The 576,716-nt window shown below is 35.8% G+C and overlaps 14 protein-coding genes, 1 long non-coding RNA gene, 1 other non-coding gene and 1 pseudogene across 17 annotated transcripts; 5 read left to right on the top strand and 12 right to left on the bottom strand.

Annotated features, from left to right (window-relative positions):
• Positions 1 to 78,318: 78,318 nt before the first annotated feature.
• On the top strand, positions 78,319 to 79,678 carry LOC100376059 (uncharacterized). The gene is made up of 2 exons (XM_085501741.1): positions 78,319 to 78,447; positions 78,546 to 79,678. Exons 1-2 carry the CDS (start codon positions 78,368 to 78,370, stop codon positions 79,576 to 79,578), a joined length of 1,113 nt encoding a protein of 370 aa, XP_085357867.1. The 5' UTR covers positions 78,319 to 78,367; the 3' UTR covers positions 79,579 to 79,678.
• A 3,106-nt stretch (positions 79,679 to 82,784) lies between these two features.
• Positions 82,785 to 84,970, bottom strand: LOC146740935 (ornithine decarboxylase-like). The gene is made up of 4 exons (XM_085501906.1): positions 84,905 to 84,970; positions 84,476 to 84,602; positions 83,876 to 83,963; positions 82,785 to 83,221 (listed from the first exon to the last, which is right to left on the bottom strand). Exons 1-4 carry the CDS (start codon positions 84,968 to 84,970, stop codon positions 83,167 to 83,169), a joined length of 336 nt encoding a protein of 111 aa, XP_085358032.1. The 3' UTR covers positions 82,785 to 83,166.
• A 554-nt stretch (positions 84,971 to 85,524) lies between these two features.
• On the bottom strand, positions 85,525 to 91,305 carry LOC102806438 (antizyme inhibitor 2-like). The gene is made up of 7 exons (XM_006815816.2): positions 91,210 to 91,305; positions 90,929 to 91,025; positions 89,378 to 89,454; positions 88,956 to 89,128; positions 88,268 to 88,402; positions 87,586 to 87,751; positions 85,525 to 85,728 (listed from the first exon to the last, which is right to left on the bottom strand). Exons 1-7 carry the CDS (start codon positions 91,303 to 91,305, stop codon positions 85,525 to 85,527), a joined length of 948 nt encoding a protein of 315 aa, XP_006815879.2.
• Positions 91,306 to 96,946: 5,641 nt separating this feature from the next.
• On the top strand, positions 96,947 to 99,506 carry LOC144350692 (uncharacterized). The gene is made up of 2 exons (XM_078008793.2): positions 96,947 to 97,073; positions 97,967 to 99,506. The coding sequence occupies exons 1-2, from the start codon at positions 96,988 to 96,990 to the stop codon at positions 99,006 to 99,008; spliced, it is 1,128 nt and encodes a 375-aa protein (XP_077864919.2). The 5' UTR covers positions 96,947 to 96,987; the 3' UTR covers positions 99,009 to 99,506.
• Positions 99,507 to 104,405: 4,899 nt separating this feature from the next.
• LOC144350691 (uncharacterized) lies at positions 104,406 to 107,380 on the bottom strand (annotated as a pseudogene).
• Positions 107,381 to 129,995: 22,615 nt separating this feature from the next.
• On the bottom strand, positions 129,996 to 137,715 carry LOC100375171 (methyltransferase-like protein 27). The gene is made up of 6 exons (XM_002734226.4): positions 137,524 to 137,715; positions 136,872 to 137,015; positions 135,416 to 135,538; positions 133,711 to 133,849; positions 131,881 to 131,967; positions 129,996 to 130,780 (listed from the first exon to the last, which is right to left on the bottom strand). Exons 2-6 carry the CDS (start codon positions 137,013 to 137,015, stop codon positions 130,605 to 130,607), a joined length of 669 nt encoding a protein of 222 aa, XP_002734272.1. The 5' UTR covers positions 137,524 to 137,715; the 3' UTR covers positions 129,996 to 130,604.
• A 4,365-nt stretch (positions 137,716 to 142,080) lies between these two features.
• Positions 142,081 to 152,695, bottom strand: LOC100375026 (BBSome complex member BBS5-like). Its single transcript, XM_002734225.4, has 8 exons — positions 152,544 to 152,695; positions 150,898 to 150,980; positions 149,827 to 150,070; positions 145,715 to 145,850; positions 144,527 to 144,622; positions 143,896 to 143,958; positions 143,104 to 143,325; positions 142,081 to 142,398 (listed from the first exon to the last, which is right to left on the bottom strand). The coding sequence occupies exons 1-8, from the start codon at positions 152,600 to 152,602 to the stop codon at positions 142,261 to 142,263; spliced, it is 1,041 nt and encodes a 346-aa protein (XP_002734271.1). The 5' UTR covers positions 152,603 to 152,695; the 3' UTR covers positions 142,081 to 142,260.
• A 2,489-nt stretch (positions 152,696 to 155,184) lies between these two features.
• On the bottom strand, positions 155,185 to 164,711 carry LOC100375763 (uncharacterized). The gene is made up of 8 exons (XM_002734230.4): positions 164,480 to 164,711; positions 163,377 to 163,458; positions 161,514 to 162,098; positions 161,329 to 161,406; positions 160,372 to 160,450; positions 159,346 to 159,404; positions 159,128 to 159,231; positions 155,185 to 157,524 (listed from the first exon to the last, which is right to left on the bottom strand). Exons 1-8 carry the CDS (start codon positions 164,521 to 164,523, stop codon positions 156,129 to 156,131), a joined length of 2,427 nt encoding a protein of 808 aa, XP_002734276.2. The 5' UTR covers positions 164,524 to 164,711; the 3' UTR covers positions 155,185 to 156,128.
• Positions 164,712 to 169,246: 4,535 nt separating this feature from the next.
• LOC100375620 (uncharacterized) lies at positions 169,247 to 191,628 on the top strand. Its single transcript, XM_002734229.4, has 8 exons — positions 169,247 to 169,364; positions 170,858 to 170,996; positions 178,082 to 178,296; positions 179,463 to 179,647; positions 183,592 to 184,022; positions 188,080 to 189,562; positions 190,787 to 190,850; positions 191,303 to 191,628. Exons 2-8 carry the CDS (start codon positions 170,891 to 170,893, stop codon positions 191,342 to 191,344), a joined length of 2,526 nt encoding a protein of 841 aa, XP_002734275.1. The 5' UTR covers positions 169,247 to 169,364; positions 170,858 to 170,890; the 3' UTR covers positions 191,345 to 191,628.
• Positions 191,629 to 193,764: 2,136 nt separating this feature from the next.
• On the bottom strand, positions 193,765 to 220,364 carry LOC100375471 (ATP-dependent RNA helicase DHX8-like). The gene is made up of 17 exons (XM_002734228.4): positions 220,009 to 220,364; positions 214,605 to 214,846; positions 211,865 to 211,953; positions 208,748 to 209,144; positions 206,775 to 207,092; positions 206,210 to 206,395; positions 205,177 to 205,324; positions 204,287 to 204,465; positions 203,958 to 204,152; positions 203,342 to 203,738; positions 200,346 to 200,527; positions 199,638 to 199,778; positions 197,938 to 198,231; positions 197,582 to 197,710; positions 197,136 to 197,332; positions 196,136 to 196,315; positions 193,765 to 194,359 (listed from the first exon to the last, which is right to left on the bottom strand). The coding sequence occupies exons 1-17, from the start codon at positions 220,109 to 220,111 to the stop codon at positions 194,137 to 194,139; spliced, it is 3,600 nt and encodes a 1,199-aa protein (XP_002734274.1). The 5' UTR covers positions 220,112 to 220,364; the 3' UTR covers positions 193,765 to 194,136.
• A 5,019-nt stretch (positions 220,365 to 225,383) lies between these two features.
• TRNAR-ACG (transfer RNA arginine (anticodon ACG)) lies at positions 225,384 to 225,456 on the bottom strand. Its single transcript has one exon. It is a non-coding gene; the product is annotated as a tRNA-Arg (tRNA).
• A 1,465-nt stretch (positions 225,457 to 226,921) lies between these two features.
• On the bottom strand, positions 226,922 to 228,405 carry LOC102807557 (uncharacterized). The gene is made up of 2 exons (XM_006813890.2): positions 227,716 to 228,405; positions 226,922 to 227,677 (listed from the first exon to the last, which is right to left on the bottom strand). Exons 1-2 carry the CDS (start codon positions 228,403 to 228,405, stop codon positions 226,922 to 226,924), a joined length of 1,446 nt encoding a protein of 481 aa, XP_006813953.2.
• A 550-nt stretch (positions 228,406 to 228,955) lies between these two features.
• LOC100375318 (ubiquitin carboxyl-terminal hydrolase 44-like) lies at positions 228,956 to 255,306 on the bottom strand. Its single transcript, XM_002734227.4, has 14 exons — positions 254,926 to 255,306; positions 241,370 to 241,620; positions 239,305 to 239,423; positions 238,543 to 238,707; positions 237,852 to 238,217; positions 237,590 to 237,725; positions 236,776 to 236,918; positions 236,069 to 236,218; positions 235,406 to 235,615; positions 234,541 to 234,593; positions 233,778 to 233,955; positions 231,336 to 231,488; positions 230,885 to 230,931; positions 228,956 to 230,472 (listed from the first exon to the last, which is right to left on the bottom strand). The coding sequence occupies exons 2-14, from the start codon at positions 241,475 to 241,477 to the stop codon at positions 230,297 to 230,299; spliced, it is 2,004 nt and encodes a 667-aa protein (XP_002734273.1). The 5' UTR covers positions 241,478 to 241,620; positions 254,926 to 255,306; the 3' UTR covers positions 228,956 to 230,296.
• A 1,606-nt stretch (positions 255,307 to 256,912) lies between these two features.
• On the top strand, positions 256,913 to 514,788 carry LOC102803048 (inactive phospholipase C-like protein 2). The gene is made up of 30 exons (XM_085501454.1): positions 256,913 to 257,083; positions 364,410 to 364,517; positions 411,303 to 411,580; positions 485,312 to 485,461; positions 487,512 to 487,727; positions 490,908 to 490,953; positions 492,854 to 492,983; positions 493,130 to 493,248; positions 493,724 to 493,787; positions 495,160 to 495,253; positions 495,830 to 495,947; positions 497,149 to 497,234; positions 498,175 to 498,295; positions 499,167 to 499,252; positions 500,987 to 501,069; positions 501,451 to 501,543; positions 501,629 to 501,728; positions 502,305 to 502,484; positions 502,981 to 503,088; positions 503,793 to 503,917; positions 504,210 to 504,294; positions 504,494 to 504,640; positions 504,885 to 504,982; positions 505,299 to 505,400; positions 505,804 to 505,992; positions 506,138 to 506,206; positions 507,815 to 507,904; positions 508,583 to 508,639; positions 508,877 to 508,972; positions 511,401 to 514,788. Exons 2-30 carry the CDS (start codon positions 364,435 to 364,437, stop codon positions 511,455 to 511,457), a joined length of 3,270 nt encoding a protein of 1,089 aa, XP_085357580.1. The 5' UTR covers positions 256,913 to 257,083; positions 364,410 to 364,434; the 3' UTR covers positions 511,458 to 514,788.
• Positions 444,241 to 445,226, bottom strand: LOC146740934 (uncharacterized). The gene is made up of 2 exons (XR_014930017.1): positions 444,902 to 445,226; positions 444,241 to 444,413 (listed from the first exon to the last, which is right to left on the bottom strand). It is a non-coding gene; the product is annotated as an uncharacterized LOC146740934 (long non-coding RNA).
• A 5,785-nt stretch (positions 514,789 to 520,573) lies between the features above and the next one.
• LOC102809022 (nucleoporin NUP35-like) lies at positions 520,574 to 534,882 on the bottom strand. The gene is made up of 11 exons (XM_085501453.1): positions 534,703 to 534,882; positions 531,299 to 531,411; positions 530,854 to 531,002; positions 530,336 to 530,423; positions 529,512 to 529,593; positions 526,451 to 526,553; positions 525,431 to 525,481; positions 524,127 to 524,196; positions 523,542 to 523,670; positions 521,783 to 521,905; positions 520,574 to 521,494 (listed from the first exon to the last, which is right to left on the bottom strand). Exons 1-11 carry the CDS (start codon positions 534,713 to 534,715, stop codon positions 521,417 to 521,419), a joined length of 999 nt encoding a protein of 332 aa, XP_085357579.1. The 5' UTR covers positions 534,716 to 534,882; the 3' UTR covers positions 520,574 to 521,416.
• A 10,221-nt stretch (positions 534,883 to 545,103) lies between these two features.
• LOC102802496 (rho family-interacting cell polarization regulator 2-like) lies at positions 545,104 to 572,830 on the top strand. 2 transcript variants are annotated; one of them, XM_085501451.1, is made up of 23 exons: positions 545,104 to 545,216; positions 547,770 to 547,930; positions 548,470 to 548,554; positions 548,865 to 548,888; positions 549,765 to 549,793; positions 550,585 to 550,658; positions 553,024 to 553,121; positions 553,518 to 553,581; positions 553,945 to 553,988; positions 554,214 to 554,339; positions 554,954 to 555,043; positions 555,927 to 555,988; positions 559,072 to 559,198; positions 559,296 to 559,484; positions 562,503 to 564,169; positions 564,627 to 564,765; positions 565,681 to 565,810; positions 566,374 to 566,535; positions 567,138 to 567,290; positions 567,971 to 568,164; positions 568,713 to 568,796; positions 569,068 to 569,158; positions 569,563 to 572,830. In XM_085501451.1, the coding sequence occupies exons 1-23, from the start codon at positions 545,130 to 545,132 to the stop codon at positions 569,676 to 569,678; spliced, it is 3,996 nt and encodes a 1,331-aa protein (XP_085357577.1). In that variant the 5' UTR covers positions 545,104 to 545,129; the 3' UTR covers positions 569,679 to 572,830. The 2 variants fall into 2 exon arrangements, with proteins under 2 accessions (XP_085357577.1, XP_085357578.1); XM_085501452.1 differs by lacking the exons at positions 545,104 to 545,216; positions 547,770 to 547,930; positions 549,765 to 549,793 and having other exon boundaries at positions 548,491 to 548,554.
• The last annotated feature ends 3,886 nt before the right edge of the window (positions 572,831 to 576,716 follow it).

Here is a 576,716-nt window from a genome sequence, read left to right as displayed (position 1 = left end):
GCAAAGTACGGCAAAGTAGTGGCAAAGTACTTCAAAGCAGAGGCAAAGTAGTGGCAAAGTACTGCAAAGTAGTGGCAAAGTACTTAAAAGTAGTGGAGAAGTACGGTAAAGTAGTGGCAAAGTACGGCAAAGTAGTGACAAAGAACAGCAAAGTAGAGACAAAGTACGGCAAGGTAGTGGCAAAGTACGGCAAAGTAGTGGCAAAATGGTGGCAAAGTACGTCAAAGGAGTGGCAAACTTCGGCAAAGAGGCAAAGTACGGCAAAGTAGTGGCAAAGTGCGGAAAAGTAGTGCAACGTACGGTAAGGTAGTGGCAAGGTACGGCAAAGTTGTGGCAAAGTACGGCAAAAGAGTGGTAATTTACGGCAAAGTAATGGCAAAGTACGCAAAGTAGTGAAAAAGTACAGCAAAGTAGTGGCAAAGTACTGCAAGGAAGTGGCAAAGTAATGGCAAAGTACGGCTAAGTAGTGGCAAAGTACGGCTAAGTAGTGGCAAAGTACGGCAAAGTACGGCATAGTAGTGGCAAAGTACGGCAAGTAGAGGCAAAGTACGGCAAATTAGTGGCAAAGTACGGCAAAGTACTGAAAAGTACGGCAAAGTAGTGGCAAAGTACGAAAAAGCAGTGGCAAAGTACGGCAAAGTAGTGGCAAAGTACGACAAAGTAGTTGCAAAGTACGGCAAAATAGTGGCAAAGTACGGCAAAGTAGTGGCAAAGTACGGCAAAGTAGTGGCAAAGTACGTCAAAGTAGTGGCAAAGTACTGCAATGTAGTGAGAAAGAACGGCAAAGTAGTGGCAAAGTACTGCAAAGTACTGCAAAGTACTGCAAAGTACGGCAAAGTAGTGGCAAAGTACGACAAAGTTGTTGCAAAATGCGGCAAAGTAATGGCAAAGGACTGCAAAATAGTGGCAAAGTACGGCAAACTAGTGGCGAAGTACTGCAAAGTACGGCAAAGTACTGCAAAGTTGTGGCAAAGTACGTCAAGTAGTGGCAAAGTACGTCAAGTAGTGGCAAAGTTCTTCGAAGTAAAGGCAAAGTACTGGCAAAGAACGGCAAAGTAGTTGCAATGTACGGCAAAGTAGTGCAGAGTAGAGGCAAAGTACGGCAAAGTAGTGGCAAATTACGGCAAAGTAGTGAAAAAGTACGGCAAAGTAGTAGCAAAGTAGTGGCAAAATAGTGGCAAAATGGAGGCAAAGTACGGCAAGGTAGTGGCAAAGTACTGCAAAGTAGTGGCAAAGTACTGCAAAGTACGGCAAAGTAGTGGCAAAGTAGTGGCAAAGTACGGCTAAATACGGCAAAGTAGTGACAAAGTACGGCAAAGTAGTGGCAAAGTACTGCAAAGCAGTGGCAATGTAGTGGCAAAGTAGTGGCAAAGTAGTGGCAAAGTACGGCATAGTAATGGCAAAGTACTGCAACTTAGTGGCAAAGTACTGCAAAGTAGTGGCAAAGTACGGCAAATACGGCAAAGTAGTGGCAAAGTACGGCAAAGTATGGCAAAGTACGGCAAAGTACGGCAAAGTACGGCAAAGTAGTGGTAAATTACGGCAAAGTAGTGGCAAGGTAAGGCAAAGTAGTGGCAAAGTACTGCAAAGTAGTGGCAAAGTACTGCAAAATAGTGGCAAAGTACGACAAAGCAGTGGCAAAGTATGGCAAAGTACTGCAAAGCAATGCAAAGTCCGTCAAAGTAGTGGCAAGTACTGCAACGTACGGCAAAATAGTGGCAAAGTGCGGCAAAGTTGTTGCAAAGTACGGAAAATCGGTGGCAAAGTACGGCAAAGTAGGGGCAAAGTACGGCAATGTAGTGGCAAAGTACGGCAAAATACGGCAAATTAGTGGCAAATTATTACAAAGTAGTGGCAAAGTACTGCAAAATACGGCAAAGTAGTGGCAAAGTACGCCAAAGTAGTGGCAAAATAATACAACTCAGTGGCAAAGTACTGCAAAGTAATGGCAAAGTACGGCAAAGTACGGCAAAGTAGTGGCAAAGTACTGCAAAATAGTGGTAATGTACGGCAAAGTACGCAAAGTAGTGGCAAAGTACAGAAAAGTAGTGGCAAAGTACGCAAAGTAGTGGCAAAGTACTGCAAAGTAGTGGCAAAGTAGTGGCAAAGTAGTGGCAAAATAGTGGCAAAGTAGTGGCAAAGTACTTCAAAGTAGTGGCAAAGCACTTAAGAGTAGTGGAGAAGTACGGTAAAGTAATGGCAAAGTAAGTCAAAGTAGTGACAAAGAACAGCAAAGTAGAGACAAAGTACGGCAAGGTAGTGGCAAAGTACGGCAAAGTAGTGGCAAAATGATGGCAAAGTACGTCAAAGGAGTGGCAAACTTCGGCAAAGAGGCAAAGTACGGCAAAGTAGTGGCAAAGTTCGGCAAAGTAGTGCAAAGTACGGCAAGGTAGTGGCAAAGTTGTGGCAAAGTACGGCAAAAGAGTGGTAATGTACGGCAAAGTAATGGCAAAGTACGCAAAGTAGTGAAAAAGTACAGCAAAGTAGTGGCAAAGTACGGCAAGGAAGTGGCAAAGTACGGCAAAGTCATGGCAAAGTACGGCATAGTAGTGGCAAAGTACGGCAAGTAGAGGCAAAGTTCGTCAAACTACGGAAAAGTACGGCAAAGTAGTGGCAAAGTACGAAAAAGTAGTGGCAAAGTAAGGCAAAGTAGTGGCAAAGTACGACAAAGTAGTTGCAAAGTACGGCAAAATAGTGGCAAAGTACGGCAAAGTAGTGGCAAAGTAGTGGCAAAGTACGGCAAAGTACGGCAAAGTAGTGGCAAATTACGTCAAAGTAGTGGCAAAGTACAGCAAAGTAGTATCAACGTTCGGCAAGGTAGTGGCAAAGTTATACTGCAAAGTAATGGCAAAGTACTGCAAAATACGGCAAAGTAGTGGCAAAGTAGTGGCAAAGTACGGCTAAATACGGCAAAGTAGTGACAAAGTACAGCAAAGTAGTGGCAAAGCAGTGGCAAAGTAGTGGCAAAGTAGTGGCAAAGTAGTGGCAAAGTACGGCATAGTAATTGCAAAGTACTGCAACTTAGTGGCAAAGTACTGCAAAGTAGTGGCAAAGTACGGCAAATAGGGCAAAGTAGTGGCAAAGTACGGCAAAGTATGGCAAAGTACGGCAAAGTGCGGCAAAGTAGTGGTAAATTACGGCAAAGTAGTGGCAAAGTAAAGCAAAGTACGGCAATGTAGTGGCAAAGTACTGCAAAGTAGTGGCAAAGTACTGCAAAATAGTGGCAAAGTACGACAAAGCAGTGGCAAAGTATGGCAAAGTACTGCAAAGCAATGCAAAGTCCGTCAAAGTAGTGGCAAGTACTGCAATGTACGGCAAAATAGTGGCAAAGTACGGCAAAGTTGTTGCAAAGTACGGCAAATCAGTGGCAAAGTACTGCAAAGTAGTGGCAAAGTACGGCAAAGTACGTGCAAATTACGCCAATGTAGTGGCAAAGTACGGCAAAATACGGCAAAGTAGTGGCAACGTATTACAAAGTACTGCAAAACAGTGGCAAAGTACCTCAAAGTAGTGGCAAAGTAAAGGCAAAATAGTTGCAAAGTAGTGGCAAAGTACGGCAAAGTAGTGACAAAGTACAACAAAATAGTGGCAAAGTACGGCAAAGTAGTGGCAAAGTAGTGGCATTGTACGGCAAAATAGTAATAAAGTACTGCAAATTAGTGGCAAAGTACGACAAAGTACGGCAAAGTAGTGGCAAATTACGTCAAAGTAGTGGCAAAGTACAGCAAAGTAGTATCAACGTTCGGCAAGGTAGTGGCAAAGTTATACTGCAAAGTAATGGCAAAGTACTGCAAAATACGGCAAAGTAGTGGCAAAGTAGTGGCAAAGTACGGCTAAATACGGCAAAGTAGTGACAAAGTACAGCAAAGTAGTGGCAAAGCAGTGGCAAAGTAGTGGCAAAGTAGTGGCAAAGTAGTGGCAAAGTACGGCATAGTAATTGCAAAGTACTGCAACTTAGTGGCAAAGTACTGCAAAGTAGTGGCAAAGTACGGCAAATAGGGCAAAGTAGTGGCAAAGTACGGCAAAGTATGGCAAAGTACGGCAAAGTGCGGCAAAGTAGTGGTAAATTACGGCAAAGTAGTGGCAAAGTAAAGCAAAGTACGGCAATGTAGTGGCAAAGTACTGCAAAGTAGTGGCAAAGTGCTGCAAAATAGTGGCAAAGTACGACAAAGCAGTGGCAAAGTATGGCAAAGTACTGCAAAGCAATGCAAAGTCCGTCAAAGTAGTGGCAAGTACTGCAATGTACGGCAAAATAGTGGCAAAGTACGGCAAAGTTGTTGCAAAGTACGGCAAATCAGTGGCAAAGTACTGCAAAGTAGTGGCAAAGTACGGCAAAGTACGTGCAAATTACGCCAATGTAGTGGCAAAGTACGGCAAAATACGGCAAAGTAGTGGCAACGTATTACAAAGTACTGCAAAACAGTGGCAAAGTACCTCAAAGTAGTGGCAAAGTAAAGGCAAAATAGTTGCAAAGTAGTGGCAAAGTACGGCAAAGTAGTGACAAAGTACAACAAAATAGTGGCAAAGTACGGCAAAGTAGTGGCAAAGTAGTGGCATTGTACGGCAAAATAGTAATAAAGTACTGCAAATTAGTGGCAAAGTACGACAAAGTAGTGGCAAACTACGACAAAGTAGTGTAAAAGTACGGAAAGTAGTAGCAAAGAACGTCAAAGTAATGGTAAAGTATGGCAAAGTAGTTGCGAAGTAAGGCAAAATAGTTTCAAAGTACTGAAAAGTAGTGGCAAAGTACTGCAAAGTAGTGGCAAAGTATGCAAAGTAGTGACAAAGTATGCAAAGTAGTGGCAAAGTACTTCGAAGTAGAGGCAAAGTACGGCAAAGTAGTGTCAAAGTAGGGCAGAGTACTGGCAAAGTACGGCAAAGTAGTGGCAAAGTACGGCAGAGTAGTGCAAAGTACTGCAAAATAGTGGCAAAGTACGGCGAAGTAGTGGCAAAGTAGAGGCAAAATTGTGACAAAGTAGTGGCAAAGTAGTGGCAAAGTATGGCAAAGTAGCGGCAAATTACGGCAAAGTAGTGTCAAAGTACTTCAAAGTAGTGGCAAAGTACGGCAAGGTAGTGGCAAAGACTGCAAAGTAGTGGCAAAGTACGCAAAGTGGTGACAAAGTACGGCAAAATAGTGGCAAAGTACTTCGAAATAGAGGCAAAGTACGGCAAAGTAGTGGCAAAGTACGGCAAAGTACTGGTAAAGTAGTGGCAAAGTAGAGGCAAAATAGTGGCAAATTAGTGGGAAAGTACGGCAAAATAGTGGCAAAGTACGGCAAAGCAGTGGCAATGTACTTCAAAGTAGAGGCAAAGTACTGCAAAGTAGTGGCAAAATACGGCAAAGAAGTGGCAAAGTACGGTAAAGTATTGACCAAGTACGGTAAAGTATTGAAAAAGTACTGCAAAGTAGTGGCAAAGTACGGCAAGGCAGTGGCAAAGTACTGCAAGTTAGTGGCAAAGTACGCAAAGTAGTGACAAAGTACGGCAAAATAGTGGCAAAGTACTTCGAAATAGTGGCAAAGTAGTGGTAAAGTATGCAAAGTAGTGGCAAAGTACGGCAAAGTAGTGGCAAAGTAGTGGCAAAGTAGTGGCAAAGTACGCAAAGTGGTGACAAAGTACAGCAAAATAGAGGAAAAGTACTTCGAAATAGAGGCAAAGTAGTGGTAAAGTAGAGGCATAATAGTGGCAGAGTAGTGGTAAAGTACAACAAAGTAGTGACAAAGTACGACAAAGTAGTGGCAAAGTACGGCAAAGTAGTGTCAAAGTACTGCAAAGTAGTGGCAAAGTACGACAAAGTAGTGGCAAAGTATGGCAAAGTAGTTGCAAAGTACGGCAAAGTAGTGGCAAAGTACGGCAAAGTAGTGGCAAAGTACGCAAAGTGGTGACAAAGTACGGCAAAATAGTGGAAAAGTACTTCGAAATAGAGGCAAAGTAGTGGTAAAGTAGAGGCATAATAGTGGCAAAGTAGTGGCAAAGTATGGAAAAGTAGTGACAAAGTACGACAAAGTAGTGGCAAAGTACGGCAAAGTAGTTGCAAAGAACTCCAAAATAGTGGCAAAGTACGGCAAAGTAGTGGCAAAGTAGAGGCATAATAGTGGCAAAGTAGTGGCAAAGTACGGAAAAGTAGTGACAAAGTACGACAAAGTAGTGGCAAAGTACGGCAAAGTAGTTGCAAAGTAGTGGCAATGTACGGCAAAGGAGTGCAAAGTACTCCACAATAGTGGCAAAGTACGGCAAAGTAGTGGCAAAGTAGAGGCAAAATAGTGGCAAAGTAGTGGCAAAGTACGGAAAAGTAGAGACAAAGTACTTCAATGTAGTGGCAAAGTACGAGAAAGTAGTGGCAAAGTTCGGAAAGTAGTAGCAAAGAACGGCAAAGTAGAGGCAAAGTAAGGCAAAGTAGTTGCAAAGTAAGGCAAAGTAGTGTCAAAGTATTGCAAAGTAGTGGCAAAGTACGACAAAGTAGTGGCAAAGTACTGCAAATTATTGGCAAAGTACGGCAAAGTAATGGCAAAGTACTGCAAAGTAGTGCAAAATAGTGGCAAAGTACGGCAAGGTAGTGGCAAAGTACGGCTATACAGTGGCAAAGTTGTGGCAAAATAGTGGCAAAGTAGTGGCAAAGTTCGGCAAATAAGTGGCAAAGTACTGTAAAGTAGTGGCGAAGTACTGCAAAGTAGTGGCAAAGTACGACAAAGTAGTGGCAATGTACGGCAAAGCAGTGGCAAAGTACGGAAAGTAGTAACAAAGAACGGCAAAGTAGTGGTAAAGTACTGCAAAGTAGTTGCAAAGTACTTCAAAGTAGAGGCAAAGTACGGCAAAGTAGTAGCAAAGCACTTCAAAGTATTGGCAAAGTCCGGCAAAGTAGTGCAAAGTACGGTAAAGTAGTGGCAAAGTATGCAAAGTAGTGGTAAAGTACGGCAAAGTAGTGGCAAAGTACTGCAGAGTAGTGGCAAAGTACGGCAAAGTAGTGGCAAAGTCCTGCAAAGTAGTGGCAAAGAAAGGCAAAGTACGGCAAGGTAGTGGCAAAGTACTGCAAGGTAGTGGCAAAGTAGGCAAAGTAGTGACAAAGTACTTCGAAGTAGAGGCATAGTACGGCAAAATAGTGGCAAAGTAGAGGCAAACTACGGCAAAGTAGTGGCAAAGTACGGCAAAGTAGTATCAAAGTACGCAAGGTAGTGGCAAAGTACTGCAAAGTAGTGGCAAAGTACGCAAAGTGGTGACAAAGTACGGCAAAATAGTGGAAAAGTACTTCGAAATAGAGGCAAAGTAGTGGTAAAGTAGTGACAAAGTACGCAAAGTACTGGCAAAGTACGGCAAAGTAGTGGCAAAATACGGCAAAGTAGTGCAAAAAACTCCAAAATAGTGGCAAAGTACGGCAAAGTAGTGGCAAAGTAGAGGCATAATAGTGGCAAAGTAGTGGCAAAGTATGGAAAAGTAGTGACAAAGTACGACAAAGTAGTGGCAAATTACGGCAAAGTAGTTGCAAATTAGTGGCAATGTACGGCAAAGTAGTGCAAAGTACTCCAAAATAGTGGCAAAGTACGGCAAAGTAGTGGCAAAGTAGAAGCAAAATAGTGGCAAAGTAGTGGCAAAGTACGGAAAAGTAGAGACAAAGTACTTCAAAGTAGTGGCAAAGTACGAGAAAGTAGTAACAAAGTTCGGTAAGTAGTAGCAAAGAACGGCAAAGTAGTGGCAAAGTAAGGCAAAGTAGTTGCAAAGTAAGGCAAAGTAGTGTCAAAGTACTGCAAAGTAGTGGCAAAGTACTGCAGAGTCGTGGCAAAGTACGGCAAAGTAGTGGCAAAGTACTGCAAAGTAGTGGCAAAGAACGGCAAAGTACGGCAAGGTAGTGGCAAAGTACTGCAAGGTAGTGGCAAAGTAGGCAAAGTAGTGACAAAGTACTTCGAAGTAGAGGCATAGTACGGCAAAGTAGTGTCAAAGTACGGCAAAGTACTGGCAAAGTACGGCAAAGTACGGCAAGGTAGAGGCAAAGTACAGCAAGGTAGTGGCAAAGTACGACAAAGTAGTGTCAAAGTACGGCAAAGTACGGCAAAGTAGTGGCAAAGTAGTGGCAATGTACGGCAAAATAGTAATAAAGTACTGCAAAGTAGTGGCTAAGTACGTAAAGTAGTAGCAAAGAACGGCAAAATAGGGCAAAGTATGGCAAAGTAGTTGCAAAGTAAGCCAAAGTAGTTTCAAAGTACTGCAAAGTAGTGGCAAAGTACGGCAAAGTAGTGGCAAAGTACTGCAAAGAAGTGGCAAAGTACGCGAAGTAGTGACAAAATACGGCAAAATAGTGGCAAAGTACTTCGAAGTAGAGGCAAAGTACGGCAAAGAAGTGGCAAAGTACGGCAAAGTACAGGCAAAGTATGGCAAAGTAGTGGCAAAGTACGGCACAGTAGTGCAAAGTACTGCAAAGTAGTGGCAAAGTACTGCAAAGTAGTGACAAAGAACAACAAAGTAGAGGCAAAGTACGGCAAGGTAGTGGCAAAGTACGGCAAAGTAGTGGCAAAGTAGAGGCAAAATAGTGGCAAAGTAGTGGCAAAGTACAGAAAAGTGGTGGCAAAGAAAGGAAAGTAGTAGCAAAGAACGGCAAAGTAGTGGCAAAGTATGGCAAAGTATTTGCAAAGTAAGCCAAAGTAGTGTCAAAGTACTACAAAGTAGTAGCAAAGTACGACAAAGTAGTGGCAAAGTACTGCATAGTAGTGGAAAAGTACATCAAAGAATTGACAAAGTATGGCAAAGTAGTTGCAATGTACGGCAAAATAGTAATAAAGTACGGCAAAGTAGTGGCAAAGTACGGCTAAGTAGTGGCAATGTACGCCAAAATAGTAATAAAGTACTGCAAAGTAGTGTCAAAGTACGACAAAATAGTGTCAAAGTATGCAAAGTAGTGGCAAAGTACGGCAAAGTAGTGGCAAAGTACGGCAAAGCAGTGGCAAAGTACTTCAAAGTAGAGGCAAAGTACTACAAAGTAGTGGGAAAGTACGGCAAAGAAGTGGCAAAGTACGGCAAAGAAGTGGCAAAGTACGGTAAAGTATTGACAAAGTACGGTAAAGTATTGATAAAGTACGGCAAAGTAGTGGCAAAGTACGGCAAAGTAGAGGCAAAGTACGGCAAAGTAGTGGCAAAGTACGGCAAAGTACTGGCAAAGTACGGCAAAGTAGTTGCGAAGTACGGCAAAGTACTGCAACACAGTGGCAAAGTACCTCAAAGTAGTGGCAAAGTAAAGGCAAAATAGATGCAAAGTAGTGGCAAAGTACGGCAAAGTAGTGACAAAGTACAACAAAATAGTGGCAAAGTACGGCAAAGTAGTGGCAAAGTAGTGGCATTGTACGGCAAAATAGTAATAAAGTACTGCAAATTAGTGGCAAACTACGACAAAGTAGTGGCAAACTACGACAAAGTAGTGTAAAAGTACGGAAAGTAGTAGCAAAGAACGTCAAAGTAATGGTAAAGTATGGCAAAGTAGTTGCGAAGTAAAGCAAAATAGTTTCAAAGTACTGAAAAGTAGTGGCAAAGTACTGCAAAGTAGTGGCAAAGTACGCAAAGTAGTGACAAAGTACGGCAAAATAGTGGCAAAGTACTTCGAAGTAGAGGCAAAGTACTGTCAAAGTAGGGCAAAGTACTGGCAAAGTACGGCAAAGTAGTGGCAAAGTACGGCAGAGTAGTGCAAAGTACTGCAAAATAGTGGCAAAGTACGGCGAAGTAGTGGCAAAGTAGAGGCAAAATTGTGACAAAGTAGTGGCAAAGTATGGCAAAGTAGCGGCAAATTACGGCAAAGTAGTGGCAAAGTACGGCAAAGTAGTGGCAATGTACGGCAAAATAGTAATAAAGTACTGCAAAGTAGTGGCAAAGTATGACAAGGTAGTGGCAAAGTACGGCAAAGTAGTGGCAAGTTACTGCAAAGTAGTGGCAAAGTACGGCAAAGTAGTGTCAAAGTACTTCAAAGTAGTGGCAAAGTACGGCAAGGTAGTGGCAAAGACTGCAAAGTAGTGGCAAAGTACGCAAAGTGGTGACAAAGTACGGCAAAATAGTGGCAAAGTACTTCGAAATAGAGGCAAAGTACGGCAAAGTAGTGGCAAAGTACGGCAAAGTACTGGTAAAGTAGTGGCAAAGTAGAGGCAAAATAGTGGCAAATTAGTGGGAAAGTACGGCAAAATAGTGGCAAAGTACTTCGAAGTTGATGAACAGTACGGCAAAGTAGGGGTAAAGTACGGCAAAGTACTGGCAAAGTATGGCAAAGTAGTAGCAAAGTACGGCAAAGTACTGCAAAATTGTGGCAAAGTACCTCAATGTAGTGGCAAAGTAGAGGCAAAATAGTGGCAAGGGTAGTGGCAAAGTACGGCAAAGTAGTGACAAAGTACGACAAAGTAGTGGCAAAGTACGGCAAAGTAGTGTCAAAGTAGTGGCAATGTACGGCAAAATAGTAATAAAGTATTGCAAAGTAGTGGCAAAGTACGACAAAGTAGTGGCACAGTGCGACTAAGTAGTGGCCAAGTACTGAAAGTAGTAGCCTAAAACGGCAATGTAGTGGCAAAGTATGGCAAAGAAGATGCAATGTAAAGCAAAATAGTTTCAAAGTACTGCAAAGTAGTGGCGAAGTATGGTAAAGTAGTGGAAAGTACTGCAAAGTAGTGGCAAAGTACGCAAAGTAGTGACAAAGTACGGCAAAATAGTGGCAAAGTACGGCAAAGTACTGGCAAATACGGCAAATTAGTGGCAAAGTACGGCAAAGTAGTGTAAAGTACTGCAAAATAGTGGCAAAGTATGTCAAAGTAGTGGCAAAGTACGGCAAAGTAGCGGCAAATTACGGCAAAGTAATGGCAAATTACGGCAAAGTAGTGGCAAAGTAGTGGCAATGTACGGGAAAACAGTAATAAAGTGGCAAAGTAGTGGCAAAGTACGACAAAGTAGTGACAAAGTATGCAAAGTTGTGGCAAAGTACGGCAAAGTAGTGGCAAAGTAGAAGCAAAATAGTGGCAAAGTAGTGGCAAAGTACGGAAAAGTAGTGACAAAGTACGACAAAGTAGTGGCAAAGTACGGCAAAGTAGTGGCAAAATAGTGGCAATGTACGGCAAAATAGTAATAAAGTACTGCAGAGTAGTGGTAAAGTACAACAAAGTAGTGGCAAAGTACGACAAAGTAGTGGCAAAGTACGGAAAGTAGTGTCAAAGTACTGCAAAGTAGTGGCAAAGTACGACAAAGTAGTGGCAAAGTATGGCAAAGTAGTTGCAAAGTAAGCCAAAGTAGTGTCAAAGTACTACAGAGTAGTAGCAAAGTACGACAAAGTAGTGGCAAAGTACTGCATAGTAGTGGAAAAGTACATCAAAGAATTGGCAAAGTATGGCAAAGTAGTTTCAATGTACGGCAAAATAGTAATAAAGTACGGCAAAGTAGTGACAAAGTACAGAAAAGTGGTGGCAAAGAAAGGAAAGTAGTAGCAAAGAACGGCAAAGTAGTGGCAAAGTATGGCAAAATAGTGTCAAAGTATGCAAAGTAGTGTCAAAGTACGACAAAGTAGTGGCAAAGTACGGAAAGTAGTGTCAAAGTACTGCAAAGTAGTGGCAAAGTACGACAAAGTAGTGGCAAAGTATGGCAAAGTAGTTGCAAAGTAAGCCAAAGTAGTGTCAAAGTACTACAAAGTAGTAGCAAAGTACGACAAAGTAGTGGCAAAGTGCTGCATAGTAGTGGAAAAGTACATCAAAGAATTGGCAAAGTATGGCAACGTAGTTGCAATATACGGCAAAATAGTAATAAAGTACGGCAAAGTAGTGGCAAAGTACGGCTAAGTAGTGGCAATGTACGCCAAAATAGTAATAAAGTACTGCAAAGTAGTGTCAAAGTACGACAAAATAGTGTCAAAGTATGCAAAGTAGTGGCAAAGTACGGCAAAGTAGTGGCAAATTACGGCAAAGCAGTGGCAAAGTACGGTAAAGTATTGACTAAGTACGGTAAAGTATTGATAAAGTACGGCAAAGTAGTGGCAAAGTACGGCAAAGTAGAGGCAAAGTACGGCAAAGTAGTGGCAAAGTACGGCAAAGTACTGGCAAAGTACGGCAAAGTAGTTGCAAAGTACGGCAAAGTACTGCAAAACAGTGGCAAAGTACCTCAAAGTAGTGGCAAAGTAAAGGCAAAATAGTTGCAAAGTAGTGGCAAAGTACGGCAAAGTAGTGACAAAGTACAACAAAATAGTGGCAAAGTACGGCAAAGTAGTGGCAAAGTAGTGGCAATGTACGGCAAAATAGTAATAAAGTACTGCAAATTAGTGGCAAAGTACGACAAAGTAGCGGCAAACTACGACAAAGTAGTGTAAAAGTACGGAATGTAGTAGCAAAGAAGGTCAAAGTAACGGTAAAATATGGCAAAGTAGTTGCGAAGTAAGGCAAAATAGTTTCAAAGTAATGAAAAGTAGTGGCAAAGTACGGCAAAGTAGTGGCAAAGAACTGCAAAGTAGTGGCAAAGTACGCAAAGTAGTGACAAAGTACGGCAAAATAGTGGCAAAGTACGGCGAAGTAGTGGCAAAGTAGAGGCAAAATTGTGACAAAGTAGTGGCAAAGTAGTGGCAAAGTATGGCAAAGTAGCGGCAAATTACGGCAAAGTAGTCGCAAAGTACGGCAAAGTAGTGGCAATGTACGGCAAAATAGTAATAAAGTACTGCAAAGTAGTGGCAAAGTATGACAAGGTAGTGGCAAAGTACGGCAAAGTAGTGGCACATTACTGCAAAGTAGTGGCAAAGTACGGCAAAGTAGTGTCAAACTACGACAAAGTAGTGTAAAAGTACGGAAAGTAGTAGCAAAGAACGTCAAAGTAACGGTAAAGTATGGCAAAGTAGTTGCGAAGTAAGGCAAAATAGTTTCAAAGTAATGAAAAGTAGTGGAAAAGTACGGCAAAGTAGTGGCAAAGTACTGCAAAGTAGTGGCAAAGTACGCAAAGTAGTGACAAAGTACGGCAAAATAGTGGCAAAGTACGGCGAAGTAGTGGCAAAGTAGAGGCAAAATTGTGACAAAGTAGTGGCAAAGTAGTGGCAAAGTATGGGAAAGTAGCGGCAAATTACGGCAAAGTAGTGGCAAAGTACGGCAAAGTAGTGGCAATGTACGGCAAAATAGTAATAAAGTACTGCAAAGTAGTGACAAAGTATGACAAGGTAGTGGCAAAGTACGGCAAAGTAGTGGCACATTACTGCAAAGTAGTGGCAAAGTACGGCAAAGTAGTGTCAAAGTACTTCAAAGTAGTGGCAAAGTACGGCAAGGTAGTGGCAAAGACTGCAAAGTAGTGGCAAAGTACGCAAAGTGGTGACAAAGTACGGCAAAATAGTGGCAAAGTACTTCGAAATAGAGGCAAAGTACGGCAAAGTAGTGGCAAAGTACGGCAAAGTACTGGTAAAGTAGTGGCAAAGTAGAGGCAAAATAGTGGCAAATTAGTGGGAAAGTACGGCAAAATAGTGGCAAAGTACGGCAAAGCAGTGGCAATGTACTTCAAAGTAGTGGCAAAGTACGGCAAATTAGTGGCAAAGTACGGCAAAGTTGTGGCAAAGTACGGCAAAGTAGTGGCAAAGTAGAAGCAAAATAGTGGCAAAGTAGTGGCAAAGTACGGCAAAGTAGTTGCAAAGTACGGCAAAGTACTGCAAAACAGTGGCAAAGTACCTCAAAGTAGTGGCAAAGTAAAGGCAAAATAGTTGCAAAGTAGTGGCAAAGTACGGCAAAGTAGTGACAAAGTACAACAAAATAGTGGCAAAGTACGGCAAAGTAGTGGCAAAGTAGTGGCAATGTACGGCAAAATAGTAATAAAGTACTGCAAATTAGTGGCAAAGTACGACAAAGTAGCGGCAAACTACGACAAAGTAGTGTAAAAGTACGGAATGTAGTAGCAAAGAAGGTCAAAGTAACGGTAAAATATGGCAAAGTAGTTGCGAAGTAAGGCAAAATAGTTTCAAAGTAATGAAAAGTAGTGGCAAAGTACGGCAAAGTAGTGGCAAAGAACTGCAAAGTAGTGGCAAAGTACGCAAAGTAGTGACAAAGTACGGCAAAATAGTGGCAAAGTACGGCGAAGTAGTGGCAAAGTAGAGGCAAAATTGTGACAAAGTAGTGGCAAAGTAGTGGCAAAGTATGGCAAAGTAGCGGCAAATTACGGCAAAGTAGTCGCAAAGTACGGCAAAGTAGTGGCAATGTACGGCAAAATAGTAATAAAGTACTGCAAAGTAGTGGCAAAGTATGACAAGGTAGTGGCAAAGTACGGCAAAGTAGTGGCACATTACTGCAAAGTAGTGGCAAAGTACGGCAAAGTAGTGTCAAACTACGACAAAGTAGTGTAAAAGTACGGAAAGTAGTAGCAAAGAACGTCAAAGTAACGGTAAAGTATGGCAAAGTAGTTGCGAAGTAAGGCAAAATAGTTTCAAAGTAATGAAAAGTAGTGGAAAAGTACGGCAAAGTAGTGGCAAAGTACTGCAAAGTAGTGGCAAAGTACGCAAAGTAGTGACAAAGTACGGCAAAATAGTGGCAAAGTACGGCGAAGTAGTGGCAAAGTAGAGGCAAAATTGTGACAAAGTAGTGGCAAAGTAGTGGCAAAGTATGGGAAAGTAGCGGCAAATTACGGCAAAGTAGTGGCAAAGTACGGCAAAGTAGTGGCAATGTACGGCAAAATAGTAATAAAGTACTGCAAAGTAGTGACAAAGTATGACAAGGTAGTGGCAAAGTACGGCAAAGTAGTGGCACATTACTGCAAAGTAGTGGCAAAGTACGGCAAAGTAGTGTCAAAGTACTTCAAAGTAGTGGCAAAGTACGGCAAGGTAGTGGCAAAGACTGCAAAGTAGTGGCAAAGTACGCAAAGTGGTGACAAAGTACGGCAAAATAGTGGCAAAGTACTTCGAAATAGAGGCAAAGTACGGCAAAGTAGTGGCAAAGTACGGCAAAGTACTGGTAAAGTAGTGGCAAAGTAGAGGCAAAATAGTGGCAAATTAGTGGGAAAGTACGGCAAAATAGTGGCAAAGTACGGCAAAGCAGTGGCAATGTACTTCAAAGTAGTGGCAAAGTACGGCAAATTAGTGGCAAAGTACGGCAAAGTTGTGGCAAAGTACGGCAAAGTAGTGGCAAAGTAGAAGCAAAATAGTGGCAAAGTAGTGGCAAAGTACGGAAAAGTAGTGACAAAGTACGACAAAGTAGTGGCAAAGTACGGCAAAGTAGTGGCAAAATAGTGGCAATGTACGGCAAAATAGTAATAAAGTACTGCAGAGTAGTGGTAAAGTACAACAAAGTAGTGGCAAAGTACGACAAAGTAGTGGCAAAGTACGGAAAGTAGTGTCAAAGTACTGCAAAGTAGTGGCAAAGTACGACAAAGTAGTGGCAAAGTATGGCAAAGTAGTTGCAAAGTAAGCCAAAGTAGTGTCAAAGTACTACAGAGTAGTAGCAAAGTACGACAAAGTAGTGGCAAAGTACTGCATAGTAGTGGAAAAGTACATCAAAGAATTGGCAAAGTATGGCAAAGTAGTTTCAATGTACGGCAAAATAGTAATAAAGTACGGCAAAGTAGTGACAAAGTACAGAAAAGTGGTGGCAAAGAAAGGAAAGTAGTAGCAAAGAACGGCAAAGTAGTGGCAAAGTATGGCAAAGTAGTTGCAAAGTAAGCCAAAGTAGTGTCAAAGTACTACAAATTAGTAGCAAAGTACGACAAAGTAGTGGCAAAGTGCTGCATAGTAGTGGAAAAGTACATCAAAGAATTGGCAAAGTATGGCAACGTAGTTGCAATGTACGGCAAAATAGTAATAAAGTACGGCAAAGTAGTGGCAAAGTACGGCTAAGTAGTGGCAATGTACGCCAAAATAGTAATAAAGTACTGCAAAGTAGTGTCAAAGTACGACAAAATAGTGTCAAAGTATGCAAAGTAGTGGCAAAGTACGGCAAAGTAGTGGCAAATTACGGCAAAGCAGTGGCAAAGTACGGTAAAGTATTGACTAAGTACGGTAAAGTATTGATAAAGTACGGCAAAGTAGTGGCAAAGTATGGCAAAGTAGAGGCAAAGTACGGCAAAGTAGTGGCAAAGTACGGCAAAGTACTGGCAAAGTACGGCAAAGTAGTTGCAAAGTACGGCAAAGTACTGCAAAACAGTGGCAAAGTACCTCAAAGTAGTGGCAAAGTAAAGGCAAAATAGTTGCAAAGTAGTGGCAAAGTACGGCAAAGTAGTGACAAAGTACAACAAAATAGTGGCAAAGTACGGCAAAGTAGTGGCAAAGTAGTGGCAATGTACGGCAAAATAGTAATAAAGTACTGCAAATTAGTGGCAAAGTACGACAAAGTAGCGGCAAACTACGACAAAGTAGTATAAAAGTACGGAATGTAGTAGCAAAGAAGGTCAAAGTAACGGTAAAATATGGCAAAGTAGTTGCGTAGTAAGGCAAAATAGTTTCAAAGTAATGAAAAGTAGTGGCAAAGTACGGCAAAGTAGTGGCAAAGAACTGCAAAGTAGTGGCAAAGTACGCAAAGTAGTGACAAAGTACGGCAAAATAGTGGCAAAGTACGGCGAAGTAGTGGCAAAGTAGAGGCAAAATTGTGACAAAGTAGTGGCAAAGTAGTGGCAAAGTATGGCAAAGTAGCGGCAAATTACGGCAAAGTAGTCGCAAAGTACGGCAAAGTAGTGGCAATGTACGGCAAAATAGTAATAAAGTACTGCAAAGTAGTGGCAAAGTATGACAAGGTAGTGGCAAAGTACGGCAAAGTAGTGGCACATTACTGCAAAGTAGTGGCAAAGTACGGCAAAGTAGTGTCAAACTACGACAAAGTAGTGTAAAAGTACGGAAAGTAGTAGCAAAGAACGTCAAAGTAACGGTAAAGTATGGCAAAGTAGTTGCGAAGTAAGGCAAAATAGTTTCAAAGTAATGAAAAGTAGTGGAAAAGTACGGCAAAGTAGTGGCAAAGTACTGCAAAGTAGTGGCAAAGTAGGCAAAGTAGTGACAAAGTACGGCAAAATAGTGGCAAAGTACGGCGAAGTAGTGGCAAAGTAGAGGCAAAATTGTGACAAAGTAGTGGCAAAGTACGGCAAAGTAGTGGCACATTACTGCAAAGTAGTGGCAAAGTACGGCAAAGTAGTGTCAAAGTACTTCAAAGTAGTGGCAAAGTACGGCAAGGTAGTGGCAAAGACTGCAAAGTAGTGGCAAAGTACGGCAAAGTACTGGTAAAGTAGTGGCAAAGTAGAGGCAAAATAGTGGCAAATTAGTGGGAAAGTACGGCAAAATAGTGGCAAAGTACGGCAAAGCAGTGGCAATGTACTTCAAAGTAGAGGCAAAGAACTGCAAAGTAGTGGCAAAATACGGCAAAGAAGTGGCAAAGTACGGTAAAGTATTGACCAAGTACGGTAAAGTATTGAAAAAGTACTGCAAAGTAGTGGCAAAGTACGGCAAGGCAGTGGCAAAGTACTGCAAGTTAGTGGCAAAGTACGCAAAGTAGTGACAAAGTACGGCAAAATAGTGGCAAAGTACTTCGAAGTTGATGAACAGTACGGCAAAGTAGGGGTAAAGTACGTAAACGCCCTCTAGTGACACATGTCATCTTCGCTTGTTCTCATCTCAGTTATCTGCTATAATTCTTACTAAAAACCTACACCCACCCACATAATAATTTTGATTACCCAAACTTTAGGGCAAGACGACGGAGTAAAGGGGTCACATAGGAACACGAGGCTGCAAGGTGTAATCGACTCATTGCATGCCAATCTATCGAGACCAAAACTCCATGTTGCCGAAATGCTTTCTACAATCACTGAATGGAAAACAGTCGAATTATCGACTACGAAAAAGCGAGATAGGCGAAGACCAAAAAATAACGGATTATTGCTTCGCCAAACAAAGGGTGGTGGTTCTAAATACTCATTGTCGAGTGAGTCAGACCCTTCTTCTCCTCAACAATTCAACGAGGAAGTCAAAATATCAGGCAAACCACCTACAGTAAAATGCATGGAATTCGTAAATGTACCAAGTGAAAATGAACCAGCACAATCAAACAGTAAACGGAAGACACGTGCCGTAGAAGCCCGGCACTTGGCTAACATTAAAGAGAAAGCTCGAGTGAAAGATTTCAATGAACGTTTAAATAAACTACGAGATGTTTTACCAAAGATATGCAAACCATATGGAAGCAAACAACTATCGAAAATAAACACACTGAAGGCAGCCATAGATTACATCAGATATTTGAGAGATGTGTTGGAATTTGGTGTCGAGAACTGTGACCGTCGCCGCAACCGTAAATATGAAAAACATTTACGAGACATCTGTGTTCGACCGACAACCGATAATCTCCACGTCGCCAAAAGTTTACCAAAACCCATGCCTGAACGTCTCAATGTATAATTGAATTACATCGCGTTACAGGAGCGATTAATATCAATCTGTGATTGGTTCGGGCTATTGTGATTTCAAGTAACCGTGATCAATGCTGGATCCTGTTATCCAAGACTCGCGTGTATTACCCTGCCAACGTATTTTGCATGTTACTTTTACGAATGTATTCAGCTTTCGTGAAAAATAATGTCTATGTTCATTAATTAATGTGTTTTTTTTTCATTTTTTCAATACATGTAAACATTAAGTACTTGATTGGTAAGATAAAATTGTTATCACAGTGCATTTTTGTTCCTTTTAATGACTCTATACTAACCAAATATGCAGTAATGTTACGATTCATGTCATACATGAACAATCTTTTCTTTATAGAAGATCGAGGACGAAAAATTAACGAAACCGATCATTGTCGCGGTATCGCATTCATTTTATTTTTATTTGGCCGCTAAAGAGCCCATCACATGCCTGCTTTGAATCGCCGGCGTAATATGTCAATATATAAAGTGGTAAATAGTGCGGCGACTGGCGACAAATTACAATTATTTTCGTTATAATTTGGCGTCCATTGAAATTTGCTAGAATGAGGTGAAAGATGGATTTTACACAGCGTAGATTATGGGACGTACTTGAACTAGTTATAAAGACCTACTTGCACTAGTTATAAAGGGGAGTTGTGGTGTTTAAATGTCATATAACTAAACTGAACCGTGTGTAACAACATTAAGACAACATGCAGATTGGTAACATATATTTTATTTTTAAAAAATACCTTTGAAACGGTAAGACATTCGGTATTGCACAGAAATTTAGACACTACACACATACGTATACTTTTCCATATAAGTGATGGCTTTATGATGTCAGGAACATGCAAAGCTGGTTTCTATTCTTTATAGTATAACGAAAATCTGTATTACTAGACTGTTGAGCGAGACATTACCTATATTGATACAATAACGTGAGCAACAATATGTGCATGAAAACGGCGTATTAGTCGTGTACCAATGTTAGTATTCAAGTTAGCAGGCGTCCTATTATAACGCTTCATGTCGTTGAAGACTTGATTTGGTAGAACTTTGTGAGGCCATTATATAGTGTTGGTTAGATAACTGCTTTGACGATATATTACGTCTTCTTGCTCTTACTAGCTTTCTATCCTTGATGTGATGTGATGAGGTGGCGGGTTGTACGCTAATGAAATGGTTCGATGTTGGACGACCACATACCTCTTTCAAATGTTTTTCATATTTACGATTGTGGCGACGGTCACAGTTCTCCTCACCAAATTCTAATACATCTCGTAAATACGTAATATAATCGATAGCTGCTTTCAGTGTGTTCATTTTCGACAATTGTTTTCCTCCAAACGGTGTACATGATTTGGGTAAAATGTCTCGTAACATGTCAACTCCATCTCTAATACTATTCATTCGGGCTCTCTCTTTGGAGTTGGCTACTTTTCTTGATTCTACCTTGCAGGACTTTCGTATCTTGATTGCATGCACTGGTTCGGTGTCAACTTCATTTTGTATACCTCCGAGCGTGTCGTATAATTCCGTTGATTTGGTAGATCTGTGTGTCTTCTTGTCACCATCGATATAGTGACTTGCACGGCACACTGACTCACTGTATTCCAATGGATATACTGGATGTAAACTATCATTTTCGATCTCCGTCTTCCCATTGGTACCATAAAGACGCGGGAATGAGCACGTATCGTGACCAATCATCTGAATACAATGCAATGGAACGTATTCGGGACTTATAGAAATCTGATATGGCGAATAGACGTCACTGCTTGCCGTTTTTGCTAAACTTAGTACAGGTTTTTCCATTTTAACTCGAGTTATATTGACGGGTTATAGTAAACAACAGATGAGTTACAAGGTGAGATGTCCACTCGATGCTTTCAAGACACAACCTGATATTAGATGCAGCAATGCTCCGCTATTTATCTTCTGCACAATGGCATTGTCGGCGAATTATTTGAACCATTGGAGACAAAAGATACGTATGTGTGAAGCATCATATTTTGTCAACACAAAACATCAAACCGAAAAGACAACTATATTAGGAGGGTTGCTGATTGGGTGATCAAAATAATTATGTGGGTGGGTGTAGGTTTTTAGTAAGAATTATATCAGATAACTGAGATGAGAACAAGCGAAGATGACATGTGTCACTAGAGGGCGTTTACTACTACAATTTACATTATGTACACATGAGGGCGTTGTTTACCATAAATGAAGACATATAAATTGTGATTTAAAATGCTAGCGATAAGTGCTAGCAATGATTGATTGCATCGACTACTTTTGGTTGCTGCTAAAACATTGGAATAGGTGTAAAATAAAGTATGTTTTCAACTACTGGCTGTAAGGATTTGTGAACGTCGTACGTGATCAATAATTGGAATACAAAATATAGAAATAACAAAAATGTACTTATCAAACTCCGCGATTCTGATTACCAAATTGATGCAAAATGCCCCTGTGTTCACAATTTTATGTAGAAGATTGTATTAAAACGTGCAGGTATAGGCCATAGTAATTAGTACCTGAAAACTTGACTTCCTTTGATGTAAAATCATCAAACCGCGTTTGGATGATAAGCGACCAGTTAAGTGATTATCTGTCAATATATTACAACGATAGAACAATATACTCGATAATAGGTTTCACTGCCTGAGTGATAACTGACAAATATCGCTATTTTCTTTTGATGCAATGGACGCACGATATGAGGCAATTATATGTTATTGTTCGCACTACAGAGTCGGTAACTTAAAATGATTTATTTAAATTACCACCATTCAATTGGTTGACGTGTCATGAAGTGAGTGAATAAATAGTGTTTTACCTATCCTCAGATTATCTTGTGTTCTAACTAACACCGGAGTGTACACAGCCTGTAACCTGTACACATCAGAAACTTCTCGTAATAGAAAAGTATTTTTATCTATCACCCGATTCAACTATCATAACGCGCAAACTCAGAATGAGCTCTACCTTTGTAACAGAATGGATTAATGGAGCAACTTATCCCGGCTATTGTCAACAAGTTCAGTGCACTCCGTCAGCGAAAGGAAACACACATTTATCAGATGATTTACTAGCTACCCTGGAACTGGAGTATTGTACTATGCGATACTTGGAAGACATGGTCTCAACTGCGACTGTGAATGAATGCTATGACGGTGTGCGTTCGAATTGTAATGACGATACTCACGAGGCCGAGAAAAAAAATGACCATGGTTGCAGGGCAAGACGACGGAGTAAAGGGGTCACATAGGAACACGAGGCTGCAAGGTGTAATCGACTCATTGCATGCCAATCTATCGAGACCAAAACTCCATGTTGCCGAAATGCTTTCTACAATCACTGAATGGAAAACAGTCGAATTATCGACTACGAAAAAGCGAGATAGGCGAAGACCAAAAAATAACGGATTATTGCTTCGCCAAACAAAGGGTGGTGGTTCTAAATACTCATTGTCGAGTGAGTCAGACCCTTCTTCTCCTCAACAATTCAACGAGGAAGTCAAAATATCAGGCAAACCACCTACAGTAAAATGCATGGAATTCGTAAATGTACCAAGTGAAAATGAACCAGCACAATCAAACAGTAAACGGAAGACACGTGCCGTAGAAGCCCGGCACTTGGCTAACATTAAAGAGAAAGCTCGAGTGAAAGATTTCAATGAACGTTTAAATAAACTACGAGATGTTTTACCAAAGATATGCAAACCATATGGAAGCAAACAACTATCGAAAATAAACACACTGAAGGCAGCCATAGATTACATCAGATATTTGAGAGATGTGTTGGAATTTGGTGTCGAGAACTGTGACCGTCGCCGCAACCGTAAATATGAAAAACATTTACGAGACATCTGTGTTCGACCGACAACCGATAATCTCCACGTCGCCAAAAGTTTACCAAAACCCATGCCTGAACGTCTCAATGTATAATTGAATTACATCGCGTTACAGGAGCGATTAATATCAATCTGTGATTGGTTCGGGCTATTGTGATTTCAAGTAACCGTGATCAATGCTGGATCCTGTTATCCAAGACTCGCGTGTATTACCCTGCCAACGTATTTTGCATGTTACTTTTACGAATGTATTCAGCTTTCGTGAAAAATAATGTCTATGTTCATTAATTAATGTGTTTTTTTTTTCATTTTTTCAATACATGTAAACATTAAGTACTTGATTGGTAAGATAAAATTGTTATCACAGTGCATTTTTGTTCCTTTTAATGACTCTATACTAACCAAATATGCAGTAATGTTACGATTCATGTCATACATGAACAATCTTTTCTTTATAGAAGATCGAGGACGAAAAATTAACGAAACCGATCATTGTCGCGGTATCGCATTCATTTTATTTTTATTTGGCCGCTAAAGAGCCCATCACATGCCTGCTTTGAATCGCCGGCGTAATATGTCAATATATAAAGTGGTAAATAGTGCGGCGACTGGCGACAAATTACAATTATTTTCGTTATAATTTGGCGTCCATTGAAATTTGCTAGAATGAGGTGAAAGATGGATTTTACACAGCGTAGATTATGGGACGTACTTGAACTAGTTATAAAGACCTACTTGCACTAGTTATAAAGGGGAGTTGTGGTGTTTAAATGTCATATAACTAAACTGAACCGTGTGTAACAACATTAAGACAACATGCAGATTGGTAACATATATTTTATTTTTAAAAAATACCTTTGAAACGGTAAGACATTCGGTATTGCACAGAAATTTAGACACTACACACATACGTATACTTTTCCATATAAGTGATGGCTTTATGATGTCAGGAACATGCAAAGCTGGTTTCTATTCTTTATAGTATAACGAAAATCTGTATTACTAGACTGTTGAGCGAGACATTACCTATATTGATACAATAACGTGAGCAACAATATGTGCATGAAAACGGCGTATTAGTCGTGTACCAATGTTAGTATTCAAGTTAGCAGGCGTCCTATTATAACGCTTCATGTCGTTGAAGACTTGATTTGGTAGAACTTTGTGAGGCCATTATATAGTGTTGGTTAGATAACTGCTTTGACGATATATTACGTCTTCTTGCTCTTACTAGCTTTCTATCCTTGATGTGATGTGATGAGGTGGCGGGTTGTACGCTAATGAAATGGTTCGATGTTGGACGACCACATACCTCTTTCAAATGTTTTTCATATTTACGATTGTGGCGACGGTCACAGTTCTCCTCACCAAATTCTAATACATCTCGTAAATACGTAATATAATCGATAGCTGCTTTCAGTGTGTTCATTTTCGACAATTGTTTTCCTCCAAACGGTGTACATGATTTGGGTAAAATGTCTCGTAACATGTCAACTCCATCTCTAATACTATTCATTCGGGCTCTCTCTTTGGAGTTGGCTACTTTTCTTGATTCTACCTTGCAGGACTTTCGTATCTTGATTGCATGCACTGGTTCGGTGTCAACTTCATTTTGTATACCTCCGAGCGTGTCGTATAATTCCGTTGATTTGGTAGATCTGTGTGTCTTCTTGTCACCATCGATATAGTGACTTGCACGGCACACTGACTCACTGTATTCCAATGGATATACTGGATGTAAACTATCATTTTCGATCTCCGTCTTCCCATTGGTACCATAAAGACGCGGGAATGAGCACGTATCGTGACCAATCATCTGAATACAATGCAATGGAACGTATTCGGGACTTATAGAAATCTGATATGGCGAATAGACGTCACTGCTTGCCGTTTTTGCTAAACTTAGTACAGGTTTTTCCATTTTAACTCGAGTTATATTGACGGGTTATAGTAAACAACAGATGAGTTACAAGGTGAGATGTCCACTCGATGCTTTCAAGACACAACCTGATATTAGATGCAGCAATGCTCCGCTATTTATCTTCTGCACAATGGCATTGTCGGCGAATTATTTGAAGCATTGGAGACAAAAGATACGTATGTGTGAAGCATCATATTTTGTCAACACAAAACATCAAACCGAAAAGACAACTATATTAGGAGGGTTGCTGATTGGGTGATCAAAATAATTATGTGGGTGGGTGTAGGTTTTTAGTAAGAATTATATCAGATAACTGAGATGAGAACAAGCGAAGATGACATGTGTCACTAGAGGGCGTTTACTACTACAATTTACATTATGTACACATGAGGGCGTTGTTTACCATAAATGAAGACATATAAATTGTGATTTAAAATGCTAGCGATAAGTGCTAGCAATGATTGATTGCATCGACTACTTTTGGTTGCTGCTAAAACATTGGAATAGGTGTAAAATAAAGTATGTTTTCAACTACTGGCTGTAAGGATTTGTGAACGTCGTACGTGATCAATAATTGGAATACAAAATATAGAAATAACAAAAATGTACTTATCAAACTCCGCGATTCTGATTACCAAATTGATGCAAAATGCCCCTGTGTTCACAATTTTATGTAGAAGATTGTATTAAAACGTGCAGGTATAGGCCATAGTAATTAGTACCTGAAAACTTGACTTCCTTTGATGTAAAATCATCAAACCGCGTTTGGATGATAAGCGACCAGTTAAGTGATTATCTGTCAATATATTACAACGATAGAACAATATACTCGATAATAGGTTTCACTGCCTGAGTGATAACTGACAAATATCGCTATTTTCTTTTGATGCAATGGACGCACGATATGAGGCAATTATATGTTATTGTTCGCACTACAGAGTCGGTAACTTAAAATGATTTATTTAAATTACCACCATTCAATTGGTTGACGTGTCATGAAGTGAGTGAATAAATAGTGTTTTACCTATCCTCAGATTATCTTGTGTTCTAACTAACACCGGAGTGTACACAGCCTGTAACCTGTACACATCAGAAACTTCTCGTAATAGAAAAGTATTTTTATCTATCACCCGATTCAACTATCATAACGCGCAAACTCAGAATGAGCTCTACCTTTGTAACAGAATGGATTAATGGAGCAACTTATCCCGGCTATTGTCAACAAGTTCAGTGCACTCCGTCAGCGAAAGGAAACACACATTTATCAGATGATTTACTAGCTACCCTGGAACTGGAGTATTGTACTATGCGATACTTGGAAGACATGGTCTCAACTGCGACTGTGAATGAATGCTATGACGGTGTGCGTTCGAATTGTAATGACGATACTCACGAGGCCGAGAAAAAAAATGACCATGGTTGCAGGGCAAGACGACGGAGTAAAGGGGTCACATAGGAACACGAGGCTGCAAGGTGTAATCGACTCATTGCATGCCAATCTATCGAGACCAAAACTCCATGTTGCCGAAATGCTTTCTACAATCACTGAATGGAAAACAGTCGAATTATCGACTACGAAAAAGCGAGATAGGCGAAGACCAAAAAATAACGGATTATTGCTTCGCCAAACAAAGGGTGGTGGTTCTAAATACTCATTGTCGAGTGAGTCAGACCCTTCTTCTCCTCAACAATTCAACGAGGAAGTCAAAATATCAGGCAAACCACCTACAGTAAAATGCATGGAATTCGTAAATGTACCAAGTGAAAATGAACCAGCACAATCAAACAGTAAACGGAAGACACGTGCCGTAGAAGCCCGGCACTTGGCTAACATTAAAGAGAAAGCTCGAGTGAAAGATTTCAATGAACGTTTAAATAAACTACGAGATGTTTTACCAAAGATATGCAAACCATATGGAAGCAAACAACTATCGAAAATAAACACACTGAAGGCAGCCATAGATTACATCAGATATTTGAGAGATGTGTTGGAATTTGGTGTCGAGAACTGTGACCGTCGCCGCAACCGTAAATATGAAAAACATTTACGAGACATCTGTGTTCGACCGACAACCGATAATCTCCACGTCGCCAAAAGTTTACCAAAACCCATGCCTGAACGTCTCAATGTATAATTGAATTACATCGCGTTACAGGAGCGATTAATATCAATCTGTGATTGGTTCGGGCTATTGTGATTTCAAGTAACCGTGATCAATGCTGGATCCTGTTATCCAAGACTCGCGTGTATTACCCTGCCAACGTATTTTGCATGTTACTTTTACGAATGTATTCAGCTTTCGTGAAAAATAATGTCTATGTTCATTAATTAATGTGTTTTTTTTTTCATTTTTTCAATACATGTAAACATTAAGTACTTGATTGGTAAGATAAAATTGTTATCACAGTGCATTTTTGTTCCTTTTAATGACTCTATACTAACCAAATATGCAGTAATGTTACGATTCATGTCATACATGAACAATCTTTTCTTTATAGAAGATCGAGGACGAAAAATTAACGAAACCGATCATTGTCGCGGTATCGCATTCATTTTATTTTTATTTGGCCGCTAAAGAGCCCATCACATGCCTGCTTTGAATCGCCGGCGTAATATGTCAATATATAAAGTGGTAAATAGTGCGGCGACTGGCGACAAATTACAATTATTTTCGTTATAATTTGGCGTCCATTGAAATTTGCTAGAATGAGGTGAAAGATGGATTTTACACAGCGTAGATTATGGGACGTACTTGAACTAGTTATAAAGACCTACTTGCACTAGTTATAAAGGGGAGTTGTGGTGTTTAAATGTCATATAACTAAACTGAACCGTGTGTAACAACATTAAGACAACATGCAGATTGGTAACATATATTTTATTTTTAAAAAATACCTTTGAAACGGTAAGACATTCGGTATTGCACAGAAATTTAGACACTACACACATACGTATACTTTTCCATATAAGTGATGGCTTTATGATGTCAGGAACATGCAAAGCTGGTTTCTATTCTTTATAGTATAACGAAAATCTGTATTACTAGACTGTTGAGCGAGACATTACCTATATTGATACAATAACGTGAGCAACAATATGTGCATGAAAACGGCGTATTAGTCGTGTACCAATGTTAGTATTCAAGTTAGCAGGCGTCCTATTATAACGCTTCATGTCGTTGAAGACTTGATTTGGTAGAACTTTGTGAGGCCATTATATAGTGTTGGTTAGATAACTGCTTTGACGATATATTACGTCTTCTTGCTCTTACTAGCTTTCTATCCTTGATGTGATGTGATGAGGTGGCGGGTTGTACGCTAATGAAATGGTTCGATGTTGGACGACCACATACCTCTTTCAAATGTTTTTCATATTTACGATTGTGGCGACGGTCACAGTTCTCCTCACCAAATTCTAATACATCTCGTAAATACGTAATATAATCGATAGCTGCTTTCAGTGTGTTCATTTTCGACAATTGTTTTCCTCCAAACGGTGTACATGATTTGGGTAAAATGTCTCGTAACATGTCAACTCCATCTCTAATACTATTCATTCGGGCTCTCTCTTTGGAGTTGGCTACTTTTCTTGATTCTACCTTGCAGGACTTTCGTATCTTGATTGCATGCACTGGTTCGGTGTCAACTTCATTTTGTATACCTCCGAGCGTGTCGTATAATTCCGTTGATTTGGTAGATCTGTGTGTCTTCTTGTCACCATCGATATAGTGACTTGCACGGCACACTGACTCACTGTATTCCAATGGATATACTGGATGTAAACTATCATTTTCGATCTCCGTCTTCCCATTGGTACCATAAAGACGCGGGAATGAGCACGTATCGTGACCAATCATCTGAATACAATGCAATGGAACGTATTCGGGACTTATAGAAATCTGATATGGCGAATAGACGTCACTGCTTGCCGTTTTTGCTAAACTTAGTACAGGTTTTTCCATTTTAACTCGAGTTATATTGACGGGTTATAGTAAACAACAGATGAGTTACAAGGTGAGATGTCCACTCGATGCTTTCAAGACACAACCTGATATTAGATGCAGCAATGCTCCGCTATTTATCTTCTGCACAATGGCATTGTCGGCGAATTATTTGAAGCATTGGAGACAAAAGATACGTATGTGTGAAGCATCATATTTTGTCAACACAAAACATCAAACCGAAAAGACAACTATATTAGGAGGGTTGCTGATTGGGTGATCAAAATAATTATGTGGGTGGGTGTAGGTTTTTAGTAAGAATTATATCAGATAACTGAGATGAGAACAAGCGAAGATGACATGTGTCACTAGAGGGCGTTTACTACTACAATTTACATTATGTACACATGAGGGCGTTGTTTACCATAAATGAAGACATATAAATTGTGATTTAAAATGCTAGCGATAAGTGCTAGCAATGATTGATTGCATCGACTACTTTTGGTTGCTGCTAAAACATTGGAATAGGTGTAAAATAAAGTATGTTTTCAACTACTGGCTGTAAGGATTTGTGAACGTCGTACGTGATCAATAATTGGAATACAAAATATAGAAATAACAAAAATGTACTTATCAAACTCCGCGATTCTGATTACCAAATTGATGCAAAATGCCCCTGTGTTCACAATTTTATGTAGAAGATTGTATTAAAACGTGCAGGTATAGGCCATAGTAATTAGTACCTGAAAACTTGACTTCCTTTGATGTAAAATCATCAAACCGCGTTTGGATGATAAGCGACCAGTTAAGTGATTATCTGTCAATATATTACAACGATAGAACAATATACTCGATAATAGGTTTCACTGCCTGAGTGATAACTGACAAATATCGCTATTTTCTTTTGATGCAATGGACGCACGATATGAGGCAATTATATGTTATTGTTCGCACTACAGAGTCGGTAACTTAAAATGATTTATTTAAATTACCACCATTCAATTGGTTGACGTGTCATGAAGTGAGTGAATAAATAGTGTTTTACCTATCCTCAGATTATCTTGTGTTCTAACTAACACCGGAGTGTACACAGCCTGTAACCTGTACACATCAGAAACTTCTCGTAATAGAAAAGTATTTTTATCTATCACCCGATTCAACTATCATAACGCGCAAACTCAGAATGAGCTCTACCTTTGTAACAGAATGGATTAATGGAGCAACTTATCCCGGCTATTGTCAACAAGTTCAGTGCACTCCGTCAGCGAAAGGAAACACACATTTATCAGATGATTTACTAGCTACCCTGGAACTGGAGTATTGTACTATGCGATACTTGGAAGACATGGTCTCAACTGCGACTGTGAATGAATGCTATGACGGTGTGCGTTCGAATTGTAATGACGATACTCACGAGGCCGAGAAAAAAAATGACCATGGTTGCAGGGCAAGACGACGGAGTAAAGGGGTCACATAGGAACACGAGGCTGCAAGGTGTAATCGACTCATTGCATGCCAATCTATCGAGACCAAAACTCCATGTTGCCGAAATGCTTTCTACAATCACTGAATGGAAAACAGTCGAATTATCGACTACGAAAAAGCGAGATAGGCGAAGACCAAAAAATAACGAATTATTGCTTCGCCAAACAAAGGGTGGTGGTTCTAAATACTCATTGTCGAGTGAGTCAGACCCTTCTTCTCCTCAACAATTCAACGAGGAAGTCAAAATATCAGGCAAACCACCTACAGTAAAATGCATGGAATTCGTAAATGTACCAAGTGAAAATGAACCAGCACAATCAAACAGTAAACGGAAGACACGTGCCGTAGAAGCCCGGCACTTGGCTAACATTAAAGAGAAAGCTCGAGTGAAAGATTTCAATGAACGTTTAAATAAACTATGAGATGTTTTACCAAAGATATGCAAACCATATGGAAGCAAACAACTATCGAAAATAAACACACTGAAGGCAGCCATAGATTACATCAGATATTTGAGAGATGTGTTGGAATTTGGTGTCGAGAACTGTGACCGTCGCCGCAACCGTAAATATGAAAAACATTTACGAGACATCTGTGATCGACCGACAACCAATAATCTCCACGTCGCCAAAAGTTTACCAAAACCCATGCCTGAACGTCTCAATGTATAATTGAATTACATCGCGTTACAGGAGCGATTAATATCAATCTCTGATTGGTTCGGGCTATTGTGATTTCAAGTAACCGTGATCAATGCTGGATCCTGTTATCCAAGACTCGCGTGTATTACCCTGCCAACGTATTTTGCATGTTACTTTTACGAATGTATTCAGCTTTCGTGAAAAATAATGTCTATGTTCATTAATTAATGTGTTTTTTTTCATTTTTTCAATACATGCAAACATTAAGTACTTGATTGGTAAGATAAAATTGTTATCACAGTGCATTTTTGTTCCTTTTAATGACTCTATACTAACCAAATATGCAGTAATGTTACGATTCATGTCATACATGAACAATCTTTTCTTTATAGAAGATCGAGGACGAAAAATTAACGAAACCGATCATTGTCGCGGTATCGCATTCATTTTATTTTCATTTGGTCGCTAAAGAGCCCATCACATGCCTGCTTTGAATCGCCGGCGTAATATGTCAATATATAAAGTGGTAAATAGTGCGGCGACTGGCGACAAATTACAATTATTTTCGTTATAATTTGGCGTCCATTGAAATTTGCTCGAATGAGGTGAAAGATGGATTTTACACAGCGTAGATTATGGGACGTACTTGAACTAGTTATAAAGCGGAGTTGTGGTGTTTAAATGTCATATAACTAAACTGAACCGTGTGTAACAACATTAAGACAACATGCAGATTGGTAACATATATTTTATTTTTAAAAAATACCTTTGAAACGGTAAGACATTCGGTATTGCACAGAAATTTAGACACTACACACATACGTATACTTTTCCATATAAGTGATGGCTTTATGATGTCAGGAACATGCAAAGCTGGTTTCTATTCTTTATAGTATAACGAAAATCTGTATTACTAGACTGTTGAGCGAGACATTACCTATATTGATACAATAACGTGAGCAACAATATGTGCATGAAAACGGCGTATTAGTCGTGTACCAATGTTAGTATTCAAGTTAGCAGGCGTCCTATTATAACGCTTCATGTCGTTGAAGACTTGATTTGGTAGAACTTTGTGAGGCCATTATATAGTGTTGGTTAGATAACTGCTTTGACGATATATTACGTCTTCTTGCTCTTACTAGCTTTCTATCCTTGATGTGATGTGATGAGGTGGCGGGTTGTACGCTAATGAAATGGTTCGATGTTGGACGACCACATACCTCTTTCAAATGTTTTTCATATTTACGATTGTGGCGACGGTCACAGTTCTCCTCACCAAATTCTAATACATCTCGTAAATACGTAATATAATCGATAGCTGCTTTCAGTGTGTTCATTTTCGACAATTGTTTTCCTCCAAACGGTGTACATGATTTGGGTAAAATGTCTCGTAACATGTCAACTCCATCTCTAATACTATTCATTCGGGCTCTCTCTTTGGAGTTGGCTACTTTTCTTGATTCTACCTTGCAGGACTTTCGTATCTTGATTGCATGCACTGGTTCGGTGTCAACTTCATTTTGTATACCTCCGAGCGTGTCGTATAATTCCGTTGATTTGGTAGATCTGTGTGTCTTCTTGTCACCATCGATATAGTGACTTGCACGGCACACTGACTCACTGTATTCCAATGGATATACTGGATGTAAACTATCATTTTCGATCTCCGTCTTCCCATTGGTACCATAAAGACGCGGGAATGAGCACGTATCGTGACCAATCATCTGAATACAATGCAATGGAACGTATTCGGGACTTATAGAAATCTGATATGGCGAATAGACGTCACTGCTTGCCGTTTTTGCTAAACTTAGTACAGGTTTTTCCATTTTAACTCGAGTTATATTGACGGGTTATAGTAAACAACAGATGAGTTACAAGGTGAGATGTCCACTCGATGCTTTCAAGACACAACCTGATATTAGATGCAGCAATGCTCCGCTATTTATCTTCTGCACAATGGCATTGTCGGCGAATTATTTGAAGCATTGGAGACAAAAGATACGTATGTGTGAAGCATCATATTTTGTCAACACAAAACATCAAACCGAAAAGACAACTATATTAGGAGGGTTGCTGATTGGGTGATCAAAATAATTATGTGGGTGGGTGTAGGTTTTTAGTAAGAATTATATCAGATAACTGAGATGAGAACAAGCGAAGATGACATGTGTCACTAGAGGGCGTTTACTACTACAATTTACATTATGTACACATGAGGGCGTTGTTTACCATAAATGAAGACATATAAATTGTGATTTAAAATGCTAGCGATAAGTGCTAGCAATGATTGATTGCATCGACTACTTTTGGTTGCTGCTAAAACATTGGAATAGGTGTAAAATAAAGTATGTTTTCAACTACTGGCTGTAAGGATTTGTGAACGTCGTACGTGATCAATAATTGGAATACAAAATATAGAAATAACAAAAATGTACTTATCAAACTCCGCGATTCTGATTACCAAATTGATGCAAAATGCCCCTGTGTTCACAATTTTAACCATGAGTCGCCTAAAATGTAGAAGATTGTATTAAAACGTGCAGGTATAGGCCATAGTAATTAGTACCTGAAAACTTGACTTCCTTTGATGTAAAATCATCAAACCGCGTTTGGATGATAAGCGACCAGTTAAGTGATTATCTGTCAATATATAACAACGATAGAACAATATACTCGATAATAGGTTTCACTGCCTGAGTGATAACTGACAAATATCGCTATTTTCTTTTGATGCAATGGACGCACGATATGAGGCAATTATATGTTATTGTTCGCACTACAGAGTCGGTAACTTAAAAAGATTTATTTAAATTACCACCATTCAATTGGTTGACGTGTCATGAAGTGAGTGAATAAATAGTGTTTTACCTATCCTCAGATTATCTTGTGTTCTAACTAACACCGGAGTGTACACAGCCTGTAACCTGTACACATCAGAAACTTCTCGTAATAGAAAAGTATTTTTATCTATCACCCGATTCAACTATCATAACGCGCAAACTCAGAATGAGCTCTACCTTTGTAACAGAATGGATTAATGGAGCAACTTATCCCGGCTATTGTCAACAAGTTCAGGGCACTCCGTCAGCGAAAGGAAACACACATTTATCAGATGATTTACTAGCTACCCTGGAACTGGAGTATTGTACTATGCGATACTTGGAAGACATGGTCTCAACTGCGACTGTGAATGAATGCTATGACGGTGTGCGTTCGAATTGTAATGACGATACTCACGAGGCCGAGAAAAAAAATGACCATGGTTGCAGGGCAAGACGACGGAGTAAAGGGGTCACATAGGAACACGAGGCTGCAAGGTGTAATCGACTCATTGCATGCCAATCTATCGAGACCAAAACTCCATGTTGCCGAAATGCTTTCTACAATCACTGAATGGAAAACAGTCGAATTATCGACTACGAAAAAGCGAGATAGGCGAAGACCAAAAAATAACGAATTATTGCTTCGCCAAACAAAGGGTGGTGGTTCTAAATACTCATTGTCGAGTGAGTCAGACCCTTCTTCTCCTCAACAATTCAACGAGGAAGTCAAAATATCAGGCAAACCACCTACAGTAAAATGCATGGAATTCGTAAATGTACCAAGTGAAAATGAACCAGCACAATCAAACAGTAAACGGAAGACACGTGCCGTAGAAGCCCGGCACTTGGCTAACATTAAAGAGAAAGCTCGAGTGAAAGATTTCAATGAACGTTTAAATAAACTATGAGATGTTTTACCAAAGATATGCAAACCATATGGAAGCAAACAACTATCGAAAATAAACACACTGAAGGCAGCCATAGATTACATCAGATATTTGAGAGATGTGTTGGAATTTGGTGTCGAGAACTGTGACCGTCGCCGCAACCGTAAATATGAAAAACATTTACGAGACATCTGTGATCGACCGACAACCAATAATCTCCACGTCGCCAAAAGTTTACCAAAACCCATGCCTGAACGTCTCAATGTATAATTGAATTACATCGCGTTACAGGAGCGATTAATATCAATCTCTGATTGGTTCGGGCTATTGTGATTTCAAGTAACCGTGATCAATGCTGGATCCTGTTATCCAAGACTCGCGTGTATTACCCTGCCAACGTATTTTGCATGTTACTTTTACGAATGTATTCAGCTTTCGTGAAAAATAATGTCTATGTTCATTAATTAATGTGTTTTTTTTCATTTTTTCAATACATGCAAACATTAAGTACTTGATTGGTAAGATAAAATTGTTATCACAGTGCATTTTTGTTCCTTTTAATGACTCTATACTAACCAAATATGCAGTAATGTTACGATTCATGTCATACATGAACAATCTTTTCTTTATAGAAGATTGAGGACGAAAAATTAACGAAACCGATCATTGTCGCGGTATCGCATTCATTTTATTTTCATTTGGCCGCTAAAGATCCCATCACATGCCTGCTTTGAATCGCCGGCGTAATATGTCAATATATAAAGTGGTAAATAGTGCGGCGACTGGCGACAAATTACAATTATTTTCGTTATAATTTGGCGTCCATTGAAATTTGCTCGAATGAGGTGAAAGATGGATTTTACACAGCGTAGATTATGGGACGTACTTGAACTAGTTATAAAGCGGAGTTGTGGTGTTTAAATGTCATATAACTAAACTGAACCGTGTGTAACAACATTAAGACAACATGCAGATTGGTAACATATATTTTATTTTTAAAAAATACCTTTGAAACGGTAAGACATTCGGTATTGCACAGAAATTTAGACACTACACACATACATATACTTTTCCATATAAGTGATTGCTTTATGATGTCAGGAACATGCAAAGCTGGTTTCTATTCTTTATAGTATAACGAAAATCTGTATTACTAGACTGTTGAGCGAGACATTACCTATATTGATACAATAACGTGAGCAACAATATATGCATGAAAAACGGCGTATTAGTCGTGTACCAATGTTAGTATTCAAGTTAGCAGGCGTCCTATTATAACGCTTCATGTCGTTGAAGACTTGATTTGGTAGAACTTTGTGAAGCCATTATATAGTGTTGGTTAGATAACTGCTTTGACGATATATTACGTCTTCTTGCTCTTACTAGCTTTATATCCTTGATGTGATGTGATGAAGTGGCGGGTTGTACGCTAATGAAATGGTTCGATGTTGGACGACCACATACCTCTTTCAAATGTTTTTCATATTTACGATTGAGGCGACGGTCACAGTTCTCCTCACCAAATTCTAATACATCTCGTAAATACGTGATATAATCGATGGCTGCTTTCAGTGTGTTCATTTTCGACAATTGTTTTCCTCCAAACGGTGTACATGATTTGGGTAAAATGTCTCGTAACATGTCAACGCCATCTCTAATACTATTCATTCGGGCTCTCTCTTTGGAGTTGGCTACTTTTCTTGATTCTACCTTGCAGGACTATCGGATCTTGATTGCATGCACTGGTTCGGTGTCAACTTCATTTTGTATACCTCCGAGCGTGTCGTATAATTCCGTTGATTTGGTAGATCTGTGTGTCTTCTTGTCACCATCGATATAGTGACTTGCACGGCACACTGACTCACTGGATTCCAATGGATACATTTTCGATCTCCGTCTTCCCATTGGTACCATAAAGACGCGGGAATGAGCACGTATCGTGACCAATCATCTGAATACCATGCAATGGAACGTATTCGGGACTTATAGAAATCTGATATGGCGAATAGACGTCACTGCTTGCCGTTTTTGCTAAACTTAGAACAGGTGTTTCCATTTTAACTCGAGTTATATTGACGGGTTACAGTAAACAACATATGAGTTACAAGGTGAGATGTCCACTCGATGCTTTCAAGACACAACCTGATATTAGATGCAGCAATGCTCCGCTATTTATCTTCTGCACAATGGCATTGTCGGCGAATTATCTGAAGCATTGGAGACAAAAGATACGTATGTGTGAAGCATCATTTTTTGTCAGCACAAAACATCAAACCGAAAAGACAACTATATTAGGAGGGTTGCTGATTGGGTGATCAAAATAATTATGTGGGTGGGTGTAGGTTTTTAGTAAGAATTATATCAGATAACTGAGATGAGAACAAGCGAAGATGACATGTGTCACTAGAGGGCGTTTACTACTACAATTTACATTATGTACACATGAGGGCGTTGTTTACCACAAATGAAGACATATAAATTGTGATTTAAAATGCTAGCGATAAGTGCTAACAATGATTGATTGCATCGACTACTTTTGGTTGCTGCTAAAACATTGGAATAGGTGTAAAATAAAGTATGTCTTCAACTACTGGCTGTAAGGATTTGTGAACGTCGTACGTGATCAATAATTGGAATACAAAATATAGAAATAACAAAAATGTACTTGTCAAACTCCGCGATTCTGATTACCAAATTGATGCAAATTGCCCCTGTGTTCACAATTTTAACCATGAGTCGCCTAAAATGTAGAAGATTTTATTAAAACGTGCAGGTATAGGCCATAGTAATTATTACCTGAAAACTTGACTTCCTTTGATGTAAAATCATCAAACCGCGTTTGGATGATAAGCGACCAGTTAAGTGATTATCTGTCAATATATTACAACAATAGAACAATATACTCGATAATAGGTTTCACTGCCTGAGTGATAACTAACAAATATTGCTATTTTCTTTTGATGCATTGGACGCACGATATGAGGCAATTATATGTTATTGTCCGCACTACAGAGTCGGTAACATAAAAAGATTTATTTAAATTACCACCCTTCAATTGGTTGACGTGTCATGAAGTGAGTGAATAAATAGTGTTTTACCTATCCTCAGATTATCTTGTGTTCTAACTAACACCGGAGTGTACACAGCCTGTAACCTGTACACATCAGAAACTTCTCGTAATAGAAAAGTATTTTTATCTATCACCATATTCAACTATCATAACGCGCAAACTCAGAATGAGCTCTACCTTTGTAACAGAATGGATTAATGGAGCAACTTATCCCGGCTATTGTCAACAAGTTCAGTGCACTCCGTCAGCGAAAGGAAACACACATTTATCAGATGATTTACTGGCTACCCTGGAACTGGAGTATTGTACTATGCGATACTTGGAAGACATGATCTCAACTGCGACTGTGAATGAATGCTATGACGGTGTGCGTTCGAATTGTAATGACGATACTCACGAGGCCGAGAAAAAAATGACCATGGTTGCAGGGCAAGACGACGGAGTAAAAGGGTCACATAGGAACACGAGGCTGCAAGGTGTAATCGACTCATTGCATGCCAATCTATCGAGACCAAAACTCCATGTTGCCGAAATGCTTTCTACAATCACTGAATGGAGAACAGTCGAATTATCGACTACGAAAAAGCGAGGTAGGCGAAGACCAAAAAATAACGGATTATTGCTTCGCCAAACAAAGGGTGGTGGTTCTAAATACTCATTGTCGAGTGAGTCAGACCCTTCTTCTCCTCAACAATTCAACGAGGAAGTCAAAATATCAGGCAAACCACCTACAGTAAAATGCATGGAATTCGTAAATGTACCAAGTGAAAATGAACCAGCACAATCAAACAGTAAACGGAAGACACGTGCCGTAGAAGCCCGGCACTTGGCTAATATTAAAGAGAAAGCTCGAGTGAAAGATTTCAATGAACGTTTAAACAGGCTACGAGATGTTTTACCAAAGATATGCAAACCATATGGAAGCAAACAACTATCGAAAATAAACACACTGAAGGCAGCCATAGATTACATCAAATATTTGAGAGATGTGTTGGAATTTGGTGTCGAGAACTGTGACCGTCGCCGCAACCGTAAATATGAAAAACATTTACGAGACATCTGTGATCGACCGACAACCAATAATCTCCACGTCGCCAAAAGTTTACCAAAACCCATGCCTGAACGTCTCAATGTATAATTGAATTACATCGCGTTACAGGAGCGACTAATATCAATCTCTGATTGGTTCGGGCTATTGTGATTTCAAGTAACCGTGATCAATGCTGGATCCTGTTATCCAAGACTCGCGTGTATTACCCTGCCAACGTATTTTGCATGTTACTTTTACGAATGTATTCAGCTTTCGTGAAAAATAATGTCTATGTTCATTAATTAATGTGTTTTTTTTCATTTTTTCAATACATGTAAACATTAAGTACTTGATTGGTAAGATAAAATTGTTATCACAGTGCATTTTTGTTCCTTTTAATGACTCTATACTAACCAAATATGCAGTAATGTTACGATTCATGTCATACATGAACAATCTTTTCTTTATAGAAGATCGAGGACGAAAAATTAACGAAACCGATCATTGTCGCGGTATCGCATTCATTTTATTTTTATTTGGCCGCTAAAGAGCCCATCACATGCCTGCTTTGAATCGCCGGCGTAATATGTCAATATATAAAGTGGTAAATAGTGCGGCGACTGGCGACAAATTACAATTATTTTCGTTATAATTTGGCGTCCATTGAAATTTGCTAGAATGAGGTGAAAGATGGATTTTACACAGCGTAGATTATGGGACGTACTTGAACTAGTTATAAAGGGGAGTTGTGGTGTTTAAATGTCATATAACTAAACTGAACCGTGTGTAACAACATTAAGACAACATGCAGATTGGTAACATATATTTTATTTTTAAAAAATACCTTTGAAACGGTAAGACATTCGGTATTGCACAGAAATTTAGACACTACACACATACGTATACTTTTCCATATAAGTGATGGCTTTATGATGTCAGGAACATGCAAAGCTGGTTTCTATTCTTTATAGTATAACGAAAATCTGTATTACTAGACTGTTGAGCGAGACATTACCTATATTGATACAATAACGTGAGCAACAATATATGCATGAAAAACGGCGTATTAGTCGTGTACCTATGTTAGTATTCAAGTTAGCAGGCGTCCTATTATAACGCTTCATGTCGTTGAAGACTTGATTTGGTAGAACTTTGTGAAGCCATTATATAGTGTTGGTTAGATAACTGCTTTGACGATATATTACGTCTTCTTGCTCTTACTACCTTTCTATCCTTGATGTGATGTGATGAGGTGGCGGGTTGTACGCTAATGAAATGGTTCGATGTTGGACGACCACATACCTCTTTCAAATGTTTTTCATATTTACGATTGAGGCGACGGTCACAGTTCTCCTCACCAAATTCTAATACATCTCGTAAATACGTGATATAATCGATGGCTGCTTTCAGTGTATTCATTTTCGACAATTGTTTTCCTCCAAACGGTGTACATGATTTGGGTAAAATGTCTCGTAACATGTCAACGCCATCTCTAATACTATTCATTCGGGCTCTCTCTTTGGAGTTGGCTAATTTTCTTGATTCTACCTTACAGGACTGTTGTATCTTGATTGCATGCACTGGTTTGGTGTCAACTTCATTTTGTATACCTCCGAGCGAGTCGTATATTTCCGTTGATTTGGTAGATCTGAGTGTCTTCTTGTCACCATCGATATAGTGACTTGCACGGCACACTGACTCACTGGATTCCAATGGATATACTGGATGTAAACTATCATTTTCGATCTCCGTCTTCTCATTGGTACCATAAAGACGCGGGAATGAGCACGTATCGTGACCAATCATCAGAATACCATGCAATGGAACGTATTCGGGACTTATAGAAATCTGATATGGCGAATAGACGTCACTGCTTGCCGTTTTTGCTAAACTTAGAACAGGTCTTTCCATTTTAACTCGTGTTATATTGACGGGTTATAGTAAACAACATATGAGTTACAAGGTGAGATGTCCACTCGATGCTTTCAAGACACAACCTGATATTAGAAGCAGCAATGCTCCGCTATTTATCTTCTGCACAATGGCATTGTCGGCGAATTATTTGAAGCATTGGAGACAAAAGATACGTATGTGTGAAGCATCATTTTTTGTCAGCACAAAACATCAAACCGAAAAGACTACTATATTAGGAGGGTCGCTGATTGGGTAATCAAAATTACTATGTGGGTGGGTGTAGGTTTTTAGTAAGAATTATATCAGATAACTGAGACGAGAACAAGCGAAGATGACATGTGTCACTAGAAGGCGTTTACTACTACAATTTACATTATGTACACATGAGGGCGTTGTTTACCACAAATGAAGACATATAAATTGTGATTTAAAATGCTAGCGATAAGTGCTAGCAATGATTGATTGCATCGACTACTTTTGGTTGCTGCTAAAACATTGGAATAGGTGTAAAATAAAGTATGTTTTCAACTACTGGCTGTAAGGATTTGTGAACGTCGTACGTTATCAATAATTGGAATACAAAATATAGAAATAACAAAAATGTACTTACCAAACTCCGCGATTCTGATTACCAAATTGATGCAAATTGCCCCTGTATTCACAATTTTAACCATGAGTCGCCTAAAATGTAGAAGATTTTATTAAAACGTGCAGGTATAGGCCATAGTAATTATTACCTGAAAACTTGACTTCCTTTGATGTAAAATCATCAAACCGCGTTTGGATGATAAGCGACCAGTTAAGTGATTATCTGTCAATATATTACAACAATAGAACAATATACTCGATAATAGGTTTCACTGCCTGAGTGATAACTGACAAATATTGCTATTTTCTTTTGATGCAATGGACGCACGATATGAGGCAATTATATGTTATTGTTCGCACTACAGAGTCGGTAACTTAAAAAGATTTATTTAAATTACCACCCTTCAATTGGTTGACGTGTCATGAAGTGAGTGAATAAATAGTGTTTTACCTATCCTCAGATTATCTTGTGTTCTAACTAACACCGGAGTGTACACAGCCTGTAACCTGTACACATCAGAAACTTCTCGTAATAGAAAAGTATTTTTATCTATCACCCGATTCAACTATCATAACGCGCAAACTCAGAATGAGCTCTACCTTTGTAACAGAATGGATTAATGGAGCAACTTATCCCGGCTATTGTCAACAAGTTCAGTGCACTCCGTCAGCGAAAGGAAACACACATTTATCAGATGATTTACTGGCTACCCTGGAACTGGAGTATTGTACTATGCGATACTTGGAAGACATGGTCTCAACTGCGACTGTGAATGAATGCTATGACGGTGTGCGTTCGAATTGTAATGACGATACTCACGAGGCCGAGAATAAAATGACCATGGTTGCAGGGCAAGACGACGGAGTAAAGGGGTCACATAGGAACACGAGGCTGCAAGGTGTAATCGACTCATTGCATGCCAATCTATCGAGACCAAAACTCCATGTTGCCGAAATGCTTTCTACAATCACTGAATGGAAAACAGTCGAATTATCGACTACGAAAAAGCGAGGTAGGCGAAGACCAAAAAATAACGGATTATTGCTTCGCCAAACAAAGGGTGGTGGTTCTAAATACTCATTGTCGAGTGAGTCAGACCCTTCTTCTTCTCAACAATTCAACGAGGAAGTCAAAATATCAGGCAAACCACCTACAGTAAAATGCATGAAATTCGTAAATGTACCAAGTGAAAATGAACCAGCACAATCAAACAGTAAACGGAAGACACGTGCCGTAGAAGCCCGGCACTTGGCTAACATTAAAGAGAAAGCTCGAGTGAAAGATTTCAATGAACGTTTAAACAAGCTACGAGATGTTTTACCAAAGATATGCAAACCATATGGAAGCAAACAACTATCGAAAATAAACACACTGAAGGCAGCCATAGATTACATCAGATATTTGAGAGATGTGTTGGAATTTGGTGTCGAGAACTGTGACCGTCGCCGCAACCGTAAATATGAAAAACATTTACGAGACATCTGTGATCGCCCGACAATCGATAATCTCCACGTCGCCAAAAGTTTACCAAAACCCATGCCTGAACGTCTCAATGTATAATTGAATTACATCGCGTTACAGGAGCGATTAATATCAATCTCTGATTGGTTCGGGCTATTGTGATTTCAAGTAACCGTGATCAATGCTGGATCCTGTTATCCAAGACTCGCGTGTATTACCCTGCCAACGTATTTTGCATGTTACTTTTACGAATGTATTCAGCTTTCGTGAAAAATAATGTCTATGTTCATTAATTAATGTGTTTTTTTTTCATTTTTTCAATACATGTAAACATTAAGTACTTGATTGGTAAGATAAAATTGTTATCACAGTGCATTTTTGTTCCTTTTAATGACTCTATACTAACTAAATATGCAGTAATGTTACGATTCATGTCATACATGAACAATCTTTTCTTTATAGAAGATCGAGGACGAAAAATTAACGAAACCGATCATTGTCGCGGTATCGCATTCATTTTATTTTTATTTGGCCGCTAAAGAGCCCATCACATGCCTGCTTTGAATCGCCGTGGTAATATGTCAATATATAAAGTGGTAAATAATGCGGCGACTGGCGACAAATTACAATTATTTTCGTTATAATTTGGCGTCCATTGAAATTTGCTAGAATGAGGTGAAAGATGGATTTTACACAGCGTAGATTATGGGACGTACTTGAACTAGTTATAAAGCGGAGTTGTGGTGTTTAAATGTCATATAACTAAACTGAACCGTGTGTAACAACATTAAGACAACATGCAGATTGGTAACATATATTTTATTTTTAAAAAATACCTTTGAAACGGTAAGATATTCGGTATTGCACAGAAATTTAGACACTACACACATACGTATACTATTCCATATAAGTGATGGCTTTATGATGTCAGGAACATGCAAAGCTGGTTTCTATTCTTTATAGTATAACGAAAATCTGTATTACTAGACTGTTGAGCGAGACATTACCTATATTGATACAATAACGTGAGCAACAATATATGCATGAAAAACGGCGTATTAGTCGTGTACCAATGTTAGTATTCAAGTTAGCAGGCGTCCTATTATAACGCTTCATGTCGTTGAAGACTTGATTTGGTAGAACTTTGTGAAGCCATTATATAGTGTTGGTTAGATAACTGCTTTGACGATATATTACGTCTTCTTGCTCTTACTAGCTTTCTATCCTTGATGTGATGTGATGAGGTGGCGGGTTGTACGCTAATGAAATGGTTCGATGTTGGACGACCACATACCTCTTTCAAATGTTTTTCATATTTACGATTGAGGCGACGGTCACAGTTCTCCTCACCAAATTCTAATACATCTCGTAAATACGTGATATAATCGATGGCTGCTTTCAGTGTATTCATTTTCGACAATTGTTTTCCTCCAAACGGTGTACATGATTTGGGTAAAATGTCTCGTAACATGTCAACGCCATCTCTAATACTATTCATTCGGGCTCTCTCTTTGGAGTTGGCTACTTTTCTTGATTCTACCTTGCAGGACTTTCGTATCTTGATTGCATGCACTGGTTCGGTGTCAACTTCATTTTGTATACCTCCGAGCGTGTCGTATAATTCCGTTGATTTGGTAGATCTGTGTGTCTTCTTGTCACCATCGATATAGTGACTTGCACGGCACACTGACTCACTGGATTCCAATGGATATACTGGATGTAAACTATCATTTTCGATCTCCGTCTTCTCATTGGTACCATAAAGACGCGGGAATGAGCACGTATCGTGACCAATCATCAGAATACCATGCAATGGAACGTATTCGGGACTTATAGAAATCTGATATGGCGAATAGACGTCACTGCTTGCCGTTTTTGCTAAACTTAGAACAGGTCTTTCCATTTTAACTCGTGTTATATTGACGGGTTATAGTAAACAACATATGAGTTATAAGGTGAGATGTCCACTCGATGCTTTCAAGACACAACCTGATATTAGATGCAGCAATGCTCCGCTATTTATCTTCTGCACAATGGCATTGTCGGCGAATTATTTGAAGCATTGGAGACAAAAGATACGTATGTGTGAAGCATCATTTTTTGTCAGCACAAAACATCAAACCGAAAAGACTACTATATTAGGAGGGTCGCTGATTGGGTAATCAAAATTATTATGTGGGTGGGTGTAGGTTTTTAGTAAGAATTATATCAGATAACTGAGATGAGAACAAGCGAAGATGACATGTGTCAATAGAGGGCGTTTACTACTACAATTTACATTATGTACAGATGAGGGCGTTGTTTACCACAAATGAAGACATATAAATTGTGATTTAAAATGCTAGCGATAAGTGCTAGCAATGATTGATTGCATCGACTACTTTTGGTTGCTGCTAAAACATTTTAATAGGTGTAAAATAAAGTATGTTTTCAACTACTGGCTGTAAGGATTTGTGAACGTCGTACGTTATCAATAATTGGAATACAAAATATAGAAATAACAAAAATGTACTTATCAAACTCCGCGATTCTGATTACCAAATTGATGCAAATTTCCCCTGTGTTCACAATTTTAACCATGAGTCGCCTAAAATGTAGAAGATTTTATTAAAACGTGCAGGTATAGGCCATAGTAATTATTACCTGAAAACTTGACTTCCTTTGATGTAAAATCATCAAACCGCGTTTGGATGATAAGCGACCAGTTAAGTGATTATCTGTCAATATATTACAACAATAGAACAATATACTCGATAATAGGTTTCACTGCCTGAGTGATAACTGACAAATATTGCTATTTTCTTTTGATGCAATGGACGCACGATATGAGGCAATTATATGTTATTGTTCGCATTACAGAGTCGGTAACTTAAAAAGATTTATTTAAATTACCACCCTTCAATTGGTTGACGTGTCATGAAGTGAGTGAATAAATAGTGTTTTACCTATCCTCAGATTATCTTGTGTTCTAACTAACACCGGAGTGTACACAGCCTGTAACCTGTACACATCAGAAACTTCTCGTAATAGAAAAGTATTTTTATCTATCACCCGATTCAACTATCATAACGCGCAAACTCAGAATGAGCTCTACCTTTGTAACAGAATGGATTAATGGTGCAACTTATCCCGGCTATTGTCAACAAGTTCAGTGCACTCCGTCAGCGAATGGAAACAAACATTTATCAGATGATTTACTGGCTACCCTGGAACTGGAGTATTGTACTATGCGATACTTGGAAGACATGGTCTCAACTGCGACTGTGAATGAATGCTATGACGGTGTGCGTTCGAATTGTAATGACGATACTCACGAGGCCGAGAATAAAATGACCATGGTTGCAGGGCAAGACGACGGAGTAAAGGGGTCACATAGGAACACGAGGCTGCAAGGTGTAATCGACTCATTGCATGCCAATCTATCGAGACCAAAACTCCATGTTGCCGAAATGCTTTCTACAATCACTGAATGGAAAACAGTCGAATTATCGACTACGAAAAAGCGAGATAGGCGAAGACCAAAAAATAACGGATTATTGCTTCGCCAAACAAAGGGTGGTGGTTCTAAATACTCATTGTCGAGTGGGTCAGATCCTTCTTCTCCTCAACAATTCAACGAGGAAGTCAAAATATCAGGCAAACCACCTACAGTAAAATGCATGAAATTCGTAAATGTACCAAGTGAAAATGAACCAGCACAATCAAACAGTAAACGGAAGACACGTGCCGTAGAAGCCCGGCACTTGGCTAACATTAAAGAGAAAGCTCGAGTGAAAGATTTCAATGAACGTTTAAACAAGCTACGAGATGTTTTACCAAAGATATGCAAACCATATGGAAGCAAACAACTATCGAAAATAAACACACTGAAGGCAGCCATAGATTACATCAGATATTTGAGAGATGTGTTGGAATTTGGTGTCGAGAACTGTGACCGTCGCCGCAACCGTAAATATGAAAAACATTTACGAGACATCTGTGATCGCCCGACAATCGATAATCTCCACGTCGCCAAAAGTTTACCAAAACCCATGCCTGAACGTCTCAATGTATAATTGAATTACATCGCGTTACAGGAGCGATTAATATCAATCTCTGATTGGTTCGGGCTATTGTGATTTCAAGTAACCGTGATCAATGCTGGATCCTGTTATCCAAGACTCGCGTGTATTACCCTGCCAACGTATTTTGCATGTTACTTTTACGAATGTATTCAGCTTTCGTGAAAAATAATGTCTATGTTCATTAATTAATGTGTTTTTTTTTCATTTTTTCAATACATGTAAACATTAAGTACTTGATTGGTAAGATAAAATTGTTATCACAGTGCATTTTTGTTCCTTTTAATGACTCTATACTAACTAAATATGCAGTAATGTTACGATTCATGTCATACATGAACAATCTTTTCTTTATAGAAGATCGAGGACGAAAAATTAACGAAACCGATCATTGTCGCGGTATCGCATTCATTTTATTTTTATTTGGCCGCTAAAGAGCCCATCACATGCCTGCTTTGAATCGCCGTGGTAATATGTCAATATATAAAGTGGTAAATAATGCGGCGACTGGCGACAAATTACAATTATTTTCGTTATAATTTGGCGTCCATTGAAATTTGCTAGAATGAGGTGAAAGATGGATTTTACACAGCGTAGATTATGGGACGTACTTGAACTAGTTATAAAGCGGAGTTGTGGTGTTTAAATGTCATATAACTAAACTGAACCGTGTGTAACAACATTAAGACAACATGCAGATTGGTAACATATATTTTATTTTTAAAAAATACCTTTGAAACGGTAAGATATTCGGTATTGCACAGAAATTTAGACACTACACACATACGTATACTATTCCATATAAGTGATGGCTTTATGATGTCAGGAACATGCAAAGCTGGTTTCTATTCTTTATAGTATAACGAAAATCTGTATTACTAGACTGTTGAGCGAGACATTACCTATATTGATACAATAACGTGAGCAACAATATATGCATGAAAAACGGCGTATTAGTCGTGTACCAATGTTAGTATTCAAGTTAGCAGGCGTCCTATTATAACGCTTCATGTCGTTGAAGACTTGATTTGGTAGAACTTTGTGAAGCCATTATATAGTGTTGGTTAGATAACTGCTTTGACGATATATTACGTCTTCTTGCTCTTACTAGCTTTCTATCCTTGATGTGATGTGATGAGGTGGCGGGTTGTACGCTAATGAAATGGTTCGATGTTGGACGACCACATACCTCTTTCAAATGTTTTTCATATTTACGATTGAGGCGACGGTCACAGTTCTCCTCACCAAATTCTAATACATCTCGTAAATACGTGATATAATCGATGGCTGCTTTCAGTGTATTCATTTTCGACAATTGTTTTCCTCCAAACGGTGTACATGATTTGGGTAAAATGTCTCGTAACATGTCAACGCCATCTCTAATACTATTCATTCGGGCTCTCTCTTTGGAGTTGGCTACTTTTCTTGATTCTACCTTGCAGGACTTTCGTATCTTGATTGCATGCACTGGTTCGGTGTCAACTTCATTTTGTATACCTCCGAGCGTGTCGTATAATTCCGTTGATTTGGTAGATCTGTGTGTCTTCTTGTCACCATCGATATAGTGACTTGCACGGCACACTGACTCACTGGATTCCAATGGATATACTGGATGTAAACTATCATTTTCGATCTCCGTCTTCTCATTGGTACCATAAAGACGCGGGAATGAGCACGTATCGTGACCAATCATCAGAATACCATGCAATGGAACGTATTCGGGACTTATAGAAATCTGATATGGCGAATAGACGTCACTGCTTGCCGTTTTTGCTAAACTTAGAACAGGTCTTTCCATTTTAACTCGTGTTATATTGACGGGTTATAGTAAACAACATATGAGTTATAAGGTGAGATGTCCACTCGATGCTTTCAAGACACAACCTGATATTAGATGCAGCAATGCTCCGCTATTTATCTTCTGCACAATGGCATTGTCGGCGAATTATTTGAAGCATTGGAGACAAAAGATACGTATGTGTGAAGCATCATTTTTTGTCAGCACAAAACATCAAACCGAAAAGACTACTATATTAGGAGGGTCGCTGATTGGGTAATCAAAATTATTATGTGGGTGGGTGTAGGTTTTTAGTAAGAATTATATCAGATAACTGAGATGAGAACAAGCGAAGATGACATGTGTCAATAGAGGGCGTTTACTACTACAATTTACATTATGTACAGATGAGGGCGTTGTTTACCACAAATGAAGACATATAAATTGTGATTTAAAATGCTAGCGATAAGTGCTAGCAATGATTGATTGCATCGACTACTTTTGGTTGCTGCTAAAACATTTTAATAGGTGTAAAATAAAGTATGTTTTCAACTACTGGCTGTAAGGATTTGTGAACGTCGTACGTTATCAATAATTGGAATACAAAATATAGAAATAACAAAAATGTACTTATCAAACTCCGCGATTCTGATTACCAAATTGATGCAAATTTCCCCTGTGTTCACAATTTTAACCATGAGTCGCCTAAAATGTAGAAGATTTTATTAAAACGTGCAGGTATAGGCCATAGTAATTATTACCTGAAAACTTGACTTCCTTTGATGTAAAATCATCAAACCGCGTTTGGATGATAAGCGACCAGTTAAGTGATTATCTGTCAATATATTACAACAATAGAACAATATACTCGATAATAGGTTTCACTGCCTGAGTGATAACTGACAAATATTGCTATTTTCTTTTGATGCAATGGACGCACGATATGAGGCAATTATATGTTATTGCTCGCATTACAGAGTCGGTAACTTAAAAAGATTTATTTAAATTACCACCCTTCAATTGGTTGACGTGTCATGAAGTGAGTGAATAAATAGTGTTTTACCTATCCTCAGATTATCTTGTGTTCTAACTAACACCGGAGTGTACACAGCCTGTAACCTGTACACATCAGAAACTTCTCGTAATAGAAAAGTATTTTTATCTATCACCCGATTCAACTATCATAACGCGCAAACTCAGAATGAGCTCTACCTTTGTAACAGAATGGATTAATGGAGCAACTTATCCCGGCTATTGTCAACAAGTTCAGTGCACTCCGTCAGCGAAAGGAAACACACATTTATCAGATGATTTACTGGCTACCCTGGAACTGGAGTATTGTACTATGCGATACTTGGAAGACATGTTCTCAACTGCGACTGTGAATGAATGCTATGACGGTGTGCGTTCGAATTGTAATGACGATACTCACGAGGCCGAGAAAAAAATGACCATGGTTGCAGGGCAAAACGACGGAGTAAAGGGGTCACATAGGAACACGAGGCTGCAAGGTGTAATCGACTCATTGCATGCCAATCTATCGAGACCAAAACTCCATGTTGCCGAAATGCTTTCTACAATCACTGAATGGAAAACAGTCGAATTATCGACTACGAAAAAGCGAGGTAGGCGAAGACCAAAAAATAACGGATTATTGCTTCGCCAAACAAAGGGTGGTGGTTCTAAATACTCATTGTCGAGTGAGTCAGACCCTTCTTCTCCTCAACAATTCAACGAGGAAGTCAAAATATCAGGCAAACCACCTACAGTAAAATGCATGGAATTCGTAAATGTACCAAGTGAAAATGAACCAGCACAATCAAACAGTAAACGGAAGACACGTGCCGTAGAAGCCCGGCACTTGACTAACATTAAAGAGAAAGCTCGAGTGAAAGATTTCAATGAACGTTTAAACAAGCTACGAGATGTTTTACCAAAGATATGCAAACCATATGGAAGCAAACAACTATCGAAAATAAACACACTGAAGGCAGCCATAGATTACATCAGATATTTGAGAGATGTGTTGGAATTTGGTGTCGAGAACTGTGACCGTCGCCGCAACCGTAAATATGAAAAACATTTACGAGACATCTGTGATCGACCGACAACCAATAATCTCCACGTCGCCAAAAGTTTACCAAAACCCATGCCTGAACGTCTCAATGTATAATTGAATTACATCGCGTTACAGGAGCGATTAATATCAATCTGTGATTGGTTCGGGCTATTGTGATTTCAAGTAACCGTGATCAATGCTGGATCCTGTTATCCAAGACTCGCGTGTATTACCCTGCCAACGTATTTTGCATGTTACTTTTACGAATGTATTCAGCTTTCGTGAACAATAATGTCTATGTTCATTAAGTAATGTGTTTTTTTTTTCATTTTTTCAATACATGTAAACATTAAGTACTTGATTGATGAGATAAAATTGTTATCATAGTGCATTTTTGTTCCTTTTAATGACTCTATACTAACCAAATATGCAGTAATGTTACGATTCATGTCATACATGAACAATCTTTTCTTTATAGAAGATCGAGGACGAAAAATTAACGAAACCGATCATTGTCGCGGTATCGCATTCATTTTATTTTTATTTGGCCGCTAAAGAGCCCATCACATGCCTGCTTTGAATCGCCGGCGTAATATGTCAATATATAAAGTGGTAAATAGCGCGGCGACTGGCGACAAATTACAATTATTTTCGTTATAATTTGGCGTCCATTGAAATTTGCTAGAATGAGGTGAAAGATGGATTTTACACAGCGTAGATTATGGGACGTACTTGAACTAGTTATAAAGGGGAGTTGTGGTGTTTAAATGTCATATAACTAAACTGAACCGTGTGTAACAACATTAAGACAACATGCAGATTGGTAACATATATTTTATTTTTAAAAAATACCTTTGAAACGGTAAGACATTCGGTATTGCACAGAAATTTAGACACTACACACATACGTATACTTTTCCATATAAGTGATGGCTTTATGATGTCAGGAACATGCAAAGCTGGTTTCTATTCTTTATAGTATAACGAAAATCTGTATTACTAGACTGTTGAGCGAGACATTACCTATATTGATACAATAACGTGAGCAACAATATATGCATGGAAAACGGCGTATTAGTCGTGTACCAATGTTAGTATTCAAGTTAGCAGGCTTCATGTCGTTGAAGACTTGATTTGGTAGAACTTTGTGAAGCCATTATATAGTGTTGGTTAGATAACTGCTTTGACGATATATTACGTCTTCTTGCTCTTACTAGCTTTCTATCCTTGATGTGATGTGATGAGGTGGCGGGTTGTACGCTAATGAAATGGTTCGATGTTGGACGACCACATACCTCTTTCAAATGTTTTTCATATTTACGATTGAGGCGACGGTCACAGTTCTCCTCACCAAATTCTAATACATCTCGTAAATACGTGATATAATCGATGGCTGCTTTCAGTGTATTCATTTTCGACAATTGTTTTCCTCCAAACGGTGTACATGATTTGGGTAAAATGTCTCGTAACATGTCAACGCCATCTCTAATACTATTCATTCGGGCTCTCTCTTTGGAGTTGGCTACTTTTCTTGATTCTACCTTGCAGGACTTTCGTATCTTGATTGCATGCACTGGTTCGGTGTCAACTTCATTTTGTATACCTCCGAGCGTGTCGTATAATTCCGTTGATTTGGTAGATCTGTGTGTCTTCTTGTCACCATCGATATAGTGACTTGCACGGCACACTGACTCACTGGATTCCAATGGATATACTGGATGTAAACTATCATTTTCGATCTCCGTCTTCTCATTGGTACCATAAAGACGCGGGAATGAGCACGTATCGTGACCAATCATCTGAATACCATGCAATGGAACGTATTCGGGACTTATAGAAATCTTATATGGCGAATAGACGTCACTGCTTGCCGTTTTTGCTAAACTTAGAACAGGTCTTTCCATTTTAACTCGAGTTATATTGACGGGTTATAGTAAACAACAGATGAGTTACAAGGTGAGATGTCCACTCGATGCTTTCAAGACACAACCTGATATTAGATGCAGCAATGCTCCGCTATTTATCTTCTGCACAATGGCATTGTCGGCGAATTATTTGAAGCATTGGAGACAAAAGATACGTATGTGTGAAGCATCATTTTTTGTCAACACAAAACATCAAACCGAAAAAGCAACTATATTAGGAGGGTTGCTGATTGGGTAATCAAAATTATTATGTGGGTGGGTGTAGGTTTTTAGTAAGAATTATATCAGATAACTGAGATGAGAACAAGCGAAGATGACATGTGTCACTAGAGGGCGTTTACTACTACAATTTACATTATGTACACATGAGGGCGTTGTATACCACAAATGAAGACATATAAATTGTGATTTAAAATGCTAGCGATAAGTGCTAGCAATGATTGATTGCATCGACTACTTTTGGTTGCTGCTAAAACATTGGAATAGGTGTAAAATAAAGTATGTTTTCAACTACTGGCTGTAAGGATTTGTGAACGTTGTACGTGATCAATAATTGGAATACAAAATATAGAAATAACAAAAATGTACTTGTCAAACTCCGCGATTCTGATTACCAAATTGATGCAAATTGCCCCTGTGTTCACAATTTTAACCATGAGTCGCCTAAAATGTAGAAGATTATATTAAAACGTGCAGGTATAGGCCATAGTAATTAGTACCTGAAAACTTGACTTCCTTTGATGTAAAATCATCAAACCGCGTTTGGATGATAAGCGACCAGTTAAGTGATTATCTGTCAATATATTACAACAATAGAACAATATACTCGATAATAGGTTTCACTGCCTGAGTAATAACTGACAAATATTGCTATTTTCTTTTGATGCAATGGACGCACGATATGAGGCAATTATATGTTATTGTTCTCACTACAGAGTCGGTAACTTAAAAAGATTTATTTAAATTACCACCCTTCAATTGGTTGACGTGTCATGAAGTGAGTGAATAAATAGTGTTTTACCTATCCTCAGATTATCTTGTGTTCTAACTAACACCGGAGTGTACACAGCCTGTAACCTGTACACATCAGAAACTTCTCGTAATAGAAAAGTATTTTTATCTATCACCCGATTCAACTATCATAACGCGCAAACTCAGAATGAGCTCTACCTTTGTAACAGAATGGATTAATGGTGCAACTTATCCCGGCTATTGTCAACAAGTTCAGTGCACTCCGTCAGCGAATGGAAACAAACATTTATCAGATGATTTACTGGCTACCCTGGAACTGGAGTATTGTACTATGCGATACTTGGAAGACATGGTCTCAACTGCGACTGTGAATGAATGCTATGACGGTGTGCGTTCGAATTGTAATGACGATACTCACGAGGCCGAGAATAAAATGACCATGGTTGCAGGGCAAGACGACGGAGTAAAGGGGTCACATAGGAACACGAGGCTGCAAGGTGTAATCGACTCATTGCATGCCAATCTATCGAGACCAAAACTCCATGTTGCCGAAATGCTTTCTACAATCACTGAATGGAAAACAGTCGAATTATCGACTACGAAAAAGCGAGATAGGCGAAGACCAAAAAATAACGGATTATTGCTTCGCCAAACAAAGGGTGGTGGTTCTAAATACTCATTGTCGAGTGGGTCAGATCCTTCTTCTCCTCAACAATTCAACGAGGAAGTCAAAATATCAGGCAAACCACCTACAGTAAAATGCATGAAATTCGTAAATGTACCAAGTGAAAATGAACCAGCACAATCAAACAGTAAACGGAAGACACGTGCCGTAGAAGCCCGGCACTTGGCTAACATTAAAGAGAAAGCTCGAGTGAAAGATTTCAATGAACGTTTAAACAAGCTACGAGATGTTTTACCAAAGATATGCAAACCATATGGAAGCAAACAACTATCGAAAATAAACACACTGAAGGCAGCCATAGATTACATCAGATATTTGAGAGATGTGTTGGAATTTGGTGTCGAGAACTGTGACCGTCGCCGCAACCGTAAATATGAAAAACATTTACGAGACATCTGTGATCGCCCGACAACCGATAATCTCCACGTCGCCAAAAGTTTACCAAAACCCATGCCTGAACGTCTCAATGTATAATTGAATTACATCGCGTTACAGGAGCGATTAATATCAATCTCTGATTGGTTCGGGCTATTGTGATTTCAAGTAACCGTGATCAATGCTGGATCCTGTTATCCAAGACTCGCGTGTATTACCCTGCCAACGTATTTTGCATGTTACTTTTACGAATGTATTCAGCTTTCGTGAAAAATAATGTCTATGTTCATTAATTAATGTGTTTTTTTTTTCATTTTTTCAATACATGTAAACATTAAGTACTTGATTGGTAAGATAAAATTGTTATCACAGTGCATTTTTGTTCCTTTTAATGACTCTATACTAACTAAATATGCAGTAATGTTACGATTCATGTCATACATGAACAATCTTTTCTTTATAGAAGATCGAGGACGAAAAATTAACGAAACCGATCATTGTCGCGGTATCGCATTCATTTTATTTTTATTTGGCCGCTAAAGAGCCCATCACATGCCTGCTTTGAATCGCCGTGGTAATATGTCAATATATAAAGTGGTAAATAATGCGGCGACTGGCGACAAATTACAATTATTTTCGTTATAATTTGGCGTCCATTGAAATTTGCTAGAATGAGGTGAAAGATGGATTTTACACAGCGTAGATTATGGGACGTACTTGAACTAGTTATAAAGCGGAGTTGTGGTGTTTAAATGTCATATAACTAAACTGAACCGTGTGTAACAACATTAAGACAACATGCAGATTGGTAACATATATTTTATTTTTAAAAAATACCTTTGAAACGGTAAGACATTCGGTATTGCACAGAAATTTAGACACTACACACATACGTATACTATTCCATATAAGTGATGGCTTTATGATGTCAGGAACATGCAAAGCTGGTTTCTATTCTTTATAGTATAACGAAAATCTGTATTACTAGACTGTTGAGCGAGACATTACCTATATTGATACAATAACGTGAGCAACAATATATGCATGAAAAACGGCGTATTAGTCGTGTACCAATGTTAGTATTCAAGTTAGCAGGCGTCCTATTATAACGCTTCATGTCGTTGAAGACTTGATTTGGTAGAACTTTGTGAAGCCATTATATAGTGTTGGTTAGATAACTGCTTTGACGATATATTACGTCTTCTTGCTCTTACTAGCTTTCTATCCTTGATGTGATGTGATGAGGTGGCGGGTTGTACGCTAATGAAATGGTTCGATGTTGGACGACCACATACCTCTTTCAAATGTTTTTCATATTTACGATTGAGGCGACGGTCACAGTTCTCCTCACCAAATTCTAATACATCTCGTAAATACGTGATATAATCGATGGCTGCTTTCAGTGTATTCATTTTCGACAATTGTTTTCCTCCAAACGGTGTACATGATTTGGGTAAAATGTCTCGTAACATGTCAACGCCATCTCTAATACTATTCATTCGGGCTCTCTCTTTGGAGTTGGCTACTTTTCTTGATTCTACCTTGCAGGACTTTCGTATCTTGATTGCATGCACTGGTTCGGTGTCAACTTCATTTTGTATACCTCCGAGCGTGTCGTATAATTCCGTTGATTTGGTAGATCTGTGTGTCTTCTTGTCACCATCGATATAGTGACTTGCACGGCACACTGACTCACTGGATTCCAATGGATATACTGGATGTAAACTATCATTTTCGATCTCCGTCTTCTCATTGGTACCATAAAGACGCGGGAATGAGCACGTATCGTGACCAATCATCAGAATACCATGCAATGGAACGTATTCGGGACTTATAGAAATCTGATATGGCGAATAGACGTCACTGCTTGCCGTTTTTGCTAAACTTAGAACAGGTCTTTCCATTTTAACTCGTGTTATATTGACGGGTTATAGTAAACAACATATGAGTTATAAGGTGAGATGTCCACTCGATGCTTTCAAGACACAACCTGATATTAGATGCAGCAATGCTCCGCTATTTATCTTCTGCACAATGGCATTGTCGGCGAATTATTTGAAGCATTGGAGACAAAAGATACGTATGTGTGAAGCATCATTTTTTGTCAGCACAAAACATCAAACCGAAAAGACTACTATATTAGGAGGGTCGCTGATTGGGTAATCAAAATTATTATGTGGGTGGGTGTAGGTTTTTAGTAAGAATTATATCAGATAACTGAGATGAGAACAAGCGAAGATGACATGTGTCAATAGAGGGCGTTTACTACTACAATTTACATTATGTACAGATGAGGGCGTTGTTTACCACAAATGAAGACATATAAATTGTGATTTAAAATGCTAGCGATAAGTGCTAGCAATGATTGATTGCATCGACTACTTTTGGTTGCTGCTAAAACATTTTAATAGGTGTAAAATAAAGTATGTTTTCAACTACTGGCTGTAAGGATTTGTGAACGTCGTACGTTATCAATAATTGGAATACAAAATATAGAAATAACAAAAATGTACTTATCAAACTCCGCGATTCTGATTACCAAATTGATGCAAATTTCCCCTGTGTTCACAATTTTAACCATGAGTCGCCTAAAATGTAGAAGATTTTATTAAAACGTGCAGGTATAGGCCATAGTAATTATTACCTGAAAACTTGACTTCCTTTGATGTAAAATCATCAAACCGCGTTTGGATGATAAGCGACCAGTTAAGTGATTATCTGTCAATATATTACAACAATAGAACAATATACTCGATAATAGGTTTCACTGCCTGAGTGATAACTGACAAATATTGCTATTTTCTTTTGATGCAATGGACGCACGATATGAGGCAATTATATGTTATTGTTCGCATTACAGAGTCGGTAACTTAAAAAGATTTATTTAAATTACCACCCTTCAATTGGTTGACGTGTCATGAAGTGAGTGAATAAATAGTGTTTTACCTATCCTCAGATTATCTTGTGTTCTAACTAACACCGGAGTGTACACAGCCTGTAACCTGTACACATCAGAAACTTCTCGTAATAGAAAAGTATTTTTATCTATCACCCGATTCAACTATCATAACGCGCAAACTCAGAATGAGCTCTACCTTTGTAACAGAATGGATTAATGGAGCAACTTATCCCGGCTATTGTCAACAAGTTCAGTGCACTCCGTCAGCGAAAGGAAACACACATTTATCAGATGATTTACTGGCTACCCTGGAACTGGAGTATTGTACTATGCGATACTTGGAAGACATGTTCTCAACTGCGACTGTGAATGAATGCTATGACGGTGTGCGTTCGAATTGTAATGACGATACTCACGAGGCCGAGAAAAAAATGACCATGGTTGCAGGGCAAAACGACGGAGTAAAGGAGTCACATAGGAACACGAGGCTGCAAGGTGTAATCGACTCATTGCATGCCAATCTATCGAGACCAAAACTCCATGTTGCCGAAATGCTTTCTACAATCACTGAATGGAAAACAGTCGAATTATCGACTACGAAAAAGCGAGGTAGGCGAAGACCAAAAAATAACGGATTATTGCTTCGCCAAACAAAGGGTGGTGGTTCTAAATACTCATTGTCGAGTGAGTCAGACCCTTCTTCTCCTCAACAATTCAACGAGGAAGTCAAAATATCAGGCAAACCACCTACAGTAAAATGCATGGAATTCGTAAATGTACCAAGTGAAAATGAACCAGCACAATCAAACAGTAAACGGAAGACACGTGCCGTAGAAGCCCGGCACTTGGCTAACATTAAAGAGAAAGCTCGAGTGAAAGATTTCAATGAACGTTTAAACAAGCTACGAGATGTTTTACCAAAGATATGCAAACCATATGGAAGCAAACAACTATCGAAAATAAACACACTGAAGGCAGCCATAGATTACATCAGATATTTGAGAGATGTGTTGGAATTTGGTGTCGAGAACTGTGACCGTCGCCGCAACCGTAAATATGAAAAACATTTACGAGACATCTGTGATCGACCGACAACCAATAATCTCCACGTCGCCAAAAGTTTACCAAAACCCATGCCTGAACGTCTCAATGTATAATTGAATTACATCGCGTTACAGGAGCGATTAATATCAATCTGTGATTGGTTCGGGCTATTGTGATTTCAAGTAACCGTGATCAATGCTGGATCCTGTTATCCAAGACTCGCGTGTATTACCCTGCCAACGTATTTTGCATGTTACTTTTACGAATGTATTCAGCTTTCGTGAACAATAATGTCTATGTTCATTAAGTAATGTGTTTTTTTTTCATTTTTTCAATACATGTAAACATTAAGTACTTGATTGATGAGATAAAATTGTTATCATAGTGCATTTTTGTTCCTTTTAATGACTCTATACTAACCAAATATGCAGTAATGTTACGATTCATGTCATACATGAACAATCTTTTCTTTATAGAAGATCGAGGACGAAAAATTAACGAAACCGATCATTGTCGCGGTATCGCATTCATTTTATTTTTATTTGGCCGCTAAAGAGCCCATCACATGCCTGCTTTGAATCGCCGGCGTAATATGTCAATATATAAAGTGGTAAATAGCGCGGCGACTGGCGACAAATTACAATTATTTTCGTTATAATTTGGCGTCCTTTGAAATTTGCTAGAATGAGGTGAAAGATGGATTTTACACAGCGTAGATTATGGGACGTACTTGAACTAGTTATAAAGGGGAGTTGTGGTGTTTAAATGTCATATAACTAAACTGAACCGTGTGTAACAACATTAAGACAACATGCAGATTGGTAACATATATTTTATTTTTAAAAAATACCTTTGAAACGGTAAGACATTCGGTATTGCACAGAAATTTAGACACTACACACATACGTATACTTTTCCATATAAGTGATGGCTTTATGATGTCAGGAACATGCAAAGCTGGTTTCTATTCTTTATAGTATAACGAAAATCTGTATTACTAGACTGTTGAGCGAGACATTACCTATATTGATACAATAACGTGAGCAACAATATATGCATGGAAAACGGCGTATTAGTCGTGTACCAATGTTAGTATTCAAGTTAGCAGGCTTCATGTCGTTGAAGACTTGATTTGGTAGAACTTTGTGAAGCCATTATATAGTGTTGGTTAGATAACTGCTTTGACGATATATTACGTCTTCTTGCTCTTACTAGCTTTCTATCCTTGATGTGATGTGATGTGATGAGGTGGCGGGTTGTACGCTAATGAAATGGTTCGATGTTGGACGACCACATACCTCTTTCAAATGTTTTTCATATTTACGATTGAGGCGACGGTCACAGTTCTCCTCACCAAATTCTAATACATCTCGTAAATACGTGATATAATCGATGGCTGCTTTCAGTGTATTCATTTTCGACAATTGTTTTCCTCCAAACGGTGTACATGATTTGGGTAAAATGTCTCGTAACATGTCAACGCCATCTCTAATACTATTCATTCGGGCTCTCTCTTTGGAGTTGGCTACTTTTCTTGATTCTACCTTGCAGGACTTTCGTATCTTGATTGCATGCACTGGTTCGGTGTCAACTTCATTTTGTATACCTCCGAGCGTGTCGTATAATTCCGTTGATTTGGTAGATCTGTGTGTCTTCTTGTCACCATCGATATAGTGACTTGCACGGCACACTGACTCACTGGATTCCAATGGATATACTGGATGTAAACTATCATTTTCGATCTCCGTCTTCCCATTGGTACCATAAAGACGCGGGAATGAGCACGTATCGTGACCAATCATCAGAATACCATGCAATGGAACGTATTCGGGACTTATAGAAATCTGATATGGCGAATAGACGTCACTGCTTGCCGTTTTTGCTAAACTTAGAACAGGTCTTTCCATTTTAACTCGTGTTATATTGACGGGTTATAGTAAACAACATATGAGTTATAAGGTGAGATGTCCACTCGATGCTTTCAAGACACAACCTGATATTAGATGCAGCAATGCTCCGCTATTTATCTTCTGCACAATGGCATTGTCGGCGAATTATTTGAAGCATTGGAGACAAAAGATACGTATGTGTGAAGCATCATTTTTTGTCAGCACAAAACATCAAACCGAAAAGACTACTATATTAGGAGGGTCGCTGATTGGGTAATCAAAATTATTATGTGGGTGGGTGTAGGTTTTTAGTAAGAATTATATCAGATAACTGAGATGAGAACAAGCGAAGATGACATGTGTCAATAGAGGGCGTTTACTACTACAATTTACATTATGTACAGATGAGGGCGTTGTTTACCACAAATGAAGACATATAAATTGTGATTTAAAATGCTAGCGATAAGTGCTAGCAATGATTGATTGCATCGACTACTTTTGGTTGCTGCTAAAACATTTTAATAGGTGTAAAATAAAGTATGTTTTCAACTACTGGCTGTAAGGATTTGTGAACGTCGTACGTTATCAATAATTGGAATACAAAATATAGAAATAACAAAAATGTACTTATCAAACTCCGCGATTCTGATTACCAAATTGATGCAAATTTCCCCTGTGTTCACAATTTTAACCATGAGTCGCCTAAAATGTAGAAGATTTTATTAAAACGTGCAGGTATAGGCCATAGTAATTATTACCTGAAAACTTGACTTCCTTTGATGTAAAATCATCAAACCGCGTTTGGATGATAAGCGACCAGTTAAGTGATTATCTGTCAATATATTACAACAATAGAACAATATACTCGATAATAGGTTTCACTGCCTGAGTGATAACTGACAAATATTGCTATTTTCTTTTGATGCAATGGACGCACGATATGAGGCAATTATATGTTATTGTTCGCACTACAGAGTCGGTAACTTAAAAAGATTTATTTAAATTACCACCCTTCAATTGGTTGACGTGTCATGAAGTGAGTGAATAAATAGTGTTTTACCTATCCTCAGATTATCTTGTGTTCTAACTAACACCGGAGTGTACACAGCCTGTAACCTGTACACATCAGAAACTTCTCGTAATAGAAAAGTATTTTTATCTATCACCCGATTCAACTATCATAACGCGCAAACTCAGAATGAGCTCTACCTTTGTAACAGAATGGATTAATGGAGCAACTTATCCCGGCTATTGTCAACAAGTTCAGTGCACTCCGTCAGCGAAAGGAAACACACATTTATCAGATGATTTACTGGCTACCCTGGAACTGGAGTATTGTACTATGCGATACTTGGAAGACATGTTCTCAACTGCGACTGTGAATGAATGCTATGACGGTGTGCGTTCGAATTGTAATGACGATACTCACGAGGCCGAGAAAAAAATGACCATGGTTGCAGGGCAAAACGACGGAGTAAAGGGGTCACATAGGAACACGAGGCTGCAAGGTGTAATCGACTCATTGCATGCCAATCTATCGAGACCAAAACTCCATGTTGCCGAAATGCTTTCTACAATCACTGAATGGAAAACAGTCGAATTATCGACTACGAAAAAGCGAGGTAGGCGAAGACCAAAAAATAACGGATTATTGCTTCGCCAAACAAAGGGTGGTGGTTCTAAATACTCATTGTCGAGTGAGTCAGACCCTTCTTCTCCTCAACAATTCAACGAGGAAGTCAAAATATCAGGCAAACCACCTACAGTAAAATGCATGGAATTCGTAAATGTACCAAGTGAAAATGAACCAGCACAATCAAACAGTAAACGGAAGACACGTGCCATAGAAGCCCGGCACTTGGCTAACATTAAAGAGAAAGCTCGAGTGAAAGATTTCAATGAACGTTTAAACAAGCTACGAGATGTTTTACCAAAGATATGCAAACCATATGGAAGCAAACAACTATCGAAAATAAACACACTGAAGGCAGCCATAGATTACATCAGATATTTGAGAGATGTGTTGGAATTTGGTGTCGAGAACTGTGACCGTCGCCGCAACCGTAAATATGAAAAACATTTACGAGACATCTGTGATCGACCGACAACCAATAATCTCCACGTCGCCAAAAGTTTACCAAAACCCATGCCTGAACGTCTCAATGTATAATTGAATTACATCGCGTTACAGGAGCGATTAATATCAATCTGTGATTGGTTCGGGCTATTGTGATTTCAAGTAACCGTGATCAATGCTGGATCCTGTTATCCAAGACTCGCGTGTATTACCCTGCCAACGTATTTTGCATGTTACTTTTACGAATGTATTCAGCTTTCGTGAACAATAATGTCTATGTTCATTAAGTAATGTGTTTTTTTTTTCATTTTTTCAATACATGTAAACATTAAGTACTTGATTGATGAGATAAAATTGTTATCATAGTGCATTTTTGTTCCTTTTAATGACTCTATACTAACCAAATATGCAGTAATGTTACGATTCATGTCATACATGAACAATCTTTTCTTTATAGAAGATCGAGGACGAAAAATTAACGAAACCGATCATTGTCGCGGTATCGCATTCATTTTATTTTTATTTGGCCGCTAAAGAGCCCATCACATGCCTGCTTTGAATCGCCGGCGTAATATGTCAATATATAAAGTGGTAAATAGCGCGGCGACTGGCGACAAATTACAATTATTTTCGTTATAATTTGGCGTCCATTGAAATTTGCTAGAATGAGGTGAAAGATGGATTTTACACAGCGTAGATTATGGGACGTACTTGAACTAGTTATAAAGGGGAGTTGTGGTGTTTAAATGTCATATAACTAAACTGAACCGTGTGTAACAACATTAAGACAACATGCAGATTGGTAACATATATTTTATTTTTAAAAAATACCTTTGAAACGGTAAGACATTCGGTATTGCACAGAAATTTAGACACTACACACATACGTATACTTTTCCATATAAGTGATGGCTTTATGATGTCAGGAACATGCAAAGCTGGTTTCTATTCTTTATAGTATAACGAAAATCTGTATTACTAGACTGTTGAGCGAGACATTACCTATATTGATACAATAACGTGAGCAACAATATATGCATGGAAAACGGCGTATTAGTCGTGTACCAATGTTAGTATTCAAGTTAGCAGGCTTCATGTCGTTGAAGACTTGATTTGGTAGAACTTTGTGAAGCCATTATATAGTGTTGGTTAGATAACTGCTTTGACGATATATTACGTCTTCTTGCTCTTACTAGCTTTCTATCCTTGATGTGATGTGATGAGGTGGCGGGTTGTACGCTAATGAAATGGTTCGATGTTGGACGACCACATACCACTTTCAAATGTTTTTCATATTTACGATTGAGGCGACGGTCACAGTTCTCCTCACCAAATTCTAATACATCTCGTAAATACGTGATATAATCGATGGCTGCTTTCAGTGTATTCATTTTCGACAATTGTTTTCCTCCAAACGGTGTACATGATTTGGGTAAAATGTCTCGTAACATGTCAACGCCATCTCTAATACTATTCATTCGGGCTCTCTCTTTGGAGTTGGCTACTTTTCTTGATTCTACCTTGCAGGACTTTCGTATCTTGATTGCATGCACTGGTTCGGTGTCAACTTCATTTTGTATACCTCCGAGCGTGTCGTATAATTCCGTTGATTTGGTAGATCTGTGTGTCTTCTTGTCACCATCGATATAGTGACTTGCACGGCACACTGACTCACTGGATTCCAATGGATATACTGGATGTAAACTATCATTTTCGATCTCCGTCTTCTCATTGGTACCATAAAGACGCGGGAATGAGCACGTATCGTGACCAATCATCAGAATACCATGCAATGGAACGTATTCGGGACTTATAGAAATCTGATATGGCGAATAGACGTCACTGCTTGCCGTTTTTGCTAAACTTAGAACAGGTCTTTCCATTTTAACTCGTGTTATATTGACGGGTTATAGTAAACAACATATGAGTTATAAGGTGAGATGTCCACTCGATGCTTTCAAGACACAACCTGATATTAGATGCAGCAATGCTCCGCTATTTATCTTCTGCACAATGGCATTGTCGGCGAATTATTTGAAGCATTGGAGACAAAAGATACGTATGTGTGAAGCATCATTTTTTGTCAGCACAAAACATCAAACCGAAAAGACTACTATATTAGGAGGGTCGCTGATTGGGTAATCAAAATTATTATGTGGGTGGGTGTAGGTTTTTAGTAAGAATTATATCAGATAACTGAGATGAGAACAAGCGAAGATGACATGTGTCAATAGAGGGCGTTTACTACTACAATTTACATTATGTACAGATGAGGGCGTTGTTTACCACAAATGAAGACATATAAATTGTGATTTAAAATGCTAGCGATAAGTGCTAGCAATGATTGATTGCATCGACTACTTTTGGTTGCTGCTAAAACATTTTAATAGGTGTAAAATAAAGTATGTTTTCAACTACTGGCTGTAAGGATTTGTGAACGTCGTACGTTATCAATAATTGGAATACAAAATATAGAAATAACAAAAATGTACTTATCAAACTCCGCGATTCTGATTACCAAATTGATGCAAATTTCCCCTGTGTTCACAATTTTAACCATGAGTCGCCTAAAATGTAGAAGATTTTATTAAAACGTGCAGGTATAGGCCATAGTAATTATTACCTGAAAACTTGACTTCCTTTGATGTAAAATCATCAAACTGCGTTTGGATGATAAGCGACCAGTTAAGTGATTATCTGTCAATATATTACAACAATAGAACAATATACTCGATAATAGGTTTCACTGCCTGAGTGATAACTGACAAATATTGCTATTTTCTTTTGATGCAATGGACGCACGATATGAGGCAATTATATGTTATTGTTCGCACTACAGAGTCGGGAACTTAAAAAGATTTATTTAAATTACCACCCTTCAATTGGTTGACGTGTCATGAAGTGAGTGAATAAATAGTGTTTTACCTATCCTCAGATTATCTTGTGTTCTAACTAACACCGGAGTGTACACAGCCTGTAACCTGTACACATCAGAAACTTCTCGTAATAGAAAAGTATTTTTATCTATCACCCGATTCAACTATCATAACGCGCAAACTCAGAATGAGCTCTACCTTTGTAACAGAATGGATTAATGGAGCAACTTATCCCGGCTATTGTCAACAAGTTCAGTGCACTCCGTCAGCGAAAGGAAACACACATTTATCAGATGATTTACTGGCTACCCTGGAACTGGAGTATTGTACTATGCGATACTTGGAAGACATGTTCTCAACTGCGACTGTGAATGAATGCTATGACGGTGTGCGTTCGAATTGTAATGACGATACTCACGAGGCCGAGAAAAAAATGACCATGGTTGCAGGGCAAAACGACGGAGTAAAGGGGTCACATAGGAACACGAGGCTGCAAGGTGTAATCGACTCATTGCATGCCAATCTATCGAGACCAAAACTCCATGTTGCCGAAATGCTTTCTACAATCACTGAATGGAAAACAGTCGAATTATCGACTACGAAAAAGCGAGGTAGGCGAAGACCAAAAAATAACGGATTATTGCTTCGCCAAACAAAGGGTGGTGGTTCTAAATACTCATTGTCAAGTGAGTCAGACCCTTCTTCTCCTCAACAATTCAACGAGGAAGTCAAAATATCAGGCAAACCACCTACAGTAAAATGCATGGAATTCGTAAATGTACCAAGTGAAAATGAACCAGCACAATCAAACAGTAAACGGAAGACACGTGCCGTAGAAGCCCGGCACTTGGCTAACATTAAAGAGAAAGCTCGAGTGAAAGATTTCAATGAACGTTTAAACAAGCTACGAGATGTTTTACCAAAGATATGCAAACCATATGGAAGCAAACAACTATCGAAAATAAACACACTGAAGGCAGCCATAGATTACATCAGATATTTGAGAGATGTGTTGGAATTTGGTGTCGAGAACTGTGACCGTCGCCGCAACCGTAAATATGAAAAACATTTACGAGACATCTGTGATCGACCGACAACCAATAATCTCCACGTCGCCAAAAGTTTACCAAAACCCATGCCTGAACGTCTCAATGTATAATTGAATTACATCGCGTTACAGGAGCGATTAATATCAATCTGTGATTGGTTCGGGCTATTGTGATTTCAAGTAACCGTGATCAATGCTGGATCCTGTTATCCAAGACTCGCGTGTATTACCCTGCCAACGTATTTTGCATGTTACTTTTACGAATGTATTCAGCTTTCGTGAACAATAATGTCTATGTTCATTAAGTAATGTGTTTTTTTTTTCATTTTTTCAATACATGTAAACATTAAGTACTTGATTGATGAGATAAAATTGTTATCATAGTGCATTTTTGTTCCTTTTAATGACTCTATACTAACCAAATATGCAGTAATGTTACGATTCATGTCATACATGAACAATCTTTTCTTTATAGAAGATCGAGGACGAAAAATTAACGAAACCGATCATTGTCGCGGTATCGCATTCATTTTATTTTTATTTGGCCGCTAAAGAGCCCATCACATGCCTGCTTTGAATCGCCGGCGTAATATGTCAATATATAAAGTGGTAAATAGTGCGGCGACTGGCGACAAATTACAATTATTTTCGTTATAATTTGGCGTCCATTGAAATTTGCTAGAATGAGGTGAAAGATGGATTTTACACAGCGTAGATTATGGGACGTACTTGAACTAGTTATAAAGGGGAGTTGTGGTGTTTAAATGTCATATAACTAAACTGAACCGTGTGTAACAACATTAAGACAACATGCAGATTGGTAACATATATTTTATTTTTAAAAAATACCTTTGAAACGGTAAGACATTCGGTATTGCACAGAAATTTAGACACTACACACATACGTATACTTTTCCATATAAGTGATGGCTTTATGATGTCAGGAACATGCAAAGCTGGTTTCTATTCTTTATAGTATAACGAAAATCTGTATTACTAGACTGTTGAGCGAGACATTACCTATATTGATACAATAACGTGAGCAACAATATATGCATGAAAACGGCGTATTAGTCGTGTACCAATGTTAGTATTCAAGTTAGCAGGCTTCATGTCGTTGAAGACTTGATTTGGTAGAACTTTGTGAAGCCATTATAAAGTGTTGGTTAGATAACTGCTTTGACGATATATTACGTCTTCTTGCTCTTACTAGCTTTCTATCCTTGATGTGATGTGATGAGGTGGCGGGTTGTACGCTAATGAAATGGTTCGATGTTGGACGACCACATACCTCTTTCAAATGTTTTTCATATTTACGATTGAGGCGACGGTCACAGTTCTCCTCACCAAATTCTAATACATCTCGTAAATACGTGATATAATCGATGGCTGCTTTCAGTGTATTCATTTTCGACAATTGTTTTCCTCCAAACGGTGTACATGATTTGGGTAAAATGTCTCGTAACATGTCAACGCCATCTCTAATACTATTCATTCGGGCTCTCTCTTTGGAGTTGGCTACTTTTCTTGATTCTACCTTGCAGGACTTTCGTATCTTGATTGCATGCACTGGTTCGGTGTCAACTTCATTTTGTATACCTCCGAGCGTGTCGTATAATTCCGTTGATTTGGTAGATCTGTGTGTCTTCTTGTCACCATCGATATAGTGACTTGCACGGCACACTGACTCACTGGATTCCAATGGATATACTGGATGTAAACTATCATTTTCGATCTCCGTCTTCTCATTGGTACCATAAAGACGCGGGAATGAGCACGTATCGTGACCAATCATCTGAATACCATGCAATGGAACGTATTCGGGACTTATAGAAATCTTATATGGCGAATAGACGTCACTGCTTGCCGTTTTTGCTAAACTTAGAACAGGTCTTTCCATTTTAACTCGAGTTATATTGACGGGTTATAGTAAACAACAGATGAGTTACAAGGTGAGATGTCCACTCGATGCTTTCAAGACACAACCTGATATTAGATGCAGCAATGCTCCGCTATTTATCTTCTGCACAATGGCATTGTCGGCGAATTATTTGAAGCATTGGAGACAAAAGATACGTATGTGTGAAGCATCATTTTTTGTCAACACAAAACATCAAACCGAAAAAGCAACAATATTAGGAGGGTTGCTGATTGGGTAATCAAAATTATTATGTGGGTGGGTGTAGGTTTTTAGTAAGAATTATATCAGATAACTGAGATGAGAACAAGCGAAGATGACATGTGTCACTAGAGGGCGTTTACTACTACAATTTACATTATGTACAGATGAGGGCGTTGTTTACCACAAATGAAGACATGTAAATTGTGATTTAAAATGCTAGCGATAAGTGCTAGCAATGATTGATTGCATCGACTACTTTTGGTTGCTGCTAAAACATTTTAATAGGTGTAAAATAAAGTATGTTTTCAACTACTGGCTGTAAGGATTTGTGAACGTCGTACGTTATCAATAATTGGAATACAAAATATAGAAATAACAAAAATGTACTTATCAAACTCCGCGATTCTGATTACCAAATTGATGCAAATTGCCCCTGTGTTCACAATTTTAACCATGAGTCGCCTAAAATGTAGAAGATTATATTAAAACGAGCAGGTATAGGCCATAGTAATTAGTACCTGAAAACTTGACTTCCTTTGATGTAAAATCATCAAACCGCGTTTGGATGATAAGCGACCAGTTAAGTGATTATCTGTCAATATATTACAACAATAGAACAATATACTCGATAATAGGTTTCACTGCCTGAGTGATAACTGACAAATATTGCTATTTTCTTTTGATGCAATGGACGCACGATATGAGGCAATTATATGTTATTGTTCTCACTACAGAGTCGGTAACTTAAAAAGATTTATTTAAATTACCACCCTTCAATTGGTTGACGTGTCATGAAGTGAGTGAATAAATAGTGTTTTACCTATCCTCAGATTATCTTGTGTTCTAACTAACACCGGAGTGTACACAGCCTGTAACCTGTACACATCAGAAACTTCTCGTAATAGAAAAGTATTTTTATCTATCACCCGATTCAACTATCATAACGCGCAAACTCAGAATGAGCTCTACCTTTGTAACAGAATGGATTAATGGTGCAACTTATCCCGGCTATTGTCAACAAGTTCAATGCACTCCGTCAGCGAAAGGAAACACACATTTATCAGATGATTTACTGGCTACCCTGGAACTGGAGTATTGTACTATGCGATACTTGGAAGACATGGTCTCAACTGCGACTGTGAATGAATGCTATGACGGTGTGCGTTCGAATTGTAATGACGATACTCACGAGGCCGAGAATAAAATGACCATGGTTGCAGGGCAAGACGACGGAGTAAAGGGGTCACATAGGAACACGAGGGTGCAAGGTGTAATCGACTCATTGCATGCCAATCTATCGAGACCAAAACTCCATGTTGCCGAAATGCTTTCTACAATCACTGAATGGAAAACAGTCGAATTATCGACTACGAAAAAGCGAGATAGGCGAAGACCAAAAAATAACGGATTATTGCTTCGCCAAACAAAGGGTGGTGTTTCTAAATACTCATTGTCGAGTGGGTCAGACCCTTCTTCTCCTCAACAATTCAACGAGGAAGTCAAAATATCAGGCAAACCACCTACAGTAAAATGCATGGAATTCGTAAATGTACCAAGTGAAAATGAACCAGCACAATCAAACAGTAAACGGAAGACACGTGCCGTAGAAGCCCGGCACTTGGCTAACATTAAAGAGAAAGCTCGAGTGAAAGATTTCAATGAACGTTTAAACAAGCTACGAGATGTTTTACCAAAGATATGCAAACCATATGGAAGCAAACAACTATCGAAAATAAACACACTGAAGGCAGCCATAGATTACATCAGATATTTGAGAGATGTGTTGGAATTTGGTGTCGAGAACTGTGACCGTCGCCGCAACCGTAAATATGAAAAACATTTACGAGACATCTGTGATCGACCGACAACCGATAATCTCCACGTCGCCAAAAGTTTACCAAAACCCATGCCTGAACGTCTCAATGTATAATTGAATTACATCGCGTTACAGGAGCGATTAATATCAATCTCTGATTGGTTCGGGCTATTGTGATTTCAAGTAACCGTGATCAATGCTGGATCCTGTTATCCAAGACTCGCGTGTATTACCCTGCCAACGTATTTTGCATGTTACTTTTACGAATGTATTCAGCTTTCGTGAAAAATAATGTCTATGTTCATTAATTAATGTGTTTTTTTTTCATTTTTTCAATACATGTAAACATTAAGTACTTGATTGGTAAGATAAAATTGTTATCACAGTGCATTTTTGTTCCTTTTAATGACTCTATACTAACTAAATATGCAGTAATGTTACGATTCATGTCATACATGAACAATCTTTTCTTTATAGAAGATCGAGGACGAAAAATTAACGAAACCGATCATTGTCGCGATATCGCATTCATTTTATTTTTTATTTGGCCGCTAAAGAGCCCATCACATGCCTGCTTTGAATCGCCGTGGTAATATGTCAATATATAAAGTGGTAAATAATGCGGCGACTGGCGACAAATTACAATTATTTTCGTTATAATTTGGCGTCCATTGAAATTTGCTAGAATGAGGTGAAAGATGGATTTTACACAGCGTAGATTATGGGACGTACTTGAACTAGTTATAAAGGGGAGTTGTGGTGTTTAAATGTCATATAACTAAACTGAACCGTGTGTAACAACATTAAGACAACATGCAGATTGGTAACATATATTTTATTTTTAAAAAATACCTTTGAAACGGTAAGACATTCGGTATTGCACAGAAATTTAGACACTACACACATACGTATACTTTTCCATATAAGTGATGGCTTTATGATGTCAGGAACATGCAAAGCTGGTTTCTATTCTTTATAGTATAACGAAAATCTGTATTACTAGACTGTTGAGCGAGACATTACCTATATTGATACAATAACGTGAGCAACAATATATGCATGAAAAACGGCGTATTAGTCGTGTACCAATGTTAGTATTCAAGTTAGCAGGCGTCCTATTATAACGCTTCATGTCGTTGAAGACTTGATTTGGTAGAACTTTGTGAAGCCATTATATAGTGTTGGTTAGATAACTGCTTTGACGATATATTACGTCTTCTTGCTCTTACTAGCTTTCTATCCTTGATGTGATGTGATGAGGTGGCGGGTTGTACGCTAATGAAATGGTTCGATGTTGGACGACCACATACCTCTTTCAAATGTTTTTCATATTTACGATTGAGGCGACGGTCACAGTTCTCCTCACCAAATTCTAATACATCTCGTAAATATGTGATATAATCGATGGCTGCTTTCAGTGTATTCATTTTCGACAATTGTTTTCCTCCAAACGGTGTACATGATTTGGGTAAAATGTCTCGTAACATGTCAACGCCATCTCTAATACTATTCATTCGGGCTCTCTCTTTGGAGTTGGCTACTTTTCTTGATTCTACCTTGCAGGACTTTCGTATCTTGATTGCATGCACTGGTTCGGTGTCAACTTCATTTTGTATACCTCCGAGCGTGTCGTATAATTCCGTTGATTTGGTAGATCTGTGTGTCTTCTTGTCACCATCGATATAGTGACTTGCACGGCACACTGACTCACTGGATTCCAATGGATATACTGGATGTAAACTATCATTTTCGATCTCCGTCTTCTCATTGGTACCATAAAGACGCGGGAATGAGCACGTATCGTGACCAATCATCAGAATACCATGCAATGGAACGTATTCGGGACTTATAGAAATCTGATATGGCGAATAGACGTCACTGCTTGCCGTTTTTGCTAAACTTAGAACAGGTCTTTCCATTTTAACTCGTGTTATATTGACGGGTTATAGTAAACAACATATGAGTTACAAGGTGAGATGTCCACTCGATGCTTTCAAGACACAACCTGATATTAGATGCAGCAATGCTCCGCTATTTATCTTCTGCACAATGGCATTGTCGGCGAATTATTTGAAGCATTGGAGACAAATGATACGTATGTGTGAAGCATCATTTTTTGTCAGCACAAAACATCAAACCGAAAAGACTACTATATTAGGAGGGTCGCTGATTGGGTAATCAAAATTATTATGTGGGTGGGTGTAGGTTTTTAGTAAGAATTATATCAGATAACTGAGATGAGAACAAGCGAAGATGACATGTGTCACTAGAGGGCGTTTACTACTACAATTTACATTATGTACAGATGAGGGCGTTGTTTATCACAAATGAAGACATATAAATTGTGATTTAAAATGCTAGCGATAAGTGCTAGCAATGATTGATTGCATCGACTACTTTTGGTTGCTGCTAAAACATTTTAATAGGTGTAAAATAAAGTATGTTTTCAACTACTGGCTGTAAGGATTTGTGAACGTCGTACGTTATCAATAATTGGAATACAAAATATAGAAATAACAAAAATGTACTTATCAAACTCCGCGATTCTGATTACCAAATTGATGCAAATTGCCCCTGTGTTCACAATTTTAACCATGAGTCGCCTAAAATGTAGAAGATTTTATTAAAACGTGCAGGTATAGGCCATAGTAATTATTACCTGAAAACTTGACTTCCTTTGATGTAAAATCATCAAACCGCGTTTGGATGATAAGCGACCAGTTAAGTGATTATCTGTCAATATATTACAACAATAGAACAATATACTCGATAATAGGTTTCACTGCCTGAGTGATAACTGACAAATATTGCTATTTTCTTTTGATGCAATGGACGCACGATATGAGGCAATTATATGTTATTGTTCGCACTACAGAGTCGGTAACTTAAAAAGATTTATTTAAATTACCACCCTTCAATTGGTTGACGTGTCATGAAGTGAGTGAATAAATAGTGTTTTACCTATCCTCAGATTATCTTGTGTTCTAACTAACACCGGAGTGTACACAGCCTGTAACCTGTACACATCAGAAACTTCTCGTAATAGAAAAGTATTTTTATCTATCACCCGATTCAACTATCATAACGCGCAAACTCAGAATGAGCTCTACCTTTGTAACAGAATGGATTAATGGAGCAACTTATCCCGGCTATTGTCAACAAGTTCAGTGCACTCCGTCAGCGAAAGGAAACACACATTTATCAGATGATTTACTGGCTACCCTGGAACTGGAGTATTGTACTATGCGATACTTGGAAGACATGGTCTCAACTGCGACTGTGAATGAATGCTATGACGGTGTGCGTTCGAATTGTAATGACGATACTCACGAGGCCGAGAAAAAAATGACCATGGTTGCAGGGCAAAACGACGGAGTAAAGGGGTCACATAGGAACACGAGGCTGCAAGGTGTAATCGACTCATTGCATGCCAATCTATCGAGACCAAAACTCCATGTTGCCGAAATGCTTTCTACAATCACTGAATGGAAAACAGTCGAATTATCGACTACGAAAAAGCGAGGTAGGCGAAGACCAAAAAATAACGGATTATTGCTTCGCCAAACAAAGGGTGGTGGTTCTAAACACTCACTGTCGAGTAAGTCAGACCCTTCTTCTCCTCAACAATTCAACGAGGAAGTCAAAATATCAGGCAAACCACCTACAGTAAAATGCATGGAATTCGTAAATGTACCAAGTGAAAATGAACCAGCACAATCAAACAGTAAACGGAAGACACGTGCCGTAGAAGCCCGGCACTTGGCTAACATTAAAGAGAAAGCTCGAGTGAAAGATTTCAATGAACGTTTAAACAAGCTACGAGATGTTTTACCAAAGATATGCAAACCATATGGAAGCAAACAACTATCGAAAATAAACACACTGAAGGCAGCCATAGATTACATCAGATATTTGAGAGATGTGTTGGAATTTGGTGTCGAGAACTGTGACCGTCGCCGCAACCGTAAATATGAAAAACATTTACGAGACATCTGTGATCGACCGACAACCAATAATCTCCACGTCGCCAAAAGTTTACTAAAACCCATGCCTGAACGTCTCAATGTATAATTGAATTACATCGCGTTACAGGAGCGATTAATATCAATCTGTGATTGGTTCGGGCTATTGTGATTTCAAGTAACCGTGATCAATGCTGGATCCTGTTATCCAAGACTCGCGTGTATTACCCTGCCAACGTATTTTGCATGTTACTTTTACGAATGTATTCAGCTTTCGTGAACAATAATGTCTATGTTCATTAAGTAATGTGTTTTTTTTTCATTTTTTCAATACATGTAAACATTAAGTACTTGATTGATGAGATAAAATTGTTATCACAGTGCATTTTTGTTCCTTTTAATGACTCTATACTAACCAAATATGCAGTAATGTTACGATTCATGTCATACATGAACAATCTTTTCTTTATAGAAGATCGAGGACGAAAAATTAACGAAACCGATCATTGTCGCGGTATCGCATTCATTTTATTTTTATTTGGCCGCTAAAGAGCCCATCACATGCCTGCTTTGAATCGCCGGCGTAATATGTCAATAAATTATATAAAGGGGTAAATAGCGCGGCGACTGGCGACAAATTACAATTATTTTCGTTATAATTTGGCGTCCATTGAAATTTGCTAGAATGAGGTGAAAGATGGATTTTACACAGGGTAGATTATGGGACGTACTTGAACTAGTTATAAAGGGGAGTTGTGGTGTTTAAATGTCATATAACTAAACTGAACCGTGTGTAACAACATTAAGACAACATGCAGATTGGTAACATATATTTTATTTTTAAAAAATACCTTTGAAACGGTAAGACATTCGGTATTGCACAGAAATTTAGACACTACACACATACGTATACTTTTCCATATAAGTGATGGCTTTATGATGTCAGGAACATGCAAAGCTGGTTTCTATTCTTTATAGTATAACGAAAATCTGTATTACTAGACTGTTGAGCGAGACATTACCTATATTGATACAATAACGTGATGTGATGAGGTGGCGGGTTGTACGCTAATGAAATGGTTCGATGTTGGACGACCACATACCTCTTTCAAATGTTTTTCATATTTACGATTGAGGCGACGGTCACAGTTCTCCTCACCAAATTATAATACATCTCGTAAATACGTGATATAATCGATGGCTGCTTTCAGTGTATTCATTTTCGACAATTGTTTTCCTCCAAACGGTGTACATGATTTGGGTAAAATGTCTCGTAACATGTCAAAGCCATCTCTAATACTATTCATTCGGGCTCTCTCTTTGGAGTTGGCTAATTTTCTTGATTCTACCTTACAGGACTGTTGTATCTTGATTGCATGCACTGGTTTGGTGTCAACTTCATTTTGTATACCTCCGAGCGAGTCGTATATTTCCGTTGATTTGGTAGATCTGAGTGTCTTCTTGTCACCATCGATATAGTGACTTGCACGGCACACTGACTCACTGGATTCCAATGGATATACTGGATGTAAACTATCATTTTCGATCTCTGTCTTCCCATTGGTACCATAAAGACGTGCGAATGAGCACGTAGTGTGACCAATCATCTGAACACCATGCAATGGAACGTATTCGGGATTCATATAAATCTGATATGGTGAATAGACGTCACTGCTTGTCGTTTTTGCTAAACTTGGAACAGGTCTTTCCATTTTAACTCGAGTCATATTGACGGGTTATAGTGAACAACAGATGAGATACAAGGTGAGATGTCCACTCGATGCTTTCAAGACACAACCTGATATTAGATGCAGCAATGCTCCGCTATTTATCTTCTGCACAATGGCATTGTCGGCGAATTCTTTGAAGCATTGGGGACAAAAGATACGTATGTGTGAAGCATCATTTTTTGTCAACACAAAACATCAAACCGAAAAGACTACTATATTAGGAGGGTCGCTGATTGGGTAATCAAAATTATTATGTGGGTGGGTGTAGGTTTTTAGTAAGAATTATATCAGATTAATGAGATGAGAACAAGCGAAGATGACATGTGTCACTAGAGGGCGTTTACTACTACAATTTACATTATGTACACATGAGGGCGTTGTTTACCACAAATGAAGACATATAAATTGTGATTTAAAATGCTAGCTATAAGTGCTCGCAATGATTGATTGCATCGACTACTTTTGGTTGCTGCTAAAACATTGGAATAGGTGTAAAATAAAGTATGTTTTCAACTACTGGCTGTAAGGATTTGTGAACGTCGTACGTGATCAATAATTGGAATACAACATATAAAATAACAAAAATGTACTTGTCTAACTCTGTAATTCTGATTACCAAATTGATGCAAATTGATCCTGTGTTCACAATTTTAACGATGACTCGCCTAAAATGTGGAAGATTTTATTATAATGTGCAGGTATAGGCCATAGTAATTAGTACCTGAAAACTTGACTCCCTTTGATGTAGAATCATCAAATCGCGTTTGGCCGATATACAACATATAGAAATAACAAAAATATACTTGTCTAACTCTGTAATTCTGATTACCAAATTGATGCAAATTGATCCTGTGTTCACAATTTTAACGATGACTCGCCTAAAATGTGGAAGATTTTATTATAATGTGCAGGTATAGGCCATAGTAATTAGTACCTGAAAGCTTGACTCCCTTTGATGTAGAATCATCAAATCGCGTTTGGACGATAAGCGATCAGTTAAGTGATTACCTGTCAATATATTATGCGTGACAAGAATCTTGTCATTAATCTCTCAGAAATCCACTTTGGCAGTGACCACCTCTGTAATTCCACTTGAACCTGTGCTGTGCTGTTTTTAATTATGCACTCCATCAACATAGACTTGGCGTTGTTGATATTTATCATGACACCCAGTCCTGGTATTCAGAAAATATCAAACAGCATGAAGAAGGTTGTGGACAGCTTGCTCAATTTCTCACACAGTACCTTATTAAAGTGGAAAGCCGTTTCCTTCTTATCAGTTTTCCTCGAACCTCTAAGTCTTTAGAGCGAAGTGGTCTTTGGGCCAATTTTTAAAGAATATGCCACGGCAGAAAATAGCAACAACATCCACAGAATTTGTGATCCATTCAGAAATGAAGCTTAACATGTCTCTCAAAGAGCTTCTGTCTGCTTCAAGGAGCAAGAGTAAAATAACGTCCATATTTAGATTTGCTAGGACACTTTTCCAGTGATAATACATTCAAGCTAGTTGTTGTGTGTGAAACAGAGATAAAAGGTCAGGACTTTGAAGAAAAACATTCACATGAAGAGGCGGATACCCTGACCCCCCCCCCCCATCAAGCTTTGGTTTCAATAAATAAGAGTGTTCAGCGAGAAGAGTGTGGTTGGTCACCTGACACTGTTGTCCTCACACTTTTGCTTGATTTGGCCTCTCGTGATCACCTTGGGGCTCAAACTCGTCGAAAGTTTAACTGGTAAGGGCAACACGTACAGAGAAATTGATGTGGTAGGTCGGGTGTGAGTGATTGGATTTTATAAATGTCAAGGACTCGTTGGGTTTCTTATTTTCTCTGTAGCTAACTGGGGTGGAAAATTTGTAGGGATTTCCAAGAAGACCTGGGTTGGTTTCCACTTAAAGCTTAATGAAGATGACTCTGCCATCAATGGTAAACTGCCAACGCAGATCAATAGCTTGGAACAGTTTTTTTGTAGAGTGTATTGTACAACAGGTCCCACAACCTTATCAGCAGTGCGGGGGGAGCTATTTTGTTCAAAGAACTTGGAGGGAGAGCTGTTAGCTCCTACACATATAAACATTATAATTTCAATCTTAGCAAGAAGTCAGTGAAAGTCACTTGTAAGGTTTTATTCTAATGTGTCTTCTTCAGTTATTGATGGTACCAGTTTGAAATTATAATATTGAAACAACATGTATGTCCATTCATGTAATTTATAATGACTTTGGCATTGTTTAGTATTTTAAACCGGTGATAGCCAGTTAAAACTTTAGATTGTTTTTGGTGTTGTAAGTTTTACATCTTTAGTCAATAAAGTCTGGTTTGAAAGGAACTATCTGTGCATAAATTTAAAAGTGCGTGTCAAGTAAGATAAATATAACTTTTGCTAAGGTGCTCATTTCCATGGAACATCAGTTATAACTAAAAGTCAGTGGCAGGTGTTTCTAATTATGTTGAAAGAATCATGAATGCAATCAGCATAATCAAAAACACCAAAATGACCCCATGGTCATGAAAATAGGTTTACTACTTTTAGTAAAGATAGACATGGGGGCTGGCGGAGAGGGTGCACAATTAAAAGCCTCGCCCTGGAAGGGGTCAAGGGGTCAACAAAATTGAACCCCTTCATTTTCCGATAATTTGACCAAAATAAAGTCCAATAAAACAACAAAAATCAATTTTACAACAAAAATCTTACGGGGCTGTTTTATTGACGCTTCGAACCACACTATATCCCACAATGGAATATAATAAGTGAAAACTGTCATTAACATTCCAAGACTAATTTAGCTAATGATGACACTTCGACTGAATGAACTATTGTCCTCAAATACAAGCTGTTCATATTACAATTGTTAGATACTCCTAATACCATATCACTATGACGCGCGTTATGTATGCGTTTGTTATTACCGTATATTGATCTGTGTGTTTTACATATGTGTTGTGCTTACACACGCCACGCGTTACATGGCAAGTCAGTGTGATACCCAAAAGCAGAGGTTAACAGTTTTGACGGTTATTCACTAAAAATGCCGCGCTTTAGATTTTGCGGGCGTGTTCCCTGTGTAGCAATCCTCGCAATGGTGTTCTATTTATGTGTTAAACACACTCATGTCGTCACGGATGTCGGTACGTCAAGAAAAATTATAGAATATGTCAGGTACGTAATTCTTAATAAAAGGGAATTAAGGTCCACTGTCTTATAATAAATTTATCTTCACTTGCATAACAAATTTATTATTATTATTTATCACGCAGGCGTGGCTCTCTCCCTGCATTACGTAACGACGAAATGTCAGAAAAAACAGAAAGGATCGTTTCAAAGTATGCATGGGTTTTTAAAAAGAATTATCTGCCAAATTTTTACCTCAGACCTACACAGAAGAATTTATACTTGTCAGACCATGTGTATAGCAATTCCACTATAGTATTCGTTCACAACCAGAAATCAGGTGGGTCTAATACTAAATATTGTTGGAAGAGTATTCTACGCGATGAGGGTCGGGATTTGCCGATACTTGCCGCAAACACTAACGCCGAAGAGTTCTACACAGAGATGTTACACAATGAATCAAATCAACGACTTGCCCAGTCTTACATGGGTGATTCAACCTTTGGTATATGTGACTTTACCGAAGCACCTTGTTCTTATTTTACGATGTTGAGAGATCCATATGAACGCGTCATATCGTCATATAATATGTGCAAAACTAGTACACAACAACAGTGCATTGTCAAAAACGCTTCCACACGTTCTGTGAATGAATGGGCGGTACACCAGGGCAGTTTCTTCTTCAGACAACTGTTAACGAATCCTGCGTTTTTTACTCCATTGTATATACAGCTTGTTGATAAGCTACGGGGACCTAATGACTCTGTCACAAATATGATCCCACCTTGGTGGAAAACTGAATTGATTTTACGACATTTGTTGACGAACGACGAACGGGAAGTGTTGTTACAATACGTTCTCGGTCGCCTGGAGTATTGGTTTGCTGTGATCGGACTGACCGAAGAATTTGATGAAAGTTTTTTGATGTTTGAAGAAGTATACAAACTTCCATTTCACACAAAATGCACACCTGAATACCTAATGAAAAAACGAAACTATACCGCAACTTCAGATGTTAACATAGGGAAAGATGAAATTGTCAAAACTTTGCGTGATGTTATGATGTCCGACCCAGAAGTCAGTCGTGCTCTTTATTATGACAACGAGATTTACAGAAAAGCTAAGGACACGTTTCGTCGCCAGAAACTATCATATGAGAATCGACAGACCCACATTTAGTAAAAGAATTATTATTCATGTCAGATTGCCCAAGCGCCAACACGTACAGTAATCAAAAACTCTATCATTACCATTTTAAAAATAAAATAAAATCCTAAAATTTGTTTGTGGAGCATGAATCTGACAGTGCAATGCTACAGTATCAAAACGATACTAATAGCTTTTGTGCAAAATCTGCCAACAGTACCGATTTTAGCAGTTTTCGGCCGTTGCTATGTAACCAGTTGCCACTATATATATACTAATTGAATGACATATCATCCAATCTGTTGACATTAGTATGTATTGAACTTAGTAAACACAGTACAAAGTCTGATGCGTATATTGCGTTATTAAATATCGGTTAATTCCTGTCCGAATGTGACTCAACTACCAGAATAAGCCGAGTAATTATGAAATAAATGAGTGAACATTTCGGACGAGTCTTTTGGTGAAAAAAAGTTTTTGCCAAAAAATATCTGGGTAAGTAGAGGAGATATGTGATTAATTGTAACCAGCTAACCATTGTTTCAGAAATACAACATTAGGCAAATTATTATGTGTCAATACCATTGAGTGGTTCACCGGAAATAAAATAGAACAGTGATGATTGGAATGTATGTGGCTGACAGTCAATGATGATAGTGATTTGCGACAGCTGCTACAGTTTTACAATTGAGCAGAGTGTTCACGTCAGTATGTGAATGAAAATAAATGGAAAGGCATGACCTCTTTGTAAGGTATCATATTTCTTCAGTGAAGATTTATTTTAGATGTTCTTTTTTACTTCTCAAAAAAGTGGAATTGGTGGTGTAGTAAATTGTATAGATTGTGAAAAGGCATTGCTAGTGTAAATCACGCGAATGATTTATTTTTTATGCTTTAGTTTCTCTCATCAGTGTATCAAAACACTGTACAATTATACATTATCAACATTTCGTCTTCTCTTCCGTCCCAATTAGCTTTGTTTTCCAGAGGTACATTGGTTTGTAAAATTGAGCAAAACGAAAATAAAGCATCCTAGTTATGGGATATGTGAGATAAAGACCGTAGATGACCATACGAGTCGTTGGGGAAAATTGATAAATACACGTCATCTTTGCGAAATTATATTGTTGTTGTTATCATACCAGTGTTCTGAATACGAGATATCGAGCAAAAGATGATATCTGCTGCAGACGTACTGTTACAAAATGTCCAATAAGAGAACTATTATTTAAAGTAGAGATGCAGGTTCGTGGACACTTGGGAGTGATATATTTTTTTTTTTTTGCTTTTTATTATCCAAACAGTCTTGGCTATACACTTGTTAAAATTTTGTAGAATTGTGAATAGTGGAACATACTCAAAAAACGATTTTAAAATATAGATAACAGGTGCAATTATTCTCTCTTTTAAATGCTTAGCAAGATTTAGCAAGGCTGTACACGGGGGAAAAAAAGAAATGACGGGATCTCCATATTATGCACTATATTTAACTTTTAACAAAACGATAATACATTTAAATTTGGAACTGTTACAGCCATTTTAATTATCAGTATTAGCAAACTTCTTACTGAGGGAATTGTTATGCAAATTAGCAATTATCTCAGCTTCTTTTTAGTGCACAACCCAGAACTTTAAAAAAAATAGCTCCTAGACTCTTTGACCTTTTGTTTTGACATTTTCACAAATGATTAACAATGTGTTTATCTTCAAAACGGGGCATTGTTTTTGGTTGAACAGTGTTACAACAATCGTACAGACAACTAGCCTGGGTGTTAATATATGCATAAACTTATATGCATAAGTAGTGAAATTTGGGCTGCTGCCCTGCAAAATTGACAAATGGTAGACAGTTGTTCAAGACGGCACTTTCTTCATAGTAAACAGATGTACCCATAAACCAATTTTGACAGGAAATAGAAGCATGGTTCAGGAGCTAATTCTTTTTAAATCACTTTTGACCCAAAAAGCACATTTATGTGCATATTTCAAACTACAGTGACCAAAAAAAATACTAACAACATTTTAAAATTCATACAATAAGCTTTCCGAAAATATATAGTTTTGTGGACAAGGGAGGTCATCTTGGTTTCCTAATTAACTAATTAAAATAGCTGTCAGGTAAACTGCATCTCTACCTTAAAGGCCCATTCAGCGCAATTGGTTCACCAAGTTAAATAACACACATGCAGATATGACATTAATTAACAACCATGGTGACATATCGGATGAGGAGTCTCTTTTACGTAAAATAGTGTGTTTATTCTTTTATAATACGGTCTGTTAGGTATTTAATCCGTCATGTTATCGCTTATTTTGGCTCGTTTCACGCACACAATTCGAGTGGTGCCACAGCTGGTGCGTTGTGTGGAACACAGTAGTCCTTGAATATGCATACCGCTCTACGCAGATGATACGTAGATAAGTAAGATAAGTAACATCAACGAGTTATGCAGTTAATTTTTTGTTTCGGGTGTTATATCATATTTGTTTATTGTTGTTGATGCTTTGATTATGGAAACCAGGGAGGGTTACGACCATGCTTTTCGAAAAGTGTCACACTTTTGGTATTTTATTTTTATCTTTTATTATTATTTGAATTCTAAAATAATTATGTCGACTTCACAATTAAAATCGATATCAAACTTTAAAGCATAAATAAAAATTACAAATAAAAATGCAATTTAGGGATTTGTAATTTTATTTCGCTTTAGAAATAGATTTACATTTGCAATCTTACTTTCCCCCTACAAAAATGGAATGACATTTGACAACTTTCTTTCACTGTGACAATGAATTCACATTTTAAAATGTACTTGTATTTTTGAAAATTGCTTTTATCTACCATATACACACTCGCTCAGCTTGTGATAAATATGTCAAAATCGAGTGGTTTATTGTTACATTATATTGTTTCAACTCTACAATAATTTCCGGCTCTTGCAGTGAGTTTGCAAAGCCTATTGTCATTTACATGAATACGCATCACTGTCTGCCGTCGGTAACACGAGCTTAGTTACGAAATAATGCTAACATGAAGGGGATAATTAAATAATAATCAACGATTTATACAGTGAAATATGTACTACCATTTATAAACCTTTAGTTGCGTGGTGCGATTGTAAATCGTATTACCATGCTTAGTTGGTATATGTACACAAAACGCAAAATACTAATTCTAATCTGTACGTAGAGTAGATGGCACGTTTGCGCAGTACCGATGCACTTATCGAAACACGTATTTTGCTGTTGGCTCTTTTATTATATCATTATTATGTGACATTGTATATGCGAATAAACAACATATGTTAAATATCTTAATAGAGCAATAATTAATACATGAGTAAATATGCATATATTCGTATCGAAATATGTATTTATTACTGTTAGAGAGTAATCGTCAAACACTAAATTCGTACTGCATATTGGCAATAAAATTAAAATGAATTTTATTATTTGTTGATATACCTTGTGCTATCCGTGGAAATACCCAAAATAATGAAATGCAAGGAAATAATTTACTGCTATATTTTAGCTTAAGCTCTTCATTCCGTGATGACTGCAAATAAGACAACGACAGCGATATGTACGATAAGCATATAAAATAGTCTTGGTGGATTCATGTTACATTTTCTTAGTCAGTAATGTAACCTTCGCAAGAAGTGGTTTAAGGAACGACCTACAAGAACAATGAAAATATTCGACACAATAAAGTGGTGTGTCATAAAGGCTGAACCAATGTACATGATGTTTGCCTGTTAATGAATAATTTGTATTAAGAATAATTAATAACAAAATGTATTCTCTATGTACTCATAAATAATTTTCCTAATATTACAGAAAAAAAATATTATTTTTTATTTGAATTGAATTATGACTGAAATAAGCTGAATGAAATTACAAACTATGTAGTGTGTTCAACAGCTTATGTATGAACAATAACTTTAATAAAATATGATTTTACTCGGTAAAAATACTGTATTTTTTGAATAAAAACTAAAGAATGTCGCATTGTCGAAAACGGAAAGATTTTATCGCAGTGTTTTATGTTAACAGATGGCTAGTATGCTCAAATGTTTCAACTATATCCAGGCTTTCAAATAATATATGGTAAATGAGGAATTTGATTGAGATAACATACAGAGAATTCTTTACTTAAAAGCGTTCCTTCTTGCTAACTTAATGAAGGCGTGAACATGGTAACTATTCGAAATATATAAAAATTCCAATACTTGTTAAAGGTTATGACATGATGAAAATGTTGTCAATTTAGGTACTCACTAACCATATTTTATTATTCATAAAGAACATTACAATAATATATATGACTCACCAGACTGATTGTGTTGCCATACAAATACATATCGGTGCTGTGAAGCCATTGAATCCAGATGCGACAGCCATGGTATAGCCACCAAAATCTGAAATATAAAATGTCCAGTGCCTTGCCTTATTCATATTCGCGACAGTGAGACAAGCTGTAAATGATTCACTCACTTACTCTATTTCTTTGAGTATGTGAAATGTTGGTTTAATAGTGTGAGAAGCGAATATAAAGGAAATTTGATACTAACTACGTCACTGAAGTTCAACATCGGATTCAGTGTAGTATCATGTTGATGCATATGTATGTCGTGAGAACATTTTATTATCGACCCAATTGTCTACTTTTGGTATTAATTTATCGTGCAAATTATAACATGGTTGACATTTATATCTGCACCAATGAACAAAATACGTTAACATAAGTGATTTACGACGTTAAAATTAATACACATTTTGTGGACAGAATGCAAACGTATAGTTCAGTCTACAGTCCTAATAACACACGAGTAATTTGAGAGGAGTTTTGAAGAGCAAATCAAATCCAATGGGATGTGTACATTGTATACCAATATCATCTACTACTTTAATACACAGACTATAATATTACCTTCAAAAATGATCCAGTCTCCGATGTCCAGCTCTGGTAGCAGACAGTGACCAACAATCAAGTCTGCGCCATCACATGTTTGTCCCCAAATACAAGAGGAAAATTTAGGTGTGTTCGATTGAGCAGGCTGAATAAAAATAATGAAAAAAATTGGTTCAACACATTCACGGGCGAGTACGTGCTTGTGATTCAATTTACAAATCGTATACATATACATTAGTATAAAACACGCTGAATAAATCAATTCTAGCATACAGAATCATAAATATTCTAAACTCTTTTGCCATGAATTAAATATATGGGGAAAACTTACGTTGGAGTGTTTCTATTAACCTAGAGTCATTTGTTTGAGTTCAAGTAATGGTGATGCCAGGCGTGTTTCAATTGAAAAAAATAATATACAAACGTATTATATGTAGATCCTCTCACCTTCAATAATGTTGGCACAATTGCATAATGCAAATTACTGCATGATAATATATATCCGAATGACATGTGTTTACTATCATTACAATAATACATGAAACTTCTTTCCTTTTGTGTGCGTTCCACAGTGTCATCGGCTGCACCTTTAAAATTTAAAATATCTAATTTTATTTATCATCTTTAAGCTATAGCTGTGTTCAATCGAAAATATATTGAATGAATGCAAGAATAGAAAATGAATGAATGAGTGAATATTATTGGATGGGTTGGTCTGTGGTAGATTGATGTATTGTTTTAATATGATAATAGTACGGATTGACAGACAAAAGAGGTTGACTGATTGATTTGTCTACGAATTGTTGAGTGAAATTGAGATTTGGCTGAAGAAAGAAAATCTATTTATTTTTTAAAGTGTATCGTCATCAGCGAGGTATATGAAAAATGCATTTAACTCAAGTTTTGAAGCGATAGGTAGCTCAGGTTGACAATGATAACATCAGACCTAAACTGAATCCACACGCTGACTGCAACATATTCAAGACCTTATTTCAGCATCATGTCAGCTAAATATATGAACTATATTTATCATGTGTGGCTTTGATTTGACGCCGGTGCTGTTTTCATTAACAGATGTCCTGATTTGGACTAATTGTCAAACATTTACCTTTATTTGTACAAGTCTCTTTTTCTTTGAGACGTTTACCAATAACATTCACGGTTAAGGTGCATGCACTCCACACAAAATACAGTCCTGGCTCACTAATAATTCTCACATCACACCCTACTGGAAAATGTTCATTCAGTGATTGGTTGATCTTCTCTGCTATCTGTAACAATAATTATTATCAGAGAAAACTATAGGTTAGTGGTGATTTTACGCATTAAAATAGGGAATCATTGTACTCCTAATGCACACAACGCCACTATATGTAGTTCTGATAGTGGAATTAATTTTTTGAATATATCTAAATTACATTCATATGCAGGTCTTCTGGCTACTTGTATCTAGTTTATCTTACAAATAAATGTCAAACATGAGCTTGCCATATGACCTCCCGTGTTAGACCCACTAAATTAGGTGATATATCAGCGCCATTTCATCACATCCTACATGTGCAAGTTTCAAACTATAACACTTTTTCGCAAAGATAACATTGAACTAAGTCAATAATAGAATTGTCAATAATACTACTAAGATAGTTTATCGTAAGTAAGGCATTGTTTCAATGATATGTAATATACCACTAACATAATTCTGAGATCATCTAAGTTAAAGCAATTTAGCATAGCATGATGAGCCAGTTGATCCCATGCAAACATGTTGTGTTGTCAAGATGTGCCATCAAAGAAAAGTTCATTAGGGCTCCTACAAACAAATATACAGTTATTTTATTCTGCGGATAACTGTTACTCTTTCATAGAGAATACAGAAAATCACTGCGTGTTGTTGAATTCACCTAAAGCAGTCAGCTTTACGGTGTGGCTGGTCAACCTTGATAGTTTAGGACTGATAGTCCCGAAATAACGTTTCTCGTTAGGGTCTGTGACTTATACTAAACCTAACATGATAATAATAATAATAATTTAAGTTGAAGTTAGCTATAACATACTCAACCAAACTAATGTAATATGGCTACAATTTGGTAACGTGAACCCATGATCAAAATCTTATACATTCAAGTATTCACATAAGTATACTTCAATTGCGACCAGTTTAACAAGTTATTTAGATTGAATACATTCACATTTTTAGATAATTTGAAATGAAAGATATTATTGGCAAGTTATACATGTATGTATTACCTCTACTAAGGTTATATTACGTTGTTTGTTTGGAGGAGGAGAAGGGGGCAGGAGGAGCAGAAGGAGGTGGAGTTTGACCTTAAGAAAAGGATTAATACATTAAATGTTGGAATCAGCAATTCCAGGTAAAAATTTTAATTTATGACTTAAAAGTTGAGAATGTATTTCCTGGTTTAGAACCCGGTTGACATAGGAACAGCAGTTTATACAGGATCCTTCATTATTTTATCACTGCCAGATACAGTCATCTTCTGACTCATTGCATGAATTCACTATTCAATTAGAAGACATACAATAGTGTAATATTATATTAATAGGTAATTTCCATCTGTGGTGAAGATTTATGCTCACAGAGTGTCTAGCTAGGAATATATGGATCCTAAGGGAATTATCACGATCAATAATCCGCACCATTGCTTAACATTTATATTAACATTAACATAATATGATGCATTACAATACGATACGATGATATATGAAAGTGCGGTTCTTGAATAGTAACAACTTCCAGGATCAAATACATGCAAGCACAAACCAACAATGTTTTCAAACTCAATTGTGTGGCTACCCAAGGAGCACAAATGAGGCGTACACATCACCAAGTCCAGAAGCACACTGACCCAAACTGACCACACCTAGCCAGCATGACCATTAGCATGACAAAGGTCACCACGCCAGTGAGTAGAAACAAAAGATCATATGGACTCCAGGTGAATGAGGGAGTTTGCCAATAGCTGAACCTGTTCATTATTAGTCATCCTTAGTAATATCATATATATATAGTAATATCATTAAATAATGATATATATATATATGAGGGCAGCAGCAGAATGAAAAAAACATCCATCATAAGCAACATAAAATGCAATAATTATACTCACATCTTGAATGGTAATGGGTCCATTGTCCGTCCCGGGATATCCGCCACCAATATCGAGGAGAGTGAAGTTGAAACCAATTTCAGATGCATAGTTGAACACCAGTCGTGCCAATCCTATAGCAGTTGCATACGCCGATGCATCTCCACAAAAACTACCAACATGGAAACTGAAATTTAATCAGTGTGTTTTGTTTATTACTTAGTATTAGAAAATAACAACCCCCATCACACGTATACATGTTAGCATATATAATTAGTGGTATTTTAGACATGTTAAGATTGCTTACACCATTCGTGTCTTGTCATTTGCATGTAAGCATATTGGTGAACTCCTAGTTTAACCAAATGACGCGCTTACAATTAATTCTTGTAAACGACACACTTTACATAAATAATCGTGTTAACGACACAATTTACAGAAAGATATTTTGTAAACGCCACACTATTCCTAAAAGGCTTGTCTGAGTGGAGGGACTTGACTAGTAATAACCAAAGGACAACTCGTACAATATACCCTTTTGTATTTATGTAAATTAGTAGAGCGTTCTTATTATTATTATTATTATTATTATTATTCCGCAAAGAAGTTTTATTACCACCTGTTGCATTAAAAAGTCATTACATTGCCAGCACTCTCGACGTAAATGATTAGAGATATGGTAATATTGCTATAGTGTAATTACCTGACGCCAACAACATTTAGACCAAGGTTTTTAGCCACATTCAGGAGATGTCTTGTATGGTTTACATCACATCCAAATTTATCACCCATTGGATCCAAGGCATTAGGGTCGTCAGCCAAAATCCGAATAACTAATCTAGAAAAATTGAAAATGAAAAAAAAGTTGTGTTGCGCAGCACTGTAATGTATTGTATTTGTAGTTATTTCAACGCATTTAACATGGTTTGTTTGCATCTTTAAATATTATTCTTTAATATTCTTTGAGATTCTGATTGCAAACAGGAAAATGAGGTGCAGTAATAAGTTATTGGAATGTGTTAACTATTATACATCTGTCGCCGTAACGCCTTAAGTTACAGCGTGCCGTAATTTTGCGGTATTTTACGGGGTATTTTCATATATAAGGAAATGCGAATTCCAAATATGGAATGATTATGCGCGTAAGCGTCCTCTAGTAATAAAAACATGGCTGACATCGGAGTTTGACCGGACTCCACACAAAGAAGTTCGCTGATTCTGTTCCTTGGAAGGAAAAGATGTATAATAATAAGGCTATTATGAGGATACCTCAAAGTATGCGCTCAGATAGTACGCAGCGCATCGACCTCCACTGTGCGTCGGTAGATACTCCAGCTGTACTGTCTTCGTGCATACTTTGAGGTATTCTTGTAATAACCTTACATACTCACTCTGCATTTGGAAAAATCTCTTTAGTTTTGTATAACTCATATTCGTTGTCGAATGTCATCAAACGTACATTTCGCTCCTCGGCAAATTGCAAATGTGTCTTAGACTTGCAAGGCACGGCATAAATGATACGGGACACTGGAACACCCATACTCATTACATCATCAATTTCCGTCTGCAGTACGAAACAATTGTATACAATTATATATTGTAATTATGTGACGCTAATTTGCACGTAAAATACGGCAGTATATATGTTTTTCACGCGTGTTGCTGATACTTCGATTCCATAACAAGATCTTATATCATATTTTTTTAATTCCATCTATACTTCTTGATTAGCTTCTATTATAGCAAGGTGTTCCCATGTTCGTACTGTGAACATTCTGGGGTGTTGTATGCTCCTAAAATCTCACATATTTACCTTGCTCGCGCAATCAAAACCAGTGCCAAGTGCTGCTAGTACTGCCAGAATTGCAGGATGAGGATTACACTTAACAGCTGCAGATGAAATGATGCCATAATTGTAAATAATTTTCTATTCTGGATGCCATGGTTACGGAAAATAATTCATAGTCGAAGATTTAAACAAATACTACTCGTATTTATATACAGAGTCTTTAAAGAAAATGTACAAGTCCATATGTAATGAATCCCATATTTAGAGCAGGAGAGTCATCACCTGCACACGTGCGGGAATTGAGTCCCAAGCGACGATAACAACACACACTAAAAACGCAAAGGCTCATGGGTAGACGCTTGTTTGTAAACAATGACACGCTATGGCCATCTGACGCATGCGCAGGTGACGACTCCCCCGATTTAAGTTCGCCACCTTACAAAGTATACGAGCACAATGAATATATATTTAAAACCAGTGAACTCTAAATAGTACTGCATGACTTAAATTAACTTTTCAATAAGCGGAATCATACATTCATACTGTATCCTCGAAATCAGGAAATCCATGACACCATTCGAAAAAAGTGTAAAAATTACGTTACTAAGAGTAAATAAAACAATCGAATCACTAAAATGTATCGCATTTTAAGTGTAAGGACGGATTAAAACAAATTAGGTTTGTATTTTTAACCTGTTTTATTGTCCATTACAAATACATATACAGCACAAGTGAAAAGGAAAAAAGACTGTATTTATTGAATAGAAGATTTGCTTAGTGTGAACAAAGTAGGCAAATATTAGACCTTGAGCCAGAGTGGATACATTCTCGCCTTTTGCTAATGATGCAAGGCCAATACTTCTTTGAATATTATTCATTTATATTTGTTTGTTTGATAAATTAAAAATTATATTTTGGCATATTGAAATACCGATTTTTTAAATAAGGTTAACGTATATCGCCTGAATCAATAATTCGTATTTTCAAGTCACCTGCGATGACGTCTAAAGGAAAAAAACAAATCAATCAATCGCAAGATTTTATGACGATCGAAATTAGTTCTCCAATTCTACATTGCATTTCATTTGAGATATCAATGATTTTTAATAGACAATCATTACCAGAATATCCTGCACTTACAAAATTGCGTTATTTATTTACTTAAATAAACACATTCTCACAACTTTTTTCAATAATAATAGCGTGTTCCCCGTCAAAAAGCATCATAGATTATCTGAAACACCCAAATTGCTTGGACGATGTGGTGCATAGTAATACAACCATTGAAGTGTCGAAATTTCAATAAGCCAAAACATTTCAGTAATTCAAATTTATCAAAAAAGCAAACATGACTTCAGTGATTAATGATTAATGATCTAACAACAATATGTGGCGTGCAAGAAGTGTTTGTATTCATATGTATCATTTGAATTGTAGATTTCCTGATTCCTGAGATCCATGACAACACTTCCCGAGAAATAACAAACTATTTCTTAACTGGTGCAATACTAAAAAAAAAACACTTTACGAGTGAGTGTTGAATATAGTTAATAATAAACAAAGTGACATATTTACCATAGAAAGGCTGAACTCGAGGGAGTACATTCTGCCATTCTTTGAATCGTCGAACTACCTCCCCAAGATTGATGATATAAAACGCGTCATCATTTTTCTGAAGTGTGCGAAATAAAGAAAAATATTACAGTCGTACAAAAGAGTGTGTTTGCTGTTCATTGTTACTTTTTCTACGAAAACGTGGGCTTGGGAAAAACTACCGGCTTCATTGGATAAGACGATATTCTGTTATGAGATGTTATGTCGAAGTTTAATTTAAAAATAATTGTTAATTTATTTACCTGCATTTCTTTCATGCCGACAGTTTGAACTATGATATCACGTGGTTTAATATGCTCTTCGACAGTTTGAACTTCATTTTCATCAAGCGTGTTCATTGCCAATGCGTTAATGTATTACAAACTATTTCAAATCTAAAAAAGAATTATAACAAGTAACTGCAAAAATATAAAGTAATTGTTTTCATTACAAAAAAATGATACTGCAAATTTGCAATTTAGCGGACATATACGTATATGTAAATATGATTTAGCGATTATTTATATTCGCATTCGTGCATATAAATCACGCACATTTGTTCGTGGTCGACAAAATTTTGTTATTATTGTCACAACCATATCATAAACATGGATTGCATTGTTTATGGGGGAAGAAATGGTGTTATAGTGTAACTTTTATATTTTCACAAAACATTTATAGTGGGAACAGGGGTTTTACCATCAATGTAGAAAACACATGCCGCCAATGACATGTTTGAATAAATATTGATGTGGCTTTCAGCGAAAATTCACCAAAAGGTGCATTAAATTCTTAAACAATTTTGACCGACAAATATTACACAATTGCCTTACAAATTTGATTTATTCCCATACTTCGGAACAAATTCTCGTCAATATATAATCAGTCATCGTGTCTCTTTTAAATAACTACCTGTCATAATATTTTTTTAATTTGCTATCTTTTGATTCAAAATAATATCAAAATAATATTTTGTTTAATTTGCTATCTTTTGATTCAAAACTTCATGTGAAATACTCGTAAAGTGTGTCGTGAAATTATTTTTTTCAATCACGTTATACAAAAACGGGAAATTAAATCAATTTACTCATGACATAAATACAACTACAGTATTGTTGTCCAAAATAAGTAATAAGTGTTGTATTTGCTTTGAGGTATTGCATATGATGCTGCTATAAACACAAGATAAAGCATTGAAACGTCAAGTTTGAGTTTATCGCCGCACAAAGACTCGATACGAAAATATATTATATCACAGTCCTTCTATCCCCGGTATGGAAACGGCTAGCGTTCTTTTGTCTCACACCTGGGACTAACCTGACGGACGAGGTCGCGTGAGTTGCGCCCTCCGCGGTGCTCCAATTTAAACACACGTCTGACAGAACGATGTAGTTTTTCACTTCCCCTGACGATTTTGTTTCGGTACCAATCAAATTGCAAGAACGATAGATAGTGACAGCCATTAAAGAGTAGCCATTCACGGCAGGGTTTACTTCTACCCAATGTTTCTCATCTTGCTGAAAACACGGCTTCGAATGACGGTGTTACCATAACCACCAAAATGAAATATTCATTGACTCATTGCAAGAAGGCGTGAACTTTGCGAATTCGCAGTATTGATTCTCTTGCCGACGATACGTACACTATTCTCTCAGGCGTTAGCGAGGCATGATACCGTTCGGTCACCCTATATTAAAACCTTACACCATGTACACTCTTGCTAAAAATAATAGGTTCCTAAGGCTGGTAGCATAAACCATACCTCCTATTGCGGACGCAATGTAAATTTAGTACCCCCTTGGGCAGACATATTGAAGAAAAAAACACCCCTATTGCAGACATATATTGAGAACATCCTACCCCAGCCGTTCGTTGTTGGTTTTTTTGCACTAAAGTGGAGTGTCATCAACTCAAACAAGCTACTTATGGTTGCTGTGTATGCAACTCCTGTTGGTGTCATTCGTTGTTTTATGGATCCGCCAATTCGGGGCCTAGGGCGGTATGGGAGTGGTTGTTGCAAGAGGAGACCTACAGCGGGGACAGCAGCCCTTTGAGTTAATTCCTGGAGGCCTATTGCAGACATTAGCATTTTAAAGGAAGCATATTTACCTCCCGCACGAGCCCGCTTTAAAATGTGAAAAACACCGCCTTTTCCCGCTAAATTTGGAACGCACATGGGGTAGTAACGGCATATAGAGTGACCCCCCTGGGTATTACGATACCGTCAGTATATTCTCATGAATATTCATTAAATCGCCAAATGTACTGTCATGCAAAGCGATACCTCATTGTATGACTTCACTTTGACCTCAATATTACAGGCAACTACAATGTAAACAAAACAAGTAAACACAATTGGCACTATGAAATTTGATCCTGCAATGTAAAGATTAATATCGGGAATTATATTCTGGTTTTAATATAGAAAAAACGGCGAGTACTAACATGCTGACATCGCTAAATTAAAATTTTCTCAAAATACCGTGGTTCAGGTTAACGCCCAAATTAACATTAATTTAATGCGGTGTGACAAAATAAAAAATCAGCCCACCAATTTTTAACGATATGTTTCGATCATAAAATGTCAAAATCGAAGACAAACATTGGTTACGCGCCGAAAGAAAGGTAAATAAAATATTTCAATCACCCCAAAAGTCAAACACGAAACATTTCTGGTTCAAAGGTATGAACATTTGTTCGAAAATGTGTCGCTGCAGTTAAAATAGATAAATTAAAGAACTACTTGCCGGCTAAAATATGACTTCATACAGATATCCTGGTCAAAAAAGTATTTGAAAATTCTGGAATAAACGACTGAGTTGTAAGAAAACTCAAAGCACTGACTTTGTCAAAAATAGTAACCGACTGTGTACTGAATACGTGAAAATGCTTTGCGCATATCCGAAACACGCCATTGCTAGGGAAGGCGGCCAATTCACACTTAATACAATATTCGTTTCCAGACCGGGGATATTGTGATTACTAGTATTTCTTAACATGTTTATCCAAGCAGACTGGTCATGAACAGCGAGTATATATATATATCCCACATATACCATTACACGTATTACCATTTTAGAAAAATGGAAAATCGATCTAAAAATAAAATATTTGATAGTTATTTTATATTTCATTTTGCAATGGGCATTTTTGTAAGCTGTAATCAGTTGTTTTTATTTTCGTAAAAATTTAATTTAAATAAATAAAAAAACGTTAATTCGTTGATATTGGCAAGTGTAAAATGTAATCAGCTATTTTATTCGTCCTTAATTTGTACAAAGATATTATTTTTTGAACGCGTATAAAGCATTTTCCGCTTTAAATGTTATAATTCGGACGCAATTTCCAATTTTGATTCTTAAACACAATTTATCAAATATGTCATAAACATGAAATTAGGAATTTGCTTTATCTGTAAAGTGTAAAAACCTATTTTTTACTGTAAATGCATTTTTTTTTCATTTTATTTCCTGTAAAAACGTAAAATGCCTTTTTTTATTTCCTGTAACCTGTACCAGATATCACACATGTTCGTTAGAGTATAATATACCCAGAGTTCTTTGTTGAACAACAACGGTTGTTCAAGGTGGGAGAAATCCTGAACGTGAGTGACATGTGAATAATTTACAATATGCTGGCATGAAAACCTGATTATGCACATTGGTATTACATACATTTCCTCTCATATTGTTGCTGTTGATGAGTAAATAAATAAATAAATAAATAAATAAATAAATAAATAAATAAATAAATAAATAAAATATACCCAATATACTGACCTCAGTACAGCTGTAACTGGAATATATTAGATCGACTGTTCGAGATATCGAGTAAGTGCATTGACGAGTTAGGAATACAAAGTATGGGGGCGCTGTTCCTACGCGCAGCTTCCTTTACATGAAGCTTATTCAAATTATGTGGTAAGGTAGCTGAAGAAGGGTATCATGTCATTTTTAATGACGAATTCTCTCCCTGTTATCACAGTCATTAATTTCGTTTACTATATATCATTTGAATATAGTGAACACATTGGAATATTCTAGGTAGTCATTAATTTACATAATCGTCACATGACAGATTAATTGTCAGACCTTGTTAAAATGACTGAACCCATGATTTCGAGACTGCATTATTACCGGCTGAAATTACACTGAATGTATATCCATGTAAACAAATGTAAAATCCACCGCCCAAACCATCCCTAGTATATTTCTAGAATTCCTATATTTTTGAAGGCCTTCAGTAAAATCATGTAAACCTTTTTTATACGGAATTTGTAATAGGAAATTGATCGATGCTGCTATTTTCAAATGGAATATGCCTGGGAATATGCTATAAAATCCTCCCATGTCAAATCCTCAGTGAGTGAATTCAGTACACGTGCGCGAGCGTTGACCTTTCGGAATTCATAGTCCTTGTTCCGGATCTTAAAAACAAATAAAACATCGAATGAAATATCCCAAATCAAGTTCCAGATATTTCAAGATACCGCGAGTCTGTGTATGAGCTTGGAATTTGAAGACTACATTTGAGATTTCTTCTTCTTAGCACATTAAACATGGTCAGCTTTATATCTTTGAAATAACGTGGTGTGTATAAAAAATACATAGAACAATTTGTGAGAACAAACTTGAAGTGCATAAAAGTATTGAGAAAACCAGTTTGACTTGAAAACTGAATATATGAAGACCCGCATTGTGATTGCAGGAAGGTAATTCACTGCTAGTTGGCAGTATTTCAAAATTCTCATCTCAATTTGTTCTTGTGAATCATCAGTTCAAATTTAAAACATATGACACTAATTTAGTAAAATAAATCAGACATCATAAAGACAAAGGATAGGAAACCGGGCATTTCCTTTGGTGCGAACTGCGTTAGAATGACATATGCTAATTAAGTCTTATTTGGTTTTAATGACCTTTAAACGAAGTTGAATTAATTCCTGCTGTTTATTGAAAATCTTCCTGTTATCAACAAATATGATTAGTATGAAAAAAACTGTATATAGCTAACTGTTGTTCAGTAACACAGATCATCTAATCATATGACACAAAATGTGCGATTCATAATATCTTTCACAATTTATTGAATCCTGAAAATAACTATATCACAATATTTTTATAACACCGGTAATGAAGTGTTGAGACAATTTAGAATTATTATTTTCCAGATTATTTCAAAAACAGAGCACAAAAATCGCATTGTTTCAAGAACTGTGACAGCTCTGCACATAGCGATTCTATTGTTAACCTCATATAATCCAATAATAAATTACAGTTAATATAACGAAGCATGTACAATAAACATTTTGATTTCCCTTGCTGTGTGCCCCAGTTTTCATCCTTCTGAAGAGTATATGATTACACTTCACAGTAAGATAGTTACACTCATTATTCAAAATTGTGAAAACACAGAAAAGGTGTAGCGACTACAAAACACAAATGACTTGTTGTTGTAATACTGTAATATTAAACATTCGTCGTGCACTGCGGTCCGATTTCATTTAAACAAACGAAGCTTTTTTACAAGCGTTGTGTACGGCGCATGGGTCCCACATTGACCTCGACGCATCGCTGCGAACGCGGCGCTTCAAACAAACTGAATGCTAGCGTCAAAAACTCATTCTATAGAATTATTCGACATTGCGATTCATGAAATGCACACAATCCTTTTGTTTGTTCCGGACACATGTTACAATAAATCCGATAACAATAGTTAGAACTCAACTACTCGCTCAGCATGTTAGATTTCTTGAAATGATGTGCATATACAGTACAAATTGTGTGTATGTTGTTTTAATACTGTCAACATAAACTGGTTGTTGAGCGATGTAAGCTCCGCGATTCGTGGAATCTGTATATACATATATATATATATATATATATATATATATATATATATATATATATATATATATATATATATATATATATCACGCTTTAGTCTGTTGCAACGCAGTTAGTCAGAACACTTGGAAATGGTCCATAGTTATGGAGCTCTATTATCGATACGGTAGGCGTGTTCTCCCTGTAGTGTTCTTGATGACAACGATTCTCTATGTATGTGTTCATCGAAATATTGTCAAGAATAACGATATGCTGCGGAAAATCGTAGAAGACAATGACAGGTGCGTAATTATTGGCTGTACTGTATTTTAATTGGTTACGTAATAATCATACATAACGAATATAACATGTTGCAGAATAATTTATTCATCATTTTTTTGTTCAAAATTACACCGAATTGTGGCTAATTTCAGGCTTTCGTGAACACATTTAGTATTTCATTGTCTATTATTAACAATTGCAATTAGCCAATAACATGACTTAGATTGAAACGATGGTGGGTTGAATTTGGCAGAAATAAAAACATCACAGCAATTAAACGGCATTACGTTGACATTAAGGAATTTGTTTGGAAATATATCTTTGGTTCACCTCACTGTTATAGCCTGTACCCCTGGGTGATATGACTACGGTTCGGGGCGTCTTTCTTAGTCATAGTCATCATAGACAATACAATACACAAATATAACCGCATTTTTTTTATCAAAACCTTTATCACATTGCGAAACGAATATCGCCCATTAACGAAACAGTTTGAACCATTTATCATTTAAATACAATAAATCAAACATTGACGATTCTGTGTACTGCTCATTCATCTCTATGAGCAACGCACACCATTATATTTCAATAACATAACGAGCAACACAAATCCTTCTCCATCTGTCAACGAAAGGTTATGGAAAACATTCTATTGTGCTCTGTAGTCACAGGTGAACAAAAATTCCGGGCGTGAATGCAACATATGTGATTTGATTGAAAGCATTATAAAGCGCGGGCGTGTTGAGGTATTTTCGGTAATTGCCTTATTGTTTGGTGACACACATAAAACCAACAGAAATGCCTATTATGCTTATTTGGGTTATATATTTACTTATTTTAGTTGTTTATTTTTTTCTTGTTTTCGGTTGATTATTTATTTATAACAATTAAATATCTCTCATTCATCACACAGACGTAATTCTCTTCTCATATTCCGTAACGACGAAATGTCAGGAAAAATTGAACAGACTCTTTCAAAATATGCATGGGTAGATAAAAAGAACTATCTGCCAAATTTTTACCTCAGACCAACGCGTACGGAATCATACTCGACAGATGACGTGTATAGCAATGCGACTATTGTGTTTGTCCACAACCAGAAGTCAGGCGGCACAACTACTAAATATTGTTGGAAGAGTATTCTACGCGATGAGGGTCGGGATTTACCGATACTTGCAGCAAACACTAACGCCGAAGAGTTCTACACAGAGATGCTATACAATCGATCAAATCATCGACTTGCCCGGTCTTACATGGGTGATTCAACCTTTGGTATCTGCGACTTTACCGAAGCACCTTGCTCCTATTTTACGATATTAAGAGATCCATATGAACGCGTCATATCGTCATATAATATGTGCAAAACTAGTACACAACAACAGTGCATTGTCAAAAACGCTTCCACACTTTCTGTGAATGAATGGGCGGTACACCAGGGCAGTTTCTTCTTCAGACAACTGTTAACGAATCCTGCGTTTTTTACTCCATTTTATATACAGCTTGTTGATAAGCTACGGGGACCTAATGACCCTGACACAAGCATGATCCCACCTTGGTGGAAAACTGAATTGATTTTACGACATTTGTTGACGAACGACGAAAGGGAAGTGTTGTTACAATACGTTCTCGATCGCATGGAGTATTGGTTTGCTGTGATCGGACTGACTGACGAATATGACAATAATTTGCGGATGCTTGAAGAAGTGTACAAACTGCCATTCCACTCGAAGTGTTCAGATATACATAAAATGAATAATCAATATGATCGTGGAACTCTTGACGCCAACATAGACAAAGATGAAATTGTAAAAATGTTGCGGAATGACCTATTATCCGACCCAGACGTCAGTCGGTCTCTTTATTATGACAACGAGATTTACAGGAGAGCCAGAGACATATTTCGTCGCCAAAAACTAGCATACGAGGAACGACAGATGCACAGAAAGGAAAAATGATATTGTACTAAATGTTAGTGGTAACCGTGTATTCAATAGAATACTTTGAAATGAATTTGCATTGTAAAGCTATAAAAATGAGAATTTGCATAATGTTAACATACTCAGCCAGGGTGTGTTAGAGAAGAATTGAATCCAATACATCTATTACATTGCATGCTTATAATCCGGTAAAAATACCTAATTATGTTGCTGTTTATTTTCAAAAAATCAAATAGAAATAAAATCGCTATATGTAATAATAATGGTAGTAATATTTTATTGCATCTTTAAGAAAAAAAATCAATTAGTTGTAAATACAATTAAAGGTAACAACAACTCAAAAGTATATGTGTATTTTAAGTCATGGATGTATGTATAAAGTTTGAACATTGTATCGTTTCACAGAATGTGGTGAGTGATTCGAAATTATATATAATTAAACAATTGATCCTAATAGTTTTAATAATAAGTGTCTGCTTGGGTATGTCTATACCGAAATAAATAGTAATGCTCACATTTGGTGTTATCTGTATTGATGTTGACAGTGGATTCAGTAACCAGCTGTTGGGTGCAAATGTTTTTCCATGCCAATCACTTCCCATGATGTAACGCACAAAAGAACGTAGAAGTTTTCTAATTTCAACGTTCGTGTTCGAGAAACGAGAATTGTGACATCAGAATTCGGACATACTACCACCGGCTGTTCGTCTGAATAACACGATACAATGTTTGTCCACGATGTTTGCGAGATTAGCGACAGCTTGAAAAAGTCATAGAATTGAAGTCCCAAATAAATAGAGGACCTCCACTTCGTGACTATATGATATTGGATTTATGAAACAAGTTTAGTAATTTTCGCATTTTCGAAGCATTTGGCGAGGAACATATGACAATTATTACACAAGTTTAATAAATTCGATATCACACAATCACACATTAGAGATCATAATCATCTCATGTATTCGTATCGCATTATTTTTCGTTATAAATTCATCGGAATTGTGAGTGCATCAATTGATTCGTAGCGCGTTGCTTATTTATTTGCATATTGGAACGCTGTCCCTTGAATACAGTTTTCTGATTATTTATAACTACTGTTAAACGACTGATTTGACGAGGTCAGTGAATTTACGGTTTTATGATACATAACGTCTTACTATAATTTGAAGTCTGTATATATGCGACTCTAACTCCAAGAATGTCGGAAATTACTAGTTCACATCTGCGTAAGAACAAAAGATTTACAGAAATAAACCGATGGCCAGAACAATAGGTCACATGACCAAGAGGGGTATAGTATGAGGTTATTACGAGGATACCTCAACGTATGCACGAAGACAGTACAGTTAGTATCGACCGACGCGCAGCGAAGGTTGATGCGACGGCTTACTCTCTGAGTGCATATTTTGAGGTATCCTCGTAATAACCTGATTATTATACATCATTTCCTTCCAATGATACATCATGGGAATGCCGAAATACAAAAAGTATAGAAGAATCAGAGAGCTTCTTTGTGTGGAGTCCGGTCAAACCCTGGTGGCAGCCATGTTTGTTTTTATTATTAGAGGATGCTTCGCGCGTAACCATTCCATAATTGGAATTCGCATTTCTTTATATGGTACCATGAAAATACCCTGTAAAATACCGCAAAATTACGGCAAGCTGTAACTTGTGGCGTTACGGTGACAGATGTATAATAATTATATTTAATGTGACTAATAAGCCCACGGAATTTTTATACTACAATAAATACCACCTTCTTGTCTACTTGCCTGCTTGCTTGCCTTGGATAAATTTCAGGTTTGTTCATTTTGCAATATATATTCGAATATATTTTTGCAAATATTTATTTATATATTAGTGAAATTGAAATATTACAATTTACCTAGTGCGATTTGCAATTTTTCATATAACCACAAGATTGCTTAGATACTCTACGTACGTTGAATTGATCGTTATCCGATTTGTTCATTTCATGAACTTATATGCAATTCTCTATGACTATTTTGAATGCGTGGACCTATTATATAGATTTACATTCAGTTGTTGTTACGTCTTTGAAATAATCTCCATCAATACTAATGATTATGTTGTGCAGATGTGCCCCTTACAAAGTAACTGGAACATAGAGGAATAATATGTATACTAATGTCAAAACTTTAAACAGCCATGCTGTTTAATTTGGTATTATTTATATATCCAGAAAGTTTTCAATGATCACTTGTGAAACAGGGTCCAGCAGGCAGGCCTATGATTTTGTCTATTAACAATGTCTATTAAGAATTAACAATGATACAAGTGAACATATTCATGACCAGTGTCGGATTGTACACACCCGACACGCACACCAGAGATACAGTGCGGCAGGGACGTGCTAGGACCAAAAAACGGCCCTGGACTGACTTTCTCGTCAATAGGCCAAGCAAAAACCGGAGGACGGTCATTATTAATGTTGGCTATTAAAGGTTAGAACAATTAGACCGGACAGCCGTTCTGAACTTTTCCAGAACGCACAGATTATCGTCCGCCCCTGTAGTGCGGTTACCTGGCTGCACATATCAAGCGATCGTTTGTGGACATATTGTAACGGTGATTAGCAGTAGAGTCACTTAATTGCAGTCAAAACACGCATGATGAATCACGTATCGGTTGCCTGATACCAACTTTGTAGCAGCTTGTATTGCATACTGCATTTATTTGTGCAAGAAATATAATTTATTATTATACATCTGTCATCGTAACGTTATAAGTTACAGCGTGCCGTCATTTTGCGGTATTTTATGGGGTATTTTCATACTACCATATAAGGAAATGCGAATTCCAAATATGGAATGATTACGCGCGTCCTCTAATAATAAAAACAAACATGGCTGTAATCGGGGTTTGGCCGAACTCCACACAAAGAAGTTCACTGATTCTGTTCTAAACTTTTTGGATTTCGGCATTCCCATGATGTATCCTTGGAAGGAAAAGATGTATATGCACTAAGACAGTACGCCGCCCATCGACCGACGCGCAGATACTCCAGCTGTACTGTCTTCGTGCATACTTTGCGGTATTCTTGTAATAACCTTATAATATATATTAATGAAAAATTGTAGGAAATACTGCGATAGTATCATGAATAATTTAACATTCGACAATAACAAGCGGTTGAAAAAATCGCTGTCTTAAAACAAATGAAAACAAAACATGACATTGAGCTAAAACAAATTAAATAGGTTATTATGTTGGGAGCAATCAATATATAAATATATTCTAAAAAAGTTGTTATATGTGACGCTGCTTTGGACATGGTTATGCTTTATTTCCTACGCTTGTCTAACCTCCTTCACCAATGTTTTCCATATCGAACTGTCACAGTTACAAACCATATCAAATACCAAAGCAATCTCTAAATATAAAGAGTATCGTCAATAAATGACAAATCATACACTAAGAATCGCCACAAAAGTATTAAAACAAACGGACTGCTAGTTTTCACTAGTTTTTATTAGAAAATGTGGTAAATGCGAGACGTACAACGACGAACAATCACTTATATGAACAACCCTCCTGTATCATTTCGATGACAGTAAACCTAGACATACTGGTTATAATAAAACAACGTAACACGTACCCGTGTTTTTTTTTCAGTGCATCTGGTAGATGTGCATTTTGTATTCGAAGATAGGGTTTCCAAAGTGAAAGTAACTTTGTATGTAACGTAGAACAGGGCGGGAAATTAATGAATAGCATTGGTTCTACGTCATACTGCGCTGCTTCGCACATTTTGTGGCAATAAATTCATTCTAGTTAGTTCAATTAATATTAATATAATCATAAACTATTTGCATGCAACTTGAAACAACCAAATGAATACATTTACCTTCAGGGATTCCCTTTTTTGTCCATTTAATTTGTGTTGTATCTCTATAGTAACCGTCTCTCATCAAAATAGATGATGATCCATCAGTAATATGGATAGGAGTCAAATTTACATTGTAAAGAATGTACTAATATTGAGTAAAACAGGTAATGTCCATCAATTATATTGGTATTTTGTCAAGGATAGAATCCTAACCATAGTAGTTGAATTATCAACAACGCCAACATTCACTTCTATTCAAATATTTAAAAGTTAAATATATAGTCTTGCTATGCCTGGAAATTGTTTAATATATCCGTTTTTATTTATGCAGATTAAATGTTCACGCAGTTCACGTTTGGTGCATGATTGTGCACTCGCTTTGAAGCGTACAATTTCCCGTACGTATGTAATTCTAGAAGTTGAATAACCACCAAGTCAATAAAAGGTTACACCACGTCATTTGTGCACATGTCATCAATTATTATTATTGTCTTACGTATAGCTGGTGTGTGTGTGATGTGTTCCTGTGTATAAGTGCAGATACCGGACTGGTCAAATCAAACGACCTTTTGTGGATATATTTAGATGGTTTTTAGTAGTAGAGCCACTGGATGGTAGTAAAGACACACATACATGCGTACTAATTAGTGATGTTTCTATGCAAAGCAAAGTGGTACACTCGGGTCATCACGGCGATACCATCGACCAAAATGGCACATGTCAATAATTAGATGACAAAACGAATTAATTGCTTACATCTTTATGTGTCATACATCGGCAAATTAATTTACACCAGCTGACATTTAATCCCACGGAAATCTGACGGCTTAATACTCGTATGAATAGCGGTTTACTGACTGAATTTCTCAGAAATGAATCAACACACGCTTTACTAAAAGCAAATTCCTTTGCTGGAATAGACTGTCGATAGATGTCTCTGAATACGAGTGTTTTCTTTATGAGAGACTGGGGTACCGAGTAAACGTACAAAATACGTCATACGTCCTCACAGCAATATGGCCATGATTGCATATAACCAAGAATTGATATCAAAAAGTATACCTTCTCTAATAAATCCTTGTGTATGCGATATCATATTGGCAAATTGACATGGCTGTGGTTTATTTGCTATGCTCTTCTAACCTCCTCACCAATGTTGTCCATATCGAAATGTCACAAACCATATCAAATACCAAAGCAATCTCTGAATATAAAGAGCATTGTCAACAATTTACAAATCATACACTAAGAATCACCACAAAAGTATTAAAACAAACGGGCTGCTAGTTTTCACAATGAAAGTGTCCATTAGAAAATGTGGTAAATGCGGGACGTACGACAACGAACAAACATTCATATATGAACAACCCGCCTGTATCATTTCGATGACAGTAAACCTAGACAAACTGGTTATAATAAAAACAACGTAACACGTACGTGTGTTGTTTGTTCAGTGCATCGGGTAGGTATGCACTTTGTATTCCAAGATCGGGTTTTCAAAGTGAAAGTAACTCTGTTTTATGAGATTTATGCAGATTAAATGTTTGGTGGATAATTGTGTATTATTAATGCCTATCGTCCCTCCTGGGACCTAGGCCACCAACAAGATTTCTCCAACCAGGCCGGTCCTGTGCCAGACGCTCCACATCCCTTCAGGTATAGCCCAACCTCCGGACATCAGCCTCTAGGTCCTGTCGCAAGGTATTACTTGGACGGCCCCGTTTCCTTTTGCCCTGTGGGTTCCAGCTGAGTGCCGACCTTGTGATGTTTTGGGTTGGTTTTCGAAGGGTGTTTCCTAGCCATCGCCAGCGTCTCTGTAGTATTTCCTGTTCTATGGGCTGCTAATTTGTTCTTTCCCATAACACCTGGTTTGTGATCAAATCTGGATACCATATTCTTAATATTCCATGTAAGCAAGAGTTTATAATGTCTGGATTCTTCTGGTGATGATTTCGGTGTTTCTCCATGTTTCCGCCCCATACAGAAGTACCGGTTTAATGATTGTGTTGAAGACCCTAATCTTTTTTCTGAGAGATATGGTTGATGAATGCCATATGTTCTTTAGCTGGTTGAAGGCTGCCCTCGCTTTGCCAATTCTGACTCGTACATCGGTGTCTGTCCCTACTAATTTATCTACGTTACTCCCCAGGTAGGTGAAGCTTTCCATTTCTTCTAAATCTTTACCTCCCAATGTGACTTGGTTTGTGTTAGTTGTATTTATTCTAAGAACCTTTGTCTTTGTTGGGTGTATGTTAAGGCTAATTCTTGTATAGTTGTAGCTGACTGTATCTGTCTTGTTTTGCATCTGTTGTTGTGTATGGGAGAGCACAGCGAGGTCATCCTCAAAATCCAGGTCACCCAGTTGTCCCCAGAGAGACCACTGGATACCATTTCTCCTGCCCTTGGTTGATGTTCTCATCATCCAGTCAATGATAAGAAGAAACAGGAAAGGTGACAGCAAACAGCCCTGTCTGACACCAGTCCTAACCTGGAAGACATCAGTCAGCTGTCCTCCATGGACAACACGGCAGGTCATACCCTGGTATGAGTTCTTGATGATATTTGTGATTTTATCTGGTATGCCATTGTGCCTCATGAGATTCCAAAGAGTGGGCCTATCAATGCTATCAAAGCCCTTCATGTAGTCTACAAAATTGATGTACAACGAAGAGTTCCACTCGAGTGATTGTTCTATAATGATGCGTAAAGTTGTTATCTGGTCTATGCAGCTTCCTCCCGTCCTAAAACCAGCCTGCTCGTCACGTAGGAGTGCATCCACCGCGTCCTTCATTCTATTGAGGAGAATGCGGTTAAAAACTTTCCCCGGTATTGAGAGCAGTGTGATCCCCCTGTAGTTTTCACATTGACTAAGGTCACCCTTCTTTGGTAGCTTTACAAGATAGCCCTCCTTCCACTCTATCGGGGTGTTTTCCTCCTTCCAAATGCTCTGGAAAAGTGGGTAGAGGATTTCCACATTTACTGCATCATTTGCTTTTAGAACCTCAGCTGGAATACCATCTGGTCCGGCAGATTTACCCGTCTTCAGCTGTGTAATGGATCTACGTATTTCTTCTTTTGTTGGTGGACTGCAGTCAATAGGTAGGTTGTTATTGGCTGGTGGAATATATGGTGTGTCATGCGGGCCTTCCACCTCCTCTTCTGACCTTCATCATCCGTGATAGCATTTCCCTCCTTATCTTTCACTGGTCGTTCCGATTTGCTGAACCTACCCGATAGACTCCTTATGATTGAATACAGTTCTCTCATATTCCCCTTGCGAGATGCTTTCTCTGCTTCCTCTGCAACTGTCTTCATATAGTCTTGTTTGTCTTTCTTTCTCCCGTTTGACAGATTTATTTATCTTTGTGTATTCCTGTTGAGCTTTTGACTTCTGAGACCTTGTTCGACTGTTGTTGATGGCTGCCTTCTTCTCCTTTCGTTCTTCAACATTCTTCAAGGTTTGTTGAGACATCCACTCCTTGTGTTTGCGTCTCACTGGGCCAAGTACTTCTTTACATGTTTCAGTAACGGAATCCTTTATTCCTTCCCACCTTCCTTCCACTGACTCATCCTCTGTCATTAGATCATTAAGTACTTCAAACTTGTTCTATAACTTAATGTTGAATTCCTCTAGTTTCATCGAATCCTTCAAGAGTGCGACATTATATCTTGGTATATTGCTCTTTTGTCCAGAAAGGTCTCTCCTAAGTTTGAGTTTGACGTGTGACACAAGTAGATGGTGATCCGATGCTACATCCGCTCCTCTTCTGACTCTTACATCTTGAAGAGATCTGCGGAACTTCTTATTTATACAAATGTGGTCTATCTGATTCTCTGTGACTGCATCCGGAGATACCCATGTTGCCTTGTGGATCCTTTTATGTTGGAAAACACTCCTGCCTATCACTAACTGGCTTGAAGCGCAAAAATCCACAAATCTTTCACCATTTTCATTTCTCTCTCCAACACCTTCTCTTCCCATCACTGTTTCAAGCCCTTTGTTATCACTGCCGATCTTGGCGTTGAAGTCACCCATAACCAAGATGATATTTCTTGGCGGTAGTTTCTGGATAATTGCCTGAAGCTTCTGATAGAATTTCTCCTTTGCTTCATCCTCGTCATTGTTTGTTGGAACATAACATTGTACAATATCCATGTTGATCCTGCAATTTGTTGTCCTGAATGTGGCAGTAATGATCCGTGGACCATGACCCTCCCAGCCAATAAGAGCTCCCTGTGCTGGTCGGGAAAGCATAAATGCCACTCCTTGGGTATGTGGTGCACCTTCTTCAGAATGTCCGGAATATAGAAGTAATTCCCCCGTAGACAGTTTGGTTTGTCCAACTCCCGTCCAGTGTGTCTCACTAATGCCTAATATACTCAATTTATATTTCTTTATCTCTACCGAAATTTGTTTAGTGTTTCCTGCTTCAAACTTAGTTCTGACATTCCAAGCACCTATACTAATTGTGGTCCTAAAAAATACGATGGTTATCGGCCGAGTGGGCTCTGGAAGCCGACTTTCCCCATTCGGCGCCATAAGCTCTTCAGCTGGAGAACCATCCTCTGCCCGGTCCGAATTGATTGGTTTTCTTGTTAACGTTTCTGTAGCTAGTGCTTTTTTACAGGGTGGGGCTGCTAACCCCACGCCCAACCCTCTTCCTTTTTCCGGAATAGTAGCTTATAAATAAATAAACGCTGCTCGGACTGATAAATATGATATATAGAAGATAATATTTGGTAATCGTAGTCCTAAATAACTATTAAAAATAGCTAGACGTTTCGAGCAATGGCTCTTTATCGATAGCATAGAAGAAAGTGTTATAACGTACAACAACGCCAACATTCACTTCTATTTGAATATTTAAACGTTAAATATATAGTCTTGCTAAGCCTGGAAATTGTTTAATATATCCGTTTTTATTTATGCAGATTAAATGTTCACACAGTTCACGTTTGGTGCATGATTGTGTACTCGCTTCGAAACGTACAATTTCCCGTACGTATGTAATTCGAGAAGTTGAATAACCACCAAGTCAATAAAAGGTTACACCACGTCATTTGTGCGCATGTCATCAATTATTATTATTGTCTTACGTATAGCTGGTGTGTGTGTATGATGTGTTCCTGTGTATAAGTGCAGATACCGGACTGGTCAAATCAAACGACCTTTTGTGGATATATTTAGATGGTTTTTAGTAGTAGAGCCACTGGATGGTAGTAAAGACAAACATACATGTGTACTAATTAGTGATGTTTCTATGCAAAGCAAAGTGGTACACTCGGGTCATCACGGCGATACCATCAAACAAAATGGCATATGTCAATAATTAGATGACAAAACGAATTAATTGCTTACATCTTTATGTGTCATACATCGGCAAATTAATTTACACCAGCTGACATTTAATCCCACGGAAATCTGACGGCTTAATACTCGTATGAATAGCGGTTTACTGACTGAATTTCTCAGAAATGAATCAACACACGCTTTACTAAAAGCAAATTCCTTTGCTGGAATAGACTGTCGATAGATGTCTCTGAATACGAGTGTTTTCTTTATGAGAGACTGGGGTACCGAGTAAACATACAAAATACGTCATACGTCCTCACAGCAATATGGCCATGATTGCATATAACCAAGAATTGATATCAAAAAGTATACCTTCTCTAATAAATCCTTGTGTATGCGATATCATATTGGCAAATTGACATGGCTGTGGTTTATTTGCTATGCTCTTCTAACCTCCTCACCAATGTTGTCCATATCGAAATGTCACAAACCATATCAAATACCAAAGCAATCTCTGAATATAAAGAGCATTGTCAACAATTTACAAATCATACACTAAGAATCACCACAAAAGTATTAAAACAAACGGGCTGCTAGTTTTCACAATGAAAGTGTCCATTAGAAAACGTGGTAAATGCGGAACGTATGACAACGAACAAACATTCATATATGAACAACCCGCCTGTATCATTTCGATGACAGTAAACCTAGACAAACTGGTTATAATAAAAACAACATAACACGTACGTGTGTTGTTTGTTCAGTGCATCGGGTAGGTATGCACTTTGTATTCCAAGATCGGGTTTTCAAAGTGAAAGTAACTCTGTTTTATGAGATTTATGCAGATTAAATGTTTGGTGGATAATTGTGTATTATTAATGCCTATCGTCCCTCCTGGGACATAGGCCACCAACAAGATTTCTCCAACCAGGCCGGTTCTGTGCCAGACGCTCCACATCCCTTCAGGTATAGCCCAACCTCCGGACATCAGCCTCTAGGTCCCGTCGCAAGGTATTTCTTGGACGGCCCCATTTCCTTTTGCCCTGTGGGTTCCAGCTGAGTGCCGACCTTGTGATGTTTTGGGTTGGTTTTCGAAGGGTGTATCCTAGCCATCGCCAGCGTCTTTGTAGTATTTCCTGTTCTATGGGCTGCTGACTTGTTCTTTCCCATAACACCTGGTTTGTGATCACATCTGGATACCATATTCTTAATATTCCATGTAAGCAATAGTTTATAAATGTCTGGATTCTTCTGGTGATGATTTCGGTGGTTCTCCATGTTTCCGCCCCATACAGAAGTACCGGTTTAATGATTGTGTTGAAGACCCTAATCTTTTTTCTGAGAGATATGGTTGATGAATGCCATATGTTCTTTAGCTGGTTGAAGGCTGCCCTCGCTTTGCCAATTCTGACTCGTACATCAGTATCTGTCCCTCCTAATTTATCTACGTTACTCCCCAGGTAGGTGAAGCTTTCCACTTCTTCTAAATCTTTACCTCCCAATGTGACTTGGTTTGTGTTAGTTGTATTTATTCTAAGAACCTTTGTCTTTGTTGGGTGTATGTTAAGACTAATTCTTGTATAGTTGTAGCTGACTGTATCTGTCTTGTCTTGCATCTGTTGTTGTGTATGGGAGAGCAAAGCGAGGTCATCCTCAAAATCCAGGTCATCCAGTTGTCCCCAGAGAGACCACTGGATACCATTTCTCCTGCCCTTGGTTGATGTTCTCATTATCCAGTCAATGGTAAGAAGAAACAGGAAAGGTGACAGCAAACAGCCCTGTCTGACACCAGTCCTAACCTGGAAGACATCAGTCAGCTGTCCTCCATGGACAACACGACAGGTCATACCCTGGTATGAGTTCTTGATGATATTTGTGATTTTATCTGGTATGTCATAGTGCCTCATGAGATTCCAAACAGTGGGCCTATCAATGCTCTCAAAGCCCTTCATGTAGTCTACAAAATTGATGTAAAACGAGGAGTTCCACTTGAGTGATTGTTCTATAATGATGCGTAAAGTTGTTATCTGGTCTATGCAGCTTCCTCCCGTCCTAAAACCAGCCTGCTCGTCACGTAGGAGTGCATCCACCGCATCCTCCTTCTATTGAGGAGAATGCGGTTAAAAACTTTCCCCGGTATTGAGAGTAGTGTGATCCCCCTGTAGTTTTCACATTGACTAAGGTCACCCTTCTTTGGTAGCTTTACAAGATAGCCCTCCTTCCACTCTATCGGGGTGTTTTCCTCCTTCCAAAAGCAAAGTGGGTCATCACGGCGATACCATCGACCAAAATGGCACATGTCAATAATTAGATGACAAAACGAATTAATTGCTTACATCTTTATGTGTCATACATCGACAAATTAATTTACACCAGCTGACATTTAATCCCACGGAAATCCGACAGCTTAATACTCGTATGAATAGCGGTTTACTGACTGAATTTCTCAGAATAAATCAAAACACGTTTTACTAAAAGCAAATTCCTTTGCTGGAATAGACTGTCGATAGATGTCTCTGAATACGAGTGTTTTTTATGAGAGACTGGGGTACCGATTAAACATACAAAATGCATCATACGCCCTCACAGAAATATGGTCATTATTACGTATAACCATAAATTGATATCAAAAGGTATACCTTCTCTAATAAATCCTTGTGTATGCGACACCATATTGGCAAATTGGGCGGGTCAACTCGCCTAACAAATTATTGTTCTGTGTTGATATGACGTTATTTTTTTTATTACTACATCGACTACAGACGCCAACGTACGTTAAGAAATAGGCTGTCCTTTCAGCCCGGGGTAGAGCTACTGTTATTATAAAGCCAAAGATAACACTGTGCAACCTAATATAAAGAACCAACTGCACCCAAGCCCTTTTTTATTTTGTCCACGTTTAACTAATAAGTGTTTATATGTAGTGGAATTTTGTTGCAAGTTGAGGAGTCTTTGTGCATAATAAATAAACCTCCACACTGATCAATGTTTTGTATATTTTTTGTTTCTGCATGTGAAGCGTGGTCTCCAAAGTTGAGACAGTAACTATTTAAATAACATATCAATCAATGTATGGCGGTCAATTGGTCATAATATTCGTAGCCGAGAGCGACGAATATATTATGGTCATGGCCCCCAGCCAGAGGGCAGACAACAAATCATGATATTACCCGAATAACCAGGTGTGGTCGATTATATCATGTCAAACAGACACCATTAACCATGTACAACTACATGCAATATGCATCTATAACTCATATTAACAACGAGAGTAACGTTAAAACGTCCAAGAGAGATCTGGGTGAAATGAAAGGACATCATACTGGCATGATTTTGTCCACTTACGCAGACAAACGCCTGGCTGAAACCCATTTTTCTTAATATAGTGCATTATATATTAACATAAGCTCGACAAAATAAATATAAATGAATAAATACATCCATTGTTCAAAAGTTCTTGATAGTTACAAATTTTCATGCACAGATGGACGCACATTTGTTTGACTACGCGAACCAATGTCTGCTGTCGGTCTGGTTGAAGGCAACACAATGTTAGCAGCATCTGAGTGGCAAATATGCCAGCAGCATTCTGACTACTGAGCGGAATCTTTTCCATAGTGTGTAACGCAAAGCCGACACAAAAGATGACAGTGCTTGTCGTGCTGCTAGATGCCCAAGGGGGCTCCCACACTCTGTGCCACCCCTGTAGTGCGTAATTAGCACACAACACACCCAATTGTGTTAAGCCACCAACAAACGTATAGCTATGGTGATACACTGCGAGCCATGAAGTGTGAGAATGAATTGAGTTCTGGACGCACACTGCGGAGTATAGTTGAGAAATTGCCTGATGATCTGAAACAAAGACGATTTACAATAAAATCTAAAATAACAACTAATGGACGTCTACCAAAGCTAGACGATGTATTGGATATGGTTGAAACTGGGGCAGCTAAAAGAGTCAGTTTTTGGCAATCTACTTGGATATGGTTCCTTGTCAAGTACAAAGAAGTCTGGCAACTATAGCAATAAGCCCAAGACAAGGCAGTCCTTTGCAACAAAGACATCAACTGATACTGAAGCTATCCAACAACCTAAAGCAACTTTAAGTTTTAAATGTCTTAAGTGTAGTGAGAGTCATTACCTTAATTAATGCTCCACTTTTCGAGGTATGTCAGTCCTATCGCAAATAACATGACAAACTGGGTATGCAAGGTGACTGGATGTGGTAAAAAACAGTAGGCTTCATTCCGCCATAGTAAAGAACAGCAACAATCATAACTACAACCAAGCTACTAGGAGTGGACAAATTGCCAATAAACAATCACAAGGTATCACACTACCAATTCTACCAGTTGTGATCTCAAACCCACACAACAAGCTCTCAATGAATGTTTTGTTCTGTTGGACAATGAATATAATGGAACATTCTGCTCCAGATGGTTAATTCACGCTCTGGGTTTGAAGACACACAAGGTGAGCCTTAGATTTAACACCCTTAAAGCTAAGAATATCAGCATCATTACCCTTGCAGTAGATTTACAAGTTGAGAACACCAAACATCAGAATTCCTACCTTATTAAAAAAGCACTATGTCAAGATAACCTAAATGTCAGTCTTGACAATCTAGTTTCATCAGATTGTCTCGATGGTGCCATCTACGAGAGATTGCTGACGACATTTTCCTATCAGACATTGATCTATCTGATGAAGTTCACCTACTGATTGAACTTGACCAACCTGTCCCTCGAAAGTTATCTTGTGGACACTCTGGAGGACATTGTGCTACTTTGACTGGACTTGGCTGGACACTCAATGGTCCAGTAGCTGATGGGATCACAAGCAGTCTCATATATCAGAAACAACAATAAATGCAAATTAATGACGTCAAAGGGCATATTATAACCTCTCAAGCCAACAAGTATTCCACGTTTAGAGCTACCTGCGGTAGTTAGATCGGGTAGTTAAACATCACATCGAACTACCTATTGCATTGCATTATTCTGGACTGACACCACCATTGTGTTGCAGTAAATCAACAATAAATATCAAAGTTTTCAAACCTTTGTAGCCAACCATGTTTCCAAGATCCATGAGCGCTCTTACCCAATTCAGTGGTGACACAGTCACTACACGATTACTGTATCCTGCAATCATTTCTTTTCAGTTATGTAACCGATTTTGACATACCATTGCGTCATGAATCAGACCATATGCCAATTATTTGCAAGATGAATTGTGTCCCAGATAAGTCTAAGGTTATGCAAACAAATCCATGTATTATGTCGTCTGCTAAACACGTTCGTTTTAGATGGAATGAAAAACACAGTGATGAGTTTTCGCAGAAAATCAAATCCGAAGAATTTCAAAAATTAATTTTGGATTCAACTAACGCCTTGCCTGATGTTGAAATTGCACTGTCCAAATTAAATTCAGCGTTGTAATTTGCTGGGAGAAAAATGGAAATTAAGAATGTCACAATTATCGATAAACAACCTAACAATCAGCCATCATGGTTCGATAGAGAATGTCATCAAAGAAAACGATGTATGTATAATAAGCTGAAATTATTTAGATGGCTGGGAAATGAGGTGAATTTAAATGAATTCGTAAATGCGAAGAAAAAATTCAAATTAGTCTGTAAAGACAAAAAGACCGTTTAAATGATGCAGCTGTGTGTGGTTCAGTTGAATTATGGGAAATCCTGAAGAGATTTATTCAGAACAAAAGTAAATCATTGAATAACATCAGCTTGCATGAATGGTATGTCCATTTCAGTAACCTGTATAGTGTGAATCATGGCAAATCGAGGGATCATGTTTTCATGAATACAGTTGATGAAGCAGTTTTACATGGGGAAATTTCAGGGTTGTCCGTCCAAAATAATGGTGGGGTTGATCATTTGAACCAAGAAATTACGGAGGATGAAATTTTGAAAAGTTTAAATAAACTCAAGCATAGTAAAGCGCCAGGTGACGATGGGCTTCCAAATGAGTTTTTTTAAATTTTCGGCCCCAATTATTCTTCCTGTTCTAACCCTTCTGTTCAACCTGATTTACAATTCAGGTGACTTTCCGAAAGAGTGGGCATCGGGTGTTGTTATTCCCATATTGAAGCACGGGGGAAAAATGATGTAAACAACTACCGAGGGATATCATTATTAAATGTTTTAGGAAAGATTTTTACAGCAATCTTAAATGAAGGGCTAAGTTTATGGGCAGAACATAATGGCGTGTTATCCGATTGTCAGTCGGGTTTTCGAAAAAATCACAGTACTATAGATAATATTTTTGTTTTGTATGCTATTGTGCAGAAGTATTTGGATAAGGGGTGGTAAATTTTATTGTGTCTTCGTGGATTTTTCTAAAGCATTCGACAGGATAAATCATTCACTATTATTATAAAAATTATTAACAATCGGTATCCATGGTAACATGTTTTGTATCTTGCGTTCTATGTATAGTAATGTTAAGTCTTGTGTCAAATCTGGATCGAATCTTTCAAGTTCCTTTGAATGCCCGATAGGGGTCAGACAAGGATGTATGTTGAGCCCTATTTTATTTAGTTTCTTTATTGAAGAATTAAATTTGATGTTGGTTAACTTGGGAAATTTGGGGATTCAACTAACACAGGACATTTATAATCTGTTCGCTTTACTTTATGCAGATGATGTAGCCATTTTTAGTGACTCAATTCCAAACCTGCAGAATTTGATTAATATTTTATCGCAATTTTGTACTAAGTGGTGTATGAAAGTTAATTTACAAAAAACAAAAGTTATGGTTTTCCACAAAGGCGGTCACGCTTCACGAAACGAGAAGTGGTACCTTGAGGGATGCGAGTTAGAAGTTGCTTTCTTCCAGGAATATTTGGTCTAAAGCAGTTTCTACTTTAGCGGACAAGGCTGGGAAAACGCTTAGGATTCTTTCATCGGTATCTGTTAAACTTAATGGGGTTCATTTTGACACCCATTTCAAATTATTTGATTCAATTATATCTCCTATTCTGTGTTACGGATCTGAAATATGAGGATTTCAATACTACGACTAAATTGAAAAAGTACATAGGACATGGTGCAGGAGGCTTCTTGGGCTCCCTCAAAGTACTGCCAAAGAAGCTATAGTTGGAGAGTGTGGGCGACTTCCAATCTTTGTTTCCACACTTAAACGTTGTATTAAGTATTGGCTTAGACTCTTAGAACTCCCCCCGACGAGAATTCCCAGGCATGCCTATTCAATGTTGCGTAATCTCAATGACCTAGGTAGAAATAACTGGGTGACGGCAATTAAACACATTTTGTATTCATATGGCTTTGGGTATGTCTGGCTAGCTCAAGAAGTAGGTAGCAAGGACGTTTTTTTTCTGAATTTGTACTGCGAGTCTCCGACACACAGAGACAGCTTTGGAAAGCAAATGCGTCCTTGAAACCTAAATTACGTAATTACATTGAGTTCAAGAGTACCTTACAACCAGAGAAATATTTATCTTTAAATTGCAATTTGAAACTCGTCCGCATCTTTGCCTGTTTTCGTTGTGGGGTTTTACCACTTAGAAATGAAGAAGGTAGGTGTGAAGGTTTGCCTTCAACGGAAAGATTCTGCAAAGTATGTCGTGCTAATTTTGTTGAGGATGAATATCATTTTCTGTTGATTTGCCCAGCCTATAACACATTAAGACGAGAGTTAATCCCCCAACATTTTTCATTCCAACCAACCATGGATAAATTCCAAAGGCTTGTTCAAGCAACAAATGGTGTTATTCTACGAAATATTTGTGTGTTTGTGCACAGAGCATTTGAAGTTAGGAAACAATTGTTAACAAATTAATTATTATTTAATTCCATGTGATCATTAACCGAGAATATTATCATATTCTTCTTGTACCCGTTACATTTTAAGCATTGGTTTGATATGTTTGTATATGGGCCGGTGGCCTAGGAAAGCAATAAATACTTATTATGACACAGTGAGTCCACAGTGAGTCTCCCAGGGACTGGCAGCAAGTAAGATTATTGCAAGTGATAGGTGGACAAATGGATCACCATATTTCAATCAAATGGAAGAGAACTGGCTTGGCTAACCAGGGATGCTGAAGTGAAGACCCAAGGAAGTATATGCAGTTAACCTGACTGCTAATTCCACCACTGTTGACTGTTGTCTACGTTATTCCAGCTGGCATTGCTCGAAGTGTGCTACAGTAATCTTACCTGAAGGCACTGTTGCACAAGAAACCAACAAAGTGAATCCCATTACTGTAAAAGAATTACAAGATGCAGATGTAGCTATATTAAACTATGTACAGGCTTCTTCTTTCAATTTAACTCCACTTAAGTCAAGTTCTATAGCATGCCTTAAACCCTTCAAGGATAAAGATATAAACTATGTGTTAGGGCGACTAATTAATGCATCAATTGCAACAAGGCAACAAGGCAAGGCACCAATCATACTACCCAAAACCATCATGTCACCTAGATTATCAAGCACTATCATGTCTGCCTGGGGCAGGCATGTAATGAGTGAGTGGTAGTTGAGATTCGCCAACACTTCTGGATAGTAAAAGGGCGTGTTGCTGTTAATTATATTCTACATAGTTGTTTCATTCCTCAAACCCAATTAATGGCTAATTTACCTGGCTCTAGAGTAACTCCTGATGAACTACCATTTACCCGCATCTGGGTAGACCATTTATAGTGAGGAGGGCACATAGCAAAGTCAAGAGATAAGCATGCATTTTCACGTGTATGAGAACTTGGAAGTCTTGCATACACTAGATACAGATTCGTTTATTAATGCATCACAGAGATTCATAGCCAGGAGAGGCCAACCTTTAGAGAGCCATTCTGATGATGGAGCCAATTTCGTTGAAGGTATTCATGAGCTTCACAAATCTATTAATAAGTGGAACCATCAACAAATCACAAATCATTTTTTTCAAAGCCAAATAAAGTGGGTCTTTAGTCCATATGGTTCTTCATATATGTGAGGCATTTGGGGCAACTGGAGAAAGTACTCAATAATGTTCTATCTCATCAGTTACTGTATAATTGATAGTTTGTCTACCCTATTCTCTTGTGTGAAATCAATCGTCAATGGAAGGCTAATCACCAAACCCTTAGACGATCCTTCTGATCCTCAACCTTTGACACCAATACACCTGTTATAGCTTTGAGTGGATTCTTTACCTCTCGGGAACTTTATTGTTCCAGACCGTTATCATCGCAGATAGCACCAAGTTCCACTTCTGGCTGATGTCTTTTGGGCCAGGTGGCTAAAAGAATATTTGCCAACATTACAACAACACCAGAAATGAACTCAAACTATGAGAAATCTTCAAGGAGGAGATCTTGTGTTAATGTTACATGGAAATACTACACTGGTAGTGATGGACTAGTTCGAACTGTTTAAGAGCACAGACTGGAACTTATGACCATCCTATTTAAAAAGTCTAGAAGCTAACATCATATAGAGAATCAATGTTGTAGAGAACTATATGAACTGTATCAGCATCTAACTAATGACTTTTCTTATGTGATACCAAAACTATTGTATTTACTGATGACGCAATTGTTAACTATAACTACCTTCACAATTCATTTCTAGTTGAGATGTACTTTCTTAGCTTAAATTACTGACTAAATATTTTTCGTGTATGTTTTTAGCTTAATGACCTCATTGGGTCATGGGGGCCATGTAACTCCGGCTAGTGTTATTTTTCTACTTCCATTCTGCTCTACATTTCCCGGCGTGGTAAGTTTACTTAATTTGTATTTTACACTTGAATTTATTGCGAATTTAGTGTCACTGTTTATCGATTTGTCTGATTTATTATGTACATTTCTGGAGATTTTCCGTAGTGAATGTTTTGCATAGAAATTTTCTTACATGGATTTGTACATTACGTGTAGCGACGGGCCATCGTTGTTTAGCTCTTGTTTATTATTCAGTGTCATGTTGAAGTGGAAGTTGAATATTTTGCTCTAAGCATGTGTTACGTTACTGTTATTGCTTATGCATTTCGAGTTGATTGCGAAATTTATAATTATGCTGTGCAACAGGTTGTGAGTGGAGAGGTCAAAGTTAACACAGTAATCCATTTGGCCATGCTGTTCCAATGTACTGTAATATGACTCGCATTATCTACAAATATTGAATACTCAGTGTTTACTTAGTTTAACTTAATACTATGTCATGATTTGCTCAATTTATACTCATTTATACTTATTCTGTCTACCGTTTTGGTAATTTTACAGTTTTGAATGAATAGAACGAGTTCTAAACCTGGGAAATAAACACACAACAACCACGTTAATGTTATCATTGTTATTGGAATGATCACGTAAAAATTAACAACTTTTGGGAATTTATAGTACCACAATACCAAGATCGCCGATTCAAACTGTTATGTTATTGATGCAGCATGAAGGTTTGAACTCATTTAATTCAAGTAAAACAACTCTGGTTTACAACGAGTGAAACTGACAGCAATGGCTGCCGCCAACAACAGCTTGGGTCATAGGTCATAATAGATATAGTGCTCTCTGTCAAAATAGGGCACTACTACAGTTACTATACATATGTGATATCATAACATCCCCCTCCTCAAGCTAAATAATGGTAATCTGCGTTTATAGTGTGTTTATAAGTGTTTATAGAAAATAAATGTTCAAGTACCAGTTCAGAGTCCTGGGATGGAAATGTATATCGTGTATCAATACAGATAATAAGTTTTCTAATTTGTTTTCTTAATAAACATACATGGAACATCTAAATATTAAATCAACTTAAAACTCCTGGAACTTGATGAACACAATAGAAATTGAATAACATAGCTCTCATTTGAGCCTTTCAAATTTTGCAGTTTATGTCAATACAAAATCCTTATACTTTGCTGGAGGTTTGCAATGTCTCTTTGGTCTTTCTTTGGCAGGTGAGTTAATTTTGTTAGGTGTGTTTATTCCTTTTGGTTCCTGGTTCAACTTGCTTGCAGTATCGTTGGTTTGCACATCCATAGTTGGCCTATCATGTGCTGGTTTGGTGTTAGATAGATCGCGTTGGTATTGAGTGCTGTCAGGCGTCTGTACTGTGTATTTTCTGTCAGATAATTTGTTAATGACTGTGGCAGGTTGCCATGGTGAACCTGTTGTTTTCTAGAATCTACATAGAGAGTTTGTTTTGAGTGGTGTAATGTCCGTTTGACTTCCATAAGAGTTTGCTCTCTGTTCAATCTTATCCTTATAACTATTTGTAGACTGATCACGACCATACTGTAGAAATGGGAGATTGGTCTTGACCTTTCTATTGGGAAACATTAACGCAAATGGAGATAGAATATCAGCTGTAATGGGAGTGTCTCTCAATGTTGTCAGGATTTCTCTCAGGTTTTCTCCCTTTTCTGAAGTGACTTTTTGAGCATAATTTTGAATGTGTATATATTTCTTTCTGCGCGTCCATTGGCTTGTTGGTGATGGGGTGCACTTGTTGTATGTCCATACCAATCGTATTCATGGGTGCAGTACTGTATATAGGTTGTACTGGGAGTTTCAACTGATTTCTCTGATAGGTTTAACCGTGGTTTCAGTCTTTTATCATGTATTTTATGTCTGCATTCAGACCAGGCCAATATACTGATTGTCTGGCTTTGGGATTTGTTTTCTCTATACCTTTGTGTTGTTTGTGGAGTATTTGGAGTACTTTGTCTCACATTCCCGTTTGGATGATGATTCGATGACCTTTTAGTACTACACCATTGTGGATGGCTAACTCGGAGCGATGCTGCCAATATGCATGAGTAATTTCATTGCATTGGTTTTTCTCTTTAGGCCATCTATTTGTGATGTAGAAGCTTGGAGAACGTCGTGTATATGTACGTCAACATCTAGTATTTGGAAGGTTGTTTGTTTGGTGTTTATGCATCTTGATGGACAGTCAGCGAGAGGTACATCTTTCCCTGGCACATACTTTATGTTGTAATTATATCCTTGAATCTGTAAGATTAGTTTCTGTAGTCTGGCTGGCATCTTGTTGATTTGTTTCTTTGCTATCGGCTCTAAAGGTTGGTGATCAGAATGGATGGTAAAGAGTCTACCAAAAACATAGTGTTTAAAATACCTTGTTGCCCAAACAAGAGCTAGCATTTCACGTTCTATGTTACTATAGTTGGCTTCTGCCGGGGTTAGGGCTTTTGAAGCAAAGTGGATAGGTTTATCACCTTGCAGCAAAACAGCCCCAAGACCTTTACTGGATGCGTCACACTGGATCACAATTCCTTTACTAGCATCGAAGTATGTCAATATTGGCGCTTTTGTTACGGCATGCTTTACCTGGTCAAGTGCTTTATCGTGACTCGCAAACCATTCAAACACTACACCTTTCTGTAGTAATTTTCTAAGCGGCTCAGTGAGTGGACTCAACTTTACAAACTTAGACAAGTAATTTACAAGCTCGAGGAGTGACTGTAATTCTTGCTTATCGTTTGGTGCTTCCATTCTCTGGATAGCTTTCACCTTGAATGGGTCAGGCGATACACCATCCTTACTCAGAATATTTCCAAACAATTTTACCTTATCTTGGAGGAACTGACATTTCTCATCATTCAGCTTTACATTGTATTGTCTACATACCTATAGAACATCTTACACTGCTTTGTCATGCTGTGTGCTAGTTTCAGCTGCAATCAGTAAGTCATCTTTACGACAGTGTACATTATCTATTTGTCCAACGATTCTATCAAGGTCGATTTGAAACACATCTTGTGCGGATATCAGACCGAAAGGCAAGCTTGTGAAACAGTATTTTCCAAAACGTTGTTAGCAGTTGTGATTCTATGTCAAGTGGTATATTCCAATATCCACTGCGTAGATCCAATGTTGAGAAATGGTGTGTGTTCTTTAGGTATGGCAGGATATCATCAAGTGTTTTTGGCATAATAGTGTGGTCTTTTGGTGAACTTATTTAGCTCACGGGGATCCAAGCAGGTGCGTAGTGATCAGTTAAGCTTGGTGACCAACACAATGCTGTTCACCCAGTCAGTGGAATCTTGCACTTCCCTGATGATTCCAAGCTGTATTAGACAATCCAGTTCATGTTTTAAGGGTACTTTCAATGCATCTGGTGTTCTTCTTGCTGGATGAATCATCAGACAGCTCAATTGTGTAGTCTGTGTTTATCTTGCCAACACCTTCAAATACATCTGGATTGTCCTTTACTAACTGCTCTTTGGTGCTGTAGGCTATAGTTTCCTCCACGTCATATTCTGTACAGCATTTGTGTCCCTCACAAGGGAATTTGACAAGTCCTAGGCATGTGCATAATCTTAAACCAAATAGATTGTTTCCATGGTCTGATATGAAGAATTCTACATTTCTTTCCTGTTTGCCTTTGTGTTCAACAACAGGAATTGTAACATTCCCACAACTCCTAAAAGGTGTATCTCCATACCCGCTGAGACGTACTTCTGGTCTACGCCAAACAGTGTTCTGTATGTTGTATAATTCAAAAGCTTTGCTTGAGCTCTGGTGTTATTTTTTCTTTTGAGGAGTTTCTGTCCATGTGTTGTGCTAATTTTGATCACTGCGAATTTGTCTTTCATTCCTCTTGTGCATTCATCAAACCCATAATTCTCAGCACTGTCAGACTCATAATCTGTCCTCACCTCAAGTGTTTTCTTTTCACATTTCTTATTTGTTTCTCCACTTTTGGCTGAAGACTGACACTTTCTTGCCCAGTGGTTTCGCTTTCCACATTTCTTGCATATTTGTCCAAAAGCTTGACACTTTTTCGGCTGATGAGTTAAACCACAATTTCTGGATTCCTTGTGTGTTCGCTTTGCTAACTTTACAACCTCAACTATTTTTGATTTGGTTGGTTGTTCCATTAACTTTAGTGCAGATAAGTGAGCATTGGAAGCTTCATAATTCCTTCCAAGGCCAATTGCTTCATCCAATGTATATGGCTTAGGCTTTGCTCATGAGTAGCTCTTTCTGGAATTCTGGTATTGGTGTAGCGGCAATAGTTAATTCAATTATTCGCTCCTGGAGCTCTTTTTGTTCAAAGTCACACTTATTAGCCATCAGTTTACATTTGCTAAGTAAGGCAAATCAAGGGATTCATCAGGTTTCTGTCTCAATGTGGTTAATTTGAGTCAACTAATTCTGAAATTCTCGGCAGGTTCAATTGACTCTTGAACTTTCTTGTATATTACCTTTGGTTTTGACTTGTCGTCATTTGACAGGTCCCAACTATTGAATTTACGTAATCCTTCTTCCCCTGTTGTCAGCAAGATATTAGCAGCCTTTTCTTCGTCTTTCACATTTTTCACGACGAAATAAAGCTTATATGCTGTTTGAATAAACTGAATGGCTCTGTTAGGTTATCAGATTCCCAGTTCATGGTAGGGAGTTTATCAGCCATGTTTGTTTTGTCTGGATCAGAACTTGTAAATGTTCGTGAGTCAGAAGTCAACACAAATTTTCAGCTACTTGGGTATCAGTGAAACTGACAGCAATGGCTGCCGCCAACAACAGCTTGGGTAATAGGTCATAATAGATATAGTACTCTCTGTCAAGAGAGGGCGCGCTACTGCAGTTACTATACATGTGTGATATCATAACACAGACGAGTATTTAGAGTGCCACATTCTGTTTGAGTATTTGACAGACATTCTAACGCAGCCGCTAAAACAAACCTTTTTATTTTAAATGTGTTGATGCAGACGATACTTGACATACCATAGTTAATTATCATAATTGAATCGTCTGTTATCAAAGTTAGACGTTAAGTTTGACTCATTTATTGAATAACACTATTCATTATCCACTCAGAAGAGAACGACAGGGTATTTCTGCATGTTTCAATGATGTGCACACCAGCAACCTTCCAAATATCATAGGAGCCGTCGATGATGCACACATACTTATATATATGCCACACGAACAACCTGATGCATATTACAATCGGAAAAAGTTCTGTTCTGTTGTTCTTCTAGACTTACAATTTATTGACGTCAGCATAGGATGTCCGGGCAGAATGCACCATGTCAGAGTCTTACAAACATTCTATCCTTTGGAACACTGGGATGGGTAATTGTCAACTAGGTCAATATAATGTTATAGGTGATGCCACATACCCGTTGACAAGGTGGCTCCTGACACCCTATCGTGATAATGGTCATTTAAACGAACACCAGAGATTATTCAACACTTCACTGTCTAGAAGAAGAGGGCATTTGGAGTGCTGACACGAAGATTTGGTAGGCTTCTGAATGGCATCGATATCATAGACGTAAATGAAACTAATAAAATCATGCTTGCTGCATGCATTGTATATAATATTTGCATTAAGCACGATGATATTGATTTTGAAAATGATCATGATGATGACGACAACGCTGTTAGTGGCATCAACTAGTTGCTGATGGTGTCGTAAACGACGTTATTCCACATAATCCAAGACTTGAAGGGAGTTTCAAAGCGATTAATTTAACTTATAATCTTTGAGGTTCACGGTTGTACATAATTGCAGCAATAATGATTCTACACTACATTGACAATGACTACATTTATTATAATATCGTCATTGCCTTACAGTGGCAATGTCTGCGACTAAGCTAAACGTCAGTTCCTCACATGTTTTAGTTAAATGAGTAAATTTTAACTATAAAACAATACTGTATTGTATTTATATAACATTTAATGTTTCTTATGACAAAAATGAAAAAAAATTACATATTTCTGGTCTAAATAAAAAATTTCAAACATTTAGACTTTCTTTGAATTGAGTGGGTTAGTGAAGTTCATCTGAAATGAACGAAAAATAAAATGGGAAAGTTAGTCATATATATTGATTGTCTACACCTAAATATATGTATATTATATGTACTAATGTAGGTCAATACAATAGTTAATTTAATGAAACGGTAAGTATGAGCTTAATCTGATTCATTTTAAGACATGGTCCACCACGGGCTAACAAGGTGTGTGAGAAAATTAAAGATTTGCTATCATATTCATGACTTTTCATTTCGATATGACATTATCGACATGACATTCAATGTGAGCACATTCACAGAGACATTATTTTCAAGAAAAAACAACTGACGACAAGACTCTGAACTACATCCCGTTATTCTGCAATCAGCATTTTTCAAAATTTGTAGTTGTTATTGTTTTATAGCCATAATACTAACATTTATGCTTCCCTAGTTTCCGTACTGAGTAATCATAGTTTAAAGAACTCAGAAAATTTTTACATATCCTTTATCCGTGCTTTTGGCAATCTTGTCACTGATTTATAATGCTTCTATTTTCAAATAAATTATTTACAACATACTTATCCTTCCAAGCTGAAATTAGGTCTCTTAATAAGCCATTCCTTTCTTTGTGGCGCTGTGCAGCCTTCTCCTTTTCTTTCATGAAAGCAATAACTTTGTAAGCACCATTAATTGTATCTAAAGGGATAGTAAATTATGTTAAAATTAAGGTAAGTAGATAAAATATTTCAAGTATGGGTACTATGATGCATGATGTACTGCGTCAGAAACCGGTATGCAGACAATTTTAAGATCATAAATGAATGAATAATGTTTACAACTAATGCAACTTTCATCTTTTCTTGGCTGGTGTCGCAATACTTTTCTCGTCTTCACTTTACTTTACGCAACATTCGCAATTTCTGCAAAATTATAAAAACTATAACCCCTATAATATAAATTCACTACGTTCAATTACCCACCATAGACTCCAGTCAGTCAAAATTACTATTTTGAACTGTAGGCATAAATCAGCGATTCTGCCAATGATGGAGAGATAAAATCTAGGTCAGGGGAAGCCCCATAACCCCAAGTTTTTTCCCTTACGTCACGAACCACGTGACCGAGGTTATGGGGCCACCTTACCTTGACCTTCACTCTTTCTTTATCTCTGCACCAACGGGGATGAAGTCTGTCGGCTCTGCCTGGTAGGCCTGCTTTTTCCTGTCCGGGTTTCTAGCTTGGGTTGCTACCATGGCTGCGGTAGCCGACACTGTGGCTGGTAGGATAAGTTTTTTTTTATTATTTTTACCCCTGTGTCGATTTCCTCTTTGTTTGTATAATTTTTCACAACAAAGAAAATAAAACCTGGTGACACAATTTAACAACGTTGTTGGTTTCTTTGTGTCATCTTTTCCTACTGTATTTGGCTTCCCTAATGCATGTCATGTTCATTTTTATTTGTTACCTATGTATTTAGGCGGTGGTTTATCCAATTTTACCGGCAATGGCGAGGCTGTGCCCCTGGAGGTCTTTCCTCCAATGGGGCCCATTGCAGGTCCTTTTGGGGATCCATCCTCGCACGGCGCCGGGTTTGCCTCTGAGATGAGGGCTTTGGTCGAAGGACTGTCGGGGCAAATTGTGTACCTGGCAGGCCGGGTGGATCAGATGCTGTCAGATGGGGGAACTGCCAGGGAACCCCTGCAAGGCGGAAGCAATCAGACAAGAAGTAGACAGTTTGCTGGAAAAGGGCACCATACACAACATAGATCAGCTGGCACTAAGTTCAGGCTTCAACTCAAATGTGTTCCTAGTACCAAAATCTACAGGTGGCTGGCGTCCAGCTCTGGACTTAAGCAGACTAAATCAGTATGTGCTCCTTGATCAGTTTTGCATGGAGACGCCAAGCTGCATTCTTCTCTCCATCCACCGGTACGACTAGCTAGCCTCACTAGACTTAAGCGATGCCTACCTGCACATACCGATGCACCCAGCGAGTTGCCACCTCCTTCGATTCGCCCACCTGAGCCAAGTATTCTAATTTCGAGTGCTCCCCTTTCGCGTTATGCGAAGCTTCCTACGTGTTCACCAGAGTGATGAAACAGGTAGTGCTGCTGCTTCACCAAATGTCAGAACACATCAATCTGTACCTAGATGACTAGTTATTACACGACCCAAGAAAGGGGTTATTAGCCAAGCAAGTAAGGCTAACGCAGGATTTACTTCACCAGTTGAGCTTTTTAGTAAATCAGACAAAGTCCCATCCCTACCCAACGCAACAGTTGGTGTTTCTGGGCATGGAGTTTGACACGGATGTAGGCTTGGTACGTCCATCTAAGCAGCCTAGCCAAACGACTAGTCAGTGTTCCCTCAGTGTCCCTCTAAGAACTAATGCAGATCATCGGAATGATGACTTCGGTTTGAAGGGTAGTTCCCCAGGCCGCATTACGCAGCTGCATCTATTGGACGAACAAGCCCAAGGAGTTTTGCCCCCGCATTAGGTTCGGGACCGCCATATCATCTGGCTTGAGCTGAAAGCAATGCACTACCGATATTTCGAGACCAGAGTCCTGCTCCACGCAGACAACACAGCGGCGGTCTCCTACATCAACAAGGAGGAGGACGCGTTCCCCATCATTGTCAGTCCTAGCAGAGCAAATTCTCCTTTGGTGCCTGGAATACAATGTGGAGCTAACCGCACACCACATGCCAGGGGTGAGGAACAGTCTGGCAGACGCCCTTTCGGGGCGACTCTGTCTCCAGAATGCGGAGTGGCAGATACCCCAGTGGGTAGCCTCCAGGCTGTTTTGGCTGTGGGACGGCCCAAAGATAGACCTGTTTGTTAGAAAGGTTTATCTGAGCGGGCTGCCAACGTCCTGGCCAGGGCGAACAGGGATTCCACCAACGCTGTCTACAACTCGAAGTGGCGAGCATACACTGATTGGTGTAGTGGAAGGGAGATTGATCTATGCCATCCCACTATTGGCCAGGTAGCAGACTTCTTCGTACACCTGTTTGACGAAGTAGGTTTGTCCTACGCAGTGATCGTTGGCTACAGGCCGGCCTTGTCCCCCGCCATTGAGAACGCCTTGAAGTCAAGTCTAGCTGACTGTCCTATTATTAGGAAACTGTTTACTACTTTCCATAATCAGAGGCCGAGTCCCAGAACAAGGGAACCGCCCAATTGAGATGTCCGCTCTAAGCAGGCCGTCCTTTGAGCCTCTCCGATCAGCACCACTCAAGTTTTTGACGTGAAAACACAGTCTTCCTACTGGCCCTCACCTCAGGTAGGCGTCGGTCAGAACTAGGGGCATTGTCCTTCTCGAACGGGTGCGTCGTCTTTATGGCGATCAAGTTGTGCTAAAGACACGAATCAGGTTTCTCGCCAAGAACCAAATCCCAGGACACGATCCTCAGCCGATCATCATCCCCCGGCTGTCAAATATTGTTGGCCCGGAGGATCAGGAGGAATTGCTTCTCTGCCCGGTTCGAACACTGAGTTGCTACGAGAACCGTACTAGGGATTCAAGACGTGGAGCCAAGCACATGTTTTTGTGTTACGGCCCAGGCAGGCAGGATAGGCTGGCCTCCCCGACTTCCATCGCCAGGTGGAATACTGCTACTGTATTAGAGGTCTATAATACTTTAACTTCCTCGACACAGAACTTGCAGAGACACCAAGTACAAGCGCATGAGGTCCGTGCGTTTGCTAACTTGGTAGCGTAAGCATCAGGCGCCCCCCTCGAACATATACTGAGGGCAGGCTTCTAGAGAACGCAAAACGTCTTTATCAACTACTACCTTAGAGACACCCAATCCATTGAGAAGGGCCTCTTTAGATTGGGTCCCGCCGTAGCGGGTCAGACTCTGGTTGCTGACACAGCCCGAACGACCACAAGGGTCCCTGCGCATAAGCGATAAGTCAGTCTCAGCATTTTTGCGGACAGATTTCTCTATCGTCAGCACTCCTTGGAAGTTTCTAGGTCTTGCTTTTCGGCCTATGTTCTCATGCAGAACTGTTTCGGCCTTTACTTCGAAAGCATACTACCCCCTGAATTGGGTTTTGAATCTAGCTCTTTCGGGCACACCGAACCCTGTCACCATAGCATCATTTTTGGCTTTTGCTTCGGGGACAGCACAGGCAAGGTAAGACACCTCTTTTGGGTCTTAACTAGGTGATGAGTGGTAGTTTTAGAGTGTATCATCCCGGACTGGGAAAAAAGACTTTCATCATTTTGTGTTTGCTCGGAAAACCTCGCCACCTATCAGCGTCTGACTCTGCCTACAGTTCAAAATACTCATTTTGACTGACCTGAGTCTATGGTGGGTAATTGAACGTAGTGAATTTAGACAGAGGGCTCTCCGAACCCGCCTATTCACATAGTTCATACCCACCATAGACCCCCCCCCCAACCGCCCCACTCTTTCTGTAGCGTTGGTCTAGTCCTCGGTGCGGAGAAAAAGGTACCAGAGTGAAGGTCAAGGTAAGGTGGTGTCGCCCCATTACCTGGTCATGTGGTTCGTGACGTAAGGGAAAAAATCTTGGGGTCATGGGGCTTCCCCTGACCTGGATTTTATCTCGTCATTGGCAAAATCGATGATTAATGCCTGCAGTTCAAAATAGTCATTTTGACTGAGGAGTCTATGGGGGGTATGAACTATGTGAATAGGCAGGTTCGGAGAACCCTCTGCCTAATTTTAATTTGTGTGTATATTGAAAGCAATTTAAAATACTATGCTTACTTTCGTCGCCATCCAGCGTTTTAATATTTATGCTAATATCTTTTTCAAAAGCACTCACAAAGCTTTTTTCGATTAAAATTGGATTGTTTCTGGATTTGCTATTGTAGGCTTTCCGTTGCTTATATTTTTCTTCAAGAGATCTTATTTTCAAGCGAATTTTTTTTATTATACTATAATTATATTTCTTACACAATTCGTTGGTTAAAAAAGACGATTAGTAACACACTATTCTATTCCACAGTGGTACAGTGTGAGGAGTACTGGCCCAGATTTTCAAATTAGAATGCTGTATAATTATATGCAAATAGGTCATGGCTGTTCCACTGCTAGGCTTATCAATCTAGTTCACCATTTTAACACAAGTACATATGAACTATAGAGGGCGCTATTGCATTGCAATACTGTGCTGTGTGTATAAGGTCTCATACCTAAAGTTCTCATAAAAACTACTGATTAAGGCAGAAACTTCACACAGAAATACTACTGATCATGAACCCTTCTAATATTGCATAGTCATCTGTATTTGGGGTAAATTGTCCATGAACCAAACTCAATAGTTGTGAGACTGTGTTTGTGAAACAGACCTAGACAAAGATATTTCTGGTGTACACATTTGTTTTATATTAAAATTATCATAAAACATATGTCTTTTAGTTTAGAATAGTTATTTTTTTGTTTTTTTCTAAAATTCTGGCAAAAACATGAAAACAACATTAGCTGTGACACGCACATTTTCAATAAAATTCTGACGACCTTTAAAATCTGTAAATCCCGTAAACGCTGCAATTTGGAAATATTACACATATCACGTTTTCAAGAGATTTCTGCAAATCATATTGTGGAGTGCCTGAGTGTATACTTTGCGGTATTTTCGCAATAACCTTATTATACAGCTTTTCCCTGCTTTTAGTAATAATTTAATGAGATAACGGCCACAAAATGTTTCAGTGTCAAGATTCAATTTCCATTTATGGAATGTGCTATAATGCTTCTGTGCCTGGTGTAAATGAATGAAATTTTTTGAATGTAAGATCAATAATCAATAACCTGTAACATGTTAACCTTTTCACCACCAGACTTTCTCGCCCAATTTGGTTTTTGCACTTTTTTTTCTTATATTCTTCAATATTTTTTAAAGTAATTTTGGAGCCAACAGTCAAAATTTGAGTCAATTTTTAGTTTTTACACAACAAATTTGGCTATTTTTGTCCCAATCTTCTGAAGAAAAGTGCAGACTATAAACAGGACTTTATAGTGAATTTGTGATAAAAAGAGGAAACTGTGGTGAAAAGGTTAAAACATGCCAAAACCCCAAATAAGGGACATTTTGGATGTTATAATGAGTGCAGATACATTTTGAATAATTGCAGATATGTTTTTTTCCAGCATGCTAAATTTTATTAACTTTGACGCTGTATGTATAATAACACTACATATGTCAAGGGTTCAAGTACATTACAGAGGACAATGCAGCATTAACATAATTTTACTTTTATAGTTTCCTTCTACAAAATAGCAGCATATAAAAACAAAGCCTTCGAAAAATAATTTTAAAATTTTTTAATTCTGCTGGTAAAAATTATATTGTAAAAATTTACTGTGACATCACAGGGATAAAGAGTTAGCAGAGGAATGTCTGGAGTAATTATATATGTGTTGGTTTCCAATTTGTAATATGTTATATGTAACAACAAATACTGAATTTCATGAATTTAGATACATACACAAAATGACATATAGACAAATATTTTTAAATGTGAGCATATTTTGTAAAACTTCAAAAGTGATAATTTTTGAAGGAATCATTACACACCCCAATTTTTCAGCAATTTTTTTTTCTAAGCGTAATGAACATGCCCCTAATATTCTGACAGTATAGTGTACATTTACATTTTAAAAAGTGGGTGTCGCCCTGCCCCCTCCCCAAAACAAAGAAGAAACCTTGATGAGGTCAGACATGTTGCCATGGATACCAACATGTTCTCTATTCTCTACATGGTTGGTAGTAAACAACAGCACCATTGGTTTCCATCATAAAATCTTTGACTATGTCTTTGTGGACTTCTTTCATCAGTCCCTTCTCAAGATACTCATCCACTGTCGGCTTAAAGGCTTTATCTGTCAGTTCAGATTCCATCACAGCAATAACTACAAATCCATCTGTTGTGGAAAATATAATGTTAACTTTAATGACAAGAAATTCAACATAATACCATACTTGTCCATTGTAGTGCCTATGTTGGACTAAGTGCCACCAGGTCCCCTAATCTCCACGTGCACTTTTAGGGCATTTCTATTTTTGGATTTACATGCCAATAAGCACTCATCCCTTCATAAAACCTGGTCTTTGAGCATTGCTTGACTTTCCGCTTTGTTACAATACTGCATTCTGATTGGTTGATAACAGACTTGACCTATTAGGTCAGAAGACGTTGTTGCAGGTCAAATTATGTAAATCATGGTGGAAACTGCTTTGCATCAAGAGTTTACGTACGATCCAACACATTCAAAGATAGTGATGAAGATCTTGACTAAGACAGACCCTAATATTTTTTACATTGTAAATCTGATGGTACATATTTAATATTGTAATACAATATGTGTATTTTTTGTGACCATTTCTGTTTTAGAAATCAATGACAATGAAACTAATCATGTAAATTTAAAGAATGTCTGAATCACAGAACAATTTTAACATGTTTTACCCATGTTGCTATCTTACTCACTTCGTTATATTAAATCCATATTAATGTCTTAATGCACAGTGAGTATGAGCAAAATAGTGAAAAAATGTAGTAGCCCGGTAGTTAAAATATTAGATAGTTTGAGCAAACTTTGAGAAATAACAATTATTGCTCAAATTTCAATGATTTTGAGCATGTCAAAACATTAATGGTTTCCATATTTGATCATGTGTGTTCATTTTTTAACATTTCTGAACGACACGCTAGTGATGATTAACGTCTATGTTAAATTACTAAGTAATTTTTTAACTAGGTTACAAATTGTCAATTATTTCCTGCAATTTGTGCATATTCAGACCATCAAAGACCCAAATGAAGAGCTAAAAACAATTTCACAGTGAAAATTTAGTTTTCAGACACATATTTCCAATCTTCTAATCCTAATGACAAAATAATTAATTTGCACTCCTTATAAGTAAGTAATTTGCATAATCTCCCACAATTCTCAACAATTAATATGAAAAGAATCTGCATTTTACAAAATGTGTTACATAAACCAAATTATGTGATTTTTACCTGTTTTTGTGATTCTCAGCCAATCCTTCATCGTCTTTATATCTAAGAACATACCAGCACCAACAACTGTGACCACATCGTAGGAACCTAAATTAGGGTGATATGTACATTACATAAACATACACTGACAATGTACAGTTCCTGTTCTGTATTTATAGTACTGAAGTCTATCACTAGTAGCAAGCCAGGAGTGTGTGTGTACTTTTGTCCATACAGAGATTTGAACAGTAGTTATTTTACCGTCCCAGTGTGGCATTAAATGAGTTCCCAATGTTTATCTTAATGGCAAGCCACTAAAATTTGTTAGTCAGTATTGTTATTTAGGATATCATTTTACCCAGGACGGAAAAGACAGTATTTGTATGAGAAAACAAATACGTGGATTGTTTGCTCGAGCCAACTTTTTATTATGTAGATTTAGTAAATGTTCTCTTCCTGTTTAGTGTACGCTTTTTCATAGTTATTGTTCAAATTTGAATTGTAGTTACCTGTTGTCAGAGTTTACTGTGGCAAATTTTAATCGTATTTGTGTTGCGTATAACAATGCTCATAGAATTATATGTAATGTTTCTCATTCTTTTAATAGTAGTATCACAGAGACTCTCGCACATTTTTTCGCAACATATTTTGTCGAGTAAGAACTCTGTTTTAATCAATTTATTATCTAGTGATACTTTTTTTAAATCACGTACTATGGCAAATGTGGCGTGGTCAATTCTATTTAATGCATACTGTGTAATTTATTAATATTTGTAAATATTTTTTTTCTTTAAAAAAAAAAACTCTTTATATTGGCTTGTGCTGAAATAAATGATAATAATAATTATAATAATGGGCTGAGCATATTTGGTTGAATCAGTACAAAATGTAATTGTACCGAGTTAGAACAGTAATCTCAGTTTGAAAATAATCTCAGAATAGAAATCGTGCCCTGTTCGATAACCTTTGAACCATAAGATTATTAAAAATGCTGCAGTGTATATGCATCTTTCAAAATATTGTATTTTTAGCAATTCCAATTAACAAAGAAATGTGTATCAACACAAAAACAAGCAGTTTTCAACAAAAATGACAAAAATATTCATCAAAATTTGAGAATTGAAGATATAATCATTAAACAAATCTGAGAAAGGTCCACTGGAATAGGTGTTCAGTTTAGACAGGTTTCAAGATTATACAGCATTAATTTTTGACAGGATTTCATAGTCAGCATATTAACTTTATGGAATACAAAAACAAGTTGTTGCTGCCAATATCATATCCTCAATTCATACTATACATAGGGTCCATGGGAAATTAAGTCACTTGGGTTCAAAGTATAGCACATATGAATATTAACATTTTTGATTGGAGAAGTAATGATTGCGATCAAAGGGTTAAGTTCAACACCCTATCATGAGCACAATTGACCATTTTACAGCCTGTTTACAAAGCTGTTTAACATAAGTTGCAGACAAGTTCAACTAAAGTTCAGATTAGTTCAAAGTTCAACTTCAGTGTCTAGAGTGTTTGTTTGTTTTTTACAACTCGTGATATACATTTTATCAGATATAAAAAAAACACCATTCCCACTCTGTTCCTGTTTTTGTTTGTTTTTTGGTTGAAATCATTGAGAAAAATTGGAATTTTATTTTATTACTGAATGCTTCACATAAAAACTAGAGATATAAATATTATAATATCACTACAAAATAGAGAACTGAATTACATCTTCACAAAGTAAAAGAGTACACACCCATCAAGGCAACATATCAATGTGATTGTTTTACTTAAATTAATACTCATAATTCAGATAAGGTTTCACTGTCCTACACACAACTCTTAACCTACCTGTGGGAAAACTGAGTGGTTTATCTGGTGAGGTTTCTTCAATGTATATTTTTCTATAAGCATTTTTCTCTCTTGCCAGTTTTACACACTCTTCAGAAATGTCCAGACCATCTACATTACTGAATCCACATCTCTGCAGCTGTAGAAATGTACAAATATGAATTACTGCATAAATTGCCCCCAAAAATGTTCAAGCATTGTTGCTAATTTACATATGAAAGATGTGTTAATTAATTAATTTATTACTACCCTTTGAGTAAAATATGTTTAGAGTACATGTTCAATGTAACAATTTTCAATTTCGATCCAATTAGACTTAAAATATACCATGAATATTTATAATTGTTGGTATGTGTTGGTTTTTGGATATTTAAGCTTTGTGGTCCTGTACTTTGTTTAGTAATTTGGACGTCCCAGACTTCATAAAAACGAATAGTTTTGCAATTTTGATACAGAAAATGCCTGGGTTCATTGGATTGCTCTGACTAGGGAGAAAAATGCCCTTTAGTCATGCAAAAGAACATTGGTCCCAAGAGAGAGAAAAAATTGGATATGTGTGGATTTCTCAGGCAACTAAGGAGTAAAAGTGACTTTTGTGAAAATTGCGCTGGATCCGGAGTAATCTTAAATGCTTAGAATAGACACTTATTTTACTTGTTTTGAGTCATTATTACTTTATAGATGCTAGAAAATGACTGTCTGTTATATTCCGTTTATTTGATTAAGTATTTTTATGTTAGTCAAAAGTTATACGCATTTTAACGCATCTTTCACTACTGTATTCACCTCACATTGATCCCTATGGCTAAGAAGCACACTTTCAGTAATAACCTACCATTTTTAATAGATTTTACGTTATTGGTTAGTATGATAGATAACATTTCACCCAATCACTGCCATGGCGTAGGATTAAGATCTTTACTTTTAGGTTTAAGATTAAGATAACGTTATAATTAAAGTTACTGGAACTATAGAATTAGGTACTGTAGAGTACTTTATTTTTGCTTGGAATTAATTTGCTGAAGGAATAATTCAGTGAAAATAAAATCCAGCGAATATAAATTTTTTCCTATATTTTACATTCAACTTGTCAAAAATCAGTGAAAATAAATTCCATACAAAACACCCAAAAGATCTTTTCAGTGAAAATAAATTCCAACTAAAATAAAGTATTCTACAGTATATCACCCAAGTAAGTGAGTACGATGCTGACTGCTGTCATACTTCCTGTAATTTAGTTTTAGACTGAATGTATAGTCAATTTTGTATCCTCCAGAAATAAATGGTTAAACTGTATCCTGCTGTTGGTTAATTCCTATGTGATTGACTGAATGATGGTAATGTACAATCTCACAAATCAGTATTGACATCTAGTATCTGCCACAGTCCTCAAAATGAACATATGGTTTCTGTGGCAAAATGGTTATATGTAATTTGTAGATGTATGTTTATACAGATCTTATTACAGCAATAACAAAATTATGTTGTGATAACAGTGACTGAAATTTTAATACTGCAGAACTCGTAAATTATCTTAATTTAATCCTAATTGTTAATAAATTATACATGACTGGCTGGTATCATATTTTCAAACTTCATTTTGTGAAATGAACGATACACAGAATGTTTGAAGACAAACAACATGGCATATATACCGATAGATGTCACAGGGAAAAAAAGATAATTTATGTAAATGAGACATTACTTCTAATCCTACAAGACCAGTGCAACATCCCAAGTCCAGAATCTCTGCATCTTTATTCTTAATCGTCTTGGCGATGGATTCTGCTGCAAGTTTATGTCCATTGTAATTGAACAAATTGATGTCCTGTGATGATAGTTGGAAAAAAACACATTAAAGTTGTTTTTTCACATATTTGTTCTTATTTTTTAGTTCATACAGAACTGAGCCAAAATTACCTTAATCAAACCAAATGGGTTTGAAATTTCTCATAAACTGTTTATCAGACACCAAATCAGGTAACTTTAAAATTTTACCAGCCCTGTCAGAAAGTTACCTGCCCTGTATTAAAGATTAATTTCCATTTCAATTAAGCACAGCAGGCTTATCATCTGCATTTTTGATTATCAGTTTCAACAAAACTAAGAAATCGTAATTATATTCAGAGTGAGAAATAAAAAAAAACTATCTTTTGCATTCTTTGCTTTTCACATCGACATTTGGAGAAGAAAGGTGCGTCCAGTAGCATTATTTATTAAAATTGCATTTTCAAATTGTTAATTTAAGCAGACCATGAAAAGAAAAAGTTACCAGAGCACCGGGCACGCAAGTTTTAATTTTTACTGTTACCAGTTACCAGTTTCTAGGGTATAGGTCGGTAATAATATACAATATATTACATCATATGATGTATATTTATGATAATATCTTGGCCATAGCAGAAAAATTAATTTGTGGTTGACCAAAAAAAATAATTTTCCACCTGTTGATTGAGGCGATAATTGCATATGCATAGCATGAAATATCATAACATTTTACCATATGTGTATCATGTGATATACCATATTGATGTGTACGTCTCCTCATTTATATGGATTTAACCTTTTTACCACCAGACTTTCTCGCCCAAATTTTTTCTGCACTTTTTTTCTTATATTCTTCAATATTTCTGGAAATGAACCCTAATTTTGGAGCCAACAGACAAAATTGGAATAAATTTTCAGTTTTTACTAAAATAATTTGGCTAATTTTGTCCTAAACTTCTAAAGCCAACTTAAGTGCAGACAATAAGTAATACTATTTTGTGATGAAAAGAGGGAACTGGTGGAGAAAAGGTTAAGTCTGTATGTATGTAGAACATGTATTTAAAAACTGATTGAAATAAAGATGGCAATAAAAATTGCACCACACTAATAATACTAGTAACAAAAATGTAACGCATACATTGCAAATAAACTATATTCAACATTTTTCACAGTATTTTGACTCTCCTTGAACACATTTACTGTAAGTATGAAGTTAGTAAAATGAAGACACTGTTTTTACTGTGATTTTAATACTATAATAATATTGCTAAGAAGTTAATTGCACTTCCATGAACTCTACAACTTACAAAGCAAACAACTCAGCCAAACCAAAGCTAGTTAATTCAAAACCTAAAAAATGTCAATAGAACTACCATATCTCCAATTTTTTTTACCTTATCATAAGTTTTACTCCAAGCATCATACACTTCCTTGCTTTCCTCCACATTTTTTGGCATCTTCATGGCAGGATGATCATCAGAAAATGGACATGCAAAGTCGCCATGACTACACTCACCATCATGTGAATGACCAGACATCTTTTAAAACAATGTGTTCAAGAAATTAAAAATAAAAATATTAATAAAAATAAAAATAAATGAACCAGCATATAGTATGTTGTTGTTTTTTCTATGTATACACCTTGGACTCATGACTGTATTCTCAAAACTGTTTTCGGTTTGGGACGTGTCTGGCCACGTGGGCTCGATCGACTTTTGTCAGCAATAATTGAGTGAACGCTATTCTGAATGGAGAGGAGCTGGAGAGCAAGTAACGATCTTTTTAAAGTCGTAACTTCGTTTATACTTCAGCGCGTCGCCCTTCGTGACGGCGTTTTCCCATTATCGCCAAAAAAGGTGGGACAAGCCATTAACTTGTCGAGCATTTGTTTACCTCAAACTGTACTTTCAGTTGGTGCTTTCATGTTGCAGTCACTAACTACACGTAAGTAGGTACAATGTATATTATAATAATGCTGCCTGACTCCGGTGTCTCTAGGCAGGTTACTTTTGTATATACAGGTACATTTTAACAAATCCTACTCACTGTATTTAGATCGTCTTGCAGTCGCTGTTACACGTCGCGTCGTACGCCCTAAACTTAGATCACTTATGCAGATGTCAATCGCACACCCTAGTTTCTTCAGTCGAAACAGTTCACTTGTACAGCGGTAGATATTGTTGATAACTTGTGACCTTCGTTTCACCTTCGATCATGGAGGTAAACTTAGTAAGCTTCCATGCTTCTAAAATGAACAGCGCCACCCTACGACTGAACTGTGTTTCAACCTACTCTCTCGTAATATCTGCAGTTGAAACAACATCAGTTTTGTTGTTTTTTTAGTTAGTGTTAATATTTTATTATTTGTTTAAAGATTTAACTATTGATTCAAGGACAAATTGATATTTTTTCAGGGTGTAAAGGTAGATCTTTTATTTTAATGAGTTGGCACGATAAGGTGGTAGGATCAAACCTCACAGTTCCTACTTCCGACTTCCAACTTCACAGTTTGAACTTCCTACTTCTGAGTTATGTCTTCCAACTTTTTACTTACTAGTATTTTAGTGTTTGTTTTCAACGTTATAATATAGCTTTCGTTTGTCTCAGTAAACTTCACTGTAGTTAAATTCCTTAATGTACACCTCAGCTGAAATGACGAGGATACAGGATTTAAAGGGTGGCAATCGTCGTGCCGCGTCCTGTTCGATATGGGACTCATAGGCTAGTGACGTATACAACGCGTGTAAAATGCATTGTTTATTTACATGAAATTCGAACACGCGCTGCGCGACGACCACCGCGCTTTAATAAAATAGTTCTAATGAAACGCTGTTGTACTGTACTTATTGAGTGAATATGTGGTGATCACATAGATGTGAGTTTTTTACTTTTTGTTCACTGACATCCAAAAAGACAACTTTATTTTTATTCGGGATAGGGTAATGCAGTGGATATATTAATGCAAGATTTGGAAAAAAAAGTCAATATTTGGTTCCCGGTTTTCAGAACTGTAAAATAAATTGGCAGAATTATGATTGGATGTAAGGTATGTTAATCATAAAATTTGCATAATATGCATATGCTTTATTGAGAGTTTTGTTCAAACACATTGACTTATTGTTGCATAATATTCTGTGAATAGGCATATTTGGATTTGTGATCCGTGGTACATCGTGGCCATTTCACAATGTAATCTCATCCTTACAATTAATTAAATACAAATTTAGTATATTAGTCTTATTTGTGACTCGCTGTTAACATAACTCTGTACTATGGTGTTGGTGATATATGAATTGGGTGTCATAGGATGGTACTTGATGGCCAACCAGCCTAATCAAATATGTATTTTGCATTCTACGACATCTGTTTTGGGGCGTGTCTGGTCGATGTGAAATTGCTTCTGCCATTGGGTAACAGGATTAACTTAACTGGTGTCTGTGTGAAAACCGCTGTTAAATGCCGGTAAAATGAATTTGCGCGGTTTTTGTGCTGTCATATTCTGAATGATTTGGAGCAGCAATAAAAGCCGACCATTTAATTGATAAAAATCGTGGCCAGAATATGATTTTAAATGGTTGAACTTATAGAGAAATCAGTCTCGTATTGGAAAGCATGTTTCCGGGAAGGAGGGGTATCGAGGTGGCGTGGCGTGGTGAGTAGATTTCCTCCCCAGGACGCCGAGTTGGGCGTCGGTACCGGGAGGGAGGCGGTGAATATGGTGTCGAGCGACCAACATAGTAAACCAAACTTAGAACTCGCGATACTGGTGCAGACGACTATGGTCGAACAACCATGAAAAATAAATGGCGGGACTTTGGTATTGCACATTTAGCACAGAAATAAAAGACACTCCCACAGTTAGACAACCAATCATTCTATTATTGGTCACGATGTACCACGGATCATTTCCACGTCCTTTGTAAACATCACATACACGATGTGCCGGCCATCCAATGACGGAATGAGCGGCTTCCTCTGTGCACAATCAGCGCCAACTTCGTGAGAGAAACACGACGCACTTGCTAAGTCTGGTGGCGCCCTACTATTTCATCAATAACCAAATACTTAGTATACCATTATCCTGTTCCCGTATTGGACATTTGTTTATTTGCAGTAATTTCCAATTCTACGCCAGGTCCTTAGTAATTAATGATTTCACGTATTTATTTGGCCGTTATTTGACAGACGTAAAATGCCATAATGTTAATTCGCGTAAATTTAAACACACTGATACTGATTATAAATTAAAAATTTGCAAAAAAATACTAAATTTGCTATCCCATGGAAATAATTTAAATCAAAATATTTGGCAATATATTAAGTTTTGCGTCGCATGCACGCGATTGAAATTTATTTTAGAGATATGACAAAAGACTAAAATATATTATATTATGTTTTTAATATATACACATTGTACAAATGAGACAAATAATAACAGGCACATATATTACATATTAGTTTCCATAGTTACATGTACACCAGTAACATGGCATTTTTGAAACATAGTTGAACTCTGGTGACCTTGCCCTTTGTTATATAATATAATTCCCTTTAACATAGTTTGTTTCAATATAAATATAAATATACATTGTCATAATTAATTTTGAATACAAAAAAGTTTTGGGGTTGAACTAACAGTGGGGAATCAGTCTACCGAATGTCCTTTAAATATGTAAATATCTTACAAAAACATTGGTGCCTTATTTGTTTAATTATTTTAAGGGACATAATTTCCAGCTTTATTCAAAGTAATTCAGATATTTTAGTATAAAAACAAATGCCTCATTGCAAAAAAAAAGTGCTGCATTTAGACGTGAATAGATTCATAAAACATGCAAGATAACAGAAAATCTTAGCTGGCTTTTGTCCAAGTATTTTGTACAGGTGTCTGTCAAAAATTAATGATTCACTGAGACAAATATAAACTGCCTCATTGTGTGACTACTGTATTATATGAAAAGTAAAAAAAAAAACACCCTTTATGAATAGCTATCATGTTGCAAGCTCTGCTTTAAATAGTTAGTTGGTGTCCAGTGGAGGGAGAAGTCAACAGTACTGTTGCCTCCTGAGAACCTACATCTTCAAACACTGCAATCTTTGTTTGAAGTGAGTTTTTAAACTAGTATTATAAAAACTCTATCATTCTGTTCTAATAGCTGAAACATATTCCTGTGAGTTTTCATTTGTCGAATGAACTGTTTGTCAAATACAGAATACATATATTTTAGAACAATTTTCTTTTTAAAATGTGGATGAAATGTTTTGCTTTTTATGTATTTGTTATGTATTGTTTTTGATTTGATAACTTTGAACTAAACAGATTTTCTATTAGCTTCAGATCTTGATCAAAGTTAGGCACCCAGTTCATAGCAGTGCTTATATTGATTTTCTGACATCTTGTTTTCTGTAAAGATTTATTGGTAGGTTTGCAAATGTGTATCAGACTGTGCAATCTCTCCATGAGTTGGTTTTGAAACCCAGTAAGGGATTCTGAGATACATTACCAAGGATATTATTACAAGATAAATCATTTGCTTCATTGAACACATACAACAAAGCATATTTCCACTGAGATCAGTGACCTTTGATGTGTATCACCAGTGATCAGTCAAGTAGAAACAGTCGAAATATTTTACCAGTTTTTCTCAATTTTTGCATGATATTTTCATACAGGACATCTGTTGTTCAAACTCAGGGAAGACTTTATACTGATGAACAAGGTGACCAAGTTTGATGAAGTTTGGAATAGAATTAGTAAAGTTATCATGCACACAATAACAATTATTAACGACGACAACGACGACGACAACGCCGGACAAAATCTTTCCCTTAATATACCTTTCCCTTCCATCTTTGATGGTACGGGCAAGGTAAAAAACATATTGCATCCAAGAAAGGCAAAATAACAACAATTATTGACGACTGCGATTCTAGATACATTATACAAGGTAAGTATGCATCTCAGACCAATGAAAATTAGTTGTAATACCAAGCAATCTATACAGGCTTTTTGAAATTAAAAGACACAAGTCAAATGATTTCAAAACTATGTATAGGGCACTTTGTCATTCTATAACAGGCTTCAAGTATGGCCACAGTCACAGCCTCACAGCCATGCTTATTTAGGATTTTGGGTAACTGTTGTCAATCCCATGTTAATTGCGATATCTGCCTCACTATTGATACTTTTATATTCAGTATCAATGTGGATTCTGATGATGAAATTGACATATAATCAACACGACTTCCGCTGCAATTTGAAAAATAGAATGAAGTTCTTGCATTCTAATAACTATTCCAAATGACGGCATTTATCTTCCTAAACTCCTCAAATTGAATATAGCATGGACATACTGCGATCTGATTGGTGGAAACAGCCCAGCCATGTTGTATGTTTGATGATAAATAACAATAATTTACACTGTATCAGTGACTATGAAGTTACAATAGATATAGTTACTGTTACACTCAGGATCAAATAAGACCAGATCCTCTATTGTCACAAGTATTAGGATACACTGGCTCAACTAGAAGCATGACATGAGATGACCCCCGCCACAACACACATGTGTAGGTAAGTGAATGATGACAAAATGTAAAAACTATATATAAATGGATTGCATTTCCTGGTTATATAAACAAGCTTGTGCAATTTTGACATTGTCTGCAACTTGGATTTGATGTGTACAATACAGAAACGAAGTGTTTTACAGTAGAATAGGAATGCCTTGAAGGGTTTATTTCAGACTCAGCGGGTTGGTCCAAAAAAAAAAAAAAATATTTTCATGATGACTTTTGGTCCATTACTTCCCAAAGACCTGACAATGTAAAACCATCTTTAAGTTTTTCTATTGCTAATCCCAGTTCTTCTGAGTATACCGGTGGACGGTCTTTTTGCTTGTCACCATCGGCAAAATAGGCCTGGTTGGAAAGAACAGACAATTAATGCACATAATATTTAAATTCATTATGCCTCGCGTATTATGCAGGTCACTGATATGAAATCAATTGTAAACATGGTAAAATCAGGGTATCAACACGTAGGTGCGCAGTTGTAATTTAAATATTCTAATTCAAATGTCTAAATTACCGGTAGAGTCAAAGTTATGTGTGCAACAACAAATTTAATTTTTGAATGTTATTATAATCATGACCAAGTGATACCGTAAGTGAGTTTATATAATATTCACATTTGAAACAGCAGGACCAAAATGACAAGATCGTTTGCTACTAAGCGTTGCATGTTTACCGGGTAATTGTTTTACACTTTTTATTACCAAGAAAATTAAAAGCAATGTATTTTAAGTGTAAGAAAATTACAAACACATAAATGCACACACACACATATGATTCAAACTCCCATGGCAAAGTGTCTTGCAGTCTTGCAGTTCAGTATGCTACAGTGTATAATGACACACAATCAGCGATTAGAAGATAAATAATAACAATAAATTTTGTATTTAGTGGACTTTAACCATTTCAAGTTTGTGAAGCCTATTTTAGAACCAAATGAGGACCTTTTATTTCTGCTTGACGATTGGATATGTATGATAAGTACAACCACATGTCAAATATTGAAATATCAACCCAGCAGGTTTGGAACTCAACTCATGTCATCTTACTTACAGCAAATGCATCTGATTGTTCGTCCTCATTGACAATCTCCACATCGTCTTGAACGGTTTCAATCATTAAATCTTCCAAGCCCTGTGGTTTATCTTCATTTTCAAATTCTACACCAAACACTGGACTAGCACTGTACACACGGTGTAGACTCTGGATTTCTTTCACCACCTCTTGTAGTTTCTCCACTGGATCTATGCGAAAACCCAACACATATCCACCACTCTGTATGGAGTAACATATGATTCAATCTGGTAAGTATATATCTACATTACCATCGATGAGTTTAAATTCAATTTAAAATTTGACATTTTGATGGACCAAACACGTTTTTGAAACATATGACGAAGACACAAACACGATACAAATTTATATTGGTGAGTGGTATGACACATCGTGGAAGGCACAGTCAGAGCCAGTAAATTTTGGCGTATTGATAGTCTGTAATGACGTATTGACACTGGGCATAAAGTACTACAGATTGGTTAATATTCTACAAGACACAATGACAGTCTGACTTTCATCATTGCCACTCACAGGTTTATATGTTCATAACAGATCATTTGACAACCTGTGTATTAGAGTCATTGCTTGTACTAGTAATAAATAAGATATGAAGGTAGTTTACTTAGGTGGGAGTTGCTACAAGGTTCAGCAGGGATTATATTATACTCAGATTGAGTTTTTCTTTCTCTATAAAGTGGAGAAACATGCAAAAACTAATAGACTAAATTAGCTGCTATTGTCACTCGATAAAGTTCATGCATATACAAATATTAGCAGATACTGTCTTACCTGTACTGATGTTTCAAGGACCAATGCCAAACCAAACTTAGAATCACGGATTTTGACAGTCCTCTATAAATTAAATAAAACAATTATTAAGAATGAAAAGCAGGTATAACATGTAATCTATTTTTACACAAAATAATTCTGATGAAATTTTGCTTTCAATTTCACCTACAAGATCGTTCAGTTCTTTTTTTATGTTTATACCGCTCTTGGTCAATCACCCATTGTTCAGTCATCTTTATGCAGTTTTTAAACCTACCTACGTCAAACACTGATCAACCAATCATGAGCGAAGCGGGTCACCAATAAACAGGAAGTAGTAGTACCGGTAGTTTGAGTGACAAGTCTCAACAGGAACGTCACCGGACAATTTCCATGTAATGGCGCATGAGGGTGTTACATGCTATAACAGTCCTCAGGCCTTACAGCCCTCGCTTGAAATGCCTTAGGCATTTCGTTAACACGCCTACGGCGTTTTTAAATAAGTGACTCTTTATTAGGCCCGAGAACTGTCGACAGTCTAGTGTCACGGTGGTTTACAATATTACACCCACAACAGTGCTGTTTATAATCAATTTTAAACCCACTTCACTTCAAAGCATACAATTACCTATTAAATATACCTTGTACTTACCATTTGTAAATACGGCACACTGACATTAAAACTATCATTCATGTTAGCATGCCATACCAGACGTACATTGGTGATGAAAAATGTTCCTAAATTACCCTGTGAATAAAAACAAAAGACAAATGAGGTAATTTTTTCAAATGTACCAATAGTCATCTGTAGATAATAAAATTTTATCTGAGCTATATTTATGCTAAGTGTAACAGAGTTGAGTATTTCAGTGTGTTTCCATATTTACTCAATACCCCACCCTGGGCAATCTTTTGGAGGGAAGGTCTTACATTTGGGTGAGTGCTACCTCCAAAATATCACCCAGGACAATCTTTTGGCAGCTTTTTTCAATGCTATTCCAATCCATTATAGCCATTATATCGTTTTGACAAAAATATTCATTAAACTTAAAGAAATGAAGATACCCTGAACAAAACTGAGAGGGGTCCACCTGAGGCACCTATATATCAGATTTCAAAACAATCATTGAAATTAAAGCTGTGAACAGAATTGCAAGGGTTCAAGCATACGCCTGAACACATGACCACCTAACAGTCTATTCAAACTTATTCACCCATGTGTACAATATCAGTCAATAGTGAATTTAATGCATCTGTAGGAATTAAATATACACATTCTATTGTTCACACACGAAGATTCTGACATCAATGCACTGTACCAAAGATGAAGTTGATAGTTTAAGCACTCATAAGAAACAATGCCCATTTGACCCTTTTCAAAAAAAGTCAAAGATGGTGACCGGGTCACATGATTAGTCCAGATTATTTTGCTTGTACATGAAGTAGTTTAGTGTTAAGATGTAACATACCAAATATAAAATCAATCAGATAACTGTGGCATCAGTAAAAAACTACTTCCTGTTTGGAAGAAATCTTTTTCTCATATGAAGCTATGACATATATGTTATATACTAAATATCAAATTGATCATTTGAAGTTTTAGATTTTTCATTACATAGTTAAATCTTGATAACATCTCAGTTTGTACTCGTTGGTCTGCACAACAGATGCCATCTTAGTTCATACGAGACCCACATCTCACGCATGCATGGCACCACAACCTTCAAACCTTCCTTCAAACAGTAAATACGATTACATGTACAGTTTTACCCAATACTATCATGATATGCTGACCTAAAGCGATTGATCCTAAACTTTTAAAAATAGTATATTTCCTCACCTGATCACTTGACAGATTCCAGACACCGTTAATTTGATCATAGACTTGCTCCTGCGGTAGTAACTTCAACTGTTTGTTGTTAATTAATGCCCCTCTTAGTTTGAGGTCACGATACATCTTGGATGTCTCATAAGCACTGTTAGTAATCAAAGAAAGCTTAGAAAGAACTTCCATGTGCTGAGAGTATTGGAGACACATTAAATATAATTCAAAATTACTTAGCTGAAAACTAATTATGAAAATCAGAAAATTAATATGACCAGATTTGAGTGTAAAACTAATGAGGTCTGCGCAATGTAACAGAAAATCTATGTCTCCAAGTTTAATTGAAATGTGATTAGAACCAAAAAATTATGAATTATTATGCTTATTAGGGAATTAATATGAACAGATTTTTACCCCAAACTAATTAGGTTTGTACATTGTCCTAGAGCATCTTTGTACTAAGTTTCATTGAAATGGAATAATTAGTACCGTGAAAATTCCAAAATTTCGACCCCTCTAAAAATTCGTTCGCCTATTTATTTGCCGGGTTTCGGTGTTTTATTTACCTCCAAATTTTCGACTCCACTAAAAATTGCCGACTCATTCTTATTCGAAAATTGCGACCAGTTTTAGTTTTCCCCCAAACGAAAAAAAAAACGATGTGAGCGTTCAAACGGGACCTTCCTCGAAGGCATGAATCCGGGTTTCTGATTGACTGAGAGATTTTTATTTTATTGGTAACGAAAATATATTCTAAGTAAACGAAGTTTCAAATAAAAACGAACACAAAAATCTCGGCATGCTGCGTTTCTGAATTGTTGATTATTACTGTACTCAGTAGTGATTATAATAATGTACACAAAATAAATTTGTTGAATGGTTATGAAATACAAATAAAAGTCAACTTAGTTTCATCGTAAGCGAATGATTCCGGTCTCGTATAAACGTTTGATGCTGTAGGATATCCGCCATGTTCTCTTAGGTCAAATAGGTCAAATCGCTAATTAACCAATCAAAAAGCTGGATGATGCCAACGTGTTCAAATTACCATAGCTTATTTAAATATGTTAATGTTATTGAACGCAATGCGGAAGAGATTGATGTTGTAGTACGATATTTTGGCTTGGATTTTGATGCGAAAACGGCATGATTTTTTTTAAATAAAAAAAATTAGTTGTTTTTAAAAAATAAACTGGTCATCTGAAGAATAATTTAACATTGTTCACAGTGATAACAGCTCATTCTCGAAAGGAAGCTTACCCGCTCACGCTAGTCACGATAAAAATCATACACGTGTACTCTTGAATAGACAAACATCAATGACTACGGTAAAACTTAGACTCTATTTTAGCCGGCAGGATTGATTGAAATATCCGAAAAATGACGCCAAAATACACCTTAAAAGTCCCATTTTATTTTCTTAAATCCCATTTTATTTTTTAATCCAAGGGCGAATTTACGGCAGAATTTGGTCCCTCAAATAAGGGACACATGAGCTTTGATTCTAACCGGATACATTGCACTGGGTCGGGGAGATAGTTTGCTAAACTTCCATGCATCTTTTGTCCCATGGGTACCTGTACTTCGAACATTCGCAAGTTTTTCTAGGTAGTGCGAGACAGCTTTGTCTTTTGACCTATTAGTTTTGTGCTGACCTCTTCTCCGCGTCTTGATGTTTTGTTTTGCTTGTCATAATACTCACTATTGATGACTTTGTTTAGATTTTGAGTTACAACTCGGCCACGACCTTTGCTTTTACCGTGAAACATGAGGAAGTTTACGTCAATTGACGGACAATGCATTTTTTAAAAACTAATGAAGCACACTGTCTATCATCCCCATTTTTTCATTTGCTGATTTCTATTCTGAAAAATTCGACCGTCCGAAAATGCAACTTAATTTTGACTCTAAAAAACACGTCACATATCTAACACCAATTATTTAAAACCGGTCGAAATTTTGGAGTTTTTACGGTACTTTAGATATCAGTGTGAAAGCTTAAAATTGGTTAATTATGCAAATTAGGTAATTAATATGTACAGATTTTAACCCACAATTATTCAGGTCTGTCTATTGTCCTACAGCATCCATGTACATTCATTGATATGTGATGTATAGTACCTGAGATATCAGTGTGAAAGTTGGTTAATTATGCAAATTAGGTGATTAATATGCACAAATATTTACCGGAAACTAATTGGGTCTGCATAATTCTAGATTCATTGAAATGTGATGATTAGTACTTTAGATATCAGTAGAAAAGCTGAAAATTAATTATGCAAATTAGGTAATTAATATGCACAATTATTTACCCTAAAACTAATCAGGTCTCTGCATAGTCCTAAAGGATCTATGTACCAAGTTTCATTGAAATGCGATGATTAGTACTTGAGATACCCGTGGAAAAGCTGAAAATTAACTAATTATGCAAATTAGGTGATTAATATGCACAAATATTTATCGAAAACAATCAATCTCTGCATAGTCCTTGAGTATGTAAGTACCAAGTTTCATTGAAATGTAATGCTAACTACTTATATCAAATGCTGAAAATTAATTAATTATGCAAATTAGGTAATTAATATGTACTGATATTACCATAAAAACTATCAGGTCTGTGCAGTGTCGTATGACATCTATGTACCAAGTTTCATTGAAATGTGATGATTAGTACTTGAGATATCAGTGGAAAAACTGAAAATTGACTAATCATTATGCAAATTAGGTAATTAGTATCCACGGATTATTACCAAAAACTAATCAAAACCTAGCATTAGTTCAGAGCATCTATGTACCAAGTTTCATCAAAATCCAATGAGTGGTTGTTTAGATATCAGTGGAACAGTCATGGAACCACTAAAAAATAGCTAATTATCATGCAAATTAGGTAATTAATATGCACGGATTTTTACCAAAAATTAATCAAATCTGCGCATATGTTCAGAGCATCTATGTACCAAGTTTCATCAAAATCCAATGAGTGGTTCTTTAGATATCAGTGGAACAGTCATAGAACAGCAAACAATTAGCTAATTATCATGCAAATTAGGTAATTAACGAGCATGGATTTTTACCAAAACCTAATCAAATCTGCGCATTGGCCCAGAGCATCTATGCACCAAGTTTCATCAAAAAACGAAGTATGGTTCTTGAGATAGCAGTGGAACAGTCGGACACACATACACACACACACACACATACACACATACACACATACACACATACACACACACATACAGACACACTAACTGCAAAGACTCCCATTTTGTGCTTCGCACATGGGAGTCAAAAATGAATTAATGAAATCACACACATTAGTTGGAAACCTGCACTTCATAATTTTGAATAAAGATGAAATGTGCCTTGTAGGTAGAATAACAAACACTTATTGCATATTCTGATAACATATGTTCCAGTTTTAGTTTACGCTATCGTAAACCCAAATCAGAGTTGTCACCTGTGCATGCGTCAGGTGGCCATAGCATGTCATTGTTTACAAAAAGCATGAGCCTTTGTGTTCTTAGCGTGTGTTGTTATCGTCCCTTGGAACTCAATTCCCGTGCGCAGGTGACAACCCTCTCGCTTTAATAAATGTTAAATTGAACATTGATGCTGTTGTTGCAGTATTGAATAGTCTTAATACAAAACAAATAAAAATCATCATCATTTTTCACTTTGGATGAGAATAATTACAGTCTATCACAATATACAATGCTGAGAAGTGGAATAATGTTAATAACTAAGGCCATCAAAACAAATTATCCAAACTAAGAAGTTTGGTAAGTTTGATATCCAATTATTTTCCAGTAGTACGAGGATGTAATACATTTCAAAGAGATTTTTTTTTTTTCTTTGTTTAACAGAAAATAATCAATGTATCTTAAACTACATGAATGAAATAAAAAGGTTATCTTCAATGCCTTTTAAAAATAATCAGTCAAGAGCCATTTTTAAAAGCTTGATGCTGAAATTGGGTACCGGATGAATACAGTCCCACTTAAGTATCAATACATGATTTAGTTTTGAATTTTTGTCATTGTTGCGGTACCTCAAATTGCTAGCAGAGAGTATTCCTTAGTGAAAATGATATAGGAATCAACGAATGCAAAAGAAATAAACAAACTCACCGATGCACAGAGATGACAGAGGTAAACAATCTAGGACTTCCAGGTACAAGATTAGTGAATATGAACTCAAATCGTGTGTTATTACACCGGGTTAATATATATAATGCTTCTGTCTGTCCTCTAAGTTTAGAATTAGCCGTCCTTGTGGTGATGTTAACGATACAATTGTACCCAACAGAGAGATTCACTCTCGGCAGCGTCTGAGAATGCCATATTATTCTTAGATTGGTTATTATTAGGCGACCTGTTTTAGAATAGAACAATTTATTGAATGAAGGCATCATGCAAAAACAATCTGTTGTTGGAGTAATAAAATCTTGTATCGAGATTAGCTACCCACCTAATGGATAGGATGGAACATAATATCCACTGCCGACCACAGTAGATGCCGTTGCCATGTAGTTACAACTGTGATACACTGACACTTTGGAAGAAAAGCCAGTAGACAGTATTCTATAATTGTAGATATTGGATTTATGTAATACTGTCGTGAATAGGATTAACCCCAAGAGCGTATGACACATTACATTTATACCATGCTCAAAAGTAATCAAATCTGGTTTATTACCAGGATTTATTCACCAATTGAGCACATACCATGATATCAATGTAAGCATATATCCATTAACAGGTAATGATGACAGTGGCATATGTGGCAGACAATGGAATAGACGAACACTAAGCAAGAGATGAGTAGCCAATACGGAAACAGACTGATAATAAACTGATGTGAAACTATGCACTTTTCAATAAGAACGCACTGACTTATATTAGCTTAACATTAGCTTGTGTACTATATAAAACCCCTTAGTCAAAATATGCAGCAACATGTGCTTCCTGAGTGTAACACCATTGGAACATCTTTTGCTTTGACTTGAATTGCCACATTTGTTGTATGGCATCCGTTGTAATTCCATATAAACAAATAATGCGTGTTATTAAATGGGACCGATACTGCGCATGATAAGACATAACTGTGGTTCTATAAATTTACATATCCTGTTTTAAAGCAGACTCAGTCACGTCAATGACACATTTGAATTGTATTGCATATCAGCACATGAGGCATACCTCTGTCTCCATTATTTCCTTTAGTGTCTTCAACTGAATCAAGTCTATCTATAAGTATCTCACCAGGACGCATCTTCATTTGTCTGTTAGAATGCAAAATACAATACAGTAAATCAAAGTGATTGCAGTTAGAGATAGATGTGAAATAAATATTTCTTCAAAAAAATTACTTTCCCAGAGTTTGCAAAATTAAACAAAAATTTTGTTTATTAAATATTAACATTTTCACCACCAGACTTTCTCGCCCAAATTTTTTCTGCACTCTTTTCTCAATATTTATGGCAATGAACCCTAATTTTGGAGCCAGTAGACAAAATTTGAGGCAATATTCAGTTTTTACTCAAAAAATTTGGCTATTGTCCCAATCTTCAGAAGAAAAGTACAGATTATAAACATGACTATTTTGTGATGAAAAGAGGGAACTGGTGGTGAAAAGGTTGAGCACACTAGATATTCATTTGCACCTGACACCTATGATATTGAGACACCAGTATTAAAATTTACCTCACAAAACTGCTTACTGATTAGCTAACTTGATTATCAATCTTTACTGGTACATAGGCATGGAGCATACCACTTTCATAAGGGGGGGTCACACTTCAAGGCAACAAGAGCATCTTGAGCACAGTACATACAAATTAAAAACTCTTTTGATTTGAAATGTTTACAAATACATATTTTCAACAATACAGTAGTTTTTTATACTCCCAGTGGCAACAGCTCTTGTCACCAGAAGTTTCATGTCTTGGCTCTAAGTTTATCGTCCAACAGTTTCCAGATCTTTAATAAATCTTCACAATGCCTTTCCCAGGATTCAGCCATTAGCTAAATACTAGTACACAATCAATAACAGACGATATTGGAACTAGAAGTTGTAGTTACACAAGATTAAACTGGTGGTGATATTGGATGAAATAGACTGTACTAAAGAATCAACTCCACGATGTTCATTCGTAGATGACACGTGACTAAAGTACAATGAAAGCTGCTTGAACTCAAATTCAATAAATGGACAGAAGCATTTTCAAATGGGATATATGGATCGATATAGAATTTAAATTCAAAAATATTAAATTGTGTGTTTTTTTCACCCAAGTCCGAGGGGAATTTCATATTTTTACAGTGAATTATTATCTGAACACCTCTATTAAAAATAGTGAAGGCAACGTCAAACACCAGATATGTTCTAAAGAAAGGAAGGGAGATAATGGTTTTCATGATCAGTTTATTATATGGCATCTACTGTATTAAAGTGGATATTCAGTCGAAATATACCGGGTAATGTCATTTCCTAACTCCAATTTCTAATGTGATAATACAAAATTATACATAATAATGTATTGCATCCTTGAAAATACAATTTTCATGTGTTGACACTAATATAAAGATAAAAATATACACGTATAGTTTGTTGCATGTACGAGATGAGTTGGCGCCGAACGCTTTGTTCGTATTTCGGGAGTTCGTATTTGTATCGCTAGTTGTGTTATTTCGTCCGTCAAGAGGTGATCGCGATAAAGAAAATAGTGACAGCAAGAGCCACAGAACTGCAGCCAGCCGGCGACAGGTAAACACTCACTATAAACAAATCAATACTGCACAACGACTCGCAGTTTACGCGCTAATAACAACTCAATTTTACTTACTGAGGACTAATATCGAAGCGCACATCTCTGTCCTCCCACAATGCATCAAAGGTGGCCATAATTCAGCTTCTGGTGAGCGATGTCCCCCAATCTTGAATCAAGGTAACAAGACGGTTTCTTTTCTAGTGAGTCGCCATTTTCCAGAATAAAATATTTCCCATCACGTATTGCGAATAAAAACGAAGGAGTACATCCATGAATGCAATGAGGGCGTAAACACTACAAATGACGCCGGACGACAGGGGAGAATAATTTTTGACAATTTGGCCATGAAGTGCCCATGTTCGAACATGACTATTTAAAACGCCTCTAAATACGTATATTTAAGAAAAATGACCCATTCCAAGTGCAAAAACGTCAAAAGTTAACCGTATTTGCAAGGGATTCTCAAAATTCTGAACGTCAAGTATTAAAATTATGGAATCACCCGGAGATTCGCCAGTTGGTTCGCCGGGGAGATTCACAAAAGAAATTAGGAAATAGAATTATATTATAATTTCGAAAAATATATATACCCTTATTTTTTATGGCACACATTTCAGTTTAAATGGAGAATTTACTCGCCTTTGATATAAACATGGACGTCCATGATATAATATAACTGACTCGGAGATTGAGTATACAGATACATCTGCAACAATTCTGGTTTGTCGCACAAATCATTTAACATGTTATGCCTAAAGAGAGCGCTGTACCATTTATTATATTTGTTTTATAAAACATATTTATAAGTGATAGAGAGAGCAATCAACCACAAGCCTTAGCGGATGAATACCGCCCTCGTGAGCTCCACCACAGTCAGTGGCACTACTTGTAATTGCACTCACTGCAATCCCTGACAAAATAAGTGGAAGCGCCCGTAGTTCTAATACACAGGATAGGTTTGCTGCTCTACTATTTACCCTAAGAAGGAATTTACAATATTGTTGTTGTTTTTTTTCTATCGGTAGCAGAAAGTTAATGAAGTTTTGTTGTTGCCTAATGATGCCATCAGACCGCACTTCAGAGCAGTAAAACAAAATTGGGCTTTGATTTCGTGATATTTATATCTAGTTTCCATTTTCCAGCTTGTTTAACGCCATTTGTAATTCTTTCTGACAGAAGCACTAAGTCGTCTACATAGAGTAAACAAGGAAGATGGTAAATAGGGTTGTCCAATGATGTTGATGGGGGAGAAGTCAATATCGGATGATTTAGTGTGACGTAATCATTGTCAAATATGTTTGCCTAATATCTATTTCAATCAGGGATGTGTTAGTAATGCAATTAATTAATTTCACACAACACAGCGAGTTGTTGTAAATGAATTCAAATATTTCATAGAAATTGACAGAGATTCTATTTTTCTCAGTTTATATAGTAAGGGTAGACTGATAATCTGTACGTTCTGGAAAATAGTTCATCTGTGTGGCTTCTGTTACGTCAGACAAGATACCACTAAAGCATCATTGCCACCGCCCGGTTTTTTGGTGGGCCTATTCAATTTTGGCGGGAAAGTACAGGGTTTTTTGGTCACAGTCCGTCCCTGTTGTATAGGAGACCCCGGTGTCAAAGGCGTTTTGAAAATCAATAAAGCAGGCAAAGGTATATATGACTTATGTCATGTTGAGAATGGAAAACCAGTACCATACTTGGAAAATATGACCATACTTGTTGGCTGAATATTATGATGCGTTACCGGTCTCGCTGTATTCAAAACACGTGTCTTGTATATCAACATCATAATTTCCCGCGGAAGTTATAGTTCAACAAAATCTACATTGATCATACAAGTTTTTCAGATTCAGATGGGATTTTGCGGGAAAGTTCGCAATATCCACACAGATCGACCAAGTTATTCCAAACTTGTGTCTCTTATCAAGGAATGTCACAAAGTTGTGTGCAAACTTGAATTACAACTTTAGACAACATATTACAAACGGGATGTGAGTGGGTCACGGCATAATACTTTATCAGCAAATATGATACACGAGTCAATTTAAATTTTAAAATAAAGTCACATTTCGAGCCGAAAAATTGTGTGAAATACGAAAATGGCTAATAATTGAATCCTAAGAACGTTCTAGATATGAACACAGTAAATTATTGTTTGATTACAAGCATACAAAATCCATTTCAGATTTGAAACACCTCTGTCAAACCTAGTGGAATTTCCGATATTTGTTTACTTTTCAACTGTTAAAGTCAAAACAAACACCGCTTTCAACTTTGCTAGGGATATTCAATGTTCTAAGGGACTTTATTAGAAAGATTGTGGTTTCCATTATCAGTTTATTTTGGCGCACGCTGTCACAAATTTAATTAGATCTATCTTTTGCGTTCATGGTAGTAAATCAGCCAATGATTGAAGAAATCCCGCAAGGACTCATGGGTAATGGGCAAACTAAAAGGTGTATATGGCCAAAAAAATCATCTTAAATTAGATTTGAATGAAGCACCAAGATCTTCCGAGATAAATGTTTTATAAATATTTGTAAACGACCATAAAACAAGCTCTCACTATAAGGAAACACATTTCAACTGAAGAGGGCGCTATATTCATGCGCATCACTACTTTCTATTCAGAAATCATAAGTTTCAACTTTCTAGCACTATTCAATTTAGAAAAGACCCCTGTAATAAGTGATGACAAAATCAATACTGGTATTGACACCTTGTTGTTTTATTGAATTATGAAAAATACTCAATAGATATGCATAGATTGATCAGTGTAAATATCAAGGTCTGAGTGAAATTATCTTAAGCTGGAAGAAAAGTAAATGGAATCCCAAACAAATCAGGTATTATTTCATCCAGTAATTAGAAAATAGATTTATATGCATCATAGTTATTTGTTTGTAAATGTGTGACATGATACATTTTAAGATTTTTTTTTAAATTCAAAGTGATGTGAGGAGATGATATGTATACAAGCAAAAATACACTTTCAGGTTTGTAGTGTGGACAGTTATCAATTAAAAAATGGTGTTTGCAAGTTTAATTATCAATTTTGTGTAAAAGTGATATGTACAGTATAATAAAAAATATTATTGAAATATAATATTTGCCTTAAACAATTTTTAAAAATAAACTTATAACTAAGGTATATAAATTTGAAATTTGTTTTCATTAGTGCAAAAGCTTATATATTTAAAAACAGACTTTTGATTTTGCTAACTAGAAATGAGATTCTATTGGGGGAAAATAAATTGGAGATCAAATCATATAATTTACGTGAAAGATGATGTCTAAGTCAAATCATGTGTAAACCTTCACTTCGCATTGATACAAATTACTGTACTAACATTTTATGATTTTTTTGGCAACATGATTAGAATAATTCACATTTTAGCATTTCAATCCACAGATTAAATTGTAATTTCTTTAGTCTGAAGAGATCAGAATATTTCAAATAAAGCAGACTATCCTAAAAGACAGTAGGTTCTCTGAGACACTAGTAAATCATAATATTTTAGGCTCAATAAGTTTAGTACTGACACAAACATTATCTATCTCAAAAAATGCTGAAATTATACAAATGTATTTTTAAGGTGCTGCTAAAATATAAAGGTATTTTTTTTCTCTGTGACAGCAATGATTGCTATATTAACATTTAGATTCCCCTTCAATTCCACCAACAGACACAGTCTTCTCAGGCAGACTGCCAGTTTGTTTATCACTTCCTTTTACACTTTGCTGGACATCAGAATCGGAATCAGAATCTGAGTCACTGGTGTCACTGTCCATTGAAGTATCCAATGATGAAACTGATGATAAATCTAAATCTGAATCTGGACAATCGTCATTTTTGATAACTTCTTTGTTTTCTTCTGTCTCCTTCACTACATCAAGACTAGCAGTTTTTGTACAATCTCCCTGGTCTTCATCATGAGCTGTTGGAGTGGACGTATCAATTTTCTTATCAGAGTTTTCGCATACATCCTCACTGTGCTCAGTTGGATGGCACTTCTGTTCAGGTTCATCTCCAGTAATACTTAGCTTATCACCTTCTTGCTCTGTTGATGGCTGGTCCTTACCTGACTTGCTGATGAAAGTCCACTGTTTCCCATCACCAACCTCATCCGTGCTCTTCTCACCTTCACTTTCTTTCATAGAAGATACAGTTTCCTCTCTGGATTCATTACTCTCGCTTTTCATAATTTCGCTTTCTTTGCTTGATGGCTTTGACATCACACCATCTTTATCAGACTCAACACTTTCAGTCTTAGTTTTTGTCTTCAGTGAACTGACTGATGAATGCTTTGATGTATCACTGTGAATGGAATTTTTTTTAACAGAAGACTGTGATCCCTGAGCAGATTTTGGTCTCTTGTTACTACCACCAGATGATGATTGAGAACTCTCTGATGATGAACTTGATGTACTACTGCCGGATTTGATGGATGACAATGAACTGGCACTTCCACGCTGTGATCCTTCTTGCTTAGCAACTAACAGTGGTGTTGCAGTGGTTGGTCTGGGAGTGTCTGGTCTGGGAGTAGTTTTCTCGTCGTCATCATCATTACTTGATATACCACTTCCAGTTTTGTCATCCTGAGACGTACTATCACCTTCTTTTGTGGAACTGGCCAGTTTTGCCAACTCATCACAGCTACTCTCTTGCTCCACTTCTTCATTCTGCTGAGATGATTCTGTCGCCATGGATTCATCTTTTGTAACCTTACTAATCATAGTCCAATCACCTTCACTCTTCTTAGACGATTCAGGCTCACTTGCAGGAGTCATAGTCCGGGCATCTTTGATTTCCTTCTTTGCTTCATCATCAGATGAAGAGGATGATGCACTACTACCACTATCACTATCACTGTCACTGTCACTGTCACTGTCACTGTCACTGTCACTGTCACTGTCACTACTACTCTCATGGTCATGCATCGGACTTATCACATGCAAAGAATCTCTCTTTTTATCTTCTTCCTCATCTTGATTTTTTTTTGACGGTTTCTGCTCTTTGTACTTCTGGTCGTTTTCCAACAATGATCTGCAACAATACCATAAGGTAAGACAAGTATTAAAGTATTACAGTTTATTATTAAATAGAAAACATCAATAGTGACAATGACGTAATCCTGATGTTTTGAATTGATACAATTATGTTTGCGAAAGCATTAACATTTTGAAAGATAGATATGACACAATACCCAATGCATACTAGTAAACAAAAGTATGGAAGTTACATATTCGACCCAGTTGTGTTATAACAAATTTGTTTCAGTAACAATAATACTTCAAATTCCTGACGTGTATTTTTTTGTTCATACTATATACACTTTTTTGTAGTACATAAATGTATAGTCATTCATCACATGGTATATTAATGAGCATTTATAAAGTAAATAAATGTAAACAGACTTGGTAGTTTGTATAGTTAATATTTGAAACAAAATGGCATGTTATATTTTTGAAAATAAAATAGCCACCAGTTGGCCATTTTGAATTCACAATGTTACACAGAATAAGGCAAATGCATCATGTTCATGCATGCACAGAGTATGTGTAAAGTTTGGATTTGATTGGTCCATAACAGCATTCACTAATACAAAACGTTCTCCAGTCAGCCATTTTGATTACGGTCTGTGAAACAAAATGACATGTATGAAAACAATTATGTCCCATCATGTTTGTACGAATTTTGAACAAAATTTGTTCAATAACGACTGAGAGACACTTCAATGTTCTGCTAACCTATAGTCACCATGCAATAAAATTTTCTGCATTATCATATTGTCAGAAATAAAGGAAAGCACAGTACGGTAATGTGGCTGCTAGCTAATACACCCTCCAGTGATGAAGCACTTGTGTGACAGCAAAATGATATGTTTGAATACAAAAACTATTGTCTAAATAGACAACACTGTTTGGTTGTGTGGTCATCATTATCAGTAATAAAAAGTGATTTAAAACAGATCAGAAGAATATCGACACTGCAAACGGAATCCTTCCCCCCATTTACATAACAATGTCTTTCCATTGAACTCACAGAAATGGTCAGTCACAATGAATTAAATGGTTATGTCTTAGAGATGTAATGTGATTGGCTTTTTACAATAAAATTTCCAATAAACAAGTTATGATATTCAAAACAAACCGGTAGTTGAAATGCTTAAACTAATTATCAAACTCATGTCTGTGTGCCAAATTATTCAATAATCATTCTATCCTTGGGAGCGGAGTTACATCACAGAACGTTCTATGTATTTCTATGGGCTCTGCGCAAGCTGCTATGGAACGCCGGTCGAGGAGCCATTGAAAACAGCTAAAGTCAAGGAAACAACACAAACTCAATTTTGAAGTAATACTGAGCAACCAAATTTATATATGTTACACATGTAGGGGTAGTCTTGTTACATTGTTCAGAAGAGTCCCAACAACTAGCCCAAAGTACCGTTTTCCGAGAGTTTTCAGCCTTTGTTTTTACCATGGCGGTTGCCAGGCGGTGAAAATACTTGGATGTACGTCCCCGAGAATAAGTTATGGTCGATGCAACAAGTGTACAAATCATGATAAATGAGAAAAATATTTTAGGAAGTTTGATGCACAATTTCCGAAGATGAAATTACTAGAAAATGTTGATGAAGTCTCACCCAAGCAATGTTGCCACATGTGGCTGCTTCCCACATCCAATGGCCAACTTTTTTTTTCTCTTTTCTTCTTCTTTTCTTTTTTTCCTGGCTTCTTCTTCTTTTCTCTAAAACATTCAAAGCATTTCACATTTTAGTACTAAATCGAGGTGAGGTCAAAATTAACATGAATACAAAATTCATCCTAACATTATTACAGTAATACCAATTTTCACACACACCTTAGAAGCAGCTTTTTCATTTTGTTTTTTCTGATGTTCTTGGGCAGACTTTCTGTCATCTGAAATATGAGAAAACATTTAATGAAAAGCTGAATTAATTATTGGTGATTAGAATGTATGCATAGATTTGTGATGTTTATGTTTTATATATACCAGTGTTCAATCAGAAACACTAAGGCAATAAGTCCCAATAAGTGAGAATACTATAAAAAATTATAAAAGTATATAGTAGATGTAAGACTGCCCACCATATCTTTAATCGCAGGAACCTGTTGACTTGAGGAACATTTTCATTTGAGATATGGTATAACAATATTAACAACAAATATAATGCAAATTCCATGTGCTAATAAAGCCATGCAAATTTTTTATATCATAATCCAGCAATTTTTAATCATTCTTGCAGGCAAGATTCATATACTTTAAAACCATTTTTTTTCACTGACAATTAATTTCACTATTTTGATTTGATAAATTTCACTGGTTATCTGTGAAAATAGCGAAATTAAAAATCTTGAATAATTAATATGATTAGAATATTATATTTTTCTAATAACTGTTATATAGTATAGTAAATATAGCAAATCTTATTCTTTCCACTACACCAGTGGATCCAGACATTCACCAAAGTAAGTTTAATGCTTGATAAACTAAATGTGTTAAAAGAACGATATTCATGTATTCAAATGAGGTTGGTCATGCCAAGAAGCACTGGATCATGGTTTTGATTTGATAAGCTCTGTTAGTAAATATTTGTTGTTTTTATTCAATATATGAATGAATTTTTCTTTGTTTGTACAGTGTTGAAAATTGTTAATTTTCTTTGAAGAATGTGAATATAACAACTCTCTTTCATCTGTGTAAAGTTCACATTTTGTGATGTAATAAATTTCATCCTCAAGTAGGTTGCATTTAGTACATTTTCTGTCTTCTGTTGTTTTTTTTAGTCTATGTTTGCTTGTTCTGTAAATCTGATATCATTGGTCATTCATTGGATATTGTCTACAAACCTTGTGATAAACTCACCGTGTTCTATGGCAAAGGAGACTGCTTTAGAAGAATTCAAAATCGCATCAACATGCATTGACAAAGGACGCACTTTACCCTAGAGAAAAATAGAAGAAAAAAACATGGTGTTAGTAATAATTTGAGAAAAAAAAATTGATATGATTACAATCTGTGAATTAAAAAAAAATTCAAATAATCCCCAGTCATCAGCAATTTGCTGGTATTTCCTTCACATCACACTGTATCCTAATTTTGTTCAACCATTTTAGACAAAGGGTCTAAAAGTGTTTTCAGTTAAATTTACTGACTTACACCTAAAATATGACAAATAATAAGAAATATATTATGACATTTATAGTGGCCATTATGACAAAATATCCCAAGGTAATGTTGAGATAACTGAATAACTTTTAAGTTATAATTACTGGTAGTTTCTGGTCATTGTATGTGACAGCTAAAAATTTTTGAAAGGAAAAATAATTTTTTCATCAAAAAACAAAATCGAAATACAATTTAAAGAAGAAAAAAAATGTCCTGGGCCTAACTGCAATAACTGCAAAATAATAACAATATTGCTTCAACATTGGTAATCCTGGTGATACATTTTTGTACATTTTTAGGTAATTTATGTCAGGAATAAAAATTCTGATCAAAGATATAGTTTTCATAAAATTAACTCATTTGCATACTGTAAAATACTTTATTTTCACTTGGAATTAATTTTCGCGGTAGGAATGATTCAGTGAAAATAAAATCCAGTGAATATACCTTTTTTTCTAATATTTTACATTCAACTCATCAAAAATCAGTGAAACTGAATTCCATACAAATCACCAAAAAAATCTTTTCAGCAAAAATTAATTCCAGCTAAAATAAAGTATTTTACAGTTATAGGTATAACAGTAGTTAAATTGAATATGAAATGCTTGAATCACAATGGAAGACGATTAATACTCAGAAAGACAAACAACATACCAAGTCTAAGCTGTCTTTGTTTTTACATGACGGTCGGTATCGGAAATATTTATCAATAGTACCTGCATCCAGTGATTCCTGTAGATGATAAAAGTTTAAACAATTATACACAATGCACAGAATACAGATAATTTTCATCACTTGTACAATCCACCAATCACTGTTTAGTAATCACATGTACTTACAAACAATTTATTGGCATCCTCTGTCAACTGTTTCATTTGCTTTTTTCTCACTAAACTCTTTGGCAAAGTATCTTTCTGTAGTCGAGGCGAGATTAGAGTTTTGTCCTTTTTCTTCCTCTTGGACTTATTTTTACATTCCTCATCAATTTTCTTATCAACATCGTCTTCTCTTTCAGTATCTTTTCTTTCAACTGAGTTTTTTTCTTCATTTTCATCTTTTGTTGAGTTACTGAGTTCAGTCCAATCTCCCTCACTTTCTTTTGTTTGACTTTCACTTGACGTTTCCTTATTCTCTGTTTTACTCGTTTTCCGTGACATAGTGATTCCTTTCCACTCTCCTTTACTAGATTTCTCATCATTTTCTGAAGACTCTGCTCTTCCCTGTCTTCTGGATTTGCTCAATCCAGTCCATGACTGTTCTTTTTCACTTTTAGGTTCCTCTTCTTGTGTACCATCTTTTCTATCTTCTGCTACATCATTGCTAGATTTCTTCTTTCTTTCTTGTTTTTTCTTGTCTTTACCTGCATTTTTCTGTTTCTTCTTTTTATCATCAGTCTGAATTAGGTATGCCATATCGTATCTCGCCTAGTATGAGAAACAAATAGAACTTTAATCAAGAATCTGATAATTTTGCAATCAATAAATATTTTATATTAGATATGGGTCTCATATGATGTATACATCATGTGTACAGAACACTGTTTGTTAGGACAAAATTTGAAAGTTGAATTTAAATTTTAAAAAGATGTCTGTGATTTAATAATAAATAAAAAAAATAGGATTAAGTATAAAACAGACTAAGATTAAGTAAACAGACTACCAGGTGTCAATCTGATTATCAAATTATATGTATTGTATGACATGTATTATTATTTTATTTTTGTATATATTTTATTTTATTTGTACTACATTTTTTATTATTTTGTAATTTATTTATTATTATTATTATTATTATTATTATTATTAGTAGTAGTAGTAGTAGTATTATTAGTATTAGTAATATGTACATTCTGTTGTATTGTTTGTACCAAAAATGAATAATTAAATACATAATTAGAAAAACAATGACTTTTAAAAAAAAACACACAATAAACCCAAAGTAGGGTCTTATTATAATCAGATTGACAAAGTGTATATCAGGTCAGCCTATACAATAATAGTATGCAGATAAAGAGGAATACCTTTATGTCTTGGTGTTACATAAGCTGTATACCTAGCACATATATATTCATTAGGTAATACAAACATCAGTTTTGGCCAAATGGATTACTAAATACCAAAATAAATCCATGTTAACTCTTTATAACTAACACAATTAGAATCGATATAAAACTTAAAAGCATCAGTAAAAATTAAATTTACAAATCAAAATGCAAATTATAATTTGTAATTTTACTTCACTTTAAAAATAGATTTACATTTAAAATTGCATTTTCACTTCTGTTTTAAAATGACTTTTTATTTTGATTTTTTAAAATGGTTTTGAATTTTCGCCACCCCTTTGCTCTTTTAAAATACTGCAGTGAAAATGCAATTTTAAATACATTTTTTAATGTAAATTAAAATTCCAAATGTGAATCTAAGGTACTTTCAAAAATAAAAGAAAGTTTTCAACTATAAATACATTTTCAAAAATAAAAATAAAAAGTTTTCAAATGTAAATTTATTTTCAAAAAGTAAAAGCAAGATTGCAAATGTAAATCTATTTTTAAAAATGAAGTGAGATGACAAATGTTGAAGTTTAATTTTGATTTGTAATTTTAATTTTTATTTAGACTGTTGAGATTGATACCCATTTTAATTGTGAAATCAACAAAACAATTTTGCAGACAATTTCAATTTTGCAAATACAATAAAACTCACCATTCGCTTTGTGGTGCTGTGACGACCGCTGCCTGACGAATCGAAACCTGTCTCCACTCGATGTACATTCATCATGTACTCCCTGTATACAAGAAAACGAGAAAAAAAGATAAGTGTAATCACTTTATTTTCCCAAATTTCACAATGTCATTGACCAAAATTGTTTGCAAAAGTCGCTGTGACTGCTTTTTTTATAGGAACCTACCAGGGAAATTTTGCCTCTTGCAAAATGAAGTGTATAAAAGTAATAGAGTGCAAATCAAATTTTGTAAATGTTCAAAGTTGAGGGCGAAATAGGTGATCATGCATGAACATGAAATGTACTACCGGTAGTGTCTGTGATTGGTAAATATTGTTGTTAACATCTGTTTCAACTTAACAGAATGTTCAAAGAATTTGATGAAAGCCGCCATTACAGCACAAAAATTCAATACCATGTAGACGACTAAATATATACATATAATGTCTATTAGCTGTGTTACATTGCATGATTTTGAAGTGTGCGCCATTTTGGAGACAATGCCTTAAAGAGATACAATAGCAGGTACAATAATATATTTTTTCATGTAAATCTTACAGTATTGCTGGAATTCAGATGAAACTATGCTCATTGTGTTTCATTACAAGGCAATCAAGGCTCCTCAAGTTTATGAAATATGTGTAACATTACTCCAAACAAATACACTGACTATGATTGTGTATTTTTGTTGTTGTGTATACATCAACAATAGTCTATGATACAACCACTTATAAAAGAATTTAAAACTATAAACATTCGACTTTATATCTTGATTGATTCTGTTTAGTGAACACAATAGGTAGAGTTGTCAATAGAAAATACCGGTATAATATAGAGGTGGCCCGTTGACCTACATTAATAATATAGTTTTCAATAATGACATTTAAAGAAAGAGGCAATATAATTAGACAGTTTGGTATGTACGGACGATAAAACGGAATGTGTTTATTAGTGACACTGACAGAATGAAAGCGTTCAATACCGGTACGTGCAAGAATAAATAGTACTAGTATGAAGTCTGTAACGAGTTGGTGAATCATTGGACAGGACAGTCCTGTGTGTGTGCGTGTATGTGTGGACTTACATTTTTCTAGTCACCAACTTCGCAACATCTGTTGGCGCGCTCATCTTGTCGTCTGAACTTGACTTCTCGAACCGACAAACAACTAACTTTACACCATGGGAGCTACATTCACCACACCAGTAATCACAAATAGCGACTTTTGTTGCTTATGTTAGCGAAGTCATTATTTGTAAAGACCACTCTAGTGACGGTCGCACCGAGTAAAGCGTTGTTGTTATGTACAAACGACCCCCTAAGATGGTTTTGAAAAGCTTAAAAGTGTTCTCCCACGTTCTTGGGTCTCATTTAAATTATACAAATATTCCACGAGAGTCCTGAATGTAAACACAAACATAGAACAGCATACATACTGGGCTTCCATTTACTAAGTATCAGATATACAATAGGCCAGGAACATTTTTTTTAAATACTTTTCCAACCCATGTACAAAAAGTTAAAGTCTTAGAGGGCCCTACATCGAGCTTTCATCGGACTTCTGTGTGCACTGGTTAACAAATAGTAATGATTTATTAACGCTGTAGCGGTTACTAAACACACAAAAGCCCACCACGTACACTAATAGAAAAACTGTATGCATAGGCCCTCACTCCAACTCCTCTTATGTAGAATGTTCACCCAGATCGTACTAGTGTTTTTTTTTTATGTAATGAATCCCACATTGACATATGACCCCTTCAATGCACCCTGTTTTTTTTTATAAATGGATATGTATTACCATTGTTTTATTTTTTCACAAAGGCACGTTATAAATATAACATACTATCACATAAGTTAATATAATACAAAATTAGGTAAATACATCGCTGTCAATTCGAATAAACTAAATGGAATTGTAACGAACTTTTAAAGATTTGTGAACAAACACTGAAAGTTTATATTGTGTCACTGGGTTTTATTATTTAAATCTCAGACCACTAATAATTATTAGTTATCTGAGTTAAAATAGAGAACGTGTTCACACGCAATAGCAGTCTTTGTGGTTAGTGCGTCTGTGTGTGTGTCTGTTTTGGGTGCATATTAATTACCTAATTTGCATATTAATTAGCCAATTGTACGCCTCTTTACTTTTTCTCAAGAACCATGCAACAGATCCCAATGAAACTAGATACAAGTGTTCTAGAATAATTCTCAGACTTGATTAGTTGTTGGTGCATATTAATTACCTAATTTGCATATTAATTAGCCAATTTTACGCCTCTTTACTTTTTCTCAAGAATCATGCAACAGATCCCAATGAAACTAGATACAAGTGTTCTAAAATAATACTCAGACCTGATTAGTTTTTGGTGCATATTAATTACCTAATTTGCATATCAATTAGCCAATTTTAAGCCTTTCCACTTTTTCTCAAAAACATTACAACAGATTTCAATAAAACTAATTTAAAATAGTTACATGTGTCTTTTTTAATATGCATAACTGTAATGCACTAATCACTGTTGTAGATTACGACATGCAGCCAGTACTGCAATGAAGGCATCTGTGATATGACTATTGTGTCATATGACCATATACATATATATATATAGTCTATGGTCAAAAAAGAACACATTTCGATGATTTTGTATGCAATAAACACATTTTTTGCTTTATGTGTAATGAAGATGTGCTTCTAATATAGTAAATACAGTATTTCTTATTTGTACTTCATGCCTCCAACTTAAATACCTTTTTCTAAGCTTTCTTTTTCTCTTTTTTTTGTATGGGTTTACCCTGAAACGGCGAACAGTCGAGTCAACTCTACGCTACTCATACAACGGACAAATAGAATGAGATGGCACCCATCCTCAACAACTGAATTTCGCTTGAAGGGAGTTTATTGGATTACTATGTCTCCACTGCTAGTTTGTGAAATCTTGCCAGAGCAAATTAAAATGATAAAATTCAATTCTAACTCTAGCAAAGATATGAAATTAACACAACGCAATCTACCTGACTAACATATAACATTTTTATGAGTTTTAATAACCACTATAAAACACAACGTTTCCTGTACGTACAAAAAATAGCAAATTTCCCACATCCATCTAAAACCACTCCAGAATTTACACTACAGTAATAAAAATCTGTAACAGTTAACTGTCCATCTACTGCCAGAGCGGTGGCCCAAACCATCGCCCAACCAACACAAAGCACAACTGATACATTTGAAAGTCTCTGACATAAACCCCACCCTCTAAAATTAACCAATCATATAATAATGACTCATCGTATTCTCAACATGAAACCAATCATATATACACGCTGATATAATTAATAGCACATGGTGTCATCGTCAAAATGTCAATTGAGAAAAGAGCGTGTTTGTTGGTTCGGAGCTATCAACGGTAACCCCGGGAGGTCACATTCTGAATTCGTTAAGTCAAAATATATAATAACGTTAAAAATATTCGAAAAGTATCATTTGAGTAACATCACACAAAGCCAATTATGGTACTTTTTATTTTATTTTACATGTGCGCATATAGAAATGAATCACAGTTTTATTGAGAAAAATGACGTAAAATAGTAACCTCCCCCATTCCAATCCCAAACCTAAACACATTCAGTATGGGTAAATTGTAATCAATGTGAAAAGTATACATTTTTCGTAGCAATCTTTACATCAAACATTTAAGTGTTTCCTGATTTGAGATATTGTATTTTACTTTGAAATAAAGTATAACAAATATTGTCAATCATGATTAGATGATTTTGCACTCAGTTATGGAATGATGTGTACATGTAATTTGATTTATAAGAATGTGAACGTGTTTAGTGAACTGTACTGATGATTTACCATTTGATATAGCTTTACAAGGTAAAACCCATCCCACTCATAAAAATAAATACTTTCAATACATCTGTTGATTGTCAGTGTCTGAAAAGTTATAACAGTCTTGTGTCAGTGAAACATATAATAGTACATGTAGTGGTGAAGTGCAGTATCTTTTTTTGTTTTTGGCCAAGTGGGAGGGTGTCTTTGTTTCTCTTGGTTTGATGATATCCCTCGGAGGTTCTCAAATGAATTGACAACGCCTTCGATGAAATGATAAGTACTTATACTTTAGGACTTGATTTCAAATGCCAGGTGTCGTCGCGCCATGTGCTGTTCGATATGGGGCGCATAGCAACATATGCAACGCGTGTAAAATACTACGATTGTTTACATGAAATTCGATTACGCGCTGCGCGACGCCCTTTAACCAAGTAGATCATTCCGTGCTCTCTGATTGTCAGCATTTTGGGAAAGATCCGCTATCCACCAACGACTCCACACTTAGTTTAACTTTCTGTAGAATCAAAGAACACTGAATTTGACGATTGACTCATGCAATGTTTTCAAGGATGTAGTAGAGTTTCTAGCCTGACAAGGTTGCGTGAGCTGCGCCCTCAAAAGTGCTCACCAACACAGTAGGGCCTGATGCCGTTCGGCCGGCGAGGGCGCCACTCACTCCTACATGTCAGGCTATAGAGTTTCGAGCGAATTAAGGGGTCAGATTTAATCTTAGTTATTTTTTGAATGTTTATAGTATAAGCAAACTTGTAGTATACACATCTTGGTAACTTGCAACCAAATCTGTATTTCTATTTATTTTATATTTTGTTATCTCAGCATGTGTGAATCCCCATAAATCCCCATAAAAGTCTTTTTTTTTACCACTACTCAACTACAATTAAGTGAATGAATTATTCTGTTTTTTTAAACAAATATCCTTCATTATATGAATTAATGTATTATAACTGTTCTATACTAGTATTAGTCACACTACCAAAGTTATGGTTATTTTTTTCAAAAACTGTTTGTTTGCTCAAGGGATTAGCTTTAATAACTTTAAAACTCTGTATTATATATGGAATGAGGAACATGAATTCAAAAAAAATCACTTTTAGTTGAGTAGTGGTCAAAAGATTGATTTTGTTGATTCCTATTACTAATACAAATATAGTGATTCATTCACGTCGAGAGAGAGAAAAAAATATATAGTCATACAGATTTCGTCACAAATTACAAAAATATATATAACACAAAAATTTTGCCTAAACATTCAAGAAACTAACCAAACTTAAATCCGACCTCTCAAATACCCTCGAAACTTTACGAGAGTGACCTGTCTAGCTTAAAATCAAACCGATTCAACCACAAAAGTACTGTCAATAACGGGAAAAAATGACTTAGCTGAGTCGTGACTCTAAATGAATTCCATTCACAAACCTGGGGTTTATTACTTTCGTATCATAACACTTTGAAATGTCAACTCTCGGGAAAATGTTATGGTAAAGAATTTAGGAACTTTCGACCAATAACACACTGTTGGTGAGTAGATGATCAAAACATATTCTGAGTTGTCGGTACTTTGATCTCATGTAAACCACATTCAACATTTGTATTTGCATCAGTTTATGTGTTCATTTCAGAAACATACACGCATGAAATTGATATTCTAACCCAGTCATTAGTTTACCAGTCTCTGATTGGAACTGTAACTGCAAACTGTATTTGTGTACAAACACGATTCAGACTTGAATTTGGTTTCGCAATCAAGTCACCAGTTGTCGTAGATTAAAAACTAGTCACCAGACTGTACGTGATGTACTTCTACTTGGTGTATAGAATAGGATTTGTTCTGAAGGTATACAATACCCAAACATAAAGAGTTGAGCAACACATGCAGAGTTCAAGTTATACTCGATCACAAAGAGCGCCATCTATGGCGACAGGTCACTTTCATATCACGTGTTCTATTATTAGCCAATCGTAGTATAGCATAACTTCCGGGAAATTTTAAAAAGAACTGACGTTGCCGAATCAGTAGTATAGACTGAATCTGGTTCTCTATAAGGGTCTTCTTTGTTGGTTATATCCTATAATTATAAACCAATAAGTCACCAACACTCCATGCGTGTGAGTATCCATCAAAGCTCTGATAATGTTGTTCATTATTTTTCTTAAAAACGTAATATTTCCATCCACAGTCACACCGACGATCGTGACACTCTCCTGGTGCCTGTGATTGCGGCGGTGCTCAACCGATGTTTTTTGTGTGTGGTTATTTATACTTGCACTCAGCCACTGTGCTCAGTGTTTTGGAAATCACACCAACCGAGATCATGTGCTTCACTGGTCACTGTCAATACAGGCGGTCCAGTTATTGAGATATTTGAAATGCACCATTAGAAAATTGAGAAGTCTGGATGAAATTAATTGTATTTTTTTTTTTTTTTTAAATGGCAACAAACATTTTTTCTCAGCATGACAGCAATTTTTTTTCTCCTTCACAAACTCTTAGTTGCCATTTTCTCATTAGACTCCAACATTATGAATTATACGTTTCTACATACGTTTGGGTATTTTCTTCTATGCTATCGATAAAGAGCCATTGCTCGAATCGTCCAGCTATTTTTAATAGTTACTTGGGAAGGTACATGCAGTGGGACAGGAGAGAGGAGACTAAAGATTGTTGTCCCATGATTCATGAACACTTCGATTTATTTACTTGCTAGACATTCCTGTAATGCAATTGCGTGAATAATTAGCGGTCAGCTCAGCACCAGCCAGAGTTTTTACTGAGATAAATTGACACCAAAATCACAGATCCTTGTAAAATAAATTTAGTCTTGTTTTGAAATTTCATTGATTGTAAGTAAAAAAAAAAAAAAAAAAAGATATTCTATCTCAATAACAAGTTTCCATGACACTACCAGGGTCCTAGCATCATATGTCACACACACTACACTTGCATAAAAATCATGTTTTTGTTCAACATTGACTTCAGCTTATCTGAAAATGTTACAGAGCCCTACTTAGACCTTTCAAATACTTCAGGAGACAACAAAACATGTTCTTATTCGTTTTCAAACTGAAACAATTTTACTACAGAAACAAGGCAGTCCATCGTCCACTGGCACTGGAAAACAAAGAACAAGTTGCATGCCTTGCCAGTCCCAACAAATCGTGAGCGAGTCCAACCTGTTTTGTTGAGTAAATAAGTGATAAAAAGGAAAATAGAAAATGGTGATAAAACTTGAAATAAAATATATAAATCGGATTAAAACCCATCCTCTCTTCTGTCCTCTTACCTTCCATGCTCAGGACAATGATTTAATACCAACTATTATATACTATATAACGATTTGATGGATATGCAGATCCGAAAAGTCACCCTGGTACAGTACTAAAACCCATGGGTGATTTTTGTGATGTGCGATTTTTCAAACAATATATAGTTTTAATCTTTATTTCTAACTTGTTTTGCTTTACTGAAGACTAAGTAGAATGTATAGATCCATTAGTCACTCCTCATTTCACTGCTTTCACATTCCTTCACTGACAAAGATTAATTTAGCCAGCAAGTCTGTAAAGAAATCATGCTTTTATTCGAAAAAAACATTTTTCAGATTGAGTCTGTTTTGTAAATCCAGCCTGTAACTATGGAAAGCCACGAATTGAATGACAGCATTTTGGAAATCAAACAGCGCATGAAAGAGAAAAGAATTCAACGAAAACGATTAGAATCAGGTGATCGCAGCCGAAGATGTAAGTTAATTTCAACGTATAGTTTAAATTTTTTGGAGAAAAACAAAACAAAGCTGTGGTTTGAATACACTTGTACAAGATGTATATCTATTAAAGGAGATATTTAGAATCTTTGATATGTGTAAAAGACGACAAAGAGCAAGAAGGCAGACCAAGGTATTGAGCTTTAAATTCACTACATTCAATTACCCACCATAGACTCCGGTCAGTCAAAATGACTGTAGGCATTAATCAGCGATTCTGTCGGTGACGGAGAGATAGGATCTAGGTCAGGGGAAGCCCCATGACCTCAAGATTCTTTTACCCCCTTACGTCACGAACCCACGTGACCGAGGCCACCTGGCAGCGCCATAGGTAGCCGTCAATCACTCTGATTTTCTCTCCGCCTCAAGTGGAGATGAAATCTAGCGAGCTCTGCTGGATCGCCTGCTTTTTTTTTCCTGTCCAGGTTTATAGCTTGGGTTGTTGCCGCTGCACGGCATCCGACATGGTAGCTGGTAGGATAAGTTTTCCTTGTCATTTTTACCCTCATGTCGTTTTCCCCTTTGTGTGTAGTATTTTTCACAACAAAGAAATTCAAACCCGGCGCCACTATGTAACCAGTTGGTTTTCATGGAGGCACCTTTTACAACTGTAATTCGTTTCCCTCATGCATGTCGTCTTTTATTTACAATGTATTTAGCAATATATAGATGTAATGACAGCACCAGGGCTCGCTGCCATTTTCTTTCCGGTCTCCTCGTGTTTCGAGTCGACCGTGCAGTGGTTATATTCAGAATTTACCAGCATAGAACCCGCATCCGAGATACTTTTGTCATAGCTACGTGCAGGGTTCGGGGTTTTTGCGTGAAAGTGTGTGTTTTTTCCTGGAGTTCTGAGGCCTGAGATTTTCTTTCAGAGCCATCAAAATCGATGAGACTGACTGCGTCACAGCAAGGTCGCGCGTCCAGTAAACAAATCGGTTAAAGTGAGTTGCGTGTTTTGCATGAGTGGAAAGTCCTCACGCTCGGCTACCGGTACTTCGTGTACCGGGACGTCGAGTAAGAGGCCCGACGGTGGAGGTACCGATATTTTTCTCGGTCTCCCCCGCTGATCGGAGGGCATCCTCAGTCTGTTTTTTCAGGCGGTGTTTTACCCGATTTTACCGGCTGCAGCGAGGCTGTGCCCTTGGAAGCTTTCCTCCTATGGGGCCCGTTGCGGGTCTCTTTGTGGACCCTTCCTTCGGCGCCGGGTTTGCCTCCGAGTTGAAGGCTTTGGTCGAAGGACTGTCGGGGCAATTGCGTCCCTGGCAGGCCGGGTAGATCAGACGCAGTCGGAGCGAGCTGTCTCCACTGTGTCCCCTCGGTGGGCAAGCAGGAAGAGACACAAAAGCATGTTTGCATTCAAACACGTCTCTTCCGGGAAACCCCCGTTCCCAGTCACGGCTCTCCCACTATTTTGGGGGGAGGCCAAGGCGCAGGCTATTGCACCGGGCCTTCTCTGTAGCCTCGGGCACTGAATGCCAACGGGGTGCTGGCAGCCAAGTCTCCGATCTCGGGGCAGGGCTTTCGGGGCAGAGCACACGTTGCCCCCCCCCCACTTTCAGCCAGCTAGGGTTCGTCACGCGGTAACGGTACAACGGTAACGAATTTATCCTTGTGTCCGGTCCCCGCTGTGGGTTTTGACTCCTTTCTTACCGACCCACGGGCGTCCCCAGAGGGAACCGACCCTGTCATGAGACGCACAGTCGAACACGCTCCCTCTCACATATTTAAAGTGAAAGGAGACGCAGTTCGCTTGCGTCGGATACAGCCGGTACTCTGGGCGGTCCCTTGGAGTCTTCCATCTGTATGACTCGGTGAGCCACGCTTCGGGGTGAGGCGGAGTATCATCGATCCCAGTGATACGATGTATATACCCCCACCCTTGATCCTAAAAGCGACCACCTAAGGGTGCTTCAATGCTTATGGGATCATGGGTGTCGGGATCCAAAGCAACCCCGTCGGCACGTCTCTCCCTGTCCGTCTGAGTGCGGAGTGGGGCGCAGAGCACGCAAACGGTGTTGATGGGCGGCGTTGGTCAGCCGCGGAGGATGTAATGCTTAAGGCCCCCGGGTGGGGATAACATTAGGCAACACTTCCCACTGGACCAAACGCTACCCGGTCGGTGTGTTTCGGGATCAGACCCCATAGCGTGGGATGAGACCAAAACGCCCCCAACCGGATTCCAAGGCTCCTTCCCCAGACCCCGGTACCACGAATTTGGCAAACCGGGCAAAGGGGGATAGCCGCGTTCCATGGGTTTCTTTGCCAATTGAAGACGAGCTATCCAGCCCTGAGGGCAGAGTTGCTTGAGCGCATTATTATGCGTGCCCAGCACTCTGGTGACCTTGGAGGCAGAACGCACCAGCCTCCTAGTCCAGGCGACATTTTTACTGGTGGGCCACCGCACATCTACATGCGACACCCCCTAGTGTTGTCGGGCTCGCTTGGCCAGGGCCACTACTGTGCTACGAGATGCAGCCTTAGACGCACATGTTTTCGCCGACAAGCTGAGCCGGGGTACGTCCCCACCTCAGTGACGCAGACTGGACATCCTCCACCCTCTTTGTTCAGGGAATGGCGAGTACAATCTCGGAGCTTCAGAGTGCAATGAATCAGAGGGTTCAGATCGAATCCGCTAGCCAGTTGGTCCTGCCATGGGCAAGCGGAGGGCACCACAAGCACAGAAAACACAATGCCCTAGGGCGTCGTCCGCTAGCCAGAGTCAGCCAGGAGGCAAGCGCTTATACCCTTCCATGGGAGGGAAGGGTAGGGGTGCGCCCCCAGGGAGGTAAGAGCCAGGTGGTGGTTCCTCACCCTCTCTGGGCGGACGTCTACCCGGCAGCAGGGGAAGCATGTTTGACGTGTTCGGTGAATGGCCAGGTCACAACTTAGTGACTACTTCAGGCCTTGGGGAACTCACCTCATGGGGGAAGGGAGCACCTCCCCTCACAACTGCCGAACCCATGGCCACATATCCATGTCGTACACAGATTTCGCCGGTGTAGTCCGGTTTGGAGACAGCGGGTGACCGATATCTGGACCTTTCCAGGTGGTGACATCCGTTTACGGGATACCGCTGAAATCTCCATTTCCTCCTGTCAGTGTCTCCCCTGTTGGGCACTACCAGGGGACTCCCGCAAGGCGGAGGCAATCAGACAGGAAGTAGCAGTTTGCTGGGGAAAGACGCCATACACAGGGTACATCAGCCGGAACTAAGTCCAGGCTTCTACCCAAATGTGTTCGTAGTACCAAATCTACAAATGGCAGGCGTCCAGTTTTGGACCTAGGCAGACTGAATCAGTACGTGCTCCTCGATCGGTTCCACATGGAGTCACCATTCAGGGTTCTTCTCTCCATCCACCGTTTTGACTGGCTAGCCCCGCTAGACTTAAGCGGGGCCTACCTGCACGTATCGATGCACCTAGCGAGTTGCCATCTCCTTCGAATCGCCCAGCTGGGCCAAGTATTCGAATTTCCCCCTCCCCCCTCCCCCCGCTCGGGTTAGGCACAGCGCCCTACGTGTTCACCAGAGTGATGAAACAGGTAGTGCTGCTGCTTCACCAGATGTCGGTACACCTCAATTAGTACCCACACTCCTGGTTACCAACAGCCCGGGCAATAGCCAAACGGGTCAGGCTAACACAGGATTTACTTCACCAGTTGGCCTCGTTAGTAAATCGTCAAGTCCCACCTCAACCCAACGCGCAGTTGGTGTTCCTGGGCATGGAGTTTTGACACAGAGGTAAGCTTGGCTTAGCTATTTCAAGCGTATTGCTTAGCGCTAAACAGCCTAGCCGAATGCCTAGTCAGCGTTCCCTCGATGTCCCTCCGTGAACTAATGCGTACATGTATCATCGGAATGATGACCTCGGTTCGAAGGGTCGTTCCCCAGGCCGCACTACGTAGCCGCCCGGTATAACGCTTGTTTTAATGCCGAGCTCTCCTATGGGAACTAGATAGGCAGGTTTTGATCTCGGACCAAGTGAAGGAAGCCGTGCCCTGGTGGTCGTCACTGGCCAACTTCGGGCAGAGGGGCCTCCTTGGACCCGCTCGCCGCAGGTATAACTCTGGTAACAGATGCCTCCCCCTAGAGTTGGGGAGCGCATCTATTGGACGAACAAGCCCAAGGATATGACTCCCGCATAAGTTTCGGGACCACCATATCAACCGGCTCGAACTGAGAGCAGTGTACTTAGCACTACCACGCTTTCTACCCGTAGTTCGAGACCACAGAGTCCTGCTCCGCACAGACAACGCAGCGGTGGTCTCCTTCAAGAAGGAGGGGGGACGCATTTCCCATCGTTGTCAGTCCTAGTGGAGCAAAATCCTCCTTTGGTGCCTGGAATACAATGTGGAGCTAACCGCACACCACCTTCCAGGGGTGAGGAACTGTCTGGCGATGCCCTTTCAGGGCGACTCCGTCTCCAGAACATGGAGTGGCTGATACCCCAGTGGGTAGCCTCCAGGCTGTTTCAGCTGTGGACGGTCCAATGTTAGACCGTTTGCCGCACCCCGGAACACCAAGCTCCCGACGTACGTAACACTCCTGCTGACTCCAGGAGCCTGGGCCAGGGTCGCTTTGCTACCCCGCGGACCCACTTAGTTGTGTACGCCTTTCCTCCCTTCCCGCTAGTCCACCGGGCACCGGAGAAGACTTCGACAGGTGCACACCTGCATATTATCATTGGTCGCACCCAATTGGCCAAACAGGGCCTAGTTTCCACTTCTGTCGGAAACGATAGTCGAAACACCAGCAGTGCTTCCGGACTTACCGGACATGCCGTCCCAACCAGACGGCGCACTACCAGCGGGTATCGCTTACCCGCATAGAGGCTCTCATTAGACCCGCACATACGAAAGCTTTATCTGAGCGGGCTGCCAACGTCCTGGCCAGGGCGAACAGGGATTCCACCAATGCAGCCTACATTTCTAAGCTGCGAACATACACTGGTTAGTGTAGCGGAAGGGAGATTGATTGATACCATCCCTCTATTGGCCAGGTAGCAGGCTCCTTTGTCCACCTGTTTGACGAAGTGGGTTTGTCCTACGCAGCGATCGTTGGCTACAGGTCGGCCTTGTGCCCCACCATTCAAACGTACGGGAACAAGACTAACCGATTGTCCTATTATTAGGAGACTATTTACTGCTTTCTAGACGCTGAGACCCCATACAAGGGAACCGCCCAACTGGGACTTGTCGGCTGTGTTGTCCGCTCTAAGCAGACCGCCTTTTGAGCCTCTCCGATCAAGCAGCACTCACATTTTTGACGTGGAAAATAGTCTTCCTACTGGTCCTCGCCTCAGGTAGGCGTCGGCCAGAGCTGGGGGGCATTGTTCTTCTCGGATGATGTACCGTCGTTATGGACAATCAAGTTGTGCTAAAGACACGAATTGGGTTTCTCGCCTAGAACCAAATCCAAGGACACGATCCTCTGCCGATCGTCATCCCCCGGCTGGCAAATATTGTCGGTCCAGAGGATCAGGAGGAATTGCTTCTCTTCCCGGTCCGAGCTCTGAGTTGCTACGAGAGCCGTACCAGGTTTTCCAGAAGGGGAACCAAACACATGTTTTTGTGTTACGGCCCTGGCAAACAGGATAAGCCGGCCTCCCCGACTTCCATCTCCAGGTGGATTACTGCGACTGTACTGGAGGTCTATAATACACTATCCTTCTCAACACAGACCTTGCAGAGACACCAAGTACGAGCACATGAGGTCCGTGCGATTGCTAACTCACTAGCGTCAGGCGCCACCCCCTTGAACTCATTCTGAGGGCAGGCTTCTGGAGAACGCAGAACTACTACCTAAGAGACACCCAATCTATTGAGCAGGGTCTCTTCAGGTTAGGCCCCGTCGTAGCGGGTCAGGCCTTGTTTGCTGACCCAGCCCGAACGACCGCAGGGGCCTCTGCGCATAGGCGATAAGTCAGTCTCGGCATTTTTGCGGGCAGATTGTCTGTACCACTAGCACTTCCTGGAAACTCCCAGGTTTCGCTTCTGTCAACCTTACGCCCTCATGCGAACTGTTTCGGCCCTACTTCAAGCTTACCACCCCCGAACTCGGCTTGGGTCTAGCTTTCTCGAGCACATCGAACCCTGTCACCACAGCAGCATTGGCTTCTTGCTTCGGGGACAGCACAGGCAAGGTAAGACACCACCCTTCTTGGGTCTTAACTTAGGTTTTTGAGTTTGTTTTCATCCCGGACTGGGGAAAAGCCTTTCATCATTCTCCTTTTTTTCTGTTTGCTCAGAAAAACCTGCCACCTATCGGTGTCTGACTCTGCCTACAGTTCAAAATAGTCATTTTGACTGACCGGAGTCTATGGTGGGTAATTGAACGTGGTGAATTTAGGCGAGGGTTCTCCGAACCCGCCTATTCACATAGTTCATACCCACCATAGACTCCGGGTCCCCCCCCCAACCTCCCAACTCTTTTCGTCGCGTTGGTCTAAGTCCTCGAGGGGGAGAGAAAGGAACCAGAGTGATTGATGGCTACCTATGGCGCTGCCATGTGGCCTCGGTCACGTGGGTTCGTGACGTAAGGGGTAAAAGAATCTTGAGGTCATGGGGCTTCCCCTGACCTAGATCCTATCTCTCCGTCACCGGCAGAATCACTGATTAATGCCTACAGTTCAAAATAGTCATTTTGACTGACCGGAGTCTATGGTGGGTATGAACTATGTGAATAATCGGTTTCGGAGAACCCTCACCTAATTTTGTGATTTGATTCAAAATGGCTGACTGGCAGCCATGTTGGTATTGTTGTCGTGTTTCCTTGACCATTTCTCAGACATGCTTTGACAAATACCGACAGGTACAACATAATAACATACATAGGCATGCTGATTGTTTCCTTTTATGCCAAATCACAAAAAAAACAAAATTTGAATGTCATCAACCATTTCTCAGGCATGCCTGTGCTGATTTTATTCAAACTTGGCATAAACACATTATGGATAACTGATACAAAAAATCATTTTGTTTTGTAATTTGATTTAAAATGGCCAACTATGTTTATGTTTATTTTTGATGTTATTGTGTTGTTACATGTGATCTGTTTATCAGGGAACTCCTCATTCCGAAGTACAACCTTGTTTCAAAATAATCAAGCTTTGACCTTAGCACTGGAAAAAACCCGAATTGGTATGCGTGAAGCCCAAAAAGCAAACCTGGGCCTTCTTAAGGAACGTCAGAACATGATGGTCAGAATGAACTCTTTGCAACAAATTGTGGACAAAAAAGAAATGGACATGGATATTGATGTAACTGCTGCTGTTAAGGTATGGACAATGCTACCACACTTTATTGCCTGTGACTGGCTATCAAATGAAAAATGAGTCTAAATGTCATGGATTTACCAAAAATTGCCTTTGTCTTTGTTTTCACATTGAATCCACAAGTATGATGAAAATATTTCAAATTTCTGCTCTGTGACATCGGAAGGATGTATACCGTATTTGCTTCATTAAAACAGTATTTTCATTAACAAGCTCTATAATTCACTTCAAAACTTCCTAAATGTTAGTGGTAATTTATAAAATGTCAGCTATATGTGGACCACCAGTACATGTATCTTTGTACATATTGACTTGACAGTTGCCATATACTGTATTACTTTAATTTTCCTAAGGGATGAATTTTATAGAAGTTGGTGTAAATTCAAAATATTTAGAGCAGTGAAAATTTCTTTGTGCATGATCCTACCAAACAGTGTCTGCGATTTTATCCTCACAAACTGAAAGGCCATAAAATCGCGAAATTGTGAAAATTTGTAGTAGTGATTTAACGTTCACAGTGAGATCCCACGTAATACATGGAAGATGTGCACTGAACATCTACCGCAAAAATAGAATAATTTGATTTTGAATTTTTTTTATTGCTGAATGTTGAAATGCAGATCTTTGGAATATGGCATTGAGATACCTCAATACTTCCTCAAAATTGACAATTAAATGTGTAATAGCATGTTATTAATCATGGAAATACTTTAAAAATAGCATTTGTCAAATCCAATGCGATGTTTTAACGCCATTACGATGGTATAACCATTGTTTGTCCTGTTTTGCATTCGACTTTACTCATAATGTGGGACCTTGCAGTGAATGGAAAATGCTATATTAACCTTTTTTTCATCACAAATTCACAAAATAGTCTCGTTTATAGTCTGCACTTTCCTTCAAAAGACTAGGACAAAAATAGCCAAATTTTTTGAGTAAAAACTAGAAATTGACTCAAATTTTGCTGTTTGCTCTAAAATTAGGGTTCATTTTCAAAAATATTAATGAATATAAGAAAATAATGCAGACAAATTTGGGCAAGAAAGTCTGGTGGTGAAAAGTTTAAACAGTCTTACAAGTCTTGGGAAAATATATATACAAGTAATGACTTCATTGGTATACCCTACTTAGTTAGTATTTAATTAATTAATTTGTTGTACTCTTAACAGGTACAAATGAGTCGTATAAAAGATGTCATTAACAAAATTACACTGAGTGTGCATGGAACGGTAGAATTAATACACCAAGCTCTACAAATGTGTGACGAGATTCCAAATACAATGCCAAGACAGAGTCTTTTGAAAGAACTTTCACCAGATGACGATTCATTCAATATGTTGAATGAAACATTACAGTGAGTACTGCAAATATTTATTTGTATTATTTCCAAGCACTTAAATCTGAGCCAAATTCATGTTTTTTATAGTCACTTGGAGTTATTCAAAAATAGTGTTTATTGTGAGTACTACATTTCAACAATGAGTTAATTAATCTTTAACCTTTTCACCACCAGACTTACTCGACCAAATTTTTCTGCACTTTTTTCTAATATTCTTCAATATTTCTGGAAATGAACCCTAATTTTGGAGCCAACAGACAAAATTTGAGTCAATTTTCAGTTTTTTTCAGTTTTGAGTGGTATAATAAACTGCAATATTTTTCAATTTAATACTGCAATACTATCATATTGTTTTCATGTTGTGCATTTCATATAGCAGACCAATATTAGTCGCTAAGCTTATTTGAAAGGTTACCCATGTTTTCTTAAATTTTAACGTTTAAATAAATATTTTAAATAAAACGTTCTTTGATTTGACATGTTCTTGTGGATTTAATTTAGCGAATTACAGTTAACGGCCAAAATAGCCAAATTAAAACTAAGTGAAAAATTAGTGTGTATACTGTATGTGTGGTATGTTCAGTTGTTTTCACTTGGAAAATGAGGCTTAACCCTTAAGACGCGATGTACGAGAATACTCGTAATAGCGCGTCTGAATCCCACAGCGAAGTACGAGAATAATCGTAAACGACCCTCTGAGAAATTGCGTTGTTTTGAATGACGTATATGTGGAGTACATCATCAATAAAGCCGAAAAACGTATGAAATAAACTTTGACCTGTGTATATGTGTGTGTTATTCTTGCCTCAACCGGGGATTCCCCGCCTAATATGCAAATTGCATGTACAAATTCCATAGCTCGACCGCTAACTTTGAATGTTTGACTAGCAACGCAATCAAAATGGCGACGCCAAATTTGCATTTCAATGACCCTGAAATACAAGCTGTATGGGACGAAATATTTGCAGATTCTGATTCTGAATACGAATTTGAAGGTTTTACTGCGGAAGAGATCGATTTTGGTGATATTCCGAATGATGATACCGAGTGGGAGATTCAAAATTCTGGAGTGGAAGTTGCCGACGATACTCGTCTTGGTTGGTCATCGAAAGCAAGTAGCGACGACATTTTGGTACCGCCGTTCACCGGTGTTCCCGGACTCAATGTTCAATTGCCGGAAAACGCAACCGCATTAGATTTTGTCAAGTTATTTCTCAAAGATGAGGACATTATCTGCATTGTTGAGCAGACAAATGCTTACGCAAATGGTCATCTTGCACGCAACGATGAAAACTTGGAACCGCATTCCAGACTCCGGAAGTGGAAGAATGTAAACATAGACGAGATGAAGATTTTTCTTGCCATGACAATCGCTATGTCGATGCTCCATAAGAACGATCTTGATGATTATTGGAGCCTAAATCCGATAATTTCGACGCCTTTTTATCGTAGCATGATGCCAAGGGATAGATTCGAGCTCATTTTAAAATTTCTGCACTTCAATGATAATGCTGCCTACGTCGTTCGCGGTGAAGCCGGATATGACCCTCTTTTCAAAATCCGACCTCTGTATGACACCATAACACGCCGTTTGTCGGAAGTTTATACGTGTGAGCAGTGTATCAGTCTTGATGAAGGAATGGTGCCATGGAGAGGGAATATTCACTTCAGGCAGTACATTCCAAGTAAACCAGATCGTTTTGGTTTGAAATCATACATGGTGTCAGAATCATCAAGTGGGTACACTTCTGTTTTTGATATATATACTGGGAAAAATTACACCCCTAACCCCGATACAATAGAAAGTGAAAATGAAGGCCATACTTTCAATGTAGTAATGGGGTTGATGAGAAAAGGTAGTTTGCTGAACAAGGGATACAAACTGTACACGGACAATTACTACACCAGTCCTACGCTTATTGACCATCTAAAAGCTGAAGATACAATGTTAGTTGGTACAGCTAGAATGAATAGAAAAGAAATGCCTGCAGCCCTGAAATTGCCATTGCGACAAGGTGAAGTCATTTATCGTCAGAGAAATGGAGTCTTGGCGATGAAATGGAAAGACAAGCGTGATGTCACTATGTTGTCATCAGTACACATGCCAATTTGGAAATTTGTTGGCCTATCCAGGGGATCCGGAGAACCAATTGTGAAGCCTTTGTGTGTTGTTGATTACAACAAAAATATGGGAGGTATGGATCTTTCAGACCAGATGATCAGATCGTACACAATGCATCGCCGACGTTCAAAGTGGTATATCAAGCTTTTTTTCCACATGATAGCTCTTCTTGTCACTAATGCCTACATCCTTCACAGGAAGTTCAGTGCCAAGAAGCTAACTCACGCTAAATTTCGTTTATCCATTGTTCATGATCTTGTTTCTAGTGCAACCACTGCACCCATCCCAGCACCGAAAGGGCGAAGATCAGTTGGTCAGCCACTAAGACGACTTGAAGAACGCCACTTCCCCTCACCCATCCCTGCTTTCCCTGGTAGTAAAAAACAAAACCCAACTCGCCAGTGTGTAGTTCACAGAGCCTACTACAAAAAGCATCAAGATGGCAAGCGTCCACAAGAGAGTCGCGTGTGGTGCCGCAAGTGTGAAGTCGCCTTATGTACATACCCATGCTTTGAGATTTATCACAGCAGACGTCACTTTGATGCAGTTGATCCAACAGATTTCCATTTTGATACCTAATTCGTTACTCACTTAGTATTGTGTGCATCTGTGGTCTGAATTGTTATTGAATAATTTCTATTTGGAAATTTTGTCTTGACTTACCTGCAATTCTCTAATTTTCACTACTGCATGCTGAAGCTCATTAGCTTGTTTATTATATATACACATATTTGAAAACACAAGCAACTACTACAAATAAATTGATCTAGTTGCAATTGTAAATAAATAATTATCCATGAATGCTTTTCACAGCTTTCGTAAACAAAATGGAGATTTTCCCCCTAAATTGCGATGTATTAAATGCTTGCAGCTCTTGCATTCAAATGTGTTTTTCATCAAACAGCTGTTGTTGGTGCTAATGGGTATGCTAATGATATGCAAATTTATTTATTACAATGCAATTTTTGTTATCAAAATATCACATTTTTCATATAATATATTTACAGTTCTGTTCAATATTTTATATATTTTACTTCCATGAGTTTTTTTTCGTGGACATTTACATAATTTCTGTCTTAATTTTTTTTTACCAAAAACAATCATTATTACATCAAAATAAAGTCCCAAATTTGTGTAAATTACATCAATAAGGAGTGGCAACTGTTTGATGATCACAAACTGCAAATCTAAGTGTTGGTTATTTCATTCACTATAACGACTTATTTAGGTAGTCTTTTTTATAAAATGTCATTCATTGGTGCTAAATGATATGCAAATGATATGCTAATTTGTGTATATATGGTCCGAATTTTTTTTTCTAAATGCATACTTTCAGAATATCAACAAATTCCTCAGATAAATGATAGCCATCTGACTTATAAATATTAAATAATAGAAGAATAATATTTTTATTTAAATTTTACTAAAACTGTTGTTTTTATACCCAAAATGTATACCACAAAATCTATAAGTGGTCATAACAATACAATATTATGAAAGATTGTTTTTTCTAGATATGTTTACATATCACATTATTGACTTTTGCATGGCAAATAAAAAAGTTACGATTATTGAATCCACAGTGACTGTCTGTCTTATTTTTTTTTGAAAAGAATGCAGTGGGGGGAACGTTATGGTCAGATAAATTGAAGCATGTTAAGGGTTAATTAAGGAACCAGGGGAAATGATCATATTTTATTGCAATCCTGAAAAAAAAGGTCAATTAAAGGTATCTGAAGTTTCACTAATGTCATTCAAGTTATCCCAGTCGCTGTATGTGTATACATGTAGTTTGCGTTTGAATAAAAATATAATAATAATGCATCATCTGTTTCAGACAAAGTATTCTATGTACCAGAAATGCATCATCTACACCAGTTGTCAATCTCCTTGCAACATGCAACACTGAGCTGTCTAATACTGCTAGTTGCTTATCAAATGTCCTTGACAAAGTGAACTTGGAAAATACCGCGACGACAGAAAATCCAAACAAGGATCATCCTGGTAGGAACATTACTGCTGCTAGACGTGTACCCAAGAAGTCAATAAAGCATGATTTGAAAACTGACAATGCAGTGCTCATAGCTACATCAAGCAAGGATGGGAACAGCGAGTCAAATATGGCAGATCTTCCTGCTGCGGACCTTACTATTGAAAATATAACTCTCAAAGACGAAGCATGTTTCATCTCTGATAAGTCCCTGGCAACCGAAGATGATTTGAATGCTGCAATTGTTGAGGACAGCGATGAAGCAGTTAAAGATACAGGTAGAAGTTTTATTACTATGCTTGATCTAATATTTGAAATATGAAGACTAGTTTACCCAAAACAATGTCAAAATTGTATCTTGAATTTGAAAACATAATTTTTACATTGCTTCGTACAGCTATTCATAGTATACAAGCTAAACATGTCTAACTCAAATAAAATAATATATTATTTTTGCAAGATCCCATATTATGTGTGAAATCAAACGTAAAAACAGGATACAGGTCATAGTGTTAGTGTCAGATCATTGCATGGAATTTGATAAACGCAAAGTATTCTGGGGGTATTTCCACACTTAAAGCGGGATGGCGCACGTTTGGGAATTCAGTCCCAAGCGTCGATAACAACACACGCTAAAAACGCAAGGGCTCTTGGGTAGTCGCTTGTTTGTAAAACAATGATGCGCTATGGCCATCTGACGCATACGCAGGTGACTACTCCCTTGCTTTAACAATGCACTATACATATAGTCTCAAATTTCAACATTTTGACAATTATCTGTCATTAGTTCACACAGCTCCCATAGAACACACACTTACTAAACATGCTTAACTCAAAATTATCTGTCATTGCTTCACACAGCTCCCATAGAACACAAACTTACTAAACATGCCCAACTCAAAGTTATGTCATTGTTTCACACAGCTCCCCATAGAACACAAACTTACTAAAGATGCCTAACTCAAAATTATCTGTCATTGCTTCACACAGCTCCCATAGAACACAAACTTACTAAACATGCCCAACTCAAAGTTATGTCATTGTTTCACACAGCTCCCCATAGAACACAAACTTACTAAAGATGCCTAACTCAAAATTATCTGTCATTGCTTCACACAGCTCCCATAGAACACAGTCTTACTAAAAATGCCTAACTCCAATTATCTGTCATTGCTTCACACAGCTCCCATAGAACACAAACTTACTAAACATGCCTAACTCAAAATTATCTGCCATTGCTTCACACAGCTCCCATAGAACACAAACTTACTAAACATGCCCAACTCAAAGTTATGTCATTGTTTCACACAGCTCCCCATAGAACACAAACTTACTAAACATGTCTAACTCAAAATTATCTGTCATTGCTTCACACAGCTCCCATAGAACACAAACTTACTAAACATGCCTATTAAACTCAAAATTATCTGTCATTGCTTCACACAGCTCCCATAGAATACAGTCTTACTAAACATGCCTAACTCAAAATTATGTCATTGCTTCACACAGCTCCCATAGAACACAAACTTACTAAACATGCTTATTAAATTCAAAATTATCTGGCATTGCTTCACACAGCTCCCATAGAACACAAACTTACTAAACATGCCTAACTCAAAATTATCTGTCATTGCTTCACACAGCTCCCATAGAACACAAGCTTAGGGGTGATCTCATATTCAAACACCTGGGTCAAACCTGGGTTAACCCAGTCTGCCCTTGCTAGCCCTAATCAGACCTACTAGACCTACAATATGCAAATTAGTAATAGGTTCGAACCTAACCTCTGGATTAACTGCCCATTAACGCCCCCACTGAAAACAAACAACAGAGAACAAAGAAGACAGACCTAGGTAAACCTAGGTTTTTCTTACAATACTGTTTCAGCCAGGTTTCAGTAGGAAAAAAAATAAGATGTATACTATGGAGCTCCATGTTCATACTGAGCGTTATATTTTGAAGTGTTAAGAATTACAGCAGCGATTTTTTTTCTTTGCAAGTCTTGTACATGTAAATGCTAATAAAAAACAAACTTGCATGTGTTTCACAAATCTATTTACATCATGTCATTTATAAGTGTGATGAAAAGTTTATTTATTTCTGTGATTGGTAATAATAATCAGTTTCCCACAACTCACATTTCGGTTTGTACCAAATACAATTGTTATTCAATTTATCTGGAATTAATTACAGACGTGATGGTTTGTTATATTTTGTCATTGAATGTGAATCAAGTGATACCATAAACCCTCTCTATTGTGATACATATGGTGAATTAATGTTTGAAACAGAACAGGGAAAAAATGCACTAGAATTTTAATGAGCAGCTTCTTAGGATAAATTACTCACGTTATATATATTTGGCATAGTCAGTAAAATGTGTTTATCCATTAAGCGAGCTGGTACATTTTGTTCGCAACAAGTACGGTCAGTTTTGTGCCCATGTCAGTTCATAAATTCATAGAACACATTTTTTGGTTAAGTTTGTAAAGTCTGTGAGACTGCGAGTTATCAAAATATGATGATATGATATAAAATCGATAATGGCAACATTGTTTTTTACGAAGGCATCTGAAAACCACATTTCCTTTATCACTGTGTGAAAACTAAAGTCGGGGCAAACGCTACGACTCCGGCGCTACGACCACCGTAACATTGTCAGCTGACGGCATTGCGGGGAAATTACGGGTATTTACCGCTGCCGAAATCTTACTTTTCGGTGACAAAATGCACACATTTCGAACCCCCGGTTAATTAAAAATAAAATAGAAAATACATCGAAGTACAGTGCTTTGAGGGACTGTGGGCGAAGTAGGCAGCGAGGTGTTGTTTTTAAATTCACCGCAGAAAATCATGCACTCAATGCAGCCATCTTGGTTACCTCAATCAGAATTTCTCCTTGTCACCCAGCATGCATCGATTGCGATATCGCAACATGCACTGTGTCGCCTTGGGCGACATTCTTAGGTACAAGGCACTCTATGAATAAGGTATTTTCAGAGGTCAGGGTTCGTATTTTATAAGCAGTCTCGTCTGCAGATGAATAGCCTTAAATAATCAGCGCGAGTCCATTTAATTTAATTTTCTGTTTTGATACTTCGTGTCACTGGCAATTGAATAAGAAAAACTGCAAATAACCGATGTGCAGCAAATCGAAATAAATTTTCATGGCGTACGCTGCATTTGTTTTTCCGGATTTTGCGATGACGCACTCCTGAAAGAACTGTATGAAAATTGAACGCGCAACAGTAGTAAAGGCTTGAACATTGTAGCGTAAGTCTCAAGTGCAACTTTGTATCAACAAATGTTCGTCTTCTGATACTTATTAGCTGTCAGAGAGTCCAGCTCAATGAAAAGTCTGATTCACGTCCTCTGCTCAATTTGCGACACGAGCATAACAGTTTATCAAAACAAAACAATTTATTCAGCACGCTGTTCACCGATATATGATAGTGTTTTTTTTAGGCAAGACACACGGTAAAATGACTACTGTACACCGATAAATCGACACATTTTTCAGACAACTATCTAGTCTTCAAAAAGCAATGTAAACTGTCAATCCTAAAAATAAACAACAGCTTGAATGAGGTGTGAATGAGATCGGTTCGAACCGCAGTTTTTATGCAAATTCGTGCGGTCGTCCTGAACCGCACTGTCTATTGTTTAAACTTCCAAACCGCAAAACTGGGTTTTGTTCGGGCGGTTTAGGGCGGTTTGGGTTTTCGTAGGTTTGACCCGCATGTTTGAATATGAGATCACCCCTTACTAAACATGCTTAACTCCAATTATCTGTCATTGCTTCACACAGCTCCCATAGAACACAAACTTACTAAACATGCCTAACTCAAAATTATCTGTCATTGCTTCACATAGCTCCCATAGAACACAAGCTTACTAAACATGCCAAACTCAAAATTATCTGTCATTGCTTCACACAGCTCCCATAGAACACAAGCTTACTAAACATGCCTATTAAACTCAAAATTATCTGTCATTGCTTCACACAGCTCCCATAGAACACAAGCTTACTAAACATGCCTAACTCCAAATTATCTGTCATTGCTTCACACAGCTCACCATAGAACACAAACTTACTAAACATGCCTAACTCAAAATTATCTGTCATTGCTTCACACAGCTCCCATAGAACACAAACTTACTAAACATGCCTAACTCAAAATTATCTGTCATTGCTTCACACAGCTCACCATAGAACACAAACTTACTAAACATGCCTAACTCAAAATTATCTGTCATTGCTTCACACAGCTCCCCATAGAACAGAAACTTACTAAAGATGCCTAACTCCAAATTATCTGTCATTGCTTCACACAGCTCCTCATAATAAAAGGCAAAGCAGAAGATTGTCTAGCAAGAAAGCTTGTGCGATGCTGACACATAATAACCAACCAAGATCTTCTGAAGATGTAAAGAAATCAGAACTCAAGGAAATCAGGCGAACTATAGTTTTAAACAAAAAGATAGATTTAATTCCAGTAAATGACGAGCAATCAAGGAGAGGTACATTTGTGATGAAGCCAGCATCAAAAAGCGTATTGAAACCAACTGATAAACGAGCAACTTTTTTTGTAAAGCCTTGTATCGTTTCAAATGATTCCTCGTCCTCTAGTAGTGACAACGATGTCAAAGAAATGGAAGAAGAAACGATTGTTAATAAGAACACGATGAAGGTGGTTGACTGCCATGCAAGTTTTCTTGATGAAGGTATTCCAAATGAAATTGATGAAAATGTAACAAGTCCATTGAATGCAGAATTTACAAATAGTGTCAGAAAAACACCAGCTATCGTCATTAAAAGAAAAAGGAAAACTGATCAAAGAGCAGATCGTGGACATGCTGCAAAGAAAACTGTGTCTCAAAATAAAACTTCCAGAATACCCCATGTGAAAAAAGTGAAAAAATTGGCAGCTGAGTATGATGAAGTAATTAGTCAAAAGAAGAATGGGGCGGATGTTGTATTTGATTTCAGAGAATTGCAAAAGACAAATGAGAGTAAATCCAGCAATGGAGAGCTTCAAAAGAAATTGAAGAAATCAAAGAAGAAAAAACAGAATATCTCCGTAAGCGAACTGTCATTTGGAGATCATTCGTTTCACCCTGTTATTGAAATTGTGCCACATAAATCTCACACTAGTGAAGACAAAACAATTGTCAGCAAGGTTTCCAGGACAACAGACGATGACAAACGATCGCTTTCAGATGTGATGGATGGTGAAGAAGATGAACAGATGGTTTCTGCTAAACTTGAAAAGAAGAAACGGAAGTATACAAAAAAGAAAAGTAACAAGATTTCAAAAAGCAGTGGCGTTGAGTTGACAAATATTACCATGACGACAGAGGAGAAACAGGCGGGGGAATACCAAGTTGAAAATGTCTTGTTTCCAAAAAGGAAAAATGAGCAGCCAGTCAAAAAAGTCAAGAAAGCGGCTCGTGTAAATCCTCCCTCTGAAAATGACAATAACGAGGAATCAACTTGTGGCAGGAAAACTAGATCTACTGACCATCAAAAATTAGTAGATGAAAATGATCTTGACAATGATGACTTTTCTCCCAAGCAGCCAATATTTGCTAAACATAAACAAAAAAAGGACGAAAATGTTGCCGATCACAAACACGAAATGCCACAACTCAAAGAAAAGATCGTAGTGAAGCAGGAAGTAGATGATCTCAGCGAGTATGTTTCTGACGCATCAAAATCCAAAAAGAGAAAATCATCCCCTGTTGACCGAATGGCAGTAAAGAAGAGTCGCAGAGCCGCAGCTATGGTTGTAAGCTACAAGGAACCGAAACTCCACAGGTATACAACATTTATTGTTACATACAATCTGAATCCGAGCAAATTAGTTTCCAATTTTACAGTTGTTCAACAGTGAACTGTAATTAAATTGTTTCCAAATGCAGTATTTATTTTTTGGGTACATACATCTTTTTTAAATTGGGTAAAAATGTGGAATCTTGTAAGACGATTTACACTGGAAATTCTGCCATTGTGTCTCTGTTTGTAATGCATGGTGTAATTACTAAATATGATCATAAAGAAAGTATATATTTGATAATAATAGAGATTTAGTGTATACCATATTTGTTCTTTTTGAATTGCATCTTCAAAAGGGTCACATGTAAAGAGAGTATTTTCAAGCACAAAGTAAATAGTTATGGGATTTACGCTCTCTACAGGGATTAGAATGTGAATGTCATTAATGGACGCACAGAGTTGCCCAAAACTTTATTCTGTTCCATTTATAGTAAAATTTGCGTTGATTATATGTAAATTTTAACCTTTTCATCACCTCTTTCCATCACAAATTCACAAAATAGTTTATAGTATAGAAGATTGGGACAAAAATAGCCACATTTTTGGAGTGAAAATTGACTCAAATTTTGTCTGTTTTCATTTCCACATATACAGACAAGTATAAGGAAAAACAATTTGGATGAGAAAGTCTGATGGTGAAAAGGTTAATAGTCTACACTGATATCATAAAAATAACAGTATCAGTGATGTGATGAACAGTGATATAAACATAATATCAACAACAATTGTGAGGGATACACTGAAATTTAATTGATATTACAGCCATGTTGGAAATCACTTAGAAACTCCCTTTCTACATGGTTCGAAAGTCACTTATGTTTCATGCTTGTGAGTTGAAAACCGTGTTCTAATTTTCATGTAGTACTGTAAAATCTGTATTATAAGCCGTAACTTCTATTAAAATGGTACAATGCAACAAAGTTTCTATTAGACCATCTACACATATGAGAAATGATGAATATTTGGTTCTCAATTGTTCAAAAAGAATGGGTGCGACTTCTATTAGGGATGTGGCTTCTAATACATGCATGTATTTTATATTATGAATACATTGTACTTGGATCAATTTTGTTAAAACTCGCCACATAGATTTAATTCAGTGTAAAACTTAAACATGTACAAAAAGGAACATATAAATACTGACCATATATTTGTCATACAAGTACAAGAAGCAATATTCTCAATTTAATGCTCTTTCTTTTTCAGTAAATTACGAAGAGGTGATAACTACAAGGTTGGATGGAGTGATAAATCGACAAAACATGGTCAGGTGAGATTGATTTGAACACATTGCTTTCGGAATCTTTCTTATTTGCATATAAATCTGTCATGCTGTCATTGGGCAATTTATTGTCACTCTCCGTAATGAATGGCAGTTTTTAACACATGGATTTGCATACTATAAAAAGAAACATGAATCCTACCTAATTAGTTGTTAATTTTGAACGACCAGAGGCCAACAACAAATCATCCGATTCTCAACTATTGTGAAGTATTACTGGATTCTATACCCTAGTAGTTGTAATGACTTGATGGCACTGAAAGGTCAGTGCTGAACATGACAATTACGTACAACTACAATGTCACAAATAATTTGAGCAGTATGGCGGCCATATACAGCAGTACGTGCCAGTTCCGATGAATACGAGAGCTGCGAATCATATTGGTCAAATAGATCATATAAAATATAAATTTTCATTAATGTTTTTTGTTTTCTTACAGAGCTCACGAAAAGCATTGGACAGTGTAACAAATATCAAATGAGATTTTAAATTATTCTTAGAACTGTTTTAAAACTGATACTTTAGGCTGTGAGTTGTACTTACTTACGGTACATGAAATGTACAGATAGCTCTTGTGAATCAATGTACTCAATAGTGACTATTTATAACTTTTGGATTGTTTAATTTCCCGGTGAGAGTATGATGAACTTTGGTACATTTAACATATCAGTAGTAGTAGTACAATTTGTTGTTATTTTTTGCATTAAGTTGTCATGACGACTTTCGCCAAAATTGAGCAGGTTATTAAAATGTTTTGTGAATTTATCTCACGACTGAACTAGCATTATCTTGTATGAAAACACTTCAGTTCAAAAAGGTTTCTTTCCATCGAAAATATTGTAAAATTGGCTAACTGCTGACTAAACAGTTGGCTTTTGAATCTCGCTGGTGCCGACACCCACTCTGAGCGAATCTTTATAACAGCAGGGGACGGTTGTCATACTTTAGGAGCTAATCAGCCACAGTTGGATGACGATTTCGCAATACATGTATATACCAGGGAAGGTGTTCTATATCCAATGAGGTATTCGTATACAAGGGATTGACCACACAAAAACAAAGAATGAGGTTGATTTTTTTCAACGGTTGGCTAATGTTACCCGACGGATCATTTACATGTAAAAGTTTGTCATTTGTAGGAAACAGTTTATCAACTTGTCTCTTTATTTAGTTTGAAACTGTGTTCAAGATGGCTACGTCATATAATAAATATCGGTGGATTAATCATATCGCTTCACGCCAGCTGACTGGCCATTCTGAGGCTTACCAGGGAAACTACATGTACTTTTACATTATCACGCCTCGTAACAAAGTAAATCATTCAGGGGAATCTAGACATGTACCTACCAGGCTACGTAAAAGCATTCTATGTCCCCTAATGCAACAGATACTTGTAGAACCTAAATAGGGGTTTGGCTACCATAAGAAGTGCCAGGCCTTTAGAAATTTCACCCGATTCATGCATCATAGTAATTATCACTTTAATGAAAATGGTGTAAATAAAGTATTTAACAGTAAACAGGCAATATTGAGAATTCTGATCGCAACTTTGGGCTTATATATGTAAACCTGCACTTATTTGTGCTCCACGATAAAATTGAAAAATTCAGCAAGCAATGTTTTGAATTAATAAACAAAACTGAAACAAGTCAGCTATTTAGAATCGGAACCTGACTGATGACACAATTGACAATCTTCAACAAGTTCGCGAAACAAACTTATTTAGTCATAATTCAATGCATACTATGTGGCATTTATTTGGCCCGAAACTTCCACTGAAATTGGTGATAGCTTAGTTTTAAGTTGCTCTCCTTGTTAAAACTGCTCCCTTGGCTAACAACTGTAAGCAAAGTTTAGAATGCCCAACTAAACTAGTTAGTCACACAATTAGCCATGCTGTTTCAAGTGTCACAAGACTGAATACCTCAACAGTTCCAACATAAACTTGAAATAAATGCACACACTGCTTCTCCCTATTGGTGTTGGTGGATTGTATTGAAACTACGAGTGAGTAGCTTTCCCAACCAAATCTTTGGTAGAGGTTATATAGGTACTGACTACCAGTATAAAAGTGATGGTCAGCTTGGCCGACAGGGAAAAAAAACTTCTACTTACCTCCAAAATTCCAAACCTTGACACCTGGTCAAGCTCAAAGTCCAAAATCGGGGACTAATAAGTTGGGTTCCAGTCGTCAGTCTGGAGTAGTTTCTCTATGATTTTTGTTTCGGAACTGCTTTTATTCATTACTGATATTGCCTGATTCAGTTGAAAGTATGTGTTCTTTCGTCAAATTGACTGCCATTATGTATAAAACTAGTCTGCATGGCAGGTTGAGTTACAGGTGTATGTCATTATTTTCAAGATTTAAAAAAAGTGGCCATTTTGTTTTTATTCTATGCAAATTCTTCACTAATATATCACTAGATTCAGGTTAAAATTTGTACACAATTATTATACTGATTGTTATTTTGTGATTTGTCAAATTAGCAGCCACTTAGTCTAAAATCAGTCAGTAAAAGTGTTCAGAATCACACATACTGTTTACAGGTGCATGTCATTTAAACAACTATCTCAGTGATGATTTCATTCAAACTTGGTACAATGTTATAAATTGCAATTTTTTTAGGGATTCAACCAAATATGTTCAGCCAATAACTGATTCAGTCAAAAATACACCCACACTCATGTAGTGATGGAATTCAGCATTAAATACAGAACAAGGACTGTGCATTGTCACTGCTAATTTTGTTTCAATTGCTAATGTTTTTGAATTGTGTTCAGAGAGTTTTGGTTTGGCTTTGTTTAATCAGAAGCTGAAACTGTCAATTTACCCTGAAAATCACTGAATGTTTATAGACACATTTCCCATGAAATCAGTGTGACATACATGTGATAAAAAGATTCAGTTTAGCATACAGCTATTTATTTATAAAACAGAAGACAATGCCATCTTTATTCCATGGAGAAGCAAGCCATAGAATAGAAATACACATACAAATAAATGAAATACTTTGCTGTTAAAAAAAACTTTTCATCAGATCTGACAATATTAAAACGGCTTGAGTTTTAAACTTACATTGACGAAGTAAGTTTTGATACACCATGTTATATTTACATTACGTAGTGGTTTCCAGAGCGATAGCCAAAATCAAAATATGGCAATTGTTTCTAATATCCATATTTAAAACAAACCAAGTCAAGGTCTGGTTCACACATGGCCAACTTCATGAATATACTCAAAGTTAGCACAAAATGAATGAACTAGCATTAACATTAATTTCGCCTGTATCTCTGTCTTGATATACGCCATGCGTTTGCTTCTTCATATTTATTGTAAAGTGGTTCCAGCCTCTGTTGTTTCTTCTGTTTGCTGAGTCTTGTTGGATCAGCAAATTTGAAGAATGCTGGTGCAAATTCCACCATCCATTTAGGGTCTGTCTGTGTAACTTCACGCATGTATTCTTTGGTGGTTAAGACAAGCTCATGATAGACAACCCTGGTAATGTACAAGTAAATAACATTAGTATACTATATACGTACATCTGTCCATAAATCCTGAGTTAATGCAAAACTACTTACCTGATTGGCTACCCAACAACCCCAATGGTCAGACTGATCAGAAAGCAGGTTGTTTGTTGTCAGGCTTCAACAAATCTAATTCTGCCTTTTATACAAGCTTTGACTAAACTTGAGTTTGAAAGTGTTACAAGTGTCTTGTACAATGTTCACTAACAAGTTTGTTAGTTTACATCAAACACTGTGCATGACGAAAATATCTGTATAAGTACTGCATTTCATTGACAAAACTATGAATTAAACCTGTGTATTTTATTCATATCTTTCAAAGACTAGTGAGCAAAGGAAGATTATGCCTATTTTGTCCAAAATTAACAAAGAAAAAATGTTGGTGTCCAAAAAACTTAACCTCGAGTGTTTTCTAAGCTTGTTTGAGGCAATTATTGACATGGATTTAATAGACTGTTGACAGTTCTCGGGCCTAATGTAATTGTGTTTCCTAGACATTCAAACGCCAAAGGCGTTTGATAGGAAATGCGAACCATTTCACGCGAGGAACTTTAGTCCCGAGAGACTGTCCCCGTCTGCAGTTTCTAGTTGGTATGAATAATTCATAGTTGATGCTAATGTCACGAAATAAATTATATTAACATAATGTATGCAAATTTATTTTAAATGACCCCCTGAATGCGTTGGTTATTCACGTTATGAACACAATAATTACAGTCACTCCATTCAAATAGCAAAGAAAACTATTAAATTGCCTAGAACCAAGGAAACAACGTGCATTGTTTGTGGCAGTCAAATAAAATAAGCAGCCTGTCGGCTGAGATAGCTCCGCTGTTAGCAATGCACATTTCAATTAAGAACTGAAGATACCATTAGAAAATGAACAATATGTATAGTATTAAAGCAATCGGACTTGAGGTTTTTAACAAGAAGTCAAAAAATTACTTGCCAAAAATATCCATCAAAATTAGAGAATTGAAGATATTATCATGAAATGAACAAGTCTGAGAAAGGTCCACATGTAGTACCTATATATGTAATATCAAAGCAATTGAACTTGCGGTTTTTAACAAGAAGTTGTAAATATCATTTTTACCAAAAATGACAAAAATATTCACCAAAAATGGAGATTTTTATATGAAATGAACAAATCTGAAAAAAACCATCCAAGGTTTGAAAACATTCTGACATGCGTTTTCAATCAGTAATATTTGTCGACAGCGAAGCTAAAAACGAAAGAGACTGTTTCGCGGGATCAACAGAACTACAACATGCGAAGAAATTAAATTTGTTGTGGCAGAGACGATCGATCTACATCTTGTCAGTTTGTATGCGTGCAGAAAATGTGGACTGAGAGCGTCCACTCTGCATAAAAACATGGATGAGTTCAGGAAATTTCAACAAACTAGTGAGAGTTATTGGGAAGTTAGCAGTCGTTGGCAATCATAGTAGCCAGCGACCCCTGACCCTTTTCACGATTGGCCACGATAAAATGATAGACATCTGCGCGACTATTCATTTGCATATGAAAGTACCCGGATCTGGTAAGAAATCTTACCGGTGAATTGCAGCACCGGACAGTCAGTCACGCCTAACGGCATTCCATACTACCTGTCCCGTAATTAATTCACGCCTATTACGTTTAAACACAATATTTATTAATAATAACAGATTAATATTAGGTATGACCAACTGTTGACAGTCTAACATGGACTGAGAAGGGATTTATTGTGTCTGGGACACTTACCATTCAGGTTGTCTATTGAACAGTGCACTTGATGGATGAATATACACAACTTGTCCATCTACCAATGTACGGTAACCTTCCTGTGGGTCTTTCTTAGCTGAATTACGGAAGAACCCGCTACATATTGCTTTCTGAACTTTGGCAGTGTTCTTACCACATGAGAAAACATCTAGTTTGTGTCTGTAAAAACAAGTACATGTTGGTACAAAATTATTACTAAGTTTCCAGCAATACAGTAGAAAACATTTGCTACACCATGTAAACCATACTGGTAGATGTTCTATACAGTCTCTTGTAGATTTTAATATAGAGATCATGGTAGATCTTATATTTTTACAGCTGAATCTATATTATAGTAGGGGACCATCGTCAGACTTTCAGGGGCTAAAAAGGGGCTTACTGTCAGATGTTGATTTCAGTTTCAAATATACCATGGAAAGTGTTCTATGTCCTTTGTGTAATTAGGTGTTCGTAGGCAAGGGATTTTCCATGCAAAAACGATGAATGCGAACAAACTTTATTAGCGGTTGTCTTAATGTTACCCCACCTGGGATCATGGGAAAGGTGTGATTATGATAGAACGCTCCATTATTTGATAGGAATGAGATTTGCATATTTTTTTTTTGTAAATTACCAGTACTTATTATTCGTTAGCGAGTTTGCAAATTTACTGCCCCAATACTTCTGAGACTTGATGTGAAAGCCTTTCTAAGGTCAATAAACACACCAAGAGTGACAGAACTATTGTCCAGTCTTGTCAGTACCAGATAATATCTGTAACCAAATTTACAAGGGCAAGCTTTGTGCGATATTTCTTATGAAAACCGAACTGTGTTGTCATAAGGGTGCCTCTAAGATTATACTAAAAATTGATAATATTGAAACTGGGTAAAAATTTGGTCATGTTAACGAATGTATAAGTATCGGGTGAATATCATCGTGAGCAAAACATGTTTTTCCACACATATGGTAGATTCCCCTATGAAGCAAGTTTCTTTACCTGTCCATGATGCCCATCAACTGTTTCCTCACATCCTGGGCTCTCCGCAAAGTCCTTGCTTGTACAAAATTTTCAAAACACCACGGATTAGAGAATTTATTGTTCTTCCACGAATTGTAGACTGCAAGTAGTGTTAAATGATCTCCTTCTAACTGGTGAAACTTGGCTTTCCTTTGATCAGCCAGTGACTGCTTATCCTGGTAACAATAATCAATGTATTATTATTGACTTTTATCAACTACAATGTGAGGTTATGACGAGAATGCGAAAAATTATGTAACATCGAAACTACAGTGACTGGTGCATAGCTTTGAATTGCCAGCAAAAGACTGGGGTTACATGTTCTTTGTTAATTATCAAGGCTTTAGGACATACATGTAACTAAGCCCAATGAGAGTATCGATGAATCAATGAATCAGCTTACCGACAAGTAATGAAAAACTCACCTTTGGTCTGTAGAACACATTTTGTACAGATAACATTGACACCACAGTCAGTATTTCATCACTGCAGCCAAGATGAACCGACATGATCAATGTTTTTGATAACATGGGTTCCAGGGGAAACTCTGCCATCTATAAAAGACAAAGCGAGCACATCTTCAGAAACAGATCATTACAGTGCAACTATAGAGTCTATGGTAAAACTAACTTGTCTCACGTTGGTTTACCAAAAAATTTACAACGATGACAACAACAACAGTGACACCAGACAAATTTTACTTTTACATCTTTCCTGAAGGTGAAAATAGATTATTGCTGAACACGAGTTACTGTATGAAACGTTTTCAACATTGACTTACCCTCCTGCCCAACCTTGTGAGTAAGCCTTCATCATCTAATGCACTGAGTGAATGTAACTGCTCCATCGCTGCGATCAACGTCTCTGTTGGGGGCGGGTCCATGAAATCAAATGACAGCAAATCATTGATACCCATAGCTTTAAGGGAGAGTATAGTACTAGCCAAGTTGGTACGTTGGATTTCAGGTACAGCTGTTGTCAACATCTCATCTCGGTAAGCTCTTTCTGTGTATAACCTATAGCACTTTCCTGGACCAGTTCTACCAGCACGACCGGATCTCTGTTTTGCTTGAGCCTGTGGTGTGAAATGAGAGACATAACAATTTTAGAAATAACACTGATTGAGAGAAAATATTAACTTTTTCACCACCAGATCCCGCTTTTGATCACAAATTCACAAAATAGTCCCGTTCGGAAATTGGGACAAAAATAACCAAATTGACTCAAATTTTGCATGTTTGTCTGTTTGCAAATTGGGGTTCATTTCCAGAAATATTGAAGAATATACAAGAAACAAGTGCAGACAATTTTTGGAGAGAAAAGGTTAAACTATGGATCAGGGGCACAAAAGGAAAGATGATGACCAGATTGCAGTATGCAAATCACACTCAATGGTGATATATCTGGAAAGAGTGCTCTGTGAAATCACTACCCCCATACTTTTGATGATCAGAATTGTGCAAAGTACTGTATTTTTCTGTTGCATGAAATCATGAATATTTATAGAATACCATTTTTATTACTAGTTAGTTTACTAGATGGACAGGATTTAAACTTGAACTTGTGATAGCTAATAAATACATATATACATATATTTCATAGCACTATATGGGGAGGAGAGATAAATGTTTAAAGGTCATTCACAGGTAATTAAATTAATTAAACACCAATTAAATAAGCTGGTAAAAATTATCACGCTCAAAAGTGTTACATTATTGTTGATTTGTACTCAAGTCATAAACCTTGTGACTTTCTAAAACTGGTTATGAAATATTTTGAAAAACTGAAAAAATTATTTCATAAAACAAATATTTGTCAGGATTTTTCAATAGTTCAGGAAAGCAATGATTACCCATCTTGTCACTAAATATCATTTTTTCACTACATGTAAAAAAACAAAACATTTTTACTATAATAGTAACCAATGGTAAATGCCCCAAAATGGCCATTTTCATTTTTTTTGCAAAATGTATATCAGTGACTAAACATTTTTTTCTGGATTTTGTGAGCAACATCATAGATGAAACTATATAGTAAAAGTCAAGAAAATCTGGCGATAAATTTTATTGGTAGCCAACTACATAAATATATTAGTTGAATAAATTATATTGAATCAATATCCTGCTAAAAAGCTGCGTTTTGTTTTTTTAACTTTCAATATCTGAAAATTATTTATTCTACACCAGAAGCAATTGTAAGCAATAATTTTATTAATTTATACTATTATTGGGTGGTAGTTAATTGAACAAGGGTAATTTTGATTTCCGATGAATTGCCATAGACTATTTATTCATTTCTGTATCTGAACACACCTACACCATTATTACTTGATTCCAATTTTTCATAGAATGAACATAGTTGTAACAACACTTACAGTAATGACAAAAAGGCATGTTTTCTGGTGAAATGGTTTTAGTCATGGACACAGTACACATTTTATATGACCAGTAACTATAAGGTTTCCAATATATATTTAACTACCTGTGATATTGGTGTAACAACCAGCTGATCCATACCGGTTTTTGAATTGTACACCTTCTGCTTGACAAACCCTGGATCTACCACATAGTATATACCATCAATAGTCAGAGATGTCTCAGCAATATTGGTAGCAATCACAACCTATAACATCAACAGTAAGAAACTTTACAGTGAGAAAAAACAAGATTTACTCCACCAGAGCCAGCAACAAAATGTGCTAGATTTGGCCTTTAGTAGCGTACTGGTGAAATTTCCGATATGATCTGACTTAGATAGATATTTGTAAATAGGACAAGAAACAGGGTAATTGTCATGCACTAGTTTCTACAATGTCATCTTGAAAGAAACAGATTTCTTGAAATACACTGTCAAGTGATCAAACAAGAATCATATTCTTTTTGTTGATGTACAGTTGTAATTTGTCAACTGCTTAAATATAAAATACAATCTGCATTTCATCATCAGTACAATAAAATGTATACCATAATTGCTTTATTAGTAATGCATGCACTTACGTAAATGAGTTGTGTGTCTATGGTTAGAATAATTTTAACGATCCATCATACACGCAATTTGCACTTCTACTGGTGAAGTGCTTCTAAGAAAGCAAATATGGAAATGTCCTGAAATTGTCATCTGTGAGTGAACCATGCATTACTTAGCAGCAGACGAACAGCAATGCTAATGTCTTGGTATCAGTGATTTTACCTTTCGACTACCTGGAGGTGCTGGGTCAAATATTCTTGTTTGCATCTCACTGGGCAATGCTGAATATACAGGTAAGATGATCAGCTCTGGTACATCCGGTCCGAGGGATTCCATCCTTTCATAGAGGATTTCGCAAGCGGTGTCTATCTCTTCTTGACCAGTTAAGAAGACCAGAATATCACCTGACAGGGAGAACAGTGACATAAGATTTGTGTGCATTGTTGTATGCAGTTTATATGTTGGGAAACTACCAGCTATATATAATATTAAACAGAGAACTCCCTAGGCAAATCACATTGAGAACTCTCTAGCTATATTATTGGACTACAAAGAACTCCCTGGCTACCAGTATTTTATCAGACTACCGTTAAAGTCCTAATATAAACCGCATACGTAATAGTAACCGCACCCCCAATTCCGGCTTCGGGGTTAAAGAGTTCTTAACAAAAATTGAAAACTTGAAAAGTACCTATTACTAACCGCACCCCCAATTCAACAAGACCGTGACTGACTTCATTGTTTCAACCAGCTGTTCCAAAACGGCATTGTTCCTAATCCTATTCTTTGTTTCGACAACATGCCTAAAAATATTCACACCTATTTATTGTTCAGCGGTGATAAGATGTCAGACTGGCAATGAAACTGCTTTTGTTCTGGCGGCGACCTCTGTCAATACTCTTTCTGAATACGTCTGTGTTTCGTAAGTTTTAGACAATGAGCTTTTATCACCGTAAAAGTGTTAAACTGAGCATTGAAGAATAATTTATCTTTCGAAAACAAATAATTTCTTGATTTAAAAAAAAAATCATGCCGTTTTCCCATGGAAATCAAAGGCAAAAGATCGCACTACATTCTCGGTAAATCTCTTCCGTGTTGCGTTCACCATGAGGTCGCTGAACTGTCATTAACATATTTAAATGAGCTATGTAATTTAGACACGTGGGCACCATCCAGCATTTTGATTGGTTAATTAGCGACTTGACCTATCCGGTCAATAATACGTCACGTGAGCATTCAAAAGCATGGCGGATATCGTATCGGCTGTTTACATGTGACTGAAATCATTCGCTTACGGGGAAACTGAGTTGAATTTTACTTGCATTTTATAACAATTCAACGAATTTATTTTTCGTGCGTTATTGTAATCACTACTAAATAATAATCACCAATATCAACACTTCGAAAACAAGTAAGTTATTCACTTGTGACCAGCAGCATGGCCGGATCGAGCTACCGTTATGTGATCATTTGCTACTAAGCAGTGCATTCGTGTTTTTATTTGAAACTTCTGTTTGAATATACTTTTCGTTACCAAGAAAATTAAAAAAAAAAAATGCATATTACATTAAAAAAACTGAGTATTTTTTGTATCATGTAGAATTTTTTTTTGATTGACTGTAATTTTTCAACATTTCGTAACGCCTATTTTAGAACCAAAATAAGGCCTTTCACTCTTCCCCGACGCCTATTCAAGAGATTGTACGGTATATTGTTTGTTTTGTGCATGTGTTGTGAACAAAAAATGACCACGCCCATTTAGTGATTGCAATATGTACGTAATAGAAACCGCACCCCGAACTTGAGCTTTTGATCCCAATTTTTAAATTGATACATTGTAATATAAACCGCGGTTTATAATAGGACTTTAACGGTATATAGAGAACTCCCTAGCTACTGTAAAACACTTTATTATTAGCTGGAATTAATTTTTGCTGAAAAGTGTTTTTAGGTGTTTCTAAGGAATTTATTTTTCACTGATTTCTGACGAGCTGAATGTGAAATATAGGAAAAAGGTATATATGCTGGATTTTATTTTAACTGAATCATTCTTACAGCGAAAATAGCAAATTTCACAGTAGGTTATCAGACTACAAAGACCTCCCTAGCTATGTTATCAGCCTACACAGAGAACTCCATAGTTAGGTTATACGACTACATAATGAACTCCCTAGCTATGTTATCAGCCTACACAGAGAACTCCATAGTTAGGTTATACGACTACATAATGAACTCCCTAGCTATGTTATCAGCCTACACAGAGAACTCCATAGTTAGGTTATACGACTACATAATGAACTCCCTAGCTATGTTATCAGCCTACACAGAGAACTCCATAGTTAGGTTATACGACTACATAATGAACTCCCTAGCTAGGTTATCAGCCTACACAGAGAACTCCATAGTTAGGTTATACGACTACATAATGAACTCCCTAGCTATGTTATCAGCCTACACAGAGAACTCCATAGTTAGGTTATACGACTACATAATGAACTCCCTAGCTATGTTATCAGCCTACACAGAGAACTCCATAGTTAGGTTATACGACTACATAATGAACTCCATAGCAATGTTGTCAGACTAATTGAGAACTTGCTGTGTTATCATATACCTCGTATTGCCCGGCCTTGTAACACTATGGGAAGTACGCCCTCACATCAGAGCAATAATTCCCCGTAACACGCCTGGCATAGTACGCCCTGCTTTCAACAATCAAAACAAAATGCTCATTCTAAATTACGTTGTGTGTTTGAGGTCACGGTGTTGTAAATTGTATTTACACCTATTATAAGGTATATAATTAAATATTTATGGTCTTGATACAGCTTTTGCTGTTCTTGGTCGTATAACTTACACACACTCACAAGCTTGGAAGCTTTTGCTGCACAACCCTGGGCCGCAAAAGTCATATCCAGTCCATAAAGAATGTTTAATCAGATCATACAGAAAACTCCCTAGCTAAGTTACATTGGGATCTTCCTGCATGTTATCGACTATTATAAAACATTTTATTTTCACTTGGAATTTATTCCACTATTCTAAATAAAATTCAGTGAATATACCCGTTTTCCTATATTTTACATTCAATTCAAAAATCATATAATAAATAAACTCTTTACAGAATACAAAACAAATTTTTCAGGGAAAATTAATTCCAGCTAAAACAAAGTATTTTACAATAATACACATGCAACAATGAGAGTGGTGTAACTTACCTGGGGGTTCTGTGAGATGAATTTGCATCACAGTTATTAGCGATGCATCTAAGTAATCTGTCTCTGGCTCCTTAGTGTAAAGAATCTCAACAGGATATGTACGTCCAGGAATCGTGAAAATGGGTGATTCAAAGAAATATTGGGAAAACTTTACTGCGTCCAGTGTTGCCGAGGTAACAATTAATTTCAACTCTGTTCTCTTCCTTATAGCTTTCTTCATCAAACCAAACAAGACATCGGTGTGGATCGTGCGTTCGTGAGCCTCATCTAACATGATCACAGAGTACTGGTTCAAATCAGGGTCGATAAGGCACTCCCTGAGTAACATACCATCTGTCATATATTTGATTTTAGTTTCTGGACTCGTACAATCTTCAAAACGGATTGTGTATCCAACCTGTGTGTTTGAAGATGGTTTATATTGTAATCAAATTTTATAAATACAAGTAAGTTTTGATAAACAGAGTGTGCATGTCATGTTTTCAGAAGCATCTAAAAAATTGGTTCAATATGACTGATGCAACTTTGTACGCAGTATCAGATCTATCCAACTAAGCTACCGGTACATGGCATTTATTAATCTTTGTGCTACAACAACTAATCATCAAAGACGTACCTCTTGTCCCAATCTACAACCGAACTCCTCGGCTACTCTCTTAGCCACCGACATAGCGGCAACTCTTCTTGGTTGTGTGCATCCTATTTTGCCACGTATCGTGTAACCAGCTTCTGCAATGTATTGAGTTATCTGGGTCGTCTTGCCACTGCCAGTCTCGCCAATCACGATAAGAATCTGGTTGTCTTGGATAGCCTGGTAAGTAAGTAAGTAAGTAAGTAAGTAAGTAAGTAAGTAAGTAAGTAAGTACATTTTATCATGATAACACGACGATAGAAAAAATGGTGATGTTTACAACTTGGTTTATTGATATTGAGCGAAATTCTTACTTGTGCAAGCTGCTCCTTCAGTCTGTATATTGGCAAACTTTCTCTCTGTTCAACAATAGTTAGTTTTGTCCTCTTTCCAAATGAAGCTTTATTACCACCAAAAGCATGGCGTTTCCATTTTGGCATGTCAGGCTGTACTAACCCGATGCCTCGTGTCTGTGCTCCTATGACACGATCAGCTGTAATAAACAACCATACATGTACGTTGAGAAATTAGATATCTCAAGGCTTTTAGCTTTTATAACTACCAGTAATTCACATGATAAAGGCCAGGCATTAGATAATTCCAGTTAAACACTTTTTTTTACCAAAAAGTTTTTTATACTTAATTTTGAATATCCATTTAAACGATGTATAAAAATGCAGGAACTTTGCAAGAAAAAAAATATTGTATATATGGATATAGACGATCATCTGCATGAATGCTATGAATACAATTGTGGCGATGCAATAACAGTTGGCTTGACTAAATCAGCACTGACAACAATCAAGTGATTTTCGCCTGACATGTTTATGCAAGTGTGATTTAAGTTTTATGGTCACAAGTTCTAGACCCCCACTGGCTGGAATTCACTTTCTTAAGAAGCTCACAAGGAAGTTCCATACAATTAACAGATATAGTTAAATTTTTCACTACCAGTTTCCTATTTACATCACAAATTCCCAAAATAATCCTGTTTATAGTCTGCACTTTCCTTCAAAAGATTGGGACAAAAAAAGCCAAATTTTTTGAATAAAAGCTGAAAATTGACTCAAATATTGTCTACTGGCTCCAAAATTAGGGTTCATTTCCAGAAATATTGAAGAATATAAAAAAAAGTGCAGAAAAATTTGGGTGAGAATGTCTGGTGGTGAAAAGGTTAAGAACCATAAACCATACAAGTACTTACTTTCTGGCATAGGATCAATCCATGTTGTGTTCATACCAGTTGGAATAGAATCAGCTTCAGATCTCTCCTGTGCTTGCTTCAGCTCTCTTCTTTCTTTCGACAATGCGCTAGCCATCATGGCTGCCTTGGACAATGTACCGTCAGGATTCTATAAACGAGATTGTGAACACAGTACAGATATAGTGCTGGTCTGTCTGAAAAAAACTCATGGCATTTCTTTGAAAGTGATGTAGTTTGCTGTCCAGCCTTGTTGTTTGATGTGCTGTACGTCTTTTGAAAACTGTTAAAAAATGTTGACTAGATTTTCTCATTTCATTAAAACAGTAAAATTACATAACCCCATGTGATCACAAACAACACACTTAATTGATTGAACTGGTTGGGTCCAAACCAACATTAAATAGTTAAAAGGTGCAGTGGAAAATCATTACCGTACTTCCCAGAGTATAAGCCTCTCCCCGAGTATAAGCCCACCCCTCTGTTTTTAGACATTTAACAAGATGAGGGCATCCCCGAGTATAGGCCCAGGGTGTTAAAATATGCATGTAAAAAGTGTATTTCATTGCATAAAAATCATGATTGGTACAGTAGTTTTGTTCCAGCTTTTACAAGAAAACTTGCATTAATTAAGTGCATTAAGTGTATTTTTATGAACACGTTTGTTTCTTCATTGTAAAAAGTGTCGTTGAAATCAATGACGACTCGTTTCATATTTTTTCCTCAAAAAGAAGTAATATTCCTCAGAGACCGGCGCTGTGAGTGAAAAATGTAATTTGGATAATTTTTCGCGGTTGGGAAGATAGTTACAATTTTAAACCTACCAACAAATTATCTTTTCTGAGGTGGTCCTTAAGTATACGCCCACCCCCTAATTTTCCTGATTTTACATGTTCAGGCCCCTGGGCTTATACTCGGGGAAGTACGGTAGTAGATTTCCATTCAAGTTATTTATCAATTCATATGGAAAAGATGGCAACAAAAATTAAACAAAACCATACATAGATGTATACTTATCATAAATACTGGGTTTTACCTTGACTATCCTGACAGGACTCAAGTCTAAACTCTGACGTCCATGACCTTTGAGGAAAGGTGGTTCTTCCTCCACCATCTCAATTTCCACTTCCTCATCTGAGTTATCTTCCTCCCTGGGTAGTAAACCAGTATCCTCATCAAAGTCGGGTAATTCAGTTTTATCTATGCAGTTGGCTGCCAACATCTGTGATAAAAATGTATATTTCCAAATCAATATAAATTTCTCAAATCTCATCTTACAGTTCATGCAAGAAGTTGTCAGTGATGAAGATAAAAAATAACATTACCGGTAAGTATTATGGGGGATCTTAGTTTCAAGCCAAACTTTTAGAAAACTGCTATTGGCCGAATGTAAATATAACAGAAAGACTCACGTATTTTAACAAATCATCTGTTGAAAGCCTCTGCAGAAAAATGGTCTCGACAGGAGATGTATTAAAGAGAGTTAAAACATTCAGGCCAGGAATCTAATGGTATGTAGTATGTCTACCTACCACAATGCTACTCTCATGGCCGATATCAAGTTACACTGAACAGGTCTTGTTAGATGATAAATTTCATACCTGTTTAATTTCCCACCTTTCTGGGGATGTCATTCGTTGGACTTTCTTCACATTTGAACTGTCATCTTCTTCCATTTTAACATTAACTAAAGGTATATTACTCGGCCTATCTGGATTACGAATTGTTTCCTCAGGATTATCATGTGAAGACGGCAAGTTACGGGCACTTGTAGGATTCAGATCTTCTCCAGTGTCCTGGTCAACATCTTTCATTGATAGGCTTACTCTCGCGCCAACTATGGATAATACCTTGACCTTGACTTTTTGACCTTTGTGTACCACTTCATTGACATCAGACACTCTGCCTTCACGTCTTAACTAAGAACAATAAAGTATACAGTCTTTTAATTGTTCCACCAAAAGTTTGACAATAAAACTAGAATGCAATCTGCTTCAATTTTCAGATTAGAATGTGCTTCACTTTTCAAATTAGAATGAAATGTGCTTCACTTTTCAAATTAGATTGCAATGGGCTTCACTTTTCAAATTAGAATGCAATGTGCTTCACTTTTCAAATTAGAATGCAATGTGCTTCACTTTTCAAATTAGAATGCAATGGGCTTCACTTTTCAAATTAGAATGCAATGGGCTTCACTTTTCAAATTAGAATGCAATGTGCTTCACTTTTCAAATTGGAATGCAATGTGCTTCACTTTTCAAATTAGAATGCAATGGGCTTCACTTTTCCAATTAGAATGCAATGTGCTTCACTTTTCAAATTGGAATGCAATGTGCTTCACTTTTCAAATTAGAATGCAATGGGCTTCACTTTTCCAATTAGAATGCAATGTGCTTCACTTTTCAAATTGGAATGCAATGTGTTTCACTTTTCAAATTAGAACGCAGTGGGCTTCATTTTTCCAATTAGAATGCAATGTGCTTCACTTTTCAAATTGGAATGCAATGTGTTTCACTTTTCAAATTAGAATGCAATGTGCTTCACTTTTCAAATTAGAATGCAATGTGCTTCACTTTTCAAATTAGAACGCAATGTGCTTCACTTTTCAAATTGGAATGCAATGTGTTTCACTTTTCAAATTAGAACGCAATGTGCTTCACTTTTCAAATTAGAATGCAATGTGCTTCACTTTTCAAATTAGAATGCAATGTGCTTCACTTTTCAAATTAGAACGCAATGTGCTTCACTTTTCAAATTAGAATGCAATGTGCTTCAATTTTTAAATACAACTGTAGAACTAGCTTACCATGAATATGGGTTTCACTTTTCAAATTAGAATGCAATGTGCTTCACTTTTCAAATTAGAATGCAATGTGCTTCACTTTTCAAATTAGAACGCAATGTGCTTCACTTTTCAAATTAGAATGCAATGGGCTTCACTTTTCAAATTAGAATGCAATGTGCTTCACTTTTCAAATTAGAATGCAATGGGCTTCACTTTTCAAATTAGAACGCAATGTGCTTCACTTTTCAAATTAGAATGCAATGTGCTTCACTTTTCAAATTAGAATGCAATGTGCTTCACTTTTCAAATTAGAACGCAATGTGCTTCACTTTTCAAATTAGAACGCAATGTGCTTCACTTTTCAAATTAGAATGCAATGTGCTTCAATTTTTAAATACAACTGTAGAACTAGCTTACCATGAATATGGGTTTCACTTTTCAAATTAGAATGCAATGTGCTTCACTTTTCAAATTAGAATGCAATGTGCTTCACTTTTCAAATTAGAACGCAATGTGCTTCACTTTTCAAATTAGAATGCAATGGGCTTCACTTTTCAAATTAGAATGCAATGGGCTTCACTTTTCAAATTAGAATGCAATGGGCTTCACTTTTCAAATTAGAACGCAATGTGCTTCACTTTTCAAATTAGAATGCAATGTGCTTCACTTTTCAAATTAGAATGCAATGTGCTTCAATTTTTAAATACAACTGTAAAACTAGCGTACCATGAATATTTGTTTGAAATGAATAGTTGTTTGAAATCATTACACACATAAATTGACACGTACCTGTGAAATATGGACGAGACCATCACAACGTTTTCTCAGTCCTTCCAATTGGACAAAACAACCAAATTTCATAATACTAGCAATCTTGCCGTCATACACATGTCCTATTTCAGGATCAGCTGGTGGGGCTCTGTCAACAAAGTTATCTTTATATTTTTTCTTTCCGCTACCACTTTCCTTGTCCCTACTGTTTTTATAACTGTCTCTGTCCTTACTTCTACTGCGGGTTCTACGCCGATCTCTATCTCTGTATCTATCTCGACTTCTGGACCGTGACCTGTCTCTCCTTTTATCTCGGTCCCTGTCACGATCTCTGTGTCTATGTCTCTTTTTGTCTCTGTGCTTTTCTTTTTCTACACTTTTGCTTCTACTTCGATGTTTCTTTTTTTTGTCTTTACTGTTCAAATAAATAGAGAACAAATACAAAGTGAATAGAACTCGAGTACACCAATACTTTGATAGCGTCAATGTCTGCATGGATTAAACACATTGCAGTGAGTTTTATAGAGCTTTATCAAAGTGGTCCGGCTGAGAAGTACTTAAAGTCACAATTTCATACCCCATCAACACATCGAGTAAGGCCGCTGTCATTGCAGTAATCAACACACAGAAATAGGTGTTAAGTTGTCTCCTCCAGCCTTTTAACGGCTAATTAAATACAATGCAATGAAACATAAGTTCTTTTACTTCAAAACTGTTGGTAAAATACAATAGAACTTCCAACTACCCACGACCTAGCCGAAGCCGTGGTTTATTGAGGTGCGACTTAGCAATGGGTATAATATGAAATTCACATTTTATAAACAACAAATTTCATTACAAAATGTTCATATGGGACGCAGGCATATATTTATCACAAAATTAACAAGCAGGAAGGAACGTATAATAAAGTTATCACCAGAATACTGTAAAGTATACACTCAGGCAGACTGTTTGATATGGGCACAGTACTGCCTTTATGCATTCTTTGTGTTATTCTCGCAAAAAGCTCATGGCAGTTGACAACATACAGTATAAACTACACATGGTGAATCAAAGGAAGCTTAGAAAGAACTCCCGAGTGCTTAGAATATTGGTGACATAATAAAAGTTTAATAATTAGCCTTCCAAACCAAAAGCTTGGCAACTAATATTTGTCTGCTATTTGAGATGTACAACATGAAAAACACATTATTGATGTTTATAATGTACTTTTTGACGGGAAAATACATTAGATTTTATATCTGTGGTTTTTAGTCTAATTTATTTCAGAGATCCTCTACCACATATTCAAATTAAATCTGATTTTTGAGATATCATAAATAGGCTAATAATAATTAGATAATCAATATGCATGTTTTTCATTATTTAAACCAATCACATCTGATTACCCTAGAGCATCTATGAATCGGGAAAACTAACCCTGTGTTGATAAAAATGGTCTCAGAAAATGTTTAGAAAAAATAATGTTTCGCATTGACCAAATATAATCATGCAAAGTATAAATTCAAAGTGTTTTAATACATTGGTGAACTAGAAGGAAAAGCAAGACAAAGTCAAAACGGGGTGCATCATGGACATGACAACACATGCTGCGACAACCGAGTAATCAGCGAAATCATTTTGAGGGCAATTGACCTTCAAGTACTTCTTTACAAACTGTTGCAGCGTGGCGATACTGCTGACATCAAGTATGTGTTGACTAAGTTTGACCCCAAGTCACGCACTGAACTGGCGCGTTATCGTTGCAACCTTTTTCTTTCGTGCTCCGCATGTCGGTCTAGTAAAATTGTTATTATATCCGACGGTACTGTAATCACATACAACTTGTCTGCAACTCTGGCTTTGAATATATCAACATCGTTTACTTAAATAGTGCGCTGCTTTTCTAATGACGCAAATTTGTTTACAATATTGTTCCGGCTCTGAATATTTCAACTTCGTAATGCTTTCATAATAATTACGCAAACTCAAGTAATTTATATTACCAACTTTATAATGCATAATAATTACACAAACATAAACATGGGCGCATTTAAATCATAGTAGTCAGATGTCTTGTGATTCATCGATGTTCCCAATGGTGAATTATTTTATTCGAAATGAAGTGAATATGTAATATAATAAACTCTGGGCAGCGCACTTTGATCGCATTATTCACATACATTTCGACTGAACTCTACTAACCATGTGTTTGAATTACGTGCGGCATTGGGCAATGACTTCCAGAATTCACGCACTGATATTTAAATTCGGGTCACCCAGCTTCACCAAAATTAATATAGTTACCTATCATTTGTTCAAAAAATCTTTCAACTCTCACAAATACCACGAATGCGAAGAGTTTACTGAAACGTTTTTTTTTTGTACAAAAAAACAAGTCAAATACAAGATTATGTGTGTAAGGTTAGATTTCTAGAATGTACACGACCGCTTAACTCTGTGTTTTTTTTTAAATCATGTCGTGTGTGAAATGCAGGAGACATTTTAGTTCGCCAATTTCCTGTTTACTGATCTTGAACTTTTTGTCAGGAATGCGATACAGACAAAGATTAAACATTAACGATACCTACCGTTGTCAAATCAACCAGGAGGCTCGAATCAGGAAGGCTTGGGTATTTCAAACTTTGTAAATAGCATTCATTTCAAGCGCAGACTTTATTTGATTGTAATAAACGTAAGTGAAATGTATTCACAAGCCATAATAAAAGTTATGACTTTTACTCTTGAAATTGGTAATAAATACTTGCATAAAATACAAATATATACCATTTTTCATGCAACAACAATTTGTATACAGCATTTGATTTATTGGATTTTTACACGTTTCGACTTCACAGTGAATTATTTTTAGAGTCATATTTGAAATAGCGCGCTCAATGCAAGATGTCGGACGGAAAAATTGGGGTCTGTAAAAATGTTTGTTGGTTCAGTCAGGCAATGTGTGGACCAAAACATCGCCCACTATTTGAAACATCGCCCATGGGCGGGGGCTTAGGATGGGCGGGGTATCAGCCAAATCCAGTAGTATGCTTGAATTTCAAACCAAAAATAGAGGATTGTTAATCGGTGCTTATATACCAGTTTCTAGACATAAATTACATACTTAAACTTAGAGATTTAACCAACTTGACTTACACATGAGTGACTTCTGGTTCTAATTTTGGCATAAGTGCTTCTAGTTCATCTATGGCATCGTCAGCAATTTTTTTATCATCTGAAGTAGGCTAAAAATAAACAAACAAATAAACAATCCGGTATTTTCAGATTTTGTGAATAACCATGAATTTCTGTTTATGATGTAATAAAACACACCATTGATGATAACACTTCACAAAGAGATACTTAACCTTGTGATAAATCAGACAGTATTTAGATTTTGTTGTAAAATAATACAACATGTACTGAGAATGTGAAACTCAAATACAAACTATAAATACAATGTTTAATCTCCAACATTGATATCAGTAAAAATTTAACGGTTTACAGTAGCCCCTCTATTATTAGTTGGATCCCTCTTTTAGTTGGACACTCCCATTAGGCGGACACTCCCATTAGGCGAACACTCCCATTAGGGGTGGACACTCCCATTAGGCGGACACGCCCATTAGGGGCGGACACTCCCATTAGGGGTGGACACTCCCATTAGGCGGACACGCCCATTAGGGGTGGACACTCCCATTAGGCGTGGACACGCCCATTAGGGGTGGACACTCCCATTAGGGGTGGACACTCCCATTAGGCGTGGACACTCCCATTAGGGGTGGACACTCCCATTAGGGGTGGACACTCCCATTAGGGGTGGACACTCCCATTAGGGGTGGACACTCCCATTAGGGGTGGACACCCCCATTAGGGGTGGACACTCCCATTAGGTGGACACGCCCATTAGGGGCGGACACTCCCATCAGGCGAACACGCCCATTAGGGGTGGACACTCCCATTAGGCGTGGACACGCCCATTAGGGGTGGACACTCCCATTAGGGGTGGACACTCCCATTAGGGGCGGACACTCCCATTAGGGGTGGACACACCCATTAGGTGGACACTCCCATTAGGGTGGACACTCCCATTAGGGGTGGACACTCCCATTAGGGGTGGACACTCCCATTAGGGGTGGACACTCCCATTAGGGGTGGACACTCCCATTAGGGGTGGACACGCCCATTAGGGGTGGACACTCCCATTAGTAGGACACGCCCATTAGGGGTGGACACGCCCATTAGGCGTGGACACTCCCATTAGGGGTGGACACGCCCATTAGGGGTGGACACTCCCATTAGGGGTGGACACTCCCATTAGGGGTGGACACTCCCATTAGGGGTGGACACTCCCATTAGGGGTGGACACGCCCATTAGGGGTGGACACGCCCATTAGGGGTGGACACTCCCATTAGGGGTGGACACTCCCATTAGGGGTGGACACTCCCATCAGGGGTGGACACTCCCATCAGGGGTGGACACTCCCATTAGGGGCGGACACTCCCATCAGGCGAACACGCCCATTAGGGGTGGACACGCCCATTAGGCGAACACTCCCATTAGGCAGACACTCCCATTAGGGGTGGACACTCCCATTAGGGGTGGACACTCCCATCAGGGGTGGACACTCCCATTAGGGGAACACGCCCATTAGGGGTGGACACGCCCATTAGGCGGACACTCCCATTAGGGGTGGACACTCCCATTAGGGGTGGACACGCCCATTAGGGGTGGACACGCCCATTAGGGGAACACGCCCATTAGGGGTGGACACGCCCATTAGGGGTGGACACGCCCATTAGGGGTGGACACTCCCATTAGGGGTGGACACTCCCATTAGGGGTGGACACTCCCATTAGGGGTGGACACTCCCATTAGGGGTGGACACTCCCATTAGGGGTGGACACTCCCATCAGGGGTGGACACTCCCATTAGGGGCGGACACTCCCATCAGGCGAACACGCCCATTAGGGGTGGACATGCCCATTAGGGGTGGACACTCCCATCAGGGGTGGACACTCCCATTAGGGGAACACGCCCATTAGGGGTGGACACGCCCATTAGGGGTGGACACGCCCATTAGGCGGACACTCCCATTAGGGGTGGACACTCCCATTAGGGGAACACTCCCATCAGGGGTGGACACTCCCATCAGGGGCGGACACTCCCATCAGGGGCGGACACTCCCATTAGGGGCGGACACTCCCATCAGGCGAACACGCCCATTAGGCGGACACTCCCATTAGGCGGACACTCCCATTAGGCGGACACTCCCATTAGGGGTGGACACTCCCATTAGGGGTGGACACTCCCATTAGGGGTGGACACGCCCATTAGGGGCGGACACTCCCATCAGGCGAACACGCCCATTAGGGGTGGACACTCCCATTAGGGGTGGACACTCCCATCAGGGGTGGACACTCCCATTAGGGGCGAACACGCCCATCAGGGGTGGACACTCCCATTAGGGGTGGACACTCCCATTAGGCGGACACTTCCATTAGGGGAACACTCCCATTAGGGGCGAACACTCCCATTAGGGGTGGACACTCCCATTAGGCGTGGACACTCCCATTAGGGGTGGACACTCCCATTAGGGATGGACACTCCCATTAGGGGTGGACACTCCCATTAGGGGTGGACACCCCCATTAGGGGTGGACACTCCCATTAGGGGTGGACACTCCCATTAGGGGTGGATACCCCCATTAGGGGTGGACACGCCCATTAGGCGTGGACACTCCCATTAGGGGTGAACACGCCCATTAGGGGTGGACACTCCCATTAGGGGTGGACACTCCCATTAGGGGTGGACACTCCCATTAGGGGTGGACACTCCCATTAGGGGTGGACACTCCCATTAGGCGAACACTCCCATTAGGCAGAGGTCACATACCTTCACTTCAATGTTATCTGGCAAACACAACCCAGGGAATGCTTCTGCCTTCCTCTTCTTCCGGCTGTCATCCACTATTTCTTCTTCAACTTTGATATCTTTCTTTGCAGGTTTCATACGTTGTATCAGTCGAAGCAGATTTGAAATGAACGAGTCTGGAAACTCTGCTCCATTCTCTACTAAGGCAGACTTGAATGTGTCAAATGCATTGTTTTTCTCGGCTAGATTTATGATGAACTCAGCTGGATGTGAAATAACCAAAAACAAATTCATGATGAAAAAAAAAGATTAATCAAATGCATCCCAAATATTTGTAAATCCTGTCCAATCGGAATTGAAAGTAACAGCTAGAATACAGATCAACTCTTTAAATAAACAATCAACCTGTCTGACGCTATTGTCACAAACTAGAGTGACTGCTCATAGTTTTAAACATACGGACATGCTGGGGGAATTAGCGGTACCATAGTACACAAACTACCAAACAGAGCAATGTGACATTTATTTTAATTATTTGAGCTGACACTTTTTTGCAAGCAACCAAACCTGATAAACTACCTGATATTACTATAAGACTAATACCCAAACAGATTATTTGGCTATGAAAGTATGAAATTATTTTTTTGTTGTTGATTTATTACCAATAACACCTGAGCAGAGTGACCAATTGGCATAATCACAATTGGTGGTTACAGTGAGTGTGCAGTAATATTATTATGACTGTTTCCTCGATAAGCAGTGTACGTGATGTTTATACATTGTAACAGTAAAACACTACTTCTGTTTATTTAAAAACTAGCATTTGAACTTGATGGTTATTGGCGCATACATTACCTGTAGCTAGCATAGTAGTTTAATACAGAATCAGTGCAAACTAAAACTCAAACGTAGTAATGCAGGTGAATCAGAGTGGAAAGAAGCCACCCATAAAACAAATATAGGCAGAGCTCCAGAAGGAGTACCTACACTTTATGCAAATTTTTTTTAAATTATGCTAATTTATTCATGACGTAGCAGTTTCTGTGCTCATGAATATTCATTAATTTGTGGGTCATTACATTTTAAAAGGGGCGATATATTATTTTTGGGGGAAGAGTTAGAAAGGGGGATTAGCAATCCTTAGGGGGTCAATACAAAAGAAGGGACCCATTTGGAGAGCAGCCATGCTCCTCGTGTCTGTTGTTGCACGTGACCTACAGCTGTCAACTGTGTTCGTTCTTCGACTGTGTTCGTTCTTTGACGACTTCGACTGGCTTCCATGTGAGGTAGTATTCTTGTGTTCTGTTTTCCTGACTTGAGTTTTTGAATCCGCTGTTTATGATTTTAACGTCTTTTATGTCTTTTGTAGGAGTGTCCAATCCGTGATTCGAACTTGCGATCTTTGAGTTCCCAGCGCACTGTCTTGTCCACTGTACCACGAGTGTCTTCACACAGGAGTTAGGATTTAAGTCCTATTCATAGGACACTGTCTTCACTAGCATTCAAAAATCTAACTAAACATACTGGATTCGAACCAGCGATCGCTCACATTGCTGACATAGTACAAATCAACTGAGCTATGTGGGTAGTCATGCAAATTAAATAATTTGTTGTCATATTTAGTTTTATTGCCAAATGGTGTTTGCGAAAAAAAGATGGGCAGGCAAGGGAATTGAACCCAGGTCCTCCTGGTCACTATGTAGAGAACTGACCCACAAGACCACAATGGATTGACTGGATGTGTTTGCATTTGATAAGACTATATAGTGTGTATATATATAGAAATACAACATATTTCTATTATTGAGTTACAATTGTCCAAAAAATTGCCAATTTTGTGTTTTTACTTGTGTAAACTATATGCATGCCATAACCCATTAGTGTACATCTTGCCAATTGGGTGTTTGCCATTTGCGTTGCCCATACCTGACCCGACCCTAACCCTAATGCCAAGACACGTTCCTGTTAATAATTCCGTTGCCCATACCTGACCCGACCCTTACCCTAATGCCAAGACACGTTCCTGTTTATAATTGCTCAACAATGATACTCTGTTGTGCACTGTCTGCGGGTAAGTTGCATTGATGTCAACTGATTAAACAAGTCGCGTTTAAGTAATTTCCACTATTAACAAGTGGTTAAATTGTGACAATAAATGTGTGGACAAATATTTGAGATTAATTTTGGTGTAGACAACTCTCGTTTAATTATTTTACACCATTACAAGTTGTTAAATTGAGAGAATAAATGTCTCAACAAATATTTAATACTTAGTTTGATGTAAACAACTCACGTTTGATTAATTCCCACAATTACAGGTTATTAAATTGAAAGAATAAATGTGCGGACAAATATTTTAGACTTATTTTGGTGTAGACAGCTCTCGTTTAATTATTTTACACCATTACAAGTTGTTAAATTGAGAGAATAAATGTGTGGACAAATATTTTAGACTTATTTTGGTGTAGACAGCTCTCGTTTAATTGTTTTACACCATTACAAGTTGTTAAATTGAGAGAATAAGTGTGCAGACAAATATTTTAGACTTATTTTGGTGTAGACAGCTCTCGTTTGATTAATTCCCACAATTAAAAGTTGTTAAATTGAGAGAATAAATGTGCGGACAAATATTTTAGACTTATTTTTGTGTAGACATCTCTCGTTTGATTAATTCCCACAATTACATGTTGTTAAATTGAGAGACTAAATGTGCGGACAAATATTTTAGACTTATTTTGGTGTAGACAGCTCTCGTTTAATTATTTTACACCATTACAAGTTGTTAAATTGAGAGAATAAATGTATGGACAAATATTTTAGACTTATTTTGGTGTAGACAGCTCTCGTTTAATTATTTTACACCATTCCAAGTTGTTAAATTGAGAGAATAAATGTATGGACAAATATTTTAGACTTATTTTGGTGTAGACAGCTCTCGTTTAATTATTTTACACCATTACAAGTTGTTAAATTGAGAGAATAAGTGTGCGGACAAATATTTTAGACTTATTTTGGTGTAGACAGCTCTCGTTTGATTAATTCCCACAATTACAAGTTGTTAAATTGAGAGAATAAATGTGCGGACGAATATTTTAGACTTATTTTGGTGTAGACAGCTCTCGTTTAATTATTTTACACCATTACAAGTTGTTAAATTGAGAGAATAAATGTGCGGACAAATATTTTAGACATATTTTGGTGTAGACAGCTCTCGTTTAATTATTTTACACCATTACAAGTTGTTAAATTGAGAGAATAAATGTGCGGACAAATATTTTAGACTTATTTTGGTGTAGACAACTCTCGTTTAATTATTTTACACCATTACAAGTTGTTAAATTGAGAGAATAAATGTATGGACAAGTATTTGAAACTTATTTTGGTGTAGACAACTCTCATTTGATTAATTCCAACAATTACAAGTTCTTAAATTGACAGAATGAATGTATGGACAAATATTGACCATTATATTTGTGAGTAAATACCTGTTGTTTAATTAATTTCCACCTCTACAAGGTTGAGAGAATAAATGTGTCGACAAATATTTGATACTTATTTAGGTGTAAGAACTCGTGTTTGACCAACTTCCACCATTGCAAGTTGTTAAAATAATGAAATAAATATACTGGTATCATTGGATATTTGATTTAATTGTGAAACTTTCTAACAAAACGTTAACTGCTGGCTTCGAACCCTCAATCAACAATTCCGCAGACACGGTATAAATTCAACAACACCACAGAAGATATTCGTCTGTTGCCTGAATTGTTTTCGTAATATAGGGAACGCCATCGACACTTTAACAAAACTTACCTTGACTTGGGTCTTGTTTATCTCTTGTCACAATCTGGAAACTGTTGAACAAATTGCGCATCGTCCAGTTTAAGACGTTAGTTATTTTATTATTTATTCATTCAGTTTTGTATGGTGCAGTTTTGTGAGGTTTATTATTTTTTGCGACATTCTTTGTTTACTTGTTTACGGTTTGAGAGATTTCAGTTTATTTGATTTACGTTTTTACGGTAGCTCTGAGCGGGACTCGAACCCACTGTCTTTTCAAGCTAATTTTGTTTTATTTTGATGGCACACTTGTGTACCACGCCACGACGTTGGTCGTTAAGTGGTGTTCATTTTTCTAACTACTCTAGTGTTCCGATGAGTTGAACGGAAAAGCCAAAACGATTGCTGGTTTCTGATTGCTTCGGTTCTGGTGAGTGTGTATCTAGTGTGATTCGAACCCATGTCGTTTGTATTGGGCGTTTTTTTATTTCCCATGTTAGCTACGCCGTAATATGCAACCACTTCCCCGTTTTATTGTGATTTTGAGTGTTTAATGATGTCTTCCTCACGCGTCACGCCATGACCCAGTTTCAACCACACGGCCATTTTGCAACACAGTTCGTGACCCTCGGCGTCACCCGACTGATGTTCTCTTCAACTGTTAAGCTAGTAGGATTTATTACCGTTATTATCATTATATTGTCACGTGATTTGTTTTACCTTATGTGTAATGTCTTAAGTATCTTTATTGTAATTTGTATATACCAATTCGTATATACCGAGGAAACGACCCCGATTGAAGGTCATGTATTTTATGACGTCACCAATTCGTGTGTAGGTACTGCTTCTAGATCTGTGCCCAAATATACAAGAAAGCCTCACCTCTTATTACCAAGTATATTTTATTTGACATGAAACCACGTTGTGAATCCTAGTACATAAATTATAGTCAACGAAACATAACATATTAAAGTGCATTTACACTAGTTCAAAATCATGGTCAAATGGACCTATCATTGCCACATAGCACACACAATGACGCAGCAAAAATATAACGCTGTTCATTCCTGAAAATGTCAAAATAGGAATCCTTGCCCATTATAAAATACAATTTATAGACTTCCCTTCTGTTGCCAGTGTTGGTAAGTTTCTACTATTTCAAGATCAGTGAAAATGAAGGTGACAAGTCAAATGGTGTAAACATCATGCAGTGCTTATTGGTGGAACAATCATAATAATATTACTTCACACTCAATGGAACCATCATTGGCGTTGAGTAGTTTCGCTTCACTCGGGTGTTACAGCTACTAATACATTTCACAACATATGTACATGTACATGTTTAGATTATTTGGCATCCTCTTCTCAGTGAACAGTATACTGACATGCCCCCCTCCCCCTCAACAACAAATGTGGGTGGGGTGGGGATAAAAAAGTCTTTCCCAATGGATATATACTAGTACTAATAATATATATACCGCTAGTTCGGTCTAGGTCTAGATTTAGGTCTGCATGAATTACCGCAATTGTACAGTGCTCCTGTCAATATTACACCACGATGGGAACATAATGAATCTATCACAATGTTCATTTTGAACTCGGCGGAGTTAACAGAGCATCCTAAAGCACATATCCAAACACTTACCCAAGTCCTTGTCATTGAGCCCTAGATGGTTGTCTAATTCAGTACACACTTTAGAAACCAACGACAAATACTCCAACTTATCCAACTCGTCGATGTCGGCCATATTTTTTGCCAAGTGCCGTTCTCCCTTGGCTCGATTGACTAACACTGTGAAGTAAGTAACAACGTTCAATATGCTTGTTTCTCAAACAGATAGGCTTCAGTGTAGCTATAAGAAAGTATGGATTACACGTTCTTATTGTGGACCAATATGGGTCGCTGAAAATCACGAGTTTGAGCTAAAAGATGACCAGCGTCTGACGACCGAAAACGTTTCACAAAGAAAACAAAATTGTCAAAGTTCACCACACATGCGCAAAGACCATTTAGCCCTAGACTCTATTTGCGCCCTCTTCTGTCGTGTTGTCTAATATCTACTGTTTTTTCTAAGCCTTTCGAATATTCACATGTACCAAGAATTTATCTACTTTGCAATAAATTGTACCTCGGTCATTATAAGAATATGACTTTTGGTTAAGTCACTCTCGTTGAACCTCTCGTTGGCTGCAAAGTTGCATAAGTTACCCTGTAGTTTGGTGAAAGTCGAAAGGATTGTGTTGATAGTCGTGAAATTTGGTTAAAAAGTAGAAAGTAATATTTACAATGTCATTATATATCAATAATACTAGTTTCAATGAATATTTTCGGAAGCAGCGAAACCGGTTGCTGTTTATTTGGTCCAAACTATAATAAAATATCCACAGTAGACTTTGGACACTCAGGTCAAAACGTGATGTGGAGGTCACACAGGTCATTTCACTCTGACACCCGGAAATAGGCACATTTGGTGTGGCCAAGGTATTTATGAGACCTACGTCATTCTTACAAGTCATACGATTGGATGGAAACCACACAGGTCAACGACACGGTGTCGATACGACATTATGCGGACAGCGATGCGGATGACGTCATGCTCGTATGGTACGAAACGGGTAAATCAATGAACGTGATATCAAACCAGAGATTAGCATCTATTTACCCCATAATGAGAGACAAACTCCTCCCAAAGTGGGAGAAACTCGTGGCTGTCAAAAACCGCGTTGTCATTGGTTACATTGCACTGGAAGGAAGCTACGTACAAGGGTTATTTGTGACGCCCGAGTATCAGGGACAGGGTACTGGTCGAATGATGCTGGACAAAGCCGTTGAACTGAGAGGCAGACTGAGTGTGTCGGTGTATACTGCAAACGAAAAAGCTAGAAGATTCTATGAAAAATACGGATTCGTGGAGGTTGCGCATAGGGTTGAGGAGCACACTGGTATGTCAGAAATCATTCTAGAGATGCCCGACTAACAAACAAAAAATGGCCCACCCGGATATATGTAATGGTCTTAACCTGATAGCTGGGTTCTGGGTAGATTTCATAATCAAAACAATGGTACCAACATTGGGCAATGCGATATCAATAAAATGTACACGGTTTACGTCTCTCCGATATTGTTCGTAGTCTGTGACATTGATTTACTAAAATACCTAACTCCAGTGTTAACAAATTCGCTGATGACGCAAAGTGCTATGGTTGTGAGTCTGGAAAGTTGTCCTGGTGTTGCTAGGAGACTCTGATAATGTCCAAGAATGGTCAGAAACTTGGCTATATTTTATAGTATATTACATGGCTGTGTTTACAACAGCGGATGAAGTGAGGGACCCTGGATAGTCTAAATCCATCAATACGATGTTGTGGAGGTAGTGATGTGCCGTGTTTTCAATGAACTCCGAAACAGTTTCATCATTGTCCCATTTGCGTTGAATTTCAAAGAAAAGTTAATATTTTTCACATTTGAAAGGGTCGTGTCTTACTTGTTTCCCGGTGAGTCTCGCGCATTAACTCCGAACTCGAGTAACAAAACGCAATTTTCTTATAAATATGGCCCATTACTCATTTTTAGACTTCACATTATGAGCATGCATAACATTGATCAATCTCTTCCTTGAGACAATTCCTTAAAACGAAACTGTTTGGCCAACATGAAACAGATCTGAACTATTCAGAACTTAACTCTCGAATCAATTTCGAGGAAAAAAACATCAACAAATCAGCGCTTGCACGCCAAAAGAGTAAACTACTAATATTCAAGAGTGGGATTATACTTGAAAAATCATCATTTACGATTATTTATATAATATTCTATTCAAAGCATGAACATGAACGCGAGTTAAATACTAAGTTTCCAGCAAACCATTATCATTGAATAGCAAAGTTTCCATGGAATTATCTTACCCCATTCGAGGTTAGATCATTACAAAACCGCCGTATGAAATATTATAACTATGTTTTAAACAAGACAGTGGAATTATGGTTTGAATTTATATTTTGGAAAAAAATAATACCGTATGATGTACTTTTGTACTTCGGGACGACATCGTTAATCAAGACTAGACAGTGAACGCATTTTAATGAATTTTTTCCACCTAATTTACGAAGAGGACGAGCTACCTAACCAAATAATGTTACAATCAATATTTGTACAAGTAGAAGTTAAGGTTGTAAAAAATATATTCGCCTTATACTTGCATACAGTCTCTTGTTTATTTTTTTATGTATTTTTCCAATAAAATAACATATCACGGGAGTGTGTAAATGGCTTTCATAATTTCGATATCGTCAAGTGGCAGCGTTACATCCTCGCCATCTTTGTCACTGAAGAATAATTCTATGTTAAGTTTTTTTAAGTAGTACGCTTCAAGTTTTGGGGGTATTACCCGCAAACCTTGATTATTGATTTGTACGAATGTATTTATGTAGCAGCGATTTAAAGTCAACAATGAGAAACAATAAATCGTATTTTAAAAGTGTTTATTTTAAATTGAATTTACAGAGGAAAGTTTGTAGGCATCTTCACTGACCTTGCTAATGCAGTTGAGTGAGAGATTCCCAACAAGCCAACAGTAAAATGACAGAAGATAATATATAGATAGTCTGCGGAACTTGAAAATTTAGCATACACATAAAATTAGTGCATATTTTTAGGTTGAATTTGTGCGCGTGTCCATGTACATTCACAATACGTGTGGGCAAATCAGTCGGAAAACGTTCCTATGTGTCGATTATTCAATCTCAATCAGTAAAAAGTATGAAACTAGAGGTTTAGCGCCATCACTTGGTAAGTTTAAACTATTAACACGCACGAGTGTGCGATTCCCTGGTAAATGCTCAGACCACTCACCGTCTCTCAACACCGGACGGTGGACCACTGAGGTAAATGGAAGGGACTAGTCACAGTTACAGTGATATATACATGTATTTCTGCAATTAATTATAGTACATATGTTGTTATACTTGGGGTACTATCAAGTCGGAAGTTCATGTACGCGGTATGACATTCTTTGTTCTAATCAATTGAATTAAAAGAATATTGGCAAAATTAATTATTTATTTATTTACTAACAATGTGTGTATACACCAACCCACCCACCGAATTACGTCGCTTTTGTTATTAATAAAGTATTTATCTAATAAATTGCGCACCATCCACACAGCAACACGCACCACCATACAGATACTAAAAATAACCAAACTAATCACTGGAGATATAATAGATCTCCGCATATCCGCATATCAAAGCAGTCCAGTTACTAGTTTCAATTAAATAACCAAAAATATCATGTTTTAATTCGTTTCCGCGTGTATAAAATGAAATGTTATGACATAATCACCATTCGTTGTCAGGTTGAAGATGCAGTCACGGTACGTGTTGCACTTTGTAAGACGCAAGTGTAACACGCTTGTATTACTAGTATTTAGTGTATATTAGTATAGATTCCTCCTTCCAGAATGTATATTTTCTACATATCAATGTGATCTATAAAGAAAGTATGCTCGGTTTTTATACAGTGAATCTCTTCAAATATTATGTTCTATGAACGATTGGCTGCAGATCAAAACGAGTATCGACCCAAGTGTTCACGTCACTGATGAGTTTCGCCGCTAGATGGCGCGGGATTACGGAAAAGTTGTTACACAAGCTGCACTGGACATTGCGTTATTATGACAACTCCATATTTCCACAAATTCAAACTCGAAAAGAAACCTTCTGCATCATGGAAGAAATGTGCCCCGAACTGCACGTTCCGTACACACAATGGACCGTGTTTCAAATATGAGTTCACCCGTTTAAACGCGAGGTAATCCGATGGCACGGTTTCGTATCCGTTTATCCCTCTCTCCACGATCACGTAGAGGCAGTAAGCTGGAACATTATACCTTGAAAATTTAAGATGGCGGGGGCTAGTTGCATTTTTTTTCCTGCAAATATTTTATTTACATTTACAAGATGCCAAAGTCTGTGTAGTAGTGTGCCGTTCGACAATTGGATAGTGATAGTATTTCTAGTATTTTTAAATTACGCAACATAAATAACACACGCTAACTCAAAGAAAGTCAGAGATAATGTAGCTGACACTTATTATAAACGGCGTCTGCTATACGGAGTTAGGTCTTCGAGTTAGGGGTCAACCAGCTGGAATACTTGCTTGGAAGATTTGTTAAAAAATGTACAGACAAGATACCACAAAAACAAATATACAGTATGTATACTTTTTGGGGGCGACGACATCCACTTTTGACGAAACAACGCTTGGGGTGATGTAAAAAAATGTAACTCGAAATTTATGAAGAACATCTCGCGACTTTCAACTCAAGTTCGTCACCTTGTAACATTATTATTAGTATTCACTCGCATGATCAATTACATTGAAATTGCTTCACTATCCCATTTTGAAAACTTTTTCTTATCAAACTAATCGAAAAATAATTTATTTTTTAAATTCAGACAACGGTACTTTATTAATCAATATCCCAGCACCGTACACACAAGATGTGATTACTTTGGCGTTAATGTGATTAGATCTTTCAGTTATCCACACATTTTTAGTTCGATTGAAACACTGAACCCAATATAATCAACACCGTTACAAAGTTTGTGATTCCTGGCCATTGCACCCGAAACGCCAATCAAGATATTGTTTTTTTTTGTGTTTATCACCAATTGTAGGGTCACAGTGAGATGGGATTTCAACGCATGTGTTTCCATGATCTAAAAGGCATCTTGTGTGTACCATAATGAAACACTAAAAAAATGTTATTTTCTCTAAATGTGGAAATCTATTTAAACGAATGGAAAATATGATCCAAGGTTTAATTTTAACAAATTAATAAATAATGGTGATCAGTCACTGTCCTTCCTGGGCAGGTCATTACCAAGCGTGTTAGCGCCATCACATGATGATTTCTATGTACCCTGTAACCGCGCGATAACGACTGCAAAGTTATCAGACAAAAAGTCACATGAAAGAAAACAGTTTTATACAAAATAATGGACACTAAAACTAATACCGAGCCTGCCAGGATTCGAACCTGGAATCTTCTGATCCGTAGTCAGACGCGTTATCCGTTGCGCCACAGACCCAATTGACGCCCCAATCCAGCAATGCCTATCATCTACAGAACAATGTCTTAGAAATGGCATATGACCTTCACCGTCAATTGTTAGCAATAGAAAATGTGCTACATAGCTACTGAGTATAGCTGACAACATCAGCATTTGGGAAATATGAGTGGAAACATGAATCACACCACAAGTCGAAACTCAAGAAGTGCCGCCTTTTGCATTACACGATGGGAGGTTCCGGGTAGGGTATAACAAGGAGGTATAACCTCAACGGGTGTAATTAGGTCAAGTACGTGCATCTATTATTATTATTGGTGGCAGTTTCAATGGACAGCTGATTATATATATAATAATAATAATAAGTATGGTAAATAAAAAAGTATTACAAGACTAGGACAATATATAGATAGGAGGCCCGAATGGAGGAAGATACTGTTAAATACTTTATTTTAGCTGGAATTAATTTTTGCTAAAAAGACTTTCTGGGTGTTTTGTATCAGTATGGAATTTATTTTCACTGATTTCTGACAAGTTGAATGTAAAATATAGGAAAAAAGATATATTCGCTGGTTTTTATTTTCACTGAATCATTCCTTCAGCAAAAATTAATTCCAAGTGAAAATAATGTATTTTACAGTAGTGAAATGATTCCCGGAATCACACAAGGTAGCATTTTGATGGGGAGCGTGTCCTTGTCACGTGGTTAGCAACCTGTTATGGTACGCGTGATCTCGCAAAGTACTGAAAATGAGCTATTTACAGTGTATGTAAATTTCAACATCCATGCCTTCAAATGTCATGAGGGTTAACCATTACAGAATTAATTAATAAGAATTAAAAATTTAGCAGTATGTGAAAGAAAAATTATTTGCTTAGTTACTACTGCTATCTCCCCTCTCCCAGAGCTTGTAATGTTATAGAAATTGACATCCCCCAGTATGCATACCACTGAACATCTAACACGTCCGACTCCCCCAGTCAAAATGGAATCGCCATCAAAATCATGTTGAGTCAGTTCGTTGGCTGCTGGGGTACATTGGCCTTTAGAAGAAATAAAATTGTGATAAGAGCCACAAAAACTAATTTTTGCTTGGCTGCTTACTAGTCCCTGTCCAAAATGAAGAACTTTTAACCTTTGTGTGTTTTGAATAAAGATTGCCCTGTTAACAATTCATCATGATGAAACATTTCTGCCATTCCAAAACTGGATCTCAGTTGTGTATGCAAGCATTTCTTTCAAACTTGGTACAAACATCAGACTTTATGGTGCCTTGATGCATGTAATTTTGTTTTTTTCAGATCAGTTTTAAGAAAACTGTTCCAGATAAATATCCTTGACCGATAATGCTCAAACTATATACATCATGTTGCATATTTATTCATTTTGTGACCATATTCAAGATGGCTGAAATGCGTCCATTTTAGTAGTAGTAGTCCAGAGTTTTAAATCCGGTTTGGTCCCCGAAGACGAGGGTGGCCGGATTCACCTTAAACTAGTGGCAATTGCTCTTACCCCCTCCCTCCACTTTGCACGATTTAAAGCATCCCTCATCCTCATCCCAACCTTCCCACTCTCCTCCTCCACTTGCATCTTCCACGTCTTCTTTGGCCTTCCCCTTTTCCTTGGACCGCTTACCTCTAAATCAAGGGCCCTTCTTAATACATGCCCATCCTCCCTCCTCAGCACATGCCCATACCAACGTATCCCATTTGCCTTCGCCAACCGATCTACCGCTTCTTTCAAACCCAACATCTGCATCAAGTCCTCAGTTATCTTTCTGTCCATCAACTTCACCCCACACATCACTCTCACCATCGCCCTCTCTGTCCTTAAAATACCCAGCTCATTTTCACTCAAACACCATGTCTCGCTCCCATACAGCAATGCTGATCTCACACAACTCTTATAAACTATTCCTTTCATCTCCAAGGGAAATCTCTTCCCATATAGTAGCTCTCCACATTCCCTAAACTTCACCCAAGCAAACCTTGCTCTAGCTGTCACAGCCACCTCACACCCACCACCCACACTTACCTTGTCCCCCAGGTATGTAAACTCCTTCACTGTCTCAACCTCATCACACAACTTTTCTTCCTGTTCCACCACCCTTCCAACTCCATTCTTACATCTTCCACACGCAAAATCCTGTGCCAATCTTTGGGTCACCCTCTTTACTTTGCACATCTCCCATGTATCCACTTCCCACATTTCACACACCGCACTGAATTTACCTTTACCCTCTTTCCACACATGCCACATAGGTCAACCTTACTCACCAAAGCTTTCTCCTCCGTCCCACTCACCATCACTTTTGTCTTTCTCAGATTTACCTTCAAACCCTTACTCTCAAATGCTTTTTTCCATTTCACAAACTTCTCCCTCAATCCCTCCATTGTGTCATCCATCAAGACCAAGTCATCAGCATACAACATCTCTCTCATCAGCCCTTCTCTTGCACTCTCTGTAACTACATCAATGACAACTGCAAATATCAATGGTGATAGTACAGAGCCTTGATGCACACCCACCTTCACCTCAAACTCCTCTGACAACTCCGATCCTACTCTAACTCTTGTCTTTGCTCCTTCATACAAACTCATCACTGCTCTTACCATTGCCTCTGGTATACCTCTCTTCCGCATTGCCCACTCCATCACCTTCCTTGGGACTCTATCAAAGGCCTTCTCCAAATCCACAAAACACATATACAGCTTCTTCCCTTTTGCACGATATTCCTCTTGCATCCTCCTCAGAATAAACACTGCATCAATTGTTCCTTTCCCTGGCATAAAACCAAACTGCATCTCGTCCACTTCCACTAATTTCCGGATTCTATTCACTATCACCCTCTCCACAATTTTCATTGCATGCTCTAATAGTTTCACACCCCTATACGCACCACAACTCTTTGCATCCCCTTTTCCTTTAAAAATTGGTACTACCACACTCAGGCATTCCTCTTCCATCTAACACTCTCTGGCATAACTCCATTATCACACCAATCCCTATGTCTCCACTTGCAAAAATCATCTCCGCGCTCACTTCAGAGGGTCCAGCAGCCTTTCCAGTTTTCATGTCTCTGATTGCCTTCACTACTTCTTCTCGACTCACTCTTTCAACTGGCCCCTCCACCAGATCAGCCTCCACATCCTGATCCCACTTTAATGTTAAAAACTCATCAATAACGCAGATTTCTGCAATTCTGGAATGGGATCTCTATCATGCATAGATTTTGTTCAAAACTTGGTATTCACACATTGAAAATTATGGAACCTTAATGCACATCATTCTTTGTCATATTAGATTCAAAATGGCCGACAGCTGGTCATTTTGTTTTAGTGAATGCAGTTAATGAGCAATATCTCCGACTGTTCAAATGTTCAAACTTTATATATTCTTTAAATTTGAGAATTCACAGGGACTATGTAATGTAATTACTTGTTTTAGATATGGAATGATTGACACTTTTCAATTATTGATTGACAAGTACAGGAAAATAAAATGAAGTAACAAAACTTCTTCATTGATCTGGTTTTATTAATAAACAAAATACATTCAAAACTTTTCAAAATTTTTTTTTTCTTTAAATGAAAAAACATTTTTTCAATGGCTCAAAATATGACAAGTTTGTTCTCATTTTTACATTGCTTTCAAATCAAATACACAAAGGTTGCTTAAATATCAGTTGTATAAAAAGATTCTATTCTACATCTATCATGATATTTGGTACAAATCTGGTACTAACTAGCGCAACTTTAAAACTAATAATTTGAAACTAATAACTACAACACAAACACATTAAACTCCATCACAACACTGAATTTTTCCAACAATTGCATACAGTACTAAAATTCACAATATAGCAATCCTTGTTATTTTACAGTTATTGTAGTTCCATCAACATTGGAAAAGTTTTGGTCCAGTTAAAAAATGCATCATATAACTGACACATTAATAACATTAAATTGTGGGTGGAAGAGCAGTCCACAGATTGGTCTCATTTATTTTTATACGGTACAGGTTTTAATAACGCTGTTTTCACTGGTAATTAAATTTTTTTAAATTCATGCTCACATGTATTATAGAACCTGTTTCACTGGAAAATCTGTGAATTTAAACCCAGTGAATATTTTATTTTTTCCATTCAATGAAATCTTAAGCAGAGTGTAGCAATCAATGACTTTTGGATGGGTATCAACAGCATAGGTACAACACTGACATTAAAAATTCAATTATAAAACAAAGTCAACAGCAGAAAAAACACTTGTAATTGTCCAAAAGAAGAGATAAAGCATTGATTTAGGAATGTGGACTAGGAAGGTCAGCTGACGTCAAACCTGAGTGGTGGGTACCTTAACAGCACAAGCTAATTAGAATTCAAAGAGACTCCAGTTTTCAGAGGAGTAGTGAAATTTAGCTGACAGTGTTGATAATCTCATAAGCTTTGCAAATAAGCACAATACCATCCCTGATACATGTGCATGTAAATTGGAATTCTCTTGTTGAAATGGCAGTGTGGAAATAAAATGATTTATTGTCAAAAGCAAAACTACAAAATTTTATCACAGGAAGGTTTGGTTCAAGTTTACACAGGAAGGTAAGGTTCAAGTTAGGTTCAACACTTCAGACATCCTTCCATCTGCAACCAAGATAGTTTCATATTATTCACACTAATCTATATCCATCTACTTCACCCCTCTCTCCCTCAAACTCAAATGATTTAGTCTGACATAAACAAGATACCAACTAGTGCATCTCATACACTGACTAACCTAAAATAAGGTCACTACATTCTTATCAATGAATGATTATTTAGGAGTGAATGGGCCAGGACTTTTAGGAGGATTAAAATTGCTTCTATGTTTCAGTATTCCCACTAATTGTCATCTCAACGTCTCTGTCTTCAATCAGAGGAGAGCAAATGTTTGGTCTCAACTTCTTCTGAGTGTAGAAGAGAATGTATGCTTGGCATGATGTCACGTCTTCAATGGAACAGAGATCGAGTCTTGAATCGTTGCAGTGGACCCAAAAACCTGAAATATGAATTGTATAAACATCTGGTTGATGAAAAGTAATCATGAACTTGCAGTAAATGAATATAAAACAGCACAAACATGGGACATTTCCTCAACAGAAGTTTAAACAATGTTTTGCAACAGTAAAATATAATTGCTTTACATGGCTTATCTCCAAAGTTAGCTGAAGAACTGACAAAGACCATCCATGTCCACAGAGCCAAAGAACTAACATGCTCAGAATTTTCATTTCAACAGCTTGTAATAGACCTCTACATTATTACCACCACTGATCACAACAACTGAGATTGCAAAGACCCTGATATTCTTCAGGAATGTTCTATGTATCAAGGATGAAACTGGGTCACCAACACCTGATGAAGTCAAAAAAAAAAAGGGCATGGCTGAACGTAAAAGAATTCAAACCTACCTCCTTGAGCATTCCAGCAGTAAGCAGTGTAGTGACCAGAACCAAATCTAGAGATTAAGACAACAATTTTTTTTTTTCAAAAGGCATAATTTTGTTATTGAGTGTACATGATAAGGGAGTACTTATAATTTAACTACTAACCCAAAGTAAAAGTCATACTTATAACTCGATTTTCCCACAATCCAATGAGCTCTTCTAATGAAAAACACAAATGTAAGTTTTGACCTGGACGCGACTTGCACTAAATATTGCCGGTGACTCCTTTGATACCTTCCACTCACCTAAAAATATCTAATTAAAGCTTGTATTCGTTATCTGCGCAACAGTCATAATCGCCATCTTTGTTTATATGAGACCCATATATCTCGCGCATGCTTAAAACCTTTATAGCCGTTGATCGTAGCGACATTTTAGACGAACAAATGCACTTTTCACTGCTCCTTATACTTACCCCCTGCCATGGTGTATAACCACTGCAGCTAGATCATACTCGTAATCAAGTGGTTCACAGCCAAGACTGGGTGAACAAAACGGTTTCATATCTAACCTCTGACTGAAATCTACATGTACATTAATCTTCTCCCTATGCATTCGACCAGACCAACTAGAATGAAATATCAAATACAACAGAATATGTTAGGATTCTGTATGCGCACAGTTTAATCTTGAAACCCTTTAAAGTGTGAGGATATTCTTGTTTTTTTATCCAGTGGGATTTTGGGACATCGAGTGACAAATATATTTTGACCTGGTTTTATGTGAATGTGTATGGGTAGATTTGTGTATTTGGTTGAAGAATGAACATTTCCCAATGTTATAGATACAAGCAATGAGTCATACGAAAATACCAAATGTATTTGATTGCAAAATTGTTTCTTCACACTCTGACATTTATTTACTACATATATTGTGTATTAGACATTTTAATAAAATACTTAAACCTATGGCAATGGAATGTTATCCAGAGTACCATTTTCATTTCAAGAAATTCTAAAACCAACATATTCTTGTATATAATAGCTATAAACATAAAATCATGCTGCTCCCTCCCATCCACAAAGAAATATAAAAAAAAAAAAAGTTGGAATATAGATGGGTCGCAACATGATCAGTTATAATCAAAATCCACTTAAAAACACATTTGAAATACAACATGTTGCGAAATACCATATTTAACATCACATTGCCAGTATGGATACATAACAGCAAGAAGTGCTTTGGTGAGATATTTAATACAAATTAAATAATTTGTTAATGCTAACTCAGTAGCCAACACTTATTCAACTATTATACCAAATACATTATGTGGAATATGAAACTGTAAAGTACAGAATCACAAATAAATTTTAAATCTCCAAGTCAAATACTGTCAGTGTTATTATTTCAAGCTTCAGATCACATTAAATCAAACAAAGAAAAATTAGAAATTATGTTCCTCCAATATTTAATAATCTATCTTGCGTAACAAGTTAAATGCGTCGTAGTCATGACGTCATAGGATTCATATTACACTGTGCATTGACCGCTATAGACAGTGTTCCCGCTATGTGAATATGGCATTGACAAGTTCATGTGAGAAAAGTGAAATGAATGATGAAATTTGTGGTAATTTGTGAGCTGGTGATGTCACTGAAAATGTTGCCGCGGTACTGAGCAAGTTAGTGTGGTCATTCGATCACTGTGCAAATAAGGGTTAGAGGGAAGACTGTCTATCGTGGGTTATCATGGTACAATGTTGAATTTAAGGAAACACTTTAATTGTCTCTCTGACCAGTGAAGGAGGTGTGTGTTACTTACATACTAAATCTGTGTATTAATAAAGAAGGCAGAGGGAGAAGAAAAAATAAAACAAGACACATATCAGGTGTATACGTTGTGTGCACTAAAAAGTCATCAACATGTTGAACGACAAGTTCATGCACACAGCACATTGATCATCTTACAGTATCTATTAAAATCTGACAAAAAACAAACAAACAACATACCATCTAAGGCAATTCAGAAATTAGGTAATTCCCACAAAAAAGATGTACAAGTTCACTGGTAAAATAATTTAGATGCAATCAGTATTTAAATTACACAGATGAAGGCTTCTGGCGAGGTTGGACAGCACAATCAAAGACATGAATTCATCATTCAAAATATTCATATATTGTACGACGGAAACAAACTAAAAAATATGGCACACGATGCATTACTGAATTCTTTTCAACTTGATGTTTTCTATATGCAATTACCAGAGAATGTTTTGATCTATTCATTATTTCATTTCATTATTATATTTTCTATTTCATTATTTGCCATATGCCTGTAGTGACGTTTATGTCAAGAGTCAAAAATTAAAGCTTGTGTTTTTTGAGATTTTCACTTGTGTTGTAATCTTGACTAGTGATCCCTAAAGATGACAGTAAATGCAGCTTCCAAATTAATTGAGTAGTTCTCATATTGAGAGGGTGAAAAATGAGAAAGAAAAACCCAAAACAGGCGAGGTCACACCAAAATGATGTTCTTCTCTAAAACACCTTTGTTATGATGGCTGTATGGTTTACCAGGTTCACAGAGAAATTACGAAATTATTGCAAAGGTTGTTCAATTGAGACAGAAAGTGCCAAAGTTGAACCTCCCCTTCAAACGTGAGGTTTATTTGCAGGTTGAATGGGTGGGTTAAATTAAGATAGGGCTGAAATGCATATATTTTCTAGATAACTACGGCAACTAGAAGCAGGTTCCATTCATCAGGACACTCAGCAGGAAGGAGAACGTGCAGCAGCTAAAAGGAAACTAATATTCAAAACATGCACACACGTATGTTACTAATAACTTTACACATACATTATTTCACATAGAACACCATGCAATTGTTTGAAGCATCCATGAAGACAGTGATACTTACCGAAATCTCTTGAGATGAAGTCTTAGCACCTGAGGTAATGTGGTTATAAGTAGTTGTTTGCTAGCTTCAGTTTTGATGATAGGTTTTGATGATACACGCCGTCGTCTGCTGTTACAGTAATCACATTCGTACACACGGCCCTCAAGCTTTTCCACTTCTGTAAACTTTGCTAGCATTTCTACAACATCCAAAATAAGAAAAATATTACATTAAAATATTGTTCAGTTGTTCAGTTATATTTCCCTGGAGATTGCTCTTCAAAGATGCATCAGGTTGTACGCGAGGATACCAAAATTACATAAATTATATTTTTTCATACTTTAATGAATATGAATACAAAATATATTTCACAATTTCATGAAAAAAGGCAATCTGGATGTCTACAATTGCACAACGAATATGTTGAGTAAAAAAACTGAAGCTGGCAGGCACACTAAAATTACTGCGTAAAATGTCATTTCTATATCGACCTGAAATTCCCGCCCAAATACGGGAGGCAAATAAAATTAATTGACACCTAAATTTAACAGTGTGCCTGGAGATAACACTGATACTGATATATACTAGGTTGGTGTCCATGGAATGCACACATGATCAACATTCTCAAATAGAATGACCGACATTAATTAATTACTAATTCCCACATTAATTTTTCTGTCTGAATAAAGTCTGACTAAAAGTCATGAGGTTTAAGTTGAGAGGAAGCTAATAGTCATCTTCAATAATACAACAACACAACAGAGTAGGAAAGCATAAATGTCACCTGTAACATGGCAGCTATCTGTGGACAGTTCATTCCCTCTCCCGCACTGATACCTGAAAAAACAATAGAGATTGCAGATATAGTATACAAACTACACACTTGAAGCATTAACTGTACTTTTAGTGGTCATAATAATATTATAGTTGTTGCAAAATGAGTTTGCCATATATGCTAAGGCCATTTATAAACTTTGAAAATGGGTACCCTGTGCAAAGTTTAAGTCCTGTTACTGCGACTTTTAAAAGACAAATTTCTGTCAGTACGTAGCAATAAAATTTTATAAAAAAAAAAACTAAAATATAAAAGAAGATAAGTTTACATATATTGTTGGTTGAAAGCATTGTGAATATAGTGTGCAACATTAGTTAATGTACTCATATCATTAGTCTGCATTAGGAATATAACATTATCAGTATTTTTAATAATTAATTTGGGCAAATACACATGTAGGTCTTGGCGTAAAATATTAAATTTGGAACATTCCATCAGAAAAGGTATTGTATCTTCCACAACATTACTATCGCACTATCTATAAATTCTGTTCATGATTCATTTATGTTCATGATGTTTTCGGAAGGTACATCTTTTTCAATATACAAATCATGGGTATTGCTGGCTATACTAATTCTATGTGTTATATTAGTAATACTTAAGTACGGTTCATAGAAGTAATCTTTTTCAAATTTGTTGAAAGTTTGCCATTATTCTTTCTAATTTGTGATTTTCGAAGATTATTGTAGTGGCAATCCTGTGGCAATTATGTAACATCACCGTAAGCCTATTAGGGCTGGATATATATTTAATGAGGAGAAAAAAGCAAGTATTAGCCACATATACTACAGTGTAGTGGAGAATAGAAACTCACCTTTCAGGGAACTCCAATGATAGATCCCAGAATGGCTCGTAAGTATTTGAATTGATGAGACACTCTAGACAGGTGACTTGACTAACTAACTGACCCTGGAAACTTGAACTAATAATCTCGCTGGGAGTCAGCATACTACGGGGATTGGGAGACACTACGGTGGAAGACACTGCAAAATGCATCTCAGAGTTCAACTTGTCTAATAGCTCACTGAGGGAGAAGAAAAACATCCAACAAATTAGTTGCAGCAAACTAATCTTAACAGGAATGTGATCAATCTATCAGAATAATTTATATAATTTTTATTATACAACTGTCACTGTATCATAAAAAGCTGCAGCATGTCGTAATTTAGTATATCTGCATCCTACTGTATTAGAAAACAGATTTCCAAATACAGAACAATTAAACATGGTTCTACCAAGATGGTGGACAGGTCCAGGAAGTTCGTAGTGAGAAAGTATCACAAATTTCTTGGCTTCACACACAAAGCAATTGGACTAGGAGAAAATATAATACATAATACGAGGATATTCCAATGTTTCTGATAGAAACATTCATTAGTTAAATTAGGTCAATATAATTTTGGTGAGAATTGCCCACAGCTGAAATGTTATCATTATCATTAAAAAAAAATATCTGGTACATATTTGCAGTCCATACCATAGGAACTCCTGTGCATCTTGCTGCGAATAGCCTTTAAATGAGGGTATAAGTCTCCATATAGAACTCAGTATTGCATGTGGTGACACTATTGCCCATTTACCAGACCACATCACACGAAACAGTGCATGTAACTCATGACAAAGAGGTCTGTGAAGTGAAATATGTGAGATTTACCAATCAGGAATTGACGACAAGCTACCTGACCTTAAACTGGCAAGATTACTGTTACTGTTACAATATTTCCTCTATTAGAAGCGCATCTAAAAAAAAAGTGCATATGAACCAATAATTGCATTATATCATAAGGGTTTTGTAATCACACTAGCTTTTTTTACAAGAGGCGTAAATATGGCAGCCACAAGATAATCATACAATAGTGTGCTCAGACCACACCAAGTATGTGATTTAAGCTTATCTCATCAAATATGTTTGCACACTAACAAATCTGAAATAGTAATATCATTGAACACAGGCAGCAATCACGCATATAAGATTTATAATTGTCAAGGTCAATATTAAAATACTGAAGGCATCAGAGGTTCATATACGATTTTGTCAACTGCTTTATTTTCATGAGTCTTATTTTGAAGAATTTCATGAGTCAGCAAATATCAGAGTAAACAAACTACCAAAATTTGAGGCATGAAAACAATTTATAGAACTAGACCGATACAATTATATTATGATCAAATAATTCCACTTACACATTTCTTTTCAGTGTCTTAGGATCCTTGTATTTCCAGTTTTCAACTCCTTTTGACGATCCACCACTTAGACCGCCATTGCTTGCTGATTGTCTTTGCGATGAACTTGCATTTCTATGTTTATTCCTTGGCGTTTCAACTTCCTATGAATTGTGAAATCAGACAATGGATAAATAGTAGTACATATAGAATATGTACGCATACATTTCATTGTTTCAACAGTAGTGTCAGTCAATTAAATAAAGAATTTACTAATCATGAATGCATGAGGGGCATCAAATCATATAAAGATATTTGCAAAAATTCCAACAACATATTCAAAAGTAGATTCATTATTGCAAGTTGTTGCTTGACAATGTCTTGAAAGTTATGTTCTCCACCAACAACAAGAGCAGTAGTAGTGATAGTACCCAGTTAATTTTCAGACTCTAATTATTAAGCGTATCCTTTTAATTTGCGAGGTTCCAATAAAAAGATTTAAAATTGTGACCTTTTCATTCACAGGAATATGTATCATATTTTTGAGAAACGAGAGTATTTTCTGAAAGTCATGCTGTTATTTTTTTGTCAGATTTGCATACTGTGACAAACTCCATCACTTTACCTGTCAATGCCGGATCAAATCAAATCAAAAGAAATCAAGGCAAACGATTCGTTTTAATTCAAAATATTTGATTAAAATGTATTTTTTTAATTTTAATTAATTTCTATTAATTCACACACTTGAAAAAAACATAATTTTGACTAAGGCCAATTTAATACAGTAACGTTACCCAAAATAATGTTTAATACAGTAGAACTCATCCAGGCTTACCTTATAACATTCAACTGTTGTTTGCCTAGCATAGATTTTTTTTTTCCCATTTCCATTCCGATTGTCTATTCCTTTTTTTAAAAGGATGTCTGGCATGTCCAAATTAAGGAAGCAGTCACGAATTTTCTCAATATGACTGCAAGGAAATAAAAAGATGAAAACTCGGTTGTAATGTTTACATCACTGCATGTAACGAGTAGATTAAATTTTCAGTATTACACGCAGGGAATTCATATGTACCAATTACTGTATACCGACTTACCCCAAGACTTGTAATATAGAATTCATGTAGCAGGTGTTACCAAGATTGCGTAGCCCTGTAACCCCCGGTGTAATGGAGGTCCATTTCCTTTTACTAGCAGAAGATGACAACTCAGCTAGTGCACTGATTGGCCTTTTTCTATTGTTCAAACTACTAGTACTGTTTTTAATTTTACTACTGATAGCAACAGCATTATTTGCTGTGCATATGGAGACTTGTTTGGGAGGCGGTTGTTCTTTCATTTTTTTCTGTCGGCTCGATATGAGACTCCTCCAGGAAGTGAATATCTTTTTCATTAGGATGTGTCGTCGATGATACAAGGCTGTATAAGCTCTGTCCTCCATATGAAGCTGTCTCTCAGTAGCCCTGGTGATGAAACATTATTATTATTATAGACATGTATATTGGTAAGGTTTTGTAGATTCTGAGTGAAGCCAACCTCACAGAACTGCAAAATGCTACTGTTTATACCAGCACAATTTCATCTACCCAGTACAAATAGATCGGTGTATTACTGCACCATATTATGTCAATGAAACCATCACGTTCAGTGTTGTGTCATCAATTATCGCTAACCTTGTATGTTGGGGGATATTACAGAATTACATGCGAAATCTATCTAGCGAACATTTAACACTAAGTCACTTAAAATGGTTAGCAAAATAAAAAACATTTTAGCTGTACGACTCACGGGCTTTCTGTGGTATCTGGATACGGTGTAACTGGTCTCCGGACACGCCCACTTCGAGTTGACTTCTCTTCTAGATTCTGTGCTGCAATAGCAGTCAGGGTGGTACGCAGAAGTCTGATATCGCCGGCACTGTTATCATTGAGAACATAGTCATCACAAATATAGCTGTCAACAGATATAGAGCAAATCAGATACACATGTTTTTCATAGAATGGCAACTATAAGTATATAAGATCTTTCTTGTTATCAGAATTGAAGAGTGAGTAAAAGTTCAGATCTATACATATAACAACTGCAGCTATCAATTATAAGTAACAGGACAGTATCATTCAATCTTTTAGTTTTCTACACAAACTTAAATGCAAAATCAGCTTTTAAATTTACATGTAATTAAAGTAAAAGATTCTTTTTTATTGCACCTGTAGAATTGAAATAAATAGGTGAAAAGGACATCCTTCTCAAACCACTTGTAGAGAACACTGCTGACTGGCAGACTCTCAGTACATGTGCATAGAAAGATAAATATAACAAGATATTTTGTATTTATTTTATTTCTACAGAAAATATAATGAATATCTGAGGAATATACTAAACATTCACTGTAAAGTCATTGTAAAGTTGTCCCTACATTCCAACTAATCTTAAATAAACAAATAAATAAATAAATGCTTCTGTATGTTCCACAAATCTTTAGTAGGTGTGACTGAAGTTTGATTATTATTATATTACAAGCTGAAAGTTAAAGCATAAAAAAAAACCTACCAAAAGACGTATTTCTCATTAACTTCCAAAGCTACTGGATGGTGCCGTTCTTCGAAATGCTTCAAGGCATGTTCTTCATTGTATCTTCCACACGCCACATGTGGGCAGCTCAAACATGCCTGGTAGAGGACAAAGTACAGAATGTATGCCAGAAATATGAACAACGTAAGTGCTATGCATAAGGCTGTATGTGTAGCTATTAGAGATTTTATAAATGGGATCAGGACACACATGCAAGGGGAGACCAAGTTATGTGAACAATACTTAGAATTGAATACTGAAAGAAGTTTAACGATAATTTGAATAATGTTGCCATGACTATAATGAAGGGTTGAGTGTGGCGTGTCTAGTTTGTAACATAACCTTTGACCTTTGCAAACAGCTTACATGTAGTTGATTGATCCATGTCAATGGTTTTTAGTTTATTTTAATCGTGTTAGTTAAATATATTTATATATTTACATATTTAAATCTTCAAAAAGGTTGTTCATATAAATCAGTGTTCTTCCCACTGTCAAGCTCCATGGCTAATATACATAACAATAGATATAATTTGCATAATTCCCCAGAGTGTCACAATGAATTACATTATCTGCATTATTGTGGATGATCAGAGTTGCAACTGCAACTTAAAATAATGTTTCCAATATTTTATTTATTTATTCCTTTGTATTGTTCTAATTACAAATATCTGACCAATATCTATGTATCAAGTTAAATAAACGAAGTTTGAAATAAAATAGCAATATAAATTTGATGCCAAAGTCCAACGTAATTACATTAGGCAGCTTCCTAAAGTATAACATACATACTTGGCTGTGATCATTAATGTATATTTAGCCATGGAGGTAACTGATTTATCAATATTTGTCTTCTAGAGTTTTTTTAGTTAAACTAGCCTAGTTAGCAAGATTGAGAGTTACCATAGTGATTAAATTAATTTAAATTAATGCATTGGAATTTCTAAATCAATGTCAATGCTTATACATTTGTATACTATATTACTTTTAGTTTTATAATTTAGAATGAAAACACGAGTCATTGCTTAAATCAGTAAACAAGAAAATCAATATTAATATAAAGTAACTCATCCAATATTTGTGCAAAAATAGTGGCAAAATATGTAACGGCGGATTCTCGGTTAATTGATAACAATAACTGAACTGTATAAAATATCCCTGGTACAATGTACGTGTCTTCACTTTCAGGTTAGTTCTGCCGATTTCTCGCAACCAACAATGTGATTTTTCATTTGGGATTTTGAAAAACTTAACATAAACAGTTATGCCATTCATACGCACAACACTTAACTGTGTTTCAATTTTTAAATTGTCAGTAAACAAGGTCTTTCATAGTGGCACTTCTATGGTATTGACGTACTAGAATGAATCAGTGTTCACTGATGACGTCATTGACTGGCCCTCTAGAGGCGAAATAACGCCATGCACAGTGGACATTTGTCGTCTACTTCACAGCCCGTTTTATACCCGATATTTAGGGCATTTCGCAGCACATACAAGTTGTTTTTATCGACAGAATTTATTTATAGATAATAGATCTCAAATGCCATGTACAAACTGGTCTCCTTTAATATGGATCTACCCAGAATGCAGCATTTGTCTCGACATAGCGTTATGATTAGAGTGCCCTCAACGACAGATAGGCTACAGTCTGTGAATAAGGTAGGCCAAAACGTCACTAGCCATGATTGAAAGCAAGTTGAACTTTTTGACATCAAGTTTTCGGGGCCTTACACGAAGCCTGCAAAGATTTGTTAATTTCATTGATATTTTAATCATTAGTAAATGTACTTTCATAAAAAGTTTTATTTTCAACATTGGAATCAGCATTTCTTTGAATGATTTTTGTTTTGGATTTTTGTGTGTGAAGTGTCTACTCAAGGAATTCTATACCAGTAGACCAAGGTCCCTAACAAAATTTGTTAATCCAAATAAAAAATAGAATGCTATTGCACCAGCAACGTGAATATTTTTTTCTGGGCCTAATAAAATTGTTACGTAGCCTAGCCAGTACATACAAAATACTGTAGTTGGTTTGTACTTACCCAAACACTTTCAGTAGTCCCGCAAACCAAACATAACCATTTCTGTGGATTCAGAATGGAGTGGTTCTGTGCTAAACGTAGCTTGCTGACATGTTTGCAATTATCCATAGTGTGCAGTGAAATGCAGATATCGGAATTGGAAAAGTGGATTCAAGTCAATCACTGACCCTGTGTCATTCTACCATGCTGTGTTAACTGGTTTTCAATATACTATGTATATTTGGAGACATTAATATTCAGAGAATCATCAACTACAAATGAACGAAGAAAAGAACAATGGTTAAATAATCAAGAAAAACATGTGGTACTGTAAAAGGGTTAATTATTCACTGGGTTTTAATTTTGCTTATTTCGCTGACTAGAAAACGCAGTGAATATGTTTAATTTAGCATAGAACACATTATCTAAATGATAAAACTGTGAATTTAAAACCCATTGATAATGACTGGAATGGTAAATCAGCGAAATTTAAACCCAGTGAAAATTAGTCATTTTACAGTATGTGAAAACCTGTTTTTTTTTTCAGACACTCTACATGTATCTGTTTGATAACAAACATTACAGGTATACTTGTAAGCTAGACATAATACATCCAACTTCTCCGATATGATCCATGATAGCATAAAAATAAGCTTTGTTAATGGCAGTACAGAGTTGCATATAACGTATAGTGCTACTGTGTTTGATATATTTGAAAAACATCTCTTCATGGAAGCAGACATAAATCAACTATTACATTTAAGATAGTTTGCTACCATTGAAAAACATACTCTGAAATAAAAATAAATGGTCACCAAATGAGTTTTCCACAAAATGACATCGAAAGTTGATCTAAAATTCATTGTTTGCATACCGTACCAGTAGTTTACAAGTTCACAAAATGGTTTCTATGGCAGAAACATTCCATCACATCTCCAAATTTAGTTTGATGACTTATGCTAAAAAAATGATATGTAGTGTTATGAGAGCTACACAATGGCTGTCACTAAAAATTAGAGAATTTTTAATATTAGTAAAAGTTATCCATGGAATAATATGTTTACGTAGATGACAATTTTGGATTATTTTGCATATGATTTCTTGAAAATATTCTTCCATCTCATTAAAAACTTTAAATATGAATCACTTGAATGAATGTGAACCATTTTTGAATGATTTACTGTGACAGTGATCAATTTTTTTTTTTTTATGTTTTATGCTAGCGAACTACCTTAATGTATACTTGATCATTAAAATAATTTATAATATAATTTATTTTGACCATAAATACAACTCTGTAATTTATATAAGCTCATGTGCTACTTTATAGAGCAAATGCAGTATCTGCAATGAATATTACCCTACGCTCCAAAAGGTGATACATTATCCCCCACAACACTGACATAACCTGTCTAGCCCCAATCCAAACAGCCAGTTGAATAATTTAAATCAGCCTAGGGTAGTCATTAAATAAAAATGTAATCAACAATTTTCACTATGTTGTAATACTTGAACATTTCGAATGTTTTCCTATATTCGGTCAGAAATGTGTCAATTTATGCCATGCTACAATCAGTGTTATTTTATCAAGTACAGACGGAATGATGACTGAATATTAACAACAGAATTGAAGTGTATTTACATATATGTACTGACTAGTACTCATAAAAGTTGTATAATTTAGAGCATTGCGGTGAAATTAGCATTCCTGGAAAGCAATTATAACTCTTATAGCATACACAACTTTCTTTCCACATGGATGTAGAATCAGGGTTTCAGGCAGTAAAAAACAAAACAAAAATCAAAGAATATTCATAAACTGAATTTTGTTTTTACCATCATCTTTAGTTATTATCCTTAAAACAATGCAAAAACAAATAAGGTACATAAAACACTACATGCACATTGCAATTCATTAACATTTCTGGAGTTTGAGACTTATTTTTTGTGGTTTCAAAATGTATTGTGTAATTGCTCAATAATAAGAAAGCCCATGCAGTAAAATGTAATTGAAAGGCATTGATAAAATAGACAGACTAAAACTGCCAACACAAGGAATACAAGCAAAGGAAGGTATTTGTTCTATTAAAAATCAAGTGCACATGTAAAGAAAAAGTTACACTTATTGTTAACTTGATAACCATTAAAAATATGACTTATTTTGACTATAAACACACCTCACTGTCTGTGACTACCTACTATCTTATCTAGATTGCACTAATACCCATGGATATTGGTACACTTAGTTTGAACAACTTTTTCCCTCCAAATTGCTGAATATTTTGATGTTTTGCTAGTGTTGTGTTTTTTTTGTCAATAGTAAGCCAAACTTAGTTTCTAACCATACTGATAACTAAGAAAATCCAGAGCACCTGATTGTGACTTCCAATAAATGAAAAAATTAGCTGCAAGGTGATGAGAACAAGTACTTACGTTGGTGATTATATTCTCCAAAGGTTTTAAGCATTTTTAACACCTCTATAAATTGTCTTTTACCAGAATTTGAGGTAAATTGAACATTCCGATCACAAAAATTTGTTGAAAAACAAAAACAGCAGATACATTAGGAATAGGGTCCAAAATAGTAAGCCAATGGAAGGTTTGAGAGAAACAAAATATCAGTGTTGCGCACCTCTGTCATTTACATAAGCATGTGAACTACTAATGAACCAAATATGGCATACTGGGACTGGGTGTGAAGAACAATGTTGTCTTTTGCAGTGTGAAATGCACAAACAAACCATAAACCCTTAATATCATTATTCAGGATACATTTTGTAAGTTATATTGGGGAATTACGCATGGTACATTCATTTTAATTGCCTCATCTATTACGTTTTGAAAAACAACTCAATTTACGGTGACATTTATATATTTACATCAAGTAATTATTTCTATTAATTTACGAGTTTTATCACTTGCAAAGCAGCAAAATTAACCACAGTAAAATAGAGTTGTGAGAATACATAAAACCATTTTGTTATACACTAGTATATGCTCACTTAATGTATGCCTCAAAGAAATTCATTTTTTTGTGTACACAAGTTAGTCGAACTATCAAATGTCAATACCGCCGCCAATCTTCTTTTGGTAAAATTACATTCACCACATCCATCTCCGATAGAGGTACATGTTGAGGCAAAAACATTTGTAGTGGTTATAATGAAAGTAACAACACAACATTGTTGTATGAACTAGTTTTATTCCCATTACCCAGAGACGGAGAACACATGGGGCATACCACACATGTGAAAGAGTCGTCATTGGGAAAATCAGTACACTACTTTAATGCTGAATTTGCTTCAGAAGATTCATACATGATATTTTCACTCAATAAAAAAAGTAAGGCAAACTTTCTGACCTAGGAAAACTCCACTGACATATAAAGCACATACATATTTTATGACGATGCATTGTTATGATGAGGAAACAATGGATACGCCGAAATAGGACATCTATATTAATATTGAAAATATTAAGATCCTCACAGTAATATTATTACAGATGTTTTATGAAATTAATTCAAAACAACTGTGCAGGAGTTAAGTAGACGATCACGTTTAACAGTGATACAAACACTGGTACCAATTTTTATTTGCTTTATCACTGCTGAAAATATATAATTTGTAGTTCTGTTAATTGTCCTAATTCCTTGCACATAGAGTGACATCACTTTATTTGTGTAAGGCCATTGCCTAGAAGAACAAAATTGTTGTTCATAGTAACAGGCTATTAAAATACTGTACAGTTTACGAAGTAGGATTTTAATTTTCTTTTCTTCATCATTTTGTTTTCAATGAACCAAGTTATTTCTATTACAATCACAGACTTATAAATCGGAAAGAATTACAACCAATTGATAGTTAGTCATGTTCAGGACATCCAAGGAAAAAAAGAAACAAAAATTGTAAAAGTTTGAGCTTTATCAAAAATATTGGTAAATTAGATTAATATCGAAAACATGTTTTCCTGCAGCCTAATTACATGCGTAGTTGCTCAGCTTTACAAAATACAGTACAAATGTATATAAATAGCCTGGGCTTTGTCTGGATTTTTTGAAGTGTTTTAAATTCGATAATTAAAATTACCCTTCCATCTCAATGTATTTTATATTAAAATATTTAGTAAATCCTGTAAACAAATTCCCCTTTACAAGAGGGAGAAGAAACATGGTTCATGCATTCATAAAAGCTTTATACAAAATAATGCCATCCTAGCTAGCTAACAATGGCAAATATGATATATCCTCATTTATTGACCTACTTTCTTCATTGCTCTTCAGATTCTATACTATAGTAGTTGCATTTGCGCACAGCTTCTCAGCATGGGCTAAGAGGCTCAAAAGGTCAGCTCATGCTACAAGATGTGCAGCATAGACTAAAAACAAAGTACTGTAAACGCATTAATTATTTGCTGGATTTTATGTTTGTTAATTTGCAGATAATTTCGCAAAATTAAATCGCTTCCCTGCTAAGTTTGTGAACTTAAATCCCTGTGAAGACATCAAAATAGTGAAATCAAATGTCACTGAAAATAACTGATCATACGGTACTAGCTAAATCTGAACCACTTTTAAACCCTAGGAAGGCTAACAAAGTATGCAAGAATGGTTAGCCTGGGTCTCATAGACCACAAATAAATAGACTGGCAATGGTTTTATAGAGATGTCAATTGGCCTAATCCCAGGTGAACGCGTGTCTCGGCTAAACTGATGGCTCATGCTTTGCCGAATTTTGCCAAATGGCCAGTACATACTCAAGAATCCTCGGTCTCACATGCATTTCAGTCATTCTCTGTATTCAGTTCAGATCACCTGGATTAGAAAGTATTACGTCAAGTTACTGAATAATATATTTTTTAGCCAAAATTTAACTTAATAATTTAGGAAAATAACAATTATTATTATCTTTATAAATGTAGTTACAAAATGTATGTTCTTGAATGTATAATCATGGACGCACTGTACTATTAATGGTAAAATCGTATAATGAAGGAAAAGGAAAAACTTTTATGGCAACACAACAATTTTTTTCTCGATAGTTACTCAAGTTTTCTAGGATAGTTCACGTCGCCATGTTTACAATAAAGCTGGTTTTATGTTATTATATTTCACCGATCATGTTTAAAAATTAAGCCTTTGAAAATCAGGAAAAAAACTGTACTGGTTAACTAAATCAAGGCAAAACTAATATAACGGTCTCGAAATAGCACTGACGAGATGTTTTGATGTTTGAACCTTTAAAGTGTTTTTAATTTTTGAAGTCTTGTATAATAATTGTTCGTGGGCATAGCACATGATTAAAAGTGTAGAACTATTTTTTGTCGCTTGAACAATGTGATATGCTCTGAAAACTCGCTTGTGACAGTGTTGCTTTTTCAACACCAATGGCCTGAATTCTAACAGTTGTTGTTTACACTGTTTTTGTTTCAGGGAAAAATTACCTTCATTGTTTGTTGCACAGGAAGTAATCCATAATGAAAAATAACCATCGCAAAAAATTATCATTTATCTGTAGAATTTGTGGTAATTATCTGAAAACCAGATCTTCAATACGATACCAAGCTGTGACCCTTCGCATCACTTCTCGTTGAAACACTGCAGTTTCTTGTGAAGTCATGCATTATCGCAACACTTCGTGGACATTTTCTTATCTCCCTCAGTTGTTTATAAAATTAAAATGTAAATGCAGAAGTAAACTAGTGACACATGTTAGATCAAAAGAAATACCTGCATTGCCAGTCTGTTTATTAGTCTGAGCTTAGGCTAAGCACCTACTGGCCTGGAACATGGCAACAAAATCATATTTGTTGTTCATTTAAATATTATTTACTATTATATTTATAATCATTCAACTTGGTATATCATTGCTGAAATGACAAGGAATGTCAGTGTATCCAGAGATATTGTTTTTTATCACTTCCTGTTATTCTGTAACTTTCACTTTCTAAATTCGCATTGTTAGCGAACACAAATTCCCTGGTTACAGTACTTAGAAATCAAAGTTAAAGAGACTGGAAATTTGTATATTCTTTGTAAATTTGGATAAATCGTCATCTATACTAGATGTAGCCCCCTTCCCCACCAATGTTCACTGTGAAATTCTTTAAATAAAAACTATGTGCACTTGAATAACAAAAGAACTCATAGTTTCCATGCCTGGTTGGTGAACTTAAAACCCAGCTCAAACAGCATAATTGTGAAATTTAATAGCAGTGGAAATAAATGGTTTTATGGTTGGTACCTTAAAGTTCAACCCACATACATTACAAATGTTCAAGGTTGTACGATACAGACATTTAATCAAAATATTATGAAGGGATAAAAAAATATTACTGTTTAAACATATCGGTAGTTGACAGTGAAATGCATTAAAATAAGTACTCAAGTCCCATGATACCCCCCCAGCAGGGGCACAGCAAGTCTGAACAAAAGGTGCATTAAATATGTAAAGTGGTACATCAATCATGTATCATCGACAAAAGATAGGAAGGTGGTATAAACTTGTGCATCATATTGTCTTTTTTCAAATTTTGGATCTCTTCACTTTAATCATCAATTGAATGACCTTGAGACAGAATTGGATGACCTTCAGTCAACCTGGATCACACTGATACATGTTGTAGCAATTAAAATGCTGATGCCCAGACATCTTGATCAGCCCTGTTTGTTCAAAGGTTTACTGAACACAATGGTATCAAGAATTCATGTTTTGCAGCACAAATTTTGTTCAAATGAAATCTCAATAGAACCCATTCAATACATGTACAAACTGTCTGTCTGACTTGACAGATAAATGCATATTCCAAGCGGCTTTTGGTGAGAGGAAACAGAAGAAAAATTGTCTACTTGCTATGGGTGGTCACCTACCTATAGGTCCTTCAGCTACATATATGTACACGTATTACAAACAGCATTACAAACAGTATTCAAAGAAGGATAATGATGAATTTGGCAACCTATTCAAGAAGTAGACAAAATATAACCACCTGAATAAAAAGTACTCCACCATTATTGCAAAGCTATACTACACTCAAATTTATAAAAAAAAAGAAGTCTCATAATATTAAATTTTTTTTTTAACAAAATCAACAAAATTTCTAGTGATTTCATTCACAAACTTTTTTTCTCAATTTATTGAAAAAAAGGTTTCCTGAAGGTGATTTTGATTCTTCATGAAAAATTAGACAAAAAGCTGAGACACACAAATCTTTTTAATTACTCGGCCAAATATTTTGTATTTTGACATACCGGTATTTGAAAATGTTTCGAGAAAAAGCTGTGTATCATTTAATACTATGCCAATGAACATACTGTATGTAAGATGCTATTTAATTTTTACTGACACTATGTTTCACATTTTATGCAGTGATATGTACAAGACTGCTACATACTCTGTTCCATTACAACAATTCAAAACTACAACAGCAGCTTTGTGCATGTATCTATTGCAAACTAAAGGGTCAAAGTTCATGTTTTCATCCCTGACCTATTTCAGAGCACAGCCTGGTTCAATAGAAATAACAAATAAACTATCAATGTTTGCATATTTACAGCCTAGGGAGCACATAGATAATAAATGAGATTATGTGTGGTGGTTTATTTTAAATTTTCACTATAATTTATTACTAGAGGAAAGAAAGGTTTGTTACATTTTTTTACATGTACAGGCAACAACTAATAGATGGGTACCATGATGTACCTGCTAACATTCCAATCCTTGATGTTTATTTATTTTCCATGTTTATCAAGTGCAGATCTCTGGTGACAGTTAGCAGATTCAGTCAGTTACACTATCAGGGGTCAACATTGCACTATTTACATCAACAATCCTACTTTGCCACCATTCCAGAGTAGGTCATAAACAATTTTCTCAGCTAACTCCAGCGCATTTGTATACCATAATTAATTGCCCAGGCAAATATAACTACATCTGATATTAGAAAGAAGCATTGGAGTGTTTCCCAGTTGGCTTGGAAGGGACTGATAGAAAAAGAAACAATGGCTACATTGTTTACCTGCATTTTTAATCTTTAATGAAATCACATACCTTATCACAGCCTTAGATATATGAAATCAAAAAAAAAATCAACAAAATATTTCTCTCAAGCTACTGATTAATTTTTGGGTTTGTAGCCAAGAAAAGCATAACAATTGCAACATAAACAGAAGAATCATTACCTTGTCATTTACAGGTGTTTTTATCATTGATAAAGATGATTTACAAATTACAACGTATATTTATAATTAAATAGCCTAAACATGCTCCTACATCATTCATACAAAAATATTCTACTGTGGACTTCTATTTAAATATTCCATTTAGAAAGTCAGCAAACAACATCAGAACGCATCTTTTGTTTATTAAAAACCATTCACACAGCATGTACACTCAAACCATAGACCTTATGTCCGTGCTCCAATTAAAGATTAAATGACATTTTTATGGATTCCAAGTAATTATTGAGAAATCTAATGGAATCATGTGTAGGAATTGTTAAAATAATTAAGCTAAGAAAAAATTGCAATGAATTTAATGGCATTTTCTTTTGGTGTTGATTGACTGCTTTGGCATGGTAGAGCATGTGGCCTTTTGTCTCTGAGATACATAATGATCTGAATCTGTGAATGTCCTTTCGGGTATTTTAGTTACCATTAAAAAGTCAATATTATTATACAAGCAAAATTATTATGATAATGTATTATACCATCATATTACAATACAGCAGACTCATTCAAGATTTATTCTAAATAAGTACATTAGTAATAAAACAAGCAGCCTCTCGACTGAGATAGCTCCGTTGTTAGTAATGCACATTTCAATTAAAGAACAGAAGATATCATTAGAAAATGAACAATATGCATAGTATCAATGCAATGGGACTTGCTGTTTTCAACAAGAATTCAAAAATATCATTTTTCACCACAAATGATTGTGGTTTTTAACAAGAAGAAAATATCACTTTTTACCAAAAATATTCACCAAAATTAGAAAATTAAAGATATCGTCATGAAATGAACAAATTTGAGAATGGTCCACATGTAGTACCTATATATGTAGTATCAAAGCAATTGGACTTGCGGTTTTTAACAAGAAGTCGAAAATAACACTTTTTACCAAAAATGACAAAAATATTCACCAAAATTAGAAAATTAAAGATATCATCATGAAATGAACAAATCTGAGAGAGGTCCACATGTAGTACCTATATATGTAATATCAAAGCAATTGGACTTGTGGTTTGTAACAAGAAGTCGAAAATATCACTTTTTACAAAAAATGACAAATATATTCACCAAAATTAGAAAATTAAAGATATCGTCATGAAATGGACAAATTTGAGAATGGTCCACATGTAGTACCTATATATGTAATATCAAAGCAATTGGACTTGCGGTTTTTAATAACAAGAAGTCGAAAATAACACTTTTTACCAAAAATGACAAAAATATTCACCAAAATTAGAAAATTAAAGATATCATCATGAAATGAACAAATCTGAGAGAGGTCCACATGTAGTACCTATATATGTAATATCAAAGCAATTGGACTTGTGGTTTGTAACAAGAAGTCGAAAATATCACTTTTTACAAAAAATTACAAAAATATTCACTAAAATTAGAGAATTAAAGATATCATTACAAAATGAACAAATCTGAGAGAGCTCTACATGTAGTACCTACATATGTAATATCAAAGCAATTGGACTTGCTGTTTTTAAGAAGAAGTCGAAAATATCACATTTTACCAAAAATGACAAAAATATTCACCAAAATTAGAGAATTGAAGATATGATCATGAAATGAACAAATCTGAGAGAGGTCTACTCAAGGTACATATACACCAAATATCAAAGCATTCAGGCTTGTAGTTTTCAAGAAGAAGTCGAACAAGTAAAACATTGACACAGACGCCGGACAATCACTCATATGATAAGCTCCGCTCGACAAAGTCGACAGCGGAGCTAAAAAGTTAAAGGCTTTATATTTAAAGTTTCTTTTTCACTATTTATTTATCATGCAACTTTTTGTGTACAAATGGACAAACTCAAGTACATCCCTTCACAAATTGTTTATGTGACGACTAAAACCCTCTGAAATGTTACAACATGATACAATCATGCTATTGTTATGTTAAGGTAGCGAGAAGGGTTTTGTGACATTTTCGAATAAAACATTCTCTGTCTGTTGTGTTGTTCAGAAGAGTAATTTAGCTTATATATTTCAAAAGACTAAGTATAGAGGCACAATTTCGCACAAACTGGACAGTCGTTGTTTACATAATTATCACGTGACATCAAAAATGGCGAACCTTGTAAAAATGACTAAGTACGCGATTGCGAGAGCACACTGCAGAATTTCCTGGTGAAATTTACGTCATGCATTGTCCGTAATCAAGTCCATTGAAATGCGTCTCAGATAATCAAAAGACCTATTATTCCGATTTCTATGCAGGTTTGTTTTTTTGTCCTCAACTTATTTCATACTTGACACCTTTAACAGACTATTATTCTGTGACAAAGCATTTTCTTTAAAAACCCAGACATATTTTTCACCATCATTATCTATTGAACGATAACTGCGAGTTTGAATGTCCTAGTCCGAACGCACTTGATTTGGCGGCGGTCCCAATGAGTCGTACTCAATCGAAACTTCAATTCGAGAAAAACGCGAAAAACAGTTTTGGTTAATAAAACACTGTAGATTTGCAGCATTATTATAAATATTCACTAAAAATGGCCAAACATATTAACCACTGATATCATAGAGCTCATAAAGAGTGTCTGATAATGAATAATTTCATGCTCGAGCGTGAAAAATGAAGAAAACTGCTGGCATTTGAGTCCCCACTCCAGGAACGTTCGGGTTTCCATTGTTATGCAAACGAATAACGAGGGATAATCCTCTGACAAACATTACTGTCCCACTGTACACGCTGACAGTTTACAAACAAGCTAATCCTTCAAGTGTCTCTGATAAGTGATCTAATAAAACGGTTTTCATGGTGAAACAAAATGGCCGATGTTTGAAAACAAAATTGCTGTGTCAGAGTGTGACACTGAGTGGCAGATTTTTCTTTGCCTCATCTGTCAACGCTTTTTTTTCGCCACTGCGTTAGAAAACATGGTACAGTGTATTAGTAAAATAGAATATTGACTTGGAAAATAAAACGATTTAAAGGAAAGTTGCGCAAATTTACAGTACTCATTTTGCACTACCTCCCGCCCGCTCCCGCGTTCCAAACACCTTTTTTCTCGCTTTTTTGACCGCTTGTTGAATTGGACAATTATTTAGTTTTATTTTCGACCGCGCAAACCCCGAAATATCACCGCTCGCTCGCACGCATTTAAAATTCGGACTAACAGAAAAATTTCCGAGGTTCACATTGTCTTATAATTGTCTTTATGGTTTTTATAGATGTTGAACAGCTGACAAAAGTTATAAGCACGCAACCTGATCCTTTGGCCTCGATTTGGCTTGGACTGAATATTTTATTTTAAACAATATTCTGACGTGAAATACAAAATGTATTTCAACACAAGTACGACATGGTTGTCTGGGTTTTCTTTCCTGATTATTGAGTCTTCGCAATGTGTTTTGTATAATTATTGTTGTTTTCCTCCGAGGCGAAGACAAGCTGAAGGACTATGAAGCTAAATGGCAGTTCCATGCATGGGCTGACTGAAAGAATATATTTCTAAGCCTAAAATAAACCTAGTCTTTCGTTGATAATTTTGATTGTTTGGAATGTCTGTCGACCGTGTAATAAAGACATTATTCTCTATCAATAATCCGCCCAAAATAGGAACATTTCTACTAATCGACGTTTTTCGAAAAATCTGCGATTAGGCTGCGAAAGTAGAACATTCCGGGGGGGTGAAGAGCATCGCCAGGCGATGGACGCGGAGTTCTTTGGCAACGACCGCAAACGTAATTGTGATCAGCCATTGGTTGGCCACAGAGGTCAAAATACGCGTTCTATTTTTATGCGTTAAGTTTGGCTCTTCCGTTTCACCGCCTCCGGAATGTTCTACTTTCGCAGCCGTGTGAATCTTGAGTTTCGAAATTGTTCATCGACTGGCCACCAAATATCTATGGCTATAACTAAATTTTTAAGCCCAATAAATTATTCATACATGTCAAGCTCTGTTCGATTTTTTCAGGGCCTGTGGCCGTTTTTAGTCGAAAATATTTTTTGTGGGAACAATTTTACGTATACGTATACGGTTTAGGCCGAAGTCATTCAATGATCGTGACCTAATTTTAAAAATTGAATGTCAAATTTTACCAGACATGGACCGACATGGATTCGGTATCGTTATTTTTGGAATTAATCATTAACATTTCCTCGTTTCTCTGCTCTGTCAAAATGAGTTACCTATGTTTTTTTTCACGTGATTGTCTCATTAAAATAAAATAACATATTACATTTAGAACAAGCACCCAAAACACGTAACAAGAGGTCCCAGTTCAGTTGCTTTCACGATACAAGTGTCATACAACTATTAGATTTGAAGTGCCGTTCAGAATTTAATAATAGTTAATACTAGTTAGTTGTACGTTCACACTTTACTATCAAAACCACCATTTCGACCACCCCTGCTGCGCCAGTGATCAGTGTTTGGACGAGCGGTCGGTGTTTTCAATGAGCGAGCGAGCCAAAAAAAAAAAAAAAAAAAAAACGCGATTAAAATGCGGTCGGTTTCCGGTCGGACAAGACCGCATGGTCGGAAATTAAGCGTTAAGCGGTCGATGTAAAAGCGGAAGGTTGGGCGAAATGAGTACTGTATGGCCATGTTTCTCCGACGAAGTCTTGACTAACAATAATGCTGACAATGGACGTTAGATAAACACTCATTGTTTGCAACTGGAAGCTTATCACCCGTTATATCAGAATCGTCAACAACGGAGTATACAGATAAGATGTTATCATTTAAACCCTTTCAAAGATAAACAATATGCAAACGGCAGTTGTAGTCTTTTCTGCTAGCGTTTTAAAACACTGATTTGAGCGACGTTATTTCGCAATTTCGATCTTTTGTAAACCTGGGATGATGTATCAAGGTCTAAAGTAAACGTTTTATCAATTTTTGAAAAATCAAGAAAAAAGTGAAAATTTCCCTTCTCGCTACCTTAAATCAAAGTTCATTTTTATTTCGTTATACTCATAAAAAAAAGGCCAAATAATTGATTAACAAATAATTGATTGTTTACTGCATGAAGTATGGTAGATGATTATGAAACTAAAAACACGTATTTTTTTGATCCATAATTAAATGCACACAGTACGTACATCATGTAACATAAAATCATTATTTATGTCATTGTTTACTTCCGGTACAACTATTGTCAGAATTCTTACAGAGAGACTGAAACAAGAGCGCCCAAAAGTTGTTGGCTGACAGTGCGCACTTTATTTAGAGTTGTGAAAATCTTCTTTTGCAGGGAAACATAGATATTTTATAAACAGTGGAGGTGACTGACCCTGTTCATCCAACTCATTGGAAAAGCAGGCACGCAACGAGGACTTTAAAAAAACATGTCGTAATTTAAAGCAATGTCACATGTATTGACTTACCTTGTGCAGTACTAGTAATTTGGTCACTACCGCAATGAGATCGAAAGTAGTAAATCCGATTGGCATCAAATTTATACAATTTGACACAAGTGCAAAAAACGCGGCGACTTCGGTTAGCTTTTTTTCTAAATTCGATGGAGTGCACTGAGAAATAGTGCCTCGCGTCCGTATTGACAGGTAGCCGATCAATTTGGTACAATCGAGTTAAATACGGCGGTAATCACTGGAACAAAACAACCCTGAAAGCCTTTAGATATGACTTGTTTTTTTAAAAAAAAACATAAACTAGAAATAAAACATCGAAAATCTAAAATGTGTAAAGTTTGACTTTCCTAAAGTAACCCATGAACCGCCATCTTGGAACTTCGCTACCCACAATCCCATGCGAGATCGATCGATGGCTGTTCTGTCGACATAATTTACCCCCTCCCATCGGCTAACAAGGGACCATCCATTCAAATTATTTAGGGGTTCTGGCGGAGGATTATTTTTGCGACTCCTCACAAAATGGAACGCAACATTGGTCCTCCGTGGCGGCATTTGTTCATTCCTCTCCATATCATAATCAGTATTTGAAAATAAGAAACAAATCGGAGCAATTTACATAATTTCTCATGACGCCGAGAGTATAGTGCATGTAGTCAAGCTAATGGTTCTTTTGACTAGTCCCTCTATTAGAGAGGCATTGTGGACTAGAGTATGATCACACAGGGCATTGGATTGTCGACCAGGAAGGGGGTACTCACCTGGATTTTGGCTGGGGATACTCCGCAACCAGTTGAAACCTGGACCAAAAAGATCGACGTTGAGGGCGCGTTGACTAAAAAAACTGGCGTTTTCGCCAAAAAATTGTCTCAATTTTGCTAAAATGGCTAAAAAATGTATACTTCAACTATGGAAGTACCCTCAGCAAATTGCAGCAATTCCATAAATGATGGCAATTCCATAAGTGAAAGTGACGTCCCTAGTCTCGTATTTTACAGCAGAAGGTTTAATGCATGTATGCAAGTCCATGGAGGTAAAAAGATCTCTTTTTACCTCCATGGCACGTCTAAGGAAATACCGAATATTCAGCTAATGTACTAGTATATTAATCGGAGAAGGTTCACTTGTACGTATGCTGACGTGCGATGACATTCTAGTAAATAATATTATAATCCTGCGATTATAATCACGTACCTAAAAAAGAAGTATCAAGTATCAACTTGAAGAACATACACGAAGTCTCGGGAGAAAGTCACCCTCGAGTGATATTGTGATAAGTACATTACTTGAGGTCAAAAGTAACATGGGAGAAGGATAAATAAGGTCAAGACTAAAATGAGCCATTAGGAACATGTCATGCTGTTGATGAACGGTGCAAAAATGCTATTCGCTCAATGTAAAATGGGAAGAAAAAAATAAATAACGGCAACCAGTACGTACCAAAACAATCAAAGTATATTCGGATTTTGTTTCATTGAAGGAATTCAGAGATGTGAATGCACACACATGATGCTTAATTCATGATATCTCATAACCTGCTGTGTCCAACCACCAACATTTGGAATTAGTTACTAGCAGAATTTTAATCCACCGCAGAATCATATCTGATCACCCAGGACATTTTGAGTGAATGCTACTCAGTTTTATAAGTTCACATTAATTTGTACGGGAATTTCACAACTAATGTATTTAAAGATAAAAAAAATAACACCTCACACATAATATTTAACTACATCAGCATTTCATATTTATAAGTATTGTGTTATTTTATCTATAAATGACGCATAAATTCCAGAAAATGGCGTGAATGGAAATAAGAGAGTTAAACGCAATGTTGAGTACTAACTTTCATTTTCAATTGAAAAATATAATTTCGGACGGAGGCCTTGTTCTGCTGGTAAAGATTTACCCCTGCGGTTGTGGATTATCATTGAGACTTAGATAGGCTGCCATATTATCACATTTACGTTATTTGAGGATCAATTTCTGACCCCTTAGCTATATGTAAATGATTAACTTGGGTCAGTGTGTCTCGTCGGAGAAAACAAAATGTACGTTCATTGATGGGATTTTAAAACAGATTTCATAGCTGGGCTTCAGTGGTTCTGTTGAGCTGTCATCTACTCGGACGACCACGTACCAAGGGATAAAACTACGTTGATTATTATCACAGGTAACGTAAACTATATTTTCTTTGCAAACCTGATCGATCATATTTATTTTGCTTCTGGCGTTTCGATAGCGCGAACATTGACTTGATTTGTCGAGCGGTGGCAGGGTACCGTACAATGTACGCGGCCTATATTGAGCCAGCGGCTGCAAATACAGTATTTGCATCAACAGTAGTTGTGGATGGAAGAACCTATCACTGACCCGAACTGCCGTCTGACAAATCGCTGCCACCCAAGACAGTTCGATCGGCCGTGTTTTGTGGGAACATATTGGTTGCTTACTTACGTCGTTTTCACCGGGGATTATTTCGATGAGAAGTTTCCACCAGTTTACCAAAAAACGGAAAAATATACTCGCATTACAGGCAAGTGACTGCACAGAGATGTGCCGGTAACTGCTTGATTTATTCTGCTATCGCGATGTCTTACCATAATATTACTGTTGGTATATATATAAATAAATAGGCATTGACAGTCGCCGTTCTAATAAAAACTCTGGAAAATGAAATTATGAACTAAAATACGCAATTTTGGGTCTTCTTAGAATATTGTCTAATATAATTACTCAATAAAATGAAATTGTTTACTATTTGTTCCATTGTGTTTATACCGGTAGTTAATTTTTGTTTTGCATGAGAATACACAATTGTAAAATGCTAGGCTGTCAGCACAGAATGTGTAACACATAATCACAGTCCCTCCCTTGTTGAGCGACTGTGATGTAGTATAAATATACCTCCAGATCTTTGAAAGGGGACAGGGGTTGGTCAAAGAAATGCTATAATGACTTCTGGTATATTTCCTTGAATACTGTAGAATACTTTATTTTCGCTTGGAATTTATTTTCGCTATTTTCGCTGAAGGGATGATTCCGTGAAAATAAAATCCAGCGAATATACTTTTTTCCCTTTATTTCCCATTAAACACATCAAAAATAAGTGAAAATAAATTCCATACAAAACGCCCAAAAAGCCTTTTTAGCGAAAATTTATTCCAGCGAAAATAAAGTATTCCACAGTATACATGTGAGTATACTTGAGAAAATGTTTATTCTGTGTCCAGATCCTGCTTTTCTTTTACAAGATTCTTATAACATAGTCAGAGATGGTCAATTCAATTCATTTATTTGTAAATGCATTTTGTCTGTGAGTGGAATAAGAAATGCTATCTATTTGCCTAACATATATTATATAGCCTAAAATATATACTCGATCCATAAGTTATATGCTTAAAATAACTGATATTTTAATTCTGTATTACCAGTACATGTATACCATACTAATTAATTATGCTCTTCAGAGAATTTTAATGCTTTCAACGAGAATACAAATGTAAGGGACACAAGTATGGTGTGAAGATGGTGTTTTATTTTTATCCATGGAGATAGATGGCAGTCAGGATAGTATGACATTGATACTCAAATATCAAAAATTGATTTAATTGCCATTTAATTTCTGATTTTAAATTTAAATGTAATTAAACATAGCAGTGTACTCGATTTTTATCGACAAATTTTGACAACGAATCTCCTTTCAATAAAAATCATTGCTCATTCAGAGGAAATCAAGGAAATAGAAATATTCTGTGGAGAATTGAAATGAAAAGAAATCTACTTTATGACTTGAGAGCAGGTGAACAGAAATAAGAATTATGGTAGTATTATTCTTTTATTACTAGCCAGTGATGTACAGTAATGTCAGTGGCAAGCAGCAGAAGATGTGGCTCTCTCTGACACTTCAAGGTCGAAAGTTGTATTGCATTTGTATCTGGTGGATGTTTTTTTTTGAAGAATACTCACTTAAGTCCTGCAGTGTAATATCTCAGCAACCGTTCTCTTTACGAATTCTGTGGAATGTACAAGTGTAATTGAGATAGATAGTTATGTCTGGTATTTTCTTACAACGGGGCAAATGAAATATTCCCCTAGGATCAATAAATTTGAAACATTTTGTCTACCGATTATAGCTGCATGGAACACAAATTATAATAAGATTATTTTTTCAGTGTCTAATACTATTACATGTATAGCTGGATTTTGTTTTTGTTAATGAATGTTTTTATTGCTGTAAATTAATATATCACCTCAGAACGTCATAATTAATGTATGAACATTAATGAACATTTAATGAAAATTGACATGTATGGCCTGATTACTAAAATTGCTTTGAAATTTACCTTCAAATCTGTATACATTACTACATGATATCATAAACCAGATAAAAAAAAATACATGATCATACTATAAGTGGTTTTTGGTTTTCTCAACATAGATTACTGATGAGAAAATGGGAGGGTCTCGCATCTAAAAGGAACATGACATGTGTCGTGGGAACTGGCCACAAAATAACCTTGTGTACTTTAGATTTTTTTTTTTTATTCCATTGAAAACTAAATTATGTTTGTATTCTATATGGCATGGAACTCATATTCACTGCGGTGCTTCATTAAATGTCAGTTTTCATTTTGACGATGTTTATTGACCATTCATAAGTCTTTTTCATTGTTCTTGTTCATATTTACCTATAAGTTAATCATTACCAAAGAAACAATGTGCCGTCAATCTGGATAATTACATGTGTCTGGTGAAGCATGGTGTTCCAGACACTATACTGACAAACAGAGAGATTATTTGCCTGTTTACTTTACTGATTAATTCAAAATTGAGGTGTTACCAAACAGAGCAATAATATAATATAATATAACTCAAAATAGCAATGCTAGTATGTGTGCATTCCTTTTAGGAATATAGTTGTAATTAGTTACTGAATCACCCTTGATTAATAAAATTATAGATTGGTTATTCTCATAAAATTTTATTCCCTTTATACCGTCCCGATCTGTAGCAAATTGACAACTTGCTGGTGATTTCCGTGACAGTTTTGAGTTTGGACTAAATGTACATATAGGTTACCTTTTTTAGGACATGGGTTGATTGGAGGCATCATGATTTTATCATGTATAGTTGGTTCATGTGCGAACTATTCATTATTTGTTGAAGTATATTTAAATTATGAATTTCCTAATAGATCTGCTGAAGCTGCTCAGCGCAGGAACCTCATCATATAAGTCGTTTTTCTTTGTAACCCTGTCAAACTCTCATGTACAAGATTTGGATTTGGTACGTAATGAACCACCTACAGGAACAAGAAGTAGATCACCCTGCTTGTGGTCACACTAAAAATTGGAATACACGCACGTTCCTGATGAGATCGAAAGATGCATTTATATGGTGCAAGTGCATTTATCATTAACTTCAAGTCTGGTTACCATAGTTACTCACTGTCATTGTCAATTTGAAGAGATTATAAAGGAGATTGAATGATTTATTATTAATTCTGCAATGTCAATCTCTTGCTACTACATGAATTGTGTGGGCGTAACCTTGGGGGTGGGTTGGGTGACATAATTACTAACAGGGTAGTCAGTGGCAGCCAATTGGGACAGCTAGTCAAAACCCAAATGGTCAGCCAATTTGTAAGGGAAAATTTGCCAATTGATCATTTGCATTAAGCAATCTTATTTAACATTATTATCATATTGCTGAATTATAGCAATATAGAAAGATACAAGTTATGTGACCATCAACAATCTTTTATAATTTGTACCCTTTCAATTCGTTTATTTAAAGTCAGTTTGAAATACCTAGCCAAAGGCTAATATCACTGACTACTAAAAATTACATCAAACAAAAGCAAAAATTACAAACATCAAACACAGAGAAAAACAACAGTAAGATACAAATAACTAATGCAGTTATACTATTTTTACTATCAGTGTCACACAATGGACAAGTTTCGAGTACCGCCGTTATCCTAGAAATAACTTCTGGTATAATTTTGTCAAATGACAAATATAATAATTCATCAGATGGCCAAGAACCAGGGAAACTGGGAACTAATTAAACAAGCTTGAAATCAACCCCCATTCCCTCACGGATAACGATTAGTCATACTATAACTCAAAACTTGTGTATTTATGACCATTCCTTGTTCTTTCGTTTCTGTCGAAGGGCCTTTCAGTTGGGATTTTTTCTTTTCTGACAAATGCAAAGCTGCACATGAAATCTTGCAATAAACGCAGGAGAGAACTGAGCAAGCCAAACATACATATATTTGTTCCCTGGCAGTCCGGCATAGTATTATTTATCAAGACTCATTTGTTGATGCCTTCAGAGACAAATTCACATAAATAACATGTAAAATAAAAATACCATATTTCCCACAATCCAAACTATCGACTAATTAACATACAGTCACATGCGGTCTAATTTTGTGCTTACATACATAGTACAGTACATAATCAGTATGCTTTCTCCACTGTGTAAAATTCACAAAAAATCATCCCATGCAATTTTTTTTTTTTTTTTCAGATTTATAATATTTTTCTCATCTTTTATCCCAACATAATCTAGTTGTGAATCAAACTATATATCCCATACTGAGAGAGATTGGCTTAGCGTCATGAGCAGAACCATATTCCATCATACACAGTAAGATTGTCATCAGATTCTATTGTAAAATTGTGGTTTGATTGTTTCAGAAGATAAAATATGTGGAAGCCCAAGTTGAACGAGAACTTCCCTGTAGGCATTGCCCTTATCTTCCACAGCTCTACTTTCCAATGCAGTAATGTTTGTATTTACCTCACAGCAAAAATGTTTGAATTGTTTATCACTACGATTCAACATGAGCCCTTTTAATTATTCAAAAAAATAATAATATGAATTTAATTTGGCAGAAAATTTCAGAAATCACGTGAACCTGAACATATACTTTAAGTGTACTATTTCAATTTAGAATGTTCATGTCCAATTTCACCTTCATATTAAAGCAAGAGATTTCACTTGTATCTGTATTTACCCATTAATACCTTCAAGACAGTGATTGGAGACAAAATCGTTTTCAGGATTGAAATTATGACTTCAAGAAACCTGTCAGTGACAGAACTTCTTTTAATTTACACCAATTGTTTTATTGTGCTTAAGAAGAACAGAAAAAGTATGCAGAGAATATTTTACAATATCAAGTGAAAATCATAAAATTAAATTAAAAAGTTTTCTGCAGCCAACTGAAGAAGGAGAAATGTTCATTTGGTTCAAGTTTAGTAGATTTGATGTGCAGGGATTTATGAAGGAAACAATACATTCTACTGTTAACTGAATTTTAATTTAAGACATTTTGTTGTCAGTGAAATAAACATGAATAAAACTGAAAGAATTTGTATACAATGTTCAAATCAAATATGTAAGAATGAGTAATTCTTTATTTCTCACATGTTTTGTATTTACAACAGCCCTAACAACATTGCTTCAATTAACAGCCTTGTCGCCAATTACTTGAACACCATTCTTGCACCAGCAGTCTCTAATTAAATTTTTGTAATTTAAAAATTCTTTCTCGTTCCCTCGATATCAGCTAACAAAGTCAAAAACATTGTCTCATGAAATGTCCTATGTAAAGGTAATGTGATATTCTTGTTGTTTTTTATCAAAGTTCAGTGAGCATGATAAAATCGTGATGCTTGGCAATAGATTGACATTGATTTGTAATCCCATGAAAGATATTTATATTTATTTATTTTATTGGTATTTTGTCTATTGTCAATATCTGAAGTCTTGGTTATCTTGGCTGACATACACATCTTTGTGCCCATCTGTGCTGCATTGTTTTTAATAAATAAAAAACTCCACAACAAGATATACTGGTTAGATGCTGATTGAATGCTGGTTAATGTCGGCTTGATGCTGTTTAGATACTGGTTGAATGCTGGTTCTATGCTGGTTAATGTTGGCTAGATACTGGTTGAATGCTGGTTCTATGCTGGTTAATGTTGGCTAGATACTGGTTGAATGCTGGTTCTATGCTGGGTAATGTTGGCAAGATGCTGGTTGAATGCTAGTTCTATGCTGGTTAATGTTGGCTAGATAATAATTGAATGCTGGTTCTATGCTGGTTAATGTTGGCTAGATACTGGTTGAATGCTGGTTCTATGCTGGTTAATGTTGGCTAGATAATAATTGAATGCTGGTTCTATAATGGGTAATGTTGGCAAGATGCTGGTTGAATGCTAGTTCTATGCTGGTTAATGTTGGCTAGATAATAATTGAATGCTGGTTCTATGCTGGGTAATGTTGGCAAGATACTGGTTGAATGCTGGTTCTATGCTGGTTAATGTTGGCTAGATACTGGTTCTATGCTGGTTAATGTTGGCTAGATACTGGTTGAATTCTGTTTCTATGCTGGTTAATGTTGGCTAGATACTGGCTGAATGCTGGTTCTATGCTAGTTAATGATGGCTAAATACTGGTTTAATGCTGGTTAATGTTGGCTATATATTGGTTTAATGCTGGTTAATGAAGGCTATATAATGGTTTAATGCTGGTTAATGTTGGCTATATACTGGTTTAATGTTGGTTAATGATGGCTAAATACTAGTTGAATGCTGGTTAATGTTGGCTTGATGCTGGTTGAATGCTGGTTAATGTTGGCTAGATACTGGTTGAATGCTACTTTAATGCTCGCAAGATAGTGTCTAGTTTAGGTATGAACTCCTCTCAAGCTTTTAAATTATTACAATAAAAGTCTCTTCAGTATGCTTGACCCTGAAACAATGAATTATATTGCCTTGGTTTTCATTTTCTTTCATTTCATTCATGCTTTGTTAACTCTGATGTTAAATTGATGTAGAATGTTACGATGGAAGGTTATTGAATATCAATTGAATTGCCAAAATCAATCTTAAATTTTGTATTTTATTACCAACTACAAAAAAGAAATGTACCTTATTTCATTTGGCAAGCGAATAAATGAAATTATGAGACAAAAATAAAAAAAACGTAACAGACACAGAATCCTTGTAAAAATTGAACTTGCAATTCCACCTGCTGTCATGCCCTTGTACGTTCAGCGTGTGTTAATAATATTCTCTTTATATTAATAATGAACACATTTTGGTGTCCCAGGAGACTGTTGCTATGTGAAAATTGCTGTTTCGGTACATATCACTTTGCTTATACATTACAATATTCGATAAATCCAACATATAAAGGATTATTCAGACAATGAGGATTTAAGATTTTTTTTTTTTTTAATATTGATTCAATATTGTGTATCTAATCATGCACAAAAGACGGGTGCCTGACTACTAATTACTTAGTTAAAACGATTTACCAGGTCCATTTGAATCTATGTAGAGGCCATAGATAGAAGTTGCATTTGCTTAAACTGGGTCCAGGTAATGTACAAACGTTAGATGAACGTAAATTTAATCCAAGTACTGAAGTGTAGCCTGAACGCATCAATTGACACACTGTTGACATTCATCTGTTGTATCATGTGTCTTGATCACCTCGGGCAGGTGTGTATCCGCAATAATTTGTCAATGTACAATTTATTCTGTGTACGCCTTAACGTCCCTGGTTTGTGAGATCACCAGACATTACGGAGCCGATTACTGACATAACTGACATTTTATCTCTTCCTTGTTAGTATTGCCACCCTAAGCATCTTAGAGAAGTGTATCTTCAGATGTAGGGATTTAACTTCTTAGTAATCCTGCCAGATTACATTCTTGTTCTCGCTAGAGAAATGCCATTTGTTCTATTATAGAAGCATGTTTATGTAAATTATATAGGTGTTTCCATGGTTGAAATAAGTAATAATTTAAATGATTCCAGTACATATACAATTTTCGGTTTATATGCACTTCTATTGGAGATGTGCTTGTAACAGGACAAGTACAGTATTAGTAGAACATGTGCTTAAAGTGCCTGTGAAACGGCTGCTATTTTCACGCCTAAAGTTATCCATTGATACATAAATATTATTAATTTTTATGTTTCTAAGCATGAATTCTTTTTTTAAGTGAAAAAATGTGTTTTAAACTCAATCTACGGCAACCTTATTTTTGTGTATTTTAAAACGAGGCTCCTCATTAGCTTCTTATTTGCATACAGAAATTCCCCTTGTGACGTCTGAAGAGGAAGTCGCATGGCAGCTTGCATTGCCGATACGTGTAAATAAGGCAAATTTCTTCTGCAGTTTTCTCGTCTTTGACTAAATTTTCACTTATGTACTTTTTCGTCAAGAAGGAATGGACCATAATGAACACAAAGTATCAATTTTTGTTGCATGAGGTTGAGTTAGATGCGAAATATGTCCGTTCTGGTGTAGCTGGTCACCGTGATCATCAGCGGCGCACGTTTGTACACTGTCGTTGGAAAAAAGAGAATTTTACGTCGGAATTATCTCTTTATTTAGCAGGTCACTAGGCACGTCACTACACTGTTCTTTTTCATCAATCGTCTGAGTAAAACTTTTAAAATTAAAATAAAAGAGAACATATTTTGACATTCCAAACATTAGACTATAGTGATCACTATAAAATAATTAAAAAAAACGACAAATCACAGTTACTAAATAAATGACAGCCGCGTGGAAATAAATTGAAATTTTGTTGAAATAGGTGAACGCGTCAGGTCACGACGAGGGCAAGTGCGTTACAGTCTGTAAAAGCGGCATTTAATTGGATAACAAAAATAATCGAGATCGACACACATACAGATAAATTCAGAGTGGATTTGAGTCAGCGTGATCCATGGCGTGATTGTCATAATTATAACATCATATTAAAATTTTATTTGGTGGAAACACATTGACCAAGCCCGGATTCTTATTTCATAAATTATTACGCAGATCAAGCTGCAAGCATGGAGGTAAAAAAAGAACAGAGGTGTGAATTTGACATTCAACACCAATCACCAAACAATTCAGAAACTTTTAGCCTTCGAAAATGAAAACAATTAGCAGTGTGTAAGGGCTGTGTAATTTCCTGTTTGCCCGACGCTTTGTTTTCGTGTCACTGTCAAAATTATTGCTACCTTTTACTTAACAGGAACTAAATGGTCTCTATAAAACGATAATCAGGATCGCAAAAAAAGTCAACTCATTTGAAACACTTGCCGGACGTCCCTCTCTCTTCTGAAATCCGCCTCGGTGATCATGGTCCGGAATCTATTTCTTTCAAAAGTGTTGCGCCACGTTTATGTTGTCCGCGTTTCTCTTTAAACCTAGTTGTTTTTTTCATGGACGAGGACAGTTTTTTCCCCCCAATAAAAGGAATCTGAGGTTAAGTGGCTTTCGTCCACTGATGTCGCACCTTCGGATCGATTAGAAACATGTGAATACTTACACTATGACTATACGTTTCACTGCAACTGCCCACAACACAACATCTAAAAACTCTCTCTCAAAAAAAAAGAAAATAGACAAAAAAAGAAAGAAAAACACGCCGACTGAAAAATGTATATTGTTTAAAAGTATACTGAATGACCAGTGTTATTACAGCTCAGGGGTATGACTTCCTCTCACATTTTGGCATTTGGTGACGCACTTTCGGCGAGAGTCGGAAATCCGGAAACAGTCGACCGTTTCAGGATAGGTGGGCGTGGCTACAACACGAGAAATATCCCTAATTTACTTGGATACGAGTAATCATTTTCAGCAAAAAAATCAATACTTGCCCATTTCAGTGGGACACAGATCTAAAATGGGAAACGTGAGGGTGGGCATTGCACAGGCACTTTAAATAATGGCTTCTGTGGTAAAAAAAAAACATATTTTAATGTATGTACACTATAAATGCATATACCTTTTTGTTTTATCTACACTTAAATTGGAGACACACTTCTTCTAGTGCAAAACATGTACAGTAGTCATGTGCTCTGATGGTCAGTGTGTGTATGTGAAGACACATGTACCCTCAAGCAAACTGCAAGCCTATCAGAGTTTTTTCTCATTCAACATGGATGAAATGTATGTTCTCCAAGGCATTAGAGGGCAGTTATTCTGTGATTACTGAAGCAAATAAACATTCTTCTATGTTGCAGATAAATGAAATGAGGCAATGAGCAGCACAGAATTTTGAGAATTTCCACGGTAAATCATGCATTAAAAGTATCTTTGTGACTATATAGCAAAATTAAGGTTGTAATTTACATGCATCAATGTAGCCATATACATCAAATTTTCTGTGTATACAGTGTACCTAAGTTAATCCCTTAGTTAACTGAAAGAACATAATTTACCTCAAGCATGTATAATGTAAACTGCTTTTAAATCACAAGACACAAATTTTTGTGAAATTCACGAAAAATTATTTTATTTTTCTGTATTGATTAATATTTCTATTGCTCCGGTATACAATGTATACTGAAAGAAATGTATATTTCTAAAGATGCAATAAACAATTATTATTATATTATTAAATTAAAGCTCTATCTGTTTTCTGCTGAAATTTGTTGTGTTTAGTGAATTAAAGGATTTCATATTGATGAAATTTTGTGAAATTCACTGATGATCCACTGAAATAGGCTTTCCATCAATATATAGCTTTGTGTGGTTCAGTTAATATTTTATATGAAAATATCAGTTTAGAAAATCAATACCAAAAACGTATACAGCATCCTTAAAGATATACATGGTTATTAGCAATAATGCCAACAAGTTCAAAGCATTATAAATTCTGCATATTTTGTGTGAAAGGTTCAATGAAATTAATTACTAAGATCATAGAATTTGTTTCCATGGAAATAATGATTCCTGTAGTGTTAGGTCTGTTAAGTGTTAAGAGAGTATTTTCTCTATTTAGTAGCATTTGCGTTTACGTTAATTACGGAGGAATTTCTATGGTCAAAAAAAGTAAGTATGTTAAGGATTTGGCATAAATACTGTGGAATACTTTATTTTCGCTGGAATTAATTTTCGCTGAAAAGGCTTTTTGGGCATTCTTTATGGAATTTATTTTCACTGATTTTTGATGAGTTGAATGTGAAATATAGGAAATAAAGTATATTCGCTGGATTTTATTTTCACGGAATCATCCCTTCAGCGAAAATAGCGAAAATAAATTCCAAGCGAAAATAAAGTATTCTACAGTACTGCATTTTTTTGGTTTAATTGCTTGTTCAATGCTTGCATTAAACAGTATTTATGGACACAATTATTTGCATAATCTTTTGCAACTCCTTGTGTATTTCACACTGGTTTGGGCAATTATTACTAGAGTATGTTTGGATATTCAAGCTTTGTATTTTCCTACTTTGCATTAACAATCACGCTTCTGCTGTTTCTACCATTACATAGCAGCCTCCACTGCCTCAACACTTAGCCTCATGTGGTTACAACCTCTGCTGTTTCTGCTTTGCTTGCTGTTAGTTAAAGCATCCGCTTTTTCTGCCTGTATTTTCAGCTTCCATAGCATCTACCATTAACACATACTAAACTTTGTGTGGATTCACCTACCACACTGCACTGATTCTGTTTTGCCTTTCTGACCCGAGAAATCTGTGCCTTACAAAATTGAGCATGAATACTCAACACAATTGTAAACCTGCTTTGTAGTTTTATGATTTAGTAGAACAGGACACAATAATGAACACGTTCATCATAATAGTCTTTGGCAGCGGTGCTGATCACAACACCTACCTCAACATTTTTCAATTCTATTATGACTGGTTTAATAGGTTACTGAGTAGTAGCATACTTCATAATATTGGATGATATTGTAGTGAAAACAAACAAACGTTGATGATTACTTGTAAGACTTTTTTGTAAATTTTGTTAGGCAAAGAGATTTTTAAAGTCCTTTGATCCTTAAAATAGCTGAGAAATGTGATACACAAACTTTCGATTTTAGATGGGGCTTTGGTCTGGTTCATGATTTTGTAGCAAATTTATGAATGTAAGAATGTAAGCTTCCGGTGAAAACCATGCCCCTAACTCGTGGATCTTGATATTTATTGACTCTATAACGATTAACAAAGAAGGTTTTATGCTGGAAATCTGTTGGCTATTGCTAATCTGCGGTGATAATAGTGTCTCCTTTCAGTGCAGTGCAGAGAAGTCATGTCAGGTTCACAACTACAGCAGATGGTATAACATTGCGTTGCTGATGGCTCACTTTTATGGACTAAGGCTATAATTTACAAGTTATTAACCAGGGTACATTTTTGCAACAGCCATATTTCAGGTCTTGCTTTCCAGAAAAAGGTTAGGCACAAATCTTGACATTTTACCAACATTATTCAGCAAATAGGGCCGAACAACATCTTGTTGTATAATATAAGAAAGTTGACATTAAAATTGCACTAACCCATCAAAATAAATGAATTACCATGCTCTGGCCGTGTCACACACAATGTAATACAACATTTGTATCAATCAACTTCTGTCTGTTTTATTTACAACCGATTTATCAGCACGTTGAATACAAGTGATGTATATTCGTATCTTGATCTAAAAATGTTCAAGTCTTAGGTACTCATCTCCTTGGCCAAAACTGCAATTAAAGTTGAACTAGAATCATCAAAGTTGGAACAAGCTGTTTTTGCCTCAGGTTTCAATCTCTATGATTCAACTTGAGAGTTGATTAAATGTGTTTCCCATCTTGGTATGAGGCATTTCATGAATCACAGTTCTCAAACAAAGCAAGAACTAGAGTATGAAATCTAATACTCAATAGCCCATGGAGTGAATACAAGCTTGTGTTCCTCAGGTTAAGGCATGAATCTTTGTAGGGCTTTCATTCCACTTGAGTTTTCAACTGTTTGCAACCTTGGAAAATCAGAAATACAACCAGGCATTCAAAAACCTTATTTCCTGGGTCAAATATAAATAAACAAGTAATGTTTGGCTGTATTTTTAGCAAGAAAAACATCAGGCATTTCTCAGGTACTTTCACACATGGAATCACAGTGACATTTTCAAAATGATATTCTCTGGTTAATCCAGAAAATACCTTGCACTTCACAGAACAGTTTCAGTTTCTTATCCATGTTTTGAAAAAAAAATACATGTAGGTGAAAAATCGCCCATCATTCTAAAAAAAGTGTCAGTTTTTGACTCCTGTGTGCAAAGCTGAGTCTTCACAGTTAGTGCGTCTGTGTGTGTCTATTTTTCCCAATGATAACTCAAGAACCATTTATCAGATTTCAATGATAGATACTCTGGGATGTTGCACAGACCTGATTACTTTTTGATTGAAATCCTGTGCATATTAATGCTATGGTTGACCATGATGGTCCACTGCTATGGTTGACCATGATGGTCCACTGCTATGGTTGACCATGATGGTCCACTGCTATGGTTGACCATGATGGTCCACTGCTATGGTTGACCATGATGGTCCACTGTTATGGTTGACCATGATGGTCCACTGTTATGGTTGACCATGATGGTCCACTGCTATGGTTACTGTGCTGGCCCACTGATATGGTTACTATTGTGGCTCACGGCTTGGGTTGACCACGATGATCCACTACTATGGTTGACCATGATGGTCCACTGCTATGGTTGACTATGATGGTCCACTGTTATGGTTGACTATGATGGTCCAGTTTTGGTTGACTATGGTGACCCACTGCTATGGTTGACTGGTGGCCCACTGCTATGGTTGACTATGGTGGCTCACTGCTATGGTTGACCACGATGATCCACTACTATGGTTGACCATGATGGCCCACTACTATGGTTGACCATGATGGCCCACTGATATGGTTGACCATGATGGCCCACTGATATGGTTGACTATGGTGGTCCACTACTATGGTTGACCATGATGGTCCACTACTATGGTTGACCATGATGGTCCACTGCTATGGTTGACCATGATGGTCCACTACTATGGTTGACCATGATGGTCCACTGCTATGGTTGACTATGGTGGCCCACTGATATGGTTGACTATGGTGGCCCACTGCTATGGTTGACCATGATGGTCCACTACTATGGTTGACCATGATGGCCCACTGATATGGTTGACTATGGTGGCCCACTGCTATGATTGACCATGATGGTCCACTACTATGGTTGACTATGATGGTCCACTGCTATGGTTGACTATGGTGGTCCACTTCTATAGTTGACTATGATGGTCCACTGCTATGGTTGACTATAATGGTCCAGTTATGGTTGACTATGATGGTCCACTACTATGGTTGACCATGATGGCCCACTGCTATGGTTGACTATGGTGGCCCACTGCTATAGTTGACCATGATGGTCCACTGCTATGGTTGACTATGATGGTCCACTGTTATGGTTGACTATGATGGTCCAGTTTTGGTTGACTATGGTGACCCACTGCTATGGTTGACTGGTGGCCCACTGCTATGGTTGACTATGGTGGCTCACTGCTATGGTTGACCACGATGATCCACTACTATGGTTGACCATGATGGCCCACTACTATGGTTGACCATGATGGCCCACTGATATGGTTGACCATGATGGCCCACTGATATGGTTGACTATGGTGGTCCACTACTATGGTTGACCATGATGGTCCACTACTATGGTTGACCATGATGGTCCACTGCTATGGTTGACCATGATGGTCCACTACTATGGTTGACCATGATGGTCCACTGCTATGGTTGACTATGGTGGCCCACTGATATGGTTGACTATGGTGGCCCACTGCTATGGTTGACCATGATGGTCCACTACTATGGTTGACCATGATGGCCCACTGATATGGTTGACTATGGTGGCCCACTGCTATGATTGACCATGATGGTCCACTACTATGGTTGACCATGATGGTCCCCTGCTATGGTTGACTATGGTGGCCCACTGTTATGGTTGACTATGATGGTCCAGTTATGGTTGACTATGGTGACCCACTGCTATGGTTGACTGTGGTGGCCCACTGCTATGGTTGACTATGGAGGCCCACTACTATGGTTGACTATGGTGGCTCACTGCTAGGGTTGACTATGATGGTCCAGTTATGGTTGACTATGATGGTCCACTGCTATGGTTGACTATGGTGGTCCACTTCTATAGTTGACTATGATGGTCCACTGCTATGGTTGACTATAATGGTCCAGTTATGGTTGACTATGATGGTCCACTACTATGGTTGACCATGATGGCCCACTGCTATGGTTGACTATGGTGGCCCACTGCTATAGTTGTCTATGGTGGCCCACTGCTATGGTTGACCATGACAGTCCACTGTTATGGTTGACCATGATGGCCCACTACTATGGTTGACCATGATGGTCCATTGCTATGGTTGACCACAATGATCCACTACTATGGTTGACCATGATGGTCCACTGTTATGGTCCACTGTTATGGTTGACTATGATGGTCCAGTTATGGTTGACTATGGTGACCCACTGTTATGGTTGACTATGGTGGCCCACTGCTATGGTTGACCACGATGATCCACTACTATGGTTGACCATGATGGTCCACTGCTATGGTTGACCACGATGATCCACTACTATGGTTGACCACGATGGTCCACTACTATGGTTGACCACGATGGTCCACTGCTATGGTTGACTATGATGGTCCACTGCTATTGTTGATTATGATGGTCCACTGTTTAGGTTGACTATGGTGGCCCACTGCTATGCTTGACTTTGGTAGCTCGCTGCTAGGGTTGACCGCGATGATCCACTACTATGGTTGCCCATGATGGTCCACTGCTATGGTTGCCCATGATGGTCCACTGCTATGGTTGACTATAATGGTCCAGTCATGGTTGACTATGGTGACCCACTGTTATGGTTGACTATGGTGACCCACTGTTATGGTTGACTATGGTGGCCCACTACTATGGTTGACCATAATGGTCTACTGCTATGGTTGACTATGGTGGCCCACTGCTATGGTTGACTATGGTGGCCCACTGCTATAGCTGTCTATGATGGCCCACTGCTATGGTTGACCATGGCAGTCCACTGTTATGGTTGACCATGACAGTCCACTGTTATGGTTGACCATGATGGTCCACTGCTATGGTTGACCACGATGATCCACTACTATGGTTGACCACGAAGTTCCACTGCTATGGTTGACCATGATGGTCCACTGTTATGGTTGGCCATGATGGTCCAGTACTATGGTTGACCATGATGGTCCACTGCTATGGTTGACTATGGTGACCCACTGTTATGGTTGACTATGGTGACCCACTGTTATGGTTGACTATGGTGACCCACTGCTATGGTTGACCATGATGGTCCACTACTATCATTTACTATGGTGGCCCACTGCTATGGTTGACTATGGTGACCCACGACTATGGTTGACCATGATGGTCCACTACTATGGTTGACTATCTGGGCCCACTGCTATGGTTGACTGTGATGGTCCAGTCATGGTTGACTATGGTGACCCACTGCTATGATTGACCATGATGGCCCACTGCTATGGTTGACTATGGTGGCCCACTGCTATTGTTGACTATGGCGGCCCACTGCTATGGTTGACTATGATGGTCCAGTCATGGTTGACTATGGTGACCCACTGCTATGGTTGACCATGATGGCCCACTGCTATGGTTGACTATGGTGGCCCACTGCTATGGTTGACTATGGTGGCCCACTACTATGGTTGACCATGATGGACCACTACTGTAGTTGACTATGACAGTCCACTGTTTTGGTTGACTATAGTGGCCCACTGCTATGGTTGACTGGTGGGCCACTGCTATGGTTGTCTATGGTGGCCCCACTGCTATGGTTGACCATGACAGTCCACTGTTATGGTTGACCATGATGGTCCACTGCTACGGTTGTCCATGATGGTCCACTGCTATGGTTGACCATGGTGGCCCACTTCTATGGTTGACCATGATGGTCCACTGCTATGGTTGACTATGGTGGCCCACTGCTATGATTGACTATGGTGGCCCACTGCTATGGTTGACCATGATGACCCACTGCTATGGTTGACCATGATGACCCACTGCTATGGTTGACTATGGTGGCCCACTGCTATAGTTGTCTATGATGGCCCACTGCTATGGTTGACAATGATGGTCCACTACTATGGTTGACCATGATGTCCACTACTATGGTTGACCATGATGGTCCACTGCTATGGTCCACTGTTATGGTTGACTATGATGGTCCAGTTATGGTTGATTATGGTGACCCACTGTTATGGTTGACTATGGTGGCCCACTGCTATGGTTGACCACGATGATCCAGTACTATGGTTGACCATGATGGTCCACTGCTATGGTTGACCACGATGATCCACTACTATGGTTGACCATGAAGGTCCACTGTTATGGTTGACTATGATGGTCCACTGCTATGGTTGATTGTGATGGTACACTGTTATGGTTGACTATGGTGGCCCACTGCTATGGTTGACTTTGGTGGCTCACTGCTAGGGTTGACCATGATGGTCCACTACTATGGTTGACCATGATGGTCCACTACTATGGTTGTCCATGATGGTCCACTGCTATGGTGGACTATGATGGTTCAGTCATGGTTGACTATGGTGACCCACTGTTATGGTTGACTATGGTGGCCCACTGCTATGGTTGACTATGGTGGCCCACTGCTATGGTTGACCATGACAGTCCACTGTTATGGTTGTCCATGATAGTCCACTACTATGGTTGACCATGATGGTTCACTGCTATGGTTGACCACGATGATCCACTACTATGGTTGACCATGATGGTCCACTGCTATGGTTGACTATGGTGACCCACTGTTATGGTTGACTATGGTGACCCACTGCTATGGTTGACCATGATGGTCAACTACTATGGTTGACTATCTGGGCCCACTGCTATGGTTGACCATGATGGTCCAGTCATGGTTGACTATGGTGGTCCAGTCATGGTTGACTATGGTGACCCACTGCTATGGTTGACCATGATGGCCTACTGCTATGGTTGACTATGGTGGCCCACTGCTATGGTTGACTATGGGGGCCCACTGCTATGGTTGACTATGGGGGCCCGCTGCTATGGTTGACTATGATGGTCCACTGCTATGGTTGACCATGACAGTCCACTGTTATGGTTGACTATAGTGGCCCACTGCTATGGTTGACTGGTGGCCTACTGCTATGGTGGTCAATGATGGTCCACTGCTATGGTTGACTATGGTGGCCCCACTGCTATGGTTGACCATGACAGTCCACTGTTATGGTTGACTATGATGGTCCACTGCTATGGTTGTCCATGATGGTCCACTGCTATGGTTGACCATGGTGATCCACTGCTATGGTTGACCATGGCAGTCCAATGTTATGGTTGACCATGATGGTGCACTGCTATGGTTGGCCATGAAGGTCCACTGTTATGGTTGACTATGATGGTCCACTGCTATGGTTGATTGTGATGGTCCACTGTTATGGTTGACTATGGTGACCCACTGCTATGGTTGACTTTGGTGGCTCACTGCTAGGGTTGACCACGATGATCCACTACTATGGTTGTCCATGATGGTCCACTGCTATGGTTGACTATGATGGTTCAGTCATGGTTGACTATGGTGACCCACTGTTATGGTTGACTAGTGGCCCACTGCTATGGTTGACTATGGTGGCCCACTGCTATGGTTGACCATGACAGTCCACTGTTATGGTTGTCCATGGTGGTCCACTACTATGGTTGACCATGATGGTTCACTGCTATGGTTGACCACGATGATCCACTACTATGGTTGACCATGATGGTCCACTGCTATGGTTGACTATGGTGACCCACTGTTATGGTTGACTATGGTGACCCACTGCTATGGTTGACCATGATGGTCAACTACTATGGTTGACTATCTGGGCCCACTGCTATGGTTGACTATGATGGTCCAGTCATGGTTGACTATGATGGTCCAGTCATGGTTGACTATGGTGACCCACTGCTATGGTTGACCATGATGGCCCACTGCTATGGTTGACTATGGTGGCCCACTGCTATGGTTGACTATGGGGGCCCGCTGCTATGGTTGACTATGATGGTCCAGTCATGGTTGACTATGGTGACCCACTGCTATAGTTGACCATGATGGCCCACTGCTATGGTTGACATATGTTGGCCCACTGCTATGGTTGACTATGGTGGCCCACTACTATGGTTGACTACGGGGGCCCACTGATATGGTTGTCTATGATGGTCCACTGCTATGGTTGACCATGACAGTCCACTGCTATGGTTGTCTATGATGGTCCACTGCTATGGTTGACCATGACAGTCCACTGTTATGGTTGACTATAGTGGCCCACTGCTATGGTTGACTATGGTGGCCCACTGCTATGGTTGACCATGACAGTCCACTGTTATGGTTGTCCATGGTGGTCCACTACTATGGTTGACCATGATGGTTCACTGCTATGGTTGACCACGATGATCCACTACTATGGTTGACCATGATGGTCCACTGCTATGGTTGACTATGGTGACCCACTGTTATGGTTGACTATGGTGACCCACTGCTATGGTTGACCATGATGGTCAACTACTATGGTTGACTATCTGGGCCCACTGCTATGGTTGACTATGATGGTCCAGTCATGGTTGACTATGATGGTCCAGTCATGGTTGACTATGGTGACCCACTGCTATGGTTGACCATGATGGCCCACTGCTATGGTTGACTATGGTGGCCCACTGCTATGGTTGACTATGGGGGCCCGCTGCTATGGTTGACTATGATGGTCCAGTCATGGTTGACTATGGTGACCCACTGCTATAGTTGACCATGATGGCCCACTGCTATGGTTGACATATGTTGGCCCACTGCTATGGTTGACTATGGTGGCCCACTACTATGGTTGACTACGGGGGCCCACTGATATGGTTGTCTATGATGGTCCACTGCTATGGTTGACCATGACAGTCCACTGCTATGGTTGTCTATGATGGTCCACTGCTATGGTTGACCATGACAGTCCACTGTTATGGTTGACTATAGTGGCCCACTGCTATGGTTGACTGGTGGCCTACTGCTATGGTTGACCATGATGGTCCACTGCTATGGTTGACTATGGTGGCCCCACTGCTATGGTTGACCATGACCGTCCACTGTTATGGTTGACTATGATGGTCCACTGCTATGGTTGTCCATGATGGTCCACTGCTATGGTTGACCATGGTGATCCACTGCTATGGTTGACCATGGTGATCCACTGCTATGGTTGACCATGATGGTCCACTGCTATGGTTGACCATGGTGATCCACTGCTATGGTTGACCATGGCAGTTCAATGTTATGGTTGTCCATGATGGTCCACTGCTATGGTTGTCCATGATGGTCCACTGCTATGGTTGTCCATGATGGTCCACTGCTATGGTTGACCATGATGGTCCACTGCTATGGTTGATTGTGATGGTCCACTTCTATGGTTGTCCATGATTGTCCACTGCTATGGTTGACCATGATGGTCCACTGCTATGGTTGATTGTGATGGTCCAATTCTATGGTTGACTATGGTGGCCCACTGCTATGGTTGACCATGGCAGTCCAATGTTATGGTTGTCCATGATGGTCCACTGCTATGGTTGTCCATGATGGTCCACTGCTATGGTTGTCCATGATGGTCCACTGCTATGGTTGATTGTGATGGTCCAATTCTATGGTTGACTATGGTGGCCCACTGCTATGGTTGACCATGGCAGTCCAATGTTATGGTTGTCCATGATGGTCCACTGCTATGGTTGTCCATGATGGTCCACTGCTATGGTTGTCCATGATGGTCCACTGCTATGGTTGACCATGATGGTCCACTGCTATGGTTGATTGTGATGGTCCACTTCTATGGTTGACTATGGTGGTCCACTGCTATGGTTGACCATAGAGGTACACTGATATCTGGAATAGTTGATGCAATAATAGAGAATGTACACTATTTATGGGACAAAAATAATCAGACAATGTACCACTGTAAGTGTATCAGGAATAACAGCATAACAGAAAATATGAATATGATAATATAGGCTCTCATCAACTTATACATGTATATACAGGGACATGGACATAAGGGACCTTGGGATGAGGTGGATTTGTGTACATGTTTACTTATAACAATAATATTGAACTAACCATATGTTGTTATTGCCATCCAATATACATACATAGATCAAATTCTTTTCAAGTTCATAAGCCCCAGAAGTGAGCTCTGATATGCATGTGCACTTCAGTACAATTATAACTGTTGCCTTGGCAACAGCCAATTGCTATAGCAACCATGGTATTACTTTCCAGATAGCATTCCAACTCTCAATATAATTGATCTTTGTGTAAGCATTAGCACTATTTAAATTGAAAAATATGCTGTTGGAACCTTTTGATCCTAGCAATGGTGGTATTCACAAATCATCTCAAGTTTCAATCTATTTCCAGCTTTTTTTATTTTCTGAATGATATTTCTGGATTTAATTATTTTACAGTGTTTCCAATTGACACCAGGTTGCTGAATGTGACGCAAAGATAACCTTTTACCCAATTTTTATTGATTAAAAATTGCTGCATTTCTTTTTTTTTTGAATTCCATTTCCCTTTTGAATGTTTAGTATTATTTGGGAGGTGCTGATCATTTTAACTCAGTACTCCCAAGGGGTGAAGCAAGGTAGATTTTACAGTTTACCTTGATTGAAAAAAGAAGTTTGTCTGAGCGGCATCTCCCTGGAGACGAAAGCAACAACAATAACACATTTATAGATTGAAATCAGTTTGTCTATGTTACCCAGTAGGGATTTAATGTGATTACAATCCCTCCTCATAAAACATATTCTGTGTTTTTTCTTATCCCCATCCAACACTAGTAGATGGATGTTTCCGGTCTGATAACATCGCAGATGGCCTTCCAGTGTGTTCCTCAAAAGGCAGTAGGTCAGTTAAATAGTACTCTGGTTTATTGAGGTAGCAATATTGTAATATACAGCTACTGCATATGGTCATCTCACAGACTTTACACAAAAACTAGAAAATGGTGGTAACACATACACCTGTGTTGCAGTGGTTTTGGTCTTCCCCATTGATTTGGTGACATACTTATTCAAGACACAGTGCCTTTGGTCTTTCCCATACTTGGTGGCACACTCATCCAAGACGAAGTGGATTTGGTCCTTCCTATTGACTTGGTGGCACACTCATCCAAGACACAGTGGCTTTGGTCCTCCCTATTATTTCAAAAATTAAAAAAAGATTTAAATTTAAACAATGAGCTTGCATTTAATATTTGTTAGCAAAACGAGAGTATCTAGTTTTTTTAATGGCTTGGCATAACTTTGATCCATTTGAGTAATTTCTAGTTTCATCGGAATTCGCACTAAATCTTTCGATTCTAGATCATAGCATAGCAAAGGTTATGCCTCTCTTTTTCTATTTTCATTCAAAAAAACAACAAATTATTCTAATTAATTTGCATACAATAAATAATTTTTCATTTCATATTTTCACTACAGTGAATTAATAGTTTCAACGGTACATGTTAAGATAGCAATATCTGTTTCAATTCTTTGTTCCTGCGTTGACATTGTGCTTAGTTGTTATTCTTGTCAACTTTGTTGGATGTGATATGTCTCTGAATTCCTAAATGTAAAGTTTGAAATGCCGCAACTTCCTGAAAAGTTTCATTAAATGCAAACGAGTTGCTGACCATATCACAACGAATAATGCGGCAGACATCAGCTAATGGTTTATTGGTGGATTCCTTCTATACCTCAAGAAACTCAAGAACATGATGATTTATTCTCGTCCATTCAACAATCTATATTTTTCTGTGTTCTGTACTATAATAATACTTGTCCAAGTCTGTTCATTGTAACAAGCAACAAATCACATTGGTACTCAACTACCCAGTAATCCTTGATGATTCAAATAACTGTCATCTGAACAGCTTTGTGTGTTCTGATATGAAAATCCGCATACTTTCAATTGAGTGGTTGATCGCTGTATCATGAGGGGAAAAGATATCACCATGGAAGTTCCAAACACCAATTATTTAATAATTCAACCCTGGATTAGGATCATTATACGTGGCATACAATTTCACTGTATGAGTTTTTCCAATTATCTGTTGTGCAGATTCAATGTATCCCACACAGGTTTACTAAATAACCAAAGTACAGTTTCTTGTTCGCCAATAATTTCATCCATGTCGGATTTCAAATTGATCTTTGTAAAAAAGATTACTGCTTTCTAGTCAATTGGATTGCAGTAAGAGCCACTTTAGCCGTCTTGTTGAATTAAGACTTACGAAATTAGACTTTCTAACTTTAATCATTTATGATCCACATGGCTGTGTCATTTCTGGAAATGCATGAACTCAGTGATTTTGGGGTCATCATGTATTCATTCCATTACAGTCTGTAATTGTCCATTGGTCAGTGTTTTCTTGTAAATGTACATGGGCTTTTTAGAGCAATTGTAACCCTGAAATGGTTTTTGCCAGCCAATGACAGAGGTTGTTTATCTCTGTGTTTCATCTGAAATGTGATGTGTGAGAGTGTAACTGGATTGGCTGTTAGACTTGTGTGTGAAGGTTTTTTTGTTTTTTTTGATAAACATCTATGAATCTGGGCATTTAATGATTAAACTCTTCAGTTTAAGCATGTATATTTCTGGTGAAAACTTACATACTTGTGGTTTTAGCAAATTAGAACAACAAATTCATCTTTGAAACCTTTTTTTTATTTTGGAGAAATTCCATTGAATGCTTAAATTGTCATCTGTGGAAATCTAATTAGTGGTACAATGTATGAAACCTAAAGTGCATCTAATGATCAATCAATCCCCATTTAATATGAATTCAAACATCATACTCAAAAGAAGGTGTTGAACAAATAAATTTAACTTGTTGATAAACTTTTGAACTTTTGGAGTAGACACTGTACAAGAGCAAATCTTTGTATACAGTACGTATAGGCTCTCTAAAACATACAGCATTGAAGATAGTTAAATGGTTTTGTGAAGATAATCTTTGTGGCATTCACAATATCACGCTTTAAACCATTGCACGCTAGAATTTCAATTTATTTACTGGGCTGTACTTCCTTAAATCCCACCCTAGGGAAAAGTTAATCTAATTTGGTCATTTTCAATTCCCAATTGGATTCCATTGTGAAGATTTGCGGAAGAAAACCAGTGTCTATAAAATAATATTTACTGCCGTACTGGAAATTACTTTATATATTTTATCCTTGTCTGAGATTCTGCCAAATGCCTGAGTATGGAATATTTGATGTACATGTATTCAATTATTTTTGTTTGAAAAATTTATGACTTTTCAGCTGCACTGTTGACAAAGTTGAGTGAACCTATTCGTATTGCTGATTGGTGGCAACTTTACATTTACGACTTCTTCTAAAAAACAATCATCTGTATGAGTTTCATATTCACTTGGTGGATATTTGTCAGATTTGTTCATTTTATGAAAATTTATTCAATCCCCTATTTAAAAAAATATTTTTGTCATTTTTGGTCAAAAATGTTTTGTTTTTACTTCGTCTTTGAATAACCGGACAATAGCTTTGATATTTTATATGTAGTCCTTGGATGAACCTCTTGACAGATTTGTCATTTCATTGTGATTAATACCAATATCTTCAGTTCTTCCAATTTTAGTGAATATTTTTGTCATTTTTCTTTAAAAGTGCTATTTTCGTCTTCTTTAAATGACTATCCCGATTGCTTTGATATTTTATGTGTAGACACCTTGGGTGAACCTCTGACAGATTTGTTTATTTCGTTATGATTAATTCTCTAATTTTATTGAATATTTTGGTCATTTTGGGAAAAAAGATAATATTTTTAAAGGTCTATACAGCAGCGCTTTATCAGTTGACAGGCTGCTTGTTTTTAAAAATTAACATACCCCAGTAAATCATAATTTTTTTCTACATGAATTCCCTCAAGAATTATCCATGTTATTTGTATTTTTGATGTGACAAGTTCAGAATAGCTAAAGTAAAAGCTTTTAAAGTCATAAAAAAAAATCTCTCACGCAATACAAGATGAAACACACATTAATAGAAAATGAAACAATTTTAATCTGCAAATTTTGTTTTTTTTTCTCTGCCTAGAAATTAAACTGGAAACAACAACATGAGCTTCTAAATTAGAAGATACAGTACATGTATATACATGTATAATAATTAGAAATACAAATATTTTGTGACTTGACCAATGTAAAGAAGTAATGATTATTATGTGTAGAATTAAACCACAAGCCACTGATTGTTTTTAATGTAATTCTAGATGACATTACTTTATCTTACTTTGCATGAAAAAAAATGTCCATGACTGAAGGATTCCAACGATGAATTAGAAAAATGATGAATATAGTATTTGATAGTCCAGCAGTTATTTACTTATTTATGTGCTCACCAAATCGCAGAATATTCAAAATACAATCATCGTTGAAATTTAATGTTCTAGTTCTGGTGTGTGTGTTTATTTTTTAGTTCCTCTTTCAAATGCAAGTAATAGTTGCTGTATATTTTCTGCTATCTTCTTTACTTCATTTCCTGTCATCATTACAAATATACCATCATCAATACCTGTAATTTATGTGTTAAAAACACTCTCACTTAAAGCTTATCTTCTTTGCTACACTTTTAATGGAACTATAGTGCAGGAAAATTTGGGCAAGAAAGTCTGGTGTTGAAAATACTTCAATATTTCTGTTGCATATGTTACAATCATTAAAAGTAGAATGATAACCGATTGATGCATAACTCAAAGTAAAAGTACTATTACAATATTTCAATAAAAGATGTTTTTTTTTTTCCTTCTTGCTTCGGTTGGCACGTAATGGCAATTACATTTGCTTGGCCCACATACATTGAAGGATATCAGATGATGGTGTCATCTTTAGAATTTCCTTTTCTTAATTAAACACTTTTCTCATCTGGAATATAAATTCCGACAAATGTTGAAATGTAGATGCTGCAGGACGAGACATTCATTGCTGAGAGAACTAAAATTCCTAAGACTATTTATGAGAACACTGATTTGACTCGAGAAAATAAGTCAGTCTTGTAATACAGGGAATTTAGTGTACTTAAAATCAAGAAATGGAGTTAGTCAATAAGCTATAGGTGTGTTCTAAAGGTAGTTTGAATTCAAATTTTACACTACTAAGCATGTTACTGCACATATATGCAATCCATTATGGGGGAGAGCTTCCCATTTTGGAATGGAAATGGAAAATTAATCATACTGGTAACTCAAAATTATGTCTATTATGTTTTAATAATATTAGGATGATTAAGATTCCATGTCACCCAAAAAAATATATCACCATAGAAACCTTTGTAAACATTTAGACTCTTGAAAAAATCTTTGCCTTTCTAGCTGTATTTAATATATGCATTCATGTTGATTTAAAGAAATATTTTCTAAAAAAATGACAGTTTATAGGGTTTCTTCTCAAGTATGGATGTGTAGTTTGTAATTGGAACATTGGAAAAAATAGACATACTTAAAACATGTATTAAATGACAGTGTAACATTAATAATAATAATAATGCAATGTAAAAAAAAAAATAATGATTTGGATGATGTCAAAAACTATTCATAGCAAATAAAGATCATCAGAAAAATAAGAATTTTGCTATGAATAATTTTTGATATCATCCAAATCATCATTATTTTTTTTTTCTTTTACATTGCACCATCCCTCACAAATCTTGGCCTATAAACTATGGAAAGCCAAGAGATAAACAAACATCCACTCATGTTGTGAGAATTAATGTCTGACGTTGATATCGGTATATCAAAAGTATAAAGTACAGTTAGGCATACAGTGGAAGGATTCTCAAGCTATTCAAATTAGCTATATTATTGAACTCTACAGCGGTAGTGATTAGCGGTAGTCAATAGAAATGTATTCTTGATATTATGTGGAATTTTCTAAATATGTCATTGATACCTGTAAGGTGACTCGTACTAATATAGTGAGTCTATTTTGTTGAACTAGTTGCATATCAATTCAACATCTGTTCATCTGTCACGTATTATTGTGTTTGCCTGATAATGTAAACTTTTTTTTTTTTCACATTACTGATATACATTGTATTATATTAACAGGGTGACATTACAGAAAAAATGGTTAGGACGATAACTATTCTGAATAAATGGTTATCCAAATGAAAATATAGTTGTCCAACAAAGTTGTTTGTGTTTAATCATGCTTTGAACACAATGTAAATTTCTATCATCCTTCACAAAATATCAGATTAATTCTAGCAACAATTACTTTGTCAAAGTCAGGCCAAGTCATGTGACTATTATGTAAAGGTATGTGACTATTACGTCAGTCATGTGACTATTAGGTCAGGCCAAGTCATGTGACTATTATGTAAAGTCATGTGACTATTATGTAAAGTCATGTGACTATTATGTAAAGTCATGTGACTATTATGTAAAGTCATGTGACTATTATGTAAAGTCATGTGACTATTACGTCAGGCAAGTAATGTGACTATTATGTAAAGTCATGTGAATATCAGTCAAAGTCATATTAGACTTTTGTTTTTCAAATAATTGGCCATAAATTAATAAAAACATAATTGCAATGATATAACTGCATATTGGACTACTGGAATCTAATACTGTGATTTCTGTACTTTCTTTTATGGTTGTCCCAATGGTTCCCCAATTTTCATATTGGTTACCACATGACAAAAATTGGCTGACAACTGGACTGCTGTCAATTTTAAACCCTGTATAAAATAAAAATAAAATTTGAAGCGAGTTTGAGGGAAATTAAAATACAACATCTTACTTAATAGAAATTCCATTGTATATTTCATGGAAGAATATTGTCACATTGCAAACTCACTAACAAATGCAAAGTTTTTGAGTCAATTTTTAAACATGAAGAAAAACTTTCTCAGTCACAACCTTTTTGATTGTTGGATTGACAAAAAACACCTCAAACTCATTGCTCTCCGATGTCGTACATGTATGTAGTATGTACCGGTAGTAGTTGGTTTTATCAGCAGTGACAAAATTGGTCTACAGTAGGCTATCTACCATGTTTTCTTTGTAGCTATCCACATTTTTGAGAGAATTAAAGCCGCACAGTTGTCATGGAAACAATTGCTAGTCTAAGAATAATAAGAAAATGCCAATTTTGTCATTTTCAAGGTCAGACACAATTCCAAAAACATTATTCAGTTACCCGAAAATTCATATTCTGTTTAGTAACAGTAATATTGAAGTATGGAGAATATAACATATTTTCAACTGCAAACATTCAAAGCCGTTTTTGATTAATATGTGCAATTCTCACAAATTCTGGTTATAGGTCGTTAATGCATCCAGCTAGGGTAGTGGAAGATAATGAATCCAATTGTTTTTGAATTTCATTAGAAGCCGACTAAATAAATGACCCAGTCTGTTAATAGTAAAATGAAAGTAGTCCTGTTCCAACTTATTGGAGCATGTAATCAAGTTGGTGGAAATTTCACGCATGATTAAATCAGGTGTACCAATTTATGGTCTGAGTTTATAGAACCATATTTTCATTTAAAGAGAATTTTATCCACTATAGAAATATCTGCATGGTGAATTTTTATTTGAGTTGTGGATTGTTTCATTTGTATGAGGGGTGTCGCGGTAGCTTGAAGTATTATAAAAACTCAATTTTACACCCTCTTGAACGGCATGTGTGTTGGTGACACTCGCGCTGTACGGGTCAGGGCTTTCTCGCCAATAGCTGAAAATTACCTTGCATTTTCTAAAATTCATTTGTACCTGAGCTTTTTAGTGTAGTATCTCAGGGCATCGCTGAATCGCACATAGAAAAGTCAAACCAAAATTTGATGATGCATATTAGGAGAATGACTGCAGTTCTGTTCATGTTTAATTACATAAGGGTGTGCAATTTATTCTGATTGGTGATGTGAATGTTGCATGCTTCAAGAGAAGCTATTTATTTCGGAGGCTGTTTTATTTTCATGAGAATTGAATTTTTGTGTATTTTGTCAGGGAATCACAAATTTTATAACAGTAAACATTTTATTGAGATCTTTGAGATAGCAAGTCACTGTGTCTCACAGATGAGTTTCACTATTTTCATTTGCAAGTTGATTTTATTTATTTTTGTTAATTATTAATATATGTAATATAAACTGTACAATTTCTATCTGAAATTGACAAATTGACTGCAAATTAAGCTAGATGCATATTCATGACAGTAATTTGATTGACTATAACCTCCCCACTTTGCAACAGCCGTAACAAATTAGTTACACCATAGTCCCTTAGTAATTACAAAACGTAAACAACTAACGCTTTTCGTTTATATGCCATAACCATAACATACAAGACGTGGTTAAAACCTGAAATCAGAAAAATGTTTTAGTAGTCAAAATATTGTGTTATCTTGGGTTATCATCCACAAAACACACAATTCTCCATCTTCTGTTCCTGTGAAAACTCAACAATTACAATTCTGAGCATCTGCCTTTTGGCTATATGTACTTTGTATTGATCGTATTTATGTAATCAACTGGAGTCTGCGGATTGTGGAGATTGCTATTCATAACAACAATCGTGACTGAAGTAGGCCTTATCCAATCAACTTAACATATACAGCTATTCACAAATTTCAATTTAAACTTTGTAGTTTCTCTCTTTGGGGAATAGGGATGTTCTTTTTTACTTGAAGAGCAAAGGCCATTTTATCTCAATTTGGAAATGCAGGCAGGTGCTCAATAACCGTATAGTGTTGTCTCATGAATTTCTGCAGTTGTGTTCCCTTCCATATACTGAGTACTCATCCCTAGACGTACTGGACAAATATTTGCCTGTATTGCAACGTGAGTATTGTTAAAGTCATTTCTGTTATTTTTGTTATGTATTTCTCTTGTAAAATAAATACTGACTTTCTTATATTATCCCACTTCCTTTGATTGATGAGTTAACTGTAGATTGTTCACTGTTGGCATCACTTTAGTTAAATTTAAAGTAGTTTACCCTATTTTCTAATTTCTACAGAATCAATATGCAATACTTTAATTATTGAGTGGTTCACTCAAAGTTGTGATTAATAAAAATGTATTTTCAGATTAAAGGGGCTTTCAGGATAAAAAATATGCTGTGAGATTTCAATTAATTATTTCTGCAGGGAGAACATTTTTCTTGAGAAAAATAACAAAATCAGCTTTCAATTTTTTTGTACTTTCTCAACAGGGCTCACTACACGATTGCTAACACAGTCCCCTCAATTTGATGCAAAAACTGCCACTCCAAGTTAAAAATAGAGATTATCTCATTAATATAAAATAAATAAGAAAGAGCTTCAGGTGCTGTCCTTGAGGAATGTTGATGGATCCAAAAAAATCCTAGCATCTCCTGGTAAAATTAAAAAAAGAACCTAAAAGTCTAATTTTATTTTCCATTTCAAACCCTTAAAATGCAAATGTAACTAATTCTACGGTATAATGTAACACATATTTCAAACTAAAAATTCATGATGATTGCCCCCTCTAATATAATCTAATTCAGTAATTCTCTAATGTAAGTTTGACAACTGTTTTTAGTGGGTGCAGTTCATTACTGATCTGAGTCTTTTCACCACCAGTTCCCGCTTTTTATAACAAATTCACAAAATATTCCCAATTATAGTTTGGCCTTTCCTTCAGAAGATTGGGATAAAAAAGCCAAATTTTTAGCTCTGCTATCGACTTTGTCAAGCGGAGCTTATCATGAGTGATTGTCCGTCGGTGTGCGTCGTCGTCCGTGTTAGCTTTTTAGCTCCGCTGTTGACTTTGTCGAGCATAGCTTATCATATGAGGAATTGTTTGTCATAGTCTGTGTCAACTTTTTTGACTTCTTCTTGAAAACTACAAGCCTGAATGCTTTGATACTCAGTGTATATGTACCTTGGGTAGGCCTCTCTTAGATTTGTTCATTTCATGATAATATCTTCAATTCTCTAATTTTGATGAATATTTTTGTAATTTTTGGTAAAAAGTGATATTTTCGACTTCTTGTTAAAAACCGCAAGTCCAAATGCTTTGATAATGCATATATAGGTACTACATATGGACCTTTCTCAGATTTGTTAATTTTGTGATTATACATAAATGTATCTTCAATTCTCTAATTTTAGTTAATATTTTGGTAATTTTTGGTGAAAAGTTTCTGAATTTTTGTTGAAAACAGCAAGTCTGATTGCTTTCATACTTATACACATTGTTCATTTCCTAATAATATCTTCAGTTCTTTAATTGAAATGTGCATTGCTAACAGCGGAGCTATCTCAGCCGACAGGCTGCTTGTTAGAGTAAAAACTGAAAATTGAACTGAAAATTAAGGTTCATTTCCAGAAATATTGAAGAATATAAGAAAAAAGTGAGAACATTTTGGGCTAGAAAGTCTGGTGGTGAAAAAGTTAATGATTGGGAATACAACAAATATTTTAGGCACTTCTAATAGAGCAAATATGGTATACTTAATGGTATACGTAAACATGCTTATCATAGTAATTTATTGATTTTCATTTCCTAGATGGCTGATTGTCGATCATTTCTATCATGGATTCGTTATTTCCGAATATTTAAACCTATCCTATGCTTCAGAGACAAGTTAAGTCATAAAATGCATGTTATTTCGATAGCATTTCTTTCGCAGTTAAATCAGTTCAATTTTGAATGTTAACTTTTGTCCTCAAAAAACTTGTCTGCAACAGTGGGGAATTATGTTCGTTTTGTTCGAAACATCTAAATTAAAAAAAGAATTAATACATAAAAAAGTGATGAAAAATTGTGGTTTTCAAATACTATTATATAAAATGGGAATTTGACGTCATTTACAACAATTTCTTCTCCTATTCATTCAATGATTCATAACTGAAACTGGCGTTGAAAAGGTTGCAAAAAAATGTAGGCTGTTGCCATGGTGATCGTACTGGTCTCAAAGTGTATGAGACACAGGGAATACGTCAAACAGGAGATGGTATGAAACACTATACCTATTCAACTCGCATGAAATAAAGATTGGCAATTCCAATAATTTGACTGAATGTTATAATTGAGGATAATTGAGGTCTAATTGAGGATGAAATGCATTTTCTGCTGGAATGCAACAAATATAATGAGTTGCGTGCCAAACTGTTCAATAAAGCTAAGGATATGATCCCAGCATTTGAAAATAAACCTGCAGAGAAAAAATTCATGGAATTGTTACAGAATGAAAACATTATTATACCAGTAGCACAGTTCATAAGTAAAAGCTTTGAAGTCAGGAAGCAGGGTCTTACTTGACATCTTAATGCCTGCTGTCAATTTTGTAATTTTATATTAGATTGTATTTTAGAGATTTTGTTTTATTTAGTAATTTAGTGATTGTATTTGTTATTTGTTTTTTTTTTTAGTATATTGTGTTTTTGTTTTGTTTTTTATATATATATATTTCTCCTTGTACTTTGTGACCATTTTCTTTCCCTCCGGGGATTGTGTAAGAGTCAATAAGTAAATAAATAAATAAATAAATAAATAAATAAATATAAGATTACGATGGAATAAGTGAATGCAATTACTTGGATCGAGGATAAATACATGTGCACAACTTATTCAAAATTGTCTCCATAATTTGCTGTCTTGTATAAAGTACAGCTATAACATGAATTCTATTCTGTGTGCACACATGCAGTAACAACGCAAACCAAAATCTTACCGAGCATGTCTATTTCTGAATGGCTCATCAGTCCCACAGGATCTATTCGTGGGCTCAACCCGACAACTATGTTAAGTAATATATTGTTGAAAGTACAATGTACCTGCAAATCAAATATCATTCTTTGAGCTTTCATTTTGTGCATAGTTCAGATTATGAGCAATGTTAAGCCTTATCAAGGATTAAGGGTATTCAGTGCCGATATGAACTGTACATGATATGCAACGAAGATTTAATTCTCTGTTAAATCCATGTGTTATTTAAAACCTTGCAATGGACATTTTTAAAGTTTTTATTTTTAACAAAAATTATCGTTATAATCAATAAGGTAAAAAACAGACAATAGGCGCTTTGCGAATATGCTAGGAAAGTATCTTTACAGTCTGAGCAACTTCTGTTGGGACCTTCACCACAAGCAATCAGTGCAATTGCCTTGCCATACCTTATCTTTAATCTGATAATCTTAATTCTTGCTTGTACATATACTTGTATGCTTATCTTAAATATTGAATGTCATTTGGTGTATGTGACCGAATAATTAATCAGTGTTTTAACATATTGAATCATTTGCATAATATTAATATCATATGTGCTTATGTAAATACAGGGGTGTTTCTACAGTGTATGCTCAAAATAGTTAATATTCCAATGCTTCAGTTACAAGTTTAATTTTTGGTTTATATGGACTTCTATTGGCAATGCACGTCTAATTGAGTTAATACATGGCAATAATTGAGATATATTATAAACTATTACTGTTATAAAAAATAGAAAATGCCAGGATGTGTGACCTTTAACCTTTTCACCACCAGTTCTCTCTTTTCATCACAAATTCACAAAATAGTCTGTTTATAGTCTTCACTTTCCTTCAAAAGATTGGGACAAAAATAGCCAAATTGTTTTGAGTAAAAACTGAATATTGACTCAAATTTTGTCTTTTGGTTTCAAAATTAGGGTTCATTTCCAGAAATATTGTAGAATATAAGAAAAAAGTACAGAAAAATTTGGGTGAGAAAATCTGGTAGTGAAAAGGTTAGGGGGTCATGCATAAAACCAAATTGTATGGTAATAAAGTTAAGTTGAATCAGGCCTTGCTGTTTGAAAATGGCTAGAGTATGCAAAATCTTCTAAAATCACTGAGGTGATTTAAAATTCACTGTGTTGACAACTAGTTTTACATGTGTTTAATTAAAAAAATATGGTATAAAAAATATGGTATACTGTCACACATGAAATGAGATTCATATTTAATAAAAAAATATTGCTTTTAATCAACGTTGATGAACTCAGCATTGGCAGTATGCATGGTTGGAGTTATATTTAATTGAAAGCTGTGGTTTCTACCAGCAAGCATTTATCGATGCTAGATCAGCAAGTATTTTCATTTCGAGAAGAAACTGAGAGATCATAAAACAAAAATATCTTTTTCCCATTATAATCTGTTTTGGTATTCTCATGTGTATTTTTTATAATATAATATTCCACTGTGTTTACATAAAAATGCCCCTCCTGTTTAAGTTTTCCCTATTTTTAATAAAGAGGTCTAACTGTAAAATGAATGAATGAGATTTCATCAGTAGAGGGTAATGTCAAATATTAATAAGAGTAGATATATTCGTAAAATTTTTTTTCATATTCCCTGATGATAATTTGAGTGTTTGCTATACTAATCCCTTTCCTGTGTACTGAGCTTTTTCAATATCCTGAGATTGAACAACACACTCAACTTCTTTCACCACTTACAAAATATAATTTTCCAATGGAATTTAGTTAAAAATTAACAAATTGTAGAAAAGAACATAAAAATGGTATATCAATGTTTTTGAGCGAAAGATAATAGCATTCAAATTGTTAATAAAATAAATAATAATACAAATTTGTGGTCTTGACTAAAACTCAATTTAACCATTCATCAAACCCCCCAGTTTATCATATAATTCATATAGGTATATAGGTATGTCTTACAGGTATAGGTATGTCTTACAGTTTCTTTGGGTGCAAACATAACCCTGGCAGCTTTATTTGCTAGAAGAGTTTTAGACTCATTGAATTTCCCAGTTTATTACTAAACTCAAAACCTAAAAATTTTCGTTACTTCAAATGTTCATGATTTCATTGTTGACCACATTTCTGAGGACAACATTTCCAGCAAGTCACTTGGGTGTCTCACCTTTACAGATTGTATTCAATGTGTTATTTTTTCTCCTGAAAACTTGAGGCGGTCAGTACAGTACGATCTGTCAGCTATGATTTTGTTAAGTATTAAAGCCGATGTACCCTCAAAATAAACTGATTAATATTGTTGTTTTTTTTATCTATAAAGTAGACATTCCCTACCATAGGGTAGAATTTCATTGACAATCTATTCAGTTGCATGTAGAAAACACAAAATAATTTTTTTTCCCTCAAAATAAAGTTGGTTGAATTTATAATTTTGAATGTATTGAAACGTCAATGACATATAATACGCATTGGAAACAAATAGTTAATACAACAACAAGAATAAGACAGGGTTATGTGATCATTGCAATTCAATCAATATCTAAATGACTTGCATAATACATTAAAATGTAGTAATTTAGATCAGATAATGTTAAATAATAGTAAGGTTAGTTCAATATTTATGCAGATGATTTCCTCCTGATTTCAGAAACACTATCTGGATACAGAATTCATTATCCTATTACAGGAATACTGCCATAAATTGGAAATTCAAGCTGAATCTTACCAAGACTGAAATTATTATTTTTAAAAAGGGGTATAAAAAAACACAAAAAACAAAAAACATCAATTTATTTACCAAAATAAAAATTTAATATGTGCCAATACATACAATGTACTCTTATCTTGGTATAGTTTTACAAGCAAATGGGTAATTCAATGAGTCTAAAACTCATCTAGCTAATAAAGCTGCTAGGGCTAAGTTTGCACCCAAAGAAACTGACTGTAAGACATACCTACATCTTTTCAAGACGTGTGTAAAACCCATATTACTATATGGATCACCAATATGGGGTGTTGATAATATTGACAACAGTTGGTCTTTTCTCCGTTGTACAGGTACATGTACATACCTCAAGTACCACCTTCTGCTTCCACAGCAAGATAGATTACAAAGTAAATTAACTCTATTAAATAAACCATGTGTTCTGTGAACAATGCTTGCACCTGAGAAAAGTTCAGACAGCTACATCACTGCCATCATGGTAGTATGGCGAGAGTTCAACTTGATTTATGAATGCCATCACTATTGTAACTACAATCTAATGATTTATAGCCTTAAAACGTTGATAGAATCAATCTAACGAGACGAACACATCATGTATTAGGACATTGAGGAATAGATATGCTTGGCTTTATTTTTGAAAACATATGGGTATTATACAATTCTTGTTATCATAGCCATAGGCATGCTTTTTCCATGGTTACTGGATTTCAAAAGTTGTGATTTATGTAATGATGAAAAAGTCTTTATTATCAAAGGTGCCTGTGTAATGCTTTCTTGTGTTCTGTCAAAAGGGAAGCCATCTTGTGTCGCAATTGAGTCTACTCGTAGATCCTGGAAATTCAATGTGTCTGTAAAGTCTATGGTCTGCTTTGTACGCCTGATATGCAAATAGGACAGTATTACGAGTTCATCTAGCACACGTGAAAAGTAATTTACACTTCATGATGTATTATATATAAATAAAGATACATTCACTATATTTATCACCACAACAATTTCCGGATAGTTACTATAGGTCAAAAGACAAATTTATACATTCCACATCTTTGCTGTTTTATAAATTTAATCAACATTGACTAAAATACATTTGCACGTTTTGTTGCAGGGACCCTGCTCCTTATTATAGGATATTATAGTATCACACTCATGGCATTATGGATAATTTATTGAACTATTTTGGCACTTAGACTATTCTTCCTTGTTATTCAAATCATAGTGAGTATGATCTTAAGTAGTGTATATGACCAGGTATTGATCATATTTATATATGTGAATTAAAATGTTATATATGTATTTGTGTTTAGTTTGTAATTTATTTTAAATATCCGACTCGGGCAAACACTATAACAGTGAAAAACAGTTTGCCCTCTAACAGAACCGATTTTGTTAGAATCTTGAGTCAAAATGAAAACACCAAAAATCAAGTTGGGGTAGCCTGACAAGGTCATGTGAGGTCTCTGTGGTGCTCCAAACTTGGCACGCTTTACAGAACAATGTAGTTTTTCACTTCCCTCAACGATTTTTTGTAGCTACCAATCAAATTGCAGGAATGTCAGATAGTAACAGCCATCAAAGTGTAACCATTCATGACAGAGTTTATTTGTTTGTTGACATGATGTGTGATAAGATGATGGCTAATTTTACGCCCAATGTTTTTGCCGACATTTATGCAATCACAGCTTTGATTGACGGTGTTACCATGACCACTAAAATGAATATTCATTAAAACCCATTGCAAGTAGGCGTGAAGTTTGCGAATTCGCAGTATTGATCTTGCCAACGAGAAATAAATGTACACTATTCTGTCAGGCGTTAGTGGGGTCTGATGCCAATCGGCTGGTGAGGGCGCCACTCACGCCTACCCATTACGCTAAAGTTCAATGGTGTTTTTCAACATCGCTGTCTATACATATATCAGAGTAGGATTTCCCATTGCGACAATGAAATGCCAGCAATTTGATGTGCCACAGCAAATCTTTGTGCCGTCAGTGGCGTGCATATCGCCTTAGACGGCATACTGGTGAAAGATCATCAGATATCAACAATATTATTATTTGTCCTATTGTTAACATATTGAGTGTTACAGGATGTGTGCTAAATTCGTACTAGAATTACAAATTTGCATTATTCTGAATAGTAAAGTGTCAATCGCAGCCACATTTGATCAATTGATGCATTTTAATTCAGAAACCTGAGATTGTTTTGAATATGCATTTTCTCCACGATTGAGCAGTTTAAACGTCTTTTTTCAGTCGCCTGATTGGTCCATTGTGTGCAAATGACACTTCCTGATTGCCAAGGATTGCAAAATGCACAGAATTTATGAATAGACTATTTTACATGTCCACATTTTTGCGACTGTTTATTCTGTTGATTAAAAAATGTAATTAAACATTTATTCTCTCTCTCGTTCTCGGTTGTGAAAAGGGAATTGAAACTGTGTTACATAAGTTATTTATTCAATTGCAGCTGAGTCTCTGAATGTCGATGACATGCATTACGTTTTACCCTCGTTGATAGTGCTACTTGGTATATATATATATATATACTGTATATACACCGTACAAGCTGTGCAATGTTTGCCATATTTACAAAATTGTATTCATTTTATATATAATCTAACTACAGGGTAGACCTTTAATGTGGGCGACCCTAAAAGTTGTATATCCCGGTGATTTCAGGGGGATTGTTGTCCTGCAAGAACTGTAATTTCCAATATCACATCATGATTTCCATTTGTTTTGTTATTTTAAATTACCGGTACTTGCAATTTTTTGAAAAATAATTGAGACTTTCTCTTTTACAGTGATATCGTTTCCTAATGCACCACCTTTATGGGTTATGCTTATTCTATTTTTGAAATATACTAATCACAAATTTAAAAAAAATGAAAATGACCAGAAATATTTTTAACAATGAGAAACATATTTGAATGCTCATGAGACGTGTTTGAAACGTATTAGATCAATTTATCATATCGGGTATATTTATGTCTACTAAGTATGAACTCTATGAGTATCAACATTTTAAAAATCTCAGGAGAGTAATAAAAAACCCAACAACCAATTAACTCCAAGATGAATTATTCAAATTGGATAATTTGCATATTCCATTTAGAAATGTCACAAAGATTACATTTTCTATACATCCAGTGATTATTGGTGATGGTGCAAGTCACTGCAGGTCAAAAACTGACTATAAGGTTTATATATTTTACGAGAAATGTTGTCTTGTACGTAGAATGTGTTTGACTTTATGTGACAGTGGTGTATTAATTTGATGTCAAGTGAAAGGAAATAATTAAAATGTACTGTAGAATACTTTATTTTCACTTGGAATTTATTTTCGCTATTTACGCTGAAGGGATGATTCCATGAAAATAAAATATACTTTTTTTCCTATATTTCACATTAAACTCAACAAAAAACAGTGAAAATAAATTCCATACAAAACGCCTAAAAAGCCTTTTCAGCGAAAATTAATTCCAGCGAAAATAATGTATTCCACAGTAGTTGGTTATTTTGATCGACTCGGTCACTGTGCTGTATACAAATGATTATAAAATAAAAATGATTATAAAATGCGGGTGACACCAGAATTTGTTCTAATTCCAATAGATATAATTTAATGATGATACATGTATGTATGTCTCTGGAACCGGCAACACGAGAATATCATGTCCTATAGTCAGTACTTGTATCTTGACTTTGAATTTGTCTTTAACTTTTCAAGTAAATTCTAAATATCAAACATTTTATAGGTCTAACTATTCAATCGTAAAAATATTCTTTATAATGTATATTTCCAACTCAAAATACAAATAAATCTCAGCATGCTGTGGAGCATACAAATGATTATATGTAGAGAATCATGTTTTTGCACAAATTTGCACAAATAAACTAATGGAAATCAGAAAAATCCATGAATACATACATTTTTGTAATTAAAAACTATGCACTTTGTCAATGATATGAAGCCAGAAATGTTCCGTCTTGGCCTTCGTGACATTTACAAGGAAGCCAATTCCTGTTGTCACTGTTTGAAATGGAAACCTGATAAAATTTTCACATTCATGTTTATATTCTTCTGTGTATGAACAGCTTTGGAACGCTTCTGTGTACTTTACATTAAGGGTGCACCATTAGAAAATTGGGGGGAGGGGTTGGCAGAAAAAAATGTATATATGTATGTGTAAGTATATTATTCTTTCACCCATGATGAATTTGCGGTCCTTTTTTTTACTCTCTGGTGGATATTTAGACATGCATAATTTTTTTAATGTTATTAATAATTCCAGTAAATTTTTTCTTACCAAATTTTGATTTTCAATTTTTCTGTGCTCCTCTCCTCTAGTTTCTAATGGTCCACTCCTTACTGCAATTGTTTTATTAAGGATTACAATTAACGCCATTAAGACATTATTGTAAAATGAATACATAACAAAAAATAATAATTTGGACTCGCATTTTGCATAAAAAATGGTAATTGAAGTTGATAGCAAAAAAACAACAACAACCATATGCAGGTTTATCTTTCTATCCTTTTCAAGTCTGAAAGTATATGCATTTTGTGCACTAAAAGCAATGTAAAAGTGATAGCATTTACATACTTAATAAAGATATGAAAGTAGATGCTTTTGGCTGTTATGCGACTAAGTATTAAAAGAACACTCTCCTATATTGTGTACCTGTACAACAACCCTACCCATATCAAGAAGGAATACTCTGGATGAAACTGTATATACTGATGTAATTTTTGTCTCATTCATAAGACTATACCACAGTCCCTCTATCACCGGTCTGAAAACGTCTATTGTCTTAGAGTGGATTAGCAATAAACATTCAGTGAATGCATGTAAGGGTTGTTGGCGTTGCATAATCATGTGACAGTATAGCGTCGCTTTCCATTTTAGACAATGTATGATCGATTGCTCCATATTTTATTCCTTGCTCTTAACTGTAAAATTTCATATATTTTATAACTTTTTGTTATTACCGAAGCGAAATGCCATTAGTATTAGTCTATAGAGGGACTGTGACTATACCATGAGATTTGATAATTAGTTACGTTTTTTTTTCCTATCCTTATCAGATGAGTGCTCTGTCACATGTACAATGCATTGATTAATATTTACGATGCGGCAAACAGATTTTATATCAGTGTATAATATAATGTTTGATAATTTTATTTGATGTTCACATAGAAATGTGCAATTAATAATAAGTGTTGGTTTTGATCATAACTGAAACATGACCTGTAATATAAGTTTGCTCTGGTGTATTCATTCAATTAGGTACATATTTCGAATAGAAGCGCATGAAAATAAAAAAATGTTGGTTGATGTACAGTGAAGGAACGTATAGTTACCGACTGAGGGGGGGGGGGGGGTAATGTAACAATCTCATCATGTTGCCTCAAAATATAAAACACACCAAAAAATAACTTTATTCTGACTTGTATTTTCTTGATAGACAATGAAAAATTTCAGTTCTATAGTGTACATTGCAAGTCATCCCGAAAGTCATCATGTAAATGAAGCGTGAGAACATAAATTGACTAGAAACATTGTTGATTCCACTTGTCCTTGATCTATCATTTTTTTTTGCTCTGTGTCCATCGACTCAATCTGCAAATAACTTACACTATTCCCTAGTGTGTTGATAAAATGAACAGTCTCAAATTAAAAATAGGATTTGGGTTTTTGTCATTCATTTCAAAATCTGTTGTTGAAAAATGAGATGTCACCAATCGTATGCATAACTTTGATGACCACAGTCAAAATTTAAAATTGTGATTCTTTGCCACCAATTGAACAATTCAAATTGCGCCAAAAACCAAAATGTGGGATTCTAGAAAATATTAGAAATTCACTTGGCCATAATTAGCCCTGTATGAAAATTGGTGGTTGCAATGAATGTTGATCTTACTCCAGAAATGCAAATGAGGTGAATGTGAATGGCAGTGACAGTATATTTAAAGCATGGTAGTCGTTGCGCTGCGCATGTGCCACATTTGTGTTGATGAACATTGATTTTCCCACAATCCAATGCGCTCTTCAAATGGAAATCACAAGTATGAGGTTTGACCTGGGCATAACTTGCACTGATTACTGCCGGTGTCTCCTTCGATACCTTCCAATAACATGAAAATTACTTAAAGCTTGGAAACGTCTCTGTTCGTACTCGTTGATCTGCGCAACAGTCGCCATCTTTGCTTATATGAGACCCATAGATCTCGCACATGCGCAATGCAATGACTACCACGCTTTAATACAGAATTTAATCATGCTGAGAATGTAAAGCATGATGTCGCAAATGAGACAGGTGTTAGTCACAAAGGGTATGAATGCCTTAATGAATTTGGGAAATGAGAGAACAAATAGACAAGTTTGTCAAATGGATGAGTAAATGAAAATTAATAAAGATCTTGAGAGTATATTATATCAGGGAAACGGTTAGGTTTGTCGTAGAGTGTGAAAGAAAATGTTAGGAAGAAAATCTGCTAGAATTAGAAGGGGTAGTTAAGAAACACAGAATGACAGTGAGAGGTGTAAACATCGCTGGGGTGATTAAAGTGTACCATTTAGTGGAATGGGTATGTTCCCAGTTAGGAGATTCTCGAATCCCTAGTCATGGGGAAGCCCAGATGAACTTGAATGGAATAAAAACTGAGACCAGAAGGAGACCAGAAGGGAGCCTTATAAATAAAACACACCTGCACTCAAATATTAAAATGAAACCTTTTGATGGTACAACAACCTGGGAAGATTATTTGGGCTGATAAAAATGTTCAGATCTTAATCAAACTGAATACATGGATGTAAAAGTAAAGTAAAATGCCATTATGTAAAAGTTATATACATATTTCCATTATTACTCATTAAATTTTAATATTTATAACTTGTATAGAAGAATTATAGAGTTGAAATTTGCATAAATAATACAACTGATATCCACTCAATAAATTTCAATAAAATTGAACAAAGCTACTTTGAGGTAATTTACATATCTAATTAGATCACCTAACCTGTATGATTAGCTAAATTCCAGCTATTTGGCTGATATCTTAAAAACAAAAATAAATTCAATTATACATAGTACATGTATTCTCTGAAATAACCTAGACATCTGTTTATTTCTTAAATCCATTTTGCCCACCGTCAAATCTATATTAAAAGCCGCAACCCTAATAAAACTCTCGCCCATTCTTTTTGAATAATTAATAATAATTTTTTGAATAATTAATAATAATTTTTTGAATAATTGAATAATAATTTTTTGAATAATTGAATAATAATTTTTTATATGTGTAGATGCTCTAATAGAAGCCGCATCCCCCTGTTTCATTGTAGCATCTAATACAGATTTTACAGTATTTTAAATCATATCAACAAAACAAAGTAATGTGCACCAAGGTCCCATAAAATCAGAGTATGGTACAGTAGGTAAGGGAACTTGTGTTGGATTCAAATCCAAATAAATATTGCTATTTTAAGATTCAGTTAACCTATGATTTCTTGCACAGTATTATTTACCTAACATATTTGTGTACTTATGACTTAAAATTGATGTTAAATTATATCTTTAGATTCATCCCTTGTATTGTCTATTTTTAAATCAGAGAGATTGTCACTTTTTCATGCACAGGAATTAAATCCAACGTGTGTTATAAATGCAAAGATAGACATCTGTTTGTAAACGTCTGTGGTGTCTGTGGTGTCTGCGTGATGACTCCCCCACTTTCAATAAAATTTATACTTGTATGATGGTTGCACTAGTCAACGTTTTGTAAAAATTAAGGTTCATGATATTGTTTTCATAGTGAATGTGAACATAGATTAGAATCCAATTTATGAGAGGTCATAGATGACAAGTAACAGTAGCAGCGGATGCATTAGTCCCATATATTGCTGCCCTCATACTGTGTGCATCATTTGACTTCTGTGATCAGTTAACCTTTTCAACACCAAAATTAACTTTTTTGTCATCTTAAATAAACCTGCCTAATTTTTTCCATATTTTTTCAGAAAACATTAACTAAGTCCTGTATTAGAGGAAATTCAAATTCAAGCTGGTTTAAAGTGCCTGTGAAATGGCTGCTATTTTCATGCCTAAAATTATCAATTGGTACATAAATATTATTAATTTTTATGTTTCTAAGCATGAATTATTTTTTTTAAGTGAAAAAATGTGTTTTAAACTCAGTCTATGACAACTTTATTTTTGTGTATTTTAAAACGAGGCTCCTCATTAGCTTCTCATTTGCATACATAAATTCCTCTTGTGACGTCAGAAGGGGAAGTCGCATGGCAGCTTGCATTGCCGATACGTGTAAATAAGGCAAATTTCTTGTGCAGTTTTCTCGTCTTTGACTATATTGTCACTTATGTACTTGTTCGTCGAGGAAGAATGGACCATAATGAACACATAGTATCAATTGTTGTTGCATGAGGTTGAGTTAGATGCGAAATATGTCCGTTCTGGTGTAGCTGGTCACCGTGATCGTCACCGACACCGGTGCACGTTTGTACACTGTTGCTGGACAAAATAGAATTTGACGTCACTACACTGTTTTATTTCAACGTTCGTCTGAGTAAAACTTTCAAAATTAAAATAAAAGAGAACATATTTTGACATTCTAAACATTAGACTATAGTGATCACTATAAAATAATTAAAAAAACGACAAATCACAGTTACTAAATAAATGACAGCCGCGTGGAAATATATTGACATTTTGTTGAAATAGGTGAACGCATCGGGTCACGGCGAGGGCAAGTGCTTAAAAGCGGCGTTTAATTGGATAACAAAAATAATCGAGATCGACACACATACAGATAAATTCAGAGTGGATTCGAGTTAGCGTGATCCATGGCGTGATTGTCATAATTATAACATCATATTAAAGCTTTATTTGGTGGAAACTCATTGACCAAGCCCGGATTCTTATTTCATAAATTATTACGCAGATCAAGCTGCAAGCATGGAGGTAAAAAAGAACAGAGGTGTGAATTCGACATTCAACATCAATCACCAAACAATTCAGAAACTTTTAGCCTTCGAAAATGAAAACAGTTAGCAGTGTGTAAGGGCTGTGTAATTTCCTGTTTGTCCGACGCTTCGTTTTCGTGTCACTGTCAAAATTATTGCTACCTTTTACTTAACAGGGACTAAATGGTCTCTATAAAACGATAACCAGGATCGCAAAAAAAGTCAACTGATTTGAAACACTTGCCGGACGTCTCTCTCTCTTCTGAAATCCGCCTCGGTGATCATGGGCTGGTCCGGAATCTATTTCTTTCAAAAGTATTGCGCCAGGTTTACTTTGTCGGCGTTTTTCTTTAAACCTAGTCGTTTTTTTTTATGGACGAGGACAGTTTTTCCCAAAAAAATGAATCTAAGATTAAGTGATGTCGCACCTTCGGATCGATTAGAAACGTGTGAATACTTATACTACGACTATACGTTTCACTGCAACTGCCCACAACACAACATCTGAAAATATAATAGACAAAAAAAAAAGAAAAAACGCCGACCAAAAAATGTATATCGTTTAAAAGTATACTGAACGACCAGTGTTATTACGGTTAAGGGGTATGACTTCCTCTCACATTTTGTCATTTGGTGGCGCACTTTCGGCGAGAGTCGGAAATCCGGAAACAGTCGACCGTTTCACGATAGATTGGGCGTGGCTACAACATGAGAAATATTCCAAATTTACTTGGATAGGAGTAATCATTTTCAGCAAAAAAATCAATAACTACCCTTTTCAGTGGGACACAGATCTAAAATGGGAAACGTGAGGGTGGGCATTGCACAGGCACTTTAAAATTATTGAAAAACGCAAAATTTCGCACCTGAACTTTTAGCAGAAATAATTATGCCATTCAAATTTAAGCTAATAATAAAATTAATAGACTTAAAAGTAATTATATTTTCATCAGGTTGATGAAACCAGACGTACATTGTACCCTGTTAATTTTAATTGTTGACAAAATCCGTTCGTCGTCATCAGGATTTCTCTAGTTTTTCTCCCATTTAGTGTTCTTTCTGTACCAGTTATGTGTATTTTTACGATAGCCTTTATGGGTTAGGTTATTACCAAGTTATTTAATTTATTTTATACTGGACAGTAAGGTATACTTTCTGTTTCAAAATAAACAACATAAATGACAGAATAGATGGTTGAGTTGGTGTACTTGATATTGGCTAAAAATAAACACCCTACCCAACAAAGGCAGATAAAGACATAAAAGCTTGACACTAAACTAAACATGCATGTTGTTACTATAAATGTTCACCATTAGTTTTATATACTAGTACATGGTTAGTCTCAGGGATCCCAATACAGTCCGGGTGCTAGGTACAAATTTGCATTACACTCTTGTTATAAATGGTGAACCAAATTTCCCCATGGAACAGATAACTTGGACCAACATTTTAAAAATAATTGGGGTGATAGTGTGGTTTATCGCTGAGAGCTCCTTTGCAATCAACATTTAAAAAATTATTTACAGATTTCTACTGTTTACCTTGTTTATTGATTTAATGTTGCAAGTTAGATATTGGTCTTGTCGGTAACTAAGACTAATTACTGGTTGCTAAGTTACCAGATTCTTGGAGGGAGCAGTTCTTGTTTTGTCTCCAAACATGTTTGTTTCATGGAAGTCTGTTCTACTATTCTACATAATGCAACCCTATATCACCCACCACATGATTTTTTTAAATGTGATATTGGATTCCACAACAGTTCTATTGAAAAACTGATTAAGTGTAAACAAAAAAGTTCTGGATGCAGTTGCGTACATAAAAAGATATCCCCTTAATTTCAAATAATCATCAACCCCCAACCCCCAACCCCCAATCCCCCTAAGCTGTTTCAAGAGACAATATTGCTCACTGTTTACGTTATGGAATCCTTAATCCTGATTCATATCCAATGTCATTCAGACACACTGTGTAAACTGATGTTTGAAATGAGTACAAACAGACTTTATATATATTTTGTACATATATATACAATCCTTAATTAATGTACATACAATTTCTACATAGTGATGTTTTTATCATGCATAAACTCCTTAGACTAAAAATTGGTATTCTGTCACTGTACAAAATGTAATCAGACGCGCTACCGTGGTTGTATTGTTAATATTTAAATGGAGATTTGTGACTATATTATTGATTTTGTGCAGACATATGCTTGTGTCAGCATTATTAGAATGATCTTAATTGATTTTTTGTTCACTTCTATTTCTGTTTTACTTTAAGTGGCGCCTTAATTGCTCTGTTGGGAGTCTGCAAAAACAGTGTATGCCAGCCACACCTGTTAGTTGTAATTTCATGCAGGTCTTTTCCTGGTATCCGTGTTTATAACTGTTTCAACATGTGACAATGTACAAAACATGTAGCTGTTCAGTCAATAGATTCATGTACAAGCTGCAATTTGATTGGTTACAAGGAACAAGCAAAGTGTTTCCTGATTGGCTAGTCATTTATTTGGGTTGTAACCTCTAATTAAATGTTTAAGACATTTTGTACTTTTCCCTGGCATAAAAATGAAAATCTCAAGATATAGATAGTAACATTTTATTATATTTTTGTATACTGGATCATCAGAATATGACCCTAGAAACACCTCTGGCATTCACATGTCCAGTAAACCTATGTACTTCACGTGTATAAGTTACTATCTAAGATCACTTCACTCACTTGCCTGAATTACGCCCCAGAAGAGCTCATAATCACTCTCCAAATCCGTACCTTTTTGAAAAGATTTTAACAGCACAGCTTGCCTAATCGCTGACATTACTATGTTCTTGAGAGTCATATTTTTTAGCTCCCAGGCCATTTTCAAAAAATAATTCCAGGTAGTACTGATAGGTCTCGAATAAAATGTTGGTGCATCTTAATGTTATCATGAATGTTATTGCATGTTCTAGATTCTTTAAACTTCAAGGCTTTATGGAGCCAGGTAATTGGTACTTGCTGCGACAGAAACTGTACCCTGTAGACAGAAACTAGCACATGGGACCAACAGCTTTAAGTCCTGTTCAATTGGATTTAATTTTCCATTTCTTTAATACCACAAGCCGAGATGCGAGACAGATCGAAATTGCATATCACATAGTTTTTCTTCGCATTCGGCAAAACTTTTTTCATTGTTCACACTGCCTGAAGGTTCTTCAGAGCTTTCGGGGGTTCATATACATGTACAAACCAGTAAGTATAGATTGTGGTAACAATGTTTCAGTTTGCCAAGCTCATGTGTGTATTTTTGGAATTATTATTCATTCCATCTAAACAATTGGTTAAAAAAAAAATTCTAGGGAGTTAAAGCAAATATCACAAATGAACAGAATAGCCACACAGTATACGCAAGGCATCAACAAAATAGCTTATGAGGTGTGCGCATAATAATATATTTGTATTCTGTGTTATTTCAACACTGTCATTTGACTTTTCTGGACTGTAGAAATATGCATTGATAACTAATCCCTTAATAATTTGATGTAAGCAAAAAATCATGATTAAATTCAAAGTAGCATGAATGCTCGCCTGTGGCTCAGATTGATACAAAACTCTGGTCATCACTCATTCTGCTGAGCTCAACCTAAGATAAAATATCGGGGGATTATAGATCAAAATATTTTTGAGGTAATCCTCATTTATGGGTCAAGAAAAGGTTGAATGTAACATGATACTTTGTACTACTCTAACTTTAGATAGTTTATTGGTAAATAATAAAGATATTATGGCATTCATGCTGAATATGATCCCTCAAATGAAATTTAGAGATTTGTGAGATCCATGCTAAGATATGCAATTCAGATATCTATTGCTATGTGATCCCTTTCTGTCCTAAGATCCATGCAAGGATATGCAATTCAGATATCTATTGCTATGTGATCCCTTTCTGTCCTGAGATCCATGCAAGGATATGCAATTCAGATATCTATTGCTATGTGATCCCTTTCTGTCCTGGGATCCATGCAAGGATATGCAATTCAGATATCCATTGCTATGTGATCCCTTTCTATCCTGAGATACATGCAAGGATATGCAATTGAGATATCTATTGCTATATGATCCCTTTCTGTCCTGGGATCCATGCAAGGATATGCAATTGAGATATCTATTGCTATGTGATCCCTTTCTGTCCTGAGATCCATGCAAGGATATGCAATTCAGATATCTATTGCTATGTGATCCCTTTCTGTCCTGAGATCCATGCAAGGATATGCAATTCAGATATCTATTGCTATGTGATCCCTTTCTGTCCTGAGATCCATGCAAGGATATGCAATTCAGATATCTATTGCTATGTGATCCCTTTCTGTCCTGAGATACATGCAAGGATATGCAATTCAGATATCCATTGCTATGTGATCCCTTTCTGTCCTGAGATACATGCAAGGATATGCAATTGAGATATCTATTGCTATATGATCCCTTTCTGTCCTGGGATCCATGCAAGGATATGCAATTCAGATATCTATTGCTATGTGATCCCTTTCTGTCCTGAGATCCATGCAAGGATATGCAATTCAGATATCTATTGCTATGTGATCCCTTTCTGTCCTGAGATCCATGCAAGGATATGCAATTCAGATATCTATTGCTATGTGATCCCTTTCTGTCCTGAGATCCATGCAAGGATATGCAATTGAGATATCTATTGCTATGTGATCCCTTTCTGTCCTGAGATCCATGCAAGGATATGCAATTGAGATATCTATTGCTATGTGATCCCTTTCTGTCCTGAGATCCATGCAAGGATATGCAATTCAGATATCTATTGCTATGTGATCCCTTTCTGTCCTGAGATCCATGCAAGGATATGCAATTCAGATATCTATTGCTATGTGATCCCTTTCTGTCCTGAGATCCATGCAAGGATATGCAATTCAGATATCTATTGCTATGTGATCCCTTTCTGTCCTGAGATCCATGCAAGGATATGCAATTGAGATATCTATTGCTATGTGATCCCTTTCTGTCCTGAGATCCATGCAAGGATATGCAATTCAGATATCTATTGCTATGTGATCCCTTTCTGTCCTGAGATCCATGCAAGGATATGCAATTCAGATATCTATTGCTATGTGATCCCTTTCTGTCCTGAGATCCATGCAAGGATATGCAATTGAGATATCTATTGCTATGTGATCCCTTTCTGTCCTGAGATCCATGCAAGGATATGCAATTCAGATATCTATTGCTATGTGATCCCTTTCTGTCCTGAGATACATGCAAGGATATGCAATTCAGATATCTATTGCTATGTGATCCCTTTCTGTCCTGAGATACATGCACGGATATGCAATTCAGAGATCCATTGCTATGTGATCCCTTTCTGTCCTAAGATCCATGCAAGGATATGCAATTCAGATATCTATTGCTATGTGATCCCTTTCTGTCCTGAGATCCATGCAAGGATATGCAATTCAGATATCCATTGCTATGTGATCTCTTTCTGTCCTGAGATCCATGCAAGGATATGCAATTCAGATATCCATTGCTATGTGATCTCTTTCTGTCCTGAGATCCATGCAAGGATATGCAATTGAGATATCTATTGCTATGTGATCCCTTTCTGTCCTGAGATCCATGCAAGGATATGCAATTCAGATATCTATTGCTATGTGATCCCTTTCTGTCCTGAGATACATGCAAGGATATGCAATTCAGATATCCATTGCTATGTGATCCCTTTCTGTCCTGAGATACATGCAAGGATATGCAATTGAGATATCTATTGCTATGTGATCCCTTTCTGTCCTGAGATCCATGCAAGGATATGCAATTCAGATATCCATTGCTATGTGATCCCTTTCTGTCCTGAGATCCATGCAAAGATATGCAATTGAGATATCTATTGCTATGTGATCCCTTTCTGTCCTGAGATCCATGCAAGGATATGCAATTGAGATATCTATTGCTATGTGATCCCTTTCTGTCCTGAGATCCATGCAAGGATATGCAATTCAGATATCTATTGCTATGTGATCCCTTTCTGTCCTGAGATCCATGCAAGGATATGCAATTCAGATATCTATTGCTATGTGATCCCTTTCTGTCCTGGGATCCATGCAAGGATATGCAATTGAGATATCTATTGCTATGTGATCCCTTTCTGTCCTGAGATCCATGCAAGGATATGCAATTGAGATATCTATTGCTATGTGATCCCTTTCTGTCCTGAGATCCATGCAAGGATATGCAATTCAGATATCTATTGCTATGTGATCCCTTTCTGTCCTGAGATCCATGCAAGGATATGCAATTCAGATATCTATTGCTATGTGATCCCTTTCTGTCCTGAGATACATGCAAGGATATGCAATTCAGATATCCATTGCTATGTGATCCCTTTCTGTCCTAAGATCCATGCAAGGATATGCAATTGAGATATCTATTGCTATATGATCCCTTTCTGTCCTGGGATCCATGCAAGGATATGCAATTGAGATATCTATTGCTATGTGATCCCTTTCTGTCCTGAGATCCATGCAAGGATATGCAATTCAGATATCTATTGCTATGTGATCCCTTTCTGTCCTGAGATCCATGCAAGGATATGCAATTCAGATATCTATTGCTATGTGATCCCTTTCTGTCCTGAGATCCATGCAAGGATATGCAATTCAGATATCTATTGCTATGTGATCCCTTTCTGTCCTGAGATCCATGCAAGGATATGCAATTCAGATATCTATTGCTATGTGATCCCTTTCTGTCCTGAGATCCATGCAAGGATATGCAATTGAGATATCTATTGCTATGTGATCCCTTTCTGTCCTGAGATCCATGCAAGGATATGCAATTCAGATATCTATTGCTATGTGATCCCTTTCTGTCCTGAGATCCATGCAAGGATATGCAATTCAGATATCTATTGCTATGTGATCCCTTTCTGTCCTGAGATCCATGCAAGGATATGCAATTGAGATATCTATTGCTATGTGATCCCTTTCTGTCCTGAGATCCATGCAAGGATATGCAATTCAGATATCTATTGCTATGTGATCCCTTTCTGTCCTGAGATCCATGCAAGGATATGCAATTCAGATATCTATTGCTATGTGATCCCTTTCTGTCCTGAGATACATGCAAGGATATGCAATTCAGATATCTATTGCTATGTGATCCCTTTCTGTCCTGAGATCCATGCAAGGATATGCAATTCAGATATCTATTGCTATGTGATCCCTTTCTGTCCTGAGATCCATGCAAGGATATGCAATTGAGATATCTATTGCTATGTGATCCCTTTCTGTCCTGAGATCCATGCAAGGATATGCAATTCAGATATCTATTGCTATGTGATCCCTTTCTGTCCTGAGATCCATGCAAGGATATGCAATTCAGATATCTATTGCTATGTGATCCCTTTCTGTCCTGAGATCCATGCAAGGATATGCAATTGAGATATCTATTGCTATGTGATCCCTTTCTGTCCTGAGATCCATGCAAGGATATGCAATTCAGATATCTATTGCTATGTGATCCCTTTCTGTCCTGAGATCCATGCAAGGATATGCAATTCAGATATCTATTGCTATGTGATCCCTTTCTGTTCTGAGATCCATGCAAGGATATGCAATTGAGATATCTATTGCTATGTGATCCCTTTCTGTCCTGAGATCCATGCAAGGATATGCAATTCAGATATCTATTGCTATGTGATCCCTTTCTGTCCTGAGATACATGCAAGGATATGCAATTCAGATATCTATTGCTATGTGATCCCTTTCTGTCCTGAGATACATGCACGGATATGCAATTCAGAGATCCATTGCTATGTGATCCCTTTCTGTCCTAAGATCCATGCAAGGATATGCAATTCAGATATCTATTGCTATGTGATCCCTTTCTGTCCTGAGATCCATGCAAGGATATGCAATTCAGATATCCATTGCTATGTGATCTCTTTCTGTCCTGAGATCCATGCAAGGATATGCAATTCAGATATCCATTGCTATGTGATCTCTTTCTGTCCTGAGATCCATGCAAGGATATGCAATTGAGATATCTATTGCTATGTGATCCCTTTCTGTCCTGAGATCCATGCAAGGATATGCAATTCAGATATCTATTGCTATGTGAACCCTTTCTGTCCTGAGATCCATGCAAGGATATGCAATTCAGATATCTATTGCTATGTGATCCCTTTCTGTCCTGAGATCCATGCATGGATATGCAATTCAGATATCTATTGCTATGTGATCCCTTTCTGTCCTGAGATCCATGCAAGGATATGCAATTCAGATATCTATTGCGGACAAAAGTTATAGAAATGTCAAAGCAGTAAAAATAATTGTGGACATAGTGGGCTGAATTCTTACGTAACTGTTGAACGGGGTTCAGGCGCAGCCTAAAAAGGGGACTTTATAATTCAGGTTTTGTCCGTTTTCCGTTCCCAACATTTTCTCAGAAATTCTACAGCAATTATCATAGTAACTTGGCAGGTTGATGAACAAGTGTCTTCCAAGTTTGCACGTAATTTTTTTTTCAGATCTGAAAATCCCAAGTGGGTCTTTTTCACGATTTTTATCAAAAATTACCTCTCCCGGCAACATTGACAGAACGTCTGCGCATGCTCAGAATAAATTAATTACTGCTAAATACTTTATTTTTGCTTGCAACATTTTTTTGCTATTTTCGCTGAAGGAATGTTTCAGTTAAAATGAAATCCAGCGAATATTCCCTTTTTCCTATTTTTTACAGTCAAACTTGTCAAAAATCAATGAAAATAAATTCAATACAAAAAACAGGCAGAAAAAGTCTTTTCAGCGAATGGTAGTTCCAGCTGAAATAAAATATTTTACAGTAGATTAGATCTGTGAGTAACGCTACAGCACGTGATTTCTCCATTGCGTGCAATTTATTATAGTACTGTTTATACATGTATTCTGTTCGGCTCAGTGGTCTCATTCACTAGTTACTAGAAGAACTAGTAACTTTATTTGATTTCAAGAAGGCGGCATAAGAGACGTGTTTGCAAAGGTAAGTTCTCCAGCTTCTACAAAATTGAATGTATTTTGGGGTGCGATTGGTGTACATTCTGCGACGTACGTACAGACGTGAATATTATGATGATTGCCAGCTTTATATTCTTGTGAAAAGCCAAAAAAGCAAACAATTGTCTCCAATCTACGAAACTAGTTTGTAAATTGTATACCCTGTCAAATTATTGTACACGGACGATTAATTCATGGGGACATAGTTTCAAGTAAATCGTTATCCCGTCTTTTGCTTGTGTCGCGATTTCCAAAATATCCACAACTCGGGGGGGGGGGGTGTCCCTGTGTCGATCAACTTATTCATTATATAATAGCAGGTTGCCTATGATTATATTCGTATTTTTATGTTGTGAGCATTAAACTGTTAGTTGTAATGAAGATATTGCCGATCTCGTGCGATTCAACATGGCCGATGTGCAGTGACAACACGTGTATGGACGGTCGGTCGAGTAGTCTGCAACGGACCATGAAATCGCCCGGCGTTTTTTCGGCATTTTTTTTTAGTTTTTTATAAAAATATTTTAGATATTTCATTCTCTCCTGGCACCTAAAAGAGTATAATTTATATTTTACCGTAGTCATTGACACCTTTTGTGAATAGCCCGAATGGGTAAGCTTTGTTTCGACTATGAGCTGTTATTTCTGCGAACAATGTTAAATTATTCTTTGAATGCTCAGTTTATATTTTGAAAACAACTAATTTTTTGATTAAAAAAAAATCATGCAGTTTTCCCCGTCAAACTCAAAGCATAAAGATCTTGCCAGAACATCGGTAAATCTACTACCACGTTGCGTTCACCACGAGGTCACTGAACCGTCATTAACATATTTAAATGAGCCACGTGTAAATGAGAACATGGCGGATATCGTATCGCTTCGAGCATTTACATTCGACCGAAATCATTCATTTACGATGAAACTAAGTTGAATATTACTTCCAATTTATAAAAATTCAACGAATTAAATTTTTGTGCGTTATTATAATCATTACTGAATAATAATCAACAATTGCAATACTTCGAAAACAAGTAAGTTATTCACTTGTGAAACACAGAATGACCAGATTGTGCTACCGTGATCATTTGCTACCGGTACTAACCACTAAGCAATGTATTCGTGTTTGTATTTATTCGAAACTTCTTTTAGAACATACATGTACTTTACTTTTTGTTATCTACAAGATTATAAAAAAAATAATGCATGTTACAGTATGTGAATTTTTTGGGATTTCGTGATGCCTATGAACCAAAGGCCTTTCACTCTTCTCTGAGTGTGACACCTAAACCAGAGGTTTTATGGTGTATAAACTGGCACTAAATGAAAAGGCCATTGAACCTTATTCAAATTTATAAGTACATTTTGTACATGTCATTATGCATTTCATTATGAAAACTGACTAAATTAAATCATCAACTGTGGGAAAACTTATGTTATTGAAAATCTTTATTTTGTTGTCTGTGAATTAATATAATATTTGAAATGGCGTAATGGTGCAAAATATTCTCAAACAATCGGTCTTCTGATGACACTACACTGCGCATTTATGCACAGTCAGTATCCCAATGCGCGATCACAGCTTACTAAGTGATGATGGTGGTTGAAATGAAAAACTGAATACAAAAATCCAGTAATATCTCAAACGAATTTCCGTCTGCTGTGAATGCATGTTTCGTTGCATCAAATACATAACCCAATTTTATGATAGAAGCTTGCAATCTTGTGCCATACAGGGTCAAGTGATTGAGCAATAACAAATGTGATTTTATGTATTAGGTCATTGAATGTATCCAAAAACATGGTACCAATGATCTGAAATTTCAGGAGTGCTCGCTGAAGGTTTATCAATCCTGCGTATTGTCTTGTTCTTTTTGAATCCTGCATTTCAGTTACTAGAATTCATACTAAAAAAATAGTTTCTGTTTTTCTCCTAATAATTCGGCCACTTTCAAAAACAAATATTTTTCCATGGTCGAAATGCAAGAAGTATACAAAACTACTGTGATTTCATAGCGATACCTGTAGGGCCATTGTCAATTAGTTCGCCTGATCAACACAGCATTATACATAGGACTGATATTGAATCACGGAGAGTAAAATCTTGTGATACTAATCTCTAGAACCAACTCAGATTGTTACATATGTCTTATGAACCCACATGTGTATATCTTTGACTATATTCATTTTAAACTTTTTTTTTTTTTTACAGTGGTGCTGTGAACTGAATTTTTTGGGGGTTCCTACAACATGGAGTGTCAGGGACTTTATTGAAATGTTGTATACAAATTTCATAAAATCCTGAATATATCTAGAAGTCAAAATGTAATGGTTTACAGTATTTTATACTCATTAATAATAATTGAAATGCAATAATATTACTGCACTAAAAAGACTTCAAACAATTATTGTTACTTCTTCATTGAAGGTTATGAGCAGACCAACCTTTACTTGCTCTGAAAACATAGCTTTTACAATTGTTTAAATTAACAGATGTTGTTCTAAGTACAATGAATACATTTTAAATAATAAACCTTACTGTGTTAATAACAAATTGTATTTGACAACATGAGAATGATTCTGATGCCCAGTGGTGATGTTGAAACAAACCCAGGTCCTGGTAATATACTAAGACCTGATTAACATAGAAGTCATGTAAATCAAGGTTCACTCAGATTTATGAATGCAGTTTCTTAAGCAAGTATACATGTATGACAAATAGTTTTGTTGCACTTGTGTACTCTGAGATTCTGAACATGGGTCAGTGGAAGTTTTTAGTTGTCAGTACAAAACTAGATCATCGGAAATCACTTTATGATGAGTTGTAACCACAAAGAGTACATATTTATTCTCCTGTTTGCAGATGTTCCTTGTCCAACTTTATAATCAAATAACGGGGACTGTGACATTTCATGTCTTGTTTGTTTTTGCTCATGTCCCTTTCATTATAATAAATAATAAAGAACACTTTATGACAGTTTTCAAAATTTGGTAACATGGACTATGTCATGAAAAAATATTTGTATTCCATACACTTTGCAGAAAAGTTATTTCCTACCAGACGAAAGCATTGCTTGTCAAACATTGTTGTAATTTCCTGCATGGAGATGTGACTGAATGATTTCGTACTCATGGTTCAATTTATCCACCATCCAGCTGAGTGCATGTTATTAATAACACAATATTTTGTCTATATTGGAGTGAAAATTGATATTGCATTTTCTTAATATAAACTCCATGAGTGTGTGATATTTTCTCTGCTAAATCAGGGGTGGACAATTATAAACTGCAGAGAAGGGAGTGTTGTCAAAGTACTGTGAAAATTATTTTGTTCTGTGGCAGTGTTTTTTTCATGGTGATGTTGTTGTAAATAAAATTATGTTAACTCTATCAAATAGATGTGCGATTTATTTTTAGGACTTATTTTAAAATTATTTTTGCATTTTTACCAGCAGAAGTTTATCTTTTTTCTGTGTTGGTTTGTTTCCTTCTAATTCAACCTCAGTGTTTCTAATGGTCAACCCCTAAATCTTTTATATTCCAGTCCAGGTTATTAGGAAAATGAATAAAGAGCGCTGTGTTAATTTCAAATGTGTGAATCCTAAGGGTGAAATATTCCTCTGTGTCACTAATTTTCTGGAATTCCAGGCATCGGTATCACTGCATCATAACAAGTATACAGTCCTAGTCAAATTTGAAATTTTCAATATTCAGTGATTTCAGATGAGAATATTTCAATAAAAGTGGCCACTTTCATTCTCCTTATCGTCAATTCAATATGGGAAGAAAATCACCAACATTAAGCTGTATTATTAAACCACGCATGAATTATTGATATAAATTTCTGAGATTGCTTTATTATTTTGATGATTCCAATTTAGTTTCTATGATGTATACAGTTTTGCGTTATTTACATTAACATTTTTTATTATAAAAAATTACCGCCTCATAACTTACTGTGCTGTTATTCTATCTGTGATTTTGTCGCCTATGCCAGTATCATTCTTTTGGCTTGTGTTCTCGTATTTTTTGGTGGGTTGTCTGTCTTTGCTTTTTTTTCTCAATCTATCATGTATGTTATGGTATATACTCAATATCATTAAATGATGTATGATTAAATGTCCAGAATTGAAATAACACTTTTTATTTCATGTACTGTCAATTTACTATCACTCAATTCTCAAAAACTATTAAATATATTAAACCGCTTTAATTACGCAAAAGTAAAAATCATGACGTTTTGTCGCAGTGAATAATTCTCTGTTGGTCATATGACTAATGCCAAATTCTGTATTCACAAAAATCATGATATTGTGAATATTTCTTGCTATGAAAATTAAATGGTTTGCTGTATTTTCTAATGGGAAATAAGTGAATACAACTGTGTACAATGTTTTTATCGTAACGACCATATTTGATACCATAATGCAATTCTTATATGTATCAGGGATGTCTTAACATCCAATTGGACACCGTCATACCTAAAATGGACATAATTTCCTATTTTATTCCATTTTTTTTTTAAATTGGGAAAAGTCTCAAAAAGTTGAATTTTATATTAAAAGGGTTTTGTGTATGTTTTTCTTATACATGTATATGTATATACTGTGTGGTTAATGTTTTTAAGCATTGCATCTTGGGAAAAAACAATAGTGTAATGGTTTACCATTGTATTGTAAAATAAAAAAAAAATTGTTTTGGCAGTTCACATAATGTTCAATCAATGGAATAATAAAAACATTATGTGTGAATCGATATGCGGTTTGAATAAACAATTTGTGTGTTTCAAGTGTGTGTGATATGTTTGATTAAGTCAGTAACACTGCTTGTTAGATTGAAAGCATGCATGATGTGCATATTCAACAACTTATGTATACCTAGTTTTGTACAATCAATGGAAGATTTCCCTCTTTTCATCAAAAATTCACAAAATAGTTCTGTTTATAGTCTTCAATTTCTTTCAGAAAATTGGGACAAAAATAACCAATTTTTAGCTCCGCTGTCGACTTTGTCGAGCGGAGCTTATCATATGAGTGATTGTCCGTCGTCGTCCGTCGTCGTCGTCCGTCGTCGTCGTCCGTCGTCCGTCGTCCGTGTCAATGTTTTACTTTTTCGACTTCTTCTTGAAAACTACAAGCCTATATGCTTTGATACTTGGTGTATATGTACCTTGGGTAGACCTCTCTTAGGTTTGTTCATTTCATGTTGATATCTTTAATTCTCTAATTTTGGTGAATATTTTTGTCATTTTTGGTAAAAACTGATATTTTCGACTTCTTGTTAAAAACCGCAAGTGCAATTGCTTTGATATTACATATATAGGTACTACATGTGGACCTCTCTCAGATTTGTTCATTTCGTGATGATATCTTCAATTCTCTAATTTTGGTGAATATTTTTGTCATTTTTGGTAAAAACTGATATTTTCGACTTCTTGTTAAAAACCGCAAGTGCAATTGCTTTGATATTACATATATAGGTACTACATGTGGACCTCTCTCAGATTTGTTCATTTTGTAATGATATCTTTAATTCTGTAATTTTGGTGAATATTTTTGTCATTTTTGGTAAAAACTGATATTTTCGACTTCTTGTTAAAAACCACAAGTGCAATTGCTTTGATATTACATATATAGGTACTACATGTGGACCTCTCTCAGATTTGTTCATTTTGTAATGATATCTTTAATTCTCTAATTTTGGTGAATATTTTTGTCATTTTTGGTAAAAACTGATATTTTCGACTTCTTGTAAAAAACCGCAAGTGCAAATGCTTTGATATTACATATATAGGTACTACATGTGGACCTCTCTCAGATTTGTTCATTTTGTAATGATATCTTTAATTCTCTATTTTTGGTGAATATTTTTGTCATTTTTTGGTGAAAAGTGATATTTTCGACTTCTTGTTAAAAACCGCAAGTCCAATTGCTTTGATACTACATATATAGATACTACATGTGGACCTCTCTCAGATTTGTTTATTTCGTGATGATATCTTCAATTCTCTAATTTTGGTGAATATTTTTGTCATTTTTGGTAAAAAGTGATATTTTTGACTTCTTGTTAAAAACCGCAAGTCCGATTGCTTTGATATTACATATATTGGTACTACATGTGGACCTCTCTCAGATTTGTTCATTTTGTGATGATATCTTCAATTCTCTAATTTTGGTGAATATTTTTGTCATTTTTGGTAAAAAGTGATATTTTCGACTTCTTGTTGAAAACTGTAAGTCCGATTGCTTTGATATTACATATATAGGTACTACATGTGGACCTCTCTCAGATTTGTTCGTTTTGTGATGATGTCTTCAATTCTCTAATTAATTTATTTTGGTGAATATTTTTGTAATTTTTGGTAAAAAGTGATATTTTCGACTTCTTGTTAAAAACTGTAAGTCCGATTGCTTTGATACTATTCATATTGTTCATTTTCTAATGATGTCTTCAGTTCTTTAATTGAAATGTGCATTGCTAACAGCGGAGCTATCTCAGCCGATAGGCTGCTTGTTTTGAGTAAAAACAGAAAATTGACTTACATTTTGTCGATTGGCTCCAGAATTAGGGTTCATTTCCAGAAATATTGAAGAATATAAGAAAAAAGTACAGAATAATTTGGGCGAGAAGGTTTGATGGTGAAAAAGTTAAAAACTATGAACAAAGATGACAAGGTAGCATTAATTTTAAGTTTATTTCATAATGAAGTTTTTAAAATTATTTTTTTTACATCCACTTATAAAAGTGTCATTATTTACACCTTTGGATTGAAATAAATTAGCGAATAGTTCCATATGAACCAAAGATGCTATTCTTACAAACCAATTAATGACTATATTATTTTAAATAATAACCAACCTTTGAGAATTTATTCCAAAAGCCTCTTGTCATTGTGTAATGAACTCATGGAGTTCATTACTACCTGTACCAACTGTTGAAATATGACTCTAGAGGACTCTATACCACCAAATTATGTTATAGAAAAAGTATTTTTTTTTTATGAATTACATTTTTAAGTGACACATCATAATGGCTTAGAGGGCACATTGAATGTGATTATCCTCTGCCTATTGCTGACGAGTCAGTTCACATAAGGGGTCAACCATTTGAAATTATAGGGGTTCAACCATTTGAAATTATAAGGGGTCAACCATTTGAAATTATAGGGGTCAACCATTTGAAATTATAAGGGGTCAACCATTTGAAATTATAGGGGGTGGCTGAAAAATTAATTGCGAGTTGGAAACAGAGAAAGACAAAAAATATTTTTCACATTAAAAATAAAAATCTAGACTGACACCAAGAAAAAAATGTGTACTAGTCACGCACACTTTTACAGCCGTCTCACCCCCAAGTTTAAATGATTGATTCCTAGTTTGTATGATGAAAATATCACACTCCAATGTATCTTTAGCTAACTCCTAGTAGAGTTAGTCTCAGCCTGTATCTGTCAGGGGTCAAAGGTTAACACAGTCAAGTGACTTAAAGTAGGTGGCAGGTTATGTCCCATGGGTGACTGCTAATGACTTAAGTAGTGAATAATTGAGTGAATACCATATTGATTACACAAATACCAGACATATTAATAAACTGTGCGAATAAATTAATTCATTAAACTAGGGCTAGGACTTGTATTTGGCTGTTGGTAAGGTAAGGTATTATTAAGACTCTTGTGTACCTCTATCCCATTCTGTGGTTTCATTTGATATTACATTAAACCTGATTTTTTGTAATTATACCATCACTCGCCACTTAGAATATTAATTGATTCTTGGGTGTAAGACAGCCATCATTGAAGTCTGTTGTGGTGAGGTTTATTACTTAATGCTTTCACGCTGCGTTTCATTCACACAATGTACAATGTTGATCCATTACCAGATTGCTGGATATGCTAGGTTAATACTTTGCCATAAGTGAAGTTTAATCTTTAATCCTTGTACAAATATGCACTTGACATACATGTTACCTCAATTTATGCTGGTCGTCATGGTGATTTACGGTATCATCCACACATCAACCCTTGTGATCTGAACGTAACTTAACTGGCTGGCTATTAACTACATGTAGCTTCGCCTTTTCATGAAAACATTTTGAATTGAGTTTCATTTTCATCAATAGTTTCATCAACTTTTTTTTGTAGTATTTATTGAAATTACTTAATATACCGGTAAGTCTTGTTTCGGCAGATTACTCTGCAAACTTTGGATATGACAGTTTTAGCTTTCAAACCAGCTAAAATTTAGCTAAATGTTACGTTAGGTTTGAACTGTACTGTAACTGTGTGATTGTTGTCATGGTGACTTATCAGTCGCACAATTCAAATTTTCAGTACATTGAACATGAGCGCTTGCATCTTCTGGTCATTTTCACTCCATTAGAAACGGTAGTAAGAGCTGATATTTGCATGAAACAAAATAAGAAACAGCAGCCAATGAAAATGTACTTTGAGACTTGATTCATCAGCTGATGCAGAATTTTTTCTGCATATTTACTTCTCATTTTAACCATTGAAGGCAAGGTGTTAACTTCATTACATTTTGTGTTTGTATGTAGATGACAAACTATGAGATACCGAGAATTGAACCGTAATATTCTGATCTGCAAAATTCTACTTTTTTTATATCATTGGTTTTTAGTAATAAAAAATAAAAAAAGGAAAATTTAAAATGACTTTAAGGTTGTATGTAAACTGTAATAAATGCAACAGCTACAGTTGTTGTAAAATGTCTGCCTTTCTATTCTAACCATACATCACCAAGTGGTTCCGTAGCTTTGATTGTGATCAATTGTGATCTTTAATAGGGTGACAACTCTGAAGTCTCTGATTCACACACAGGATTATCTGTTTCAAAGATGGAATACTCTGTTCTGCCCTTCCCATTTGATTTTATAGGACAGGTATTTTGTTTACTTGTGGTACAACTGTGTCCATGAGAGATTCAAACATTTACTTTCTAAGGTTGTATTTTAAATAATGCACTCCCATAGCAGTATTTGAACAGCAATGCATGATGGGATTTATTGTAGTGAAGAAAATAGTAATTTAGTAAATGACACAATGCACTAGCTTTTATTAAGTCTTAACTCACATTTGAGTCCATATAACTTTCAGATTTGTTTTTTCACAATACATGCATTTTTTAGGTTTTATGTTTGCACTCTATTAGAAATAATTTTCCAAGTAACACAATCCCCAGGAGATCTTGCAAATGTAAATTATTTGTGACTCAGAAAGTAAAAAAACTGATAATTGCCAGTTGTTTTATTCTTACTTTTGCTGTATCCAAGAACTAACCATATATTATTAGTGATATTTTATATTTTCTGCAATTAAACTATACATCCTTTTCTCTTAGGTCTTGCAAGTGATTTCCATTTTCAGAAATTAGTCTGATTTGCATTTGGAGAGTAATAAGTATAATTCAGTCCATTAACCTAACAACTAATCTGGCTTTAAAAAACAGTTACAGTCAAAGTAAGTGTCTAATATAAGTATCAATGCCATTATGGGTTTAAATTTCTTATTTACATATTTAACATTGATAGGTTGTGTGGCTCACATTTCACCAGTAACTAGTACATTCACTCAAACTACATGTACAATTTCTGTTTTTAGCTCCTCTGTCGACTTTGTGGTGATTGTGGTGAGTGATTGTCTGTCATTCAACATCTTTTTCGACTTCTTTTTGAAAACTACAATGCTGATTGCTTTGATACTTGGTGTATGTATCTTTCGTGATTTTTTCAATTCGCTAATTTTGATGAAAATTTTTGTTATTTTTGGTAAAAAGTGATATTTTTGACTTATTTTTAAAAATCCACAAGTGTTTTTGCTTTAATATTACATGTATACATATAGGTAACTCAGGTAGACCTCTCTCACCTTTGTTCATTTTGTGATATCTTCATTTCTTCAATTGAAATGTGCATTCCTAAAAGTGGAATTATCTCAACTAAGAGGCTGTTTGTTTTAAGCTTAAAAAGCTATAACCTGAATTGTATCTGGATAAAAGTCATTGAAAGTAGGTCAGAGGATTACTGTGCTGCGGTTTTTTTGAACTGTTTAATTTTTGCTGCTTGTAATTTTCACAATTTGAGAAATTCATGACATTGGTATTTAAAGAAAAAAATTCACAAAAGTCTCGATAAACACTGCATATTGTATAACAACCCCTGAGTTTTCACTGCTACAAAGTTGAAATGAAAGCAGTTTTATGTAGCAATATTGTGATGTTCACACACAGCATTTGTACTCCACACATTACTGCGTAAAAGTTGTTGCTTTGTTAATTGGTATGGATAAATAAAGATAAATACAGTCACTGGTAGCATAGTGGTTGTCGCATCAGACTCATGATCGGTAGACCCAAGTTCAAATCCTACGTTAGGCTGAACATCAAAAAGGGTTGACCCCTACCCTGGGTGAGTGTGTCACAGACTCAATGGGAAGGCCAATTCCACTTGCCGAGATTCATTTACTAACGAATGCGACTTTTGAGAGAACCTTGGTTAAGGTCTGCAGATGCTTGTGTTCGACCGAGCTTGGTTGACGCCAGGATAGCACATTGAAATTGACAGAGAGATGGCCACACATGGTCTGTCATGTAGTCCCAAACATGAATATGACTTCTGTGGCAAAATGCACTATGTGTCAGCACTAGCACTTGCAATTTGCACATACAAAAAAAAAAGTCAGGAGAGACAACAGTGACACTCAATGCCCAGAACTGTCGCCTAGCACAAAAAAAAGGAAAAGATAAATACAGTAAGTTCAATACCCCCACTACCGGGTTGTCCTTTTGAGACGGTAGGGGAAACATTTATTGTCAGCTAATGCCTCAATCACATTATAGTGTAATAAGGGTTGGTTTACACTGAGTACATTTCCTTGCCTCTAGAGATATATATATATATATATCTGTCTCTTTAAATTGCTAGGATATCACCTTGAACCTGAAGTTGCATTCTGAGGGAATTAAATTCCACACATCATATACTTTGCTGTCATGTTGTTAATTTCCTTTAAGCAACACATGACCGTAATCTATAGCAGCAAGCGTATTTCTAAATAGGGGTTAATGAATATTTGGACATTGAGAAGTCAATTAGTACTGGCCCCATGTGGCATGTGGTGGCATGCATGCTCTTTTTCTCTCTTCTAATTAAAAAAAAAAACAGGTATAGTAGGTACAGCATATGCACTAATATAGAGTGCAGACTGTCATTTGTATTGATAGCAGACATTACTTTCTATGGAGAGTGATCATTTGTATATGACTCGCCAAAATCAAGAAGAGCTATAATTATTACTTTTCCAATTCATATAATTTTGAAATGATTTTATTAGCATACTTTCTCTGCTCGCTCACGTTACCATGTACAGAAGAGCTATTTTAAGCTTCCAGGTCATTTTCTGAAGACAAGGCCTGTGGTAGGGGGCTATTATTTGTCTGCGTACTAAGTAATATAAGAAACATTTAGAAACTATAATTATGGCCAACTTATGAGTGATGGCTGATGTGTCAAAGGTAAACTTGCACATTTAAAGCGGGGAGTTGTCACCTGCGTGTCATTGTCTACAAACCTATTAGTCTTTGCGTTTTTAGCAAGCACTGTTATCGTTGCTCGGGATCTAATTCCCCTGTATGTGTGCACGACCCCTCCGCTTTAACTATTACATGTATGACCAAATAATTTACGTATTTTAAAAAACAAAACAAATGTGTTCTAATTATACTCATATATTACACTTTGTGCGAAAATCAGAATGCTGAATTTAATATTCATACTGTTCAAAAAACGGTTATAGTTTTATATCATACTTAACTTTTTTAGATTCACTGTAATTGTGCTACATTACTATATGCAATGCATATTTGCTTTATTTGAAGCTCATTTCTATGGAAACACATATAAAGAATTGCATTTCGTATATACCAAATCATTAAAATAAGACTTATTTTGGACTGCATGGCAGTGCATTCACTACAGCAAAGTTTGGTTGTTGTTGCATACAGCATATAAATAGCCAAGCCATTCATAAAGCTGTCCTGACCAAACAAAAACATGTTTTCATCTTGTTTTTGACATGTTAATTTCATTAACCTTATACATTTACCGGTATGTGTTTTAAACACGTTTAAATGTAATTTACATCAGATTATTATTATGATTTAAACCAGGAAAAAATGCATTTTAAAGTACCACGATTTTTACGCTAATAAAAAATAAAAACAGATAAATAAACACATTTTATTTACATTTATTAGGATAAGTGTGCAACACGATGATAAATGTGTTTTTATATATGTTAAACATATGTTTAAACATGTTTTCAAATGTATGTGGTCTACTGGTCTGTTGAAGAATATTTTCACTGGACCACCTTGAAACATGTTCAACGGTCTGTTTGCCATGGTCTACCATTCGTCTCGGTATCACACCCATGCCTTGGCCATCTGTCTGTTTGCCATAGTCTACCACTCACCTGGGTATCACACCCATGCCTTGGCCATCTGTCTGTTTGCCATGGTCTACCACTCACCTGGGTATCACACCCATGCCTTGGCCATCTGTCTGTTTGCCATGGTCTACCACTCACCTGGGTATCACATCAATGTCTTGGTCATCTGTCTGTTTGCCAAGGTTTACAACTCACCTGGGTATCACACCCATGCCTTGGTCATCTGTCTGTTTGCCATGGTCTACCACTCACCTGGGTATCACACCCATGCCTTGGTCATCTGTCTGTTTGCCATGGTCTACCACTCACCTGGGTATCACATCCATGCCTTGGCCATCTGTCTGTTTGCCATGGTCTACCACTCACCTGGGTATCACATCCATGCCTTGGCCATATGTCTGTTTGCCATGGTCTACCACTCACCTGGGTATCACACCCATGCCTTGGCCATCTGTCTGTTTGCCATGGTCTACCATTCACCTGGGTATCACACCCATGCCTTGGCCATCTGTCTGTTTGCCATGGTCTACCACTCACCTGGGTATCACACCCATGCCTTGGCCATCTGTCTGTTTGCCATGGTCTACCACTCACCTGGGTATCACACCCATGTCTTGGCCATCTGTCTGGTTGCCATAGTCTACCACTCACCTGGGTATCACACCCATGCCTTGGCCATCTGTCTGTTTGCCATGGTGTACCACTCACCTGGGTATCACATCCATGCCTTGGTCATCTGTCTGTTTGCCAAGGTCTACCACTCATCTGGGTATCAACACCCATGCCTTGGCCATGTGTTTGTTTGCCATGGTCTACCACTCACCTGGGTATCACATCCATGTCTTGGTCATCTGTCTGTTTGCCATGGTCTACCACTCACCTGGGTATCACATCCATGCCTTGGCCATCTGTCTGTTTGCCATTGTCTACCATTCACCTGGGTATCACACCCATGCATTGGCCATCTGTCTGTTTGCCATGGTCTACCACTCACCTGGGTATCACACCCATGTCTTGGCCATTTGTCTGTTTGTCATGGTCTACCACTCACCTGGGTATCACACCCATGCCTTGGCCATCTGTCTGTTTGCCAAGGTCTACCACTCACCTGGGTATCACACCCATGTCTTGGCCATTTGTCTGTTTGTCATGGTCTACCACTCACCTGGGTATCACACCCATGCCTTGGCCATCTGTCTGTTTGCCATGGTCTACCACTCACCTGAGTATCACATCCATGCCTTGGCCATATGTCTGTTTGCCATGGTCTACCATTCACCTGGGTATCACACCCATGCCTTGGCCATCTGTCTGTTTGCCATGGTCTACCATTCACCTGGGTATCACACCCATACCTTGGCCATCTGTCTGTTTGCCATGGTATACCACTCACCTGGGTATCACACCCATGTCTTGGCCATTTGTCTGTTTGCCATGGTCTACCACTCACCTGGGTATCACATCCATGCCTTGGCCATCTGTCTGTTTGCCATGGTCTACCATTCACCTGGGTATCACACCCATGCATTGGCCATCTGTCTGTTTGCCATAGTCTACCACTCACCTGGGTATCACACCCATGCCTTGGCCATCTGTCTGTTTGCCATGGTCTACCACTCACCTGGGTATCACACCCATGCCTTGGCCATCTGTCTGTTTGCCATGGTCTACCACTCACCTGGGTATCACATCAATGTCTTGGTCATCTGTCTGTTTGCCAAGGTTTACAACTCACCTGGGTATCACACCCATGCCTTGGTCATCTGTCTGTTTGCCATGGTCTACCACTCACCTGGGTATCACACCCATGCCTTGGTCATCTGTCTGTTTGCCATGGTCTACCACTCACCTGGGTATCACATCCATGCCTTGGCCATCTGTCTGTTTGCCATGGTCTACCACTCACCTGGGTATCACATCCATGCCTTGGCCATATGTCTGTTTGCCATGGTCTACCACTCACCTGGGTATCACACCCATGCCTTGGCCATCTGTCTGTTTGCCATGGTCTACCATTCACCTGGGTATCACACCCATGCCTTGGCCATCTGTCTGTTTGCCATGGTCTACCACTCACCTGGGTATCACACCCATGCCTTGGCCATCTGTCTGTTTGCCATGGTCTACCACTCACCTGGGTATCACACCCATGTCTTGGCCATCTGTCTGGTTGCCATAGTCTACCACTCACCTGGGTATCACACCCATGCCTTGGCCATCTGTCTGTTTGCCATGGTGTACCACTCACCTGGGTATCACATCCATGCCTTGGTCATCTGTCTGTTTGCCAAGGTCTACCACTCATCTGGGTATCAACACCCATGCCTTGGCCATGTGTTTGTTTGCCATGGTCTACCACTCACCTGGGTATCACATCCATGTCTTGGTCATCTGTCTGTTTGCCATGGTCTACCACTCACCTGGGTATCACATCCATGCCTTGGCCATCTGTCTGTTTGCCATTGTCTACCATTCACCTGGGTATCACACCCATGCATTGGCCATCTGTCTGTTTGCCATGGTCTACCACTCACCTGGGTATCACACCCATGTCTTGGCCATTTGTCTGTTTGTCATGGTCTACCACTCACCTGGGTATCACACCCATGCCTTGGCCATCTGTCTGTTTGCCAAGGTCTACCACTCACCTGGGTATCACACCCATGTCTTGGCCATTTGTCTGTTTGTCATGGTCTACCACTCACCTGGGTATCACACCCATGCCTTGGCCATCTGTCTGTTTGCCATGGTCTACCACTCACCTGAGTATCACATCCATGCCTTGGCCATATGTCTGTTTGCCATGGTCTACCATTCACCTGGGTATCACACCCATGCCTTGGCCATCTGTCTGTTTGCCATGGTCTACCATTCACCTGGGTATCACACCCATACCTTGGCCATCTGTCTGTTTGCCATGGTATACCACTCACCTGGGTATCACACCCATGTCTTGGCCATTTGTCTGTTTGCCATGGTCTACCACTCACCTGGGTATCACATCCATGCCTTGGCCATCTGTCTGTTTGCCATTGTCTACCATTCACCTGGGTATCACACCCATGCATTGGCCATCTGTCTGTTTGCCATGGTCTACCACTCACCTGGGTATCACACCCATGTCTTGGCCATTTGTCTGTTTGCCATGGTCTACCACTCACCTGGGTATCACACCCATGCCTTGGTCATCTGTCTGTTTGCCATAGTCTACCACTCACCTGGGTATCACACCCATGCCTTGGTCATCTGTCTGTTTGCCATGGTCTACCACTCACCTGGGTATCACACCCATGCCTTGGTCATCTGTCTGTTTGCCATGGTCTACCACTCACCTGGGTATCACACTCATGCTTGGCCATCTGTCTGTTTGCCATGGTGTACCACTCACCTTGGTATCACATCCATGCCTTGGTCATCTGTCTGTTTGCCATGGTCTACCACTCACCTGGGTATCACACCCATGCCTTGGCCATCTGTCTGTTTGCCATGGTGTACCACTCACCTGGGTATCACATCCATGCCTTGGCCATATGTCTGTTTGCCATGGTCTACCATTCACCTGGGTATCACACCCATGTTTGGCCTTCTGTCTGTTTGCCATGGTCTACCATTCACCTGGGTATCACACCCGTGCCTTGGCCATCTGTCTGTTTGCCATGGTCTACCACTCACCTGGGTATCACACCCATGTCTTGGCCATTTGTCTGTTTGCCATGGTCTACCACTCACCTGGGTATCACATCCATGCCTTGGCCATCTGTCTGTTTGCCATGGTCTACCATTCACCTGGGTATCACACCCATGCCTTGGCCATCTGTCTGTTTGCTATGGTCTACCACTCACCTGGGTATCACACCCATGCCTTGGTCATCTGTCTGTTTGCCATAGTCTACCACTCACCTGGGTATCACACCCATGCCTTGGTCATCTGTCTGTTTGCCATGGTCTACCACTCACCTGGGTATCACACCCATGCCTTGGTCATCTGTCTGTTTGCCATAGTCTACCACTCACCTGGGTATCACACCCATGCCTTGGTCATCTGTCTGTTTGCCATGGTCTACCACTTACCTGGATATCTCACCCACACAATGCCATGGCAATACAAATGTATCTCTGTAAACTATGGTCAGCCAATACTCAAAAGTTAAGCAATAAAAAAGATATAAAATATTATGAATCATCATTCATTAATTGTGAAAATCATACTTGAATCATAAATGATACTTTTATTTGTAATCTATGCCATGTTGTTTGCATAAAAGAACCGGGTAAGAATTTATCGAAGATTGCGTCATGACAGTATTAGGTCTCGTACCTGAGACAGCAGGTTTTAGTATGTAAAACCATAACAGGCTTTGTAAACTGCTGCAGTAATTAAATCAAACATGGGAACTATTAGTCTCGGGATTAGTGCAATAGAACATGCACTACCTGTAATAACTACGGCATGTCAGTCACTTAACTGTCATGTGTCAGTTTTACAGTATACCGGTAGTTTAATCCAGTCTAATGACTTCTTGAGTTACCACAGTCATGGCTGTTATCATTTACTTATTAAGGTAGATATATAGCTTACCCCCAAAAATTAACTACACACAAATTTGAATTTGATGATTTGTGCCGTATTTAAGTTCACAACTGTTTTTAATCAAATACAGCGGCTTTTGCTATTCCAAATTTTAAATAATCATTAAGATGTGTTTTTTAGCTCCGCTGTCATCGTAGATGACTGAGTAGAGCTCATGGGTTGACTGGACCTGTTGTCATCTGTCCGTTGTACGTCATCGTCAACTTTTTTTCCAAGCAACTTCTTCTCCCAAACCGTAAGCTTGATCACCTTGTTATTAATAGCACTGCTACCTGGGATGGTCCTCTGTCAGATTTGTTCATTTCATAACATCACATCCAAATCTCTATTTTTAGGGAATATTTTTGTCATTTTTGGTCAAAAATGATTTTTTCATCAACTGTTTGTCAAATCGCATTAAAAGTAGGTGATCTTACTAATTTCATGACACCATATGCAAGTATCTATTTTTAGTAAATATTTGTTTTGACTTCTTCTCCGCCTCTGATTGCTTTGAGATTCATAATGGAGGCACATCAACTGGTCCTCTTTCTTTCAAATTTGTTTATTTGGTGAAGATATCTCCATTTTTGTGAAAGTTACAATGTATGAATTTTTTTGTGAATATTTTTCCCACTTTCTTACATGTTATATATGGGCAATGTATAATACATGAACTGTAATAGATAAGTGTAGTGTTGGGTTCTGAACTGCCAAGGATTTTCAAAAATGTTGAATTTCAGATTAAGGTCATTTCAATGTTTATATGTTTTGCTGCTATTAGACAATAGTAAAAGTTGGAAGGTAGTTTTTTCAGTACTGAACTACCAACTCACAGTTAACAATTACAGCGGAGCTTTTTCGGCTGCAAGGTTAGTAATTCAATTGATGAATCATTTTTAACTGGCAAACAAAAAACTGACTAATGATTGTTACATAGGGAGCGTCAAAACTTTTAACAGAATCCCATGCACATTGAAAGGTATTGCAACCACCATCCATTGCAGCCAACACTTTTACCAGCATAGAGATGACTCGGCCCACTCTTGTTGTTTTCTAGAAATTGTCATTAGTTAAGATGACAATATCTGTTGCCATAGAGATCACCACAAACATAAATAAATAAAAAAAGATCTGCCTTCAAAGTTCAGTTATCTTGGCTGACTGGATTTTTTTGAGTCCATTTCAAACTCAAAGAAGCATGATTTAATTCCTTACATAATCAATACCACAAAACCAACAATACATTTTCAAGTTCTGGTTATTTAATTACCATTCACTTGACTAGAAGAGAGTACATTTATTAAGTTATCAGTAAATTGGATTTGAGTCTGGATGATTTTAAGACAGTTAGGGGGTCATATACCGGTATTGATAAATCTCCAGTATATATTGCCTGCAAACATAACTTTTGCATAACTGACTCCACAAATAGCAGCATACATTGTATTTTCATTGTTGTAACCTACACGTAGTACCAGTTGAAAAAAAAATGATTCAAACATTAACATCTTATAATGTTTCACAACATATACCGGGTATACACATTCAATGTTGACTTGCTGAATGGGTGAATTTTCCATAAAAAATAAAACTTTTCATATTACAAAGCAAACAGGATGAAATTTGTCGCTTTGTGTGGCAGATCTTTTTTAGTTTTTGTATTTTTGCAGTGTCTGTCTGATGACATTCCATCTTGTTGCAAAATATGAAGAAAATCAAACAGGTACACATATAGAAGAAATAGACAGTTAATTTCTAATATTTTTTTATATCCAGTATTATATCGTTGAATGCCTGAATCCTGAGCAACTGAATCCTGAATCATTAAAATATTAAAGGGGCACTTCAAGTTAAGCCTAATCTCACAGCAAATTTACCTTCTGGATTATAATTACAATGGATAACAAAAGATGGATTAATAACTTCGTAAACAACATAAACAATAGTGTCCCATGATTCTTTGGTGCAATCCCTGGGCTTGGAAGTTTCCCCTTTAAGTCATACTGTTATGGAGCCGCTTGACATGCAAAAATCTGAAGTCAATTGCAAGGTGTATTTGAATTTAATTTTGTCTGTGTGTTTATATGTATTGGCAGTGAATGTGTTTGTGAGGTTAGCCTCATTCTGGCACAGCTGATTTATATATATAACTGTCTATAGAATTATCAATGGTTCACTAGGATTATCGATTCATGTAATGTATTTGCCATTATAAATGCTTGAATTTGGCTAATTAACTGGAAGATTTTCTTGAACAAACTAATTAGATATAGCAAGCGTCCATTTCAATAGCAGTATGTTCTAAGTGGTAGCTTTAATGAATTCTGTAGTGTGTTACGTTGCTGGTATTTTTACCTGGACGGGTTAACGTTGAATGTTTTTATGAAGAATGCTTATATTTTTTACTTTTTCTTGAAAATTATCAGCTTAATCGCTTTGATACTTTTTGCATAGGTAATTTTGGTGGACCTGTGTCAGATTTGTTCATTTTGTGTTGATATTTTCAATTTTCTCTTTTTAGGGAATATTTTTGTCATTACATTATTATTTTGGTAAAAAATGCTATTTTTGACTTCTTCTTTGAAAAGTACATGCTCAGTATGATTTCTAACAAGGTGATAACAATTGTAGTTTTCATGTCAACAACCATATAGACTACGTGTACAAATGTACATAATTGGCAAGAATACATGTATTACCTGTTGAACCCTTGTACCCATATCATCCATTCAAACTAAACTTGTATGCAAAGTTTTCCTTGAAATTCCACCAGGTGAATGGTGACCATGATCGATAGACAGATGGTCAAAGGGAAAAAGTCTATGACGTTAAGATTATTAAAAATATTAAATATAAGAATTTAAGAAACAAAGAAACGACTTTATAAGTTGTTTATGATATATCAAAAGGTAGAAACATATTTACAAGCCATTATTTTACAGACTGCTGTGTATCTGATTACATGTCAGATGGTACAAATGACTTAGGATTATGGGTAATCCCTGTACAGTATGTGTTCATTTGTACGATATTTGCAGCAAATGCATTATGGATGGCACTCAGGAAAACCACACCTGTAAAAATCTAAATCGAGTCATGCATCTGATCCTTCACAGTAACAAAGGTTTTCTTTTCACCTGGAGGAACTTAGGGAAACATTAGATCTATAGTCGCGCATCTTTCCTAGACAGGGAGATTATTTTTATATATGATTGGTGGTTGTAACAATTGTCTTTACATGTGGCTAGAAGTAAGGAATAATTTCCTGTTGACTTGTTAAATTGGAAAGATATTAAAAATTTATTTTCAACTTCTGATTAAAACAAAGGCATTCCCTTTATCTCAATAAATATATAGTAATTTCAATGGCAGTTGAATCCATTTGAAACGTGTTATTCAATCAGCCATGAAATGAATTGTGAAATTTTTTAATATTTATAAAGAAGAAGGGAATGCCTTTGTTGTGCCCAGAGTACAAAAAAACATTTGTAATTTATAATATACACTTTAATTTTCATGGTACATGTATTTGATGAATGTGGACCAGGTACAGTCGTTTTATTTCAAGGACATTTCTAGCTTCACACTGGTCAATGGTTAATTGACGTGGTAAATTTTGTTAAGTACTTTTTGCAATTATTATTGAATCAGACACTGACGGATCACTTATTGATAATTGCCTTGGCATTCCCAAGTAGCCAATGGCTGCTATTTGTTAACGACTATAGCGTTTGATGGAGGAGATAGTATTTTGTGTGCATAATTTGTCATTATTGAAGTACTGGCAAAACTAAGCATGCGTTGCATCATATGCCTCAGGGTAATCTGAGTGAATCAGTAATTCACTGACTGTTTACTTCACATAAACTAAGCATGTTGTCATGAATACCACGCAATCAGTACAACATCTTCTGTTCTGCATAATTGCCCAGACAAATACTGTGTCTTGCAGCCCAGACATCATTTAAGGAATCTTTTATCTCTGTACACAGCTTTTGTAACTCAGTTCAGTTTTGTAACTCTATTCTGTCTTTTCTATTTCATGAATATATTAAATACACTGTTCTCTGAAAGTAAAGTGTCTCTTTTGTCATAGTTCATTCACAACGTGCAAGGAGACACTGTTCTTTATTGTATATGATTAGTATTTGTATTAGTAAAAAAAAGCAGGTACCGGTAATACAAAAATGCTTATCTCTGTTTAATGTACGTCTGTTATCTCAAAAAACAATTGTTGGATTTCAAAGGATGTAGACTTCCTGGAACAATGCACAGAGGTGATTAGTTTTTGACTCCCGTGTGCAAAGCACAAAAGGGAGTCTTTGCAGTTACCCTGTCTGTATGTCTGTATGTATGTATGTATGTCTGTCTGTATGTATGTATGTATGTATGTATGTATGTATGTATGTCACTTTTTTTGTTCCACCGTTAATATCTCAAGAACCACTAATCAAATTATGGTGAAACTTGGTACATAGATGCTCTGGGATAATGCGCAGAGTTGATTAGGTTTGGGTAAAAATCTATGAATATTAATTACCTAATTTGCATGATAATTAGCTGATTTTTAGCTGTTCCAAGACTGTTCCACTAATATCTGAAGAACCACTCATTGGATTTTGATGAAACTTGGCACATGGATGCTCTGAACTAGTGCACAGATTTGATTAGTTTTGGGTAAAAATCTATGAATATTAATTACCTAATTTGAATGATAATTAACTGATTTAAAGCTGTTCCATGACTGTTCCACTGATATTTGTAGAACCACTCATTGGATTTTGATGAAACTTGGCACATGGATGCTCTGAACCAATACGCAGATTTGATTAGATTTGGGTAAAAATCTATGAATATTAATTACCTAATTTGCATGATAATTAACTGATTTTAAGCTGTTCTATGACTGTTCCACTGATTTTTGAAGAACCTCTCATTGAATTTCAATGAAACTTGGCACATGGATGCTCTGAACTAATGCGCAGATTTGATTAGTTCGGGTAAAAATCTGTTAATATTATTAATTACCTAATTTACATAATGATTAATCAATTTTTGGCTTTTCCACTGATATCTCAAGTACTAATCATAACATTTCAATAAAACTTGATACATAGATGTCATATGACACTGCACAGACCTGATAGTTTTTAAGGGTAATATCAGTACATATTAATTACCTAATTTGCATAATTAATTAATTTTCAGCTTTTGATATTTCGAGTACCGGTAGTAATGATCACGTTTCAATGAAACTTGGTACATAGTTACTTGAGGACTGTGCAGAGACCTAATTAGTTTGGGGGTAAATATTTGTGCATATTAATCACCTAATTTGCATTATTAGTTAATTTGTTGCTGTTCTATGGCTGTTGCACTGATGTCTAAAAACCAATCATTGGATTTCAATGAAACTTTTAAAGAGTACCCATCACATTTCAATGAACCTAGGACTATACACCATGTTAGTTTTTGGTAAATATTTATGCTTATTAATCACTTAATTAACATAATTAATTAATACTATATCTCAAGTATTGATCATCACATTTGAATAAAACTAGGTACATAAATGCTCTAGAACAATAGACAGCCTGATTAATTTTGGGTTAAAATCTGTTCATATTAATTCTCTAATTAGCATAATAATTAATATTTTTTTGGTTCTAATCACATTTCAATGAAACTTGGTACATTGTGCAGACCTTATTAGTTTTACACTTAAATCTGTTAATATTAGTTATCTTATTTGCATAATTAGTTTTCTGCGTTTCCATTTTGAATTAATTTTTAATGTGTCTCCAATACTCTCAGCACACGGGAGTTCTTTCTAAGCTTTCTTTGATTGGGTTTTAATTTGTGCATATTAACTGATCTCTTGCTGAAATCTACCATTAATAGCCAAAATGAAAAACATCAGTAGGCGAGTGTGAATATCTAGTTTTCTATTATATTGATACTCGGTAATCAGTTTTTAGCAATATTTAAAAAAACAAAACTTTCAGTCTATATTTGCATGATTATTGTTATATAGAGCATAATTTGTTTTTCTCCTCTTACTGATTAAACACGCATAAAATAATGACATTTAACATAAATATTGTGACATTTAACGTACCATATCGGGTACTAAACGTCACAACTGTAAATTACGTTCAACTAAACGTCACAACTTTAAATTATGTTCAACTTGGTCGTGTGAAAATCATATATATCGAGTGGATCATGTTACATTCAGGAGAAAAGGTCTGTGCCCTTCCTTCCAAATGAAATATGCTATTATAAATGTATTGATGACTTGCTATAAAAACTGTTGGAAAGTAACAAATATATGGTACACGTATGTATGGTAGTATATGATACTATAGCCTATCTTCCCTGCCAATTTAATAGAATGATCCTCATATTAATTTCTTAACGTCAAAAAAATTGTGACATTATATACATGATATTTGTCATTTCTGTTAAAGTTTACTACAAAATTAAACAAATACTGATTGAACCAGATATTGCATGACCCCCTCCCCCTCAGGTCATTGAACCAGGTGTGTCCCCACCCTCACATCCCAATTTGACTGAACATGTAGCACTGATAATGTTATTTAATTGAATCCATTTTACGGACATTCTTTATTATATCCATTCAAAGGTGGATAGTAAAGTCTAGGTTTTCTTTGATTGTTTCTATTAAATGTTTTATACATCTCCCAAATGCCTCATTGAGTTGCATTACAAGTTGCATCATAAAAGGCATGTAATCCCACAAAACAGTATGTGGTGTATTGGCCCCATGTTTTCTGGAGCTGTGTGTTTAATGATCTAGTAATTAATTCAAAACTGTTTACCTGGATTTATTTTTCTGCTTTTTGGGGGGTTTTAAAATTTTAATACATCTCCCCCATTTAAAAAGGTGGTATATGGAAATATTATATGATAATTATTATTTAGGAAATGAGATAGATCTCATGTAAACCGAATGAAAATTGTGTATGTTTCACTGGGGTTGTAAAGACATACATGTAGTTACCTTAGATTGAAAATTGCTAGCAGTGAAGATTTTCAGTATTTTAATTCTGTTGAATTCTTGGAATCTGTGCGTCTAGTGTCTCGTTATTAAACACACTATTGTCTACTGTCATCAAAGGTAACATACTGTTGTCTACTATTTGTCTACTGTCATTCAAGGTAACATACATGTACTGTTGTCTACTGTCATTCAAGGTAACATACATGTACTGTTGTCTACTGTTATTCAAGGTAACATACTGTTATCTACTTTTTGTCTACTGTCATTCAAGGTAACACAATGTTGTCTACTGTATGTCTACTATCATTCAAGGTAATACACTGTTATCTATATACTGTTTGTCTACTGTCATCCAAGGTAACACACTGTTGTCTACTGTCATCCAAGGTAACATACTGCTGTCTACTGTCATTCAAGGTATCATACTGTTATCTACTTTTTGTCTACTGTCATTCAAGGTAACACAATGTTGTCTACAGTTTGTCTACTATCATTCAAGGTAATACACTGTTGTCTATATACTGTTTGTCTACTGTCATTCAAGGTAACATACTGTTGTCTACTGTCATCCAAGGTAACATACTGTTGTCTACTGTTTGTCTACCGTCATTCAAGGTAAGACACTGTTGTCTACTGTTTGTCTACTGTCATTCAAGGTAACACACTGTTGTCTACTGTTCATCTACTGTCATCCAAGGTAACACACTGTTGTCTACTGTTCATCTACTGTCATTCAAGATAACACACTGTTGTCTACTGTTCATCTACTGTCATTCAAGATAACACACTGTTGTCTACTGTTTGTCTACTGTACGTCATCCAAGGTAACACACTGTTGTCTACTGTCATCCAAGGTAACACACTGTTGTCTACTGTCATCCAAGGTAACACACTGTTGTCTACTGTAATTCAAGGTAACACACTGTTGTCTACTGTAATCCAAGGTAACACACTGTTGTCTACTGTAATCCAAGGTAACACACTGTTGTCTACTGTAATCCAAGGTAACACACTGTTGTCTACTGTAATCCAAGGTAACACACTGTTGTCTACTGTAATCCAAAGTAACACACTGTTGTCTACTGTAATCCAAGGTAACACACTGTTGTCTACTGTTATCCAAGGTAACACACTGTTGTCTACTGTAATCCAAGGTAACACACTGTTGTCTACTGTAATCCAAGGTAACACACTGTTGTCTACTGTAATACAAGGTAACACACTGTTGTCTACTGTAATCCAAAGTAACACACTGTTGTCTACTGTAATCCAAAGTAACACACTGTTGTCTACTGTAATCCAAAGTAACACACTGTTGTCTACTGTAATCCAAAGTAACACACTGTTGTCTACTGTAATCCAAAGTAACACACTGTTGTCTACTGTAATCCAAAGTAACACACTGTTTGTCTATTGTCATTCACGATTTGACGCCTCACAATATAGTGTAGATTTAAATTTATTATGAGTTCATCAATATGCAAATTATCTTTAGTAGGACTCTTAATTCAATTTATGTATACTAATATTTCAAACCATTTTGGCATAGTATTTTAAGATTGTAGTTATTGGTCTGTGATATTGCACACACTATATGTACCATATTTGCTGTATTAGAAATGCATCTCCAATTGAATTGCTATTTTTATATACTGGGCATTTTAATTATACTAATAGTCATTACAGTAGATGAAATGTTTTCAGACTTCAAATATTCTCACAATTAACAAAAACATTTATGCACATTGACTTGAAAATAGCACTCTTTCAAACACAGATAGAAATATAATAATTGTAAATTTGAGGTTTAATAATTATTAAAACCCATAGTATTGTCATGGCAACTACATGTTCTCACAACTGTACGCATTACAGCTATTTATTCTTATGTTTTCTAGTTGGTCTTTCACTGACATTGCACACATTGAGTGCAGCTCATTTAAATGCAATAATCATCGAATGAGCATTGCTAATGGTCTTAGCAAGTACTTTTTCATCGCTAAAATACCTTCAACATAATACAGCAGATCTCTGAAAACAGATATGTGAGCCCTTTCCGTGCTACATACGCACAGTTAACATACGAGCAGGAGCTTGCCGAATAATAGGTACGTGGTTAATGACACTGTTTTTCCACATTCATTTTTGGCTACCTATGGAGACTTTGAGAAGATTATGTGTTAATAATCTCTATTTAATCTGTAATCTCTGTGTACTATATGCTAATAAGAACATGTTTAGTTTACTGTTCACTGTCAGCTTGTAAAAGGAACAGGCGTGATTCACTTGTTTTATGTTGCTACTCACAATGCACTAATGCACTGTTTCTGTCCCTCAGGCAGTTTACAGGTTTAGGGGCAGACAGGTTTTATAATCATATTTCTGTCAATTTTAACAATATGATTTTATTTTTATGCTATTGCTCACAAAACCAACATGCAGAAATATAATCACCAGACTAATTTTTGTATCAAGCACAGGTCAAACATTTATGAAATGTTTCATCTGTTTTAAAAAAAATGTTCTGTTGCGTATAGTGAAACATTTTTTTTAGAAGATGGCTACTTATAGTTGTCAGGAATTAATTAATTAATAATCATGATGAATATTTATTTTTTATGAAATTCTGATTTCTCTGAGAAAAGGTGGACTAATTTCAACAGTTAATACATTAAGTATACAAATGTATGTTGCCACACATGGAGCAGGGTGTAAATCTTGAGGTCCATGTTTGTTGTCAATTGTTTTCTATTCTTGAACTAATTATGTATTACGATAATTATGATGTTAATTTATCATTGTATATATGTATATATGTTTGAGAAAGGGTCATTGACATGCCCAAATGAAGTGATCTCCATTTTGTTTAATTAATTTGATCACAGAAGACCTAATAACTGTGTTGGTAACACAGCATGTTTTTTTTTGTAATAGAATGAATGAAAGGGAACATGTCTGAATAAAAGCCACATGTCATTTTATATGCACACGTGTTGGTAAACTATTTAACATAAACTACAATATTATGCAAGATATAGAGCACTGAAATCTACGCTTTTGAAAAAAAAAATATTTTAAACTAGGCCAAAATGAAAAGAAATTTATTATAATTTTTGTAATTGACCCCCAAAACTATATATCACTATAAACTATATATTTTTTTGATTGACAACCAAATTGGCCAATAATTTGCATATTTAAACATATGATTGACCACTTGCTTGGATGCAATCATATTTTCTTGGTGTTATAGTGTTTAATTTATAATGAGATTTAAATAATTTTGATCATGCATATGTTTCATTACATTACACTCTGATCCAATACCGTAGGATTCACCAAAACAAAATAGGAATGTGCGGAATAACAACTCTTTAATATATTTTCTGTTCTCCGAATATTAAAAATAGTGAAATCAAATTTATGTTTGTTGAATAAATCAGTGTATAATTTAGTTTATAAATGGTTCGGTGGTTTTGTAACAGTGATGTGTATGGTATGTGATTGTATACTGCACGTTGTAGCATTGTGCTATGTAGAATGTATGACTGAAAATGTGTGCGCATCAAAACCAGGATCTAAATCTCAGCTTCTTAATTTTGAAATAATCAAAATAGAGCAGATTTTTAGCTTCGTTGTCAACTTTGTCAAGCATATGAGTTTATCATATGAGTGATTGTCCATTGTCTGTCGTCGTCGTCCGAGTCAACTTTTTACTTTTTCAACTTCTTCTTGAAAACTGCAACCTAGAATGCTTTGATACTTAGTGTAAATGTACCTTGTGTAGACCTCTCTTAGATTTGTTCATTTTATGATGTTTCCTTTAATTCTCTAATTTTGGGGAATATTTTTAGTAAAAAGTGATATTTTCGACTTCTTGTTTAAAAAAAGCAAGTCCAATTATTTTTTCGAATGTTTTTGTCATATTTGGTAAAAAGTGATATTTTCAAATTCTTGTTGAAAACCGCAAGTGCTTTGATATTATATTTATAGGTATAACATGTGGACTGCTCTCAGATTTGTTCATTTTCTAATAATATCTTCTGTTTATTTGCAATTTACATTGCTAACAGCAGAGCTATCCCAGCCGACAGGCTGCTTGTTAACAATTTTCATGAATTTGATTTAAATACTGCATTAGGTCCAGACTGTAAAATATACGGCATTGACCTAAAATTGTTTAATTATTTGGGACAAACAGAAAATATTGCAAATAAAGCCAAAAATTAATAAACATCATTTTTTTCATGGAGGTAAACCAGTTTATATAGTGAGGAAGCTTATTTAAAAACTATTAAACACTGATTAACTCATAAACCAATGCATAAAATACTTTCATAGGTCTCTTATGTATTGAGCATGTTCATTCATATTCACATGTTGTTTTATTAACATCACATGGAGGGATGCACACACAGAAACACTAAAAAAAGTTCAGCTGATTTTAACAGGCAGTGATAAATCCCCTGATGGACCTTCAATGTTATGTGTTCTCAGGCACACTTCAAAATTCCAATTACAGAAAGATCGCATTAGCAAAAGGGAAGATTTTTGGAATTGATTCTGTTTTATTGAGATTGTGACAAATAGTATTTGTTGACCCCCTGTGTAGATGTGTAACTTTTTTCACTGGGCTATATAATAACTAGGTAGTACTTTTAGATCCCGCAGGTATTGTGGTTGTCATACGATATACCACAGGGTTTGGCTCTGACTGACTTGCATTTCAAATAAATTGACCCGTCATTTAACGGTCTACAGTTGTTGTCACAGTGCTCATGTTCGTCTGTTGAACATTTCACAAGGGACCCACATGTCGCTTGCGACAGCCATTACCCTTTAGCTGATGTTCCAGGCATACATAATTTGCATAGTGGTTGTACAGATGCTCCAATAGATTCTAGTCCTCAATATCTATTATTGAGAGCTGGTACATATTTGGTATTGATTGGTACCGGTACTGGTATTATTTCATAATGCTGAGTTTTAGGAACATGTCTGCCCTTTCATCTGTCTGACTTCATGCACCTTCCCGTCTCTTGTTCTGTTGGATATAAGAAGATTATTTGCTCTATGCATACTGGCATCTATTTCAGATTAGGCAGTATGTATACAATCAAAGCAAATCTCTAGTGGCAATTTATGTGTGTGCCACAAAAATTCATCTGTCAACTGCTTCTAAAATAATTTTTTTTTTTTTAAATGTGTTTAGTTATTCCCATATGCAAAGATCATGCTTGAGTCAAGGAAGTTGTTTATTTTTTATCAAATATTTTATTTTATTTCACCTTGCTGGTTGTTTGCTGAAATTTTTTTTTTTATTTTGAAATCCTGAAAGCCCACAAAGCAGGAATAAATAATACTGTATTAATAAAACAATATCAAATAAAAAATATAGTAAAAATGAAGTTAATAAAAAAAAAAGATAAGTGCTGTATCTGTGGACAGATCTACAAAGTCTCACATCACAATCAGTTGATCACCATCATTTTTCCAGCTAAAAATGTTGTGTGCAAATATATAATTTTATACAGGTAATTTCCATGGGGGAAACAAAATGTTGTGAAGTGTGAAATGATGTCATTTGAAAATGACCAATAAAAAACTGCTGTTTCAGTTTTAATTTTGAAATCTATAAATATTCAAAAAAGTTTCTGAATTGCACACAATTAAGTTGTTAGATTCTCAGTTATACAAACCTTAATGTTCCAGTTCAAGTGTTACTCCACTCATCTTTGCATTTGGATATATGAAACAATAATTCTGGATAATCAAACAAAATAGTCCTACATATATATGGATGCAATAAATGATTAAAAGATATACAATACCCAATATATATTTGTGTAATCTGAACACATTTTTGGAATCATTTTACCTTTGGTGCTCTGACAGGTTTCACTTTAAATGTTCTATGCACACATACAGGTATGCTACTTTCTTGCCTTTTTTCTTTTTTTTTTTGGCAAGCCAATGATCACAACAGCAAACCAGTTCATCAGACTAGTGTTGCAGGTTGACACTAATGAGTTGAAAATGTAGGTTGTTGTGTACAGTACATTCCAATTTTGTGCATACATGTACATGTAGTCATACCAGTATTAAGTGTAGCATGGGACTCATATCAAGCTAACAGTGTGGCGATACAGTAACTGTATCTCTGTAGTATGGGACCCATACCAAGCAAACAGTGTGACGATATCTCAATTGTATGGGACCCATGTTAAGCAAACAGTGTGACGGTATCTCTGTAGTATCGGACCCATATCAAGCTAACAGTGTGACGGTATCTCTGTAGTATGGGACCCATATTAAGCAAACAGTGTGATGATATCTCTGTAGTATGGGACCCATGTTAAGCAAACAGTGTGATGATATCTCTGTAGTATGGGACCCATATTAAGCTAACAGTGTGACGATATCTCTGTAGTATTGGACCCATATCAAGCAAAGATATCTCATTTAACATATAAAAAATGTGTGAAGTATCAATGAACTAATAAATAAATAAATAGAAATGTACCTTTAGTGAAAGTTTTATTCCAGGAACTGATTTCTTATGATATATCTGAAATGCTTTTCCTCATTGTGTTTGAGCTTATCATATGAGTGATTGTCCGTCGTCCGTGTCAATGTTTTACTTTTTCGACTTCTTCTTAAAAACTACAAGCCTGAATGCTTTGATACCTAGTGTATATGTACCTTGGGTAGACTTCTCTTAGATTTGTTCATTTCATGATGATATCTTCAATTCTCGAATTTTGGTGAATATTTTTGTCATTTTTGGTAAAAACTGATATTTTCAACTTCTTGTTAAAAACCGCAAGTCCAATTGCTTTGATATTACATATATAGGTACTACATGTGGACCTCTCTCAGATTTGTTCATTTTGTAATGATATCTTCAGTTCACTAATTTTGGTGAATATTTTTGGTAAAAAGTGATATTTTCGACTTCTTGTTAAAAACCGCAAGTCCAATTGCTTTGATACTACATATATAGGTACTACATGTGGACCTCTCTCAGATTTGTTCATTTTGTAATGATATCTTCAATTCTCTAATTTTGGTGAATATTTTTGTCATTTTTGGTAAAAAGTGATATTTTTGACTTCTTGTTAAAAACCACAAGTCCAATTGCTTTGATATTACATATAAAGGTACTAAATGTGGACCTCTTTCAGATTTGTTCATTTTGTAATGATATCTTTAATTCTGTAATTTTGGTGAATATTTTTTAATTTTTGGTAAAAATGATATCTTTGACTTCTTGTTGAAAACCGCAAGTCTGATTGCTTTTATATTACATATATAGGTACTACATGTGGACCTCTTTCAGATTTGTTAATTTCGTGGTGAAATCTTCAATAAATTATCTAATTTTGATGATTATTTTTGGTGAAAAGTGATATTTTTGAATTCTTGTTGAAAACAGTAAGTCCTGTTGCTTTGATACTATACATATTGTTCATTTTCTAATGATATTTTCTGTTCTTCAGTTGCAATGTGCATTGCTAACAGCGAAGCTATCTCAGCCGAGAGGCTGCTTGTTTCTGTTTGATACATATTGCATCACTGTAATCTCTCAGTGCTTTAATTCGCTCCTTTCCGTTTTTTACGGATATCATGGAAACTATCCTTAGTTAACAAGTTGTGGGGAATAATAGTCTTGAGTTTAACTACATGGACAATGTGAGCAAGAACATCATACATCGCCATAACAATTGAGCAATAAAGACAACACTAACAGCCATTAAAGTTCCATCCTACTCATGATGTGTCACCATGGTGACACTGGCAGTTTCCATAGTGATGTGCCTTTTGATCTTTTTTCTTTACCGTGTAATGTAGGGCTGGCTATACTAGCTAGCTCATATTGTATTCAAATGCTGTCCCCAATGGATACTGCATTTTTACCAGTGGGTGGATATTCCACTCATATGTCTCTAGATTTAAAATGGAGGCAGTTTGTTATCAGTTCACTAATGAATTTGGCAATTTGAATGCATGATGTATGCATGGTTTTAAATTTAGAAATTTATTTATGAAAGGAACTTCACTGTTGTTTTTGGTTGGCTTATATTTGGGGACTAATGGTTTGAAAATGAATATTTGTACTTTGTGATGATATTTGCAGCAAAGGTAATTCTGTTATATATTACATTTTTTCGCAGATATCATTTGACTGATATCTACTGATCTGTACAATGTGATCATATCTGCTTTCTACATTGTAAAACCTTATTACATGCATTTTGATTCAACAGATGTCTGGCCTACAATTAAGCTTGGATAAATAATCTATTGTACAGCTAGAAACTTTAATAATTATGTGTAGCACAGGGAAACATTAGCACTCAGAACAAATTATTAAATAGACACACTCGTGTCGACCATTTTTACTGTCTCTTCTCTATTGAGCTTCAATAACTTGCAGTACATACAACTATATACATGTAGGGGATGAAAGAATAGCTTTTGCTCTAAGATGACAGCAGGGAATCAAATTTTCATTTTGTGTTGTTGGTTTGTACAGCAGTATTTGGTACTTGACACTGGTATTTGATGTTTTGATATCTGTCTTGGTCATGTGACTTACTCTCAGGGCATTTAGTTAATTCCAATATTTAAAATATAAATTGGTTCAAAATGCATATTCAGTAAAACACATTAGTTTATGCAACAGAATGTTGTGGAATACTTGTATGAGCCAAATTTTCTTGTTTGTAAGTAAATGTCCAGATTTCCGAGCGTGTCAATATTTTTAAAATCTTTTATTTTGAGATTGTATTACAGCCTCAAATACCTTGAGTGCTGACATGATTCCATTAATCAAGGCATGAATCTAATGGTTGTTAAACAGTTGCTAATGTATTTATACTGAAATTTAAAGGGCAGTGGTCACCGCACTGTGCATGTGCGACATTTACATGTATGTTGATAAAGATTGATTTTCCTACAATCCAATACGCAAAAATTTTGACCTGGGCAACACAAGCACTAATTACCATTGTTGACTCCTTCAATACCTTCCAATCACCTAAACACTTAAACAATTAATTACCTAATTTAAAGCTCAGTAACGTCTCAGTTTGTACTCGCACTGTTCATATGAAACCCATATCTCGTACATGCGTGGCGTGATGAACACCGCCCTTTAAATAATGTACATATTAATTTACATTTACATATATTTATATCATGAGTGGTACATGTACATTGTCTTTTTTGTCCTCGTCAACATGATTCATTGAATCAGAATTGAATAATATGAGGTTATGACGAGAATACTGCAAAGTAAGCACAAAGAGAGACCGGCGGGAGTATCAACTGACGCGCAGTGGAGGTTGATGCGACCGTGTACTGTCTGAGTGCATACTTTGCAGTATCATTGTAGTAACCTTATTATTATACATCTTTTCCTCCCAGAAATACATCATGGGAATGCCAAAATCAAAAACATTTAGAACAGTTTTAGCAAACTTCTTTGTGTGGGGTCCGGTCAAACCCTGGGGGCTGCCATGTTTGTTTTTATTATTAGAGAACGCTTAAACGCGTAATTGTTCCATATTTGGAATTCGCGTTTCCTAATATGGTAGGATGAAAATACCTGTAAAATACCGCAAACTTACGATACGCTGTAACTTATGGCGCTACGGTGGCAGATGTGTATAATAATATTTGATATATACATGTGTACTCATGTCGAGGTGTCATAGTCGCAATAATGGTAAAATTTATAGATAATGGAAGATTGCACGGTGTGATCGGTCTTTGCAATTTATCTCATACAAATGGATGAAAGAGATTTCAAGATTACTAATACCAGAAATGTCCTACAAATGTATTTTATGTAAATGACTCTCAGTTGCCTAATATACATTGTTGTATATTTCAATGTTTATGAAAACTAATATTTATATATACATTACATATTCATATATTTAAAACAAACTATCATAAAAAAAGATTGATGACATGAATATGTCGATGCATTAGATGTAGATAGAGTCTGCCATATGTGTACATGATATATGTAACCACTTAACGTTGCTTTTTGGAGCAGCTCTCTCTGATGTTATCTAGCTGTATCAGCAAATGGTTCAAGGGTTTGTCTGTTCAAAAAGACATTAATATTCTGTAAATAGCAAATTATTACTGAGCCCCAGCTGAGACAAAAGTACACCACATGCAATATATATAACCTGCAGTCATTTGGGTCTGTTATAGTGGTGTTAGTTATGCTATTGATTTGTCACATCCATAATCTAGCTGGCACTGGTTGTTGTCACCATTTCTTCCAGGTGCTCATGTTTTTAACCTGGCTGGCACTGGTTGTTGCCACCATTTCTCCCACATGCTCATGTTTTTAACCTGGCTGGCACTGGTTGTTGCCACCATTTCTCCCAGGTGCACATGCTCTTAATCTGGCTGGCACTGGTTGTTGCCACCATTTCTCCCAGGTGCACACACTCTTAATCTGGCTGACACTGGTTGTTGTCACCATTTCTCCCAGGTGCACATGCTCTTAATCTGGCTGACACTGGTTGTTGCCACCATTTCTCCCAGGTGCTCATGTTTTTAACCTGGCTGGCACTGGTTGTTGCCACCATTTCTCCCAGGTGCACATGCTCTTAATCTGGCTGGCACTGGTTGTTGCCACCATTTCTCCCAGGTGCACACACTCTTAATCTGGCTGACACTGGTTGTTGTCACCATTTCTCCCAGGTGCACATGCTCTTAATCTGGCTGACACTGGTTGTTGCCACCATTTCTCCCAGGTGCTCGTGTTTTTAACCTGGCTGGCACTGGTTGCTGCCACCAGTCCTCCCAGGTGCACACACTCTTGTTAATCTGGCTGACACTGGTTGTTATCACTATTTCTCCCAGGTGCACACACACTTAATCTGACTGACACTGGTTGTTGTCACCATTTCTCCCAGGTGCACACATCTTTAACCGGCTGGCACTGGTTGTTGTCACCATTTCTCCCAGGTGCACACATCTTTAACTTGGCTGGCACTCGTTGCCACCATTTCTCCCAGGTCCATACATCTTTAACTTGGCTGGCACTGGTTGTTGTCACCATTTCTCCCAGGTGCACACATCTTTAACCTGGCTGGCACTGGTTGTTGCCACCATTTCTCCCAGGTGCACACATCTTTAACCGGCTGGCACTGGTTGTTGCCACCATTTCTCCCAGGTGCAATCAGTTTAATGGCTACTTGCCAAGTCACTCTTTAAAAATTTGCACAATTGGAAAACTGTTATTATTAAACTGGAGACACAAAATTAAATGTCGATTTTAAAAATATTTTATTAATATTAGGATTTGTATTCACATGTCGCTGAGCAGCACTTTTTTTTAGATACAAATAATTAATTTCACCATGGAAACCAGTTTTTGCATTACTTTTTGTTTCTGGTAAAAAACCTTTTCGCCACCAGTTCTTTCTTTTCAACACAAATTCACAAATAGTTTATAGAATAGTTTATAGTCATCAGAAATGTTGAAGAATATGAAAAAAAAGTGCAGACAAATTTTGGGAAGAAAGTTTGGTGGTGAAAAAGTTACTGGTATTAACCCATAGTAATGAGTGCATGGAAGAGATGCCATGTAATCTCCATTAATTGTGAGCCTCTTTTATACACAATATGACCTTGATCCGGGTCAGTGAACTCGCAGGGATTAATCTCTTGATAGACAGAAGTCCATTAGAGATTTGTTTCACACTAGATTGGTTTTAATGTCTGGAGAAGAAGTTTGTGCAACATCACCCTTGGTAATTGATTAATCCCCATCAGGTGACATTGTAAATTATTCACCTTGGTATTTGATGTTTTGATATCTTTATTGGTCATGTGACTCACTCTCAGGGCATTTAGTTAATTCCAATAAATAAAAACTGGTTTGAAATGCTGATTCAGTAAACCACATTAGTTTATGCAACAGAATGTTGTGAAAACCAAATCTTATATACATGTACATCACACTTACTGCAAAGGAGAATTGTAAACCCCTCACTTAGTACAAAGACACTAGAAAAGAATATCTGAATCTTGTAAATGTCACACTTAATACAAATGAATCTTGTAAACATCACACTTAGTACAAAGTAAACTTGTAAACATCACACTTAGTACAAATGAATCTTGTAAACATCATACTTAGTACAAATGAATCTTGTAAACATCACACTTAGTACAAATGAATTCTGTAAATGTCACACTTAGTACAAATGAATCTTGTAAACATCATACTTAGTACAAATGAATCTTGTAAACATCATACTTAGTACAAATAAATGCTGTAAATGTCATACTTAGTACAAATGAATCTTGTAAACGTCACACTTAATACAAATGAATCTTGTAAACATCACACTTAGTACAAAGTAATCTTGTAAACATCACACTTAGTACAAATGAATCCTGTAAATGTCACACTTAGTACAAATGAATCTTGTAAATGTCACATTTAATACAAATAAATCCTGTAAGTGTCACACTTAGTGCAAATGAATCCTGTAAATGTCACACTTAGTACAAATGAATCTTGTAAATGTCACACTTAATACAAATGAATCCTGTAAATGTCACACTTAGTACAAATGAATCCTGTAAATGTCATACTTAACACAAATAAATCCTGTAAATGTCACACTTAATACAAATGAATCCTGTAAATGTCACACTCAGTACAAATGAATCCTGTAAATGTCACACTTAGTACAAATGAATCTTGTAAACATCATACTTAGTACAAATGAATCTTGTAAACATCATACTTAGTACAAATGAATCTTGTAAATGTCACACTTAATACAAATGAATCTTGTAAACATCACACTTAGTACAAAGTAATCTTGTAAACGTCACACTTAGTACAAATGAATCCTGTAAATGTCACACTTAGTACAAATGAATCTTGTAAATGTCACATTTAATACAAATAAATCCTGTAAGTGTCACACTTAGTGCAAATGAATCTTGTAAATGTCACACTTAATACAAATGAGTCCTGTGAATGTCACACTTAGTACAAATGAATCCTGTAAATGTCATACTTAGTACAAATGAATCTTGTAAACATCACACTTAGTACAAAGGAATCCTGTAAACGTCACACTTAATACAAATGAATCTTGTAAACATCACACTTAGTACAAAGTAATCTTGTAAATGTCACACTCAGTACAAATGAATCTTGTAAATATCACACTTAATACAAATGAATCCTGTAAATGTCACACTTTGTACAAATGAATCCTGTAAATGTCACACTTAATACAAATGAATCCTGTAAATGTCACACTTAGTACAAATGAATCTTGTAAACGTCACACTTAATACAAATGAATCTTGTAAACATCACACTTAGTACAAATGAATCTTGTAAATGTCACACTTAATACAAAGGAATCCTGTACATGTCACCAGTAGTACAAATTAATCCTGTAAATGTCACACTTAGTACAAATGAATCTTGTAAATGTCACACTTAATACAAATGAATCCTGTAAATGTCACACTTAGTACAAATGAATCCTGTAAATGTCATACTTAACACAAATAAATCCTGTAAATGTCACACTTAATACAAATGAATCCTGTAAATGTCACACTCAGTACAAATGAATCCTGTAAATGTCACACTTAGTACAAATGAATCCTGTAAATGTCACACTTAGTACAAATAAATCCTGTAAATGTCACACTTAATACAAATGAATCCTGTAAATGTCACACTTAGTACAAATAAATCCTGTAAATGTCACACTTAATACAAATAAATCCTGTAAATGTCACACTTAATACACATGAATCCTGTAAATGTCACACTTAGTACAAATGAATCATGTAAATGTCACACTTAATACAAATAAATCCTGTAAATGTCACACTTAATACACATGAATCCTGTAAATGTCACACTCAGTACAAATGAATTCTGTAAATGTCACACTTAGTACAAATGAATTCTGTAAATGTCACACTTAGTACAAATGAATCCTGTAAATGTCACACTTAGTACAAATAAATCCTGTAAATGTCACACTTAATACAAATAAATCCTGTAAATGTCATACTTAATACAAATGAATCCTGTAAATGTAACACTTAGTACAAATGAATCTTGTAAATGTCACACTTAATACAAATGAATCCTGTAAATGTCACCAGTAGTACAAATTAATCCTGCAAATGTCACACTTAGTACAAATGAATCTTGTAAATGTATGTCACACAAATGAATCCTGTAAATGTCACACTTAATACACATGAATCCTGTAAATGTCACTCTTAATACAAATAAATCCTGTAAATGTCACACTCAGTACAAATGAATCCTGTAAATGTCACACTTAGTACAAATGAATCCTGTAAATGTCATACTTAACACAAATAAATCCTGTAAATGTCACACTTAATACAAATGAATCCTGTAAATGTCACACTCAGTACAAATGAATCCTGTAAATGTCACACTTAGTACAAATGAATCTTGTAAACATCATACTTAGTACAAATGAATCTTGTAAACATCATACTTAGTACAAATGAATCTTGTAAACATCACACTTAGTACAAAGTAATCTTGTAAACGTCACACTTAGTACAAATGAATCCTGTAAATGTCACACTTAGTACAAATGAATCTAGTAAATGTCACATTTAATACAAATAAATCCTGTAAGTGTCACACTTAGTGCAAATGAATCTTGTAAATGTCACACTTAATACAAATGAGTCCTGTGAATGTCACACTTAGTACAAATGAATCCTGTAAATGTCATACTTAGTACAAATGAATCTTGTAAACATCACACTTAGTACAAAGGAATCCTGTAAACGTCACACTTAATACAAATGAATCTTGTAAACATCACACTTAGTACAAAGTAATCTTGTAAATGTCACACTCAGTACAAATGAATCTTGTAAATATCACACTTAATACAAATGAATCCTGTAAATGTCACACTTAGTACAAATGAATCTTGTAAATGTATGTCACACAAATGAATCCTGTAAATGTCACACTTAATACACATGAATCCTGTAAATGTCACACTTAATACAAATAAATCCTGTAAATGTCACACTCAGTACAAATGAATCCTGTAAATGTCACACTTAGTACAAATGAATCCTGTAAATGTCATACTTAACACAAATAAATCCTGTAAATGTCACACTTAATACAAATGAATCCTGTAAATGTCACACTCAGTACAAATGAATCCTGTAAATGTCACACTTAGTACAAATGAATCTTGTAAACATCATACTTAGTACAAATGAATCTTGTAAACATCATACTTAGTACAAATGAATCTTGTAAATGTCACACTTAATACAAATGAATCTTGTAAACATCACACTTAGTACAAAGTAATCTTGTAAACGTCACACTTAGTACAAATGAATCCTGTAAATGTCACACTTAGTACAAATGAATCTTGTAAATGTCACATTTAATACAAATAAATCCTGTAAGTGTCACACTTAGTGCAAATGAATCTTGTAAATGTCACACTTAATACAAATGAGTCCTGTGAATGTCACACTTAGTACAAATGAATCCTGTAAATGTCATACTTAGTACAAATGAATCTTGTAAACATCACACTTAGTACAAAGGAATCCTGTAAACGTCACACTTAATACAAATGAATCTTGTAAACATCACACTTAGTACAAAGTAATCTTGTAAATGTCACACTCAGTACAAATGAATCTTGTAAATATCACACTTAATACAAATGAATCCTGTAAATGTCACACTTAGTACAAATGAATCCTGTAAATGTCACACTTAATACAAATGAATCCTGTAAATGTCACACTTAGTACAAATGAATCTTGTAAACGTCACACTTAATACAAATGAATCTTGTAAACATCACACTTAGTACAAATGAATCTTGTAAATGTCACACTTAATACAAAGGAATCCTGTACATGTCACCAGTAGTACAAATTAATCCTGTAAATGTCACACTTAGTACAAATGAATCCTGTAAATGTCACACTTAATACAAATAAATCCTGTAAATGTCACACTTAATACAAATAAATCCTGTAAATGTCACACTTAATACACATGAATCCTGTAAATGTCACACTTAGTACAAATGAATCATGTAAATGTCACACTTAATACAAATAAATCCTGTAAATGTCACACTTAATACACATGAATCCTGTAAATGTCACACTCAGTACAAATGAATTCTGTAAATGTCACACTTAGTACAAATGAATTCTGTAAATGTCACACTTAGTACAAATGAATCCTGTAAATGTCACACTTAGTACAAATAAATCCTGTAAATGTCACACTTAATACAAATAAATCCTGTAAATGTCATACTTAATACAAATGAATCCTGTAAATGTAACACTTAGTACAAATGAATCTTGTAAATGTCACACTTAATACAAATGAATCCTGTAAATGTCACCAGTAGTACAAATTAATCCTGCAAATGTCACACTTAGTACAAATGAATCTTGTAAATGTATGTCACACAAATGAATCCTGTAAATGTCACACTTAATACACATGAATCCTGTAAATGTCACACTTAATACAAATAAATCCTGTAAATGTCACACTCAGTACAAATGAATCCTGTAAATGTCACACTTAGTACAAATGAATCCTGTAAATGTCATACTTAACACAAATAAATCCTGTAAATGTCACACTTAATACAAATGAATCCTGTAAATGTCACACTCAGTACAAATGAATCCTGTAAATGTCACACTTAGTACAAATGAATCTTGTAAACATCATACTTAGTACAAATGAATCTTGTAAACATCATACTTAGTACAAATGAATCTTGTAAACATCACACTTAGTACAAAGTAATCTTGTAAACGTCACACTTAGTACAAATGAATCCTGTAAATGTCACACTTAGTACAAATGAATCTAGTAAATGTCACATTTAATACAAATAAATCCTGTAAGTGTCACACTTAGTGCAAATGAATCTTGTAAATGTCACACTTAATACAAATGAGTCCTGTGAATGTCACACTTAGTACAAATGAATCCTGTAAATGTCATACTTAGTACAAATGAATCTTGTAAACATCACACTTAGTACAAAGGAATCCTGTAAACGTCACACTTAATACAAATGAATCTTGTAAACATCACACTTAGTACAAAGTAATCTTGTAAATGTCACACTCAGTACAAATGAATCTTGTAAATATCACACTTAATACAAATGAATCCTGTAAATGTCACACTTAGTACAAATGAATCTTGTAAATGTATGTCACACAAATGAATCCTGTAAATGTCACACTTAATACACATGAATCCTGTAAATGTCACACTTAATACAAATAAATCCTGTAAATGTCACACTCAGTACAAATGAATCCTGTAAATGTCACACTTAGTACAAATGAATCCTGTAAATGTCATACTTAACACAAATAAATCCTGTAAATGTCACACTTAATACAAATGAATCCTGTAAATGTCACACTCAGTACAAATGAATCCTGTAAATGTCACACTTAGTACAAATGAATCTTGTAAACATCATACTTAGTACAAATGAATCTTGTAAACATCATACTTAGTACAAATGAATCTTGTAAATGTCACACTTAATACAAATGAATCTTGTAAACATCACACTTAGTACAAAGTAATCTTGTAAACGTCACACTTAGTACAAATGAATCCTGTAAATGTCACACTTAGTACAAATGAATCTTGTAAATGTCACATTTAATACAAATAAATCCTGTAAGTGTCACACTTAGTGCAAATGAATCTTGTAAATGTCACACTTAATACAAATGAGTCCTGTGAATGTCACACTTAGTACAAATGAATCCTGTAAATGTCATACTTAGTACAAATGAATCTTGTAAACATCACACTTAGTACAAAGGAATCCTGTAAACGTCACACTTAATACAAATGAATCTTGTAAACATCACACTTAGTACAAAGTAATCTTGTAAATGTCACACTCAGTACAAATGAATCTTGTAAATATCACACTTAATACAAATGAATCCTGTAAATGTCACACTTAGTACAAATGAATCCTGTAAATGTCACACTTAATACAAATGAATCCTGTAAATGTCACACTTAGTACAAATGAATCTTGTAAACGTCACACTTAATACAAATGAATCTTGTAAACATCACACTTAGTACAAATGAATCTTGTAAATGTCACACTTAATACAAAGGAATCCTGTACATGTCACCAGTAGTACAAATTAATCCTGTAAATGTCACACTTAGTACAAATGAATCTTGTAAATGTCACACTTAATACAAATGAATCCTGTAAATGTCACACTTAGTACAAATGAATCCTGTAAATGTCATACTTAACACAAATAAATCCTGTAAATGTCACACTTAATACAAATGAATCCTGTAAATGTCACACTCAGTACAAATGAATCCTGTAAATGTCACACTTAGTACAAATGAATCCTGTAAATGTCACACTTAGTACAAATAAATCATGTAAATGTCACACTTAATACAAATGAATCCTGTAAATGTCACACTTAGTACAAATAAATCCTGTAAATGTCACACTTAATACAAATAAATCCTGTAAATGTCACACTTAATACACATGAATCCTGTAAATGTCACACTTAGTACAAATGAATCATGTAAATGTCACACTTAATACAAATAAATCCTGTAAATGTCACACTTAATACACATGAATCCTGTAAATGTCACACTCAGTACAAATGAATTCTGTAAATGTCACACTTAGTACAAATGAATTCTGTAAATGTCACACTTAGTACAAATGAATCCTGTAAATGTCACACTTAGTACAAATGAATCCTGTAAATGTCACACTTAGTACAAATAAATCCTGTAAATGTCACACTTAATACAAATAAATCCTGTAAATGTCATACTTAATACAAATGAATCCTGTAAATGTAACACTTAGTACAAATGAATCTTGTAAATGTCACACTTAATACAAATGAATCCTGTAAATGTCACCAGTAGTACAAATTAATCCTGCAAATGTCACACTTAGTACAAATGAATCTTGTAAATGTATGTCACACAAATGAATCCTGTAAATGTCACACTTAATACACATGAATCCTGTAAATGTCACTCTTAATACAAATAAATCCTGTAAATGTCACACTCAGTACAAATGAATCCTGTAAATGTCACACTTAGTACAAATGAATCCTGTAAATGTCACACTTAGTACAAATGAATCCTGTAAATGTCACACTTAGTACAAATGAATCCTGTAAATGTCAAACTTAGTACAAATGAATCTTGTAAATGTCACACTTAATACAAATGAATCCTGTAAATGTCACCAGTAGTACAAATTAATCCTGCAAATGTCACACTTAATACAAATGAATCTTGTAAATGTCACACTTAATACAAATTAATCTTTCAAATGTCACACTTAGTACAAATGAATCTTGTAAACGTCACACTTAGTACAAATGAATCTTGTAAACATCACACTTAATACAAATGAATCCTGTAAACGTCACACTTAGTACAAATGAATCTGGTAAACGTCACACTTAGTACAAATGAATCTTGTAAACGTCACACTTAATACAAATGAATCCTGTAAACGTCACACTTAGTACAAATGAATCTTGTAAATGCCTCACTTCGTACAAATGGAATCTGTAAACATCACACTCAATAATTCACATTAAAATCTTCTGCCTCAGAACAATCCAGTGAACCATGTGTTTTACAAACACTCACTGTGCTTGGTTGTGGTGTTTAAACAGCATGTAAGTATTGGTTAAGATATCATGGCTTGAAGTTTGGAGTTGAAAGAACACATTTTTCAAGAGTGAAATTTATAAAATGGCCTTAGCATAAGTAGGAATAATATAGAAAATATTGACTTAAAACAAACTGGTCATCCAAATTAAGCTCATGGTATAGAATGGTATTAGTTATCATCCAAATAATTTCCTTTAATAACAATTGTTAATCTCAAGTTAAAAAAACTGTCAGTTTTGATTGATTCGAATATCTAACCAAGTTACAATTACTAAAACTAGGTATTATAAATCTCTAAAATTTAACATGCATCATTATAGCGAACAGGAAATCATTTTTCCAGGTTATATAAGATATATTTGTGTGCGTGATACTCATGAGTGATGAAAATCTCAAAACTTCACATATCAGAGCAATTCTGCAGATACCAAATTAAGTGACTTACAAGATGCAACACTGCCATTCACTATGCAAAGTAAAAAGATGAGTGATGGGGTGGTGTCTTGAATCACAAGAAGTGACCATCATGAAGTTTTATTTTTTAGTCCCCGTTCGGACGAAGTCCGAAAACGGGGACTTATGTTTTGACCTCCGTGTGTCCGTGCGTGCGTGCGTGCATGTGTGCGTCTGTGTGTGCGTCCGGACCTGTATCTTAGAAATGCCTGGACCAATCACAATCAAACTTCACACATACATCATACTTTTTGTCATACATATGCACATCAATTTGTTTCACGATCTGATTCAAGATGTCCGAATGGCGGCCATTTTTGTACTAAAAATCATCAAAATCAAGCATTTCCCGGCTGTTTACTGATGGATTTTGTTCAAACCTTGTATATACGTTGGACATTATAGGACCTTGATGAACATCATTTTGTTTTACGATCTGATTCAAGATGGCCGAATGGCGGCCATTTTTGTGCTAAAAAATCCAAAAAATCAAGCGTTTCTCGGCTGTTTACAGATGGATTTTGTTCAAACTTGATATATACATTAGACATTATGCGACCTTGATGCAAATAATTTTGTTTTTCAGATAACATTCAAAATGGCCGACTGGCCGCCATTTTGTTTTAATGAATGGGCTTCTAGACCCATATTTCCAACTTGTTTTGACTGATTACTAGTATGTTCAAATTTTAAATATTCATTATACATCATGTCATAGATATATATATTGGTTTGACGATCCTATTCAAAACGACCAAACGGTTGTCATTTTTGTGCTAAAAAATCATCAAATATCATGCATTTCTGGCATTTCTGGATGGATTTCGTTCAAACAAGGTACATACATTAGACATTACGGGTTCCTGATGCACGTCATTTTATTTTTCAGATCAGACTCAAAATGGTTGTTCGGTGGCCATTTTATTTTAATGAATGGGTTTCCAGACCCATATGTCTGACTTGTTTTGACTGATTATGTTCAAATTTTTAATATTCATTATACATCATGTCACAGATATACGGATATATTGGTTTGACGATCCTTTTCAAAGTGGCCTAATGGTGGCTATTTTTGTGCTAAAAAACTTGTTTTATTTTTTAGATCGGATTCTGAATGGCTGACTCGTGGCCATTTTGTTTTAATGAATGGGCTTTTAGAGCCATATCTCTGACATGCTTTGACTGACTATGTTCAAATTTCATATATTCATTATACATATATTTATAATGGCTGATTTTGTTTTAATTAATGCTGTTCCAGAGCAATATCTCTCAATACTCGTTTGACGATCAGATACAAATGTCAATCATTTAAATGTTAAACAATCATCATATTCCTGACATGTTTATATTCCAGCTATATTACTATAAACAAAACTTTATGTCTTAAATTTGATAACTAACGGGGACTGTGCCATGCATGGCTTGTTTATTTCTAGAAAAATTAACACATCATGGCTTGCTGATGTATGTATACTAACTGCCATTTTACACTGCATAATCCTGTGTTATGCCTGAAATCGAACGTAGAAATAGGACAAAGGTCATAAATGTAGCATTGTAGCGCCATCAAAATGTCACATGGGATTCAACAAACTTGAATCTTTTATTCGAGTGTTTCCACACTTATAAACACATATGATCAATTCTGATGAAGTAACGATATCTCAATGCTGTATTTCTCTCTAAAAGATCTCCACATTCAAAATTATATCATTTCGTTTGACTCGCATCTTTCACACACTACGCCTGATCCGACAGTGAATGGAATATCACCTATTGTTTCATATATAATATTGTTTATATTAAATATCTCTAAGTTGTCAATATTATTAGAATTAATTAAAGCCATATATATATATATAGTGATCAATTGTGTTTCTATGACAATTCTTGAATTGTCCAACCACTGTAAAATACTTTACTGTGGAATACTTTATTTTCGCTGGAATTAATTTTCGCTGAAAAGGCTTTTTGGGCATTTTGTATAGAATTTATTTTCACTGATTTTTGACGAGTTTAATGTGAAATATAGGAAAAAAAGTATATTCGCTGGATTTTATTTTCACGGAATCATCCTTTCAGCGAAAATAGCGAAAATAAATTCCAAGCGAAAATAAAGTATTTTACAGTATTTTAGCTTGAATAAATTTTTGCTGAAAAGACTTTTTGGGTGTTTTGTATGGAATTTATTTTTCATTGATTTTTGACGAGTTGAATGTAAAATATAGGAAAAAAGGTACAATGTATATTCGCTGGATTTTATTTTTACTTAATCATTTCTTCAGCAAAAATTGGTTGCAAGTGAAAATAAAGTAATTTACAGTATTCTTACTTCAAGAAATGCATAATTTTGATAGTTTTCTGGTAAAGCTTTAAGCTTAACAGCCATGTATCACATAAATGGTACATTGTACTATGGAATTCAATATATTTTAAAGTGTGATGTAGTTACATGTACATGTACATTATGTAGATCACATCTGGCATTTCAAAACTGATCCCATTCCAGTTTGCGGTATTTAAATATTTGCTTATATGAGTGATGTTACTCTGTCTGCTCTTTCTTCAAAATAGAATATGATGTTGAAGCAAAATAGCATTTTTTGTAAACTCTTGAATTTTTGAAATAATTTATGGTATCAAAGTGACATTTCACATTTTTCCCCTATGCAACCAGCCTACAATAAACCATTTTTTGCTCACTGTGAAATATCCTGCATGAAACCGAACGTAAAAATAGGACAAACAGAGGTCATAGCCTCAAAACATTGCATGGGATTCGACAAATGCGAAACAATCTTTTGGGTATTTCCACACTCAGTAATGTGCTGTGTGGTGAATTTTGATAATTTAAAAGTAAGTTCATTCCGATGCATTATTTCTTTCTGAAAGATAGACATTTCTACTATAATCTATAATAAGCTCAAAATCAAATAATTTGATTTTATGTGGCAGACATTCAATTTGTGTCTTTCCCACATTATAGGAGTTCTTAGCAGTGAATAGAAATCCTCTATTCGAGATATAGCTTAATAAATCTGTCAATGATACAGGATTGTCATACGATTCATTCAATCACAACCATAATTAGTCCCTGTTCGAACAAAGTTCGAAACAGGGACTTATAATTCGTTCGTCCATCCGGAGTCATATTTCGAAACACTGTGGACCAAATCTGTTCATTCTTGGCATGTGCCTAGTACTGATTTACTGATTCAAACAAAGATGGCTGGCAGCCATTTTGATTTTTGAAAATATAGTATCTTATGAAAGCTGAGTCAGTTATTGGTAAAATTTGGTACATACATTATACATGTTGGGATACATGTCTATGACGTGTTTTTTTTCGCGATCGGTTCAATGATGGCTGACTGGCAGCCATTTTGTTTTTTAAAATGTGATATCTTATGCATTCTTTGTCAGTTTTTGTTCAAATTTGTTACTTACATCATACATATAGGAATACAAGTTCATGTCAGCTTGTTCCATAATCAGATCAAAGATGGCCAACTGGCATCCATCTTGTTTTTTTTAAAATGTAATATCCTGACAGGGTTTGTCAGTTCTCAAATTTGATATAAACATCATACATGTTGAGATTAATGTCCATAATAATTTGTTTCATATTTTGTATCTCTGTACATGAGCCAGGACAAATTAAATTCAGTTTGGATACAAAAAATAGCATATCCTGTTCTGACCATTACGATTTTGGAAAAATCATTTAATACATCTAACTTCTGTTGATACTAGACTAGCCAATTATTCACTCTAAATTATAAACTTTGCTTTTGATGCATATTACTTTATTTTTGGCATGAATAACATTTTCTCTAATTCGAACGGGGACTATGTCACTAAAAATGACTTGTTTTATTGTAAAATAGTCTTGTAACCCCAACTTTTTTTTTCAAAATCAATTTTTTTTTTTTATTCAATGAGTATCAGTATGTAAAATGTGAAGGTAAAAGGAAGTGTCTTGAATGTATTCCCTAAATGAGTTTTTTGTTCTTGGACACCATACAATGGGGTATGCAGAAACCATGCCATTGTTATTGTATTGTTTACAATGCATAAAATTGCCTGGCTACTATGGGGCCTCAAATTCTGGTGATATTAATTATTATCCTGTATAAATGTTTATTAATTTATTAATTGTAGATTTTACTTCCAAATGTACATACCAAAAGGTTGTGAATTATATCAACTAATTTTGTTCATTCAATCATTTATGTCAGGTCACATTGCAGTATGGCTGCCTCACAGTCAGGTCACATCACAGTATGGTTGACTCACAGTCAGGTCACATTGCAGTATGGCTGCCTCACAGTCAGGTCACATCACAGTATGGTTGACTCACAGTCAGGTCACATTGCAGTATGGCTGCCTCACAGTCAGGTCACATTGCAGTATGGCTGCCTCACAGTCAGGTCACATCACAGTATGGTTGACTCACAGTCAGGTCACATTGCAGTATGGCTGCCTCACAGTCAGGTCACATCACAGTATGGTTGACTCACAGTCAGGTCACATTGCAGTATGGCTGCCTCACAGTCAGGTCACATTGCAGTATGGCTGACTCATAGTCAGGTCACATCACAGTATGGCTGCCTCACAGTCAGGTCACATCACAGTATGGCTGCCTCACAGTCAGGTCACATCACAGTATGACTAACTCACAGTCAGGTCACACCACAGTATGGCTGCCTCACAGTCAGGTCACATTGCAGTATGGCTGCCTCACAGTCAGGTCACATCACAGTATAGTTGACTCACAGTCAGGTCACATTGCAGTATGGCTGCCTCACAGTCAGGTCACATTGCAGTTCGGCTGCGTTACAGTCAGGTCACATTGCAGTATGGCTGCCTCACAGTCAGGTCACATCACAGTATGGTTGACTCACAGTCAGGTCACATCACAGTATGGTTGACTCACAGTCAGGTCACATTGCAGTTCGGCTGCCTTACAGTCAGGTCACATTGCAGTATGGCTGCCTCACAGTCAGGTCACATCACAGTATGGTTGACTCACAGTCAGGTCACATCACAGTATGGTTGACTCACAGTCTGGTCACATTGCAGTTCGGCTGCCTTACAGTCAGGTCACATTGCAGTATGGCTGCCTCACAGTCAGATCATATCACAGTATGGCTGCTTCACAGTCAGGTCACATCACAGTATGGCTGCCTCACAGTCAGGTCACATCACAGTATGGCTGCCTCACAGTCGAGTCACACCATAGTATGGCTGCCTCACAGTCAGGTCACATTGCTGTATGGTTGACTCACAGTCGGGTCACATCACAGAATGACTGCCTCAAAGTCAGGTCACATCACAGTATGGCTGCCTCAAAGTCAGGTCACATCACAGTATGGCTGCCTCACAGTCAGGTCACATTGCAGTATGGTTGACTCACAGTCAGGTCACATCACAGTATGGTTGACTCACGGTCAGGTCACATCACAGTATGGTTGACTCACAGTCAGGTCACATTGCAGTTCGGCTGCCTTACAGTCAGGTCACATTGCAGTATGGCTGCCTCACAGTCAGGTCACATCACAGTATGGTTGACTCACAGTCAGGTCACATCACAGTATGGTTGACTCACAGTCTGGTCACATTGCAGTTCGGCTGCCTTACAGTCAGGTCACATTGCAGTATGGCTGCCTCACAGTCGAGTCACACCATAGTATGGCTGCCTCACAGTCAGGTCACATTGCTGTATGGTTGACTCACAGTCAGGTCACATCACAGAATGACTGCCTCAAAGTCAGGTCACATCACAGTATGGCTGCCTCAAAGTCAGGTCACATCACAGTATGGCTGCCTCAGTCAGGTCACATTGCAGTATGGTTGACTCACAGTCAGGTCACATTGCAGTATATGGCTGACCCACAGTCAGGTCACATCACAGTATGGCTGCCTCAGTCAGGTCACATTGCAGTATGGCTGCCTCACAGTCAGGTCACATTGCAGTATGGCTGCCTCACAGTAAGGTCACATTGCAGTATGGCTGTCTCACAGTCAGGTCACATCACAGTATGGCTGCCTCACAGTCAGGTCACATTGCAGTATGGCTGCCTCACAGTCAGTTCACATCACAGTATGGCTGCCTCACAGTCTGGTCACATCACAGTATGGCTGACTCATAGTCAGGTCACATCACAGTATGGCTGCCTCACAGTCAGGTCACATCACAGTATGGCTGCCTCACAGTCAGGTCACATCTAGGCTCTGATCCATTATTGTGAAGCCAGGTGATTTGTTCATTCACAATTACATTACTGATCAATTTTCTTTAGTGTGAACATAAGTAAAGTGGCACACTTGCAGCAATAAAAAAAATTGTTAAAAGCATATTTTGTCTCACTCTGCATGAGTACAATGTACACATGTGTCCCCACTTCAATTGTATTACCAAGAGACCAATTATTTCTAAACAACTTTGATGAAGTAATGTCAAAATAGCAAGACCAATCAGATGACATAATGTAATATCTAGTCTGTCATTGACACACATGCATAATGTTGAAGAATGCTAAAACGGTTGGACAGTACGGCTGCCTTTCAACACATTCAGAGACATCGCTACACTTCTTACTTTAGAAAAGGATTTACTTATAAACGTCAAAGCCATCAATCACAATCAGGCATTCCTTGTTAAGTTGCTGTTGGATTAACACCTACATTGTGTCCGGATGTTCTCACATCTTGTGCTTAATTGATTCATGATGAGTGCTGAACTCCTCATCATTTGTCAAGGAGGTTCTTCAACAAATTTAGTTGGCTTCACATCATGAATATTTAAATTGTGGTATGTGTTCTTTGAACATTTTTTTGCATATAAAACAAATTGAAGTGCGTCATACGTCTGAGCGATTGTATTTTGGCTTAACAAAGTGGATCCATCACATATTTCACAAGATTTACTTTGCTAGTTGTTTGTGCAACCTACTTCGTATTTTAAACCATTGACAGCATAATCACCTAGTAGGGACTTAATTCAATTCTGGTATAGTTTTTTTTTCAATAGAAGAAATTATGATAGACATTTGTCGATGTTGTTATTGCATTAAAGTTATAAATGATTTAAAAGATTTGCAAGACAACTAAAGGTTGTGAAAATCCTCCCAGCTGGGATGATCATTTTTTAAGCTGCCGCTGAGAGACTTTTGATAACAGACTTCTATTCGCACAAGCCTTCAACAGAAGCCTTGCAGTCGCAATTCAGAAGGTCATTCAGAAGCCTCTTCCTTTTAGGTATTCACCTCGACTCATATGATATTAGTATCAGGTTTGTTGACATCTGTCCGAGTAATGTCCATCCACTATGAAGATTTATTCCATATGTCTGTGTTCCCATGGTTACTTAATTTAACAGTTGTTTTTGAGTCTACAACGTATAAACTACTGTCACACGTTTTTACTTTTTATTGTAATTTGCAAGTAATTGCTTTTTAGATTTTCAGATTTCAATGTATCAATGAAAAGAAATGTACATCGGTACTCACAACCTCACTGCACTAACATCTAAAAATAGATGCAATGCATGTAATATCTCATTACCTAATTGAACTACTGTAAAATACTTTATTTTTACTTGTAATTAATTTTCGTTAATTTCGCAGAAGGAATGATTCAGTGAAAATAAAATATAGTGAATATATAATTTTTTCTATATTTTACATTCAACTCGTCAAAAATCAGTAAAAATAAATTCTATACAAAACACCCAAAAAGTATGTTATAAGCAGTTTCTAAATCGATGTCGGTAAAGTGTACTTCGTTTGTTGGCCATTTTTAAAACTGCATGCTGGGAATTTCCAGTAGATGTCCATGATTTTCAGTGTGATTCACATTACGCTCACGTTGTAAAACAACCAATCAATGCATTAGTCAGTTGCTGACTACAATTGATGATTACCTGCACTGTTCTCGCAGCACACTCATAAGATAACTTAACTTTCAAGTGCGCTGTCAACTTTTTCAGTTTTTTGAAGGGCAACAGTCGTCTCGCTGCGCATGTGCAACATTTGTGTTTTAAACTTAATAAACATTGATTTTCCCATAATCCAATGCGCTCTTCTAATGGAAATCACAAGTATGAGGTTTGACCCCGGCGCGACTTGCACTAATAACTGCCGGTAATCACCTAAAAATACCTAATTAAAGCTTGGTAACGTCTCAGTTTGTACTCGTTGATATGCGCAACAGTCAAAGTCGCCATCTTTGTTTATACATGTATGAGACCTATATATCTCACGCATACATGGTACGACCACTACCGGCCTTTAAGTGGGTATCATTTTCATCAATAATTTCAGCTTTTTGTTTGTAGTATTTACTTAATTACGAGACATATTTAGGCAGATTAGTCTGATGATTTTGAAAGCTAGCTATATGGCTATACTATATAGTGGGAAAGTGATACTGTAGGAGATAGTTTTGGAGTAAAAAAAGTTGTACAGTTATAAAGATTTATATCAATACAACACAGGTGGTGCTACATTTGATTTTAGCAGTTTTTCAACCATTGCCTGGCAAACAGTGGCCGCCTAGCGACCATGTACAATGTATGTGTCACAAGTCACTATTAGGTCATACATCAGTCTTTCAGCAAAATCTGTCAATTTTCGAGGAAAGAAGTGACTGAGACAAAAAAACACGACAAATATGATAAGACTATAGTAATTAGAGCAAAGCTGGCTCTATGCTTGGAGCAGTAGAATGCATGGAGCTCTTTAACCTGCTTATTAGCGATGTCTGCATGTGTAATTCACCTAAAATGTAATTTGTTTTGAGAAAGTCACCTCAATAGTGACCTACATATATCAGTGCCCTGTTTCTTTTCTTTGCACTGATTGATGTGTGGTGACGGCCTGTCTGCTCATGCTGCAAAGTGGTATGGCCGTAAAAATCATAGTATCCTTGTCATTATGATTAACGGATTACTACAGGATGCCATACCTGGAACTCACGGCAGGGCCCCCTAGCTACATTTATTTTTATACAGAGACTACCTAGTTTGTTATAAAGAAAACCTGCTTTGAGAGTTAAATTAAAAAGCAATAAATCATACTTCTCAAGTCAGTTAATGTAATTCATATAACATAGAAAACCATGAATCTGTACATGTGTAGATTGGACAAATAAATCTGGATTGACACTCAATTTTTCTTGTTGAATTCAGGGTTTGTATGTTTAGTTCGCCATGTAGCAACCTGAATTGTATACAACATCAGAATTTGCTGGACATATGATTTGAATGACACTCACAAAATAATTTGAAATAATTTAACCTCAGTAGGGTATGGTCTTTGAATAAGTTGTATTCACTTGTCAAGATTGTTACAAGTATAGGGTACTCGTAACAGCATGTCACAAGACCAGATGACAAAACCAATTATTTTGATCCTAGTACTAGTAATTAGCTAAAATATTTTCTCACCGTTTCATTCAGATTTATGGCATATTCACTGAAAGTCAAATTATTTGTTCACAAAGGCAGTCATAAATTATATTCTCAAAGATATTTTGTGAAATGTTGTTTTTGTCAAAATGATGCATTTCTTCATTCATTCAAAATTAATGGTGGCATTTAACCTGCCTGGTGCTTTGATCATCTCTTTAACGTATTGGTATTTAATCAGTTGTGAGAAGCCATTATTTAATGCATGAGGCAGTTGCAATGTAAAATTGTGTCAACTAAAAGTGAACAAAATAGATGACAGTGATTTGAGATATTAACCCTTGTGGTGTGTATAAACAGGTATTTATGTTTTATATTATCTTTTTCTCACCCAGGTTTTGTTTCATGAAGCATGACTAGATGGACATCATGACGTCCACACAGGATTCACCCGCACACCTCTCATCCACAACATCTCCCGAGTCTGCTGCCGATGATTCAAAGTAGGTCTAATATTTTGTAGGTTTTACAAAATCACCAAGGAGATGCCACGTCCATCTAAATCAACCAAAATAATTGCTACTTGAAACATTTTTTGGATATTTGTATAATCTGTATGTGTTCCAACATTGGCTCAGCTGAGCTTGAAATATCAACATTGTTCTGCAACATGTCATCTTGTTTGAGGAAGGATTCGACTCATTCGTATTCAACACGTCATTGTCTATCTGTAAATTGACGCACACTGTCAATATGGGATTACATTTTTTTAAAACTATACTTATAATTTATCTTTACTGGTATATCCGGCTTGTGTGAAGTGCAGTCAGGTTCTTTTTTTTCATAATACTTACTTAAGCTGCCACAACTGACATTCATATAAAAGTAAATCTGTTTAGAGTTGAGCTGTCTCATTTAGCCGCTGTAGGCAGTTTGATGAACAGAAACCCTGCTATGCACAATTAACGTTTGCCAAATTCTGCTTGTTTCCTAATTGATTTTGAATTACGCTCATCTATTACAAAAACCATGTACATAGTTGATTGTCACATTGTGGTGTTGGCTTAAGCACTCAATTTGTATGTTCAAATCAGAGAATGTACACCAAAACGTTACATAGCTTCATTATTGTTGGTTTGTACTTATACATGTATGATGTACAAAATGAGAAAAAAAAATGAGGCACTAATTTAAAACAATATTTCAACAAACACGATAAATCAGAAAAATTCAATTTTTCATTCGTGCCTTACCGTAGTTTCTATGGTGATAGTATTTATACATATCTCAATATTGTCACAATAATATATTTGTATATTATTGTTAAGATGAATCCTAATATTTGTACACTTCTCCCATTATACTCATGACTCAGGACCACCTGATATTTGCTTAAAACAATATTTTTTCAATCATTTAGCACAAAATGACCACATTGTAAATTTAGATGCTACCAGTAACATGCTCAACAGTGTAAAATTTGAATTTCTATCTTATAATGTATTACTTATATGCTCAGAGTGTAAAATTTAAATTTCTCTCCCATAATACATTACTCATATGCTCAGAATGAAGAAATTGAATTTTTCTCCCATAATGCATTACACGTATGCTCAGAGTGTAAAATTTAAATTTCTTTCCCATAATGCATTACTCATACGCTCAGAATGAAGAAATTGAATTTCTCTCCCATAATGCATTATACGTATGCTCAGAGTGTAAAATTTAAATTTCTCTCCCATAATGCATTACTCATATGCTCAGAGTGTAAAATTTCTCTCCCATAATGCATTACTCATATGCTCAGAATGAAGAAATTGAATTTTTCTCCCATAATGCATTATACGTATGCTCAGCGCCATGCTCAGGGTATACGTCATAATAAAATAAGTTATCATCTTTCATATTCATGATGGATATTTCACCTTTGTTTCAACCATTGATGTGCATATGAATCATGCAAATCTGGAAACCAACAAACTTCATGGAAACCAACAAAATTTCCTATTTCCTATTGTTCATATGTCAGCCAGTCAGTCGATGCACTTGGGGGGTTTTCATCCCGTAAAAATCTAATTTTCCAAAAAAATAAAATATAATGATTATTCTTTTTTGAAAAAAGTGGCAATCAAATCTTGGGAAGCCAGCGAAAGGAAAATGATTTGTTAGTTCTGAATTTAAAAAAAAAATGTCAGTTTCAGAAAAGAGCTATTACTGAAGCATATGTGAATCTTGAGTCCATAAGTTCAAATATAATGACTGTTATTCTATAACTCAATTACTGTCCGATAGGGTATAGTGACACCATGCGATGTAGGTGAAATCATTTATTAGTTGCATCCTGTTTTATTCACATACATTTTTTTCGCTTGATTCACAACCCTGAATTGATAATAAAAATTTCCTACAAAAATTGTTAGATGTCATGTCATCTTTTCATTTGCCATAAAAAAGATTTCTCAAGAAGAAGTCTTATTATAACAGCATGCATTGCATGTTTACAAACTCTACTAACTATTAATACAGAATGAAGAAAATAAATTGGCAATATAGATGAGTGTTATCATATAATAGTGCTTTCGTTACGATTACCTGCAGGTGCCACTACTATGTACATTTTTCCATAAAACTCAGTTATCAGTTTGAATCTCTGTTGCTTAGCAACTAGTACATGTATTTCTACAAGTCTCATAGAAATGACTAAAATTATTTTGTCTGAGATAATATGTTTCCATGGTGAAATTACCTCAATGACATAATTGTTGTGTAGCAAATTAGTTTTTTTTTTCATGTTTCAAGCATTTCAAAATTTATTTTATCTTCCATGAGTTGAAAAGAGTGTAATCGTTCAATCGAGCCTTTCAGGAATATTTTGTAGTTTAGATTTTCAGCCGTCTTGTTACATCACATTCGGTTATGCATGAACTGGAGCTCCACCTGCCAAAGTATTTTGCATATTGTATGACAGTTTAGCATATTTATTTATTCTCATTAACAGTGCAATACATTCAGACTAGGTCAACGTCCTGTAGAGCAGACTTTGTATTCTAACTAAACAGCACAAATGTACCATACATCTGAGTCAAGGATTTATAAGATATGGAAATGCAACTCACATATCCATAAACAGTAATATGCGAATCCAATCAATCAGTCGAATGTAGTTCTAACAAATATCAGAACAGAACAGAGTGGATGCTTGGAAATGTTTTACTACGTAAACAGAAATGCCGCATACAAAAAAAAAAAACACACATGCTACATGCTCTGCGAATATTCACGAACACTATTGAAAGCTGTCTGAGATGAACACAAATCAGTTCTTTCACATATTGCCAATCTGCATAAGGATTTCTAGAAATGTGTGAAGGTTTTTCTTGCAATTTTGTTATAAACTCGCAATTATTATTACTTCTTCAATTCACATCAGATCGTAATTGCATACACACTTGCATACCGTAATTTTATAAATCTTTGGTGCATATTATATGTAATTTATTCACAAATCTGATGATTGTGTTTGGGAACGAGAAATACCATCCTTTAACCAAAGACAATAAAAAGAATCTCTTTCTATTGTCTTTGCTCTAACCTTGTGTTTCTTCGTCACCAATAATATCAGAGTTGTTATTAGTACATGTGTGTGGTACATCCCAAAAAGTTTTCATACACAAGATTATTGTCATTTTGTCAAAGATTATTTTAAACAATGGATCTGAACAGTCATGGCCTGTCAACAACCAATCATAAGACTGGTTACGAACCACATCAAGGTCACGACTCGGTTAGCCTTGCTCAACTGGTTCGTAACCAGTCTTGTGATTGGTTGTTGACAAAATGCTAAACAGGCCACGCCTCCAACTGTGCCGTACGTTCGGGCAAACCGTTAATTATTCGTAATAGGGGTCAATTTGTGTAGTTTTCTTGATTTATTCTGCAGATATAGGTAAAATATAGGTAAGGCTTTGGCGAAATTTGAAAAACAACTAATAATCTTCAACCAGGTATTTTTTATGGATTTTATTTTTCATTCTGTTAGTCTGTTTTTTCCAATAGAGTGCGCGTACAGTTGATCATAGTTCCTGGGCTCCCTGTGCTCTGACACCTAACATAGCTTCAAATCACCGTTGTTTGTATAAACGTTTTACTTTTCCTGACTTCTTCTTGAAAACTACAAGCCTGAATGCTTTGATACTTGGTGTATTTGTACCTTGAGTGGACCTCACTTAAATTTGTTCTTTTCATTATTTGTGATTGCTTTGATTTTATACATAAAGATACTACAGGTGGATTGCTCTCAGATTTGTTTATTTGTGATGATATCTTCAATTCTCTAAATTTGATGAATATTGTTGACTTCTTGTTAAAAACTGCAAGTCTGATTGATTTGAAGTTATACCTAAAGATACTACAGGTGGATCTCTCTCAGATTTGTTCTTTTTGTGATGAAATTTTCAATTCTTTAATCAAAATGTGCATTGCTAACAAAGGAGACAGCTTGTGAATATTTTTGGTGAAAATGCTATTTTTGACTTCTTGAAAACTTCCAGCTCAATTGCTTTAATATTTGGTATGAAGGAACTTTTGGTGGACTTCTGTCAGATTTGTTCATTTCGTAACAGTATCTTCCATTCTCTATTGTTGGCAAATATTTTTGTCATTGTCAGTAGAAAATGCTATTTTCTACTTTTTGAAAACTACCAGCTCGATTGCTTTGATACTTACTTATGCAGAAACTTGTAATCTTGGAATTGCCATGACAACAGCTATATGAACTATCATGGCTGAAGATTATTGTGATAATAATAACCATGGCAAATAAGTAATTTCTCGCTGTATACAGAATATTATCAAGTTTGTTTTGAGAAAGACAATCAACAAAACAGTGAACCTATATTGACCCTAAAGTTGCTCGTTGGTTCATGTGAGATTCTAATAGAGAAAATACAGTAGATTTTTTTTTCCATTTGGTTCATTTCTTCATAAATTATATACTTATTATCTCAATGGAATCAAAACAGTTAAACTACTCAGTTTGCAAAACTCATCTTTTCCCCTAAGACTAAACTGAAATAAAGTGCTTGTTTGTAATTGCGGCTGTCACTGGATTTCACATTTACATACTTGATTCTTACACCTAATTGATTTCTTGATGATGTCTGTGTTTTATTAAATGCAAACCATTTAATAGTCCATGATTTTCTGATGGATATAAAACAACATGACGCAAAATGGATGAATTGTTTGCTATGCGCGACACCAGTCAAATGTAATTTCAGAACGGACCATATGCACACTGACAGTGATTCTCACTGCTTATTTTCATGGATGTGTAATCCCTTCTACACAGAACTTTTACCCTAAAAAAGAAAACATTATCTATTGCAGGTGTTTTTCTTCTCAGTTATTAGCACATGCACAAGAGTCAAGTACTAAATCTGCACAGGGATACGTTCTGTGATTGGTTACTTTTCATTGTTATCCTCAGGTGCACATCAACATCGTGTCCGTTGTTGCCATGGGAATGTGAGATGGCACTATGATGCAATCTATAATGGTGGCAACCCTGGTATCATGGACATTGTGAGATGGCATTCTGATGCAATCTCTGATGGCAGCAACCCTGGCATCATGGACATTGTGAGATGGCATTATGATGCAATCTATGATGGTGGCAACCCTGGCATCATGGTCATGGTCATTGTGAGATTGCACTGTGATGCAGTCTGTGATGGCAGCAACCCTGGCATAATGGTCATTGTGAGATGGCACTGTGATGCAGTCTGTGATGGCAGCAACCCTGGCATCATGGTCATTGTGAGATGGCACTATGATGCAATCTATGATGGTAGCAACCCTGGCATAATGGTCATTGTGAGATGGCACTGTGATGCAGTCTGATGGTAGCAACCCTGGCATCATAGTCAATGTAATATGGCACTGTGATGCAATCTGTGTTGGCAGCAACCCTTGCATCATGGTCATTGTGAGATGGCATTGTGATGCAGTCTGTGATGGCAGCAACCCTGGCATCATGGTCATTGTGAGATGGCACTGTGATGCAGTCTGTGATGGCAGCAACCCTGGCATCATGGTCATTGTGAGATGGCACTGTGATGCAGTCTGTGATGGCAGCAACCCTGGCATCATGGGGACTGTGAGATGGCACTGTGATGCAATCTATGATGGTAGCAACCCTGGCATCATAGTCAATGTAATATGGCACTGTGATGCAATCTGTGTTGGCAGCAACCCTTGCATCATGGTCATTGTGAGATGGCATTCTGATGCAATCTGTGTTGGCAGCAACCCTGGCATCATGGACATTGTGAGATGGCATTATGATGCAATCTATAATGGTGGCAACCCTGGCATAATGGTCATGGTCATTGTGAGATTGCACTGTGATGCAGTCTGTGATGGCAGCAACCCTGGCATAATGGTCATTGTGAGATGGCACTGTGATGCAGTCTGTGATGGCAGCAACCCTGGCATAATGGTCATTGTGAGATGGCACTGTGCTGCACTATATAATGGCAGCAACCCTGGCATCATGGGGACTGTGAGATGGCACTGTGATGCAATCTATGATGGTAGCAACCCTGGCATCATAGTCAATGTAATATGGCACTGTGATGCAATCTGTGTTGGCAGCAACCCTTGCATCATGGTCATTGTGAGATGGCATTGTGATGCAAACTCCGATGGCAGCAACCCTGGCATCATGGTCAATGTAATATGGCACTGTGATGCAATCTATAATGGCAGCAACCCTGGCATCATGGGGACTGTGAGATGGCACTGTGATGCAATCTCTGATGGCAGCAACCCTGGCATCATGGTCATTGTGAGATGGCACTTTGATGCAATCTCTGATGGAAGCAACCCTGGCATTATGGTCATTGTGAAATGGCACTGTGATGCAATCTTTGATGGCAGCAACCCTGGCATCATGGTCATTGTGAGATGGCACTGTGATGCAAACTCTGATGGCAGCAACCCTGGCATCATGGTCATTGTGAGATGGTACTGTGATGCAAACTCTGATGGTAGCAACCCTGGCATCATGGTCATTGTGAGATGGCACTATGATGCAGTCTGTGATGGCAGCAACCCTGGCATCATGGTCATGGTCATTGTGAGATTGCACTGTGATACAATCTCTGATGGCAGCAACCCTGGCATCATGGGGACTGTGAGATGGCACTGTGATGCAATCTATGATGGCATTAACCCTGGCATCATAGTCAGTGTGAGATGGCACTATGATGCACTCTATGATGGCAGCAACCCTGGCATCATGGTCATGGTCATTGTGAGATTGCACTGTGATGCAATCTCTGATGGAAGCAACCCTGGCACCATGGTCATTGTGAGATGACACTGTGATACAATCTCTGATGGCAGCAACCCTGGCATCATGGTCATTGTGAGATGGCACTTTGATGCAATTTCTGATGGTAGCAACCCTGGCATCATGGTCATTGTGAGATGGCACTGTGATGCAGTCTGATGGTAGCAACCCTTGCATCATGGTCATTGTGAGATGGCACTTTGATGCAATCTCTGATGGTAGCAACCCTGGCATCATGGACATTGTGAGATGGCACTGTGATGCAGTCTGATGGTAGCAACCCTGGCATCATGGTCATTGTGAGATGGCACTGTGATGCAGTCTGATGGTAGCAACCCTGGCATCATGGTCATTGTGAGATGGCACTGTGATGCAGTCTGATGGTAGCAACCCTGGCATCATGGTCGGACCATATGCACACTGACAGTGATTCTCACTGCTTATTTACATGGATGTGTAATCCCTTCTACACAGAACTTTTACCCTAAAAAAGAAAACATTATCTATTGCAGGTGTTTTTCTTCTCAGTTATTAGCACATGCACAAGAGTCAAGTACTAAATTTGCACAGGGATACGTTCTGTGATTGGTTACTTTTCATTGTTATCCTCAGGTGCACATCAACATCGTGTCCGTTGTTGCCATGGGAATGTGAGATGGCACTATGATACAATCTATAATGGTGGCAACCCTGGTATCATGGACATTGTGAGATGGCATTCTGATGCAATCTCTGATGGCAGCAACCCTGGCATCATGGACATTGTGAGATGGCATTATGATGCAATCTATGATGGTGGCAACCCTGGCATCATGATCATGGTCATTGTGAGATTGCACTGTGATGCAGTCTGTGATGGCAGCAACCCTGGCATCATGGTCATTGTGAGATGGCACTGTGATGCAGTCTGTGATGGCAGCAACCCTGGCATCATGGACATTGTGAGATGGCATTATGATGCAATCTATGATGGTGGCAACCCTGGCATCATGGTCATGGTCATTGTGAGATGGCACTGTGATGCAGTCTGTGATGGCAGCAACCCTGGCATCATGGTCATTGTGAGATTGCACTGTGATTCAGTCTGTGATGGCAGCAACCCTGGCATCATGGTCATTGTGAGATTGCACTGTGATGCAGTCTGTGATGGCAGCAACCCTGGCATCATGGTCATTGTGAGATGGCACTGTGATGCAATCTGTGTTGGCAGCAACCCTTGCATCATGGTCATTGTGAGATGGCATTGTGATGCAGTTTGTGATGGCAGCAACCCTGGCATCATGGTCATTGTGAGATGGCACTGTGATGCAGTCTGTGATGGCAGCAACCCTGGCATCATGGGGACTGTGAGATGGCACTGTGATGCAATCTATGATGGTAGCAACCCTGGCATCATAGTCAATGTAATATGGCACTGTGATGCAATCTGTGTTGGCAGCAACCCTTGCATCATGGTCATTGTGAGATGGCATTCTGATGCAATATGTGTTGGCAGCAACCCTGGCATCATGGACATTGTGAGATGGCATTATGCTGCAATCTATAATGGTGGCAACCCTGGCATCATGGTCATGGTCATTGTGAGATTGCACTGTGATGCAGTCTGTGATGGCAGCAACCCTGGCATCATGGTCATTGTGAGATGGCACTGTGATGCAGTCTGTGATGGCAGCAACCCTGGCATCATGGTCATTGTGAGATGGCACTGTGATGCAGTCTGTGATGGCAGCAACCCTGGCATCATGGGGACTGTGAGATGGCACTGTGATGCAATCTATGATGGTAGCAACCCTGGCATCATAGTCAATGTAATATGGCACTGTGATGCAATCTGTGTTGGCAGCAACCCTTGCATCATGGTCATTGTGAGATGGCATTGTGATGCAAACTCCGATGGCAGCAACCCTGGCATCATGGTCAATGTAATATGGCACTGTGATGCAATCTATAATGGCAGCAACCCTGGCATCATGGGGACTGTGAGATGGCACTTTGATGCAATCTCTGATGGAAGCAACTCTGGCATCATGGTCATTGTGAAATGGCACTGTGATGCAAACTCTGATGGCAGCAACCCTGGCATCATGGTTATTGTGAGATGGTACTGTGATGCAAACTCTGATGTAGCAACCCTGGCATCATGGTCATTGTGAGATGGCACTATGATGCAGTCTGTGATGGCAGCAACCCTGGCATCATGGTCATGGTCATTGTGAGATTGCACAGTGATACAATCTCTGATGGCAGCAACCCTGGCATCATGGGGACTGTGAGATGGCACTGTGATGCAATCTATGATGGCATTAACCCTGGCATCATAGTCATTGTGAGATGGCACTATGATGCACTCTATGATGGCAGCAACCCTGGCATCATGGTCATGGTCATTGTGAGATTGCACTGTGATGCAATCTCTGATGGAAGCAACCCTGGCACCATGGTCATTGTGAGATGGCACTGTGATGCAGTCTGATGGTAGCAACCCTGGCATCATGGTCATTGTGAGATGGCACTGTGATGCAGTCTGATGGAAGCAACCCTGGCACCATGGTCATTGTGAGATGACACTGTGACACAATCTCTGATGGCAGCAACCCTGGCATCATGGTCATTGTAAGATGGCACTTTGATGCAATCTCTGATGGTAGCAACCCTAGCATCGTGGTCGTTGTGAGATGGCACTGTGATGCAGTCTGATGGTAGCAACCCTTGCATCATGGTCATTGTGAGATGGCACTTTGATGCAATCTCTGATGGTAGCAACCCTGGCATCATGGTCATTGTGAGATGACACTGTGATGCAGTCTGATGGTAGCAACCCTGGCATCATGGTCATTGTGAGATGGCACTGTGATGCAGTCTGATGGTAGCAACCCTGGCATCATGGTCATTGTGAGATGGCACTGTGATGCAGTCTGATGGTAGCAACCCTGGCATCATGGTCATTGTGAGATGGCACTGTGATGCAATTTATAATGGTAGCAACCCTGGCATCATAGTCAATGTAATATGGCACTGTGATGCAATCTGTGTTGGCAGCAACCCTTGCATCATGGTCATTGTGAGATGGCATTGTGGTGCAGTTTGTGATGGCAGCAACCCTGGCATCATGGTCATTGTGAGATGGCACTGTGATGCAGTCTGTGATGGCAGCAACCCTGGCATCATGGTCATTGTGAGATGGCACTGTGATGCAGTCTGATGGTAGCAACCCTGGCATCATGGTCATTGTGATATGGCACTGTGATGCAATCTCTGATGGTAGCAACCTTTGCACCATGGGAATGTGAGTTGGCACTGTGATCCAATCTCTGATGGTAGCAACCCTAGCATCATGATCATTGTGAGATGGCACTGTAATGCACTCTATGATGGCAGCAACCATGGCATCATGGTCATGGTCATTGTGAGATTGTGAGATGGCACCATCAGACTGCATCACAGTGCCATCTCACAATGACCATGATGCCAGGGTTGCTACCATCACAGACTGCATCACAGTGCCATCTGTGATGCAATCTGTGTTGGCAGCAACCCTTGCATCATGGTCATTGTGAGATGGCACTGTGATGCAATCTCTGATGGTAGCAACCCTGGCATCATAGTCATTGTGAGATGGCACTATGATGCACTCTATGATGGCAGAAACCCTGGCATCATGGTCATGGTCATTGTGAGATTGCACTGTGATGCAATCTCTGATGGAGATGGCACTGTGATGCAGTCTGATGTTAGCAACCCTGGCATCATGGGGACTGTGAGATGGCACTGTGATGCAATCTCTGATGGCAGCAACCCTGGCATCATTGTCATTGTGAGGTGGCACTGTGATGCAGTCTGATGTTAGCAACCCTGGCATCATGGGGACTGTGAGATGGCACTGTGATGCAATCTCTGATGGCAGCAACCCTGGCATCATGGTCATTGTGAGATGGCACTGTGATGCAGTCTGATGGCAGCAACTCTGGCATCATGGGGTTGTTTCAAAACTATGATGACCCTGCTCCATAATCATGCCAATATACCTTGTTCTCTTATGATATATGTATATTGTATAAACTTATTGGGAGCATTTAGTCACAGTTATTGATTCGTATTTACTCGTATTCTTTCCGCATATATACACATCCTTTTAGTGTTAGTCCAATGTGTAATCAATGTGTTTCTGTTTTGATATTGCTAGTAAAGCTATAGAAAACTAGCACAACCTTGACTGCTTTAAGCCATTTTAATGATCAAGGCCACTTATACTAACGTAATAGGAAACACTCATAATTATATAATCAGCGCCAAAATTTGTTTACACGGTGTGAATCCTTGGCGGTTTATAAATACTGTGATTTCTTTGTAATTACCAGTTGTTACCAAACTCTCGATGATACATGTTATGTTCTCCAGAATGAATACTATACGTAGCTGAAGTATATCGTCTCGCTGTCACTTTATCCCGTAACTGCGTAGTGTGTATACATTACCAGGCTCGTTAAGTTTCGTATCCTGTTTTCAATTGTGATATACACAACAAAACTAGAGTCCTGCATTCCCTCTAATAGAAACTTAAGCTCAGTCAGTGTTTGTGGATGCCAAACGAGCTATTTCCAGGTTTTCGGTAAATGTTATCAAATAATTACATGTGTCTTTCCATTTATTGGTTTGTCAGCATCCATATGAGAGGAAACCATTCAAATTAATTTTGTCATGGAGATGTTGGTTGTCAATTTCAAAGTTGGATGACAGTTTAAAAACACTATTTTGTACTCCATGAGCAGTTATATGTGAAAAATTGATCCGATGATTCGACTGGTTAAAACTCCCCAGGGAGGGTATGTAGCATATCTTAGTTGAAATCCTTACTGTTCTCATTTGGATGGCATTACATTACTGATCTCATCTTTATTTCTTCGTGTCATGGGACTCATGGTATTTAGACAAAAGACTTGTGAACTAATCACTTCTGGCACACATCTATCCAACATAACATAACACAATCCAGTTTTTTTATCCAAGGTAACTGTAACTGAGATCATCGTACAAGAGAATTTTGTGTAAAATACATTTTTAAAATGCTGAGAATAAGTAAAATTGGTATTTTGGAGAAGATTTTTGTATTAAAATTGTTTTTTTTCCCATGAATTCTATGTTAATTTTGAAGACCTAATGAATATAATTTCTCATTTTTTTAAAAAATTAGGTGGATTTATTCTGTAAGAGGTGATGTCATTACCAGCTATCAGCACGTTTTTTTTTCTTCATATCTCAAATTTCTCACATTAATATAATGTACATTGCCCTCTAGTGGCCAAATATAACCTCTCCCAATCTTGCCACTTGAGGGCAGCTTCTTGACACAGAGACTTATGCTGCCAAAAATAGCACATTTAATTAATGTTCATGTCTTTTAAATTGTACTCATTTCATTGACAATGACCGATAACCAATATAAGATGACTGTCTATCGATATCTCTTCTGGAACTTTCCTTGATTGTAAGTAAAACGTTACTTGTATACTGTATGTAGTTAATGTGACATTATCTGGTTAACATGTCACAACATATACATGTAATTATCAACTTTTTTTTTTGCATATAAAAACTGGTTTATTTTTGTTGTAGTTTAATATTGACCATTAACCCACGTGTAATGGTACAGCATCATGGGTCATGTCTGCCAAAGAAAAGTAGTATAAATAAATTCATGAATTTACCAGTTGCCATGGAATCAGAGGGATACTATAATAAACATGATCTTTCATCCTTTTTTCGTATGGTGAAATCGCATCAATGTTTTCTAAATAATGGTGCGATTCAGGTAATCCCCTTCCAAGAACTAATTTGTGAGTGTCTCCATTTTTGAAGATCAAGTTAAAGTCAAACGAGAAATCAATCATTTCACACTTGATTTATTTATTCATTTCTATCTTAGTTACTCTTTTTTGTTTTACTAAATGTCTAATACCGGTACTATCTTTCGTCAGCATAGACAGGCCTACATTGCGTACAGCAATTTTGTTACCATGGCAATTGTACTGATCAAAAATTTACTCCAGCATCAATGTAATACTGCGTATCTATGTACTGGTATGTTTATATGAAGAGGACACTGTGTCACTTGAATTACAACGTGTTTATTGTGTGTTTGCCTCAAAACTCCATTGTTCAAACCATATGTCACTGTAGAATTCACATATAAAGAAAACTAAATAAAATACTCTTACAAGGACATAGCTGTGAATAGCAGGGCATACTTCAATTTATCACTTGTGAAAAGCAATTAATCCTGTACGCTTACCTCGGAATGACGTTTGTGAGGTGAACGTAATTCTTTAATTCATTCTCGTTCCACAGGGTAGAATTAATTATTCACATATATGGTTCAAGGGTAGTTGAATATTTAAAGAAGAATGCTTCTGTCTATCAATTCAAACCGTGTGTATATTACTTTGTAATTACGCGAGTTGATCATTTTTTCCATCTTGCTTGCCGAGCAAAACCCTAGTCAATATGAATTGAGATATTAAATCTATAGAGTGGTCATAAAAGACAATGCAGCAGTACAAAAATGTATATAATGATGCTATCACTTGGTTTTATTTGTATTTAAACATTCATAAATGTGTTTTTACATTAAATGTCATGATACTCACCATCGCCATGGGACAAGTAGGTGCTAATTATACTCAGACATGTAAATACAATTACAAATGTTAAGTTGTATTTTCAAATTCGTAATATCAAACATTTTCAATCGAAAGTAGTCAAAAGAGAAATTATCAACTTTTAGTGAGTTTTGATATCGTCTTTTACTTGGCTTCTTTTGGTATAATACCTTTGGCTACTAACTTAAGAGAGACAGAATAACCCTAAAATGTACTTACAGTACCCCTTCTCCTGCTCTCTCTCTTCATAAGGAATGCATACATGTACAATCAGTTACATGTAGCTTATAAACAAATACACTTTTCATTGTGTAACACCAGTAGCTTTGAAATTAGCTTGTGATTTAATGCCACTGGTATAGATTAGTGAGTGAGACTTGGATTAAAATTTGAGATAAGCTGGTCATCACAGCATTGTAACACTGGCATTCTTGCTTCTGAACTTTGAAGTTCTAAACATAGTTGAATGCCTGTATAATTCAATGTTGGCATTCCATTGTAACTTTATCTTGACGCTGGTAGTAATTGCCAGGCTTAGCAATGTCTTTGATTTGCAATATGTTACAGGCAGCCTCTGAGTGAAGCAATGTCTAAAATGCAGCAAGATGTTGTGGGAAGTTTTAGAATTACTGAGGTCGCAAGATACTCACATTTGGTTTTGATATTCTGACATGAGAGAATAGCGTAGTTTTTACCACTCAAGATTAAAATAGCTTTTTGGTTCAAGATGTATATAGCGTACATGTACCCTAAAGGCAAGAGAGTGATGGACAAAGTAGACATACATAGATGGATTCATTACATACATTAATAAAACACAGTGATATCGATATAGTCTTGCATATGTCAGTCATATTTATAATCAGTCAGTATTATTTGTGATCATGAAAATGCAAATTCGTAATTTCCAGAAGCATTGCTTACTGAAATCCATCATTATTCATATGTGAATATCAATGTTGATTAATTGTGTCATATGATGCAAACAAGTAATGAATGCAATCATTGTAAAATTCATATAATTATTTTGGGCACTAATTGTCATTGGTCAGCTGGGTACACATTAAAGTGTGCCTTGGTCATTATAATACCTCTGTATTTTTCAAGGTCAATATATATATATATATATATATATATATATATATATATATATATATATATTCCCTGGTCAGTATACTTCCTGGTCAATATACTTACTTGTCAATAAACTTCTTTCTGGTCAATATACTTTTTGATCGATATACTTCCTGGTCAATATACTTACTTGTCAGTATACTTCTGGTCAATATACTTACTTGTCAATAAACTTCTTTCTGGTCAATATACTTTTTGATCAATATACTTCCTAGACAATATACTTCCTAGTCAATATACTTCCTGGTCAGTATACTTCTTGGTCAATATACTTCTGGTCAATATACTCCCTAGTCAATGTATTTCCTGGTCAATATACTTCTGGTCAATATACTCCTTTGTCAATGTATTTCCTGGTCAATATACTTCTGGTCAATATACTCCCTCGTTAATGTATTTCCTGGTCAATATACTTCTGGTCAATATACTCCCTAGTCAATGTATTTCCTGGTCAATATACTCCCTAGTCAATGTATTTCCTGGTCAATATACTCCCTAGTCAATATACTTCTGGTCAATATACTCCCTAGTCAATATATTTCCTGGTCAATATACTCCTTAGTCAATATACTTCTGGTCAATATACTTCTGGTCAATATACTTCTGGTCAATATACTCCCTAGTCAATATATTTCCTTAAAACTATTTATTTATATTAATTTATATTTAACTCTTCAATTGGACATCTATTCCATAACTTCTGATGCAACAAAGAAGTGGTAATCACTGATAAGGTTATGAGAAATATATCTGAGATATTTCATCAGGGAAAACCTAAAAACTGGACGAGGCTAACCTTTTCATCACAAGACAAAAATAGCCAAATTTTTTGTATAAAAACTAAAACTTAAACTCAAATTTTGTCTGTTGGCTCCAAAATTAGGGTTCCTTTCCAGAAATATTGAAGAAGGGAAAAAAGTGCAAAACAATTTGGGTGAAAAAGTCTGGTGGTGAAAAGGATAAAGCAGTGATAATTCTCATGAAGAACACCTTCTTTATTAAAAATTCAAATATTGACATTTACAATGTTCAATAATTGTTGTGGATGTGTGTATTTTATTAGTATTCAATGAATGTACACCAAGTCAATATTCATGTATTACTGATTGTAGTCTTTGTTATTTGATTTATAAATGTCACTACATTGTTTGTTGTCTACTGAACATAGCATTTCCATCTTGACAGCAATTATGTATACGCACGCAAATGTCAACAGCTTTGCCCCGAGGTGTACACATTCATGGATGGCAATAGCAAGTCGGCTCTGTAAATAAATCCTAATCAACTTTATTTCAGACTGTATTATCTTCGGCATTGTTGCAGGTTTGACATTTCAACCAGTGCAACATTGAAGGCATTGAGAAAAAAGATGTGGCTAATATATTGTTTTATGTATTATATTTGGTTATGTGACTTCATTAGTCCCCGTTTTCGGACTTATATAATGGCACACAGATAATATATGATGACCTATTTATGTACGTCAATTTTCGTTATGATTCGATTAAATATATAGCTGACTGGCAGCCATTTTGTCACTCAAATTTGCTAAATTCTGATATTTAAACGTGTCAGGAACTGTTTCTTGGAGCTGAACAGGGTGATTTCAATCAAACTTTGTATGGTGATCATGCATATTGGTTTATAGGTGCACATCACTTTTTTTTCGAGATTCGGCCTAAGATGACCGACTGGCGGCCATTTTGTTTTTTTCTGTTTTCGTGCTGATTTCTCCATAAGATATGGCCTGACTCAGTTCAAAGTTTGTACATAGGTACTATACTTCAAGATAACAGAACACCATGTTTTGTTTTGAATTTAATCAAATTTGTCGAAATGGTGGCCATTTTGTTTAATATCTTAAAATCAGTCTGTAACATGTCCGGATGATCATGTATATTGGGTTACTTGTGCACATCATATTTTTTTCAAAATTTGGACCACTGGCGGCCAGTAATTTTCCTTTTTTGTGCCGATTCATCTGAAAGATATTGTCTGATTCAGTTCAAAGTTTGTACATGGGTAGTATACTGCAAGGTAACACAACATGTTTTGTCTTGAGATTTGATAAAATTTGTCAAAAAACGTAAGATCACATTCTGTAACATGTCTGGAACTGTTTCTTGGAGCTGAACAGGGCGTTGGTAGCTTTCTGATTGGTTAATAACAGAATTGACCCATTAGGTCAAAGGATGCTGTTGCAAATTAGTTGCTTCGTCATTGATTTTTACATTGAACTTTGAAGAAACTGAAATGATCACAAAAAAGTGCATATTTTTTGTTTTTTCATTGTAAAAATCAATGACAAAGCAACTAATTTCGTAATTTGATTTTACCTCAAAGACGCAAATTCCCCCACAATCTGTCACATGATGAATCAAAATCATTATAGATCATGTCATAGATATACAGATATATTGGTTTGACGATCCTATTAAAAATGGTAGAATGGTGGCCATTTTTGTGCTCAAAAATCATCAAAATCAAGAATTTTCCGGCTGTTTACAGATGGATTTTGTTCAAACCTTGTATATACGTTGGACATTATAGGACCTTGATGCACATCATTTTGTTTTTCAGATACATGTAAGATTCAAAATGACGGACTGGCAGCCATTTTGTTTTAATGAATGTGGTTGTAGTATCATATCTCTAACTTGCTTAGACTGATTATGTTCAAATTTTAAATATTCATTATACATGTATTCAAAATGGCTGATTTTGTTTTAATTAATGCTGTTCCAGAACAATTTCTCTCAATATGGACAAGTAGTTGTTTGATGATCAGATACAAATGTCAATCATTTTAATATTAAACAATCATCATAATCATATTTTTGACATGTTTATATTCCAGCTATATTACTATAAACAAAACTATTTATCTTAAATTCAATAACTAACCGGGACTGTGCCATGCATGGATTGTTATTATTATGTGTATGTACAAGTACAGATCAGCTTGTTCTTGTTGTCTGGCATTCATTGTGTGATTGAGTCATGCAATCTGTCGCTGTTTTAAAATTTTTTTATCCAACTAGTCAAGCTGAAATATTTGGTAAAAATGAAATTAACTTATCATGAAAAGAGCACAGAAATTGTAATTATTAGTGATTTATCATCAGCTTGGCAATCAGTTGCAGGGAGGGAGGGAGGGAGGAAGGACGGGAGAGGAGTGGTACCATATGATTGTGTAGATTTGCCATCCCCATTCTGGTTTCTTTTGTATTAGTGAGATAATTTTCACTTCTCAAAATTGTTACATGATTGGAACCAGTTAGAACATTTTACAAGGGTTTGATGCAAGCAGCGTATTAACACAAACTCATTTTGAGTGAATAAGATCTACCGGTATCTAGATTACTTTCAAATCCCCCCCCCCCCCCGAAACTAGCATGTTGGAAATTCAGGCATAATAACTGGCTACATTAGAAATTGAGCGAAACGAACGATAACGACCAAAAAAACAACTCCAGACAACAAGTATATCGATGTCTGTTACATGCATTAGTCTGCTGTGTCAGACAGTACAACATTTTTCAAATATTTACTTGAGAAATATTTACTTGATAGTCTTTATATGACATCTCTTTCTGATGTCACTCTGACCTACCAGGTTCAGTCAGGTAGAGATCTCAAGACACATAGCAAAACAGTTTAATATACAATGTAGCAGTTTTATTGTTACAAACTGTTTATTTTCATTCATAAGAATATTTTTGCTGACTGAATTATAGGCTAAAAAATCAATTGCAATGAATAATAGCCAATATTGTTTTGAAATTTTTCATTCAAAAGTGTTTCACTCGTACAATGTACATCTCTCTTATAGAAATTTATTAAAAAGCACTACTGTGTACACATTGATTTTTTCTCATTCAGAAAGTGCATGTAGTATTTTTTTCTCACTAAATAATAGTGGTTATGGCCTAAAGCACCTATTGTAACAACGGTAGATATTGTAACTGTTTTTCTTTTCACAAACTTGAAAGGTTCATGGATTATAATCAGTTTGAAGAATCTATAGCAAGAGTTTCATTTGTGAGATTTATACTTCGGAGTAATAAGTTTGAATTACTGAGGTACATGCATGTCAACACCAGAGTGCTGTGCCTTTGGCAGACTAGGGGGCCTTACAACACAAAGTCAAAACAATGTCTCCTCTGGGTGTTGTGCCTCTGGCAACCTAGGGGGCCTTACAGTACAAAGTCAAAACAATGTCTACCTCAAAGTATTTTACGTCTGGCAGCCTAGGGGGCCTTACAGCACAAGTCAAAACAATGTCTCCTCTGGGTGTTGTGCCTCTGGCAACCTAGGGGGCCTTACAGTACAAAGTCAAAACAATGTCTACCTCTAAGTATTTTACATCTGGCAGCCTAGGGGGCCTTACAGCACAAGTCAAAACAATGTCTACCTCTAAGTATTTTACCTCTGGCAGCCTAGGGGGCCTTATAACACAAAGTCATGCATATCGCTCATGAAAATAAATTGCATACAACTGTACCTGTACGTACGTAGCCCACAAATGTCAGTGTTAGACCATACCATATATGCTCTGTTAGAAGCGTATCTCCTATAGTAGCACATATATACTGGATCAGTAAAATATGACTTATTTTGACCATTGACATACATTTGTCATTTAAGTATAAGCACATGTGCTTCCAATAGGGAAAATATGGTATATATACACTTATCAAGCTTGAGATCAAAATTTAATAACATCAGCGCTTTGTGGGTTTTGTTGAAATTTGTCTGTACAGTGCTAGCCTTGTAAAGACAATAATTTAATTTTTAAAGTTGTTTGCGATGTGAATAAAAGATTTACGAGTGGGATAACAGGCAAACCCAGAATCAATATAGGTCTTCAAATCACGTTGTGATTACTATCTTTGTTTGTCACATGGTTCAATTGTTCACGTAGATGTCTGTGGAAATTGGGTTCGTTAATGAAAAGTTCTACCACTGTGAAACCCCATTTCTAATAAATGATGTTTTAAGTGCAGTTCTATCATTACGTTGTGTCGTCTATTTCTGCATCGCCATGTAAACGGCTACTGTTGAATTCTTTTTACCATACAGCCATTGTTTTGTTATACTATATATTTATTGAGCCAGCTTTTGAGTGCAGTGTTGAGATATAATCACAAATTCACTCACTATGGAGAAATTAGTTTTAAAGAATGCAATTTCTACTGAGGCCCTTGGTGATGTTGATTTTAATCAATTCCCTACGGCCTTGATTTAAGATTATACAGTAATCATAATGCTATAAATATACACTACTGGGGTACTATAAAAACAATCCAGTTTATTAATAAGCAGATACTAGGGGAAAATGATCATTTAACTGGATATCTGTTGAATTAATATGCGTGCCTGATTATGCAAGTTTCTGATATGCATAATATTTAGGTGAAGTGAAATAATTAATAAGTATTCATAATGATAGTTGAAATTCTTACTCACTGAAATGCCCTTCCATTTCAATATAAGCCTCTTTTTGCCTCAATTACTTGCTAATACCAAATTAATTTCAAGAAATAATTGACATGAATGTATATTTGAGTAATGAGTAACAATTAAGCTGTACAGGTGTACAGGGTGTGTTTAGACTCTCCCATGACTTATTGTGTTCAATTTGAGATCATGCATTGATGCCTAACATTTGAGATTAGAAAGTAAATGTGCAGATGTGACAGCCCAATGAGTCATTGCTCTAAACTTTTTCAGAATTTAGTTATTTTCAATAAGGAATGGACCCTTAGAAATTCAGAGGACACTAGCAGAATTAAACAAAAAAATTGCACTGAAAAAATCCTGCAGGAATCAATAACAGAAAGGGAAAAAATGGCTGCATGCTTACATGTATTTCATGGAAAAAAAATAACACACACAGAAGAAATAAAAAAAAATTTTGTGAATTCTTCATTGAAAAAAAAAAATTAGCACGAACCTAAGTATAGGAAAACAATATTTTGCATAGTTTTTCTGCCATTGCTCCCCCAGAGTTTCTGATGGTCCATCCCTAACACAAAGAAATCTTGATTGAAGCTCCATAACATAGTGTCAACATTGTCATTCAGCTGAACATAAAGTAAAAATATGAGTAAAATCTAATTATACAGCTTTACTTTCATTTTACACATATAGTCGTTCAACTGTGCAGCATATATCATCTTCAAAGACTACATTGCCACTTCTATGCCCACTAGCCTCAATCTGAGTTTATAGTAGATAACAGGAAGTAGTGAGGGCGCTAGACCTAGGAAAAATCTTTCTTAAAATTAGTTTCTATTCATATGTTTCAATAGTCTAAAAGCAGAGGACTTAGTTGTTGGGTTTTGTTATGCCATGCTGTTTTTAGGTGAACCTGAAATCATTTATTTTTCATATATGACAAACTGTCCAAAAAAGCACAGAACACAGTCATGTGACTAAACACTTGTAGTGTCTTTGTGACTGACAATAAAACTTATGGTGGATTACTGATTGTGTGTGAACCAGTCAAAAACATGTACACTGTAAAAACAAAATTTCAAGTCAAAATTATGTTATAAAAAATTTGCCCATTACATGTACATATACTTTTGACCAACCAAACACAACTAAATATTGAGACAAAGATCTTGAATGGGATTATGTTGTGAAGGAAAATGATTGTTTATAATCGCGGTGACAGGGTTCAAGCCAATATTCAAAGATAAATAGATATTCTTCTCATTTCCCAGTGTGTGAATTATCTACAGATAACAGAATCACCTGTACTCTAATTAATCTTACAGGAGTTAGGAACAATTTTGTTCTTGCGAACACAAACAAGTTGAAGAGCAAATATTTTCAGGTGATACATCTGACAACAAACTACTAATGATCTGATGGAATCGCTGGCGACCATATTTGGATCAATGATTGCTTTGAATAATTATGAATATTGGGTAATTACTAATCAGACAGCTTGCATTGTATCTTGCTAGATGCACTGGATATCTTTTCAGAACACTCTTTCAGTTCTTTCAATGAATGGTGATAACAACTTTTATAACTTTTTGTTATAGCGACAATCCTGCTGTCCATAAGGAGAAAGAATTATGAATATGAAACTCAACAATTGTATTCTCTTTTCTAACGTGTAAGCTTTTAACCTTTTCACCACCAGACTTTCTCTACCAAATTTTTAGACATTTTGTCTCTTCTAAAGTGCCTGTGAAATGGCTGCTATTTTCACGCCTAAAATTATCCATTGATACATAAATATTAATTTTTATGTTTCTAAGCATAAAAAAATTTTTTTAAGTGAAAAAATGTGTTTTAAACTCAGTCTACGGAAACTTTTTTTTGTGTATTTTAAAACGAGGCTCCTCATTAGCTTCTCGTTTGCATACAGAAATTCCCCTTGTGACGTCAGAAGGGGAAGTCGCTGGGCAGCTTGCATTGCCGATACGTGTAAATAAGGCAAATTTCTTGTGCTGTTTTCTCGTCTTTGACTAAATTGCCACTTATGTATTTGTTCGTTGAGGAAGAATGGACCATAATGAACACATAGTATCAAGTTTGTTGCATGGGGTTGAGTCAGATGCGAAATATGTCCGGTCTGGTGTAGCTAGTCACCGTGGTCGTCACCGTCACCGGAGCACGTTTGTACACTGTCGCTGGACTCCGACATTGGACAAAATCAAATTTGACGACTGAATGGTCTTGTTATTTAGCAGGTTACTAGACACTATTGATTTATAAAATAGAGAAATAATTAAAAAAAAGACAAAACACAGTTACTAAATAAATGACTGTCGCGTTGTAATGGTTGAACGCGTCGGGTCATGAGGGGGACAAGTGCGTGAATGGCGACGTTTAATTGGATAACAAAAATAATTGAAAGCGACTCACATACAGACAAATTCAGAGTGGATTTAGCGTGATTTTCATGATTATGGCATCATATTAAAGAAATACATTGACAGCTCAAGCCCGGATTCTTATTCCGTAAATTATTACGCCGATCAAGCTGCAAGTAAAGGCAACAAAGGTGTGAATTCGACATTCAACACCAATAACCGAACAATTTTAGCCTACGAAAATGAAAACATCCGGAGGGCTGCGTAATTTCCTGTTTGTCCGACGCTTCGTTTTCGCGTCATTATCAAAATTACTGCTACCTTTTACATAACACGGGTGGTCTCTATAAAGTGATAATCAGGATCGCAAAAAAAATCAAATCATTTGAAACACATACTCGACGTCTCCCTGAAATCCGTCTCAGTGATCATGGGCTGGTCCGGAATCTATTTTTTCAAAAACGTTTTGTATTTTTGGCGTTTCTCGTTAAAACCTAGTTGTTTTGTCATGGACAAGGACAGTTTTTCAAAAAAAAAGAATCTGAGGTGAAGTGGACACTGCATATGACGCTGTTAGGAGGAAGTCCACCCCAACCTTTTCTCGTTATTTTCACGGCTTTCGTCCACCGATTTCGCACCTTCGGATCGATTCGAAACGTGTAAATACTTACACTATAACTATACGCATTACTGCAAACGCCCACAACACAACGTTTAACCATCATAAAAGTTTGTTGTGAAAACAACTTCTTAAAATTCGCTCTCTCAAATATAAAATAAAATAAAATAGACAAAAGAAACGCCGATTAAAAAATGTATATCGTTTAAAAGTACAGTTGTACGTTGAATGACACAGTGATATAAAAGTACGGCCCAGGGGTATGGCTTCCTCTCATATTTTTGCATTTGGTGGCGCACTTTCGGCGAGAGTCGGAAATCCGGAAACAGTCAACCGTTTCAGGATAGGTGGGCGTGGCTACAGCACGGGAAATATCTCAAATTTACTTGGATACGAGTAATCATTTTCAGCAAAAAAATCAATAATTGCCCATTTCAGTGGGGCACAGATCTAAAATGGGAAGCGTGTGGGTTGGCATTGCACAGGCACTTTAATATTTCTTGAAATGAATCCTAATTTTGAGCCAACAGACAAAATTTGAGTCAAATTTGGCTATTTTTGTCCCAATCTTCTGAAGGAAAGTGCAGACTATAAACAGGACTATTTTGTAAATTTGTGATGAAAAGAGGGATCTGGTGGTGAAAGGGTTAAGAGTAAATATTGAGTTACAAAAATATTGCCCATATTTTAGAAACCACGCCCACACGAAACTGCGTCCATGCTCAATTTACAGAACTTTGAGCTTTGGGCAACATACATTTTTTGTTTTGTTGAACATTGTAAGTTGCCCATAACTTTAAAAGTTTGGTTAACTGGTAAAGTTTGAGTTACTAGTACTAAATGTAGACATTCAAAAACCAAGAAATGTATGTTGCCCATAACTCAAAAATTGTGTACAAACTGCGATCATATGCTTGTCCACACTAACCAAATTGATGGGTGTCGATTTAAATTGTTTTAAAGTGATCCATATTTTGGATATATATAGAACAGACTGTTAATTATTCTGGTTACTGATGTACCTACTTTTTCACTGGTATCTAGTACAGATACATTTACTACTAAATCTGTTTCCCTTACACCGTCTTTGAATATTTTCTTCCAAAGAAATAATATGTCCATGTGTCAGTAGTCGTCTCCATGATATTGTAAAGAAAAAATCCAATGTCATTTGGTGACTTATATAAGCAGAGAAATTAAGGATATGGGCATTTTTTATCTTAGATCATCAAAACATCTTCATAGGTAAAGTTACATCATTTTCATCATGTTTTTTTAAATTTCTATGCTGAGTGAAAGTGCGTTGTCAGTGATCGATCTCTGTAGGATGCTGTGGCTGAATAATTACCAAATTCTTCCTTCAGGTTCTGGCAACATTTCTATCCCTTGTGTGACAATTATTTGACTTTAGCACTTTTAATAGGTACACTAGGGAGAGCAAGAACCCTTGTTGATTAAAAATGCCTATAAGAGTTAGTGGGATGTTTTATCAGATGTGTCCTACACTTGATTTAATAGCTGATATGTGATATGGTTAGAAATTAGTGTAAGTCTTACAATTAGAGGATGTTTGTGGTGACATAATTTCACTAAAGTCACAATATTTTTTTGTCTTCCAAGAACCCTAGTGAAATGTACATTACAATCAAAGTTGAATAAATATTCTTGTCATTTCCCAGTGTGTGAAATAAAAGCGTAAATAAAAAAACTACCCCCCCCCCCAATATTCTCTGACCACCCCTGATATTGATATTGAAAACATTGCTGTGAGTTATCATTGTTTTCTGCCCAATATAAACCTATATGGTCAAATGAAATTGCTGCAGGTCAAGTCATGCAGCAAAACATCATGGCGCACATTACTTTGCATACATGTACATCAAGATAAAAGTAAACCATTTAATGATGCCAAATACTTCAATATTTCAATGTTTTTTCATTTTTGCTTGCTCGTAATTAATTGAAAAGAAAGTCATAGTAGTGGCAAAATGTCTGTCATCGATCAATGTCATCCAGCTTTGTCATCATAAACTTTTCTTATGGACAAGATAACTCCAATAATATTCAGCCGATCGTTGTCATACTTATACCCGGTATATGTTGTTAATATGTAGGTATAGCTCGACTTTATAGGTTTTGGAGTTGATCTTCCAAATTTTGATGACTTTTGAAATTTTTTTTTTCTAAGTGTATATATATTTTATAGTGTCTATTGAGAAACTTCATAGTCGAGTGGAAGATCGTGAGATCAAATCCAATGCTGGAAATTTAATTTTTTTACTTCTTTATATTAATTTTTGTTCTATTTTGAATGAGGGATTCTATAATTTTCCTGTGTATTTTTTCTTTGAATTATTTTTTTTTTTTTTTGCCGTTTTTTCAGCATTTTCTTGGATTTTCTTATTCTGTCACATGTTTTTGTAAATGTTATCAATAGAGGGCACCCTTTAACTTTTTGTTCAATATTCAGTATTTAACACTTTGAATAAATTTAACAAATATCTACTACTGCTTGTTTTACCATATTAAATGAATAGTGCTGGTATTAATGAGAGCTAACCATTCAGCAAAATAGCAATTCAACGATCTACAATGTAGTCAGGTTGATTTTGTTGAAGTTCATGATGAATAAATTAACATTAGTGAATATAAAGATCGGATAATCCAACTTAAATTAACAGCATGGATAACTTCAGCACTTTTGTTTCTGTGTTACCATACATAATTGTACACTCTATTTTACACCTGCTTTTGAATTTATTTAAATTGTTTCTGTAAAAGGTCAGTATGAGTAACTTCCATATTTGTTTCCACATTCTAATTTAACCGATTACTGTCAAACCTATGAATATGGTTAATCTGTATGCATAGATGACCTTCCCCATCCATCTTCCCCTCTCTTCACCCAGTCTATCCTAACATGCATGTATACATGTAGGGTAAGCCATGAGTTGTTTTACTATGTTTTTATTTTTGTTTTTTTTTACATTCGTACAATGATATTATTTTAATGCTTTGAGTTTCAAATGCCACTAATTTTAAGAATACCGATAGTCATTTTAAGGAATAGACCAGTAGCATCAGGCATCATGATTTTCTTATCTGACTCGTCTGTTGCCAGAATCTACCAAATATTGCGTAAAAGTGCTTTTATATTTAGATTCAACAAATGAACAGACACACATGAGTTTTTGTGGGTAAAACAGGAATGTAAATGCTAGCAACATAGCAGAGGATAGCAGTGGCTTATAAACATGCCTTCTGTACTTGGAGTAAAATTTACAAACTGAAACTGTCCACACAGAAAACAGCAACACACAATTGATGTGAAAGTGCACAATGCATGTATGCATGTTGATAAACACAAATAAAACTTGAGAAGCAAAGTAATACTAAGTAAATTAACTGAATAATTAAACATTTTGATCTCTAGATCTTCTCAAAATTATGCCACAAGTGACCAGCTTTCTAGAAAAATTCTTTCTTAAGAACAGCCCATCCACACTAGACTCTTCTTGTATGTCTGTGTGTGAATAGAGTGTCAGAGTATGCATGCATGCAGATGGCAAATGAAGAACTGTCTGTTATTAAAAATCAATACACCAAGAAGACAGCATAAATTAATTACATTAGACGATATAATGATTAGAGAAATTGAGCGGTAAGATAACTTATAGCGGTCTATCACTGGCTTTGCGAATAATTTAGTCTGAGTTGTTGGTGCCTTAGGTTCATTCCTGTAACAAATTTGCTGACGTTAGAATCTTGTGGAATCAATGTGGAAGGCTTGACAGTTAGTTTATATCATTGTGTCTGACTGAAAAATCAATCTTGTATAAAGTGTCGTAAAAAGACATCACCGTTAGTATCAATACACCGACGACATTCCGTACTCATGTGTCTGAGTAATTTTTGCGTGATTCGTGTTATCACTAGGGCAATAAAACTTCACAGAAATTTAAGATGGCTTCGTGTTATCACGCTTTTGCATCTTGGTTTTTATGTTGGCGAGGAGTGACGTAAGTTATTTTTTATTATCCTTTGAGTGTGAATTTAAATTTGCTGCAAATCACATCTTTACGATTCACATCTGATAAATTTAATAACTTTTTTTTTTTTGAATGTCTATTTTTAGTTTTTCCTTTTATATGTACTTAATTCAGGAAATGCTATCATATCTATTGAGTAGAAATACGTTTGAGTGACAATATTTTGCCTAATGGAATATTAATTCACTATTTGAGAGTTAATGTGTGGTGACCTCTAACCCCTACCCGAGTATATCTATCATAACTAAATACAAACAATTCATTTGTTAATTATTTGTACATCTGATATTACAAGATTAACTTAATTTTGTGCGTAAGTTTTAAAGCCAATATACAAAAAAGTCTGACAGTTTGACACTTCATTTCAAACCTGTGTTTCCCATTAAAAATCAATTTTACCATGTACATATTATATATTGTCTGCTTGAATAAAACAATGTTTTTGTTCAGTTTGTGCTAAAATATCCGTTTTGAGATTTCTTCACCTAAAAGAATATGAAGTGAGTTGTTTCTCAGAATATTTATGTTGTCTTTATTTCTTTCAGTAATAATCAAGTATTGAAATGTTTGAATAAATTACTGATTTTGTTATTGAAAGTGCAATTTCTTTCATTCCAGAAATATCCAATGCGTGACTCTATTTTTATCATCATAGTTTAATATTGATTCTGATCAGTTTCTCAATCTGGACATTTTTACCATCAGACTTTCACGCCCAAATATTTCTGCACTTTTTTCTTATGATTCTTCAATATTTCTGGAAATGAACCCTAATTTTGGAGCCAACAGACAGAATTTGAGTCAATTTTCAGTTCTACTCAAAAAATTTGGCTAATTTTGTCCCAATCTTCTGAAGGAAGGTGCAGACTATAAACAGGACTATTTTGTGAATTTGTGATGAAAAGAGGGAACTGGAGGTGAAAAGGTTAATAGATTTTGAGATAGAACTGTGAATAATAGTGTTAACAAATCATAACCTGGTATGTGCACTGACAAGTTTCACAAAAGTGGTAAAGTGGTTGTTTTTCAGAATATTTCCTCGTCATAATGCATAACAAAATATTTCATATAAATAGCCAGAAATTTGACTTAATTTTTTGGAAAAATATGGGAGTATATCTGTGTTAAACAACATAAAAAAAATAATTTAATTAATTTCCTTCTTTATGACCACAATTAGTCGTCGGTAGCATGTCTGCAGTAATTTGGTCATAGCTAAAAACAAAAGAAGATAAAGAAAAACTGAGATATATCAGTCAATATCGTTACGAATAATTCACACGTTATTCACCTGACTGAAAATGTAAAAAAAACAATGTTTTCAATAGTCAGAATAGAAAGAAAATCACAATAGCGAAATTTGCCATCACAAACATTGGTAATGCATGGGTGCTGCAGTAAATGACTGTATTTGCCTATTTCTAAGCTTTATTGATATAAATGTCTAAATCACAGATCAATTATTGACTCGTTATTCTCTGTTGCTACCCTAATTAAGAAAGGTGTCAAGGACCTGACAATGGCTGCAGAATATTTTTTTAATAAATCACGTACTTACAAGGAGAACGCTTTTAAAGTTGCACGCACCTTGCATTTTGCATGTACAATGTATTTATTAAATACAGAGTGCTTAATTAATGATGAAGAACATGAAGCATTTTCTTATTCTTTGAAATATCACATTCTCAAAATGATTGCAGTGCTGTAAAATTAAGGTGAAAACCAGGATTTAGTTTTTACCAATGGTATATGTTGATTGAAGATATAAAATGTAACATGCAGATTCAATGATGAAAAAGACTTTTTATCGTGAAACTTTGTTCAATATATGTGGTTTATATTGGAGAGTAAATCATATTACATATAAATTGAGAAATATCAAAATTTAAATCATCATTAAGTATTAATACTGAATGTTTAGTTTAAAGTGCATGTCTTTGGTGGAAAGTTGGTGTATGCTAATTAATATTCATTTTATCGTGTATTAAATATTTAAAAAAACTTAAATTGTAGATACTTTATTGATCCAAACTTGGCTTTGTCTTCAAGATAATTTATGTTCTTAACTGCATTAATGAATCTATTCCGTAGACAATGTATATTTATTTAATATATTTTTAATACACAATTTACTGCATACATGTACAGCTCAACTGGTAATAATGGGTGACCAGTAGGTCAAACATTTCTTACTTGCTGTCACATGAGGGTGCTGTTTATTGTTTCTATGGAGAAACTTTGTAAATTACTTATTTTTTTCTTCACTTATTATTGAATGAGATTTGTTTAGTCCCTGTTCGGATGCAGTCTGAAACCAGAACATATGGATGGACCTATGTGCATTTGTTCATGTCTACCTCTATCTCAAACTTGCCTTGGCTGATCACATACAAACTTCACATATACAACATACATCTGTGGAAACATACGCATGTACATTCGATTCACAATCTGATTCAAGATGGCTGAATGGTGGCCCCTTTTTATGCTTAAAAATCATCAAATTCAGACATTTCTGATCTTGTCGTGTATAATGGATTTTGATCAAACTTGGTACATATATTGAACACAATGAGACCTTGGGGCACATTGTTTTCTTTTTCAGATTTGATTGAAAATGGCCAACTGGTGGTCATTTTTTTTTTTTTACAAATGTTGTTTTGAATCCATATTTCTGACACTCCTTGACCAATCACATCCATACATATTGCACATTATTTCTTTTAGATTGGGTTTAAAATGGCCAAATGCAAATGCTGTTCTAGAGCCATATCTCTGACATACAATGACTGATCATGATCACAATTAAGTTATACAACTACATTATAAATCATGTCATTTGTTTCATGTTCTGATTCAAAATGGCTGAATCCTTTCAGTTTTATTTACAATTTAACTAAGAGGGACTCTGTTATGTCATACCGGTAACATGATTTGTTTGAGGATTAAATTTTACTCTATCAAATGTTGCTTTTTAATTTTTATTAATATTAAATATAATTTTTTATCCTCACTTATTCAGAGCTTTTTCCATAAAACTATCAAGTCTTGAAAATTAACACTGTATGCGTGAAAGTCAACTTTTGTCACCTTTTATTAAATATTTTTTCTAAAATTTTGACCAAGATTTGTAACCTGATAGAAAATTATGTCCATTTGGTTCAAAATTATCAAAACATTATAAAATTTATTAATAACATTTTAGCGGGAAAAAATATGGCACCCACAGTGAGAAAAGCATTTTCTCATCATATTGCATTTCTTGTGTGTGGCTTAGTAATATGCTTTATGGACGATAAAACAACTCATATGACAGAAGAATAGGAATGATTTTTCCCGGGGTAAAAGAATTTCATTACTTAATCAAACTCAATTAGATGATTCTTGACTGTTTCATGATTTCACAATGGGTTCTTATTGCATGGATCACCGGCTCATCAGTCATAGTCTCTCAAAAATCCCAGATTGTATGTACATGTATGTATATATATATTAATAAGCTGATTTTTACAATCCCTTTCCATAAATTGTGGTAACCAGACGTTGTGTTGTTACCCCCTGATGTTTCCCAATTTATTGCAGTAATACTGTCACAATAATCCCAAATTGTAACATCATCCTCATTGCTATGGCAACCTACAGATTGCTTCTTCCTGATTTGCAATTAACCTATCAATCTTGTGTTTAACTAGAACTAAAACAGGATTTTAAACTCTGATTTCAATTTTACCTTAACTTTTGTTTGTGTGGGAATGCATCATACAGTTGGTTGTAGTTTGTTCGCTATTTTAGTCCTTGTTTTGCACGAAGTCTGAAATCTGGGACTATTAATTCGGGTTCTATCTCTCCATCTGTCTGGACCCATTTCTTGGACATGCTTTGACACATTCAAACGTAATAGACCATGTATGATGACTAACATTTGGTGAAGTATGGTTGACTGGTGGCCATTTTGGTACACAACACAACATCACTATTTACAAAATATATACCCACACTTACTGGATTGCTGCAAATGATGAAATTTGTAAATAAATAAAGCACAGGAACTGAGCATTGTCAATGCTTGATTAGAATTTGAAACTGCTTGCGAGAATACAATTTTTGTGAAAGTTGCTACGACTCCCTGACTTATTAGATAATTGTTATAAACATAACATCCTTCAGAAGAGGTGACAAAGGTCACAATTGAAAAATAAAAAAGATAAAGCTAAAAGAATGACAAAAATAAATTATTCAAAGCAATTAAGCTGTGTGTTGTTGTATATATTACGTGAACTGTGTAAACAATCATGTCATTACTGTCAATAGGTATTGAAAATTTATTTTTAATAGAATGGAATTTATTAGAACCTCAGATTCATGAAAATTTTTCTCCAGTGAAATTAAAATGGTTTATAAAATTGTGGATTTGTGACTTATCATTGGTATATTAATTCAAAGTTAAGGTCATCAAACCACATTAGAGTATTTTTAATTTGAAATAGGCATGGACCAGGGTCACTAATTAGCTGCTGTCTGTGTTGTCAGGGTAACTATAATTAGCTCCATCTGTAATACTAAATCACAGACTGAGTGTCTGGATGTCAGCGGTGTGTATATGGCGGTATGTTGTGTTGAGTTATTCGTATAATTTTTTATCGTCAAATGATATCAACCATCAAATATAAAAAACACCAGACAACAATAGTGATATATTTGATTTCATCTTTGATTTTGACAAAATGACAAAATCAAGAACCATCCATCTATGCATGCATGTATGTATATCTTTAGTATCTTGTCTTTGCTTCTGTATTCATTCCCACATGGTAATAGTTAGAAATTATGTATCAGAGGCCATAGATGTAAATGACGTGTAAGATTTCATTGTGAAAAAAAGCCATGAAACTTGTTTTTTTGGTCCTCCAGTCATTGGTGTGCTGATCCATGACGCCATTAGATTTGGAACAGTGAACATGATGTTGGCCAAGTGTTGATGTAATTCTTGTCACAACAATGTTAATCCTATGAACACGAAAGATTAGTAACATTTGGTATATATGACACTATTTTTAACCAAAAATAAATATTAAATAATTTAACCTTTTTGTAAATTCACACATCAAGTACAGTACATACTATAAACAATGGTGGTTAAATGGTTCCAGGAATAACTAATTTTGTCTTTGAATCATGTACAATAACATTTACAAAATTCTACCAACATGAGGTCAAAAGGTCAAGTTCAACGTGCATTATACATGCATGAGTAACATGTAACAGTTATTGCTACTCATATAACCAGATTGTTGCTCTGTCAAATAATATATTAATATCTAGCCCATTATCTCTAAGTATGAATATTAAAGTCAAAATTGACATTGATTGTCAATTGTCAAAATTGATGGCATACATATTTGACACTGTATAATATCTTTGAAGCTAAAATTGGACCACAATTTTAAAAATTAAAAACTTGAATGATTGTGTTCAATATAGGTTCCATGCAACATATGTAAGTCAGTTACAATGACCTATGACCTATGACCTAGTACCCTTTTGGGGATAATCAAGCGAAATAGAAATTGTAAATTTTGATATTAAGTATATCTGAAAATCTTTAAAAGAACTGCCATGTGCCGAGAGTATGCAAGTATTGAAGGCATGCACAGATATAGCAATTCTATAATGAACATTCATTCTTCAGATATCTAATGAATATTCACATTCTACAGTTCATAGCGAGAACATTTTCACAATATTGCTAAATTCTGGGCATCCCAGATAACACAATGATATTGAGAATTAGATGTTTAGGATTATTACTAGGATACTGCAAAGTATGTACTCAGTCCATGGCTGCATAGTCCCCTGTACTGTCTTTGTGCATATGGTGCGGCTCCTTCTCAGTGACTTTATATTATTGTGAAATGCCTAGTGGTCTTACTGACTTGTCATCATTCTAGTATCTCATGTGACAGAAACACCGTCATGTAAATTTTCTGCACTTGTGATTAATAATGTATACATAATTAATCTTAAGAATCACTATTTTGAGTCAATCATCATCACTCAGGAGTTAGATAACAGACATCTTTCTTTATCTTTATCGCTAGGACACTTCAACCTTTTAATTTTTTCTGTCAAAAAAATAGTCATATTTTGCACATTTTCATAACCATACATGTATGTGTTTACATAAATTAGAGCTGTTTCTATGGTTGTAATAGAATAGAGCTGTATTGAAGCCGTTTTTTTTTTTTTTTTTTTTTGGTAAGAAAAATCAATCTATCAAACAAAAACAAAAACATGAATGGCTGTTTCATTTTTGAACTTTATGTTGTTGACTGCAGCTGACTATAAAATAGTATCCAAGTGCTAATAATATTTTGATATTTGATGTTTCAATAATGTACTTAAACTGTTTTTTCTTATTTCTATTTTGAAAGTCTGGGTTGATTTGTTAATAAGTAATATTTCGAAGATTTAGTTTCAATACCGATTTTGGGTTTATATGTGCTTTTATTGGTGGTGCACTTCTAATTGAGGAAATATGTTTTTTTTCCTATAATATAGAAAAAAATATGCAATAAATTATTACTAGTATATGTTTTTCGAAGAATTTGCAATGAGTACATTAGTACTGATAGCATATGTGAGAAAAGTATACTTCTCGTACTCACAATCAGGATTTTGTTTTTACTGTGAATTATGTTTGTAATGCATCATGTTCAGTCTGGTCAACCAGAGAATTGAGCATATGGTTGTTAATTTAGTGTCTCATGTATAGGAATATTATTTACCATGGAGTCTACCTGCTTTGCACACATATTGATTTGTGAATTTTAATAAGTTATTCAAAATGGCGTACCCCCGGTATTTCATCTTTTTTTAATGAAGGTGAAATATTCCGTAAAATAAAAAAGCAAAGGTCTGATTGTTTGCTGCTGAGTTAGTGCATTAATTTGCTACATGTGTATAATGCCATTATTGATAGGAATATGGTTGTACAGTAATATAACATTGTGAGTTCCAAACATGAAATTTATGTGGTAAAAGTGCATCACTTGCATTTGCATCTAAAAAGTCAGGAGAGAAAACAGTGGCTATCAATGTCAGGAACTGTATCGGTATATAAAAATAAGAATCAAGACTTTAAACATCAAATACTTTAGACTACCAGTACTGTTATTGGTTTATCTTTCAAAACAAATTACTGTGCTTGGTTCAGTTTTCAAAACTTTGAGCTGTGATTGCTTATCTTCCAAAACAAATTGAAATGATTGGTTCAGTTTTCAAAACTTTGAGCTGTTATTGCTTATCTTCCAAAACAAATTGAAATGATTGGTTCAGTTTTCAAAACTTTGAGCTGTGATTGGTTGGTCTTTCAAAACAAATTGCTGTACTTGGTTCAGTTTTCAAAACTTTGAGCTGTGATTGCTTATCTTCCAAAACAAATTGAAATGATTGGTTCAGTTTTCAAAACTTTGAGCTGTGATTGGTTGGTCTTTCAAAACAAATTGAAATGATTGGTTCAGTTTTCAAAACTTTGAGCTGTGATTGGTTGGTCTTTCAAAACAAATTGCTATTATTGGTTCATCTTTCAAAATAAATTGTTGTGATTGGTTTATCTTTCAAAACAAATTGTGGTGATTGGTTCAAAACTTACAGAAGAACTAATATGATATACTGATTCATTTTTTTTTTTCAGATGTTGAAATTAAAAATTTAAGTTGCCTGTCTATTGGACTGGTTAGAAAATAAAATTGCCTAATCCAATTTACGGTGTACCTCAAAGTCCCTTTTATGACATATTATTTGAAATAAAATTGTAATTCTTGGCTCTGAAAGCAATTTTCTGGACATTTAACAACTTTGGACTTCTTATTTGGGCAGTTAGAATATTGATATTCACCTGTACACTGGGATAGTTCAAATTTCTACATTTACCTATCCCAGCGAAAATCTTCCTGTGTGGAACAGGTGGACAGGCCTTAATTTAGACCCCTGCAAATGAAATAATTTATTTTTCCACAAAACATGATCCTATATTCATGTTTATATTATAAATTTTTAAGTAGATTGCCCCAATATTCAAGCTGTAATGTAATAGCTAACCCGCATATTAAACATTATACATTGTTATACTATCTGTCTAAAGATGTCTAAAAAATTCCATGCTGCCAATTTGCTAGATTAGAAGCTATAATCTTGAGTTTCTATGTTTATATTTCTGTGTCCTGTGTAGTGCAGCATTCGTGTGTACACAGATGTTTGGGATATTATCCAGCTTACACAGTTGCGTTCAATTTGAATATCTGCATGTACTGTTGATGGTTTGATGTGTTGACACGATATGTATGGGTTCACAATATGTGTTAATGATAGCGTTGTTTGTATTCTGTCACCACAAAGATGTGTTCATATTTTTCAATGTAAGTGTCTACATTATAAAATATTTACTTTTATTTCTCATCACTGTATGACACCTATGTACTGGCAAGTGTACTGTAGGGGGACTGGGAGTACATATATAACTTGTGTATCTGTAATTAGGTGGTACACTGTATGTATGGGAGTCTAGCACCATTTGAACAGTACTTCTGAGTTGGTTTGTAGATTATCTTTCAGAATTATTCAACACTTGTATGTAACATATGCACAGTCACCTTATCATGTCAACCCACTTCTATGTATCCTCTTAATATAATATCATACATTCTTAATGTGTCAACCTACACCATCCTATAGTTCCCTGGTGTCAACCCTTGTCATCCTATAGTTTGTTGGTGTCAACCCACTTCATTTTATAGTTCCTCAGTGTTAACCCATATCATGCTATAGCTCCCTGGTGTCAACCTGCATCATCCTGTAGTTTCCCTGTGTCAACCCACATCATCCTATAATTCCCTGGTGTCAACCCACATCATTCTATAGTCCCCTAGTGTCAACCCATATCATTATATAGTCCCCCAGTGTTAACCCATATCATCCTGTAGTTCTCCAGTGTCAACCCACATCATCCTGTAGTTCCTCAATGTAAACCCACATCATCCTATAGTTTCCCAGCATCAAACCACATTATTCTATACATGTAGTTTTCCAGTGTCAACCCACATCATCCTAAGTTACCCAGTGTCAACCCACATCATTCTATAGTTCTCCAGTGTCAACTCACATCTTCCTAAAATTTTCCAGTGTCAACCCACATCATTCTATAGTCCCCCATTGTCAACCCTTGTCATCCTATAGTTTGTTGGTGTCAACCCACTTCATTTTATAGTTCCTCAGTGTTAACCCATATCATGCTATAGCTCCCTGGTGTCAACCCGCATCATCCTGTAGTTTCCCGGTGTCAACCCACATCATCCTATAATTCCCTGGTGTCAACCCACATCATCCTCTAGTTCCCTGGTGTCAACCCACATCATCCTTTAGTTCCCTGGTGTCAACGCACATCATTCTATAGTTCTTCAATGTCAACCCACATCATCCTATAGTTCCCTGGTGTCAACCCACATCATCCTATACTTCCCTGGTGTCAACCTATGTCATCCTATAGTTTCCTAGTGTAAACCCACATCATCATTTAATTGCCTGATGTCAACCTACATCACCCTATATTTCCTGGGTGTCAAAGCACATTTTCCTCTTGTTCCCCAGTGTCAACACACATCATCCTATAGTATCATTGTGTCAACTCACGTCTTCATCTAGTTCCCCAGTGTCAACCCACATCATCCTGTAGTTCCCTGATGTAAAATTAACACCACATCATCCTATAGTTTCCTGATGTAAACCCACATCATTCTGTAGTTCCCTGATGTAAACCCACATCATCCTGTAGTTCCCTGATGTAAACCCACATCATCCTGTAGTTCCCTGATGTAAACCCACATAATCCTGTAGTTCATACCTAAGTTCTCAGTTTCATCCTACATATATACTAGTGCTGCACTTAAATAGAATCACTCAAAATCAAAAGCAAAGACTTTTAGTTGTTCTACAGCCATGTAGCTAGAAACTATAATTTGAGTGTTTTTTTAGCCCTTTGATACCATCTGAAACCGTGTTTTGTTCGATGTTGATTCAGACTAGACATAGTGGTATTATGGGCACATCAATTTGTTTCATTGATAATATTTGATTGAATAGGTGTTCCATTCTTTGTTGTTGCCGTGACAATTTCCCTTTTTTGTGACATCAAATGCTAGGAAGTATTGGTGCAGTATTAGATGAAAATTGTTTTTGCACAATGACAATATAGCTTCTTATTGCATTTAGTTTGATATCATGTTTCTACTCTGACATAGCATTCGTGTAACATTATAACCTCTCTATTGTAAAATAAGTGCTTTAGAGCTTTCAGAGTGGAAATTGAATTGTATGCTGCACGCAATCTTTCAGGCGCAACTTACTTCATCATGTTCTTTAACTACTCACAGTCTGCACCTGTCTGTGTGTCCATCAATGTTCTCTCCAAGAGAATTTGACCCAAAGAAAATGTGTTTGAAAATTGATTTTTGAATTTTGAATAAAAATTTCACTGTGCTCACCACTGAGAACATTTAGGAGAACAAAAAATCAGACTAACAAAGTTAATTGGTTGGTTGTCGCCAGAGGATACAGTATGATAATTTATAGCTAACCATGAAAAATCAAATAAGAAAATAAATGAGTTACCTTTACAGAATATATGCATGTACCATCATTGATTTACCCTTTACTAGTGAATGGTTTGGACTTACCCTGTACCTTTGAATAGGTGGGAGCTATCCTGTACCTGTGAATGTGTGGGAGTTACCCTGTACCTTTGAATGGGTGGGAGTTACCCTGTACCTTTGAACGGGTGGGAGTTACCCTGTACCTTTGAATTGATGGGAGTTAACTGGTACCTTTGAATGGGTGGCAGTTAACCTGTTCCTTTGAATTGGTGGGAGTTAACTGGTACCTTTGAATGGGTGGCAGTTACCCTGTACCTTTGAATTGATGGGAGTTAACTGGTACCTTTGAATGGGTGGCAGTTAACCTGTTCCTTTGAATTGGTGCAAGTTACCCTGTACCTTTGAATGGGTGGGAGTTACCCTGTACCTTTGAATTGATGGGAGTTAACTGGTACCTTTGAATGGGTGGCAGTTAACCTGTTCCTTTGAATTGGTGGGAGTTAACTGGTACCTTTGAATGGGTGGGAGTTACCCTGTACCTTTGAATTGATGGGAGTTAACTGGTACCTTTGAATGGGTGGGAGTTACCCTGTACCTTTGAATAGGTGGGAGCTATCCTGTACCTTTGAATAGGTGGGAGCTATCCTGTACCTGTGAATGGGTGGGAGTTACCCTGTACCTTTGAATGGGTGGCAGTTAACCTGTTCCTTTGAATTGGTGGGAGTTACCCTGTACCTTTGAATGGGTGGGAGTTACCCTGTACCTTTGAATGGGTGGCAGTTAACCTGTTCCTTTGAATTGGTGGGAGTTAACTGGTACCTGTGAATGTGTGGGAGTTACCCTGTACCTTTGAATTGATGGGAGTTACCCTGTACCTTTGAATTGGTGGGAGTTACCCTGTACCTTTGAATAGGTGGGAGTTACCCTGTACCTTTGAATAGGTGGGAGCTATCCTGTACCTGTGAATGTGTGGGAGTTACCCTGTACCTTTGAATGGGTGGCAGTTAACCTGTTCCTTTGAATTGGTGGGAGTTACCCTGTACCTTTGAATGGGTGGCAGTTAACCTGTTCCTTTGAATGGGTGGGAGTTACCCTGTTCCTTTGAATGGGTGGGAGTTACCCTGTACCTTTGAATGGGTGGCAGTTAACCTGTTCCTTTGAATTGGTGGGAGTTACCCTGTTCCTTTGAATGGGTGGGAGTTAACTGGTACCTTTGAATGGGTGGGAGTTACCCTGTACCTTTGAACGGGTGGTAGTTACCCTGTACCTTTGAATGGGTGGCAGTTAACCTGTTCCTTTGAATTGGTGGGAGTTACCCTGTACCTTTGAATGGGTGGGAGTTAACTGGTACCTTTGAATGGGTGGGAGTTACCCTGTACCTTTGAACGGGTGGTAGTTACCCTGTTCCTTTGAATGGGTGGGAGTTACCCTGTACCTTTGAATGGGTGGCAGTTAACCTGTTCCTTTGAATTGGTGGGAGTTACCCTGTACCTTTGAATGGGTGGGAGTTAACTGGTACCTCTGAATGGGTGGGAGTTAACTGGTACCTCTGAATGGGTGGTAGTTACCCTGTACCTCTGAATGGGTGGGAGTTACCCTGTACCTTTGAATGGGTGGTAGTTACCCTGTACCTCTGAATGGGTGGCAGTTAACCTGTTCCTTTGAATTGGTGGGAGTTAACTGGTACCTTTGAATGGGTGGGAGTTACCCTGTACCTTTGAACGGGTGGTAGTTACCCTGTACCTTTGAATGGGTGGGAGTTACCCTGTACCTTTGAACGGGTGGTAGTTACCCTGTACCTCTGAATGGATGGGAGTTAACCTGTACCTTTGAACGGGTGGTAGTTACCCTGTACCTCTGAATGGGTGGGAGTTACCCTGTACCTTTGAACGGGTGGTAGTTACCCTGTACCTCTGAATGGATGGGAGTTAACCTGTACCTGTGAAGTTTGCCACAGACTTTCTCAATACATCACTCTTAATTCTGGCTATATTTTGACTGTGTAACAAAGCTTTTAACGCCAAATTTTTTTGTGTCATGTTTTGCAAATAAATTTTTCTGTAATTTCTTTGTTGTTCAAATGTTAAAAGTCAAAAGGTTAAAATAAATTCCCTGTCATAATCCAACAAAATTGTTTGACTACCTCTTAAGTTCTTCTAATATAGGGTTAGCAAATGTAGATACTGATGTGTTAACAGATAAATATAAACTCATAGTAGCTGGGGATGGCTGTTTCGTATAGCTAGGCAATTTAATGGTGCCATAATTCTGCAATTTAGCAGTTTGAGTCATGCAAACAGTACATGTTTCCTTTGATTTAACATAGTATTATTCACAGATTAGGATAAGTGGTTTGTTTATTACCATAATTATTTCTATAAAAATTACATTCTGGGATAATCATTAAATATTACAGCATTTTTTCATTACATATTAATAGCAGTCATTGGTCTCAACAGCAGCAGATGTGGCTCAGCTAAACCCTCAGGTTGTTAAATTCTCAAATTATGTTTTATCACCAGCATATGATATACTTTTATTTCATGTTGAGCATTTCAATTAATGTTTGTATAAATGATTTACAGTTGTTTATTGAGCGCCTTGAGAGGGTTATTTAAGGATATGATTTTTCAATGATTTTTTAAATAGCTCTTTCTGATGAATATTAAAATAATGTTTAATTTGGTTTTTCTGATTCTAAATGGAGTACATAGTCATAAAGAAGAATGTCTGCTATATATTTGTTGTTTTTGAGTATTTGTTAATTTTATTCACTGCTTTCTCAGCTGATATGTCTTGTCATCTTTTGCTGTGCATACTCGTGCATACTCTGTCTATAAATCAACTGATTTCACCAATATCTCAGGAACTTATCACTGAATACAGATATATTATTACTATAGGAGCCATTAAACGATTTAATTATTTTTTGATGCAAATCTGCATATTAATTAGTCTATTTGTATATTATTCAAGTACTACTTTGAAATGTTTTCAGAATAAGTTTCGATCATTTATTGGTGAAAACCCTTGCATAATAATTAATTTCATTTGCATAGTAATTAAACGTTCTTGTTCCAAGTGAATGTTAAAAACTAATGAATGTTTCAAATCTCGGATTCCCGTATGCATACATATATGTGCAGAATTTTCAGCAAACCAGTTATGAATTTGTTTACCATTCACATATACATAAATGACAGAGATATGTTTGTGGTAAAAATTAGTCAAATTTTAATGACACTACATTCAGTAAATGCAAGTTTTGGCTCCATATGTATGCTTCTATTAATATCTAGCAAATATGGCATGAATATATGATTCTATTAGAAATGCAATTCTAATAGAGCAAATATGGTATGTGTGATTCTATCAGAGATTTGCTTTTACTAAACAATATAAGGACATCATAGAGTAATTAATTTGCATATAAGTATCTTCCACAAATAGAGATAAAATGTTGAAAATAAATATACATTACTTAGAGCGCAGAATTATTTTGTATTTTTTTTTAGCTCCGCTGTCGACTTTGTCGAGCGGAGCTTATCATATGAGTGATTGTCCGTCGTCCGTGTCAATGTTTTACTTTTTCGACTTCTTCTTGAAAACTACAAGCCTGAATGCTTTGATACTTTGTGTATATGTACCTTGGGTAGACCTCTCTTAGGTTTGTTCATTTCATGTTGATATCTTCAATTCTCTAATTTTGGTGAATATTTTTGTCATTTTTGGTAAAAAGTGATATTTTCGACTTCTTGTTAAAAACCGCAATTCCAATTGCTTTGATACTACATATATAGGTACTACATATGGACCTCTCTCAGATTTGTTCATTTCGTGATGATATCTTCAATTCTCTAATTTTGGTGAATATTTTTGTCATTTTTAGTAAAAAGTGAGATTTTCGACTTCTTGTTAAAAACCAAAAGTGCAATTGCTTTGATATTACATATATAGGCACTACATGTGGACCTCTCTCAGATTTGTTCATTTTGTAATGATATCTTTAATTCTCTAATTTTGGTGAATATTTTTGTCAATTTTGGTAAAAAGTGATATTTTCGACTTCTTGTTAAAAACCAAAAGTTCAATTGCTTTGATATTACTTATATAAATACTACATGTAGACCTTTCTCAGATTTGTTCATTTCGTGATGATATCTTCAATTTTCTAATTTTGGTGAATATTTTTGTCATTTTTGGTAGAAAGTGATATTTTCAACTTCTTGTTAAAAACTGTAAGTCCTGTTGCTTTGATACTATACATATTGTTCATTTTCTAATGATGTCTTCAGTTCTTTAATTGAAATGTGCATTGCTAACGTTCCGTAGAAGCTTTCAGCAGGCAATATTGTATAGCAGCAGTAAAAACTGAAAGTGGTGAAGAGAGTACTGTACAGTGATGTGTATCTATATTGTGCCAGAAAAACCCTCAAAGGCATTTTAAAGAAATAAATGATCAAATAAATTTAATGATTTTTATAGACCTTTCTCTATACATGTAAAATGTCAGACTATCAATTGGTATTGTCAGAAAACAATTGTGTGTAAGGACCGCAGGGACATTGACATTGACATTGACATTGAGGTGAAGTAATCTAACTATATAGGATATTTTGAACTTGCACTGGAAAATATGCTGAGGAAATTGTTTTGTAAGCAGCAAAGATTACACTGGAAGGGGGGGGGGGGTCCCTGTGAACCTAATCATGATCATTTCTTGTGACAAATATTAATCAAAATTTGCAGTGTTGGTAAATGTGATAATTAATAACATATAACACTCAACCTTTTTACCACAAGTTCACAAAATGGTCCCATTTTATGGTTTGCACTTTCCTTCTAAAGACAAAAATGGACAAATTTAAAAAAAAAAAGTTAAAGCTGAAAATTGCCTCAAATTTTGTTTGTTGGCTCCAAAAATAGGGTCCATTTCCAGAAATATTGAAGAAAATAAGAAAAAAATGCTAACAAATTTAGGCGAGCAAGTCTGGTAAAAAAAACGTTTTCCATATACCTGTAATTTTTACTGATTCTTGTCAAGATCTTGAGTAAATGTCAATATAAAATTTCAATTTACAACATTTTCTCGTGACAACAAGAGCATAGTATACATTATTTTTTTGTGTCTTCATAATTAATTTCAAAAAATGCATTTTTAGCGTGTGAAGCGAAGGTTCAATATGAGGACAACTCGCATATTTTATAGATATTAATCTCGTCATATTTGTCTCTAATATGTGTAATAGATTCTATTTACTGAAAAGCAGCAGCTTTTTTATGGTATCAATACATGTCATGAATAAACAGCTCTGTGGTATTTTTTTTGTTTCCCTACTGTCAAGAATTCCTTTTTAAAACCCGTAGAGATAATATTAAGTAGTTGTTTTACCGGCACATTCAAACTGTTAGACACCCAATGTGCATTTCAATTACAAATAATTTTATAGTTTATTTATAATAACTCAAAGCTGTGCCTACATCTATAAAGTATTGTTGTGTTGATCTCTTCTACTGTACTACTGACACATATCAGATTTTGTGCTGTACATTGGTTGTATTCTAAATCTGTTGGTGTTTTATAAAGCGCCATATGTGTGCTGCAAGCAAGTCGCTTGAAGAATTTATATTCTAAAATTCTAGAATCACCGATTCAAAGGTAGATAAAAATTAAGGGCATGCAGCTTTTGTAACCATGCACAGTGATATGCTATTGAACTCACACATCATTGCATCAGACAAGTCGGTCTGACCAATAGCATCCCAGAATGTCACAGATGCTTATCAGTAATCATGGAAAGGTATGATTGTACTGAGAAACAGAAATAATCAAGGGTACAAGATTCAATGTCATTGCTATATGTGAGTATACAATGTAATCTGTGTGTATAAACTTTCAAGCTGGTTTTCAACTGGTTTTGCCTTTTCAAAAAAACTGATAATTTTTCAAGACAAATTTAGGCAGAATACTTCAATTTATGTTTTTAAAAACTAGTAAAACAAGCTCTAAGCCAGGTTAATGCTAGCTACATGTTAAGTTGTGCTCGGACTGTACAATTAATGATTCAATGTAATCCTATAGAATCTCAATGTGACTGATTAAATGTGATTATATTTGATTCAATGTGATTTTATGATTAAATGTGGTAATATGATTCAATATGATTTTAATGTGACTGATTAAATGTGATTATATACGATCTCAAAGTGACTATGATTGAATGTAATTCTATTTGATTAAATGTGATAATATGATTCATTATGATTTTAATGTAACTGATTTAATGCGATTATATATGATTCAATACGTGTATGTTTTAAAAATGCATCATATCCTAATTCTGCCATAATTTTTCCAATCAAAATACTGATAAACATTTTGCACATTTTTTTTTATTGTTTTTTTTGCTCAAGGCTGAATATAATGTTTTTTTTGTGTGAACGTGACTCATACAGTTGTGACATGTAGTCGTCAGTGTGAATGCCACTTGAAAACAACAACGTCATGCCATGTTGTAATCTACTTTGTCATGATAGATTTTCACAAATTGCTGATCGAATGAAACTCAATCACTGCTAAAAACATTTGAAAAAAAAAATTAGGCAATTTTTTCCTCAAATTTGGATAATATTTGTGCCCCCATTTCGTAATATGATAGGCATGTCTATGCTTTGACAATATGCTCGTCAGCCAGAATTCAGAAAAAGTCTTTAACCACATCGTATTCAGTCAAGCCATAATTCATCCCCCTGGGTTTTTAATGGTTCCACGACCACCAAAATATAGTATATTTTTATCATCTTAATAATATGAATATGTAATTTTATTTTGAATATTACTACAATCGATTCATGCTTTGTTATCTGTAGAGTTACATAATTCAATTATGTTGCCATGACAACAGATTATATTACATGTATTATGATGTGCCGAGCATAGAATAATGCTTTATATAGTATAGTGTCCCAGTGTGTGTTTAGTAATTGCACCATATATAATACAGATGTGAAATACTCATCTATTCCTTTGAGGTGAAATGAATATGGAAAACCATCCCAAGCTTGAGGGCGCCATTCTACGATGTAGCTGTACGGCCATTAAAATGAAAACTCCACCAATTTCATGGGAATATTATGATATTACTAATCAGTTTGTAAAAGTATAGGGCAACGTAATAAAAATTATAATCCCATACCAGTAATCTGAAAAGTCTGCCGTCAGTCTTAAATGTCATAATAGTATTATATAGTTGAACTTTTATTATGTGTCACATCTTGGGTTTGTTTGTGGGGAAAGTAAAGTCTCATGCTCCTTCGCATTAAACCTGAAAAATCTTGTAGGTGAAATGCCTACATGTAGTTCAGAACCTCTGTGGTTAATAAAGTCAATGCTTTATTATTATTTCAGCATTACGTTTCAACAGCTTTTTAGATCATGTTTATAGTTTGATTGACAATATAATGTACTTGCATCAGAAAGAGGTGTGGCTTATATTCTCAATTATCCCAATTTTTAGAGAAAGTGCACACGCACATGTATGCTGCATGGGACCCATATTTAACACTACATGTTACGACAACCATCTCCATTTTATCTAATTATACATTCATTTATTCCTGAATACAATTATTAGTAAAGGTAGATTAAAGTTTATAGTCAAACTTTATATATGCACACCTTGTGCATGAATGTGTTTTTGTCAAATTGCTCTCAATGAAAACAAAATTGTGAAGCCAGAATGAAAACAAAATACAATATCACCAAAACAAAACAATTGTTTTGTTTTTTCACCACTGAGGAGAAAATCAGTGAAAGTTAGACCACTGTTTTGGTGATTATTTGTTTTCTATTATCAGACCATTCATACAAAATTAATGGAAATACATTCCTGTCAGACATCCAGCTGGTAAGCGTAGATGAATGATAGTTGTAAACTTGCTATGTGATAAACTCCCAGCATGCATTGCGGCAAACTCCCGACATTGTCAACTTCTTCTTTTTGTCAACTTCTGAAACTTGGGTTCACAGGAATTAATGAAAAATTTGAAACTTGTGTAGCAGCATTTTTTCAATGAATGGATTAGGTTTTCTGACAGCGTACTGTGTACATGACTTGCATAAGAATGATGATAATGAAGTTCGTTTGTGGAAATAAAATAAAATATTCAGTACATAGAATTGATAGACATCTAATGTAGTGTTATCAACATCTGACGGTGTCATAAGTCCACAAATCTGGATCAAAGTGATGGCACATTGAGAATTCTAATACCTCTGCACCTGACTCCAAAAGAACCGATATATGCTTATTTTACACTAGATGATTGTGATATACATATTATTGCAGTTAATAACTGTGTACAAGTGCATACACATATTATATATATATATACAGTAGTATGAACAATGGAATGGGGTCTCAAAAGTCAGACATGCGATCAATTTTGCTGTCTGTAAAATTGTGAATCTAAATACAGTATTGAATACTAAATGTTATTTGTGATCACCATGTCTCAATTAATTATTGTAATACACGATAAGATTCAATTTAAGTTTTTTTAATACATAATTGTACAGTGTGTATATAAACTTGCTGGTGATCTTTAAAGTTAATTTATGTTTAGAACTTGGTTTTATAAAAAAAAAGATATGTCGTCAGATCACAATTACAGATGAGCTTCCTGAGCTCTGTTTTTCACATCTTTTCACAAGGTCAGAGGTCATTATTTATAGCATTGTGATGTATCAGACAGTGCTGTTGTGTAATTGCTGATGTTGCGATTTGATGGCTGGTATATGCTCGTCAGTTAGATCTCTTAAATTTTCAAGATAGAAAGATAATTGCATTGCCGCCTCAATCCAAACATCTCTTCGGTTGCACTTACACTGTCAGTAAATGTTTTCTCCACTGTAGAAAATATGCAAGTTATTTCACATTTTGTCTTTTCTTTATAAATTAACCAAATCTTCCATTTTCTTATTTTTCAATTTAAGGTGTAAGGCAATTCAGCCAAGTATAGCCATCACCTCGGCAGATATGCTTGATCAGAACGGTAGCAGCGATACAGGGAGTGAAGAGAGTGATCACACCCCCCAGCCATCAAGCCCCAGTCAAAATGGCAACGTGGTGGCAGCTGACTGCAATAATCTTGTTGTACCCGAAGACTCGTCACTTCCACGGAGATCCAGTCTAATTAAAGATCGTAAGCGAACATCACGTAAAAAAACAGTTTCCTTTACAACTATGCCACAAGAAAAAAAAATCGCAAACGGTAAGTAAAATCAAATTCTAATGCTTTACTGGAATCACCACAATGCATGAACGGTATGAGTTGAAAACTTGGGTAAGAATTAATTACCCACAATGCATGAACGGTATGAGTTGAAAACTTGGGTAAGAATTAATTACCCACAATGCATGAACGGTATGAGTTGAAAACTTGGGTAAGAATTAATTACCCACAATGCATGAACGGTATGAGTTGAAAACTTGGGTAAGAATTAATTACCCACAATGTATGCGCAGTGCAGAATTACACTTCTACCTGCTATTGTCAATCCAATTGACATGTGACATGTTCGATTCCAAGAATCCCACCAAGTATGGAGGCGTTTTCAATTACCGAGTCTTATTCATTGGCAATCGTCTGGACTTGGTCCACTGACTCTGATCAATCAAGGATTCCAGGATGTATTAACGCATGAGTTTATATTACAATGATACAGTCAATGGTGCATGACAGATCCTCACAGTCTTGTGAAACAAGTTTATTTGATGAGATATTGTAGGCTGTATTAGATCAGTGCTTTTCTTGTTTTCATTTAATTACACGAGTCATCAAATAAACTGTCATAATGTAAACCACAGCATGTGAATTTTCATCCAAGTAAATACCTGATTTGATGTGCCCACAGCAATTTTTCATGAACTTGCCTTTTTTCGTTGATTGCTCTTCTTATCTTTCTGTATGTTCTGTTTATAGTTTGCGATGAAAAACAAAAAATAAGCCCTTTCTGATGATTAAAGATTATTTCATATGGCAAGCAATCTTTGCTTTCTGTATATGCTCCTGATTAAAATGAGATGCCAATGCTGGCATGTTGATTTCACATCGCCATGTCCATTCCACAAATACCAATTACCATACTAGAAAGCATGGTTCAATAAATACAAGTTACTCCTATATTGGTGCTGTCTACAGTTGATGCTTACCTTTCAATATATCTAGAAGTAAATAAGTAAAGTATACTTTAGTGTACAAAACATACCCACACTGAAACCCAAACCCAAGCCCACACCCATGCCCACAACATTGGATAACTGCATTATAAGCCAAATCTTATTTTGAAATATGTACGGGTGATTTTACATCTCTCAGTCAATTATAAAAATGTGTAATTACCTTTCCAACTCAAATAAAAAAAAATACAAAACGATTGAAGTTTCATTCCAAGTCAAAAATGTTAAAGAGCGCCCCCAAGAGTTGGGATTATCATTTGTAAGTTCTAGATATAATGTTGCTTTCAATCATGCTGTAATCCAGTCAATGCATGTTAATAACAAAATTATATCAAAAGAAATGCTGCAAAGTTCATTATAATCTTCAATAATGTCTTGACAATTCAATTTGGAATGTAATCACTACCATTACGGTAGACACATTTGATCAACCGATATGAATTCATCTGAAACGACTTAGAGTTATTACATGTTACTTAATAGGCAGGAAATAATACACCATCAAATATTAAACCTTGTTTTCAGCTTATTGACTATATAGCCGTCGTCATGCTACTGTTCGTGGAAAAGGTCATTTTACTTTGATAAGATCTTCCTGACAACACGCTGGGACATTCACAGCTTTGGTTTTAATGATCACAAATAATATAAGTCATGTTTATTATCGAACTTTATTGCCGTTTTTTTTATCCTCTGTTATGTGTTAGTCACTGTCCATATATGCCTTGCTTGTGAAAACTATTGATTTCTTTGATAGTTTTTCAAGATTATCGGTACTGAGATGACCAGATGACCATTTAATTTATCCAAAATCCTACGCTTCATGATAGGCTTTTTTACCAGGTGTACAATTGCTTCAACCAATCAGAATTGATTGAGGGTAACTTAATGACAGTAACAGAACCTCATTTGCAGACAAGAAGTCTTAGTATTACATGTACATGTAATTTATGCCTGATATTGGTAGTTAATAGAAATACAGTGTAGTATGTTAACTCAGGTATATTCAAAACATCAAAGAACCATAGAGCTTTCATGATTGACTTATTATTTATTCTGCCATTTGAGGTACACCAAACCCACCACATTTGGTGTTTTGTTCCTTAAAATCGTCATATGTCATGCAGGTTACAAAGGGAACCTGTGTGTCAAGTTTGAAGTTCCTAACTATTATGATATATTTAGGTAACCTATAAACTCTGTTACAAAATTTGTTCGTGGTATTCATAATATATTCCACGTTTGACAGATGTATCTAATTATGCATTGACAAATATTTAGCATTAAAAACTGTTTTACATCACATGAAATTGTCATGAATTTTGGAAGTTCAGGAATATCACATAATTTTTGTAGGACATTTCTCTAATGTCCTTCACTTTTAAGACAATATCTTCCATGAATTATTCAAATTGTGCAAGTTACTTGCAGGAAATCTTTTTTTCAAGAATTAAAATAAATTTTAAAACTTGCTTACTGGCACTGGTATGGCTGAAATGTTATAATTCATTCAGGAAGCTATCCTGTGGTTTTGATGTCACTTGAAATGCAATTGAAATTAGAATACTAATATTACCTTTATGATATTCTGCCAAAAAATGACATTTTGCCCAGAATACTCAGTGAGTGATATGATGTTATTAGTTAAAAATGTCAGATGTGCAATTTAATAAAAAAACCTGCTATATTGCCTGTGTTAATATTCCATAGTTGAATAGCTTAGATAAACTGAAAATACTCAGTATTCAGTTTTATTTCACTTCGCCCATTGTAAGCTTTAATATCATCACAGATGATGAATCCACTTGTATATATACCACAAGTTTCTGTTACTAATGTCAGTTGTACTATAAACTAGAAGACACTCCAAATCTTTGCCCTAGGTGCCCATTACATATGTTTATCATACTTGCCAACAAATTTTAGTTTTTTTTTTAATAGAAAATTGAAATTATCGCTTGAAGGGGAAAAATCAAACAAGAAATCTATCTCTTCTAAAATATAATCGCTTGATATTTGAAGGAAAATTTGTTGATAATTTTTTGAGTTATCCAGCAATGGATAGTAATTGAAAACATTTCAATTTCTATGGCAATTACCTAGATCCAGATCAGAAACAACCACAACAATTGTTACTTTGAAATCAATGGGATGAGTAAAGACAAACACTTTGAAATCAATGGGGTGAGTAAGGACAAACACTTTGAAATCAATGGGGTGGGTAAGGACAAACACTTTGAAATCAATGTAGTGAGTAAGGACAAATACTTTGAAATCAATGGGGTGAGTAAAGACAAACACTTTGAAATCAATGGGGTGATTAAGGATAAACACTTTGAAATCAATGGGGTGAGTTAGGACAAACACTTTGAAATCAATGGAGTGAGTAAGGACAAACACTGTGAAATCAATGGGGTGAGTAAGGACAAACACTTTGAAATCAATGGAGTGAGTAAGGACAAACACTTTGAAATCAATGGGGTAAAGGCAAACACTTTGAAATCAATGTAGTGAGTAAGGACAAACACTTTGAAATCAATGGGGTGAGTAAGGACAAACACTTTGAAATCAATGGGGTGAGTTAGGACAACACTTTGAAATCAATGGGGTGAGTAAGGACAAACACTTTGAAATCAATGGAGTGAGTAAGGAAAAACACTTTGAAATCAATGGTGTGAGTAAGGAAAAACACTTTGAAATCAATGGGGTGAGTTAGGACAAACACTTTGAAATCAATGGAGTGAGTAAGGACAAACACTGTGAAATCAATGGGGTGAGTAAGGACAAACACTTTGAAATCAATGGAGTGAGTAAGGACAAACACTTTGAAATCAATGGGGTAAAGGCAAACACTTTGAAATCAATGTAGTGAGTAAGGACAAACACTTTGAAATCAATGGGGTGAGTAAGGACAAACACTTTGAAATCAATGGGGTGAGTTAGGACAACACTTTGAAATCAATGGGGTGAGTAAGAACAAACACTTTGAAATCAATGGAGTGAGTAAGGAAAAACACTTTGAAATCAATGGTGTGAGTAAGGAAAAACACTTTGAAATCAATGGGGTGAGTTAGGACAAACACTTTGAAATCAATGTAGTGAGTAAGGACAAACACTTTGAAATCAATGTAGTGAGTAAGGACAAACACTTTGAAATCAATGTAGTGAGTTAGAACAAACACTTTGAAATCAATGTAGTGAGTAAGGACAAACACTTTGAAATCAATGTAGTGAGTAAGGACAAACACTTTGAAATCAATGGGGTGAGTAAGGACAAACACTTTGAAATCAATGGGGTAAAGGCAAACACTTTGAAATCAATGTAGTAAGTAACGACAAACACTTTGAAATCAATGGGGTGAGTAAGGACAAACACTTTGAAATCAATGAGGTGAGTAAGGACAAACACTTTGAAATCAATGGGGTGGGTAAGGACAAACACTTTGAAATCAATGGGGTGAGTAAGGACAAACACTTTGAAATCAATGGGGTGGGTAAGGACAAACACTTTGAAATCAATGGAGTGAGTAAGGACAAACACTTTGAAATCAATGGGGTGAGTAAGGACAAACACTTTGAAATCAATGGGGTGAGTAAGGACAAACACTTTGAAATCAATGGGGTGGGTAAGGACAAACACTTTGAAATCAATGGAGTGAGTAAGGACAAACACTTTGAAATCAATGGGGTGAGTAAAGACAAACACTTTGAAATCAATGGGGTGAGTAAGGACAAACACTTTGAAATCAATGGGGTGGGTAAGGACAAACACTTTGAAATCAATGGAGTGAGTAAGGACAAACACTTTGAAATCAATGGGGTGAGTAAGGACAAACACTTTGAAATCAATGGGGTGAGTAAAGACAAACACTTTGAAATCAATGGGGTGAGTAAGGACAAACACTTTGAAATCAATGGGGTGGGTAAGGACAAACACTTTGAAATCAATGGGGTGGGTAAGGACAAACACTTTGAAATCAATGGGGTGAGTAAGGACAAATACTTTGAAATCAATGGGGTGAGTAAAGACAAACACTTTGAAATCAATGGGGTGATTAAGGACAAATACTTTGAAATCAATGGGGTGAGTAAAGACAAACACTTTGAAATCAAAGGGGTGATTAAGGATAAACACTTTGAAATCAATGGGGTGAGTTAGGACAAACACTTTGAAATCAATGGAGTGAGTAAGGACAAACACTGTGAAATCAATGGGGTGAGTAAGGACAAACACTTTGAAATCAATGGAGTGAGTAAGGACAAACACTTTGAAATCAATGGGGTAAAGGCAAACACTTTGAAATCAATGTAGTGAGTAAGGACAAACACTTTGAAATCAATGGGGTGAGTAAGGACAAACACTTTGAAATCAATGGGGTGAGTTAGGACAAACACTTTGAAATCAATGGAGTGAGTTAGAACAAACACTTTGAAATCAATGTAGTGAGTAAGGACAAACACTTTGAAATCAATGTAGTGAGTAATGACAAACACTTTGAAATCAATGGGGTGAGTAAGGACAAACACTTTGAAATCAATGTAGTGAGTAAGGACAAACACTTTGAAATCAATGGGGTGGGTAAACACAAACACTTTGAAATCAATGGAGTGAGTAAGGACAAACACTTTGAAATCAATGGGGTAAAGGCAAACACTTTGAAATCAATGTAGTAAGTAACGACAAACACTTTGAAATCAATGGGGTGAGTAAGGACAAACACTTTGAAATCAATGGGGTGGGTAAGGACAAACACTTTGAAATCAATGGGGTGGGTAAGCACAAACACTTTGAAATCAATGGGGTGAGTAAGGACAAACACTTTGAAATCAATGGAGTGAGTAAGGACAAACACTTTGAAATCAATGGGGTGGGTAAGCACAAACACTTTGAAATCAATGGAGTGAGTAAGGACAAACACTTTGAAATCAATGGAGTGAGTAAGGACAAACACTTTGAAATCAATGGGGTGGGTAAGCACAAACACTTTGAAATCAATAGAGTGAGTAAGGACAAACACTTTGAAATCAATGGGGTAAAGGCAAACACTTTGAAATCAATGTAGTGAGTAACGACAAACACTTTGAAATCAATGGGGTGAGTAAGGACAAACACTTTGAAATCAATGTAGTGAGTAAGGACAAACACTTTGAAATCAATGGGATGGGTAAGGACAAACACTTTGAAATCAATGGAGTGAGTAAGGACAAACACTTTGAAATCAATGGGGTGAGTAAGGACAAACACTTTAAAATCAATGGGTGAGTAAGGACAAACACTTTGAAATCAATGGAGTGAGTAAGGACAAACACTTTGAAATCAATGGGGTGGGTAAGCACAAACACTTTGAAATCAATGGAGTGAGTAAGGACAAACACTTTGAAATCAATGGAGTGAGTAAGGACAAACACTTTGAAATCAATGGGGTGGGTAAGGACAAACACTTTGAAATCAATGGAATGAGTAAGGACAAACACTTTAAAATCAATGGGTGAGTAAGGACAAACACTTTGAAATCAATGGAGTGAGTAAGGACAAACACTTTGAAATCAATGGGGCGAGTAAGGACAAACACTTTGAAATCAATGGAGTGAGTAAGGACAAACACTTTGAAATCAATGGGGTGGGTAAGGACAAACACTTTGAAATCAATGGAGTGAGTAAGGACAAACACTTTGAAATCAATGGAGTGAGTAAGGACAAACACTTTGAAATCAATGGGGTGGGTAAGGACAAACACTTTGAAATCAATGGGGTGGGTAAGGACAAACACTTTGAAATCAATGGGGTGAGTAAGGACAAACACTTTGAAATCAATGGGGTGGGTAAGGACAAACACTTTGAAATCAATGGGGTGAGTAAGGACAAACACTTTGAAATCAATGGGGTGGGTAAGGACAAACACTTTGAAATCAATGGGGTGAGTAAAGACAAACACTTTGAAATCAATGAGGTGAGTAAGGACAAACACTTTGAAATCAATGTAGTGAGTAAGGACAAACACTTTGAAATCAATGGGGTGAGTAAGGACAAACACTTTGAAATCAATGTAGTGAGTAAGGACAAACACTTTGAAATCAATGGGGTGAGTAAGCACAAACACTTTGATATCAATGGAGTGAGTAAGGACAAACACTTTGAAATCAATGTAGTGAGTAAGGACAAACACTTTGAAATCAATGGAGTGAGTAAGGACAAACACTTTGAAAATCAATGGAGTGAGTAAGGACAAACACTTTGAAATCAATGGAGTGAGTAAGCACAAACACTTTGATATCAATGGAGTGTGTAAGGACAAACACTTTGAAATCAATGTAGTGAGTAAGGACAAACACTTTGAAATCAATGGAGTGAGTAAGGACAAACACTTTGAAAATCAATGGAGTGAGTAAGGACAAACACTTTGAAATCAATGGAGTGAGTAAGGACAAACACTTTGAAATCAATGGAGTGAGTAAGGACAAACACTTTGAAATCAATGGGTGAGTAAGGAAAAACAATTTGAAATCATTGTAGTGAGTAAGGACAAACACTTTGAAATCAATGGGGTGAGTTAGGACAAACACTTTGAAATCAATGTAGTGAGTAAGGACAAACACTTTGAAATCAATGGGGTGAGTTAGGACAAACACTTTGAAATCAATGGGGTGGGTAAGGACAAACACTTTGAAATCAATGGGGTGAGTAAGGAAAAACACTTTGAAATCAATGGAGTGAGTAAGGACAAACACTTTGAAATCAATGGGGTGAGTAAGGACAAACACTTTGAAATCAATGGGGTGGGTAAGGACAAACACTTTGAAATCAATGGGGCGGGTAAGGACAAACACTTTGAAATCAATGTAGTGAGTAAGGACAAACACTTTGAAATCAATGGAGTGAGTAAGGACAAACACTTTGAAATCAATGTAGTGAGTAAGGACAAACACTTTGAAATCAATGGGGTGAGTCAGGACAAACACTTTGAAATCAATGGGGTGAGTAAGGACAAACACTTTGAAGTCAATGGGGTGAGTAAGGACAAACACTTTGAAATCAATGGGGTGAGTAAGGAAAAAAACTTTGAAGTCAATGGGGTGAGTAAGGAAAAACACTTTGAAATCAATGGTGTGAGTAAGGACAAACACTTTGAAATCAATGGGGTGAGTAAGGACAAACACTTTGAAGTCAATGGGGTGAGTAAAGACAAACACTTTGAAATCAATGGAGTGAGTAAGGACAAACACTTTGAAATCAATGGGGTGGGTAAGGACAAACACTTTGAAATCAATGGAGTGAGTAAGGACAAACACTTTGAAATCAATGGGGTGAGTAAGGAAAAACACTTTGAAATCAATGTAGTGAGTAAGGACAAACACTTTGAAATCAATGGGGTGAGTAAGGACAAACACTTTGAAATCAATGAGGTGAGTAAGGACAAACACTTTGAAATCAATGGGGTGAGTAAGGAAAAACAATTTGAAATCAATGTAGTGAGTAAGGACAAACACTTTGAAATCAATGGGGTGAGTTAGGACAAACACTTTGAAATCAATGTAGTGAGTAAGGACAAACACTTTGAAATCAATGGGGTGAGTTAGGACAAACACTTTGAAATCAATGGGGTGGGTAAGGACAAACACTTTGAAATCAATGGGGTGAGTAAGGAAAAACACTTTGAAATCAATGGAGTGAGTAAGGACAAACACTTTGAAATCAATGGGGTGAGTAAGGACAAACACTTTGAAATCAATGGGGTGGGTAAGGACAAACACTTTGAAATCAATGGAGTGAGTAAGGACAAACACTTTGAAATCAATGGGGTGGGTAAGGACAAACACTTTGAAATCAATGGGGTGGGTAAGGACAAACACTTTGAAATCAATGTAGTGAGTAAGGACAAACACTTTGAAATCAATGGAGTGAGTAAGGACAAACACTTTGAAATCAATGTAGTGAGTAAGGACAAACACTTTGAAATCAATGGGGTGAGTCAGGACAAACACTTTGAAATCAATGGGGTGAGTAAGGACAAACACTTTGAAGTCAATGGGGTGAGTAAGGACAAACACTTTGAAATCAATGGGGTGAGTAAGGAAAAACACTTTGAAGTCAATGGGGTGAGTAAGGAAAAACACTTTGAAATCAATGGTGTGAGTAAGGACAAACACTTTGAAATCAATGGGGTGAGTAAGGACAAACACTTTGAAGTCAATGGGGTGAGTAAAGACAAACACTTTGAAATCAATGGAGTGAGTAAGGACAAACACTTTGAAATCAATGGGGTGGGTAAGGACAAACACTTTGAAATCAATGGAGTGAGTAAGGACAAACACTTTGAAATCAATGGGGTGAGTAAGGAAAAACACTTTGAAATCAATGTAGTGAGTAAGGACAAACACTTTGAAATCAATGGGGTGAGTAAGGAAAAACACTTTGAAATCAATGTAGTGAGTAAGGACAAACACTTTGAAATCAATGGGGTGAGTTAGGACAAACACTTTGAAATCAATGGAGTGAGTAAGGACAAACACTTTGAAATCAATGGGGTGGGTAAGGACAAACACTTTGAAATCAATGGAGTGAGTAAGGACAAACACTTTGAAATCAATGGGGTGAGTAAGGACAAACACTTTGAAATCAATGGAGTGAGTAAGGACAAACACTTTGAAATCAATGGGGTGGGTAAGGACAAACACTTTGAAATCAATGGAGTGAGTAAGGACAAACACTTTGAAATCAATGGGGTGGGTAAGGACAAACACTTTGAAATCAATGGGATGGCTAGGACAAACACTTTGAAATCAATGGAGTGAGTAAGAACAAACACTTTGAAATCAATGGGGTGGTAAGGACAAACACTTTGAAATCAATGGGGTAAAGGCAAACACTTTGATATCAATGGAGTGAGTAAGGACAAACACTTTGAAATCAATGGAGTGAGTAAGGACAAACACTTTGAAATCAATGGGGTGGGTAAGGACAAACACTTTGAAATCAATGGGATGGCTAGGACAAACACTTTGAAATCAATGGAGTGAGTAAGGACAAACACTTTGAAATCAATGGAGTGAGTAAGGACAAACACTTTGAAATCAATGGGGTGGGTAAGGACAAACACTTTGAAATCAATGGGGTAAAGGCAAACACTTTGAAATCAATGGAGTGAGTAAGGACAAACAGCTGTATCAGCTGCCAGGCTGCTTATTTTTTGTTTCATTGTCATTTTACTGACGGCCAGACATTTTTTCATAAAAACATATCAATTTCTCATGCAATCCTGTATCATTTTCATTGAAGTATGGTGTTAGCAATGGTCACCTATTTCTCAGACACTTTGACAGATTTAGTTTAAGTTTGTTAAAATTTAGGCAAGAGGTATTTAGTACAGATTATTTTTGGTTTTACTGAAATTTCCTTGAAATTCCTCCTTTTTTGTGTTCTCAAATGTCAATTCAACCAAATACAAATGAGGACTATATATTAAAGTCATTGACAATGATTTGTTTGACATTTAAATGTTAAGAGTGCTTAGTAAAGACAGATGCATTTTGATAATTTAAAACTATCCATCATTATCGATGATATAAGCAATGACAAACTCTCCATAAAACTCACTTCAAGTCCTCATAGAAATTTATCAAATAGAACCAGTAATTACACAATATATAATGAACTCCATGCTACATGTATATTGAATCAAAAGAACATTGTATTGCTGGAGTATGTACGCCTCTGAGAGACAAAAATATTACTCCAAACTTTTTCTCTGAAATCATTATTCATATCGTTCGACTACATTTTAAATTTTTAATTTCTTTTTGACCTCGATCCATGCAAGAATAAACTGAGAATAGAAATTTTACTGCTACCCATTAAATCAAAAGCTATCATAGAAGCAAATTATTCTTACCTTTCAACCTTTTCACCACCATAGTCCCATTTATAGTCTGCACTTTCCTTCAGAAGATTGGGACGAAAATAGCCAATTATTTTGAGTAAAAACTGAAAATTGACTTGAATTTTGTGTGTTGGCTCCAAAGTTAGGCTTCATTTCCAGAAATATTGAAGAATATAAGAAAAAAGTGCAAAATAATTTGGGCAAGAAAGTCTGGTGGTGTAAAGGTTTATGGTTATGTATATTGCAATCTGTAGTGAATTCTCATGCAACAGAACTGATGCAAATAACATGAAGGGGAGCATTTCCACTGAGAATGATGAGAATGTTTTCATCAGTTATATATCTGTGAGAATTCAGTACATTATTATCAATCATCTCATCAAGGATATGAAATCTCATTTATGTAAACCAAGGACAATGACTATATAGTAATTCAGATATCATCTGTGTCTGTGTCCAGATTCATTTATCAGACATTTCTAGATCAGTTGGTTATAAGTTGGTAAAATGACAAGTTATAATAGTTGACAGGTGCATGGAAAGGATAAAATAATGTATTGGAATGTTTTTTGATAGTGCTTTCAAATAGTGTACCGGTACATCAATATTTTTTTATTTTAGTATCAGACAAATAAATTGTAAGCTTTGACAATAATAATCAATTCCTTTTTAAAACAATTTCCTGTGAAATTGTGTATATTCCTCTGAATATGCTCTGCTCTTTCCTAGTGTTACATAATGTGTGCACATAATAATAGAGTTGAGAGAAATAATAGAAAGAAACAGACAGGGACTGTGCCATTTTTAATGACTTGTTTGTTGAAATTTCAGTGGTCATGTTGAAGAAATTTTCTTTTTAAATTTTGAATAATTTTCCACATGAAGTAAAAATATCAAATCCCGTTTCAACGTTATTCAAAAAATCCTGAACGCATATAACAGCATGATAGAATGTACTGGTAAGATACCCCTTCAGCAATCTCACTTTAACACTTTTCTGGTTGGTTTTAAACATTTATAAATAAAGCTGCATTCGCTGTATCCTGCAGCTTACCACACTCTCAGATTGTATCTAATATTAATGAAACTATCTGAATAGTCTTAAATATACTGTTTCGAGATCTTTTTCTTCCCTAAAGATGCGTTTTCACTTTTCTATCATTAAGAATGCATATGTTTAATGTAATCACATGTGTGCGTTAATGTCTTTATAAAATAGAAAACGTAATTTAACATCTGATATATTTAAACTTTAGATACCCCATAAATTCATATTCTATTCACCCAACTTTGATGAGTCTTAAGCTGGTTGCACTTGTTTACGCTTTGCACATGCATAGCACCTTGCTGGCAAAAAACAGTAGTTCGTATCTGAAGATTAAGTAATGGTGCCGTTCGTTTGTGTTGTTACTGAATATAAATGTCCCTGTTAATAACAACTCACAGGGCAGCATTGTCACAGCAGATCACAAGCTGGTGCTAATCACTGAGAGTCAATTTTCATCTTATTTTTTGTTGTTGACAAACAGAGGTATATAAAAAGCTGCTTGATTTTGGGAAATGTACACGGTGTCTGCTCTATGTGTTCTATAGTAAAATGACAAGGTGGAATGGTCAGCATCAATGATTCTCTGCAAGTTCAGTGTACTTTAACGTTCTACATAAAAAGGCTTCTTTCCAGCTCTATAAGAGATTCACTTCTATATAGTGCAAATGCCATGTAGAACAAGGTTACAACTGAGATATATGATATGCACACAGAAGAAGATATTTTCATCACTGTCTCCTGATGAATGAAAAAATGGAAATGACATAACACGCATATATGAACAAAAAACAAATAAGACCAATATTTACAATATACTTTTATGTACCCGGTATATTATTTTATTATATCAAGAAATGAATCTATCAGAAAACTATAATCTCAAATCATTGAAAAAATCCAAAGTTGTGTCACATAGATATATGTGTTACCTTCAAATCGTACAGGCGTGTGAATTTTGATAAAAAAAGAGTGACATTTTAATAGCACAAGACAAATCCCTAGTCTTGTATTCATCCACACACCTACGATATCCATAAAAATAATCCCTTGGCTCGTATCAAACCCGAGTGAACCGACCATATCCATTCCCGTAAGGGATTAATCTTCCTCAGAAAGAAACATTTATATAATGTTTCAAACAACTTTTCAGATCAATTTTCCTGACTGTTTAATTTTAGGCTGTGAGCTTGAGGTACAATGATTGCTGTCATTGATTTCAATATTCTCTGTTTAAATTGTACGATGCTTAGTAACATTGTCAGGCATTTTTTTTAACACCTAGTCCGATAACAAAGACCTTATATCATGTGATGTAATCACGAGTACAACCGTGCAGACATGTTCTCTGCATGTTTTGATGGCTACAATGAGTTGTCTATTCAAGTCATCATCTAGTGGAAGATTTAATGAAAGTTTCCTTGACATTTTAGTACGCTTCAATTTATACATGCAAGCCCATGAAAACTGTACGTGCAATTCTAACATTTCAGCAATTTACTGTCACAGCTTTAATTGAATTTCCTTTCTTTGACCGAGAAATCTGTGGACTTTCATACTTCACTGACAAATCATGTTGCCATCATGTAGTAATTTAAACAAGAAATTAAAATGTCGTGTTTATTGCTCAGATATTATGATTGTTTATTAACAATCAGTTAATTTATTTGAAGAAGAACTTCTCTGTGGTATTAGTTTTGAACTACTGAATGTATTTTTTTTAATGATTTTTTTATATGATTGGAAGTCTGAAATCTGCTTTGTACATAAATCGCACAATAAATGTATTTAGATGGTGAATAAATGTGTTCCATATTGGTTCTTGAAAACAGATTTCACTAGTGTTTCTCTGTCAGCCAGCACTGTTCATTTTGTGAGGATATCTTTAATTTTCTAATTTTGTTGAATATTTTTGGTAAAAAGTGATATGTTTGACTTCTTGTTGAAAACTGCAAGTCTGATTACTGTGATATTATACATATAGGTACATGTACCTCAGGTAGACCTCTTTCAGATTTGTTCATTTTATGATGATATTCTCTAATTCAGATGAATATTTCTGTGTAATTTTTGGTGAAAGGGATATTTTTGACTTCTTGTAGAAAATCACAAGTCTGATTACTTTGATAATACATACTTAGGTACTACAAGTAAATCTCTTTCAGATTTGTTCATTCCGTGATGATATCTTTGATTCTCTAATTGAAATGTGCATTGCTATTATCAGCAAAGCTACATAAGCTGAGAGGCCAATGCATTGTGCTTGTAGTCACTTTAAATTTTATGAGCAAATGCCAATGCCTATCAACAAATACACATAGTTTTGAGCTTCTTTTATGTCTTTCCATCCTCTTGTTTAAAAATTGGAAAATTTGTTGATGTACAATTATTTGTATTTAATCAATGTTATCATCATATTTTAATCTTTTAAATGCCACCTTTTATTACATTTCACAAAATATATAAAAGTGATGTAATTTGTTTTATATTGTTTTCAACAAATTTGACTAAGATCTGTAGCAAATTGAATATGTTCATTTGATAAAAAAATTACAAAAAAAAACTTGTAAATACATAAAATGTGCAAAATGCTGCAAAAAATTTCGCAAAACTGGATCTTTGTCATGTATGGATGAATTTCATTTAAAATAGGTACTGACTGGTGGCATTTTTGTTTTAATGACCTGCTCTGATTATTATTCATTTATATATTTCTTAAAGGGTAGTGGTTGTCAAGCCGCAACCAGTTCGATTTGGGACTCATAGTGACGTACACAAGCAGTCTCCCAGGCAGAGTTCTATTTCTATGAATATATCTCTGCCACCACGTGATCTCATGCTTTTCGTTTGTTAGTCAATGTGTCACAGGGGTACTACTTTCAAAGACGCCCACCAAAACATTGCCATGCAGGTGTCAAACCTGGCGAAAGCATACACTTTGTTTGTAGATTTTGGCAGTTTTCTCGCAAGTGAGAAGCTGATTTTGTTTTCTTTTCTCGGCACAAACGGAGTACCAATATGGCGAGTTAACTGTCAATACCACAAGTGCTTTCGTTTGTTTCTCTTCCTGGCAATCAATCGACAGAGAGATCAGCTTGATGAACTGAGTAACACTCTAGTATTAACTGTTATTCTGTAATGAAATTATTTTCTTTTGTAAATTATAACTATTTCAATGTGTTTACGGGAAAATCATCATCAGCTATCGATAACATATTTTAAAACTTGTTTACCAGTAGGAAAAAATCAACAAGAGAGCCTTCTAATAATAAAAACACGCAAATAATATGAAAAGGAAAAGTCTTTATATGGTGTTCACCACAAAATGGGGGTGTGTGCCGCAAGGATCTCTGGGAAGGAGAATGGTACACAAAGTGTGTAAAATACATTTTTTGTTTACATTTAAACACATGCTGTGCGAAGACCACTGCCCTTTAAACTTCGCAGGGACTATGTAATGCAATTACTTGTAATAGAATATAATAGGGAGTGATATGTATGACTGACTTTTAAGCCTAAATCCTGTAATTATACCTTTTAGAGGTTTAAATTGACTGGCTGAATTGGATACCGTAAATGATTTCATTACATAAATGCATCTTAATTTCCAGACGCATAAACACTCATTAAACAAATTTTGTTTGCAAGAAAAATTGCAAGTCATGTTTACAAGAGTGTTTCCCCTATCTGTAAAATACTCAACGATTCATATCTTACATTGTAGTTTCAAAATTCTTTTTGAATTCTGCTGTCCAAGACTTAACCTTTTCATCACCAGACTTTCTGGCCCAAATTTGTCTGCGCTTTTTAGTCTTTTCTGGCTCAAATTTGTCTGCGCTTTTTAGTCCTTTCTGGCCCAAATTTGTCTGCACTTTTCAGTCCCCATTCAGACGCATTCCGAAATGGTGGCCATTTTTGTGCTAAAAAATCATCAAATATCAAGCATTTCTGGCATTTATGGATGGATTTCGTTCAAACTTGGTACATATATTAGACATTACAGGTTCCTGATGCACATCATTTATTTTTCAGATCGGATTTAAAATGGCTGTCTGGCGGCCATTTTGTTTTAATGATTTGGCTACTAGAGCCATATCTCTTAAATGCTTTGACTGATTATATTCAAATTTTATATATTCGTTATACATCATGTTATACATCATCATGCATCTAACAAAACTATATATCTTAAATTTGATAACTAACGGGGACTGTGCCATGCATGGCTTGTTTTTTATATTTTCCAATATTTCTAAAAATGAACCCTATCAATTTTCATATTTTACTCAATCTTCTGAAGAAAAGTGCAGACCATAAATAGGACTATCAATTTGTGATGAAAAGTGGAAACTGGTTAAGATTAAGTTGCAATGAATATCTTCTATAAAGTTTGTGAGGTCGGTTTTACCGAAACTGCGCAATTCAAACCTTTGAGTTTCTGCAGATTGATGTAAAATAGACATTCTCAGACATTCCATCTTCCACCACCTCTGCTGATTTAATTATGTTTGTTGACTATATATCTAAACCTAGATATTCTTATATGCTTTTCATGTATGTTGTGTTTTCAATTATCAAAATCAATAGTACTCAACACCTAGAATTGAATAATGGAGGATTAGAAAATGGGTCTGTCTATGTTTTCACAGTGTCAACTTATTTCTATACTAAAAGTTCATTCTAATGTACATTTTTTATACATGTGTTAGAAGCCGCATCCATAATAGAAGTCGCACCCATTCTTTTTGAACAATTGAGATTCAAAAAATTCATCATTTCTCATATGTGTAAAAGCACTAATAGAAACCGCATCCCCTATGTTGCATTGTACTATTTCAATAGAAGATGGGGCTTCTAATACAGATTTTACAGTTGTTTATTCAAGTATACAAGTTCATTTCAACTGAAATTTCTTGTCTTGGATATTTAATTAATGCACTCAATCATAAATTGATGTTCAGACAGTGTATAACATGTTTACCAAGCATATCTGAATTGCAAACTAAGTATTAAATGCATTTCCCTTGTCATTATCTTAAGAGGTTTTATAAAGGCCATGTAACTCCCCTGTGATATTTTGCTCACTTGTGTCTCCAAGTGCAATGTGATGATCTTCTCATAGAATAATAACTCAACTTTTTTGAAAATAAAAATAGAAATAGAAATAATATGTATGCTTGGTGTGAATCTGGAAATAAGGAAGCCTCCCCTTGTGTATAATTTGTATCACCATCTGTTGCTCATACCAGAATCTAAAATTTCAAAACTGTTAGATCAAAGATGTCTTGCAAGTTTTTTTGCAACTCCTTCAATTAAAATTTGTTTTATGGGTGCCCAGACATTTCATTTCCCGACTTGTTCGTCAGTCTCCAATCTGTAACAAATCATCAGTACTCGGGACTGTGACAAATCATCAGTACTTGGGACTGTGACAAATCATCAGTACTTGGGACTGTGACAAATCATCAATACTTGGGACTGTGACAAATCATCAATACTCGGGACTGTGACAAATCATCAGTACTTGGGACTGTGACAAATCATCAGTACCCAGGACTGTGACAAATCATCAGTGCTCGGGACTGTGACAATTCATCTGTACTCGGGACTGACAAATCATCTGTACTAGGGACTGTGACAAATCATCTGTACTCGAGACTGTGACAAATCATCAGTACCTGGGACTGTGACAAATCATCAGTACTCGGGACTGTGACAAATCATCAGTACTCTGGACTGTCACAAATCATCAGTACTTGGGACTGTGACAAATCATCTGTACTCTGGACTGTCACAAATCATCAGTGCTCGGGACTGTGACAAATCATCAGTGCTCGGGACTGTGACAAATCATCAGTACTTGGGACTGTGACAAATCATCAATACTCGGGACTGTGACACATCATCAGTACTCGGGACTGTGACAAATCATCAGTACCCAGGACTGTGACAAATCATCAGTGCTCGGAACTGTGACATATCATCTGTACTCGGGACTGACAAATCATCTGTACTCGGGACTGACAAATCATCTGTACCCAGGACTGTCACAAATCATCAGTACTTGGGACTGTGACAAATCATCAGTACTCTGGACTGTCACAAATCATCAGTGCTCGGGACTGTGACAAATCATCAGTACCCAGGACTGTCACAAATCATCAGTACTCGGGACTGTGACAAATCATCAGTACTTGGGACTGTGACAAATCATCAGTACTTGGGACTGTGACAAATCATCAGTGCTCGGGATTGTGACAAATCATCTGTACTCGGGACTGTGACAAATCATCAGTACTTGGGACTGTGACAAATCATCAGTGCTCGGGATTGTGACAAATCATCTGTACTCGGGACTGTGACAAATCATCAGTACTTGGGACTGTGACAAATCATCAGTGCTCGGGATTGTGACAAATCATCTGTACTCGGGACTGTGACAAATCATCAGTACTTGGGACTGTGACAAATCATCAGTGCTCGGGATTGTGACAAATCATCTGTACTTGGGACTGTGACAAATCATCAGTACTTGGGACTGTGACAAATCATCAGTACTTGGGACTGTGACAAATCATCTGTACTTGGGACTGACAAATCATCAGTACTCGGGACTGTGACAAATCATCAGTACTTGGGACTGTGACAAATCATCAGTACTCTGGACTGTCACAAATCATCAGTGCTCGGGATTGTGACAAATCATCTGTGTTCGGGACTGTGACAAATCATCAGTGCTTGGGACTGTGACAAATCATCAGTACTCTGGACTGTCACAAATCATCAGTGCTCGGGACTGTGACAAATCATCAGTGCTCGGGACTGTGACAAATCATCAGTGCTCGGGACTGTGACAAATCATCAGGACTCGGGACTGTGACAAATCATCAGTGCTCGGGACTGTGACAAATCATCAGTGCTCGGGACTGTGACAAATCATCAGTGCTCGGGACTGTGACAAATCATCAGTACTCTGGACTGTGACAAATCATCAGTACTCGGGACTGTCACAAATCATCAGTACTTGGGACTGTCACAAATCATCAGTACCCAGGACTGTCACAAATCATCAGTGCTCGGGACTGTCACAAATCATCAGTGCTCGGGACTGTGACAAATCATCAGTACTTGGGACTGTGACAAATCATCAGTACTTGGGACTGACAAATCATCAGTACTTGGGACTGTGACAAATCATCAGGACTCGGGACTGTGACAAATCATCAATACTCGGGACTGTGACAAGTCATCAGTACTCGAGACTGTGACAAATCATCTGTACTTGGGACTGTGACAAATCATCAATACTCGGGACTGTGACAAGTCATCAGTACTCGGGACTGTGACAAATCATCAGTACTTGGGACTGTGACAAATCATCAGTACTTGGGACTGACAAATCATCAGTACTTGGGACTGTGACAAATCATCAGGACTCGGGACTGTGACAAATCATCAGTGCTCGGGACTGTGACAAATCATCAATACTCGGGACTGTGACAAATCATCAGTACTTGGGACTGTGACAAATCATCAGTACTTGGGACTGTGACAAATCATCAGTACTTGGGACTGTGACAAATCATCAGTACTTGGGACTGTGACAAATCATCAGTACTTGGGACTGTGACAAATCATCAGTGCTCGGGACTGTGACAAATCATCAGTGCTCGGGACTGTGACAAATCATCAGTGCTCGGGACTGTGACAAATCATCAGTACTCTGGACTGTGACAAATCATCAGTACTCGGGACTGTCACAAATCATCAGTACTTGGGACTGTGACAAATCATCAGTACCCAGGACTGTCACAAATCATCAGTGCTCGGGACTGTGACAAATCATCAGTGCTCGGGACTGTGACAAATCATCAGTGCTCGGGACTGTGACAAATCATCAGTGCTCGAGACTGTGACAAATCATCAATACTCGGGACTGTGACAAATCATCAGTACTCGGGACTGTGACAAATCATCAGGACTCGGGACTGTGACAAATCATCAGTGCTCGGGACTGTGACAAATCATCAATACTCGGGACTGTGACAAATCATCAGGACTCGGGACTGTGACAAATCATCAGTGCTCGGGACTGTGACAAATCATCAGTACTTGGGACTGTGACAAATCATCAGTACTTGGGACTGTGACAAATCATCAGTACTTGGGACTGTGACAAATCATCAGTACTTGGGACTGTGACAAATCATCAGTACTTGGGACTGTGACAAATCATCAGTACTTGGGACTGTGACAAATCATCAGTACTTGGGACTGTGACAAATCATCAGTACTTGGGACTGACAAATCATCAGTACTCGGGACTGACAAATCATCAGTACTTGGGACTGTGACAAATCATCAGTACTCGGGACTGACAAATCATCAGTACTCGGGACTGACAAATCATCAGTACTCGGGACTGACAAATCATCAGTACTCGGGACTGACAAATCAACAGTACTTGGGACTGTGACAAATCATCTGTACTTGGGACTGTGACAAATCATCAGTACTTGGGACTGTGACAAATCATCTGTACTCGGGACTGACAAATCATCAGTACTCGGGACTGACAAATCATCAGTGCTCGGGACTGTGACAAATCATCAGTACTTGGGACTGTGACAAATCATCAGTACTCGGGACTGTGACAAATCATCAGTGCTCGGGACTGTGACAAATCATCAGTACTTGGGACTGTGACAAATCATCAGTACTCGGGACTGTGACAAATCATCAGTGCTCGGGACTGTGACAAATCATCAGTGCTCGGGACTGTGACAAATCATCAGTACTCGGGACTGTGACAAATCATCAGTGCTCGGGACTGTGACAAATCATCAGTACTTGGGACTGACAAATCATCAGTACTCGGGACTGTGACAAATCATCAGTGCTCGGGACTGTGACAAATCATCTGTACTCGGGACTGACAAATCATCAGTACTCGGGACTGACAAATCATCAGTACTTGGGACTGTGACAAATCATCAGTACTCGGGACTGTGACAAATCATCAGTACTTGGGACTGTGACAAATCATCAGTACTCGGGACTGTGACAAATCATCAGTACTTGGGACTGTGACAAATCATCAGTACTCGGGACTGTGACAAATCATCAGTGCTCGGGACTGTGACAAATCATCAGTACTTGGGACTGTGACAAATCATCAGTACTCGGGACTGTGACAAATCATCAGTGCTCGGGACTGTGACAAATCATCAGTACTTGGGACTGTGACAAATCATCAGTACTCGGGACTGTGACAAATCATCAGTACTCGGGACTGTGACAAATCATCAGTGCTCGGGACTGTGACAAATCATCAGTACTCGGGACTGTGACAAATCATCAGTACTCGGGACTGTGACAAATCATCAGTACTCGGGACTGTGACAAATCATCAGTACTCGGGACTGTGACAAATCATCAGTACTCGGGACTGTGACAAATCATCAGTACTTGGGACTGTGACAAATCATCAGTACTCGGGACTGTGACAAATCATCAGTACTTGGGACTGTGACAAATCATCAGTACTCGGGACTGTGACAAATCATCAGTGCTCGGGACTGTGACAAATCATCAGTACTTGGGACTGTGACAAATCATCAGTACTCGGGACTGTGACAAATCATCAGTGCTCGGGACTGTGACAAATCATCAGTACTTGGGACTGTGACAAATCATCAGTACTCGGGACTGTGACAAATCATCAGTGCTCGGGACTGTGACAAATCATCAGTGCTCGGGACTGTGACAAATCATCAGTACTCGGGACTGTGACAAATCATCAGTGCTCGGGACTGTGACAAATCATCAGTACTTGGGACTGACAAATCATCAGTACTCGGGACTGTGACAAATCATCAGTGCTCGGGACTGTGTCAAATCATCTGTACTCGGGACTGACAAATCATCAGTACTCGGGACTGACAAATCATCAGTACTTGGGACTGTGACAAATCATCAGTACTCGGGACTGTGACAAATCATCAGTACTTGGGACTGTGACAAATCATCAGTACTCGGGACTGTGACAAATCATCAGTACTTGGGACTGTGACAAATCATCAGTACTCGGGACTGTGACAAATCATCAGTGCTCGGGACTGTGACAAATCATCAGTACTCGGGACTGTGACAAATCATCAGTGCTCGGGACTGTGACAAATCATCAGTACTTGGGACTGTGACAAATCATCAGTACTTGGGACTGTGACAAATCATCAGTACTCGGGACTGTGACAAATCATCAGTACTCGGGACTGTGACAAATCATCAGTACTCGGGACTGTGACAAATCATCAGTACTCGGGACTGTGACAAATCATCAGTACTCGGGACTGTGACAAATCATCAGTACTCGGGACTGTGACAAATCATCTGTACTCGGGACTGACAAATCATCAGTACTCGGGACTGTGACAAATCATCTGTACTCGGGACTGACAAATCATCTGTACTCGGGACTGTGACAAATCATCTGTACTCGGGACTGACAAATCATCTGTACTCGGGACTGTGACAAATCATCTGTACTCGGGACTGACAAATCATCTGTACTCGGGACTGACAAATCATCTGTACTCGGGACTGTGACAAATCATCTGTACTCGGGACTGACAAATCATCTGTACTCGGGACTGTGACAAATCATCTGTACTCGGGACTGACAAATCATCTGTACTCGGGACTGACAAATCATCAGTACTCGGCACTGTGAACAGCTTCTGTGCAGCTTACAAACAATGTCACACTGCCACCATTGGAGTATAATTGGGTTGACCAAATCACTTTCAAGTTGTTTTTTACTTGTAATCAAATTAGCTTGTGAGTTCATTTATTTTACTTTCAAGGACATTCCAAGACATTTAACACTGTCAATTATTAGGATTACTGCTGTGACCTCCTGCTCGACCATGATCACCATTATCTTGACTCAATTGATGTACACTTATTGAATTAAGCAATGTCACTATGAATCCTATTTGTTCTTACTATACATCTGATACCACCTGACTGCTGATATCTGTGTTCAATTACAATGTAAACATTCTCAGGTGTTTGTCATTAGTTGTTGTTTAATGTAATGAACATACACCATCCAATGCATTTGACTCTATAGTTTAGGGGGAGAGGTCAAACAATGCAACGAACATTTGTGTTCATTGGTCTATCTTGAAAAAACACAAAATGAACAATACGATGGTTGATTCTAAGATGCTACCCCTATAAAATGTTTGGTCATGCTTGGAGTGTTTTTAGAATATTTTCGTTCATTTATTGTGTAGCTAATTAGTCCCCATTTGAACGCAGTCCGAAAATGGGGACTTATGTTTTGACCTCTGTGTGTCTGTGCATGCATGCATCTGTGTGTGCGTCCGGACCTGTATCTTGGAAATGCCTTCACCAATCACAATCAAACTTCACACAAATATCATACATGGTATTATACATATGCACGTCAATTTGTTTAACGATCTGATTCAAGATGGCCGAATAGTGGCCATTTTCTCGGATGTTTATAAATGGATTTTGTTCAAACTTGGTATATACATTAGACATTATGGGACCTTGATGCAAATAATTTTGTTTTTCAAATAAGGTTCAAAATGGCCGACTGGTGGCCATTTTGTTTTAATGAATGTGGTTCTCGTGCCATATCTCTGACTTGCTTTCACTGATTATGTTCAAATTTTAAATATTCATTATACATCATGTCATAGATAAACAGATATATTAGTTTGATGATCCTATTCAAAATGGCCGAATGGTGGTCATTTTTATGCTAAAAAAGCATCAAATATCAAGCATTTATGGGTGGATTTTGTTCAAACTTGGTCCATACATTAAACATTACGGGTTCCTGATGCACATCATTTTATTTTTCAGATTGGATTCAAAATGGCTGACTAGCGGCCATTTTGTTTTAATGATTGGGCTTCTAGAGCCATATCTCTTAAATGCTTTGAGTGATTATATTCAAATTTTATATATTCATTATACATCATGTTATATATATACATGTATTCAAAATGGCTGATTTTGAATGCTGTTCCAGAGCAATATCTCTCAATATGGACAAGTACTTGTTTGACGATCAGATACAAATGTCAATCATTTTAGTGTTAAAAAAATCATATTCCTAACATGGTTATATTCCAGCTATATTACTATAAACAAAACTATATGCATGTATCTTAAATTTAATGACTGGGACTGTGCCATGCATGGCTTGTTGCACAATAGAAAAAAGAACCAAGTCCATGTGCAGAAAAAGAAGTGTGGAACAGAAATATGGTTAGATTATGAATATATAGGGTTATTATCTTATTTGAATTTTATATAATTTCAAAATTCTTTTTTTTTTTTTATATTTATAAGTTTTTATTGGTAATCATTCATAATACATACAGTAAGCAGAATACACTGCGTACATATACAGACTAATATACAAGTGCATTCAAGACATAACAATTTGGTGGATTTCAATCCACTTATTACAGTGTGTTTCAATTTTGTCTTTGTTCAAAGCAATGTTGTATTCAAGATGATAGTTATACTTGACTTGGTTTAGAAAAATTGGAAAGTGGGGTTTTAGGTTTCTCATTTTCATAAGATAAATGTGTCTTTTAGCCAGAAGCAGTAAGTGGTTGTGCAACCTAGACAAAGTCACTTCAATTTCAAAATTCTTTATCCGCAGGATGACATGTATATATGATGTGGATGTTATTTTGATATACGGCATGTCTTCATCATCATTGATGACTATGATTTGATTTCACTCATAGATAGCACCGGTTATGGTTTCTAGCTTCTTTTTCCAGTTCATTGGACCATGCCAGAAATTGGCTATTTATGAGAGAGCGACTCAGTGGAGAGAACGATAATGATCTGATCAGGTTTATCATTGCCTATTGTCAAATAATTGTCTACAACTCCCATCTTCCATCGTTAAATCAACAGTCTAGTCAGGCGGAATACTCTTTTCATGTTATTTTTCTGTCTGTGTGTGTGTGTGCATGCATGAAAGTCAAGCTATTTGGTAGTAAAGAGATTGGATGTAATTGGTTTCTACAGACATTGATTTATTGAGCTGGAGACAAAATGCACCCATTGGTTTGTGGTAACCTGACATCGGTTGCATGATTTTTTTTCTGGGATTAAGTTTTTCATATCCAAGCCTTAGATTAGAATGTCTATGGTGTAGATCTATCAGTGCTTGCACTGAACTCATCACAAAATACACATTAATCTAATATTAAATACTGCTAATTCTGAGTTCTGCTCATACATTGTATGTGGTGGTCAATTCATTAAAACGATAAACCGGTAATTTGGTAATAGTTTTACAAAAAAGTAGTTTTATAGCCATTACACATGTCAATCGTCACCTGATGTCCCAAGAATGATTTTTGGTGGAAGTTTGTGCATATTAATTATTCTAATTAGCATATATTGACATTGAGGGATTTTCATTCTATATCGCTTACCGTTTGATGTTTCATATAATCATCAGCAGTAGTCACTATACTCATATTCCGACCGACATTTGATTATAAACTGTAACACTAACAGCATGTCTCTACACACGTACGTGCTGTAAACACACAAAGCATGGGGTTTACTGAATTTGCATGAAAGCAACATAATTGTGTGTTTTTTCAAATCTCTATTTAGTGGCTTCCCCACTATGCATATTTTGAACGCAGCATGCCGTGAGTATGCACAGGGTTCTTGCATAGAAAAGGAGAACTGTAATTTAAGGAACATATTTGCATATTTGGTTTTGATCCATTGGGCCAAGTATAACTAGTTGTATGTGAGCAATTGTTATTATAAAGTCAGAACGTTTCTGTCTGCTACGTTTGTTAAATCGGTGATAAGAAGAATGTTGGACTATGTGTAATCTGTTCAGTTAATGCAGCCATTATTCTCCACAGCAGGATATTTTAGTGCTCATTTTTTCTTTGTAATACGTTAAAAAAACACTGTTGAAATTGCTTTTAGCAACAATTCGAAGGCATAGTTATAGGTCTAGGAACACCAGGAGTCCAAGATAGTTCATTTTAAATTTCCACATCTCTTCAAAATTACGTTACAGGTGTATTTGATTCCTGGAATGGAATTGAATGCGTCTCTTTGCAAATGAAAGGTGCAGAGTTACCGCCAAGGTTACAGGAAAGTACAAAATGTATAGATTGACTTACATCATGGTTTCTGTTTCTGACTTAAAAGCCGAAATAATTGGATTAGAGTGTAGATTTAATGTGTGACCACCTACACTGTTCGTTGGATACCCTACAGCTGTCAGAGACAGACTCAGGTATTACTTCAGCTGAGGGATTATTCCACTTTAAAGAATCATTACAGAGACATTGCATCGTACATCCCACTAGGGGGTGTACGTGGGCAGAAGAGATTTTCCGTAATCGATACGGAGGTCACCTGTTTTGGAGAGAATTATCTTTTAGCTACATACAATTTTCCAGGCACTTTGTGTCTGTATTCCAGAGTGTTTCCCCAGAGTACTCTTTTCATCGGCGAAAGCTCCATATATAATGCATCAATGGGTGAACATATGCATAACTACATGTATATAACTACAGTGGAATAAGAATAGTTTCGCAATCCTTGATTTGCAACTTTTTTCATTTTTTTATTTAAAACAGATGTGTGTTCAAATTTTATTTATTAAACAAACAATATATATTCTACACCTGACGTTTACTAGCTCAACGCATTTTTTTTTTGTGACCTGAAAAATCTGCATAAATAGAACTTTATTAATTGTTAAAATCGGTTTCTAACAATTACTCAACATGTATCGATGACAATACACATGTATTTGCCTTATTGGGAGTACATCTCATCACATGTAAACCAAGTATTGTATTTATTGATTATTAAATCACTAAAATATGACTTATTTTGACTGTAAATACACATGTGTCATTTATGTAAGTATATGCACTACTACATGTGATTAAGCAAATACTGAAGAATACTTTATTTTCGCTTGGAATTTATTTTCATTATTCTCGCTGAAGGGATGATTCCATAAAAATAAAATCCAGCGAATATACTTTTTTTCCTATATTTCACATTAAACTCATCAAAAATCAGTGAAAAGAAATTCCATACAAAACGCCCAAAAAGCTTTTTCAGCGAAAATTAATTGCAGCGAAAATAAAGTATTCCACAGTATGCGATAACTTGTTTTCATAACAAATTCACGAAGTAGTCGCGTTTAAAGTCTGCACTTTCCTTCAGAAGATTGGGAAAAACATAGTCAGTAAAAACTGAAAATTTACTCAAATTTTGTCTGTTGGCTCCAAAATTCGGGATCATTTCCAGAAATATTGAAGAATATAAGTGAAAAGTGCAGAGAAAGTCTAAAGGTGAATAGGTTAGGATAAATCAATGAATAAATTCCATTCCATTGTTTGATTAACAGAAGACACACCTCTGTCTGTCATTCATTCAAGTATAGGTGTTACTAATAGTAAAAGCAATTATGATAATTATGGTAATTATTGTTTATTGTAATGCCTGGTATGTAGCGTCTGAATATTTCCTGCTTAGTAATTGAATTTTTTTCCAATCTGATCGTCCAACTAATAGATGGATTACAGTATATATTATATGAAAATGTTCAATCCCTTGTAGCATTCGTAAATTAATAAATAGTCATACAGCTCAAATATGGAGTCAGTTTTGTTATTTGAATGCTTCCTAATCTAGATTCATCACCTCTAATGGAAATCAGTATCTGTATTTTGTCATCAAAGCTTTATTTTTCAGAAATCTTTTAATCCCTTAATCACCAATATTTTATGTCTGTAGTTTAAATTTAAGCTAATCTTAATTCTGCTGTTCACTGAGATGAAGCTGCTGATTTTCAGACATTTTTTCCTTTAAAATGATCTTACCCTGTTTCGGAATGCAAGAAGAATTGTACCACAGTCCATGTGTTCAGGTTCAAGTTATAGCGCCCTCTATTGTTCTATATCGGCCAGCAGTTTCAATTTAAGTTTGAACTATCGTAATGCATTGAGTGTTTAATATTTTGAAAATTCTCACCATAATTTGTGATAATATACAAAATTTATTGGACATGATGAAAAATTGAAAACAAAAAATCATTTCAGATAAGTCAATCTGAGCACAGAAAAGAATCACTCTGAGCGTCATTCTGACCTTTCTCAAGACCTTGAGTTGAAAAGGTCTATAATTTCTTGAGATATTGATTTGTACTGAAATACCTGACTCAAAAAAGAATTGATTTTTAAAATGAACTACTATCCAATTTTGAATTGGTTATTGGCTGAAGATCTCGTATAAATCTCTCAGCTATCACTCACATAGGCATACCTACAAAGGTCAAACATACAGGTTATTTCTGGTGTACATATTTACTACCGATTGGATTTCCTCTATTATTATTCTTCAAAAATGTAATTGTCATTTTAGTTAAAAAAAAGTGTTTAATATAATACATATTGTGGTGTGAATTTAAAAATTATTGCTCTACAAGGACAACATTACCCCCCCCCTCCTCCTATGAGTCCAAGTGCCAGGATGTGTGACCTTTTATGTGACCTTTTATGGGTTGTTTCATATAGCCCATTATATAGCATAAAATCCTTATCATTACATGTATGTTTCTCGTCTTCGTCATATTCACTTGAGATCCTTTTTGTATATAAAACTTGTTTTATTTGTTATCCTGTTGTTATGGAAACTGCTGTCAAATTGACAATTTGTTTGTGTGAATATTGAGAAATACTGTTATAATCATCGGTATATCAAATCCTTCCTTCTAACATTTTGGTTTATTTTTACTCGTTGAATTGAAATCTGCATGTCCATGCATTCGTATCTGCGTCTTAGACATGTCTGGACCAATCACTTTCTTCACGCACACACCTTGGAAGACATTTTCTGTTCATTTCACAATCTGACTCCAGATGGCCGAGTGGCCATTTTTGTGCTTAAAAGTCATCAAGATCAATCATTGTCGTGTGTCGATTGGGTTTGTTCTTTTGATACATACATTAGACATTATGGAACCTTGATGCATATCATTTTAATTTCAAGATTAAATATAAAATGGCTGACTAGTGGCCATTTTGATTTAATAAATGTTTAAATGATTTTTAATCAAATTTCCAGTTGGCGATAGGTCTTGATAACAAATATGGGAAAAGATATACATGTTTTTTTCTCCCACAAATAGAATCAAATATTTATCTGATAACTATGAGCCTTATAAATGATAGTATTATTTCAATATTAATTAGACTTCATTATTAGTACTTGACTTTGAAAATGGAATCTTTGAAAATAGTGTTCAGTTATCTCCAAACCCCCACTCTTCAGGCGTAAAGGCTTAAAATCGGGTTGGGATACATTCTAATCTCCATGGCAACAAGTGAGCTATTTTTTGTCACAATCACAGTAAATCCAAAAGAAGCAATCATATCTAAACGTGAAATCTGGATTAGCTGATATTAAGCTGTCATCAAACTGTATTGAAAAAACTATAGAAAAAAAATTTGCAGGAGATTCTGACAAAGCTTCATATTACAGTTGTGACAATAGAACTTTCAGATTAAAAACGTTATCCCAAATATTCATAGCCTTCTCTAATTTGTTTCTAGCATCACTAGTGCTTTCTGTTTTGCAACATTACAGGAAACATTTCTCTTCAAAAGTCTACTGTAACAACAGAAACATCTCACACAGTATGGACATTTTCCGTTTGTGTATGTATGTATGTATGTATGTATGTATGTATGTATGTATGTATGTATGTATGTATGTCTGTTTTGTTTTTTTATTCTTGCGTGCATGTGTGTGTGTGTGTGTGGGGGGGGGGGGGGTATTTCCTAAAATTCTTGTTAAAATAATTATCTGACACTCATTGAATATACATTATCACCTTCTGAACACCTGGTGTATATATTTTTTCATAAAGTATAATTTTGTCTTTAGTTCCATGGTGGAAAACATTTAGTAATATATCGGCTTTCCTAAAAACATACATTTGAGTGCACGATTAGAGTTTAGGTTTATATACAGCATACAAACCTAACCATTAAATACTTACAATGAATAAATTCATAATCAGAATGCCAAGACAGATTACGGTATATTAATTGGCCAAAACCGTTTTTTTTGGGGATTTCCCAATAGATTTGTATATCGCTTGTACATGCACAATATTACCAGTAGTATCCTGTTCAGTTGCCAGCATTTGTACACTGTTGACAGTTGGAGTTTCCATTTTAATAGTGGACATGCCTTCTGCATATTCGACTGTACGCTGTCATGACCCTACAAAACATTTGGAAAGTGCACATGTGCAATTAGACAGTCGCTGATTGATAAAAATGTTTGACATTTACTCTTTTTTTTTTAACACACGGTAGCTAAAGTATCTCTATTTAGACAATGCAGGCCTAGTGCATTTCCGGAACAACCCGGTATCTCCGGATGATGTCTAATATGAGATAGTTTAACTCCCCTAGATCTACACGCTGATTTTGCAACTTCATAAATGCATAGCACTGACCTTTGAGTGAATTTAATCACATACATTGCTTGCCGCCAGTGATCAAACTAAACTCCTCTATTTCATTTTTTTTCCTCCGCTCTTGGTTCAAACCATAATGATGCGTTGAAGCACTGACAGTAATTGCTACACACGTGCATGTTTTTTTTCTCCTCTCCCTCCTGGGCTGTAATAAGCTAGACAATCACACAGATATAGAATGACGTGCACAATTCCTTCAAAAATATTTCTGCTTATTATCCTTTGAGCGTCGTAATTTATTTGATAACAATTTTGGTGGAAGATTTTGCCAGAGAACAGACAAATCACAAAATCATTGTTTCCATGGAAACAAGTTTTCTTCTTGTCATTCATTCGACAGAATTTTTCACTAAGTAAAACATTAAGAATTTGTAATGTTTACAAAATGTGTCTTTTTTTATTAGTTTATAATAATGTCCATTCTTAAATTGTTAACTACCTTGGTAGTACTAAATAAAAATGTTTATTATCTTAGATTTTTTTTGTACACACTGTGAATCAACTTCAAGTACATTGTATTAAATGTTCCTGTATCATGTGGTGTAAAATTATGCATTTTCCGGAAACTCAGGGTTTTGGTAACATTTCTGAATTCACTCAGTCACTGAAGCCAACATTATGAAAATAATATATCTTGTGAATATCTGCCATTTCAAAATATGTTCAACACGTTCTTCATACTTCAAACTTTTCATGCTTTCCAATCATGTCCATGTATGTGTTCTTTGACTCGCTAATTAATTTAATACCTTTCTTTTCAGTGTACCAATATAATAAAAAAAATTAATTACTTCAAATTAAAAATTGATTGAGGAGATTATTTTCTGAGATGGGCATTATTAATTCTATGAAGATAGGACTTTGACGCATTAGATTGGAAAAAACATGATGGTTTAACCAGTTTACTCTGGTTTGGAAATAAAGAAGCTGTGTATAGTACAAGTAGGATATTTGAAATATATGAATAATTTTGACAAAGTTTAAATTTCATCACGCTGCAAATCGCAAATCTTACAGACCTGTTATGTAATCCCTGAAACTCAATTGCTGTAACATCTATAACCACCTGTTGAGGTGAGAAATGATGAACAAATATACCTGACTGGCACTCACAAGAGCTCAGTTGATGAGCTGCATTTAATCACTGTTTTTCACTGAATCCATAGAAAATATTTGTTTTTTTCGTTTTGATTACGTTAGAAACATCAGGCACTAGTTTTCATTCGTGGAGTTTAATTACGTGTGACGTTGTGGATGAGACGTCACTCAATGCATTTTCAAAAACCAGCGTGGATATTCCCGTTGAGTTCGCTTTATACTCGTATACGCAACCCGGCAACAAAACCTACATCTTGTATATAAAGGTGATAATACATACTACTCTGGGTGGTCTATATTCTTAATTATAATTTCAATTTAATTGCATGCATTTGTAGTCCTTACATCATTTTTAGGCCATCTTCTAAATTGCCCCCGGCAACACTAATGATACCCTCTGTGGTACTTAACACCTGGATGAAGCGTCAATTACGTTTGCTGTCCAAATTACGACGAAGCTGAGTGATTTGTGGTGCCTGAACATTGCACAGGAAAGTGAAACAGGTTCATTGGACTTATTGTTCTCGGACTCTCAGTTTCCTTAAAAATGTAATTAAACCTTATGGTTTATTTATTTTCTCCTGATTTATGGATAAGATTTACAAACAAAATCCTAGTTTTGTCAATTTTGGAATCACATTTGTTGCCAATTTACGTAAATTTGATGTGCGAGAAATGCTGCAGTTGTCACAGGTTTAAGTTACATGTTTTTTGTTTCAAATTAAAAATTTATATCTATCTCAATCTGATTAAAATCTGATGTAGTGTACGGGCTTTAATTATTTTGGCTATAAACTTATTTTAATTTTATTTTTTATTACTTTTGTTATTAATGCCATTTTATTTCATTATTTTACTTTGATTTTGATTTTGTGATTTTTTTTAATTCTGCCCTACCTACATCTGATCCGACGCCTATGTAAGTCCCGTTCAAATCTCGCGTAAGTAACAGCCAATCACAGCCCCCCTTTTATACAGGCTGTCGGTTGCTTACTTTTCAGTGTATACGGGCAATCTTTCTGTACATTATATTTTGCCCACTTGAATAAACCATTAATAGAAAATTGCTAGTATATTTTTATTTGCAAAAGAAATTCCACAGCATTTTACAATTTTTGTCATTACATTGAATATTTGTTCACTTCCAACAAATGTGTACACTTCCAGATACATCTTCGCCAGCCAAGGTTCGTTCATTCAGTCATCGCTTCAATTTTACATCACTGAGCATAAGTATCTAGAATGGAAGCAAAAAATAAGTAAATCGTAATGATTAGAACACTGTAAACAGCTATAGTAAACAATGCAAACTGATTTTAAATTGTATAACGGTCACCGGCCCACGGCATCGACGCAGAAAATTGGAGCAAACATATATTTCCTGATCAATTGCGATGTGTTCCAAATAAAAAATATTTTATTCCAGTCCAAATCAGCTCAATTACTTTAATAAAGAGTTATTGTATAATGTACAAAATGTTGATACAATTTGATGAATTTTTACAGCTTCAATACCGTAGACGATTTTGGCCCGATCGTCAACAAAACATCACCCGTCTCCAGGGCAGGCGACTGGAAAAAGACACTGGTGTTCGGTCGAACCGGTGGAAACAAAATCGTCACTCCCAGAATAACTATGCGAAATAACGATCTAAAGTCGAACCATTCGAGCCACAATATTAACATAAAAATGACTTTCGTTGCATTTGACAATGATAAACTTACCGAAAAGCCGTGTTATTCACGGTCGCTAACGTCGGTATAATCCGCCATTTTATTTGAGTGTGTTTGCCACCTGACTCTGCCCGGTGACGTCATCATGTGCGCTATAGAAGGAGGTCTGTGATTCGTTGACTAAAATCGTCGATAGTGGGTCTCGTTGAAATCTCGTTACATAGGCATCGGCTCAGATGTAGGTAGGGCGGAATTAAAAAAATCATCAAAATCAAAGTAAAATAATAAAATAAAATAAAAGGGCATTAATAACAAATATAATGAAAAATAAAATTAAAATAAGTTTATAGCCAAAATAATTAAAGCCCGTACACTACATCAGATTTTAATCAGATTGTATCTATCTTAACTATGACACTTTAAAATCTGATAATAAAGAAATGCTTATTCATTATTTAAAACATGCTTGGTAAATTATTGTTTTTATGATTACAGTGCATTGTCCCTACGGCCAAACAAAAAGCAGAGTATTTTAGAATAATCTGTATTGAAGCAATGTATTGTGGGTAGCCAGTCCAGAGGCAATGTAATTTTATACAACCAGTATATTTCAGTACATGAAATGTTTAGTTCTGTTAACACTGATGATTGTGGTGGATTTAGGATAAAATATTATTCAGTTTCACTTTTAACCGTTGATTAATTGACCTCGATAATATTTTGGGGAGGGGGGGGGCAATTTTTATTCTACTAATTTTACTTAGATTTGATTGTCAGAAATTGACATCTGGGAGATTTTGAGAGTTGATTTTCTTAATATTCAATTGCTTTTTTTTTTGCCTCTCTACTGCTCAAAAACTAGATGGTGTTGTTTTGAGCACTTACTAGGCATACTTTCATCATTCAGTCTTTGCCTTCATTTTCACTTTGATCAATATTTAAACCCAAAGTAGATAAGCTGTTGCTTCTATTGGATTTTCGTACAATATACATTGTAGTCCATATTTATGGGAAGGGGTGGCTTATGTGGAAGGTGGCCGGAATTGAATGGAATTCTGACAATAATAAGCACATTATTCCCAATTTACCACTTTTCTCTTGCTTTCTCTCATAGAATTATTTTTCATGAAAAACACTATTACACTTTGATGGCTTCTTTGTCTTAACTTTCTTAGATATTGCGTAATTGGATAAATTGTATCAAATGATATTCTGTGGTATGACTCCAACATACTTTTGAGCGTGAGGATTTGTTACCATGACAACAGTATGGTGTCAATTTTAAAATGTGATCATCTGAAAATAATGAGAGTTCATCAGAAACTTAATCCAGTATATAATCATGTATGAAGACAAGCATGTAGTGTTTATCTAGTCAATATTTGTAATTTAAAAATGTAGAGAATATTCAACATTAAAAAATATAGGCCAATATATTTATTATAAGAGTTCCTTGATCAATCTCAACAAACAACCATTTTTTTGAATATTATTGAAAATACGTATTTATGCTTCAGTTGAATCTCATTTACCTGGCATTTTATTAATTATCAACAAGCTCTCATAAAATATTAGAAATTCAATACTCCCTGGGGGGTCTGTTTCTGATGATTTACATATCTAGTCACCTAGCAACCGGGCTGTTTTTAAACATACTTGTATAGCCTCTTCATTTCAGCGTTGATCTTAAAGCATTATTTTTAGCATTACTACGGTATTTAAATATTGTAAAGTTTGACCGAGAAAAAAAACCTTGACCTGTGTTTTTCACGATGGAATGATGATGCATAAGCAAGCTTGTGAATTGTGTCTGTTCCACAAGTTTGTGATGTACGTCTCCTGGGAGGCATCATCTACTGATTAAATGTGATGGGCTCCAGATAGTATTTGTGAATTGAGGTACTTGTACCTAGACGCAGTGCATAAAACTTGTATATGATGTCTGTAGCGGAGACTGGAATTCTGATCAATTTAAAAACGATCATTTAAACATGTAAACAAAGTAGTTGAGAAATACGTAATGAACATGGTGGCAAGTATTATTTGTACTAAACCTGCATCATTTTGTATCCCATGGAAATATTGATGTTGTTTCTCGAATATAGAAGATTAAACTTGATCCAAAACTGGGAAATGTCTTTCATTTAATTGTTTCATTAGCATATTTGGACTTGTTTGGAATTTTAATGAGGTATATTAAGTGATCCGTGTCTTCTTATCAGAAGCTATCATGTTTTCGCGACAGTATTAAATTTTTTGTTGATTTTAAGATAAAACTATCTTTACTCAAGAGTAGTAAGGCAGGGTTCATGAAAAGGCGCCCTCTACAGCCAATTTACTTCACAACTATAATTCTCACTATAAAACTTCACTTAATAAAAATATATCAAAAGCAGATGAAAATGAATCAACAAATTAATTTAGTTTTCAATATAGATTTACGGTAATACATTGTCAAAATTCTAGACATCTTCATAACCATTAACTGATTATTGAAGTACGGATAGTGGAAGTCCTATACATATACGAATAATTTTTTTGAGAAATGCAAAATTTATCATCCCGCAGCTTGAATTCCTCTGATATTTGAAACTGTGTTCTCAGAGGTATTTAGACAGTCTGTGCACAACTTCATGGGTACTAGTTGTCACACCGCTATCAAGATCATGTTTACTTATCAATTGTTCCAAGCTTGTATTTGACTATTTTGATTCCGATTATTAGATATTGGTCAACAAAAATATACTTGCCGACAAAATTGGACTTCTTTGTTAAATTTTTGAATGCATATGAGATTTGTTTCGTTAGTTATTATTTATTGGTTACGTGTACTTTAGAAGAATGCTCATTTGGAAGCAATTTATTTGGGGTACGCTATTATCTGTTAATATAGTGAGCATGCTCACTCAAAACGCAGAGTGAGCATTTCCTTAACTGAATAAATAAGTATGCATATATGTACTATAGATCAATTTATGGACACCCTTGCAATGACTATTTGTATCAGGCATATCTATATTGAATGTAATTTGTGAAACTGATAAATGTGATCTTTGATACAATAAATGTATTAATATAGTGCCATAATTTTAGAGATTTATTATACAAATTTCAAAAACTTGTAGAGATAAGTTTTTGAATTATTTGTGAATGTTTTTACTTAGTGAGTCTCTGCTTATATTTACCGGCGTCAAATTCGTAATCTAGAACAGGATTCACAAAAGGGTGATTTCCACAGGGTGTGTTGACGGATTGTGATTTCAATTGTGACTTTCGTTGACGAATTTAAAGTGTGATTTCTGTTAACTGATTTAAAGTGTGATTTCTGTTAAAGAATTCAAAGTGTGATTTCTGTTAAAGAATTCAAAGTGTGATTTCTGTTAAAGAATTCAAAGTGTGATTTCTGTTAAAGAATTCAAAGTGTGATTTCTGTTAAAGAATTCAAAGTGTGATTTCTGTTAAAGAATTCAAAGTGCGATTTCTGTTAACTGAATTAAAGTGTGATTTCTGTTAAAGAATTCAAAGTGTGATTTCTGTTAACTGATTTAAAGTGTGATTTCTGTTAAAGAATTCAAAGTGTGATTTCTGTTAACTGATTTATAGTTTGATTTCTGTTAAAGAATTCAAAGTGTGATTTCTGTTAACTGAATTAAAGTGTGATTTCTGTTAAAGAATTCAAAGTGTGATTTCTGTTAAAGAATTCAAAGTGTGATTTCTGTTAAAAAATTCAAAGTGTGATTTCTGTTGATGGATTTAACTTCAAGAAGTAACTGTGATTTTGAGCGGAGATTACAACTTGAAGTTGATTTGTATCTGTGATGATGTCTGTCTGTAGGAGCTAGACCATGCCGTACATGGTATGCAATGAGGAGTATTTTGAGACGTATTCTCTCGAGTATTTTGAGACGTATTCTCTCGAGTATTTTGAGACGTATTCTCTCAAGTATTTTGAGACCCTCTGTCAAAGGAACATTTTAATTCCCTTGTTTTATGTGTTTTGTTTAATTATCGTTGATAACCAACAGTACAGTACGACAAGTATTTACCAGTATAACCTTTTCACCACCAGATTTTCTCACCCAAGTTTTTTCTGCACTTTTTTCTTATACATGTACATGTTGTGTATTCTTCAATATTTCTGAAAAATAAACCCTAATTTTGCAGAAAAAATTTGAGTCAATTTTCAGTTTTTACTCAAAAAAATTGGCTAGTTTATCCCAATCTTATGAAGAAAAATGCAGACTATAAACAAAACTATTTTGTGATTTGTGATAAAAAGAAGAAATTGGTGGTGAAAAGGATAAACCATGCAAATGGTGTAACATGTGGAAATCTCAATTCAGATGAATTGCAATGTTTGTAAAAAACAAACTTACATCCTATTGGAACTTCATACTACTGATAAGTGGGTACCTTATGGTTTTTGAAAACACACTTCAGTGATTTATATAAATAAATTTAAGATACTATGAAAAAAAATGTTATGGCTTTTTTGCTGGACACTGACAAAGATGTGATTGATCATTTCTTTGAATCTGATATCTCAGAAATGTGAGTTTTCAAATTTGAAGACAACAGCTGGAAGATTACATCTGTATGGTTTCATGAATTATTATTAAGTGTCACTTATTGTAATTTTCAAGTATTCTGCAAAAATTACTGTAGACTGAAGTATTATCTGATTTAAAAAATATATACATGTTTTAATATGAACTGAGGAGCAATTCAAAATTTAAATTTGTTGTCATGGTAACCTTCCTATATCGTTCACTATATCACCTTTTATCATCTTTTATTCTCAAAACTACATTTTGTATTATAATTATATATTTATCCCGATACCAAATTTCATGAAATGATGGTTGTAATAATTTACTTTTATATTGAAGTATAATAATCAAGTATTGTATTTTCTATTAAATTAGATGATTTGAGTCTTACCGGTATATATGCAGTGTTAGTACTTCCCTCCGTGAAGGATAATCAACATTACACCCCTCATCTGGAATGGTATACACCCAAAGTGTATAAATTTATGCTTATTTATTGTGTTTGCACAAATACAATTGTGAAATTGCAAATTAATGACAAACTAACCATGTTTTTAATGATTAATTTAATTTAATTGTGCTTAAAATTATGTCCAGGTTTGCATTCCTCGACTTCTATTTTATGTTTAGATACAAAAAGAGGCAAATTATTCACGATCTATGATTACCTGCAGTGTTCTTACAGCTCATTGGCTGGCTGTGGAAAAATAATCTGCATAATTATATTCTTGCTAGAACTGAGAGAAAACGTATCTGAGTGTCCTGAGCTACTACCATGGTTGATACAGATAGCCATAAATATGCAGTGAAAATGATCAGAAGCTATTGTGATGGAGAGAGTTGTTTTTAAACAGCTGGCAACTACATGTAATATCCATTTGTAACAACATTTGCTCAGGCTGTTGTAATTGTGATAATTCAGTAGTAGTAACCTTAAGTGTGATCTGTCTCCTTCGCTCTTCTTACTTGCATTAGTCTGTGGCCACATCTACCCTCCCCGTCTGTCAATGGTTCTTGCCTCTTGTGCCGGGTATGTAAGACTGTTCAACGAATTGCTGCTGACTACAGTGTACTGTAGCTTAAGCCAGGACTCATTATAATCACAAACACTCACATGCAGCTTTGGATGATATAGTAGTGTCGCTTTTTGATTCCACAACAACAACAACAACAACAACAACAACAACATCATCTGCATATATAGGAAAGGTGTTGGTGTATATTGCATGTATCAGTTGTGAAGATGGGCCAGGCAAGGAGTCAGCCCGGTGCTCCGCTACCGCAATGCAAACGTAGGTTGACACTCTGTTTGACTTCCATTCATCGTAACCATCTGTAGATATACTCTTCAAGCACATGTCGTTATTGTTATTTTTTTTGTAATGAATCACACTGTTATTGTTAATTTCTATGCACCCAGTCTTAAATATCATATTTATTTGTCTATCAAAATTAATTATAGTAGATTTCTTCAAATAAAAATGTTGGTGCTTTAATCAAATTTTTCATAATTTAATTGATGAATAATTCGCAAGCACTTTTCAGTGAATTACATCAGTTTTGTTGTTTAATATACTAAAAATATTTGAAACATTAAAATGAATATAATTTTTTTAAATGGCATATTTGAATATCTGTAGGTCTATTAATAATATATTACACATATCGCATTTGGTGCAACTCAGGAAACCAATCCCTAAGAGCTGTATTTACAAATTAACGTCCATTGAACAGAATATTTATTAAATTTATATTGCTCCTATGTAATAATACATGTTGTATTTTACAGATTGTTTACTGCAAACTACTTCAATTTGCAAAAAGACACATTTTCACATGAAAAATCATAAATTTTGTAGTAGTGAAATTTTCTCTGTGTTTCTATGACACAAAATGTCTGAATTCTGCAAAATATCTTCACGAATTCCATAAAATACTGAAATTGCAAAAACTACTAGCAGTAAAATGTATATGGTTTACAACATTGTACTTACCTGAATTGTGTTATTTGTTATGTTTGTCTCATTTTTATGATGTATGTACTATGTTTATGTATGTCTCATGTTTATGTTGTATGTACTATGTTTATGATATATGTACTATTTATGTATGTCTCATGTTTATGATGTATGTATATGTTTATCTCATGTTTATGTTGTACGTACAATGTTTGTGTATGTCTCATGTTTATGTTGTATGTACTATGTTTATGTATGTCTCATTTTTATGATGTATGTATTATTTATGTATGTCTCATGTTTATGATGTATGTGCTATGTTTATGTATGTCTCATGTTTATGTTGTATGTACTATTTATGTATGTACTATGTTTATGTATGTCTCATGTTTATGTTGTATGTACTATGTTTATGTATGTCTCATGTTTATGTTGTATGTACTATTTATATATGTCTCATGTTTATGATGTATGTACTATGTTTATGTATGTCTCATGTTTATGATGTATATACCATGTTTATGTATGTCATGTTTATATATACATATATATATTACTGCTGAAAAGCAAAAAAATAGTAGGTAATGGTATAAATACTGATTTTTATTTAAGTAGAAGGTCATTTTGATAAGGTAATTTTTACATCTCTGACATCTCGTATAAATAACTTTCATGAGTTTTTACAAGCGATATTAATGTTTTGTATTTACAGTCAATTTCAGTATTAAATTCACTCTGTAAGTACTTAAGCTGATCTGTGATGAGCGCTGTGGTTCCTTAATACTTCATCAGGCTGATCAGCAGATATTCTCAAGCTTAAATCTTACCTAGGGTTGTTTAAACATGAACAATGGAATGGTCCACACTCCTAAAAATGGAATGATCCATTTCCAAAAATATTAAAATGGCCAATACAATTGCTCGCGTCATATGGTCGAACTCAATGGGTCGGTCCAAATTTAGACACTGACCAAGCTAATAAAGATTGAGGTCTTCAATAATTAAGGCGGTATTGTGTTACAATATACACCACATTGATAGTCAGTATAGTGAATTAAATTATCTTGAAAGATAAGTCCTGTCCTGTGCAACATTATGTCAAACTAGAGTGGCTTGTCTGTCTGGTTAGCTAGCTTACTAACAAGGTATATGTATCCTAATTTAATTACACTATTTGCATCGTACTTAAGTATCATGTATAGAACGAGATATGAAAATAAATATGTAAAAAAACAAACATTGTAACCAATTATATAAATGGCAGTCAGCTAAAATAAAAGTTTTGTTATGACCAGACTAGCCTGAGGCTTATAACCCAAATGTGGTGTTCAGTTGCACTGATTATTAAAGGCATCAAACAAAAATATTTAAAAACAATTCTATTTGTGAACAGTATGAATTTTCAAATTCCTCCATTATATTTGATATTTTTGATTACTATTCATATCGTATCTGCATGATTTATTACATATTTTAGTTCTCTAAATATTAATTATTCATGATACAATTTATACCCTGCTATTAATTTTCTCCTTACGGACAAAATCTAGTTAATTTGGAATATAAAATATTCAGAAATTGACATTGTCATTTAATATTGCAACACAGTAGTCAATTGATTCTTTGGGGCAAAAAATAACTTAACAGTTTCAATAATATTATATTAAAATTCTTTGAAGATATATTGAAATAATGAACTAATGGTTGTCTCTTCATCTGGCTTTTGTCTGATGTCTGTGTCATCTCATTATCTCTGACATGTAATCATTCATCTTATTTAAACATGATAGAATAACTCATTTTTGATTGAAGATGGCCGACAAGCTGCCATTTTGATGTCTCACATAAACAGGGCATGATCATTTTTGTACAATTTTCTTGTACGTGTAACATCTTTTCAGGATTAATATATCCCTTATGATATGAATGGGGGACATTGTTTATAATTAATAAATTTCGCATGGATTTACAAGATTGTTTTGTTTTGTTTTATTGGTCATGGATAGTACATCACCTGTGAGTTATTTCCTTTCAAATATATTCTGTTCTATTCTATATTAACAATATTGTTATTTGATCTATTGTTTTCGGTATATGTATAGTCCAATTCTCTTAATCTTCTTGTCTGTACATCCATTTGCAATCTGTTTGCCAACAAGACTGACTGTCCTATCGCTCTTAGGAAATCTTTGATTTGTTCTGATTTGATGCAAAGATAAGATATAGGTAGTAATTTGTATAAGCGTATCATTTTTTTCTTCAAATTTGATTAAATTTGTCTTTTGCCAGATGGACATTTTGGTCCTAAAAATATATTTTTAATGTGTCAGATAAAAAAACACACATTTATTTCTCACACTGGGTTAATTTTATTCAAATCATTTATCTGACTTGGTCAGTTTTATTAAAAACCTTTGTTAAACTGGGTTAGTTTTATTCAAACCGTTTATCAGACTGGGCTGATTTTATTCATTTAACATTTGTTAAACTGGGTTAATTTTATTCAAACCATTTATAAGACTTGGTCAGTTTTATTCAAAACATTGTCCAACTAGGTTGATTTTATTCAAACCGTTTATCAGACTGGGCTGATTTTATTCATTTAACATTTGTTAAACTGGGTTAATTTTATTCAAACCATTTATAAGACTTGGTCAGTTTTATTCAAAACATTGTCCAACTAGGTTGATTTTATTCAAACTATTTATCTGACTGGGTTGATTTTATTCATAATATTTGTTAAACTTATTTTATTCATAAAATTTGTTAAACTGGGTTAATTTTATTCAAACCATTTATCTGACTTGGTCAGTTTTATTCAAAACATTTGTTGAGCTGGATTGATTTTATTCAAACCATTTATCTGACTGGGTCCATTTTATTCAAACCATTTATCTGACTGGGTTCATTTTATTCAAACCATTTATCTGACTGGGTTCATTTTATTCAAACCATTTATCTGACTGGGTCCATTTTATTCAAACGGTTTATCTGACAGGGTCCATTTTATTCAAACCATTTATCGGACTGGGTACATTTTATTCAAACCATTTATCTGGCTGGGGTGATTTTATTCAAACCGTTTATCTGACTGGGCCCATTTTATTCAAACCATTTATCTGACTGGGTCCATTTTATTCAAACCATTTATCTGACTGGGTCCATTTTATTCAAACCATTTATCTGACTGGGGCCATTTTATTCAAACCATTTATTTGACTGCGTCCATTTTATTCAAACAAGTTCTTGGTTATACACGGCTACTGTACATCTTGGTTTAGACATTGAACATATATATAACAGAATCATGTTTTTCCAATCAGATTCAAAATGGCTGGATGCAAGTAGCAATGTAGCAATGATAATAAATGGATACAAGTCAGGTCATATCAATGATATACTAAAAAACTCATTTAAAAAAAAAATAGTTTGGAGATTGTTCATGCCAGGTTTTCTTTATAAAAAAAGTATATTTATGTCTCTTAATACAAATAAACTTTCATTTGTTGTATACCGAGACCACCTCTGTCATTTATGTAAATTATCAGATCCCATTTGATGGGCTACCATGGTAACTATTTTGATCATGAAAATAGGTATATTAACATATCTATTGCTGTTTTACAATTGAAGCTGGAGTGATTTTATTCATCTAGTGAAAACTCTCATGGTGGCCAAATTTTGTTTAGTTTTTGTCTTTCACTGTTTGCACCCTAAGGCTTTATATATTGGGGTTTTTATGCACTATTACTTACTGAGAATATGCATATTGCAGGGAAGATATTCAAATTTCACTGTATTTGTTTTTTGAATCACTGTGAAATGGTGAATCTTTGTGAATTCACACATGTTGGAACATAATTCAAATTAAAGTTGAACAAAAAGTCAAATAGCAAATGACAACCAAGAGTCACACACCAAAGATTATTGATTAAATTGGATAATTAGTTTGTCATTATTTATTCCTTCAATTTGTGCAAATTTAGACCATCATGTGATAGTCACATGATTGTCACATGATAGTCACATGACCCAAATAAAGCTATTTATAAATCTCTAAATGGTTCAAAGTGACATTTATTTGACATCTCATAGAATAACTGTGAAATATTAAGAATCATTATTGACAGCTTTTTTCTTTACTTCACCTAAGACTTATAAATTCATGAAAGGTACATTTTTAAGGTCATTCAAATTTGGCTAATTTCAAATCAAATCAATCATGCGCTTCATATGAGCCATTATCCAACTGCGATAAAATGATCATATTAACTCGAAAACGTTACTCTAACCCCAGGTGGTGAATTCATCTCGTGTGTAAAACTGTTTAAATCAAAAATACTCCTCTGTTTTTCAGCTGTAGCAACCCTGAGTATGAATATTTTTGTTTCTGTATATTTCCTATGACTGAAAGAATGATGATTAAAAGTAGGGGGGGGGGGGACAGTACACGGAAAGTCCTGCAAATATTATTTATTATTACATTCACTACGCTTTGATTGAAAGTATATCAGCAATTCCAACAGTAATAAGATTTTACAGTAGGCTGCACAGGGAAGCATTAAAACGAAACCAAAATGATGATTAAACGCATAATGGTTCTGTCACGAGTTGTCAGGCTTCCAGTTTGTGATAAAGAACAGGAGATGTATTGAAACTGACATCTTCCGACAACGATTTTTATTTCTTGCCCCAAATTTAGGATTTCTTTGTCTGTATATTGTTTTGCAACATATCTCTCGTGAATGATTTATGTTGTACCGGGGTATGTGTCATTTGCATCTCGTAAAGTGATAATATTTACGTGCAGCGTAAACCTACTCGAATATTGATATTCGTGTTAACGTACTGATATTCAGAGATTTGAATACCTACAATGAGTAGATTTTTAAATATTGTACGATGGGTCGCGGCCCAGTACTGAATAAAGATTGATTGATTGAATGAGTAGAAGCAAGTTTTTCCTAAAATTCGTTTTTTTTCCTATTTTTCTGGAAATGAATCCTAATTTTGGAGCTAACAAATAAAGTTTGAGTCAATTTTCAGTTTTCACTCCCTATCTTCTGAAGGAAAATGCAGACTATAAACTGGACTAATTTTTGAGTTTGTGATGAAAAGAAGGAACTGGTGGTGAATCAAGTTTAACAATCAAGTTTTAGTTGATTTTTTTTTTTTTTACAGACATGAATGCTTTTATAGAAATAATGCTCTATTTAATGTCCATTACCCATGAGGCTACATGTATGTAGGCTTCCTTCAATCATTGGTCGAATTACTGCCATGTGATTGGTCACGTTGTTTTCAAGTGTCATTTGAAATTTATTATTAAACAATTAATTCATGAACATTTTATTTAAAAACAACATTCATGTCTTTATGAAATTCACTGTGGAAGTAAAATAAAAATTCCAAAAAGACGAGCAGAATAACATTCCTGGGATAACGGAGAGATTGTCGACGCTGAAACCGTTAATAATAATTGTAAGCAAACAGCTAGATCATACTGATCTGAGAAAACATGCAATTGCGGCATTTTCTTTGATATGACGTACATTTCAAGCCTTTTTATACACACACAGATCAGTGTATCTTTGATTATACAAACATGACACTGAAGGCAGCGAGCAATGTGTGCAGTAGTATGGCTGCATGTGTTAAAATAAAAAAAATAAGTAATCCTATAGCTATATGTTCAGTATCGGTGAATGTCTTTTATATAAGGTAAACCTAAAACTATGGACAGGGGTCAGAACATCATCTCCATACATTTCACTGAAATTAACTATTACCACATAGTTTTCTTTCAGATAAACATTATTTGCATTGTATTAAACTTCAACATGGAATAAATACTAGAGGATTGCGAGAACGTAACTGGACTAAATTGTTATGTGTCTCGTTTTTTTCTGTGCAGTGAATATTATGTTTGAAGTGCACTTTTCAAGGGGTAAAGTTTTGCAGTGCACGACATGCATGAAATATTTGCCAGTTCATATCTGCTTTCAGTTATTTAGAAAACAATAAGGCATTGCAGCTGTACTATGTGTGTGTTTTCTCAACTGGATATAAACATCTCATTAGCAGCACAGCCATGCTTTCAATAGTGTTGAAATATAATGATTTCAAAAAATCTCTCCTCATGATCAAACTTGCCGAGTTTCCTTACAGTTTCAAATATTTAGCAATTTATCTCCATGGTTTTACCATTTTCGCTAATCAAAATGTGTTCCCGTCAAAAGTATTTTTCGCCTGACTAAAATATTGAAATTGTTTGACAATACTTCACTGGCAGCAAAGGTTTATTTTATAAAAACATGTCAACTTGCATGCATGCACCGGGGCTACTATAAATAGGTGTATTTTTCTTTTTTATAATTATGTTTGATTAATGTACAAATTAATCAAATTGTGATTATTTCTTCTATATATATATTCAGGTCTACCAGTAACATTAATTTCCACAACACCATCATTTTTTTTATGCCTGACTTTGGTCCAAATTGTTAGCTATTTTATAAATGAACAAAAAATTTTTCATTGAAAAAAAAAAATAATAAAAAAAAGTTAAATAGGTTTATTTTGTAAAAGAAGACAAAGCAGTTATGATGTAATTTTTCAAAATCAAATGTCGGCAAACAAAATGTATAAAAAAAATAATATATATTTTGGAAACCTTCTAATACCTTCATCACCCTGTCTCTGCTCCATCAAATCATTATAGGCATGTAATATGTTCAATAATGAAATGAGAAAATTGTGCAGTGCCAATAATGAGGAAATTCTGATACTTCAGGATTCAACATTACTGGGTTTCACCAGTAATTACATGAATTGTTCATCTTAATTCCTTATGTTACAAAAAAACAATATAATCAGATGGATCTTGTGCCTGTGGTTTTTAAACGACTCAAACAAACGCTATAAATAGAATCTTAAATAGATGTAAATAATTTTGTATGTTTAAAAAAAAAAAGACGCTTTATCAAACATAAGGAATTACTGCTACTGTAATACATCATTCAGATCATCAGTGTCATTGAATTGGAAATAAATTATTAAATGTCTGAGCAACATTATCAATGGCTGCCATCACAAAGTATATTGATGTATATTAACCTTTTCACCACTAGTTCATCACAAATTCACAAAATAGTCCTGTTTATAGTCTGCACTTTCCTTCAGAAGATTTAGACAAAATTAGCTAAACTTTTTGAGTAAAAACTGAAAATTGAATTTTGTCGGCTCCAAAATTATATAGGGTTCATTTCAAGAAATATTGAAGAATATAAGAAAAAAGTTTCGAAAAATTTAGGCAAGAAAGTCTGGCAGAGAAACAGTTAAATTTGATTCAGTGCAATTTGATGCACTACTGATATATGTTGTTCTCTAGAGAAAATGAAGACAATATATTGATTATAGTGTTACAGATTAAACTTCATCAGTGAAGTTGTAGAATTAGTTGATGTTCAATTTCCATCGAGCATTTTGTCTGTGTTTGTTGCTTACATCTGCAACATCATGTGCACTTGGAAACTCAGTTGGGTATTACAATATGCTGTTGTATTTTCCTCTATAAACATCTGTCAGTTTATTGATTCAGGTCTCATTTAACACTATCAGATGAAGGAGGTGCAGGGTTCAAGTTCAAGCTGTACAGATATATTGATTAATTGTCTCCATCACTGGTAATATTTTATTTGGGTTCAAATTGAAACAGATAAATTATAATGATAAATTTGGAATGTAAATTTATTCGGCTTTAGAGGTATTTACTGGAGAAGCTGTGAATTCCAGAGATTACACCAAATCCTGTTTGCACTATAAATATAATAGGTCATTCGTTATTTTCACCTCAGTAAGTGAATTGAATTATTATGCTAATATAAAGATAATTAAAATACATTTGTTGCTTAGATTCTCAGACATATTCTATCTTTAAAACCCAAACACTGCTAAAAAGTTCCCCAATACGAAAGTACTCAGGCTACTTTGCCCAAACTCTGCATGTTTTGGTACATTGTAAGGCCATATGCATATTTAATCATGCATTTAGCCTAGATTCATCATATCTTACTGTACTCCAGTTATACTTAAACTCCAGTAGGGCTGGATTTAGGGGGTTTTCAAACCTTGCACATACTGATGATGATTTTGTGATTAGTTAAAAAAAATAAAAATATACTAAAATCAAGTATTTTGACAGGTTTGAAACCAGATCTTGGACATGTGTTGTTAGATTTCCTTGTAGTTGATGCATACAACTTGATTTGTAAATTTGGCTCAAACTGACTACCTGGTACACCAAAACTCCTTGTATTACTTACAACAGAATTCTATATGTCTATGATCTTTCTCAATAAATACGAAACAAAGACTATGCATTGCAAAATACTTATCTGTTACATATAAATGTTCATGTCAAAATACTGAGTTTCTTCTTGTAAGAGGAACAAATAGAAATGTAAGTGGTTGCAACAAAACAGATAAAAAAATATATATATAATTTATATAAAAAAATTTTATTCAAGGTATAGGTGGTCGTTTTGACTAGCTCGCGGCGCCTTTCTACATCACTGAATACAGGGGTAATTAGCTTAGGTCAATGTATAAAGAAATGAGAAACTGATTCAATAACTATAGTTTGTGCAGCTGCAGACTTTACCTGGGGACATACAGTAGATCTAAGTGGGAAAATGACACATACACACATGTATATTACCCTAGCAGTGAATATAATTGCCACAGCAGGATAGAAAAAACACTGTATGTCTGCATGTGGTAATGGTTTGCATAATTTGGTGACATTTACTGATATCACCCATCAACTCATAAATATAGATAGTTTTCATCAAAAAAAAAATTGAATTTGCTGTTACAGGGAAATTTGCATATGGTGTTTTTTTTCCCATTTTTGTGATATTGACGGGTGGTGATACTAGTATAGTTGTACTAAATTGATTGTCAAAGAAAAATGAATAAAACCTGACTGCTATGGAAAGCTTGATATTTACCACTTATGTTATAGTGCTTATTGTCTGTGCAGTATAGTAATTTTTATTTCTTGTAAAAATGTTTATATTCATTATTTTGCTTGTAATATGATACTCAGTGCTCATGGTATACTACTCAATGCTTATAGTATAATACTCAGTGCTTATAGTATACTACTCAGTGCTTATAGTATAATACTCAGTGTTTATAGCAGAATACTCAGTACTTATAGTATAATACTCAGTGCTTATAGTATACTACTCAATGCTTATAGTATAATACCCAATGCTTATAGTATAATACTCAGTGCTTATAGTATAATACTCAGTGTTTATAGCAGAATACTCAGTACTTATAGTATAATACTCAGTGCTTATAGTATAATACTCAGTGCTTATAGTATATTACTGAATGCTTATAGTATAATACTCAGTGCTTATAGTATAATACTCAGTGCTTATAGTATAATACTCAGTGCTTATAGTATATTACTGAATGCTTATAGTATAATACTCAGTGCTTATAGTATAATACTCAATGCTTATAGTATATTACTGAATGCTTATAGTATAATACTCAGTGCTTATAGCATAATACTCAGTGCTTATAGCATAATACTCAGTGCTTATAGTATAATACTCAGTGCTTATAGTATAATACTCAGTGTTTATAGCAGAATACTCAGTGCTTATAGTATAATACTCAGTGCTTATAGTATAATACTCAGTGTTTATAGCAGAATACTCAGTGCTTATAGTATAATACTCAGTGCTTATAAGTATAATACTCAGTGCTTATAGTATAATACTCAGTGCTTATAGTATAATACTCAGTGCTTATAAGTATAATACTCAGTGCTTATAGTATAATACTCAGTGCTTATAGTATAGTACTCGGTGCTTATAGTATAATACTCAGTGCTTATAGTATAATACTCAGTGCTTATAGTATAATACTCAGTGCTTATAGTATAATACCCATTGCTTATAGTACAATACTCAGTGTTTATAGCAGAATACTCAGTGCTTATAGTATAATACTCGGTGCTTATAGTATAATACTCGGTGCTTATAGTATAATACCCAATGCTTATAGTATATTACTGAATGCTTATAGTATAATACCCATTGCTTATAGTATAATACTCAGTGCTTATAGTATAATACTCAGTGTTTATAGCAGAATACTCAGTGCTTATAGTATAATACTCAGTGCTTATAGTATAATACTCAGTGCTTATAGTATAATACTCAGTGCTTATAGTATAATACTCAGTGCTTATAGTATAATACCCATTGCTTATAGTATAATACTCAGTGCTTATAGTATAATACTCAGTGTTTATAGCAGAATACTCAGTACTTATAGTATAATACTCAGTGCTTATAGTATAATACTCAGTGCTTATAGCATAATACTCAGTGCTTATAGTATAATACACAATGCTTATAGTATAATATTCATTGCTTTTTGTATTATAATATTTAGTCTAATACTACAATATTTAGTATAATACTTGCTGCATGTTGTGAACATGTATATTTATGCAGACATTAAAACAGTTATCTCTGTTGTCATTAATATTTCATCACGTATTCCTACTTTTCCAACAAGATTAAACAGATAATGATTTACTGCTGTAGGGTGCTAAGATTAAAAAAACAGTTAAAGATAAAGGTAGAAATCAACTTTGAACCATAAGATTAGTGTCAATCTCATCACGTTTTGTATAATGCTAGACTGAGGGAGAAACGTTTCATATTACAATTTTCTTTTACAAATTATATTTCCAAATATTTGGTATTCCCATAAATATCAATGTATTTCTGTGAGATATTGACATGATTCAACATATATCCAACTGGTAAACTTCCATCATTTTGTTTTATTTTTCTGTGTGCTTTGATCTATTTTTCTTCCTCTTTCACTCACTGTGACTGGTATAATATGTGCGCTCATTTTACAATTTGGATATCAAACATTATTATACATCTGTGACCGTAACGCCATAAGTTACAGCGTGCCGTAATTTTGCCGTGTTTTACTGGGTATTTTCATCCTACTCAGACAGTACGCCACGCATCGACCTCCGCTGCGTGTCAGTCAATACTCCAGCTGTACTGTCTTCATGCATACTTTGATGCATTCTCGTAATAACCTTATATTATACCATACTGACTTTTGACAATTTATAAAAAAATCACATGGTGAATTAAAATATTGCAACAAATTAATTTTCTCTTATCATGCAGTGCATAGCTATTGCTATTTATTTTTATTCTAATCCTTGTATTGATGGAATGTAACCTCGGCAGATAGTACGTATTGTAGTATAGTATAGTATAGTATAGTATATTTTATTTGGCACGAAATAATGCATTGAATTACATTATCAATGGTCAATAAACATACAACAACAAGTAACAAACATCAATAACAAATAAAACAATAAGTAAGCAAAGAAATATAAAATATTAGTAGTACATGTAATAAGAAACAAAAGTAAAATTTAGATATTGTTAGACATTATAATTTGATGAACAAATTTTCCGAGACTGTTAACAATGAAACTATCATTTGAGGTAAATAATTTATCCTTGGATAATTCTTGAATTTTTTCATCATAAACCGAAACCATATTTAAAAATTCTAAACGACTATTCTTAATTTCAATATTTTCACAGTCCATGAATGCATGAGTTTCACTGCCAACAGTCCCTAGATCACATAGTGTACAAATTCTTTCTTCTGGAAGTATTCCTTGATATCTCAACTTTTCAATTGGAAGTGAATGAGCTGAAATTCTAAATCTAGTTAAGCTGGTTCGATGTTTTATATTTTTCATAAGATCCAGGTATGGCTCAAATTTGAATGCTAATTTTATTTTGTTGTATGTTCGTAATTTGTTATTTTCTGTATAATTCCAAGAGACAGGGTAACTATGCAAGTCAAGGTAATGTTGTTTCGTTGAGTTGTTGACTGAGAGAGTGACGGTGATTTCCGCGAAGTTATGTTTCCAAGGTTGCTGTCATACATGTAACTATCTGTGCAAATTTATAGCTGTGAATATTTAATGAATTACAGTTTGTGATTAGTATGTCATTTTTAATATGTTGCAATATGACTCCTCATTTATCAATTCCTGAGCTCACAAACTGAACACCTCATCACCTGGTCTTGTATCCTGTGTAAAAATAAACTGAGTGAATATTTAAAACAAAACTGTTGGTTTCTGCAATTTATCAATGGACACATTAAGGGGTAAGGTACTATTTTCAATAAAATTTGTTTTCCGAAATATTCACAAATGAATGCCATGTATAAAGACAAAAGTTCTGTTTGATTAATTACCCCGGTAGGTCAAAATTCCTTAAAAATTTATTGTTAAATTAATATGATATCACCAGTAGTTGTATTAGATCGATGCTGACTGCACCTCCTCAACCCTGGGTGCATATGCACTGAATATAACATTGACAATGACATCCAATATTATTAAGTTTGACAGTTCCAAATTGTTTGCAAAGACGTATTTAAACTAAGATTGTTTCATTCACACTGTCGACCATAAATCACGAAAGACTTTAGTAGACTTTCTATTTTCCAAGATTTGCAGCTCTGATATGGCCATGAAATTTCTTCATTCCATGAATTACGAGTTAGGACATTAAGTCGATGTGACACAGATTTATTCTTCACGTGGGTGGTATGCTAACATACCTTATTACTTTACTATTCTAAGAATCTTTCACATGAAAAAAAAACCCACAATATTTCATGAAGCAAATTTCTTCACCACTGCATGTTGTTTCATCCATGCCTATATATTAGCTTCGTAAAAGTTCACATTTAGTATTAACAATAAATTCCAATTTACATGCATCATGATACAGGCTTTCAGTTTAATTGTGTTATATAGTAGATGGTTGGGATAAATAGAAAAGTCATTCCCTTATGCCTGAAGGACAATGTACATTTACTTTATGTTCTAAAACAATCTGATTTCATTCTGAAGGTGTGAAAATTACACCAAGCATGAACAGACAAATTGCATTGTATATTTCAAGGGAGTTCACAGATGACTGGGGAAAAAATTGCTAAAATAACAGTCAGTTCATCTAGTTGATTGTATTCAACAGTCATATCTCCAAGTTGTCTATAATGAGCAGCTATCATAGTTGATAGTCTGTAACAGTCAATTTGTCTTGTTGATATAGTTTGGAACAGTCACCTTTCCTAGTTCATTTTCAGTAGAAATCAGCTCTCCTAGAATTGTGGCAGTGATTGTCTGTAGCAGTCAACTCGCCTGGAATTGTAGCAGTCAGCTCTCCTAGAATTGTAGCAGTGGTTATCTGTAGCAGTCAGCTCTCCTGGAATTGTGGCAGTGATTGTCTGTAGCAGTCAGCTCTCCTGGAATTGTGGCAGTGATTGTCTGTAGCAGTCAGCTCTCCTGGAATTGTGGCAGTGATTGTCTGTAGCAGTCAGCTCTCCTAGAATTGTGGCAGTGATTGTCTGTAGCAGTCAGCTCTCCTAGAATTGTGGCAGTGATTGTCTGTAGCAGTCAGCTCTCCTAGAATTGTGGCAGTGATTGTCTGTAACAGTCAGCTCTCCTAGAATTGTCGCAGTGATTGTCTGTAGCAGTCAGCTCTCCTAGAATTGTGGCAGTGATTGTCTGTAGCAGTCAGCTCTCCTAGAATTGTGGCAGTGATTGTCTGTAGCAGTCAGCTCTCCTAGAATTGTCGCAGTGATTGTCTGTAGCAGTCAGCTCTCCTAGAATGGTTGCATTGGTTGTCTGTAGCAGTCAGCTCTACTACAATTGTGGCAGTGATTGTCTGTAGCAGTCAGCTCTCCTAGAATTGTGGCAGTGATTGTCAGTAGCAGTCAGCTCTCCTAGAATTGTGGCAGTGATTGTCTGTAGCAGTCAGCTCTCCTAGAATTGTGGCAGTGATTGTCAGTAGCAGTCAGCTCTCCTAGAATTGTCGCAGTGATTGTCTGTAGCAGTCAGCTCTCCTAGAATTGTGGCAGTGATTGTCTGTAGCAGTCAGCTCTCCTAGAATTGTGGCAGTGGTTGTCTGTAGCAGTCAGCTCTCCTAGAATTGTGGCAGTGATTGTCTGTAGCAGTCAGCTCTCCTAGAATTGTGGCAGTGATTGTCTGTAGCAGTCAGCTCTCCTAGAATTGTGGCAGTGGTTGTCTGTAGCAGTCAGCTCTCCTAGAATTGTGGCAGTGATTGTCTGTAGCAGTCAGCTCTCCTAGAATTGTGGCAGTGATTGTCTGTAGCAGTCAGCTCTCCTAGAATGGTGGCATTGGTTGTCTGTAGCAGTCAGCTCTACTACAATTGTGGCAGTGATTGTCTGTAGCAGTCAGCTCTCCTAGAATTGTGGCAGTGATTGTCTGTAGCAGTCAGCTCTCCTAGAATGGTGGCATTGGTTGTCTGTAGCAGTCAGCTCTACTACAATTGTGGCAGTGATTGTCTGTAGCAGTCAGCTCTCCTAGAATTGTGGCAGTGATTGTCTGTAGCAGTCAGCTCTCCTAGAATTGTGGCAGTGGTTGTCTTAAGCAGTCACCTCTCCTAGAATTGTGGCAGTGTTTGTCTGTAGCAGTCAGTTCTACCAAAACATTGTGGTGGTGATTGTCTTAAGCAGTCAGCTCTCATAAAATTGTGGCATGGGTTGTCTGTAGCAGTCAGCTCTACAAGAATTGTGGCAGTGAATGTTTGTAGCAGCCAGCTCTCCTAGAATTGTGGCATTGGTTGTCTGTAGCAGTCAGTTCTCCTAGAATTGTGGCAGTGATTGTCTGTAGCAGTCAGCTCTACCATAGTTGTGGCAGTGATTGTCTGTAGCAGTCAGCTCTCCTAGAATTGTGGCAGCGATTGTCTGTAGCAGTCAGCTCTCCTAGAATTGTGGCAGTGATTGTCTGTAGCAGTCAACTCGCCTGGAATTGTAGCAGTCAGCTCTCCTAGAATTGTAGCAGTGGTTATCTGTAGCAGTCAGCTCTCCTGGAATTGTGGCAGTGATTGTCTGTAGCAGTCAGCTCTCCTGGAATTGTGTCAGTGATTGTCTGTAGCAGTCAGCTCTCCTGGAATTGTGGCAGTGATTGTCTGTAGCAGTCAGCTCTCCTAGAATTGTGGCAGTGATTGTCTGTAGCAGTCAGCTCTCCTAGAATTGTGGCATTGGTTATCTGTAGCAGTCAGCTCTCCTAGAATTGTGGCAGTGATTGTCTGTAGCAGTCAGCTCTCCTAGAATTGTGGCAGTGATTGTCTGTAGCAGTCAGCTCTCCTAGAATTGTGGCAGTGATTGTCTGTAGCAGTCAGCTCTCCTAGAATTATGGCAACAAACACTAAAGGTTAATGATTGTATAGTTAATTCAACAAGTCCTCCAATTACGGGAATCTGAATATTATGTTAAAAGCTCATGGCCTCACCCATGTTTGTTTGGATTATTGTCACAGGTGAGCATTGTTAAATGTACATGTGTATTTTTAACATCTGCATCAAGGAATAAATGCTTTTTATGTACCTTGCATTGATGAGTATTTTGCAGCTCATATAATTAGCATATTACTTGTACTAATTTAGATATTGCCAGTGAAACACATCATAACTATCACAACTTTATAGATACAATTTAGTGTACCTCCTGTGTTCTACAATATGCATTTCAAAGTAATTTTAAAGCCACAAATGACAGTTAACAATAACTCAATTCTTCGTTTGGTTTTATACATAATGGTAGTGGAAATGCTGATCACAGAGTAATAATGTATGATTATGGATCAATATATTGCATATCTTATAAAGATGACACATATTAATGGGATGATTGATAAAACTAAAGAATTGAAAATATGCAAAAAAATAATATACATAATAAAAAATTCTCATATATATAATACAAAATTCTCACATGATTATACATGTAATTAAGGTTTTTGTTCGATGTTCATTAGCCATTATTGTATCTATATAGAAGCGCATCTTTAATAGAAGTATGTATAAACCTCCAAATCCCAGTTGTTGAATCATTTAATATATGTAAATTCTTTTGATCATAAAAACAGCACATGTTTGTAAGAGCATCTGATAGAACAAATACATTATATGTTTTTTGAAGTAGAGTGGAAATATATGTCTAAAATAAACTTCACGTAATAGTTGTATGCCCCAACAATAACTATCCTCTTTGGTCTCATTCAGAGACATCCAGTACCCTCGGCAGAATTCTTTATAATAGTTTCTGTCTCTGTTAACAGCTTTGCTAAAATGAAAGTGAAACTGCATGTCTGATGATTCTGCTGGGATGTATTATTAATATAAATAGTGATATATACATGTATTGTATTGACCTGTAAGTTCAGACATTTGTACACACTTGAAATACAGATTGCCAATCTCGCAGTGTTGCAGGTTCATTTATGCAAAAGTATTCAAATGCATCAATGTAGACTAAATCATCACATTTTTTCATTTCATATGTTGCATTGTAATCCATGGTGGCACACATGTTGTACGGTACATGCACAGTTGTCACCTGTTGCTCTCGGCAACTGTTTAAAGCGCTAATACATACTTGCAACTAACATTACGGTAACGTATGCTCTCGACATTTTGTGGACAAAAAACAATATTAAGCAATTTTTACACAAGCCAGCGAATTTTACAAGGTGTGCAAAGCAGCAGAATTGTATTGAATAGCTTTACAGCATAAATTATGTGCATTAATTTTTCATCTTTAAATTTCAATGCTATCAGTGTTTGGTCAAGAACCACCTGTTGCTATGTGTTAGTTCAACATTCCGACTACGTCACCCTGTTATTAACACTCATAATTTTATCATGTCACACTCTATGACGTACATATGTCGTAAATACTTCACTTCTTATTTTTAATTGCCTAATGACCCTGTACTATAATCAATCAGACGATGGAAGACATGAGGCTTGGGTGACACCAAGCAATAATAATATTAAACTCATTTTAATAAACTCTTGGGCGACATTTTTATTTGCTTGTTATTTTTAATTTTGTTGCAACATTCTACTTATATTTATGCGTTTATCAATATTTTGTTTAATATATTTGAACTAAAATAACAATATTTAAAAAAAACAAAAACAAGTTTTTGGATTAGTGACAAAAGTTGACTTAGCCCTTCAAAGGACAATGTTTGTCTGGTCCCTAAAACTGTAATCAGTGAGACAGTGAACAAATTATTTCCAGATAATCCCATGATGATACTATCTTTTGGTTGATAGGGTTTCATGAAATGAAGTCCCATTCTTTGTCAGTTTTCATTGCCTTGAGGCATTATTCAGGATGGTAGATAAAACTTGTAGCGTATTCTGTCACATCAGATCAACTTCTAAGTCATATACACCTGCATCCACACTGTGATGATATTTGTTTTGTGAAGTTTAATTGGATGGTGGATTTAACACACATTTTTGAGATAAAAGCACTCAGCAGATGATTTATTTTGTGTCTTGCACGGCCATGTTGGAGGATTCCACGAAATTACAAGTTTTGGCTTGCTGTACCGTCATAGATGTTCATCTGGTTTTTAATTTCCATCGGCTCAATATGAATAATATATATTCTGGATCTAGAAATTCGTTTATCAAATCGTATCCATAATGTATGCCACCTAATAATTAGCTTATTAAAACTGATTGTCATGGCTACTGTGGTAATGACAAATATTTGTTTAAAAAAATGCAGAAATGTAGAAATGAATGATTTATTATGTTATTATTATTTGTCCTTGCAGGGATGTACATCTTGTCGCCATGGTAATAGCATTTGCCTCTTTTTATGTTGGGGAGATTACAAGGTGTTTTTTTCACATTGTCTGGATGATCTACAGAAATTAAAATAATTTTCAAATTAACAGCATACATAATTTGATATATGGCAAATTTAAAATATGAACAAAAAATGAAATCCTGTCTGAAGTCCAGTTGAATGAAATTTGACTGAGTAATGAAAGTTTTATATAATTTATTCACCAAAACAGGGCTTAAATTGTCTATGTGGTCAATAATTTTAAAAAAAAGAGATCATGGAAAAATATATAAAAATGTTCAATATGATTCTCAGCTGTCAAGGTTGTTTCATACTTTCCTGGACTTTCAGGGGTAATTGTAATAACCCTTTAAACCCCTTCGCTGAGGGAAGTTGTGTCCATTTTAAAAATAAGTAAAAATATGCAATGATACAAAAAAAAACATAATTGTCTTAAACTTGGACTTCTGTTGCTTGAATATCAATTTTCAAGACCAAAATTTATAAAATTGCACAGTAATATTTCATTGTTTTACTACAGCTTCTGGAGCATCCTCTTAAGATAGGTGTTTTAGACTCATTTCAATATTTTCTAGTGAATGCAATTTTAAACCAAGATGATTGTAAAATCTGTTAATTCATGTATAAAAGTATTGACTGTTATAGTAGACTATGCTTGTACTTCTATTTTTAATGTTTTTTTTCTCACCCATGTACATGTAGTTTTAAATGAAAATATTATTGTGTGTTATGTACATCTACATCTGGTGCGAGTGTCCATCCAGCTTTAATAGCATGCTGTGACCATTGAATTATACCATGCATGTCCCAACATAATTACATCTCATCATATCATCTGATGCATTTACTAGAAAAATGTGAGAGTGGAAGGGATTTCTAAATATGAAATACAGTGTAATATCTATTGTTATCAAATACAATCATCGTTTTTAAATCACCACCTATTTCACATTATCAAGGTTTTATTAAAATTATCTGGCATTAGCATGTAAGCTGGGAAGCTCGGCTGATTGGGTGAATTATTTTTTTTAATTCACAAAATTATTTCCCACATCCCAGTGCCTATAAGCAGTGACCTGAAAATTGGTAATCTTTGCCAGAAACTATATATAACTACTTTTTTTCAAGTAGTAGTTTTCCTGGATGACTTTTTACCCCAAATTCTGACTTGTCTCTTCTTCATTGATGTAAGTTGTCATGAAAATTACTTCAGTACAGGTGTTTTAAATCTTTTTAATAGGATTTTGACTCAACCGTATCCCTTTGAGGGAAGGAATTTTATTAATATACTATCAAAATGACAGTATGATTGATGTTAAAAAAAAGTTAAAAGCATTTTTTGCTTTTTCTTTCTCTCACTCTCTCTCTCTCTCCTTCAACAATTTTATCTGATTTTACAAGCAAAATCTTGATAATTTTATTTTTGGCAATAAAAAGTTGTCATCACTGCTATTAATCTGACAACAATTTTGGATTTATGTACTCTTACAAAAATGGTAATTATGTTTAAATCCATTAGGTTGAAAGTGAACAAGTGACAATTGCAGAAAACGCATGAATGCACCAAGACTTGTGCTATTACACTCCTTGAGACGATAATCATAGACATGTCAAATATTTGATGAGTTCTAGGATGTAGCGTGAGCTTTACACTGTCTGTCTGTCTGTCTGTTCGTCTGGTAATTCTTGATGCTGCCGAGAATATTGTCATTGAACCTTTTCGGTATAATTGACATACCGGATCAAACCAGAAGAATAATTTCATGGGTGCAGTTAAATGTAATTTATTAGTTATAGCTGAAATTAGGATATTTTTAGACTGACTTAAAAAAACCAAAAAAACCTCCCTCTTCCCCTCCATGATTGTAAATATATATTTATATGTTACTTATAATATAGTCAAATTAATAAAAAAAAATGAGATCAAAAAATTTCCATTTACTGCTTTCAAACCACTTGTTATTGCGAATAAATACTGTAATGTAAATAATTGTTTTGAAAAGTGATGTACATATACCGCACTTAGAGATGGTACAATTACAAGTGGAAATGTGTTGCCATAGTTACATTTGCTGATTACTATAATTGTTCTATAATAGTATTGAAATCATTAACAAACATTTCTTCAGGGGACATAAACATGTTAGCTTGATGAAGCTCCCCTGACCTCTTTTGAGTTCACACATTCCATAGGTTGTTTTTCTTGATTGGTGCGCCATTTATAAATATATTGTCTTGTACAGTCCATGTACGATTTGTACACTGACAAATCAGTTGTACTTATATTCAGCTTTAACCACTTCCTAACCTTGTCGTAATTACTCAAGTTTAGTTTCCCCGCTGTGCATCTATCCTTCTTATAATGATCCCTTAAAATGGTTAGAAAATTTGTAATCTCTTCACTGATCATTACGTACTATGTATGCTACTGATTATCATATATACGTATATACTGCATTTCTTACTATTCGTGAAACCTCTATTAACCTAGTGATAAATGGCATGTCTTTGATACATGAAGAAGGATATCTTTTGATGGTAATGCTAATTTTCTATTCCAATTTTCAGCGAAAGTATATTGCATTGAAATCTGGATGTAATCAAACGTGCTATCCCCAAATAAGGTGATTTGCTATGTTATTAACTGAACATGATGCACTGCATTCATTCTTTTTGATATATACCGGTAGTTTTCTATCTTTTATGGCAAGAAATTGGTAATTTTGTTGTAAACTGCAGGTTATTCTTTTAAAAAGTTGTGGGTGTATATCGCAGGGATGTAAATGTAACAGCCTGGGATATGGGGTATTTAGTTCTAACCTTATAATAATTTTTTTTCATTTGACTGATGTCAGAGCTTACACTGCGTGTTATTTCACAGAATTCTGTTGCTATCATCAGTTCTCATGTGCACAATGAAGAAATATATAAAATAATATTTTAATTTAAAATTTTTGCCACCATCTCTCATTATCAGCAAAAATGACCACAATTTGGAACATTTGTTTCTCGTGACTATTTTCAATAACCAATGAACTTGATATTATGCATGTACCATGTAAAGGCCTAAGCTTCATACAAGAAAAATAATATAATTTTGATCAGTCACATGGTTTGGCCACAATCTTGGATTTTCTCCAAAAATGGACAAATTTTGGGCATTTGTTTCTCAAGAGTGCTTTACCCAATCAACTGGAAATATTGTGTGTAGCCTTAGCTTCTTATAAGGGAAATAAAATAATTTCTGTCACTTACATGTTTTCACCACCACCATCATGGATTTCTGAAAAAAATTGGCTATTTGAATTTGAGCATTTGTGACTCAAGAATGTTTAATTGATCAACTTGCTATTTTGCATATAGTATGTATGAACAAAGCATCTTCTGAGAAAAATAACATACACTATATATCAGTGGTTACATAATAAGACATATTCAACTATTAGACTTGCCGTGTAGCTTTAATTGTAGGTACTATTGTATGCTGGGGCCTTTAATATGACTTGTAAATCAAATAGACACATCTATCATAGTGTATCTAGCAAATATGTCAAGTCAATGCAAAACCAGTAATTAGAATATACACTGTGGGACTTGTACCATGGACATTTCAAATTTAAGTTCATATCTTAAATTAAATTTATTGTAAACTCACCAGGCTTTGTAGAATTGTATTTTTAATTTGATTAAATATGCCACCAATGCAGTGCTGACTGCATAATTGTACTTAATTCAAAAATTCTCTTTCAATGTCAGAATGAACCCTATTTTCTTGAAGGAGTTCTTGAAGAATCAAGTTTCTTATGAATTGCAGATTCCTCACTCAAGGGAAATGTTAACAAAGCCGAGATAGAAGGGGTTGTGTTCTGGGAACAAGGACAGGTCTTTGTTCTCAAAGAGCACTTTACAGATGCAAGTCATCAGATCTTGTTTTTGAAGCGAAACTGACCTTTCTAGAGAATTACTTCTCTCCCCGTGTAATAAAAGATGCTACTATTTGGAGTTCTCATCGTTTACATACTCCAATCAGTCAGCTTTGATCACCTTATGAAACAGAACACTCTGACATTTGCAGAGTAGGGGGAAAAAATAATTTGGATATCCCTAAGAAACTTTGTACATACTGCAGCCTTGGGAAGCATGCATGTCTCATCAACCAATTGTAGCATAACAATCCCTGGGAATGTCAGGTATATCTATTTTTGATTTATTGCTTGTTTGTCCATATTAAGCGTGTACATGTATTGTAAGCATCATTTTGGGACAATTAATATTCCTATCAAGGCTTGTATCTCATTTACTTACAGTGTATTATCTAATGGTGACTTAACCTTCTGAAGTAATTGTTCTACGTCGTGCTGATGCCACTTACCCAAAATCCAGTTCCCAATTATTCCAGCTGATCTCCTCTTGTATCATGTTGTTGTTCTTTTTTTCCTTCTGTTCCCTAAATTGCACTCTAAGTCAAGCTGAAAGGGAATGCAGCTTTGGATACTTTGTTTTCACTTATACTTAATATTCAGATATTGAAACACATATTCCTTTTGAATATTTAAATATAGCCCCCTCTCGTGTAACATGTGTCGCCCTCTAGTGTCACTTGAAAGAAATGTTTGAAATAATATGACAAACGTATACTCTGTTTTAATTATTGATGATTACAAATCCAGAAACTATGACTAGACTCGCTTAATCCAAGGGGAACTCTTGGCATTTGTTTAGAATTAAAGTACAAGATGAAATATCTTCAACAAACCTGAGTTCCATCTATCTTGTTTATTTCAAAGTGACGGAACTAATAAAGATTAACATGCCAAGATAGCAATGATTGTAAGATATGACTTAACTTGTGGTTGGTTGAAATTACTATGGTTGCTGGAGAAGTGGGTGCTCGGGGAGCTTGATGAGTCGACAAGTAAATTTATTATTAAACATATCTACCAATAATTATGGGCAGAGAACCATTTAATGGTATCTTGTGGGATTTACTATGGATAGCTCTGACAGACTTTTAGACTAACATGAAGAAATTAGTTTATAGCTTGGAGGGATGGAGAATCTTATTATTTTGTCATTGCAATGTAGCAAATAAATTGTTTTTTTTTTTAAATCCATTCAGATGTATCTTATTCAGTTTTCCCTGAAATACGCACCATCATAATCGTTCTGGTCAGTATGTCCTTTTGAACTCTTGTATAACTTAACAACACCATGTTTGTGTAAGTAGCAGTTATTTCAAGCAAGCTATAAATAGGATCAGCCAATTAAACCAGGCTGCGAACTGAAGTAGATTCTGAGGAGCTATTTATAGTAACGCATCCAGCCACATGCCTTAAGTTGTTAGTATTAGAGGCATAGGTTTTAAGCCTGTGAAATAGACAATGTAGCTTGTGATCACATCATATCAACATCACCTGTCAGTTATTGATTGGGCGTGGGTGTTGTGGAAGATTCTTTGTGTTTCTGAATCAGTCTGGACAGAATAGCAACGAAATTCAATTTTCTTTACAGAATGGTATTTTTCAATCCTAGGAGATTGATTTATTGATGATGTTGACAATGATACAACACTTGTCTCTTTCATCTGTAAATGCGTGTGTCCCATCTTTGGACACTTATTTTTCTTTTTGTCAAATGCCTGTTGGACAGGACTACGTTTATAGTGATCTGGATCAAGTAGTTTGCAATGTGACGTTTGTTTTTACTAGTGTTTGCATGCAGTTGTCAATGTTACATACACTCCGGTAAACAAGATTTGTTTCTTCTTCAAATTTTGTCTAATAACAATGATAGAGCATGATATGAAATCTTCTTCTAAAAATGTTGTCAAATAAAAACTCAAAAAAAACATTAGGTGTCTGTAGTAAATCATCCAGTATTGCATCAAATCTTCGTTGTCTCCCTATATTTTATAAAATATAACTAATATAATAATATAACTATACAATTAAATTTATGTTTAAATTACTTTCACCACACCTGACACACTTTAAAATAAAGCATATTTGACTTCTACTGTAATCAACTTTTTAATAATGAGAATTACCACAAAAATGTTATTAGAATTTGATTGAAAAATCAATATCTACAATATGCTTATTCAAAACTGATAGTAAACTCAAAGTCGTTGCGAATAACTGCAACGTAGAAAAATCCAGTTCCTGTTCTGTATTTAATGCCAAATTTCATCACACTATCAGTAATCTAGATGTGTGGGTGTACATTTAGCTAAATAGTGCTCAGTAAAACAGTTAAAATGGTGCGCACCTGTAACTTGGGGTGTATGATATTGATACAAAGTGATTATTCCTGACAGACAGTTTTAGGTTCTTGACAAATTTGATCTCGTCACACAAAATCACACAACCGTACAAAGGTAGAAGTATACCGGTAGTACTTATGTGCAAACTTTGAACTGAATCAGTTGATACCCAGTATATGAATGAGAAATCAGCATGGACATAAACAATAACAAACTATCCACCAGTCGGCCATTTTTGTTCGAATCTCTGAACAAATATACCATGCATCAGTAACTCAATATGCATGATCGTGGTACAAAGTTTGAATGAAATCACCTTGTACATCTCTAAGGCACAGCCTGGGACACGTTTCAGAATTTAGAATTTGCCATTGCCAGGGTCATATCTCTGACATGCTTTACACATACATCACACATCATATCTTACACGTGCACATGCATTTGTTTCAATCAAGATGATTGATTGGCAGTCATTTTAGTGCTAAAAGTTCATCAAAATTAAGCTTTTAGTCATTTCCGTGCTAGAAATGCATTATGAATGTCAATGACAGAATAAAGAAAAAAATAAACTGTCTGTCACATGAGTGTAAATAATTATTTTAATAGTCACTAAAAACTGGACAGGACTTGTCATTGACAATACTAAAATGAGCATCATGAAAATCCATGTACAGTTCCAATTATGAGAACCAGTTTACTGGTACTGATAGTGATTGATGATGATGGATAGACCTGACTATACTGTAACATAATCCTGCTTATTAAAGAAACGGAAGGTATATGAAAAATAACATACATGTAACTACTATGATCAATGCCTGATAATAAGCTTAAACACATTGACGCATTATATCGATCATTATACCAAAATATGTAAATGCTGATTTTCATGTATGAGCATAACATTTCAAAATGTTTTTTTACTGGTGATTAAAGTCATCAGTGAAAAACGAAAAAAAAAAAAAACAGCTTTTCTATGTTTTGTTTGTATGTCCATGAAAGAACTGATAGCTCATACTAAGGTCATGCTTTTAAATGCAATCTTTTTATGCAGTGTGCCATATGTTTATCAGCTGGCCTTTGCAGTACTAGTGTTTTATGGAATCTGCTCAATGGGGCGGGTAATTAATAATGTCTGTTTCATGCTAAACATTCTCTTTCAGCTTGGCAACCCTCCAGTTATGTGTATTTCATTTTTGCATTAAATAATCGATTCTTAACATCTTGTGTGTGCTTGCCTTCCATTCTTTATAATTAATAGGACCTTGATGATATTATTTTCTGGAAAACACTTCTGCAGCCATTAAATATTATCAGTTGAGATAAGATTTTATGCAAATGTGTCATGTGACTTTCCATATATAGGGGATAGTACAAAATACTGTACTACTGGCAGTTAATTTATTATCATAGTAGTTAATGTAACACTTAGTTGTTTGGCTCAAAGTGAAATGCAATAATTATACTATATACTCAGTGTTTTCTATATCTGAGAGGCAGAAGAATCACAACGTGGAGGTATCAGAACAATGAAAAGTGAGTATTGCACGTCATTCAGAATTAATAGAAATTAGTTGTAGTGTGCAGGCATCTGTCAAGAAATCAAAATGGTAAATCCTGTTAAAATTTGTACATTGTGTATACATGTATGTTCTAAAAATGCTAATCATATGACAGCTCTCCTTGTACGTTTAAGCTTCAGGCAAAAAAGAAGAAAGAAACTACAAATTAAACACACTCAGAACTGGTAAAATAAGAAAAAGGAATAAGTGAGCGTGTGGCTGAAGTGTATCTTATTGAGTTCCGTTGCTTGTATTCATCCTATGGCTTTATTGTTATGGTTTGCTTCATGACTTGTACAATGTTTCCTGTAAGTTGGCAATTGTCTGTTTAGTTTTCCATTTTCATCAAGTCTCTCTCTGCCTATCGATGCATTGATGCTATCTACTCTGGATTCAGCTGATGATTATGTTACAAACGTTTTGACACTGAATTAAATGTTACTCAGTCACAATTACTCACCTACTTGCATTTATTTTGTGAAATTGACGTTTTTTTCGTGAAAAGTAATAATAGTACAATTTGCATTAATTTTGTGGTATTATAGCGGAGTACAGCCGTGATAATGGAATCCATTTTCTAATTGGCATATATTTTGTGTCGATTATTTCAAATAATAAAAATGAATAGATAAAAACAAAACTCAAAAATTAACAGCCTATTACGAAAATTCAATTAGCAGAACCAGGTAAAAATCAATTTCACCACTTGATGTCTACATCATAGTTGTCATGTTTATAATAAAATTAAACAAGTGTCTCTTTTAATGATTGCTGTGAAAGATACTTGATTACAATATGTGTTTCGGCATGTATGGATCTACCGCAAGGGACCACTAAAACACTTGTACAGGAGGAGTGGGTGGTAAATTCACTTCCAACAATAATGAAACTAGGTGTAATGATGTTTGTGCAGGTGAACATATATGAACAGGATTCATATCACAGTCACTTGCCTCTGTACATCAATTTTCTCTATATACACCATAGCACAGTCCCACTCGGGAATGTGACTGTAGCTATCATGCATGTGTGTGGACAGGATTCATATCACAGTCACTTGCCTCTGTACATCAATTTTCTCTATATACACCATAGCACAGTCCCTCTAGGGAATGTGACTGTAGCTATCATGCATGTGTGTGGACAGGATTCATATCACAGTCACTTGCCTCTGTACATCAATTCCCTCTACAACTATATTTCATGGATATGGGTAGGATTCATAGCACAGTGATGTGCCTCTGTGCATCAATTCCCCCTTTACTTTTCAAATGAACAGGATTCATATCTGGTCACTTCAAATCTGAGAATGTGAAGAAATAGATTCAATTATTTAAGCCACTTGTAATGGGATGTCAGTTGTCTACTAGTAGCTGTTAATTTGTCACAATAAGGATATTTATTTAACTTTTTCTTCTTGGCCTAATCTATATACAGAAATTCAGTTTAAGGTAGCTGAAGTACTACTGGAACTGACATGATGTGTAATTTTTCCTGTGCCCAACTACACATTAGCGTTTATGGCACTTCAACTCAAAGAAGAGAAAACAAATTCTGATCATGAAAGGTTAAAGGGACATTAGCCATAACTCAGGCAAAGTGTTATTTATTCTTAATTGCACAACTCACATTATTTATCACCATTTCACTATTAAGTCTAACGCTAACTATGTTTCACGCTACTGTGGTTTAGCATTGAAGTGAAATGTGGGTTTTTTCATTTTCATCGACAGTGAATTTCCTTTGGGGATTGTTTTGCTACACCTCTGAGAATGATTGCTAGCTAATTTTACAGCTGCCCATATGGGAAATAAAAATAATTTCACCTAGAAAATAGATGTCATGGTCATTGTTCCCAGGAAAAGGGCTTGAGATTTTCTGTTATTTTTTTATTACCAAACACATTCTTAAAATTTGTAAATTATTTCTGGACGCAATTCAGTTTAAGGTGGCTGCAATCTGAAAAGCATAAGGCTGTAACAGTTAAAAAAAAAAAAGGATAATGCTTTTGTCACCATGGCAACTATTAATTTTTGAGATTCTTTGACCTTTACTTCCGTCCCATTACATGTACATGTTGGGGGAAGATTTTTTTTATTTATTAATTATTCATCTAACCATCCCTCATTTTTTTTTTTTACTGGTTACGTTCATAAATATTTAGTTTTAGGACAAGATTTGCATATATTTTTACACCTGCAATTATGAAACTAAATCGAAATAAATGTTCTCTAATCCCGGCAGATTAATAGTAAATTTCCATCACCAGACATTTTTGTTATTTGATATCTCGGAAGATTACATACAGCCAACTTAAATCACACAAGTCAAAAAAAAAAACTCCAGTGACATTTTCACTGCTGTATACAATTTTGAGATATTTCTCCATCTCATGATTGAATTGCATAGCCTTCTCATTGACAGATACTGCATTGTGTTAGGATCGTTGAGCCCATTAAATCCTTCGATATCGTGCAAATGTTATTTCCATTATCACCAATTTTCACTGGGAAAATCCATCTCTTTGTCGTCATTGATAATTCAATGACGTCTGCATATATGTACTTTTCAAACACCAACTGGATTTAACATTCTCTTAACGTCGGGCATTCAACTTGTCAAGTACGACTTATAGTTATTTAAAAATCAAATAAGGTGAAATGTATATAATTGTAGTGCTCACAAACGTGATGGCCAAATACCCCAAAATTTATTCTATTTTTAAGCTATTTAGGTTGCAATAAAAAATATAGAAATATTAGAAATTGCTATGAATAATTCAGTTGAAGGAGAAAAACATTCCTTCGCTCCTTCCTTGTTTGAGTCAGGAAACATTAATTCTGATAAAAAAAAAAGTGGCAATCCTACTATACAGTTTTTTTTTTACGAAGCTCCATAAATTTGTTCATTTGCCAGACAGAATTGTCTGAATCGTTTGCTCATAAAGTGTTACAGCTTTTATGCAATCTGTGTCTGTGAGGTTAAAATGTCAGAATGTCTGCATGTAAAATAATGGGTGCTATATATGTTATTTTAATGAATTGTTAGCGCAATTAACATTATATTATGCTAGTTTGATTACTCAGAAGTGATTTTCTGCCTCTATTCGATTGTTTCCTCTCCAATTAAGTTACTGAGTTCTGTTATATGTATCCAGTGTTTTTATTAACCTTTTCTACCACCACACTTTCCCTCTCAAATTTTTCTTCAATTTTGTTCTTATATTCTTCAATGTTTCTGGAAATGAACCCTAATTTTAGATCGAACAGAAACAAAATTTGAGTCAATTTTCAGTTTTTACTTAAAAAATTTGGATATTTTTATCCCAATCTTCTTAAGGAAAGGGCAGACTATAAACAGGACTATTTTGTGAATTTGTGATAATATGATTCTTTATGATATTCATCTTGAGGTAAAGGTTTTCAACATGTTTTTCAATAAAAATATGTAATGAACTGAAAAAAAAAATATTTATTAAAACAGCATAAATTGGTAATAAAGATGCAGTTCTTAGATATTTACGGAATCAACTATAAATCCTGCAAAATTTAATATTTTTTCATCCATTGAAAGCATTAAATTAAGATTCATAGTTTAGCATCATTTTTATACTAATCCATATGAGATTACAAATTAAAATGGTCTTATTAACAGCTGTTCTTACTGAATCTTAATCATGTGACTGTCGTTCTTCAATATTCAAACATGCCCAGCCTGACGACCACTGTATGTCACTCAGTCAATTTTTTTAGTAAGCTCATATTTTTGAGTATCACATATTTAACTTAAGCTGATGGACATGTTTTTTCAATCACAATACTTAATGTTATTAAACATTTTAATAACTAGATTTAGAATCTCCATGCCTGCCTAGTTATCACCAACATTTGAAAATTTATGCTGATTTATGCAAACAATTTTGTAAATGGAAATGCTGATCACATTTATACAATGTTTGTGTTGTCCAGGTAACACTGTCAGTACGGTAGTTTTTATTTTATTTTTAGTATTTTTGTGCCAGACGACATTTCTGGACGTTGCTGTCTCTTCTGATTTTTTTGTCTGAGATGCTAATTGCATATGTGTTTGGTAGGCAGGGCAGACTGTACTTGAATTTATGCTGATAAGTGAGCAGTCAAATCTGGGAATCAAAACCATAACTTCCTGTCTTCCATAGTTTCAGTATTGAAAAATAATTAAAAGGAGGGCATTGTTTCCCTGGAGGTAAAGTCTCTCCTGTTTGGAAGTACATTCCCTCCATGAAATAAACTGTTTATTTCCCATGTACAGGTTCACTAACAAAAGTAAATGTATATAGCTTTGAGTATATCCTACATGCCCCCATATATGTATTTTCAGAACTAGAAAAAAAATATCATTGATGTTAAAATAAATTTAACCTGTGTTTATTTCCAGTGTTGGACACAGTGTTGACTTGTATACTTGTAAATCTCATCTCTACTTTATAGGGTATATAGTACATAGTGAGATAAATGTGTTATTACTTAATTGCTGGTTATGTATTATATGGAAATATGAGGGAAAAAGTAAAACTCAGACTATTCAATTAGGAAATGTTCTTATTTTTTTTTAACTTAATAATAAAACAATAATGTGTCGGGAACTAAATTTAAACAAAAAAAGTCGGGTCATTTTTTTTGTAAATATTATATTTGGAATTTATCATATGCTCCATGGGTGATAGTGAGAGAACTCATGTTTGTTTAAGTCAAACACATCCTTGTTCTTCACAACAAAATGTGAATGAAATTAACTTTTTTTTCTGTGTATTCCTGAAACAGTCATGTTAATTTCTGTATTCATATTTGTGGAAAAGAGTCTTGAACCATTCATTCTTATAGATATTACATGATTTAAATAAATAGCGATGTTCAGAACTTGGCATTTTTATTCCAATGAAAATTTGAAAATCAAACTGTATTGATCAACCTTATTGTATTTTCATCTGATCATGATGCCTGCAGAAAACTTTTTGCCACTGCCTATCGAAAGATATAATCTTTCATCAAGAAGCAATTTAATTTCTGGCATCAGTATTAAAAGAGCTTACGCTGTTTAGTCAATTTTTTTTTTCAATATCATGCCGTTCTAGTGAAGCTACATATTAGACTCCTGCGACACTCTGTCGCCAACGACATCAAATTCTCAGTGAGATCTCTCATAAATATGATCTGCAGTCACCTTTGCTGATTGTGAACGTCTTTTCCACAGGTTTCATTTCATTGGGAAACTCTTAGGATTTCTGTTTGTGCCAGGGGCTAAAACTGTCTGGGTTCTTGGCGCTACAGAGTCTCTACGCAAATTACTGTTTTCAGCTTTTACACATTTGCAGAACATACTTTTCGCTGGATTGTTATATATGTGATTCAAATTAATACTTAATCATTTTGTTTTGTATTGTTTTTTTAAAAAACTTGAAGAACATCGAATGAATACACTTAAACCTGTTTAATGTTGATTTATCTACTGTATCTGCTTTGCATTTTAATGAGGTAGTACATAGTACGTAGCTTTCAGATTAACCTGCTTGACAAAGTTTATATGTCTGTGTGGTCCTACATGCATGTGTCAACTTTGTACTGAATTATAATGGTACTGATAATTGTTTTTAATTACTTTATTCATCATGTTGACAGAAGATTTTTTTAAATCATTCAAGCAATATTGCATTTAATTTGACAATTTATGGATGATTCATTATTTGGTTGATTTATAAGATCACTATTACATTAACACAATTGAGGAGTGACATAAACTTGAATATTTAGAAATTTTATGGATAAAATAGAAGATGACGAACATTTACTCAAAATACATGACATTACAACAAGATTTGTTCTCACATATAATACTCCCAAATTATTATTATTATTATTATTAGTATTATTATTATTATTATTATTATTATTATTATTATTATTATTAATATTATTATGAATATTGGTATGACACAATGGTTAACAATGTACCAATATACTGATAATCAAAAATTGTGAAATAATTTTTTTTCGCTAAAAAAAAATCGAAATATTGATAGGGTAAGCAATAAATTGATTTATAAAAAGAAGAAGCAAACTTAATCCTGTAATGCTGGTAAATCTATTAGTGTAGTTATCAGACTAGAAAAATCCTAAAGCTTTCCATTTTATGCTCTGTTGAGCTTCCATTAGCTGTGATTACCCTAGCAGTCTGTTTACTGAACTGTGAGATTGTACATCTAATATATATAACTGTTGTCCCGATCTCTTGTTAATGGCGTAACATTTGCTTTCTTTCTCATAATACAATTCAAATACATTGTGCATAATGCTCAACACTGAGTGCCTTTGTGCTTTGCGAAATTAATGTTTTTGTTTTACGAACAAGGATTTGTATCAAACAGTGTGTTTCTATTGATAATTGTATAATATACAAGGGGCATGTATATGCATAAAATATCAGATGGGTTTGTATGGCATTTCATGTGTGCAATCCTCCGAGCCCTAAGCTAAAAAATGTTAATACTGTCTCTGAAAAGGTGTATCAGTACATATATGTACTGTATTTGTTTTATTTGTAGCATATGCCCTTACATATGGCAGAGGTGTGTTTGTGGTCAAAATAAATCATATTTTAATAACACAGAGAATACAAAATTTGGTTTATTTATGAAGATGCACTTCTAAATAGAGCAAATATGGTACTGCACTTATCATTACACTAATTTGAAGGGAAAACAAAAATTCGGCAGTCATCTATTCTCGGGGATGGAGCTACGTCACATAACGTTCTACATTGCGCACAACTGAGCATGTATTTTTATAGGCTCTGTGTGATCAACTGTGGAACGCCAGTCAAAAAAACAGCTAAAGTAAAAAAAAACAGCACAACTTTGAAACAATCCTGAGCAACCAAAATTTATATATATTGCACATGTATGGGTAATCTTGTTACATTGTTCAGGAGAGTCTCAACAACTAGCCCAAAGTACCGTTTTTTTGAGTGTTTTTGACAGTTACCGTAGTAACCACAATCTATGAAAATGTTTGCTCTTGAGAATAGGGGTATATATGTTTCAATTAATGTATGCCTCGATGCCACCCATTTATCAACTAAATACTCAGTATTTATTTCTCAAATCTATAAATAAAACTAATAACTTTTTCTGGGCAATAATAAATGCATGACTGTGATACATTAAAAGTAAAAGTAGAAGCCTCGCCCCGAGACTACGATTTTATTACCAAGAGACCTTATCTGACATGAGAAACTACATACAAAGAAAACAAAAATCAAAGACTGACAATTCTCCATTCTATGAAAGATCGATGTATCTCTTTGAAATATCATCGAAAAAAAAAAAATAAACATCTTCATCAGTCCACCCGATTTCACAATCCAACATGACACCTCAAGAGTGTTGTGTATTCACGGCTGCAAGAGTAGCTTGTATTGGCTCACGTTAACAAAGTTTTAATCAAGACATTGATCCAATCTGATAATGAACGTGTTATCTCCTCTTTTAGGTTTTCTGAGCTTCCGTAGTTGTATTGATGTTGTTGTAATAGTTGTGTTCACTCTATATAATTTTGTTTTCAACCTTGTATACATAAAGAAATTGTTTACAACTATGGAATATTGTATTTTGTTGTTGAATGTAATTTTTAGAATGCAAAATTTAAAATAAAATGATTATATCATTAACGTTACTTTGCAGCTGATCGCTGAGTTACCCATCACCCCTCTTTTTTTTCCCTGCATTTACAAATTTTGTTGTTGGGTCGTGAATGATGATTTCTTTGAGTACGTTATTGATCTGTGAACCATTCCTGATTGCGCTGACTGTATTCTGTGGAGGTGTATTTTGATCTCTTCCCTGCGGCATTTTTAATCAAAGAAAAAAAGGATAAATTTAAAACAAATGTGATTTCCAATCTTGACTTGAGCACTAGAAATTGATTGTCTTTCCTATGTGGATCTGCTCAATACCAGGTAATAATATTCTCAATAAGAGAAGGCATTGAAATGGAAAATTGGGTGATTAAGGTCAGAGTTCAAGACTATTATTAGATTTGACAGATTGCAGTAATTGGCTATTAGTCTCAATTGACATCGTAATTGAACTTGATGTGTGTTTCATATATTCAAGTATTGTAATTGACAGTTTTTGTCGTCAGCAATTTCTCTGATGGTTTGAGTACTAGTCCAGACATATCATGTTTATTTCAAACACGTCATGTGACCTTGAATAATTGTTTTTTTTTTAAATATATGAAACTAAAGATTGAACAACAACAATAAATAAAAAATGTTTTTTTTGTTTTGTTTTTGTCCACAGCTTCAGACTGTATCACATTCATGCAAGCAGGCAGCGAGTTGATAAAAGTACGTTCACAGTCCCGACAGTATCATCGTATATTTACAATTGATGATGACCTGTCTGTTTTGAGATGGCATCCAACATCAAAGAAACCAATAAAAGCAAAAAGTAAGTCTGTTCTGATTTCATCAAAGCCTACATGAAGTAGAATCAGAATCTCTTAGAAACTTTTTTTTGAATTACCTGGGATATTATATGTTGTAGTTTAAAATGTTCAGTGCATACTATGTTTGAAAAAAACACAGCATTAGAGTATATCAGTTGCTTATACTGTATTTACCCTCTACAGGTATATGTAACATATGTAACATATGCTTTTATGTAAATGACAGATAGGGACTAAGTCATAATTAAGATATTAATATATGCATTTATTTAGCCTGCATACGTTTAGATTCAGCTGATAACAAATTATTATACAAACAAATTATTATAAATTTAAACTAAATTTCCCTCTAAATAGCTAAGAATATTATTACTGAAAATATTACTAAAATCTAGGTTTTGTATTTATAGATTATATCGCCGATATCACTGTGTTCTATTTGTACTCGAATTTTCACCTCAATGCTGCTTTGTTATAAACAAATTGTTGAAAAAAAAGCATTTTTTAATACTTTTGTAACAGAAATGATCAATCATAGCCATATACGAGTGAAATGAAATCAATTATTTCACCTAATATTAACTGGTTACTGATATTCATCACGATAACTCGTCTGTTACGTACATACAAAAAAACAAACAGAATGTTTCTATTCGATATGAGACTTCATTCATATTGTAGACTGTAACAGTATTCCCATCGATCTATGCATAATAAGTTCTAATTACAGAGCCATTCAGTTTGTATTTGTGAAGAAATCAATCAATGTCGCGTATTTCACAAATGCGAAATCAATCGTCAGCTTACAATACAAGATGTAGGGTATTATTTTTCGTGACATTCAATACTTTTCTCTCCACAGCAACAGCGTAATACTGGAAAACTAATTCTTCACTCTATTCAGTGGGTTTTTTTTTATAAATCATATATCAATAATCTGTGCTGTATGGATACACAGATCAGCTTAATTTTTCTAAACTTAGTCAATGGTGTCAGTATCGAAAAAAAAATCTGTTATAAAGTTTTTTTCATTATTGTACTGAACTAATACTATTGTTAATTTGCTCCCAAATTTTTCAATAAAAAGCTCACACTAATGTTAAAGATAAAATTTGTAAATCGAGGCTACTACATGCGATGTACGTCAAATTATTCAAAGTTGAAAGTTGGGGATTACTGATTTGATAGCCACGCAAGCTGGCTATCAACTGGCTTTGCCTTTTCATAAAAATTTACAATTTTATAGTGAGTGTCATCTATAATTTCAGCTTATTTTTTGTAGTGTTTACTTTTGTCACTAATATTAGACATATACTGTTAAATATTTATGATTTTCACTTGTAATTTATTTTTGCTGATGGGAAGATTCAGTGAAAATAAAATCTAGCGAATATAGCTTTTTTCCAATGTTTTACATTAAACTCATCAAAAATCAGTGAAAATAAATTCCATACAAAACACTCAAAATGTCTTTTCAGCAAAAAATTAATCCAGCTAAAATAAGTACCTCACAGCAAGGGCTGATTACTCTGTATATTTCAAATATAAGGAACTCGTGCTTTGCTAGCTAAAATCCAGCTCTTGTTGTACTTGGACATTACGTTCTTTTTATAAATGTAACAGACTAAATCTGCATCCTGTCATCAACCATTATGTATGTTTTAAACCTGATCGACTTTTTGTGGGAGGGGGGGGTGTGGTGTTGTTGCAACATATGATGATTATATAATCCAAATCCTGTCTGTAATTAATGACAGTTTCATTAGGGTTTATGATTAATTACATTTTAATTATTTAATTTGGACTCACACAAAGAATAAAGGAATTGTTAACTCAAATGTGCAAACACTGGTTTTCATAAAACTGTCAACATTTGGTGAATACTATGATTAATGCTTGATAATAAGGATATTAATCCCAGATGTTATTTGCAAATTGTTGAAAAAAACTACAGTTTAAAGGACGGATTGATATAATTATAAAATTTGGAGTTGATTATATTTGAATTTGTTATTTACAACTGTTGTCATTCCATGATTTTGTTCTCATCAGTTTCCATTGACCAAATCAAAGAAGTGAGGGTTGGCAAAAACACAGAGACATTGAGAAACCGAGAGATAGCCGGAGACTTTTCTGAAGACTGTGCCTTCTCTATTATTTACGGTGATAACTATGATAGTTTAGATTTGGTAGCAAATACACCGGATGAAGCAAATATATGGGTTACCGGATTAACCTGCCTTATTGGGGGTAACCTCGGAAATAAAGGTATGTATTATTTCTATCTACCACAGTGTGCATGTGATCTCTCCAAACAGTGTAATCATGTTTTACAAATTCATTTCTTATTCACTTTCTCTCATATTCATTTCTTGGCTATAGTTCATTTAATTTATACATGATTACCCCATTCCATTTACCCTTGAAACAGTTTTCTGATTAGTTTAATTTGTTTCTAAGCTTTCAAGCAGGTCTGTCAACTTAATCAAATTTATTGATAGAATCTACCTGATAGATTTATATACTGTGGAATACTTTATTTTCGCTGGAATTAATTTTCGCTGAAAAGGCTTTTTAGGCGTTTTGTATGGAATTTATTTTCACTGATTTCTGATGAGTTTAATGTGAAATATAGGAAAAAAAGTATATTCGCTGGATTTTATTTTCACGAAAACATCCCTTCAGCGAAAATAGCGAAAATAAATTCCAAGCAAAAATAAAGTATTCTACAGTATATTATGAAATTTCCAACTAGAATAAAAGATGATATACAGATGTTCAAATACAAAACGTGTAACGTTAGCAAATTTGTTCAAACCCTGAAAAAGAACTTTGGTTTGACATTTTTATTACAATGACATACTGGTATAATGTACATTACATCTACTGCAGTAAATTATTGAGCTTTAGAATACATTAATAATTATGCAAATTTACAACACTATTAGTTTACATCTCATCAGAAGATCGACCTAAACACAACAATGCTCTTTCATGCGAAAATATATTTTCATAATCAAAATATTTTACATGATGATCCAAACTCTTAAATTTCCTGACTGATGTTGTCATGAAATTTAAGCAGCTATGAGTTCTGTCAAGGCAGCAAAATTTGAAATCTGGCTGCTGATCAATCTTTAAAGTTGACTGCTTCTCACAGTCGCTACTGCATCAATAATAAAGATATTTGTTAAAGGTGACTGCACACATACATGTGCAAGACGATCTTTCCAGCTTATATGAAAGTACACATGTAACAGTCTTTACTCAAGTATAAAATGAACTCTCAGATTTGGTGTCACTGTAGCGGATTTGATTATACAGATGTGGAAGACAAAAACTGAACTATTCTTGACATTGTCTGTTAACACAGATAAGTTTATTAACAAAATACTGTAATTTACGTCCTCGTACATTGCACACTTTTGCATTGATACTATACATATGAGACAATACTTTGAGACAATACTTTCACTGTACTTGACTTTCAGTGTTGGTATTTTGTCAATAACCTTTCAATATCCCAGCATGCAACATTAATTTAATATATGTATACATGAAAAGAACAAACTCGAAATTAATAGTTTTAAACGAATGATTTGAACGGTCATCACAGCTGTATGAAAATTATCATGGTTTACTAAATATGGCATGAGAAGCGTGATATTTTCCTGTGACGCATCTAACTCGCTAATTAAAGTAATCTGTTAATAATATTCCTCACCAGTTTCTGAATATTAGAATGTATTGACTCGGTATGAACAAGTGGGTATTGATTAATATATATTCTAATGTGCACAGAATTTTTTAAAACAGAAATTCATGTATTAGTTGCTTGAATTGAAATGAAAATTGGCAATTCGTAGCAGCTGTTGGTGGATCAATAAGTCTTATCATCGTCTTGTATCTTTTGGAATTCATAATTGCACATGCATAGTATTATCCAGTTATTTTGTTATACTTAGTATTTCATAATATATTGATACTACCTGAGTTATAATCAGTGAAGCATATGGAATAATTGTCTTGTTATTGATTAGCTTGGTCATCATTTTTAATGTGGGAGATATGACAACATGTCCCTGGCTGACCACCTGAGGGCGTTTAGGTTCTATATCAATGTGATTGGAGTGACTGAATTGCATGGTTTATTGTCTTTGATTTTAGAGTTTGTTCATTTTGTGTTAGTTATCTAGAGATCTATCAGATAATCTTGATTATTGGTTTGAATCAATGAATCATGCATTCAAATAAGCATACATAGTTACCTGGTCAATGCTTCCCAAGAAGTGTGCATAGTTACCTGGATGATGCATTCCAAGAAGTATCCATAATTACCTGGACAATGCCTCCAGATAAGCATGCATAGTTTAATACAGATGTTCAAACAACCATAGTTACCTGGATGATTCATCCCAAGAAGCATGCATAGTTACCTGGGCAATGCTTCCAAAGGAACATGCATTAATTGTTACCAGATTGATGCATCCCAGGAAACATGCATAGTTACCTGGGCAATGCTTTCCAAAAACATGCATTGTTACCTGAATGATGCATTCTTGGAAACATGCATATTTACCTGGACAATGCATCCAAATAAGCATGCATAGTTACCTGGGCAATGCATCCAAATAAGCATGCATAGTTTAATACCTGGGCAATGCTTCCCAAAAAAACATGCATTGTTACCTGAATGATGCATCCCAGGAAACATGCATACATAAATGTAGTTACCTGGACAATGCATCCAAATAAGCATGCATAGTTTAATACCTGGGCAATGCTTCCCAAAAAACATGCATACCGTAGTTACCTGAATGATGCATCCCAGGAAACATGCATAGTTACCTGAACAATGCATCCAAATAAGCATGCATAGTTTAATACCTGGGCAGTGCTTTTCATGAAGCATGCATAGTTACCTGGGCAATGCTTCCCAAAAAACATGCATAGTTACCTGGATGATGCATTCTGAAAACATGCACAATTACCTGGACAATGCATCCAAATAATCATGCATAGTTACCTTGGCAATGCTTCCCAAGAAGTACGCTCGGTTACCTTGACAATGAAGAAGCATGCATAGTTACATGAAAACAATTACTTTAATACAGTCATATTTCATCTACTACACTTTGTACTAAATCCTTTCAATATCAACTTCATAATTTTTTTTTTTAAATCACATATATATGGCATTCTGGCCTAAAAAATTAGAAGGTGTTTTTCCACTAAAATATGAGCAGGAAAAGTTATGTTGAATAAAAAAGAAACTTGAGTTTTCATGTAGCAAAGCTACAACATATAATGCAGGATCCTGAGATAATTTTTTCAGTATTTGTTCTGTATTTCAAGTGTGATTATGTTTGAGATTTATAATAATACATGTAGATTAAAATTAACTATAGAAGTACATGTTCTGACTGATATATTTTGTTTTTATTACAGCTCCAGATTCCATGGAAACATCACATGAACTTGACATGAGAGACAGATATCCTTTTCCATATTTTCTAGATTTTCCAGCAGCTATGAGTCTTGTCGGCAGTTTTTAGACTTGAATTCAATAATCCAAATTTGTGCCATTTCACCACTATGCCACTAGAGGGCAGTGTTCAATATATGATAGTACCATTTCCATAATTTGGGGTAAAAGTTGGGAACCAAACTTTTTACCATATTTTGGGTATGTTGAATCCAATAAACAAGGTTCCGAAGCGATATAAGAATATGTAATAGACTAATTTGCATAAACAAAATGGCCACCAAATTTCCTCCTCTCTGCAATATCTTTGTAACAAGACAAGTGAATATGGGAAATGAAACATTTCTACTCATGTTTTCAGGGTCGGGGAACATTATTAAGACATTTCTTATGGAATTACATCAACATGTTATGTTCCCAACTGAGTTATGCCAAAATAGTCATTTTGTTTATGCAAATTAGACTAATAAATCTTCAAAATATCGTTTGGGAACCAGGTTTATCAGATTCAGCATGCCAAAATTATGCTAAAAAGTATGGTTCCCAACTTTTACCCCAAAATGACCCTTTCTTCTTAGGCAGGGACTGTTTTCGAAAATGGCACTAGACTATAAGGTTTCTGCAATGCATATATGATAACAGAATAAAAGTACACTGCAAAGTAGGTCAGTTGTAGGACAGTTCATGCACTGTTCACTCGCCAGTAGTCGTGTAACCTCATACAGATCTCAATTAGTTAAAGTTTATTTACGTGCGTGTAAGACAAAACCAACTTAGTGAAATGTAATTATCGAGTAATTTGTCTGATCCAAATGGTTTTAAATCAAAGTGAATTTGTGTCCATCAGGGGATATTAGGTTTGTTGCCTGCAGTTCATGCTTACATGTGTATTTACACAATGCAGACCTGTTTTATTTGCAGCATAGACCCTAGTGAAAAGTCTTTGCTCACATATAGAGCAAACAACAATAAAATTGTGTCATTCCAATAACATTCTCTTCCAAAAACATGATAGGCCAGGTTATGAGATTTTTTTCCACCTTTATCAATATTTTCTTTGAATTAGGTGTGACCGTTTGAAATCATTGGAGGGGGGGTGATTTAAAAAAATAATAATTTGCAAGCTAGACACAGATAAACAATAAATTGCATGCAAGGTGTTGCGAAGAAACAAATGTTGACACATTCAAAAAAAAAAAAATGAACAAACAGTGTAAGTAAATTGCACTGGTGACACACTTGCAGCCATCCCCATTATTTCAAATATTTTACCCCCTTAGCTTGCTGTTTTGAATTTTAAATCAAATTTTATAATTCGTAAATTATTTCAGTAAAATTTTTGGACCGAGGGATAAAATTAATCCACAGAAATAAGACATGACCAAGGTACATGAATTAGAATATATTTTAGGTCATAGAATCAACCATCTATAAGTGATACTGAGTGAAAGTTTATTATGTTATGACAAACTTGAAATATGCAGTATAATTAATCGGGACATTTCAGCTCCAGACAGCATGATTACGGTACTAGTTACACTTCTAATGCAACACGACAATCGGAAATTCTCGTGATAAAATGGTTGTTTCTTTTCTCTGTATGTTAGATTTCTTTTTCTACTGTTAGAGCATGCATAAACACTTAAGCAGGGGAGTCATCACCTGAGTATGCGTCAGATGGCCATAGCGTGTCATTGTTTACAAACAAGCATCTACCCATGAGCGTTTGCATTTTTAATGTGTGTTGTTATCGTCACTTGGGACTCAATTCTAGCGTGTGTGCAGGTGACGACCCTCTCGCTTTAAGAATCTTTAATAAGAATATGCAACTATCAAGTTTTTGTAAAGTACAATGTACAATGTTTTTTTGAAACGTTCTGTCTTATCTGTCCTTAACTTTTTGTTCCACGTGGTTAAAGCAGATGTTTTCCGGGGCTGACAACGAGAGAAGTGGTCGACTAGACGAGTTTGAAGTTATCCAGCTTATGAAAAAAATAAATCAAGGAGTCACAACTTGTAAAATAAAACAAAAATTTAAAGTAAGTCTTGTATACAAATTTATGTAATTTTTTTTTCTTTTCCTCTACAATCATATAGTTAATATAATTCTAATTTTTCTAACATTGTTTTTCCAATCTCATGAATAAAATTGGATGAATACATAATTTTTTCACATTTTATTCAGGAAATCACCTTAAACAAGTGTAAAGATGGTAGCAGTAGACCTGCCCTGGCTTTTCAAGATTTTTTAGAATTTTTCAAGGAAATTTCAACAAGACCCGAAATTTACTTTTTACTGGTTAGGTAAGGTTGAGTTTATGTTTAAATACGGTAATCAAAAATGGAATATGTGTAAATCAGAAAGCATATGTATCAGACAATTCTCTGGATAAAAAAGTTAAAGATTTCTTCACACACGTACATATATTAGAGTAGCCATTATTTTTCTACAAGCAAGATCCATTAGGCAAATTATTTCCTGTGGCACTAGAAATTTGGGTTATGAAATAATGAAACAAAATTTAATGATAATGCATGCTCAAAAAGTATGCAGTGGATATTTATTACTGGAATTATTTTAACAATAACAGTATTTTGCTCGTTATACAATTAAGTGGGTATAACCTAACCCACTGTAGATCATCTTAATACAAAATTCACTTTAATAGAGACAATGCAAGTTCATGAACCTAACTCAACAACTACCACCAAAGTACACAGACATTATGAAACAAATCAATTGAAAGAGTATATATATATATATATATATATGTTTCAGGTATGCAAGCTGTGAGTTTTTAACGACTGATGATCTGTTGATTTTTCTGGAAGCAGAACAAGGGGTAAGTAATCCTGATAATAAATTACCATATTTACTCTGCATGTGCGAGTAAGGTTAAATCAGTATTCATAATTCATAGCAACCTGATAATTAAAATAGACCAATGAAATCTCACAGTTTGTGGTCGGGAAATTTGCATTATACATGTAATATCAATTTAGTCCTAAATTTATTATTTTTATAAATATTCAAGCTGACACCCATAAAAGTTCTCAAGTTCTGACTGTTTAATTCTAAAAATAAGTATAAGAATAATGGAGATACAAATGAGCATATTTATTAAATTTATTTGCATATTTAAATATTCATTTGCATAGTATTTTATTCATATAAAAGATGATATTCTGATCACAATTAACTGAACACAAAAAAGCTGTCTCAAATAACATAAAATAGAGTATATAAAAACTCTTAACAATATAACCACTGTGAGTGGTCTATTGTATCTGTATCTAACCAAATGCTAGCATTTGATCAATGGCTTACAACAGATTTTCTGACACAACTTGTTGTACCAAATCATAAAAAGTTGTACGTGTCTTTTCTAAAGTTCATCCTTTTATACCCAGTCAGTAAAAATTCTTATTAGCGTGTGCACAGAAGCGTTAAAATCCAGGTATGAGCAAAATAAACTTCAGACAGGAAATCCACCGTTACAACCTGGACAACCATATATAGTACATTATGTTTCATGTATGAAGCCAAGCCGTCAGCACATTGTATGGTCCTAAGATAAAAACACCTGCAATGCCTGCTGGGAAGTATTATTTATTCATGATGGTGAACTCCCTGCAAATGAAACATTAATAATGCACTTCAAACTTCATTTTGGTCTTTTTTTTTTCATTCTGTTATCTCCCACTCTTTCTGATCTTTGTGGATAATGTCTACAGGGCAAAGCTGGATTTAGGTTTTAAATGTAAATCCCCAAAACTGATTTCTTGTTTTTAGGTCATGTCAGAATAATTTATCTTCAGATTAGCATATTTGCTCTATATAGCCTTGTAAATTGTTCGTATGACCTAAATATTTAAATGATCCAGCATACATGTATAACAAATGCAATGTACATTGCTATTGAAGATGTGCCTGTAATGAGCAAATACAGCGTCTTCGTTCTTTACTTATACTTTTACCTGAATTCCGACTGGATGCAGACAATTTATGAAATATACATTGTATAAACTGACAGTTCTATGTGATTGATTTTGACATGTCTGTGTTGTGATTGAGGTGGGTTTATTGGTTTTGTCTTTGGTATCTCTGTGTGTAAGGAGGTTGGATCTGGATTGATAACTGTCACACACAGTGGTTCGTTGCATTCAGTAGGAGCATGGTGAAAGGTAGTTCACATTGTTATGTTTTGTTTACAGATGACGGGCGTTACAAAAGATAAGTGTCTTGAACTTATCAACAGATTTGAACCTTCAGAAGAAGGAAAGGTCAAAGGTCATTTAGGAATAGATGGTAAGTACATTCATTTCTATGGTCAAAAAATAGGTCTTTTATCAGAATTTAAAATCAAAATCAAATTAAAGCACAAATTTAGTGAGAATTTTAAAATAAAATTAAAACAACACGCATCAATTTGGGAGGCAATATTACTGGAACTTACTTAATTTTTCCTACAGGTAGACCAGTCGCAGATTCGTTCATTTCGTGATGATATCTTCAATTCTTTAATTGAAATGTGCATTGTTTGTGTATCTTCAAATCAAATGTATGCGAATAAATACAAACAGGGACTATGACATTGATATTGACTTGCTTAATCTGGGGTAAATATCCATGGAGATTAGAGTTACAATTTGAAGAAAGGTACATTATTGAAATATGGACCATGAACCATGTTATATTATACAACATAAACACAGTTTTGAAAAAAAAAAAGTTTCAGTATTGAAATAGTTCCAAAGTGATTTCATGTTCTTGAAACCTTTTATTCCATTTTTCAAAAAACACATCATTAAGCAGTGGATAATAATTTTATTTTTCAGGAATAGTGTTTTGATTATTAGTATCTTTTTTTTTTGTTTCTTCCAGGATTTACACAATATTTAATGTCTATCGAGTGTGATATCTTTGATCACAGTCATAGAACAGTATGTCAAGACATGACACAGTCTCTATCACACTACTTTATTGCATCCGCCCACAATACGTAAGTATCTGTATCATTGTACATTTTGTATTATATTGGCGTCGCAGTTATGGCAGTTTTCACTCACTCATGTTTGAGATTCAGTTCTTGATTAGGCACGGTTATAAATCTTACTATCCAGATATGTGAAATTTTTAGGGGCACAGATCATTAACAGGATAATATTCTGTGGGAAATTTAGTTTGTTAATAAAGATAGTTTTCTTTTCTTTATTACTTTATTCTGTTCTCTTTTGTTAACTCCGCTGTTGACTTTGTAGAGCGAAGCTCATCATATGAGTGATTGCCCGTCGTCGTTCGTCATCCGTCGTCGTCCGTGTCAATGTTTTACTTTTTCGACTTCTTCTTGAAAACTACAAGCCTGAATGCTTTGATACTTGGTGTATATGTATCTTGGGTAGACCTCTCTCAGATTTGTTTATTTCATGATCATATCTTCAATTCTCTAATTTTGGTGAATATTTTTGTCATTTTTGGTAAAAAGTGATATTTTCAACTTCTTGTTAAAAACCGTAAGTCCAATTGCTTTGATATTACATATATAGGTACTACATGTGGACCTCTCTCAGATTCGTTCAATTTGTAATGATATCTTTAATTCTCTAATTTTGGTGAATATTTTTGTCATTTTTGGTAAAAAGTGATATTTTCAACTTCTTATTAAAAACCGCAAGTCTAATTGCTTTGATATTACATATATAGGTACTACATGTGGACCTCTCTCAGATTTGTTCATTTGGTGATGATATCTTCAATTCTCTAATTTTGGTGAATATTTTTGTCATTTTTGGTGAAAAGTGATATTTTTGAATTCTTGTTGACAACAGCAAGTCCCATTGCATTGATACTTATGCATATTGTTCATTTTCTAATGAAATCCTCTGTTCTTTAATTGAAATGTGCATTGCTAACAGCGGAGCTATCTCAGCCGACTGGCTGCTTGTTTTTAAAAATTTTTTATTATTTTTAATTTAGTTACTGACATTTCAATTGCCCACAACTAGTTATAGCATTGTGAATCCTCTCTATCTGTTACAATGAAAAGAAAGTTGGTCTTTCAATGTTTATGCATGTATTTGTACTTTTGCCTGTAGTCTGTATGTAGGGTATAAGAGGGAAAATAATTATTGTTGTTATAAGTATACATTATAATTCGAGACTTTCATATGATTGTCAAATGTAAGTTATTTGTATAAACTCAGGTATTTAATTGAAGATCAATTGAAAGGTCCGTCTAGTGCGGAGGGTTACATCCGAGCGCTGCAAAGGGGATGCAGAAGTGTTGAACGTGAGTATTTACTTATTAGACATGCATGCTTAGACGTAAAGATTGAATTTTCCTCATTTTCATTTTTACCGTTTGTTTTCTATGAGTGCTCGTTATTTGTGTAATGTATGGCTTAAACACTGCATTTGTGTGAGTACAGTTGTCTATTATGGTTTGATCATACTTTCCCCTATTCTACGTCGTCTCAGGTATTCAAGTATCATACTTTCCCCTATTCTACGTCGTCTCAGGTATTCAAGTATCATACTTTCCCCTATTCTACGTCGTCTCAGGTATTCAAGTATCATACTTTCCCCTATTCTACGTCGTCTCAGGTATTCAAGTTTCAGTGGAATTTTATATAGTTGTAAAATACTTTATTTTAGCTAGAACTAATTTTCGCTGAAAAGGCTTTTTGGTGTTTTGTATGGAATTTATTTTCACTGATTTTTGATGAGTTGAATGTGAAATATAAGAAAAAAGGTATATTCGCTGGATTTTATTTTCACTGATCCATTCCTTCAGTGAAAATAGCGAAAATTAATTCCAAGCGAAAATAAAGTATTCTACAGTAATTGTATTTATGACACAACACAGATAGGTACATGAAAAATAAAGTTTATTACTTTGGCAAAACAGGGGGGCACACAACGAAATCCATTGGCTTACAAGAAATATACTAGGATGGACTTTATACGCATAATGTCTACTGTTTGAACTGCATTGTCCAGTTTGTATATTAAAACCTGTCCATTGAAAATATATGCAATTTTATATGCATATGCTTACAAAAATTTCAAATAAAATAAATTAAATTAAAATTATAGTAATTTCTTTACATCAATGATAAAGTTAATATTTTATAAAATTGTTATTATTGAACATTTCACTTTTCTTCATCAGTAATATTTGTAATAGTATCTTGACTTTTTTAAGTACTTTTTTTCTCTTTCCTGTCTAGTCGATTGTTGGGATGGTCCTTCAGACGAAGCTATTATTTACCATGGGCATACCTTGACAAGCAAGATATCATTCAAGTCAGCAATAGAGGCCATCAATGAACATGCGTTTACAGTATCACAGTAAGTATCCATTGTTGTACTATGTTGAGTGTTACAGTATTCATTTTTACTATTCATTGTTGTACTGTGTTGAGTGTTACAGTATCCATTGTTGTACTGTGTCGAGTGTTACAGTATCCATTGTTGTACTATGTTGAGTGTTACAGTATCCATTGTTGTACTATGTTGAGTGTTACAGTATCCATTGTACTATGTTGAGTGTTACAGTATCCATTGTTATATTCTATTGTTACAGTTTTCATTGTTGTACTGTATTACAGTTTTTATGGTTGTGCTGTGTTGAGTGTTACAGTAACTATTGTTGTACCATTTTGAGTATTACAGTATCCATTGTTGTACTGTGTTGAGTGTTACAGTTTTCATTGTTGTACTGTATTGATTGTTACAGTTTTTATTGTTGTGCTGTGTTGAGTGTTACAGTATCCATTGTTGTACTGTGTTGGGTGTTACAGTATCCATAGTGTTGAGTGTTGAGTGTTACAGTATTCATTGTTACTATCCATTGTTGTACTGTGTTGAGTGTTACAGTATCCATTGTTACTATCCATTGTTGTATTGTGTTGAGTATTACAGTATCCATTGTTACTATCCATAGTTTTACTGTGTTGAGTGTTACTGTATTCATTGTTGTAATGTGTTGAGTGTTACAGTATCCATCCTTCCTATCCATTGTTGTACTGTGTTGAGTTCCATTGTTGCAGTATTCAATGTTCTATTGTGTTGAGTGTTATAGTATTCCTTATTACTGTCCATTGTTGTACTATATTGAGTGTCAGAATATCCATTGTTGTACTTGGTTGAGTGTTACAGTATCGATTGTTCTATTGTGTTGAGTGTTACTATCCATACTTGTGTTTTCATTTATTTCCAGATATCCAGTAATAGTTAATATTGAAAATCACTGCTGTCCAGATCAGCAAAGGTACATGGTGAAATGTCTCACATCAACATTCGGAGGTAATGTGTTCAGCAATCATTCAATTATAAGTAACATTACATTCTATACTTACTGCAATATCATGTTTTTGTTGTCTTTGATACCAAGTTACGTAAGCGTCCTCTAATAATAAAAACAAACATGGCTGCCATCAGGGTTTGAACAGACTCCACATGAAGAAGTTTGCTGGTTCTGTTCTAAACTTTTTGAATTTTGGCATTCCCATGATGTATCTTTGGAAGAAAAAGATGTATAATAATAAAGTTATTACCTCAAAGTATGCACTCAGACAGTACGCTGCGCATCAACCTCCAGCTGTACTGTTTTTGTGCATGCATACATTACATGGATGTTATTATTATATGTTTATTGTGTCAATTCATTTTACGGTACATGCTATGGATATGTTTCTCTCTCATACATTATGTATGAATGTTGTGTGTTCTGAATAATACGTCGCTCTGCAGCCGATCACTAAAACACACTTGTGAGAGGGTATTATGTGAAGACCATTATACATATGCGTTAAAATGTTCTGGCTCTATTTAGTCATATGTTTGTGATTCGACAAATGTCAGCGAAAGTAGTCAGTCTCTATCTATCAACTGTTTTAATACCTTGCTAGTCACAATATGCAACTTTACACGCATAGTTATCATAAATAATTTTGAATATTTTTGAAAGTAGTACATGCTGCTATTCAATCTTCTCGTGTATATTTTTTGAATGTATTGCATAATTATTTTTTTTTGCATGAAAATAACAGATATCAGTCCTTAATAAAGTATTTCACAGTTACTCAATATTGTTGAAATGAACACCATGTTTATATCATCTAGCCGTCTTTACTTGTTCACTGCCAAATAATTCATGATTAAAAACTGGGCTAAATTTATTTGCCAATCACTCATAATTTAAGAGTATTTGCTAATAACAGTTATGCCAGAGACTGATGGGCAGACTTGTACTATGTACTCTTATATAGTCACAATGACGTACTTTATATAGCCAAGATAAATTGATTACAATCTCCTTAGTGTGCAATTTTAACTCGTGGTAAGTATTACTCTGAACATTAGTGACTGCAATGTGAATAGTCTTGTATTTAATGTGGATTTTTTTTCTTTAAGTACTGGATTTCTTACTATTAATTGTGTGGTTAATTTCTTTCATCATGGAGGCTGTGGGTTGGTTTCTTGTTATTTGCCCAGAGCTCCATGCATTGCAAGTTTTAGGAGACCCCCCCCCCCCCTGTCAGTACTTTTAACACTGTTCCTATCCTGTATGCATTGAAAGAGGCAAGTTGTCTGCAGACCACAAAGTGGTAATTGCCTTCAATGTTTCACAAATTGTGAGTCCCATTCAGATGTAGCTGTCAGCATCTGCATCAAACTGGATTTAAGTTGATTATTTAAAAATAAAAATCTAAACTGGTTTCATTGGTAACCATCAATATCGTGTAATAATTATCTATTTTCATTTTCTGTTGTTTTGGTTATGAAGACAAGTACTGTAAATGCATTAATTATTCATCGAGTTTTTATTTTGCTATTTTTGCTTATAAGTAAAATCTGCTACATTAAATCTACGTAAACATGTAAAATAACAATAAAACTCACATGAATATGCTCAAAACATTAAAATAATGAAATTAAAGGTCAGTGAAAATAAATGGTTTTACAGTATAAGGGTACTGTGATATAATATTACATCACCGTATATGACTCACAATATTCACTTTGCTGCGTTTACAGACAAACTTTATCGTGATCCACCAAAGGAAGACAAACATTTTCTACCTTCGCCAGAAGAACTTAAAGGCAAAATAATTCTGAAGGTAAGTGAGATGAATCGGTTACAAATTTTTTAGACGTTTGGCCCAGCAGTCACGAATATTTTATCAACACTGAACGAGTGTTGCTGTAGACATGGCAGACATTCCACATTCTGTAACAGTTGCAAAATTGTTTTAACAGGGACAATTTATTTCAGGTCCTGAAGACATGAAGTCATAGTGATGTCATCATCAAATCATGCAAATATTTTTTCTCTTCTCAGCTGGAAAATCTAAATAGCCATGATTGGTCAAAATAAATAATGTGACCATAGTATGTCATGTATTGTGCAAATGATTTCATGTCAGATTTTGTTCATTGATAATAATTATGAAAATGCTTTCATTATTATTGTTATATTCATGATCTTTTTTTTTTTTCAGGGAAAAAAACTTCGGAAGGAATGTCAAGATGATGAAGGAGAAGTGACGGATGAAGATGAATGCACAGACAATGACAGGAAAAAGATAAAAAGAGTGAGTATGACAAATGTGAACATAGAGGGCGCTATTTGAATTATAGTGTGTTTATTTTTTAATACAAACTTTATCTCATTGTCAGGATGGTTTCAAGAAGATCACACTGATCAAAGAACTTTCAGATCTCATCACAATATGTAAATCGGTTCGGTTTGAAGATTTTCACGAATCTGCACAAAATCGTGAGTATATACAATAATAGTTTTTAGTTACATCGTCACCAGTCGTTTTTCTGTGCGAGAATGGCGGGGTGGATTTCTAACTTGCACATTAATTTGCTGGTTCTCTTGGTTTCCTGGAACTCTGAGATATAACGTTTACATGGCAAAATCACCCCACCCCCCCCCACCCCCCCCACCCCCACACACACACACACACACAAAATACAGACAAAATTAGAGCATTTTTACATCAGAGCACACAAGTTTTTAAGGTAACGACATAACTAAACTTGTCTACAGCGGCATCAGAAAACTTATTCATGTTTCTGCACAACTCACACATCAGTTAAAAATTTAATTTTTTATGAAAAAATCAAAATAAAAGCACAATTTTTGTGATGATTTTAAAATTAAAATAAAAAAAAACTTACCCATTATCAATATTATATCGTTATATATTAGTGACCAAAACATCCACCCCCTCTCCCCTAATCCACACAATCCCATGGTGACCAGACCAGCTCATTCAGCCCTTCCCCAATCCCTCAATCCACTCTACTCTTCTTCTCATATTTGTATTGTCTTGTTATTTCACAGAAAAGTACTGGGAGATGTGTTCCTTAAGTGAAGGCGTCGCTAATAAATTCGCCAACATATGCCCAGAAGATTTTGTAAACCATACAAAAAGGTTTCTAACTCGGATACATCCAAACACTATACGAGTTGATTCAAGTAATTATAATCCACAGGATCTTTGGAATTGTGGATGTCAGATTGGTGAGCACAAACCTTATTTCTTCTTCCATTGCTCTGATTATATATCATGAGTGCAGTGTTTACTGATTTGCATAATCTTGAATATAATTAATTTTATTTCTAGACTCTACCCACAATGCATAAGCAATTGTAGATCGACCATTAACTGACGAAACTTGTTTGTACAATATAGAAAAAAAATTGCTTGAAAAATATTTTTGTTAAAGGTCTCATCACATATATCGATATGAACGCTTTGGAAAGTCGTGAAAAAAATATTTAATTCCACTTGTCAATCACAGTCCAGAACATGGTTGTAATCATTGCCAGTTGACTGGGTTATTTAAACGACAACTTTAATTACAATCATGATTATATACAAATAAAAAAGCGCCCTCTAGTGACATATTTGTGAAATTTGTTTTTTTCCTCATTTATGTTATTTTTAGAATTTTGTTTCATTTGATTACTGTAGATGGTTGATGTGTTCAAATTATTTTTCATTTACATTTTGTAGTTGCGTTGAATTACCAGACGCCGGGACTAATGATGGACCTTTACGAAGGAAGGTTTCAACAAAATGGTTGCTGTGGTTACGTACTGAAGCCTGCTGTGATGAGAGAAGGTAGGAAAATTTGTTTATTATTCTTTACTTAACAAACAAAACTATGCAGTAACATAGGCGTGAACAATCACTAAAATGTACCTAATTGAGCAAAACAAAAACATACAGAAATAATAATTTCAGTTTATTGTGACGAGGCTTGGCTATCCAACAATGATCTAAACAGTGTTCAAAAATTAATCAAATTAATAATCTTAGACTTAGGAATTAAATTGTGATCACTGTCTTCACTAAGACCACTAAAAAAAGATTTCTATTCTGAAATTAAAATGTGGCAACATTTGATTGAAATGATAATCATGATTTTTCATTTCCATGAAATCAACAATTTAGTAATTTCCCACATTATAAATCACTATGGTAGCCATCTTGAATAATTCCAGATATATACAAATATTGTTGGGAATTCAAACTTTTTTTTGGTTTCATCTATCATTCAATATATCATTTAGCAGAGACATCTCTACCATTTAAAACAGATTGTCACATCTGAAAGGTTTTTTTTTTTTTGCTACGGCATATGCATAATGCTTTCATGAATCTGATTTCGGTCACAATGTTCTGTAATGTGCAAATCTATGCACTGACTGGAATTGTCTTCTGGTACGTATTTAAAAAAAAAAATTTTAATAGCATCACATCTTTAAAAACGTACATCATTATTACATGTTATTTTTTAATACTTATTTATTTATCTTTTCCAGAGATCGCTTATTTTAGTGCAAACACAAAGGAAATGATTCCGGGCGTCTCAACACAAATACTGCATATGAAGATCATCAGTGGCCAACAGTTTCCCAAACCAAAGGGGTCAGGTGCTAAGGGTGATGTAAGTCACATGGTTTTATACGAATAATAAACTTGAAAGTTCCACATGTGGGTATCAATTTTAAAATGTGTAAGCTCATTGAAGAAAATGATACGCTATCTTCTGACTATGCATTATCAGAAAGCATTTCTTCTTGAATAAAATACATCACTTTAACACACAAATAAATGCTATTTCATTATGCCATGGGACAATAACTACATGGTTTGACGTAATAAACCAATGAATACTGTCATACAATTTATGACCAAAATTATGAGCAGGCTTCTACCTTATTTTGGTTTCTTCTTAGGTCATTGATCCTTATGTTTCCATGGAAATATTTGGCATCCCAGCTGACTGTGCTGAAGAAAGAACAAAGACAGTTCAACATAATGGTGAGATGGGATTCCACAAACACTTTGTATATTAACGACTTCTGGATAAAATTGATAAATTTGATGTTGGGTGGCCTATTTCCAAAATCGACAACAGATACTTACGATAGTTTGACTTTTGTAATTGAGTATTTGAGCAGAAATAGACAATACTACTGCACAGATGTAGTACATTTCACATTTCTCATTTGCTTTATAGGTTACAATCCACTATTTGATGAAAGTTTTGAGTTTACAGTGAATTTACCTGAGTTAGCCTTAGTGAGATTTGTTGTCTTAGATGATGATTACATAGGAGATGAATTTATTGGACAGTATACCATTCCATTTGAGTGCTTACAACCAGGTAGGTATTGTGATTGGTTGAATGTAATCATGTGATGTAATTTATGCAAATTATTTACATTTATTTACCATGTGATTGGTTAAATGTACTTAAGTGGTGTATGCAAATTTCTTCCGTTTTAAAGACTTTATGATTGGTTAAAAGAAACCATGTGATTTGAATATTACCATATTTGCAAAATTAATCTCCTTAGTTACAGCATAATTTAACAAAATTTTGTGATTAAGTGTAATATTTTTCGCAGGTTACAGGCATATTCGTCTTCTCTCGAATACGGGGGAGATTCTTGGGAATGCTTCATTATTTGTGCATATCGCTATTACTAACAGAAGAGGAGGAGGGGTAAGACAAGATTTGATGTACATAAGTTTATAGTGTCCATATTTAATATTTCATTTGGTCCACTATGACACATGAAGTAATGCTTCTAATGTCGTTATTTAGCTTCACTATCAACTAAGTCAATAGAGCAGAGCAGAGCAGGTGTTATTACTGAATCTTCGTCATCATTCGTCAGTTTCAACTTTACATTTGACTTCTTCTTGAAAGCGACAGATTTGCTTACTTTGATACATGGTATATATGTACCTCAAGTGAACTTCTCTCAGATTTTGTTGATGGTATTTCATGATGGTATCTTCAAATTTTCACTTCATAGAAAGCAACCAAGCGGGGTATGTCAGTGAAGAAATCACGAAGACAGCGAGAATATACCAATCTTAGGGTCGTTAACGTGAAGTGTATTGACGAGACTTTCAAGGTGAGGTAATTTAACATGTGTGATCACAGTGTCAAACATTTTTTATTGAGTCAGTTTACAGTGCTTTGGATGGGAATTAATAATGATTACAGATTAAGTTGTCAATGTCTTTATAATATAAGACATTGTTGATTGCCTGGATCATTTGCATGTGTTACTTGCATTCAACACTTGGAGCGCCAAAGTCAATTTTCTGTCACCATTCACAAAATAAAATGTTACATTTTTGACCCAGTTTTTTCAAAATTTTAATCAATACCTGTAACTCATGAAAAAATTATTCCAAAATGATCCAAAACAATTTTGAATGCTCAAAAATAGGCAAAAGGTTGTTCTAAAATTGTGGCAAGAAAATGATGGTGCTGAAACAATTGATATGTTTCACTGTTAATATTTTTTCCAGGTTGCGATTCAGCCACTCAGGGAAGCAACTGACCTCAGAGAAAATGTCCAAACTACAATGACCAGATTCAAAGAAATGTGTGGCTTAGCATCAATAGCGAATATTAAACAGTGTATCCGAGTGTTGGCTACAAGGTTACAAACAAGTTCTATTGACAATTTGGTACTCATGTTACAAATGAAAGACAAGGTAAGAAAAAATGAAATTTTGATTTCTCTTATTGTTGTATGCATGTTCAACCAATCAGAGCTCATGTTAAAAGCAATGGCACATCAGTTTGTTTGTTTGTTTGTTTGTTTGCAACACTTTACTCACTCAGTTTTTCAATGTTTAGTTTCCAGAACTCCAAGCAGAAGGAAACGTTCCGGAAATGTTGAAAAAAGTTTTAATTGCATTTGATCAAGTAAGATATATATTTTAACATGCTTCGTTGTCTCTCTATCTTCTAAAAGTACTGAATCTGACATTTGGCACTCAATAATGTTACCTTGTGTGCTAATTTTGACATGAAAAACACTAAACTTTGACATGAAAAACATTGAACTTTGACATGAAAAACACTGAACTTTGACTTGAAAAACACTGAACTTTGACATAAAAACACTGAACTTTGACATGAAAACCCTGAACTTTGACATGAAAAACACTGAACTTTGACATGAAAACACTGAACTTTGACATGAAAACACTGAACTTTGACATGAAAAACACTGAACTTTGACTTGAAAAACACTGAACTTTGACTCGAAAAACACTGAACTTTGACATAAAAACTCTGAACTTTGACATGAAAACACTGAACTTTGACATAAAAACACTGAACTTTGACTTGAAAAACACTGAACTTTGACATAAAAACACTGAACTTTGACATGAAAACCCTGAACTTTGACATGAAAAACACTGAACTTTGACATGAAAACACTGAACTTTGACATGAAAACACTGAACTTTGACATGAAAAACACTGAACTTTGACATGAAAACACTGAACTTTGACATGAAAACACTGAACATTGACATGAAAACACTGAACTTTGACATGAAAAACAACTTTTACATGAAAACACTGAACTTTGACATAAAAACACTGAACTTTGACATGAAAACACTGAACTTTGACATGAAAAACACAACTTTTACATGAAAACACTGAACTTTGACATAAAAAACACTGAACTTTGACATGAAAACACTAAACTTTGACATGAAAAACACTGAACTTTGACATGAAAAACACTGAACATTGGCATGAAAAACACTGAACATTGGCATGAAAAACACTGAACTTTGACATAAAAACACTGAACTTTGACATAAAAACACTGAACTTTGACATGAAAAACACTGAACTTTGACATAAAAACAATGAGCTTTGACATGAAAAACACTGAACTTTGACTTGAAAAACACTGAACTTTGACATAAAAACACTGAACTTTGACATGAAAACACTGAACTTTGACATGAAAACACTGAACTTTTACATGAAAACACTGAACTTTTACATAAAAACACTGAACTTTGACACATTAATTGCTGACCTTTTGCCACTTACCGGTAATTTACTCAACTTTGTTTATGTCAGAGAATAAACAGTGATTTTTGACACTGAATTTTGAAATGTGTAAAACACTGAACTTTGACATGAAAAACACTGAACTTTGACATGAAAATACTGAACATTGACATGAAAAACACTGAACTTTGACATGAAAAACACTGAACTTTGACATGAAAAACACTGACATTTGACATAAAAACACTGACATTTGACATGAAAACACTGAACATTGACATGAAAACACTGAACTTTGACACATTAATTGCTGACCCTTTGCCACTTACTTATGTCAGAGAATAAACAGTGATTTTTGACACTGAATTTTGAAATGTGTAAAACAATGATCTTTGTCATGAAAATACCATCCAAGTTGTCATGGAAATTCCATCCAAGTTGTCATGAAAATACCATCCAAGTTGTTCATAAATGTCAACTTTGATGTTTCAGATGGTCACAGAGAGTAGGACACTAATTGAGAAGACTGACGAAATTGTTGACAGGATAGTTCTCTGTCAGAGAAATGGACTTGAATGGCATGTAAGTATAAAGTGTAGATCATCCAATGCATTTTATTTATACCTAGAATGTACTGTTTTTACATGAGTGTTCTTGGCCCGTTCCATGATTAAATTTTCATAATAATCGCTGTCGACGTTCTTCTCCAAATTTCCTTGGATTTGTTTTCTTTCGTCACTGCCATAGTTGACCCATGGAGGTAAAAAGAGACCTTTCTAGCGCCATGGTCGACCCCAAGATGGTTTCATAGTCGACTGCTTGAAGAGCGAGAAATTCAACAAAATTAAATTTGTGGACGATCGTAAATGGAATGCGTGTAACTGGTACCTCGGACTACTAATACTTGTATTACTAGTTTGAGCTTGTACTGAATGCAAGAGACTGTTTATATTTGCTATGGGTGGTGACTATTATGCAAATTATCTGTCTATTATGTCTTTGGCTGATTAATTAAAACATAACTTTCAAAACGTGACATGTGCTTTTGTTTTTAATTAACAAAAATTGATTTTTACACCCTATAAAAACATCCAATTCACTTTTTTTCCTACTGAGTGTTTGCTCTTTGTAGTCCAGCATTGAAAAATACAAAAAAGTAGAATTTTGTGTTTTCAAGCAAAAAACGTGTACAGCATCCTTAAACAGAAAACATAAACAAGATTAATAATGTATGTTTACGAATTTTTTTTCTTATTTAAGGAGGATCTTCATAGTCTGTGTGCAAAGGAAGGCCTAAAGGGGAGGAAAATGACTAAGGTATGAATTGAAAAATATTTCCTTAGACCATAACCATGTAATGCCAGCCTCCATTTGATATACAGTAAACTAATACATTTCACTAGTTAGCCAGCATAGAGATAGTGAAACATACTTTCTTCTCTGAAACTGTTGAACAGATAACTATGTATCGTGGACAGTAAGGCGATACATTATAATAGTGATAGCAGTGAAACATATGCCCCTTAGTATTTTTTTCTATTTTCTATTTTTTAGGCACAAGAGAATTTTGCATGGAATATCCGAGTATTGAAAGGTCAAGCTGACCTGCTCACAAGATCAAAGAAAGAATGTGAGGATTGTATGATACAGGTAAAGTTCATCTGATATTGAGAAGAAAACATAATGTAATGTTTCTATGACAACTAGTAATACATTTTGACATTTAACTGTTTGAGCGCCAAAGTCAACTGTAGGTCCCATCTACAAAATAGTTCCATTTACAGTCTGCTTGTTCCCTGTTTGAAATGTTGTGAAAATTTCAAAATTTTTGATCAAAAACTAGAAGCAATGTAACATTTAGTCCGTTTGGTCCAAAATTAAGATTGAATTCAGTGAAAATTCTAGAAAATGTGTACAAATTTACCTAGATTTAAGCGGGAAAAAAATTTGGCACTCAAAGGCTCATCAAAATGTGCACATGAATGTTTACATATTGATAGCGCTCAGTTTTTTAGAGAGCTGATAAAAACCAGTTGCTTGTTTACAGACAAGAAATTAAATTCAAACGATTATCAGGATTTGCTATTTTGATTGGTCATATTTAAAGATTTTTATGATGACAAAATACTGTTACCGCCATAAGCCTGGTTTCTGTTTTGAACTGCGTATAGAACAAAGTGCGCACACTGTAGGTCAACCATTCAGAGCACAGAATAACAATAAGCATTTATAGAATATGCACATGCAGAATTCTGACTTTATAGGTTCATTCTGAGAGAGAAATTTTGATCATTTTCACATTATGCACAATGTGCTTCTCTACAGTATGGCGTAATACTAGACAGATTAAAAATACATATCCCATAATTCAACGTTGCATATACAGTCTGATAACTACAGATTTATGTTGGCAAGCTCACGTTCGTATTTTCGGAATTATTATTCAGTGCCTCGAAAAAATCAGCTGAAGTTTAAAATAAATCCTAGTGAATTGAAGGAAGTATCACGAATGAGCAGAATTGCCACACCATCATAAACACAGCGTTCACGTGAAATAGGACAAATAGCACAAACAAAATTAAAGCAGAAGAGTTGTCACCTGCGCATACGCAGGAATTGATATCAACACATGCTAACAACGCAAAGGCTCATGGGTAGACGCTTGTTTGTAAACAATGATACACTATGGCCATCTGACGCATACGCAGGTGACGACTCCCCCACTTTAACATACAGTTGCATATATTTGTATTTGGAGTTATTTCGGCAAAAGGTCTTCTTTCACCACTCAGCTGAAATATACATGTGATATATAAATAATCCCCCGATATTTTCTGTTGGGTTGACGTCAGCAGACGTTTGTGATTACCGCCAGAGTAGCATCAATCCTCACCTGTGGCTCAGATTGATAAAAAACTCTGGTCATCAGTCATTCTGCTGATCTCAATCTAAAAGAAAATATCGGGGGATTATATGAAATATCGGTAATCGTTTTCTTGATAGAAGAGAGATAAAATTACAGATCTGTAAATACCCCGAACAGTTGAATCACTGGAATGAAATTTTGAAATTCAGTTTTAACTGAATGGTACTCCCCTGTTCATGTGCGAGGTGCAAATGCCATAGTAGTTTGAGTTGTCTGGTTGCTATGCTACTGAGCATTACTCTCTGAAGGAGATAGGTTTTTTGACCAATTTATATATATTAATTGCTGTTTCTTGCCCAGAAATAGATACTAAGATTTCTCAATTTATTTCATTTGTCTTGCTCATCATTGTGTAATGATAATTTTCTCACATTTTACATCATTTTAAACTTTGAATCTTTGGTACATTTGGTAATAAGATGTCTGCCTGGAGCAGCATACTACGTATGGCAAGACTTATAGCACCCCCTTTATCTGCATATGAAACTAACACTATCACACACACGGTAGCTTAGCAACAACAAAATTATGTACAGCTATTATCTAAACATTGTATACCCAAACCTTTTTTATGACTTATCTGAGCTTTATTTCCGTATCATTAATTCATACCTCTAATTTAATGACCTATAATGGAACTATGCTCAGACGATTCAATATTTGTGAATCAATTCCTGATTCCCAAATTACCGACATATCTGATGTACGGTAATTCTTTTTGTGCATGCATTACCCACAGTTAGCTGGCGCACACCTGGTATAAATAAAATAAATACGATATTTACTATATGGGGGCCGTCATCTTGAATGACGCATAAAACTAAATAAGAGACAAGTTGTGAAACGCATTTTTCAGATTCCTACAAATCAGGACAAAAATACCAATCTTTCACAAAAATACGGTCCGTTGGCATATTTGAAACAGTTTTCAAAAGATAGAAGAATGAGCGTGGGCAGCTGGATAAACTATATAAGACAGCTAAAAATGAACTGTATTAATAAGACTGTGACTGTGATTATAAGACGCTATCAAATCGGGAATCAGGAATTGTAATGCGACGGTAAATCAGTACTGGACAGTTAATTGGTCTGTCCTTCACTTATGACCACTACCACCAATATTAAATATATATTTCCGTTTTTTCTCTGTAGATCTTAGAAGCGGCCAATGCACTGGGACTTGTCAGACATACTCCAACCACTGTGTGATACTTGCTGAAAAAAAGCCATGCTCTGTATAAAATATGTGATGTGGGAAAAGTGTGTATACAAGTAGAAGTTTACTATGCAATATAGTGTTGCAAATAATTTTCACAGCATATTATTTTGTATTGTTGTCATGGTGATATTTTGTTTTCAGCATAAATTGATATACTCTAGTGTGCATGTAGTGCGATGCCTGCTTTTTTTTCAAGTTTTTATAGTTTGTTTTAAAACTCTGAAATTTATTTGATTTTTAAAGCAATTACGACTTTTAATAAAAAGAAATACATTGTGTATGTACTATTGCTCTTGTATAAGCAACAAAAAAAACACTCATTAAATGTCAAGGTATGAATCTTTCTAATTATCTAGCTGCCCTGATATCCCACAATTAACATAAATGTACATCACCTGCCATTTTGTAAATATGACAAAGGTCAGCAAAGAGAATCATGGGAAAATTATTTGCTGATGTCTTTAAATTATAAAAATGAGGTATCCTCCCTAAATTTATCCTTATCCTTCCAGTTTAATATGTAAAGAGAGAGAGTTTTAGTCTCCACGTACATTCCACTTCATTTGACTAAATTTTGTAGAATAGTACAGTTTACAGTTAGCTTTGTAGTCAAAAACACATTTATGTACATCTAGTCTAGCAATGATTGTTTAGATAGATCTCCAAGATTATTTCAATAATTTTTACTTGTGAAAATGTCAGCTGTGTATTTAAATCTTATAGTCACAAAATCCTTGTATTTTCAAGTATACACAGGATTGCAAAAATAGTTGTTTGCCAAGATGGCTGACCAGCAGAGCTGTACCAAGTAAACTAAAACATGATATACACAAGCCATTTACAAAACTTTTTTTTTTTAAAAATGTCATTAATAATTTTAGCTAATTTGATACATGCTAAAGACAAATATTTTCTCATTTTATTTTATCTCAAATTGTTGCAGTTCTGTTGATTCCCATCTGTGAGTTTTTGTGAGGGTTAGACCAATTAAGAATTAGGGGTCTTGGAAAAAGTACATGTCTGATAAAAAAAAATCACACCCATAGTCCCAACACACTTCTAATGAACTTTTCTATAATTTTGTTGTGCTCTATAATCAAATTCTCCAAACCAATAGATCAAGTCAAGTTAGTACAGCTGGTCATCCAATGGTATTTGGTCATGACTTTATGTGTATTCAGAATATCATGTTCAGAACTATAAAATTATTCATAGAGATTTGTATATTTATCTATTTATTTTTTATTTATTTATTTATTTATTTATTTATTTTAAAAAGGAGATTATGTCACATCTTTTTGGAATACAATCTTCTAAGTTACTGACCCTAAATAATGTGTGACATACCGGTACACAGTTTTTAATATTTCACAGTTTAACCTTTTCACCACCAGTTTTTATCACAAAATAGTTCCACTTATAGTCTGCACTCTCCTTAAGAAAATTGGGACAAAAATAGCCAAATTTTTGAGCAAAAACAGAAAATTTACTTAAATTTTGTCTGTTGGCTCCAAAATTAGGGTTCTTTTCCAGAAATATTAAAAAATATAAGAAAAAAGTGCAGGAAAATTTGGGCAAGAAATTCTTGGGGTGAAAAGGTTAACCTCTTGACCTTTGAGTGCCATGATTTTTCCTGCAATAATTGTGTGCAACAGTTTGCAAATTTGTTGGGTTTTTTTAATTTCTTTTGTTAATTTTGCACCAGATGAACATAATTTCCAATTAGATTTTGATCCATATTGTCTGTTTTGTAAAACGTGACAAAAGTTAACCCAGCATATTCTAAAGTCTAATTAAAGAACTTTTCACTATACATTGCAAATACAAAGAAGGCTTAATAATTAGATTTGTGGTTTTAGGAATTCTACTAAGAAAAACAAAGAAAACAAACTTTTATAGAATTTGCATTATTTTGTTATTTTACAAGGCTTGCTTTATAGATCTCACAGTACTTGTACATATTCAATGATTTTCACTCAGTTTTGGGTAATATTTATTGTATCAATATTTAATTTTTTTTATATATGTTAAAAATTATGGAAACCCCAGACTACTTTGTTGAACCCACTCAAAACAAAGTACTCACTGATATAATAAGTGTCAATTTAAAAAAAAAGATGATTTTTTGGCATCCATCCATCTATCCACCATTTCGTTTGAAAAATGGAACTATAGAGGGCGATCTATGAGAAAAGTAACTATAGGAGGGGATCTATACATACCTGATGGCTAACCAGTGTTTACATTTGCCAAACAATATATAGATCTACAATTTTTTGTTTAACTCTCAAAGAAACTATTAATTGATTGTGTGTAGATTTAATGTAACCAAAAAAAGCTTTTAATAATTTTAAAAAAATTCTCACAAATAAAAAAAAATTAGACAAGTCAAATATTTTTAACACTGCACACAGGGTGCACAATGGCGTATGAATTAATAGTTCAATAGAAAAAAAAATGTGTGTTACAATTGTAAATTTTCTCTGTTGTGCGAAAAAAAACTCTTTTTACATTGTGTGTAAACACAAATACAAGTGCAATAGATTGTAGAAAGCATTTTAAAAATTTTGTAAAATTTATTCATCCATATTCGTCTGTATGATATGTGTCAAACTGAATCCCCTTGTTTTCTTGGACAAGAGCATTTTATTAAATTTTCAATTGTGTAGCAGAAATAAAAAAAAACGCTCGTAGACTGTTAAAACTATAAAAAGTTGTGACGATTAAACGTTTTACAAAGTTACTCTATAAGGTATATTTCATTGTTCATGTTACCATGGCACTGAGCAAACAAAGCACATTTTTTTTAGCAGTGAATAGGCTAACGAAAAAGCACTGTATGATACTGTAAACTTCTTAATTTTTGCTCTTAGAGTTATTGCGATTAGATGATTTTATAGCATTCATAAAAACAAAATTTACTTGTTGTAAAGACAGCAAAGAAATTTTCACTGCTACATAATGTCATGATATTCAGATTTGAGATTTTTTTGTTTGGTGAAAGTGGTTTACAGTATATTAATTTTATACATTGTACGCAAATAGGTTTATTTTGTCCCTGGACCAGTTTTGAAAAAAAAACACTGTAATCATGAAATGGTTTTCAGATTTTTTCATCACAGATGTTACAAAACTGTGATGGCTGCTTATCTGAAGATGTAATGTATGCATGAATGTCTGCTTCATAGTTTATTTGACATTTTATCCTTTGTAGAATCTCTCAGTTCAACTGTATTCAGTTCATTTTCTACATTACTGTGAATTGGATGTATGAATTATGTAGCTATACTGGTAATAAAATGTATCAATATTATAACAATATCACTTTAAAGTCAGCATTTTTTGCCGGAGGGGTACTAGAGGAGGGGGGGGGGGGGCAAATTGAAATTTTATCACTTGATTTCCAATCTCTGTCCTGTGTATGTAGTTGCCATTCATGTTTGTCTTACTTCTGTCAGCGCAACCCAAGGTGGGTTGGACCAGTCCACATTCTGCACTTGTAATCATAACATAATTTTCTGGTCTCTGACGTCCCTTGTGAATAGCAAGTAGGACGCAGCTTACTAGTAATCGTCATATTGTTCCACTGGGCCGGGATTCCAGCCCTGGATTCACGTGACTTGTTTTAAAACATGCCAATTTTTGTTTTGCGTAAACAAGTCTGCATTAGTTATACAATAGGGATATGCCCATTCAGTCTGCCTGTTTAGACTTCATAATTGAGATGTTTCTAGTATTTCTCGTTATTTGCGCAACAACAAAAAAAAGGTTTATATTCACAGTAAAACCAAACCCTGTTCTATATATATATATATATATATATATATATATATATATAGAAGGCCGTGGGCGCCCGCACTGACGCCAGGTAACCAAAGGAAATAGAACAAAGAATGAGAATGTGATGGACCAATCAGAATGCTGTAATCATTACTAGTTACCAGCCACTTGTGGCTTGGTGTGCCATGACACTTGAGGTGGGAACCAGCCAATTGCAGGTGTTGAGTTGCATGATGTGATTGGTTGCTTTATGTCGTCATTTACATATATGAATAATTCATTACTACTGCTCCATTGTCCTGCCAGCCAATCAGTTTTATTTTTCATCAAATAATCAATACTAAACCAGCTAAAAGGGGTCGTACTTGCAGGGCTTTCCTGCACATATCTCATCAATAGCTCAATGGTTATACAAAAACTGTATATTTTTTTTATTCCCTGTGATAGCATTTTTTAAATTGCTAAGTCATTTAACTTATCGGTAATACGTTCATCCAAGAGTCATAGTTGTACTTGTAAAACATTAATAAGTAAATCATTATAAAGAAAGTCCAGATAAAAAACAAACTGGGTGATATGTATTTATCTTCACACCTTGGAATGATTGATAGACGCAACACTATGACTGAGTTTCCCCAGTCTTTTTTTGCAAGTTTGCGGCGTCCCATTCACAGTAACAGTGACAAGAGACTACAGTAGGCTTATTTAAAAAAAAAAAGTGTGATTAAAAAAATCAATCTTTTCACATTCAGCGTATGTTGATTATACTAAAACAGATAGATGCCCATCGAGAGACAAGTGTAGCATAAACAAAATAATTTAATTGGCTGTGGTCTCAACTCTAGGTGGCGCTATACAATGTACAGTATGTGAAAATCTACATCTTGTTTTAACAAGTTCTTGTGATGGTGGATCTGAGAGCACCTCAAGTCAGCACAAAGTTTTATTGAATGGTTATTGTCTAAATTATTATGTAAATTATATAATTAATATGCATGGTTTCAAGTAAAATTGTAATCGAATCTATGCATCATCTAACATCTATGCAACCATTGAAGTAAAAGACAGATGGTAGCATCGGAAATGATCTTGGGTATCAAAAGACATTCAGACAAGGGCTCAAACCAGTTGTAACGTCTGTCTTTTACCTCCTTGTTAGTTTTATTGAAAAATCTGATGGAAAAATTCCTGAGTGGAACATGCACTCATAAAGACTGAAAAATGAGAAGACTCTTGATGTATGCTTTATATACACTGGGGTAAAACAATGTTATGCTTTCGTGAGCTACAGCACTGGGTAAGCCAACACTGAACTCTGAAGATAACAGTTTATGAATATTCATAAGGAAGCAGCGTTTCGTTTTTGTATAATATAAAAAATATCATTAGTCTGGCGATTTTAAAGTTTGTATCCCCACCCCCATAAAAAAAATCGTGTATACAGCATCTGACTCCAGATTTGTTCATCCTTGTAAATTTTGAATATTTGTATACATTCTCTCAACCAAAGGCCTTATTAGTTGTGAAGTAATGTGGGTTCAGGTGTATATAAATTGTGTTCAGGCAACACAAAGTACAGGCAAAAATTTAAGCTATATAATCTTGTATGTTTGCATATCGGTAAGATCTAATTACATTCACACAGGGGGAAACAACGATTAGTACGGGCTACGGTATGCCTAAACTTGTTAGGAATAAACAAATTTATAAAACAGTTTATCAACAATGACCATGGGTATAATACCCCCACCTCCACCCATGAAGACTTGACACGTAAAATATAGATCCTGTTTATTCTGAATATTTTACATATGCACAGCAAGTGCACTTTGTTACATACATTGAAATAAATGTTTTGTAAATACAAAATTAAAATGTGTAGTACAGGGCTTTTTATTGTAGCTTTTAAGGGGATAGACTCAAAAATTGCCATAAAGAATCCAAATGTGGTTACTGGAACATATACTGGAGGAAATAAGGAGAAAGCTGAATAGACACATTGCAAGGTACTAAAACAAGTCTATGTAAGAAATACCAGTGCCACTATCGGCAGTGACCAGTGCCAGCAGTGCCAGTATCAGCAGTGCCATTATCAGCAGTGCCATTATCAGCAGTGCCATTATCAGCAGTGCCCAGTGCCATTATCAGCAGCGCCCAGTGCCATTATCAGCAGCGCCCAGTGCCATTATCAGCAGCGCCCAGTGCCATTATCAGCAGTGACCAGTGCCATTATCAGCAGTGACCAGTGCCATTATCAGCAGTGACCAGTGCCATTATCAGCAGTGACCAGTGCCATTATCAGCAGTGACCAGTGCCATTATCAGCAGTGACCAGTGCCATTATCAGCAGCGACCAGTGCCATTATCAGCAGCGACCAGTGCCACTATCAGCAGCGACCAGTGCCATTATCAGCAGTGACCATTGCCATTATCAACAGCGACCAGTGCCATTATCAACAGCGACCAGTGCCATTATCAGCAATGACCAGTGCCATTGCCATTATCAGCAATGACCAGTGCCATTGCCATTGCCATTATCAGCAGAGACCATTGCCATTATCAGCAGAGACCATTGCCATTATCAGCAGAGACCATTGCCATTATCAGCAGAGACCATTGCCATTATCAGCAGAGACCATTGCCATCATCAGCAGTGACCAGTGCCATTATCAGCAGCGACCAGTGCCATCATCAGCAGAGACCATTGCCATCATCGGCAGTGACCAGTGCCATTATCGGCAGTGACCAGTGCCATTATCGGCAGAGACCAGTGCCATCATCAGCAGTGACCAGTGCCATTATCAGCAGAGACCATTGCCATTATCAGCAGAGACCATTGCCATTATCAGCAGAGACCATTGCCATCATCAGCAGAGACCAGTGCCATTATCAGCAGAGACCAGTGCCATTATCAGCAGAGACCAGTGCCATTATCAGCAGAGACCAGTGCCATTATCAGCAGTGACCAGTGCCATTATCAGCAGTGACCAGTGCCACTATCAGCAGTGACCATTGCCATCATCAGCAGAGACCAGTGCCATTATCAGCAGCGACCAGTGCCATTATCAGCAATGACCAGTGCCATTGCCATTATCAGCAGTGACCAGTGCCATTATCAGCAGAGACCAGTGCCATTATCAGCAGTGACCATTGCCATCATCAGCAGAGACCAGTGCCATCATCAGCAGAGACCAGTGCCATTATCAGCAGCGACCAGTGCCATTATCAGCAGAGACCAGTGTCATTATCAGCAGAGACCAGTGCCATTATCAGCAGTGACCATTGCCATCATCAGCAGAGACCAGTGCCATTATCAGCAGCGACCAGTGCCATTATCAGCAGAGACCAGTGCCATCATCAGCAGTGACCAGTGCCATCATCAGCAGTGACCAGTGCCATCATCAGCAGTGACCAGTGCCATCATCAGCAGTGACCAGTGCCATCATCAGCAGTGACCAGTGCCATTATCAGCAGAGACCAGTGCCTTTATCAGCAGTGACCAGTGCCATTATCAGCAGTGACCAGTGCCATTATCAGCAGTGACCAGTGCCATTATCAGCAGTGACCAGTGCCATTATCAGCAGTGACCAGTGCCATTATCAGCAGTGACCAGTGCCATTATCAGCAGTGACCAGTGCCATTATCAGCAGTGACCAGTGCCATTATCAGCAGTGACCAGTGCCATTATCAGCAGTGACCAGTGCCATCATCAGCAGTGACCAGTGCCATTGCCATTGCCATTATCAGCAGAGACCATTGCCATTATCAGCAGAGACCATTGCCATTATCAGCAGAGACCATTGCCATTATCAGCAGAGACCATTGCCATTATCAGCAGAGACCATTGCCATCATCAGCAGTGACCAGTGCCATCATCAGCAGAGACCATTGCCATCATCAGCAGAGACCAGTGCCATCATCAGCAGAGACCAGTGCCACTATCAGCAGTGACCATTGCCATCATCAGCAGAGACCAGTGCCATCATCAGCAGCGACCAGTGCCATTATCAGCAACGACCAGTGCCATTGCCATTATCAGCAGTGACCAGTGCCATTATCAGCAGAGACCAGTGCCATTATCAGCAGTGACCAGTGCCATTATCAGCAGTGACCAGTGCCATTATCAGCAGTGACCAGTGCCATCATCAGCAGTGACCAGTGCCATCATCAGCAGTGACCAGTGCCATTATCAGCAGTGACCAGTGCCATTATCAGCAGTGACCAGTGCCATTATCAGCAGTGACCAGTGCCATTATCAGCAGTGACCAGTGCCATTATCAGCAGTGACCAGTGCCATTATCAGCAGTGACCAGTGCCATTATCAGCAGTGACCAGTGCCACTATCAGCAGTGACCATTGCCATCATCAGCAGAGACCAGTGCCATTATCAGCAGCGACCAGTGCCATTATCAGCAATGACCAGTGCCATTGCCATTATCAGCAGTGACCAGTGCCATTATCAGCAGAGACCAGTGCCATTATCAGCAGTGACCATTGCCATCATCAGCAGTGACCAGTGCCATTATCAGCAGTGACCAGTGCCATTATCAGCAGTGACCAGTGCCATCATCAGCAGAGACCAGTGCCATCATCAGCAGAGACCAGTGCCATCATCAGCAGTGACCAGTGCCATTATCAGCAGTGACCAGTGCCATTATCAGCAGAGACCAGTGCCATTATCAGCAGAGACCAGTGCCATTATCAGCAGAGACCAGTGCCATTATCAGCAGTGACCAGTGCCATTATCAGCAGTGACCAGTGCCATTATCAGCAGTGACCAGTGCCTTTATCAGCAGTGACCAGTGCCATTATCAGCAGAGACCAGTGCCTTTATCAGCAGTGACCAGTGCCATTATCAGCAGAGACCAGTGCCATCATCAGCAATGACCAGTGCCATTATCAGCAGAGACCAGTGCCATTATCAGCAGTGACCAGTGCCATTATCAGCAGTGACCAGTGCCTTTATCAGCAGTGACCAGTGCCTTTATCAGTTTCCATTATGTGTAAAAAATCGGAATATTAGTTCATTTCCCTGCAATATTTTTAATATTTCTCTACAACTCAAAGCTTTTAAGAATGATCACATAATTTGAAAACCAATCAATATACAGTAGTTTTCATATATTTTGATGGTGCACAATATATATTTGAATGTTAATTACACTTTGAATCCTTTGAGCACCAAAGTTTTGTCAAATTCACAAATTTTAAATACACTTTTTTTTAATTTTGATCAAAACTTGTAGCCAATAGTAAATTATGTAAATGTGGACCAAAATCATTAAAAAATATACATAAAAACAGAAAAAAATACAGCACTCAAAAGGTTGAAAATCTGTAATGTCACCTATATTTCGTTTGAAGTCTTATGAAGTATGAATAGTTACGTAAACAAAGCAGCAAGATAAAAATTACCATTTCTATTTAACAATCTGAAAATTATTAAAAAAATTAAAATTTGATAGCAAACAAGTTCTATTAAGATTGGTCTGTGATGTGGACCAGACATACCCGGTAGATTTGTTTCTTGTAGTCATTGGTGTTTTCGAACTTTTGATGACACAGTGTTCAAGGCCAAATTAACAGTGTTTCTGATAGGTAGGTAGGAATAACTTTATAATAATTTTATAACTTTATTTTACGGAAATTAATTATTCTTAATTTATTGTTCTGCAGTGCTGCTTGGCCCATACTGTTATATGGGAGTATTTTTCAATAATATGCCACATCTTGCATGTGCAGGTTGACATTTTGATTTAAGAATTTCAAGTAGAGCTGGAAGGTGTACCTACAAGTGCCCATTTTCCAGTTTGGCCATAAAAAGCTACAGGGTTGACCTAAATAAAGTAGGCAGATACATATTATTTATCAGGAGTATTAAACAGAAATGCAGATTTTAGTTTGTCTAGGTAAGAATGATTTAGTCATCAAACACTAAAACAGCATCTGATAACTCATGAACTTCATTTGTTAAAGATTTCAACAAAATATAGAAGACAAACACAATATGTATCTGATTTTGTTGAAGGCATGCTACACATGTACACGCAGATTTGTTGAGCTTTTATATAAACAGCACGAAAGAAAGGTCCCATCTGGCAGTAGTTAAAAATAGTTAAAATAATCTGTGTATTGCATTCAACCTAACAGTGAGTTGTACATTTTATTTGTCACCATCCAAACATATATTCAAATGTTCTAGAGACAACATTAGCGCTCTTCTTCGGCGTGCTACCAGTAGGAGCGACCTGAAAATGAACACAATGATAAACTGACATTAGAAAGGAAAGTACTGAAGGTATGCTTGGTTTGTTGTACAATTTTATATAATGTAAATTAAAATAATATAATGTAATTGATATTATATACATAGATTAAAATTATAATTGTATATTTTTTTTTCATCAAAAATAATGTACGCCAGTAAAACTGATTCTTTTCTTGAAGTCTGTTGTAAGTCTGACAAAATATCAGGCATCAAGCTTCAGAAAATAAGCTTGGAGGTTAGAGATGGTTAGAAGTACTAAAAGACGTGCCTCATGTTGACTACTTGCAGCTTTGTAGGCAGCTGTTAACGGTCGTATTGCTGGACTCTCTGTGTCACATGGATTACATATTGTACTTGTACTCGCTTGTTCTGATGTGGCTTGCATTACACTCTGAAACATGGGGGGAATATTTAATAATTAGTATACAGACCTTGTGGAAATTATTCGGTTCACTGCAGTGCTCAAGCTTATAGGACAGTGGCAGATTTAGAAGGATACACTGTACATGCATATTCCACAATACAATAAAGCAATAACATAAATACAGAATCCGTCCCTGTTTGGTCATTTGGTCACTTGAGGGAATGTGATGTAACATAGCCAGTTCCATTTTAATGCAAGTTACAGCACTGCAGCATGGGAATTTTTTTAGTCACTATCTAATACTCTCTGAAAAAAATATTAGTTTATAAGGTTTTACAAGACCATTATACTGCTATGACTTACCCTATCAATGCAAGCTGTAATGCTTACCATTATACGCTATGACTTACCCTATCAATGCAAGCTGTAATGCCTACCATTATACTGCTATGACTTACCCTATCAATGCAAGCTGTAATGCCTACCATTATACTGCTATGACTTACCCTATCAATGCAAGCTGTAATGCCCACCATTATACTGCTATGACTTACCCTATCAATGCAAGCGGTAATGCCTACCATTATACTGCTATGACTTACACTATCAATGCAAGCTGTAATGCCTACCATTATACAGCTATGACTTACCCTATCAATGCAAGCTGTAATGCCTACCATTATACTGCTATGACTTACCCTATCAATGCAAGCTGTAATGCCTACCATTATACTGCTATGACTTACACTATCAATGCAAGCTGTAATGCCTACCATTATACTGCTATGACTTACCCTATCAATGCAAGCTGTAATGCCTACCATTATACTGCTATGACTTACCCCTATCAATGCAAGCTGTAATGCCTACCATTATACTGCTATGACTTACCCTATCAATGCAAGCTGTAATGCCTACCATTATACTGCTATGACTTACCCTATCAATGCAAGCTATAATGCCTACATTATACTGCTATGACTTACCCTATCAATGCAAGCTGTAATGCCTACCATTATACTGCTATGACTTACCCCTATCAATGCAAGCTGTAATGCCTACCATTATACTGCTATGACTTACCCTATCAATGCAAGCTGTAATGCCTACCATTATACTGCTATGACTTACCCCTATCAATGCAAGCTGTAATGCCTACCATTATACTGCTATGACTTACCCTATCAATGCAAGCTGTAATGCCTACCATTATACTGCTATGACTTACTATATCAATGCAAGCTGTAATGCCTACCATTATACTGCTATGACTTACCCCTATCAATGCAAGCTGTAATGCCTACCATTATACTGCTATGACTTACCCCTATCAATGCAAGCTGTAATGCCTACCATTATACTGCTATGACTTACCCCTATCAATGCAAGCTGTAATGCCTACCATTATACTGCTATGACTTACCCTATCAATGCAAGCTGTAATGCCTACCATTATACTGCTATGACTTACCCTATCAATGCAAGCTGTAATGCCTACCATTATACTGCTATGACTTACCATATCAATGCAAGCTATAATGCCTACCATTATACTGCTATGACATACACTATCAATGCAAGCTGTAACGCCTACCATTATACTGCTATGACTTACCCTATCAATGCAAGCTGTAATGCCTACCATTATACTGCTATGACTTACCCTATCAATGCAAGCTGTAACGCCTACCATTATACTGCTACCAAACACTTTACCATTTTTACTGAGTGCTTTCTTGGCTTGCATCCTGGATGTGTACTGTATGTGCATCCAGTTGCCATTAGTTGCTACCTGTGAACATTAAAATATGTAAAGTCACCATATCGGTATGTACAGAGCTCATATCGAATTTACCAGTCACACTACAATGGCAAATACTTGTATTCAAACTGAGATAAAAACATTTTTTTTAATATTCTCAAGAAGTGAACAATATGTTCTCACCCACAAATCTCAAACCCTAAACTCGCACAACAAAATATGAATAACTGTAGATAAAATATTCACTAGGTTCAATTTAGCAGATTTGGTATTGCAGATATATTAACAAGGTTTGTGGATGAAACAATACATTCTACGAGTATCTTTGCATATTTAATTTAAAACTGTATTTAGCATATATACAAATTACAGCGGTCAGAAAACAAAACTTCAGCTAAGCCGTATACATTTTTTAACATTTATTACATCATTATTCAACACATATTAGTTATGAATGTACAAAAAGGTAGTAGTGATTTGACCTACCACATGTCGCACTATGTTCCCATACTGAGAAAACTGCTGGAGTAAAAATGAAGCTGCTGCTGGTGGAAACCTGAAAAACAAAAACAAAGAAAGCTTAGAAAGAACTCCCGTGTGCTGAGAGAGTATTGAAGACGCATTAAACATTTATTCAAAATTACTTGTACTTGAGATATTGATGGAATAGCTGAAAACTAATTATGTAAATCAGGTAACTGATATGAACAGATTTGAGTGTAAAACTAATAAGGCCTGCGTAATGTAATATCTATGTACCAAGTTTCATTGAAATGTGATTAGAACAAAAAAACTATGAATTATTATTAGAGAATTAATATGAACAAATTTCAACCCAAAATTAATCGGGCCTGTCTATTATTCTAGAGCATTTATGTACCAAATTTTATTCAAATGTGATGATCAGTAATTGAGATATCAGTGTTAATTATTTTAATTAGGTGATTAATAAGCATAAATATTTACCATAGTCTTAGGTTCATTGAAATGTGATGATGAATACTCTATAAAAGTTTCATTAAAATCCAATTAATGGTTCTTTATATATCAGTGGAACATTCATGGAAAAAAATAATTATGAAAATTAGGTAATTAATATCCACAATTATTTACCCTAAAACTAATCAGGTCTCTGCATAGTCCTGGAGTATCTATGTAGCAAGTCTCATTGAAATATGATGATCAGTACTTGAGTTATCAGGCGAAAAGCTGAAAATTAACTAATTATGCTAATAAGGTGATTAATATGCACAAATATTTACCCCGAAACTAATCAGGTCTCTGCACAGTTCTTAAGTAACATCATTGAAATGTGATGTTTACTACTTGAAATATCAAAAGCTGAAAATTAATTAATTATGCAAATTAGGTAATTAATATGAACTGATATTACCCTAAAAGCTATCAGGTCTGTGCAGTGTCATATGACATCTATATACCAAGTTTCATTGAAATGTGATGATTAGTACTTGAGATATCAGTGGAAAAGCTAAAAATAAGCTAATCATCATGCAAATTAGGTAATTAATATGCATGGATTTTTACCAAAACCTAATTGGCCCAGAGCATCTATGCACCAGGTTTCATCAAAAATCAATATTCTTGAGATATCAGTGGAACAGACACACACACATACGGAAACACAGACACACACATTAAACTGCAAAGACTCCCTTTTTGTGCTTTGCACACGGGAGTCAAAAATGTGCAAAAAAAAAAAAATTACAGACCATCAATGCAAGTGTTTTGTGATGCTCCTACAAATACCAGTAAATATGAAATGGACTTACCCAAAGACTGTAACCCATGTGTCGTCCAGCTGTTCTTCCTCAACAGCCTCTCTGTCAGAATAGAACAAGAAGATGTAAAGCTGAGTACAGTATTGACAAGAATATCAAGCAATCTTACACTTGGCAGGCAGTCATACACATTATATCACAAGATCTATTGACTTCATATTTGGAAAAACAAAGAGAAAAATGAGCTGCCAGAATTTCTTCATACAAGTTTTAATACAAAGTACACCACCAATCCATAACAATTTTACCCCTGTCAGGCAGAACTTGTCAGTGCTAATGTATTAACATTGAAATGTCCAAGCTAAAAATCTAGATAAGAGTACAGTATGACATATAAAAGGCGGTCAGTTATTAAACCCTATAAAAAAACAAGCCATGCATGGCACAGTCCCTGTCAGTTATCAAATTTAAGATATATAGTTTTGTTTATAGTAATATAGCTGAAATATAAACATGTCAGGAATATGATTATGATGATTGTTCAACATTAAAACAATTGACATTTGTATCTGATCGTCAAACAAGTACTTGTCAATACTGGGAGATATTGCTCTGGAACAACATTAATTCAGCCATTTTGAATACATGCATATATCTATAACATGATGTATAACGAATATATAAAATTTGAACATAATCAAGTCAAATGATGATTTTTTAGCACAAAAATGGTCGCCATTCGGCCATCTTAAATCAGATCGTGAAACAAATTGACGTGCATATATATAATATCATGTATGATGTATGTATGAAGTTTGATTATGATTCGTCCAGGCATTTCTAAGATACAGGTCCGGACGCACGCATGGACGCACAAGGGTCAAACCACAAGTCCCTGTTTTTGGACTGCGTCCGAACGGGGACTAATAAGCCAATTGTCTATATGGTTACAGACTACAATCAAGAGTGAATAGAGTACACATACTTATTTTGAAGATTTAGTCGGATGAAAAGCTGACAACACAAAGTAGTGTTATAAGAGTTCTAGATCAGAGACTCCAACTAACTTACCCTTGTGTAAAAAATGGATCGATCTGTGCTGGTGATTTGGAAGCTTTCATGTCAGAATATGGATATGTACCACTAAAACTACCACCAGCAGGACTGGCAATACCTACAAAATGAAAACAATGCATTATTAGAATAGCAGTCAGAGACATATTTACAACAGCCTCTGTAGATATTGTGGACAGTATCATCAATGTATACCAGTAGTTACCTATGATGGTACAATAACAGGTAACACTGTATAGAGACAGTTAACTCAGAAGTAACTTAGCTTGTATGGGCCTTATTTTTAGAAAACGATTGGAGAATGAGAAATGATCAATGAGCTAAAAAGACTGGTGAGCCAGAGATGACTGGTGAGCCAGAGATGACTGGTGAGCCAGAGATGACTGGTGAGATAGAAATGACTGACGAGCCAGCAATGACTGACAAGCCAGAAATGGCTGGTGAGCTAGAAATGGCTGGTGAGCTAGATAATGCTGGTGAGGGATGACTGGTGAGCTAGAAATGACTGGTGAGCGAGAAATGGCTGGTGAGCGAGAAATAGCTGGTGAACTAGAATTGGCTGGTGAGCTAGAGATGACTGGTGAGCTAGAGATGACTGGTGAGCTAGAGATGACTGGTGAGCTAGAGATGACTGGTGAGCTAGAGATGACTGGTGAGCTAGAAGATGACTGGTGAGCTAGAAGATGACTGGTGAGCTAGAAGATGACTGGTGAGCTAGAAGATGACTGGTGAGCTAGAAGATGTGTTTGACCTCCTTATGGAGTCTATGGCACACTCACCCAGGGTACAGTGGCTTTGACATTCCCATTGAGCCTATGGCACACTCACCCTGGGCACAGTAGATTTGGCTTCCCCATTGAGTCTACAGCATACTCACCCAGGGTACAGTGGCTTTGACCTTCCCATTGAGTCTATGGCACACTCACCCAGGGTACAGTGGCTTTGACATTCCCATTGAGTCTATAGCACAATCACCCAGGGTACAGTGGCTTTGACCTTCCGCATTGAGTCTATAGCACACTCACCCTGGGCACAGTAGATTTGGCTTCCCCATTGAGTCTACAGCGCACTCACCAAGGGTACAATGGTTTGACCTTCCCATTGAGTCTACAGCACACTCACCAAGGGTACAATGGTTTGACCTTCCCATTGAGTCTACAGCACACTCACCAATGGTTTGACCTTCCCATTGAGTCTACAGCGCACTCACCAAGGGTACAATGGTTTGACATTCCCATTGAGTCTACAGCACACTCACCAAGGGTACAATGGTTTGACCTTCCCATTTAGTCTACAGCACACTCACCAATGGTACAATGGCTTTTTGACCTTCCCATTGAGTCTCCAGCACACTCACCCATGGTACAGTGGCTTTGACCTTCCCATTGAGTCTATAGCACAATCACCCAGGGTAGAGTGGCTTTGACCTTCCTCACTGAGTCTATAGCACACTCACCAATGGTACAATGGCTTTTTGACCTTCCCATTGAGTCTACAGCACACTCACCCAGGGTACAGTGGTGTTGACCTTCCCATTGAGTCTATAGCACACTCACCCAAGGTACAATGGCTTTTTGACCTTCCCACTGAGTCTACAGCACACTCACCCAGGGTACAGTGGCTTTGACCTTCCCATTGAGTCTATAGCACACTCACCCAGGGTACAGTGGCTTTGACCTTCCCATTGAGTCTATAGCACACTCACCCAGGGTACAGTGGCTTTGACATTCCCATCGAGTCTATAGCACAATCACCCAGGGTACAGTGGCTTTGATCTTCCCCATTGAGTCTATAGCACAATCACCCAGGGTACAGTGGTTTTGACCTTCCCATTGAGTCTATAGCACACTCACCCAAGGTACAGTGGCTTTGACCTTCCCATTGAGTCTATAGCACACTCACCCATGGTACAATGGCTTTTTGACCTTTCCATTGAGTCTACAGCACACTCACCAAGGGTACAGTGGCTTTGACATTCCCATTGAGTCTATAGCACAATCACCCAGGGTACAGTGGCTTTGACATTCCCATTGAGTCTATAGCACAATCACCCAGGGTACAGTGGCTTTGATCTTCCCCATTGAGTCTATAGCAAAATCACCCAGGGTACAGTGGCTTTGACATTCCCATTGAGTCTATAGCACAATCACCCAGGGTACAGTGGCTTTGATCTTCCCCATTGAGTCTATAGCACAATCACCCAGGGTACAGTGGCTTTGATCTTCCCCATTGAGTCTATAGCAAAATCACCCAGGGTACAGTGGCTTTGACATTCCCATTGAGTCTATAGCACAATCACCCAGGGTACAGTGGCTTTGATCTTCCCCATTGAGTCTATAGCACAATCACCCAGGGTACAGTGGCTTTGATCTTCCCCATTGAGTCTATAGCACAATCACCCAGGGTACAGTGGCTTTGACCTTCCGCATTGAGTCTATAGCACAATCACCCAGGGTACAGTGGCTTTGACATTCCCATTGAGTCTATAGCACAATCACCCAGGGTACAGTGGCTTTGATCTTCCCCATTGAGTCTATAGCAAAATCACCCAGGGTACAGTGGCTTTGACATTCCCATTGAGTCTATAGCACAATCACCCAGGGTACAGTGGCTTTGATCTTCCCCATTGAGTCTATAGCAAAATCACCCAGGGTACAGTGGCTTTGACCTTCCGCATTGAGTCTATGACAATCAGGAATGAACAGAAAAGAATACAACACTTAGTTTTAATAGAAAAGCAACAAACGCACTTTCTTTCAATAACCCCATATTTATATATACTGTAAAACATGTCTTCAGCTAGCATGTTATTTTAGCTAATCCACAATTTTGCTAAATAAAGATGTCGCTAATTAGAATAGAGGATATTCTCACAGTAGGATTATTGGCACTTTAGCTAAATTAAGATTCAGTTAATTCATGCATTGAGTCAAATTAGCTAAAATGATATGTAGCTATTTCAAAGTGTTTTACAGTATATGCAACCAACAATATTTTAATGACAATAGAATACAAATACTGCAGTTTTATGTAAATTACCATGGATTTTTGATTGTACCTTGTCTGAGAGGAGTTCCTAGATGTACTGGTGTTCTATTCATCATACTACTTGACAACACTGATAAAGATGAAACATCACCCTAAAAAAAATTATTTAAAAATGAATTCCCACTTTTTATGAGGTGTAGAAAACATCTTAGTGATCCCCTGCAATCATCATAGAATCTTTTGATTTCAGTTTTTCAATATTTCAGGATTTTTTGCCAAAACCAACTGGTTTTATCATTTTTTATGGTGATCACAACAATTAATGGGAGGTATTCTGTATATTATACAAAGTAGGGATGCAACTAAATTGAACTTTAGATTGAAGCACCGCAGTTGTCACATAGCATGTTGAAATTGTCATGAAAACAAATCGTGCAATTTACATGTATTGTATATACACCACATGGGACAATATTAAACATGACATGGAACAATGAATGCAGTATTAAAATATAAAACATGAAAGTGTCCTCCATAGTGCACCTTAATACAAGGTACATCCTATATCCTATAAACCATCAAGACTTGTTTTCCACTCCACCATCACCAAGTGCAACTTAATAATTAGTACCAGAGACAACTTTGGAAATCAGTCTGGTAGCAATTTATGTTTTAAGAATCAAACAGAAAAAATGATACACTCAGGAAAAAATGAAAGAATATTCAACATGCAATGCATCAAGTGAAGATAAAATATTTATAGAGATTATGCCACATTTGTAATAAAAGAAGCTTGTAAACGTATATAAACAATGGTTCAGAACAAATAACTGTACAACACTATTGACACAATTTGAGGGAAATGTACAAGTATAGGAAAATCTCAATGAGCACCTGTTTCAGATCACTTGGCTGGCCAGGCTCAAACAGTGATGCTACTGGAGGTGCCCCTGACTTGTCTTTAGCACTGCCTGTCATTCCGCTGTAAAAGAAACTACACCACATTACACATGGCATGATAAACACAGCACTCTACAGTTGGTGCCATAGAGGGTGCTATTTGAAGAGATATCCTGTATAAACAGTAATACAATACTTTCATCATTATAGAGACACAATACATAGAATAATCAGCATGTCAATAATAAAAATGTTTTTATACCAGCATATTATTTCACATCTCCTTAGTTTTGTATTTTCACACAATAACACATCCGGCATAATTAGGTCTATTGTATTTGCAAGTCAATATAATTTGCAGCCATTGAGGATTATTATGAATCTAGCATTATGATTTCAATGAACAGGTATTATTATTTTTTTAATTCTTCAACCACTTCACTGCAACTGCAATTTCAATTGTCAACACTGATGTTATCTTAAGGAATTATCCATGGATTGATTTCACTTACCTAGCTGATGGTCTAGTCTGTGACCACTCGCCACTATGCTGTCTACCAACAGTTGGGCTATCTCGGAACATTCCCGGTGTTGATGACAGGGGATTGTTTCGAGACTGAGGTGGGCTGTACCCAGTTGAATGTGACCACAGTCTGGATGGCTGAATTAATATAAAATGAACAAATAATTAATGATCCCCTTATCTGTACAGGGTCAGGTGTTGCTCATATTCAAATTCATAAAATAATATGCAAAGTATATAAAAATTCAGTTGCATCTCACACACAGAATAAATCTAACTGCCATACAAATTAGTATCACAACAGAATTCTGTTTTCTTTTCACATGCAAATTGAACATGTGGTGATGCTATTTTTGTCCCAAGGTGGAATTGCTACATAGCAATACCTGATGTTTACACCACTGTGGTGATTGCTGACTGATATGAATACTTACTGAAGGTGATGTGACTGGATCTCCCATAAGATAACCAGGTAAATACTGTTGTATGTTAGAACTACTGGATGTGGGTGACCCCAAAGTCATGGGTTCTAAACCACTGTGTGAACCTGCAAGAGATGGTTTTTAATTACAATTTATTCCAATGATTCTATACAAAATTGAAGTACAGTAACCAGTGAAGATGAGAAAGCCTTTCACAGTTTTCCAATTTACAAATTTGGAAAAGAAGTACCACTGGCATGTCAATTAACGATTGGACAGATAAAATAATACTCCATGAACTGAAGGTCTTCAGATACATATTCATGGATGAATAATCACAAAGCTTACATGTATCAATAATTACAAGGGTTATGGAAAATAATGCAAGTTCAGAGACAGCATGGAGGCTATACCCACTAACATTACTGTACATTGTATATGTCACTTTATGAAATTGTACTGGATATACAGGTCTGATAGATCCAATATCAACAAACATTTGTGTGTTTGAATATTACATTACATGTATCGGTATATATAAGAGAGATATTCACTGGGTTTAATTAAGCAAACTTGAAATTGCATGCAATGAATTTTCAACTGCTTTTAAATTTACTTGTTTCTGAAAAATTTTTTTTTCCAAAATTAAAGAATTGCAGCAATCATGACTGATATAGGTCCATGCACGACTGTGTCCCTGTCTAAATCTTCTATACCTAATATTCATTTGATTTGGCATAATTAGCTAAATAAATAAAATAATAAATTAAACTCAACTAATAATAAAGCCCTGTGTATTACTAGTGAAAAAAAACGGCCAAATGTGATAGAAACTCTGTGTTTCTGGTAACCGAACTTACCCATTTTTTGAGAAAACCAAAAAGTGCATCTTAAGCAAATGAGCTAAAAATTATTTATTTCTATGCAAATTAGCCATGGTCATTCCACCAATATTGTAATTTTTTTTTTGTTTCATGTAATGAATGAATAGCACTTGTTTGAAGTTGTATTAAAGAAATGTATTTTGAAAACTAACTTAGATGCCATTTTTCACATCTGTAGTTAAACTACATGTCCAGACAAATACCTAAAAGAACAACTCATTGAAAAAATAAAATGAAATAATATAAAATAAAATAAAAGCCTTCCATTATTTATTTAAACCATTACTGGAAACATCAAACTGTTTTTTGTTTTTTGCTTAATAATGACAAATACATTTTTTGCTTTATGTTTTTTCCAAAAAAACAATACATGTAATTGATGTGCATTTTCTTTCATTGGGTCCTATTTTAATTTAATAACCCTTCCAGTAACAAAAGGAAACACACAAATCCATGTATTCTCAATAAATTTCATAGATTCTGTCAAACAATTACACCAGACCAAATACACTAAGGGACGACGTCAAAAGATCGATGTCGGATAAAAAACTTATTTCCTTTAGTTTGGGGGTGGAGGGTTTTGACCTCAAAAAGTTTCCATCCTACAAAAACGATTTTATTTTTTAATGAAGTTAAAAAAATCTTGGAGTATTTGTAGTTCGTTTTTTTTCTACTATCCAATCATGGATAGAAATAACCAAAAAGGAAAAAAAAAATCCAAGATGAGAAAATGGTTTGGTTCGAGTGTAAATCTGTGCGTCAAATGAGGTGCATTTGTAAAATCTTTTTACACCCATCCGACAACCAACTGCTATGCAATACTACTGTTCGATTATCAATTTGTATTTAATGGTGAATGTAGTCTAACGCCATGACCAATATTTATCAATTAAGTTTCAGTGGGGGGTAGGGGGGTTTGGAAAAAAACTAAAGGAATTAAGTTTTTTATCCGACATCGATCTTTTGACGTCGTCCCTAATACCTATCATGTTATTGGCTTGTATCATGTTTTTATAACAAGTGCAGATTGTGATTTGACAAAATAGGTAATTGAAGCACTGGGTTGACCGTGACATTGTGATTGATGGCTCACACTAAAAATAGTAGCATATTATATGATATTGGTTCATGTCAAGCGTTCAGGCAGCAAAATTTGATCCTGACTCTATTGGAACGGAGATTTTTCCGACACATGCCAATTTGGTCATGATTGTTACACACACGTTTCGACATGTGCCGACTCAGTCCTGACTCTTGGCATATGCCATGTAACTAGCCCTGAGTACAGTCCTGTAGGTTGGCCTCCTTCCGCTGATCATTCGGCCCCCACAGTCCTGAGAAGTCGCATAGACCAGGGATTCGACACCCGCCTACAAATTTATGGCGGAGAACCGTTCTGCAGTTTACATGATTGTAACCAGCTAAAACATCTATCGATCAAATCCAGCGATCACAAATACCCTTTTTATGGCCGAAAAACGAACCTACAGCACTGGAACGTTGGCAAAAACTAGTTTTACGCAACGAAACAACGTTTTGTTTATAAATACGTCAAGAACAAGATGGCGGCGTATACTTTCGGTTGACGTTGGAAAATGTCGATTTGATCGACTAGAGTGGGAAATCTTATGTAATTTCACTTCCAGTTAAGGCATTCAGAATAGTTAGACGTGACGACCTGCTTATTTTTTAACAGCAAAGCTGAATGCCTCTTAAATCGTCCAATACATTCCTTCACAATAGTGTCGAATCCCTGCTCTATGCGACTTCTCAGGACTGTGGGGGCCGAATGATCAGCGGAAGGAGGCCAAGCTACAGGACTGTACTCAGGGCTACCATGTAACATGAACGCCACTATAAATTGCCATGAAGCCATTAAACCATGATGGGTAATGTACATGCTGTGTGTGAATAGAAACTTGTTTGTATAACATGTATAACATGTATGACTGTATGAAGCAGTGTGTTCCATATACCAAATGCAAGAATTACGGTATTTTGTTCAGAAAGTATTTGCGAACAGATTTTACAGCCAAACATTACCAAGCATTGACGTACAGATTCAGCTGCGGTCAAGTTGTCAGCAAGACGAAACTTATGTCTTTAATGCACCTTTGTATATACTGAAGAGGACTGTGGAACAGGCACCATTATTTGCCGGCAAGGTTTTGCCATGAACCAATTTATATGGATAGTCAAAGTAAAGTTTGCATTATGCATGTGCAGAATGGTTTATAGTTAAGAAATTCTTTAAATGTGCTGCAACCTATCCCACAATTCACAAGTGGCAAGACCTCCATAGTTCAGTCAGGACCAAGAAGACAGGAGGTTAATTGTTCAATATATCAATATTAAAATTTTCATTACATAATGCAGTTTCTGTTTTTCATAAAACGAATTATATCTGCATTATTGCAACGGCGAGCATAACATTAACATATATTTTGTAGATTCATGTTGACTGTTACACTTTGAAAGGGAAGAACTCGCTGTGGGGTTTATGCTGTTTATACAGATGTTACTGTGAATTACCTGAAATATCCATAATGATGGCGGGTGTTAGGGGAACACTTGTAGACTAGCAAATTCAAACAACCGCAAAATGACACACGTCTTCGACTCGATCTTTTTTTTCAAAAATGGCGGAAGTAGATCCCAAGGTACACCGGGATAAGGTCAAAAGTCAATTTCGTCCTGCTGTCTAACATGCCGAGATACATCCTTATCAAGACTGGCAGATTGTGTCGATTAAATGATTCATGACATGTGAGCATTCACACTTTATCGGTGTTATTAATTAAGATGCATGTATCGGTGTATTCCCTTTAGTTTGCAATCGTCTAAATTGGCGGTATTCTCTAAAAATCGATTTAAAAGCCCGAACCGGATGTATAGAAGACAGGGAGTGTGTACATTAGCTGGAACGGCGAATCGATGAGTTCATCATTTCGCTTTCTTTCAGGAATATTGAAACATCAACAGTGGATATTCTACGAAAAACAATTGCTATAGTTTGCAGTTTTTCCGGAATTTATTGATAAGCTTGCCACTTACAACAGGTATGGAGGTATTTTATATTGTGCAACGACTAGAGTATATCGAGGGGGAACAGACAAAACATCATCTAGCGGCGAATTTAAAAAAAATGGGTTTGACGTATAAATGCTCGGTTCGAAAAGGACGTCCCGAAGACTGTACGTTACGACCCAGTGGGGCCTATCGAAGGAGGCTTGGCGATTTCCTGTCCTTGTTATGTACTGAGCAGACTCATCTCTCTTGACTATTTGGCGCAATTTATACTGAGATTATTCGTGGTTTATTTACATTTCGAAAATGTGATCAGCTGAATATTGTATCATAAAATTTTCCAAAATGTATAATATTTTTGTTTTGTCTGAAAAAGAAACATGTTACAATTAATCACAATATTTTTTTTGAAACAATTTCGTACTTTTTTTTAAAAAAAATAATATTTTTCCTAATTTAATTTATTCCAATACAGTTTAACTATTTTTATGTGTTTTTTTCCCTGTATGCATGTAACATCAGTGGGCCCAAAAACAATTGGTTTTAAGAAATGAGCTTGTGTAGTGTTTTCTTTGAGTCAAATATTTGAGTTTTGTATCTTGTTTGCCAAAATGGCTATCAATTCAAATCATTCCATGGTAATACTGAATCGCACATACAAAGAATTTATAATGTGATCAGACCTCAGACACGGTCGAACACAAAATGTTTTATCAGATTTTACCATTACCACTTGTCCAGAAACCATGGTGTAGTATCAGGACGTATATTGTGATAAATACGCTGATTTTGAATTTACTGGAGTCAACAATCCCATGTTTATACAAATTACAAGTATATAACTGTTTTTATTTGTAAACATTTCTCTCATTCAAATCCATATGGGGATGATTGAACTGGTTATACAAGTGCTTCTCTCCATTTTGCTCAGTATTAACTCACAAAGTTTATTACGTAACTCCATTTGAGCGTATAAATATTTAGATTCAAAACATATTTGGCTTTATGGGCTCACTCACTGGTAAATGCATGTTTGAACGAAAACTAGTTGCAGTTATGTCACTCACTATTGACGTAGGCAAAAATCACAATGTAGAAGCCGAAAGTGGACACCACATGGAAAAAAACATTGACGACCATAAGGGCTATATGAATCGCTGATACCAAAACCGTTGAACTATACTGGCTCATAACCTACCCTAACCTATTATGTATTGTATTCTGAATTTAAAAAAGTGAGCCTACTACATAATAAAATGATTACGCAGGGGATTGTAGATTTGTAACATTATGGTGGGCATGTGACATTTTGACTATCAACTTGGTAATATTGCTCAAACACATCAGGCTACAAAAGATAGATGTTCCATACTGCAACTATGGTATAATCATTGTTTCTGAAAAGTTTATCTAAAGATAAAACAAAACAAAAAAATCTAAATTTAATTTTGTTTTGCTACATTCAAATTCATATTGTATTCAGATGTAGATATAGTTAAGTGAGGTAATATGATGATAAACCATTTAATTTCAGTATTTGCCTAATCTTTGATACAAAAAATTATCACTTTATGGTAATATTATTATTTTCATTTATTCATTTCATCCTTGCTATATAATATTGTACCTAGAGCATTGACCAGCACCCTCCTTCTCTTCCTCCCTTTCTCCCTTCCTACCACCCACCCTCCAACATTGTCATTGGATCCTGAAATCCTTGAAAGAGAGTAACATTGTGCATGTGGAAGCAATGCATGTCACATATGACAATACACAAACAAACACACTGTTCATACACAACTGTCAAACTGTAACCCTGTATATTTGCACACCCACTCACAAAGGACTTCTATTGTCACCATGTTCAAGTACAGACTTCCTCTGCACAGGATATATGCACACAATAGTTTCCTCTCCCTATTACCAGCACTTTAAAAACGCTGTGAACAATGCACATTAAGCTGTAGTGCTGATAAGTTACTAACAATAATTTCATTTTGTTCTCTTTGCTGGCATTCCATCGTCCTGTTGACAGCAAAATGTAAGTTCATCTTGATTTTTAGTTGTGTGTTTCTATGTTACATGTATGTGCTTTATTAATTATTATGTCTGTCATGTTATAACCATTAGAATAGTTTGTAATGTATATGTACTGGGAATAACTGAATGATGTTTCAGTGAACATTTCTCTGCTTTTGTATGGCAATATAAAACATACATTTAGGGATTGCGTTGACCCCAAATTCTGCTTCCTGAGCTCAAAAAAATTAAATAATCTGGTACCCCTTTTTTGGGGGGGGGGGGGTTCATTTGCAATATTGGGAATAATAAATTTAAAAAATTTGCTACCAAAACTCATTTCACAAAAATGTTAGCGCAATCCCTGATATAGCTTATAATTAGTCTTGTTTTATAGCTGTGATAATCAGTTTTCAGCTTCAGTAGATTCTTGTGAGGCTAAAAGTAATCTGTATTTTTGTTTGCAATTGTTGGTGTGCATTTTATGTACAGCATTGTCTTGAATTGATTTGATTCATGTATGACCAACATCTCTTGTACTTCACAAGATTTCAGCAGTACATGTTACAGCACCTGGATGTACATGTACCTCATGACAGAAAAACAGGGGATGGAGATCTTGAGTTTTTTATTTGTTAAATTTTTCAAAATATGTGCAGTATCCATTGAATGCTCCATGAAAATTGCCTATAAATATATGCATGGCAATAATTAGTGAATATAATAGTATGGTTGTTTGATTATTGCTGCTATAACTACCCCAATACTAGCTTCCCTGTAGTTTTGTGGAGGATGCTTCACAGTATGATCAATTCCTGATTCCAAATCACTGAGGAACAAATAAAAAGAGGGATATTGTGTCAATTTGTAAGGCTGAATAAGAAGACCTTGTATATTGGTATAGTTTATTATTTCTGAACTCTATGATATGCATGTACAACTGGTAATAGTAATAATTGCCCATGACATATTTTGACACCAAATATCTAAGTCTGGGCTTGTTGTTTCTGTCCTTACACTGCACTGCTAATGGATGGCACCTGTGTTGACATACATTGCAGACTGGTCAGTGTCCTTCAACATACCAAGAAAAAGAAATTAATTTTGAAATACTCTCTGAGGTATAAAAAACTGATGACCTCAAGCACTTCAACATAATTCAAATGGTATACAGATGCTGAGTGACTTCTATTTGATTAATTGTGTCGTGTAATGTAGCGAATATCCTGTAAGAAAAAAAAATGTATCAGATTTTCACATATCAAATTAATTTTATTAATAGTCATATAAGTGACTAGATCAGTTCTAAGTGTTTGCATATGACTTATGAGTGAGTAAAGGTTGCATTGGTTGACTGTAAAGTGAGTAACTATGAGGTCATTTGTTGATTGCTTTGACAAGTGTTGTATTACATCATTTGTTTATATCCTTTACTGTGCTACATGCACTCAACTATAAAATCAGTGGTTAAACCTTAAATGTGATGCATGTGTTTTTTCCAGTGACTTAAAATTGGAACATCTAGGCTTGCCATCTGATGTAAAGTTTGCTCATGATTATAATCTGAAAGGCTATGACCTTTTATGCTAAAATGATAATATAGTTTCTGTGTATATTTGTACTGCGGTACCTTCTTATTCTCCTTGCATGTGTACAATGTGCCACTAGTTCAAAAACAACAAAAATATGTTTTAGTTAATTTACCAGCTGGAATTTTGACCTTGATTTATCTGCTGACAAATTACAGTACATGTAAAGGGGCAATCACTTAAAATCATGGGGGTGAGGGAATTAAATTAAAAAGTATTTGCAAGCCCCAGACACTGCGAAAAAAACAATTGTATGCATCAAATGTTGACACATTCAAAAAAAATAATGTACAAACAAGACACTGTAAAAAAAAATTGCACTCCCCATGATTTTTAATGTTTGACCCCTAAACATAGCTACATAAATGTACACTATACAATTGACTTCAAAAGATATACACAAAATACTTTTTTTTTGTTTTGCCCTGCTACATTGTGAACATCTTAAATAACACTTGTACACTTAAGTTGCGTGGAAACGTGGAGTATGGAAACCCTAGCTTGTTAACAAACACTGTGAAACAATCTCACTTCTTAGTAATGTTTCTATTTTGTTGTACAATCTTTAAGTAACAGTACTCACTGGGGCCTTGCAAAGCAGATTGTAAAATTCATGTTTATCATTACTGTCCTGTTGACTTGGAATGATAAGAAACCAGAGGTTATTAAGTAGGGTCAGCATGTAATCACTCTTTCTGCTAAAGTGCTATCAAGGTTCCATGATTCATAGATTGAACACAGATCAGCTGAGGAGTACTGGTAAATTCTATAATTTAGTTGCTACTTCCTGGATGAAGTCTCCCCTGTATCTTGGATACATTGTTATTGTTGGGGAGAAAAAACACTGGCTAAAAGGTTTGGTAGCTTTCTTGGTAATTTGAGTTGATAGTTAATCAAATTATAGACCTCCCATGTACAATTTAAGTTAATTTAATTAAACGTTATCACATAATTGGTGTACCTAGTTTCTTCAGGTGATAGCCTTGCAGGCATTGCAGTTAAACCTTGTGTACTATAAAACCATATATATTCACTGGCATTTGATGCTTTCAGCAATTTCAGTGGGTTTTTTAAGTTTATAAACTTCAAAGGAAAAGAATAAGTTCTATCATTGTTTTACATCATGTTCACATGGGTTTAATTTAGTAGATTTTACTTATCACGAAAACAGTGAAATTAAAAGCCAATAATTATTGTGTTTACAGTATATTGGCTAAATGATGTCGACAGGAGAATTGTAAATTTCAATCAATATTAATATAAAAATGGGTCAAGCCAGGAAATATGAAATACCAATTGCCATTTTAGTAAATCCATAATAATGCCTAAAGTAGAACCTAAAATACATTATTAGTTCTACTGAATTATTAATTTCTGAAAAAATACAGGTTTAGTAGTTACATGTAGAATAATACACTTTTTATTCAATTCTACCAGTCTGTGATTTCATAAATGATTTAGATCGGAATATAGCAATATTAAATGAATGACATTCTATTAAATATTTTAAATTCTATTATTTGCTAGCACATTCACATTTTTTTCATGCAACTATGGTGTCAGCTTTTTAGAGTTAACACTTTTACATTTTTGTTCTTTTCCATAGCAATGTGAAATAGAAGAACAATGGAAAATAAAATGTTTTTTTTTGTGTTTTGAATTTTAAATCTTTGTTTGTAATTTGTAATTCATTATTTTATATATATATACATGTATAATCAAATTTGAAATTGTCAGACTAGGTTTGAAACTGGTTGAGTTTATCTGTGACCCCTATGGTGTATGCTTGCTAATTAGGAAATTGATAGGAAACATGGCTTCACTTCATGCAGGCATTCTGCAGTTGAAATCCGGGTAACACACTGTTACATGAAAGTCATAAATTTTATTAGCTACATCTTGTATGTAAATGAATTTCTAAAAACAGGATCATTCAACCACAATTAATATTTCTGACAGTTCTGAAAATAGAATTCCATGCTTGTGCTTTAAATACAAACATGAAGGACAGCCTTTATGTCAGTGTTTTTGTTAGCTACATGGTTCTTCAAAATACAAATTGATGAATATCTGTTCAGTTTTAGTTGTTTATTTTATAGGGAAGGTAATTAGGTTTGTAATTTAAACTATAAAAGAAAACTAGGATTGAGTATTTGGACCAAGAAAAGAGCAAGCTACATGTACCCATTCTATTCTAAAGTACTGGTAAATGAACTGAATTGACATTTGTTATTTATTGCCTTGTTCAGGTGCTGTCACCTACATGCGATATAATCTATGAATAATTTATCAAGATACAAAATACAATCTATGTTTAAATAGAAGCATGACTTCTTGCAATGCACATATTATAATATACATGGTGCTTCAATGAAATAAAGATTGGTCCACCACTTTCTGACATACGTCATTTATGTGTGTTTGGCTTCCAATGCCTAAGGTCAGGGTTTCTATATACATTGTATAATTATATGTAGTTTATTTCATAGTAGTATAGCAGAGCATTTATGCAATCAAATTCATCCACATGTTCAGATGTACAAGATAGATAGCCTTGATTACATACATAGGCACGTTTCATCTCTTATCCTGGTAGGGTCAAGGGACTACCATAAATTTGGTTGATAATAGTCAGTGATGTAATTTTTATTTTTTTTGTATGCGCGAGATATACAGGTTTCATATAAACAAAGATGACGACTTTGACTGTTGTGCAGGTCAACGAGTACAGACGTTACCAAGCTTTAATTAAGTATTTTTTAGGTGATTGGAAGGTGTCGAAGAAGTCATCCGTGGTAATTAGTGCAAGTTGCGCCCAGGTCAAACTTCGTACGTGTGATTTCCATTAGAAGAGCGCATTGGATTGTGGGTAAATCAATGTTCATCAACACAAATGTGGCACATGCGCAATGTAATGACTGTCGACTATTAATGCATGAGTTATTGGTTTGAAAAAGTGTGAAATAGTATCTAGTTTGCGAGTTAATGACATTTTTGGTGTTTTTTTTCTTTATTCCTCCTAAGAGTATATCTTCTGAACTCACTAAAATAGTGTGTACGTTTATGAATAATATATATTTTTGAAGATTTTTCCTTCCACGACATTGTTGACTTCCAACCTTTTGTGATTCCAAGTGCAGATATAAGGATAGGGCCACACATACAATCTATGTATCATATGAATTACCCGGTAGTACATGTATGCTCTTGTCTTTGTATTTTCAGAGAAAATCATATACTGATACAGCTTGTAGGTTTTTAGTTAATACTGAAAGTTGAAAGGAAAACTGATAAAAAATAAAGCATCATTATTTGGAAAATTAAAATTGACATGTATTTATCAGTAATACTCAGTCTAGTCACAGACAGTTGAACATTGTTTTCTTGTCTTTTTGAGTAAAAGACATCACCAGTTGATTTAAATTACAGTGACTCACTCAACAAATAACACCAAGGATATTGTTTGTAGTTAAACCAACAGTGCATGTCCTGGCATATCATGTATCAGATAATTTGCATGTCAATAATAGTTGGGTTAGAGTAATATTTATACCTCCCTCTGGGAACTCAGTTCATTGTTTACCTCATCATATGCAACATGTGGTCTTGTATTGGATAGTCTATTGAGATGCTTTGCATATGTAGATGTTGTTGGCTTCTACAATTGTATACATGTAGGAACTAGTGTATTCTGCATATCCAGTGATTCATGAGTTATATTCAAAATATTGCAGCTTCAAACAAAAATTACCAGTAACCTTCTCACCACCAGTTCAACACCAACAAATTCAACAAAATAGTACCATCTTTAGTCTGCTCTTTCCATCAGAAGATTGGGACAAAAATAGCCAAATTTTTTGAGTAAAACTGATAATTGACTCAAATTTTGTCTGTTGGCTCCAAAATTAGGGTTTATTTCCAGAAAAATTGAAGAATATTAAAATATAAAAAAAAAAGTGAACAAAAATTGGGCGAGGTAGTCTGCTGGTTAACCTTTTCATGTCTGGAAAGGGAATCAATAACAACAAAAATGGTTATTAGAAGTGCTTTGCTATGCCAAGGTAGTACCATCCCTTGGCTTCAAGTTTCAACCAAGAATTGGCAACATAAAAAAATGTATGAATGGAAGTAGATTTTAATCAGTTTCATGGTCAGTGGCGTCAAAATACTAGAAGGCAGTTTTTGTTTAGCTCGTACATTTGAATAAATTCCTTGTTTGGTTTACCTTGTAATATTAGCTTTATTTTATTACATCAGACCAGATGGTAATAAGATCTTCATCTTTGCTAATTTAAATAATTACATAAATGGCAGCACAGACTATTAACTTGTCATTGAGCAGCATGACATTAATGTGTACCATATCATATTGTTCCATATACTGCCATAGGTTGAAATGACTCACAATAAAACACTGATGAGACATGTAATCTCTTTTCTGTTAGTTAGTGAGTTCATGGAGTGTAATATGCCATGTGCAAGTACTACAGTTCACACAAAGCTTCATTTATTGAAGTAATGGATAGCTTGGGTTTGCTATTTAATTTTCATCATTTGATTAGAATGATGGACAAAGGTATTATTAGTCTCCTGTTGACAAGTTACAAATTTAAAAACTTTTTAGCTCCGCTGTCGACTTTGTCGAGCGGAGCTTATCATATGAGTGATTGTCCGTCGTCCGTCGTTGTCGTCGTCCGTGTCAATGTTTTACTTTTTCGACTTCTTCTTGAAAACTACAAGCCTGAATGCTTTGATACTTGGTGTATATGTACCTTGGGTAGACCTCTCTCAGATTTGTTCATTTCATGATGATATCTTCAATTCTCTAATTTTGGTGAATATTTTTGTCATTTTTAGTAAAAAGTGATATTTTCGACTTCTTGTTGAAAACCGCAAGTGCAATTGCTTTGATATTACATATATAGGTACTACATGTGGACCTCTCTCAGATTTGTTCATTTTGTAATGATATCTTTAATTCTCTAATTTTGGTGAATATTTTTGTAATTTTTGGTAAAAAGTGATATTTTCGACTTCTTGTTGAAAACCGCAAGTTCAATTGCTTTGATATTTACATATATAGGTACTACATGTCGACCTCTCTCAGATTTGTTCATTTTGTAATGATATCTTCAATTCTCTAATTTTGGTGAATATTTTTGTAATTTTTGGTAAAAAGTGATATTTTCGACCTCTTGTTGAAAACCGCAAGTCCAATTGCTTTGATATTACATATATAGGTACTACATGTGGACCTCTCTCAGATTTGTTCATTTTGTAATGATATCTTTAATTCTCTAATTTCGGTGAATATTTTTGTAATTTTTGGTAAAAAGTGATATTTTCGACTTCTTGTTGAAAACCGCAAGTCCAATTGCTTTGATATTACATATATAGGTACTACATGTGGACCTCTCTTAGATTTGTTCATTTCATGATGATATCTTTAATTCTCTAATTTTGATGAATATTTTTGTAATTTTTGGTAAAAAGTGATATTTTCGACTTCTTGTTGAAAACGGCAAGTCCAATTGCTTTGATATATTATACATCTAGGTACTACATGTGGACCTCTCTCAGATTTGTTCATTTTCTAATGATATCTTCTGTTCTTTAATTGCCATGTGCATTGCTAACAGCGGAGCTATCTCAGCCGACAGGCTGCTTGTTTCATTTTGTTGCCCAATTAGTAACACAACCATGTACATGTATACCGTTGTTGGGGGCTGAGTCTGATCGTATTCGTATTGGTATTGGTGTAGTGCCTCTGTTTTCTGGTGACGCGGCACATATACATTTGTATGTATGTAATTTGACATGTGGTGTTTGCTTTTAGTATAACTATATTTTGTAAATAGGGGTACCGTAAAATGCTTTTGTAAATTTCTCCAGTCTGTGAAAATCCAAAAATATTGTAGCTGTTAAGACTTCACTGGGATTTCATTTTGCTTTCGTAAAACCTTGCAAAAGCTTTAAAGTTATGAGATCACTCATGTTTCTAGTGGTGAAAATGGAATGAAGGAATACTTATAATTATGTTGAATTAGTATATGCAATAAATTAGCTATAGCTAACATGGCTAATTGAAAGATTTGTTATACAATATGTTATGTATTATAATGTAACTACATGTAACACTGTCTTGTTGATTTGAAAAGTATGAACTTGTCAGAGAAACCATGTTTTATGTTAATTGTCATTCCCTTTAAAACAAATAATTTATTTTTATGGTCAACTTCCTTCCTTCTTTTGACCTACTTGTATGAATTGACTGTTACCTTTCTGTGTGTTGAAGGATTCTGAAAGTACAGCACATCTCTCACAATGGATGGTTTTCTTCGGCAGTACAGGCCGAGAAGTAATTCGTTTGCTGGGTTTAAAAGGAAGTATACTGCTGGAAATATCCCCAGGGTAAGTGGAGCAATGTGATATTTTCCATTACACTGCATCATATAATTTCTTTTCTATTGATTAATTAGTCCATAGCATTTGCTGTACGTGAAACTGTATACATGCTATATCATTTCAAAATTGAATTCTGCATCACTGCATACATAACTCAATAATGATTGGAAGCAACTGCAGTGCATGTGACTGCATAAACTTTACATTTTAGTTTGTCGTTGACCACCGTTACTTCTTTTTTAGTAACCGTGCGTTGATTGATAATGCATAGTTTACCCCAGTGATCCAGATTCAAGGTGATCTGAGTAAGCTTACCACAGAACTGACTTGTAGTTTATAGTTCTGAAAGGCAATATACTAATAACTCACAAGTGCACCTGCATATTTATATATTAAAGTAATAAATTCACTGCAAGACTATATGTATTTCATAACTCACTATGCAGGATTATTATGACAATTTATGATAATAATATAAAATTGATTCTATCTTTATGTATTTAAGTACATGTAACACCAAAGCATCGTTGCCAGAAGAAGGTCTTTAAATCTGTTCTTTGTAATTAAAACTAATTTGCATGTCATAAAAATAAAAGGATTTCAAATAGATGTAATACAGGATATATATATAATTAAATTGATTGAAGGGGTTGACCAACTAATGTAATGTCAAAATTAATACTACATGTAATTTAAATCAGTATTGGGATGAAATAATGGTAATCAATGTAACTCTCAGTTCAGATTTCCTCAAAATTATTATAAAGTAAGAGGCTCTAAAAGCAGGTGGTTGAATTCACATAACTTTCAATTTACAGAAGGAAGAGCAATATTTCTACTATTAATGTGAATTAGATGGCTTATTTAAGTGACTTTTAGATGTCAAACTAGTGTAGCAGTGAACATTTCACTAAGGGCCTTATATTTTCTTGAATTACACAAAATTTGGTTTTTAAATCATCAAATCTCTATAATTACTTTTGTGAAAATTCAATGCAATATTTACAGTGAGGACCCACATCTCTGGCTTGATAGAAAAGTCATTAGAAGCTAAAATGTGATGGGCTTTTTGATAAACAAGTTGATTCCTTATTGGATTTAGCCATTAATACAGCGTGGTCAATGATGAGAAACAGTATTGCAAGTTACCATGCCTGACTCTAGAAGGAAGGACCCATCTCCCCCCCCCCCCTGAATGCCAAATGAATTCTTCCATCTTTGATGTTTTAGTTCTCACAACACTAAAAAAAGCAACATTATTTACCTTTCATGCAGTCAGGATTTGAAACAGACATTCTGTTGTTTCTTTGATAATAATAGATTGTTTTGTTATATGCCATGGATTAGTTAATTTTAGGAAAGAACCGTGTGAATTCTCAAGATTGTTTGGCAAATAACGCAGAGGTGACCCGTAGGTTAAAAGCTTTCATAGTGCTGTGAAGTGTTATTCTGAATTCATGGCGTTATACAATGTGTTCATCTATATTCCTGTTGATAATGTACGTGTATAGAGTTTAAGTTATGGGCAATCTACTATGCCCATTATGAGGAGTTACTAATTGTTTATAACAATGCTGGTTACCAATTACTTTTCAAATCTTCTAAATATCTTTTCAGAATACTCTAAGTAATTTACTTTCATTTGGAATTTATTTTTGATTCTTTCACTGAAGGAATGAATCAGTTAAACTAAAATCCAGTGAAAATACCTTTTTTTGCTTCGCTGTCAAGCTGTTCGCCTTCTCCATAAAAACTTCCAGCTCAATTACTTTGATACTTGGTATACAAGTACATTTACCTTTGGTAGACCTCACTCAGATTTGTTCCTTTCATGGCATTATCTATAATTCTATATTTTTGGTAAAAATGTTATTTTCGACTTCTTTCTTGAAACCAATTGTAATTGCCATGGGAACAAGTAAACTACCATGGTTGTGATATGGCAAGAACATTGTGGGAGCCCTAATAACCATGGCTAATAGTTAATATCTCATCATACAGAACATTAGTCTTCAAAATTCAGTGGAAATAAATGTGATACAAAACAGTCAAAATGCTTTTTCAGTGAAAATATTAAATTAATTCCAGCTAAAATAAAAAAAAATTCAGAATAATTGCTGTTGCAGTTTACCAAACTATTAAAGCTGTCAATATGGCTTCAGTTCTAATTCATTGAGTTTGGTAGATGCTGAGTTGATATAACCCTATTATTCTACTTTGTCATTAGCTCTCGAGAACATTGCTCATTTGGAATGTGTGGTACAATTGCATCAATATTGAGTTATAGTTTCAATACCTTCTAAAGCAAATTAGCCATTGAGAAATTTTGTGATTTTATATCAAAAACTACCTTGAATCAAATTTATATGCATGTGAATAAAAAATCCATGAAATAAAATAAATATATTTCTCATAGAAACTTTGATTCCCACTAAGCAATTAAGGGTCTAAGAAACCACTGATACATGTATGGTGACAACATATTAGCCTTTACTCAACTATAGAAACGTGTCTAGAATTTTACAGAAGACATTCATTCGATTCTATTTTATTTTCCAGGATATTAAAAAGCAGCCTGGAAGTCCAGTCCTTTCCAGAAAAACTCAAAACCCTGCAGTAGTTAAAAGAATGTTTAGTTTTAATAAGGCTCAGAGATTACCCAAAATTCCAAGGCCTAGCAGGACATCTATCATATTTGATTGTCTCAAAAAAGGCTTAAGGTTTGTACCAAATGTTCCATTATTCTGTCAGTAACGTGTACTTGTGTCAGTTTTATTAGGCTTACAAAAATGCTTACGAAATTCTTAAGAAAAAAAATGTTCCAGAAGTGTTACTAAATTGAAATTTGAATCAAATGGGAAACGGAAACAATTACCGTTGTTTAGGCGCAATGAAACATATTTGACATTTATTACATATTTTTCCCAATTTCAGATCATCGTTTATTTTACTTGATTATTCTAAAATATTAATGAAATTTTACAAATGATCTCAGAATGCTTCTTTAAAACCAATGGAGAAACAAAAAAGCAAATATTTTGCATAAATTTGGATTTTATAAGGACAGAAGCATATTGGTGTTTAATTTCAAAGAAAATCATGGGCTTTGAATTTATCCTGTTACAAAATTGGAATTTAAATAATATATATTCATATGTAAAATACTTGACATTTTTAAAATGATTATTTATGCAAAAAAGATTTCAACAACTGTAGTTTTTGACATTCATTAAAATTAATTGCTTTTCCCTCTGTACAGGGAATATGTTAAAGCGAGACAGAAAGATTTAGATGATATGAGATCACAGCAGCAAGGCACTATGAAATCTGTCAAGTCTAGAACAGTAAGTAATTATATTGAATTATCTACTGTCAGTGTCTCTTGTTTGTATCAGAAGCACATGTTAAGTTTTATGTCAAGGTGTACTTTTTATTAGATTTTTAGGGGTAAAATCAGGATCATGTATATGCCTATGTAAATCATATCAGAGTCATTGAAGTGAATCAAAATGAGTTTATACTGCTGTATTTATGTTGTATGGTTCCTAAAGTTTACTGAATGTTCTCAAAGGTCTGTACTGACAGAATTGGCTTGTGTTGTATTGAATGATGTATGATGTGGTTATAGTAAACTGAACATATTATTGATTTCAGGGCTTTCACTATGATCTTGATAAGGTAAGACTTCATTTTTCAGTTTACCTGAATTCATAATTAGATAAATGTAGTGTAACTTGGAATTGCATATCATAATCATAGACTGTAAACTGCTATAATTTTAAGACAAATGTTCATGAGTTGTTGAAAATTTGAAATTTTTAGCAGTGAAAATTGCTCTGGAATCCTAGGACTCAGTGTCAGCAACTGTTATTGTGAATGCCTTAAAATCATCAATTCATGAGGATTCCTAGAAAACTTTACGATTTACAGTATTTTTAGCTGATTTACACACTGCTGCTTATGCCACATCGTATTTCAGACTTTCATTATCTCTCATATTTCTTTCATTTGACGTAATCAATAATATTTTTATCAATCCCGGTACAAAGGTTTTCTATTCTGGAAAATTAAGTATCCTCCATTAGAAACACCAGTTTTAAATGTTGATTATACAACCAAAGTATCATTAGCATATTATATATATTATAAAACAATTTTTTTCATGATCAAACAAACTTGGACATGCCTCTGTCACTCCCATAAGCACATGTGCTATTACAGTAGTTGCTCTATTAGCCTTTCTCGCCTAAATTTTTCTGCTCTTTTGTGTTATATTCTTCAATATTTCTGGAAATGAATCCTAATTTTGAAGCCAACAGGCAATATTTGAGTAAGTTCTCAGTTTGTGAATTCTAATAGAACAAATATGCTATGAGGATATGAAAATTAGAAATTTGTCAGTTGCCTGAAATAGATGAAATTTATTCCCAATTTATGAGAATATTGTAAACCCATTCAATGTTTGCCTATGGTACTGTTACGTACAAAATTTCATGGTGAAAATTTGCCAAAATTAAATGAGTTCACATTTCATTCACTCCTTGGCATTCACAGCAAATCAAGAACACAGAGAGGTTTATAAGGTATGTAAGAGGTGATTTTAAAAATATCTACATGTATTCTTAGTTAGGGATACTGCTTGTCATAACCAAAAGTGATTCAAATTCAACTTTCTGCTTATTATTTGCAGCCTGATAATACCACATGCTTGCTGTATAGCATCACATTTCACTTCACAACTCACCCACTAACTCTGCTGCAATAATTAAATGTTGGTTGTTCTATATTTTGTGTGCATAAAAGCAATAAATAATTGTGGTTCATCGTTGGTTAGTCTTGTCTTGTGCATATTAGACATCAGGAGCTAGGTTTTCTGTTAAACTACTTGTGCTTCAATTTCAAATCTGGCTGTGCATGAATAGATTAACTATTTACAGTACAAATACTATATCTTCATGCGAGCAACAGTTCTGGACATTGAGTGTCACTGTTGGTCTCTCTTGACTTTTTTTTGTATGTGCAAATTGCAAGTGCTAGTGCATTTTTGCCACAGAAGTTATATTCATGTTTGGGACTACATGGCAGAGCTGTGTGGCCATCTCTCTATCAAATGGCAATTTTAATGCGCTATCCTGGCGTCAACCAGGCTCAGTCGAACACAAGCACCTGCGGACCAAGGTTCCCCCAAAGTCGCATTCGTTAGTGAATGAATCTCAGCTAGTGGAATTGGCCTTCCCATTGAGTCTGTGGCACACTCGCCCAGGGTAAGGGTCAACCCTTTGATGTTCAGCCTATGGTAGGATTTGAACTTGCTTGTTTCCTCATTAACATCTTTGCTTGTTTTCCCCCTACTGTATGTAATATTTTATTTCAGAAAGTTAGAGTTTCATCTTACCAAGATAGAGGAGCTCCAGGATAATTATAATATACAGCAGAGAATAAGGGAAGGTAATTACACTACAAGAATAAACATTTCTATGATATTCATTAGTCAAAAAAAAATTATACTGTTGGCAGAATGATTTGTAAATATTCCTCGTCTCAAATGTCTATGAAGAAGGGAATTAAAAAGTAGGGTTTTGGTTTACCATTTTTTCTCAATCAGAAGCAAATTGCATTTATTATATGCTGAATCATTTCAAATTTTACCGCCGGTTTGTGATTGCGTCCACTCTTGGCGAGTCTATATTGCATTAGGGGACATAGAACGTTTTTTACGCATTCTCAGGCTGGTACATGTGTGGATTCCCCTGAACGATTTGATCCCGAAAATAACCACAGTCAGCTGGCGTGATAATATTATAAATGCGATTAATCCACCGATATTTATTATATGAGGGTAACCATCTTGAACACTGCGTGAAACTAAATAGACAAGTTGAGAAACAGTTTCCTACAAATCAGGGAGAAAATAACTTTCATACTCATTCATTGGGGTAACATTAAGCCAAACGCTGAAAAAATTGACCTCATTTGTCATTTTTGTGTGGACATGAAGAGCATTGAACACTTTTCCTAGTATAGTTCAAAGCGAAATCGCAATCCAAATGTAGGACCGTTGTTGATTAGCTCCTAAAGTGTGAGGATCGACCCCTATTGTTACATAGATTCGTCTTAAGTGGGCGTGACCACAAGACAGCGCCAGCGAGATTCAAAAGCCAACCGTTTAGTCAAAACCAAAGCAGTTAGCCAATTCGCTAGCGAGTTTACAAATTGGCTACCCCAATACTTCTGAGACTTGCTGTAATGAAGAAAAATAGAAAATTTAGTTATTTCTATTTCTGAGTTGCACTTTGATACAATGTAACTGTATCTTAGAATATAATGTAAAAAATGTTATGCCCTAAATTTTTGTCAAGTTGGTGATTGCTTCAGCTACCTATTTTGTTGTGTGCTCATAACGTATTCACCAACACTGTTTTTTGATGCATGTGTATCAGTATGTCCATGAAACCAATTGCACATAACTAATTGTGCCAATTTCATGGTGCATCATTGGTATATCAGAAATTCAGACATTGATATACTAATCTTAAAAAAACATCTTGCAGTTTTAACTGTAAACAACATAAACTTAAAAAAAAAAAAATCAGAGGGCTATAGAATTTTAGTTTGTGCGTACATGCAATCATGGAGGTAAAAAGAGAAGGAGTCACAGCCAAAATAATCCTCCTAAACTTCTTTTGTTTTAGCCAAGTTTAATCCTATAATTCCCTTTGTCTTATCGTCCTTTCACCCCAGGATCGTCGCCGACGCATCATTTACCCTCAAGCGTTGCTGCGTACAGTACACACTCCAAGGTCTTGTTTTACGGTGTCACAGTAAATCTTAAAGGACATAAAGCATGCGCAGATATTTTATACATAGAGGAATCGTGTTTGTGAGAACGGGAACGTTGGAATTTTGAAAATTAGAGAATTACTTGTTAAGTTTATGGAATTTTTCGTTTTTCAGAAAATTTTCCGTTGTATTATTGAATCGGCAGTATGGTAATGTTTCGAAACCTTGCTAGTACTGTTTTTTAGTCCAAAATAAAGCTTGTTTAATGATCTTTGCAATGGTGCATGACATAGACCGCTCCGCGTTGTACCAGAGACTGAATTTTGAGGTTCGAAATGACACTTTTTGAAGTTTATATCCCGTGTATGTCCTACTTCCTATGGCAGTGCATGGAGGTAAAAATTCGCTGCATTTTTTGTTTTCGAGCAATCTTTTTTTTTTACAGCATATGCAAAACAATTCTTCGTCTGTAATATGCTCTTCCATTTCGTTTACGTCTTTTGAATTGAAGCTTATGGCAGTTTCAGCATCGTAGTCAAACTCATGCGCGTTATCGATCGTCGCCATATTTGTTTATAAGAATTTGACTGGAATTGTCACGAAAATCACTGAGTGCTGTCGAAGACGTCCGTAGTATGCTAATGTATCGTAATCCTCACTGCGCTAAGCGGAAAATGTCTTCCTTGGTCCGTTCGGCAAATAAACTCCCTGATCTATGTACAAACAGCGGCGACCATCCTGGTACCTTTGATCTGAGCTTGGATGTGACTGTTTTTTCGTTTGAGGACTTCTTCCTCGATTAGTCAACAAGCTGACACAACTTGATTTCATTTTGACTTAGGATCTCTACAAAATCAATCCTGGGCACACTAGATATGACCTCACAAAGATTCGCTTCTGTCCTGAATATCACTGTCATTCTGGGCAGTGGTCACCGTATTTGAATGTCTTTTGAAAGAACACTACGTAAACCTTCACACATTCTACTTGTACGTTCAACACTTTCATAAATTTTGATTTCTATTCTGCTAAGGTGCCAAGAATATTATGAGAGCATATGAAGACTCCAGTACACATAACTACAAATTACCAGTACATGAAGCTAAGATAGAGTTTAAAGACTGCACCCAGGTACAACATTTTAATTTACCGTATTTTAACAATCCAGTACACATAACTACAAATTACCAATATATGAAGCTAAGATAGAGTTTAAAGACTGCACCCAGGTACAACATTTTAATTTACCGTATTTTAACAATCCAGTACACATAACTACAAATTACCAATATATGAAGCTAAGATAGAGTTTAAAGACTGCACCCAAGTACAACATTTTAATTTACCGTATTTTAACAATCCAGTACACATAACTACAAATTACCAATACAAGAAGCTATGATAGAGTTTAAAAACTGCATATTTTAATTACCCATAATTCAAATATTATTAAATACATTAGGAGCAGCATATGTTATCTATGATATAGCTTAGACAGGTTATAATATTGTCTCCTATCTATTTTAGGCTATGTGCTGTATGGAAGCAGAGTTAGCAACATTATTGGGATATTTTCATCTTGAAGTTAAAGGTTAGTTTAACCAATCAAGGAGTGACGAAATAATGTGTGTAAAACTAATTTATCAATGGTGGCAGTGTTCCCCTATTCCATGTACTTCATGGGAATTACTGACACAGACAAAACAAACAATGCACTATTTCTAACACACATATATAAGTATACACATTTGTATTTAATTTCATCGTGGTATGATTGTTATAATCCTAGACTCTGAATTAGAAATGTGTTGATGGGTTGAATTCCACCCATACCTTGTTGTTGGCCAAAATATTTTTCAGTGTTTTTCTGCTGCAAATCATCTAACCCTGTTCAGCTAGGCAAAAAGGAAATTTTAATGTACAATTGTTTTTTTGTTTTTTGTTTTTTTTTAAGGAATTACTGGTTATGCCAGGCTGTGTGTTGGAGATCATTTTGAGGTGTGTATCTGCAGTATTTTCTATTCATAAATTTGAAACTGCCTTGTCTCTTATTTTCACTTGTGGAAATAACAGAGATTCAATGATTTTTGGTTTATGTGCTCTTGAATATGTGTTTCCAATAATAGTAAATATCCGGTATTTAGATAAAAAATTCTTGCGGTTAGATGTACCCAGGAAGCAGTATTCAGAACTGTGATTGGTATTTATATTTTATTCTGATAGGTTGTTTTGAGACACGGTGCACAGAAGTGGAAGTTCCGTGGCAAGGTTGAGAAAGACAATGAGCAGACATGGGAAAATAAAAACATGTTATTGTATCCTCTAATTGCAGATAACATCAGTATAAAGGTGAGGTAATCAATGTTCTTTTAATCTTTAATCTTAGCAGCTTCAGTCTGATAGTATACTCTTACGAAGCTTTACATGACTGTCTGAGTGTAACTAAACATTTGGTTATCAGAGCTTGTTTTCAAAACCATCATATATTTACATTCTGCAGAGTAATCTATCTAAATATGTCTTGTATTAGTAATATAGGGAAATACTACAAAGGATAAATTGAAATTGCCTCTGATAATCCCTCCTCACAAACGTAGTTTATTTCAGCTTACACAACAAGTGCTGGGAACCAAATACTGTAAAATACTTTATTTTCGCTATTTTCGCTGAAGGGATGATTCAGTGAAAATAAAATCCAGCGAATATACATTTTTCCCATATTTTACATTTAATTCATCAAGAATCAAAATAAACTCCATACAAATCATCCAAAAAATCTTTTCAGCGAAAATTAAATCCAGCTAAAATAAAGTATTTTACAGTATTGATTTGTAAAGTTGTGCATGTTCAATATTGCCAGCATGTGTTTCAATCATGGAAAGGCATCAGTAAAATGTCTGCGGTAGTAGCTCTCAGTATTTCACACATCACGAAAGCATTCGTAAATTTATTATGTTTATTAGGTAACTGAATTGAAAGGTTTGGGTCGTCCTAATATAATTGTTGGTAATATGGAATGTGATACCAATGTCTTGTATAAACCAGAACAACAGGTGAGTTGAGTTTGTGATAATAAAGATATGATTGCATGTAGATGTGATTGTAGAATATGAACCTTTTCACAGCCAGACTTTCTCACTCAAATTTTTCTGAACTTTTTTCTTAGATTCATAATATATATATTTTTGGAGCTAACACACAAAATTTTCAGTTTTTACTCAAAATTCTGAAAGAAAGTGCAGACTTATAAATGGGACTATTTTGTGTATTTGTGATAAAAAGAGGGAACTGGTTGTGAAAAGGATAACGCATAGCAGATTCAATGTGTAAATTATGATATGCATGTTTCAAGTGAGAATGTAATGAAAATCTGCCAATTCATTCAGTCTAGTTTTTAGTTAATTATCACTACAATTGTTGACAGCAAAATGATGAGTGTAAGCCATGTTGTTTAAATAAACAACTCTATTTGGTTATGTGGTTATTAGAATATAGCAAATCTTTTCATTGGTTGATGACCATATATATAATAAATATAATCATTATTGTCACTGCAAACTGTGTCCCTAACATCACAGAAACACTGGGAAGTTGGTAAGGTGTATTGTCAAACAATGCTAAAATTCAATTAGTAATATATAATCATTATTGTCACTGCAAACTGTGTCCCTAACATCACAGAAACACTGGGAAGTTGGTAAGGTGTATTGTCAAACAATGCTAAAATTCAATTAGTAATATATAATCATTATTGTCACTGCAAACTGTGTCCCTAACATCACAGAAGCACTGGAATGTTTGTAAGATGTATCAAATAATGCTAAAATTAAATTATTTGACTGATTCATATTGAAACCAACATTTGAAACTTTTGTGAATGTTTATAACAGATAAGAATGATATTTGTGTTTTTGTAATTGTATATTTCTATTCCAGGACTTGACTGTCGATATCAATGATGCAGGAACATTGAAACTTAACATGAAAATAGTTTGGAGGTAAACCATTTATTATGTTTCATTTCCACTTTTCATAAATCATTGACATTTATCACATTTGGTTCCGTTAAACATTAAATAGAAAACCCAGTCATGAACTTCTAGTGCTTAGCTGCAAAGTACTGTAAAATGACCTATTTTCACTTTGTTTAAATTTCACTGATTTAGCATTTCAGGCATATTCATTGGGTTTTAAATTCACAGTTTTATTAGTCCCCGTTCGGACGAAGTTCGAAAACGGGGACTTATAATTCGGTCTCCATCCGTCCGTCCGTCTGTCTGTGCGTCCGTGCGTTCGTGCGTCCGTCCGGAGTCATATCTCAGAGTCTCTTGGACCGATTTCGTTCATTCTTTGCATGTGCCTAGTACTTTATGTGGGACATATGCACATGCAGTGGTTTAGCAATTCGATTCAAAATGGCCGACTGGCAGCCATCTTGTTTTTTGAAAATGTTGTATTTTGGACATGCTTTGTCAGTTTTCATTCAAACTTGGTACATAGATTATACATGTTAGGGTACATGTCCATGACGATTTATTTCACAACTGGATCAAAGATGGCCGACTGGAAGCCATCTTGTTTTTTGAAAATGTCATGTTTTGAACATGCTTTGTCAGTTTTCATTCAAATTGAGTACATAGATCATACATGTTAGGATACATGTTCTGATTGTCCGTGAGTTCCTGAGTCTGTCTGTCCGTCTATGCGTCAGTCTGTCCAGAGTCATATTTCAGAATCCTGCTGACAGATTCCCTTCATTCTTTGCATGTGCCTAACACCTTATGTGGGACATATGCACATGCATTGGTTTAGCGATTCGATTCAAAATGGCCGACTGGCAGCCATCTTGTTTTTTGAAAATGTTGTATTTTGGACATGCTTTGTCAGTTGTCATTCAAACTTGGTACATTGATTATACATGTCGGGATACATGTTCATGACGATTTATTTCGCAATTGGATCAAAGATGGTCGACTGGCAGGCATCTTGTTTTGTTTTTTTATGTGGTATCTGGTTGTGCTCATTCAAATTTTGCACATACATGTACTTTATACATGTTAGGATGCATGTCCATGACAATTTGTTTCAAAATCTGGTCAAAGCTGGCCGATTGACAGCCATCTGACTTTTTGCCCTTACTACTATATTTCCACAATTTATGTACCATTTTCATTTGTATTTGGCACACACATCATATATATCAGCACAGGGAGTTGGACAAACTTATGTATTTTAATAAATTATTAAATAATAAATTGTTATATAACTTTTCTTTTACCCCCCCCCCCTCCTGGTATCGATTTCAAGTAATCACTGATCCTTGTTTATACCACTCTTTCCTTTATCTCAACTTTGTTGCGCGCGAATGTTTTTAAATTCGTCGAGTGTAATCTCCGACGCGACGCAACTTCAGTGAATCAGTGACTCTTCTGTAAAATGGTTTCTACTTCAAATGTCGTTCGCGTTGCTCTTCAAGATCTTTCTAATGAAAATAATCAAAATAGCAGCAGCACAATTCATGGGAAAATTGTTTACTTCTGATCATGTGACAACAATATACAAGTCATTCTTTGCGATAGAGGTCAAAGATCGCAACATCCGGTTTCCGGCTTCACGGTTGTGTTCCTGCCTTGTCGCTCGATCGCAATGAGTTTTAATTTGACATATATTCAAGTGCAAATGCAATTGTGTCACTTTCTAATGCCATTCATGTCATTACAGATGCCACATATATAAAGAAAACGAACTTTGAAAGGTTCGAATGCGTGATTTTATGCTACAGTCCTGGCGCGTTTCAACCCTTAGGATATTTTACTATAATAGGGCGTGTCTACATCACGCGTTAAGATTTGCATATAACATTAGCACGTAACAAAGTTGTGATAAAGGAAAGAGTGGTATAAACAAGGATCAGTGATTACTTGAAGTCGATATAAGGAAGGGGGGTAAAAGAAAAGTTATATAACAATTTATTATTTAATAATTTATTAAAATACATAAGTTTGTCCAACTCCCAGTGATATCAGTGTGTTTTATAATCAGATCAAAGATGGCCGAATAATGACTGTTTTAATTTTTGGCCAAATTACTACTACACAGAACATGCGTTTTGATGAAAATAAACAATCTGTTGTATACGCCACTTGGAACTCAAGTTTCAAGAACACGCTCGTGACAACCCCTCCGCTTTAATATGATGAGCACAAAGAAAACTTTCAAACATTTAACGGGGACTGTGTCATTTTCAATGACTTGTCATTTAGATAATGTGCTCTATGTTCAATTTTACATATTCACTGGGTTTTAATTTAGTGTATTTTCCACTCAGCGAAATAAGCAAAATTAAAACCTAGTGAATAATTAGCCCTTTTACAGTACACTAAACACTTACACTGCAAAGTGTCTTAAAAAAATATCTATTTTTGTGTATGTATGTGAAAGTGATAATTATAGATACATATAAGCAAAACAGTGTTCTGTTACTAATACATCCTGTTTCCATGTCACAACCACATTCCTGTCTACCAATTCATAGTGACAGTTAGCATCGAGTAATAAATCACATTCTGTCCATAAAACGTGTACAACTCTCCATAGTTCATCAGGGTACATGATTTTCTAAATCATGTAATATGCAATTTAAACATTTAGTTAGTTTGCATAGTGTATTTGTACTGTACAAAAGGTGGCACCAGTTGGGGTTTATTTAATCCCATCGTTGAAAACTCTGAATGTGTTGATGCTCAGCTGCAAGTTCACTGAAACCTTATAGAGTAAAACATGTCTAAAACAAAAATGGTATACTAAAATCTATAAACTCCAGGTTCATAATTTTTTTTTTTTTTTTTTTTTTTACATTTTGCACAGTAACTGTTTGGCAAGAATCAGTCATTCACACTCAAGGATCAATTATTTGCTGTTGTTCTTAAATATACATATTTGTGTTCCTGTTAATAAAACAATCTGTGAGCATTGTTGTCAAAGTAGATCACAATTAGTGCTGGTCGACATTCACATCCTGGTTGGCAAAAATATTCAGTTGACACTTTTTTTAACTGTACATGTATGAATTCTTTGACAGTCCATTCCAGTTAGAAGATGATAGTGGTATATCATACTCTTCAACGGGCTCTATGAGTAAAAATAGTTTAAAGTCTTTACACCATAAAGAAAGAAGTGGAATTGATGGTATCCTGAGTAAGGTTCAGGTAATGCAATGTGTGTTGAATCCTTGTATCTAATAATACAGTGTTTACATCACCAGGATCAATTAAGGTTCATCTACATTTATTATTTTGTTTCTAGCCTTCAAAATTATGTAATTCACCTACCACAACTAGCTCCAACAGTTCAAGTGATGGTAATCATGTCAGTAGGCCATCATTGCACACTGCAATACACAATGTGAAATGTGTAATACACGAACACAGGGGAATTTATCCACAAGTGCAAAAATTAGATGAACAGATCAAGAAGCTAGAAGAACTGATTATGGTAAGTTTGATGCAACATGTTGCAGTTTTGTGCATTCTTTTTTTATAATTTTTTTAATTTATTTATTAAAATTGTAGAAAATTCTGGGGAAAAAATATTCAGGTTTTTATTTCTGAAAATAGTGACGCGTGTATAGAATTCAAATGGTTGAAGTTCTTGTAATTTCTGAGTTAAACGGAGCAAATAGGTTTCAATCATTGTTAAAAACAACATAAAAATGTTGAATGTACTTAATCATGGACCTCATTCTAAAGTCTATGACACAATGCAGACAAAAAAGATAATTTTGTAGCCATGGTATAATCATCATTGTCTGTTATTTGTGCTCGGTTTGTTTTTTATTTCAATTAAATATTAATGATCTATTTACCCATTTACTTAATTCAAGGAATTAGAAAGGCCTTTACACAAATCACTGCCTAGGAATTATAATAGTTATTGTATATTGTTTGTCAAAAACTTTGGTTGTAATTAATTTCAATTTCTAATCAATTTGAACTTGTTGAACTTAATTTTATAATTGCATGTGCAGATGTATAAACTTGTTCTACTTAGTTTTGTGTGACCTAAAAGGAGAAATTGTGATTCACTAAGACCATACAAATTGTGATTCACTAAGACCATACAAATTGTGATTCACTAAGACCATACAAATTGTGATTCACTAAGACCATACAAATTGTGATTCACTAAGACCATACAAATTGTGATTCACTAAGACCATACAAATTGTGATTCACTAAGACCATACAAATTGTGATTCACTAAGACCATACAAATTGTGATTCACTAAGACCATACAAATTGTGATTCACTAAGACCATACAAATTGTGATTCACTAAGACCATACAAATTGTGATTCACTAAGACCATACAAATTGTGATTCACTAAGACCATACAAATTGTGATTCACTAAGACCATACAAATTGTGATTCACTAAGACCATACAAATTGTGATTCACTAAGACCATACAAATTGTGATTCACTAAGACCATACAAATTGTGATTCACTAAGACCATACAAATTGTGATTCACTAAGACCATACAAATTGTGATTCACTAAGACCATACAAATTGTGATTCACTAAGACCATACAAATTGTGATTCACTAAGACCATACAAATTGTGATTCACTAAGACCATACAAATTGTGATTCACTAAGACCATACAAATTGTGATTCACTAAGACCATACAAATTGTGATTCACTAAGACCATACAAATTGTGATTCACTAAGACCATACAAATTGTGATTCACTAAGACCATACAAATTGTGATTCACTAAGACCATACAAATTGTGATTCACTAAGACCATACAAATTGTGATTCACTAAGACCATACAAATTGTGATTCACTAAGACCATACAAATTGTGATTCACTAAGACCATACAAATTGTGATTCACTAAGACCATACAAATTGTGATTCACTAAGACCATACAAATTCATACTGTAAAACAATTTATTTTTCCTGACATTTAATTTCACTATTTTTATGTCTTGAGCATATTTGCTGTTTTTTAATTTCACGAATTTGTCAAGGAAACAATGAGTTTTATTAGCTCCGCTGTCGACTTTGTCGAGCGGAGCTTATCATATGAGTGATTGTCCGTCGTCGTCCGTCGTCGTCCGTGTCAATGTTTTACTTTTTCGACTTCTTCTTGAAAACTACAAGCCTGAATGCTTTGATGCTTGGTGTATATGTACCTTGGGTAGACCTCTCTCAGATTTGTTCATTTCATGATGATATCTTCAATTCTCTAATTTTGGTGAATATTGTTGTCATTTTTAGTAAAAAGTGATATTTTCGACTTCTTGTTGAAAACCGCAAGTGCAATTGCTTTGATATTACATATATAGGTACTACATGTGGACCTCTCTCAGATTTGTTCATTTTGTAATGATATCTTTAATTCTCTAATTTTGGTGAATATTTTTGTCATTTTTGGTAAAAAGTGATATTTTCGACTTCTTGTTGAAAACCGCAAGTCCAATTGCTTTGATATTACATATATAGGTACTACATGTCGACCTCTCTCATATTTGTTCATTTTGTAATGATATCTTCAATTCTCTAATTTTGGTGAACATTTTTGTAATTTTTGGTAAAAAGTGATATTTTCGACTTCTTGTTGAAAACCGCAAGTCCAATTGCTTTGATATTACATATATAGGTACTACATGTGGACCTCTCTCAGATTTGTTCATTTTGTAATGATATCTTTAATTCTCTAATTTTGGTGAATATTTTTGTCATTTTTGGTAACAAGTGATATTTTCGACTTCTTGTTGAAAACCGCAAGTCCAATTGCTTTGATATTACATATATAGGTACTACATGTCGACCTCTCTCATATTTGTTCATTTTGTAATGATATCTTCAATTCTCTAATTTTGGTGAACATTTTTGTAATTTTTGGTAAAAAGTGATATTTTCGACTTCTTGTTAAAAACCGCAAGTCCAATTGCTTTGATATTACATATATAGGTACTACATGTGGACCTCTCAGATTTGTTCATTTTGTAATGATATCTTTAATTCTCTAATTTCGGTGAATATTTTTGTAATTTTTGGTAAAAAGTGATATTTTCGACTTCTTGTTGAAAACCGCAAGTGCAATTGCTTTGATATTACATATATAGGTACTACATGTGGACCTCTCTCAGATTTGTTCATTTCATAATGATATCTTTAATTCTCTAATTTTGATGAATATTTTTGTAATTTTTGGTAAAAAGTGATATTTTCGACTTCTTGTTGAAAACCGCAAGTCCAATTGCTTTGATATATTATACATATAGGTACTACATGTGGACCTCTCTCAGATTTGTTCATTTTCTAATGATATCTTCTGTTCTTTAATTGCCATGTGCATTGCTAACAGCGGAGCTATCTCAGTCGACAGGCTGCTTGTTGTTATTTACAAGTTCATGTAGATTTAATTTAGTAGATTTTTAATTATCTGCAAATATAGCGAAATTAATTATTTGTTCTCTTCTCACAACAGAGAATTGCAAATGGAATTAGCCTGGAAGCACTTCATGAAACTTACATGTGTCAAGAAATGGCAAATTATGAAATAAACCAGCTTGACAACCTTCGTCAACCTATTGTGAAAAATGAATCCATTAGATGTTCAAATAACACAAGTGAAAATATCACTCCTGTGACATTGGTGAACCAAGATGATAACCAACCGATTAGGAGTGTCAACCACTGTAAGGTTGAAAATAAAGACCCTGGAGTGATGATAATTGAAGATGTAAATGCTTATGAGACTGATACAAACTCAGCTGTTGAATCTGCGTTGCAAAGCTTTGATTTTCTTGATGCTTTGGAAGATAACATTGAATCGGAAATTATTGAAAATAATGTTAATGATTTTATGGAAGATGAATTAATTGGGGATGATATTGCAGCTCGGAATAATGCCAATGAATGTCCTGCACGGACAGAGAGTTTAATAGATGCTAATAAGTGTTCTACCCTGGAAAAAGATTTCACGAATGCAGATGTGATAGCAAGGAATATTGTGAATGAGAACAGCAACATAGATGTCATTGAGTCTGAAGTAATAACAGAGAACATTACGAGAGAAGACCTAGCAGAAGAAGAGGTTGAAGTAAAAACCCCTGTAGATAAATGTGAAGAGAATGGCATGGAGTCAGACGTGAAAACGGAGAGCAGTGCAGTAGAAAATTGCTGCATTGATGATGACGTCAAGAACCTTGTGGTTGAATGTGTGGAAGATGTCACTGAGTCTGAAGCAATAACAGAGAACAATATGATCAAAGATGACCTCACAGAACAAGAGGTCAAAGCAAAGAACCATGAATGTGAGGAGGAAACCACAGGGTCAGACACAATAACAAAAGAGAACATTACAGTAGAGAAAGACCTGACTGAAGTAGAGGTTGTATTAAAAAAAACTTCAGATGAATGTGTTGAATGTATTACAGGGTCAGACACAAGAACAAGCGAGAACAATATCATGGAAAATGAGCCTATTGATGAAAAGGTTGAATTAAAAAAAGCTGCTGATGAATGTGTCACAGTGTCAGACGCTATAACAAGAGAGAACAATATCACAGAAAATTATCCTACTGATGAAGGGGCTGAATTAAAAAAACATGCTGATGAATGTGTCTCAGTGTCAGATGCTATAACAACAGAGAACAATATCATGGAAAATGACACTACTGATGAAGGGGCTGAATTAAAAAAACATGCTGATGAATGTGTCTCAGTGTCAGATGCTATAACAACAGAGAACAATATCGTGGAAAATGACACTACTGATGAAGAGGTTAAATTAAAAAAACATTCGAATGAATGCGGGGAATTTGTAACAGGGTCAGCAATAACAGAGAATAATGTTGTAAAAGATGAGAACACTGTCGGTTGTAATATTGTGGAAGATGACATTACTGATGAAGCTGAATTCAATCTAAGTAATATTAATATTGAACATACTCAGTGTTTTACAAAAGACACTGACTTTTCAGAAAAGCATTTAATGACTGAAAACATGACAGTTAAAGATGGTGGTGAAGTTTGTACTGTGATAGCAAATAAGATTGATAATGAAATGACTCAGCACCAGTCCATAGATGAAAGCATCCATACATCAGTGAACTGTGATAACTACAGGGTAGAAGAGAAAATGATGGAAGGGTGAGAAAAACTACCATACTCACAAAAAAATAACAGCAAAATAAATGTGGAGCGAGGAACCTTGCAGAGTGTAAAACCACATTTAGATTTCCTTGACCTTGAAAATTGGTTGTCAAGTAATCTCATAGACAAATATTGGTACAGCATATGTACTACCATATTCCTCTATACTGGTATCGTGATAATATATAGGTTGTTATAGTAGCATCCTTAGTAACTTTCAGAAAATGTCTGAAAGACTGATCAATTTGTAACTCATTTTTACCCCTTGTTGCTACCCTATAAAAGGATAGTGTCCACACATTTTTTGACACTTTGAAAACTGATTTTCTGGCTATTTAAAAGTACAAAGCTAAAAAACATGAGATATCCAAAGTTAAATTATACATAGTAAATCGTGTGGCTACTGCTTATCTTTTAAGTTGTGATGGACACTGACTGTTTTGTATAATTTCAGAGATATTTCTATTGATGCTGGTATCTGTATGAGTACAGGTAGTAGTCCCATACCACCATCGTCACCTGTATCAACTGGCAACCAAGCTTTGGACACAACATTTACACAACATTTACTTCACTGCCAATATTTACTTTCCGTGAGTATTATAACATTATAGTATTATTCATCTTGCCCACTGCTCAATATAGTAGATAATTTGTATAATAATATTGTGTTATATTGTTTTATCTGCAACTATAGAATATCATGGCATTGCCCTGCAATGAATATGCTTGGAAGAGCTCTACAAATTATCTTTTCAAATTGGTATTCAAACTCTTGGGAAACGGGGGTGTTCAGATAATAAATAGTTTCAATATTGGATGTTTAAAAAAAAAACACTGATGGACCATGAATTATAGTTCAGATATCCAAAAATTCAAGTGATTGATGTGCAAATAATTGATGTTCAACTGTACAGTAGTACTGTAAAATTCGCGTTAGAGGCTTTGGCTTCTATTAAAATGGTATAATGCAACAGGTGGGCTTCTATTAGAGCATCTACACATATGAGAAATTGTGAATTTTTGGTTCTCAATTGTTTAAAAAAAGAATGTGTGCGACTTCTATTAGAAATGCGACTTCTCATACAGATTTTACAGTACTATGTTAGAAATTAGTTAAACATTTCTGTGTTTTATTTTTAGTCATTCTATGGAAGATATACAGGATATAGTTTATATTGCAACGTTTACTGTCTGGTGTACAATTACACATTATCGGTGTACTGGGTTATTGTGTTTGTAAACAACCTTGTTGACGCTACAGTCTAAGTCTAGGACGTTTGTCTGAAAGCAACATTAGCAACTGACTAACATGCTACATTGGTGTTCAAAAGCCATGTGTGACAGTAGTAACAGTTTGAACTCTCAGGATATATCAGAATCAAATAAAAAAAAAAGAAATATCATCATCTCCACTATTTACTGATCTTGTTTCCTAATGGTATTGAGGGTTCAAAACTATACTGACCCTTACATCAACACTGGTATCTGTGCTTTTAAACCAACAGATGTTAGGATCATATGGTCCATTGAAAGCCAAAGAAACCATGGCACTTACCAAGATAGAAAAACAAACTCGGATATTCCAAAGATTGTTGCAGATTAACCCAACTGATACTATTGCTTCTGTTGAACAAGGTATTTTTCCTTTATTGCTGCATAAAATAATCCAAAAACCTACAAATAAATATTTATCACAGCATTCTCATGTGCACAATTGGTTGTGCTTGGTGACTTAAAGGACAGTGGTTGTCATGCTGCATCAAAAAAGGTCTCTTAGCAATATATACAACAATTGCTAAATTAAAAATAAATCATTTGTTTACACAAAATGCAAACACCAGCTGCACTATAACATTTCCCTTTAACATTTTCACCACAAGACTTTCTCGCCCAAATTTTTCTGCACTTTTCTTATATTCCAAATATTTCTGGAAATGAAACCCAATTGTGACCAAAATTTAAGAAAATTTTGAGTGTTTACTCAAAAAATTTGGCTAATTTTGTCCCAATCTTCTAAAGGAAAGTGCAAGCTATAAACAGACTATTGGTGGTGAAAAAGGTTAATTTCATACCTATATTCATACATGCGCATAAAAACAACTGTACATAGATTTTAGGTTTGGAGTTATACTAATTATTTTTAGTCTACAAGACGAAATATAAACTATTTCTAACAATTATGTTTTGTGTGTTCACAGTTGTACCAGAATTAAATGAAAAACCAGCTTTCATTGAGTTTTGGTTGAGATGTTGTGAAGAACCTACCATATTATATGGTGGTGTAGATAGCATAATGGTTCAACTAGAATTGAAATTTGGAGCTAAACTTAGGACCACACATCCAACTATTGCTGATAATGGTAAGTAAACGTGTCATCGTTTTTATCATATCTCCAGCAGGGAAATCCACCACTTGGTGTAACATTTACTCCTCTCTAAAAGTTTCCAACCAATGTTTTATTAGGAAGTCGTGAATAATTGTTACATGCCAGGCATGTTCATCAGGTTTCAGATCGTATTGATCCTATTTCTTCATACAGTTCCTGACTTGTGAAAAAGGACTCGACAAATCTGGTGCATGCTTGTGCCGTATTCATCTGCCTGAAGGTGGTTTCAAATGTGTTACAGAAATTAAAAACTAAATTCTCAATATTTTGTCCAGTTTAGAAATGAATTGTCAGAAATGTATAACCATTGATTACAAGTCATATATAACATCTTTGCCTTTAGTCTATTAAAATGCATCTAGAATAGAAGAAAGAACTGCAATAATATATTTTGGGCTTTATATCTGACCTTTTTACATCAACAATCTCATCAAAAATATATGAATACATAAATATAATATGAACAGACAATGGCCTTAAAATAACTCCAATGTAAGTGCACACAAGCTGTAATAAGCCAAATACACATACTGGCTGTCCATTTATCATCGGTGTTATGGTGTTCTTGATTTCAGTATTCCAATCATTGATTAAGCAGATGTTGGACAGACAAGCTATTGACATCAACAGTAGCAATAGCCTTGTTACATTGTATCAGTTTACTAATTGGTGTTTAGCCAAAAATAGACCAGATATTGAACATTATGTAAATGACCTCATCAGTGAATGTAAGTACGTTTAACCTTTCACATATAAGAGTAACACATTCTGTTAAATGCTACAGGATGTTTTGGAAAAAGGGTCGAATCCAACAGTTCTTGGAGGCTTAATTTCAATAGATTGCTGTGAAGCGCCTGCTCTGCTAAGTACAACACTCAGATCCTCACCCAAGTCTTCTACAAGTGATTCAACATCTCTTCCATGTGATTCAAATATTATTGTGTTATATTAACGCATTTGAGGTCAACTTTCTATGAAGACTAAAACATACACACACTAAAAATATGTAATGCCACAATCTGAAATTTGAGAGAAACTATTTCTTTCATGTACGTGCTGATTCACTAGACATTTGTTTTATTATTCCCTGTTATTGTCCAAAACTTTATTCAAATTTACATACCCTTATCTACTGTAAAAGCATTAATTATTTGCTGGTTTTTAATTTCACTAAATTTCGCTGATACCAGTGAGTGAAATACATTGTACACGAAATTAGATCCATGTGAAAATGTTAAATAACAATAGAACTCATTGTTTGCCAGTAAAAATAAATAGTTTTACAATATTAACCACTTTGAAATCATCAGAATATGCTCAATAACAAATATCATATTCTGATCTCCAGATTTCACCTGTAAATTTGCACACAAAAATAACACTGCTCCTCATGATACCATTTCTACAGTGACATTGAATGAGACATTAAAACATGGTAATGAAGATATGTTGTCAGTTATAAGGCAACTACCAAAGACACCATTACCAGCATCCAACCTATATGCATTAGCAATGTTACTATTAAATGCTGACAGTACTACTAAAGCTGCTACTAGCATCTACATGGAAATGATGGCCACTGATAATAACTGGAAAAGACAGGTTAGTTTGCACATAGACCAAGGGTTTCCTTAGAATTTTCATGTAGCAAGTCCCGATGAGAACAGGAACTGGCAATATATTGTGTACTAATGGGACCCATTCTTGTACTGTAGTAGGTGTTTCTCTCTAATATTTGGGAGTCTAGGAAGCAGAATGTGAGGTTGATGCAATTCCTGAGGCAGACATTTGTAAAACTGTTATAACAAGGAGACACTCTGTAACTGTAACGCCTGTAACTTGTGTATTAAATGCAAATCTATTTACTTCTGAATTATTACTACAAGTACTTTGTTTTTGCTTAGAATTTATTTTCAGTGAATCTTTTTTTTTTTTATCTTTGATTGATTTTATAACAAACGATTATCCAGTTTCTCATCTCTGGAGGGTATAGAATAGCAGACACTTAACAGACTTGACATGGAGGATAACATTTACAATATAATTTCTGGTTTCACTTGAAACATACATTTCAAATATTTTTCCTTCTATATTTATATAATCTATTTGAATTACATTATTATATATCTAAATTTCTGTTTTATACATAGGCTTTAAATGTGTATCTTGAATACTTAGAGGAGAACGACAAAGTCTTGAGACAAGCTGGTTGTTTAGCATTAGCTAGTATGAACGTAAGTGAAATGCCATGCATATATCAGACAACTAGAATATAGGTAATGGAATTACAGAATAAAAGCATAATTGCCCACTTGATAATAATAATTATTAGTTTTATTGCATCATTCATATCATATACCTGCCAGATAAAAGAAGTCATAGTAATACAATTTTCATATAAATGAATGCTGACGTATTATGTTTATAGTAAATACTGCTAAGAATATTAGACAGCATTGTGTTGATGCAAGTCATAACCTAGATTGATTTTCTATTTGTTTATAGGCTACATCATGTATTGATCATTTACTGTATATTTGCCGCTGTGATGTAGATGATGTCAAACAATGTGCACGAGATGCTCTTCTTTCCTTTGGTAAGTATTCTAGTTTCAGCTGCTATGTCGTATATTATCAAAATGTACAATTTCAATTGATTATGACTTTGAAATCATTATACAGATAGTACATGTATATGTTTAGAGGTGGTCACTAACACAGGTTTGTCTGTACTGCATTACTGCTCTATTTAGAAGCACATCTCTAATACAAGCACAAATTGTATACTTTATTTTTACCCATAGACACATTTCTGCTATTTACGTCAGAGCTTATGCTTATAATAGTGCTCAATTAATTAAACTGTGTTAATTAAATTTTTAAAAACTGTTTAGAAGTGATAGGTTTGCAGAATCCATGCAGTTTTTGTCAGATCTAAATATAAAGTACGTAGAATGAGGCTAGTTATCCTTGTCACTGAATTTTGTTATCTCATCTACAGGTGAAGAAGGGAAGAAAGCATATGAAAGTACAATATCATCACAGTATGATGTACAGTCCATGGCTCTCCTTCCAAATATCACAAGCATGCACCATCAAATGACAACAGAACTGTAAACTGTGGAAGAACATACCAAGGTCTTTTCATCTCAAAACAGTACCACTGCCATTGTTTTTTATAGTTGTTTTATCTCTAATTTATTATTATGCTACAGTGTACGCATTCATTTTAAACTAGAAATAATGGTAAACTTGTGTGTAAAATCTGTATTAGAAGCTGCATTTCTAAATAATAACCACACTCATTTTTTTTGAACAATTAACAACCAAAAATTCACTTTTTCTCATATGAGTAGATGCTCTAATAGAAGGCGCATTCCTTCTGTTGCATTGTAACATTTCAATAGAAGCTCTTCCTTCCAATACAGATTTTACAGTAGTAGCTGCTGAAATGGAAAGTACTACAAGGAAATGGCACCTAATACATGTGTTGGCAAATACTATGGTAAACTTATACTTGTATGCTAGACTCCAACCAATACTTACTGATGTTGACATACATATATGAATAATGTACACACTTTCTTTGATTTTTTTTTCAGTATCTTTAATGTTATTTATTGACTAAAAAAGGACGGAAAGTGGGGCTGTGAAAACGTGTGTAAGAGAATGAAAATTTTCGCAAAATGTTGGTGTGAATAGTGTTGTATTATTATTTATACCAGTGTTTGAAATGGCTTACCGATATGGCTTAAAATTACTGCCCACTGATATGCCTTGAAATTACTGCCCACTAATATATATGGGTATGTTATTAGTTGGGCTGGTAAAAGTTGCGTGGCTGGTCATCTGGTAAACAATTTTTATTACAATTTTTGATAAACATTTCAAAAATGAAATTATTGGTATCGTCAATCGCCACAGATACAACAATTTAAAATTGGAAATTTAATTTATTTGTTTTATGTGTCAACATAATGTTGAGTGTTTGTGAAGGTTTATGAGAATGAATGTGTTTGAAAATTATTGTTAATTCAGGACTAGTAATATTCTGGCGAGGCTGGTATTATTTGAAAGTTACCTGCTCTGGTGTCTGATACCCAATTTTGGGGAAATTTCAAACACTCTTTATACATAATTAAAATTTTACCCAGCAAATGAATAGTAATTCCTGTGAAGATATGTTAAATGTGTACCTTTTATGCATTGATAACTGTTAACAGATCCACAGAAATGTTTTCTTTTAAATCATATACTTTTCAGAAATATGGATGATATAATAAGTATTCTAGAAATAATTCATAAAGATTGTAAAGTAGAATTGTATGTAGTAGTATACTCTTAAAAACTCTGCCTGATGTTACCGGGTATTTATACCAGAACAATGTCCATGGATTCTCGATATAGCGCCCTCCAGTGGTTACTTTATAGCAGCAGAGATTTGAAGGATGGTGTTGCCATATTTAAAGGGCGGTGGTTGTTGTGCCATGTATGCATGAGGTATGGGTCTCATATGAACAAAGATGGCAACTTTGACTGTTGCACAGACCAACAAGTACAAACTGAGACGTTACTAAGATTTAATTATGTAAATTCTTTGGTGATTTCAAGATATCGAAGGAGTCACTGGTGGTAATTAGTGCATGTTACACCCTGGTCAAAACTCGTACTTTTGTGGGAAAATCAATTTTTATCAACACAAATGTCGCACATGCGCAGCACAACAAACACCGCCTTTTAAGTCGTAGAAATTACTGTCTGCATGCAGAAATATTTTATTTATTGATTTACTCATCTCAGGCACCGTCCTATTTTAAAAGTGATTGCCATTTTAAAAAAGGTTATTCATGTTAATTGTTTTCATGAACAACAGAACTTTCTAACAGCCATTTGATGTTTGTTTTTTAATTTGTATACTGCATGTGTAATTTACAGATATTTGTTAATTTATATATACATCCCAAGAGGTTGTTTGAATATACATGTACATGTGTTTTAACAGCAACTGCCATATTGATATTTTGAATAATTTGTTATGATAATAACCCCAAAATGTAATCTTATATCGGTTACCAGTATCCCAAATGTGTGTCCTTGTAATTAAAACTTAGTTATTCCGTGAAAAACATCAAATCCAATACCTGAACATTGTTGAAATGAAAGCATGGAAGTTGGTATAGTTAGCAGATTTCCATACTGCCATTTCAGTTAACACATCGCCTGTGGAAAGCCTCCATGAATAACTGGGACGAGTGGTATATGAGGGCGTCAGACTGGGGTATGTGTTGAACAGCAACCACCCGGTTGTCTGTACGTCTTGCATGTTATAGTCGTATAACTGAATTCTGTCGTAGCAGAGTTACAGCCACTGCTCTATGAAATTGTTTCCTAAAATGCCGCTAATATGTCATGTAAAAATAAATTATATAATTCTAGTAAAACCTTTTCAAATATGTTTGTAAAACAACATTCAACAACCTATTGTAAACTAAATTTATTTCGCTGATGAAATTTCTGTGTGCTAATTGCATATAGTTCAGAAATATATAGATTATACACTTGTGGATTTATCTAAGACTGCCAATGAATACTGCTCTTCCAATTGTACCATTATCTACTTAAAGTGTTTTTTAAATTATATTGGTTGCTTTGTTTTTACGTAGTTTGTTTTTATTTTGACTTTTTATTATCAATTCAGAAACTGCCAAGTTTAACATTACAAGCAAACTGTTTTGATACTATGTACCATAGTGTAGGTGCTGTGTAAAACTGAATACAAGCCAAAATGATAATTCATCCACATAAATCTGGTTTATGGCCTTCAAGAGTATGTACGAAGACTATCCCATTACATAAGCTAGTGTTGTCCAAAATATTAACCAAATATAGAATAGTGTCATACAAATTTATTTGATTTCTATGAGCAGTTTTCAGAAACAAATCAATATAAACACCATCTCTGCTCTGCTCGTAATCTGTTTCAAATATTGTACATGATTTATGTAGCCTATATCACCTTTTTTTGTTTTATCTGGTGCTATCCTGCTGTAAGTTCTGTTAACTTAATATTGGTATAAGTTACTTGTTTTAATTAATTGGTTACTAATTTTACAATTGAGTGATATATATATATATTTTATTTATGTGTTATTGTTGTTTTTTTGTGAAAGTCAACCATGTGTTTGCCAATGCATGTTACTGGCTTATGGCATATTTACTTTAACGTCCTGCCAGTTGCAAATTCTCTCTATAAAAGTCTATCAAGCTGATTTTGTTGTGTGTTTTATTCTGTGATGAGAGCAAGCTTGGATTGCAAACACTACAAAGTAATCTTCCGTGATAAACTCTTGGTTGATATTGGGGTTAGGATACAAAGCTGGAGTACATGGCTATCTTCAGTGATAGGTGTATGATAATACAGCCAGAGTGTGTGGACTCATCTGGGATATAGTCCGGGTAAAATGTCTTGATTGCAGTCAAAATTGTATGAGGTCTTCAGAAGAAGACTGAGAAGTGAAATCAAATGAGTGGATTTATCTATCTTAAAACCCACTGTCCCAATCCATCTATAGATATATTTTAGGAGGGTATTTCTAACACTTTAGTGAGTTGCATCAACAATTCTACTCAAAATTTGTAATGGGTGAAAAAGTACCATGCCCCAATTTTTATACGGAATATGCTACAAGAGAATAATTATTACCCAATAAGTGCATGCATTCACGTTTCAGTATTTGTGGTCAATGTTCTCATAAAGTATACACACTGTAATTGTGGAAAATTTGCCTTATCAAATTGTAATTATTCATGATCTAACTATTACCAACATTGTGTTATGGATAGCTAAATAGGCAGCGTTTGTGGTCACTCTAAAACTTGTTCTTCCATATCATGTATTTTGTATAAAATCCTTGGGAAAGAAAGTCCTCAGACATTTATGCAAACAAAAATTTGACTTTAGAAAACAGTTCAAACTCAGAAACAGGACATTTAATGTATACAAGGCCCCTACAATGGAGCATTTTGATTGGTTAAGAACAAGGTAGAGGTGTTTAACATGTGTTAGCACCATGTGTGCTGCTGACCAATGCTGTGGTACTTGCTGATAGTTAAAGGGCAGCTATAAGTATGATAATCATGATTGATGGCTTGTTTGGGGTTGAGGATCTAGTAAATGTATATATGATAATGACACCCTTGCCAATCATCCAACAGTAATGTGGTCTAATCCTGTTGCTGTAAAAGATGCTTTAAATTATATCTGTGGAAATGCAGGAAGTACTACTCCTATGTAAATTGGAAAAATTGCATCCAAATTCTGTTGAATTGCAAGAAATATAGAAATTGTCTTAAATATCTGTAAAATTGTATGGGATGACCGAAAGGTAGTCTTAAATGACTGAGGGTGCCCAGTAAGATGGTAAACTTCCCAATTCATTGATATTTGTCCAGAGGTAAAATTGCATTGACAGTTGGAAACGTTCCCTTGAATGTCTAAAAGGGAGTCTGGGAAATTGATGAAGTTGCATGGAATGTCGCAAAATAAACATTGAAAGTCTGGAATGTCAGTAAAATTGCATGAAAAGTGGGGAATGTGCTCACTGAATGTCTATGAAGGTGTCTGGAAAGTTAGGATTGTCATAGCAATTACCAAACCCCTGGTTCACTGACCGCCTCTGAATCGCACTTTTGCTTGCTACCCATGGTTGCTATTGAATAAAAAAACACAATTTCCTCTAACTTATTAACCTAATTATTAGTGATTGTTACCCCGAATATACTCCCCTGACCAAGGCTAGTATACTATTATAATAACATATGTAACTGGTTATTTTACTTCAAAATATGGTGTAATTTATAAATGTGTATACCTTCCTTCTATCACTATAGAGGTACTGTGATTTGTATTACCCAATGATCAACGTATATAGCACAAATTGCGCCCTCTGTGATATAATTGGCGACAAGAATACCGCTCGGGCATCTCTATTGATTTGATCTGTAGTCTTTTGTCAATAAATAATGTTTTGAGGACTTTTACTAAATCTTATACGACGAACGGCTACCCAACCACCCACAGTGTAGTCGTTTTGAACCGCTGTTTTGAACAATTTTGCACCACCACCACCACCAACGTGGCTGTGAAGTTACATTAACGCTTTGTCACTAGAGAGCGCGACTTATAAACCACCTGCTTCATTTCATGAATTGTGGCCCGGAACAATCTACCTATGTAAATGTAATTGGATTTTTAAATTTCAATATTCAAGTTACCACGCCACAAACATCTGTCAACAAAATTGGTATTTATGGGGGGGGGGGTAATATTATTGTTTTTACATATTGGCTTACGTAATGACTTCGGCGTTATGGGGTCAGTTAACCCAGTATCCTACCTTGAAGGACATATTCGAAATAAATATGGAAGAAAGAAAAAAATACCTCGCTTATGGTTATGGTGTTTAATATATATGTCGACTATAGCAGCTTTCACATCCGGGTTGAGGGAATGAATACATACCATTAACGAATTGAGCGCCAGCATTTTTTCCTCCAAATTTCTGATGTAACATTTTGCAAATGTTAGTGTATTATCACGGGGAAAATCTTTTACTCTCGGGTTCTCCACACTTTTCAGGGGGGGATCTCGTCTCGTCTCTATATCTCGTCCCCTTGAGGTACGGGATCGGGAAAGTCACTTATACTTTACAGCCAAATAAGACGCACACAACGAAATACGTTTCAGCTCTCGTATTAGTCGGTCAATCGAACACTCTATAAGACACAGCGCCCTGGGGAAAAGTCCCCAAGACTATCGCAAGGCTGGCCCAAGACTCTTTTAGACTGCGTCAACACTCGCCCCAAGGCTCTCCAGGACTGCCCTCTCGACTCTCCAGGACTGCCCTCGACTGCCTCTATCGTGCTGTGCCCCCCAAGACCAACTCAAACTCTCTTTATTCATTTTCAAAACTCTAACCAATTACAAAACAGTAAAAAGACTCTAGGGCGTAACCTTCAATCATAAAGCCAATCACACTAAGTACTGAATACGTCATATCTTTTGATTAATCGTTCACTACATTAATAACTATGAATATAAACTGTCAGAATCGCGACGGTTATCTGGTAATTAATTCCAAATCACTGAGCCAAGTTCCGTCCAAAACTTCAAATAGGCCTAAACGATGACAGACATAACACAGCAATTCAGCTAATAATCAACTAATTAAGTCGGTCAACAGATACGCAAAAACAAATTCATGACAGTATTTTTCTAAAATTTATTTGTAAATGAACATAATCTGCCATTTGCTACCTGTTGATCAGAATTAAATATAAAACAATATATTTTTAATTTGTGAATGATGCCAAAAATTACCTTTGGGGCTCAAAGATGATCTTCAACAAATTTTGTTTTCACATCTGAAAAAGTCACGTATTCTATTTTATATGGATCGATAGTATACATTTAATACATATTGTAAACAATGCGGGTTTCGTCTATCAGGGGTTGTTAAGGTTGGATGGTTCGTCAGGTTGAATATACGGGAAGTGGTTGTAACGGGGAATGGGTAACTCGCAAGGCAGTGAGTGGTACACTAGGATCGCTCGACACTTATACGCCCTCACTGGCGTCGTCATGACAACATCAATGCAACTTGGTGACAATATATAAACACGTCGAAAACTAACTTAGGATTCTGACTGAGAATTAGCCACTTGCAGTTCATACCGGGGGGGGCTCACATTGAAGTTGAAGTGCTACACTACTTCACCACTTCTGTCTGAAAACGGGTATGTTATTTTACCCTGTCTGTCTGGAAAGGGGATTTTTTTCATTATTTCTGTCTGAAAAGGGGTCCATATTTTCCAAAGACTGTCTCTAAAGCTTGAGTGATCCAACAATCGGAGAATGAAGCTGATTTTGTTCTTTTTGTAACTTCGTTCCGATCGTCGAAGTCTATCTCCAGGAGTCCATCTATGTAAATAAAAATAGCTGCCGCCCCCTCCCATTTCCCGGAATGAATAAAACTGAAACGGATCTTCTGATTCGCTGTTTACCATTTATGCTTACTGTCTAGAAAGGGGTGTCAAATATCCACAGTTTGTCTGAAAATGGGTAGGCAATTTGAGTTTATTTCTGTCTGATAAGGG

This window comes from Saccoglossus kowalevskii, chromosome 7 (genome assembly GCF_978046115.1).
Source record: "Saccoglossus kowalevskii chromosome 7, keSacKowa6.1, whole genome shotgun sequence".
NCBI classification, from domain to species: Eukaryota; Metazoa; Hemichordata; class Enteropneusta; family Harrimaniidae; genus Saccoglossus; species Saccoglossus kowalevskii.
Note: the sequence above shows the minus strand (reverse complement) of the source record. Positions and strands in the feature narration are given on the sequence as shown.

What these genes read in the sequence shown, in the direction of transcription:
- LOC100375171 (XM_002734226.4), bottom strand. Translation starts at nt 137,015, where the DNA reads ATGTCTGGTCATTCACATGATGGTGAGTGTAGTCATGGCGACTTTGCA. An exon ending in CTGGTCTTGTAGGATTAGAA is followed by an intron (nt 133,850 to 135,415) that starts GTAATGTCTCAT and finishes ACATTTCTACAG; the next exon opens with CTGCAGAGATGTGGATTCAG. An exon ending in GCTGAGAATCACAAAAACAG is followed by an intron (nt 130,781 to 131,880) that starts GTAAAAATCACA and finishes TTTCCACAACAG; the next exon opens with ATGGATTTGTAGTTATTGCT.
- LOC100375471 (XM_002734228.4), bottom strand. Translation starts at nt 220,111, where the DNA reads ATGGCCGACATCGACGAGTTGGATAAGTTGGAGTATTTGTCGTTGGTT. An exon ending in TCACAAGGTTGGGCAGGAGG is followed by an intron (nt 197,711 to 197,937) that starts GTAAGTCAATGT and finishes TGTCTTTTATAG; the next exon opens with ATGGCAGAGTTTCCCCTGGA. An exon ending in ATGTGTTCTACAGACCAAAG is followed by an intron (nt 197,333 to 197,581) that starts GTGAGTTTTTCA and finishes TATTGTTACCAG; the next exon opens with GATAAGCAGTCACTGGCTGA.
- LOC102806438 (XM_006815816.2), bottom strand. Translation starts at nt 91,305, where the DNA reads ATGAACACGCTTGATGAAAATGAAGTTCAAACTGTCGAAGAGCATATT. An exon ending in TCGAGTTCAGCCTTTCTATG is followed by an intron (nt 89,455 to 90,928) that starts GTAAATATGTCA and finishes TTTCATCTGCAG; the next exon opens with CTGTTAAGTGTAATCCTCAT. An exon ending in GTTTTGATTGCGCGAGCAAG is followed by an intron (nt 89,129 to 89,377) that starts GTAAATATGTGA and finishes TTCGTACTGCAG; the next exon opens with ACGGAAATTGATGATGTAAT.
- LOC102807557 (XM_006813890.2), bottom strand. Translation starts at nt 228,405, where the DNA reads ATGGAAGAGGAATGCCTGAGTGTGGTAGTACCAATTTTTAAAGGAAAA. An exon ending in GGACGGAGGAGAAAGCTTTG is followed by an intron (nt 227,678 to 227,715) that starts GTGAGTAAGGTT and finishes GTGTGGAAAGAG; the next exon opens with GGTAAAGGTAAATTCAGTGC.
- LOC144350692 (XM_078008793.2), top strand. Translation starts at nt 96,988, where the DNA reads ATGACAACGATTCTCTATGTATGTGTTCATCGAAATATTGTCAAGAAT. An exon ending in ATCGTAGAAGACAATGACAG is followed by an intron (nt 97,074 to 97,966) that starts GTGCGTAATTAT and finishes TTCATCACACAG; the next exon opens with ACGTAATTCTCTTCTCATAT.
- LOC146740935 (XM_085501906.1), bottom strand. Translation starts at nt 84,970, where the DNA reads ATGTCATTCGGATATATATTATCATGCAGTAATTTGCATTATGCAATT. An exon ending in TTGTGCCAACATTATTGAAG is followed by an intron (nt 84,603 to 84,904) that starts GTGAGAGGATCT and finishes ATTTTTATTCAG; the next exon opens with CCTGCTCAATCGAACACACC. An exon ending in ATGGCAACACAATCAGTCTG is followed by an intron (nt 83,222 to 83,875) that starts GTGAGTCATATA and finishes TTGTTCTTGTAG; the next exon opens with GTCGTTCCTTAAACCACTTC.
- LOC100375620 (XM_002734229.4), top strand. Translation starts at nt 170,891, where the DNA reads ATGGAAAGCCACGAATTGAATGACAGCATTTTGGAAATCAAACAGCGC. An exon ending in TGAAGCAGTTAAAGATACAG is followed by an intron (nt 184,023 to 188,079) that starts GTAGAAGTTTTA and finishes TGCTTCACACAG; the next exon opens with CTCCTCATAATAAAAGGCAA. An exon ending in AAGGAACCGAAACTCCACAG is followed by an intron (nt 189,563 to 190,786) that starts GTATACAACATT and finishes TTTCTTTTTCAG; the next exon opens with TAAATTACGAAGAGGTGATA.
- LOC100375318 (XM_002734227.4), bottom strand. Translation starts at nt 241,477, where the DNA reads ATGGATAATTGCAAACATGTCAGCAAGCTACGTTTAGCACAGAACCAC. An exon ending in CCAGATACCACAGAAAGCCC is followed by an intron (nt 238,218 to 238,542) that starts GTGAGTCGTACA and finishes TTTCATCACCAG; the next exon opens with GGCTACTGAGAGACAGCTTC. An exon ending in AGATAGCTGCCATGTTACAG is followed by an intron (nt 233,956 to 234,540) that starts GTGACATTTATG and finishes TGGATGTTGTAG; the next exon opens with AAATGCTAGCAAAGTTTACA.
- LOC100375763 (XM_002734230.4), bottom strand. Translation starts at nt 164,523, where the DNA reads ATGAGCGCGCCAACAGATGTTGCGAAGTTGGTGACTAGAAAAAT. An exon ending in ATGAAAAAGCTGCTTCTAAG is followed by an intron (nt 159,232 to 159,345) that starts GTGTGTGTGAAA and finishes TGAATGTTTTAG; the next exon opens with AGAAAAGAAGAAGAAGCCAG. An exon ending in CATGTGGCAACATTGCTTGG is followed by an intron (nt 157,525 to 159,127) that starts GTGAGACTTCAT and finishes GTATTGTTGCAG; the next exon opens with ATCATTGTTGGAAAACGACC.
- LOC102809022 (XM_085501453.1), bottom strand. An exon ending in GGAACATAGTGCGACATGTG is followed by an intron (nt 523,671 to 524,126) that starts GTAGGTCAAATC and finishes TAATGTTCACAG; the next exon opens with GTAGCAACTAATGGCAACTG. An exon ending in CTGCAAGTAGTCAACATGAG is followed by an intron (nt 521,495 to 521,782) that starts GCACGTCTTTTA and finishes GTTCATTTTCAG; the next exon opens with GTCGCTCCTACTGGTAGCAC.
- LOC102803048 (XM_085501454.1), top strand. Translation starts at nt 364,435, where the DNA reads ATGGACATCATGACGTCCACACAGGATTCACCCGCACACCTCTCATCC. An exon ending in TTTTAATTGCATTTGATCAA is followed by an intron (nt 506,207 to 507,814) that starts GTAAGATATATA and finishes TTGATGTTTCAG; the next exon opens with ATGGTCACAGAGAGTAGGAC. An exon ending in GTGAGGATTGTATGATACAG is followed by an intron (nt 508,973 to 511,400) that starts GTAAAGTTCATC and finishes TTTTCTCTGTAG; the next exon opens with ATCTTAGAAGCGGCCAATGC.
- LOC102802496 (XM_085501451.1), top strand. Translation starts at nt 545,130, where the DNA reads ATGGATGGTTTTCTTCGGCAGTACAGGCCGAGAAGTAATTCGTTTGCT. An exon ending in AATCTGTCAAGTCTAGAACA is followed by an intron (nt 548,555 to 548,864) that starts GTAAGTAATTAT and finishes TATTGATTTCAG; the next exon opens with GGCTTTCACTATGATCTTGA. An exon ending in AGATGCTCTTCTTTCCTTTG is followed by an intron (nt 569,159 to 569,562) that starts GTAAGTATTCTA and finishes TCTCATCTACAG; the next exon opens with GTGAAGAAGGGAAGAAAGCA.
- LOC100375026 (XM_002734225.4), bottom strand. Translation starts at nt 152,602, where the DNA reads ATGGCCACCTTTGATGCATTGTGGGAGGACAGAGATGTGCGCTTCGAT. An exon ending in GTGTGCCGTATTTACAAATG is followed by an intron (nt 143,959 to 144,526) that starts GTAAGTACAAGG and finishes TTTAATTTATAG; the next exon opens with AGGACTGTCAAAATCCGTGA. An exon ending in AACAATCAGATGCATTTGCT is followed by an intron (nt 142,399 to 143,103) that starts GTAAGTAAGATG and finishes CTTTCCAACCAG; the next exon opens with GCCTATTTTGCCGATGGTGA.
- LOC100376059 (XM_085501741.1), top strand. Translation starts at nt 78,368, where the DNA reads ATGGTGTTCTATTTATGTGTTAAACACACTCATGTCGTCACGGATGTC. An exon ending in AAAATTATAGAATATGTCAG is followed by an intron (nt 78,448 to 78,545) that starts GTACGTAATTCT and finishes TTTATCACGCAG; the next exon opens with GCGTGGCTCTCTCCCTGCAT.